Here is a 576716-nt window from a genome sequence, read left to right as displayed (position 1 = left end):
CTATTCTCCTATTTTAAATTCTTCAATTTTGCCCTCCTGATTTCAGAATAGACTCCAAACTCCTAAGCATGGCATTCCTGGTCCTTCATTAGCCAGTCCTTGCCTAACTCTGCTGCCTCATCTCTCAACATTACCCCCTTTCCAAATGTGTTTCCTTAATATTATGCTTTGTAATTCCCCAGACACTCCCTGCTCTTTTGATTCTAAGCTTTTGACTTTCATTACTGTTATTTGTCTAGAGCTGATCTTCCATCTGACTACTGAGAGAGTGTCCCCTTGGACCAATATAACATGTCCCAGGATTAGTGATGGGCCCAGAGATGGGCATAAAACCCAAGTCAGTCCTGTGAAAAGTAAATCTAGGATTCCTGATGGAATTGTTAGGAAAAGAGTATACTTTTTCTGCTGTAGTTGCTAAACTTGTAGGATGTAAGTTGCAGTCAAAACTCCAGTTGGCTTTATTTATATTATGTGAGCCATTTTTTTTTTCTTTAGCAGTTTGAGTTTGGTTTCTTTCAGTTAAAACCAAAAAGATTCAAATATAGTAGACCTCATGAAAAGTTGATATTTAAGCTAGACAGGGAAGAAAAAGTATGAGTTTTCATGGTAGAATAAGTGAAAAGTAGTTTGTACATGGATCACCACATACATAATGTGTTTCCTTTTCAGAGTGAAAAAACTTAGAAAATTTCATAAGACTTTCAAATCTCTGCTTAGAAAGGAGGACTGTTATATGTTTTATTTAATTTAATTAATTTTTTTTTTTTAGAGACAAGGTCTCATTCTGTTGCCCAGACTGAGAGTGCAGTGACATGGACCTAGCTTGCTGCAACCTCAAACTCCTGGGCTCAAGCAATACTCCTGCCTCAGCCTCCTGAGTAGCTAAGACTACTAGTGTTCACCATCATGTCAACTAATTTTTTAATTTTTTGTAGAGAGAGGGTCTTAATACATTGCCCAGGCTGGTCTTGAACTCCTAGGCTCAAATAATCCTCCTGTCTCAGCCTCCAGAGTGCTAGGATTACAGAGATGAGCCACTGCGCCCGGCCTATATGCTTGATTTTCAAAATTTCTATGGATGTCTATCCCTGCAGAAAAAATAAAAATTTGACTAATCATTCTAATAATTTCATAAGGATCTATATCAATGGGAACATGTCTATTTCTTTTGCCCTCTTTGATGCCCTTGACTGGCTTCCAGATATAGTGCTAGAAAAACTTTCATACCGGAAGAAAAAAAGTAAAATGGAAAATGCCTGGCACTAAGAACCTCACAAAACAGAATTTTTACACCCCCTCAAAAATACTCAAGGGAACAATAAGGAACAATAACAATAACCCAAATCCTTATCATAAAGTTAATAAGGAACAAATAGAAATATTAGAAGTGAAGAAAACTAATGCCTAATAGAACTTCTAAATTTAAAAGAGGATTTTTCATTTGTTATATTTTTAAGAGGGTCAGATTCTTCTTCTGAAAGGTGTTGGCACATGAGATACTGCTGCATTTGCAGTGGCAAATATTTGTTAGAAAATTGCACATTTTGGCAAGTAAGTGTGTACTTGTGTGGATCTATGACACATAAATATGGAATGTTAAAGCCAAAGACATGTCAAGGAGGAGGAATAATTAGCATAGTAGTTAGTGTTTCAGATTTGCCACTTTTCTCACAATTACTTAGGGTTTGAGCATTCAACAGCACATGCCTATCAACTCAAATACACTCAAGGGCTTCCGATTACTTTGAGATGAAGTCTGAACTCAGTATGAAAGATTTTCTCTAATTTGGCTCCCAAACTGCCGTTGGAGAGTCTCCCACCCCCACCTCCTTACACAGTGCCTCAGGCCAGCTGAACTAATTTTCTGGAAATTCCTTCCTCTACTTCTTTGCTACTGAAACTCTCCCTACCTAGTAAGCCATTTTCTTTTTGCTCTTCTATTCCACTAAAAATTCTACCCAAGTATTAAAAATGTTTTATAGTTAAATAAGTGGTTACATGTCCTTAATCGAATACTTAGAAAGTAGAAAAAAGTAAAAAGAAGAAAGCAAAAGTTACCACAATCCCATCATCCAGAATTAATTGTTCTAAGTCTTTTCATTACCTCTTGCTTTTGTTTTTATCGGATCCTTCAGTAATTTTTCTCATGTTTATACAATTTGGTGTCCTGGGTTTTTTTCCTACTCAGATTATGTTATCAGCAATTTTCAGCATCATTAAAGGTAATTTGAGAACTTGATTTTATTGCTTGTATCAATTGAATGGGTACCCCTGTTGTAGAATATATAGGCTATTCCCGATTTGAGAGTATCATAATTAAAGGATCCATGGACATTATGGGATAAAATTGAAGAGTATGAGCTCTATAGTCAGTCTGATAGATGGAGTTTGAGTTCTGTCATTTATCAGTTACATAATCTTGAGTTTACTCATTCACTCATTTATTCAGAAGATATTTATGGAAAGCCAGTTATGAGCCGGCACTGATTGGGAGCTGGTGAAAGAGGCTTAAGAAGTCAGTTCCTCCCCAAGGCTGGTAGAGGAAAACGACAATAAACAAATAAATGCGTAATATTGAGTAGTGACGAGTGCTATGAAGCAGGGGGAGGGGACAGAAAGCAAGGCAGGCGCCCCAGTGTGACAAGCTTTAGATCAGCAGAAACGCTGTCTGATTCACTGGATCTCCCAGTGCCTAGAATAGGTGTCCAGTGAGTCTTTGTTGAATAGCTGTTTGATTTATATTATCAACTGGGATTAGTGTTTTAAATGTGAGTAAAGCACTAACCAAAGTCATTACCCTCTGTCGGTAGATGGCATATGAATTTTTCTAGAGTAATTATGCTTAAATTTAATAGAACTTTGCAGCAGAGTTTACTCATCTCAAGTGATTGTTTCACTTTCTTTTTATTCTGCTTTACGAGAAAATTAGTTGCCTCCCAGGAAAATTTGTGCCATGAAAAATTGAGTTATAAAAATGACAGTTTCAATGAGAAAGGGAACTTAGCAGCTATTGTATTTCTGATTTATAATGGTAAAATTAATTTTGTGCATATATTTCAGTGACACCATCTTATAAAAATCTCTCTGCTTTACAATTGCTGGCTAAAATTAATGAATTGGTTATTAAAAATGGAGAAAATCCAACCTAAATGCTGCACTACTTGCCTTTCTACCCACTTATACAGGAGCCTTGTAGAAACTTCCATCATTCTTGGACTTGATTTCACTATTAGTTTGCAGCACATTTCATAACAGTCTGAATTGAAAAATATATATATAGTGCAACGGGAATTAAAAGATGCTAACACAGCAGGTTGTGTGTTGTTAGGATTTGTAATTCCTGCTTGTTTCCTGCTCCTTGTCAGCTGCTACTGACTCTAAATTGTGGTCTGGTTACCAGCGTAATGCATATTGAGTTCTTTAGTTCATCTATCATGGCTTATTTTGCTTACTATGACTCACATATAAACCTACACTGTAGGGAAACACTTGTTTTACAACTCATGATAAAGGCATGGGATCTTATTTTATTTATCACCCAAGCAGGACCTTAGTTAGAGATCACAAGTTTCTTTCTGATTATGGATATTAGCACCTGTTTGACAGTCCATAGCAGAGTTAGTATTTCTACAGGGTACTTACCTGTATCTCAGCTGCAGAGAGTTATGGCTTAGATTCTTTTTACTCTCCCACTGCTAAGCGAGTGCCCAGGCTGGGAAGTGGTCAGTCATGCATCGTCAAGCTGAGAAATGAGTGCTGAGCTCTGACAGTGAGTTCTCTCTAGCAGCAGAGGAAGTCCCAAACATCGGGGGGTCACTAAATGGGCTGACGCCAGAGCAATTTATCCGAACATGGCCCCGAGGAATAATGACTCTGTGAAACAGTATGCACACCACTCTGCAGGTCTAAGACAGAGGCAATAATAAAAGCAAGTTCCCAATATTATCTATTGTCTTGCTCCCCGAACTTGTGGTTTGTTCTGTCCTTGGACTTGATTTAATTCTCCAAGGAATAGCCAAAATGTTCTTTTAAAAATATAAATCAGATCATGTCACTCATCTGCTTAACCTCCTTCCCCTCAATGGCTTTTCATTTCGCTTAGAATAAAACCCTAAGTTCTTCAAGTTTCTGCATGCCCTGGCCCCTGCGCTCTGTCCAACATCATCTGTGACCTCTGATGACTATCTTCCAGACACTCGGGACGTTTCTTCCGGAATTCCTGTTACTTAGAAAAGTCCTAGAACATAGTTGGTACTCAATGTATATTTGCTGAATGATCGAATAAACGAATGAATGGCTCAGAGCAGCTGTTATCAAACCTGGCTGCACATTTGAATCACCTAGACAGGTTTTAAAATAACGATGTCTTAAACCCACTCCTAGAGTTTCTAATCTAATTTCTGCTATAGAGTGGGGGCATTGGCGTTTTTAAAAAGTTTCTCAGGTGATTCTAATGCGCAGGCAGAGTTGAGAAACATTGACCTGGAGGAAAGGACAATTGTTAGTAAACTATCAGAGTGGCTTGCTCAGACTCCCTAGCTCTCGCCATTAGTATGCATGCTATCATTATCATAGAATCCTAAGTATCCTCAAAAAGTAAATCTTTCACTATTTATTATTACAAAATCCTGTTAAATTTCAAATTACTGGTAGATGCTGGCTGTTATGACACAATAAAGCCTGATTTCACTTTGTTCACACTGTGCTAGAATCACTAAGCTATGTTCCCAGAAATTTCTGACATAGAAAAGGCAGGACCATTTGAATTTGTTTCATACACTACAGCTTTGCTGATTAAAAATACCTGGGCCTTAGCCAAAGGTGTCGTCATGTTGGCTACATGACTATTGCAAACAAACCCTAGCACCCAGGCCGATCTGAAGTTCAAAGCTTATTTAGACTGGGAACACTTATTAAAGAAAATGTCATTTGTGCTCTGAATAATAGCTTGTAACTCTTCCAACATTATTTTTCACCTAATCGGATTTGTCCTTTACAGGGGAAACTCCAAGGAGGAAATCTGGAAATTTTGGCCTGGCATATACAGAGACCAGATGGTCTACAGGTACTGAGCTGGTTTTTGGAGTGGGGTACACTGAATGGAAAAGACAAGCCTCTTTAAGACAACAGTAAATTTCCCAAATGGGCCTGTGTGAAATGTTTAAAGGTTGAAGATAAAGGTCTTGGGTTATGTTGTCCTTAATATGAAAGGGGGATAAATGGAGCCAGGTGGGCTGTGATTTCAGACGTGAGCAGGACTGTCTTTGAATCTGTGAACATTAAAAAAGAAACTGGATGGAATTTGGAAGCAATAAATTACTGCAGAGTGTACGCTGGAAGCACGTACACGTGCTGATCTATTTACAAGGATCCTTTTGAAGGGGAGATGCTGAGGTCTCAATTAGAGAGGATCAACCCTCAAAGGATTCTTTTAGCTATTTGAGTAGAGAAATGATTTGTTCTCTAAACAGGAGGACATTAAAATAAAATGAATTTTCTTTCCTTGTTGGCTTCTCACACTCAAGTACTAGTTCTACTGCAAGGCCACAACCCATTAACCTCAACTCCAAAACCCAAGAAGCTCTTGAAGGTGATTATTTTTTATAATTCATTTGAGAGAAAAAAACTTGTCCTGACCTGATGGGGGCTAGTAATAATCTTTATGTATCCCACTGAGTGTGAATACTCATGTTTCACTAAAATCATAATCATGTGTCTGATTGGGTACCTCCCCAGACTTTGCTGGAGATACTACTTGGTACTTCATATATTAGCCTCATTACCTGTCCTAAATCTGAACAATTTGAATCCCAAAATACACTGGGCATAGATTAGGAATATAACCACCCAAATTTTTTCATTTGCATAAATTAAAACACTCCTTAGGGTTGTTGGATTGGTGATGCCACATCAAGTTCTTTTAATTATGTCATGCCAAAATGTGGCAGTAACTACTGTTGTTTTCAGGGGAACATGTCTCTGAACTAGAAGTGAGAGTGGGAAGGTTCTTTTACACATTAAATGATTCTTAATTCACAAACAGAAGACAAAATCTAGTACTTTAATCTATGCTGACGGTTCTTTTTAGCACACTAAGGCTGGTAAATGTGAGGTTTAACACGAAGCTTATACCTTTAAAAACTTTCATTATTCAAGCCAGGTGCAGCGGTGCATGCCTGCAATCCCAGTACTCAGGAGGCCAAGGGAGGAGGATCCCTTAAGCCCAGGAGTTTGAGTCCAACCTGGGCAACATAGTGAAACCTCATCTATTAAAAAAAAAAAGATAAAAATAATTATTATTACTATTTTGGCAGACCTCAAGCTAAACCGTGAGTGATGATTATGATAAGTTTTATGTAAACATTACAAAGATAAAAGAATTGGACAAAGATGGTCAATTGAACTATTTGAGCTGGGCTTGGTAATTATGGACTGATATGTAACAGATTCATCTGGACTAGGTTTATAAGTTCCTTTCCTATGAAGTGGTCAAAGTTGGAAAAAATAACTTGATTACTTTGATTTTTGCCTATTTGGAGTCAGGCAAATTTATATGCCTGAAAGCAGTTAATGAGATTTATTTTCACCTTGATTCAGAGACCTTAATACAAAGAAAACATAAATGCACACATGCACAATTACATGAATAGAATTTTTTAATGTACTGAGTTCAGTTGTAATGTCTGAGACAGGAACAAATGCAGTGGCATTTTTTATTATGGTTCATTGGATATTTGATGGTTGGCGACTAAACAGTGTGGATCGTAGCTCCCAAAGAATCTAAGAAAGAAAATACAATTTATAATTAGAAGATTACTGTGCTCAGCATCTCCTCAGGGTGTGTTCATAGTAACGATGTGCATTATAAAGGCTGTATTTTTTTGTCATGTGACATGTTGATAATCTTGCAAAGAATTGCCTTGAATTATCATTTTTTGAAAGAATATAGGTGCCATAAAAACTTTTGAACTGGAAAGACTTTTGGAGATCATCTACCAATTTCTTCATTTTACAGGTGAGGAAGTGAAGCATGTTTTTCATTTTGTTAGTTGTGTATTGAGATGATAATATACCAGGAAATAAAGTGGATTTACTTGTGATGCTACATCCTTCGAGTGTACTTGAAGTCTACTACAGAAAGCTTTCTATTTGCAGGTATCATAGAGGAGGATGGCTTGCCTGTTAATTAAATATTCTTATTATGGGAAAGTTCCCCATAATCCCATAGTATGGCAGCCACTAGAATATGTTAATTTTTCAAAGTATGCAATTTATAATTTTATCTCTTTAGAGAATGCAGAAGGCCCTGCAGGACCACCTTTGATGTATTTCTCCAAGTGTTTTGATTTACATCATCTCTTTTAAGCTTGCCCAAATCTTTAGAAGAGCATAAGACAGATATTATTGTTATCTATATTCTCCAGATGAATAAACTGTGGTCCAGTAAACCTGATTGACTTAAGTAGTTAGTTGAAAGCTAGGATTTAAACTTAATTTTTGTATTTCTATATCATATGATCTTTTTTCCTTTTCCATTCTTTTGGGTGACAAGTACTGAATTTCAGATGAGCTGGGTAATAGAATATTCTAGTTTTAGATCAGTTGGATGCTGACTTTTCTCAATTTTGCATGCGTATAAGGATTCAGTAGGCTGATGAATGGCTCCCTAACTTGTCCCTGTCTTTGCTGAGAACAGTGATCAACTGATTGACAACCAGAAGCCAAAAGCCTAAAATCTGTCTGAATTTTCTCAACTTCAGTCTGTTAGAGTTGAGTCTGTTTAACTTATTTTTTCCTGCAAAAATTATTTTTACTTTTTAATCCTGGCATTTATTTTAACCCCTTTTATATACATAATAAAATTTTTGTATATAAAATAATGTTAAAATTTTATAAATTTTTTATATAAATACATACATGTAATTATATATATAAAATTTGGAATAGTTTTAGATTTATGGAAAAGTTTCAGGTAGCAGAGAGAGTTCTCATACACCCTTCACATGACTTCCCTGATATTATTAACATTTTATATAACCATGATATATTTATCAAAACTAAAAACTAACATTGGTGCAAGACTATTAACTAAACTATAGACTGTAGTTGTATTTCACCAGTTTTTCCACTAATGTTCTTTTTCTGTTCAGGATCCAATCCAGGAAACACCATTGCATTCAGTGCTCATGTCTTCTTAGTCTCTACTTATCTGCGACAGTTCCTCAGTCTTTCCTTGCTTTTTATGACTTTGAAATTTTGAAGAGTATTCTGTAAAGTGTCCCTTCATTTGTGTTTGTCTGATATTTTCTCATGATCAGACTAGGGTAATATATTTTTGGGAAGAAGACCACAGAGGTGAAGTGCCTTTTTCATATCAGGAGGTACATAATAGCAACATGGCTTATTCATGATGCCAACCTTGATCATTTTGTTAAATGGTGGTTTCCAGGTCTCCGCACTGTTAAATTCCTATTTTTTCCCCCTTTCGATACTCCATAGGAAGCAAGTCATTCAGTTCACCCCACACTTAAGGGGAGAAAAATTAAACTCTACCTTCTGGAATATCAAAGAAGTTGTGGACATGTGTTAAAACCACCACAGTAATTAATATATATTTGGGGGGAGATATATTGAGGCTATTCAAACATCTTGTTTCCCCTAGTCTAACATCCTGTTTCTCCTAAAAATTTCACCCACTTATTTTAGCATTCATCTACGGATCTTGCCTGAAGCAATTATTATCGTGGTGTTCTCATGGTGATTTTTTATTTCCCTCATTTCTTCTACATTTATTATTTGGAATTCTTCAGTAGGAAAGTTTTGTCCTCCTTTAATTATTTAATCAATCATTTATATCAGTATAGGCCTATGGATATTGTTTTATTCTTCAGCTCATTAGCCAATTCTATCATTATTCATTTTGTTACTCAAATTGTTCCTGCTTTGACCATTGGGAGCTAGCAGAATGCAGTGTTTATGTGCAGTTATTTTTGTCTTTAGTGTTTCAGTTTCCTGACAATATTTTGAAGTTTAGTTTTTCTTCTTGTTTCATCCTTCCTGGGTCTACTGAAACAAAAAATGTGTCTTCTTTTCTTGGATCTTTGTTCTAGGTCTCCTTGACCTTAATGTGCTTAATCATGGGGTCCATTTCCTATGCCGATGCTCAGTTCTGATGCCAGAGTCCTGTTCATTTCAGACCAAGAGGCATCATCCCTGCTGTGCCTGAAACAGAGAGTTGAACCTGTGGTTCTGCCTTGCTGCAGCTCCACTGTCCAAGGTTGAGGTATTTTACAGAAGACAGTTTCCCAGATATGGAAGCCTAGCCTCAGTATCTTTATATTTAAATAACTTTGATGGAAATAGTCCCAAGATATATCATGGATTTCCCCAAACAAATTGAACATAAGAAACCTTTTTTCAATGTCTCAAGGTAGCATCAGGAACATGTTCTTTAAAATTGCATTTTTTTGAAGTAATGGCCTCAGACACTTTTGATATGCATGGGGATGTTTGCATCTGTAACCTGAGCATCGCCTGGATCCCACAAGTTAGTGGATCTTAAATAAGGTCATTCTAACCATTTGTTCCCAAGTCCGCTGAATCAATAGTCTCCACTTGTCAAGTGACAGGACTTCAGCTCTTTCCCTTAAGGAAGGGTTGCCCTACGTATCATTCACACCCCTCCCAGCTTCTGTTATCTCTCTGCTCACCGTCTATCATGCCTGTTGTCCGCTGTGGGTCTACTCATTGCTTGTGCTTCCTCCACAGATCTGTTGATTGATTCATCCATCAAAATCATCAATATTTATCGAATACTTACTGTTAGACATTCTTCTATGGCCTTAGGCTGTAGCAGTAAACAAAATAGACAAAAGTCCCAGCTCTACTGGAGCACTGGAAGGAGGCAGATGATAATATAACTGTAATAAGTAATAGGAAACATAATAGATAAATATATTGTTTATTAGAAAGTAAGTGCTATGGAAAAAATACGACAGGGATTAATAGGAATCAGGGATCTGGGAGAGGGTGTTTGAACCCTCATTGTATCTGAAATACGATGCTTATAGTGACTCTCATTGACAAGATGACACCTGAGAGAAGACTTATAGGAAGCGAGGGAGTTATCCATGTTTGTATCTGGGGGAAGTCATCTCAGGAGGAGGGAATCTACATCTACAGTGCTGCAAGGACAGTGTGTTGCTTATTTAAGGAATAGCAAGGAAGTTAGGAAGAAGGCTGGAGCAAGAACTATTAGGAGATGAGATCAGAGAGGTAATGGAGATCAGTTACTCTATGGTCTTGTATTTTCCTTAGCAACCTCCATGTGTGAAACTCATCCATCCATGACCCCAAACTCCGTGTGATACTCTTTTTATTAAAACTGCTTTGAGTTCCTTGCAGGTACATGAGACTCTGGATCTCATTGTCATAACTTTACCTCTTTGGCTGGCATCCATCTCTTGTTTAGATTTAGGAGGTATTCCTATAGCAGAATTGCTAGGACTCATGAATTTATAACATTTCAGGGATGAAATGGGGGGATTTAAGTCCAGCACTCATGTTCTAGCCTAGAACAACTTCTTCTTATCAACACATAATGTCCTGTTTCTGAACCTATTTCTAAAATGGTGGTAATTTTCCATTTAAGGGCTCCATACAGCCTGAAATCTGTGGCCACATCTCTCTGCTCTAACATCTCCATTAATGTACAGAAACATTGTTCTGCCCATGACATATTTTTATACAATGAAAATCTTGGGATTCTGCTAAGTACCAAATACCAGTGGTAGCATCACCTAAATTGATACAAGGCATATCTGAACTCAGCTTCACTCCACACATCAATACATTGAACAGTAACTGTCTTTTGTAAGTTGTTTGACTAGTGGTGGTTTTTTTTTTAAAAAATTTGTTATGGGTTGGCAACCCATATTATTACTGTTGTTAGATTTCTATATAAATAAAAGTAATTAGTCTCAGGAAAAGCTTAAGGGGTTCTCCTTGAGAAAAGTTCATAAAATTAAGAGTCCTTGTTTTAGATTGTTCAGAGACTGTGTTTTGTTTTCCCTTTCCATGCCTTCTGGTTCTAATTCTGTTCTGAATAGGCAGGGTTTTCAGCAAGTGAAATGTTACTGAGTAAAGATTTCATGTGGCACATTTCAGAACATTGGCATCAGGAATTGGGTGAGACCACAGGATTAGAACTCCAAAAGTTTTGTGGCTTTTGTCTAGATCTTCTAGTGACTAGGATTCTGGGGTAAATCCTTGAACCTCTGTCTTTCCTTTTCTCTGTATATTTAGGCCTGGCGTGACAACTTTCTTCAGAACCTTTAGGTATAATCATTTCTATTTTCTCATTTTAACTTCAAAGGAATGGATGGTTAAGATTCTTCCAAATTTACTGAAGGGAACACTTTACAGAGACTAAGTGGCAAATCTGGGATCTCAGCAAGATCTAGTAATTCTCAATTTTCTGTCCTTTGCATTACTTTTACCAGGGACAAAAATATGTGTTACTACATACATTATTAAAGTATTAAAAAATAACTAATTTTTGAAAAATTAGAAAGGAAGCTACCTCTATATCCAAGATGGTGGAAAGATATTTCCTCATTATTCACAAAGTATCCTTTGAAGACACTGGCGGTTTTTGGCTTTTTTTTTTTGGCGTGTAGCCCCCTCATCCTGCACGGCATGAAGAGAAACAGGTTTAATATGATTATGAGGGAAAAGTAACTGCACAAACATAGAATCCTACTTTAGCCTAACAGACAGAGCCATATTTATAAATTTTACAATGTTTGTTTTTGTCTTTGTGTAATTCTTGACTTTTACATTCCAGATTTTATGCAAAGAAACAAAAAGAACGAAGGGAAAAACAGAGGGAAAGAGAGAGAGAGAGAGAGAGAGAGAGAATGCTGTGAGGAAAAATGCTCAATAAAAATTTTTTTAGTTCAGTTATGTAGGCCCACGAGGTTTCTATCATTTCGACATGCTTTGAATAAGTATCTAAATAGAAACAGAGATGGAAATCGTTTGATGTTCATCCATCACTAAATTTAACCTGTTTTTTGCATTATGCATGTTGCCATGTTGCTTTACCAGTACTTTGCGTCCCTGGAGACAGTTTTTCGTTTTTAGGATCTCTTCTCCTGCGGTTAGGAAAACAAACTTCATTCTGTTATACGAAGAGGTCTATGGAATTTAAAGTCTGTGAACGTGACAGACCAGGGCATGGGTCCTTTTGAGAAAGCATCTTACTCTTTTCATCTTCATTACATAAATATCTCATTTTATTCCTTAACTTCACATAAAAATATTTTAAAAATCATTTTCTCAAAATATGACAAATTAGATTGCATTCAGAATGGTGGCAAAAGAGGATAAACACAGGAATGCATATTTATGAAAAAAACAGAATAATTATAAACTGGCTTCTATTGTATTGGTTAAGACTATTAAGGAGTAAATCCTCTACATAAGGTCTTCAGTTTTCATTCAGGAGGCATTTGAACATGGATCTGAAGATAGGATCCCGTGAAATGTGTTTCCCGTAACCTCCTCAAATCTGACCTCAGGCAGAAGGTGTTCCATTCTGTCCTCTGGAATTATGTGCCCTCTGTGGTTTGCCTAGAACCTTAATCTCCAGGCAGTGTTGCAAGACCTTTTCCATCTGACCCGTTCTCCCTGTGCAGGTGTAATGATGGGGGAGGGCAAGAATGTTTTTTAAATGAATCAGTGGTGTTTTATGTGGTTAATTTTTATTGTCTTTGATTGTTTTTTCTAGTGTATTTTCATTAACATTAATTCTAACCTGAAGCTAGTGCAAGTCCAGGAGACACTTTTATAAACCCACACTCCTTCTCTTCCAGTTCTACATCTTTACTAACTAGTTCACTGTGGGTCATTTGCAGAACTGCAAATGATAAAGACTGTAAGGACAGCTGGCTTTATTTTTAGCGGAATAGGAGCTTTAATCAATGAAACATCCATAAAAGAAAAAAATAACCCACATGAAGTTTTTTTTTGTTTATCAGCTTGTTCAATGAGGAAATAGGAGCAAAATCAGGTTGAAATTGATGTGCTCTCCTTCTTTTTTTTAACATAGGAAGGTGCAAGGATAATGACCCTTAGCCAGGGAAATTAGAAAATGTTTTTTCTCTATTCTTTCAGATTTCCCACAATGGTTGGGTTCATAGGATACACGAGAATCAATGGCTCTTGATTGTGAAGAAATGTAGGGAGCTTGAAAGAAACAGCAGGTGATCTGGAGCCTGGATCAGGAAGAACAGGTACCAGCAGATCCTCATCTGTGAGGCCCAGGAACTTCCTGATCTCTGTCTTTACTTTTCCAACCCAATTTGATTTCAGCATTGTAAGTTGATGTGAGGCTTCCATTATGCATACAATTGTTCTGACTGGTGAACACCTGATCTTGTTTGTTTTCCTGAAACTCCTCTCCAGAAGTTTATTTGTCAAAGAGACTCTGCTCTGTGTTTCTAATCTTGTTTCCTGCCTTTGCATGCCCCATCATCACGTCCAGAGTTTGCAAACTAGGAACTTCACCTAGACTTTAATCCCTAAATACATACCTTACTTGATAATTTAGTTTGGATCTTCTTTAGGACTGCTGCTCAATGATTAATCTGGCTAGAGTGGCTCAGAAAGAAAAGCTATAATCCATTTGCCATGGATGAACACACTCTAATGGAAGCCACTCCCTTCATCTCTGCCACGTGCAAATTGGGTGGTAAGGCTTGTGGGAGGCATGGTGTGACTCACACATTCCCAGGAGCCTCTCAAGCCTTCTGTTGATATATGCCCCTCCTTGCCTATAGGAATAACTGGACTCTCTGAAATGGTTTAATTAAAATGGAGGAACTCTAGTCTTTGTTCCCTTAGTTTTAAACATTCACTTTTCTAGAAGTGGTGGGCAATAATCCTGATTATCTCTTTATATCCTTCCCTTGCTGTTGGGTTTACAGCTCTCCTCCTTAACCACCAGCATTAATAGAAGCCTTCACTGTGATTCACCAGTAAACCATATATTTATTGTGCACTAATAAATATTTTATTTGTAATACAAAGCAGTATGACGGGTACAATGGGGAGGGGGAGTGTTTACTGAGCAGTATAAAAGTGTCTTGGTCCTTCCTACTCTCAAAACACTTCCATCTAATTGGGAAGACAGCTTAGTCAGAATTTGCTAAGAACTGAACAAGTTGTACCAATTAAAAATGAGACTGGAGTTTGGGGAAGGGAGGGCAGCTCATTTGGCTGGCATGGTCCAGAAGTTCTTCATAAAGGACTTTGGAACTTAAACCAGGCATTGAAGAATGTGGAGAGTTCCAGCAGGAGAAAAGAGAATCGTAAACTCGTATTTGTTAGAAGTGGTTTCTATGTTCAAAGACCATTTCCCTATGTTTCTATTTTATATCCGTGCATCCATTGCATTATTGTAGGTTGACTTTGATCATAGGTCCCAGGAGGTAAAAAGTAAATTTTCTTTCATGCTTTTTGACAAGCACCAAGCTCAGCTCAAAGAATGGAATTGATGATAATGAAATTGTAACTTACAGCTTTCTCGTATAATAATTGAAGTAAGTGTGTTGGGATTTGTACTATTTTAACTTTCATTTTTTTTATTTTTTAAAAAAAGCCAAACATTTTTCTTACAGATATTTTTGAAAGTGCAAAAAATTTACAAAGAGGAAAATAAAAATGCGTGTAATTCCACTGTTCAGGGGTAAACACTAAAAGCATTTTGGTAGATACCTGGAAGGGTAGTCATGTACAATTAGACAAGTTGTGTATTTTATAGCACCAGGGATTGCCTTATACATAGAATAAAAATGTGAACAGTACTACTGGAATAAGCAAGGCAATGGCCCTGGCACTCATTGTATCAGGCATACTCTTTCATAACCTAATTTTTTTCATTTACTAATATTTCAAAACAGTCATATATACATAATAAATATCTGAAATATATTTTTAGATAGTTAATATATTTGTAGATGTTCCTCTTTAGTCATGATCCTCCAAGAGTAACCACTACATTGAGTTCTAGCATCATAGATTATTTTGCCAAATTTTGTACTTTGCATAAGTGGAATCGTATAGTGTTCATTGTTTGTGAGGTTCATCCGTATGACAGCATGTAGTTTAAGACTGTTCATTCCTTAACTGAGAGATTCCATTGTACCAATAGTTTTTTATCCATTCTTCCATTGAAAACCATTTGGGTAGCTTCCAGTTTTTGACTACTACAAACATTACTTTTAAGAACATCTTAGTACCTATCTTTGGGTGAACACAGATACACATTTTTTGTTGGGCATATATGCCTAGGTAGGAAGTTGTTGGGTTATAGGAAAGGCATCTAATCAGCTTTAGAAAACTGCCAAGCTGCTTTATAAAATGTCTTTACCTTTACTCTTTACTTTCTCACCAGCAATATGAAGGTCCTGGTTGCTACACAAAATTTCAATACTTGTATTGTCTGTCCTTTCCATTTTAGCTGTACCGGTGAGTGTACACTGGTATTGCATTATAGTTTTAATTTACATTTTTTTCTGATAACTAATGTAAGCACCTTTTCATGTGTTCATGGTTTTTAGGTGCCTGGAAATCCTCTTTTGTGAAATATCTGTTCAAATCTTTACCCACTTTTCTAACGAGTTGTCTTTTTCCTACTGATTTGTAGGAAGGTATCTAAGCATATTGTTAAAAGACCCACTTCAAAACTTTAGAGTTGCACACAAATATTTAATCTGTTGAGCAGAAGGGAGAAGAGATAGTCTCTGGAATTCACATAGCATAAAGAAAATCTGTTGTGTGAAGAAAACGCAAACGATTTACTTTAGACTTTAGAGGATATTTTCATTCTGATATGGCATTTTAAAAATAACGCTTTCTATAAAATTCCTAATGTCTCATAGTGCATGAAACAAAGCACAAAAATATAGATGTTTATCCTGAAATTTTATTTATGAGTATTAAAAGAAATCAAATTGTGCAAATGCTCCAGTCTGGCAATCTGGAAATAAAATAACAAAGAAATAAATTTAAATTCTCTAAAGAAGAAATGAAGAAAAAAATTATTCTAAAACGTTCAAGTTTCAAAATATATCTCTATTTAGATGGTGATGATATATACAGGGATATATAGCAGATGTGCTGGCCCGTTTCCAACCCCTGCTTGGAGGTTTTGAATTAAGGAAAGACTGTTACATTATGTGCGAAATGCCACTACAGTTCAGAGTCTGCCAGTAAATTGGTAATACCCACTTTCATAGTCTTTTTAGACTGATTAGTGGGAAAAGCATTCCCAGGTGCAAATATCCACAAGCTTAAATTATTTTTAAGAAAAAAAAGGGCAGGAAACATCATGTGACCCATCTCTGGACTCTTCTAGACATGCTGTAGACTGATTTTGTAGTTCTAAAATTAGGTGGGTTTAAGAATCATAATATTTCTCTTTATCAAAGAAAATAAGAATTATTTTCCATTTTTTAACTGACACTACATTAAACTTTTCAGGTAAAAAGAGTTGACGTTAAGTGTTAAATGGAGTGAAATCTCAGGAATCCACTTGGGAATTCTTCCAAAATATTTTTCCAAATTGTATGATTTATATAAATTTTGGATTGGACAAACTTCTGTTAAAGGTTCTGTCCCACTCTCCTAGCCTTGAAAGGAACATCATCCTCAAATGTGAAGCACCAGTGGATGGTATCATGCAGTCTATGAAACATTTAGAAAAGTATATTCTGTGGCGGTAAGACCACAGAGAGCTTCAGGAGTGTGTGCTCAATGTTTGTGCATCTGGCTTTACTCTTGGTCTCTTTTTCTTTCTTTGTAGCAGAGCAGTTTTTACTGGTTTGTGGGAAGGTCAAAGAAAGAAAGATATTTTAACCTGATAATAAAAAGCAAATAAGGGGACATTAAAACAAGGAATGAAGGAACAAAGGTTTTCCTTTCAATAAGAATTTCCTGATGAAATCATATAGATTTCATCCACATAATCAATACCTTATTAAGTTCGTTTCTCCAAAATCTTACTTAAGTTCATACAGGAAATTTTATAAACTCACACTAAAGCACAAAACTTGGGCCACCATCAATACCATAGGATAAAAAATTAGGGGTCACTGTTAAGGAAATTTTGGTTGACTTGACTAGAAGAACAGCTGCTCTTTATAGATTTCATCAACTCATGTGACTTCATCAACAAACATTGCTTTTCTTTCTTCTACAGACTTTTGACCTATGATGATCATCAATTTAACATCAAGGCAGATGACCCAGCATCATTGTTCTGGGATTTATTATAGAAAGAAAATAAATCAAGAAATGGGGAGCGAGGTCCAAATTAACAAAGAACATCATATAGGAGAGATCAGTCGGGCCTTCATGTGATTTTACTAAGGCTAAAACGACTTAAAAGTGATATGAGTAAATCAGCTGTCATGTATTTTAGTCTCTTCTGTCAGAAATTGAATTATCCTCATTTTTAAATTTTATAAACAAAGAGGTAAAATATTATAGTATTATATATTATTTTCCTTTGACTGCTCAATAAACATGAATATTTTTCCTAAGATATCTTCTCATAGCATTTTATAAAGAGATATGCCAAGGTACGAGATTGGTATGCATGAGTGGTTTGAAGAAACAATATCATTGCTTTTAATCATGCCTCATGGTTTTCTTGGGTGTGAATTTCAATCTCTGAACATAATGGCTGTATCCACAAGATGGGTCAAAAGGACTGTTACTGCATGTACTTGATAAAGACTTCTTCAAATTAGAAAAAAAAAATAAAAGTAAAGAGAAGAAATGCAAAATTATGAGGAGATAGTATACTTGAAACATATCATTTTAATCATGTCTCTTGTCTCCAATGTTCACAGCATGGAGATCTATTCAGACAATTTTTAATTAGATTTTAGGTACTTCATAAACATAGGCTTTAAGGTAACCGAAGAATTAGAGAAGCTAGATTTGACCATGAATCTGAGAAAATGCTAAATTCAGCTGTTCTCTTTGTGCTGAGGAAGTTTCAGACAATATTGTCTCTGAAGCACAGAGGTACTACACCGAAGTTACCACGTTTGAAAATGAATGCCTGCCTCACATCACTCTCCTGCTCAAAAATATTTAGTTGATTTTGAGCTGAGTGTGGTGGCCCGCACTGATGGTCCCAGCTACCTGGGAGGCTGAGGTGGGAGAATCACTTGAGTCTAGAAGTTTGAGGCTACAGAGGCTACAGTGAGCTATGATCATGCCACTCAATGCATTCCAGCCTGGGAAACACAGAGAGACCCACGTCTCTTAAAAAAAAGGAAAATATTTAGTTGATTTCACTTCATCTTGGGGATTAAGTTCAAACTATATTTCTGTTCTTATTTCCTGTTATTTTTATTATTCTCCCTTGAAGCATGGTCCTTAGATCACATGCACCAGAATAAAACTGGGTACTTATTAAAAATGAAACTCAGCCTCTCCAAATAATTTTTATATACATTAATTGCTGATATCTTCTTTTCTAGATGAGCTCTGTGTGCCAGCAAGGGTGGTTTAATAGCCCCAACATGCTTCCTTAGCTTTTATCTTTGGACTCTGGCTCATAATGTGTACTCCTGGAAAGTCTTTTCTTTTTATTCTATCCATCAGTCAAGACTCAACTCAGTTTTTACCTCCTCCATAAAACCATCATGGCATGGTGTCTTTCAAGCTTTATATTTTTCTATCCATAAAAGGGTATAATAAAATAAAAATGAAAGGATTATTGTGAGATAACGCTATCACTATAGCTAAAACCTGAGTCTCAGAGCTCAGAGATGGTACTTGCCAGTGTGATGTGGGATTGGGATCCAGGCTTGTGTGATTTCAAAGAAATCCATGCTCTCGCATGCTGCCTTCCCTGGAGACAAATGTGCTGAATGAATGAGCTGATAAATGGTAACCCTGCTATCCATTTTACTCCAGCCAGAGAAGCTGCAGACATACGGACTTAAAGACAATCAATGAAATTCTCATTTTTGCAAGATACAATCAAATGGAGACTTTTTAAATAAAATTTTCCCACAAGGCTCGTGTATTAAAAAATACTACAGAAAATATCAGTCTTCCAGAATTTTCAGGGATATGGCCTCTTGACTACACTCTTAAGCTCTAGGATAACTTTGGAGACCCCTGACTGTGTTTAGATCTTTGAGAGTTTATGTAGATCCTGGATTTATATAGACCTAGGCCAGCATCTGGTCCAGGGGAGGGAGGGATAGGTAGAATTCAGACTCTCCTCAAATGCTTCCAGATCTGTCTAGAATACTTAAAACAGAAGGAAGTAGGGGGAAAGGTTCTAAATAAAACTTGCCTTAGAGGGGCTTTACAATAAATTGGGGTCCCTTACCAGAAAGCAACTAACAACAATTAACAAGCACACTTACATCTGTTCAAGAGGGGTTGGGGACACGAAGACATCATTGACAATGGGCTTGTTTAGGCTCTGGGAGATTCCCTTATCCCACATTTCTGAGCCATTATATTTACTCCCACAGTGGCTTTCTTGTTAACGAATGTTTGGTTCTGCACTGTTATCTCTGCATCATCCCCTAGCTTACTCCCTTCTCGGACAAAAAGACATTTCTGAAGAGCCTTTGAATCTCTTTCAGCTGGTTCTTTCATTGTACTTCCTTAGGAGTCTCACTTTCTGTTGCTTTAATTTGAAATTGCAAATATGAAACAAATACAATTTGGATAAGGAAATTTACAAGTAAAATTCTTAGAGTAAAAGGGGAACTAATTAAATTAATTAAAGGGAATTAATTCACAGGGAACAGGGACAAGAGGAATCAAGTGTTTGCTTATTAATAAATTCAGTTTAAATAATGGGAAAAGGTGATTTGAAGTAGTTATACCTGGAAATCACCTGAGCTCAACCTCTTGTAGTGTGAAACTGCTCTACATGGTGATTGAATGTTGGAAAATATTCTTGCCAGGGGAAACTTTGCGCTCACCCTTGCAAGAGTCAATAGGGCTTTTATGATAAAAAGGTCGAAGGACACTAGGCTACTGCATGTTCAGAGGCATTACCAGTTTTCAAATTGTTAGGGTTAGTCCAAAGGGAGAAAGAGGATAGACAGTCAAGTGAATGAGGCAAGATCAAATTAAACGTAGATGGGGAATCATGTCAGCAGATGAACAAATTGTCCATGGTCTGTCCACTGGACACAAACATCTTCTTGGGCTCCTGGAACCAGGAAATGTGAATTCACTTGTTGAGACACAGTTTGTCTGGACCTGGGATTTCTCTGTTATGAAATAGAAAGAGAGACACTCAGGGTTGGAGGAAACTTTGAACTTATTTGAACCATTCCATCCCGCCCTCCTTTTACATCTTAAAATATCTCATCTAGTGTATTGTATTTTTTTAATTTTTAGAATATCTACTTGGTTTTTTCCCCAAAATCATCTCCTCTCTTTCTCCGTCTCCATCTCCATCTCATTCTACTTCTTCTCCTTCTCCTTCTCCTTCACCAGTCCCCTCTGTGTTTCTATTTCTTTGTAAAATCATTCTTTACTGTCCTTTCATAGTACTCTATAACCTCTAGTTCCTTGGCCTTGAGTTCTTCCATTTCTTTTACACATTGACGATCTCTTGCTGTGATGTGTTCTGTGATTTTGTCTGGAAGCTCTAGAATGTGGAGGTGATGCTATGGGACAGTATTTAGACTGATAAAATCCCTACAATGCTCTATATTTGCAGACTGCATTTTTGTGCTTGTGCCTTGATTTTAGTGTTTCTAATATTGCATGGGTAGTGAATATTTGACATCATATCCTTGCAAGGTACAGGCTTGGCATTCCAATTTGTTTTTCATTTTTTGGTTTTGGTAGGCTTTCTGTTTCCATTCATGACTCTTGATGAAGGTCTCTCTTCATCCAGCAACCATGGGATAGCATGTAGAAATTTCCCAGTCTCCCTGCTGTGTATGAGGCTTGCAAACTGGATTCTGTTTTCTGGATAGGTTTAGAACCCTGGATCCCAAGGTCAGTATCCTGCTCCAGGACTTCCTTAGACCATAGAGCTGCAGTTCCTACTCCCAGCTTAAGCTCTGGGTTCCTTCTTTGTTCCTATACCTGGAGATTTATTTTTATTGATATGAGCTTTGCCATACACGTAAGTAAATTTTTAGAAAATTTTAAATGGAGTTGGGAAAGAGAGTGGACTTCTGCATCTGCTTAGTCAAGCATCTTGGCTGGAGGTCTCTGGATCTCATTCTACTGAGCAGTCATCAGCTAAAAGAATAAAGAAGACTCATAAAATTTAGAATCTGATAGATTTCGGTTTAATCTTTGTTATGATCTGAATGCTTGTGTCCTACTCCCAAAATTCATATATTGAAGCTCTCACTCCCAATGTTGGCTGCTTTTGGAGATGAAGCCTCTAAGAAAGTAATCAAGGTTATAAGAGAAGACCCCAGAGAGCTTGTCTCTTCACCCCACCCCTACCCCTGCCAGCTTCCAGTGCATTCACTAAGGAAAGGCCAACTGAGCACACAGCAAGAAGGCAGCCACCTCCAAGCCAGGAAGAAAGCCCTCACCAGAAACCAAATTGGCTGTAACTTCGATTTTGGACTTCTAGCCTCCAAACTGTGAAAACAAACAAACAAACAAACAATTTCTGTTGTTTAAGCCACACAGTCTATGGTATTTTGTTATGGCAGCCCAAACATACCAATACAATCTTGTTTTTCTTATCGTCTGTGGTATCTAAAGGCAATTACTCAAGCTTCCTGAGTCAGTTTTGTCGGTCATGAAATCAGTCTAACAACATCCAATTCCAAGGGCAGTTGTAAGGCTTAAGCAGAAATAAAAAGCACATAATAATTGCTAGTATGTAACAGAGGTGTAACGAATTTTAGCTTACCCTTCCCGTCCCTGCCGTTGAACATCTTCATAAATGGGAGTCCATTATACTCTCAGGCAGCCAATTTTATTTTTAGGCATCTTTGATTTTCTTTGTAAATATCATCTTTTTCTTATGTCATTTGTTTTCTTATATCTCTTGGCAATATAGAGGGGATGTTTGGAAACCAAAAAAGTAACCCCTCTCTTTCATATACACTATTTCTGAACCAATTGAAAAATGAAGTTCAGGTGTCAGGTAGGCATCAAAGCATCAGCTACGTTGGTGAAGGTGAATTGGCAAACGCAGTTGAGGTAGCACCTACATGGATTTCCAGCACTCAGTTGGACACACCTAACTACTGATCACAAGCACAATCAGAGCCCTTTTTTTCCACAGTGGGCAGAGGATGCCCCAGAACAGACAGGAGGAAGCCCCTCCACAGGGACATCCAGGAGAAATATAGAGGGCTGAGTGCAGCATGTTCAGTTATTGTTCACAGATTTGCTAGTCAGAGAAATCTTTTCTCTTGGTGAAGAGGCAAGGAGAGGTAGTCATGGTACCCCAATACCATTCTTGCTTAGGAGTAGAGGTTCCCATGTGGAAACATTAAGAGAAAGAAAAAAGGTTTCTTCTAACCATAACTTCTGCCAAAAGTAAAAGGTGACATAAATGTGAAGGAAAATGCAAAGGCCCAACATGTGCTGACATGTAATTAATTATTTAGCTTTGAAAGCAGACGAGTGAGACTGAATCTTTTGAGGGCAGAAAACTTATTAGGCACAACCTTGTGGCCTACTCAGGGATAGTTACATACACACATTAGGTATTAAAAAAACAAGGTGATGAAAGAATTGATTTATATTTATGCCATTATGAATTATTATATATTTCAAATACTATTTGTTATTTCCCATAACAAAACCTCATATTTCCAGAGCTCTTTAAAATAATGCTTCATGTTGCTATGTTGTTTCACTTTATCATACTCATGAATTAGATAATCGATCACAGAATGGCTTCTAGATTCGAATGCTTGGCTTCAATCATTGGCCTACTGTCTACTAGCTGTGAAACACTGGAAAAATTACTTGTCTTTTCTGTGCTTCATTTTCCCATCTGTACAGTGGGGATAAAGCAATAGCTAATTTCTAGGGCTGTTGTAAGGATTAAATGAGATAATTCATATAAATCCTTTACCAATGGAGCCTGGCATATGGTGACTATACAATAAAATGTGAGCTGCTGGCCGCTACTGTTCTTTCGTATCTATTATCTTCTTTGATTTTCATCCAACCCTACAAATGAGGAAGAACAGGTTAGTCTCATTTTATATGAAAGAAACAGATAAAAAGTCAAGAGCATTCCCCAAGTTCACAGGCGCTGCCTGTGCATGTCAAAACCCCTATCTTCTGCGAGAGCATTCCCAAGATCTTCTGGCATTTAAGTGTGGAACAACATAGCCTCTTTGGATCTCATAGTCCTCATCAGGAAAATGATATCTCTAAGATTTCTTGCAGCTGTTTTGTTATTGTGTTCACCATTTAGTTTGTGAACCCCTGAAGAGCCATGTGCTATTTCTGATAGTTGGGAAGCCACTAATACACAACATGTGAGATACCCTTAGACCAAAGCCCATGGTGGCCAGACAAGTTCAGTCCATGGACCAAGGGCCCAACACTCATCCATTCTTTGCAAAATAGTTTTGGAGTGTATGTACATGGTATTGTTATCATCACCATTTATTATTTATTGAGTACCATCTCCTTAAATGGAGCTGTGCAGAACACACACCAGACAGGATTTTTCTCCAAGGAAATGGAAATGGAATTCAGATGGTCATGATTCATGAGATAACAAGAAAGCTACTCAGGTTGCACAAACATGGTTTCAATGAGATCAGTCTTGGAAGGGTTCATAGGGGAGGAAGGGGGGGAAGTTGCTTGGCACTAAAGGAGCAAGATATTTCCAGGTATAAGGTGCATGATGAAGGCCAGCAACAAAAGGAGTAAAAAGTTAAGAGATTGAGGAGGAGAGAATGCCAGGATCACATTAGTCATCAGTGAAGAGCATGGCAGGGAGAAGCAGAATGAGAACGAATGACCTAGTTCAGAGTTGTGTGTGCGTGGTTGTATTCTGGTGCCATGTGCTGTTTGTCCTGGGACAGGCTGAAAGAACATGCCCTGCCTTGTTAAGGGAAGTGGCTCCATACGGCCGCCTAGTCCAGGCTAGGAGTGGAAAGTTATATCACATCTGTACTGGTTTTTAATCTCTATTAGGTTTTGTTTGTTCAAGTTAATGAAAATGATGTGCTATTGTTATGTAGTGATGCCAGAAAAAGTTTCACCAGAGACTTCAAAAATGTTTTTGGTACTGTGCCCATTTCATGTGGTTTCACTTTCCTCTGTCTTCTCTCCTCCCTGCCCTTTTACTCTCCCCTCCCCCGAAGCCCTTCTCTGATACTGATGGATTAATATCATGTGACTGGAAGGATATTTGGAGAGAGTTCAGCTAAGCAGGCAAGCCAGCCCCCAAAAGATAAAGTGATGGAAAAATCTAAGGGTAAATGGAGTTAGCGTCATTTATGGAAAACCTATTTGTGGAACCATCCAATAGAAGCACATAATTTATAGCTCCTCAAATTCATAGCTGGAACTGGTGAATTAGGATAAATACACCCCATCTGGGAATAATTAATAGTAATTTATAAGCTCCTTAAGGAAAAAAAAAAACTATGTCATCACCTCCTCAGTCAGTTCCCTGGGTGCCATAGAATCTGTTTTGTCCTTAGAGTCTTTCAAAATTTATTAAGTACTAGGATAGGCACTATGCTATAGCACTGGGAGACACCAAAGAAAAATAAGGCATCCTTACCCTCATGGGACTTAAAACTTTGGAGAAGAGGATAAAACAAGATAGCAGGTGATATCTGCACTCAGTGAGGTAAAAATAGATATGGAGGCTTATTGGGTGGGGGGTGTACATCATTCAGGATTCCCAATACCAAGTGGCAGAAACTCGATCAAACTGACTTAAAACATAAATGGGGATTTATTTACTCTGGCAACTGCAGAGTAAAAGGTATTACTAGATTTTGGCTGAGCAGGTGCTCAAGTGACCTACCAGGAATCCGTCTTTCTCCATCATTTTGCCTCTGCCTTACTCTGGGTTGAGCTAATCTTAAGACAGGTTCTTTCCATGTTGCAGCAAAGATAACCATTGGTAGCTCCCTCCATATTTATGCTATACCACCTGAATAACAGTAGCAGCAAAGAAATACCTCTTCCCAAGAATTTCCAGCAAAACTCATGGGGCCTCCTCTTGTTAGAGCAACTTTGGTGAAATATCTTTCCTTGAAATAACCTAACTGTTGCCCGGCAGATGGAGTAGACTGATTAGTGAGGCCAGGCCATGGAGCTGAATAGGTGGAGGCAGGTCCATCCAAATCAAGAGACTCAGAGCGAGGAAGAGGCGTTTTTTCAAATGAAAATCAGGTTATTAGAACAAGAGGCCATGAATGCTGGGCAGATAAAAGCAACAGTGCTTTAGAGATATTCCAAACGTTTGATGGAAATCTATGAGGGAATGATTGAAAGAGCCCCCTCCCCACCCCACACCCAAGGATGGCTGGATTTGAAAGGTAGAGATGAAGACTGGGAGGACATTCACTCTACGGTGCTTCCACTTGCGTGCGACAGAGCTCAGTCACACAGGCGTACCTAACTGCAATGGGGAGCTGGGCAGTGTGGCTCCCAGCCACACATTCATCATACCACACTAGAAGGAGAGAATAAGTTTGGATGAACTGCTGTCAGTTCCCAAACAAGGGGGAATTTGCTCAGGGAGGTCTTGAAGGAATTCACAGAAGAGTTAATAATTGAGTTGATGTCTGAAAGAAGAGTACGAATTAAGCAGGAGGACAAGGGTGGTGATGTGTATGTCTGCGCCACATTTGGGATGGAGAGGCAGTGATCCAGGGAGACGCACATACATGTCCAAATACTGGCAGGCGTGGAAGAATTTTTACCAACACCGTAATACTGTCACTTCAGGGGTAAGGACAAGAAGAGAAGAGGAAGATAACTATTTTTTAATGTAACAATATCATTTAACTTAACACAATAAACTTGGCTTTTTTGTAATATTTTAGTCCCAAAAAATACAGTAAGAAATTTGCAGAAAATGATACCTAATATAATAGATTTTTAGATGTGAAAGAGAACTTGGGTATCATTCCTAGAAGGTAAGAGAGGTAAAGTAACTTTCTTAAATCTCATCTAAAATAAATAAATACTGGGATTAAAATCCAAGCTAATTGGCTAATTAAAAAAGCATGAGTTTTTTTTTTTTTAATTATGTATTCTATTTAATTCTAGTTTGTTTTTTTTTTTCTTTTGAGATAGGATTTCTCTCTGTCACCCAGGCTGGAGTGCAGTGGTGGGATCATAATTCACTGTAGCCTTGAAATCCTGGGCTCATGCCATCCTCCTGCCTCAGCCTCCCAAGTAAATGGGACTACAGGTGCATGTCTGGCTAATTTTTTTTTTTTAATTTTTATAGAGATGGGGTCTTGCCATGTTGCCCAGGCTGGTCTCAAACTCCTGGCTTCAATCCATCCTCCCACCTTGGCCTCCCAAAGGACTGGGATTACAGACGTGAGCCAACACAACTGGCAAGCATGAGGTTTTCTAATTGCCACCAAGTATCATTTATATTTTCCCCAGCTTTTCTTCATGTGAATAATTGCTATTCACTGGCAAGCATCGAACACTTGACACTGTGCTGGGCCTTAGAGATAGAGCAGTGAACATGGCATTTGTGAACTCTGTGCTCACAGAGCTTCAGTTTAGTTTTAATTTATTCATTAATGTCTTCCAACTAATGAAGGCAATGTAAACAGCATATAAACTATGATTTCAGGTTCATGATTACTAGAAAAGTTAAATTTGGAATCATATATTTATGGTTTCCCAGCTATCCAGTACCTGTGCAGTAACTGCACTGTTGGTTCATTTACTTTGTTACAGTGTGATATTATTTCTATTTCAGATACTGTCATTTGGCAACAACTACCTCACCTTAAATTATCCTCACCTTAAATATAGGTGAGGATCCATCTTTCAGTCACTTTAAGTGTATGATCTATTGGATATGAGAACAGTATTAGTCCTAAATTAGAAAAAAAAAAAAAAAGGAAAAGACAAAAAGTTTGAGATTCTCAAATTAAGTCCTTGTGGCTATGTCTTCCCCAAGAGACAAGTGTGTGTAGCAGTCTTTTGCGGGATGTTTTAACTATTTATTATTTATGGAACAAATATTGCAGGATATACATAGAAACCTTATTATGACCCATGATTTTGTAAGCTACTGTCAGATTTCTCCAGAGCTTTATTTGAAATTCCAAGGAAACAAAAGCCTTATTCAGGTAAAAGATGAGGGCAGTGAAGTGGAATGACAGGGGAATTTATTTAAACACTCTTACCTGAAATAAGCTTATACTTGAGTTGGATGTATAAGGTTGGTTTTTTCTGGACCCATTCCTAATCTGATGCTGGGGAAAAGATAAATTTGAGAACAGATTTTTAAAGAGCCAATTTAACTTTAAAATGCCTTAGTTCTCCAGTTGAACACTTCTCCCTCAGTGTGAGTGAAGGCAAGGTACTAAAGTACGTATTGCTTGATAGATCTTTGAACTTCCTAGCTATAATTTACTATGATAAAGCAGAAACACACAGATCTATACTTCATTGGTCAGAATGCTTTTGTATGGTTGTTTGTTCAATTTCATAACTTTTATGGTAAAAAGACATACTGTGATAATCTGTCTCTCTGATTATTTTTTGGCATAGATGGGGACTTTCATGTTTTTCAAAAACAATTGTATCAGTCATTTAAAAAATCTGGGCCCTATGCAATCCTCGATCTAAAAGCAATTCTGCACATCTAGCGTCTCTACTCCCAGTTAGTTACATCTTTACAGGATTTAAAAATATATATTTGAGAGTAATCTTCAGGTGTGGTTGGCAGTAAGCACATGACTTCGTATGTTGGAAAAACAAGAGAGGGCGGAGCGGCAATGAGGTGGTAATGAAGAAACAGGTCTACCTGGGACCTATTCATTCATTCATTCATTCATCACACAAACAAACAGACACTGTACTAGGTGCTGGTAATTAAAAGTAAATAAGATAGTAATTCTTGTTCAAATAGAGCTGACACTTAGGGTAGACACATACTAATCTGACAAATAGCTTATTTGACAACTGTGGTCTATACTATGATGAAAAGGTATTAGGTGTTAGGAGATCATATAACAGAGAGTTCTAATCTGGTCTGGGGAATTTAGGAAGATTTTCAGGAGAAAGTGACATTTAATCAAAAATCCTGAAAGATCAATGAAAGCAAATGAAAGAAGAGGCATGGAGAAGAGGCCCAGACAGAGGGAACAGCATGTGCAAAGGACTAGAACCAGGGATTGGTGCATTTGAGGGGCAAAAAGGTAGCAGATGACTCTGAGATTTATGACTCCAGGTCCCCACCTCCACGTGAAACCCATTCTCACCCATATCTAGCTGTCAATCTGATATCCTCTTCTGGACATCTAACAGATGGCTCGAATTAACCAAGTACAAAATAGAGCTCTTCATTTTTCTCCTAAAATCTGCTCCTCCCTCAGCGTTTGCCATCACAGCATCATGATGTGCTTGGTTTACACCTTGAAGCCTTGGCTATTCTTTTATTCTCACATCCAGCAAATCCTATTGAATGTGCATTTAAAATATCCCTAAATATAGCTGGTTTTCAACAGCTCCACCACTGCTGCCTTAGTCTAAGTCACCATTGTGCATCACTTGTGCCAATGCAAGACCTTTCTCATTTCTCTTTCTGCTTTCACACTTGCACCTCGTCAGCCTATTCTGCAAACAGGAGCTATTATCAGAATGCAGCTTTTCTGCATCAGTCAGATGCTGGGACTCACCTACTCACTACCCTGCAAGACTTCCAATGATGCTTGAATTCTAACACCACTCACCTTGTCCTACCTTCTCTAGACCACAGCTACCTTCCTGTTACCAGCTTGTGCCATCTGATCCTTCCCTCATCTGCCCCCAACATACATCTTGTTCCCGACAAGGTGCAGTTCATGCCCCAAAATCTTCCTTCAATGCTCTTCCCCTTGCTCCTTCACTTCTCCCTCTCTGTTCAAATGTCTCCTTCTTAGAGAGGTCTGCCTTGAGCACCCTAACTAACACGGCACCCTGCTGCCACTGTCACCCTTGCCTGTTCTATTCTTCTTCATAGCACTTAGTTCTACCTGACATTGTATTATATACATTCCATATTCGTTTGCTTTTTTGAGGTCATGGTCCTTATGCCTTTTGCATATTATTCTAGTGCCTGGAAAAGTCTGTGGCCCATTATAGGTATTTAATAAATACTTGTGGAATGAATGTATAAATGCTATTATGGCTGATATATGGTAAATGAGGAGAGACGTGGTACAAAATAAAGTAAAAAAGGTAGCGGTTTTTAAAATAAGTAGGGTCTTGTAGGCCAGCTTAAGGAGTTTAGACTTTTTCCTAGGGAAGTGAGAAACCATTGAAGATTTTAAGAAAGAGTCATGATACGATCTGATTTATGTTTTTAAAAATTTTCAATGAGGCCGGGCATGGTGGCTCACACCTGTCATCCTAGCACTCTGAGAGGCGGAGGCGGGAGGATTTCTTGAGCTCAGGAGTTCAAGAACAGCCTGAGCAAGAGCAAGACCCTGTCTCTACTAAAAATAGAACAAATTAGCAGGGGGTGGTGGTGTGTACTTGTAGTCCCAGCTACTCAGGAGGGTGAGGCAGGAGGATCGCTTGAGCCCAGGAGTTTGAGGTTGCTGTGAGCTAGATAGACACCATAGCACTCTAGCCCAGGCAACAAAGCAAGACTCTGTCTCAAAAAAAAAAAAAAAGAATTCAATGAAATTGTGAGTTTGAATATTTTCTTATCCTCAGGAATAGGTTCAATGGGCTTGCTACTTATGAATGCATTTTAATTGTTTTGTGTAAATGTATTTAACAAAAATCACTGTGTGAGATTAAAAATAACTTTCTCTGGAGATGAATAACTTGATATTATATCACTTTTACTCTAAAGGGGCAATAACTGCTATATAATTTTTAGGACAAAACATTATTTTTTAAAAATTAAAATTTCGTTATTGCCAAAATATATTTTCTTATAACTTTATATATTATATAAAGCCTTGATAGACTTAGTTTACTTATATCCTTATAAAGATAGTAATTCAAATAGAATTTTTACAAAGGATTTTAAAAAAAATCTTTTTGGGTTTTTTTGAATGGAGTCTGGGCCACAGCTTAGCACAGCGTTTTTCAAATTTTATTCTATGGACTACTAATATTTCCCAGGATACTCAGAGGTGTTTTATGTAAATGGAATTTTGGTGTGAGACAAACCTCAGAAAGGATGGATTAAATGAAATTACATGTCTTTAACTCAGGACTTCTCAGAGCCTATACTTTGCTAATGAGCGTTCTGAATCCCCAGAGGGAAACGTGGACTGCAGCACTTCCCATTCTTCTCTTTTTCACAGAGCACCTGTTCTGCAGAACGAGGTTTGGGAACTGCTGATGGACTAAAGCACAAACGGTGGTGGGGTAACTCTTAGGATGTTAGCCCACCCAGCTTCAAGGGAGTGGACCTTTGCAATCTTACAGGACCCAGGTCTCAGAGGGAACCCTGCGTCTGGTTTAAGGATCTGCTGTCACCATCTTGAAATTGTTCATAGTTGTTTTTTCTATCTTTAAACTTGTGTTTTGTAGGTGAAATCCAAAGGGACCCTAGAGCATGCCCATGAGCAGAGGAGTTACACTGAGCCCCAGTGAGGGCACGGGTGTGGTCGTCCCAGTGCGTGCCAGGAACACTTGATCAGGCTCCCTGGCGTGCACGCCCATTGGGGTAGTCCAGGGCACTGTTGGAGCCAAAGGGGGTAGCTGAGGCTGAGGCATTACCTGGGTCCACATTGGAGGCGTCTACAAATGCATCAGGAGCAGACACAGGGCTGGGGGGTGGGGGGCAGCATTCTGGTCCCAGAAGGGAGGAGGACTCTGCCTGAGGACAGCCGAGAACCCGGTGGGAGGCTGACTTGCCAATCATTTCTAATAGCCAGTCTTGTTCTGTGGCGTGTTGGAGGCCTGAGCACAGGGCAGGAACTGCTGGTGCCCAGCAATACACTCAGCGCACACACGATAGCCCAATACAGCATACCAGGGAGTTATTAGAATTTTTCAAAGATTTTACAATCTCTGGTTTTGAAAACTGCTGCAACATCAAAAAGCAAATACTGTATCCATAGACCTAGAAATAGAAAGTGAATTTAAAGATTGTCACAGTCGTTGGAAAACAAAACTATTTTCATATAAATTTTCAGATAAACCAATTAAGAGGAAGACAATTTTTAAAATCCCTTATAATTAAAGATACAGTGATAGAACACATGAAGAGACATTTTGAACTATATATTAATCATAAAGACACTTTTGATTTCTTGCACAAACTCCACAAGTTACAAGAAATGTCAAAGGAAACAGTAAAATGCCATTGTGTATATATATATATAGACACATTTACAACTAAATTCAGACTTACACAAAACTGATTTGTTTGAAGAATTAAATCTTTCTGGAAGACTGTTCCACAGAATCATTAGCTATAGATGTACTAAAATTCATATTTTGAAATTTAATCTGAAATTTATCTCAATGTTTTTGCAGTCTATAAAAATATTCTTAACAGCTCTAGTAGCAGCTACATCGGCAAAAACATTTGTCAAAATTAAAAATTATCAAATTATTTGTGATATTGTATTTGCCAAGAGTGACAGACATCACTTTCCATTATATCAACTGGAACTGAAATTGCCAGAAATATAATTTTAAAGACCTAATAGATGAATTTTCTGCAAACTAAGCCAGAAAAATTTTATAATTAATCAATATATCATATTAACAAAATATTAATTTTTATTATGTTATATAAGTATTAACATATTTTTAAAGGTAAAACTTTATATTTTTGTGCTTTTAACTATACTTTTTCCTGCTCTTTGAACAAGGGGTCTCACATTTTCATTTTGGAGTGGGCTGCCAAAACTAAGTGATGCAAACGACCCTTAACTGAGGAGTATTTGGGATGTTTCACAGGAAGTGTGAGGCTGGTAAACAAATGCAAGATGGTTTTAAGTTTGGATTCCATAACAAAAGATACACTTTCCACCAAATAAACTTTAAAATCCTTTCCACTTTCATAGCAAGCTCAGAACTCACTTTATGTATATTACCTAGGATGCAATATAGGCCTTTTGCAGAGAACACGGCAGATAGGAGGAAGAGTTTGCATAGATAGTATTGTCCACAAAATTATTGCAGCAGTTGATTTCCTTTAATAATTATAAAAGTCAGTCAATTCCTAACAGTGAAGGGGCTCCGATTCTTTGAAAGAATTTCTGTAAATGGAAGAAGTAACTTTAGAACCAGGGCACTTCCAAAATGTTAAAAGGTTAACTTTTCCCTGAAGCCCGAGAACAAACGAAATGGTTGGATTTTGTGTGTGTGTGCGTGTGTGTATGTTTTTGTATGTGTGTGTGCGCTTGCGTGGAGGGCGGAGAGTGGTGTGCTGTGTTCTGTGAAAGGTGTGTGTGTGTGTGTTGGGGGAGAGGTGTTGCATGCGTGGTCATGGCCATGGCAGTGGTGGTTGTGCTGATATGAGCAACGTTGTTGGAGGGGACGACTTGCCTGTAGTGATAAGAGGACACCACAGCATGGAGGGCCTGATAGGCCATTGCATGGGTTTTGGGTTTTATTCTACGGAATTAATAGATGGTCCTATAAATTCTGGAAGTACAATTTTTTCAATACTCTTTCTGCTGATAATGTGACATAGATTAAATAGTTTCTCACAGTGTATTTCAACCACAGTTTAGTAAAGAGAAATGTTGATTGATGATGTGATTTTTGTGAATTGGGAGGCTTGAGGAAAATTATAGATTCCTCACTTTGTGAAGGATTTTCACAGGTCATTTCCCATTAGAAAAATTTGGCCATTTCTTTGTTCTAAGAAAGTTCCGTGGGTGCTTTATGGCTTATTTCACTGCCTTTGATGAACTGATAAAGTGCTTTGAGCAGGCGACCAGAGCAGGGACACAATGTGACGATAGGCCTGAGTAGTTAAGAGGAATGATTTTAGTATCATGATTATATATTGATGAATGTTTTTTCCAGACCCAATACAATATAATAGATAATACAACCTTGGTAACTACTGAAAAACTTTGTTTTTAATGTGACCAAAATATTGAATTTAAAAATCCAGGTTAAAGAAATAGGACCTGCAACCCAAGATATTTAAACAAATTTAAAGGCATGTCCTGAGAACTTAAAAGAATCCTCAAATTCTTAAAACTGACTAGAGTATTTAATTTTTCTCCTATAATGCAATACAGTAGAATTTAAAACTAAGAAGTGACATCTTCGGAGCTTAATTAAATATTCCATTCTAAAGTGAATTGCATTCAATTTTTGGCCAAGAGCCATCATTTTGTTATTTTTCTTTACTTTTTCCTCATTACTATTATATAATCAGTGCTAGCAATTGGCTTTCTTCTCAGAGCCATGTTCCACCCAGAAACAAGACTGTTACTGTTATCCTTACTCTCAAGGATAAACAATAGTGAGCAGAACAGGAGAGCAAACTTAAATGCTTATAAAACTCAGGCAGTTGACATAGATGGAAAAAGGGAATTATATTTAAAAATTGTGGATTTAGATGACTATTCTTTCATGATAAGAAACATAAATGATTCAAGTGTAATAAGAAATGGCAACTAATCCTCATTGGGGAAGTAGTGGGGAGCAGTAAGGAATGCAGTAAATCGAAAAGAACATATCCAGCTCATTCTTGTCACGTGGGAATTGGAATTTTTAAAGAGAAGATATAAATGTTTTTTATTTCTTTTTTAAAACTATATATATAAAACTTCATTTCTATATATTACTATTTCTTTTTAAAACTATATAACTATTTCTATATATAAATTTATTTCTTTTGTAAACTCTCTATATAAATAGATTTGTATAAATATATATATATGTATAGCTTCTCTCAGTGTTTAAACTTTGGCTAGATTTTTAAATACCATATATACCAAACAAAATATGTCAGCAGGCTGATCAACCCCAGAGGCAGCCAATTTGTAAACTTAAGTACAGAATAATCGAGCCCCATTGAGATGCTTTGCTAGGCTGTTTGCTAGAGCAGTATTCTCCAAAGAAGGGGCATCTGGGAGGGAGGGGGAATTAGGGAGAGGCTGAGCTCAAACTGGTTTATGAATAGGGGAGAGCGAGCCAAGAAGTGTAGAGCCCCGGCTGTGCTAGACTCACCAGCTAGGGCACACCTACCGTACAGCCTTTCCACTCGTGGGATCCACGTTAGTTTCTCAGTAAGATTAAAAATCACTGCAGACCTTCAGGGTAGCTTAAGACCAGCTGAAACCGCATCTATAAAATGCCACATGTATATTATATCTTAATTTTACAGACCAACTACCTTACAAAAAGCAAGGACAAAATCAAAGGCTGTTGCTTAGTTTGAGGATAGGGAGATTTAACTATATCAGTATGAAACTAGAACATTTTCTTAATGGAACAATATTTGTTCGAATTTTTACAGAAATTATTGGGACTATACAATAGAGAACAAATGAATTATTCTAGTGACCTTTAAAAATGTGGTGAAAAACTCAGGCTTAGTGAGTTTCGATTAGAGCAGTTTTCCTAATATTAATTGCCCTAGAGAAATATTTAGCCAGTGCCTACTCTCTTTTGCCCTTACTTTATGGAGCTAAGGGGAGTCTCAGAGTGAGCAGAAGCACCCCATGGCTTTTCCGTATTTCATTCCCTTTTCTTCCCATGGAAGGAGTAAATTTCACTGTGATCTCTCTAATGAATAGTTTTGAGTCTGGTAGCTTTAGACAAGCACCCATTCATTCTGATAATTTCATGATGTCTTGTTTCATTTCAGTTTACTAATACATACAAGAGTCTTTGAATGGTTATAATGTATTGAGCCTCTTTATGTTATTACTCTGTGTGTGTGTGTGTGTGTGCATATATATGTGTGTGTATATATATATATATATATATATATATATTTCATGTTGAATCTGCATAAAAACACCAGATTGTTGTTACAATCCCCATTTTCTCCTAGAGGAAAATGAGACTCAGAGTGGAAAATTTATGAAAGCCACAATTAGCGGCTAGTTACTGGCTGAGCCATGACTTGAATCCAGGCTTTCCTGACACCAAAATCTGGGTTCTTTCCCAGATTTCTGGGCTTTTCCCCAGATTTCATTCCTTCTTGTTCTTTCACACAGCATTGTTTCTTGGTTTACTCAAAAGTAAACTTGGTTTACTAGGCTTTTGCTGAGTTCATTAATCTGCACAGTTTGCAAGGAGAGATATTCACAGTGTGCCTTTTTGTTTGTTTGTTTTAAAACTTGGACTCATAGTACACTGGCTTCTTTCTGTTTTTCTTTTTATACTTAGAAAGAATCTGAGGCCCAGGAAAATTATGCAAATAGGCCAGTATCACTGGAAAAAAGTATACTGTGATGCTTCCCAAGGAGAGTGAGTACCTGAAGGAGATCCTGTCCTTTTAGATGTATGAGTTCTGGAAAAGTCCCATAGCTTTAATTGCCACCTTTACGCTCATTGCACCTGATTTTATCTCTAGCTCTTGACATCTCCATTGAGCTGTAGAGTCTTAGAGCCAACTGCCTATTTGACATATTCACTTGGATACCTAATAAAACATTTCAAAACTTACAAATCCAAAGCAGATTTTTTTCCTTCCCAAAGTTGCTCCTCAATTATTCTTCCTTATCCTAGGAAATGATACCAACTTTTCCCTCACCTCCCACCTCTAAGACATTAGAAGACCTATAACTTTACCTCCACAATATATCCTGAATCTGTCCACTTCTCTCCATCTCTACCGTATCAGCATAGTCTCAGCCATTGTTAGCTCCTGCCTGGACTCTCACCTTAGCTTGCTAAGTGGCCTCCCTGCTTTTGTTCTTGTTCCTCTATTACCCATTCTCCATAAAGCAGTCAGAGTGATTTTCTTAAAATATAAATCAGATTGTGTGGTATTCTTATTTAAACCTCACAGTGCCTACCTCTCTGCTATTTCTTTCTACTCTCCCTTTACACTCCAGCATAAGTTTCTTTTTTAAAAATTTTTATTTTTTTAATTTCAGAATATTAAGGGGTACAAATGCTTTGGTTACATATATTGCCTTTGCACCACCCAAATCAGAGCCACAGGCATGCCCAACTCCCAGACATCTATGCTCCAGTCGCAGTGGTCATATTTTAGTTTCTTCAAAGTGCCAAGTATGTTCTTGCATTTGCATTCACTTAGCTGTTATCTAGCTAAACAATTATATCAAAGGTTTGCATGTCCCTCTGTTCTTAAATTGATTCATTTAGGCATGACAATAAAGTTATGGCAAAAACTTGTTTAAAAAAACATGTCGTTCATTTCATTCCATGAAAAATATTTATTAGCAGACATAGTGATGTATCATTTAGACCTTCTTGTTAAGAAAAGATTCAGTACCTAACTGCAAAGAGTCTGGTTAGCTGGCTGTTTTCAGATGTCAGCTGTATCAGGGTCGGCTACAGCTGAGGTCATGCAATTCTTGGAGTGTCCCAGACAGTGAGCGAGCAAGGTGATAGTAGCTGAGGTCATGCGCTTTTGGAGCCTACTCGCTGCCAATGACTGAATAAAGCAGTGGGATAATGGACTGGCCGTTTATATGCAATGTGGGACTCCTCTAACGGGAAATCTTTGTTCAGGAGCTCCTGTTAAGCTGCAGAAACTTTATCAGGTTGATACTGTCGTCTGATGGCTCTCCTGCTCAATCCTCCCTCCTCCCTGCTCCCTTCACAGGTGTTACTTTCCAATAAGCCTGTTTTACTCCTCATTTACCTCAGAATCTGCTTCCCAGAGAACTTGTCCTGCGACCTACCACATGCTAGCTACATTCAGGACACAGGATTCAGCGGGGAACAAAGGAACAAAGAAGCAATGCATCACACTTACATTCTAGTCAGGAGAGACAGAATATAAGTAAATAAGTAACAAAGAATTTTCACAGAGGAAGAAAGTCTATAAAGGAAATGAAAGGCAATGTGAGATAGGGGGTGACTAGGGGGATTAATTTAGATTAACAGATTGGTGGTTGGGGTAACATCCTCTGAGTAATGCCATGTGAGCTGAAATCTGAATAACAAGAAAGCACCAGCCCTACAAAGATTGGGGACAAGAACACTGAAGGAGGAGTGAACAGCTAATACAACTGCTGGGAGACGGAATTGAGTTTGACATGTTTGAAAAACAAAAAACCAAAGCAGCTTGAGTGCTTCCCTATGCCAGGCCCTAGACTAAGGCCACTGTATTCATGATTTCGTTTAATATTCAGAGCAACCATGTGAAGTTGGTCTTGTATAAGTCAGGGTTCCAGCAGGGAACAGATCATACACTTGATAAAAACCTATTAACAAAGGTATGGGGGAAAGTTAAGGTGACCAAGAAGAAACGTGGAAGCATCCGGGGACTGGCAGCAGAGGGAGCCCGTCCACTGCCCACCCCGCCCTCCAGGTCTGTTGATGAAACCGGGGGCAAGCCCGGGGCGTGGGAGAGAAGTCACCAGATTGAAGTGTGGCCTTGGAGAGAGGACCACAGCTACCGTCTCACCCCATGCCCACAGTGATAGAGGGAAACAACCACCCCCAAAGTCTCACACCCCATGTCCATCAGTGGCCTGTCACTGCCCCACTGACTAACTCTACCCCGACCCCAGGAACCCAGCTGAAACCTGCATTAGAGGTCAGCCTCCCAGGGCACAGAATCAGGTGGAGAAGGTTGGAAAATGGAGCTGGAGGGGCAAAGAAAAGAATTTTGTACAGTACTACTGTCATCTCTATTTTAAAGGAAAGAGGACTAAGGCTTTTACTAATTCTAAGATGCATATTTTTTTTCTACATTTTAACATCTCTGAAGTAGAGATGCACTTTACAATCAGTATGGTGTCATAGTTTAATTGGCAGCATTTTTCTGTTCTTTCATAGTGTCACATAAAATAACAGCATGTGTTACAATTAATGGAGTCTCTTATTTCATGAAATACGATAACTAGCCCAAGGTCAGGCAGCTAGGAAATGATAGAACTATGTAAACTTGGAGAAGTACTGAGAACACGATTGGAAAGCAGGAGAAGCCTTCTGGCTTTCTAATCTTCCTTCCTCCTTTCATTTTCCTTCCTTTCTTCCTCTTCCCCTGCATCTTCTACCCCTCTTCTTTTATAAAAGAGGAACTTGTTTCTTGCTCATGCAATGATGATTAACCCTGGCATCTTAATGCCATAGCCGAGCTCTCCGTCTTCAGTGTGGCCATGGTCTATACAGGCACTGGTGCTGTGAGGGTCAAAGGCTGAGGTGGCTTCTTCTCATGATCTGTAATTCAAGTAGATTAGAAAGTACTTTCTGTGATTGTCACTTGGAATTTTACTGTGTTTAAAATTGGAAAACTCCCTTTGAGAAATATGTAACTTTATTCCCAATTTTCTTTCATCAAATGTAAAGCTCTGGCCCCCTCTGGCCTAGATGTGTGAGTTCTTCGCTTATCTACAGAACAAAATTTGAAGAGTAGGCATGAGGGACCTAGCGTGTTCAACCCTTAGCACAGTCTCTATATTAACACTTTATCAAAAAGATGCTATCTATGTCAACTGAAGTTACTTTAGCAAACATAGCTTAAAAATTACTTGAAACTGCTAATGACTCTTAATTGCACATAGAATAAAAATGCAAGTTCTTGGCCTTTCATCCAAATCAGCCCCAACTGGCCCTTCCTGTCTCTCTAGTTTTACTGCACTGCCCTGTATCCTCTGGGCCATCTGTTCCTCCCAAATATGCAGTGACTGAAACACAGTCGCACCACTGTACTGCTTCTCCTCTCTTTTGCATCACTTTACACTGTCCCATCTCTACTATTGCTCAACCCAGTGGAAAACGTTGCAGTGCAGTTTTTTACTTGTCTTTAGTTTCTTGTGACTAGGAGGTAGGTGGTCCTAGAAAGGAAAAGCAGGATGTTCATTTTATAATTGCACAAATAGTCGATTGTCATGTGATTCTTTCTTTTGAAGAGTCAGAATATTGAATTACAACCCAAGAAGTTCTCTTTAATCTCGTTGTTTGTGATTCCATAATTTCCTTCTCCCTTGGGCTTCTCTCAGCCGTAATGACATCATTCACAGTGCCCTTGAGTATTCATTCATGGCCCCTGCTCATCTCCTCCATGTGTCCACCAGAACTCTTTACCAAACACTTGCCCAGTAATTCCTCCTATCTTATGACAATAACATGTGCCTGTTAGATGGGGTTCCAAGGGTCAGAATTTTAACTATATTCTGCATCTACTTAGCATTCAAGAGTCACACTTGCCAGGATTTCAAGGGTGACATCTCTTGATGTTGCAGTCCAGATATTGGCCAGGGCTATGATCATCTGAGGGTTTGACTAGGGCTGGATGATCCACTTCCAAGTTGGTTCACTTGCATGGCTGGCATGCCGATGCTGGCTGTTGGCAGGAGGTTTGTGGTCCTCACTATATAGATCTTTCCCTAAGGGTATCTGAGTGTCCTCAATGCATGGCAACTGGCTTCCACCAGAGGTCAGAGCAAATGATGCGAGAAACCGAGGTGGAAGTCATAGTGTCTTTTATAACCTAGCCTCAAAAGTCATGTACCATCATTTCCACAGTATTTTACTGGTTGCTCAAGTCAGCTCTATTTATTGTGGGAGGGGACTACACGAGGATGTACACTGGGGGTCATCTTGAAAGCTGGCTACCACCATCATTCATTTAATTCATCCACACAGTGACCAAATTTTCCCAAGTGCCTACTATGTCGAAGGATCTGGGCTAACATTCAATGTCTGAACAGAACAAGTCATCTCCCTTCCCCTCCCTTGCCAAGCTCCATCTTAGGAGGCACAGATGAGAAGGAAAAAGGGTGAGATAGCAAAAACCCAAGATCTGTTGCCTGCTCACCCAGCTTATCTAGGGCTCCCCTAACCCCTAATTTCCCTAATCCCTCTCTTTTCTTCCCTCTAAAGTTAAGTCATGCACAATAATGAAAGCTGAGATTGACGGAGCCCAGCAAAGCACATAGGACTCTGGAATTGAATCAGTTCTACTATGAATTGTGCTGTGTGACCTTATATAGGTTTCCTGACCTCTCTGGGCCTTAGTTCCCTCCATGTGAGATAAGGAGGTTAGATTGACAACCTCCAACTTCTCTTACAAATAAAAATTAAAATTAAGGTAATTGAAATGCTTTTAAATGAAGACTAGGCAAATGTAATATATTTTATTCCATCCTTTCAGAGAAACTCACCCTTTATAATGGCATATTTTATGAAAGGCACCGAATTTGAGACAGTGAAGAAGAAAATAATAAATTATACTGAGATATGGAAAAATGTATATGAAAAATGAAACAATACTTACAAATGATGTAACTATTTAACCTCTTAGTTTGCTAATAAGAGGGAAAATATTCCAAGAGGTTTAGCTTACATCTTGAGAAGTAGGGTTGGTTCTGACCCAGAATCTGATGCATCTGAATCAAATGTTTACTCCAAATGGAATAAAGTGTGAGGGTCTGGGCTGAGACAACCAGCTGTTGGGACAGTACTTGCCTACCATATACCTTGGTGTGTCACTTGGCCCAGGATCACCCTTGGGAGTTGGATGCCTTCAGCCGTAGTTCAAGTATAGACAAAATCAAATACTTAGAGTGGCTTAAAACCACGCAGGCTTCTGTACATTCTCTGGATGACCCAGAATTACGGCATTATTCAGTGCCTATCATTCCCAATACTGGGGGCTAAGGATGAAAGTATGAATATAGTACCATGATTTTGTTCTAGGTAGTCCCAGTTTTGCCTTTAGACCTAGGCGGGAGAAAAGGGGCAAAAGAGAATCCCTTACCTTAGAGGGTCCTGCTCTGGCCCTCCTCTGGCTGTGTTTCTACCCTCAGAGCAGTCAAGGAAATGTGATACACAGAGATAGTGGTCTCTGGCCCTCTGCAGACAGGGCAGACTCCAGAATTCACTTCCCGGGTGGTTCTGTGGCAGAATCCAGGCCTGTGTGGACCTCCTGCCTGGTCTGTCCTGCTGAGGATGGTCTATGCTCCCCATATGTGCTCCCCTGACCTGAGATTTGGTTAAAGGGTAGCTTTTGGGGGGCTATCAACAGAGCTTGCACATATCTATTGGGGTGCCACATGCATGCAGGTATAGCCAGCCAGCCCCTTCCCCTGGGTGTAAGAGAGAGGCAAGGTGATACACTCCAGGCTGGGGGCCAGGTTCTAGCACAGAACTTTGAGAGATCTGAAAATTCTAAATTCAAACCCTACTTTCCAGATCATTGTGAAGGTTTATTTGTCAAAGTAGCAAAATAGAACATATTTTATCTAATAGATCATTAGCTTAGTTTTTACTGTGACACATTTGGCATAAAATATCTGGACCTACATTTGTATTCTTGCTCTGAGCTCCACAAATGTTGTGGGTGGGCTTGAGTGACCAAATTTCCATGCTAGCACCAGAGAAAGATGGATGGTTCTTTTGGCCCAAAGCATTTACCTTGATCTCTTCACCTGCACTAAGGCCCCTTAGCTTCCCTTGGACAAACTCAGATCAACACAAAATATGTGAGTATGTCTCCCTTACACTGAAGTACTGACCTTATTCATGTTTTATGCTTTGTAGAGTCAAATGCTTTGCTAATGGTGCTCAATAAATAACAGTGGTCACATGTATGACAGTTGATGCCTGTGGGGTCAATTTCCCTGTGGTAATTTACACACATTATCTCTCAAAATAGTAATTCTATCTAGTGTTCCAGAGAGTCACTTGGCTGGAGAAATGTTCACATCCTAGTCTTAATCCTCAAATGCCTGCCTATCAATTCAGTCTTATACTTGTCAATTCTGTGGCAGCTGCTTAAGCAAATATTACGGTGGAGAGCCATTCAGAGGATTAGTTTTACACAGCTGTTTGCAGCCAAGGTAGGTTTTAATGGAGATGAAAGTCATCTGGCTTATCTCATGAGTATAAACCTGTTACCATTGTTTTCACTGACTGTGAGTCTCTGGTGTAGGTTCCTTAGTTACAGCCTCGTTAAATACTATTACCCTATAAATCAGTGCTATACAATATGTCTAAGTACTTTAGGGAGTTTTTGGGTGGGCTAAAACTGACTGGAGGTTAAGATCCAAAAGGGTTTGTTATTTTTCCCTTTGACAGTAAATTCTAAAGTCCGTTCCCTTTAAGTGCAGAACTAAATGAATAAAAACAGCAGATGGTATTCAATCCTCTGTGGCTCATCTAAGCAACTGAAATTTTTCCCAAAGCTCTAGAAAGGTCCCGATGTATATAGGGTGGCAAACTCACCTGCCTGTGATGGGGGCCCAGCTGAAGGAATTTAAGTTACTGGGAGAAGATCTGAGCCGGTATTTCACCTCTAGTCATTTATAGTTATTTTTTTAAGCACCGTGTGGCAAACAATACTGGATGGACAAGTTTGCAGCCTCTGCCTTGGGGTGACCTACATTTGTGGTTTCAAGCACATTGAGAAAGCTCCTTTAGCCTTAAATAGCTCACTTATATGATTAAAACAGTACTTGAAATTCCACTGTTATAGAGGCATTTTTTTTTAGATTAATCAATCTCTTTCTTCGTATACTTCAGAAAGGAATAAAAGTATATGTCAGCCCAAGCATAGCATATTTTTATCAAGAATTTATTTTTCCATGAGTTTTGGGGTCCTAGTGTATACAGTTGTTACAAAGAGGGGCAAAAGGAGATTAGGAAACAGAAATAATGTTCTCCTAAAATCACCTCCCATATTTATGTATTCAGCTATGACATGTCAGTCTTTCTTTAAGGGAATATCTCATTTGTTTCTCAAGCAACATTGTGATTTAGGCATAAATATTCTTGTCCATAGGAAGAAATATCCTCGGAGCGATTAAGTGGCTTACCAAAGATCATACAAACTAAATTGTCTCTGTCCTTCTATGACACTAGCATTACCTTGTCTAAATTACATTGTGTGTCAGTAAACTTTTTATTTTCTCTGCTGTGGATAATCATAACTTTAATTAACTGAGCACCTGATATGTACGATAAGCACGTGGGCTCTGGAGGCAAGTGGTCTGGATTCAAGTCCCAGTTCTAGCAATTATTGGTTGTATAATTTTGGACAAATTATTCCTTCCTCCTGGACTTTGCCTATAAATGGGGATAATAATCTTACTTACCTCATAAGGTTATTGTGAGGATGAATTGAGCACTTAGAACAATTCATGGCACACAATAACTGCTCAATAATTCTTAGCTATTATACTTATTACTGTATTAAATCCTTTCAGAAACACTCTTAAGCTAATATTGTCCTTATTTATGGATAAGTAAACTGGATTCAGGAAGGTTATATGACTTGCTCAAGATAACCCAGACAGTAAATTCAAAGCAAGAAGGCTACTTTATTTTATATCAAGATTTGTGGTAACTCTGCCGCAAGGTTGAGATGGTACCTACAAACCTGATAGAACGAAGGTTTAATAACCAGGACTGGCCTGAATGTAGGTAGAGAGCTGGAATAAGTCTCCATGCATCCAAAATGATTTTAAGGTTTTGAAACTCACTGCTGGTCCCAAAAGAGATTCTGTGCACAATGGTCATGGCTCTAAGCATCCACCTTGTAAGTCTGTCTCCAAAAGACAGCACAGTTTGGCACAAAGCCTCTAATTAGAGCAGTGATTGAGTAAAGTGTGGAAGGTGTATTATATGGGTGAGGCTGGGCAAACAGTGGCATTATGATATGGTTGGCCAAGTAAGTAGGACTCAGGAAAGAGCCCCGTACTTCACTAAAGTAAGTGAACGTCTTAGGCTCAGTGCTGAGTCAATGCAAACAGCAACCCAGATTTACAGCTGTAAGAGGTACTTTTACAACGTACTTCCACACAGATCTTCACAATTAATCTTCACAGCCTCATGCAGTAAAGATTATTGCCTTTTTCACAGCCCATTTTCCAGATGATGAAGCTGATATTCAGGAAGATTAAATTAATAATGCAAGGCCACAACTAGCAAGTTGCTGAGACCGTGCTTGAACTTGAAGTCTTTTGATGGCAAAGCCCTTGCCTCTTTTCATTACACCAGGTTGCCTCTAAAAGACCGATTGCTGAGTACTCTGTACTGGGAAACAGAAATGTAGGGCTGGATATTTACATGGGTAGGAGATTCCACACGATCCCTTGACTTTGCTAGTTTATAAACCTGTTATGGAAGTGGCCTCTGCTACACTCCAGTATTAGTTTGGTTTGTAAGTAAATACTAAACCTCAAAGCAAGCTTCTAATAGTTCATACTAATTTAATATAATATTAAGTTGCTCATAGATGTTAATACATCTTGAGAGCCTGAAATATGACCAAAGTTTCCCAGGGTTTTTATTGCATCCTCATAAAATTTTACAAGCCCTGCAATTTGTGGCTTCTGACAAAGTCTCTCTGCATAGGATAATGAATTAATTAGAGGCATCGAAAAGTCTATTGCTCACAAATCTTCGTAATTCTGTGTTGTCATTCAAAGGAATTGCAATCCCCAAAAAGTCCAAAATTCAAATGAGCCAAGTACAAGCCATATATTCAACTGTAGCACTTGTCAAAGCAATGGCAAGTCCAGAGTGAGGATAAAGGATTTCAGTCTGTATGGAAACAATCAGATTCCTTTCTTCCCTTGAGAGTGGATGCATAATTAAAAATAGGACATAATTACTGTTCTTTTGTATTTGAAAGAAAATTCAGCAGGCAAATGGCAGCTGGAAGAATTAAACTGCAGGTGAAGGCAACTTGCAACTTGGGAGGTAACTGCCATATGATTTATACTGCATTATGAATTAGGCACCAGATGAGTACCATATTGATACATATAATATGTAGCAGCTCATTTGTATAATAAGCAGCAGGAGGATATTTTAATCTCTCAAATTATCATTAAGTTAGTGAAAGGCAAGGATGATTTTAGTGAAAACATTAACTGAATTGTGAGCCCTAAACTGAAATGAAGCTTAATAATTTGCTGATCCTCCCCATGGAAAATAATTTTTATTTAAGTATATGTATAATTTTTTTATAACTTACAGTCTGTCCACTTCCAAAAAGGATTTGATGCAATCTAACTCCACTCCAAAGAGAAAACTAGGATACAGGCAAACTAAAGTTTGGATGGTGTGAGTGTGTGTGAACAAACTACCTAATAAACCCATCCAGAACAATTCTAAATCTTGTATTTTCTTAAATGAAAGAACAAGATAGCTGAATAACAATATCAAAATATTTTCTGATTCTAACTATAAAATGAATGTTTTTTCAATGTGTTCATTTTTCAGTGATCAAATCATCACTTTTACTCGTAGGAAGGACTTTAATGTTTTATTTTAAGCTTTTATTTTCATTGTATTCTGTAACATTAACTGTTAGTGCTCACAAAAAAAAAAAAAACACACACACACACACAAAAAAACAAAGAACATGATTTTTCCTTTCTCTGACACAGTGCCAGACCACATTTCCCAAAGTTCTTGTATTTAGGTAGGGCTGGCTGACTAGTGCTATTCTATTGTGAAAGTGATGAGCAGGAGTGATGTTTGTCACCTCTGAGCTAAGACACTTAAGAGAAAGCACGCGTCCCTAAACACTGTCTTCTTCTTCATCCACCAGCTGAATGCTGAAAAGGCAATTCCTGGAGGCTTTAGAGCAGTGGTTCCCAAAATGTGGTCTCTAGACCCGTAACATTAGCATCACTTGGAACTTACTCAAAAATGAAGATTCTTGAGACCCACTCCAGACCCACTAAATCAGAAACTCTGGAGGTGGGGCCCAGAAATTTATGTATTAACAAGCCCTCTAGGTGGTCCTGATACACACTAGAGTTTGAGAACCACTGTCTTCTAACCCAAAGGCAAGGCCATGGGTTAGAAGGATCCCGGGTCCCTGGATAACTGCATGGAGCAGAGGCTCCTCTCTTGCTCCACTTCCTACCTCACTGCACTGTGACGTAAGACAAATTTTGTATTGCATTAAGCTCCTGAGAACTTCAGGTTGCCTCCTACAGCTGTTAGCCTATCCTGACTAGTACTGCTCCCTGGTTCTTTTTCTTGATGACTGTGACAACATTCTGCTTTTTTCCTAGCTACCACAAGTCTGTTGGGAATGATAAAGAGGCAATAAGCCAACAAGTTGAGTAATGTTTGTTCTCAGCCCTTGATATTTTATCCATCCTTGAATTTTCATACACTGTTCCCTCCACCTAGATTGTTACCTATTCTTTACCTAGCAAAATATTGCTCATCTTTCCAGCATCTCCACATCTAGAAAATCTTAAGATCTCTTTATATGATAAATGAAGTACCTTTCTACAGAGTCTTACAGAATTTCTTGCCCTTCAGAAACTTGAGGCTTCCTAATACAAGACAAGCATCTCAGGCACCCAAAATTTGCCATAAAATTACATGACGCTCTTTACGTAGTTGACATTTTAAAATTTTACCCCACATTATTCAGGTAAATTTTTCTTTTTTGGGGGGGGCAAATATTTTCTTCCCACTCCAAATATGTATCTCTATGGAATATGTGACTTAGTTTTGTCCAATCAGAGACCTTCTCTAGAATTTTTCTAAGTGGGCTTTTTGGAAAATTTTTAATTGTTACCAATGTTACAAAGTTGGGACTCTGGACTGTGATATGACAAAAGTCTGTTATAAGGAAGAATGAGTCCAATAATCAGAGACAACCAACTGTAAGCTCTGAAAATATCCCAGCCCCTGGACCGTCATTTCTGAGATGGGGTCCACCTCTCTGTGGCTTAGATATTCAAATAGAAAATTCTCTTGTTTTTCTTCAGATGGTTTGAGTCGAGTTTCTATCACTGGCTTTCAAAAGCTGCTAGCTACTATAAATATGAAAATAAATAAGTTCATTTCTAAAAAGAAGAATTATAATGGGTCTTGAGCTAAAGAAGGGGAAAGAGACCTAGAAGAGTAGGATGAAAGGAAAAAAAGTAGATCCTTTAAGTATGACAAGGAGAGATAGTATAGAAAAATGTCAGATGAATGAAGAAAGCCATCTCTGGTACGATAGGCAGCACTGCTCAGATCTAGTCCTTCACTTAATAGCTCATGATTTTTTGCTTTTTTCTTATACATCTATGATACTGAGTTTTTTTATTGCGTTAAAAAATCAGCTTGTTCTAAGCAATAATGTCTGCAAAAATCATAGGTTGTTTGCTAAGTTCATATACATAGCTATTAAAAATTTTAAAAGCTCATTTGTGGATGTTTTAATGTCATCATATGTGTTACAAATGGTATGAATTCCAGGCTCTGGGAAACACTGAGCGAGAGTATCAAGTCTGCTGCAGGCTGGAGGGGAAAAACAGAGGGAATGGGGAGGGGGAAATCAACTTCCTCGTTCCTTACCTTGAACGTAGCTAGCTTGGGTGCTGCTCAGTTGCTTTCAGTTGTCAAACTAACCGGGGTTATGATGAATGTGACAGACAGGAGCCCCCATGATATACATGCAGATTTCATATGGCTGCTGAAGGGCCGTATCCATTATTAAAACATTGAAACACTTTTGTGCTTAACAGATATTTCAAAGAAAGATAGTTGAAACAGCTATATCACATAGACATAAGAAATTTGACAGTCTTGCTCATCTCACCAAAAGCTTCATCTAACTAATGCTGGGAAGCAATGATGTACCTGACCTTGGCCCAACAAATTAGGATCCTTCTCTATGTCTGGAGTCAGGAGGAAAGCTAAAGGCTCCCGTGTGCCCGGAAACCTAGAGCAGGGCCTGGTACAGTTAACATTCAATATATCCTTATGAATTAATGAAAGGATTAAAGATGAATATTTAGGTAAGATATGGGAGGTACATGCCACATTTCTGGTAGTGCTCAGAATATAGTTGATATTCCACAAATATTATCAATATTAAAATTATGAATTTAAAGCTAATAATCAAATACAATAATTTTTGACTTCAACTTATGGGGGAATTTTAATCATTTTCACTCTTCCTCTTTCCCCTTTCAACAATCTTTAGTAGTTTCATATGAACGCTTGACTTTTCCATTTTGTGTGTTTTCTGATTTGGTTCTGAAACTTAACTGTGTTAACTTTTTAGCATCATCTTTTTCTCTTTGGTAAATTCATACCCCATTTTTCTCATTTGCTTATCCCTAAAGTTCATTTTATTTATGATAATTTCTCCTTCTCATTCAAGAATTTTTTTGGGTTGTGGAGCCTGGGAGTTCTGGACAATGCCCAGGAGTGAGCTCTGACAGCAGAGAACTCAAGTGTATTGAACAAAGAGCATCTCTCTAATACCTTCACATGAATGATGCTCGGCTGACAAAGTATTCCTGGATAAAACCTTCCCTGTCAGTGCCATGACGTGGTCATTCCATTATCTTCTGGCATTGGATGTTGCAGCAGAGAAGTCTGAGAATTCTCTGATTTAGGCTTTTCTAAATGTAATCTTATTTTTATACTTAGAAGCTTGGAAATTCTTTCATTTTTCTTAAAATTTAAAGATTTTATCAGATTTTAGTTATTTTACTGTTATTGATTTGATTAGCACATAGTAAATCTTTGAAGTATCCAATTTCAGTTTTGGGCTTTGTTTTAATTCTGTAAAAATTTTTAAAATTATACCCTTGGTCATGTGTCCCAACATGTTTGTCTTATATTCTCCTTCAGAAATGAATATTAAGTTTTAGTTAGATTTCATGTTCTACTTTCCGCATCTGTCATCTTCCCTTACATTATTGTCTTGTTATGCATCCTGCATTACGTTCCTGGAATCTCTCTGTGGTTTTGTTAGGGAGATAGCGAGGGATTCTGGGTCTCCTAGGGATGAAAGCAGGTGCTTTGCCTTGGGTCAATTGCCCCACCTAGGAAGAAAGACAAGGATGGGCCCCAGGCTCCCATCTTGGTCCTGCCTCACCTTAATCCTGTCCTGAGCCACTGCCTGGGTTAGGAGGGAACACCCTACAAATCTGCCAATCAGAACTTAGCACGCCAAGTGCAAAAGAATGCAGAGGACTCTCTAGACCACAGGCCAAGCAGCAAAGGTACAATAGAGCCCACAAAGTGTCCTAAAACCACCCACATGTGTAGTAAGACTAGGCTCATACAACTCCCAACTGTCCAGTCATGATGACTTCTGAGCCACAGGGAGGTCCCAATCCAGACACTATAAAACAAGACTGAAACCATATCCAAGCCTTCCTTTTTTGCCCTCTTTTGGTAGGGCAGTAGGTTTGGTTGTCATCTGTGGTGTATGTATCTCACTCTATAAACCTATATCTTACTCTTGCTCTATAATCCTGTCTTTCTCTCTTCAATAAACCTCATTTTCATGCTTGCCTTACTTCAGTATATCTGGTCATTCTTCAGCCATGAGCACATCTAGAACCGACATTTTAGACCCAAAACCCGACAGTTGCACTAACATGATTCTCCACTGGAATTCTAATGCTTTTTTTTTTTTTTTCCTGGCTAGAGTGCTGTGGCATCAACCTAGCTCACAGCAACCTCAAACTCCTGGGCTCAAGCAATCCTTCTGCCTCAGCCTCCTGAGTAGCTGGGACTACAGGCATGCGCCACCATGCCCAGCTAATTTTTTCTATATATTTTTAGTTGTCCAGCTAATTTCTTTCTATTTTTTAGTAGAGATGGAGCCTCGCTCTTGCTCAGGCTGGTCTCGAACTCCTGAGCTCAAATGATCCGTCTGCCTCGGCCTCCCAGAGTGCTAGGATTACAGATGTGAGCCACTGCGCCTGGCCTGGAATTCTTATGCTTTTTCCTGCCACTAGTATCAACCTAAATAGTTCTAGAATCCAACCTAGTCTATGCTTGCCATTCCTCTCTTAAACTTGATGAAGATGGTTAACAGTTCTTACTCAAGCATTTCCTTTTAGGGTTCCCTTTTGGCATTCTTTTTCTTTTGTTCTAGGGCATTTTCTCAGTGTGGTTGCATCGCTCATAATTTCATGTGTCCAGAATGCTAGTCTTGGCTGAGAGTCCAGGAACAACACAGAGGTGAGTTAAGACTGACATGATGGATCTGTAGGCTAAAGAGTGGCGAGAAAAGCACAATCTGAAAATCAGCATGGAGTGATGGAACCAGAGTCCAGACCCAACGGCAAAATGCAAGTGAAGGCAGCAGTGTGAAGACAGAGAGGCAGAGACCTGGTGCAAAGCAATGACACAGAAAGCAAAGTAAGTGGCTTTGGAATGGAGGGAAGAAAGGTGAGTCTTGACTCTCTGAGATACTATAGGAAGCTACTAAATGTACTAAGCAATTTAGACAAAAGGGGAAGCTGAGTCAAACAAGAAATCCTGTCTCATGCCTGCTGTTGGAGCTTATGCTGGAGGGCCTGGCATGGGGCCATGTGGCTTCTGGCAGAAGTCCTTCCTGAGACAGTGTTTGTAGCTCAGGTTGGCTGGCAGTGTGGCCTGAATCTCATTGATCACAGATAGGAAGGAATGTGCTCATTTCCATTTATTTTGGCAATTGCTGAGGTTGTTTTTCTCTTCTGGATGATTCCACAGGTATTTTAATTAAAAAAGGGAAAGGATTCTCAGGAGTTTCAATTCACTCTACCATTTTCTCTCAATTCCCAAATTTTACTCAATGGTGCATATCTTTGTAAATCACAGAAGAAATATGAAGAGAAAACAGAAGTTCCAATTGCTGTGTATAATATTCTACAAATATACTTCCCCCACACCCACTCCCAGAACTCCCAGACTAGAATTAATTTTAGACATCTAGCATTCACAGATCTAGACTGTTTGCATAAGATGGCTAACAGAAGTGTTCTTTGCCCAGGCTTATGTGATATGGAAACATGCCCAAGAGGAAGTAAAATGAAATTATTAGATCACTTTGGACTTTCCAAAGCCTTGAGATAATAATCTCTGTGATAGATAACTGAAAAGTTTTGGTATTAAATATCTAGCTTTGGTGCCATTTGAAGATTAGCCATTTAAATGAAACATATATTTTCAGGGAAGAAGTATTAAGATAAGAGTCAAGGAAGCTTTCAGCAGAATGTGCTTTACTGGGCCAGAAAAATTGCCATCTAGCTCCACCTTCATTCACTAAAGGAGACAACCTCAGGGAGTTGTAAGAAACACAAACAGAATGTTGAACCACAGCACCTCTTGGACTTTAGAAACAAGCCTTCCAAAGTAAGTGTATGTTTTCATTCCAGAGTGCCCCAGTTAAGTTCTATTTTACTCTAAGTTTTAAAAATACGTCAACAGAGTCAGTACATGGCATGCAATAGATAGCCACTGAATACACACAAAAATAAGTCACAGGCCAATGAGAAATTAGATTAGGAATTTTATAGTTAGTATACATGAACTGATCTTTCCAAGAGTGGAGGAATGCTTCCTTCATTTCATTCATAAATCTTGGCTTCAGAACTTGCTCCCACTGAAGGACTATTTTCCCTAGCACTCTATTGATCTAGCCATCCATCTATCTAGCCATCCAATATCTGTCGAGTACTTAGTATGTGCCAGTCCTTCTCTGTGTGGCCAGGGATATAGTAAAGAGTAAGGATAAGGCAGACTCTTTTCTTGACCTTGTCTTGTGAAATGTAGCTGCCTTTGCCTCCCTAGACCCAGCTCCTTTCCCTCAACTCAGGGAGTTTGCTGAGTCCTGCCTGGGTTCTCCTTCCCTGTACCGGTCACCGTAACCCTCTCAAGGCAGCAGACTAGTAATCACAGGGCTCAGGGCTCACCTGTTTGTTTCCCCTCTCTCAAGCATCACTGTCCTTATTATCTGACATCCAATATCTCAAAAAACATTGCTTTATATATTTTGTCTGCTTTATTTTGGTTGTTTTAGCCAGGAAGGTAAATCCAGACCCTGTTACTTCATCTTGGGTGGAAGCACATGTCTACCGTTGAGTTTCTTTCGAGAGTTTTTTTATGTATTCTCTACAGGAGTCCTTTGTCACGTGGGTAATTTGCAAATATTTTCTCACAGACTATAGTTGGTCTTTTCATTCTGTATTTTGTAAAGAAAAAGTTTTATTTAATTTGGTGTTCAACTTAGTGTCACGTCCAAGAACCTTTTTCCTAACCCCAGGTCGGAAAGGTTTTCTCCTATGCATTTGTTACTTTTTAAACTATTGCTTATTTCATTCCGTTTCAGTTGTATGCGTGGGGAAAATTTATTTCTTGTTACTGAATTGCGTAGTCTCTGTCTCAAACTGTGCATTCATTCTGGGCTTTATTCCTTAGGGATTTTTGACACACCTGTAATTATCTAAGTCTCCACTGGATGTCAATACTGCTCAAGGAAAAGCAGTTCAGACATCATATTGGGTGCACAAAACAATCCATGCTTTTGAGAAATGTTAAGGTGGAACTGTTAGAATGGAGGTTAGACAAAGTGAAATACCCAAGCAGGAATATATCTCCTTTATCTCCTGTAATAAATGTCAGGCAGAGTGGTGGCATACAGTGTTGGAATTCATAGCCATGTTAAACCTCAAAGTTGAAAGACTGAAATCTATTTTCCACTCTGGCTCTTTAGTTGCTGCCATACGCAAAAATGAGACCATATTTGTGATTGAATTATTTAGCTAATTCTCACAAGGTATTTTATTAAACTACAATTACAAAGTTCAGTCATTATTTCATTTCTTCTGTTCACTTTCCAAACACTTACAAATTTCAGCAGTGATCAGGTGGAAAAGAATGACTTCGATGAGAAAAATATCTGGGCCATTTTGGCCCATGTCCAAGGATATTGCTAAACTCAACTATATAAAACAGGGCCCAAAGAGTAAAGTGACCTTTGATCAAATTTCTGAGCAGGTTTTGTTTCTAGGAAAGGCTATAAAAAATTGAAATTTGAGGCTTAAAATCTTTAAGAATCAGATTCTGGATATATTTTATGGTTTTATCATTCTGAATTAGGTAACTATACATTCTATCATTGCTATTTTTTTATAAAATCATGTCTTTCTATTAATATAAGATGACTAATTTTTAAAATTGGAAAGAGTATAAAATGTGTGATATTTTGACTATATATTCTGCAGGTGGGACACAGGAATATGGGACTAACATACACAGGTTTATGTGGGGCTGACTCACCCAGGTTCTTTCCAGAGTAAGGAAATATCTCAGGCCGTATTTTATGAAATATCTTTAACATGTTATCTGAATATAGTCAACAAGGTTGTCAGTTAACAGAACATAAAAGTAGGTTTATGTTTTTCATTATCTGACTAGCATTGTGCTAGTATGACTAGCAATATTAAAATATTGAATAAACAATCATATTTAAAGTAGATGAAATTTTTGAGTGGACAATTTAAAAATGTTCTAACATTTGGAAAAAGATACCCAAAATACAGTTTAAGATATGGGGGTAATCTGATCAATCAGAATTATCTCTTAAAAATAAGATGTTGTTTTAATATATGTTTTGTGTTCAGGTATTGGTGATAGAACAAATCTAAGGATTTAACTCTTTCTAAGGATGGTGAGTTTTCCATTATGACCTGTTTCCTATGTAGCTTAAAATCCTGTGTAGCGAAATATCCAACAAGCCTAATCTTTGAATTGTAAAGGGGACTGCTCTACAAATGCGTGTCACTAACTTTCTGTGATTCTTGTATTTGGCTGTATATGGTTTACTGCATTTAGTTTTAATATTTCAGAGTTTAACTACATTCAGCTTTAATATTTCATATAGTGACAAGATTTTGTCCTAGCATGCATAATTTTGGGCCTATTTTTCCACAATGTACATGTCAGACTGTTGTAATCATATATATGCTATGGCAACTGGCAACTGCCTGAAAGCTTTGCACTATTATTTATTCCCTAGGTCAATAAGGGTTGTACGTAATGCAAAAATTAACACTTTTATCTATCAAATTTTTTTCATGTCAAATCTAGATTGTACGCTTGTAACTCATGGGTTGGACTTTTCTATAGGCTGCAGGCATAAGATACAAAAACTTATGAAGATGTAAATCATACTTCATCATAGCTGAAAGCTTTGTTCCAGACATAGTATTGGCACAAACTTAAAATATTGGATTGAATTTCCGAAAGTTCAGAGCCATGATTTTCATATCCTTTATTTTAATGCCAAATATATCACTAGTATTATATTTTTCTGTTTTGACATAATATTGTGTTATGATCCCATCTTTTAAATTTCCTACTAAGCTATTCTCTGACTTGTCTCTATCAAACTAGAGGAATTTCAAATCTGGAAGACTGCTTAAAATACTTAAAGGTAAAATACAACCATTCTACAAAAACGGAATATTGGATGCATTGCATTAGAATAAAAACAAAACAATTAAAACAGATTCTTAGACAGGAATCATTGGTTCCAGTGTTTCAGCTTAAATGTGTACCTCATAAGATAGTAATTTTTCTATTTTTCAAATTAATTAAACCAAGTTGTAACTTTTGTGGCGTAATAAATCTTTTCTATATTTTTCATTTGTTCAGACTATGAATAACCTTTGGATTATTTGGATTAATGCTTTGGCGTTTTATAGGAAAAAATTGTTCCTAGAGAGGAAGTGAACAGTGGGGAGACAACATATCTCTCAATAAAATAATTAAATGAACAAAGAAAATAAAATAGATAATTGAAAAACAGACATTTCTCAAGTATTACCAGCTGCTCAAGATTAACTTCGCATAAATTTGTTCAGTGGTGACGTTTTGTTAGATGACTCAAAAATACTAATTTAGAAATAGATTTCACCATCAAAATCCTTTGAGTAGAAGGTTTAAGACAAATTTTTCTTTTCTCTTTTTTTTTTTTAGTTTCAATGGCCTTGATAAACTATGAAATCTAGAATTTGGGATTCCAAGGCCTCAAGGCTCCAATGGTCACTTAATAGAATAGCTGACTCATTAAACTGTTCCATTGTGATGTGAGCCCACAGTAGGTATTCAATAAATCAGTCATGTTTACCAAATGAATAAATTCATGGATGCACTGCATTAATATGTAGCACATCTAGGGGCTCTCCCAGGGTAGCAAAGTAGCAAATTTGATAGTAAATCATGAAAATGAAGCAGCAATAAAAGTGCCAAACATGCAGTTTGCAGCATCTTTATCTTCATAGTAGCATTTTATGCCAAAGGAAAGAATACAGGCTCATAATCTTTCATGCTGATTTTCCAAAATCCAAAAAGCCCAAAATACTGAAAGCCTTGTCTCTAACTCATGTGAAGGTAAAAACAGACTTAACCTGACAGAGGCTATTTATATTGTTTATTTATCCTACTTAGTGTAAATATTCACATATTTTGCTACAGAAACACTAGCATGTTTGATAATGGAGTCTTCCTTCAGACCCTGGTGGGGGGATTATAGAATATGTAATATATGCACTTTAATACCTTTTAAAAATACATGCAATTCCAAGTTCAAAAGCACTTTTGGCCCCACAGCTTGGGATATGGCTTATGACTCTGCATATAGTTTGTGAATTATTGGGATGTTTTCTGCTTACTTGCCTGTTTATCAAGCATTCTCTCCTTTCTGAGGCTCAACTCATAACAACTTCCTTGCACAGGAGCAAGAGGGAGAGAGAGGGTGTTCTTCTTGGGGGTGAATGCTACCCTCTCTGCTCCTTGCCCACAATGATTGTGCTGTGATCATCATCAGCCATCAACTTTCGCCATGACTTGGGCCTCTAGGAGTTGGTGCTCAGTTAGTATGGGAAAGCCCTAGAGCTATGCCCAGCCTAGGGTACCACTCAACATGTCACATCATGAGTATGATCACACATGCTGAATGATCATTGTGTGGATTGAGCACAGTTTCCTTCATGGAGGTGTACGAAGATAGAACTTATCATTTGGGCTTTATTAGTTTCAAGTATTAATCATCTGGAGATCCACGGAGGAGAATACAGCTATTCATTCATCCTTGACCAAGAATAGTCCTCTTATATCACTGAAGAAAGGTTATCTGGATAAATTAAATTTTTCTACGAAAACCAGGTCTGATATGTCTACACTCTGAAGGAAAAATCTCAAACTTGAATGCCTTCACATCTGGTTTTAGGTAATTGACCTAATTGGCCCAGTTTGAGACTTAATCAGGACAGGGGAGGAATAAAACTAAAATTAGTTAATTCTGTTTCTCATTAACAGTTCTGGCTATAGAATGTGTGGGGAGGATTAGGGGGTCTTTAATGCCTTAAATCCCTTAAGTGTAATCACTTTGCCTTATTAATAGAGTGGAATTGAGACTTGGCAACCCAGAGAACAAGTATTCAAAACCTGCTGTGATAACCAGGACATAGGAAGAATGGAGTTTGTTGATTTGCATTTCTTGTTTCTTCTTGACTCTGGATTTTGGAAAGTCTAGAGAAAACGTTAGTCCTATCTGGTTCCTCTGATGACATCTCTCCTTCCAACACCTCCTCAGAGTCATCTACCACTTAGAGAATGTTAACATTGGAGTGGTGTCTTAAAAGACGAATGAACGTTGGAGTGGGTGGAGAGTTGGGAAGGTGTATGGTTAGAGGAATAAGCAAGAAAAAAAGACATTAAGGTTGGGTACCAACTGGCTGAGGGCAGTCTTGATTTTATCCTATTGTCTTAGTCTGTTTAGGCTGCCTGAACAAAATACCGTAGACTGGGTGGCTTGAACACAGAAATTTATTTTCTCACAGATCTGGAGACTGGAAGTTCAAGTTCAAGGTGCCAGCAGAGTTGCTGTCTGGTGAGGGTTCTCTTTATGGATGGCAAACAGCCACTTACTCTCTGCGTCCTCAGATGGTGGAGAAAGAGCTCTGGTATTTCTTTACTTAGAAGGTCAATAGCCCTATCAGATTAGAGCCTCATCCATAGGAGCTCATTTAACCTTTATCACCTCCTCACAGCTTCTATCTCCAAGTGACACTTATATGTAAATGGATATCAGAATTTCTTTACTTTCTGTCTTATAAAAGGACTGTACCCTACTTTCTCTGACTCTTATTTTTTATTTCCTGACTTTAATTTTCTCTCTTATTAGAGTTCTTTCCAAAACCTTCGCCTGTTTGGCTGATACCCAATACCCCAACAAGTCCTTTCATTTCTCCTGCAAGTTTAGGTTCTGTCCTTGAACTGCCAATTCCAATTCAGAATTTATTGGATTCGATTATACCCTGTCTAATTTTATTTTTAAAATGCTGCTATACCTTACCCATTACATTCTTTTTTGTTGGTCCTAGCATTTGCCTGTATCACTTTTGACCTTGCTAAACCATTTGGCCTTTGTACATTCTACTATACGGCTGCTCCCACAAGAGCAAGTCTACCGCCAAGTTAGTTTCCTGCAATACACTTCCTGTCCATTCTCAGCTTTCCCCCAACTGGCCTTTGTTTCTGGAATGTTGGCTGGTCTTTTCTCCCGAGTTTTTCTTTGTGTTGGAACTTTCTAACTCGGGCAGCTGGATAAATGAAGAACCAATTTAGACAACCGACCCTCCCCCTCTTTTGCCCTGTATAGTTTGTTGCCTCAGCATTCTTTTTTCAATGCTTCTGCATTATAATAAATATTTATTCTTTCAAAAGCAATGCAATTTATATAACCATCAAGTTCACATTTCCATACCGATATAAAAGTTTCTTCTAAATATGAAAAGCCTAAACTCAATGTTTGGCCTTATAAGGTTCTCTCCCTGACTGGTCCTGATTGGCCAGTCGATTTCAAAGTCGAACTTCATTTATCGCAGGGTAACAACCTTCCCACTGCCCCATGAGCATTTCTAGCCTATTAAGAACACAAGGGAGGGACTCATCTCCCTCCATACTACACATGGTCAGCCCTTTTCTCCCTCGCTGTATGCTCAGGGTCTTTCCCTAAAGCATTATTGTTTCCGAGTATCATTTTAAGGCTTTAGAGAAGTAAGAGTTTTCTCCACAGAAAGTATACGGAGGCTTCCTTTAGAGATTTGCTTGGTTATACTCCCATAAGACAGCCTAAAGATAATATGAAAAAATGTAATTTGTAAAGTGATGACTTTACATATGAAAATATGTAAACATAGTTAACTTCTTATACCGAATACAAATAGTTTTGGTTTTGGAAATTACACCAAAATTTATGGTTAATTTGTGGATAAGCATGTGTGTGTACATATACATACATACATATCTTATAGATTATATCCTGTAAACAGTACAATGTGTACTAAGGTGGAAAATAATTTGGATTTTAACACACATTAAACTATTTGAACATACATTTAGTGTATCAATCTTAAGAGGAGAAAGTAAAAACTTATTTTGGAAAGGTAAGACTCTGAAGGTAGAGAAAAACAATATTTTACAGCAGGATAGATTGAATTACATGCTAAGAGCACTCTGAAAAAAACAATTCAGTTGTTTCAAATGTATAAAATATTAAAATATAATTTTCAAATTCAAAAATTACCATTAACATTAGCTTCTCAATTTTTATGTGGCCTGTTAATTTTATTGAGCAGTGCCAAATGGCTCCTAAAACCAACTGTTCTTTACCCTTTGTGCTTCCCAAAATCTGTAAGGTTATCCCATCCCAATATTCTTAGATACATCTATATGCAAAGTATAAAGTCAACAGCTTTGAATATGATATTGAAAATCAGATTGAAAGTGATATTTCATTACTGGAAAAATCTACAGATATTGTATGGTATAAAATATTCATTTTATAAGTATGATTAGGAAAAACTCTTCAGTTTTTTTATCTTGTAAACTTAATGGAAAAAATCATAATCTCATAATGGAAATCTTGACTGGGTACTACTGCCTAAGGTGAGTGTGCTTCTGGTAAGTCGGCAGTTTGCAAGATGGCTGCTTCATGTGCGCTCCTCATAAAGACCCCGGGACCCATTCAGACATTAGCGCTGGGGTTGACAAGTGGTATTTTGCTCTTAGACTCTATTAGATACAGTTTTATACTACCATTATTAGGCTTTAGAAGCTTAATATGATACATAGTCTCTGAAATATAAAAATAGCCTTTATATTACAAAATGATTCACCACAGAGTTCCTTTTGGATGGCCGGCTTCCTCTGTGGCTCCATCTCCAGCTGGGCCAGGATCTGGTCTGCCTTTGAAAGGACTATATTTGTGATTGCTCCTTTTTCTTTCATCTCTCAGAGGTTATTGTCACAATCAGATCAGAGAAGCCCCAACTTCCCTCTGATGTTCCCTCCATACATAGGGCAGCTTTGTTCAAAGAACTGGGAGTCCTCCTAGACTTGCCTTTGCACTCCAGGCTGACCACACAGGCACCTAGAATATGGGACTAAGGTGAATCTGTCCCTATTCACGGAAAAAGTACAGGAACCTCAGTCACTTGCCCAACTCCAATCCTGAGTTCCCTGAATCTTGCATACAACCATTGAATAAGTTCCCTTAATTTTACTTCTGTATCTCATAATCCATCCTTTTTTCCCCATTCCCACTGCCACCAATTTACATCAGGCCACTATTATCTCTTACCTATATCACTGCCGGAGCATCCTACTGTTGCCTTGGCCTTCAGTCTCAACTCCCAGAAATCTATTGTCTATATTTCAGCATTACTAAAAAGCAAATACTTCAGATGCTTCCTTTTGGCACCAGGATAAAGTCCAAATTCCTCAACATGATATAATTTTTTATGTTTTCACTTCTTTGTATTTCTGTGTATTCTTCCTTGATCCTAAGTCTTTGCCTGGGCCTGGGAAGCTGCTCACCTCTGCAATCCCTTTGCCTCCTCCATTGCCGTCCTCCTCCTTTCCTGACTGTCTTGGCTGCTGAACTGAAATCATCCTTTAGACCTAAGTCTTGATATTATATGTTCTAGAAATCTTTTCTGACTCCTGAAACTGAGCTAAGTACCCTGCTTGTGTGCCCCCGTAAGACATAGCACTCTGTGTGCACTGGCTATTTATTTATTACCTTTCCAGCTAGACTATAAGATCCCTGGAGACAAGCACGATCTGTTGCTCATTACTACAGCCTCAGCACCTGTGATTTTGTCCAGCAGATAACAGGTACTCACTTTATATTTATTAAATGAGTATTGCTTTGTGCCCACTTAATCTTTGCTCCTGATTTCAACTTCTATATTTCATGGACTCCTGGACATTTGGCCTTCCCCCCTCCATGCTACCTTGTGATCTCCCCCATTGCTAAACAACCTTAACTTTGCTTTTGACAATGAGAGAACTACCCTTTAACTGTAATCTGAATGCATCCCACCACATTTTCCTCACTGGGTGACTGTGAGTGGCACTTCTTCTTGCCTCTGCTCCTCTCAGCCCATTCACTCTGAGCATGGTGTCTCTCATTAGTGGCTTACTCTAAAACTTGTCTGGTCCTTGTCTTTGTTCAGCAAGTCTTAGCAAGACACCAGGGAAAAGCACCTTAATTGTTGCTTCCTTAGCAGCCTTTATCTTTTCCTCTATGTTCTGCCACAAAGGATAGAGACAAAATTGTTTCCTCAAATCCTTTTCAAACCTCCAAGATTTTCCTCCCAAGAAACAAGAATGACTAAAGTACTCACCTGGTTCTATTTTCTCCTTTTCTCTGTTTCCCATTCTGTCAGGATGTTTTGCCCTTCTCAAGAGTGATTGTTGGCCAGGTGCAGTGGCTCATGTCTGTAATCCTAGCATTCTGGGAGGCCGAGGAGGTAGGATCACTTGAAGATAGGAGTTCGAGACCAGCCTGAGCAAGAGTAAGACCCTGTCTCTACTAAAAATAGAGAGAAATTAGCCAGACAACTAAAAATATATATAGAAAAAATTATCCAGGCATAGTGGCTTGTGTCTGTAGTCCCAGGTACTTGGAATGCTGAGGCAGGAGGATTGCTTCAGCCCAGGAGTTTGAGGTTGCTGTGAGCTAGGCTGACGCCATGGCACTCTAGCCCAGGCACCAGAGCGAGACTGTCTCAAAAAAAAAAAAAAAAAAAGAGTGATTGTTAACTTTGACTTTGGCTTCCTGTTGAGACAGGTACTCCCAACAATTTAAATCATTTTATAAACTGCTACACACCCCTGCTTCAGGACTTTGATTTTTCTTTTTGAAAACTAAATGGCTCAAATAGCCACACATTCTGTAATAGCATCACCTCTGCAGACCCCTTAGGAGAGTTCCCCCATTTTTTTTTAATTTGTGGGAAGTCTTGGTTCATTTGTGACCCAAACTGATGTTTTCCTGGTAATCAGGAACAGAGCATGATTTTTTACTTCTAAATATCCAATGAACTAGTTCATGAGTCTGTCAGGAAGAAAACTTCCTAGATGATCCTCAAATGAAAAGGGTAATTTTAATTTTTAGAAAAAAATGAAATAGATTTATTTCTACCTATAGCACTATTGCTACCTATAAGAATTTGTAAGCAACAATGTGTAATTGAGCCAGAGTAAGCTCAGTTAACTTTTTGATAGCAATAGTTCCACTAGCCTGCAAAGTAGTAAGTGTAACACCAATGGAGATGGCTTTGCTTGACCAAAGCAGCCTTGTGGTTGAGAGAAAAGAATTGGTCAGAGATCTATAGCAGTGCTGTCCAATAGAAACAATGCAAGCTATGCATATAACATTAAAGTTTCTAGTAATCATATTAAAAACTAAAACTAAATAGGTGAAAACTTAATAGTATATTTTCTTTACTAAAACATACCCAAAATATGATTATTTCAGCATGTAATCAATTAAATATTTTAATGAGGAGGTTCATTGGTACTAAATCTTTGAAATCCAGTGTGTATTTTACACTTACTGCCCATTTCAATTCTGACTAGCCACATTTCAAGTACTAAGTAGTCACATACAGCTAACAGCTACCACCTTGGATAACACAGATCTAAAGCCTGAAGAAAGTGGCAGTCTCAGGTAGTATCAGAGTGATAAGATAAAAACTGAGAATTATATGTCCTCACTATGTCCCTTACTATGACACTTATAAAGTCCTCCAGTACTTAGATGCCAACTCTTGGAAAAATTAAGACAGGTGTCCTTAATATGAGTGAGATTAATTTGCCTTCACTTCACAGAATAAGGGCCTAAAGTAGAAAATAAGTTCAGTTATGAAAAAATTAGAAATTTATATTTCTTGTACTCTCAAGTTTATGGACTCAGTTTCTTACCTGTTGCATTTACCTTACAGAGTGGTTTAGATTATTAAATGGGCAAATTTAAACAAAAACTATGGTACGATTTATGACCCATAGAAAGAGCTTGATAGCTTACCCTTTCCTAAATTGGTTCAAATCCAGAGATGCCAAGGCCATAGGTTTTATCTCTTTTAGGACCAATAAACTTTCACTGATAGATATCTTAAGATTTCAAGATGCAGTCACAGTGGGAGAAAATATGATGATAAAGAATGAAAGGAGTAAGTTATTTGCACTAAAGGATGACTAAATTCAATCATGACATTCTGAGAGCCAAAAATATCCACACTGTCTATGAAGACCAACTTGAAATTGGAAACATATGGATACTAAGGAGTGCATTAAGTAAGGTATATACATTGGTCTATTCATTCATAAATAGACTAAACAAAAATGCTGGAAAAAATATATTTAGAGCAAAGTGTTTAAATTTTTTAAAAGCGAGAAAAGCATCCAAATCACAGGAAACATCCAGGATTATGTGTTTTTTTTACTGTATTTTGAGGCACATGTTGATTTTGTTGTTGTTTAGCTCAAGCTTGAATGGAATCCTGCCATTTATTTCATCAGCAATGCTCAAGTTTAACCAGCAGGAAAAGGACGTTAGAAGCAGAAGCTAAGAAGAAAATGCATGTAGGTGACATTAACCATACATGTAAGAAGCTGAATAGAAGACTGTAATGACTCATGATTATGGCAGAAATACACTATGGAGATATCTTAAAGAAGAAGATGAGGATTTTGGAAAGAGACTCAGAATCTTTTTGTGTAATATTGTATGACAATGAAATCCAGGTAACTATTGCCTGAAGACAGCATTTCAGTTAGGATATAGGTATAATTGTTACAACAAAGACTCAAAATAGCAGTAGTATAAACAATATTAAAGTCTATTTCTTGCTCATGGAATTTTTTAAGAGTAAGCATCCCAGGGCTCCTCAGTGACAGAAATATGGATATTTTTTCTTGTGGCCAGTATAAGAGCCTGGATAAGAGGAGCCCCTGCCCTTGCCTGTCTTTGAGGGTCCTGCTCTGACTCCCTCCAGACGTGCACACTCTCCACAGAGAAAGAAGTCTTCAGGACCGGGAAACTGTGTCCCCTCCTCCACAGTCGGGATCATGTGTTGGGTATTCAAGATTCAGAATACCCAGTTCAAATGGCTCCAAGCCTGCTTCCGGCGCCTTAAGCATACCTCTCCCCCAGAGCAGTGTGTGCTGCTGGTGTGTACTCTCCTAGGCTTAAGGCAAGGGATGGCTAAGTGGCAGCTGTTTGTGGGGAACTTAGGCATGTGAGCTGGGATGGATATACACACCATGAGGTCCCTTGCAGTGCAGCATGTAGCCACAGTTGGATGGAAATAGTCATGCGCCAGGAGCCAGCACTAGGTGGTTATCTATTCCTGACCTCATCATATTCTGGCACATTACTCAAAGGCATCCGAGGATTTTATACTTAAATGTGGTATATGAGGTAACTTTTGATGGCATATTTGTCAAGATAAGGGGTTGGAACATATTTTATTTAATAGTTTTTTTGGTGGATATATAACTTTTAAATACTTTTTCCTGTGGTATTTGGGCCTCCATTTGAACTCTAATTCAAGACCCTGCAAATATTTGGTGAGCTTGCTTGTGGTTCTATAGTTCCCAACATATGATTGATTGATACTTAATGGATCAGAACAGCTCCTTCAGTTCCACCCATCACATCTGCATGTCAGCCAGCAAAAAGGAAAAAAGGAAAGGGAAGGATATAGCTTTTCCCATGAAAGTACAACCTAGAAAAAAAAATCCAACTTTGATTCTGTACACATCCCATTGGCCAAAACTTTTGGATGTGTAGATTTTTGCAAGGCACCCTGTATTGTCAGCTAAAAGCTCTGTTACTGAGGAAGAAAAAAGAATGGGTATTGTATAAGATAGCAAGCAGTGTAACACATTCTGCCTCTTTCCAAATGAGACAGTTCCAAAGTTCCATTCAGTTACAGAATCAACCTCAAAGTTCAGAATCTTAGATAGTATGCTGTCCTCTCTATTAGATATAGGTAGCTTGTTATGATCCGGAAATATAACAATTTAAAAAAAAGTCTTTTTATCTCCTCCCCTGCCCCACCCCACACACATATACCCAAACCTAATAAAAATAGTAGAGGAAGAACAGGACAGCCACAGTAAAAATGCTCAGTCAAAATAAGGAAGAATGGGAAACCCAAGAACAGTCACTGGTTTTTAGCAATCATCGTATCTTGCTGAGGAGGACATTGCAAAACCTCCCTGTCTGGCAGCTTGGTTAGTCCTTGGTTATATCACTTGGAAATTGCTGATTCTGCTCTCTGAGGAATTTTTTCTCTGTTGCACCCTGTGGTCCCTGGCTTTGCCCTCTGGGACATTCTTCCTTGTCCATTACCCTCCACGGTAACTTTAAGTAAATGTTGGAGAGTATGTTGATCTTGGGAGATGTACAGCTTTGGGGGATCAGGGGTTGCTTTGTAGGTCAAACTGACACCAGCTTTTTCATGCTAGATGTGTGCTTTCTTTGGCAATATATTTTCCTCACAATCTCAGTAGGCTTATAATCTACTGGCTTCCAGCTGGTTTCATAAGTAAGTTGCCAAAAATATTCTCTAGTTAGACTTCTGACATCTGAAAACCTTTTCTTTTTTAACCAGCCTTATGCCCCTGCCCGTTTCCATTTCCTTGGTGGCTTACCTGAGGCCATCCAAAGGGGATGGGGAGAAGGCGACATTAATCTGGTCACCACTTCTGGACTGGATTCACTAACTAGCAAAGAGTACTTCTGGGAAGATGCGTTAGAGAAGCCTGGAGACAGTTTTAGGTCCCGCTAAGGCTTCATTTTTAGAGCTATTTCTTAGCTCTGTTTCAGTTTTATAAGAAGTAATTCACTACTGTACATTTCTAAATTATCAGACCCTTTGTCCATTAGTTTGCAGGCAACATGCAGGGAAAACCCCCCCCCCAAATGTTGTATTCCCTTCAATCTTTGTTCACAAATATTTTAGTTCTAGCTTGAACTCTTCTTTCAAGGAGTTTTCCAAAAGCCTTAAAAAGACAGCCAATACACACCAGCATTCTGGTGTTTTCTTTTTTCAATAAGTTCCCAGAGTCACAGGCCATGTTCACATGTGTTCTGCCTTCTAAGGCATTAGAGGTAACAATTTTCATAAACACATTTAAAAAAAAAATGACAGAGCCACCAAATTTTCCAGCTTCTAATATCTGTGTCCCTTCTACCAACTGTCCAAACTTTAAGCCAATGCCACATATGTTAGATTCTGTTGTGGCAACCCCAATTCCAGTATCAAATTCAAAATTAATTAGGCTATAGATCCAGTTGTTGTTATTAGAGTTCCAAAATATCAGTAGCTTATATTAATACAAGATGGTTTATTTCTGTCTCACATAGCAGCCCAGTTGAAAGCAGTCCAGAGCAGGAAGGGCAGCTCTGTGGACAATTTATACTTTGTGGTTCAAGATGATTTCTTCACCTCTAGTCATCATACCCACATTATAGCCACTCTGGAGAGAGGGAAGAATGAAGGGGAAGGCACATTCCTTCCTCTTAAAAGCATGATTTACTTTTATAAATAAACAGTCACTGGTTTTTAGCAACCATCATGTCACTTATGCTCCTGTTGCATTAGCCAGAACTTAATCACATGACCACACCTCACTGCAAGGAAGGCTGCAAAATGAAGGCTTTAGACGGGCAGCCATGATCCCATTTGTAGGTATGGATGTGGAGCAGTGAGAAGGACAGCATTGCCATTCATCTTCTTTACAAACATTGGGTGACTTTCATACTCTCTTCAGAACCATTCCCTCCTTTTCCTCCGTGGGAACTGAATAGCCAAGCCTGAACTTAAATGGTGCTCATGGATTCCAACATGGCAGAGCATTTTTGAAGAACTTCTGTTTAGTTTGGCAAAGATAATTGGCCTACTGGAGAGATCAGCATGTAGTTCTTGGTCTTGAGGATTTTATAACATTTCCTTAGACCACAAAAGCTAATATGACAACTACAAACAGAATATTGAAAATGACAGAAGCCAAAAGGGTATCTCCCAAGTTAGCATGTATTTTTCAATCTTCCTTTCTAGATTTACTTTCTAGAAATATCCATCTTCTTCTTTGTGCTTTCTGTGATGGTCTTTCACAGATAGAGAGAACAGAGCATCTAAATTCGGATTCAAATCTCCTTGACTGCTGTCAAAGTTACAGTGGTAATTTTTGCCTAAGCATGTACTGCTAGACCTGACAAGGGCATGCTTTAGGAATCCCAGCCATTCAGCAGACTTTATCAGTTTCCTTACGTTTTGAATTAAATAGTAGTGTCCAAACACTGGAGCTTATTAATTTCACTGTGAATAAAACTAGGCCTGCCTGCCGACTCGATTTTACTTTTTTTTTTTTTTTTTTTTGAGACAGAGTCTGGCTCTGTTGCCCGGGCTAGAGTGAGTGCTGTGGCGTCAGCTTAGCTCACAGCAACCTCAAACTGCTGGGCTTAAGCAATCCTGCTGCCTCAGCCTCCCAAGTAGCTGGGACTACAGGCATGCGCCACCATGCCCGGCTAATTTTTTCTATATATATTTTTAGTTGTCCATATAATTTCTTTCTATTTTTAGTAGAGACAGGGGTCTCGCTCTTGCTCAGGCTGGTCTCGAACTCCTGACCTCGAGCGGTCCACCCGCCTCGGCCTCCCAGAGTGCTAGGATTACAGGCGTGAGCCACCACGCCCGGCCTCCGACTCGATTTTAAATACAAAGTAGTGGTAAGTACACAATATTTGGGTCAGACAGACTATGGTTCAAACTGGGCTCTGACATGTATGTCTTAGCCATTCAATTATACATAGGGGAGGAAGCGTTCTTTTTCTTATGTCTTGAAATTTCATATTCATGATCTCATCTTCAACTATAAGTTTTTAGTATATATCTCTAAGTCTGATCTTTCTCCTAAGACTTTTCCTGTTATATTTCTAAACACCTGGAGAGTTAGGGATAATAATTGAACTTACCAGGGTTGCTGGGTAGTTAAATGAGATGACACGTAAAATTGAATAACAGTTAAAAAGTAACTATTTTTATTGTGCTCATGTGTGATGAACAAATCAATCAATCTCTCACCTGTAATATACCTCATGAGATATGGTCCAAGGTTTTATATATGTGTATGTATAATGTTATAATAAAAATTGTCCACATTAACACAGAGGTACACCAGAATATTTTTCTTTATAAAGGGCCTATGATTGAGAAATACTGCTCTGTCTAACCTAGAGTTTTGCCCATCTCTTGTATAATACTTTAAATATAAATAGGTAGGTAGTTAATAAATGTCTGGTATTTGTTTAAATGAATTTATTAATGTGCAGATTTTTAAATAAGTCCACCTTAAGACTTGCTACTATTAATAAGTTAACATCTTCGTACATTAATATTAATAGCATTAATAGCCAAGTGTCAATCACCATTAAATATATGACACACATTATCTCATTTAACTTTCACAATTATACTCAATGGTAGCTCCTATCTCTATTTTATGGATAAATACACTGATGCTCAGGAAGGTTAGTTGACTTACACAGAAGCACATGGCAAATAACTGAGAGAGGCAGTAAAGCTCAGGTAGTTGATTCTAAAGTTAATTATTTTAACCAAAATATTGCACAAAAAAATTTAAAAGGTATGTGTGACAATAGCAAAGTGGCTGTGTAATAACAGTACATACATCAATAACATGATTTTAGAACATTATCCTCCAAGCTAGCCTGAGAACTAGTATCTATGGTCTTGCTCTCTCAGACAAAGCATGCATGTAGAAAAACAGAATCCACCTGCAGTGGGAAACGTCAATCAAAACTGTCCAGTGTATCTTACTGATGTTTTTTGGCTTCTCCTTGTATGTTCAATTTCATTTGGTTCTAAGAGTGAGAGAACAAAAGAAGAAAAGGAGATTCAAATAAAGAGAGTTCTAATACCCTTCATTCCTTTATTCCTAGTGCCAAGCTTCAAAAGAAAATGCTCTTCAGTTGTCTTTCCTTTGCTAACTTATGCAGAGAAGTGATACACCATCAGGATGATCAAATGCACTGGAGCGATCCTGTGAACAGTGGAAAGGCAGCTACAGCGTCTCAGCAGAGAATGAAAGAGAACATTTTCTGGATAATAGATTTGTTAATTACTTTGTGGTGAGAGTTTCACAGGTGTATGTATACGTTAAAATTCAACAAATTGAGTAGCTTAAATATGTGTAGTTTATTGTACATCAATTATACCACAATTGCTTTTAAAAAATAAATATAATGGAAGGGTGACCAATGTGCAGCATAGACTCAAGTCTTCCTGTGATAAAGAACTGAGACTTCAGCTTGTCACAGTGGAAACAGACTTATCATGAGGCAGGCCAGGTTGGCCATGACTTAATTATTTAGCATCTATTTTTTGAGCACCTGTTACATGCCTTGTACTGCACTAGCCACCTTGTATATATCATCTTATAAGAATGTCGGAATAACTCTGTCATGCAGTAATTTTGGGTGGCTTAGATCACTCCCTTCATAAAATAAGTGTTTTGAGACACTACACACAAAAACATTATCGACCTTTTGCCTCAAATAGAAATCAACAGTGTTCTGAGAGACACCACACACAGCAGGGACCTCTGATTTACAGAGTACTGCCAAATATAACTAGTTGGCTCTGTGATTCAAATCTCCCTTCATAGGATATATATGAGAGTCTCACTGGTTCTAAAAGTACAAAATTTAGGAGAAAGGAAGAAATTTTTCTTTCCCTTGATATTTAAGTCCATGAACAACAAAATCTCTCTAGCCAGTAGAAGGTACTTTATGAAATATATAGGTTAGCCTAATATTGTGCTACCCCATTGAGCACAATGGGTGGAAAGGTCTTGAGATTGTGATGTGGAAAGATGTCAAGATATGAGATAATGTTGACCCTGGAGCAGTGAATTCCCAAATGAGTAAATAAATATTTGAATGGGGAGCAACATCAGAGTCAGAGCAGCACTTTCAAAGTACCCCTGTAGTGCTAGAATGGAATGGTTGGAAGGACAAGGTAGTGTATAATTATGTCTTATTCAGGCCTGGAAACTTAGACTAAAATCAGACCAGTGAGATGAACCAAGACTCTGAAAATTATGGTTACATGACTATTGGGCATCTTTGAATCTTATGCTGGGATTGCCAATTTCAGACCTATATGCAACTATATATAAAGTAGTGTGGTTTATGGAACTTCTCTGATAGATTATGCAGATGAGCAGCAGATACACAATGGGAAGATTCAGGAAACTGGCTATTGATCATGCATACCAGTCTAATCCCACCATGGAATAGGGCACAGCATAAATGAAGACATGTCAGGGGCTTTAGGAAGTCTGATTCTTAATACATTGCTTCATGCTTCAAATTTAATATTTATTAACTCCATTTTGTAGCTCTGATCACTATTTAAAAAGTTTATGAAAAGGTTAATATGTATAGATTCATAACATTTTGAGAGTTGAGGAAAAGTTAGTAATTAAAAGAAGAATTATTTGGTTTCCCAAATTTATGAAGATGAAATTTTGCAGTAATTTTTAGAAATGATAATTATAATTTATTATAGTAATTTAATTGTTATTTACTTATAAATTATTGATTATAATTATTATATTTATAGTTTTATAATTTTATAATGACATAATTATAATATTTTAGAAATGAAAATAAAATATTTCAGATAGGGTACTCACATTGCTTTTTGGTCTTTGCTGCCAATGAAATTCAACATTTTTATGCAATAGGAAAATTATTAATATAGAAATATATGCAATTTTAGATTATTTCACTGGATACTTAGGAATGCATTCACTATAAGTAAAGAAGGGAACTTAGAAAAAAAGCAGAGGACTTCCAAACATTTTAATTGCTGTATCATTAGACAAAATCATGCTATTGCAAATTACTTGAATCCAGAAAGTAATAATTGAAATCTAATGCAAAACTATCATTGATGATAGCATTACTATAGAATAAAGATTATAAAACTAGCAGTTCTTCATGAAGTCCCAGATTCAAGCTCCAGCATTGCTAAATAAATAAATAAAGCAGCTTTTTGGAGTCAGTAATGGAAATCCACCTTCAAATACTGTAGAACACCTTTTGTCTTTAGAGACTTGGTCTAGCAATCCAGTCTGGGATTCTCAAAGCATGTTGCAAAACACTGGTTATACATTTGGGCAGATCTAAATCTCTCTTGAGATCAGATTCCTTTTGTTTCAGATTCTTTCATTTTCTGTAGTATAAATTTATATCAAATCAACAAATATAATAAGTGAATATATGAAAAGGAAATAAGTATTGTTCAAATTGGGCCAAGGTTTCAAAATTTAATGAAATTAATAAAAAGTGGCAAATCAAAAGAAGCAGATAGTGGTTAGAGGTTGGTTCTATGTGACAAAGTCTGCAAAACTATAGGGGAGCTACTTTTTTCTTTTCTTCTTACTGTTTTGGAAGCAAGTGGTCTTTTTACTTGTGTGATGTTATTCATCCTAAATTTAGAAAATCTTGCTCCTTTTGCTTGGCTCCCATATCAAAGTTTTTATTATTTTCACATATTTAAGATCTCAAAGACCAGTAATAGTAAAGAGATGTCAGAATCCCCTACACATACCCTATAAGGCTGCAGCCTCCAACTCCCGGGCAATGGCCTGGTACCAGTCCATGGCCTGTTAGGAAACTGACCTCACTCGCATTACCACCTGAGTTCTGCACCACAGCCCCACCACCCATGACACCCCACGACCTAACCACCCCCATCCACCACCACCCCATCCATGGAAAAATTGTCTTCCATGAAACCAGTCCCTGGTACCAAAAAGGTTGGGGACCACTGCTGTAAGTCAACCACATCAATGTAGTTACTAGACTAGGCAATATATTGTGTCATCTCTTTTCCTCAGTACCTCTTACTTCCTCCACTGAGGACACCCCTTCTTCCCTTGTTAACCTGGACATGGACTCATTAGAAAATATGACAAAGTTAGGGACCCTTTTCTCATAAATAAAAATACATATACAGAGTTTTGCATATAGTGCCCTACCTTAGACACAGCCCTCTACAAAGTAGTACTAACATGGCCAGACATTGATAGTGTGCCCATGTTTGTCATTGTATTTCAAATATTTGTTTATATATTTGACCATCTCCAGTGTGCTGAACTCCTAGAAGACAAGGGCTATACCTTCTTCAGGTTTCATTTCTAGGACACTCAGTAAATATTTGTTGAATGAATTGATTCCTTGAGGTTCAGCAACTTGAGGCCCAATTTGTCTTCAATTATAAATATTTAAGAACAAATTCGAAGACTTGACACACAGATTCATCACAACAAATGTTGAATGAATGCTATAACATTTTAATTTCCTGAATGTATGGTACTTTGTAATATAAAATATGTTTTTCATGTGTTAATTTTATAAATAAGCCAAGCTTTACACACACACACACACACACACGCGCGCACATTGTCTCTCTCTCTCTCTTTCTCTCTCTCTAACTACAGCTGGATGATATAAGAAAGCCACTAAAACATCCAGTAGTACATATATAACAAGACATTTGTGTATATTTAATATGTTGGTCCTCTGGAATTGTCATCGAGGCCCCTACCTAAGGACAAAGATCTATTAACACCCCCTCCCCATCTATGCCATTCTGAAGAGTGTCGCCACGCAATTAAGCCAGATATTTCTAGGCTTGCTATAAGATGGTTGAATTGGCCCTGCTACCTCCTACATATCATGCCAACACCAATCCTCACCTCAAGATGATAAGGGAAGAACAGAAATGGAAGAGAGAGCATTACTAGTTTTCTCTTTCCGCATAACAAATGGCTTAATGGCCAAATTTAATGGCTTAAAACAACATAAACTTATTATCTCACAGTTTCCCTGAACACGGTTCAGCTGCGTCCTCTGCTTAGTGTCTTACAATGCTGAAATCACGGTGTTGGTGACACTGTGTTCTCATCTGGAGGCTCAGCTAGGAAAAGGTACGCTTCTAAACTTTGTCAGGAAGTTTACCAAATTCAGTTCCTTGGTACTAGTAGCCTTGAGGTCCCTGTGGTCTTGCTAGATGTCGGCATGAAATTAATTTTGGCTTCTAAAGGTAGTTCTCAGGTCCTTGCTATGTGGTCTCTGCCACAGGCCCGCTCACACTTCTAATCTCTCTGCCTTCAGGAAGGGAGTGCCAGTTCTTTTTAGTTGCTAATCTGATTAGATCAGGGTCATTGGCTATCTCCCTTTTGACTCAAAGTCCAATAACTAATAACCTATTCAAGGAGTAATCTACCATCAGATTCACAGATTCTACCCCCTCAAGGAGACAGGAATCTTGGGGGCCATCTGAGAATTCTGCCTACCACAAAGGGATATGATGGGAGATGTCTGGGAAGCTCTGTGAGTACAGCAATAGGCTGCCTGAGATGGGAAGACAAGAATTTCATTCTTTATTGCAGTCCGACCCTGGTGGCTCCGTTAGACAAGAGCACAGCATGGTAGGGGAGTTCTGGGAAAGGTTCCCTGCCCATTCCCTAAAGTTTCTTGCTGTATACAAAACTTGCTATTGGTGCCACCACATTTTCTGCAAAGGCAGAAGACTTGAGGGAATATCTGGCAACAGAGAGGCAATAACAGATGGTGGTTTGGTGTGCACTGGGAGAAAACTCCATCCCAGTTCTCCAAGACTCTCATGGAGGGCGGGGAGATGCCCCACTCTGAGGGAGGTTGGGACAGGGCCTACTTGAGAGAGACTAAAAGGAGACATGGCTGCCCCTCTTTGTGGGGGCTGTGGCTGAGGAGGCTGACAAAAAGCTAAAACTTCCTGAGAAAGCCATGCACAGCATCAGTGTGGACACTATTATATCATAAGAGCAGACAGAATCAACTCGAGGCTGATTGGAACCTTGGTTGCCTCCCCACCAGCAGCAGGTGACTGATTACCCTCAAAAGATCTCTGCCTCCCCTATGTCTCCTCCCACTCTCCCAAATCAGAAGGAAGCAAGCTTTGAAATAGGGTCGGGAAAGAAGTAAGCAGGATCAGATCATTTCTACTCCCCTCTCCAAATCTTTCGAGCCACAGGCCTGGATGACTTAGGAGAGGGAAGAGCTGCTGATGATATGATGTTATATCTGGAAAACCCCCAGGATTCAACCATGAGACTCCTGGAATTGATTAACGAATATAGCAAAGTCTCAGGCTACAAAATTAATATACACAAATCAGAGGCATTTATATATGCCAATAACAGTCAATTGGAAAACCAAATTAAAGACTCAATACCCTTCAAAATAGCAACAAAGAAAATAAAATATCTAGGTATATACCTAACTAAAGAGGTAAAGGACCTCTATAAGGAAAACTATGAAACACTGAGAAAAGAAATAGCAGAACTTGCAAATAGATGGAAAAATATACCATGCTCGTGGATCGGAAGAATCAACATTGTTAAAATGTCTATACTACCCAAAGTGATCTACAGATTCAATGCAATCCCTATTAAATTATCAACATCATTCTTTACAGACGTAGAGAAAATAATTATACACTTTGTATGGAATCAGAGAAGACCCCGTATAGCAAAAGCAATTTTAAGTAACAAAAACAAAATGGGAGGTATTAATTTGTCAGACCTCAAACTATACTACAAGGCCGTGGTTCTTAAAACAGCCTGGTACTGGCACAAGTACAGGGACACAGACCGGTGGAACACAACAGAAAATCCAAATATAGAACCATCCTCATATAGTCACCTAATTTTTGACAAAGCAGGAAAGAATATACTCTGGGGACAAGAATCCCTATTCAATAAATGGTGCTGGGAGAATTGGTTAGCCACTTGTAGAAGACTGAAACAGGACCCACAGCTTTTACCTCTCACAAAAATCAAATCACGGTGGATAACAGACTTAAACCTTAGGTGTGATACAATCAGAATTCTAGAAGAAAATGTAGGAAAGACTCTTACAGACATTGGCCTAGGCAAAGAATTTATGAAGAAGACCCCCAAGGCAATCACAGCAGCAACAAAAATAAATGAATGGGACATGATTAAATTAAAAAGCTTCTGCACAGCCAAAGAAACAGTCACGAGAATAAACAGACCACCTGCAGAATGGGAAAAAATTTTTGCATACTACACATCAGATAAAGGACTGATAACAAGAATCTATTTAGAACTCAGGAAAATCAGCAAGAAAAAATCAAACAATCCTACCAAAAAGTGGGCAAATGACATGAATAGAAATTTCTCAAAAGAAGATATAAGAATGGCTAACAAACATATGAAAAAATGCTCAACATCCCTAATCATCAGAGAAATGCAAATCAAAACCACAATGAGATATCATTTAACCCCAGTGAGAATGGCCTTTATCAAAAAATCCCAAAACAACACATGTTGGCGTGGGTGTGGAGAGACAGGAACACTCATACACTGCTGGTGGGACTGCAAACTAGTGCAACCCCTGTGGAAAGCATTATGGAGGTAACTTAAACAGATTCAAGTAGACCTGCCATGCAATCCAGCAATCCCATTATTGGGCATATACCCAAAGGAAAAAAGGTCATTCTGTAACAAAGACACATATACCCGAATGTTTATAGCAGCACAATTCACAATCGCAAAGATGTGGAAACAACCCAAATGCCCATCAATACATGATTGGATTAGTAAGCTGTGGTATATGTGGTATAATATTCCATGTATACCATGGAATATTACTCAGCTATAAGAAATAATGAAGATACGACATCTCTATGGTTCTCCTGGAGAGAGTTGGAACCCATTATATTAAGTGAAGTATCCCAAGAATGAAAAAACAAGCATCACATGTACTCACCAGAAAATTGGTTTCCCTGATCATCACCTAAATACACATCCGGGAACGACACCAATTGGATATCAGACTGAGGTGGGGGGGCGGGGGAGGGGATGGGGGTATGCCTACACAATGAGTGCATTGCGCACCGTTGGGGGAATGGTAACACTTGAAGGTGCTGACTCGGGAAGGGGGGGTGGGGAAGGGAGGGATATATACCTACATGATGGGTGCAATGCGCACTATCTGGGGAACAGACACGCCTGGAGCTCTGACTTGGGGGGAAAGGTGGTACATGGGCAACGTATGTATCCTGCAATTCTGTATCCCCCATAACAATAAGATGAAATAAAAAAAAAAAAAAAAGAAGGAGAATAAGTGAGATTTAAGCCAACATGACGTGACAGTCTTAAACAGGCCTGAGCTTTTAGTGAAAGGTATGGCACATTTCCAAGATGTCCTTAAGGAATAGGGAAGTGACATTTGATAGAGCATGGCTGAAAACAGTGACTAGATAAAATTAAAAATATTTCATGTTTATAACCTATATTGAGCTACTCAGTAAGCCAAATATATATAGATTTAAATTTTCCCTGGCTTCCATTTTTTTTTAATGTTAAAAACAAAACTCTTTTCCCCCATGACATCCAAATTTCCAGAAAACAAATGATATCACTAAGTCACATATTTGAGTGAATTAGATCCGGATACATTTCCTGAGAGCGAGTTTGATAAGGAAGGCTAGGATGCAATTAGTGCACAGGATATGTTAGTGGCAGGTACAATGAACACTATCTGGTGATGGGCACACTTACAGCCCTGACTCAAGCATTACAAAAGCGATCCATGTAACAAAAACATTTGTACCCCTGTAATATTTTGAAATAAAAATTCAAATATAATAGTGGGATGGTGAAGAAGAAATGCCACTAAAATTGCTAACTAGGAAACAAGATGAAAAGCATTTCTGGTGGAAAATAATACATAGTTTGAAATGTTTGCCTGCTATAAGCAAGACATTAAAACAAGGTTCTGATATTTGTTTCCGATTGCAGCTATCTCACGTTCTGCTCGGCATTTTAAAACAACGTGAAGATACATCATGAGAAAACACAAAGGCATTTCACAAGAATTCAAAGAAGCCAAGAAACAATGACAACATAACTGATTTTGTACATTCCCTCTAAAATAAGTTGACTCATTATGAGGTGAAAAAAGTAGTTCCTATGATACTCAATCAACTGAATATAACTGCATTGAATGTAAATAATCTATAAACTTAATGATAAACAATAAAGCCACTAGTTGTTATTCTTGGATTACTGGTTCAAATGATATCGATTCCATTTTGAATTCCCATGGTATATATAAAACAGTATACATGTATGTGTATATGTACATGTATATGTGTGCATACTTGTAAATCATCATAGCATATTAATCATAGTATAAAACTTTAAAAAGATTATGTTTAACTCTAGGCAAACAATAATAAAACCAAATTAGCATCACAAGAAACCAATCTCTTAAAATTTAACAAGAAATATGAAGTTTAATAGTAAATATCACATCCATATGTTAGAGAAAACCACATGTCCCACAGAAGGAATAGTAGGTTACAAAGAACGAACTTAATTTGGCTGGTTTGGCACATGGCTAGTCAGCACAACAGACAGAACATTTGAATACTAAAATGACTTTTAATTCATAGCACAATTAAAATCAAATTGTTTTAAAGTTCTTAGTTTTAAGACAATTTTATGTAGAGTTTCAGTCTTTTACAACAAATAATTTAAATATTTGAAATTATTACTTTAGATCTAATAACCACTTTGCCAAGAAGTCCAGTGTGCTATATATTTCATGTATGTATGTAACACAGTTATGAGGGCACTGATACAAGAGCAGTGGACAGCAAGCTACTAATGAATGGTGAGCCCTTGAGTACTCCCTATCAACACGGTTGAGTCTAAATGGCATGCATTATGCATGATTTCTAAATTTAATTAGTGGTATAAGCTTTATTCTCTTTTAAGTGCAATGTATTTTTTTTTTAGAAAAGAGAGTTAGCTATCTTAGACTGTTGTCTAGGATATGGATTTTTTCCCTCTATTTTGGATGGTTGAGGAATTGTTAAAAGTTTATGTTAGATATATATAAACATATCTATATATACATACACACATATGTACATACATACATACATATGTAAATGCTTGCCTATGCAAAGACTATTTTTGGAAGGCAAGCAAATGGTAGAAGTGGGATTAGAATAGTGTGACTAGGGACAGGGGTGGGAGGGTATCTTAGTTTGGTTTTCTCCAAAATCAGACCCTGAGTTAAGAGCGTGGGTACAGGTATACCATGAGAGGTGAGGACAAGAAGCGCAAGTATAGGAGTGGGAAAAATGAGACAGAAAGGGAAAAAAGCCAAAGAGTGTGTTAATGAGCATGTCACCACTGTGGGCAAAAAGGCCTCAGTCCCCCTAGGGACCCTTTCAGAAACTATGTGAAACATCCTTCAAGATTTTCTCGCCAGGCCGGGCGCGGTGGCTCACGCCTGTAATCCTAGCACTCTGGGAGGCCGAGGCGGGTGGATTGCTCGAGGTCAGGAGTTCAAGACCAGCCTGAGCAAGAGCGAGACCCCGTCTCTACTAAAAATAGAAAGAAATTATATGGACAACTAAAAATCTATATAGAAAAAATTAGCCGGGCATAGTGGTGCATGCCTGTAGTCCCAGCTACTCGGGAGGCTGAGGCAGGAGGATCGCTTAAGCCGAGGAGTCTGAGGTTGCTGTGAGCTAAGCTGACGCCACGGCACTCACTCTAGCCTGGGCAACAAAGTGAGACTCTGTCTCAACAAAAAAAAAAAAAAAAAAAAAAAAAAAAAGATTTTCTCGCCAGAGGAGAGCAAAGGAAGGTTGGGGAGATAATCCACCCATGTCCATCCCTTCCCCACCCCTGCACTGGTTGAAGAGTTGCTCCAGGACCTTAACTCCTCCACACCCGGAGGAAAGGAACTGGGACGCTGGAAGTGGCAAGCTGTCATCACAGTCCCCGAGTTTCTCTGCTGTGGGGCAAGGATGGGAGAACGATTCATATTTCTTTCAGTCACCCTGGCTCTGAGTTTTTCTTCCACTGTCCTGCACTCCTTCACTCCATGTTGGGTCCCGAGTCCCATCCCGGGTCATTTATTCCCCACGCACCTTCCTGTACAAGGAAATGTATTTAGCAGACTGTATGACAGGCTCAGGAGAACAGAGCCGGGAGAACCTTAAACAACTTAAAATTGATTGTTAGCATCTCTGTTCTTAAAAGGCAGTTGGCGATTTCCCTCTCCCCGGCAGGGATTCTCACTGGACTCTCTTGACCATGCTTTCCCACCACACAGTTTGGCCTTCTCGGTCTTTTCTCTAAAGTCTTTTTCTTTACCGATTCACCCACCGTTCCTGGGATCAGAACTTCTTAGACTTCTTTAGTCTGACTCCACGGTTTGCTGCCTCCTTCCAGCTGTTAGCACGTCCTCACTTCCACACCCTAAGTGAGTTACCGTGTTATTTTCTTAACAAAAGCAGTTCTCATCCTGAGTAACATTAGTTCTTACTGCTAAGATAAAAATTTTTTAAATTATTTTTACCCTGCTATTTATGTAAGGTTGTACACAATAAATTATCTTAATAATACAGTGGGTTCTGATAGCATTATTTATTTGTATTAATTCAGTCTGGGTTCCCTCGTGTCCCCATTTTGTTCTTGTCTCCCTACATAGCCTGTGTTGGAATGTCTACCTCTTGCTTCACAGTCCCGATCACTGGTGTTTCTTAGACTTCCTTTGTTTACCTAAGGAATCCCTATGTAATGCTCTGTGCGATATATTCACTGCCAACATCATAAAAGGTTAGTTTTTCTTCCCCCTCCCATGCTTTTGTCAAGGATTGAAGTTCTTATAGCAGAAAGAGATTTTTCTGGCTTGTAGTTCAAACTGAAAACAGCCCTCCCTCTCCTACCCAGAAATTTAATCTTCCTTCCCCTTTTGGGTAACACTATGGCACTTGCTGTGTAATGCCATTAAAAAAATCTCTCCAGGCCACAGAAGCTCTGAACATACCATTTAATCATTTCACAGCTGACGTCATTTGCATTCCAGTGGCACCTGTTGACTTTCTTTCATAATTATCAGAGGACACATGAGAAATACTCAAGTGGAGTTTGAGAAAGACTTGTATTTCAAGCTGCAAATCCTCTACCCCAAGCTGAGATGAGCAGTTAATTTAGGAAGCCTTTAGGGAAATAGATATGTTATTTATTTGCTCTGGAGGTTTTAATATTGACATTATCCTTCCTTTACCATGAAAGAGTTTGAATAATAGTTTAGCCAAGTCTAGAAATTAGAGGGAAAAAAAAGTAAAGGCAAGAGTCTCTCCAATCCCCACCTCCATCCCCAATTCCCAGGCCAAGACACACTGTTTGCCCAATTATCCTCTTATAAGGTAGATGAAATCTGATGAAAATACAGCTTTAAGCAAGTGCGAGGCCCAGCTTTTCTTCTTCATAATCTAGTTCATAATTGATCATAATGATTTCCCCAAAGATTCTTGCAACTTAACATTCAATTTAAACAAGCAACTTCTAATAAGCTGTTAAGCCAAGTCATGTGATTTTCAGACAGCACAGATTCATCTGCTGAGGATTTTTAGGTTCCTATGCAGAGAAGTTTGTCCATTCTCAGGCATCTTCCAAATTATAATTCTGCGGTCACTGTTTTCCAGAGATTTGGCATTCTGCAGACGGCCTGGGAGGTCTACTTCCTTGCTCTACCTTTGTTTTAATCCCTCAGTTTCTCTCACCATTACATGCACATAATACTCCCAGGAGGTCTAACATCATTGCAGTGACTCATAACTAGCCATTCTTATTTTAAAGCACTTACCAATTAGAAGGACTTTATCCAAATTACAGCTTACTTTAGAAAAGAAATAAGCTAGCATATGGAAAATATTGGACACAATGGTAAAATACGTACCATACCACCTGCTTTGTCTAAAAATGTCTCAAATGAAGAAATGAGAATTTAAAGTGACTTTTTCCCTAAATCTAAACACACAAAAAGACTTGACTATCTACTTGTCTATCTGTCTATCTACTGGGGAGAAACCACCTCTTAATGCTTGAAAAACCAAACAAGAAAAACCTGCTCAGAGTATGTCACAGACGTACTGGCTCAGGGAACAAGGGAAAACTAGAAAACAGGAGAAGCAAATCCACTTCCCCTTTCCTCTTCCTCCCGCCCCACCATGCCCACCCAGGGTGATTGGTCACAGCTGAAATATATAGGCTACTTACGCCAAGTCTGTGGGCTCAAATAACAAGATGATGTTAATAATACTTCACATTTGTATAGCATCTTATAGTTTCCAAAATGCTTTCCCGTAGATTGTTTCATTTAGGGAGAAGTATTGCACAGATGTTTTGTGTATTTGCAACCATGAAAATTGCTAATTCCGATTAAATTGGTCTAATATTTCAGGTTCTGTTTGACTCACTTATTTTATCTTTACCTCTGGTTCACAAAGAGATTTCATTACACTGATGTAAAGTGTGCATTATTTTCCCATTATTGAAACTCTTCCTCAGATGCGGTCATTGAAAGTTTGTGTTGAAAAGACCTTTGGAGAAATTGTATTCTAACCCCTTTATTTTGTAGATGAACCACTAAGGTTTAGAGAGACTTTGTGTATTGCACAGTGCCAGTCTTGCGTTTTTGCTCTGCAATCTGGAGGGTTTGCTATTATCCCCTAAAGGGTGCCCTCCTGGCTCCTTTTGTGGATGTGGGAGGGAAAAAAATCTCAGGGATAACATTGTCACTACAAATTAAACTCTAACCAGCATCGTCCTTTTTGAAACATTTATTTTTTTCTTCTACCTATGTTTTACAAAAGATTTTTTTTCTGAAGAAGATTCGTTCATTATTTAAAGTGGGCATACCTTTTTTTTCCTCTTGTACGATATAACCATCTTTTTCATTCTTTTTTGCTAAATTAAAGATCTTTAGATTCCTAATCAAATGCTGTATTAACTCTTTTCTTATTAGATTCTTATAAGAACCTTGTTAAAAATAAAAAATCAAGGCAAGTATTGTTAGTCTGATTTTAGAGTTAAGAAAGAGAAGATGCATGAACCGTACAAGGTCACAAAGCTGGAATTCATAAGATTGGAAGCTACTTTGTCTGATTTTTAGTACAGTTTTTGTGTTTTCTTTTTTTTTTTTTTTTTTTTTTTCCCAACATATTACTGCTGGTCCTAGAATAGAGTTGAGGATCATCAAATTTTACCCAAGGCATATTTTTGCCTTTTTCTGAAACAGCTTGAGAAAGTACGAGGTAATCAACATATGCAGTTAAATTGGATTCAAATCAAAGTTTGTCATATGCACATTTATTTGTAAAAATGCCTGACTGCAACATGAGTTTCTTTTTAACATATTATTCCCTATTTCTAACATTTCCAAAATGAGGTTGGGTGCAAGATTTTTATGTAATATGAATGTATTAAATTATAAATAGAAGATTTTACATTTAAATTAGATATGGTATCATAGGGTCAGAAAAGACCTTAACTGTAAAGTGAGCAACTAGTATTTATTACGTGCCTCCTATATGCCATATATTATTTTCTCAGTATAAATAAGCACAGCAAGCCGAAGAGTTCCCTAATATTTCTTCCTTTTTATAGGTAAGGAAAACGACGCTCAGAAAAATAAAGTAATATACACAGAGTCACAGCTAGACATTATTCCAAAGTTCATGATCTCTGCAATATTTTTCATCTTTCTCAGAAAGCACAACTGAACTACAAAGAAACACATCTCAGTACATAGAGATAGCTAATTATTTCAATCATTTCTTAGAAAAAAAAAATACTTGCTTTTGGCCAGATAGGCTGATAAAGATGTCTCTTTATTTACATTCCTACTCATTTTATGTCAACAAAACACGAAGTATTCTAGAATACATGGCTAATATTACATAGTGGCCTCTCTCAGAATAATAGGATGAATCTGTCTCATTTTGTTTACTGAGTTATAAAAAACATCCTTTCCCTAATGGTTAACTTGTCCTTATTCATTTATAGTTATAAAATAGCAATTGAATATTTCTATCATAATAATCAATTGTAATAGAAGCTTGACAAAATTATTACAAACTATTATTCATATATTTGAAGTTTCACCCAGTCTATGAGCTTTAACTTTTAAATGTGCAAGTCTTTTGAAGAAATCTATATTGCATTTTGCACTTAATCTCTTGTCACTTAAATCATGACATAGAAATTCACTGTTCAAAAAAATCACTGAAAATTATTACAAATAGCTGAAGACCTAGATTCTGAAACACAATTGTATTTATTATAAAATCTTGAAGTTTAATAATTGTTATTGTCAGTATGTGCTTTCATAAAGACATATATATGAACTATTTTCTTTTAAAAATGTTCCTAAACATTTTTAAACATGTATATAATATAGCATTTGTACAGAAAAATACATTTAAATTTACAGTATAATGGATAATTATGAAGTGAACATTTATATAATGATCAAATGAGCTTGGAAATAAACACTGACGGCATTCCCGAAGCCCCACCCCTATGTGTCCATTGCCTATTCTTTTGAGAATTTCTTCTTCATTTAATATTATATTGGTTAATTCCATTCCCATTATTGTGTATTGCTCTAGTTTGTTTATTTTTATTGCTTTATGATATTCATTTGTTTGAAATTTTATCAAAAGATTATTTATCCATTCTACTGTTGATGGATATTTGGGTTAATTTAAGTTTGTTGCTATTACAAGTCAATGATGATATAAATATTCTTGTACATTCTTCTGGCACTCATATAATCACATGTCTCTAGGGTATTTAGCCAGGAGTAGAAATTCTGAGCTGTGGGATATGTGCATGTTTAAATTTAATAGATGACGTTGCCAGCTTTTTCAAAATAGTTGTACCAATTTATACACCCACCAAGAGTGAATAAGAATTTCTGTTACTCCATATTTTTGGAAATACTTGGTATTTTCGGAGTGTTTAATTTTTTACAATCTGGGGGATATGTGCAGTAGCTGGTATTTCATTTTAGCATCAACTTACCGGTTTCCAGAAAGTTGATAAGTTAGACATTTTGTGCGTTGGTTGATCAGTTGGATTTTCTACTTTACGTTCTGGTTGCCCAGGATTTTTCCTTCATTTTCAAATTTTATTTTATTTTTCTTATTTATTTGCAGAAATTCTCTATTCAGGACATAAATCCCTTATCAGGTGTGTATGCTGAAAATGTTATTTCCCATTTTGTGGCCTTTTTCATTCTTGTTTTGATGTCTTTTGAAAAATATTAGTTCTTAATTTTAATGTGTCTGAACTCTTTTAATGAGACCAGCATAACCTAAATACCAAAACTTGACAAGAACGTTACAAGAAACAAAATTGTGAACAAATTTCTCTCAAGAACAGATGCAAAAAATCTAAACAAAATACTAGCAAATAAAATTATGTGATATATTTTTTAAAATCTATACATATGCATATTTGTGTGTGTGATTACACATATATACATATATCAGGCTATTTTCCAGAGAAACAATGGTGGTTTCACATTTTTAAAATATCAATTAATGTTCACCACATTAACAGAGGAAAGGAGAAAAATCATATAATCATCTTAATGCAGAAAAAAAATAATTCAACACTCATTGAGGATAAAACTCTTAGCAAACACAAAATAGAAGGGAACTTTATTAATTTCATAATGGAAATCTACAAAGTAACATAACAAATGTCATAATTAGTAGTAAAGTATTGAACAATTTTCTCTTGAAATCAGAAATAAAATGCATGCCATGATTTCTAATCAACAATATAATGGAGGTCCTTGCCAATACAATAAAGACTATAAAAATAAGTAAAATATATAAGGAAAAGAAAGAAAGAAATACAATTGTTATTATTCATGAATAAAATGTTGGTATACAAATGAAATTTTAAAATATCTAAAGACAAACTATCAAAATTAATATATAAGTACAAGGTCAATATACAAAATCAATTATGTTTCCACATATCAGCAACAAACAAATGAAAAATAAAATTAAAAAAAATGAAATCATTGCAACGGTATTACAAAACACCAAATATCAAGAAAAAAATCTACATTGTCTGGATTCTAAAATGAAAACTATAAAACACTATTGAGATAAACTAAAGAAGACTTAAGATGATGGATGGTGTGTAGTGGTATAAATAGTGTCTCCCCAAAATTCACGTCCACCAGGAAGCCAAGAATGTGTCCTTATTTGGAAATAGGATCTTTAAAGATGTACTTAGTTAAAGAACTCAATATGAAATCATTCTGGATTTAGGGTAGACCCTAAATCCAACAACTTGTGTCTTTATAGGAGGAAGATTTGAACACTCAGCTGCCACAAGCCAAAGATTGCCAGGAACCACAAGAAACTAGCAGAAGCAAGGAAGGTTTTCCCCAGAGCTACTGGAGGGAGCATCTCCTTACTGACATCTTGATTTTGAACTTTTGGTTTCCAGAACTGTGAAAGAAAAAATTTCACCAAGTTTGTGGTAATTCATTATGACAGCCTTAGGAAACGAATACAAGTGGTATAACACACTCATAGATTGGAAGGTTTAAAACTGTCAGAATGCCAATTCCTCCCAAATGACCTATAGAGTCACCACAGTCTTCATCAAAATCTTTGCAAGTTGTATTCATGGACAAGGGCAAGGTGGACAGACTGATTGAAAAATTTGTATCTAAAGGGCCAAGACTGGCCAACATAAACTTATAGAAGAATAAAAACAAGATCTAAGGACTTACTCTATCAGATGTCCAAACTGATTACGGAGCACCGTGGCACTGTTACACGGATAGACAAAATAGACTAAATGGCACGAAATAGAGAGGCCAGAGTAGATCTACACATAGTCACCTGATGATGACAAAGGGGACACTGCAGTGTAAAGGGGAAAACAGTGGCCTTTTCACTGGGTTAATAGAATTTGCCTATGGGGATAAAAGCTTTCTTGATCTCTGTCTCACATCTATAACTGCAGGCCTTACCTGAGTTAATAAGGAAAGAAAAGTAATAAAATACTTATAAATTGGACAGGAAAATATAAAACTTTTTCCATATTACATAATTATCTATATTAAAAAAATAAGGAATCTATAAAAAAGCTAATAAAATAAGGGAGTTCAGCAAGATCACAGGATACAAGTTCAATACATAAAAATCAATTAAGTTCTACAGACTAGAAAATTGAATTTTTAAAACTAATACCACTTACAATAGCATAAAATTAAAATAATTTGGAATAAATTTAACAAAGATGTGCAATACTTACACACTGAAAACTACAAAATATTGCTGAGAGAAATTGAAGAACTAAATAAGTGTATAAGTACCATATTCATGCCCTAGAAGACTCAATATTTTTAGACGTCAATTCTCCCCTATGTATTCAACACAATCTCATTGACAATCTCGGCAGACTTACTTGTCAAATTAAAAGATAATTCTAAAGCGTATATGGGAATGTAAAGCATGTAAAATAATGAAAAACATCCAAAAGACAAAGCTGGAGAACTTATACCTGATATCAAGACTTACTCAAGTGTTATTGGAATAACATAGTATGGGATTTAAGTATAGGCATATAGATAGATGGAACAGAATAGAGAGGCCAGTAATAGACTCACAAATACATGATCAATTGATTTCCTACAAAGATGCCTGGATAATTCAATGTGGGCAATGATAGCTTTTTAAAAATGAATCTTCATTGGAATCTCAAAATAGTTATGCTAAGTGAAAGGAACCAGACACATAAGACAACATACTAATTGATTTGATTTATATAAAATTCTAGAGAAGAAGAAACTATAGTTATAAAAAGCAGGTTGCTAGGATCTGGGAGTATATTTACAGCAAAGGCTAACAAGAAAATTGGGGAGGGGCGGCTAGAGAAATCTGTATCTTAATTGTGATAGTTGTTAATTATGTCCAGTTGTCAAAACACATAGATTTGTATATTTAAAATTGATGAATTTCCATTTTACCTCAATAAAGCAGATTAAAAATATTTAAATCTGCTTTATTGAGGTAAAGCAGTGGTGGCTCACGCCTGTAATCCTAGCACTCTGGGAGGCCGAGGCGGGAGGCTGAGGATCGCTTGAGGTCAGAAGTTCGAGACCAGCCTGAGCAAGAGCGAGATCCCGTTTCTACTAAAAAAATAGAAAGAAATTAGCTGGACAACTTAAAAATATATAGAAAAAAATTAGCTGGGCATGGTGGCACATGCCTGTAGTCCCAGCTACTCGGGAGGCTGAGACAGAAGGATGGCTTAAGCCCAGGAGTTTGAGGTTGCTGTGAGCTGGGCTGACACCACTGCACTCTAGCTCAGGCAATAGAGTGAGATCTTGTCTCAAAAAAAATAAATAAATAAAAAATAAATTAAAAAAATATATTTTTAAAAAACTCATGAAAACATGAGTTCCCTGTAAGGGAATGGAAAATGGCATATTTAAATTCCATATTCAGGCTACTTAGGGAGTCCCTGGTAAGACAGTCTCAGAATTGACAAGTTTCTGGATCTCTAACTCAGTGCTATTTTTACTCTATCACATTTATCTTACCTGTTTAAAATGACCTTAAAATTAATTTTGGTTATTTCAGACAAATAGTACACACATAAAACTAAATGGAGGAGAAGATAATTTGATGCATTTATTACTTCATTATAGATGGCCAAGATGAACAGTATGGTTGTTTTTAAATAGACCAAATTCCATGCTACTGGTAATAGAGGTGAGGAAATCTTTAAATTTTATACTGTATTTGAATTCAGGGACAAAGAGGGGGTGCTGGGTGCTGGTGCTATTGCTGGATCTGACAGTGTGGAAGTGAGCCTCAGTCTATGTTGCATATCAGTACAAATCCCATGGAAAGATTTTTTAATGAGTCAGCCCGTGTTGTAACACCTCAATCTCTTTTTATTTTTACTAGAGTTCATAACCATTCTCAGTGGTACTATTTGCAGTGTAAAAAACTCTAACACACCTAGCATTGGATAATTAGGATTTCAGAGTACCAGGAATTGTGTGTCTATAGTTTGAGTAGATTATCACCAGGTAACACTTTTGCACATAAGATAGTGCAAGATGTGCCATAAATTTCCAGCCAGTGTCATAAATTGAGACTCAAGTTTTCATAAATAAGTTTGTTATTGGAAAAATATAATTATATAACTTGTGTAACTTGCTCCTTTGGTGCCAGAAATAATATATTATTTGAACATGTAAGTTTATGCTCAAAAGCAAGCGTTTAATTTAAATTTTATGTCATTTAAGTGAGCCCCCGCTATACGCAAGATGTTGTAGGCAATACCAAGATGAATAAAGCTTATTGTTTTGGCCCTAAGGGAGATAAAACTATACATAAATGCTAAACTGGAAAATATTATCATTACAGTTGCACAAGTAAAGTGCTCTAAAATATTCAGAAGATAATATTAATTCTTGATGGTAGGATCAAGAAAGGTTTTACTGGGGAAATGTAAAATCTCCGGATTGTCTTTATCTTGGAGTTAAATTGTTAATCTCTTCATTAGAAGTCCTCTGTTTCTCCTCTTGAATGAGATGGTGAATTTCAGCAGCTAGCTCAGTGCCTGACACAATGTAGGTACTTAAAAAATGTCCATCTCTTCTTCTCTGACCAGTACAACCAAAGTTGGTTCTGGCTGTTCTAGGGAGACTGCTGAAAACTTCCATAATGAAATCAAAATCTATCTATTCTTGAAGCTAATTTAAGACCATTCTTTTTTACCTGGAACATCCCTTCCTCCTCATGTTCCTCTCATTCTCTATACACACCTGTGTATAACAAGAATCCCCATGCTCCATTATTGAAAGCCTATATGTACCAGGGCCAGTTCTAAATGTTTTACATACATTACCTAAGGATTTATTAAGTGTGATAAAATTAAATTCTCCATACTCATTCATCAAGAATGTGCTTCTATTAGAGAGAACAGCATGGCACAGAATAGAGGTAAAAAAGTTAGGCCCTGGAATCAGACTGCCTGGGTTCTAATCTCAGCTTGAACGCATGCTAATTGTGTGTCTATGAGCAAGTTGACTTACTTTTGTTGTGCCTCAGTTTTCTCATTTGTGAGATGGATATAACAGCATTGCTGTGGACTGTGGTAGATTGTATTTTCCTGAGATGGCTAGAAAAGCATCTCCCATCCCTCATGTTCTTCTTACAGTGTGATTTTTATCACCCCTCTCCAAGAGTTGGAATCATATTCTTTCCCCTTGACCCTGGGAAGAACTCTGACTGTCTCATCAATAAAGTATAACAGAAGTGTGGCTATGTGGCTTCCAAGGCTATGTCATAAAATGCTGTATAGCTTCTGCCTGGCTTTATTTTGGGTTGCTCACTCTTGGAACCCAGCCACCATAAGCAAGCCTAAATGTGTAGGTCAGCCGACAGCTCTAGATAAAATCCCAGTCAACAGTCACTATCAAGTGCCAGACATGTAAGCAAGGAAGCCTTTGAGATGACTTCAGTCTAGGCACACTCTACTCCTACTGCACAAGAGGTCCTGAGTAAGAACTGCCTAGCCGAGCCAAGTCAATCTCCAAACCTTGATAGACAATAATAAAATAATTGTTGTTACTCTAAGCTGCTAAATTTTGGAATAATTTATTATGAAATAATAGATAATTGGTACAGATCAGCTGGGATTTTTGGCTAGAGGTGGCCTCTTTATGTAGCCTGGGCTTCCTCACAGCATGGTGGCTGGATTTCAAGAATGTCAGGTGAAACTTGTATCATCTTTTATGATCTAGTCTTGGAAGTTGCACTGTGTCACTTCCACAGTACTCACAGATTCAGTCAGATTTAAGAGAAGAGAATAAAGATCGCACCTCTCAATGGTATGGAGATGGATGTAAACATCACATGTAAGAAGAATATATGGGAGGAGAAATTTTGTCGTAGCCATCTTGAGAAATACAGCCTCCATATGAAACATGTTAATACATAAATTGATCTAGGATAGTTTTTAGAATAATGCCTGGCACTACTTAATAAATGTCAGTTATTACTATTATTGTTCTAAAAGTATAATCTAGGACTAATGATATAAAAGGAGAAGCAATTTAAGTATAGGTAAATAAACCAGTGATTAAAGGGAGAATAAATGTGGGCTGCCCCATACATCCCAGGATATAGTCTCCGTATGTTTGGCCCTATCCCATGTCCTGATCCACTTTCCTCCTCCATCAGAGTGCCATTGTTATGAAGTTCATTGTTACAAAGTTCAGACATTTCCAACTTTTCCCCTGCATTTACATTTGTAAAATGATACAGTTTTGTTTTTCAAAATATTTTCCCCAAAATATTATATTATAATGTACTCATTTGCAATTTACATTTTTTGTTTTGATTTTTTGTCCTTTTTGTTTTACCTAACCATGACTTAAGAGATTTGTCAAGCTAATATAAAAAATATACTTCATTCCATAGTTTCCATCCCTGCAGTAATGGCCATTCAACCTGATTCCAGTTCTTATTCTATAAACAAATCTAGGGTTTGCACATTTCAAATTTTAACAGAACCTGCCAAGTTGCCCACCAAAATGGCTGTGCCAATTTGCACTCTCATTTGCTATCAAAGAGCACATATTGGTATACACCTTTGTTGACAGTTGATATTATTAACATGTGGCCTCTTTGTGAGGTTAAAAAATGGTAAATCATTTTATTTTAATTTCCATTTTTCTCACTGTTAGTAAAGTAGGACATATTTTATATTTATTAGTCAGTTTTAACCTTGTTTATATATCTTGCCCATTTTTCTGCTGGGTTGTTTGCCTTTGGTTTATTGATTTTGCAGGGTATATACATATAAAATACATAATCTCACATTTTACTGGATAATAATTAATTATCTGTATATATGTTGCAAATATTAGCTCCCAAGGTAATGGTTATTTTTTTACTTTACTTTTAGATTCAATTTGGACAAATGTATCGATATTTTTCTTTATGGCATTTGCTTTTTATGTTTTGCTAATTAAAGTCTTCCTCACCTCCAAAACCACAAATATACTCCATCATATTCAATTACTAATACTTATCTTTATTCAGGTTTTCAAATCAGATAAAATGTATTTGAGTTAATGACTGACGCAAGACGCTACTTCTATACCCTTTCATTTTCCCAAAATTGATTCGGTTCATCTTCTCCCATGGCTTTGAAATGCTGGCCTTTGTCATGCACTAAATTACCATGCATACCTGAATAAATGTTTTTGTTTTTTTTTCCTACATTTCCAGAGTGGAAAGTTCAGAACTCCACTCAGGTATATAGATTAATCCATTTTATCTTGTACTATGCTGCTTTGTCAATATTTTAATTACATCTCTACACTTTGTTTTGATGTCTAGTTGAGTGTATCACTCAGTCGCTTTCTTTCAAGATGTTTCAAGCATTTGCTCCCCATGTGAATTTTAAAATCATGTTATAAAGTTCCATGAAATATTTTGTGAGGATTTTGATTGATATTTCATTTAATAGACCAATTTGAGTTATTAAATTACAATGTTGAGCATTCTTATCCATAAGTATAGTTTATTTTCCACTTACTATGGTTTTTTTTGGTCCTTCAATAAAGTTTTATAGATTATGTCATAACTTGTTACATATTATTTTACAACTTTAAAAAGTTTTATTGTTCCTGTAAATGAGGTCTTTTGAAAATACTTACCTAATCTGTTTGTGTGTGTGTAAGCTATTAATTTTTGCATGCTAATTTCTATCAGGCCACCTTGCTAAGCTCCTATATTAGTTCACATAGTTCTAGATAAATATGTTCATCTGTTCCTTTTCAATCTACATACTTATATTTTATTTTTATTCCAATCTATATACAACTTATTTATTGCCTCAGATATTTCCACCTATCAAGGGTTAAACAGGTTTTATTTTTTCTTATTCAAATTTTCTGCAATGAACATTTATTACTCTTACAGTCAGAAGAAAAATCAGTATTATTTTTAAAGAAATATTGTTTAGTGGCTTTTCATTTTTTAACTATCTTTGATTTTTTAAAAGAAGTATGAAGAAGATAATTAAATATTTAACTTAAAAAATTAGTTCACTGTTTTCTATTGCTTTATCTAAATAATCATTGTGATATTTTATTTTTTATCAATTAATGATTTTAGAAAAATATTAAACCTTAATATTTGTTCTAAAGTCTATTTAAAGCTACCTTGCAAAGTTTTATGTTCACCACATTTACTTTTGTTTTTGAACACTATTGGCTTTTAACTCCATCTGGATTCTGAAGATGGTCGGAATGCTGCTCCTTCCTGAGATTTAACTAGTCAAGCTAACTTTTCTGGAAACTTATCAGCAGCATTGAAGAACCATTATATTTGCTTGAAGTTTCGTCTTATTTATTTGCCTTTGCATTACTCTACCTAATTGCTCCCTTGTGTGTTTCATTTCAACCATTAAGTTCAGTGATTTACTTTAGCAAATTGTTTATGGAGAGTTATCAATTTCTTCCCCCAAATTTCCATATTTACTCTGGTTTATTTTCTTGTCATTGTGCATGAGTGTGGGTGGGTGTGTGACTGTATATGATATACATAAATGTATGTATACACATAGATTTAACTTGTATACACACATACACTATTGTATATCAGTAATATATCAAATGAGCTTTCATGACTTCTCAGAGAACATCTGGAATCATTTCCTATAAAAATGTCTCCAAATATGTTATGATATGTATTTTTAAGTGGAGAACCAATATTTCACCTTTAATTAAGAAGAATATTCTTGAAATATTACAATAACCCAATAATGCCTGTGGATATTTCAGTAGGTATAAGCTATTGCTGATAAGTCATGCCTCCTTGATTAACGGTAATGTTATTTTGTAACATAAGGTCATTTGATGGTTGTTTCTATGAGAATAGCATATTTTACTTGTAGTGAGTATTGTATCTGTTACACAATTAGGGGCATTGATAAGGGGAAAGGAAATAAATGTGACTAGACCATTAACTCATAAGAATTCTCTGTCCTTTTGTTTTTGTGTCTTGCCTGTACCAACCTTAGTCTGTAAATCTGTGCAATGGAGGGATATTTGCTTTCCCTAAAGTGGTTGGGTCTGCAAAGTCCTGTCCCAATAAAATAATTATTTTCTACTGTTAATTATGACTGTGATTTTGAGAGCTGCCTTCTGATAGAATTGCTACTTTGGTTTATAGAGCCTAGGCCAGAAGAAATGATATCTTTCCAGATACTACCCTTGAAAATCAAAATATGCAAAATAGCCAGAAGTGAAGAATTGTAACATTCCCAACACAAAGAAAAGATAAAAGGTTTGAGGTGATGGATATCCCAATTACCTTGACTTGACCATTACATGTTGTATGCATGTATCAAAATATCAAATGTAGGCCAAAAATATATGCAACAATGGCATATCAATAGAAACAAAAAAACCCTATTGAATATCAACTAACAAAAAGAAAATCAAAAATCTATGAAATCCCTAATAAACTAAGACTATTAATAAATGTAGGTAGAAATTAAGAGCCATTGCAGTTTGTTTTTCTTGAATAAGAACTATTTAGTTTTGATATAATATATAATTAACCTCTTTTTACAAAAAAACAAATTTAGCTAACTAATTCATCATACAGCAATTATACATAACCCAAGTGAATTGTTACCATTGGGGAAAAATGTACTTCAAATATTTGAGGACCATTTTCATAATACTTTCATATTCCCAATGATCATTAATAGGAGCACATTTCCATGGCTTTTTTTTTTTTTAAAAAAAAGGTTAATTCTCTAAAGTGGGAAATTTTCTTATTGATTAAAAACATTCTCTAGACTTGAATTGTTTTTTTTTTTCAGTCTCTCTCAGCATAGAGAAATTAATAAAGTTGCCTTAATGAAGTGAGTTGGATATTTTGATTATTGATGCAACCCATCAAGAAAATAAACGATTTAGGTTGTTCCAGGTTGAATAGAAGGTTACAATTTTCAGCAGAGTTTATGTGCTACTTTTACATATAGAATTGTAGGCATTGATTTTTATTTGCATGATTAATATACACATTAAGAACTAAAAGTAATGTTTGTATGACTTCCTGTTCAAATATTAAAAGAGTAGTAACCTTTTCTGAATTCCTCTACTCTAGATTCGAATTGGCCATAATGCACACACAGACCCCCCCTACAATAGTGAACAATACTTAGGACCTAATGACTCTTTAAAGTTAAAGGGGATTGAAAAATCTCTCTTTTGTTTAACTCTCCTCTGGTTTCCTCCCTTCTCTTTTTCCTCATGCTTATGCTCTGTTGTCTCTTCTCAGACCCTCTTCAGCATCTGTATTTAGCCTATACCTTGCCCTGTAGTACTTCTGGCACTGCTGAGGAAGGGGTGAAGTTAGAAAGTTGTTTCTGACATCACGCCTGTTCCTGAAGTTGATCAAAACATGGTGATAGTAAGATAAGACCTGAATTGTTATATGGATCACTTATGAGACAAGTTTATTAGGGTTTTTTTCCCCATTATGTGTTGTACATTTATTTATTTATATTTCAAAATGTTAAGGGGGTACAGTGTTTTTGTTAAAAGGATAGCTTGTATAATGCTTAAGTCAAGGCTTTTAGTGTGCCCATCAACAGTGTTTCTTCTTGGTTTCCAATGTCCTTTACATCTCTTTGTGCCCATGTGTACCCATCGTTTAGCTCTTAGTTATTATCAAGAACGTGATGTTTTTCCGTTTCTGAGATACTCTTCCATATCCTAAAATCAAGGACATTCTCTTATGTTAAATTCTATACTTTCCTTTTCCTATTTAGATCGTTAATCTAAGTGAATTTTTTTTGGTTCAATATTAAGTAGAAACCCAACTACATTTCCCTCAATACAAATAACCAGTTGCCCCAGAACTATTTATTGACCATCTTCACTGAATCTGAAGTACCATTTCTGTTGTGTATCCCGCCCATCTAGAAATAATAGATTCTCCATTCTGTTACAGTGGTTTATCTGTCTACCTAGGCACCATATCACATTGCCTTAATTATTATAACTTGATAATAAATTTTGATATCTGAAAAGTAGTCATACCTTCCCTTTCAAGGCTATCTTAGTTATCATGCAGTGCTTTCACATAAACTTTAAAGTTATCATTTCTACAAAAGAATATATAATGAGATTTTGATTGAAATTCCATAAAATGTGTAGATTAAATTGAAGATAATGGAAATCTTTATTTTACTGAGTCTCTCAACCTATTAATGTGCAATATCGCTCTATTTGTCTTCTTTAATTTCTTTCAATAAGGTTTTAAAATTTTCTTCAGAAATATTTTGTGTATGTATATTAAATTTTTATTTATAGCCATTTTATATTTCTGTAACCAAGTGACATGTTTTTAAAATTTCAATACGTAATTCTTTAATTGTTGCTGATACATATTGAAATATGATTAATTTTCTACATTTGTTTTTATTCCAGAAACTAGGTAAACTATCTTATTAATTCTAATTATTTATCTTTTAGATCTTCCATATAAACAATCTTATTGAAAATTAGTGATAGTTTTCTTTCTTCTTTTTTAAACCTCATCCATTTTGTTTTGTGTTATTTTACTATGATTGCTACTATTTTATTTATTTAGTTGTGCTTTATGATGTTGAGTAGACCCTCCATTATAATATTGAATAAAAACAGTATTAATTGGGAAATCTTTTCCACGATATTAAAAATAATGCTTTCAATATTTCACTTTGAGTATGTTTGTTGTAGGTTTTTTGGTAATTAAACTCTATAAGGTTAAGGAAGTGCCCTTCTTCTATTCTTAGTTACAAAGGCCTTTATTATGAATGAATATTGAATTTCACTAGGGCTTTGTTTACATTTATATGAATGACCATATGATTTTCTTCTTAATCAGTTAATATCGTGAATTAACTAATTAATTTTCTCACTTTAAGCCAAATTAATGTTCCTGGAATACACCCAACTTGGACATAATATGTTCTTTTTTTATGTATTTGTCAAATGATTTTGCTCATAGTTTAAGACTTTTGCTGCAATGTTTGTAAGGAGATTGGCCTGTAATTTTTCTTTTTTGTTCTGTCCTTGTCAGGTTTTGGTATCAGTACTAGGCTGGCTTCATTAAATTAGTTGGGAGCGATTTCCTCCTTAAGGTATTCTGAAAAAGTTTGTGTAAAATTTAATTAAATTGTAGATAGTACTCCTCCTGTGTATTTGTGGTAAGATGTTTTCAGAATATTTAGGGACCAGAGAATAGACTGTGGTAGGCAAAATTCCAGAATTCCCGCCCCCAAATATTTCCCACCCTAATCTTGGGACGGTGAACTGGAGAAATATCACACCCATAAGAGCAAAAGGGATTTTGCAGATGTAACTAAGGTTACTAACCAGTTGACTTTGAGTTAATCAGAAGCAAGATAATCAAGGAAGCCCCAGTGTAGTCACAGGAGTCCTTTAAAAGCAGAGTTTTCTCAGGCTGGCACAGTAGAGGAAGCAAGAGAAAGTTGAAATGTGAGAAGGGCTGGACACATCATTGCTGCTTGAAGATGGAGGGGGCACGTGGGAAGGGATGTGAGTGCCCTCTAGGAGCAGAGAGTGGTCCCCAGTTCACAGCAGGCAAGAACTTGAGAACCTTGGGGGGAACTGGGTTCTGCCAACAACCTGAATGAGCTTCGAAACAAATTTTTCCCCAGGGCCTCCAGATGGGAGCCCAGCTCAGTCCACATCTTGATCACAGCCTTATAGGATCCTACGAAAAACCAGACAAGCCTGCCCAGACTTCTGAACACAGAACTGTGATGTAGTAAACACAGGTTATTTTAAACAGCTAAGTTTGTGGTAATTCTTTATACAGCAATAGAAAACTAATACACTTACCTATTTTTTCTAATATCTGGTTAAATCAGATCTTGGTTAGATATTATGACTGTTATAAACTTTTGGACATTTTAGAGATGTATTTTATGGCCCAGTGCGTTGTCACCTTTTGTAAATGTATATAGTGTGTTCTTGACAAAAGTATATACTCTGAAGCTATTGTATGCAGTCTCACACACACACGGATACACATACTCATTGGAAAAGATTTATTTGTGTTGTTCACATTTTTTCTACTGTATTTTTAAAATTTGATTATTTTATTCTTTGCCTACTTTACCAACTTCTTTAAAATGTGATTAAAATCTCCCAACATGTTGATAATTTTTACATTATTAAAACAATCATTATTAACTTTGAGTATGTACATGGGCTTCAGAGAGTCTGTGAACCCACTGAAATTATATGTATTATATTTGTACATGTGTACATATCCTTTTTGTAGAAGTATGTGTACATACCTTTTACCTCTTTAGACTAAGCTAGAGAAAAGACATAGACCCAGAACTAAAGAGAAGAAGTTATTCTAGTATTAAAATAAATGAATGAAAAAATCAACAAAGGAATGTGTCAGTAGTATCTTATTCAGTTTGGCAATCTGAATGAACTAACCCTAAAGTATACCTAATACTAAACACAACTAAGAATGAAGAGAAAAAAGGCTGGCATTATAAAATGGACAAGAAAAGTATTGAAAAGTTGAAATTGTTTAACCTAGAAGTTAGAAGTGACCTGGTCAATCATTCTCAAACTTTAGCACACATAAGTGTACTCCCCTTAATATTCTGATTTAATAAGTCTGGGGTGAAGACAAAGCATATAAATGTTCAATAAGCACCTCGATGTTTAGGAGGTAGCTGGTTCATGAACAACAGTTTGAAAAGCATTTCCCTTTCAATGTGTGTAAAGAAGATGCCAGCATCTTAAGCTCTACCAAGGCAGAGGAATGTGTTTACTTCTCCCTTTTATCTGTTCAGTTTGAATATTGTCTTCTCTGTTTTCTCTAAAAAATAGGAAAACTATTGAACCACGTGGCACTTCAATACTTCCTCAGCTTCTGCAAGAGTATTTGTCCCGCAGAAATGGCTGTTCATGTGCTTGTAGTACAAGCTCTTGCAAGGGAGGATACACTTACAAGTGAAGGGCTGAAAGTAAAGGGACTTATCTGTGGTGGAGACAAAATATAGTTTTGGTTGAACAGAAAGAGATGTTGGCACACAAATGGTTCTAAAACTTCACTTACAAGGTAATTTAATCATCAATAGTGCCCCTTTCTAATGATTTCCTAGTCTGTATAAATGAAAGCATGCACAGTACTTTGCCGACTTTGCTAATTCTAACATCAACCACAAACTACACATCTTCCTAAATCAAAGTATCAGGGGACAAAATTCTAAATTTTCAAATATGATGTTAACCACATGTCAAAATTAGTTTGTTTTATAAATAATCTCACTTTGTGTTTATCAGAGAGTTAAAGGATAGCAACTGGGTTAGTTATTGGTATATTGATAAATATCTATATTTATAGATAACTAAAGATTCATAGTGCTCTGAATATCTGCAAGCATCTCAGAGAATGTCATTATTGTTAATTAGGATGCCACCCTGTGGCATTTGGTTTTGAAGTTTTAAGTCTTGGGCTTAATTTTCTGCTCTACTTGTTTTCTGGTAAATGTTCCTGAATTGGTTACTAATACTTTTTGAACTTTAGTGTCATCCATGGCCTGGTATGTATAATGATACCTGCCATGCAATGTAATTGCAAAGATTAGCAATTCACATATTGCCTAACACACAGTAGCATTTAAAATAGTTATTTTTGTTTAGTATCTATAACGCCATGCCAGAAATAATAATGACAATTTGCATTTATGGTGCATTATAATTTTATAAAAAAGTTTTACATGTAATGATAATTTAATTATCATCCAACCTTGTGAGGCAGGTAATTTTTTTCATTTGCCATATATAGAAATTGATATTCAGATAAATTAATGATTTTGCCAAGATCAAGGTCAAGCAGCCAGGAGGCATTGAGCCTGATAGCAACTCCAAATATTTTGACTCCATGTCCAAAGCTCTTTTTGTTAGACCAGGCTAATTTTATTTGAAGTAAATACTTGTTAAATCATTACTTTTAACCAAATAGAGCTAATGTTCAGAACCTTTCATAAGCATAAGTTGTACAACATAAAGGCAATGTTGTGGATGAAATATGATTCCTGTCTAATAATCTGTCTCATAAATAAGTATATATTGTTTCTGTTCATTATATTTGCCAATGTAACACATCATGGTTTATTATAGAAAGTACAATTTTACAATTACATAATATGACTGTTATACTCACCATTTTTCATGTATACATGTATGTTCATCTTTGTATAACGATAAGGTAAGATTTGCCCTTTCTACCTCAGCAACACTTAAGTTAATCTATGTCTTATTTGTCTAGATCCCTTATTTATCACCATTTTTACATTGGTTTTATCTGCACTATTTCTCAGTGACAGCTCAAAGCAAAAGTGCTTCTTACAAATTAGCATGCACTTATACAGACTAAAAGTCTTTGTATTATATATTCTTGCAATCTCCAGGATTAATTTGGGCAGAAAGTTGTTAGTAGTGATCAAATACCACATGAGTGTTACTGAACGAATATGCTCATGTTAAGACTGTGACCAATTAAATAGACTGACATAGCAAACTGAAAGTAAAAAATTCAGTCAATCAAAGGATTTGGGTTCACTCCCCACTGAACTGACTGGTTGGTGTGGTGTCATATAAACACAGTCTTAGTTTATTCCTTTGTGCTGATGGGGTTGACATCAGTAAAACTTAATTTAAAAACTTAAGAAAGACTAGAAGTTTCTTTGACAGGTATTGGAAGTTTTTCAACTCTCCATCTCTTTCTGGGCTTTTGCATCAGTGACTCTTTGTGGTTTTGACTCACTGACAGTTGGAAGAAATTTGAGAAGAAATTCTGCAGGCTGTCATTTCTTCTCCATTAGAGCTAATCTTTGTCGGACTGTTGGCAATATCATTTGGCTTAAGACTATGGTGAGACTAAATATGAATATCATTTATTCCCAGACTGCCTAACACTATTGCTTTGATATGGTTTTTGGGAAAAGTATGCAGGTTCTATTGAAGTTAGAGTTGTTCCTGTTGAATAGAAATGTTTTCTGATTCTTTTTTAAATGATAAGAAAACATTAGAGGCTTCATGGGGAATTGAATTTTAATCAAAGAATCTGACTCAAAATATTTTGCTATTGTAAAAAAAAGGAGATTTTTCTTTGCCATTTAAAAATATTTTTTCTTGCGTGTTCTGTAGTCTACTTTATTGCCAAGAACTTTTCAAAATTTGATCTTTAAAAATGTAGAGCAATAAATACATCCCACATACTGGCCCAAGCAATATCTTGGATGCAGTAGCTTTTCTTTCTTGTTAAGATAGAAAAGTTAAATAACTTATAAAATGTGGCAGTTACTTGGCTATTATTACTAGGATATCCCAGGTTGGCTAATGGGTTCATGAGCACAATGTACCATGATAATTTTCTGGAAAGTGCCTTTGTGAGACAGCAATGGTCGGTGAGTACTTAAAGGTCAACCGAGTGTACATTTGATTCTTAGTCCTGGCTAACCTCACTCGGGCTGGTTAACACCAATCCAACTCTTATTATGTGTGACTGCCGCAGAAATGCACAATGTAAAATAAAATGACTGTATTACCTCTGAACTGAGGCATTCTTTGTTTTGTATAGAGTTCTAGACTTCTTAAACTGAAAGCGTTGTGCAAATTTAATTTACTCATGTAGTGTTGAATAAACAAACATGGAGGCTGTGACTTGCTCAAGGTCACACAGTAGAGGCAGAGCCAGGACTGAAATCCAAATGTGCGTAAGTACTCTTTTTTCCAAGCAACAGTGCCAGTATCAAGGGCTTTTCATCATCAGAGAGTGAGGCAGAAAAGTGAGTTCTCTTTCCAAAAGTGAACCCTTTCCCTTTTCTCACTATGGTCCGAGATATCAGGAATAGGGCATGATTGGTTATCAGTCCTAAATCATCCATACGCGTTTGTTTTAAAAATAATGACTTTCATTGTGTAAGGGTGGGCAGGCCCATGTGATCACACCATAATTCACTGGGAACTTGGAATAGATATGATGTTTACTGGAAAAGAAATTCATCCTCTGCTCAGGTCCTAAATAAATCCATTTATCTGTAGCACTGAATTTCATATCTGTCCATATCTTCTCTTTATGCTAGCTGAAACTAAAGCTAAACAAGATTTGAAAGCTTTAAAGTAACGTCAGCTAAGCTGATAAGACTAATGACTGACATAAGTAGCTGAATGGCATGGTTAAATGGTCATGATATAAACCATGCATTTTAAATTGCCTGGCGCCATACTTTTTTGGAGTGGCCCAGATCCAAAAATGAAATCCTTAAAAGAATATAAGACTGAAAAGAATGGAAAAGAAAGTGTTTAAGTGTTTAAATAAAAGAGAAATTTTATCCTTTACCATGGAAAGCAAAAGGAGAAGGGCAAGAGCAGGTCACTTCAAGAAAAGAATCAGGTATTTGACAGGGAATCTACATTCTGTACTTTGATGGAGTTTGAAGAGTGGGTGTCAGGAGACCCTGCCTGGTAGTAGGGCTTGAGGGCTTGAGTAGTAAGTCTTTCATCGTCCTGTCTCGGGAGGTTACCCCACCCTATGTGTCAATTCCCATAGGCGGTGCTAAGGCCAGAATGAAGTTAGCTTCATTCCAAGTGTAGCAAGAAGAGCCAAAAGAAAACATTTGATACTGAAAAACAATTTTAAGAACCAAGAGAGGGAGAGAAAGAGAGAGACAGAGACAGAGACAGACAAAGGGAGATGGAGAAAGAGAACAGTAGGGAGAGAGAGAGAGATACCAATATCAATCTATGGAATATGTCAACATCAAAAATTAAAGCTCCAAACTGGAGGATCTTGACTCTTGAAATTCTATCTGTAACCTCTGTTTGAAACTAATTGATAAAACTAGAATGTGTTCTTTAAAAAATCAGAGGGATGCATATCTAGAAAACTCTCTGTCCAGGAATGCTTCACGGTTAAGTATTCTGGACAGAAGCAAGCTACAAAGTACTTACCTGAGAGTTTAATAATATAATCCCTTTATCAAAACAAAGTCAGGAGCTATCACCCAAACTCTCAGCTTTTTGATATTATGACAGGTTAGAAGAAAGTTCTTTTTAAAAGCTGCTGCATTAAATTTGCTAAACTGTTCAGGCATGTAGTCAATAACAAAGCAAGTAGAAAGAAAAGACATTCCTTACAAGAGTCTATTAGTTCTTCCTTGATTTAAGGAAATGAGTTTGACTAACTAACTCCAGCTTGCCATGTTCTTTATTGAAAAGGCTACCACGTAACAGAAAACTGACTTGGCAAACAGGTCAGGCCAGTGTTCTGGGTTCAATCATTTCGTGGGTCAGTTAGCTCTGTTGTACTCTAAATTCTGGCTAAGCATTTCCCCTATGGATATTTTGGCTGGAGACAGAAAGTAGAATAATATGTAAAAAATCAAATCCATCCGTACTACTGGAAAAGCAAATAGATGCCCCCAAATGTATACCCTATGTTGTTTGATGGTTGGCAGTATTGCCTTCCTGTGGAAAGTTTAGCAAAAATAAAATAACCTGTCAAAAAATCAGAAATTAAAATCCAAATATATCTAGATTATTGTTTTCTTAAATAGAACATACATCCAGATTATATGTATCACAGCTTGTAGAACTCACAGGAAGATATATTAGATTCGGTTCAACACATTTTTTTTATGTTGCCACATGAGCAACAGGAGATAATATTTATAGCTCCTCTATTGCTGGTGGAGCCATATAAGTTGGCTTCAATCAAGCAGTGCCTCCCCCCATTCTTTTTTTTTTTTTTTTTTTTTAACTCTAAGATATCTTAAATGCATGCAAATATAGTTTTGGTTTAAATTCAAAATAGGTTCTTGGATGAAAAATTTTATACATTTTTGTGTAGTTGTATAAAGTAACATTTAGCTAAAGATAGAATGTAAAACTTCTTACAAGTGTAACAAACAGATATCCAGGCATAGCTTTACCTCTAGAGCTGCAGTTAACTACTACTGCTACATTTGCTTCCCAAGGGGTTAGTAAGCATATTAGGTTACCCATCTATGAAGCATTTGCCCGAAATGGTCAAAGTATATGGAAACTCTTAGGTCTGTGCTGAAATATGTATGAAATTACAGCACTTTGAAAATGTTGTGATTGATCCACGGCTCAATGGGCCGTGAGGGAGAGTCACATTCAGAATGATTAATGTAGGACAGGGCAAAACTCAGGAAGTGCCAGAAAGGAGAGAAACTACTTGATCCTCCAGGGCAGCCATCTTCTCTGGTTCTCCTATAAAATTGAATAAAGCAGATCAAATCCCCTCAGTTTCCCAAAGTTCAGATCTCACGAGTGGCATAGCATCCTATCCGGCTGTGCCGCTGTGCACATCTTTGTATGATTTCTGACTTAAGCTGACAAAAATATCCATAGGAAATGCTGGATCCCTTTTCTGGGGGCGGACAGGAAGGGGAGGGAGAGAAAATTCAAACTGGAAAGACTAAACCTTGAACATTTTTCAGACGGACGTTGGCATAAGGTTTATCGAGAGGGGAAAGGCAGCCTTTATCACCAGCAGAATGTACTGTTCGCAGGTCAATCGCTGATCTAGTGACCGAATAATTGAATGCCCAATCAGGTTTTGTTGCTATGACAACCAAATCAACTGGCCCATAAAGAGTTGATCCTGGTCAGCAATCCAATCTGTTATTCAAATATGACAGTTTTGACTGTCCCAAAAACTAGTGCTAGCAGGAGACTGTTGAATTAGGGGCTCAGGCCTCAGAATGTTCAGCAAGGGAATGTCGAGGCCCTCGGTTTCTTTCCTGAGTGTGAGATGACACAAAAGCAAAACAATTGATAGATTGGTTTTCTATTTCTGATCTGCAATTGCAGCATTTGGCATTTCGGGGGCAATTCAAAAAAGTAGAATGAATACTTTTTGTTAGCTCTCAAACAAGTGAAAGAAGGGCAATGATAAAGGAACTGTATTTGCTTCACTCACACTTGAAAAGATTACATTTATTTACAAATATCAGTGGTACAAGAGAAAACATAAAAAGTGAGCATGTAAGGGAAAATGCTTAAACCTCCTAGTATTCAGAGAAACACAAATTAAAATGATAATCGGGATCATGTGAGATTGGACCCGAGGATCAAGAAACTGCCAAAGTGGCCAGAGGAATGGCATTTAAATCTATAGAGCCATTTTGAAAAACAATTTGGCAATAAATTTTAATAACTAGAAAACATTACTCTATTTCTGAAAAATAAAATTTTATCCTATGGAAATAGTTGACATGACAAAAAAGATTGTACATATTTGCAAAAAGTTTATGGCCACGGGTTAGCCCATGTTTGTAAAAATGTGGAAGCATCTGAAATGTTCAAACTTAGGGAAATGAACAAGTAAGATCATAGTGCTTAATAGAAGATAATAAGCAGCCATGAGAAATCATAAATATGGAGACTATGGAGCCATGTAAAAAAAGCATACAAAATCTCTGTATACTCTGTGATTACAATATGTGGTATATGTTTATATATGGACAAGAAATGGAGTGGAACAGAAAAAATAAAAACAGTTGTGCTTGAATGGAGAAAATTTGGGATAATACAGATTGAGTCATAAATGTATATATGAACAAGGGTATCTCTTAAAAGTGTTAGGTATGGTATTGTGATGTATTTAAAATACTAAATGAACCAAAAGTGGTTCATTAGAAAAAAATTAGAAACTTTAGAGCATTTTGAATTTGAGATGTGGGGAATAGTGAGAAACATAGACCTAAAAATGTTTTTAGAGCTACACTTTTGCTTTCTCAATACCATTCTTCTAATCAAATTCCATTACTTTTTTTAATTACAAAAACACCATATATTAATTATATACACAAAAAATACACAGAAAATATACACACAAAAACCCCAAAAAGAACAATCATTAACTTACCACCTTTCACGTTGTTTCTCACTTTATTCCAATATTTCCTTATTTTTTTTCTTTTACAAAATAAGATCCTTAAAATAGCAAAAAGAAAAAAACAAAAAAACCAAGATCCTACCATGAACACTATTTGGTAACTTTATACAAAGTAATCTGCATTTTTTAAGCAAACATCTATTGTTAAGATTCTTTCCTTTTCCTATGATCTACTGTCAGCTAGTAGAAGCTACCAATTTTTGATTTGGACAATGTGCCAGTTACTGCAGTATTAGTTGCTGAGCAAATACCAAGTAGCTGATAAGAGAGATATCTTTGTCCCACTTTTATAGAAATAAGAGAGCTGAAACTCAGGGAAGTAATTTGTTCAAAATTACATAGCTAGTAAGTGACAGGGCTGAGAACCCAAAGTGATTCTCTCTGACTGCAGAAAATGTGCTCTTTGACACGAAAGTGTCCGTTAGAAGCAGTGCTGTACTTACAGCAGAGCCACCGGGGGGCTAGGAAAAGAATCAAGCCTCCTCTGCCCTTCTTTCAAGCCCCCAATCTTATACTTTGTAAATATCTCCCTAGTTGCTGGGATTGGCCAAGCAGTGCCCCCAGGAACACCTAGTCCCCATGTCCCTCAGCCTTCTTTTTACTCCAGCTTTGGTGCACCCTCCTACCCTCTGTGGGAGGAATTTCAACCAGATGCCTGAGGTGCTCCTGTAGTCACAATTTGAGGTTATCTCTTGTATGGGCCCCAGTTGCTGTAGAGTGACCAACTCCAGTATCCTCCTGCTGGCCAGAGTGGTATTTCTTTCAGAGGATTGAGGGAGATGTTAATGATAACACTGGAATGTTAGCTCATGTTCCTCCAGGAAGCCACTGTGATCCTAAGATTTACTATTTCATATTATAGTAATTTTGGAGAATCCAATTATCATCTAACATATGAAATGAAGTCATAAAAACAAAAGTCACACTCCCCTTGGCCTCCATTGTATTATCCTCCTTTCACATCCTAACAGCCCCCGGCATGCCTTGACCCAGGCTTCTCCAAATAAGACTTCTCCAATTATCTTCACCCTGCTATTCAAAAGGAAACAACCAATCACTTCCTCCTATCTCAACCAGCCTAAGTTAGGATCTGAATCCTGTCTCATACCAGCCATACTGTTCTCATTCCCATTCCCATTCTCCATTTCCTTGTCTGTGAGATTACTACATCAGCATCTAATTCATAGAATTTGTAAAAATAATACATTGCCTTGCACACACGTAGGTGCTCAGAAAATGGTAGACATGCATATACACTTAATTACCTTTCCACCTGAACAGAAGCTAAAGTTTAGCCATTCTCAATCCTGCCCTCCCTGTATGTTAGAATTTCTAAGGCTCCTTTATTCTCTGCCCTACTTACCATGCACATTGCTAGACTTGAGTGGCTGCCACCATCTGCTTTCCATGTCCCAACTCCAATACTGCTAATTAAAGTATTATGCTGGCAGTTACTAATTCGTGCTTTATAATCTGTGCTCTGTGATCTCATTGCAATGTTTTATTTCTCTCCTACTAGACTGAAATCCCCATAGTAACTTCCCAAATTTCCCATAATCTTAAAGATCCCAATGGCATGCCCACCTTCCTTACTCTGAACAGGCAATCTGGCCTCCTATTACAAAGAATATCACTCCTGTATCAACAACAACAACCACAAAAAAGGGACATCGCAATATAATGATGATTATAGTAGTCTCTCTAAAGCATTCCTTTTGGAACTACCACTTGCTTCCTGAAAACCATTCAGTGTTTATCCTCACGTGCATAGCAAGATCATGATCACAATGCGTTAGTCTTATTTTCCCTTTATAAACCCCACATTTCAACTAATCTGAACAAGAACCCAAAATGCCTTCCTATTCCACCTTTGCACCTACATTATGACCATTTTTTTAAAATTGTCATTCCCATGTCTTTTCTATGTATCAAAATTCTGCCTATTCTTCAGCATCATAATTAAAATTCCATATGCTCCAAAAAGCTTTCTGTGATTATTCCAGCTCACTTTCCCATTTTAAAACATATGGCTCTTTGTTCTACTTTTAGGGTGCATTCCTCTTTTTATTAGGTCATTTGTCTACATTTTGTCCCTCCTCAGAGAGTATACGCTCCTTAAGAGAATGCAACCAGGAGTTGCACACGTTTATAGATTTTTAGGAAGTCATTGTTGAAGTAGTTCATAGCCCATGAAGAGGGCAGGTTTAAAGGACCCCATCTGCTCTTTTCCCTCTGTCTGTCTTTGAAGTCTCTTTGAAGTAAAAGAAACCTCTACCCAGAGAGAGGCTCCCCAGGGAGACAGGTCAAATGAGGATCAGGCCCTGTGTACTCCGGAGGGAATCTTTGGAACTGAGGAGACAAAGCGGAGAGGGAAGAGCGTACACTTTGAATGTGGTCCGCAGGGCTTTGCTGTCTCCTATTACTAAACGATGTCAATGACCCTGTAACTTTCTTTGGAGCTGAGGAGTCATTTCAATCCCAACCTTCAGGTTTAGCAGATTTTAACTTTGGCAAGAAAAGCTCCCTTTGCCTGGAACTTGATATGTGGTGATCTCAGCTTGAGTGTCTTTACAAAATGAGAAGTATAAATACACTAGCCAATATGTACTCATGACATGCCTTTTTCTGTACAGAGCTTGAGTTAAGCACAGAAAGAACAAAGGGACAGAAGAGAGGACAAAATTAGCATTGGGTCAAAATGTGTGGGGTGTGAGCCTATCACCCTCAATACCACCAGCACTTAGGGAACAAGAATTTTTGCCTTTTCATTAGATCTCATCTTACGCACAGAAAGCTTTTGAAAGTAATGTCATCTTCTACTACAATGCTGGGTTAATCTTTTTATAAAAATAAGTCCTATGAGTTTTTAAAAAAATGATATAAAATGTTGGGTTCCTCATTGCATTAATCCTAAATGTTTTTAGAAACTTCCTTCTATATAAAATGGAGGGAGACCTGAATATATCTCTTAAAAGTATCCTATTTGCAACCAGAAAGGTGCCCCTTTTCTCCTCTTTCTATGAAACAGTGACATCTACTGCTCGGTGGAGCTAATCCTGGGGGCTGTTTTAGAACAGCCAGTTTCTCCTGCTGTTTAGCCTCCAGAGCCGGAGGCAGGACTAGAGTCCCAGTCTCTCATCCACTTCCCCGTTTTGCTGAGGCCCCACCACAACACTGCCGTGTTTAAATCTCTCCACACATTGGATTCTCTTCTTTCTGAATTAATTTCTTCTACAAAAATTCTATGAGAAAATCCTCCCTCATATGGATCCCAAACTTGTTCCTTTTTAACTTATGACCTTCTCTTAGCTTTACCCGTGGAGTCGCAGACAAGTAAAATTCCTTTTCCACATGGCAGCCCTAGAGACAAAAAAGGTGTTCTATCCCTTTACAGGGTTTTCTTTTTCCATCTGAACAGCCTCACTTCCTTCAGCCTACCTGGATTTTATTTCAAGCCCCTCACCACACCCTTCTATTCTATACATGTGTTCCTATTGATTCATATATATCAAGGGTAAAAAAAAAATGTGCATGGCATGTAAGTCCAACAATTATGCAAATCATTTACTTCCTCTTTAGTTAAATTGTAAGAACACTATAGCGGGTAAGCCAGTGGAGTTTGAACAGAGCAAATCGGGGTCCCATCCTGGATCCTCCCCGTGAACAGTGGGTCCTATGCAAATCACCCAACCATTCTACACCTTCACTTTCTCAGCTATAAAGGAAACATGGCAGTAATAACTACCTAGTAAGTTTTCTCCAAGGCTTAAATGAAATTCAACAAGGCATTGTGTGAAGAGCACATAGCACCATTCCTCACAGCCAGCTACTCAGGGAATACTCAAGAAATGGAAGCCTTCTTGTTATTAATCAGTTGCTACTGGACTAAATAAGTCAGAAAAGTTGAGGAGAAATGGTGAGAAGAGATAGAAATAGAGGAATGCACATGTTTTAAATTAACTATAAAATGTAAGGTTTCTTAAAATCTGGGCCAATTTTATGCATATCTCTTTGTGCTGAGTTCCTATCCAGTGTCTGCCAATGAAAGATCAGTAAGCATTTTCTGGATGAATGCACTTCATATAGATCAAAATATACTATACACCAATGGAGGAGAACATCATAAAGTTAGTATTACAGTGACATTTCCTGCATGAAACATGATATAATATAAAAAGCCTAAGTATAGCAGATGGTGAGTCATGCTTAGGTTGCATGGTACATTTAATAACCTGAAAGAAGATATTATTTCAGCAATTTTTATTCATTTGGAAACTATTGACTACCAATTATATGCATATCCTAAATTATCTTCTGCATAAACATAATCAACAAACATTTATTTTTAGAGATCACCTATGTTTAAGCATAGGTGTTAAGAATACAAAGTATAAATTATAATTTCTATTGTAGAGGAGTTTACAATATAGTTGAGCAAATAATTAAGGCACAAAAAAAATGATCACTAAAAATTCAAAGGATGAAAGAATGATATAGCCAGTAATAGCCAAACTGTTCTAGCAAATGTCTCACATCATACCTAATAATCAATGGAATCATTTTCTGTTGTACATGATTCAGGCCAGCCAATTTTGGAGCTATCTTATTCCCACACTCAGTGACTTGAAATGCCTAAAAAAGGAACAAAAACCAGTAAAATCTGAGGGTATTTCAGTGAACATTGAGACAATTTATAGTGTAGCTGCTGAACACATAGCACTCAGAAAATTAAAGTTCTTCAGTGGTTTTAAGGAAAACATGTGGGTTACTGGAGTATGCTGGGGTCTTAGTTAAAGGAATTGCATTTTCTTATTGACTATGCTTTCAGTATAATCTCTTTTTGGTTTCACCATTTGCATAAAGAAGAGACGAATAACTGTGTTGTTTAAATAACAATTATTGTGAGAATAATATGAAATAACAGAAAAGAAAGACCTTTGAAAATCTTGTTATGCAAGTGAAAGTTAATATTATCACTATTTTTAAGAGAAGTAAATTTCAGCCTGTCTAAAGAGGTTGTGTGTGAGCAGGTTGAGTCTGGTATCTCTTCAATGAGTTATTCTCACAAAAAAATAAAAACTCTTAGTACATTTTTTTAAATGAACCTAAATAAAGACCTATTTGATGGATCTATCCACCAAAAATAATGTTCAGTGTGGCAAACTGGTCAACCTTACTATTTGATATGGATTCTCGTACAATCAATTTGGTTGCAATAATCAATATTGATCATGAAAGTTCCTAAAGTGAATAATTTGGACAGGGACTTGGAAAATTAATTACACAGTATTACATATGGTAAGTTTTAAAAGATTATCACACTTAGACACACAGAAAAGCTTGTTACAGACCACAACAAATTTTCAGCATTCCATGTCCAACATCCCCTTATCTTTAGTAAACATGAACCTTTTTGATAGTGGAAAGACTCTCTATTTCTAGCACCACTAGCCTATGGAAACAAATAATCAATATGAAATTTCCATTGGCTTATTACTCTCACCAGAGTAAGGACAGATGACTCGAGTTCTGGCCATTCATGCTCTTCCACTCTGACATATTTATGTTTTTTATCTACAGTCTCACTGAGGGAGGCCCTTGGTCACTGCCACGACTACACTGAACACAGCATGGATGTGCCTCCTTGGCATCCTCAAGGTACTAATGATGCACTGTGGCTGGTAGTGGGGAAGAAAATGGCTCAACCTTCACTGAAGAGCCCAGAGCAATGCTGCTTGTGCCAGAGTCTTACATGAAAGAGGTTAGCTTCTGCTTCCAACCATACATTGATGTACTACTATATCCTGGGACACTGTAGGATAGACACCATCCTCTCCACCATTGCTATGGTGTCTCATCTTTACCCAGTGAAGAACACTAAATGCCATTTTTCTTCAACCTAAAACAAAAGCTTCTATGCATACCAGCTTGTGCAACTAGATGTCCAGCAATGTACTATTTTAGCAAAAAAAAAAGAAAAGAGACCTCAAATCCCTGTTTGAGATCATGAAGAATATCCTGTAAAAGGCAATGCTTACAAAATGGGTAGAATCTTGACAAGTTTACTGAAAATATATATCTGTAAAGTGCATTTTATTTTCTGATTGTTTTTTAATATAATACCAAATCTGAATTGCCTTATTAAGAAAATAGGCAGTGTTAATTTTCTTTTATTGCAAGAAGAACATGGTTGTCAAGGCCAAATCCATGTTTATTGGTTTCTGTACTACGTTAGCAGCTTTTGTATGGATGGCAGTGTGGTCCCCACCCAGAAGTTAGTTTTCCTTTGGAGCATAGAGTTTTGGTAGCGCTTTGGGACTCCTGTGTACTGATGACCACTGTTACCATTGCCACTTCTTCACCCTTACCTAAAGGAATTTCCTCAGAGTTTTTGGAGAGTTCACACTCTCCAAATGGAGAATTAGCAGTCTCCATTCTTTTTGTTTTTGTTGTTTAGATATGTTCAAAAATATCCCCCAAATTGGATATTAATATGGCTATTTTCTCCAAACAGGTGCTATTATTAAACAACAGAATGTATTTCCATTTTAAAATCCATAAATCCAAAGCATGTTTTATAGGATTTATTAACTACTAATATTACCAATTTGTTAATTGAGAGTCTACATAATGAATTTTCTTTCCCATATTCTGCTTTTATTTTTTTTCACTGAGCCCATTCTTCTGCAGAATTGCTTCTATATATTTTTTTTTTTTTTTTTTTTTTAAGACAGAGTCTCACTCTGTTGCCCAGGCTAGAGTGAGTGCCGTGGCGTCAGCCTAGCTCACAGCAACCTCAAATTCCTGGGCTCAAGCGATCCTCCTGTCTCAGCCTGCCGAGTAGCTGGGACTACAGGCATGCACCACCATGCCCGGCTAATTTTTTCTATATATATTTTTAGCTGTCCATATAATTTCTTTCTATTTTTAGTAGAGATGGGGTCTCGCTCTTGCTCAGGCTGCTCTCGAACTCCTGAGCTCAAACGATCCGCCCACCTCGGCCTCCCAGAGTGCTAGGATTACAGGCGTGAGCCACCGCGCCTGGCTGCTTCTATATTTTTTAACTGACACATAATAGTTGTACATATTTATAGGGAACAGTGTGATATTTCAATATATGTATACAATGTGTAATGAGCAAATCAAGGTAATTAGAATATCTATCACAGAAAGACTTTCTTATTTCTTTGTGTTGGGAGCATTCAAAATTCACTCTTCTAGCTATTTGAAAATATATAAGAAATTGTTAATCGTAGTCACTTTATATTGCTATAGAACAATAAAACTAAACCCTTCTATCAAGCCGTACTTTTGTATCCATTAACCAGCCTTTGGCTATCCTCCACTCCCCTACTCTTCCCCACTTCTAGTAACCACATTCTACTCCTTACTTCTATAAGGTCAACTTTTTTAAGCTTCCACATGTGAGAACATGCAGTATTTATCTTTCTATGCCTGGCTTATTTCACTTAACATAATGTTCTCCAGGCTTATCCATGTTGCCATGAATGACAGAATTTTATTCTTTTTTATGGCTAGACAGTATTCCTTTGTGTATATATACCACATTTTCTTCATCCATTCACCTGTTGATGCATACTTGGGCTGATTTCATTATCTTTGCTATTGTGAATAGTGCTTCAGTAAGCATGGGAATGCAGATGTCTCTTCAACATACTGATTTAATTTTCCTGGAATATATACTCTGTAGTAGAATTGCTAGATCATATGATAGTTCCATTTTTTAGTTTTTTGAGGAACCTCCCTACTGCTCTCCCTAATGGCTGTAGTAATTTGCATTCCCACCAACAGTGTATAAGAGTTCCCTTTCTCCACATCCTCACCAAATTTGTTATTTTTTGTGTTTTTGCTAATAGCCATTCTAACTGGGATGAGACGATACTTCCTTGTAGTTTTGACTTGCATTTTCCTGATGATTAGTGATGTTGAACATTTTTCATATACCTATTAGACATTTGTATATCTTCTTTTGAGAAATATCTATTTAATTCATTTGCTCATTTCTTAATGAATTTTTGTTTTTTGCTATTGAGTTTGAGTTCCTTATATATTTTGGATATTAATTCTTTGTCAGGTGAATAGTTTGCTAATATTGTCTGTAATTCTGCATGTTGTTGATTGTTTCCTTTGTTGTGCAGGAGCTTTATAGTTTTATGTAATCCCATGTGTCTATTTTTGCTTTTGTTGCCTATGCTTTTGAGGTCCTCTCCATGATATTTTTGTCCAAACAAATGACCTGAAGCATCTTCCCTATGTTTCTGTCTAGTAGTTTTATAGTTTCAGATCTTATATTTAAGTCTTTCATCCATTTTGAATTATTTTTATATATGGTAAGAGATAGGAGTCTAGTTCGTTTTTCTGCATATGGATATCCAGTTTCCTCAGAACCATTTATTGAAGACTGTCCCTTCCTCAATGAATGTTCTTGGTGCCTTTGTCAAAAATCAGTTGGCTGCAAATACATGCATTTATTTCTGGATTTTCTATTCTGTTCCATTGGTCTAGGTGTCTGTTTTTGTGCCAGTACCATACTGTTTTGGTTATTATACCTTGTACTATATTTAAAGTCTGGCAGTTTGATGCCTCCAGCTTTATTCTTTTTGCTCTGAATTTCTTTGGCTGTTTGGAATCTTTCATAGTTCCATACAAATTTTTGGATTGTTTTTTCTATTTCTGTGAAAAATGTCATTGGTATTTTGATAAGAATTGCAATGAATCTGTAGATCACTTTTGTTAATATAGTCATTTTCACAGTATTAATTCTTTCAATTCATGAACACAGGATGTCTTTCCATTTTTTTGTGTCTTCTTCAATTTCTTTCCTCAGTGTTTTATAGCTTTCCTTGTAGACATGATTCGCCTCTTTGGTTCCATTTATTTTTAGGTATTTTGTTTTATTATTGTAGATATTGTAGATGGGATTACTTTCTTGATTTATTTTTCTGCTAGTTTGTTGTTGATGTATAGAAATGCTACTAATTTTTTATGTTGGATTTTTTTTATCCTGAAAATTTACTGAATTTGTTTAGCAATTCTAAGAGTTTTTGGTGGAGCTTTTAGGGTTTTCTATGTATGAGGTTGTGCCATCTACAAATAGGGACAATCTGACTTTCTCCTTTCCAATTTGGATGTTCTTTATTTTTTTTTTTATCTTGCCTAATTGCTCTGGCTAGGACTTCCAGTACTATGTTGAATAAAAGTGCTGAAAACGGTATTCATATCTTGTTCTAGATCTTAGAAAAAAGTTTTTAGCTTTTCATTGATGTTAGATATGGGTTTGTCATGATGGACTTTATTGTGTTGAGAAACATTCCTTCTATATCTAGTTTGTTGAGAGCTTTTATCATGAACTCAGGATGTTGAATTTTATCAAATTATATTTGTGTATGTCTATTGAGATGATCATATGGTTTTTGTCCTTTATTCTGTTGATGTGATGTGCCATGTTTATTGACTCACATATGTTGAATTATCCATAGATCGTTAGGATAAATCCCATTTGATCAGGGTGAATAATGTGCTGCTGGATTCAATCTGCTAGTCTTTTGTTGAGTATATTTGCATTTAGGCAAAAGTTAGGGATATTGACCTATAATTTTCCTCAAGGATATTGGCCTATAGTTATCTTTTTTTGTTGTGTCCTTGTCTGGTTTTGGTATGAGGGTAATGTAGGCCTTATAGAAAGAGTTTGGAAGAATTCTCTCCTCTTCAATTATCTGGAAGAATTTGAGAAAAATTGTTATTAGTTCTTCTTTAAATACTTGGTAGAATTTAGCAGTGAAGTCATTGGGTCCTGGGCTTTTCTTTAATGGGATATATTTTTTATTACAGATTCAATCTCATTACTTGTAATTGGTCTGTTCAGATTTTTTATTCCTTCTTGGTAGGTTGTATGTGTCCAGGAAGAACTATCCATGTCCACTAGGTTTTATAATTTGTTGGTGTATAGTTGTTCACAACAGCCTAAAATAATCCTTTCTATTTCTGTGGTATCAGTTCTAATGTCTTTCTTTCCTTTCTAATTTTATTTATTTGAGTCTTTTCTCTCTTTTTTGGTTAATCTAACTAGTGATATGTTGATTTTGTTTTCTTTTGAAAGAAATGACTTTTGTTTTGTTGGGGTTTTTGTAGATTTTTTAATCTCGATTTTGTTTATTTCTACTCTGATCTTTATTTTTGCTTCCCTTCTACTAATTTTAATTTGGTTTGTTCTTGGTTTTCTGATTCCTTGAAGTACATCATTAGGTTGTTTATTTCAAATCTTTCTACTTTTTTGCTATAGGTGTTTAATGCTATAAACTTCCCCCTTAATACTAATTTTGCTATATCCCATAGGTTTTGATAGGCTGTATTTCCATTTTCATTTATTCTAAGAAATTTTTAAGTTTCCTTATTAATTTCATCATTGACTCATTGGTCATTCAGGAGCATAATGTTTAATTTCCATGTATTTGGGCAATTTCAGTGACTGTTCTTCTTCTTAGTTTCTAGTTTTATTTCATTGTGGTTAGAAAATATACTTGATATTATTTTAATTCTTTTAAATTTGTTGAGAATTGTTTTGTGGCATAACATATGGTCTATCCTTGAGAATTTTCCATATGCTGATGAAAAGTATGTGCATTCTGCAACTATTGGATAAAAGTTCTGTAAATGATTGTTAGGTTCATGTGGTCTAAAATGCAGTTTAAACCCAATAAATTTTTGTTGATTTGATGTCTAGATGATCTGTTCAATGTTGAGAGGAGAGTATTGAAGTCCTGAACTAATATTGTCTTAATGTTTATCTGTCCCTTTAGATCTAATAATATTTCTTTTATATATTTGAGTACTCTGGCGTTGGGCAGACATATGTTCACAATTGTTATATCCTCTTGCTGAATTGACCCATTTTTCATTATCATTACCCATTATCATAATGATCTTCTTTTTATCCTTTTATACTTTTTCACTTGAAGTCTGTTTTATCTGATATAAGTATACCTATTCCTCCTTACTATTGGGTTCCCTTTTGTAGAATATTTTTTTTTCATCCCTTCACTTTCAGTCTATTTGGGCCTTTGCAGGTGAAGTGTTTCCTGTAGACAGCATACAGTTGTGTGTGTGTGTGTGTGTGTGTGTGTGTGAGATATATATATATATACACACACACATTTATATATAATCCATTCATCTAGTCAATATCTTTTAAGTGGATAATTTAACCCATTTACATGCAAAGTTATTATTGACAAGTGACAACTTACTCCTGCTATTTTATTAATTATTTTGTGGTTGTTTTGTAAATCCTTTACTTCTTTCTTCCTCTCTTACTGTTTATCATTGCAATTTTGTGGTTTTCTATAGAAGTAAGGTTTGATTCTTTTCTCTTTCTCCTTTGTGCACCTGTTCTAACAGTGAATTATATATTTTGGGTGTTTTCATGATAATGATTATCATTTTTTCACTTCCAGAGATAGAAATCCCTTGAGCATTTTTGTATGGCCAGTCTAGTGGTGATGAATGCCTTCTGTCTTTGCTTGTCTGGGATATACAATGGATTTTCTTAAAACAAGGTATATCTTTATTTCAAAAGATAATTGGTAAAGGTGAAATAAATCTCCTTCCTTATGTTCAAATCTCTTGTCTGTTAGGCAACATCTTATTCAAGAGAAGGATGGCATATTTGTAAATTTATAACCATATGCTGCACACTTTTCTACATAAATATTCAAAAGAAGTAAGCCATCATAATAGCCTGAAGAGTCTTTCCTGTGTGCACCCTTAGCACTAAGTTTTTATTTCTTCACAAGCATATAACATACTTTGTTTTAATTATCACCCAATTTTCCAGCACTAAAGCTTAAGCTCCTTGAATTCAATGACTGCTTAATTTGTTCTTGTGTCCACACTGCCAATTATTATGGCAGTTAATGGCATATAGAAGGTACCCAATAAAAGGTTTAAATTGAAGATATGCATGAATGAATGAAGTCTGATTTTATAGTTAGGCAAAAGTTGTGACAAGGTGGAATTTTATTTTGCAGTATGACTTGTAATGTCACTTTCAACAACCTAGATATATATTGTCATAACATGGAAGATACTGGTGCACAGGTGGAGCTGTTTTTTAAAAATGACATGATATTTTTGCCACATGTTGGAATAGAAATTTTCAAAGTTAATAAAAAAAATCCATATTTTCAGAGTTCCTCAGCTGATGATGTCCATGAAAAGCTGTAGACCATGTACTTTCAATTATATCTATATAGTAGAGAATGTAATCCTAAGTAATTACTCACTTAGATAAGTAAGGTTTTTCAATTCAAACACACAGAATTAGAAAAAAATCTTATTTTCCAGTAAAGAGTAAATGACCTGACCACCTTTTCTTTCTCTTCGACTGTTTTTTGAAAATCTTTCACATGATGAACTTTATACACATCAGTCACAATTTAAATTGTGTGACCTAGAAATGTCTATTATGGTTTATTTCAGGCTCTCTTTGCTTAAATGACAATTATCCAAGTGGGGAACAAAAAGTTAAGTGTAACACAGATTAACAGTCAAAACCCTAAAGTTTCATTTTGATCAAATGTCTGGATAATTTACTGGGCAAGTAGCAGTAGCATTAAAATTTTAGATACATTAAATCTTGAATTTGGGAACAACAGCAACAATTAGACTTTTTTATCTTTAAAAACTGGATTGTTGGGAGTAAGGTAAACTTTGCATAATCACCTGGGCATTAGGTGAAAGGATCTCATTACATATCTGTGAGCTATTTTGATCAAGATGACCATGAACATTTTTCAGATTTGCTAGGATTCTTTCAATTCTTTGTGGAATTTCAAGTCATGGAGTATTTAATATCAAATATTGGTAAAGAATTATCTAATGCTAAGGAGACTTAAAAAGGGTTTTATAAATGCATTTAAGTAGATTTAAGAACTAAAACAAAAATAAATGTATTAGCAAAAGGAAAGAAAGAATAAATGATGAGAATTTTGGAAGGAAGAATATATAGGGCTCAAAAATGGAATGTGTGAGAACACTAGAGATTAATAAACACCGTGTCCTTGTAGCTGTCACCACAAAATAGCTAAGGGAATATTTGGGGAAAATTGAAAATATACATATCAACAATTCCAGATAACATGGTTTTGAAGATTAACTATTGGCCAAGGAAATAAAGCTGGTGCAATAAACAACAAGCTAAATGAATGTCTAACAGCTGCAGATGCTTTGTAAGTCAAACAGAAGCCAAAGGAAATGGAGAAAATGGGTTCACAAAAAGAATCAATGTCTCAAAATGGGAAGTGGATACCATAGGAATGACCATTAAACATAAAATTGAGATCCTCCTCTGAATAAAATGGAAAAGAAGAAATAAAGGCCAAAGGGTCTTCCTTATATTCAGCTATATAACTTATAAATAAGAAATCTTGACATTATAGTTAATGCTATCTGCATACTAAAGCACGAAACAATAACATTGACAGCATTGTTGATCTATTGGTGTATATAAAGATTGGGTATTAGAAGATGGCCACTTTGAAGGCCCATGAAGAAAATTGAAAAGGAAATTATTTTTTAGGGGAGAAAAAAATATTTGTAAGTTTTTAACCTCTGGAGAATTCAAGAGGGATAAGCAAGGTACATGTTGAAAGAATATCATTCCAAACGACTATAAATGCTTTTCTTTGAAAAATGGCTTAAATGTAGTACAAAGGGTGATAATGAAACTTTCTTTACTCTTGTGTAGTCTATTCTACTAGGAATTGCCCGGGCTTCAGAATTAGGCAGCTGTAGTTGCTCACGGCTCATTATTGTACAAATTATACGAATAACTTGTATGAACTTCAATTTCCTCATCTGTAAAATGGGGATAAAAGTATTTATAGTGTTCTGTCAGAGACTAATATACATAGAGCAACTAGCTCACGTCTAGTTAGCAATGAGCATTGATGAGAGATAAACTTTATAGAGTTTGACATCATAGTTTTAAAACAAACACTTTGAATCCTTACTATACTGAAATAAGACTATTCTAATAATAATAGGTATCATGAAAGTTATGGAATTTGGCCAAGATGTTATGAAGTGATCTTTTAACCAAAGGAAAGGTTGGAGTCTATGTAGAATAGTTAAGGGCATCTACTAGAATAAATCTATTTCGTCATAACATTCCAATGAATTTAAATTCTTCATCCAACTGGTTACAAATATATGTTTATTTTTTATACACTCTAAATAACAGCAACTTCTCAAGCTACTTAATATCCTGAAGAATAAGACTTTTAAAATATGGATCCAATCTCATAGGAGAATCAAACAAGTTCCTAAGAGAAAACAGGCAATCCTTACAAAGAGTGCCCTCTTAATACTTTCAATACTATTTCAAGAGTTACTATTAAAAGAGAAATGTTTCATTTTTTTGTCTAGAGCATTATATTAATGACAGGTAGACATTTTTCTATAATCACTCTGATACAATATGAATAATCAACTGGTACAGAAATTAGTTTCACTGAAAGAAAAAGAATCCAAATTGTGAGGAGAATGGTACAATTGTAACCTTCATTTTCTAATGAATATAAGAACAAAAATGGAATATCAAAAAGTTACCATTGTATCTTGCTGCTGCAGAGAGAATTCTTTGAAAGCTCTGTATTTGTTCAACAGCATTGTCATAGCATGACACAGAGAGTTCTATGGAACACAGAAGCAAGTGAAAGGCAATAACTTGTCCCACGATTTAAGATTCCCACTGTTATGATCTGATGCTCCTTCCTTTCTTATAAGCAGAAGAAGGTATTTGAAGCAGTGATCTCACCAAAGATTACAATCTCAATAATATCCAGCCCACACAATCCTATTTATATGTAAGCTTGGAGGAGTAAATAACCTATTGAAACCACACATCAGTGATCTTCTGCAAGAAAATCTAATAAAAAAGAAAGTGTTAGCTGTCCTTTAAGTATTAAGCCAGTATCTTCAGCCATCTGCTCACAAAGATCATCGGCTGGTGGGTTATGACTTTTCGGCAAAGACTTATTCTGAATCAGAGTGTCAGGTAGTAACATTTCTTCTGGCTTAATGGTTCAACTTGGCCTCCTCTTGTTGGACTTACATCAAAGAAAATATTAATAATACTGTACTGTAGACTTGAAATTTGCTAAGAGAATTGATCCTAAGTGTTTTCACCACACATCCCCCCCAAAAATCATAACTATGTGAGGTCATGGCTATGTTAATTAGCTTAATTGTGGTAATCATTTCAGAATGAATACACATATCAAAACATCACATTGTACACTTAAATGTATAGAATTTTTCTTTGTCAAATATTTTTCCACTGTAAAGCTGGAAAAATAAATAAACAAATTGCTCTACCAGGCTGACAAAAAAAAAGAATGAAAAGAAAATGTTAATTCAGGTTATCATCTTGCTCAGTTTCACAACCACTGGAGGCAGACTTTATTTAGAACATATAGTATGCCTCACCTTAAAGTAATTTCATGGACTCAAACCAAATTCTTAATCTTTGCCAGGAAAATGTGAAGAGATCAGGTATAGAACAATTTTGCCTCCCTGAGGATGATAAAACAAGGATCAACACATAATTAACAGGAGTCCTCACAGTTTATTTGGAAAAGGTAAGATCCCCAAGGATAGATAATTGTGTTAAGCATCTAGGCACAGATGATTAGGGAAAATTTTGGCATCTTACATAAACTCATGAGTCTTAAGAAATCTAGATTCACCAACGTAGAACAAAATCAGGCACCTGGTATCCATTACTAAGTGAAGAGTTCTAGTATGGGCAGTGAAGAGAACAGATGTACATGAGTGAAGAAGATATCAATTCTATGTGACATACTATTTTTCCCCACATAAACAGAGTTTTATACATGGAATAGCATTCATTCATTCATTTATTCATACGACAAATATTCATTGACTTTTTACCATATGCCTAGCTCTGTGCTGTATTATGGAGATGCAAAGATATTCAATTTTGCCTCATGCCTATGCCTAAGACCTTATAAGTAGGGGCAATAAAGACCCTGCTGTGCTTGATTATAGTGTAATGTCCCAAGTACAGAAAAAAGTGTGACAAAGGCTCACATAAAAAGACCTTTGGTATAAGTCATTTTGTGGGCCTCGATTCACCCATAACAGGAGTGATGATTGCATCAGATAACCTCTATCTTCTTTCTAAAACCTCAAAATTTTATGATTTTGTTACACATCTACAAATGGCCTTTGAAACTTCCTAAAAGGCCATTTTAAACTATAAAAATGATTTTATCTGTCATTTTAATAATAACAAATACCTCTCTCTTCTTCAATGTCAGAATGATAACATTTTGCAAAGTATTTCTCTATATCTTCTTATAAAGTCTGATAAATGTATTATCATTTTTAATTTTAGTTTACTGTTTTATATTGAATTATTTAATTTATTTTAATGTTTAATTTTTGTTATAAAGTTGATGTTTGTATTATTTTAAAAGGTGATCTCTCGGTTTTAAAATTAAAGACAAGGAAGATGTAGAAATCATTGCTCTGAGCATTTTTTCATATGTTTGTTAGCCATTCTTATATCTTCTTTTGAGAAATTTCTATTCATGTCATTTGCCCACTTTTTGATAGGGTTGTTTGATTTTTTCTTGCTGATTTTCCTGAGTTCTAAATAGATTCTTGTTATCAGTCCTTTATCTGATGTGTAGTATGCAAAAATTTTTTCCCATTCTGTAGGTGGTCTGTTTATTCTCTGGACTGTTTCTTTGGCTGTGCAGAAGCTTTTTAATTTAATCATGTCCCATTCATTAATTTTTGTTGCTGCTGTGATTGCCTTGGGGGTCTTCTTCATAAATTCTTTACCTAGGCCAATGTCTGTAAGAGTCTTTCCTACATTTTCTTCTAGAATTCTGATTGTATCACGCCTAAGGTTTAAGTCTGTTATCCACCGTGATTTGATTTTTGTGAGAGGTGAAAGCTGTGGGTCCTGTTTCAGTCTTCTACAAGTGGCTAACCAATTCTCCCAGAACCATTTATTGAATAGGGATTCTTGTCCCCAGAGTATATTCTTTCTTGCTTTGTCAAAAATTAGGTGACTATATGAGGATGGTTCTATATTTGGATTTTCTGTTGTGTTCCACTGGTCTGTGTCCCTGTACTTGTGCCAGTACCAGGCTGTTTTAAGAACCACGGCCTTGTAGTATAGTTTGAGGTCTGGCAACATCCCTAATCATCAGAGAAATGCAAATCAAAACCACAATGAGATATCACTTAACCCCAGTGAGAATGGCCTTTATCAAGAAAACCCAAAACAACACATGTTGGCGTGGATGTGGAGAGACAGGAACACTCATACACTGCTGGTGGGACTGCAAACTAGTGCAACCCCTGTGGAAAGCATTATGGAGGTATCTTAAACAGATTCAACTAGACCTGCCATTCGATCCAGCAATCCCATTATTGGGCATATACCCAAAGGAAAAAAGGTCATTCTGTAACAAAGACATATGTACCCGAATGTTTATAGCAGCACAATTCACAATAGCAAAGATGTGGAAACAACCCAAATGCCCATCAATACATGATTGGATTAGTAAGCTGTGGTATATGTATACCATGGAATATTACTCAGCTATAAGAAATAATGAAGATACGACATCTCTATGGTTCTCCTGGAGAGAGTTGGAACCCATTATATTAAGTGAAGTATCCCAAGAATGGAAAAACAAGCATCACATGTACTCACCAGAAAATTAGTTTCCCTGAACATCACCTAAATACACATCTGGGAACGACACCAATCGGATATCAGACTGAGGTGGGGGTGGGGGAGGGGATGGGTGTATGCCTACACAATGAGTGCATTGCGCACCGTTTGGGGAATGGTAACGCTTGAAGGTGCTCACTCGGGAAGGGGAGTTGGGGAAGGGAGGGATATATACCTACATGATGGGTGCAACGCGCACTATCTGGGGATCAGACACGCCTGGAGCTCTGACTTGGGGGGAAAGGCGGTACATGGGCAACGTATGTAACCTGCAATTCTGTATCCCCCATAACAATAAGATGAAATAAACAATAAATAAATAAATAAATAAATAAGAAAAAAAAAAAGAAATCATTGCTCTGCCACAATTAGCCTGGCTTTCAAGGAGGACTACGTTAGAGTGCTCTTTCTTTTCATTCCAATTCAGATTACGTCTACCCTGGGCACTGCAATAAGCTTTGTTGTACCAGAATGAAGAAGAAGATGATTTTTTTTTAAGATAATGATTCTGATTTATCTACATGGATATTAAAGCATCCTAAAAGCTTATCTTCACTGAAGAGATTCTTGAGTCTAAGGTGAATCACTGTATATAGGCAAATATATAAATAGATAAATGATATAATGCAACCACATACCCTGTTGAGAACCTACTGTGTGTCAGATAACTGTCCTACTATGGATACTCAGACTAACCACCCACATGAACAAACTGCCAAGAGTGCTGAAATATCCCCTCACGGGTTTTTCAGCTGCTTCCAGAACTTCCCCGGATCGATACCAGTTGGCTTGCTTTGTCTCACTGCTCTTTGCACTCACTCCTCTGTCTAGCTCTCAGATTTCCATTTGGCACTTGATCTTGGATTCTAATGCTTGGCTCAAGATCCCTAGCTGCTTGTAGACAGAATTTCCTGGCTCCAAATTTCATGGTCATTTCCCCTCAGAGATTATTCTGGTATTTGCTCTGTGACCTAAGTATTACAAGCCCCAGATAAAAGACACTACTGACATCTGCTGTTGTCCCAGAATACACAGAACACCAGAACTGGCCCTATGAAAGAAGCTAGACACCAGGCATATTTGAGTCGCCTTTATTCCAATACATACAAGGCTTCATGACTGGGTCCCTGTCATTTTCCTACCAGCCATCCTCCTACTCAGCACAATGCGATCTACAATGGACTACTTGTCATCCCCCTAAATATCCCATGTGTTTCTTGTACTTCTGATCCTTTGTATATTGGAATGTTTTCTATCCCTCCTTCTAATTCTAGGCATTCTTTCAAATTAGCAAAATCAGGTCAGGTGTCATTTTCTCTTGGAAACATTCTGACATCCCAAATCAAGTGTGAAGACTCATCTGTGACTGCACATTAGTTAATTCACTCTTCAGTAATTGTTTTACTTTCTCATCTGACTCTAAGAATTCTATAGAGTCTAGTACATGTTTTATTAGGTGTGAATTTGGTGTGTGCATACATTTGTAACAATGGCTACTTGACCATTAAATATCACCATATATGGGTCAGTGTCAGGTTCAGAAATAGTTTTATCTTTTCCATTTATAATTACATCATATTCTTCTGCTACTGTTGGTTTTTTCAGGTTTTCATTAGGAATAAAAATTTATTTGGTTTTTTCTCCTGTGGTGCTTGAGATTTTCCCTTATTACTGAATATAAATAACTTGCCTTGGCATTTGTCTCTTCTAGTGGAATACCGGGATTCTTTCAGTAAACATATTTTTATGTGTTGGAAGTATTATACAAATAGTATTGTACAAATTACTGCATCTTAATTTTAACTTACCATTTATTATTAAAATACCTTCTTTCTACCTCTTCATATCTTCTACTGGAGTCCTTCAAATTTATCATAATTCTTCATTATTGAAGATTTATAACATACTTCTGAAATTAGCCATCTTTGTATTAACTTGAGGTTTCTAAGTTTGCTCTGGTGGCATAAAATCCTGGAAGAATGTTGCATGCTGATGTATTGAACTCTCTCTCTCCCCTTTAAAGGAGAAGCAATTTTACTAACAGAAAATATGATTATATTATGTGAATGCAATATAAAAATCACAACACTGAATGCACATGTCCTTGGAAAAGAAGCAAATTGATGAAGTTATTCATTACTTATTTCTATTCATTCTTAAAAAAATGGAATAGACATACTCCACAATTAAAAAAAAAATCCTATGTGAAGACCTAGTTCTTCTGGTAAGTCAGAATTTCCCTCAGGATAACAAGCACCACATGTACTCACCATCAAATTGGTATTAACTGATCAACACTTAAGTACACATATAGTGATAACAGTCACTGGGTGTCGGGCAGATGGGAAGGGGAGGAGGGTTTCGGTATATTCACACCTAATGGGTGCAGTGTGCACTGTCTTGAGGATGGACACGCTTGAAGCTCTGACCCGGGTGGAGCAAAGGCAATATGTGAAACCTAAACATTTGTACCCCTGTAATACACTGAAATTTAAAAAAAGAATAAAAAAAAAAGTTTATATATTTCAGAGTCTGTAATTATGTCTTGTAAAATGGTTTTCAAACTATTTTGTTTTCTAGAGCACATCTATTTCTCCACTAAATTGAATATCAGCAACATTTTTACTTAATTTATAGATAAAGTTAATGAATATCATTTAGTCCAATTTGTGTTTTTCTCTCATGATTTTTCTTCACTCTAATTCCTTCTACATCACCTCCTAGGAGATGATAAAATTAATTTACAAGTGGTAAATGAATGTTAATGCAAACCCCTAATAATGATCATAAGAAGTCTTAGTCACCAGTTCTGCATGTACCAAGCACTATGTTAACAGCTTTATTACAATATATAATTTGGTTCTCCCAATAGCACTAGAGAATATTGTCTCCACTTTACAGAAGAGGAAATTGAGGTTACAGAGTATAAATAATTTACCCAATGCCACTTAAAGTTTCTGCTTTTCCTTTATTATTCTCTTGCCTAGATTTTCAGTTATCTTCTAAAAACAGAATTAAAGTAGACAGAGGATGATATTCTTATTAAGACTCTTTGTGATGTTTGTGTGATGGAAAAGATTAACCCAGAACTTGTTAGTCTATGTTCCATAAAGCTTTTATTTTAGTTTTTGTGGTGAGTGGGTCATTGTTTTCATTTGTTTGGTTTTTGCAACTTATAAATTGAACTTGAATACCTTTTACAATGGTCTGTTGCAACAACGGTTCTGTTGTATTAGCAAGGTTTTCCCAGCTAATTCTCAGTTGAGCTGCCTTCTTTCAAGTTCTATATCCATCACTGGAGGGGTGCTAACTTAGGTGGTTTTGTTCTAACACATGAGACTTAAGTGAAAAGCAGGTGCAGTTAGGAATATATTAATTGGGACTCAATTCAAGGGATATTATATTTTTCCCCCTACAGAGAGAAATAGAGTTCTCTGAATTTATAGCCACCAGGGAGTTTTATTGACACATGCAATTTTGAACATCATTTAGATAAGTCATTGAGTTTTGTCCAGATCCATCATAGGATTTGAGTTGCTTTCCAGCACATCTGGGTCCAGAAATCAATGAATGGCTTGTGCTTATTAACATAGGCCATTCTTCATCTGTGACAAACAGAGTACAGGAAATAGATTCATGTTAATTTTTAATAAGATTCACAAATAACATCCCTTTGGGGCACAAAAAAGGATAAAGCTGTGCAGGGAGTTTATTCTAAGATACATTAAAAGCCCACATCAAATATACATCAAAACACAAATCAAAGTACTCATAGGAATAGTCCAAATGGCCGTGTACAAGAGCATCAATTTGTTTAAAATGTGAATCAGGGAGGGTGCACCCACCACACAGAGCTCACCATCTGTGGCTTTCCATTAACACCCAGCTGGTGTGGCCCCTTTGGTAAGTGTACCTCCACAGGCCTGCTCTCTGCTCTCCCAGCATGACAGGGAAGGTCACAGTTGTGAACAAATTCTCCCACCCTTCCTGCATTCTGTGGTGCATTACAACTTAGAGCATCCTTAGTAGCTTAAGAACAGATTCACACCCTTTTCAAAAAGGTATTTATGAAAAATAGGTACTGTGTGATGGCGAGTTATAACACAGAGGAACATTGCCACAATACCAGTATTAAAGAACAAAGTAACACTTTCCTGATGGTGTTGGACATTGTTGACCTTACATGCCTTTTAATACAACTAAACCTTGAAACTCCTCTTATCCTCTTATCTTTATGACAGTTAGAGTCTCCTTATCTGCTCCCCCCTCTTTAAGAGGGATAGATATTGAGGTCTTTAATTTCTCAGACTTCAATATCCAGCCTGTTGCTCTTTTTCTCTTCACACATTGCTAATGGTTATTTGATATTCATTCTGATATCTCTATCTTCCACCTATATACTTTTGCCTCCAGTTCTAACCTCTACACGATGATTCAGACATATTAATCTAAATCTAGGCTGGACACATGCACTTGACAGTACCTCAGAATTAGTGTTACAAAAACAGGACCTGTTATCTCCACACCTTCCACATTGATTTTCCTAGTTGGTATTCTAAACTTCTCCAGGAAAACAAAAGTCATTCTTGACTTATTTCTCTCCTACATATATCTCTCATTCAATTCTTCAGCAAGTCATGCCAATTTAACTTCTAAATGTTTCTAGAATGTACTCCCTTCCTATTCCTCTCCATACTTATGGCCTTTACTATTTGCCTATACTATTTCAGTAGCATCCTAACTGTTTTCTCTTACTCCAATATTGCTCCAACCTCTTAACCGATTCTCTACACAACAACCAAAGTGGTGTCTCTACAGTGTATATCTGATAATCATATCACTCTAGTTCTTAAAACACATAGAGACTTCTGATTAATTGTGAGATAAAGTTTAAGTTCCTTAGGGTGTCATATGTATACCTGATGTCCTGACACAGTTTGCTGGGTAACCACACTCTCAACCTCATATTTTATACTGTAATAAATATACATCTTATTCCTTTAGGATTTTGTACCTTCATTCACTTTGCTTGAAGAGGGGCATCCATCTTTCTTCTCTTGGTTAACTTATACCTCAAGGTGTAATTTTCTTTGGGGAGTCATACATTAACTCAAAATTGGACTAAGTGCTCCTCTGTGCTCATAAATACCCAATGTGTATCCATGTCATTCTTGTGACTTATATATATTATTATATGCCATCTTATCCATTAATATAAGCTTTCTCTGGAAACTGCCTCCCTATTTTACTCTTTAATCTCCAGTTTTCTGCCCCTTAGTGTCTGGAATAGTACCTGACATGTGGAAAGTGCTCAGTAAATATTCTCTGATCTTAACTGAGAGGTGTTTTGAACATCACTATGGATACATGGGGTATGACTTAAAATTTGAAGTTCCTAATAATTATATCTTATTATTCAATTTAAGGCAGAGCATTTAGACAAGAGAAAGAAATAAAGGGCATCAAAATTGGAAAGGAGGAAATCAAGTTGTCCCTGTTTGCATATGGCAAACAGGGACCTTACATATAGAAACCTTAGAAACATATAGAAACCTTACATATAGAAAACCTATAAACTCTACCAAAAGTCTTTTAGAACTGATAACAAAATTCAGTAAAGCTGCACCATGACTTAATATAAAAAAACCAATAGCATTTCTATACAAGAACAATGAACTAGCTGAAAAAGAAATCAAGAATGCAATCCCATTTACAAAAGCTATAAAAAATAAAATAAAATATCTAGGAATAAATTAAAACTAGGAGGCAAAAGACTTCTGCAAGGAAAACTATGAAAACACTGATGAAATAAATTGAAGAAGATACTGACAGATGGAAAGACATCTGGTGCTCATGGATTAGAAGAACTAATATTGTTAAAATGGCATACTACCTAAGCAATCTACAGACTTAATGCAATCCCTATCAAAATACCAATGACATTCTTCACAGAAATAGAAAAAAAATTCTAAAATTTGTATGGAGCCACAAAAGACCCCAAATAGCCAAAGCAATCCTGAGCCAAAAGGACAAAGCTGGATGTATCACACTGTCAGACCTCAAAATATGCTAAAAAGCTATAGTAACTAAAATAGCATTGTACTGGCAGAAATAAAACAAGCACATGGACCAATGGAACAGAATAGAGAACCCAGAAACTATCCTATATATCTATAGCTAACTGATTTTCGACAAAGGTGCCAAGAACATTTATTGGGGAAAAGACAGTCTCTCCAATAAATTGTGTTGGGAATATTGGATATTCATATGCAGAAAAATGAAACTAGTCCCCTATCTCTCACCCTATACAAAAATCAACTCAAAATGGATCATAGACCTAAACGTAAAACTCTAAACAATAAAAGTACTAGAAGAAAACACAGGGGAAATGCTTCAGGACATTGGTCTGGGAAAAGGTTTTATAAGACCTCAAAAGCACAGGTAACAAAAACAAACAGATGAAATTATCTTAAGCTAAAAAACGTATGCACAGCAAAGGAAGCAATTAATAAAGCAAAAAGAAAAACTATAAAATGGAAGAAAATATTTGCAAATGATTCATCTGAAAGGAGATTAATACTCAGACTATATAAGGAACTGAAACAACCCAAAACCAAGAAAAACAATCAGATTAAAAAATGGGGAAATGTTCTGAGCAGACATTTCTCAAAAGAAGATATACAAATAGCCAAAAAAATATGAAAAAATGTTCAACATCACTTAATCATCAAGGAAATACAAATCAAAACCACAAGGTATCATCCTGCCCCAGTTGTTAATAAAAAAGAGGAACAAAGACTCCTTATCCACACCTTTCTTTTAGCCAGCATTCTTAAAATAGGCAGGAGCCTGATTGGAAAGCACACATTTAGATTATTCTTAATTTGCTGGGATTGAAGTGTGACTCAGAATTGCTGATGTCACCTGCCTGACTCCTGGCTTTGACACTGTAAAATTTCTTTTTTTAATGGAGTGTTAGCTTCACCAGGGCTAGATTAGAACTGTCATGTTGGACATACTGTAACTTTCACTTTTCTATACATATTTTCAAATGTTTTAGAGGGTAAGTAAGCATTACCCAAAGCAGCTCATATTAATTGGAAGAGCTCTAAAAAATCAGAGGTCAACAATAGAGTGCTAAAATCAGTTGGCTATATGAATGTGGCTTTATTTCTGGATTCTACCGATCTATGTGTCTATTTTTGTATCTGTAGATTGCTTTGGACAGTGTGGTCATTTTAATGACATTAATTCTTCCTATCCATGAGTATGGGATATTTTCCATCTGTTTATGTCATCTACAATTTCTTTCATTGGTGTTTTGTTTATTTATGCATTCTGTATTCTGTTCTACCAATCTACGTGTCAACTTTTGTACGAGTACCATGCTGTTTTGGTTACTATTGCCTCATAGTATAATTTGAAGTCAGGTAATGTGATACCTTCAACTTTGCTGTTTTTGCTTAGGATTAGTTTGGCTATTGGGGCTCTTTTTTGGTTCCCTATGAGTTTTAGGATTGTTTTTTCTAATTCTGTTAAAATGATGTTCATTTTCTGATAGAGATTGCATTGAATCTGTAGATTGCTTTGGACAGTATGGTCATCCTAATGATATTAATTCTTCCTATCCATGAGTATGGAATGTTTTTCCATGTATTTGTATCATCTACAATTTCGTCAGTGTTTTGTGGTTTTCCTTGTAGAGATCTATTACCTCCTTGGTTAAATATATATATTTCTAGGCTATTTTTTTTGTAGTTATTTTAAATGACATTGCCTTCTTGATTTGGTTCTTAGCTAGATTGTTGTTGGTGTATACAAATGCTACTGATTTTTGTATGTTGATTTTGTATCCTGAAACTATTGAATTTATTTTTCAAATCCAAGAATTCTTTGGTGGTCTTTAGGACTTTCTAGATATAAGACCATGTCAGCAGTGAACATGGATAATTTGACTTCCTCTTTTCCAATTTGTAGCCTTTTGTTTTTTTTCTCTTGACTGATTGCTCTGGCTAGGACTTTAAGTACTACATTGAATAGAAGTAATAAAAGTGGGCATCCTTGTCTTGTTCCAGGCCTTAGAGGTAACACTTTCAACTTTTCCCCATTCTGTATGATATTGGCTGTGAGTTTGCCATATATGGTCTTTATTATTTTGAGGCATGTTCTTTCTATGCCTAGGTTTGGCCATTTGTATGTCTTCTTTTGAAAAATGTCTATTCATGTCCTTTGCCCACTTTTCAATACGATTATTTGGTTTTGTTGTTGTTGTTGCTCAGTTGTTTGAATTCCTTGTCAATTCTGGATATTAGTCCCCATCAGATGCATAGTTTTCAAAGAGTTTCTCCCATTCTGCAGGTTTTCTGCTCATTCTGTTGACTCTTTTTGTTGTGGAGAAGCCTTTTAGTTTAATTAAGTCCCATTTGTCTATATTTGTTTTTGTTGCCTGTACTTTTAAGGTCTTAGTCATGAATTCTGTGCCTAGACTAGTGTCCAGAAGGGTTTACCCTAGTTTTTCTTCTAGTACTGTTATAGTTTCAGGTCTTACATTTAAATATTTAATCCATCTTCAGTTGATTGTTTTTATATGGTGAGAGATGGGGGTCTAATTTCATTCTTCTGCATATGGCAATCCAATTTTCCCAGCATCATTTATTGAAAAGGAGTCAATACACAAAAAAATACTCATCATCACTAATCATCAGAGAAATGCAAATTAAAACCACAATGGGATATTATCTTATACCAGTCAGATGGCTATTAAAAAGACAAAAAAGATATTGGAGAGGATGAAGAGAAAGGGAATGCTTATATAATGCTGGTAGGAATATAAATTAATATAACCTCTATGGAAAACAGTATGAAGATTTCACAAAGAGCTAAAAATAGAACTATTATACAATCTAGCAATCCCACTATTAGGTATCTACCCAAACGAAAAGAAATCATTATATCAAAAAGATACCTGAACTCATATATTAATCACAACACTATTCACCATAGCAAAGATATTGAATCAACCTAAATGTCTATCAATGGATGATTGGATAAGGAAAATGTGGTGTATATATATATATATATAATGTTATACTATTTGGCCATAAAAAAGAATGAAATCAAGTCTTTTACAGCAACATGGGTGGAATTGGAGGTTATTATCTTAAGTCAAACAACTCAGACACAGAAAGAAAAATACTCCATGTTCTCACTTATAAGTGGGAGCTAAATAAGTGTACACATAGACCTAGAGTGTGGAATGATAGACAACGGAGACTCAGAAGGGTGGGTGGTAGGAGGGGAATGGATGATGAGAAATATTTAATGGGTGTAATATACATTATTCTGATAATGGGTACACTAAAAGCCCTGACTTCACCACTATGCAATATATCCATGTAACAAAATTACACATATACCCCATAAATTTACACAAATAAAAATTTTAAAAGAATGGTATAGTGCAATGCTTGCAACAATTAAAATATGGCTATGAACAATCTTAAGTATTATTAGGTACAGAAATAGTTTCCATATCTATAGTATGATCCCAGGGATGTAAAAATAATGTTAAAATTAATGATAATTATATGTACATGCATGCGAAGACACATACATCCTTAGGGTAAGAATAGAGGGAAACTATTCTTGGTTTTGTAGACGAGAACATTAACTATGCTTATCTTCAGTTGATAGAATTCATGGGCACATTTTATTTTGTTTTTTCTCTATTGTCTATTGTGCTATAGACACAATATTACAAAATTACTTTTGTAATTTACAATGTTCAACTTTAGATTGAAGACAATTAATTTAGATTAAGAAAAACTTCAGAAATACCATGCCTATTTACGCCCACTTCCTAGAAATAGGTAAAGTTGGACATGTATATATTATGTCCATGGCTGATTTAAAAATAGATTTAATTTTATTTCCAAATCTAGAACTGAATTTGGTCTTGAAAAGAATACATTTTCCAAGCTCTGTGCTCATCACTTTTAGCACAGACCTAATATAAAGTATGATATATATTTAAGATCTTAAGTCAAATTTGAGGCTTACTTTCTTTTCTAAAGAAAAGTACTTCTAAGATTAGAGGTTCCAAGTGACTACTTCACAAAAGAGTTGGTTTATATTTTCCCTCTATTTATATTAACAACCAAGTAGTATTTTTGGTGGCCACTAATCACATGGAATTGAATTAAAAAGAGATTTTATTTTAAAAATGAAGCTATTTCCTACTCTATTTCAAAATAATAAAAAATCAAAAGTATTTGCTTTAGCTAGTCTAAGAAGTAGAGAACTTGTGAAACCACTATTCTCCAGCATTTGGATAACATCTAACCCAAATATTCTGATGCCAGTTGCCAAGCAGGAGGCTGAGAACACAAAAATGCTTACTAGGGTATTTTTCTGGGTTTTTATTCCTGCTTAGATTTCTCATCCGTAATACATTGAATTGACTTTTGGCTAGTAGTTTAGTATAAAGGCATATCATAAAGTTTTTCTCTAAGTTTCTTAAGATAAATAAAGTATCAAAATATGCACCCACACTTCTAAATTAATAATATATTTATTTTACCTTAAAGACATGAAATAAAGAGTGGAATTCTGAGTTGGTATTATCAGTTGGCCTTGGGTAGCAATTTTTGATTCTTGTTAATAGTTTCGTTATTCTTGCAGTTGCATTTGCAATCAGTGAAACTTGAATTAATGAAGAAGATCTCTGGTGAAGAGATATTCATTTAATCTAATTTGGCATTTTGTCAACTGGATTTCTATTTACATATTTTATACATTTACAGGTATGCTGGAAATTGTTTCTGATACAATGTGATTTTTTTTCAGATTTGTTAAGATAACTATGGAATCATGAGGTTCTTTACCATAACTGTTCCCTCTGCCCAGAAAATTCTTTAACAAAATATCTTCTTTGATAACTTCTTTATCAACTTCAAGTCTCTCCTCAATGCTCACCCCATTCTCCTAATTCTCTTTACTTTTATCTATTTTTTTCCTTTTCTCATAGTAGTTATCAACTTCTAACACCCTATATAATTTACTCATTTCTTATATTTACTATTAAATGTATATCTATTTCACTTAGAATGTCAGTTCCATGAGGGCAGGAATCTTTGTCTATTTTTTCAATAATATATTACAAATATTTAAAACACTTCCTGGTTCATCTCATATATATATATATATATATACACACACACACAATTATTTGAAATTAGATGACATGTCAATATTAGTAGATTATTCCACTGTTTTTAGAATGTATGTGATGTACATATTTTACCGTAACTTGAGTTCAAATCATATTTTCTAGTATATTCACTGAAAATAGATACCAGTGTTGCCAAGGCACATGTGGTTTCTGATGAATGAGTCAAAATTATGTCCACAGACAACTGCTTAGTTGTTTGGGTATATTAGTGGTCATATCATAGTCATTGGACATTTTTAGTAATATTTCCTCTAACTCTCCTTTCCATGTTGTAGAGGTATGAGTGTCCCACAAAGAACTATTTTGTTCTGAAAATGCTTCTCAACCAAAAACCATAGACTAATAAATCACCCCTTTCTCTATGATAGACATACAGCTGCAAGAATGAGAGAAGGAAGAGTAAGAAAGAGAGAAGCACTGAACTGTCAATTTTTGTTTCAAAGGGTGAACAGTCAGTGAGAGAAGCATGAGGGCCTGTACTTAGGAGATGTTCTTTTAAATCATCTTGTAGTCATGTAAGAAAATAATATAAAAGAAATGGGAAGGGATTACATGATCTAATCAACCTATAGCTGTATTCCCAGGATATTCTCAGTGTCCCAGGGTACCGGATGACCAAGTTGTTCCAAAGTACCCTCATGCAAGGAAATCCAAAAGAATGGCCAAGCATTATAGAAAAGGTATTTGTATGGCCCCAAGTAGCTAGTCTAAGCCATAATAGAGGGCTCTCACATCTGTGTGCTTCTCAGGATGATGGATGGTATAAGTGCAGCCTGATTACTGTCTTGGGATAAACAGAGAGCTAATGCAGCAGAGTCAGCGGTTTGTAAATAAATCTATTATTGACATCTTGGATGAATCTGACCTTTGCAGTACCAGAGTAGATGGCAGTACAATACATCGGGACCAAGGGCCAGCTCCAAGGAAAATGTGTACTTCATTTTGAATAAAATTTTAATGATGAACCAATAGCAGAATCTATAGGTACTTACAGCTTTTCTGCCTTTGATATTTCATATTTTACTAGAACTGCATAATTCATATGTGTATAGAAAAGTATATTTTCCTTGTTTGGAGTACCTAATTTTGCTTCCCCAGGATGCACACAGCTACTCGTGTGGGTGTATGTATACACACACACACAGACACACACAAATCCTCTACATAGGTAAATCTTAACAAAACTACAGCTGTGTTAACTTATAAAATATAATTGTTATTATATCTTGAAGTCTATGTCTTGGGATAAAAACACTATATTTTCCATTTAAGTCTTGAAGTAAATTTTATCATTAACAGGAAAGCAGTATAAACAGTTAATAATAGCATAGCACTAGGGGTCACCAGCCCTGAGCTCTAATCCCAGCTTCACCACGTACAAGGTGAATGACCATGGGCAAATTGCTAGTCTCAATGAGCTTCAGTTTCCTCCTATATCACTAAAGGAAAATAATACTTCAGAGAACTCTTGTGAAAGTTCCATGTGATAATATACATTTTGTAAGTTTTAGTGCTTTTCCTCTCCTATTCTTGGTGCTCCTTGCTATCTCATTATTTTCTTCACTGTATGCTTATCAAGGAAAGTAGATTGTTTTTCCTTGTTATGGCTGGAAAAAACACTAAAACAAATTAATGGAGAATTCATACACCTGAATATGATATCTTTGCCTGTGAAATTCCAATTCATTCCTTTTCATTCTGAGCCATTCTATTCTGAATATAGCTTAATTCACATTGATTCTTTACTTTGTAAAAACAAATTCTTCTTCTTCTTTTTTTCTCTTATAAAAGATATCTCTCAGACAAAAGGATATAGACTTTGGGATTGATAAAATGTCTCTGTAAAGGATGAGGCAGAGCAAACATATTACAAATCTCAATAAGGTGTCAATCGCTGTTACCTCTTGTTCCCATACACGTTCAGAAGTTCCTTGCATTCATTTTGCTATTTCATGTCTCCTCCACTGGCTCACAAGATTCTATGGCTTTCTCTTCATGTAGAATGGATGGAACCAACTTATGCAGCCACACTTAGCTCATTTCCTGTTCTCCACTGAAGTTTCTTGCCTGCTACTCACCCCCACCTCTGCCTCACCCGCCATAGAAAAAAATCATTTCATCCTTTCTGTTCCATCCTACTTTAACCACCTTCTAATGTGGTTCCTCTCAGCATGACGTCACTTGCTGACTGTCTTGGTTCACTAGAAGCTAGGGCTCAGAGTCCACCACCACAAGCAGTGTCTCATTCTCTTGGAGATAATTTTATATGGGTGTTTCTCACCACAGAGCTTTATTGTAGGTCCAAGGTCAGGATCTTCTGCCCTCGCCCTGATCTAATTATCTAATTCTAGTGTACCTCCTACAACTGACTCTGTGTGTGTGTATGTGTGTGTAGTATATGAAAGGTAATACATCATAGTGGCTTGGTATCAAATTATCTGCATGTGCACCCTAATTCTATCAACTTACTTCTCAGAAGATTATTTACTACTTGATTTTGGGCAAGTTACTTCCCTGTGCCTCAATTATCTCAACTCTAAAATGAGATCATGATAGTGCCTTCTTGCAGGAATATTGTAAAGTTTAAATGGGACATTCACATGCTTAAAATAGAGCCTGGCACACAAGAAGCACACAACCAATGTTAGCCATGATTATACTTAAATAATAATTACCTAAATAAGTAGGAAATCCCAACAGCCAATAGACCTGATTTCTCAATTTAAAGTGTTTAAGGATTTCATCCACTTATAGAGAGGTAAATGTGGAAGCTCATGATGGTTAAATTTGTTTTGTGAACAGGCTTTAAAAGGCTTCTCTCCTGTATGAATTTTCCCTGAACATCACCTCATCAGAAACAGAGATTGTGCATCTTCTGCCAAGGAAAAGTCCATATAACATTAATTTTATATTTATCTTTCAAAGTGTAAATGATTCCTGTGGGATCCAGCTCTGTAGGCCAGTACTAATTGGCATGGTTCTCTCATACTAATTTCCATGCTTCTCTGAATTGGAACTAACTTTTTAAAATCTGCTGCAGTATTTTAACCAAGATTCTTCTCTAAAACACCAAATCACCTTCAGTAGTATTAAATCACAGTCAAGGAAAAACAGCACCTATGGACTCACATAGAATACTTCTGAAAGAGTTAAGGGGTTGACTTTTTCACTAATTGGCTAATTCACTTATTGCTGTTCAATTTCACACGTCATAGGATCAAATCAATTGCAAGCATGATATTAGATCAACTCACCTAGGAATGTGAATTTTTCTTGCTCCTTTATCTTTTTCAAGTAAATTAATAATGAATGTCTAGTCATCAAAATTACAGCTCAGTTCAGGTTATTTTTACTACACTGAACTATGTAGTACACCCAGTCAAATTGGAAATTGGAAAATTTTGCTGCTAAAGGGATTTTCATGCACAGTTTAATAATTCAGCTACCTGTAGCCCTGGGCAAAATGCATAGCTAGCAGGTTGTTTGTGGGCAAAGTCATAGACAATTACATTAATGTAAATTGTGAATGCTCCCCCGCAATAAGTGTTGGAATTATCTGTGAAAAGGCAGGGGGTTTAGGGTATTACTGCAACATTGTTTCTTTACCACGAGTGCTTTTTTATCTTGGAGATGTATGTAAGTTTGGTAATCAGTTATTTTAGGCATGGGGAAAAAAAAAAAAAAAAAACAAGGGCAGCACACCCACTGTAACTGGGCTACAACTATTTTCACCTAACCCCTATCCCTGCAGCATCTCTAGAACCAGATGTTAGATGAGAAGGGTTACTTTTCTAAGTGTTAATCATTGCTAAATAAATTATCTCAAAGGTCTATTTAGTAAGAATTTCAAGGAGTCAAGTCTTCTCAGTATTGAACTTTATCAAGTAATTACTTTCCATTTATTTAATTTTGGGGCATCTATTTTGTGTGAGGGGTTACTCTAGGCAATTGGGACACATCAAATGAATAAAGTTGTCAGGGGTTTCTGCCATTGTGGAGCTCAGATCCGATTGTGGGGGAGGGGAGGGAAACAGATAATAAACAACAAATGTAATAAGTTATGTTTTTGGTATGCTAGCAAGTGATCTAGGGAAAGGTAAATTTCAAGTCAGGGAAGAGGCTGCAGTTTAGAGTGGTTTGGGGTAAAATGGTAGTGGCACAAAATGGAGCCCACCACACCCATGTGGGGAAGTGGAGGTGTGGCAAGAGGGGGTGCATATGTCTCTATTTCAGCAGAGAAGACCTGGCAAAGTATTAAAAATGCATCTTTTTCTCCCCTTCTCCCACCTGTTGGAGTGCAATTCCTGGCCTTGTCTCTCAGAACTGGAGATGAAATAAATTATTTAAAAAGAAATGATACTGCCTGAGCTCTCAGATCCTATGAGATCCTGCCTAATTTAAGCTCTGGTGGGCAGCCTATTTCCCATTAGTTGTCCCAATTCGCAAGGATAGAGAAGGAAGGCATTGAATGAAATATACAGCTCAATTCATTGAGCACTTATTGCCCCTCTTATTTGTCTAGTACAATTTTATTCAGTTTAATTGAATGCAAAATGCAGAAGTTCTTGTGGAGCCCTCAACTGTGTTGTAAGACAAACCACAGATAAATGAACAATCAGAAAGAAAAATATGAGGTGATACTAAACAAATGTGTGGAACAGAAAGATCACAATAATCTAGAATTAGTCCGGGGCTTTCTGGAAAAATGAGATCAAGCTTAAACCTTTGGAAGCCCTAGTGTGGTGGCAATTAGGGAAGAGGTAACAGCAACCATGAAGACAGAGGCAGAAAAGTCAGCAGTCCTGGGATAGTTAAAGGAGAGAAGTCTAGATGAGGGACTTCTTGACTAGTAGGAATTAGCCACGAGACTAATAAGGATTTCCATGTTCCAAAGACTTAGAGGGAAGACTAAAAACTATCTATATTAGGCAGACTGTGGTAGCCTCTATAGAAAGACGAGCTAGAGGAGCCTAGTTGCTGGAAGTGATTCTATTATCTTTCACCTTAAAGAGTAAAATGGAGACTAAAGATGATCATATATATAAAAAACAACAAAAAAGTGCCTTCTGTTGCTTCAATTACATGGGTATAGTTTACCAGTCTAAAAGTATGGCTTCATTTCTCTCTGTCACTATAATCATACACTTTGCACTTGAGTCAGGAGAAAGTTTAAGTAATAGGGATTGAGCTGTAGAGGGGAAAAGAGGCAAAGAGGGGAAGCTGTTAGGAAGGAAGAAGGCATCCCCAGGACACATGGCTACTGCTTACACCAAGCAAGCTGCCTTGGGAACGCTCCCCCAAGCAGACCAGAATATCCAGCAGTGGAACACACCTATATTCCTGTTGGCGAGTCCTGGGAAGCTGGTCTATCTGCAAACGTCAATTCCCAGCAGTAAGCTTGCTTGGTGCACGTGCAAACCAAGATTTGGGGAAGAAGTAGGGTGGGTGGCGTGGGTGATTGACACTCTCTTCAGCTCCCTCCTCTGGTTCCTCTGGTCATGCACCCGTCTAGTCCCACTCTACTCCACCTCACCCCCAGATTTTTGATGGACTCTCTGTCCTTAATAACCGCCTCAAGCGGCCCCCTTCGCAGCCGCTACCAAGACCCGGAGAAGTGGAATTCCACTTTGAAACTCCGTGCCGCGTGAGGGCCGGCTCTGGGCATGCTCAGTAGCCGCGGCGCGTCTGGGCTGCTGCTCGCACTGCGCTGGCTGCAGCGCTGCTGGGCTCCGGGGCTGGCGCGGAGTCCACCCTGCCGTCCCCGCCGCGGCTGCTGGGCGTCCAGAAGGCCAAGCATTCGCCGCCTCTGAGCGCCTCGGCCCCCGCCTGGCGACTGTTCCCCGCACCCGCAACCTCCTACTCTTCTTCCTCTCCGCCTCTCTTAGGGAGGTGAAGCTGGTGCTTGTTTCTGTTAGGCACCACACAGACCGCTCTGCAAACCCCAGCCGAGGACCTGCGAACGAATCCCGGAGACCAGAAAACCCTCGGCGGTGGCTCTTTCTGATAGCACTTTGCCCGAAGTGGGGTCGTGGCAGTTTCTCCTCCACCTCTCAATGCAAACACTATGCGGAGAGCAATCAGCTTCCCTGCGCTGTGCCTGCTTCTTAATCTTCACGCTGCAGGTAAGGGGTTGCCAGGCGTAGAGCTGGAGCTGTGGATGAAATAGGAAACTGCACATGCTTGAGGACTCTAGGAAAAGCTTGCCTCGCAAAGCAAGCCAGAGAAAGGTAAAGCAGAACAGTACCTGACAGGGAAGGGGTGAGGAAGTCGTGCACCTGTTGGAAGACTGAGGCTGAAAACTTAAGCTAAAATTAGCTCTTGATTTTTCTTTACCTTGTTCAAATAATGGTGAACATTTTTAATACGAATGCAGGTTTGCTTCCCCCCTCCGCTCCCCTCCATATAGACTCCCTGCTCCTGTTTCTAGGCTATGCACTTAACTGCCAATTTCAGGAGAGGGACAAGACATCCTACTGGATGTAACCTTTTCTACTGCAGCAGCTACGTTCGTAAGGTCTCTTGGTTTAACGAGCGCTCACAGGGAGGCATTTGCTGTAACCTAACGGGCCATATTTCCCCCTAAAAGATCGAAATACATGGTTTACATTAATGATGCTGCTCCAGGCTCCTTTGGCCCCTGCTCTTGTCACTCGAATTTTCTAAACCAATAAGAGGAAGGAAAGGTTTCAAATAGAATCTTCTTTCTCTTTCAGCACCATGGCCAGCGTCCTCAGGCACTGAACAAAACCCAATCACAGTTTCAAAGCTGACAACCCTGGAGTAGGCACCGATCCTAGGACATATTTGATGAGGTCTAACCAATAGTAACAGTGAGACTGCTCCCAAATATAAATAGATTTGATACTAGAACCAATATAAAGTCTTGTATGGAAATAAACCTTAGGAAATACCTGGGGAATTTTATATGTGATATCACTGCTTTTTGGATACACAGCACCTCTATGCAACATAGAGACTTGCTGGACTGAATCCCTTATCATTTTTACACACACATGAACCAAAATAAAATATGGCAGAGAGATTTTAGAAACCCTACTGCGACAGCAGTTGTCCATGCAATAGTCCTGTAACAATCAAAAACTAGGCATTTTCCTTGAGTTTTCTTCTCATACAATCACACATATTCATTCATTCCTTCAACTAACATTTACTGAGTGTATACTATGTTCTAGGGGTAATGAGTAAAAGTAATTGTTGTGAAATTAAAAGTCCTTGTGTTATCTTTGTATTAAAAGAGTGGGTGATTTTTTATATGTGCAATAATGGGGGTGAAATATGGTACTTTCTTATTCTAGCTGATGCTATTTAAATGCATTGTGAATATTTTGAGTAAATAATGTATAGGAGCATTAAATCTATAATTAAGTACATATGTTAATTGTTATAATTATGATGTTATATTGTGGGTTTTCAATAGTTCTTTGGTATCTTTTGAAAATTAGAAAATAGCTATGACTTGGTCATTAAATTATTTGCAAACAGCTGTAGTGAATCCTTTCATTACTACATACAATTCTCCAATGTTGAAATATGGGATGGAAACATACACATTGGCTTGAGTTTTATTTTCACTATTGTTTAATGATAGCACTAATACAAACCATTATCTCCCTTCAAATCTCAATTCTCATCAAGTTTAGTAATGATTTAGCTGGTCTATCAAGAATATCAATGTAGTTCATTTTTCAAAATTAATATATAAAATATTTAAAGATCGCATTTAATACATCTTGAGTAATTATAACTTAAAAGTTGTAAATAAACTTAAAATTAAGTATGTAGAAAACATTTCTAAATTTATTGTAGGTAAACATTTGGGCTGAGGAAAATAGAGGATTTTTGTTCATCCAAGGAGAAGCCTAGAAGTCTATAGCCCTAGATTATACCTGGAGCTCTGCCAAAGGGTGTATTATCAAGGCAAAGCCAATTCATCTGTACTTTGACTTCTTAATTTTCAAAAAATAAATAAAGACAAAAATAAGATTGTTCAACCAATTTTAATTAAATAAGGCAATGCATTGAAAGGCTTTTTATATTTCCATTGCAAGATGCTATATTGAAACTAATTGTATCCACATTTAATATAGTGCTTTAGATAGGTGTTTTATCACAGCAGATTGCAAGTTTAATATTGTGGTTGTCTTGCCAGTTTCATTTTAAATGGATTTTAATTTTAAACAGTAATTTGTGGGTCACAAGCTGTTATTAGATTAAAATTCATCACAGTTATCTAACAACATTGTTAGGGCTTTCCAGCAGAACTGAAAAAAAAACCACACAGTTTTCTTGATGTAGACTCTTATAGATTTGGGCAATAAGAAAATGAGTGTGTGGGAGGACAAAAATCAAGAAGTCACTGATTTCTCTACTTGTTGAATGTCTTAGTGTGTTTCTTTTACAGAAGACTTTTCTCTCAGGACAGAGGCAGATTTCAGAAAGAGGAGAAATGAATTATATACATTCAGACCTCTTTGATCGAAAAGCTAATTGCTTCCTTTCAGTTATGCCCAGTATACCAGCAACTGCTTTATGCTGACGAACTGATGGCATGCTAGAATGCTTTAGAGATGGGAGAGTGGCTGACAGAAAGTGAGTGCTCTTGTTAGCTATATTAGGAACTGTTGCTTTCAGCATAATCATTTCCCTAATAATAAGGTAGCAAAGTGTTTTCAACTTCAGTGCCATCTCTAATAATTTGGTTATGATTGCCTAAGACACTGTGGGAGAAAAGAATGACTTTGACCCTAAGTTCTGATCCAAGAGGGAGAAGTACTGTGGTCTGTTTATAATGGCTATGGGAGACAAAAAAGGAGGAGTGGGGTACAATGCTGTGGAATTGACATCTCTGGGTAAGGTAACCCTAAGGAATTTCTGAGCATGGATCGTGTTAGAGAAGCTAGACTCCATTCTATCCATGGCAGATGATTTTCATAAATCTCCTTCGTAAGAAAGTTATACTTTTTGTTCATTCAACTGCTTATTTTATAGGTGATAAAACTAAGATCCAGAATAGTAAAAGTGCTAGTTAACAGTGTAGTCAGAATGAATACCCAGGCTTCCAGACCTGTGACTGAGTACTATATAAAATTGTACGCTCATTGTAATAGGTGAGGCTACCATTGAGTTAGTGGTTCCAAATCCTTTTAACCTAACTACCCTTATTCTATACTCCTTCTGTGCATTGATTCAATAAGCTCCAGTTGAAACGACTACTTCAGTAATAGTCAAGAAGGCAATTAAAAGCTACCCCAATAATATGAATGGTAATAAGATAATTATGTGGAAGATCAACAAATAGCTTATTGTTGTCAGTATTTCTTCTTTTTCTTTGCACAAAGAAGCATATTGCATGTAAGGAGATGCTATTATTTGTAGAGTAGTATTTTAGTTGCAAAGGAATAAATTTCTTGGGAATTTTTAAAAATTCCCATGTGAAAGCATTCTTTCTCCTAGTGAATGATTTTCTAAGAAAACATAGAAACCAATTTCAGTATGTTATTCTCTGTTCAAGCTTTGGAAAAGGTTTTTTCAGATTTCCACATTGTTCTCAGTATAGCATTTCTGAGTGGCACAAAGACTGCCTTCAGTATATCTCCTGAAACTATTAATATCTCTTTACTCTCAGAGAAGTGCATAGTCAATTTCTCTAGTCTTCAGGGAGGAAGGGTTTCTATGGTGGGGCCAAGAATATCTGAGAGGTCATTTGCAGAAGCACCATCCTCAAAGGAAAGGTTAAACTGATAGGAACATGATATGTTATATTTTAAGATTTTTAAATGTCCCTTAGAACTCCAGAATCCATTTAGCCTATTCAAAATTGCTCTACAGAATTCTTACAATGGCCCAGGATCTGCTAGATTCTCTCCTCCCATTACCTCTATGATATTATCTTTCACTACTTTCCTTTTTTTTTTTTATCTCTCCAGCCATATTGGTCTCCTTTTTGTTCCTAGAAAATGCCAAGCACTCATCCACCTCATAATGTTTTGCTATTTTCTTTCTCCAGTATCTCCATAGCTTAATCCATCAATAATATTAAGTCTTTACTTAAATGTTACCTTCTTAGGGGGGCCATCAATAACTATCCTATTCCATATTTCATCCTCAGCCTCCACTAAAAAAAAAAAGAACTCTGGTACCCCTTCTCTGCCTAACTTTTTCCCACAGGTCTTTACCACCTAACATACAATATATTTTACTTATTTGTTTTATTTATTGCAGTTTTCCCTCTATGCATTAAAATATAAGCTCCCTGAGGGCACAGATTTTTATCTATTTTGTTTATTGCTGTATCTATTGGATCCTGCCCTACCTAGGACCTGGGGTCAGTGCCTGACATGAGATCTTTAAAAATTAAACAAATATGTTGAATTAATAACACAATACAGTGATTTTTTGGTCTCTCCTTTTTGCATTTCATTTCTTCTTGGCACCCATGCAAAACACACCTAGTCAACCTAGCCACTTCCAGAATGGACTTCAATAATGGCCATGCTGGAGTTGAGCTATGGATATACATAGTCATACAGAGTGGTATAATGGACATTGGATATTCAGAAGGAGGAAAGATAAGAAGGGGGCAAGGTCTGAAAAATTACATATTGGGTACAATGTCTACTATTCGGGTGATGGCTACACTAAAAACCCAGACTTTACCACTAAACAATTCACTCATGTAGCAAAAAAACAAAAAACAAAGAACAAAAAAAAACATTTGCACCCCCTAAATCTATTGAAATAAAATTTTTAAGAGAACAGAATGGACTTCAAAAGAGCTCATTTTTCCAAAACTCACATTGCTCCCTAGAAGGCTTGCATGCCCAGAAGACACAGTATCTCTAACAGACTTTGCTACCGTTGTGAACTAAAGGGATACAAGGGATGGGTTTGCATGAGACCAGAACTACTGATCAACTCAGTAACAAAAGTTTTTCAAACTGATTGCCAGATGCTGTATAGCCGAAATGCCTTGCTGATTGATTGCCTACATTTTTACTTATTCAGATGCCTTGTGCATGTAGCAATGGGTATAATGATATTAAGGATTTATACAACTAATTTACAAACAGAGGGTTTAATGCACTAGGAAAAATCTTTCTACTTCTTTGGTACTTAAGAGACATAGGAATATGTGTATTTGAGATTATATATTTCTAGCACCTTGGAGACTAAATATTCTTTTTTCAAAAATTTATTTCAATACATTTAGGGGGTGCAAATGGTTTTTTGTTACATGGATGCATTGTTAAGTGGAAAAGTCAGGACTTTTAGTGTACCTGTCACCTGAATAATGTATGTTATACCTAATAGGTAATTTTTCATCCCTCAACCCCTCACCCCTTTTTGGAGTCTTCAATGTCCATTATAACACTCTGTATGGCTGAGCATACCCTGATCTTAGCTCCCACTTATAAGTGAGAATATGAGACATTTGGTTTTCCATTCATGAGATACTTCACTTAGGATAATGACCTCCAGTTCCATCCAAGTTGTTGTGAAAGACATAATTTCATTTTTTTATGATTTAGTATTCCATGGTGTGCATATAAATATATATATATATATACACACACTATATTTTCTTTATTCACTCATCAGTTGATGGGCACTTAGGTTGACCCATATGTTTGCAATTGTGAATTGTGCTGTGATAAATATATGAGTGCAAGTTTTTTTTTATATAATGACTTCTTTTCCTTTGGGTAGATATTCAGTAATGGGATTGCTGGACCTACTTTTAGTTCTTTCATGAATTTCTATACTGTTTTACATAGAGGTTATACTAATCTATATTCCCACCAACAGTGTATAAGTATTCCCTTTTTACCATATCCATGCCAACATCTATTGTTTTTTGACTTTTTAATAATGACCATTCTGACAGGGTAAGGTGGTATCTTATTGTAGTTTTAATTTGCATTTCCCTGATGATTAGTGATGGTAAGCATTTTTTTATGTTTTTTGGCCATTTGTATGTCTTCCTTTGAAAAATGCTCATGTCTTTTGCCCACTTTTTAATGGGGTTATTGTTTTTTCCTGCTGATTTGAGTTCCTTGTAGATTCTGGATATTAGTCCTTTGCCAAATGTATAGTTTGTGAATATTTTCTTCCATTCTGTAGGTTGTCTATTTACTCTGCTGATTACTTCTTTTGCTGTGCAGAAGCTTCTTAGTTTAAGTCCCATTTATTCATTTTTGTTTTTGTTGTATTTAATGTTTGTTTTTATGATCTTAGTCATAAATTCTTTGTCTAGGCCAATGTCCAGAAGAGTTTATCCTATGTTTTCTTCTAGAAATTTTATGGTGTCAGGTCTTACATTTAAGTCTTTAATCCATCTTGAGTTGATTTTTGTATATGGTGAGAAATAGGGATCCAGTTTCATTCTTCTGCATGTGGCTATCTAATTTTCCCAGTACAATTTATTGAATAAGGCATTCCTTCTCCACTGTGTGTTTTTGTCTGCTGTGTTGAAGATCTGTTAGTTATAAGTATATGGTTTTATTTCTGGGTTCTCTATTCTGTTCCATTGATTTATGCATCTACGTGTATGCCAGTACCATGCTGTTTTGATTACTATAGCCTTGTAGTATAATTTGAAGTTGGGTAATGTGATGCCTCCAGGTTTATTCTTTTTGCTTAGGATTGCTTTGGCTATTCAAGCTCTTTTTTGATTCTGTATAAAATTTAGGATTATTTTTTCTAATTGTATGAAAAATGATATTGGTACTTTGATGGGAATTGTATTGAATCTATAAATCACTTTGGGCAGTACAGACATTTTTATAATATTGATTCTTTCAATCCATGAACATGGGATGCTTTTGCATTTGTTTGTGTCATCAACAATTTCTTTCATGAGTGTTTTGTAGTTTTCCTTGTAGAGATCTTTCACCTCCTTTAGTAAGTATATTCCTAGGTATTTCATTATTTTAGCATCTATTGTAAGTGGTACGGAGTATTTGATTTGATTCTCAACTTGGTTGTTTTTAGTGTATAGAAATGCTACTGATTTGTGTACATTAATTTTATAACCTGAGACTTTACTAAATTCATTTATCAATTCTAGGAATATTTTGGAAGAGGGAGACTAAATATTCTGTTGGAAATCACACCCTGCCTAGCACCTTATAAAAATTCTGGGATGGATTATCCACATTCAACTTTGCCTATTTTGTTTCTCACTTACGTCTCTACCAACTCCAACCCTCATCCTATCACCCTATTGTTGAACATAATTAAGGAGGTTATCATAAGATGTTGTCTCCCACCAATGAATATCTATAGTGTTTATCTAATTTGATCTCTCCTGAATTTTGAAAAGCTTCATCACTTGATTCCCATGGACAGACATTACTTCCTAGCTTCCTTCTTACGTCTCCATTCATTTCTCAGTTTATACTTTTAAGTCTTCCTCTGAGTATCACTTAATGGTTGGTGCTTTCTAGAGCTTATTTGTCCATGGTCTTTTTTGTTCCATCCTCTCTATACCATCTCCCTGGATAATTATACTCAGATATACATGTCAGAGATTTTAAAATCCATATTTCTATCTCAGATATCCCTCTTGAACTCCAATTCTACATTTAAAATTACTTAGAAGTGCTTAGATATTCCACAAAAATCTTATATCCAACTGTTCATACTTAGCACTTCCCATCACAATTGCTTTTATAAATATTTTCTATAATTGTGAATAATGTCAGGACCCCCACAATCACCCAAGCCTGAACATAATAACTCATCCTGGACCCTTACTTTGCTTTTTTTATCCAAAAGTTCACCCAGTTCTTCTTATCAAGTTTTCTCCACTCTAAATGTCCATGTCACTGACTTGGGACAAGTCCTTATTTCTCATATAGTATTTTGTAATAACCTATTAAATCCATTCTTCATAATAACATCAGGAGTAAAACTCTAAAAAACATACCTTATCATATTATTTTCTCACAAAAGTTTTTAATACAGCTATCTCCTTTTTCTCAGAATAAAATCCAAACTCATTAGCGTGGCAAAGTCTTTCATGATCAGACCTTCCCTAAGTCCATCTTTATTACCTGTTATCTTGTCCTCCTTTGCACATTATAAACTAAGATCAAATTTCTGTTGGTTTGCCATGCCTTACCTCATTTTCACATATTGTTCTGTTTTTCTTAAATACCTATAACTCTGCTTCTTTTTCTATATAACTACTTCTCCAGCTTCAAATCTTGATCAGGTGTATCCCACTTGGAGAATCCTTTTTTGTTTTTGTTTTGTTTTTATTTTTGTTTTGCTTTTTTGTTTTTTGATGTCCCATTTCATTTAATTAGCTTTCCTATTTTCATGTTGGGCCCTGTATATTTCTCTATCAATGCACTTAACCTATATATTAAAGCTTGTTGATTAAAAAAAAGGAAAAATCTTTTTGAGAACACTAACAGAATTGTAGCTTTTATTTCTGTATACCTACTCCCTAGAACTGTGCTTGTTACCCAGGATTCCATCAATAAATGTTCAGCAAATGAGTAAATATATTCAGGAAGCATTTGGCAAAATAAATTATGACAAATTAAATTACATTAACAAAGAGGTCACATTTCATCTTCATAACCATAAAGAGGAGAATTGACTTTACTACTGTTCCCTCAATCCAATTTACATTTATTGGTTACAAAGAAATGGAGATGGGAGAGAAAAGCCTTTATTTAAACACAGTCTATAAATTTGTGTTCCATGGGCATGATGCTATTAGTGATGTAGTTGTGTGTTGAACTCTTCCTAGTTAAATAGACATTCCCATATGGTGTTCCAGTGCTACTTAAGAATAGGAAAGAGATGAATTTCTTTATTTCAAAGAGATCAGAAAGTTATATAAGCAACATAGCATGACAGTTGTGCACTAAGGAATATACCCAGAACTTCTAACTCTGATTACTGATTGGTAGTATCTTGTATTAGCAAGCATGAGCCACTTAGACATTCAAAATCAGGTGGGAGTGTGAGGCAGTGGCTTCAATAAATCAAGACCAAAAATAATCCAACCTTTCCTTCTTCCCTCAAATAAAACTCAAACCATCACAGAAAAAGTCTGAGTATTTGGATGGTTGTATATATTTTATATGCAGAAAGTCTTTGTAGAACCATAAAGTTTTTGGATCCTACACATTTTTTTTCTTATTGGGGACATACTTGCACCTGAAGAATGAATACTGTTTTATGAATTATAAAAAGTCACTTTTTATGAGATGAAGGGATCATAATTCAAAAGCCTATTCATTGCCATTAGTACTAGTGGTAACATGGATGTTATGTTTTATGGTAAGTTTATTGTTAAATCTTTTAAAAGCTATTCTGTGAAGTCAGATTTGAAAAGTAGAAAAGCCATTTTTTCCCATTAGAAGGGGATTTTGAAAGATTCTACTTGGCCTGTGCATGCATTTTTCATCTTCAAAGCACTTATAAGTGCTGACACATTTAGAGTAGCATTGATGTTTCCCCACATAAAGGATTTTAATAGCTTTGAAAAAGAATGATTTAATGGTAAATTATTATTTTAAGATCAAATTTCCTAATGCTTATGCACCATATAATGTAACTATAAGTGCCTATTATTGTAATGATACTTGCCACAGAAATACAATTAGTAAATTTATATTGTGAACATTAGCACAGTCCATTTAAATCATTTTTACTTATAATGATTATCTCGACTTTCCCCATAATCAAATCTCATTTAATTTCAATATTTTAAGATGTTGATGTCCATTAAAATTGCAGCCATATGGACCAACAACAAAGCAAAACTAATTGTTTGCATCATACAGCAGTCTAGATCAATATGTCTGCTTGTGCTGAAACAAACACCAAGTTCAGTAGGGACATGAATTATTTTTTCCTAGTTCAGATCTAAAGCAATGTCCATTTTCTAACTTAAATGAGAAGACTGGCCTAAGGCAGTCCTAAACTACTGATACTTTGGAAAGGAGCACTAAATGAGCACAGAGCATCTCACAGTGATTCACTGTCCTGCACAGCCATATGTATAGGGCACAACTCTACAGCTACTTTACTACACTAGTGATTCAGTTCCTGATGGAGACTAGAGGGGAAATGAAGCAATATGCATAAGTGCACAGAATCAGCTCCCATCATGGAGTGACTACTACTTACCTGTGAAAGATGCTCAAACGTGATATCTGGTGAGTTAGATTGAAGGATCATCCATCCATTAATATAAAGGTATAGCTTTTAATTATAAGCAATTGATTTTCTTTGCCCTTATTGATTCAAAATAGTTTTTAAAAAAAATTGTCCCTGAAGAAAATGAAATAGCTAAAGCAGAAGTAAAGAGAAAATCTAAATAAGGGAGAAAGTGCCATATTTTTAGACAACTTTTAGCAGAATACCCTAATAGTTAAGAGTTAAGTGAAATATCTGCAAAACTGCACTGTCTTACAGTGCCACAGAAGTGTTAGGTATTATTAGATTAGGGAAGGTAGAGTTCAGATGATAAATGATATTTGGAGCAATTTTTTTATTCTTTTCGTGTTTGAGCTAATTCTGGAGAAGCATACATGCCTAGGATAGTTCTGGATTCCAACTGTTTTTTTTTTTTTTTTTTTTTTTTTTTTCAGTTAAGCCTTAGCTGCATAGTTTTCATCTACTATAGGCATGAGCCTGACCATATGTGCAGGTTGATAGTGAAATGTGAAGTTCTAACACTTTATATCCCCTAACTTTCTCTCTTTCTCAATGCTTTACCAAAAAGTTTCATGTAATCATGAGTTTTTGCATCACGTCTTTAGCAAACCCGATTTAAATGAATGTGAAATGCAAATTTTTCTTGGATTTACCTGATGGTTAGTAAAAATGTGTAACATTTACATAAACACCATAAGTCTGAAATATCTGGTTCCTACTGCACTGCCTTGCTTAGCAGGTAGTCCAGACTTATCCTAGGAGCCACCTCCCTAATTGGTCCCTCTAGAGACCCACAAGGGATGAGAAGTTCAGGCATAGACCAGGGCTGCTACTCATAGCTCTAAGGCCTCCCTCTGTACTCTGCCACTCTGGCCATCCTTTTCTCTGCTGACCAATTGACACTCTCCTACTTATCATTTGTAGTCCATGGAGCACCTAGACCACTGGGCTCCAGGTCCACGTAGAAGGCTGCCTGTGGTTCTATAGACTGGTGAAGACAGGGCTTTTTCAACGTAAAGGAATAGAGGGAAAGGCATGGATATGGAAAGAACATAAAAGAGATGATCAAATACAGCCTCAACCTGTTCATGAAACTACTCACCACTCCCCTAAAACCCAGGCTACTCAGCCATAACTCGTCTGCCAAGACTCTTCTTGCTGATTTTTTTCTTCAAGTGACTGATTATCTCTAGCTCCAATCTGGCTCCCCTGGAGGCCTGCAGCCCACTAGAAAATTGAGAATTCAATTGTGGAAACTTTTCTATGGTATAATACTTCCCTTTATGCAAATCCAAGGACACAGTCAGGCAGCTGTTTTGGTGCCTTTGAATATTTCATGACAGTCAAGAAGCGCTCTTGGGTGATTTTCATGGGTGTTTACAAGTCTGGTCCAGTTGGGCACAGCTCCTGGCATTTCTGGGCACCTCTGTATTGCCAGAGCATCAGAATTTCCCATCAGGTGTCCATGGGTTACTTCTGAGTGTTTTGCTTCCTCATACTGGGAATGCCTGATATTTACAGTGCTTGAATTATAAATTTTATCATGTTGCTTGTAACTCCTAAATCTGAGCATCAACTGAAGCTATGAAAATATAATAAAAGGGTCTCCTCTCAAGATATGCATTGGATTTCATAGGGAAAAAATGAAATTTATTTATAAGAAAGGGAGAGAATAACAAATGAATATTTCCTAAATCTCTATGATGTACTAAACTCTATCCCAGATACTTTTATAAGATAATCATCTCACCCTTTAGGCTAGAAAGTATGTTTTGAAACAGCATGCTGCACTTCAGAAACAACAGAAATATGCCCTAACTCATGTAGCACAATAAGAAAAACTTTAGGCTCTAGAATCCAACTACCTGATTTTGAATCCCATCTTCTGTCATTTATTGTTTATATTCCGTGCACCTTCCTTTTCTCATCTATAAAATCGAGTTACCACTGTAATAACTACTTAATAGGGTGGTTTGAGACTTTAGAATAAAAAGCTAATGCATAAGGCCCTACAGCATGGAGACTGGAATATTGAATATATTCAAAAACTAGAAATTCTAAGAATTATCTTATTATCATATGAAAACTTTCATTGGTCCTATATTTCAGCTCCCATATATGAAAAGAAAAAATGTACACATTAACTATTAGCCTATTTTCTTAAAAATCCCTCTAAAACTTTCTTTAGTGAAGAGTGCATGCCATGAAAATCAAATTGGCGCATCCTTATTTTTATATGAATATACTAGTAGAACCTTCATCTTATAAATTTAAAAATGCTCATAATTAGCAAGTTTGTGTTGAAGGAACTAAATACTACTTTCTTTCTTTCTTTTTTTTTTTTTTAATTATTTATAAACCGTATGCGTGTTGTACAGGCCCGAGAGCCTCTTCCATCCTTGTCAGGGGGAGTGCTAACCTTCTCTCCTTTCATACAACACATAAATGCTACTTTCAAAACTTAAATGTGTAAGGAAAAAAAAAGCTGTAACCATCAGAGCCACTGTGCTCGTGGACAACCCTTCTGGTGAAGTATCGGTCAGTCTCAGAGCAAGAGTAGGACATGTATCACCACTCCTGCCGCCGGGTCTACAGACTCTGAATTCACAGCAGCCAACTGGAGCCACTATGCTTCACTTCTAATGCTAATTTACACTCTTAAAGAAATATATAGTATACAGGGACAGTCTGGAATCCTACAGTGGGTTTATATGGAGTGGGTCCTGATTAAAAGAGGCTTTGCTTAGACTAATATTTTACTTTGTCTCCTTGATTGGAGACTTGGAGGAATTTTCATACTCTGATAGAGACATCCAGTTCAGATTGAGTGAGAGGTGTGCCTTTGTTTTGTAAAGTGGAATAAGAAGCTTAGTTCAGGAAAGGAGTGCCAGCATGATGACTTGACTATAAGTCCATTCTCAACCAGGTCAATTTTGCAGAAAAACACACATAAAAGCTGAGGATGTGAAAAGTGATTCTCTCTCTCCGTGCCTGTGTGTGCATGGTCTGCATACTCCAATCTGAAGATCCTATCCATGTATCTTTGGTGTGTGTGTGGTGGGGGGGAGGGTGTACACTTCATGGAATCAGAGTTCCCACATATGCAACCTGGGAATCGGGCATCCTGTCTCCCCTTGGGCTAAGTTCTGCTGAGTCCACAATGAATTCCCAGTGGGTGCAAGGTCACTGCCTGCCAGTCTAGACCTGTCCCATACCTCTAGTTCCACATACCTCAACCTGTAGCCTCAGTCCTCACAGCTGGCAGGACCCTCCCAGCCCCCACCCTCAGCCCTTCATGTCTTGAAGTTTGCCCTTGGGGGCTGTGTTCTCAGGCTGAGCCTTAATCTCCAGCTTCCTCTTTCCTGTCCATCCCCAACTAAAGTGTGCAGCAGGACACTTCCTATGCCAGGAGAGTTCTCTTCTTAACTAGCTGTGTTTTAGAAAGGATTGACACACTGATCTACTTCAGATAAGAATAGTTGTTAATTATAAGGTCCTTCCCTAGTGAATTTTCATTTTTCAAAGAATTATTAGAAAGCAATATCTTAGTCCAGTGGCATTAACTTCAAAATGTGGATGAAGGGACTAACACAGGATGGAATAAAAGTGTTGGCCTGAGGGTCTACCAAGTGCCCCTCAAATCCCTAACCACAGGCAAGAGAGAATAAGACAGGGATCTCTTCATATGGCTGGCTGTGAACCTCCTTCCTCACCCTCTTCTTTCCCTAATATTTGAGCATTTATATCTCTGTAGTGCCATTACTATGAAAAGATATTAATTTTTTATATGTTCTTATGTTCATTTTGCTATGTGTTAATATAATTCCTAATCGACTATGAGAATTATCCTTAACACAGATACTTTCTCTTTCTTGTCTTGAAATTGGAGCCCTGCTTTCAAGAGAACTTTACTGTAAAAACAATGGAGAATTTCTAATTCCTATAAGTATTTTCAAATAATTATATTTTAGCTGTTTGCATAAAATGAATGATGTATAAAAATTAGTTTCCAAATGTGCTACTTCATTACTCAGTAAGCACACATGGAAACCAATTCCTATGATTTCTGCAGAGGTTAGTATTTCTCAGCTTTCTAGTCATATGAGCAGTTTTCTGCCTTCTGCAGTTCCCCAGAGGGTGCATCTCGATGAAGGTCTTCTCTTAATGGCTATATAGAATTTAACATGGAGCAGCATTCACTCCTGTCAATCTCTCCTCCAAGCATCCCTTGACTCAATTTTCCAGCAACAGGGGGGGGATCTGACTGCTTCTATCTGAGCTGACATAAATCCTACTTCTTCCATCAGACTCTGAGGCCAGTGGTCTTAATCCTCATTCCTTCTTCATGACTTATGTCTAGTCACATTGTCCCAAGGTACTGTTCTAATTGTATTATGTTCCACTCTGTAATAGATATTTATCAAATGAAAAATAACTCTATTAAAGCCGGGCAAAAAATCAGGAAACATGAAACCATTTCATTGCAATTTTACCACCAGCACATAGCACACGATGGATTTTTCCTGAAATGGATGTCAATTCGGCGACTCCCAAATAGAGTTTTACACTGCGCAGCTCAACTTTCAGGGGATAAACAGGAAGACACAAAGGACACGCAGAGTATTTATGTTAGGCTGTGAGTGGGAGTAGGAACCACTTTTTCGAATGGAATGTTTGAGGAAATATGAATGTCTATATCAAGGAACATGTAAGAAAAGTTTACAAGGTGGTTAAATTCATCCCTTATTCCTATGGGATTCAGGTCCTCTCCTAAATAGAGGAGAATAGAGCTAGCTCTATAAAAATGGACTAATTACTTTGCTGTCAGTTTCTTTACTTTTATTATGGATATATTGGACACGTCACTGGTCAAATGTGTGGAGTGTTTAAATAATATTAGAGAATGTCATAGCACCTCCTCATGGGATTATGTTTTCACATCTCAGTGCATGGAACGGATCTTAGGAAAATCAGCCCTGGAAGGAAGAGTTCTTTCAGTGATAAGCATGTCCAAGTCTTTTGGGGGACCCATGTGGGTTTACAATTTTGTTAAGTTTAATCATTGTCATCTTATACAAACCCTGATATTATTATTTTTTTACTTTTTATGACAAAATAGCTGGTTTAAGCATAAACATTTTTCTCAATTTGGTTATTTGGTGTCACGATACAAAACAAAATCAATGAGTGCATATATGAATCCATGCATACATATACATGTGCTGTTAGAACATAACTGAGACATAAAAATTGAATTCTGTAAAATTGGCTTTGTATATAGACATAGCCATAATGGACTCTTTCAAAGTATTGTTATAATTTTCTATTAAGATTGGAAAGAGTGAGCATGTGTTATACCTGGGAAGGTTATCCTAACCAAGCTGGGTTGTCATTTTGGGAAGGCTATAATGTTTATCAGAAAAGTTCAGTGTTATTACTGGTGGTACTTTTTTTGTATAATTTTGTGGGGTACAAGTGTAATTTTGTTATAGGGGTACATTGCACAGTGGTGAAGTCAGGGCTTTTAGGGTGTCCATCATCTGACTAATATACATTGTACCCATTAAGTAATTTCTCATCATCTACTCCCCTCCCACCCCCCACTGTTGTGAGACTCCATTGTCATTCCACACTCTACCTCCGTGTGTACTCATTATTCAGCTCCCAATTACAAGTGAGAACATGTGGTATTTGTCTTTCTGTATCTTGCTTGTTCCACTTAAGATAATGGCCTCCAGTTCCATCCACAGATGTAACTGTTGGTGCTTTTAACTGGAGATTAGTATCGTGGTGACTTCTTAGGTTACTATTACCAATATAATTACAGGACAACTGGAAAATAGTTTTAATATTAGTCTCCTTACATCCAAGGATATATCACTTCTGGAAATCCTTGCCCCTGTAAGTTCCCAAGGGGTCGTTTATTATATTGACGGAAAAACTTACCTCTTTAGAAAAAAATTCAAACCGTGTGAAATCTAACTGAACTGTGGCTTCTTTTTTACTAAAGTACATGTCTAATCTAGTTGTAGATACACAAGAACTACCTTCATTTCCTGGTGAGAAAACTGAGGCTCACTGGGGTAAGGAAACTTGCTCAAGTTAATATAGATGGGGCTGGATTCAGTGGCACATGCCTGAATAGCTATCATCCCAGCTATTTGGGTGGTTGGGGTGGGAGGGTTGCTTGAGGCCAGGAGTTTGAGACCAGACTGGACAACATTGTGAGATCCCATCTCTACAAAAATAATATTTAATAGCAATAATAATAAAAAATTAGCCTGGGGTGGTGGCACAGGCCTATAGTCCTAGTTACTCAGAGTCTGAGGTGGGAGGATTGCTTGAGCTCAGGAGTTTAAGGTACAATGAGCTATGATTGTGCCACTGTACTCTAGCCTGGGTGACAGAGAGAGACACCATCTCTTAAAAAAAATAGATGAGAGGCAGGGAAATTGTGGAGAGGAGTCACTGAAACTAAAATCGAGGTCCCTTATTTCTTAATTTTTTGCTCTGAAAAAAAAGCATGTTTCTTTCCTTTCTCAACATTAATAGACATTTTCCCTATGAAAATGTCACTGATACACCTGTGTATTTTTCATTTTCCTGGGAGACACTAACAAATCAAATGGTAGCCTCATCATTTCTCATGCAGAAACTCTCAAGAGAAGTCCCTGGTGTTAGCCATTTATCTCTTCTTTCTAGAGAAGAAAGTGTTAACAATGCTTAAAAAAACAATGATTTTCCTTTCACAAAATGATCAAATAACAAAGTTGCCTTTTCTTGATTGCTCACTTTTTCAGGTCTCTTAAGAGACCACTATTTCATCCTTTCCTTTCACAAGTTATTGACATTAATTTAAATGCTGGCAATGCAAGGATTTATTCTGAGAGGGTATATACAAGGCCACTCCACCTCTTGCATCTAGGAATAACCAGCATTGAATTTGAAATAATGAATCATAATGTACTCTAACTCAACATTGTAATTTCATATATTTCTCTTTCCTTTGTTAAAGATCTCCTCAGAGATTATGAAGGTCATGTTCAGAATGAAATTTCAGTTGTGTAATTTTATGACCATCAAAACTCACTGGTTATTTTCATGTAAATGGTTTTCAATGATAAAAGTACTTTTATTTTAAATGCAGATGAGTGTCTTTGACAAGCTACTTACTAAACATTCTGTGAGAGACACTCTATCCTTCACAGGTAGAGAAAATTGTCACTGAGATCTCAATGAAGATGAGAAATCCTACTACATAACTCATACTAACTTTCTCTCTCTTTCTTTACAAGAACTGTTTTAATCCTCCATTCTCCTGAAACCTCTAATCTTTCCCCCTTGTTCTCTCTCTCTCTCTTAGGAGATAACTTCATTCATCTCCTTCTACTCAGGGAAAACAGAAATCATTATCAGATCAATTCCTCAACTTCCAACAGAAATTAACATCCCTAATTATCCCCTTTTCCCCCATATTATAATGAAAGAAATGTTCAAATTCAAAGAACAATACACCAGAAAAAGTCAATAGGTTACACTATGTTTTGTAATCTACTTTTTTCACTAAAAAGTATATCAAGAGTATCTATAGTCATCACTAATTGTAAATCTTTTTCATTAAAAAAGTCATTGATGAACTTAGAGAAAGTAGTTTCAGTGTTTTGGGCAGCAGGGAGAAAGCTAGATTTAAGGGGATTGAAGAGCGACTGGGAGATAAAGTAGAAATACATTCCTCCCAACCAAGGCTCATCCCTTTGCCTACACTCTGGATCCTATCTCCTCCTGTCTTCTGGGGGAGCTCAGTCTACTGATTGTTCCAGCTGCTTTCTCCTGTATCTTCAACCACTCCTCAACTGGTTCCTTCCTTTTAAGGATTAAATGCGCTAAAATCTCTACTATCTTAAAACAAAAACAAGGACAAAGGCACACAATGGGTGGAGAAGCAGTATGGTGTCTGCCTTCTAGGCTTGGGTCTGTGATGACAGGAAGTGACTCCAAGGAGGCCGGCAGCCTGGTGCTTTGTTTTCAAGAAGCTCCCAGTTCACTGGTGGCAGCAGCTCTGGGCTCATGAGGGTAGAACATCTCTCCAGCAGCTCGGGAGCCTGCTGACCACCAGAGGTATGAGGGAAGGAGACACAAAACCCCCACCTGCCCTTTCCACAACTTGACTCCAAGTTTCTCAGGGGTTGATCTCTGCTGATATCTTGCTCCCTTTTCTGCTTTCCAACTTCTTCGCATGGAATCTCTAGTAGTTTCTGGCACTATTACCTCAGAATTATACCTGTGTTATGTTTTTTTTTTTCCCATTTAAAACTTTTCCCTTTTTCTGACGTGATCTGGCGACCAATGTCTCTAGTCAGTCATCTTCCTCACCCATTTTTTTTCTATAGTTTTGTTTTTTAGTACTTTCGCTGGATTTGTTATGGGGGTAATTTTGGCTTCATTGATTGATTTTGATGAGTGTTTCCTCCTCCTTTATTTTCTGGGAGAGATTGTATAGGTTTGATTTTATCTTTTCTTTAAATGTTTGGTAGAATTTGCCAGTGGAGTCATTTGGCCCTGAAGATTTCTTATTCAGAAAAAAGTTTCACAGGAATTTTTCTTTTATAATTTTAGCACAATTTAGATTATTTATTTCATCTTGAGTGAGTTTCATTAATTTGTAGTTTTTGAGAAATTGGTCATTTCATCTGAGTTGTTGAATTTACGTGCAGAGGATTTTTATCCTTTCTGTGTCTACTGGGTCTGTAATCTTAACCCTCCTTTCATTTCCAATATTGAAAATTTGTGTCTTCTCTTTTTCTTTATCAATCTTGCTGGAGTTTTATCAATATTACTGACCTTTTCAAAGAACCAGTTTTTGTTTTATTGATTTTCTCTGTTGTTTTCCATTTTCAATGTAATTATTTCTACTTTTAACTTTTTTATTTCTTTCCTTCTACATGTTTTACATTTATTTTGATCTTTTTTCTCAAAGTAAAGGCCTAGGTTATTGACTTGAGATGTTTCTTCTTTCCTAATATAAGCATTTGATACTATAAATTTTCTTCTAAGCACTGTTTCAATTACATCCCACGAATTATGATATATTTTTATTTTAGTTTTGTCCAAAATATATTCTAATTTGTCTTGTGACTTTCTCTTTGGCCTACAGATATCTAGATGTGTGATGTTTAATGTCCAGATGTTTGTGAATATTCTTGTTTTCTTTCTGTTACTCCTTTAATTCCTTTATGGTCAGAGAGTTTACTTTATATAATTTCATTTTATTAAAGTTGTTAAGTTTTGTTTTATGACCAGGATATGTTCTATCTTGGTGAATATCCCATTTGCACATATATCTCCTGGTGTTCTCGGTTGTAGTGTCTATAAATATCTATTAAATCCAGTTGGTTGATGATGTTGTTCATTTATAACCTTGCTCTTGCTGATTTTTGTCTACTAGTTCTATCTAATATTAAGAGAGGGCTGCTAAAATCTCCCGCTGTAATCGTGGATTTGCCTATTTCTCCTTTTATTTTGGTCAGTTGTGATTCATGGATTTTAAGACCATTTTTTGGTGCATACATGTTTAGGATTATTACGTATTCTTGTACCTTGCATCATGTGCCTGCCCATCATTATGCAGCACCCCTCTTTATCTTTGGTAATTTCTTTGCTCTGAAGTCTATGTTGTCTGATATTCATATAGTCACTCCAGCTTTCTTTAGATTGATGTTTGCATGATATATATTTTTCATCCTTTCACTTTAAGTCTATCCGCATCATTATATTTGAGGTGAATTTCTTACATTTCTACAACTGCCTCTGTGTCCAGGGTGAGGTGTTAAGAGGACAGAGAGAGGAAAAATCTGTGATGGTTGGCTGCTTTAGAATTACAGCTCCACCAATAGAGAACTTGGCATCTCAGTCTTCACATTTCCAAAATGTTTACTTGAGTATATTTATAAAGTTGAAATGAAGGAGGTGAGAGAGAAATAACATTTGAAGACAGAGAATGCAAAATTACTCCAAACACTAGCTAAGTGGTACTCAAACTTCAGAGAATATGATTATGACAAGAATTCTATCATAAACCCCAATTCCTAGGCTACATTTACAGATATTCTGCTATGGTAGTTCCAAGCTAGGGTCTGGGAAACCACATCATCATGTCCCAAGTGCTTCTGATGCAGGGAGTCTAAAAACTTTCTCCTAAGTAATGGTTGCAGTTGGGCACCTGATATTATGCTGCCGACCTGGAACTCATTACTCAAGGACAAGGCAAGCCTAAGTCCTTTCACATAGACAACTGGATAAGGCTGGGAAATTTTAAATGTATTTCAATTGCACTTCAACTTAGATTTTTTTCTCTTTCCTTATAGGCCAAGTTTAGCACAAGAGATATTTGTTAGCTGGACTCATCTATTATAGTTAAATAAAGTGGTTCTGAAAAGGCTTGTTGTGATTGATACCACCTAAAAAGAAAGATTGAAGATAATTATGTAATTTATTCAGTTTTTCATTTATTTCTCCCTCTCTTAGATATCTACTTTCTCTGATCTTCTAAGCTGCTTTTTTGAATGTAATATTATAGAGTATCCAGGGTAGAGGAATTGCTGGTTTTTATAGTCTTTGCCCTCCACAAAGCCTTGTATGACCTGCATATATGTCTCGCATCTTCAGCAATTCTATCTCACCAATATACCCTCGACCTTCACTTAGGGATATAAAGAAAGCTATTTTCTTAGCACAATTGCTTTCTTCTATGATATAATAGATAGTTTTAGAGTCACCTTGTGATACTAGTAGCTTTATCTTTTTTAGATCATTTGAATTACAACTACATTTCACGTGGATTCTGAAATAGTAACAGAAGAGAATCGTCATGTCTTCAATTCTGAACATGCTAAATAGACTATAATGTTTTTTGAAGCAATCAATCTCCCATAATGATGGCCAAAAGTGATGACTAGACAGTGATGGCCTTGAAATAACTGTCAATTTTGTTTCTCTGAATGAAATAACAGTTCCTCAGATTTGGGAATGAAACCATCATTAGGAATACATACATAATATTATGGAATTCAGAACAGGGTACTTCAATGTTATCATTCTTGTCACTATTTTATTAGTGGAGAAGGGTGATAAAATGTCCTAGATGTATATTGTAATACCTTTCTGACCACAAGATGTTGATTTAGTATTTTACTAAAAGTAATTCACTAAGTGATATTCTAGTGTCCTAGAAGAATTTCTACACTTCTGAAAGGTGAGCAATTTCCTCTCTCACCTCTGAGAAACTGAGTCTGATATTGTTGTGGATAGCTAAAATGAGTGATTGCCTTGGAGTTAAGAAATAGAATGGACATACTACTTTTTATCCTAGTTTATTTTTCTAATACTGCTAATTTTAAGTGGTCCCTTGTTTGGGGAAAGCCATATCGTTTGCATGAATGAACTTGAGTTTTTCACCTCAGAAGCAGGCTCTCCTACCAAATCAAGGAATTTATAATGCCCAGTAGCATGAGAACTATAACTACCATGATAGCACAGTTGAAATTTGCAAAATAAGATGTGCAGGTCTGTGCAAGATTTGGGAAGTAAAAAATAAAATAATATGAGATTGGGGAAGAATCTTATAAAAAGAGGTAAGTAATTTTCTAAGAACAATATTTGTACAGGTTATTGTAGCCATAGGCAGGCTCAGGGAAAATCTGGAGTACCTAGTATTGCTAGGCACTATTTAGGTGGCATTACTATGTTGTGATCTGTTCACTCCGCTTATCATGCTATATAGATGTTCTTATGTTTGCTTTCCTAATTGGTGTTTGACCTAGTGATATTCTTGTTGATTCATGTGTTATCCATTTCCTCCTGTGGCCAGTAACAAATAGGAAAAACGGTTATTCAATTCAATGGATCTTTACCTAACAAAAGAAATAAAAATTAATGTACTTTTTAGTATATAGGTTTAATTGCTGTAACTAAGATATTTAAAATAACAGCAGCTAAAACAAGATAGAAAATTGTTTCTCTCTCATATAAAGTTTGAGTGGGAACTCTGGGATTGGTATGGTAGTTTCCCCTTCATCAGAGGCCAGGATACTTTTGTCGTATTACTCTGCCATCTTTAACACATTTCCACCTCATGCTCCCACCAGACCATATGCATTTCAGCAAGCACAAAGGAGGAAAGGTAGAAAGAAAGGCCACATCACATCTCTGCTCACATTATATTTACTCACATTCCAATGGCTATGACTTGATCAAATGACAATTCTTAGTTGCAGGGAAGGTTGGGAAATGTGGCCTTTAACTGGATGGCCATGTTACTAAAGAGGGAATGCATATAGTTTGGACAACTGGAGGTTGCTATAATGAGTATACTCAGATTTCTTCCCTCAGTGAGCTTAAAATATTCTACAAACATTAAAAAAACTATACATAGTTAACTATAATGCAAGCAAGGGTAAAATAAGTATGAAATAAGAATTGCATGAAATGCTATAGATTGAGGGAAAGCTTAAATATGATACACACGTCTATCATTTTAGAAACAGATAGGACATCCAGGAATAAATAGAAGCCCAACATGGTATTGAAACTGTGGGTTTAGATAAAGGAGGAAACTTCTTAGTGTAAGAGGTATTAGAGTGTCTGATAAATAGGATTTTTTCGAACTACACCTGCTCCTAATAGGGTCTTTGATTTTCTTTCTGCTTCTTTCATCTTTCAGGGTGTTTTTCAGGAAATAATGATCACTTTCTGGCAATTAATCAGAAGAAGAGTGGGAAGCCAATATTCGTTTATCACCATTCACAAGACATTGAGAAGAGCCTGGATATAGCTCCACAAAAGATATACAAACATAGCTACCATTCCTCTTCTGAAGCTCAAGTAAGCAAACGCCACCAAATTGTTAATTCAGCATTTCCTAGACCTGCGTATGACCCATCTCTCAATCTGCTGGCCATGGCTGGTCAAGATCTTGAAGTGGAAAATCTTCCAATCCCAGCAGCAAACGTAATTGTGGTGGTAAGTATTGCCATTTCCCTGGCACTGCAGCTGGTGCTGGTGCTTTCCTCTGTCACTGATGCTTGATTAAAAAAGACTAATTGTAAATGGTCATTATTGAATCTCAGTGATTATTTACTACAGCATTTCTTACGCTCTGATATTTCTCTTTTATTACTTGACTATTGCCTGTTTTCTTACTGCTATGAAATCAGAAAACATGTTGGTATCCTCTGTTTACAGTACGTGATAGATGCTTAATAAATAGTTGAATAAAAAATTGCTTTAGGAAGCCCTTGTAGTTATAGCTGATCATATCCTGTCCTGAGCCTGCTGCCTTCTGTGATAATCAATTCTAAGCAGATAGGCCTTAGTCTTAGCCTGTCTAAATAAATAATCGTATTAAAGATCCTCTGGTCACTTGACTCAAATTATAATAAATGAAGAAGCAAACTGAAAGGAAAAGAGTGCTGTGGGGGGAAGGTAGTTTTCTGTTGCTGGAGCAAATAAAATGGGTTGAGAGTAACTGATGAATACTATTCCTGATATCACTGAACAAACATCATCCTTTATTAATCAAAGCAATGTAATGGTCCTATTGCTTACATTCTTACCTTATGTAACCCAGGTCAGAGGTTCCCAATTTGTGGAGGTATCATAGTTTAAATACAGGTTGAGGTTAACACCTTATTTGAACTATAGTCCCTCTCAAGTTGAACCTCATAATAGGAGGATCTTCATTAAAGCTATAAGTCAGAGACTAAATGGTTGTTATTGCATTTATGCCCCCAAATATAATCAAATGAGTTGATTTTTGAGGCCAAGGTAATTCAATGAAATCATGTTTGCATTTTGGTAACCTCTCTATGCACCAAATGTGATTAAATTTAACAAGCTTCTTTTTTTCTGTATTTTTAAATCTACTACTTATAGTATACTTTATATTGAGAATCAATGATCCATTCATTGATGCTTTTAAATAGCATACATTGTGTATTTATTATGATCCAGTTTCACTTGGGGTATTTGGAAATAGAGACAAATGAAACAGAGTCTTTCATTTTGCTTGGGAAATGCCTGGGAAGAAATGTAAATAATTTAATAAAAATTGTAAATTGAGAACACAAGATGAACTCTTGTTAGGAGAAAGTATGTGGGTTGTTTGGCATCCTGAAATACTTGAACAAGTTTTCTGCATTTACATGAGTAGCAGATGCTCTGAAGGTGAAAGACATGCACTCTGTCTATTCAGTGAAGACAAATGATGTTAATGATGTCTCTGTATCTGGATATGCCCATGTGAATGCTAGAGCTCATGGGAGATATTTCCTCTAGTGACCATCATATACTCATGGTGGTAAACTCAAAGTCACTGTGAATTACAGTTCAGGTTTGTTCTATCTTATAATGTCATATACTGCCTAGTTAATTTAATTTTATGGATGATAAAAGGCATCATTGAGGAATTCTGGCAGGTCATTTCACTTTTAGCTTATTTGTGGTTGGAGATTCATGAAGAAGCTGTGGTTTTTCTTTTGGGTGATGATCACATAGAGGCAATGGGCAATTTTGCTACATTAGCCTTCCCTAACCTCTTTTGATCTAGCCTCTAACCATGTTGTGGATTTGGTAGCTGACAACAATTGCTAATGCTAATACTTCCTGTAATTCACTTGCATTACTTATGCACATGATGATTTAATAAAAAAATCAGGGAGTTGAAGTTATTTCTCAAATAAATCAATAATGTTCAGCTTTCTCAAAAAGCAAAGGGGAAACATGCAATTAAATATGAGCTGGTGTGAAGGTCCCTTCTGTGCAGAAAAGTGATTTTCTGGATAAATGGGGCATAAAGGATGCAAAGGATATATTCTGAGACAGCATAATCACTATGATGGAATAATTGATGTGTTTGCGCATATAGGGTGTACATGTATAAGAACATATATATGTACATATATATATATATCAATGCAGATTTTATTGCTTGAGGAATATTGCAGAGAATTCTTTTGTGGCTTAATTTATACCAAAATGAGCAGTGTTAATCAGTATCAGTTTCTTGAACTGGGGAAATTATTGGAATTTTTTTTTTCCAGCCAGGGTAAAAAGCTATCCTCAACTTCCAAAATTTATATGTAACTTCTAAGACTTCTTAGCTCAGAAGGAGAGATCACTTTCTCTCCTCCAATATTTCTCTCTCTCTTATTTCTGCTATCATTGACAATGACTTGTAGAATAAGCAATGTAACAGGGACATGAAAGATACACGTGTCCCTCCTCCCTTCCTGATTCCCAATTTGTGCATTTGTCCACAAATGAATTTTTTCCTTTTTCTTCTTTCTTTTGTAATCAGGAAAATCTATAGTTTATTTGTTACAAGGAGAGGACAGCACAATTGGAACGTTTATCCGAAAGAATGTTAATTATGTTCCAGAAACTCAATTAGGAAGCTGTTATTAGGATTTCTGTGCAAGTACAATGTGGAGGGGATATGGATGGCTTCAAGGTCAGTGCTGTGGTAAGAGGGAAAAAATATGGTTGTAGCTAAATGTGTGCGGGAAATTCCATAGCTCTTATCCCAGGATTCCTAGGACATTGATCAGGCCACAAGCCACAGCAGCAGGAAGGAGGGAAGCTAGAAACGCAAGTGAAAGTAGCGGGAAGGAAGCGGCTGCAGGCCTTTGCAGTTCAGCAGAGGTTGCTGTGTGAAGAATGCTCTGGCCTAGGCAAAGCCTGAGAAAACTGAGGACTATGAAGGCTTTGGAATACAAGGGGCGATTTTGAGGATCAGTAGAAAGGGCATGAAGGTGGGAAGATGATGGCCTACTCCACAGGGTGGACTTGAGGGGAGGAAAATAAAGGAAAAAAAAAAAAGAAGATGCAGAAGGAGAACCCGGAAGAGGAAGAGAAGGGAGAAGGAATGTCAGGGAAGGGAGGGGTGGGGAGGAGAGGACACAGAGGCAGTTCTCAGGGCAGCGGGAAGACTTCTGTGGGCACGCGAGAAGATGGTGGTGAGTTACCAGGAGCCTCAGACGGCCTCTGTGAGAGTCCTAGAATCCTGAAGTTTCCACTTGTGCTCGCCACTCTCCCAGACCAGCACACAGACATTCCATTATTGTCTTTGTGACATGAAACATTCACCGCAAATATTTTTATATGGTATTTGACTTAGAAAACTGCTAAGGCCAAAACCTCTGCATAACTCTGGGTTTCAGTTACATCCTAAACTCTGGTTGTTGCTTCACCTCAACTTTGTTCTGCTGTTAACTAGTTTTTGAGGTTGATATCACAGGTAAAGAGAGAATCCCTCCATGTGATTTGAAGGGCTTTGAAAATCCAGCCTTCTCATTGCCTTGCCACAGTAAAGAAATTTTGCAGCATTTACTGTGCTGTGTGATGTGGCTAAATAATTGTTGGATATTTTTTCAATAGATTAATTGGTTTAATTACAGTTTTATGTTTGTGTAGTGAATGTCCCAAAGGGTGGGTTTAATCTATGTACCTACCAATGGAATTCAGCCATGTCAAGGTAGATGTATTGGTGAGGAATATTTTATTTGCAAGTGATAAGAAATCCAACCCAAACTAGAGAAAATTTAGTTGTTTAACTACCAACACTTCTGTAGTACAGCTAGCTTTAGGTATGGTTTGATCAATGGCTCAAATATAGGACCAGGTTGGATCTTCCAATTCTGCTTCCTCTGGAGTGACTTTATTCCCTGACTGATTCTCTTCTTTTATCCTGGAGTTTTGAAACTCCAGAAATTTCATTCTTGCAAGTTTATACTCACTTGGAAAGGGTATCTCTTTCACAACAGCCAATAATATCCTGGGCTTCCCTATGACTAGAACAATGTAAGTGTTCACTTCATCCCTGAATAACTTGTGGCCAGCTGATGAGATTAGGCTAATTACCTCAAATCTAAGCCACTTGCCTCATTCCTAGAGCTTCCCTAAAAACCTAGGAGCCGTATACAGGAGAAAAGGTACCTGATTGAAAATCGGGACACTATTAACAAGCAAAGGTAAAATAGATGCTAGATAGCTACTCAGTGTGTGCTATTAATAAAGCAGAGTGTGTGAACTTCAGTTTTTAACGAAGACACCATAGCCCCTTCAAGCAACCATAAGGATATAAGGACATACAACTTAGCATCAGAAAATGATTCCTGTACAAGGATTCTAGAGGATTCCTGGGTTTTGAGGAGTTTGGAAAGCACTTCACACAGTCTGGCCTGTCTCTGTATCTCTGTGCTCATCCCTGACTCCTCATAACCTGCTCTGGGCCTTCTCTCTGCCTCTGGACAACAAACCTATTGGTGGATCAGGAACTTTGCCCTTGATATTCTCCTGCCTAGAATAATGTCCTTCCTGAAAAATCTCATGTCTAGCACACAATAGAAGTTCAATAACCATTTTTAAATTAATAAATGTATGTCAAATAACAAAATGCAGTTGTTTTTTGACACTGAGATTATGAACATTTTTATTGCAATTTTTTCCCTCAACTTACAATGATTTTTCTACTTCTCTCTTCACTTTATTGCTTAAATTTTCAACAGACAGCTTGGACAATTTTCAGAAACAAATTTCAAAAGTAGAAATGTGAAAACAAAAAGAATATAAACATTGGAACATATTGCATCTCTGAAAGAAGGAGGGCACTGTCTTACACCTTAGCCAGAGTGACACTCTATTTACAACTATCGCTTCCAAAGACATTTATGTCCAACTTCTTACTTCATTTTTCTTCATAGCACTTATGCCCTTCTAGCTACCACCTTTTATGTATTTTCCACAAGGTTGAGATTTTTCTATTTTGTCCCTGCTGTATCTCCAGTGCCTAGAATAGTACCCAGCCCATAGTAAGGACTCAATAACTATTTATTGAATGAAAGAATGAATTGATGCCAAAAGAAACATAATTCAACACCTGGTAATTAAATAAGGCGTGTATCTTATTATCAAGAAAATATGACTAAGTGCACAATTTTACCACATAATTACCTAGTATCATATGGTCTTGTTTTATTTAACACATTCCCCCCCCATATAGAATAGAAATTCCATGAGAAAATAAACTTTTTTTGTAAGCAAGTCAGTGAATATTTGATGATTGCTAAATTCATTCCCAAGATTCAAAATCAATTGACTTCACTTAAAAGATCCACAGTGGCTATTCCACAGATAATAATAAAAATGAACTATAGTGTCAAATTAGATTTTATTTTTAAGAAAATCTAGAAAAAGAAATCCTTTAATCTACTCCAGAAGTTTGCTTAAACTTTTGATCTTCTCTTAACCTACTGTAAATGCTTCCTATTAAATTATAAGATCTTATATAATTGCTTTCTTATATAATCACCAAAATCTTGCATTTTGGAAAGCTTCATGCTTAGATTTCCCCAGATATTACTGTCTCTTTGGAAAATGGTCTTGAAGTAGAAATTCCATTCTTGAGCTTGGCGTCCTGACAGTTGTAACTGTCACCATCTGTTGCTTTTCTCCATTTCTAGCTATTAAAGCAGCAAAGAGGACGCTGGAATGCGTTCTGGAAATGCTAGAGGCTAAGCTTCAGCAACGTCCCTGTGACGTGGCAACACTGGGCCACTCGGCACATCTGCTTGTTTGGGATTATACAGACTCAATATCAGGATGACTGAAGTCTTAAGAGAGCTGGTTTAATTGATTGTCATGCTAAAGATAAGCCTTGCTCTCTAGGTACAATGAATCTCCTCATGGACAGAGAATAATTTGGCAGAATTGTTATTCTGATTTCAAAAGTTATGTATTTTCATACAGTTACACACACACACATTCCTTTATATGTGTAGATGTACACATAGTTTTTACAAAAGTATGAAATCTGCAAACATAAAGTATTATAATTTTTTACTTGGTTTATATGTATGGACATCTTTGCAAGTCATTAAATATCTTTATATGGCATCATTTTCAACAGCTGCTAAAATGTTTCAAAATAATTTGTCTAGATCTGATCTGTGGATTCCAGATGTTTTTTGTCATATACCCCATAAGTTTAAAAAAATTATTACATCTCTAATGTGTATGTGCTGGTTTATTTATATAAGTATACACTCGTGTAGTAGTATTTCATGTTCATTATAAAACTTACCAAAAAAATTCTAAAGAACCAAATAAAAATAAATATAAATAGAATTTCTAAGATTTTTTTCTTTACTTCAAAGAATTATCTTGTACACTCCTTAGGGTTCTTATATCATACTCTCTTAGGTCAGTACTTATCTTTAAGGCTGAACTATTAAATAGATTTTACAGTTTTATGTGCATTATATTCTCAACATAGTCATTGATTTAAGGCAGCTTATCCTGAGAAAGAGAAATAAATGTTGAATGTATCCCATATGGTATTCCTTTCATAGCAACTGCCCAACTAATGTTATTGAGAGAATTTGGTGAGCATATCTCAGAGAACACTACTTTCTTTATGAACTCTAAATATAATTGTAAAATGGGACCATTTTTTTTTCACTTGAGCAAATTATATATATTCCATAGATTTTAAATATTAAGCAAGGGAAATATTCAAAACAGCCAAAGAAGTAAACAGAGGATGTTCTGTTTAGAAAATATAAAATGTTTTATTTCATTACCAGAACTTTTCTTTAAGGAAGATGGACAAGTGCTCTTCCTCTTTATGTTGGAGCCTGAAAAATATTTTTTAATCCAAAGTTTCCACAATAATGTCCAAAAACAGGATTTGCAGATAAACAAAGAGAGTATCTTTTGTTTGGAGCAAATATGTACTTAGAATTGTCAGTTCTTTCTCTAAAATTGCTTCTTGGTTTTCCAGTTGTTAAGAACTGCTCTCTTGTGCCTCTGTGAGTAACTTTATTCCTTTTTCTTCCCTTTCTTATTTATCTATTTATCTCTAATTAGAAGTCATCTTTACTATTTTGTTACTATGCAATATTTCACTTAAAACTCTAACTACTAATGGATAATTATATTGGACTTTCTGGGCATCTGGCCCTGCCCATGCATGATGGGGTTGGCACCACTTAGCAAATGCTTTAGTTCTCTCAGCATGGTCCCTGTGACTCAGGTGGTAGAAACAATTTGTTCTTTCCATTTGTTTTAGGAAATATAGATGCTAAAAGTCCGTAGAAGGCTCTCTTCCTGGGCAGTTACAAAGCTTACCCACAGTGCCAGACAGCAATTGTAATGTGAGGCCGGAGCTCAGACAGCTCAAGGCCAAAGCTCTAGGTCTGGGGAATATTACAGACCTAGGTGTGGCAGGTAATACTGTGACAGTGGATGAGAAAATGTGGACATAGCAAAAGAAGAGCATGGAATACAGGTTACCACTGTGGAGGAAGAGGAGAGAGGACCTGGACAGAGAAGGAACAGATGGAAATGTAGGAATTTCACTGCATAAATTCTTTTGGTAATTTTGACCACTCAAAAGATCCCACGCACATAGTAGGTTTTGAATGGGCACCTAATCCTTTCTCCTTGAAACATTCATTCATTCAAAAAAATTATTGAGTAAAATGGACAATAGGGATACAATACGGAACAAGATATAAAGATCGTTACAGTTACGTAGTTTATATTCTAATGGGAGAAAGACAAACAATAAAACAAGTAAACAAATGGACACGATAATTTTAGATAGTGCTAAATACAATGAAAAAAACAAAACAAAGTTATGTGGCAAGGAGAAAATAGTAGGGACTACATAATATTGTACATTGAGAAATTTTATTGGATATTCTGAGACATTTAGGGAGTGAATCAAGGTATAACTCCTAAATAGAAGCTATGTGACTGGAGTCAGCAGAACTGTGTTAGAATCCCAAATCAGGCATTTACTAATGGTGTTCCCTTTATTGATTTACTTAAAATCTTGTATTTGAGTTTTTTCTTTTGTAAAAAAGGTGATACTAATAATACTTATCCTATGAGATTGTTGTGGGAATTGGATGAGATAAAACAGTCAAAGCACTCAGTATCATGCCTGACACATAGTAAGATCCTTATAAAAATTAACTGCTATTATTAGCATTATATGGAACAATGAAAAACATATCTTCCTGATCTCAGTAGCAAGAATACTTGGATTTCTCCTAAGCTATTGGTTGGCTTATAATTGTCTCTTTAAAATGCTGAGAAGCATGTTTTCTTCTTTCTCTCCACTGCTAAAAAACTGAGAGCCAAATTTTTGGTTTATCTCTAACAAATATAGAGAACTTTACTGAGTGGCTTATTTATTTTGTGAACTAACCTCATTCTTGGATGAATGTTTTCTTTTTTTTTTTTTCACTTGTTTTATTTCTAATTCAATTTCCTTATTTTCTTACTTTTATTCAATTATATTTTGTATTATATGTGTTTTTGTTAGCTGCCATAAATCCTTTCTGTAACATGTTCTGTCTAAACAAATAGTCACTGCAACAAAATAGCAATCAGTATGGACAAGTTGAGTCTGAATTTTACACAGTAGGAAATCCTTTTACAGGGAGAAAATTTTACACACTGAGTATGAAAAAATAAGAAAATATATTTTGTAAGAAAGAATTACAATCTGCATAATGATGTGTTTGACCCATTGCTCAGCAAGCCTTAACCTCAGTCCAATGCCCGTGTCAGGGACCAATTCTCATCAGCAATGTGAGCAGCTTGAGGCAGTAGGAACAGGACAGTTTTGGAAGTACACATCCTAGGTTCACATGCCTGTTTTATCACTGACCACCTTTGAGATTGTGGGAAAAGCAGTGAACATTTTTGAGTCTTCGTTTCTTCATTTTAATGGTAATCATACTACCTGACCTGGCTATCTCATTTGATTCTTTCTGGCATGCATGAATGTGTTCTGTAAAGCATAATGCATTGTGATTACATAAACTATCAAAATTGTGGCGGTGATGGTAGTGGTAGTGATGATGACAATCATAATCAGCAGGATTGTCAATTCTGTCACTGATAGACTCTGATCTTGGGGTAAATCTCAGTACTGTAATGGGTTTCTTGCCTTGGACAAATTTAGGAGATACCCTTCGCACTGCAGTTTAAGTAAATGGCATCCCTGAAGTTGTGCCTCACACAGCCTGCACAGCCACATGTGCTGGCCTGACCCAAACTCTGCTTGTATTCCATTTCTAGTTACCTCGCCTCCCTATCTGCTTTGTTGAGCCAATTGGCACTTCAGTTCCTCTGAGACTGGTGACCTGCCTTCTTACTTGTCCTGACTTTGAACTGGGATCTTGGCAGCTAGTTCACACCTCTACCTGCTGGTACCTTTCATGTCTCCATGGTCCACCTTGTGAAACACCCACCTGCTACTCTTATCTGCTGAGAACATAAATATCTTTTCCATCATCTAGAATGTGCTACCTAACACCTACCATATATGTTCACCTCTTGTCATGTACTTCTTTTCACCTAAGATTTTTTTGAAGTAAATAATGTAGTGATTGCCATAAGATCTTAACACTAGCTGTATTGTCAGTAGCTTCTGTTACAAAGAAGACTTAAAAAAAAAAAAAAAGATATTATTAATCCAAATCAGAATGACTCTCAATTTATTAGGGAAGATCAGGTAGTGAAGATTCCATACACATAAACACATATTCCAGCTAATTGAAGCTTATCTTTGTAATTATGTAAGAATGTATTATCTTTTAAATTTATATTATATATTTATCTTTTAAACACATGCATAATTTTTTGTTGTTGTTTTGAAAATTGGGTCATACTCTACAAATTGTTTTTCTTAATAATAGGTCATAGATATACCTTGGTGTCTTGAGATTTAAATTTGACTTATTTCTTCTAAATGGCTGTGTAACCTTCAAGTTTGTATATACCACACTTTCTGAAACTATGCTTCCGAATCAATGTACATCAGGTCATTTACAGTGTCCTTTCTTTGTGTACATGTTCAGTGTTTGCCACACAAAAGTGCTGTGATAATCATCTTTTATACAAATCCTTGGAGAAGGAGGACCATTTATACGTATGTGTGTGTATTAACATATACGTGTGTGTGTGTGTGTATAATATATACATATGTGTCTATATATTTATGTGTATTATATGTATGAATAAGATAGATTTTTTTAAAGAAAGATTTAGTCCAAGTATTTTAATTAATATATTACCAAATTATTATTTTCTGAAAATAAATATATAATGGTGCCTCATTTACTCAAAATTCTCTCCAGGAGTAGTTGGTTATTGTTCTTTTTAATTTTTTCTGATCAGGAAGTGAAAATTGTACCTCATTATTGCATACACCTGCATTTCCCTGACTATGAAAAAGACCACATCTTTCATGTATACTGGTTACTTGGATTTTTGCTCATACAGATTACTTAATCTTATCTCATATATTGAGTTATCTTTTCCTTAACAATCTGTAACAGCTCTTTGCTTATTGGGACGTAATCCTTTTGCCTGCCATATTCCTACACTAGCATTTCCCTTTTTGCCATATAAAATTTTAATTGTTTGTGTCCAAATGTTTTTGTCTCTTTTAAAAAAACTACCTTTTGTGATTATTTCTACTTTTTTTCTACTTAATATATCCCAGTCATTCTTACAAGGCAGATTTCACTTTCTCATTCATCTTTCCCTAGTTTCTTTATATGTGGATAAACTTACGCATGTATAATTCTATAGAAATAAAAAATTATTGATTTTTTTATGGTAATCATTTTTGTTTAATAATTTATTTGGCTTTCCTCCCCTCTTCTCCTCCCCTTCACCTACTTCATCTTCTATTGAATCTCCATATCTCCTGGTCATTCATGTATTCTTGTATTTATTTCCGTGATGCTCAAATAATCATACACACAGTCACACACAAATATGTACATCTGTACATAAATATATCCACATAAGGGTTTAATTATTTTGCATTCCACAAAAATGGAATAATATTAGAGATACTTCTCTGCCTTTTTTTCTTTCAGTCTTGATGATATCCATGGAAAACTTTCCTAATCATTGGTCATGATTCTGATTCTTCTTAATGGTGCATACTACTTCATGTGTTATACCATGTGTATTTAGCCATTCCTTTATAAATGATGATGCACATTGCTTCCACCTTTATTTTTGGCCCTATGAATAATGTTATAAAAACATCTTTGTACATTTGCTGTTATGTGCTGGTGCTTTTATTTCTATGGAACAGAGTCCCCAAAGTAAGATTGCTGGGCTTTCATTTTGTTGGCAGTCTTAGAGTCTCCTGCTTTCTCATCACTGGGTTTTTCCCCCTTTTCAAAGAAGCTCTCCAGTGACATCTGCTTTTTACTCATTTTTGCTAGGGTTAGCTTGTGGACTTACCAAAACTGTGACTGAGACAAGTGTGCAGTGCAGGCAAGAGCCACGGACGGAAGTGGTAAATAAAATAATGGGTGCTCCATACACAGACTAAAATAAGTGTCGGATTCTGACTTAAAGCTTCCCACCAGATGCAGCTGTACAATTGAAGTAAGATGCTCACTTGTCACTATAAAGCCTGCCACATGATGCAGCTTAATTGTCACTTGCCACTCACTGATAGGGTTTTGATATGAGTCTGCAAGCAATTGATTTATCATGACCTCTGTGCAGTCAAACTTCTCTGCTAATGATAATCTGTATTTGCAGCTGCTCCCCAGTACTAGCATCACCGCCTCAGCTCTGCCTCAGATCATCAGGCATTAGATTCTCATAAGAAGCGCATAACCTAGACCCATCGCGTGTGCCTTAGGGTTTGCCCTCCTATGAAAATCTAATGCTGCTGCTGATCTGGCAGGAGGTGGAGCTCAGAAGCAGCTGTAAACACAGATGAAGCTTTGCTCACTCACCCACTGCCCACTGCTCATCACCTGCTGTGCAGCCTGGTTCCTAACAGGCCACAGACTGGTACCAGGGGTTGAGGACCACAGTCTTAGAGAACATTTGTTCAGATAATTTCATCAGAGACAGTAACTTTATATATGTTAGAAAACCTTGTGTTAATCCCTAGATGTCCAGACAAAGCAGGGAATGAGCCTTACCATTCAGTATCATCCTAAGATTTGTAGGTTGGTTGGATCTTCCTTTTGGATATTTCTTTTTTTCAGCCTGACTCTCAGCCTTTGATCCAGCAGCACCTGGGCTAGGTATTCCTAATCATCATTTTAGCGTCCCTTCCATTTCACTGGAGGTAAAGTGTTCCACCTGTCACTGGAAAAGTGACCCCTTTCCCTCTTCCCAGAGCTGTCTTGTAAGTATGTCAGTTCCTTAAAGTTAAGGATCTTCTTTAGTACAAACAAAGAATTTCTTCATCTGTATGTCCACAGTCTCAGAGAGTGGCTGGCACATAGAAGAATATTAATAGATGTTTGTTGAATGAACGAATAAGCTGTGATAATGACAATGGTATTTATAACAAGAGCTGACATTTATGAGAACTTAGTTATGACTGAAGGCTGCATCTTTGAGGTAGCAATAGCAGTCTTGATAGAGACAAGCTCATCATGAGTGCCTGCCCTTCCACAAAATCAACCCTATTGATCATGTTACCCCCTTGGCTTCTGGCCACAGCTGATGGAAACACAGAAAGATTCCCAAGCCAAGGAATCCCTGTCTTTGGCTGAGCAGGAGCCTATAATGTGGTCTGTTGCAAAGAGCTCTCCCAAAAAACAAGCGTAGCCCTTTAGGCTTTTTGAGAACCCAAACCAAGAGATGCAATATGTCTAACGTTGGCAGTGGACGCTTGAGCAAATGGGTCATGCTAGAGATTAGGGACTGGCTGCCAGTCTGGCCATGTGAAAAAGGAGTATACAGAACTAATGCAGTCACTGAGAGATAAAGGAGAATTTCAGTTTCTGATTTTCCAGCTTCCCATTACAATTTACATGAGGCTTGGCTATCTTTAGATGTCTATGAAATTACCTTTTTGTATCCTTACAACAACTTTTCTCTTTTTCCTTTAACTCAGAGAGGCTATCTGTTTTTCATAATTAAAATACTTGCCTGGAACATTGCCTTAACCCAGGATCCTAGCATGACAGTGGAATTTAATGAAGCGAGATTGTGGAGTATCAGTGAAGATCAAAGGAAACCCAGAGTTTGGCTCTGGGCACTCCAAACTCCCAGTGAGTTGTTCTGAACAGAATGGGGACTCACTATGTTTAAGCACTGGACATTTTCCAAGATGTGAATATGCCTGAATTTTTAAATTCTGAACATAAAAACAGTAGTGAAAATACCTGAGAAATATGTCACCCTGTTAGGAAGCAAGATAAAATGATAGATATTGATTCATTAGAATCATTGGACTGAAAAGAGTTTCAATTAAACAAAAAGAAACTATTAAAATTTAATTGGGCATTTTAGGAATCAGCTTGCTAAATTTGAATAGATGGCATACTTAGTTTTAGAATATGCTTCCTGGAATAGTTACCTTCAAAGTGGTTACAATCTTTATAAAATAGCCTCTGCATTAATTATTGATGAATTAAAAAGCATGCTAGGGGATTAAAGCAGAATAATAGATGTAACATTACATAAAAGTGGGACAGTCATGCATCATTTATGACTCTCTTGCTCATCAGGACTTGGCTTTTTGAATCTTAATTGAAAACCGGTGTGGCTAGATTGCTGAAAAAAGTAAATTGGTTATTCTGATAGCAGACAGCTTTCATTAGAGAGTTAATTAATTTTAGGAGTCTGATATCCTGATATATTAAACATGCACAGTCATGTTTAGTCATGAGATTTTTATTTAATTATGGTCTTCTGGTCAGTGCACATTGTTTATATTTTGATTTCATTTTGATCAATGCTAGTTAGACACAATGTAAGTATTGTGGACTATAATTGTATATAAAAGCAAAAAGTAGGGTTAAATCCTAGTAGGGAATAGGGTAATTGCTGATAAAAAGACATATTCTACAGGAACCTTGGACTAGTCCAACCCTCCCTCCATCCTATTCCTTTCGTCCTTTTATGCTTATTTATCCATCATTTGCTATGGTTAAACTGGACATATTTTAGATCCAAAATGAGAGGCTATTATAAAACCCAAGCTAATCGATCTTTTCTTCTCTTTCTTTCTTTTTTGATAAATTAAGCAACAGATGGAATGGCTGGAGAACTTTTTTTGTTCTGGAATTATTTATTTATTTATTTTAATTTTTACCCTTTGAATTTTCTGACAGCCTTAGTTCCCTCTTTAATAAAAATAATTGTCAACTAATTATTGACCGCTTAACTACATTAGTTATAATACAACTCTGTAAAAAAAAAAAAAAAGGCATCATTATCTTCATTTTACATATGAGGAAACTGAGGCTCAAGTACATTTCCAGTAGATAACTTATCCAGGGCTGCAGAACTAGTCAGTCCTGACATTGGGATCCAAACTCTGGAGACACAGCTTTAAATAGGCCGTGGAGAATTTGCCCAAACTCTTATAGCTTTTTATTCACTGCTTCACTTTTCCCTGGGAACTGTGGACGATTACCTTACTTTCTCTACTACTGAGCATAGACTTTGTCAAGCTGGCTGTCATTTGGTGTGGGAAAGAAAGGTCTGGTCATGAGCAATCCTGATATATTTACCTTGTGCCTCCACCCTCTGACCAGATGTCATTCTGTTTAAAATTCCTCCTTAAAAGAGCATGACAGTCTAAGGTTCACTCCATTCTGAACTCAAGTTTACAGTCCGGTTTTGAAACCCAAATTTTATTCTTTAAGAACTAGATTAGGAGGGCAGTAACCAATTAAGGCCACCTGTTGGTGTCCACTATGCTGTGCTTAGATGAATCCTCATATAAAGAAAGAGATTGATGGCCCTTTATAACTTGATCATAACTCCCATAGGCAGATAACTGTAATTTGTTATGGGCAAAATGGATACATCTGCTTACCCAACGCAAGGACTAAACAAAGGTCTTCCTGTGATCCGACTGTGTTCAGTGCAACCTAGAACACAGCCCTGACTGTGATCAATCCCAATCATTCCACAGAGCTTTGGAAAATTTGCACGGATGCCATTGGAATTAAATCTCCATAAGGATGTTTAGAACAGAAAAGCTCAGCCTTCTTATGGTTTTATAAATTTCACAATCAGTCTGATGACCTTTATCAAAGCTTATCCTATTTTCCATATGCCAGACAGTTCCTTAAGCTCAACTTTATAACCACCATATCAAAAACATTTGGGAATTTGAAAATTAAATACTTATCGATTCCAAAAATGGGAAGGACCACATGTGAAACTAATTTTACAGAAACCCATGGCAAGGAAATGGTTTAACCATAACATTAACAGATGCCCTCAGAGACTGTGCTGTGAGATACTCTGTCTTTCTCCTTCGCTGGCATTTTCTCCCCATGTGGGTATCCTACCTCTCATTCCCTGCTAGGCCAACAGAGCTTCCTCTGTGGAGCTTCTTGATCACCATTAGTATACACTAGTTCTGTCCTACTCTGATTCTGGAGCGCAGGAGTCCACTTATTCAACAAATATTTATTGAGCATTTTCATGTGTCAAGCACTGGTTTCAATTCTAGGGATCCAAAACAAAAAGTCCCTGCTCTCTTTTATTCTAGTGGAGGAAGATGGACCATACACAAATACATGTGTACCATTTCAGCCATTAAGTTCTAGAAAACAATTAAAAATGACAAAAATATTAAATTAAACACGGCAAGGGAATACTTATATATAAACTAAACAAAGGTCTCCATTTCCCCAGTCAGGAAAGAGGCTTCAGTTGTCTATGCTGTCTAGCCCACACATGGCATATAGTAGGAACTCAATAAACATCCATTACATTAAATATTCAGTAAGTGCTTTTTAATCATATGTTTTCTGTCTCATGTACCTTAACTTCACTGACCAGTCTACATTGTGCATTCCTTATGAAAAAAGACTGATTCTTATATTTATTTTTAAATTCCTAGAAAACACTACATAGAACTAGTCTTAGAGTGTTGCTGCTTGATAAATCTAAATCTGTGGGGTTTTCATATGTAAGTATGAACATATATAAATAAGGTAGCTACATACATACAATAAGTGCAGGTTGTGGAGCACCTAATAAAAAAGTATTTCACACTAATGTAGACCTTCCCACAACATGTAAATAAGTATCTATACATTAAAGTGAACTTTCTATTTACCTGTATAATTTCTAAATTGTCTATCAACCTTTTGATTTACCCTTAATTGAAAGGCACTCAACTCTTTAGGTTTTAGTTGAACTGACTCGGTCTGTATCAAATAATTAAGTTCTACAGAATTTCATTTAAGAAAGCATTTCTTAAAGGTGTCTGTTTATGTGTACTTGTCGTTATGTTAAAAACTAAAAAAAAATCAGCATAGGAAATACATGCTTATGTATCCGTTTCCTAAGTTTGACTCTATTAAAAGCGGAGTTTGTGCATAAAATGGTATGCCGCCTTGTGGAATCAAAAAGAGATGCATTCACAGCACTGAGAACTTGCACTGTGTCCTTTTGCCAGAAACTGTTGCAGTGTGGGTTTTATGAAAGGGAAGATCTACGAAAACTTTATGAAAGGGAACAGTTTGAACTTAAACCATGAAGTGAAAAAACATCAATAACTCGGAATCGACACATAATGGGCAAAGGTTTTTAGTATGAGGAAGAAAAAATAAAAGAGGATGATTATTTAAATAGCAGAAAAGACAAAAAAAAAAAAAAAAAAGAACTTATGAGTTGAAATCAACCAAAATGTTTCTGGAGCACTTGACTTGCTTTGTGGTAATCTCCGTAACAAGTGGTTGGGGAAGGACAGAAACATAAGAGTTCTTTTGCCATTAAGACGATAAATCATTTAAGAGAAAAGACTTGCACACAAGTCCATGATCACGCAATGCCAGGTCTTGATGCAACAACTTTTCAGCCTCATTCTCAGTTGATAAACGTGTCTCCTATTTCTCAGAAAAGAGTAGAAGCCACCTCAGGGAAACTCACTCTACTTCCTGTCTTGGTCCGCATATCCATAAACATTTCTGCATCTGTATAACTTTCTCCTTCCCCCAAGTCCCAGAGAAATGACTATTCTACCCATTATAAGTCCTGTGCCATCAATTACTACCCTCACCCCAGAATCTTCAACCTCTTTCTTCACTAATATTTTTCTATTAGTACATGAACATATGCTCACATCATAAAACAATAATGACATTAACAACAAAAAACTTCTTTTAACCTTATGCCAGTTGTCAACCATGGATGCATATTAGAATCACCTAGGGATTGCTGAAAAAAATATTGATACCTGGGGCCCAGTTCAGATCAAGGAGATCAAAATCTTTGAGGGGTGCAGCCCAAATAGTGGTACTTTTTAAAGCTGCATTACTGATTCTAACCATAGCTGGAGTTGGCAAACATTGGCCTACAGGATCCTATATCTCATTCTCCTCTTTTCTTAACTGCTAGTCTTCTATAACTCTTTCTGTTTATTAAATTTTAAAGAATTTATGAACAGCTAATGGAAAGAGGCATATTTAGATGATAGAATTGACAGAAGATGGTAAAAGATTGGATGTCCTCGTACAAACCACTGGTACTTATGCAACTAGTGTTTAAGCCATTAGTATCATTTATTTAAAATAAAAAATATTAGAAGAAAATCAGGTTGGTAGGGGAAAAAAATCAAGGGTGAAGTTTAGATGTGTTGAGTTCAAAATGCCTAAAAAACATGTATCTAAAAAATAGGCAGTTACCAATACTTAACTGGATATGTAGGCAGTTGACAGCTAAAACTGACCATGAACTTGGAATGACACCAATTTAAATATTCTCTCCAGCAACACTGAGTAGCCACTATAAAGATATGGAGAAGGTGGACAAAGGTCATGGGGCAAGATGCTAAAGATATTGAAGAGAGTGATTAAAATAATAGAATACAGAATGTAGGTGGAGGAGTGGGAAGGAATTACTTAAAATGCAGAGAAGTAGAAAATAAAAGAAAATATCAAATAGAGAATAAAGTGCCAAGACTCTAATGGGAGACTAGATGGTTTTCTATCCACAAGAGGCATTATCTTGAGATTAGAATAAATGCAGATAGGACTTTTGAGAGAAATATTCCACTGAAGCTACAATGAGGTATATCTCCCTTTAGATGTTACACAGGTAACTCAAATTTAATCATTTTAAAATCAAATCCCACACATTTCCCCCAATCTTCCCTTCTGTTGTTCTCTGCGTTGGGAAATATATCCACCCAGTTGCCCAAAACATATAAAGTAACACTAGATATTCTCTCTCTCTCTCTCTCTCCATCCCTCCCTCTTTACACTCACTGTCTAAGTCAAATCAAACACCAACCCCAAGTAATTCTAATTGGTATGCTCTTCACCACCCTAACTGCAACTACAATAACTAGGGACTAATAATGTCTTGCCTTGTTTAGACTTATGGCCTCCAAACTGGCATCTCTAACTCTAGATGTGATCTGTTATGTCTAAAGTGGTTATTTTCACAGGCAAATGTCTTCATATTACTCAAGTTCTTCAATGGTTAACCATCAAAAACTGCTTACCATGCCATACATAGCCCTTCCTCATCTTGTTCTTGAAAATATTAATATGTCCCATCTTACCGCCCTCTAAGCTCACTTTTGTTCTCTGTATTCCGTTTGACCTGAACTACTCATATGGGAGAATTCACCAGGCTCATTCTTACCTGCCCTTGTACATACACCACTGCATCCCAGCCTGAAGTTGCCTATTCATTAGTCACATCCCGGATAGATTAGATGCCTCTCTTCAATTCTCCCATGATTTCTTTCACACACCTTCACTGTAGCCCTTGCCGTTGTCCTGTAATTGCCGGCATGTCTGTCTCCCCATCACGGAAGACAATAATTAGATAAAGGGGTCATATCTTTTAATCAATTTATTTCCAGAGCCTGGTAGGGTGGCTGGCATGTAAATGTGTGATAATATTTGTATTTGAATGAGCACACAAATGAGAATGAGTACAAAGAATTGAGTCTTAAAGATTTTTTTTTTAAAGTTAGTATGTTCTCTCCTAAGTAGTTCTAAACAGTGCCTGAAGAGATATAGGAAAAAAAAATATTGGGGTGTAAAAAGTGCTGCAGGCTGTGGGTGAAAATTTTCCTCTATTTTACTAAAGTGCACAGATTTTATTCTATTACAAGCAACTTCAGAAGATTGTCTCCAACTACCTCTAATAGCTTCAATTGTACAAAAAAAAAAAAAAAAAAAAAAATCCCACTATAAGTAGGACATGGGGAAGTCACAAAACACTGCTGTTATTTGGAGGTTTTCATGCAGTGCTTTGTTGTTTAAATGGGATTTGGCCTAAAAGCCTTTACAAAATAATACCTTATATTGGTACAGTACTTTAAAGTTTCCAAACAGTTTTCACACCCTGTTTTTATTCGGTATTCAAAGTATCTCAGTGAGGTAGTCAGGACAAAAGAGATCATCTTTCTATACACAGCAGAGGTTCTGAGAGGCTATGAGGTCTGCTTGAGGCTGCCAGTTGCTGCGTGGTGGCACTGGAGCTGGGATATAGGACTTCTGGCTGCTAAGCTCATATTCCTTCTCTGCACCCTGGCTGCCTCTTTGGTGTCTCTGTCTACAGGGCAAGTAGAGCTATGGGCTGTTAGTCTCTCCCCAGCTCAGTCTGCATTCCTGCAGTGCTGCCCCTGGTCCCAAGGTCACCTGTCAGCGTCAAGACCATGGATGTTGTAGGATTTCCTTCATTTCCCAAGTGCTTTCCCTTGACAGCTTTCCCAGCCACACTAGCTGAGGCCAGAGCTGCCAGTCCTAGTCATTGGCACCAGCAAACCCTGTCACCAACCCCATATGATGATTACCGCTCTCGGGTTTGTGTTGCATCTGAGCTTCAGTCCTGCATGGCTCCATCTTCTTGGATGTAAAACAACCATCGCGACAATTAAGAAAGAAAAAAATAAGGATAAACTGAAACTCCTTAATTCTGCAAAGAAAGCTAGAATATTTATTGTACCATTCATGGAAGAATTCTCTTAGCCCACATTTCTCTACACCAGACTAAATTCAGCAGCAGATGTGTTTTGTTTGGATTTCACAGTGCTTTAAAAAGCACTTAGAATTTGAAAGACTTTAGGCAAAGTATGCGTGCTTCAATTTGCCATGGGCACCCCATCGTGTCATTTGTTTTACATTTCTGACCCCAGAAGACATTTGAGTTTATGAGCATTGCCTATATTAATATACGTCATTGGGTAAAAAAAAAAAATAATAATAATAATGGCTAATATATCTATCGAGCACCTTCTTTGTACCAAGCACTGTTTTCAAAGTTTTACAAATATTAGTTCACTTAACCCTCACAACAAACTCTTAACAGGTAGGTAACTCTTCCTGCTGGGTATTATCTCATCACCCCCAAATGAGGAATAAAGGGACTGAGAGTTAAGGAACTCGCCCAACCACACAGTTTGTAAGTGGCAGAGCTGGAATTTAGACCCAGGCAGTCTGGATACAGAGCCAAGCTCTACACCTTGGTACCTGGATACAAGATCAGCTTTTGCGTGATCCATAAAGGGAAACAGAAAATTGACCATTGGCATCGGAGGAGGTCAAAATATAGTTCTTTTAAATGAAAAGAGAGCTCGGGAACCTTTGGATAAATGAGGGAAGAATGCCATGTTTGCATATGAGACATTGCACTTTTTTGGACACTGAAGGCTCTGAGGGCCTAACGAAGTACCTATTGCTTCAGTAAAAAAGATGAAAAGTACACATGGCATAGAGTGGCCTTGTGAAATCTACTGAATGTAGTGTGTCTCAATGTGATACTTTGATTTTGCAAAAATGTAGATTAATAAAATATATTAGCTGGAGCAGCTAGCTTTGCTCTGTGTTTTCCTTCTTAGCAAGTTTGCTCTTCTTTGCCAGCCCTTAATATTGCTCAGTGTCACACAAGAGCTGAATGTGATTCCCAAGAAACCCTTGGCAGTCAAGCCAGGGAACTGTTTGCTGTCATGGGAAGAAAAGGGAAGAGAAAGTGATCCTTTCCTCAATATGTGGCTTTGAAATAATTGTTATCTCACTTGTATGCAATTTTAGAATGGGAAAGAAGAGATATGATTCAGATGTTTCTAAATGTTAAGGTTTGATGGAACACTATTCTAAGTCTGATAATAATAATAATGATAACAATGATGACATCTTAGCTACTGAACTCTCGGAGGTTTGTGGTATGAATTAGCCATACATATATACGTAAAATGTTCCACTTTTTGGCACACAGAAAGTGAAGAGTAGAAACACTCCACCACTGGCATTCGTGGAATTTTATACTCCTTATCTTTCCCACTTGTTGATCTATGGTAAATTTTTTTCACAAACAAATGTGACGGAAGTTTTTCATCTTTGTTAGGGCGTTGCCGGCGGACGTGGGTCCCACAAGCCTGGGGTCCTAGGGCTGCCAGTGCCAAGTTAGAAGTGGTGAAGCCAGAGACAGGATGGAGAGCCATCATGTCCTGGGGTGAGCACAATAGGACCCCAGAACCCAGTACAAGGAGCAGAAGCATATTTGGGGCCGGGACAATATCACATGTCAGGTCAGAGACCAAGGCTGAGCAAAGATGAATGGGAAGGCCAGAAACCACAGACAAATCCAAGAAGAGAGGGGATGTGGTCAGGCAAGGGTCCAAGGCAGTACTGCTTAATAGTTAAAAGTTTGTGCTTCAGAGTCAAATCTGAAGTCCCATTTTCCTTCTTATTAGTTGTGTGCGTGACCTTATATGTATTTTTAAGCAGAATGCGCAGTAGCTAAGTACAGGATTATGCAATCAGGTTGTGTACATTTGAATCCTGTTTTCCCACTACCAACCATTTAATGACATGAGTAGATTATTTAATTATTGGATGCCTTAGCCCTAAAGCTGGCAATTATAGCAGAACCTTCTTTATAGGGTAGTATGTGAGGATTGAGTGAATTAATATATGAAAAGCCCTTAGCATAGTAATTGCAGATAATAAGCACAAATAATCGTTATTCTCATTATTAATAATCTCTTTTGTGTTCCTGTTCCTTCTCTATAAAGCGAAAGTCATAACACTAACCTCAGAGGACTGTAGTAAGAAATAAATGAGATAAAGGGTGGAGGCATCTGGCCCCTGAATGGTAGTCACGATTATTATAAGACACAGAAGGTGGAAATTGACTATGGTAATCTCCCATGAGAACAGAACATCTTTTGAAAACCCCAAGATCCTGCCCATAAATCATAAGGCAAATATACCAAGCCCAGCACTTGACAGCAGCTTCTCATCTCTCTCATCATGTTGAACACAATATCAGAAAATAAAAGAGATGACGTGGAAGAAAATGTAAAGCCTAAATTCAATCTGTGCTTTGTGTGAATAAGAACAGAGAGGCCCAGAAAAAGAAGGTAATTTGCGCAATGTCACATGGCTAGTTTGCTACAAAGCTGATCCTTGACAGTTACTTGGACTCTTAGTCTATTATCTACTGCTCTATACCACGCTAATGTTGCCTCTTCTAAATTCTCACAGTCTATCTGGTGCCTCCTCTGGGACTGATTTAAGCTCCACGAAAGGGCTTAGCTTAACTTCAGTACAGAATCAGCCTCTCCTGAGAAGGGACTCAATTGCTGTTTGCTGAGTGTTGCGTATTCTGATGGTAACCAGAGTATAAAAAGAAATAATATAATATTAATCAGGGAAATGTTATGTTACCAGTGCAGAAACTGGGTCATAGTCGCAGTTAATTATGCCACTTTTTGACACACTTCTAACACCAATTCTCTTTTATGAATTTTTGCTCTTTAAATTTTTTCTTTTGTAATTCTTTCTTATTTATTTTTGATCTCCTTAACATATCATGTATAGCACATTGAGTTCACATTGGGGCTTAAGTTAATATTTTTGGAATAGATAATTTAAATAATTGATTTGTCACTGGTTCATTTTTCCAACCCCTTACATCTTCCTGTGCTCATATTTGCCAAGTTGCTTTGGATTTTTGCTTGAAAAATGTTTAAAGCATCCAGTGAGATCAGGTAAACTTAATCTTCCACACACCCTTCAGTTCCCTTCCGCTCACCCTCCCATGCACTCATACACCATCACCTCCTTCCTTCTAGAGCAATTCTGTCTTTCACTGAAGGATTTAGTACCAGTTAGTTTTGAAGTCTAAACATGAGTAATATTCCCAGAACAACGGTACTGAAAGCAGGTGATCAAGTACAAAATATTTGAAAAAATAATAAAGGGAAAGTGAAAAGTAGAATTGAAAAAAATGAAAATGTTAATGTACTCAAACATTTAATTCTCCCAACTAGATTTTTCTTTCTTCTCTATTCTGCACATACTAATAAAATGGTATTTCATCAATTCCAAGGCATACTTTTTTTTTTAACATTTCAACATCTGTAACATAAGGATGCATTTAAAAATTAATGACATCTTACATTCATAACAGGAATATTTTTCTATCACAGCAATACAGAAAATAAATCATTTTGTAATGGAGTGTGTCTTCAATATGATGAAATATAGCAATAGGAATATTAGCAAGTATTGTGTGCCAGTCATTTTCATAAGGACTTTATGCATATTAACTTCTGCAATCTTCACAAAACACCTACATGATGGGTTCTCTTATTCCCCCTCTTTTCAGATTAGAGAAACAAGGGGAGATTAGTGGTTAAATAGGTTGCTTAAAGTCCCAAATCTAGTAAGTAATGGGACTGGTATAGGAACCCAGACTCCTTCCCAGGGTTGTGCTCTTAACCTCTACCTCTGCAGTCTCCAACTCCCTGGCTGCAGATCAGTACCAATTTGTGGAAAAATTGTCTTTCATGAAACTTAGGAAAATTGGGGGGCGGGGGCAAGCACGGCAGGAGGTGAGCAGCAAGCCAGCTAGTGTATTTACAGCCACTCCCCAACGCCAGCTTCACTGCCTGAGCTCCTCCTCCCCTGACTCCTGACCCCCCCCACACACCCTCCCTGGAAAAATTGTCTTTCGTGAAACTGGTCCCTGGTGCCAAAAAGGTTGGGGACCACTGCACCTAATACATTTCTCTGGTTTTGCCATGTTAAGACTTTGGATGCTCTTCTTGTTCCTATGGCCTGGTTTGTCTTTTAGCATATTTCCCCATCTTCTGTGAAATACTGGAATATCTATTGTTATTGTCACTATTATTTGTGTTTGTGTGTCTGGATATTTTACCAGAGGGTCATTATCACAGTCAATATTTAAAAGAACCTTCTCTGGAACCAGAAACTAACTGGTTTCAAATACTGACTTTGCCACTTACTAGCCCTGTCACCTTGGGCAAACTAACTTCCTTTAATAAATAGATACTTATTTTTTTTAAGTCCACCTTATAAGGTTATAATGAGAATTAAACCAAATCACTTATGTATAAGGTGTTTAGAACAATACCTGAATATAATGAATGCTCAAAAAATGTTGGCTATCATTTGTGAAATCACAGTATATGGGAATGAAATGAAAGGGAAGGGAATGAAGCAAAAAAATGTTAGGAGAAAACATTCAGAAAAGTTAGCAACTCATTAACTTATTTATGCATTCAATGAAATATGCATTGAGGTTGTATTTTGTGCAAAGCAATGTAGGAACAGCGTCTTCGTCTTGTAGCTGGGTCTAGAGAAGGAAGGGACCTTGCAAAATGTCTTTGTGTTCTACATTGGGCCTGGCACTCAATGAATGCAGGAGAGGGAAGGGTATGTCAGTTCTTATTCCCCAAAAGAATGGAGAGGCACAGACAGAGCTCTAGGGTCTTGAAGAAGGGCAAAATTGCTCCTAGCTAAGATAGATTTGAAGAGATTCACTCCCCAACTATTTAAATGCCTACAACCTACTATATTCAGGATACAGAGAATAAAATAGTAGTCCTGCTTTCATGAATGGTACTTTCAATACTAATTTTTTATTTAGATGTAGAAATAAATGATGGGGAAACATCATGAATGAGTTAAGTGGTCATTCGAGTGGGTAGAGTTGGATTCAGGTTATTATTCCAGGGAAGCTGGCTCTGAAGTGCTGCCCTGTTGCTTTTTCTGAAATGGATTCAAAATTACTTTTTTTCACACAGAGAAATTTGTCAATACGTTTAAATTTGAATTTGAATTAATTTCAGATTTATGAGAAATATTTCAAATGAATAGTTTGGTAAAGACTCAAATAAAACAATTGCATTTATAGTTTGGGCAGTTGGGTGTTTTCTGTTTGTTTGCTTGTTTGTATACCATTCCCTCTGCTGAATTATTTGGCTAAAAAGAAACGATCTAACTTGTTAGACAACAAAGGCACATGCTTATGGTTTATAAGAAGAAGCAAATTCATCCTCAGAGATCCTAATTTGAATTAATTAAAGAAAAATGACCAAAAAGGCATTCATTAAGTCTATATTAAAGGGCCAGATGAAACAATAATCTTAAATCACTTGATCTTGAATAATTTTTGTCCATTGTCAACTACATGCTATTGTAGATTGATAGATCGGTTTTTTTTCATGGAAAAATCAATGGAAATGTCCTTTCACAATAGCAACAAAGAAAATAAAATACCTAGGAATATATTTAACTAAGGAGGGGAAAGAACTCTACAGGGAGAACTACGAAACACTGAGGAAAGAAATCACAGAGGATGTAAACAAATGGAAAAACTTATCGTGCTCATGGATGTCAAAACATATTTAAAATTAGAATTTGAAAACAAAAACCCCCTTCCCTTTTGCTTATTTCATCCACCAGATGTCCCTCTTCTCAAACTTGGTGATGTGTTACTATGAGTAAGTGCCATGCTATGGTAAAGAAAGAAACTGGTAGTTGTGTTGAAAAAAAAAAAAATCCACTGTCAATCTCAACTCTTATTTTTGGCAACTGCAAAATGACAAAATCTTAGCAGCTAAGTCTAAACATTCTTTACAAACTCGGATTCCCTCCAACCCTTACTTGCTGAGTGGCTATCCAGCCTATTCTTAAAAACGCCCTTCAGTGGGAAAGCTACTCCCATCTGAAGCAGCAGGTCTATTGCTGGTCAGCTCTGCCTGTTGAAAATTTCTTATGTGAGTCAGAAATATCTCTCTTAGACCTATCCCCCACTGTTTGAATTTCTGCCTTTGGAAAGTATGTAAGTCATACCTAATACATTTGTTCCAAATAATAGTCATCCAAATAATTCAACAGTTAATAAATTCCACCTACGTCTTCTCTTCTCCAGGCTAAATATGTTATGTCCCCAAAGTTTTCTGATTAGCCAATTGTTTGGAATAAAGGGCATATTTTCATATAAACACAACATTATAAATGGTGATTAGGGACGTGGGCTAGATCAAAAAAGCTTATTGAACTTATATCAAGACGAAGTAGTCAGAAATTATCTGTATTAAATAAGTATTTATGAAATACCTAATTAATAATTCCCAATGGAGGTTATTTAATGTGTTAATTGCATTTGATTGAGTGGCACTACATAGAAATTTACTAGAAGTTATTTTTCCAGATTCAAATCATACTTCTAAGTATCTATCACATACTCTGCCCCAGTGTTTTGGTGTAGCTGTAAGTAATCTGAATTGTAAATGATTATTGTACATTGTTCAGAATCTTTTGAGCAACCAAATGGCATTGAAAGTACATTTCCATTCCTAAATTATCAGATAATTCTCTAATCTGATTGTTACAATTTAATATTCATTAATCTGCATGAACACAGATGAGCGTATAAATATCCAGCAGGAATAATACTAAGAGAATGAAATTTGGTCAGAGAACTGGGTAATTATTGCAAATGGAGATTACTCAGCGCTAGTACAGCTGTCTACACACCAAGTCATTATATTCTATTTTTAGGGTTGTTTGATGGTTGGGTTAGGCCTATACTGAGTCAACATCTGAACTCTAAGTTGATTTTAACAGACATTCCTCCCATTATATGTAATATGAGTGTATGGGCAGTTTTTGTAACTCATTGTAATGACCCTCATGACACATAGTTTTAGGTAATAATAGATTATGATCATGTCCATATGAAATGATTTTCTCTTCAGAATCTCAGGGATAAGATGAAGGGGATACTCCAAAATCAACTGAGTGCAAATTATTTTCACAGAAAATCATTATGTTTATGCAAATCAAGTAACACAAATTATATGTTATAACTATTCCTAAACTGTTCTTTACAAAAAAAAATAGAATATATACTTCTTAAAATGAAAATTCAGCCAACTTTCCGAGTCCTACTGAGTCTTTTTGGAACCTCCAGGTGTCCCTCTGGTCCTTAGGGCCACAAGAGTTGGAAATTCAAAAATTCTTTGTTCCTAAGCATTAGGGTTGTAGAAGAATCAAACTCAAAGCCCATTACTGACAAATTCCATTAATTGGCATTTCCTCTTTTGGTGAGGAAGGAACAAGAAAGGATCTTTAAACTTTGTTAAAATGGAGAGTTGAAAGGAAGAGTATGGTTCACCCAGTCATTACAGACTTTAACCACACCAAATTGATGGAGGTGGTGATTGTGCAGCTATAGCCCCGAGACCTCATATTTTAGGATGTAAATTTGTCAGCCATCTGAAATACCAGCACCAATCAGACTGACCATATTATAATCTATATTAACTTTTATAGAGAATATTTTGGACCAAATGTTTTGATTATGTTTGTGATTTGAACATAACTTTAATGCATTGATAATAAATAATAATGCACTGACAATTAACGAGCAGCTACTCCAAGCCAGGCACAGTGTTTTAAGCGCATTATGTGTGTTGCATTTAATCCTCACAACACTCCTGTGATACAGGCACCATTGTTTTACCAATTTCATAGCTGCATAAACTGTTGCAGAGCAAGGTCTCTTGCCCAAACTTTTGCACTTAACATCCAAGTTCTCAGGTCAGGTGTTTATTTTTCACATCCCTCAAAGCAGAAAAGTTTGTCTTACATCACTGCGTTTTACAATATGCCAGGCACAGTGCGAGACACCTAAACGCATCAGTAAAGATCTTCATTTCATGGTCCGGGTGCAGTGGCTCACACCTGTAATCCTAGCACTCTGGGAGGCCGAGGTGGGAGGATTGCTTGAGCTCAGGAGTTCCAGACCAGCCTGAGCAAGAGAGAGACTCATCTCTCCTAAAAATAGAAACATTAGCCGGGTGTGGTGGTGCGCACCTGTAATCCGAGCTACTCGGGAGGCTGAGGCAGGAGAATTGCTTGAGCCCAGGAGTCTGAGGTTGCTGTGAGCTAGGCTGATGCCATGGCACTCTAGTCCAGGTGACAGAGTGAAACTCTGTCTCAAAAAAAAAAGAAAAAGGAAAAAAATCTTCATGCCAGGAGTTTACAAAGTGGGGGGAGGGGGAGGGAAGGGGCGAACACATAATTGAGTTCGGTGCAGGGAAATGTGCTGGGACAAGTAAAAGGAGACATGGGGAGACTGGGGAGAAATAGATGCCTGTCTGAGTCCATTCAGGCAGCTATAACAAAATACACTAAACTGGGTACCTTCTAAACAATGAAAAATGTATATCTTACATTTCTAAAGCCTAGGAAATCTATGATCAAGGCTCTAGTAGATTCAGTGTCTTGTGAGGACTCATGCTCTGGTTCCTAAGTGGAGCTTTCTCACTGTATCCTTGCAGGGTAGAAGGAGGCAGACAAGCTCCCTCTGACCTCTTTTGTAAGGAGACTAATCCCATAATCGCCTCCTAAAGTCCGCATCTTCTAACACTATCACCTTGGGGGTTAGAATTTCAACATATGAATTTTGAGAGGACACAAACGTTCAGACAATAGCAATGCTCTCATATGCTTTCTTCTTCACAGCTAAAATAACAATTTCTTAAGATGAACAAGTGAGTCTTAAGTGCCTACGTATGCCGGGTGCCTGTGCTCGGAGCTCCATACTTCCTCTGCGCCATGTCTGGTTACGATACCAGTTCACCTCCAAGGTGTTCAGAAACCACAATTTTACTGGTCTTTCTAAAAAGCTTCCTATTCATTTTTCTTGTATGTAATCTCACAATCTAGTCTTTGAATGGACCTAAAGCCTTTTTCTGGTTTCTAACAAGTGAAAAGAAATGTTTCCTCTCTCATTTCTTTCCATTTCAGTTAACCGTGGCAATATTCTTCAAACTAACTTATTTGTTTGCTACTGTGCTATTTAGATTCTTTAAATAGTTGGGGATTGTTATCCTATACCCTTTACTTGTTGCTTAATTGGGATAATTTGCCGAATTTCATTGTCCATTTATTTTCCATTGTTAGTCTGTATTTTATTTCATTTTGTTGTTTTTTAGTATTGAAATTGCTTTTCTTTTCCCATCTCACTGAAATACTGATGTTAACACTCTAAAACAACTTGTCACAAACCAAACTCAGGGCACTTGGGTGCAGGGAAGGCAGGCTCATGACCTTATTCCAGAAAAATCCTAGACAAACTAGATCACCAAACATAAGTGATAGTAACTCCACAGAGCAAGATGCAGAATTAAGGGAATTTTTCTCCTTTCTTTCTGGACTCTCCACTTTTCTCTTAATTTCCCAGGCTACAGTCATAATTCATATGGTCATGTATGTAACTACTGGGCACAAAGTACATCACCAGAACTCCAGCCTTTCTTGAGTATTTGAGCCAATGAAGACCCAGAATTCATGATGTGGTTGACATAGTTCTTTCTATTTATTTATTTATTTATTTGAGACAGGGTCTCACTCTTTCCCTGGAATGCAATGGCATGATAATAGCTCACTACAACCTCGAACGTCTGGACTCAAGCCATCCTCCCACCTCAGCCTCCAGAATAGCTGGGACTACAGGCATGCACCACCATGCCTGGCTTATTTTTTTACTTTATATCTTGTAGAGATAGGGTCTTGCTATGTTGCCCAGGCTGATCTTGAACTCTTGGCTTCAAGCATCCCTCCTGCCTTGACCTCCCAAAGTGTTGGTATTATAGGTATAAGCCACTGTGCCCAGCAAGGTAGTTCTTAAAGAAAATAATATACTTTTTAGGTTAATGAAAAAATGTGAGGGAGGTGGTAGGAAGGAAGAAGAAAGAGAGAGATGATTAATTCAGGAAGAATACAGGAGTCATCCTAAAGGGATTTAAAAAAAGGTACTCTAAATGTCACTGCTCTAAACTGGTAGAGAAATCCTTTCTAAATGTGTCCTACTGTGACTCGGACTTTTCAGTCTTTTCTCTTAGATGATATAAATTAGTAAGGCTCTGTCCAATGCAATCCCTAGTATTGTTCGATATTATTACTTTCCTTTTTTTTTTTTTTTTTTTTGGTTTGTTTTTTGAACCAAGGTAAGTGCCTCCAAATATTTACTCTTGTTTATATAATATTAATACTTATGAACTTTGTGTTTTAGGGTGAATTTCCTGTACACCTATAAGCTTCTTTCTGCCTCCACTATTATATTCCGTCGACTCTCACCCACCACTGATGATGCCTTCCTAGAAGGAAGTGAACATCTGGAACCCACCAAGATCTGCTTTCATAGTCTTCAGAGTTAGCTTTAACAAGAGCCCAAACCAACTGCATTCACTTCAGCAGTCCCCTTGCTGCCCTTCCAAAGATTGTCCTCACTTCTACCTCTTTGCCTTTGCTTGTCCCATGTGCCTTTACACACCTGATCCTTACGTCCAAATCTTCCTTCTTCTGTGTCCACTTCAAATCAGAAACTTTGTCTGATTCCAGCAGCCCACACAAATTCTCCCTTACACATCCTTTTTATTGTACTTAGAAAATATACCCTAGATTTTTGTCCTCGATGTATTGATTATTTGTTCTTTTTTAATATTGTTCTTTTGATTTTATCCTTGACCAAATCTAATTCCTTGATAATATGAAGAATGACTTATACTTCTCTGGTATTTCCCTACCTTACCTAGTACAATACTAGGCATACATTATATATATAAGTTATATTGGCTTTTTACTTTCTGTAAGTATTTGCTTACTTTTACTCCTTCCACAGTACCCAATTGAAATCTATTGGAATTTTTAAATGAAGCTTAAAATTAAACTAAAACAATCATATAAATCAAGTCCAAATATAGTATAAACTTTCTTATGTGATGCAATCAAAATTGATAATTGCTTAACTACATCAGTTCAATGCAATCACAGTAGGGAATAATAAAACTGATACACTTTTTAGTGCTATTTTATTTTATTTAGTTTCAAACATTTAACCTTGACCCACCTTTTGCACATGCATGCCCTAATTTGAGTGTCATGTTATCTTTCTTGTATAAACCAGGCTCAAAAGTTTCTATTTTAGGTTTCTTTAAAATGGAGTGAGAATATAAATATGCAAAATGAGTACTGGATCCTTCAAGAATTCTATAATTTTTCTTAGTCTATTATAGTTGTCTTACCTAAACCTAATTCAAGAAGATTTTTTTTTTAGCAACTTATGTGCCTCAAATCTTTCAAAGTTTTCAACTTGGTTTTCATAGAAATAACAACAATCTGGTTTGGGTACTCGTGTTAGTCATCCTACATAAGAATTCTTAAATTACATCAATTACAATGATAAAAATAGCATAAACAGGTTTGGAAACATCAACTGACTTTTAGTAAGCAGACAAGTTGGTGCAGAAAAACAGACTTACTAGATATTAATTCACATGTCATCAGGCCTCGGCAGGCTCCGAGCTTCACTGCATATATCTTACAGAGCAACTGGGGAGTTTGTTGAGGGGCACTTTACTATGGAGATAGATTAGACAGCATCTATGATTGTGTCATATTCATATTGTCATTCTAGACATTTATGTTCATCTCCAGAGAGTCCTAGAATGCAATAAATGCTCAGTAAATATTAGCCATTCACATTTCCTGAGAAAGCTAAATGTTTTTAAGTGTTTTATTATTATTAAGTTCAGAAAGACTTCTGTAGCCTGTTTAACTTGTAATCTACACCTCTGGGATAAGAGAAATAGTAGCCAAAGAGTGTAAAGGTTACTAACTTTGGTGAGACTGCAGAAGTAAAGGTCGAGTTTCTTCCTTCTGTTCATGAATTTAACCGACCAGCCCATGTTTGTCTAGTGACTACTCTTTGCCAGCCTCTGTTCTCAGTGTAACAAAGTCAATTATAGAAAGACAGAAAACTGTCACTTGTCGCTTTTTTATACAAGTATTTCTTTGTTTTTCATCTCGTAGGTGATTTCTTTCAACTCCTGGAGTAAACACTTTTCCAAACTTGACCAGAACAAGTGTCTTAAGGTATTTAAATAGGGTATATATGAACAAAATGTTCTAGGATTATTTCTAGCTCTTCAAATTAAATATGCTGAAGGAACAACAAGGCCAGAGAACTCAAGGATTTCAAGCTAAATAGTTTTAAATATCATGCTGGGGTAGACCACAGAAATGGTCCCCCAAAAGATATCTATGCCACATATCTAGAATTTATGACTGTTATAGTTTTTGAAAAAAGGGTCTTTGCAGATGTGATTAAGAATCTTAACATGAGGGGGTAATCCCGGACAGTCCTGGCGAGCCCTCAATCCAATGGCAAGTGCACTTTTAAGAGAAAGGTAGAGATAGATTTAAAACAGAAGAGAAGGGAAAAGAAGTCAGGGTTACCACAGAGACAAAGATTATAGTGATACAGCCATGAGTCAAGTAATGCCACCAGAAGCTGGAAGGGGTAAAGAACGGATCCTCCCTAGAATTTTTTAGGGGAGTGCAGGCCTGCCAACACCTTGATTTCAGACTCTGGACTCAAAAACTATGTGAGAATAAATTTCTTTGTTTTAAGCCAACAATTTTTTGGTAACCACAGGAAACTAATATACATGTCATTAGTAAATTTACTAAGCATCTGCCAGCTAATCCCTATACTGGAAACAACCCAAGATTAAGTCTAGAGCGGGTACGTAGGTTCTCATTAGACAAAAAGCTCCAAAAGAATAGTATTTGAGCAATTCAATAATTTTATAGGTCTGATTGTGCCCATTATAATCTGTTGTGCTGCTTATAGAAAATTATAGGAAAAAGGTAAAATATATTCATATTAAAAACAAACTTCACAAATATGTAAAAAGTGATAGCAGTTGGTTATAGATACATTTTTATTTCCATAGGAAATGCTTTATTGGGCTTTTTAAGCAGAAATATGTGTATAAATTCCTACAGGGAAAACATTGCTATTTGTAAAAAACTTCTCGTAAAATTAAATTTGAAGACATAGGACCTGACTGCGAATACTATCTGAAGGAAATGGAAATGTTAATAGAGCACTGTGGGGATATCAATAGAAAGGTTTATCCACAAAGTATTAGTAGATTGTCTTATAAGTCCCATGTGCCCACACATATGCTGTCGTTAATAAAATGTTAATTGGGTTTTGAATTTACAGTGAAAACTAATGCCAGGAGCAATTAAATGAACAAATAAAGGCTATTTCATACTCTATCTGAAATCTCTATTATTAATAAATTTAGGGAAAAGTTGTCTTTACTTTTATTCAGCTTAAATAAAACATTTGTAATATATCAAATATTTTAAAATATTATTCTCTTGTGTAAAATCAGTACACTTTCATTCCTTAAGTTATTTTCAATAGGTTTTCAATTTTTACAAAAAAACGTCCTCTTAGTTTACAACATTGAACATCATCTTATGCAATTATGCCAGTTCTCAGCTATTTCCTATGGACTCTGGTGCTCAGAGTCAGGGAGTCAAGTTGAAGGAACACTAAGTTCCAGAAATAGTAATCATTTCTGGAAGATCACTCATCAGAGTTGGGAGAACAAGGTGAGGAGTGCAGGACATACAGTCTGTAATGCAAATGGAGACAGAGAAAAAATGTGGAAGACTGCGATATCTCTACAGGAAATTGAATTACCCACACTACATTGATAAATTTAAAATCAAACCTTCTCTTCATTTAGCACATTGAGTAACTATATTTTACTCTCCTGCTGATTCACAGGTAGTTCAGGATAAAGCTGGCTGCAGCTATTTAGGTATTGTATGTTTTTGGTACAGTAGCGTCTGATTTGAACCACAGGATGAGCTAGAATGGAATTATTTCCCCTTCTGGAGCAGGAAAAAGGCTAAGTGCATCAATTTCTCCGGGACCAATCAAAGAAGGCTTAGTTACTGACAGTGTAAAAGAACTTGGTTACAAGGCTGTATTATCTCTGAGATAAATCCAGTTTAAGAAAACAAAGCTATAAAAACTCAGGACAGAGGGAAAGAGAGCCTGATCACATTGATCATGTTGGTCATGAATGGCACAGTGACTTCATTGTATGTCTAGTGAACCTGGCTTCTGTTCTAATGATTTTGGTGGAAGAGATTATTCTGGAATTCCTTTCACCTTAACCTCGTGCTATTCAGTAAGAGGTATTAATGTGCTTAGATGGAAACACAAGGCAACTCCTGCCCCTCCCCACAGGCCCCAGATCTTTTGAGAGAGTGAGGAATTACAGTGAGAGCTTTCTGTGGCTTTCAAAGATGATTCATTTCTAACTCTCCTATGTGCTTTCATCCCAGTTGTTCAGTCACCAAACCTCTACCCTGTGTGAGAAGAGTGGAGTTAAAGAAGCAGTCTAGTTAGAATCAGACACCCAAAAATTAATCTACTTAGTTCAAAGGTGGCTGTGGTAACCAAAATAATGCCCCCCTCTACCCGCCAAAGATGTCCACATCCTAATTCCCAGAATGTGAATGTTACTTTACATGGCAAAGGGTTGCAGATGGAATTAAGATCGCTAATCAGCTGACCCTGACATGGGAAAATTATCCTGGATTTCTGGGCCTAATGTAATCAGAAGGGACCTTAAAAGTGGGAAAGGGAGGCAGAAGAGGAAGTCAGAATGATGCAATGCGAGAAGGACTTAGCATGCCAGTGCTGTTGCCAGGGTAGTGTGGCTACCTGCCCCAGGTCCATCCAGGCCCTCGGTGGACTGCTGTGACCAAGGGACTTGAAACACAAAGGCTTATAGCCAATTAATTTTAGGCCAGATAGAAATGGAAGTGGAAAAGCACTTATCAACCTTTTTGATGACATAAGAGCAAAACCCAAAAGCCAAAAGCCAGGTTATGAAATTAACTTATCTATAAGCGATGAGCTATTGTAATCTTGGGTTTAGTTACAGACTAACAGCAAATTTTTATATAAAACAGAAGCATTGTTAACCACTTAAGTTAGGAATTCAGAGACTTTTGTTGTACAGCAATATTTTTTGCAGTCACTTTAGTAATTTGTCCTAAGGTGGCCAATGAATTTCTTCTTATACTTGTATTTGCATAAACCCCATAACTGGGAGCAACTATACCCAGGAAGCTCTGTCATCAAGTATCTTGATACCCTCTCTGTAATCTTCCAAGTCTATGGGAAGCAGGAAATTCTTTATGGTTGGAATGGATGCCTGGACCACGTGGCTGGGAAAGGCAAAGTCCCTCATTTTGCCAGTTGTTTAGGCATCTATGTGTCCGTCCTTGATCTGGAGGGTCTGAATTAATTTCATCCTTTGAAACTGGCTCTTACAATCTCACATGCCCCCTCTTCCACAATAGTCCCTGGGCCTAGAGGGAGGATGTTTGTAGTTTTAGCAGCAAGGTGTTGGCAATGGAAAAAAGGTTAGAGCCAGATTGAAAGTTTTTAACTTCTGAAAATATCAAGTAAAGTTCACTATTTACTTAAAACTTGTTTTGACTCTGGAAAACAAAGCAAAAAGAATCAGCAATGTTTTAAATAAAGAGTCATAAAAATATTTTAGTCCTTTCCATGACTTTTTCTTAAAGAAGCAAATCTTGGACCATAGCTGATTATAAACTGTTGTTTGAGAAGAGTCAAAGTAAAATGATAATTGTCTGCAGATGATAGAGGTCTTACAATAGCCACGGTTAAAGATACAAAGAAGATTTGGATATTTCTCTCGCATATGGCAGTTTAGCATAATAATTATAATTATTATTGATAACATATACCAAGATATATTAGAATTTTAGGAATCTCATACAATTTTGGAACAGGTAATAATAATATATTTATACAAATATAACCCAATGAAAGTTAAACACCATTTCATATTTGACAATGCTTTCTGTATGGTTTTAATGTAGCAAGTAAGCCCAATATGTCTCTTTTGGACTTTTAGTGGCTCTATTATTAAAAAGCTAGTTTGAGATTAAAAGGACTGAATTTAGAATTTTTTTTCAAAGTTTGTCAAATATTAAAAAATTCTATTTGTTCAAAATAGAATCACACAAGTCACTGTAAAATAATGTTCATTTATTTAACCAAAGAGTGATAGTCATCAAAAGACTTTAAAGGAAATACAGGAAGTTACATGCGTGTAAACTTTAACCCTTTTAAAGTTTAGTTTTTCTAGTTAGTCAAAAACTTAGTAACACAAGGGTTATCTTGATAAAGCATAAAATCTTTGTTTCTTTTAGGCCAGTTATCCAAAAGGTAAAGAAAAACCTTCTGTAGTGTGATTAGTTTTTTGTTTGTTTGTTTCTTATAAGCCCATTTAGATAACTTGGGAGTTAAACCTGATGAAAAAGGTACTTGAATTAATCAGACACAGCAACAGTGTGTCCAGGGTCATTAGTGTACAGTATATTATAGAAGAACGTAAATAAGAAAAACTAGTGCCTTGAATAGGAGAACAAAGCAACAGCATGAGAAGTTTTCTAACCATAGTAAATAATTTAGACATATCAATAAAAGCCAAGAGTATAGTATTAAGTTATATTAGAGGAAAATATTGTTTTTCTAAACCTTGAAGATAAAACATTCTAGCATCAGACCATAACAATAGAAGGAAAAAAAATTACAGAAACTGATGAAACATTGAAAATGAGAGTTACCATCCCAGCCATTTTAAGGGGAGAAAAAGCTGAAATCAGTAAGATATAGAAGAAGTTGAACTTTTAAGATATAAGTCTGAAAAATTTTTAAATTACAAAAAGGAAACAGATTATAGAATTTAAATTAACACATTATATAATTGCATTAATAGCAAATTAATATTTTAAGAAAACTTTGTGTTTTAATTAAAAATTTTCCTTTTTAGTAATAGCCAACTTGATCACATACAAAATTGTTTCATAAATTCCTTTCTATGAATCTTATCCCAACTTGCACAGACCATTTACAACTGCTTACGTTTTTTGTTTTATCCTGAATTTTCCTTTTCTTAAATAATCAGCTATTTTATTTTAGGACAAAAATTTATCATACAATATTATTTTCTTTTCTGTTTAAACTTTTTTACCAAAAATATTTTTTTTCTTCTCCCTTTTGGTAAAATGGGTTATGGGAGGGGAAGTTCATAGAGACTTTGAGGATTCTGTAGTCAGTTTTGCACATCAAAATGCCATATTTGGGGGTAAAATATTTCTAATTTTTTTCATGGTTACATATCAGTATCTTATACATTAGAATCATTTTAAAATTGTTAGACACATGCTTGCCTATGATATAATTTCTTGTTAATTGGAAATGACCCAGTCATTTAACAAATGTCTTTTATTTCATTTAACAAAACTTTTAAGATTCCAAATTATATGAAAATTTTACTTGTAAATATTTATCCCATTTACATTATTGATTTATTTATTTACCTTAGCAGTTCACTTAGATCTCAGTTATCATTTTAAGTTATTTTCTGTTAACCATTTTTTACATTCTGTGAGTGCGATATATAACACAAACCAGAAATAAAAATATACTATTTTTAAACTCAAAACATCCTACCAAGAAAACAAATGTAAGTATTCTAGTAAACTTGTTATTTCGAACAATGTAACATCTTTTCTAAGTTTTATGAATACAGTAGAAGTTTTAGAACACATTTTGTTTAAAGGTATTAACTAATTAGATTCTTCCAAAACACCAACATTCTGAAGCAAAATCTATTGACATTGTAGGGATCAAAGACCCCTGGTCCCCCAGAGTTTAGCCAAACTGTAGGGAGCAAAAGCCCTTGTCCCCATAAGAGTTCACTGAAAAATCACTGACATGACGCAAATTGATTAATAGGAGGAAAAATTACAAAATTATTTTAATATGTATGCATGGGAGCCTTCAGAATTAAAATTAAAAGATACAGGGAAAAGTGTCCATTTTTATGCTTAGGTTCAACAAAGTATAGACAGTCATGTAGAAATATGATTGGACAAAAAAATTATGACCTAATGCTAACAGGCTGGGTAGGGGAACCCAGCATGGCCTTTCCATCTAGATTCTGGCTGGCCTTTCTGAGCTTGCATTTCTTCCTCTGGGTGTAGGCAGCACCCTTTCTGGAATGGGAGTCTTACAGTCAAACGAGGTAGGTCAGATAATTACTGTATGGCTGGTTTTTACGTAGAATAATTTTAGGTTTTATGGATGGCTTTGTGGAAAAGCAGTTCTGGCTTTTATGACCTGCCTTGGGAAAGAGGGATTCTGGTTTCCATGATTAGCCTCAAAGAAGAATGGGACTGAGAGGTAGGTGACCAAGTGAAGATCAGAGAACTTTTCTTCCTGAGGCCTTCATTTTAGGGTAGTGTTTTCTGAGCCCCATCAACATGATATTGCCTGATTGTAGAATGAACAAACCTTCAACACCAATCCTTAGCACCTCAAACAATGACACAAAATTGTAACTTTTTTTACATGAGGATCAAGATTAAGCTATTTTTTAAAACAATATAGTCTCAAAACATTTTTCAACTTGAGTGTAAACTTGAATACATGTAATACTTCCAAAGAGTAAGATTGTTTTGAGATTTTCCTTGGAGTCTAAGAACAACCACCTTGTTCAGCTTAAAATGAATTACTATAAAAAAAATTAACAGTTTAGGATTTTTTTTCAAATTTTCCTATGCACAGGACTTTGCTATGGCAACACAATGTACACATAACTGGCTAGGATGCAAAGAGGAGAAGAAATCAAGAGTGGGGGAAAGTTGAAAGACTCCAATTTGGTTTAAGCTCTTGTTACTGTAGCTCCTAGGACAATTTTAAATCCCTAACAGTACTGTTAATATCATATGATAGAAAGAGTGAGTCAGAAACAGATTTTGCATGTACCTTCCCACAGACATTGAAATCAATGACAGAAACTGCATCTACAACTAGGATTAAGAGACCAAAACCAAAATATCTTCATAAAACTCTGACCATAAGTTTCTATTTTTTTGTTCCTATTTACTTGATGTTTTTACTCATTTCAATTTACTGACATTTATTTTTGTTTAGGCATGTCTACATTTTTACCTAGTAAGAAACTTAAACATGGGCATTTTTATTGATAACTCAGGTGATTTAGCTATTATCATTGGACCAACAATATTAAATTAGCCTTATTTATTAAAAAATCATAAAACTACAGATCATTTTGGGTTTGGCTGGATTTATAGTTTTATAACCTTTGTGTCAAACTTTGACACCTTAAAAACATAAAAATTACCAGTAAATCCAGGTATGGATTGTATGCTGACACTTTGAAGACATTTTTATTTTTACTGTACCAATAATAATTTTTAATAACCCAGCTTATTTACAAACAGTACTAAATTCATATGAACTTGAAAAGCATTTGGTTTTATTTAATTAACTTATGAGCACTCTCTCATTTATAAGCCTTTCTGGTACCATGTAGACACAACATATAACACATGTACATACCAAACAAAATAACACATAAATATATACCCACAAAAAAAAAAAAAAATTCCAATAGCTTTAACCTCAGAACTCTAGCCAAGAGATAGTAATACAAACTCACCAATTTATGAGGCAACTGAATCTAGATTAATTTTGACAAAATTGGAACTCGTTCACATGGCTAAACTTTAGTTGCCCTGATAGGTACCCTAATAAAGCCTGTGGATCAAAGTTTTGGGTAAAGCAGTTTCCATGGCAGTTTAATTTTTAAAAACCTCTTTTACCCTTTTTTTTCTTCGGTTTAAAATGAGTTTTCAGGCCGGGCACGGTGGCTCACGCCTGTAATCCTAGCACTCTGGGAGGCCGAGGTGGGCGGATCGTTTGAGCTCAGGAGTTCGAGACCAGCCTGAGCAAGGGCGAGACCCCATCTCTACTAAAAATAGAAAGAAATTATATGGACAGCTAAAAATATATATAGAAAAAAATTAGCCGGGCATGGTGGTGCATGCCTGTAGTCCCAACTACTCGGGAGGCTGAGACAGGAGGATCCCTTGAGCCCAGGAGTTTGAGGTTGCTGTGAGCTAGGCTGACGCCACGGCACTCACTCTAGCCTGGGCAACAAAGTGAGACTCTGTCTCAAAAATAAAATAAAATAAAATAAAATGAGTTTTCAATGTTTATGTTTTAGCTAAACCAGCTGCAAGAGCTCCAAGTAGCCTTGAATTAGTAATACTATAAACATTGAGTTTATCTCAACACCAGTAGAAAAAGTTAGCAGGTTCAGAGTAGGCAGAAAAGAAAATAGAGGAAAGAGAGCTTAACAGACTCAACATTTTAACTTTATAGTGACAGGTTGACCATTGAAGCTCTGAATTTTCCTTGATGTAATTTGCTCATCAGTTAAAACATGTGGACAAGAATTGGCCATAACCAACTAGAGTCCTAGAAAACCTAGCGTGCCTTCAAGCCTTTCCATTTACACAAACACTTGCAAGTACAGGTGCCATAAACCAACTGGGGTGCCCAAAGGAGGTCATTCTCCTTGTCTTTTCTCATTTTTAGAGGATTTGTTTCCCATTTTTCTCTAAAAGAAGGAACCAAACTGTAGTCTAGGATTAATATAGTGGATCAGAGTGTGCTGATTGTGGGAAGGACTCCATAGTGTTTCACCACGGAGTCATTCCCACCCTCTTGCTGTCTCAGTTTCTGTCTTTGGGGGTCTACCACTTCTGAGAGGGCTCAAAATGTCAAGTGATCAGCTCTTATATGTGTCTCTTGGATAAGCCTTCTTTTAATTAATGTTGTTGGGGGGTTCCCTACTGTAGGGCCACTTCACATTGCAGGGAGTCACCAAGACACTCCTACTTAGGCCCCTGGTCACCCAGGGGCATATTTTGAAGTTAAATACCCTTTCTCTTTGAAGCTGAGGAACTCAGTCTCTCATTTATCTACAAACAGGACAGTTCAGTTTCTTCTTTCACAAATGTGTAGAAAAGTCAATTGAGATTAATTTTGAGAGGAAGAGGCAATGGAGAAGACCCTTTAGAATGCACCTCCAAATCAAAATTAGGATCCCAAACAATAACTTTACAGGAAAAGAACTGACAGCTCAGAATAAACCAAGACCATCAACCAAGAGCATGAGGTCTGGAGCTCAGGAGGACTTACCAGTTCTACCCAAGGAGTCTGCGGATGCAAGAGGGCCATGCCAGTTCCTGGTGCTGAATTCAGGTTACTCCTTTGGGAGTCCTGAGTCTTCTCTGAGACTCACATTGATGCCACCTTGTCAACAAAAAACAACGCAAATTCTATGAAATAATTTAAAGAGGTTTATTTGGAGCTAAATATGTGCAACCATAGCCTAGAGAGTCTCACCCAAGAAGTATTGAGCAAGTGGTCGGGTTACAGTTTGTTTTTATACATTTTAGGGAGGTAAGAATTACATATAAAGTCATAAATCAACACATTGAAGGCATGCATTAGTTTGTCCCAAAACAGCAGGACATTTCAAGGTAGGGGAATACAGGTTATAGGTGATTTGCAATTGGTTAAAGAATTGAAGCTTTGTCTAAAGGCTGTAATGTATTAAGTTAAGATAAAGAAGTCTGTTAATAAGAGACAAGCCACTGGACATACACCAGACATATACGAAGACTCAAGTGATCTGTTAAGTAAACTGAAGACCTGGGCCAGGTCTGGTTGCATTCTTGATCTTCCTTCCTATAATATACTGATATAAAGGGAAGGGAAGGGAAGTCCATTGTTCTTTTTGATGGGGCTGGGTTTTTATGAAAAAAAGAGAGAAAGCCCCTTCCAAGGACTGTTGATCTCTAAGGACCTTGAATTCAAAATACTGGTTGTACCAAGAAGTCATATTTTGGAGTGAAATTTTCTGAGGTCCTTCAAAAGAATGACATCAGCAGGTCTTATGTTTTAGTGTTATTGATGTTTAGAATAGATAACACTTATGGTAAATAGTTAGTGGCTCTACTTAAACAAATTGGATTGCTTTAAGACCAAATCCATGTTAGGCAGTCAATATGCAACCTTATTCATGAAAACACATCAATCCTCAAGTAGCAATATAGGTGAATCTCTGAGGATACCACTCTCAATGGATTATTTATCCTTAATACTTTTAAGATGCTTTGTTGGCATTTTGAAATTTTTGTTTGTATTGTAAAGGAATGCTGAGAAAATGAGGTCTGATCTCCAGAATCAAAGTAAAGAAAAGACATTTCTAGGTCAATAGATTTCTCTGTAATGATCAGCAAAAGAAATAAATAAACTGAACTTGCAATGGGGAAATCATAATATTCCACTGTGATATTGTGAAATATACATTTGAAATATACATATATAATGCCTAAAATTCTTTGAATCTTCAAAGAGATAAATGCCTGTTTGTATGCTAATGAGTTGACTGATGGCTGACAGCCGCTAGGTTGCCCAGGATGAGGGCTGGTCACAGGAAAGACCAAGGCTTGATTAGAGGGTTGAGACTTTCAACACCCCCCATCCAACCTGCGGAGAGCCGGGAAGGGCTGAGGGTTAAATTATTTAAACAATCATGCCTAACATAATGAAGCTTCTATAAAAATACAAAAGGACTGGGCTTCCAGATAGCTGAACACGTGGAGGTTTCTGGAAGGTGGTGCACCCAGAAAGGTCACAGAAGCTTCATGCCCCTTCCCACGTGCCATGTCCTATGCATTTCTTTGTATCCTTTGTAATAATATCCTTTGTAACAAACCAGTAAATGTGTTTCCCCGAGTTCTGTGAACTATTCTAGAATTAATTGCATACTTGATGTGTGGGGTAAAGAAGAGGAGGCTGGGAATGATGGAGAAAAGCTAGATCTCATGGGGTGTTGTTGATCACATTAAGGTTTTGGACTTTATTCCAAGACAATTTTGTGGTGATTTGTGGTGCTATGTCCTATTGCTGTAAAAGTGCAGCAAAATTGTCTAAGCCTCCCAGAGAGGGTAAGGAAAACCTTAGCATATGAGTTGAGATTTGAAAGACAAATACGGTGTTTCCAAGTGGTCAGATGAAGCAAGGGCACACAAGTCAGAGAAAAGAACATGTCCTGAGATACTGCAATTAGAATTGTTCTAGATTCATGTGCAGAGATGAGCAAGAGATGAGACTGCTCGGGTAAATAGGGACCAACTCTTATGTGCCATTTAAGAGTTTCTGCATTGAGTCCTATAGATGAGAAACCAGTGAGGTCATGGTGAGCAAGTGACATGAATGGGTTCAAGTATTAGCTGAGTCCTTCTGCAGCAGTGGGGAAGAGAGGCCGAGGACAGGGAGACCAGTGCAATGGGCATTCCATAGGAAAGAGAAGATACTGGCCAGAACTGTGGGAACAATGGTAGAAAGAAGAAAAAGGGGACAGGTATGAGGGAGAGCTTTGTTAACAGAAATACAACTTTGAGAATGATCTCCTCTGCGACAATGTTAGCCAAGTAGATGTTTATTGGCCTACTGCTTTAATGAAATAAGTGTACCAGAGAGAATAAAATAAAAATATTTGGGCCCACTTTTTGATTCCCACCAATTAATCCACTTATATTTGTGATGAAATGTTAATTTTGTTAAAGTAGATATTCATTATGACACTTCTGGAAGGAAATGTGAAGGAAAATCAAAAGTTAAGGTCTTACTTTTCTAGCATGAAAGCTAGGAACTAGAAGGTGATGGTTGTATTCAGTACTTAGACTCTATCAATAGAAACTTGTGTGCTCTACCAATTGTCTCTACCCTGTGCGCAATACATTATAGTCAGTTTTCAATCAGTGTTTATTGAATAAACCAGTAGCTTGACTGTTAGGGTGACAACAGTCCATGGTGATATTGAGTACTCACCTGCCACTTTTCTCTACCTTGTAGGTGTTCAGGCAGTCTCTCTCTGCTTCACCACCATCAGTTATTAGATGGAAGGTGGGGTACACAGGAACTATATCTGAAACAACCAAAACCCTGTTAAAATCCTAATCAGGACTTGCTACAGATAATAACATCATTTTACTATAGATGACTGTAATCACTGAGCACTAATTACAAATTACTAAACAATAATTATATGTAAACAGTTTCCTGACTTCTCAAATAGCAATTTATAGTACTACACAAAGGGCATTTATGTATAGCATCTCTTTTAATCATGAAAATAATCTTGAAAGCTAGGCAGAAACCTAGGATATCTTCTCAATTCTTCTTAACTATTTTCCTCTTACTTTGCTCCTGGGTCTGATAAGTTGAAAAAAAAAAAAGTGCTTATACTTATTTATCTCACAAACTTTTAAGGGAGGTATTATCCCATTTTACAGATGAGCAAGCCCACTTTAGAGAGATTAAATGTCTTTCCTAAGAGCACACATTGGTATAAGAAGGGGTAAGTATCAAATCCAAGCCTTTGATTGCAAATCAATGCTCTTTTCAATAAGTCATCCCTGTAACTAATTATAGTCATATTGTTTGACTGTATTGTAACTTTGAGCATCAACTTCTTCCAATAAGAGATACTAAAAAAATATTTTCTAACCAGGAAAGAAAATGATCAGGATGTCTTATATGTAGAATGGAAAACACTGCCTCCTAGAATAAGAATGTGATTTTCCTCCTTTAAGAAGTTCTTTTTAAGAGAATTACCATGGAAATAAACATCATCCTATTATTTAACAATTACATATTATGTGACTGCTATATCCTAGGCATGATTCTAGTGAGGAAAAAAAAAATCAGTTAATAAAAGAAAGAAAAACCCTGCTCTGATTGACCTAAATTTTCAGCACTTGAACTCTAGGGGTTTGAATAATGCAAGCTGTTTCTTTACTAGGGGCCAACACCAAACTAGTCCGAGAAAATGCACCAATTTTGCATTTTGTACCAACGATGTGATTTGATTAACCTGGAAAGATTGAACAAAGAAGATCTCAAGTATGGAAGCAGCCCTATAAAAAATAAAATAATTAAAAGATTTTAAGAGATTATATAAGCAAAGTGTAAATAAATTTATCTCCTGAACTAAGTTTCAAAAATACTGTATGGTTACCATATTCTAAAGATCATGGAGGTTCTATGAAATACCACAGTAGTAACAGCAAGGGTGTCTCTGGTGTCCGTGTGCTAAGTAATATTTTGTGGTTAACTGTAGCCCAAGCCCCAGGAAGCTGTTCCCTGTAGCAAGAGGCGGGGTTTCTGTTCCCTACAATGTGCTGGTGTAGATTCAGAAGTCGATAACTGCTTGAATATCTAGAAAGCCCCCTCATAGAGTGAAAGCCAAACTCATTGTATGCCCTTTTAAAAGTGTGATAAAATGCCTAGCTGCAGTTGCTTTTTGAAAAAGAATTGCATGGGAGGGAAGGAGCAGCCCCAGGAAAACCTGAAGTTTTTTATGTATTCAACATACGCCATCTGGAGCCTTTTCAGGGGTTATTGTAGATGTTACACTTAGTTCCATCAGGGGTCCTTTATCAGGTTGCCACATGTGAGGTGAGCCTGCCACTTGTCAGCTTAGATCCAAACCATTGAGATGTGTGGGCAGGGGAAGCATTGATTTTACCCACCCACCGAGGCTCGTGGTGGGATTTAAGACTCTGAGGGTGCACAGTGATGGAAATGAGAGTAATATGTCATCATTAATCCCACAAGGCATCACCCTGTTCTCCACCTTAAACTGTTGCTCTCTACTTCCTGTTCCCAGGCTTTCTTGAGTCCCCATCCACTCCCAGGAGTCCAAGCACCACCTTTACCCTGACGTCTCCCCAAAAGTTGTCTCCAGCCCACTTGGATGTCCCACAAGCACAAAATTAATCAAAAACTGGATTTATCTCCTCCACTTGTGCCCTCAACCAGCAGCCCAGGCTGCCTTCCCCTGTCCATCTGTTTCCAGTCTCAGTGAATGACAGGAGTCACCCACCGCCCACTTTTCCATCCTAGAACTCTGAGTGGCAACCTCTACATTCCCTTCTCCTCACTGCCACATGGACTCCACCACCACATACTGCCTGTCCTCCTCTCCCTTAGCTCTTAAGTCTATGTCTCCTCTACATCCCTCCCCATATTAGACCCCCAACATGTCCCCTGGGGACTGTCGTAGTATCCTCTTGACTCCTGTCCCAACCCCATTTTTCTCCTCCTAGACCTATCCTCTTAACTACTCTAATATAGATGTGAATCTAACTATGCCACCAACAAGTAAAATGCAAGTGAACGTCCAGCCCCATTTCCTGCTATTCCCCACTGTGTACTCTCCACATCTCATGAAATGACTTTAATTTCTCCAAACATATCATGTTCTCTCAAGTCCCCTCTGCCTGGAATGCCCTTTCCCCCTAATATGTTTAAATTGAGAAAACATTTAAAAATCAGATTAGATGAAGCATTTTATTTTAACAAATCAGAATATTGCACATTTTTAAAAATCTGAATGTTGAACTTCTCTTGAAAACCCAGAGCTGGCAGCACAGAGCCTCCTTTCCCAAGCAGCAACAATTGGCCAGAGCTCTGGGGCAGCCGGGCCCTGGAGCTTCTGCTGGGCTCTCCATTTCACACCACTCTCAGGCCCTGCCTGTTTTTACTCATTTACATGATGTCCTTGTCTGGCCACTATTGGCATTTGAATTTGCAACCCCTGACCTACAGAAATGGAAGAGCTCACAAAATCATTTGTCAATGAATCACAGAGCTTCCAGCACATGGCACAGTTAAAATACTATGACATAAATGAATAGTGCTGCTTTAATGAACAAGAAATTCTGCCCTGCTCTTCTGACCTATTCCAGACGTTAAGAGTACCCAATTTGGTAGGATAAGGTTATATCTATTTAGGTCTTGAAGGAGAATACTAAACCTTGGGAAGAGAGATTTTGTTTCAGAATGTGAATATTTAAACTAAACATGTAGGTGAGTAAGAATAGGCAGCCCTAGGCTTTAGCATAAGTAGGGTGCTCCAAGAAGAATCCTTCCGTTTAAGTGATAAGCTCTATGTTGGCAGACTTTATGACCTTAGGAAAGACAAGACATTTAGGAGGAGCAATGAGGGTGAGTCAGAGACTATAAATATGACTTGAGATAGGAGAGGCTTTGTTAGGAAATGAGAAAGCATCATGTGGCTACACGCAGGTGAGCCAAAAGGCAGGCCTAAAATGACAGCTTGCCATCTGTCCTCATGAGCTTGCTCTCCAGAACACCAGCCAGAACAAAAATGGTAACACTTGTGCGGGCTGCTCTATTTTGTAGCATTTGTAACAACAGAACACTTCACACAGAATGGAGCCAGCGTGCATTCCACGGCTGATTAGTTGGGTTGGAACCCTGATTTCCTCTGATTATGTCTTTCCCACCTGCAGGCTCAGAGAATCACCTTTCAATTTTCTCAACAGCCTGGCTCCTTGTTTATAGAGAATGCCAAAGTGATATTGGAAGAGCTTAATTGAGCCTTTACTTAGGCTATTGGTTGATGAGGATGACTACCAGCATGTTAAGACTATTGGGTTCAAAATAGTGAGGTAGCACCATCTGATGAATTGCCCATGAACTATTTTAACTTCACTTCTATCACCAAATTCACGAATAAAAATAAATAATTAATATATTCAACATTTATTGCTTTTGGTATAACATACTGGGGTCAAAAGTATGGACTTTCTTGGTTCAGTTCCTACTCACTAACATTCTAAAGGAGCTCATGCAAGTTATTTAGCCTCTCTGTGCCTCAGTTTCCTCATCTGTAAAATTGGGATAATCACAGTACCTTCTTCTTGTGTTGGATTGTTACGAGGATTTAAAAAGCTAATACAAGTAAAGTCTTTAAAAAGTGGCTTGCACATATATTAGCTATTATCAACACTACGTGTGTCAGGCACTATGCTAGGTACTGAATATTCATTGGTGAACAAATTACAAAAGGTCCCTGACTTCATGGACCCTAGACTGGTGGCTGGCTATGAAAAGGGGAAAAAATTTCATAGCTACTTTGAGTCAGCTATTTCAGGCAGGTAATTTGAATGCACACAGAGAACTCAGAGCTCCTCTTGGCAGCTTCCCCTTTCTTCTCTGGCAAAGAGATCATATCCCTACACAAAGATATCCTCAGCAGAAGCACAAAGTGTTGACAGCCTGATCAGAGGAGACATCAATGACTGCCTTTTAGATGCAGAGGTGCTGGTTTGGCAATTGGCACCGTCCATAGTTTTCATAGCTTAAAAGATAATGGAAGCTGATTGAGCAATTGTGGGAGACTGTACTACTGTCCACAGATATCCATCGCCCTTCCCTGGGACAATACTGATGATAGACTTTGCCACGTGACTCAGTTTGGTCACAAAATGGTAGGGCAGTGACATTTGTTACTTCCAGGCAGAAGCTTCAAGAGCCAATATACAGCTAACCATACTCTTTTCATTGCCTCTGAGATTATGGAAACATGTCGAAGTAAAGCCTCCCTCAGACTGAATCAGTGAGCATAACTCCCTATGGACACAGAGTGTGTGAATGAAAAATAATTCTTTTTTAATTTTTTTTTTTTTTTTTTTTGGAGACAAAGTCTCACTCTATTGCCCAGGCTGGAGTGCAATAGGATTGCTTGAGCCCAGGAGTTTGAGATTGCAGTGAGCTATAAATAATCAGGCCACTGCACTCCAGCCTGTCTCTAAAACAAAACAAAACAAAACAAAGAACCACTGAAAACAGCTTCTCTTAGTTTTTCAAGGGACACATTTTCTTATGCCACATAATATTATTATGCCATAGTCTTACAGTCTTTGAAATTCAATGTCTTAGGGAGAAAAGCTTAGACCCAAACATCAATACACACAGAATTCTAATTTAAAGAGTACATCAATAAATCCCACATTGTATCACAAATAAACATAAATAAATCTCAAATATTTATCCCAAGTTGTATTCACAGATGCTTTATCACCACACACCATGGTTTGTAACAGCCTGAGGACTTCCCCCAACCCTAAAAATCTCAGGGCAAAGTAGAGACAGTGACAGTTAGAATGTGTTTTCCTGCCATTCTCTCTCAAGTAGACACCTTCTCAGTCTTCCTTCTAGGAAATCTTACTGGACAATATAATCTTATTTAGATTCATTCATTCATTTATCAAGTATTTATTTAGTGCCTATTATGTGCCAGTCACTGTTCTAGACTCTGAGATATGGAATAGACAAGTTACTGCCCATGGAGCTCACGTGTCTGAGGGGAGCTGAGGCTCTGTGTGTCCATAGCTCCTTACACGTTTTCATCTCAGTCTCTGTGCACTATATTCATAGGTTTAGACTACAAGATCCTTAAGGACCTGAAGGAAACATATCTCATTAGACTTCGTACCCTCAGCACCTTGCCTGTTGCCTGGAATACAGAAGGAATGCAGTACATTCTTATTTCAAATATCAGGAATTGGAAGAACTTGCTTTCATGCTCAATTCCTCCAAAAATGTAAGACATAAAGCATTTAGTTACACCACACATCAGCAACCATTTGTATTTGTTAACAGACTTAGAGAAGATCAGAGTTTGAATGAATGCAGAAAACTAACCATATTCTTCTAGCTAATCAAAATTGACATGAAGCACTTTGTACACTGTGTGTGTAAGAAAGTATTCATTCTACATACTGAGAAATAACACAAACATGACCATGAGAGATCCTGGAAGTGAATGTAGCCCTGTGAGCAACCTGCTCGCCTTCATACAGCCTGTGGTTTATAAGTCTTGTAGAAATGTGCAGAGAGAAAAATAAAGCCAAAATGCATACAATTCTGTCTTTCCATTTGAAGATATTTTCTTCTCCTGCTTATCCCATTCCCAAGAGAGAGCCATTTAGACCTAATCTTTGACTCTTGCAGGAGTTTGTATAACAAACTATATGTGGACTGAGAGAGATGTTTTCCCGATAAGGCAATATTAGTGCAAGTGTTGAGGGGGAGGGCTCAGATCCCATAGAGCCTTGAGGAGGAGGGCAAGGATGTCTAGATTTTCTTCTGGACCTAACACGATCTGCAGCAAAGGACTAATGAACTCAGTAAATGTTTTGCAGTCAATCATATCCCTGAGCATTCATTCAGCTCCTGTTGACTACACTTTCAAACCAAAATCAGAGCACATGGATTGACAAGTTTAGGTGTGTTTATAGGGAGACTAGAACAGAATATCTCAAATCAGAACTGTTTGGAGGGAAACCTAGGATGAATGGTTCACGCTGTCTCTAATTGTGCCTAGCCATATGTATCTTGTCATGGGGAATAAAAAGATTAAATTTGTAGCTTTATGTGATTTATAGAAAGTGTTTCCTGAGTGTTATTAAGCAGAAATTTCAAGGACCTTCCAGACGAAGGAGCTGGGAGCAGATGAGGAAGCAGGGCTCATTAGCACAGTCGTTCTCAGCGTTAGCTCCATCCCTGTCACTGGGGTGTGATGACATGGGTGTGAAAACCCAGGCCTTCCCACCCTCTTCTCACCTTTCCCATTATCACCGGTCCATTTGCACCTCTCTGCTTCTCTCCCACACCCTATTAGCAGGATTCCATTTCCGGATTAATTGGAGGAAAGGTGTTACCAAAATTTCAGCTTCCTTCTCAGTAACAATCTAGGATTTGGATAATGCTGACATTTCTCCCCCTCTCCTGCCCCATCTTTTCCTCCTTCCTCTTCTCTCTCCCTCTACCTTCCCTCTCTCCTCAACTCCTCCTTTCTAGTAGAGGTTTAGTGAGGACTTCAGAAAGTCCCACAATAAAAATGTTTAAAATCCACTGTGATAAAGAGACATAGTTTTTGAAAAAGAAGATCAATAATAAATATATTTAAATCAGGGGATAGGTGCTTTTAAAAGTTTAAACATATTTAATAAAGAGAGAGTTGTGATATGTTTCTATCCTGAAAATAGCAAAATTGCTACCATACCAGCTATAATGTGGCAATCATATTGCTTTACATTGTTATTTTATAGCCATTGTTTCTTCTCCCGTTTATTGAGGACATTTTGTGTGGCAGGCACAGTGCTAGATGCTTAGGGAGTTATAAGCAGGACAAGACACACTCCCTGCCCTCTAGAAATAAACAGTGCAAAAGAGATTGTAACCAGGTCTATTACAGAGATAGAACTGAGGAATGAATGGGAGAATAATTCCAACCCAGGCCTTGGGAAGGTCAAGTAGAGAAGGGATTTCAGAAAAGACCAGATGACATCATCCCTAGCTGCTTTAAGGCAGGCTCGGGTCTGTTTTATCCATTAACACTAAATTCATTTTTGGGGGGTGGTTGATTCCAGCTCTGTAGGATCATGAGGCGTGTGTTTGGAGTTGGGTGCAATCTGCGTGTGCAGCGAGATAGTACAGTGATTGTGAGTGGGCATTCTTGAGCCAGGCCGTCTGGATTGGATTCCTGCCTCTGCTACTTACTCTCTAGGTGAATTTTGGCAAGTAAATCAATTAGTTTTCTTAACTGTAATGTGAAACAATAATATTGCCTACCTAGTAGGGCTGGTTATTGTGAGGAGTATGTGAAGCACTTGGAATAGTCCATGAAAACTTAACAAGCACCAAATGATGTTAGTGACTGCTAATTCCAGTAACTCACTGCCAAAGCGGAATGTGAGAGTCATCTTTGTTCGGTCCTGATGGAATGGTGATTTTTCATCTTTCCTCTTACACAGATGCCCCCCAGCCCCAGGAGGCATAGCCAAATATTCACAGCCAAGGCCCTGCTCTCTAGCACTAAGAGGATTAGGAAAGCAACAAGCGCCAGCAGCTGACACCACCAGCCACACTGTGGCTTCTCCCAGGTCAGGCAACTGCTAAAATCAGGGACACCCAAGCAAATGCTGATCCTTTTGGGAACCAAGAATTGTATGTAATCCATGCTCAAACATAGATAGGATAATATTTTCACATGCGTGTTAATACTCTTTTGAGACAATCAAATACAATTTTATTTAATACCCTTCACAGTAGCTTTTAGCCACCATGGTTTCTTGATGGAGATACAAATTTTATTGTATAATTATCTCTTACATTTTTCAAACATTTAAAGGGGTTATCATGCTCAAAATACGTATTCCTTCAATTGAAAAAGCATTTGTTGAGTGGCTACTAGATACCAGGCCTCGGGGACACAAGAGTAAATACAATACAGCCCCTACCTCAAGAGGCTCATAATCAGGTAATTACAATACAAGGTGTTGAATTCTGTGTCAGGACTAAGCAGGGGATGCTTGGAGGATGCAGAAGACGGGTACCTAGCCCAGGGCTGCTTCCCAGAGGAAGTCTGTCTAAGGTTGGAAGCTCTGGTCCAGAACAGTGTACCAATACTACGGGTTCTGTGAGTGCCTGTCGAGGAAGGAGGAGTTTCTCGTCACAGGTTGAGAGGAGCCCCATCTGATACCCTTCCCTTGTCCTCCCCTCACTGCTGTGTTGCCACCACTACCTGCCCCTCCACAGAGCCCTGCCCCCCACCAATATGGCCCCCGAGACAGTTGAACTAAAACCCATGGGCTGAAGACCACGACCAGCTCCCAACACAGCAGGAGCAGCCCCTGTCCACCCAGTCCTGCCCTCACTGGCCCTCTCTCAACTGCCGCTGGTGTTCTCCTCCAACCTCTGAGACCTCAGTGTGGTCCCACCTCTCCAGGACAAGGGCATGGCCCCTGGCAGGCAGCTCCCGCCCCCTTAAGCTAAGGTTAGTCCTTGGCTCTGTCCCGGAGAACCCGGCCTTCACTCTCGCTGCCCCACACTATGTGAACTGCAGGAAGGGAGATGGAGCTCCAAGCTAAGCAGAGAGAGTTAGGAGGAAGATGGAAGGAGTGTAGGATGTAAAATATATATATATATATATATATATATATATAACATAAAATAAATATAGGGTACTGTGGGAATATAGAGGAAGGAGTTGATAATTCTGCCACGATTCAGAATTAGGTCCAGGGCAGTTTTTCTGCTAATCACTTTCTCTACTTTCTGTGAGACACAATGGTCAGCTAGGCTGGACGCTTCAGCGTAACTTGACAGCAATGTCTGGTTTCCAGATAGTGGATGTTTCTGTCACAACTCTGCCCTGCCTGTGGGTCAGTTTTAGAATGTTCTTCAGTAACCTACCATCATTACTTTGATCATCCTCTTCTGTTCCATTCTCTTTCCAGCTTAATTAAAAGATGGTCTTAAACCTCTGAGTAATCCTATAGTACCAGCCACCTTATTTCAAAAATAAATAATAAAAAAAAAAACCTCTGTGTGTGTGTGCATATGTGTGTGTGCTTTGTGTTGCCGGGGAGAAGGCAAAGGGAGGGAACCTTAGGGGAAAAGGAGGTAAGCCCCAAAATGTTTGGTTTTACTTGGTTTTTTTAAATTAGCTTTAGGAGAAGGAGTTCTATCGCAGGATAAAAAAATACACCACAGAATTGGTCTAAAGAAGGTTCAAGCCCTCTGATCTTAATTTTATTAGCATTATGCTCTAATCAATCAATAAATTAAGAGATGAGAGGACAGTTCAATCAATTACGGTCCTATGAAGTCAGTGTCCTTTTCCACAATGGCAATTTTCTAAAGGCAGAAAGAACATTTTAAAATGCTTTCTTTTGGAGGCACTTATTGGCAACTGTGCCTTGGTATTGATGGATGGAGTCATGTAATTTCCTTCCTCTGCACTCATTCAGATCCTGTCTGGAAGGTGGGCGGAGTTATTTTTGTAAATGTGAGCTGGGAGGGAAGAGGCTCTGCAGCTTGCCATCTAATTGCATGCAGAATCCTGGCACCTCTCGCTTTGCCCTTGGCTGCTTCCCCACCGTGTGTCTGATACCAGAGACACGAAATGATGAAGAAATGAATAATTGGCTCAGCCTCAACAGGGCATGACACATGTTTTTCATGAACATTAAAATTCTTTTTTTTTTTTTTTTTTAATTTGAGAGAAAAATTAAACCTGGGTTCTGGCATTAATTTCTACTTGTCTTCCTCCTGGCAGTACAAATTGTTTGTTTCTATGATGCAGAAAAACATAACTCTCTTTTTTGTATGTTTTGCAAACCTAATCCATTTTCTAGGGAAACCCTTCCTGTCATTACCACTCACTTGTATGGATTCCAATTGATAATTCAAGATTTTTCAAGTTTTATGCCACTTTCTGTGTTCCCTGTTCTTCAGGTTTGGTTAAAGTGTCACCTGTTTGATACAGTCTTTCCTTTGGATTTCCTGCAGTGCCCAGTACCGGGCCTTATGTACAGTGATGCGCATTAAATGCTTATTAAATAAGTGAGAGCTTCCTGGAATGAGATTGATTTCTCTATCAGTATTCAAAATTCTACATATTAACCACAGAAATCAGACATGTCAACAAATACTTCCCTCACATAATAAATATATAGATTTCCCCCTTATTAGTCTCCCCTTCATAGAATAAGCTCCAGCTGTACCGCCTTTCTTCCAGTTCTCAAGCGCACAAAACTTATTCCTGCATGAGGTCAAGGAAGTAAAAGGAGTGATTGCTTTCAACATATTCTGCATTTATATGAGCAATATTAACAAATGCATCTTTTTTTTTTTTTTGCCTTTTAAACTAGCTGTTTTATTTCTAGATCTCTGTCTTTTGGTTTTTTTTTTTTTTTATTTCAGCATATTACGGAGGTACAAATGTTTAGGTTACATATATTGCCTTTGCCCCACCTGAGTCAGAGCTTCAAGCATGTCCATCCCCCAGACGGTGTGCACCGCACCCATTAGGTGTGTATATACCCATCCCCTCCTCCCCACGACAAATGAATCTCTTGAAAACCGTATTAATACATGGCCTTTCTTGGAGGATATAGTCCTGCATGGATAACAGTCTCATATTTTTCTTAATCAATCTCTGTGAACTAGCATTCACTTTGGAGTGTTAAAGAAAAAATTATCCTGACAGTTGTTAAAACAATAAGGAAGACTTCATTCAGAACTAACGCAGTGTCAAGACTACCACGAAAGGGGAAAGAGGTTGTGCTCAGCTGTGAATACAGCAAAGACAGATGAGGCCCTATAGCCAATGAGAAGGAGGGGACCAGTGGATAGAAAATTACTAAGAGGAGACATCAATATGGAGGAGGATGATTCTTGCTGAAAGAACAGGATTCTTGTTGAAAGCAGGCTACGGACTCATACATCAGTGGTGAAGAATGAAGAACCTGATCAGATACTGAGGGTGATAAAACACCAAGGCTGGGATTCTCTCTAAGCTGACTTAACGGGATTCTTGCTAAAACTCATCTTGGTAGGCCAAAGACAGGGCCCACGGATGAGGCCTAGTTGAAAAGAGAGCTCAGAGGAGACTATCTGAAGTTTGGTGAAGAAGAGAGTCATTGTTAGGAATCACTCTCAGTCTTTTCCCAGCGTATTGAGCTTCATGAAACCTGGTCAATCAATTACAGAAGATGTCTACTGCAATCAATTGGATGAAACGATGAGGAGGCTTGTGATTAAGCAGGCAAGACTGGTCAATAGAGACAGGCCAATCCTCTTGCAAAACATCCCTCAACCACATGTTGCACAAACAACGCTGCTCTAACTACAGAGGCTGGACTTGGAAACTCTGTCATCCACACTATTAACCACACTTTCTACCAACTGACTACCACTTCTTCCAGGCTTTGGACCACTTCTTACAAGGAAAAACATTCGATTCTCAACAAGCTGTAGAAAAGGCCTTTGGCGATTTCATCGCCACTTGCCCTCCAGGCTTCTTTGCTGCTGGCATAAATAAGCTGGTTAAGATGGCAAAATTATGTCAATAGTTTAGGCACATACTTTGATTAATTGTACTGCTTCTTGTTTGAGACATAATAAACTACATTTTTGAATCAAAATTGGACATTTCATATTTAATGACCTAGTACATTGGTGTTATCAGCTGCCCCTCCCTCTTCCTCTCCTCTCTCTTTCTTGATAAAGAGATTGTAGATAGATAGATGCGTCCATAGAAAATAGAGATAAAGACACACATCTGTGTGTGTGTGCATGTGTGTGTTCTGTCTCACAAATTCACATTCTAGTGGAGAGAAGAAAGTTAATAAAGACATGAACTAAAAAACCCTGATAATTTCAGAGAGCTATAAATGGTTTGGATCAAAGTGAGTGACACATTAAGCTAAACATGTGTGTGTCTGTACCAAAAATACCTCTTATTGATAACTATATCTCTGAAATGTGCACTTCCTCTTTCTTAGGGGCTACAGCATTGTCTGAACAACAGCCTGGTGTTCTTTGAAATGGTCATTTGAACTGGCATTTCCTTTGGAATCACTCTCAGTCTCTTCTCAGACTACTGAGCACCACTGTGGACCAAATTAATAGTGTGATGCCTAATAGTTAAGTGTTGGTCAGATAATTATCATGGATTAAGTTGTAGATATTGATTTTAAATATATTTAAAATTTTTTGAGTCATTTGAAAACACATTTCAGACATTATGATTCTTTGCCTCTAAATAGTTCATTATATGTGGTTCCTAAGAACAAGAACGTTCTTTTTCATAATCACAGAACAATTTTTAAAATCAGGAAAATAACACTGATATAATACTATTATCTTATATTCAGACCTTATCCATTGCCAGTTATCTCTATACTGTCTCTTATATGAAAAAAAAGAGAGAGAGGAAGGAAGAAAGGAAGGAAGAAAAAGAAAAAATATCTACAGACTGGTAGTTTTTTATTGTTTTCCTGGGAAAACTAGAACAGAGAGTCTTCAAATATTTGATTTTTACTTCACTTTTTATATATTTTAAGCTCTTTAAATAAATTTTAAACTATTTTTAAAAACAAGTACATAAGCTAAATTTTGACACATTGTAGCTCACAAACACACATGTGCTGCCTGCTGGAAGCATTTTTTTGTAAACCTTCAAGTGTCTCTTGCTACCTCTATTGAACTAAAAAGCATCACAAAATTCAGTCATTTGTTCACTTCTCCATTTAGCAGTGCCAGTAGTATTGAGGATTTATCATAGCACTGTTCTGGATGAGACAACCAGTTAATAAATCGTGATCATTTATAGCTACTCATCTATGAATATTGCAGAATTTATAGAAATAAATCCAGAAGCCGAGGCTGATAAAATACTACAACTATCCATAATCATTTAAAATCAAATCATCTTCATCAATTTCTTGATTGATTTTGTTAAAATCAAGTATAAATTGGAAGTTGGAAAATAAATGGTTTTTATTTTTAAATATTTAAAAATAAATATCACTCTTATATTATTTGGGGATTTTACATAAGATTTTGTGTATTAACAAAAAAGGGGGGCCCTGTTTCTAAAGTTCACCTCCCTGTCATTAGGTGACACTTGTCAGAAGGAACAGGCTGCTGCGTTGTTTGGGGTACCTGTGACTGACTGTCTCTAGACCCTTAGGGGAAGCACTCACAGGCCCCAGGTGGTGGGTGAGGCCCTGAAATGTCCAGGTGAGTTCTTATTCTACACCAGAGCAGAGGCAGGTGGCGGAGTGAGGCTAGGTGAGGTTGGGTCAGACTAGCCTGCCCTCAGGCTCCACAAAAGCTGGTAAGGTACCTATCTCTGCAAGGGTCAAAGGTCCACTCCCAGACTGCCAGAGAGGGGCTGAAGTGGCCCCACCCAGCCAGAAAATTTGCTTGTGGAGGAGAGGCCATCTAAGATTCACAGTCTGGCTTTCAGGAGTGAGTTTCACTCTTCTACCCCGACTCCCCTTCTCCATGGTTTCCCTCCAGCATCTACCAGCAGGCAGGAGCTCAAACCAGTTGAGCTCTCCCACAAGTGTACTTCAGCTGGGACCCATGCTGCACTCTCTTTTCAGTTCTGCCCACGTGGGCTCCCTCACCTCCTGAGGTTGTTCACAAATCTCCCCCTCGTCCCCCCGAGCAACACAATCAAGTCCAGAGAGTATGGGATCTGTCCTATAGGCCTGTCCCTGGGTTCCCAAAGATCAGTCCCTGACTTTGCCGGGGAGAAGCATGCCAGTCCCGAGTTGCCTATGGGGTGCTCAAGCATGTTTAATGTCCGTCTACTTCAGGGTGTGCCCTGCTCTGACGGAGTAGCCAGGCAAACAGCGCTGGGGAGGGCCGATGAGCAGGAAGCTCACAGTCTGAGCACCCCTTAGTCCACTGCAGGTCTTTAAGGGGAAAGGTTTAAGCCCCACTCTCAGTGGAAGCCCCAGTGTGGTGGATGCACTAATAGAGGGAAAGCAGAAGCTCCTGAAAGTCCCAGCTCAATTATCTCTCTTGGCAGCCAGGGATGGGGAGGGGAAAGGGAGGAAAAGAGTCTGAATGGAGCAAAGCTAGCACCTGGTTGTCTCTGCCCCTCTCTCCAGAAGGCAGCCTACTCGGAATATCCAGGCTCGGGGATCACGCAGATCCCCTGGGACCCACCGGCCCCCTGAGGTTCCCACAGTCTAGGCCAGAGTTGGGAAATGGTTGTGTGGGAATGAGCAAGATGAAAACTGAGAGTCTGAAGCCCCCTGGGGAGGACAAATGTGCACGGTAGGTGGAGAAGCAATATGGTGCCTGCTGTCTCCGCACAGGTCTGCGGTGATGGGAAGTGACCCCACGGGCACCGGCAGTCTGATGCTTTGTGCTTAAGAAGCTGCCAGTTCACTGGCAGCAGCAGCTTTGGGGCTTGTGAGGGTAGAAGGGCTCTCCAGAAGCTCAGGAGCCCACTGACGGCCAGAGATGTGGGGGAGGGAGAAACCAACCGCTCCACCTACCCTTCTCACTGGACTCCAAGCCTCTGGGGGTTGATCTCCGCTGATATCTATCTCCTTGTTCTGCTCTACAACTTCTTGCCCTGGAATCTTTGATAGATTCTGGCACTCTCCCCTCAGAATTATACCCAGTCTGTATTTGCTTGTTTGTTTGTTTATTTTGTTCTTTTCTTTTCTTTTTTCTTTTCTTTTTCTTTGTTTCTTTTTTCTTTTTTTTTTGAGACAGAGTCTCACTCTATTGCCTGGGCTAGAGTGCCGTGGCGTCAGCCTAGCTCACAGCAACCTCAAACTCCAGGCCTCAAGCAATCCTACTGCCTCAGCCTCCTGAGTAGCTGGGACTACAGGCATGTGCCACCATGCCCAGCTAATTTTTTCTATATATTTTTAGTTGTCCAGTTAATTTCTTTCTATTTTTAGTAGAGACAGGGTCTCGCTCTTGCTCAGGCTGGTCTCAAATTCCTGAGCTCAAATGATCCTCCCGCCTCAGCACCCAGAGTGCTAGGATTACAGGCGTGAGCCACCACGCCCGGCCTATTTTGTTCTTTTCTTTTTCATCTAAAATTTTTCCTTCTTTCTGAGAAGATCTGGCAGCTGGTGTCTCTGGTCCACCATCTTGTCCCATCCTCTTTAAATGTGCATTTTTTAATCCTGAGAACCAGCCATTAATCCTCTTCCTCCTCCTTCTCTAGGATGCCTTCCCAAGGGAGATTATCTGGACAAATCATAGCTGCATCTTAAGAATATGAATTTTGAGGCATGGGCACAACCCCTTCATCTGCTACCACCACACCCGTAGGCAGAAGGCCTCAGGGTCCAGAAGGTAGATGAAACCAAAAGGAAGCACACACTGCCCAGGGCTGTTTACTCACCACTTCTCAGCTCTCAGGGTGTCCCAGTGTCCTTCCTATGGATCTCCCACTACCTGCAGGTCACAGGGCAACAGAGGCCACACAGAGTCACCTGGGCCCCCTGGAGCAGAGAGGAAAGGGAACCTCAGCTCAGTGTGTAGGACAAGAAACAAAAAGCATACTTATCTTTAAGGCTGGACTATTTTATGCTTTATTATCTATTCCAGGCTATTTTTTAAAATGGTAACTATTATAGTATATAGAGTTGTTTAAAGGTCATTTTTCTTGAGGAAAGTACTTTCATTTTTGTATTTGCATATATTCCTATGTAAGGATCATTTTTCTCGGGGTGTGTTCATTCATTTCATATTTTTTGTAAATATTTGTGCACCACTGCATAACTATTACATATTTTTACTTGTCATGAAGTTTTAGATAAGAAGCTTCAGGAAACATTTGTGCTAAAGATAAAGAATGATGAATTAAAGAGGTGACTAAACAGAAAACTATTTTTACCATAAGCAATACCACCCACCCAGTCCTCCTAGAGAATAATTTCACACATTAAGAAGATATAAATAACTCAGGAAAGAGCATTTCTTTTAAATAAGTTGTAATTGCATGTTCAATACAATATGTGATAAGGAAATGAGGAAAAAACAGCTAAAATCTATATATGTGTCTATCAAACAATTGTAAGATTGTTTTAGCCATAGCCCTGGAAGGTAACTAGATTATTAGATGTCTGAGGTCACAGTCAGCGTTCCTCATTTTTTTGTGTCCTGATATGCTTTTGCAGAAATGAAGGCTCAAATGTTTGTTGAATGAATATTAGTGGATTAATGAATGAATGAGACTTTACATCATTTTTCCACCTTCAATACAGATCATTTTAGTCAGAAGTAACAACCTGAAATGCTTAACACATACAAGCTCCTTGAAGTTCTATATTCTCTTTAATGTCTCTATTTTCATGATGTTAAATCAGTCCCTCACCCCAAGGAGTTTCATATATTTGTACTCCCCTCAAGCTTCTTATGTTAGTGGTAAACTCAGTTCTGACAGTCTGACTTCTGACATTTTAAACCATTTTTACATTAGGTGTTGTATTAAATATTACAGTTTTCTTCAGATTTCTTCTACATTTGGCTCATTAAACTTCTTGCATATGTGGTTATACGATTTTTATTGAATTTGGAAATTTTTCATCAATTATTTCTTCAAATATTTTTATGACCCTCCTCACTTCAGGGACCTCAATTTATTAGGTCACTTGAAGTTGTCCTACAGCTGAGGCTCTTTTCACTTTCTTTTTCAATCTTTTTTCTCTGTGTGTTTCATTTTATATAGTTTTTTATTGCTAGGTCTTCAAGCTCACTAATCCCATCTTCTATAATGTCTAAGCTATTAATCCCACCCACTGTATTTTTGATCCTAGACGTTGTAATTTTTACCTATAGAAATGACACTTGGGTCTTTTTTATATCTACCTTATCTCTCTTTAGAATACTCATACTTTCCCCTACCTTATTGAGCATATGGAGTGTAATTATATGAACTGTTTCAATGCCCTTGTCTACTAGTTCTATCATCTATATCATTTCTGGTTCTTTTTTTTTTTTAATTTTTTTCTGTATTATGAGTTGTATTTTCCTAATTCTTTGCAAACTTGTCAATTTCTATTGGATTCCAGACATTGGGAATTTTACCTTTTTTGGTGCTGGATATTTTTTATGCTTTTAAAAATTTTGAGCTTTGTTAAATTACTTTGTTAAGTTTCCAAGTAGTTAAATTACTTAAAACCAGTTTGATTCTTTTGAGACTTGCATTAAACTTTGTTAGGTGGAACCAGAGCAACATTTAATCTAAAGCAAGGATTGTCAAACTATAGCCTGAAGGTTAAATCCAGCCCACTGTTTGTTTTCATGTCTTAAGGGCACCACTCAAGCACTGTGAGCCACAGAGAAAAAGCCAGGGCATCTCCCTCCACTCCAAGAGCCTGCCACCTGCCAGCAGCCGTACTTCACTGTTGTTCATCCCCTGCAGTAGAAATTTCATTTTGAGAGACAGCAACTTAGCAAGTCAACTCCCCTCTAGCAAGCTGTCCTATAAAGACAACCAGACTCTCTGGGAGGAGAGAAGGGTGCACCAGGGCCTGGGTGTCACTGGGCAGACAGCAAAACTGACCAAGATGGCTGCTCGCCCCCTCCTATGCATTAGGCATGCCCTTCCCCCTCAGGCTGGTTGCTTTCATCCCAAGAACAGCTCCAGCAGATGACAATTAGGCACAATGCCCACCACAAGGGATGGCACACCAGTCTGGGTCAAATGGGTAGCAATGAGAGTTTTCTCTCTTGTTATGTAAGTACCTACAAAATATATTTGTATTTTTTCCTCTTGGCCCATAAAGCCTAAAACATCTTTCAGATGAGCCTTTATAGGAAAAATTTATGGACACCAATCTAGAGCTAATTTTGGCCAACTACTGAGGCAGTACAGTCTGAATATTCCATCTGGTCCCCTGTGCATTATAAGGTTTTGATACTCTGACTGGTGGAAACAGGGCCTAGTCCCAGTCCTGTGTAAGCTCTGAGTACTATTCCACCTGTTCCTTTCTGGTGGATTTTGCCCCTGCTTCAGGAAGTTTCCTTCTGTCCTTAGTCCTTACACTGATCAAGCATCAGCTGAAGACTTAAGGGAAACATTCCGGAGCAATCTGTCTCTCTGGGCAGCTCTCTCCTTTCCATACAGCACTCTGCTCTCTGGCACTCTGCCCTGAGAATTCTAGCCTCCTGGGCCTCCTTGAATTCTGAACTTAGGGAGACGTCTGGGCTCCATGCAGGTTCTCCCTCTGTCCAGGCAGGCAGCTGGGGTACTGGTGAAGCTCACCCCACTTGGTTCCTCCCTTCAAGGATCATGGCCCTGCGGTGTCTGATGTCCAATGTCTGAAAACCATTGTTTCATATATTTGGTCTGGTTTTTTATTTATTTAAGGCAGGAGAGTAAATCAGTTCCTGTTACTCTATGATGCCTGAAAGTGGAATTCCTAACTTTTCACATTTCGAGAAACACAATATCCATGGGATTTTAAAAAGTGATGAGTTAAGTACAAAGGAGATGAGAAATGTGTTTTGATTGGGAAAGTTTCTAACAGGTTTAAGTTCTATTTTGTCAAAAGATAAAATGTTCACCTTGAGGCAAATAGAGTTTTCAGAAGATTTCCCAGAGGACCTGTGATGGGTCAACACCAAAATTACCCTTTCTCTTCCAGAAGGATTTACCAAGAGGGTAGAGTCTTCACTTGATTCTAAGATTTTTTTTTTATACATTAAATATCAACATTTTAAAGGAAATTGGGTCAAAGGTGTAATATCTTATTAGCCAATGTCCATGAACACGATGATGAATTTACATGCTTGGGAAAAATAATGAAAAGCTTAGTTCCTGTTGCATATATGAAGAAGTTAAGCTATCACATATTATAGCAAAAGAGATCTTGGAGAAAACAATGGTTTCCAACCCTGATTTTGAGACAATCCAAAGTGCAGCAAATTATGTCAAAGAGTGTATTAAAATTTTTTCCCTCAGATTCTAAAACTTAAAATTAATTTGATACCCAAACACTGATTTTCAGAAAGAGGAATATTTAAATAATCAAGCAATTAAACTGGGGGTTGATTTTATAGCTCCAGAAATCAGGGAGCACAATTTTCCTATTGCTAACTCTATTCAGTGAAATTTTTAATCTGTCTATGATTTATGAAAATGAAAATGTACCTGCAATAATAATGTAAGAATTGTTTAGCTATAGGTTTATCCATAAGGAGGGCACTTTTCTGAAGAGTGTGCTTTTCTTGTCTCTAAGATAATATCCTTTTGACAGATAAACACATTGAACTGCTTCTCAAGCTACCGAGTTCAGTGTGACAGATTGCCAAGGGAAAAGAAAGCTTGTTTTCTTCTTGTCATTAATAGTTAATTGTTATTGCAGCTTCTCAGATGGGAAATGTGGGTTAGGGAAATCATATCCATCCTTTCCAAAAGTGCTACAATATTATTAGAGATGATCACATGGCAGAAAATAAACCTATAAAATAATCCTTGAGGGATTCAATGGAGTGGGCATATGGATTTATCTTTCTCCCCTCTCTAAAGCACTTTCACAAGTAGTCCACCTGGGATAGTAAATCAGTGTTAATGTTTCATGAAAGCGCTCATGTTCTGGAACAATTTACATTTGCTGCATTTCTGAAGCTTGCCCTTTTGGGTATCACGTGGGTGCCAGTGATAACACTTCATGCATTACTGAGGTGCTTCCTCTACCCACTCTACTGCCAGTGTCTCCTGTGCAGTTACATTTGTATTTAGCACAACATCTTACAGAACTGTGGTCCAACTCTTCTAGTCTAACACCTCTGTGATGTTGTGGCTTCTCTAATTGGAGACAAGAATAGAAGAAGAGTGACCAATAAAGGTCAACTGGTGAAGAAAAAAGCAGAATTTTAAATTGCCCTCAAAACATAGCAAAAAGACAAAGAGATCACTTTGATAATCTCGTAACAATTGAGCAATGTATCTTGTAAGGAGTTCTTGAATGAAGTAAAGTAAAACAAAATGCTAAAATAAGATAATGTCATAAACAAATGAAAATCTTCTTATAAATATCAGTCAATGCTAAATGAAATCATTAGAATTTTGCTCTATTTGCTGCTCTAGAATCTGGTAAAGGCTTTACAAGAGGATATAATGGATGATGCTCTAGTAGTGGAATTGGGCCTTATTTGCACTCCTCACAGTTATTGACCTTGGGCAAGTCGCTGACCTCTCTATCTTGTCTGTAGCTGCTTCCTTGGCACAGTGGACATCGTAATGGAACCGACTGCATGGGGGTGTTGGGAGAACTCAGTGAACTAGTACGTGCAAAGGATTTCATAAATGCTGGTATTGGTATTAATAATCATAAATACCCAGCACAACCTACATTTGTTTCAGGTATCTGGAAATATCCAATGAAAGTGGCCTGGAGAACGGAATTGCCTGGGTTGGTAGTCTAAGATATTTGCTATGTTTTGCATGGAGGCCAGCCTCTACATAATGGTGGTGTTCAATTAGAAGCACTTATTTTAACAGCTACAGCTTTTGCTTTTGAACATTTTGCAGACATTTTTTTCCTCAAAAAAAACACAGAAGTATATTCTAAAATGCATACTGTAACCTATTTAATCATCCAGGCAATGAATATCATGTCTGTCTTAGTTTTGCTTCTAAAGCTGCCTGAAGAATTTCACATTTGGGAGCATGTTTACTGAACTGCTGACATAAAATCCACCTAAAATGGAGATGAGAATGTCATATTTTGTAGGCACCTGTCAGTTCATAATAATGTCCCATGAAATTATTATTTCAGAACAGTGACTCTCCTTGCCAATTTTGCGTTGGTTGGGAAGCTGTAGTTGTGTCCATCAAATGCAAGCATCTAACATTTATGCAGAAAATACTCTTTTCACTGTATTATAGTGAATCTACATCCCACTGTCCTCACTGTCACTGAGAAATCACAATAATACCTGAGGGCTCACTGACTTTTTGTTAGACGATTCACTGCACATTAACTAATATGCACTCTCCTTTGGTAGAATAATCAGTTAAATCAAATCCTAGTTAATGCTGACAAGATGTGCAGTCATGGAATTGCCATAGCGCATTTCAATTAGGTTTGCTTTTCTTACAGATAAGGTCTTAAAGCTAATTGGATCAGAGAGCTATTGTCTTTCTGAGAAAGATAGACACATAATTAGCTATTTTGTTATGGAAAAAGAAATACACATGGCACTAAGATTTCCATTGTCATTGAAAATACTAGGTACATTTCTCACCAGGGCATTCTCATTCTAGTTGAGAAACTACTTAACTTCCAAATACATTTATCAGGGAAACGTTTTCTCAGCAAGCATTTCCAAGCAACTTAAATTTTTAGTATGATTTTCATATTCATTATACATAAGAGCAGTATTGTTGCATTAATTCAATATTCAAGAAAATGGTCTTTTAAAGCTGATACTCAAGTAATTATTAAAAAGTTAAATGGTCATTCTCAGAAATTAATGTATACTGACCTTTTACCAGTAATTTTTGCACGTACCTAGAAAATGAGAGAAAAGACCTCTGTGAAAATAATGATGTTACATCTACATTCTTGAAGACTACATGTTTTTAATATGTGTTTTTTCCTCAGTGTTAGGAAACATACTAGGCCATTCCACACTGGATATTTGATAACTGACTTCTTTTTGCATAGCAAATTCTAGGGACTGTATGTGTTTTGAGTCATCTCATTCAACCTCAGCAATTATTTTTATTGGGACAGAACTACCAAAAATAACTTCAGGGTGGATCTTTAGGGTTTAACAAACTTAGCAGATGCTTACCTGGGTGTATTTATAGGGGAATAGTCCAAATGAGGAATGATAAACAGTGAAACATGCTGACATCACTGGAAAAGTCCAGCTGTATTTATATGACTGCTGATGGTCATTTATCCTTTCCTTGTGTGATCTCTTACAAAAACAAATTACTAATATGCTTTTCATTTCAAAGTCCATCTAAATAAGGTGGAAATTGGCTCAGTACTATTCTGAGTTCAGCTTTGTCCACGATTCAATAATATGTTAACAAGGGAGATGTTAAAATCTTTAAAAAAAACTTCACAGAATATCTTCTTATAAAGTAAAACTTTAAGAAGTGTTTATTTAGCTGTAATGTTTAGATTCTCCCTTTCACTCTTACTTGAACTGATCATATTGGTAAGTGAAACCATATTCAATCAACACAGCATTTATTGAGGATCTATACTAAAGGTTGGGCAATAAAAAGTAAATACAAAGGTGAAGATATTTGAAACTTTCCATCAGGGAATTTAAAATATATGGAGCCAAAATGTATAATCTAATGGTAAAAATGGACAAGTAGGTTGTATCTGGTGGTGGGAAGGCAGGGAGATGTTGGTCCTATCAATTAGATAGGAGGAATAAGTTCATGAGATGTATTATACAACATGATGAGTATAGTTAATAACAAGAAAAATAACAAGAAAAAAATGAGCAGATACCTTACATTCATTAGGAATGCATTCAGAAGCAAAAAACAGAAAACTCAACTAAGAAGATTATAAATAAATAATTTTAATTTCTCACATATAATAAGTCTGTAGATGAGCAATCCTTATTAGATGCAGTAGTTCAACAAGGTGTCATCCCTTCACTTCCCCATCTTTAGCATTTGCTTTCTGGTCTTGTGCTTTCCACCTTGTGGTTATGAAACAGATACCATATCCCTGGGTATCATATCAGCGTTCCAGGAAGGAAGGAGGAAGAGACAAGGAGCTCCCCTCTACTACCTGTCTTTTTATAAGGAAGCATAAGCTTCCCTATTAAGTGCCCTGCAGACAGGTCAGAACTGTGCCATGTGATCATAACTACCTGCAAGGAAAGCTGCAGAAATGAGTATTTAGTTTTCCAACCTCTCTAGTGAGAAGTTGCAAGGGAAAAGAAGAAAAAAATCATCTGTAGGCGAGAAAAAGAGCAATTTCTGATTTGGGGTAAGGATACCATGGAAGTAGCACTTAGGTAAGATTTGATAAAGGAGCTAGGAGCTACATTTCAGAACAGAATAAGCAACAGAAAGGCATGGGAGTATAAAATGGCAGCATGTTTGAGGAACGAGCAAATGGTAGTATGGGATGTCTGGATGTAAGAGAATGTAAGAGATATAAGAGAAATGTGCTGGTAAGGAAGTTATGCACTGAAAATTTACAAAAGGATTTTGGAATTCATTTATAGAGGACCTTTATTGCTTTGTCAAATAGTTTATGTGGTTTCCCACAATTTACAAAATCAAAATCAAACTCCATAGCCTGGCAATCAAGGTTCTTGACAATTTAGACCTAACCTGCATTACTTGTTCAGTTTTTCCTACCACTATATCCCATATATATGCCAATATCTTTGGTCAATCTGGATTTCTTACCACCAACACTACCTCCAAAACACTCTCCCCTCTGTATTCACACAATGTCTCCTGCTATGGATTCTACTAAAATGTTCTCCCCATGCTTTTCTAAACTGAAGTTTTACTCATCATTTGAGGCCCATTGCAAATGCCACCTTTGTAGGGAATCATCTCTGGTCACTTAACTGCCTTTGATCACTCTCTTTTGAACTACCATAAAATTTTAACTACTACGGTCCTTTGTTGGAAAGTATGAGCTGGGAAAGATCCAAAATCCTAGTCTGGATTCCAATACAGGCAAGAATGATGACTCAGACCCAGTTCAAGGGTGCTTTCATTTAAATAACTCTCAAACAGGCAGCCAATATACACTGGATTAGGATGCAAGTGAGTGGGTGTAGCGCCACATGTCTCCCTATTCCCTCCTGAAGACACATGTGTAGTTGGTTGGTCACCTCAGACCTGTAGGGGTAAAAATTCTACTGGATATGAGGAGGCCAGAGCTACAGGTTCAATGCCTTTTACACCACTTGGCCAGGGGAAAGACTACATCAGAACTTCAGAGTCTATATATTACCATATAAAAAACTTTTTGCTTTGGCATAGTTATATTCCACATTCTATTTCTGGCCAGGGCCCACACACACTGTCTTACTACATATTTTAAATGGTAGAATAGTTTATTTATATATTTTAGAAAGTGTTGCCTTGTGGCTAGGAGTATAGGCTGTGGAGTCAAACTACCACAGTTTAAATCCCAACTCTCCTACTTACAAGCTACATGATGTTGGGCAGTGCACCTCAGTTTCCCTATCTGTGTGATGGGAACAATAATGTTATCCATCACATGTGATTGTTGTGAGGATTAAATGACATAATCCCTGTAAATTCTTTAAGCCAGTGTCTCAGATTAGTTGATGCTGTTTATCAAATTTAGGTAATGTACTTGAGGCAGAAGACTGTATCTTATTCATATTTGTATCTTAGCCTATCATAGTTAACGCTTACTATTTGAAGAACGAATACACGAATGACCAAACTAATTGGTTTCAGTATTTCGTGGCTGTAGGAAGCAAAGCAACGGTTGACACAGGGTGGCAGTATAAACAAATGGGCTTATCTCAAACACAGGAAATCATTACCCCATTAAAAGACAGCCAGTTCCACACTAATCAGCTGCTGGTGGAAATTCATAGTTTATGGCCTCCCTGAAGGGCAACTTGGCAAAATTATCAAAAGTCCATCAAAAGTCATAGATTTTGACCTAGTAATTTTAATTCTATAAATTCTAGGAGTAATACCAAAAGTGCAAAAACAATAGTATGGGATAAAATGGAAACAGCACAAATGTCCATCAATAAGGATTAATTAAGTAAATTTTAAAATATTTTTACAATATGCTTTTGGCTTAAAAGTGACATCATATATTAAGTGAAAACAAAAGAATAACATCACAGAGAATATAAGCCTATTTCTGTAAAAAAAAAAAATTAAAGATAAAAAGAATATATAATATCTTGTCTGTGTGTGACAAAATAATCCTGGGGAGAGATGTATAAAATATTAATTGCTATCTTTTAGTGAATATATAGATATGGATATAGTCTTTATTTTTTTCTTTATACTATTTTTTCAAATTTTCACAATGAACAATCTGGAAAAAAAAGAGCTTTCTTTTTGTAGCAATGATCATCTTGAAACTTTAGTTCTCACAAACCCTCGTGCAGTGACCCATGGTTTGCAGCATGTTCACACGTTCATCAGGGCTGTCAGCACTCTGTCTCAGCATGTGAAGGCAGTGTGTGGTGTGGTGGAAGCCAGGAACCAGGAAGCAGACTGATTCTAATTTCATTTCTGTCGTTAACTTCTTGTGTGGCCTTGGGCAAACTTTCTTAAATTGTATTGAGCCATATGGATATCGGATATTGGGTAAGTTTACTTCTGATATAATTAGCTAGCATCAGGGATCTTCAAATGCTAAAAGAAATAGCAGCTAACCAACCTAACTATAAAGAGCATACAAGAATTAAAGACCCAAATTTGGAGTTAAAGCACACACAACACACATGCACAGAGCCAGGACCGGGTGAAACAAGAGAGGCACTCACTCTCAGGGTCATACAAACTGACTGTCTGATTCTGATCCCATTTCTAAAACCAAAAAATGCCAAAGGCTTGCACTCCCCTGAGAGTGAGTGCCTCCTTAAATTTCGTGCTTTCTATACCTCTCACCCTAGTCCCTGCCATGCACGTGAGCACACATGCACACGCAAGCGTGTGCATCTGCATACACATCCATGCACACATGCGTGCATACCTTAGCAGCAGTCAACAAGATGGATGGCCAATAGTTCTCTAGAATGATTGTCAATTCTGTTTCCTCATCAAATATGTAGAAATCACCTAATCGTATTGAGAAAAAAAAGAAACTGATCTGCCTTCTGATAGCTGATAAGGAATAGGTAGAGAATCTTTCCTTGGGCAGTTTATTTTCCTTATTTTACTTCTGCATGATTCCATTCTATTTCTCAATGGACATTATTGACTTCTGGGTGTGAGCCCAGAATTCCCATAGTAGAATCCCACGGGAACTATATAGAAAGCAGTCATGATGAGCACCTGTCCAGTGAAATCTTCCACGCATCTTCTTATCACAAATTCCAAGCCTTCACATGTTTATGAAGTATTCAGTGGCCTCTATCTACTTGAATTTACATACTACTGCTTCTTGGTCTTTCTGTTTAGATTTAGTATCCAGCTCTGGACATCTGAACTTGATATTGACAACCTCAAAGAATGCCTCTTTCAGTTATTGCCCCACAAGTCTTGTCTCTGTGATCTGCATATGCTAGTCCGTACAGCCAGAGTAGACCCCTGGACACGAGTGGCCAGGAGGAGGTGTTGAAGTGATGAAATTAGCAGGGATGCTCCAGGGATTATGGGCACAATACAGCAATTTATCATGACCACTCTCTTTGGCACATGAGATGACAACAACTGCTTCAGTGACAAAATCTTAACATGACCCCAAATCAAAAATTTACTTTCATAAGATATGGTAAAAATTCATTCTAAATTTTGGTTTTGAAGACAAAATTAACAGTTTAGTCTTATCAAAGTAGGCTCTTATTATATGTAGGCATGTAATATAAACCAAATCTATTATACATAATAATAATTCACCCAAACACTTATTCATTCTCATGATTTAAAGTAGGCAATTTGGACATATAGACCAAAAGTTACATTCGCATTCATTAACATTTCAGGCCTAACTTTTATAATGTTAAATAAGCAATTTCCAAGGCACCATATTGAAAGAATTCTTATTCAATACTGAAAGTAATTACTTATTTATATTCTCATAGAATCATATATTGAAAAGCTGTATCTCAAAATGTAGACACTAATTACAAATGTTGCAAGCAAAGAGGAAAGGATTTCTAGCACAGAAACCTGAAAACCTGGGTTCTAAGCCCAGGTCTTCTAATAGTTGCACGATCCCATATGAGAAACTAATTTCTCTGAGTTTGGTAAAATGCATTTCTAAATTGATAGAGATAAGACAACATAATCTCTAAAATCCCATCACTTTAACATGACCTATTTTTAATTATTATCTAACAAGTGTTTGCAAAAAGTACAATAGTACATTTGGAACTAAAGAACAAATTCACTGCCCTGTCATTGCCATTAATATTCAAAACTATTTTAACTCTTGTATCTTATGCCTAATTCTGTTAATTATATTTGAAAATCTGAAAAAATATTATTTCTTTAACACAACTCTTCAGAATATAATTTGCTCATCATTGCCTAAGAGTAAATGAGACAGTATTTTATGAGTCATAAAAAGACATCTGTGAAAATATTACTCTTTGTAAAGTTGTATTAATTTAACAAATTATGTTTGCAAAACAGCTGTTTTAAGCCAGTGCTGCTTGTATTTTGTAAATAATTCAATAATTCTTTTAGTATTATTTGTTTCATTTCAGTTAGAACTCCATGTAATCTAACATTTTTTCTTTGCTGTCAGACTAGGGAGCTAAAGTAGAAGGTGATAATTATTTAGGTTGTACAAACATTCTGTTCAGCAATGTGGGCTAAAGACAAACTGACTCTTACAGGTTTCCAATAAATATTCTCTCAAATTGGTAGCCATAATCTACTCTGCTACACCCCCACACCATCTGTTTTCACCCTCATATCCATAAGATGAAAGCCAAAACTTCCTACAAGTACAAGGAAGACGTGAAAGAAAGAAGAGTTCAATCATAATATCTTTGGAAAATCTATTTATTATGGATTGTCAGTATTATTAGATGGATGCATTAGTTTGGGTTCTTCAGAGAAACAGAACCAATAGGATATACAGAGACAGACTGATAGGTAGATGGATAGATAGATAAAGAGATTTGTTATGAGGAATTGGCTCATGTGGTTATGGCAATTGAGAAGTTCCCAGATCTGTAGTCAGCAAGCTGGGACCCAGGAGACCCAGTGTTATAGTTCCAGTCCAAGCCCAGAGGCCTGAAAATCACGAGGGCCCATGCTATAAGCTTCAGTTGGTGTCTGAAGGCCTGAGAACCAAGACAGACAATGGTGTAAGTTCCAGTCTGAGTCTAAGTCCAAAGACAAGAGAAAACCCATATCCCAGCTGGAAAATAGGCAGACAAAGTGAATTGTTTCTTAAGGAGGGTCAGCCTTTTTATTCTATTAAAGCCTTCAACAGATTGGAAGAGGCCCATCCACATTGGGAAGGGCAATCTGCTTTACTTAGTCTTCCAATTCAAATGTCAGTCTCATCCAGAAACACCCTCACGGACATGCCCAGAATAATGTTTAACAAAATATATGGGTACCCTGTGGCCCAGTTCAGTTGATGCAAAATTAATCATAATAATGGGCTTTAAAAATACAGAATACAGGCTGAGTATAGTGGCTCATGTGTATAATCCTAGCACTCTGGAGGCTGAGGTGGGAGTATCACTTGAGGCCAGGAGTTGGAGACCAGCCTGAGCAAGAGCAAGACCCTGGTCTTACAAAAATAGAAGAATAAGCCAGACATGGTGGCACACACCTGTAGTCCCAGCTATTCAGGAGGCTGAGGCAGGAGAATTGCTTGAACCCAGGAGTTTGAGGTTGCAGTGAGCTATGATGATTCCATCGCACTCTAGCCCTGGCAACAGGGTGAGACTCTTTCTCAAAAAAAAAAAAAAAAAAGAATGTCAAATACAACTCCATCTAGATGTATTTGACATTCTTTTTTTTTTTTTTTTTTTTTAAAGTAACTGCCTACCTCATATAATTAGTAGAAGATCCAGGATCATAACCTAAATCTTCATATTTTATTCTATATATTTTTATTCCACTCTTATTCTGCTAGTCACAGTAGTTCATTTTAAAAATTTCTATTAATATTAAAATGAATTTAACAATGATCTCCATGTTAATGAATCCCATTTGTGTGTGTGTGTGTACATATGTAGCAGGGGAGAATGTACATGACTTAACAGACATGTGGCCTTGGGAAAGTCATTAATATTCTTGAGCCTCAGTTTCCTCATTAGTAAATGAGGATAATAGTTATACCTATTTTGCGAGTTTGTTGTAAAGATTAATTAGGTAAATGTGTTAAGCGTAAGCACTTACATTGACTGGGACATACCAAGTATTGTGCCAAATAGCTTCTGAGAATTAGATGATACACAAGTGTCTCTTGGGTGTGGCAATGTGGAAGCCATTAGATTGGTTTCTTTCGATTGCTGGGACAATGTTAGATGACAGTGGTTGAAGAGCAAAATAGAGATAAGGATGAGGCAGAAACTGTGGATGATTTGCTTGAAAATATTTCATGTGATGGGGAACAAAGAAAAGAGACAATAGTAGAGAGAGATGTGAACCTTATGAAGATTTAATTTTCAAGATGGCTTATATATATTTATTTTTTATTTTTTCTAAAGGTGGGGCCTCACTTTGTCCCCCAGGCTGGAGTGCAGTGGCATCATCATAGCTCACTGCAACCTCAAACTCCTGGGCTCAAGTGATCCTCCCACCTCAACCTCCCAAAATGCTGAGATTAGGAGTGAACCACCGTGCCTGGTCAAGGTGGCTTTGGTATATTTATATGCTTGTGGGAACAATCCAGTAGTGATGGAATAACTGATGAGGCAGAAAATAAAAGAGGAAGAAAATCTTAAGAACACAATAAGGGATGGGAGCACAAGAGGAAGGCTTTGCCTTTGATAAGAGCAGGAAAGACAGCTTTCACAGGACTGTGAGGGACTCCAGGCCCAGTGTATACAGTGCTCGGCATATAGGAGAAACTCAACGAATATTTGTTGAGTGAATTAAGTAAACATCTATTCCAAGCCAGGGAAACAAAACAAGCCATAAATCCAAAGAGAGAACATTAAAGAGTGAAGAATAGGCAAGAATGAAGGTGGGATATAACTTATATATACTCCTTGATTAGTTATTCTTTATTTTATAATGTGTTCTTTAGTATGCTGATCATACAACTTAATTCTTTTTTTTTTTTTTTTTTTTGAGACAGAGACTCGCTTTGTTGCCCAGGCTAGAGTGAGTGCCGTGGCGTCAGCTTAGCTCACAGCAACCTCAAACTCCTGGGCTTAAGCAATCCTACTGCCTCAGCCTCCCGAGTAGCTGGGACTACAGGCATGCACCACCATGCCCGGCTAATTTTTTGTATATATATATTTTAGTTGGCCAGATAATTTCTTTCTATTTTTAGTAGAGATGAGGGTCTCACTCTTGCTCAGGCTGGTCTCAAACTCCTGACCTCGAGCGATCCACCCGCCTCGGCCTCCCAGAGTGCTAGGATTACAAGCGTGAGCCACTGCGCCCGGCCAATTTTTTTTTAATCACACTGGATTTTTTGTGTGTGTGACAACACAGACTATGCGCCATTTAGTTAATTTAGTTTTTGGTTTACTTTATGTCTATTGTAATCATCCCCTCATGATGTAAATTGTCAATGGAAGAGATGTGTTTTCTACCATGGTAATTCATTTTCAGACTTACAGCAGGGGTCTAATAAATTTGTTGAGAAACATGTCATTTTCCTTAGTTTCCATGATTATCTTTGGCACTGAAAAAAATTACTGATTGTGTTAAACCAAAACACATCTTTACAAATCACATACATATTTTGTCCTAAAGGTACTAACTGGCTCTTGGTAAGATCTAATTCAGTCAGAGTCAATATTTGTTTACAAGGCTAGGAAAACTGTAATGTTAAAAAAAATTGCATACTCCTGTGAGGGTCACATAAACTCACTTTTAGTGTGCCTATGTCATGGTAGTCAAGTGAAATGGAAGACAGATTATCTGTTACTAAAAATCTGCCAAATAGGTCAAGCACAGTGGTTCATGCCTATAATCCCAGCACTTTGGGAGGCTGAGGTGGGTGGAACACTTGAGGTCAGGAATTTGAAACCAGCCTGGGCAAAGTGACAAGACCTCGTTTCTACAAAATGTTTCTAAAAAATTAGCCAGGCATGGTGCCACACCTGTAGTCCCAGCTATTTGAGATGCTGAGGCAGGAGGACTGTGTAAGCCCGAAGTTCAAGGTTGCAGTGAGCTATGATTTTGCCATGGCACTCCAGCCTGAATAACAGAGCAAGACCCTGTTTCAAAAAAAAAAAAAAAAAAAAAAAATCTGCTAAATACATTTTGAACATACAGGGCTCAATAAAATTTTTTTGAAAATGTGTTGTTTAGTAATTGCCTTCCTCAAAATACATGACAGTCAGCAGTACTCAAAAATCAAGCACTATAAAGTATGCACATCAAATAATATCCATGTGATAACCAGACATGTAAGATTTTTGCTTACTTATGTTAAGGATGATTCTACCAATGGTAGTAAACCATGGAACTTCGTCACTGCCTTTGGAGTAAAGGGAAGAATAAATTTTTAGGTACTTGTGTATTCCTCTAGTTTAACTGCAATACAAACAGAAATGATACTTATACATACCCTAATGGAGTGTATTAATAATAAATGATGCAGCTATATTTTATCACATGGTAATACAAAGTTGAAAAATAATATGCTTAGAAGAATCCTAATGAATTAATAACAAACATGTGAATTTATTCTCACACATTCAATGGATGAGGATTTATTTTATCTTATTCTAGAGTTGCTGTGAATTTTTCATTTGTAGCTTATTAGAAAACCATCAAAAAGTGATCTCATCTCTTATTATTCTGTTCTGAAGCTATTTCAGCATCCTAACTATTTACTTGAACTTTCTTGAGACTTCAAGGAATACTTTACAATAGTCATCATATTTAGAAAGAATTTCAGCTTAGGGAATAAGAGATTTAATTCAATTTAAATTGAGGGTGTAACAAAAGAGACCCTGAGAAAGGGTCATTTAAATTGAGACTTGAATGATAAGAAATAGTGAGCCTGTTGAAAAACATGACAAAGAGAATAGCATATTAGAGTATATGGAATCCCAAAAGTCAAAAGAAATGTGCATTGCCTTAGCCATACCAGCACGGTAATAAGACTTGGATTATAACAGAGACTATTGGCAATCCCTGCCATCTGCCTCCCCATATCCCTACAGATCAACTATCACCAGATCTCTAGCCCTCCTTTATTCTCCCATCCTGATATTTGATAGGAATTCCTAGAAGGCATCAACTTTCTCTCGTAAGAGTGGTTCTTTTAGCTTTGCATGGCATATACCGGAGGAAAGTTTCCTGCCCTTACTCTCTGGGTAACATGCTATGGAGTTGCCCGTGCCTAGGAAATTTCCATAGCTGTTGGCAGTGATAACATCTGCCTGTGGCTGTGTCCAGGTTTCCAGGAATGATGCCGATGTCATTGAAATCAGTACCCAAAACACTGTTCTCTGATTGTTGCTGAGGTTCAAGGCCCTGTGTCTCATCATTGAGGACCCCTGTGTGCTGATTAGCTATCTGAGCCCCCAAGCCGAAGCTCTGCACTATATAGTACCAAAGGAAGGGGATTTCTCTCCTGCTTCTCTTCCTCCATTTGTATGTGTTCCTTGGTTATAGATGTACCCAAAATGATGTCAGTTTTTTTGGTTTTGTTTATTTGTTTTTATTTTAGTTTTCATTTCTTTAGAGTCCTGGCACAAGCTTTGCCCTAAATACCTCTTCCATTTCACTCTAGTCCATTGTCCTTAGATCCCTCTTTCGAGACCCAGCCCCTACCCCTCTCAGGACAGTTTCCTTCCCAGGAAGTACCTTAGTCACTCATGTAAATAGACACATGGTTATTTCTAGCTCATAAGTCTTCTGGTTATTCCAGATTTTCCTAAATTCCCAGGTGAACACTCCATTATTTCAAGCAACGGTCATTTTCACATTAGGTCGATATTTTTGGCAAGTAAGTTTCTCAACAAACATCTTTTACAGAAGACTTTTTAAAAATGTGATTACGTGTAGATTTTTAAAATTTCATGTATGATTCCAGAATCCCCATCTGGTGCCTATGAGGTATTCTAGAGACAACATATCTGCCTGAACTAACCACCTTCTTCTCCCCATTTCTTCAAAGATTGTCAAATAGTTCATTAGTAAGGAAACGTGATTAGCTTGTGATACATGAGGGGACTTCAAAAAGCTCATGGAAAATGGATTAAAAGATAAAAATAAAAAATATAAACTTTATTTCTCAATATAGTAAGCTCATCAGGTTCAAGACACTTTTGTAAGTGATGCTTCTGTAAGTTATTTAGTCCATCCCTAAAGAAGTCAGTGTCCTGGGAATTTAACCATGTCAATGCAGTCTTTTTTACATTATTAACTGAAGAAAAATGGGTGCCCTTTAAAGATTTTTTTAATATTAGGAAACAGAAAGAAGTCATAAGGAGACAAATAAGTACCATAAGGAGGAGGCCTAATGATTTCCCATCAAAACTCTTATAAAATTACCCATTTGATGAGAGAAATGAGCAGGATCATTGTTGTAATAGAAAAGAACTTTCTGGTGCAACTTTCCCAGGCATTTTTCTACTAAAACTTGGACTAAGTTTCTCAAAACACTCTCTTAACATGCAGATGTTTTTGTTCTTTGGCCCTCCAGGAAGTCAACAAGCAAAATGCCTTGAGCATCCTAAAAAACTGTTGCCATATGACCTTTGCTCTTAACTAGTCCACTTTTGCTTTGACTGGACCACGTCCACTTTTTGGTAGCCATTGCTTTGATTGTGTTTTGTCTTCAGGATCATACTGGCAGAGCCACGTTTCATCTGCTGGTTACAGTTCTTCCAAGAATGCTTCAGGATCTTGATTCCATTGTTTAAAATTTCCATTGATAGCTCTGCTCTTGTTTGCAGCTGGTCTGAGTGCAATTATTTTGGCCCCCTCCTAGTGGAAAGTTTGCTCAACTTTAATTTTTTAGGTCAGAATTGTGTATATTGAACGAGTTGAGATGTCTATGGTGCTGGCTATTGTTTCTGCTGTTAATCATTGTCCCTCTTCAATGAGGGACAAACAAGATGAATCTTTTTCCTTGTAAATTGATGTGAATGGTTTGCTGCTGCAGGCTTCATCTTCAACATTATCTCGTCCCTTCTGAAAATGAATTATCCATTTGTAAACTGCTGATTGGGGGGGTGCATTGTCCCCATAAACTTTTCATAAGTTATCAATGATATTACCATCCTTCCACCCAAGCTTCACCATAAATTTGATGTTTGCTCTTGCTTCATTTTTAGCAGAATTCACGTTGCCCTGAGAGGCTCTTTTTTCAAACTGATGTCTTACCCTTCTTAGAGCCTCAAACTAGATCCCATTCAGGCAAGTTAGTATGCGTTATTATGGTGTAAAAAAATTGAAATCCATGCTTACTTTTTTCATAATATGCATATTCTATAAACATTTTGAAAACCCCTCCTCCAATAGAAGTCAATAGATGTATAAAATCCAGTATTGTTCTTAATACTTGTGCCCAATATGAGAATTTTAAAAGTATTTAAAACTTAAAGGTCTTGAATTATCTTAAAAATAATTACATCTCATTGTCTATATTTTTAAATAGACCGCACGGTACAAGTTTGAAATTTACATCACTTATGTGATGCCCCTATTGGCAATAAATATGATCAAGGTAAGAGATATGACAGAAAAGCTCACCAAGAGACAAAGCATCCTTTTCCATACTAAGCAGAATGGGTCTAGACTTTGCTTTTTTCCTGCAGAATGACCACATGACATGGTAGAAAAATTGAATTTGAATTGGGGTAAGAAAGTCTAGTTCTGCCACTTATTGGTTGTCATTTAACTATTTTGAATTTCAGTTTTCTTATCTGTAAAATGGGGGAAAATTTCTGCTCAGCTAAATAATAACAAAAATATTGAATGGTAACATTTATTGAGTGCGTATTAGGTTCCAGGCAACACCCTACACAACTTAGAAAGTTTTTCTCAATTTAATCCCGTTCACAACCCTCTGAGGTAGGTAGATTACTATTTTCTCTTTCAGATGAAGAAACTGACCTCGTAAGAGGTTAAGTAACTAGCTTAAGTTCATTCAGCTATGAAGTGGAAGACTATGATTCAGACCCAGACGGTCTGACTCTGAATCATTGCTCTTAACTGATGTGCTATTCCGAATGAAATGGGAGATGATGTTCAAATCTAGGGGAGTGGTATTAACTCTGAAATCACTGTGGTTATTTGCCTCTGAGATATATGGTTGAAGCTAGTCATTTCTCAAAAACAGCAACTGCATTCTCTGTAACTGTCAACTGCAATCATTTTCCAGATAGACATGGTAATTTTGTATTTTAAAAATCTTTGAAATTGTCTCAACAAAATAACATTTTATTCACATTCCATTACCCACAGCTATTTTAATGATTTTGTACCTTATGAAACCATTGTATATTACAAACTTTAATATATTTATGTAGTTACATTTAAAGTATACAAGTAACTTTGTATTATGCTTATTTCACCTAATATTAAATTATAGATCTGCTTTTTTCATTCATTCGAAAGATATTTATTGAGCTTCTGCCATAAGCTAAGCATTGTCTAGACTTTGTGGATCATCAGTAAACAAACCAGCCAAAATCTTTGCTCTTTTAAAGCATTGCTTCTAGTAGGAACAGAGTGTAACACATTAATGATGAAAAGTGCTAAGAAAAAAAATAATAAAGCAGGGTGAGGAGGCAGACAGTGACAGGTGGTATTCTACAATAGTCTGATGAGGGAAGGCATCTCTGAAAAGGTAGTGTTTCAGCAGAGACCTAAATGAAGTAAGGGAGTGAGCCCTGCAGGTATCTCAGGGAGAGAGTTTCTAACAAGGAAACGGCTGGAGGGAGCTTGGTGTGTTTGAAGAGGAGCAAGGAGAGCAGAATGAATGGAATGAAATAAGGGGGAGAGTGGTAGAAGATAAGGAGGTGCTATTAGAGAGATCAAGTAAGGCCATATCAGATTCTAATTTTATTCTGAATAAGTTAGAAGCCTTCAGAGGGTTTTTAGGAAAGTACTGACATGATCCAGTTTGTGGTTTAAAAAAAATAATCACTTCAGCTTAGTGCAGAAAATAAACTATAGGCAGGAGGGTGGAAGCAAGGAGACCAACCAGGACTCTGTCACCATGGCCCATAATAATGGGGAGTACGGCAGTAGTGGTGGAGGTGGTGAGAAGTCTTGTTCTGAATGTTGTTCATAGGTAGAGCTGACTAGATTTACCAACAGTGGGACATGAAAGCAGGGAGGCAAGAATGATGGCTGGATTTTTAACCTGAGCACATGGAAGAGTTAAGCTGCCTATTTTGGAGGGGACGAGAATTGAAGGAGCAACAGATTTGGGGTAGAAGTGGGCAGGGTAGGCATCAGGAGTTCCGTGGATGAGACCAAGTTAGTTATCTCAGGGAGTATGTCAAGTGTGCAACGGGATATACAAGTCTTAAGTTCTGAGGGAGAGGGCCCGGCTCACTTGAGACTGTAGTTGAGAGGACGAGACTATGCATTGAGCACTGAGCTGTCCAAGGTACAGAGGCCGGGAAGATGAGGAGGAATGAGCAAAGGAATGGCCAACGAGAAGCACAGTAAAAAGCATGACATCCCGGGAGCCTCATGAGGAGAGGGTCAGGGAGGAGGAAGGAATCATCTGTGCTAAAGGCGGCTGATATGCTGACAAGATGAAGGCTGAGGATTGACCTCTGGATGTAGCAATCCAGTTCGGTTTAACACCACAGGGAGAAGGGGAGGAAAGAGGAATTGGAAACAATGAATACAGACAACTCTTTTGAGACCTTTTGCTTAAAAGGAGAGTAACAAAAAAGAATGGTTCATGAATAAGGTCTCTTGGTTTGCTCAGCTTTTGTTTTAATATGAGAAATACTGTAGCACATTTTAAGGAAGATTAGAAAGATTGAATAGAAAAGATAAGCTAATGATGCAGGAAAGGGAGGATTAGGACAGCAATTGCCTCCCATCGATATACCATAATTTACTTATCCATTTTACTATTGGTTTAATTTAAGTTCAAGTTGCTTCTGATTTTTTACCATAATGTGGCAAAGAAAATCTTTGTGCTTATTTATTTTTTATGCATTGAAATAATTTCCTTAAGATAAATTTGCAGGTAAGGAATTACTGCATCAAAGATCATAAACATTTTTAAGACTCGTGACAGTGCTCTATTGCTTTAAAAAATCAATTTACCATGCCACCAGTAATGTATAAATGATTAAGTTTTTATTGCAACCTTGCTAGAGTTATGCCATATAACTTTAGGCGATAGTTCATAGAATCCCTAAAGTGTTTCAACTACCCTTTTTCTGAACAGACTGTTAGTTCCTTAAAGACAGAGATAATGTATTAATTATGTTCATTGCCTCCTATTTTTTAGACCAAATATTTCTCTAATAATAATAATTACAACATTTATCTGAAATCCCTCTGTGTTAAATCATAATGGTGCGCATATGGTGTAGTGAGAAAAAAAATAATCAGTTTTGGAATCAGACCAACCTGTATTTGAATCCCAGATTCATTATTTGGGCTTCACTTAAGTCACTTTAATTTCCCAATCAATAAACAGATTAACAACAATCCCTGCTTTCAAGTCATGGTGAGTGTTAAAATGAGATATCTGTAAAGACCCTAGCACCAAGTAAGAAAATTTGGATGAAAACGGTGGAACTTTTAGAAGAATTTTATATATTTATTATGAAAATAGCTTGTGAATGTTTAATTTTTTAAAACCAGAAAGAAAAAAATCCCTCATGCAACACACCTTGTCCTCAGCTCATGAAGTTCTCATCTTACAGTTTTGCTAATTACCGTGAAAAAAAAAATCTCCATGAATTTCAATTCTAGTAAACTGTCGAAATAGCAAGCACCTGGGGTATCTCTAGGGAACCAGCAGGCTGCTACAGTAGACCTGGGATCAGCGCTCTCTCTAGAAATAGTACCAGGTGACCTCCAGGTGACTAAAGGAGGCTTCATCTGCACATACAAGCTTAGAAAGCTTTATCATTAGTCCAGCCTGCGATGGGGAGGAAATAACACACAGAAGAGTACAAATGGAAGTCGAATTCATCACGACATCCAGTCAATTTCCAAACAGGTAAGAGAATCTTTCATGGTGGGTAGAGGGTCCTCTTGTATAATGTTGTGAGGTTAGGAGGCTAGATATTGAGATTTATGTCTGTATCTACTTATATGCATGTATATAAATGAGTCAGCAGAGAACCTTTGTGAAATTTAGGGAAAATTTCTTTAGCCTCAAAGTCTGAAATTCAAAGAAAACACTATGCAATTATTCAACGTATCTTAACAGTAAAGACCTTGCCACTATCTTAAGGAGTTTCTTGTAAAATTCATAAGGATCCTAAAGAGGGTAGAATTACAAATCCATCCACTTGAACAGAATTCAAAAGTTTTATAAAAGATATTGAATGGAACAGCTATTTTCTCTGTCTTGTTCAGTACAGTTCTCACACTTACATTGGAGAAAAGATGATTGCTTGCATTTATAACTAGAAAAGAAAATTGAGAGAAGGTTGGTTACAGTGAGTGAATTCACTAAACCTAGATATTTTTATAATAGCAGCATCTTGGGGACCCTGCGTTTGCAGACAGACTTCACTAAAAGACTAGTCAGTATCTTCCATTATAATCGGATGTGGGGGACCAGTGAATGCAAGTTAGTAATATGAGACATCCCTGGCCTAATTCCCAGCTGGGGAACTCAGATTTGTTTTTCTTCAGTAAACCAAGAACCTTATTATTAAACTGTTACTGTTTTCATAAAAATTATGGCTTTCATCAGAAACTTATGTATGAATTTATTAGTTCATCTATATATAAAGTGCTACTCACAGATGGAAAAACCTCACAAAATGTTTAATTTACTTAAGTTTATTTCAAAAACTTTGTAGTTTCCCCTGTGTTCTAGGCATTACATGAAGTTGACATAAAGAGATTAAAAATAAGAATTTAGCTTGGATGTTTAAAAATAATATAGTGGTTCCAGTAATGGTACATAGTTATAGATAATTTTTATTTTATCTGTGGTCTTTGATGATGAATAACAATGTCAAAGAATAACACATCTGGTGTTTACATCCATCTTAATAATAAAATTGGATTAACTTCCTGTCTGATTCAATGCTGCAGAAAACAGTCATCAAGATGGCCCAAATAAATCATTTGATTCAAGAAGTCAAGCTCTATTTCCCACAAAATATAGGGCTGCCAGATTTTTTTTTTTTTTTTTTTTTTGTACATCTCTGATGTGAGACATGAGCAGATAATAATGTCAAATTATGGTTTGGCAAGAATTTCAAAGCAGGACTTAGGGTTAGCAGCAAGATTTTAGACTAAGAAAAGTTTTTAGTGATTTTCTCTTAATAGCTAGTGTATATATACTTTTTATGCAGGATTAACCTGCTTAAATCTTGCATTTAATAGAAATTAAAGCTCTAAAGAAGATGTGGCTTCTTAATCTCATACACCAAAATATCTTCCCCTACAGCTTCCACAGTCCCAAATTTATTTTTTTAAATTGCTATTGTGAATTACTCAGTTGATAACTGATGCTGGATTGTGTTCTATGAAATTAGCCATTTCTATCTTTAGCTGTAGCAGGAGGAATAAACTATATATAGTCTCCTTTGTTTTTCTGATCAAGACATGCACTTCTATCTAACCATTTAAATAATTAGACCAGAGATACAGCAATCCTAATAAATATCATGACTCCAATCATGCTAAAAGGAAAAAAAAAAGAATCTTACTCTGGGAATTGGGAGGTAATAACAGTATGAAATTGGCACAGTCACGCTGTGCATTAAAGTTATGCTGCAGACAGCGTCACTCAGAATCTTTCTTTTCTAGAAATGAGATGGTTCTCGAGGTGCTAATCACAAAAATAACACGTTGTGGAAAATTATATGCATTTTATTATTCTCCATATCCTTCTACAGATGAAAGGATCACAAGAATACTGACTAAACCTTATTCCATACGCCATCTTTATTCATTTTTAGTTATGCAGAAAATTGTTAATTTCCACTGTGATAGAAAAAGCAAAATTACCAAGAATAAAAGTTGAAAGGACATTAAATCATAGAGTTATATTTGCATCTCAAAAGCACATGTCAATAAACCTCATTTCATCTTACCATGTTTCTTGGTGAATTCTGTTGTTCACCAGAAGGGTAAAAACCAGAATCCTATTACAGTCATTGAAGTGAAACATAAACTACTTCACGGAAGGAATCAAAATGAAAGTAAATTTACAACATCCTTCCATGGAGCGTTAGACTCCAAACCACCCTTGTGACTGGACTGGTATATTTCAGAGCTTATATGATCTCCCTGCCCCTTCATGGCTCAAGCTTTTGCATGTGATCAGTTGGAAGTCCCAGAAGAATATATTCCTGTTTATTGAATATAAGCACATACTTATAAAAGGTAGCCATCTCCCTATTTTACCACATCTGGAATAAAGTACCAAGGCCATGTAAGGATTGTTTATTTCTTCATTTTTTAAAAACTGGTATTTGTATTTTTGATGGCTCGGGACAATATCAGTTTATGACTAGAAAGCAAAGTAGTTGGGGGCGGGGTTTGAAAGATTATTATTTTGCCCTTGGACCTCTATTTCCAAGCATCCCTAAATGCCACTTTCAAGTTATTTTGGTCTCAATTTTGATTGAATACTACAGTGAGAAGCCTCCTCTGTCCTTTCAAAAAATCTCCATGAATGGGAGCAGTCACAGCTCTGCTGATTAGAGCTTTGTCACTTTGATGAGACTGGATGTGGAGACCTGAATTTGTCTGACCTCATTTTTTCAGGCAACATTTGCCTTAGTGTCCAGGGTTTCTGCCTGGCCTCAACCCCAGTCATTTTCAACTCAAGCTTTGGCTGCTGGGTTCTGTCTCCAGCATGAGAAATACTGAAGGGAGGGGAGGGGGAGTAAACGCCTTGGAGGGGCTGAAAAAGAATACAAGGAACAAGAAAAACAGAGAAAAAATAACATTCAGTAAAAGATAGAAAACATAATCAGGGGAGGTGAATGTGGAAATTTCTGTTGACTTGAACATATAATAATAAGACTCAAAAACTCTTCTAAAAGCAAGGAGCTTGCTATTATATTTGTTTACTGTACCCAGGATAATACCTGTTTGTGGTTAAATCGTGATTTTTCTCCTGTCTCTAAAGAACTTTGTATTAAACCTCTGTTTTCTTTTTTTCATTCATAGATGTGTCTATAACATTTATAAAAATATTTATATAAGTATAAATGGATGCAAAATCATAAAGTATAGAAATAGTAGTATCATAAAAGTATACAGAGTATTATTTTATATTTTATGGAAGTTTTATCTCCTCTACTGAATTTGTACTAGGAAAAGTCAAGACCCTCACCATTTCATGATTTTTAAAAATAGCTTTTTATAAGGATGGGGGCTTATTGTAAATTATACAAAATTTCAAGTTTTCAGGACAATGTGCAAAAGTTCTTCATTTAATTGCTAAATTTGATAAGTCTTTGCAGGTGAAAGAAAAGGTCTTTTCACAAGAATGTTATTAGGGGATGTGAAAGGGGACACTAATTAAGAGGTAATATTAAAATAGAGGACAGAGATTAATGAAATGGGAAAAAACTAGGTTATAAAAAGCTTTTCAAATGAGTAGGATAAGGAATTCTAATCTAAAGCACTAAATGTGGCTCTGTTTCAATATTAATATTTAATTTGTACTGGTAGAAAGGAGGATGAATGTGGATTGAATTTAACATCTATATTCTTCTGTACAATTTAGAATTTGGGCTGCATGTTCACAGTAGCCATGGTTTGAAGGGGCAGGATGGAGAGTGAACAGAAGCAGAGATTCTGAAATCAAAGTACCCTTCTTAAAATGTGCTGTTTTGACCCCTCAACCTCTAAAATATATTTGCCCCCAAAACATACCACTTTAGCAAAACCAAATTATTTTGATCATTATTTTTTCCTGAGGCCTAGATTTCCTGATTGACTTTTGGCTGAAGCTCCTGGTCAAGCATAACAATCAGTAAATAGCAACACCACAGGTCCAATCAGGCCACTTCTCAGTGTCTTGATCTTATTACTGTTCCTGTGAATAAGTTCAAGACCTTCATGTCATCAACAAAGTTGCTACTCCATTTCCCCTTGCGCTGAATATCCAGGAAGCAGGTCATTAAATTAATTGTTTTCAACATGAATGTGTAGTAAACACATATCTTTAGGCAAAGCTTACTAAGAACTTTTGATCTGCCAGGTCCAGCTGTTTGTTATCTAGTGGCTCATGTAGTTCTCATATAAAGACTACTAAAGGGATGCAGTTGTCACTCCCATTTGACAGATGAAGAAACTGAAGCTCAGAGTGTTAATAATTTGACCAAGGCCACTCACCCCAGGCTTGAATCCAAGCCTGCCTTACTAACCCATGCTTTTACCTATTATTTCATTATGTGGCAAAGTTTCTTATTTGGCATTTGATCACGTACCTGTAACTTTCGAACATACAAACATAGTTATTTAAAGTTATGCTCAGTCTCCCTAGCAATTTGGAAAACAGAATAGGCAAATAGGCACACTTTTAAAAGTGTGAGCACAAAATTCAAGTAGCTACTGGATATCATCCTTATCCACAAGGTCTTACCCTTTCTAAACAAGAAATTTATATATCTTTTCTCACTCACTACTAATATACATTTAGCTCCTTCATGAATTGTTTCAATTAATTGGCTGATCAAGTGATCTAGTAGCCCATGACAATAACAAAGTAAGTTCACGAGAAACTCATTAAGTTTGTATTGCGATTGTTTTCAAAATGTCTCAAAATATTACTGTTACCAAAACTCTAGTATTGTTATTTCATGTGTTAAAAGGGGTAGCTCCTCACCAATGCAGGGATCTTAGGAAGAAAGATGAAGTCATCTGTGACACTGTTGCTATGGTATAAAGGTCAAAGTTCTTATGATCTGGGCAAAAAGGTACCATCCTACCTTTATCCTTTTGTTCTAAGCAAAAAGTGGTCTTGATCTTCTGCCTATTTCTTCATTATACCTCATTCCTTCACCATTTAAAAATGTCAATATATACTAATAGCATGCTGATTTTAGTTTATTAATACCAAATTGTACCAACTCTTAAAAACTCATTCAATGACCCTTTGGCATAAAAAAAAAAAAAGTCTGCAGTTGTATTTAACATACCCGTATTGCTACACAATGAACATGTACTTTCATGTGAGTTCCAACGAAAATTCACTGGGCCTTCCAATGGACCATGAACGACATTTTCAGAATCACTACTTGAAGGCCTCCAATTACTTCCTCACTAACACATCCAACAGCCTTTTCTTGCTTCACATTTTTCTTTACCTCCAGCGGCATCTGGTTGCGTTGATAAATCTCTTTTGGAAACTCTCTACTCCTGACTTCCATAACACCATTTACCTTGATTTTCCTCTGACTCGTCTACCTCTGTAGACACCTGTGCTGAAATCAAGGCCAACTAACAAGAAAAGTTGTAGAGTTCTTTTTTGTGTGTGACTTCATGGTGCCATGTGTTGGTGTTTGAGTGGACCAAGAAATAACACCTCTCTCCCCCTTGCCTGAGAAAGACAGAAGTAATAGGCCTGTGGAAATCAAAATTTCAGTTCTTTTGCTGATAGAGCTGCTATAAATGTGACTTTGGAGCATGACAATAACAATATTCTTCTGTGACTGATTCTCCTTCTTGGGCAGAGTTCCTCACAATCCCAGGCAGCAATGGGCAACGCAACCTTCCCCTGCCTGCAGATACAGAGCCTTTCTGACTTATTTTACCACTTACAAAGAGCAAACCAGATTATATTGTCTTTACAGGAAGGCAGACCCCAAAAGAAAAGCACAGAGCTACATATACCCCAAATGCGCCAATTATTCAAGTTACTTCCCCTCCCCTGGAAAGATTGAGAAGGGAAAGAATCCAAGAATAATGCTGAATTATAGCTGCCACCACACAGAATAAAACATCAGGACTGGGGAATAAGCATTTCCTCCTAAAATCATAGAGGAGAGCCATGGAAATGTGATAGCCATAGCATCACATTAAAATTAATAAATATTTGCATGATATACATGGGTTTATGTAATATGGTCACATAATGTATATGTATATTATATTATATGATACAACCTATATATCAGAAAAAAGCTAACACTAAAAATACTACAATCTTATCTCAGGGTGATGGGATACATTATTATAAATAATATTTATTTCTTTTTTCTAATTCATTATATTTTCTAAATCTTCTGTCATAAGCATTATCTAATTTTTGTAGTTAGAAAGATAAGTTTTAAAACTCTCAAATTAACAAGAAATGGGTACTAATACTGGGTAAGTTTGAGTTTAATTTACACCCACTATAGCATACAACTCAGAAAACTTATATAGATTTTGCCTATTAGAAGTAGGCTTCCAAAAGTTGATGAGATCATCTTCTGTTTTTTTTCCCCTCTTAAATGGCATAATAGTCAAAGTGTCAGGCATGTTAATTACAAATCAAATACAAATTGTGCTAAATCAATATTTTGTATTTTTTAAACGATCAGGTATTACAGCTGAACTACTTAACTGAACATAACCTCCTCGAGAGTAGAGCCCTGGGTTTGTAACCCTTTCTAAGCCTACCATGTAACTCAGAGTCTTTCACTGAGTAACTGCACAGTCTTGGTTATGATGATTCACATGTTCCTTCATTTCACAAAGATTTATTAAATATCCACTATGTACCAGGCCCTGTTCCAGGTCCTGGGGAGATAGCAGAGAACCAGACTGACAAGGTCCCATGCCAATGGTGCCCAAATTTTAGTAAAGAGAGATTATACAGTTAATAAATAAGCCCATCAGGAACTGTCAGATAGTGATCAATGCTATAAGGAAAATAAAATCCGGTGATGTAATAGGGAGTGGCCAGGCTGGGAAGGGCTCTCAGACGCCTATAAACAAAGCTGTGAAAGGCCAGAGGGAGCCATCAGACCACTGTGTCCAACAGCTCTCCAACCAGTGGGCAGGTAAATATCAAGGCTATAGGTAAACATGAGCAAACTTTGTTTGAGGAACTAAAAAAAGGACAGTAGATTGAAGGAGGGATATAAGATGAGGTTCACACCCAACAGCAGCCAGATAAAGTAGGGCCTTACAGGCCCACAGAATGGAATTTAAATCTAAACAGAATAGAAAGTCATTGGAGGATTTTAAAAGAGAAAAAGAGAAGCTGAACTCCTTGGGAAAAAAAGAAAAAGATTTAAAAATGGATGCGAAAGACCAAGAAACTATAAACAAAAGTTTTGTGTCACTTCCTGTCTGAAACAACTAAGAGAGTCCGTATCTTGTCTAGGGCAATTGCAAAGAGTAAGCTGGCAGAATTCAGAAGATAAATGAAGACAATAATAAAAACAAATTGGAGAAATCAAAACCATATTAAAAATAAGAGAAGTAGAATAGATTCTGCTGAAAACATATAAGGATGTAGACCCGAGAAAATGTAATATTTTTTTAGCCGAATAAAGACATACAAGTGGTTAGAGAAACTGAGTACATAAAATAATGTGGTGAGAGAGAAAGACAAAGAATATTTAATTGCATAAATAGTGTCTTTGAAGATGAGGCCAAAATATTTAGAAGAAAAATCATTCAAATGCATAGTTGGGGGGAATATTTCTGAAATAGAGTCTGGAATCTGCAGGCTTCAAGGGTATACCGCGTAAGAGGAACTATCAACCCAGGGAAATATCCTGGTTAAGTTTTATAACTTTGAAGGGAAAGACTCCTGTGAGATTTCAGGCAGAAAAAGCAAATTATCTACAAGACAGGCTAGCCTCAGGCCAGGATATTTTTCACAGCAACTTTTAATGCCAGAAGGCATTGGAAAATAGCGGCAGAGTTCAAAGACAAAAAATAAAAATAAAGCTTGAATCAAGGATTCCATAACCAGCCAAGTTGTTATTTATTGTTTAAGGTACTATAAATACATTCACAAACACAACGCCTAAGGAAATATAGCACTCATGGGCCTTACTTGAGAGAGGCTATTTAATAATGAAATACAGCTAAATAAGATATACAGCAAAATAAAGAATTCAGGAATTCTAAAAATAAAATACTGAAAATCAGCAGTGAGTACATTCAAACATATAACTAACACTATAGAACTGTAGAGACTATAGTTACAGAATGCATTCATTGGTGTAAATAATGCTAACACAGTCCCATATCTTAGTGACTTAATACAATAAAAGTTTATTTTTAACTCATGTCACTGTTTAATGAGTATCGCTGGATGGGGGTGTCTGCTTCATACAGTGATTTGGGGGCTCAGGAGTCTTCCTTTGTGTAGCTCAACCATTTTCAATGCAGTTTTAGAGTCTCTCTGAACCCATAGAGCAAGGGAAGAGAGAAAGAGAGAATGGAAAAAGCACCTTCATTCTTAACTGTCTGAGACTGAAAATGTGATTTTACCTTCACATATATTAATTGTTGAGAATTATGAGTATTCTCTATTACACAGAATATGTTAATATCATCAACTATAACACTATAAAAATAATAAAAATTGAAAACTAGAAGGTGATCATGAGAGTTGGTGAGGTGTTTGTTTTTTCATTTCTTATAGCAAAAGTTAATAAATACTTCCTAAATTTTACAAATCAAGAAATAAAAGCTTAAATATATGATCACATATTATTTAATAAATGACACTGAAAAAAATGTATAACTACAATGACAAAAAACAAAACAGACCATATAGTAAAAGATAGGAAACGAAGGAAGCATAAAAACAAACAAAACACAGAAAGTAATAAAACACATCTAGATCTCTTAAAATAACAAAGTGAAAGGGATAAGCTAACTTGTTAAAAATAAGAAATTATTAGATGAGAATTAAAACATTATATTTGATACTGGCATATATTGTAAATACAGACATATATACCAGATATGTTAATAAATGAAAAAAGCAAGTTGTGGAATAATATGTGTAGTTTAACTCTATTTGTAGTAAATAGTAATATATATGATGTATAATATATACATTTTATTTGTATATAATATATGCATTGAAAATATCTGGAAGAATACATAAGAAATGGTTAGCAGTGTTATTTCTGGGGATTGGGATGGAGAGTTAGGAAGGACAAGATATTTTTACCTTTTACAATATCTTTCTGTACCTTAAATTTTTTGTAATAAGCATGACATTTTTATTATAAAAATTTAAACAAAAAACGCTAAAGTCCAACACAGTACTACTATTGGAGCACTGAAAGATATAAGCAAAGGAAGGGGGAGGAGAAGTTAGGGAAGGCTGGCAGAAGGGTCTTTGGGCTGAGTCTCTCAGGAGAAATAAGAGCCCCTAGCAGCGATGCGCATGTGCACTGACACAGTGTAAAAAGGACATGGCATGTTTGACAAGCGTTATGTGTGACTGGAGCATAATATGCACGGTGGAGAGGGATGAGAGGTAAGAATGGAAGGACAGGGCAATTTCTGTGAACCGAGGAGTTAAGATTATTAATTAGCAAATGAGAAAGCGCATACAGCAAAGGCAAGAGTAACAGCAGCGCCATCAGGTCCAACAGCTGGGCCCGGGAGAAATGAGAAGGAATCAATAAAAGAACTCTGGAAATATGAAGAATCAGAGCAAAATGTCTCCCCCAAAAGGGAACACCAGCTCTTTAGCAATGGATACCAACCAAAATCAGAATATTGAAATGACAGATAAAGTATTCCAAATATGGATTGTAAGTTCAATGAAATACAAGAGACAATGGAAAACCAACACAAAGAAACCACACACGCACAAAAAAAAAAAAAAAAAATTCAGGAAACGAACCAAAAATTCACTAAAGAAATCAAATGATTAGGAAATGAGATTTCCTCTAAGTATTTTGAGCAGGATAATGACTTGATTGGGTTAGCTTTTGGCACAGATAATGATGGTGTCCAGATAGGGAATGATTTCGAGACCATGAAAATTTGGCAACCCATTAGGATTCTATTCAAATAGTCGAGATAGCCATGATGGTGGGCTGAACTATGATAAGACAGTGGAAATATAGATGAAGAGAAGATGGGTTCAGCATGCAGAGATATAGATGTGAAGTGGAGTGAACAATAAGGAAAGAGGAGTCAAGGTGACTCTCAAATATGACACTTTATCCCATTGTATGAAATAGAGGAAGAGAAGCAAATTTGGTTGTGGATGGGGAGAGGGAGAAAGGTAAGCTCAGTGTGGGTAATGCTGAGTTGAAGTGTAAGTGGAACATTCAGGTAGAGGAAAGCACGTGTAAGATTCTGAGAAGGGTGGGAACGTGAAACCTGGAAATAAAAATCACAGCCTGTAAGTAACAGCAGTAGACAGATGCAGAGTTATGAGAAGGGCTGGGGTGAAAGTATAACATGGCTCTGACAGGTCAGGGTTTTCTATTCAATTCAAAGACGTAAACAGAGAACCTTTGGCTTTTATTCCTAAAGATGATTTGCCAATCCAACCCACGGCCTAACAGGTTTTGCCTGAAATAAAATTCTCAGTATGTCTAGAATCCTTTTCTATCCCCCTTCAAATTGTACTGATATGTAATGTCTGGCACATATCAGGCCTCAGATCTCTGTTTATGCTGTATTTTAGCATCACTATTTTGTGGGGAATAGTCAGCAATCCCTGTATGCACTGTGGAATCAATCCAGCTTTTCACAGTCAAGCAGAGAACTGAGGAAAATTATTCAAATGTTTTGATGCAATGAACCAGATGACTTCAATTTCAACTAATTACTTCAACTCACTTCTTCACTAGAGTTGAGTAGCCTAAATTTCTGTTTCAAATGCACAGCTTTTACATTCTTGCAAAGTTGCCTTTTTGAGTGATTTTTTAAAATCTTGAGTTCCCATTTCACTTTCCCATTTACCATTTCAATCTGAGACTTTCATACTGTTTCCAAAGTTACAAGCCTCAAGTTAATCACGGCCCTGGGAATTGAATTCTCAAGCGCACACACAACCCCCTTGACTCTCAGTTCCAAATGCTGCCCCTGGAGATCAGAGGCAGCGCCTGCCGGCTTACCCTGCCTGACAAACACTGCTGGTGAGCCAAGAGCCAGCAGTTCCTCAGCAGTGTTTGAGGGAACTGAGGAATCCATCATTGGTTTTGCAAAAGAGGAGTAGACAGAGTCTCTTACCGTGTTCCATCTCTGATGGCAGCCTCTACAGCCGGCAGAGCTGAAAGCAGGCTACCAGATGAGAAGAATTTTCTAGTTCTCAGAGCCACCAGGTGAGCTGAGTTTTTCTAATCTCCTAGGTCTTCCAGGTGGATGCATAAGTAGTCCTTAAAAGTATAATGCTATTTTCCTCATCACTGCATTTCCAAATCCTACTCATGCTTCAAGGTTGAGTTCAAGTCTTACTTTCTACATTAAACTATGTTTTTATACATTGGATACCTTTTTAGGCTATAGAAAAGTACAGAGAATAATATAGCAAACACATATATCATTAGATAATTTTTATTTAATAAAAAAATATTACTCTGTGGAAGAAGAAAGTCACATTCTATTGAAAGAAGTCACTTTCCTCAGGTCCAGTAGAATTGTTTTCTGTGACATGCTGGGAAGTGAATCTGGAGCAGAAAGGTCTTGTTCAACTTGTGCCTGGATTCATCTACCTCTTCTGTCAGCTCACCCAGACTTCACCATTGCCCTCACCCATGATAAGCCCCACATGCCAACCACCTCTGGAATAGGATCCACATTTGATGGACCTCCCCAGCCTCCCAAACAGCTCTCCAACTGGGGATGAATAACCCGGTGACCTAGTTGAACTTCTAATTTGTATTGACTCAGAGCCTGAAAGAAACAGAGGAGAATGTGCAAAATTATTGGGGGTTTTGGTCAATTCTCTGGCTCTTTCCTCAGAATTCTGACTTTCTCCTTGCTATGGGTTGAATTGTGTCCCCCAAAAATTCATATGTTGAAGTTCTAACCTCCCAGTACCTAAAAAATGAGACTTTGTTTGGAAATAGAGTTGTTGGAGGTATAACTAGTTGAGATGAGGTCATAGTGAAGGAAGGCGGGCTTCCAATCCAATAGGACTGGTGCCCTTATAAAAAGGGAAAATTTAGACACAGACTCTCACAGACGGAGGTGATATGAAGACACAGAGAGAAGGCAGCCATGTGATGACAGATGCAAAGACTGGAGCCATTGCTGCAATCTGCAAACTAAGGAATACCAAGAATTCCTGCAAACTCCAAAAGCTAGAAGACGCAAGGAAATACACTCCCCGATAGATTTAAGAGGGAGCATGGCCTTGCCAATGCTTTGATTCAGACTCTAGAAATGTGAGACAATAAATTTCTGCTGTTTTAAGTGAAAAAAAGGTAAAATAAAAATTAAAAGTATCACTGATGATATCAACACAGCTTTTCTACCTACCCCCAACATAATTTTTTGCCCCTCCCCAGAAGCAAGTTGTTGCCTACAGTTGGGCTGTTAGGTAGAGTTCTTCAATGATTCTGCCCTTTTCTGGATCTTAATTTTTTGCAAGGAGTCCACTTCCAGCCCCTAGAGCTCTTACCTCCATGCAATCCTTAAAAGGCCCTAAGGCAGAAATGCAACCTGAGGCTTTAATTGGACCCACTGCCTTGACTAGGAACCATTACACATCTTTTGACCTAGCCTCCCTCTGATTCCTGTAGCATTGAGCACTTGATTTAGTTTCCAGTCTCTTATTTTGTACCAACTTAAAGGACAAAATAGAGCAGGTATTATTTCCTAGCAAGACTATAAATTCCCAAAGCAGTATCATTCTCCTTTTAAAGCAAGCTGAGAGAAGTCCCTCTAAGAGTTCCTACACTATAATAGATTCCACTTGTAAGCCAATCTCTTTATCAGAGAAGTGTGTACTTAGAAGTGTGCCTCACATGTGGAGAAAGGGGAACCCGCGTACCTCTTGGTGGGAATGTAAATTAGTCCAACCACTATGGAGAACAGTATGGAGGTTTGTCAAAAAACTACAAATAGAACTACCATATGAACCAGCAATCCCATTACTGGGTATGTACCCAGAGGAGGGGAATTCAGATATCTGCACTACCATGTTTATTGCAGCACTATTCACAATAGCCAAGATTTGGAATCAACCTAAGTGTCCATCAACAGATGAGTAGATAAAGAAATTGTGGTACATGTACACAATGGAATATTATATAGCCACAAAAAGAATGAAATCCTGCCTTTTGCAACATGGATGGAATGGGAGAACATTATGTTAAGTGAAAGAAGCCAAGCACAGAAGGACAAATCTCACATGTTCTCACTCATATGTAGGAGTTAAATATTAAAAACCACTGATCTCATGGAGACAGAGAGTATAGGTTACCAGAGGCTGGGAAGGGTAGCAGAGAGCAGGGGATAAAGTGGGGAATGGTTAATGGGTGCAAAAATATAGTTAGATAGAATAAACAATATTTGATAGCACAACAAAGTGTAATCAACAATAAGAGTATACTTTAAAATAACCAAAAGAGTGGAATTGGAATGTTCCTAACACAAAGAAATAATAAATGCCTGAGGTGATGGATAGCCCAATTATCCTGATTTGATTAATTCACATTGTATGTCTGTATCAAAACATCACATATACACTATAACGATATACAGCTACTATGTACCCATAATAATTAAAAATTTTAAAAAACAAGAAAAAAAAAAGCATGCCTTGCTTCGTAGAATAGGTGATACTGCAGCCATCCAATAGTTTTTGATAGCCTAGAATAGTCAAATTAGTGAATTAAACATTGTAAGAATAAAAGAAATGCATAAGATTTGGTTTACCTTGCAAGTATCTATCTCAAATGATTGTATCTTTTAAAATACGTGATAATTTACTTCATGGCTTAAGTGTAGTAATAGTACTCATGGTTTAAATTAAGGCTGTATTACTTATATTGCAATTTGATTTGTACATAAGCAATTTTTTAATATTTAGATTTTTTTCCAAAGCAAACCTGAAAGGTAAGAGTATTTGCCCAAACAGCTGAATAAGGAACATTGACTTTAGACCAACTCATCAGTACCACTGGCTTCTTCACCAGAGATTGAAAATGCAGCATCGCACCTCATTCTTTTGCCTTGCACTGGCAGCAGATTACTATATAAAGAAACTGCCAAGACAGGCCTTATGGAATTCACACAGCATCTTTCTCTCTGTGACTGTGTGTGAACACAAATTAAAGACGGATAACTGAATATACTTGGCCACAGATTCCATTCTGTCATCTGGACCTAAACTAAAGCAAAATAAATCAAGGCACGTCTCAATGAAATTCTTTATGAATTGACCATTCATTTGTGTTTTTTATTACAACTAGACAAATTGCATTATCATATAATACACCATCTTTTTAACTAATACTATTTAAAATTTCACATAAAGCCAGGCACAGTGGCCAATGGCCATAATCCCAGCACTTTGAGAGGCCAAGGTGGGAGGATTGCTTGAGGTCAGGAGTTTGAGACCAACCTGAGCAACATAGAAAAACTGTATCTACAAAAAGTAAAAAAAAAAAAAAAAAATGGCTAATGGTGACATGAGCCTGTAGTCCCTACAACTCAGGAGGTCGAAGCAGGAGGATCGCTGAGCCCAGGAGTTTGAGATTAGAGTGAGCTATAATCACATCACTGCTCTCCAGCCTGGGTGACAGAGCGAGACCCTGTCTTTAAAAATTAAAAAAATAGGCCGGGCGTGGTGGCTCACGCCTGTAATCCTAGCACTCTGGGAGGCCGAGGTGGGCGGATCGTTTGAGCTCAGGAGTTCGAGACCAGCCTGAGCAAGAGCGAGACCCCATCTCTACTAAAAATAGAAAGAAATTATATGGACAACTAAAAATATATATAGAAAAAATTAGCGGGGCATGGTGGTGCATGCCTGTAGTCCCAGCTACTCGGGAGGCTGAGACAGGAGGATCGCTTGAGCTCAGGAGTTTGAGGTTGCTGTGAGCTAGGCTGACGCCACGGCACTCACTCTAGCCTGGGCAACAGAGTGAGACTCTGTCTCAAAAAAAAAAATAAATAAATAAAATAAAATAAAATTTCACATAAAATGTCTCTATAATTTTATTTCTATCAAAAATAAAACAAAGCACCATGAGTGCGAACTTACCAGAGTCACAGAAATTGTTGTGGTCAATCATTAGTCAAGAACTGAATGTCCTAAACTGAACACTTACTATAACTTGGATTTCTTTTTGTCTTTATTTTCCAGACACTACAAATGGATGTAAACAAGCTGAACATAACCTTGCTTCGGATATTCCGCCAAGGAGTGGCTGCAGCCTTAGGACTCTTACCCCAGCAAGTGCACATCAATCGCCTCATTGTAAGATGCCTACATTTCATAATCCCCAAATCCAAGCTGTGTTCTTTATTACTGAAGGGTTCATGCTATAGTTCTATGGCTGGGGAGCCAAATCTGGCATACCACCTTTTTTGGTAAACTTTTTTGTAAAGTTTTATGAAACAAGCCACATCCATTCATTTACACATTGCCAATGGCTGCTTTTATGCTACAATGGCAGAGTTGAGTAGTTGCAAGGGATTGTTTGGCCCCTGAAGCCTAAACTCGTTACTACCTGGCCCTTTATAGGAAAAGCTTGTCAACTCTGTCATAGTTCAAGGCTAACTACTCTGATAGGTATGAAGGGGCCCGAAATAGTAATACTTGCCTTACCAACCTGATACTACTCCCAAAATATTCTTCATTAGAGTGAAACCTTCGGTGTCAGGGAAGGCACTGTTTCCAGACAGTATCTATTAAAACCCCTTCAAGTATATCCACAGAATTATGGACATTTCATGTACAAGGCAGAGGATTTTGAATAAAGAAGAACTGCCCCTTGAGAACTGCAGCCCAGATGGAATGCAGGAACTGATAGTCTAGAAAAGCCAAGAGAAAACTAGGATGGGCATCTGAGTGGGGATGACATAAATGCAAAGGATCTGTTGTACAGGACCCACTCTAAACCTGTCAGTCACCTATATCCATTCTTTCCTGGCTTTTCGGCTTTCCACAGTGTTTGGGAACCCGGAAGTCATCCAAATACATATTCCCATCTGCACTATGGGGTTGTGTGTGAAAAAATTTTTTAAAAAATCAGATGATTTTCTCTTTGTAAAAATCTGATCATCTAAGTTACATGTGAAAAGGGACTTTGGAATCACTGTACAGTTTTAACATTGTTCTCCATTTCCACTGCAATGGGAGGACATGCAAGCCCTGTGCATTCTCTCTGCCTTAAATTGCTGTGCTCTTGCAGGACCTCAGCCTCCTACTGCACCAACCTCTGCACTCCCAGCTATGGAGAGAATCAGTTTTTGTTTTGGTTTGAGGTTTCTGTTTCTTTTCATTTTTCTGTGTTTGGAGGGTGAGTTGTTTCATTCCCCATAAAACCTTTTATTCTGTGAGACAACAATGTTCTAGAACTAAATAAGTTTTTTTTTTTTTTAATTTTAACTCAGTACCCCAGAAGAGGAAATATAGCCCTCCCTAATACCCTGAGAGAGTAAAGCAGGTTACTTGTACCCACAGCACACCCTGCTCAAGTTGAGAAGATTTAGGTGTTATTAATGTCTTGGATCTAGATGTAAATTTTTAATATAAACTTATTTATACATGTATCTTAGATATCCTTTTATGCACATAGATTTAATGAGCCTAATAGCTGTTTGCAGGAATGAATGAAGGATCTGCCACACCCAGGGAGGGATATGCATATCCATGGAGAATGTTAGTAGCGTTGTTAAATAATAATAAGTGTTAGTAGCACAGTTACAATAATAGGTAGAGTTACAATACCTGAGGCAGGAGAGCACAGTGGTTAAGTGCTAAGAGCGTGTGTTTTGGAGAAGGACAGACCGGTACTCCACTTCTGGCGTGGCCATGTTTCAGCTGTGTGACTGTGGGCAAACCACTTGCATTTCAATTGTGAAATAGAGATAACCCTAATACCTATCTCCTGGGGGGTGTTTTGAGCATGAAATGAGATAACAGATTAAGGCACAGAGCAGCATGTCAGGCACAAAACAACTGCTCTGTTCCTACTATTGTTATTAGATCATAAACTATTTAAATTATTATAAACGTGTTTCACATCAGTATTTAGTCATTGAGGATTGTTCCCTGCAAACACGGAAACATTTTTTCAGTAGTACACTGATACTCCATTTTATACCTGGCTGAAAGTCTGATAAATTGTGTTAAAAGAAAATTTTCCAGCAGGAGAGAACTCCACATGTCAGAAAGAAAAAACTAACAATTTCCTTCTACAAGTGCATTGTATAAGTTGTGAAAGAGAATATTATCAATGGCAATGTCATTTTTATCTGGTGTTTTATGTGTGTATGTATGTAGCATATCAGCCTATCATTTATGGTAAGAAATCCCCTGTCTCCATTTCAGCTAATGAGGTGACACTAACAGGAAAGGTGTCAGGATATCACTACACAATTTATGCATCTCTACCAAAGGATAGATTTTGAAAGTGTGGCATAATTGAGGTGCAGAACAGAATCAGGGAAGGGATTTCAAAGCTCACCTAGCACCAGCTTCCTTAGCTTGTCCAACCTTCACATTAATACCAGTTATTAAAAAAATAGAGAAGATGGAGGTATCTAATATGTAACCTTACTATTACAGCAAGTTTTATTGAATTCATTTAATTTTAAAATGCTTCTTTAAACATAACTACTCAGGGAGCATCTAAACAATATATTTCAAAAAATTATAATATCAAATGGAAAATAAACCAGCATCCAGTGAAATATAAAATTATAAATCTTGGAGTGCCAACTCATTGAAAGAAGGCCACTTAAAAATTTTAGATGTTGCACTGCAAATGTTAAGTCTGCTGGAGAATAACTAATGAACGTGATCTCCAAGGTGCCTTTTACAATTCTAGGATTCTGATTTTCTTTAATGTTTCTAAAGGAAGTTGTTCAAAATGTCTATAACGCATACAAATAATCTGCTTTTACTAGGGAAAGAAGAACAGTGTTGAACTATTTGTGTCTCCCATAAACCGAAAAACAGGAATTTCTGATGCTCTGCCATCTGAAGAAGTGCTGCGTTCACTTAATATCAATGTTTTGCATCAAAGTTTATCCCAGTTTGGAATTACAGAAGTCTCCCCTGAGGTATGTTGTTGCATGAAATATTTCATTTAAAAATTTGCACAGTTAGCATGATATGGTAATTTGACCCCAAGAGGCTTTGAGATGAAACCTATTTATTATATGTTATTTGATAAGGAAAATCTCCCTACGGGTCAGAATCCCCTGATCTTCACATTGTATATATATGTTTATTTCTTACAGAATTTCATTTTCATATTAAAGTTTTGCTTTTTGATGCTTTCTTCTCCAAATCTTTATGGCCTTATAACTTATTTTGACTTATCCAGTAAATTTTCAAGAAGAAAGACCATTTTGGTATATTTGTCAATTGATTGCTTACAACTGAAGTGTCAAAAAAAAAAAATAGCTGAGCGTGGTGGTGTGGCCTATAGCCCCAGCTACCCGGGAGGCTGAGGCAGGAGGATCACCTCAGCCCAGGAGTTTGAGGCTGCAGTGAGCTACGATGATGCCACTGCACTCTAGCTGGGGCAACAGAGCAAGACTCCATCTCAAAAAAAAAAAAAAAAAACAAAAGCAAACAAACAAAAACAAACTTCAAATCTTTTCTCAACAAGTGCACCCCTCCTCATTGCCTTCTTTGATAAAATATTCACCAGCTATTCACCTTTTCCCACAACTTTGTAATTAATTTGAAATGTGATTTTTCTTTAGCTGAAGAAACAAGTCTTAACAACTATGGATATTTTCTTCATAGTATTTTCCAAATTTGGCACATTTTAAAAATTTCCTCTACCACCTCCACCATCTCGCTCCTGAGTGAATTTAGTTCCCTTTCCACTTCTCCTACTCCATCCCACTCTAACAAGCTTGCTGGAAGGATTATCATCCTAAATATATGTAACTCAATTCAGAGTCATGGAATTAGACCTCGAGGGAACATATTCGAACATTTTATGGATACAGAAAGTAAGGCCCATGGAAATTAAGTGACTCCCACAAGGTGATTAAACAAGAGAGGTATAAAGCAACACTTGAAATCTAGATATCTTGATTCCTAGTCTATTCTCCTTTCAAGTAAATTACTCTGCCTCTCATTGCAGCAAATATCACAGGTGTGGCATAAAAAGCTTTGCTATAATAGATTGAGTTTGAATCCCAAAGCCAACATGTAGGATGTGTGTGACCTTGGGCAGTCCATTTAATCTCGGTGAGATTGTCTTCAGAGAGTCAACATTTCTGAGCCTCGCTTTCTTCATATCCAAAATGGGTATAGTCCTCATCTTATAGACTTGAAATATGAATTAATTTTTTTAATATGTGTGGAATTCCTCACATAGAATAGGTCCCAAACAAATGTAATTTAAATGCAGGATGGATTGGCAGACTGAGAATGTATTTTATCATTGGACTGTGACTGTTGCTACAGCCCCTAATTGGTCTTTTGCTCCCCTCCCAGTTCCCCTCGGCCTGACACACCCAATGTATTTCCTCTCTTGCCACCAGGGTAATCGTTTTCAACATAAATCTGGCCATGCCCTCCTAATTTCATGATTCTTTGGTTTCCAAGGTACTATAGAATGAAATCTAGATCTCTTTATGGTATATGGTCCTTTGTATGCTGGATTTTATAACTGTTGGACAATACTTTCCTAGTTTATGTTTCAGCAATTCTAAACTTAATAGATACCATGATACCTCCATACTCTCTCCTCCCTCCATGTTTTTGTATATGCTGATCCTCCTACACATCTTTCATTTTTCAAGATCACCGTACTGTATAGCAAAGCCTTCCCTTGTGCCCCCTCAGCTGTGGGTGCTAATTGCTTTGTGTTCCCCTTGAGCTCAGAACAAAAACCCTTTAACCCATGTTGGTCTTCAAGTTCATCTCTACACTGTGGGTTCCTTGAAAGCATGTGACATGTCATTTTATCTGTGTCTTCTTTGCCTTCATTTAGTGCTTGGCATACAATGGGCACACAGTAAAAAAAATGAGACGACAAATAGCCAAGCACTATACTAGATAGTACCCAAAGCCAGAAAAATAAATAAATAAACCAATAAACAAGAAAACAAACAGATAATATAATTCTTGCTTTCAATGAATCTATGCTCTAACAGAGCAAATAAGATACAAACAAATAACAAGACTGTAGGATTATGATAAAGTTACTATACTGTACCACGAGAGCCTTGAAGAGACCCACCCCCACCGCCCGCCCCACCTTTTGCTTCAGAGAGGTCAGCAGGGGCTTAACCATCCAGACCCCACCCCAGCCCTGCCCGTCTGAATCTAAAGCAGCTCCCCCTTTATGCCAAACCAAAGCCCTATTAGCCCACAATAGACCACAAGGTCTGTACTCTACTGGAACAATGGTAGTCAGAATGTGACAGTTTCTCATAAAATTGTTGGAATCTAGAAATGTAGAATCTAGAAATATACATTACAAGAATAGAATATAAGGAGCATTTCATCAAGGACAAATGGATTGTCTGAACTTTTTGTTCAGGCACTCCTAGAAAGGGGCCAAACATCACCCTTTGACCTTTGATTTTTGACTGGAAGCTCTAATGCAGAAACAGGGAAACGCTGTCCGTAGTGAGCAGCACACCAGCGAGGCGCTATGCGGTACAGATACAGCCTAAAGGAACACTGCAGAATCATGTCTTGATAAAGCTGGTTAAGGGCATTCTGTGAGTTTCCCCACGTCTTTATTCATCTTTTTTGTGGTTAACGTTTTATAACAACTTATGCCTCAACCCATTCTTTCACATTTTAATCTTAAAATTATAACATGCTATGGTAACATGTTCATTAACAGAAAAAAAGGATTGTTGGTATTTTGGCTTTTCATCCCCTACATGGGTTACAGAACATTGTGAATGATGTCTCAAAGCATCTCTTCCTAAATGTATGTTAATTACTTTCACAGAAGGATATGTCTTTTGTTGTTGCTGTTTCTTTAGATGCTTGATTTTTTTTAATTGAAAATGACTCTTGAGAAACAAAGAAAAATAGCAAATGGAAAATTACTTCTGTTTAACCACCTATTTTTGTTTCTAATCTAAGTTGCTTGAGAGAAAAGCCATTATTTCTTTTATATATTTTTATATGGTACCTAGATCATTGTAGGTACTCAAGTGTTATTTTATTATAAGATGCTTATAAAGATAAAACTAGACCTCCTCTTGTCTAATATGTAAAATCCCAGGGAAATAAAATTAAGTTCATTATTTTAATTTACATTTATAAATGTTTTTACAAAATGAATTAAATATCTATAGAAACAATAAATTCTGTGTTGATACTGGAAAAAAATGATTTAGGAAATTTTTTGTTGTTCACTTGCAAATCATTTTCATAGGTCTTATATTTCAAAGAAGGAAGTTACCGTCTATAAATAATAGACCCGTATGCTGACTGATACATTCATGGAATATTTACAAAGAGAAAAACCCTAACATATAAATATATACCATAATGCATGACTTTGGTGGTTGTCCCTTCAAACTAGGAACACTAGCCAGCAGTCTATTCTAAAGACTTATAGCCCTAGCCATATAGTTCTGAGGAGATATACAATCTACGTTAACATGCATTAGATCATTCAGACCAATTGTTCACCTTGTGTATGATACAGTGTAAGTTTGGCATTTGTCCAACAAAGCCATGTTGTTATAGGATACATTTCATTTGTTCGCCTAAGTCAATCAAATTAACCATATAATTTATAACATTTCCACTTCATTCTTATTCTGCGAGGGCTTCATCTCTCCTAAAGAGATATATCTCCAAAAGCCTCTCTATCTCCTAGCATTCAGGATCTCCCCCAGAATTTGGGTTCAAAATTGGTTAAAGAAAGAGAGAAACAGAGAAAGAGAGGAAAGAGAGAAAGAGAGAGAGAGAGAAAGAAGGAAGGAAGAAAGGAAGGAAGGAAGAAGAATGCACTTATAATGCAACAATTCTTTAACAGGATATAGAGAAGCTATCGTTATCTATACAGGAAACTGCCCAAATTTTAAATAATAAAACAAAATGAAACCCATCAGTTTCTTTCACTGCAACTAAGTTAAAGGGCAAAGTGATGTAGCTATGAAATAAGACACAAAGACAATACAGTGGCATTAGCTTGACCTGATCACAAAGCCTCTGAATTATTGAACACTCAGCCTCCTGACAAAATATAAAAAGCATCGGGTTAACCCTATGCAAAGGTTAGATTGAAGATTCTTATGAGTTATAGTCTTTTGATTTGTGGGATCTTAACTACAAACTTTTCTATTTACTACCCTGCCCTTATCAGGTTCTTTAGATCTCTGTACAAATATAGTAGTGCGCAGCAGGAGCGGCATGACTCAGAAAGAAATCTATTTACCAAGAAAGTGCAGTGACTAAGTTCTAGGAGTTCAAAACATGTGTCTTTCTAACTAGGAGTGGGGGATGGGAGGGTGGGAGGTTAATTCTTTCATCATCTCTGCTTCAGTTAAAAAAGAAAACAGAACAGGTTTGTCTTGAGCAGAAAGGAACATGTTGATATTACAGGAGTTGCAGAACTACAGCAAGAAAAAAAAAAGAAGTGAACCAAATCAGGTTAGGAACACAAAATCTCTTTCCACCCACCTAACCACCCCTTTTTATCCAAATTTTACATGAGCTTAAGCTCAGATCCTTATACTTAAATTTGACAAATTTATGCTGCCTACTTGAAGGCTTAACTAGTTTGCTTTTATAGCAAACAATGGATGCTATTTAGTTGCCTGCAAAAAAAAAAATTTCATTTCCATATTTATACCTGATTTCTACAAGAATTTTCTTTTCTATTAGTTTCCAGCTATGTTTATAGAGATATCGAAACAAAAAATGATCTCACTGAGGTCAAAGAGATAAAAGATCATTTTTCTCTTGAACTCCAAATTTCCTTTCCGTCAGAATACTTGGTTTGTAATCATTTCATCAATCGAGTACTTTCAGATTCTCCATCAATTTACTATTTACATATTTTAAAAGTATATTCTAAATCATTTCTTGTATCTATGTATCTGTCTATGTCTTAGAAAGTAAGCCAGATATTATGGTGAGCACATCAGTGTTTTACAAGTAAAGGAAATAGACACTTGACCACTGTAAGAAATTAGTAAGAGTCTTCCTCCAAATAATTTTTGCAATCACAATTGAACTCAAAGATCTTTTTCTGTTCTGCTTTGCTCATCTCCCCACCAAAACATTCTTGAGTTCTAAGATGAAAGTTTTCATAAAACATTTTTCAAGGAAAATGTTTATTTTTGTCTGATTTATAAATGTTGGATGTGTTTTATTTTTCTCAGGCTTAAAAAATAAGTTAGTAGTGATTGCAAAATTCAGACACCTACAAGACATGTTTTACTCACGGCTTTCTTAATCATTGGAGACAACATCCAAGGACAGATACATACCCTCAGTAAAGAGAATAAAAAGGCAGCCTTCAAAAAAGTGGATTTTGAATGAGTGGAGAGCATTTGATTTGACTTAGCTTTTTTATGTTTTTCCTAATCCAGGACCATTTGGTTTCAAGTTAAAGTTTCATTAACTATAAATCTATACTGTCACTATATTATAAAACAATTTTATTTTAAGACTTGAATTTAATCAATGTGCTTTTTTAAAAAAATAGATTAAATAAAATTAAGAGACTCATCACATTTTATTCCTGCTTCTTCTCTACTCTTCCACCCTCAGAGTAGTGAACAAAAGTGATAAAAATAAAAACAAATCTGTTCATTTTACCTTTTATTACCAAATAATTCTGAACTTTTGGCTGTTCTCTGTTACTTAAAAAAATATACACCACTCTAACGATTTATGTGGTTGAGATGGTACTTTAGTAAGATTTTGACAAAGTAGATTCCATTTTAAAAGAAAAAAAGATGTGACAATTGGGGGGAAGAAAAGAAAGAAATGATTCTGGCATTGTTGCTGTTTACTAATGCATCATGAGCTTTTGTTTGCACCTGTTTCACTTTTGTTTAAAAGTAAAGAGCAGTACTACAACACGTAATCCGGGGTGTTGATGTTGTGGGAGGGGACTTAAAACAGTAAGGCAAGCTTCAGGAACAATTTCCTCGGCACGAAACAGAACAGAACTCTCTTACCTATGAACCAGGTAGTTTCCAAGAGAGACGGTGAGGGACGTTTAGGAAGCCTGGGACCTGAGGGTGCCAGGCACGTTTGTTCCTGTCCAGGCGACTAAATAATCTCTTGATGCACGAGGATGGCAGTCTGTTGTCTTAGAGCAGTTTGAGAAGCAGCTCTGGCAGCGGGGGGTGTAGGTGTGTTCCACTACACTGAATGGAATAAAGCTAAAAATATGTTTAGTGTCTGATAAGAACGCCAGTTTCCTCAAGCTCTCATTTAACGTCGGACTTTCTGTTTTGCTTTTAAAGAAAAATGTTTTACAAGGGCAACATGAAGCGGACAAAATCTGGAGCAAAGAAGGATTTTACGCTGTTGTCATTTTTCTCAGCATCTTTGTTATTATAGTAACGTGTTTGATGGTAAGTTTGCTTCTTTGTATATATTATCCTTTGCTGAGGCCACTGCTTGATATGATTGGATGCATTGCCAAATGAGTGCTAAAAATGACTGGGAGCAGAAGCAAGACTATGATCCTGTGAGGTTGGGAATGTTTCCTATCTGACAGCAGAGTGATTGCTAAAGGAAAGCCTTTGGAGGGAGGGATGCTGACCTGCACAATAAGGCTGTAAGTGCAATGAAGTTTTTAGTAACTTGATCAACCCTGAGGATGAAGCTTTAGAAAGTGATTTACTGAGGTCACTGAAGCCCTCAAAGTCATTATAGTCTCATGGGCACACCATGGGCTTACTTTATTTCTCCTTTTATATCATCTTTATGGAACTCAGGAAAAATTTAAAAAAGGAAGTATGTCTTTGGGACAAGATTACTCCCTAAGGAATGGTGATTTCCTTATTTTTAAAAGGCCTTGAAATCATTCTATGAAAAGGAGGTGATTATAACCTCAAAGGCTAAATTAGTTAGATACTGGCTAATTTTTTAGGTGGATGAATAATATAAAAGTATAAATGTATGCCCTGCAATAGCTCTAGCAGTAACATCATGTAGCCCTTAAAAGCATATTTCTAGTTGAAAAAAGAATTAGAACCCAAAATAAACCTGTCCCACTAAATTAGGCAGTGCTCTTTGGTATTGAATGAGTTAACGGTTTATCTTTCAAGTAGAATGATAAGATTTTTCTATTCTTTTGAAAATTTTATGATGTCTTATAATTGAAATTCACAAATAGATTTTATTTTCTCTTTTTTCCTGGATGCTATGTTCTTTTTAATTTTGCACATTTAAAAAATGCTTCTTCCTTAGTTTTTAAAAGCCCCCTAAAAAGACATCATGCTACTTATTCTATCCACAATCAATAGTGTTACAAAGTGTTTTATTGGATTTTTGTTCATTTGTGCTCCCCCTGCTGGGAAAAGGTTTCTGTTAGAAAGATTAGGGCTTAGTCTGGAAAAACCGAGGCTGCATAAGTCTCAATTTGAAGGATGTAAAACATGTAAGACCTTAAACAGGATAAAAACGGACGTTTCCTAGAGTCCAAAATATAGGAAGTAGCAAAAACATCCTAAAGCTTCCATCATAAGGAACTCAGAGGAATCTCCCATGGGTCAGGCATTAAGAAAGAAAATTTCTAAAAATTGTGACTCAGTAAACAAAGAATAATTTAAGCATTGAGTAAGAAAATAGATTTTTATATTTTAGGTGGTGGAGATTAAGGAAAAAGAATTTTAATGAGAAAAGGTTGGAGGTTTTATGGAAATTGTGGTAGAAACTTCTGGGCGTTTCTTACTGTTTTAAAGAGTGTGCTTTCTTGTTATGGTTAATTACACTTTAAAATATGTGGCTCTTCTTTCCTTAATACAGGAAATCTCAAGTGCTGTTCTCTCTCCTGTCATTCACAATTAGGGTGTTTTTCTGCTTCACAGATGAAAAAGGACGGAAGGAGGGGGAGAATAGAAAGGGGTAGGGATTGATAAAAACGTAGATTGCTCAGGGGATAATGTATATGATAAGAGCAAAGGCAAAGATAAAAGGGGAAAGTGAGAAGCAGATTCATGTGCATCCTTTGAGTACTAAAGGGCAGAGAAGGAAAGAGCAGAACCTGCTATGAACCTATGAACGTATAAAGTATGTTTCAGATTCTGCATTTCTCACCCAGGGAGTGGCCGTGTATCCAACATGACTACATGAATCCCTACATTGATCCTCCTGTGGTCTCATGTGTCAAAAGGACCTATAGTAGCCCCACCCTCAACCACCTGGGGGCCATGGGGCCACTCTTCCTTTCCCAATATTTGCAAAACACTAACATAAAAATCAGAAACCTAGGTAATTCCACTCCAGAGTTATTAGAACAAATCTAGAAAGGAACATTCCAAAAACACAGGTAATTGCTCTCTGTTGGGTTAGTCTGTAGATTCATTCAATCAACCAGTTCCTGCAGAATACTCACCGCGGGACTGATTGTTGTTGGCACTGTGGGCAAAGGAGAAAACAAGACAGACAAGGCCCTTGTTCTCTCGAAGTCTTTACTCTCAGCAGAGGCACAGACAATAATGAAGTTAATCTTTTAAAAAATCAAATAGTGAACATACTGTGTGATTCCAACTATATGACGTTCTGGAAAAGGCAAAACTATAGAGACAGGGAAATGATCAGTGGTTGCCAGAGGTTGGGGAGGGAGGGGATGATTAGGTGGCAGACGACAGATTTTAGGGCAGCAAAACTGTTCTGTATTCTATAATAGTGAGTACATGACCTTATGGATTCGTCAAAACCCATAGGATGTATAACAGGAAGAGCGAGCCCTAATCTACACTATGGATTTTAGTTAATAGTAATACATCAACATTGGTTCCTCAATTGTAATAAATGTATCACACTAATGCAAGATGTTAATAATAGGGGTAGGGGAGGGGGTACATGGGAACTCAGTACTTTCTGCTTAGTTTTTCTGTAGAACTAAAACTGCTCTAAAAAATAATAATTTATTATTTTTTAAAAGATGAAATAGCGATAAGTGCCATGAAGAAGATAATAGTGACTGAGACATTTGAGACCTGTGAATGAAAACACGTGGCAAAAGGACCTCCCAGGCAGAGGGCACAGTGGGTGCAATGGCCATAAGCTTAGCCTGTTCAGGTTCAAGGGGAAGGAAGGGTGGAAACTGAGAGATTTAAACAGAATCTAGATGTGATCTGATGTAGGTGTTAAAAGATCACACTCTCTGCTAGTGGAGCATGGTTGGGGACAGAGAATAGAGTGAATTGTGGGAGAAGGAGGACCCTTCTGGAGGCTTCTGCAAAAGCCTGATGAGGAAGATGCAGGTGGCCCAGAGCAATGGGTGGTGGTGGGGATGGAGGGGAGTAAAGGATTGGGATCTATTTGAAGGTAGAACTGGCAGGACATGCTGTGTCCTGATTCTCAGGGAGAGGGGGAAAGAAATTAAGGATGACTCCTAGGTTATTTGGCTTGACTACTTGGGTAGCAGTGCTCTCATTTCCTGGGAGAGGAATGTGTTGGGGTGAGGACTCGTGTATTCAGATAGTTCTTGAATAAATGAAAGAAAGAAATAGAATGATAGATTTTAAATACTATCTTAAATTTTAATATGAAAGAGTCACTTAGAAAAGTAACAGAGGGAACCAGAAGCACATAGATAGAAAATTGATACTTATAGGAAAATAAATACTACCTGATAAGATTGAGATGAAGCTAAGTTTATCTGATGCAACTTACCACAGAGGAGTCAACAGTTCACATTTAGGGACACGTCAAATGTGGTTCTTTAAAATAAGCTCGTCTTTATCAGTGTTCAAATGTTTTGATAATTATCTTGATGTAAAATAAGTTTTTTACTTGGATTTCCCAGTAATAATTATATCATCACTTTTATGATTGTCAAACACATATATTCCAATTCTGTGTCCCATAGTTTTGCTGATTCCATGGCAAAAGAGATAACTCAGAATTTCTCTTCTGGCATTAATTATATTTATGCAAGATCAAGTGCAGCTTTTTGCATCCAGCCTTCCTACATATCATAGAAATGAAAAGTATGTGGTTTTATTATGAAATTATATAGGTAAATTGCTGTAATGGAAGGTTGTGTGTGCTACATAACAATAACGTAAGACTTGGCAACATTTTTGAAATGTGGCATATTGTTTACTTTCCTTAAAATACAGAAAAAAAATATGTGTTGCCAGGCATAAAATTAGACAGGCATGACATTTCAAATATGTGACTTATTTAGCACCTCACAAATGTGAATTTAGAGTAGGTGGAGCGACAAATACAATTTTCCAAGAAAAAATGTGTGGGCAACTTCCAATCCATTCAGTCTGTTTTAGATGGAGGAAAACTTATTACTAAGAAGAATTAGTTCTTAAACTTGAACAAATAATAGAAAGAACACCATTTATCATCTAAATTAGACCTTCAAATGTACTTAAAGGTCTATTTACAAGGGCAAAGATATTTATGAAATGTAAATAGAGTGACTACAGGCCAGATTGCTTCTGGAAAGCAGTTTGAGAAATCACATAAAAACAGCTGTTTGGGTCAGTAAAAGCACTGGCATGTTAGACCCATAGAAGAGTCATCCATACATATTGCAAAGTTTCTCTGGTCATGGTTTGGTAGCTGAGGCAGGAAATCCTATATCTAAGCACCTGCTATAGCTTGAGAATCAAACAATAAATACATGTTAAAGGTAGACATAAATAACCACAATTTTTAACTTGTTATACGTAATCCCTAGGAATTTAAGGGAAATAGGACCAATCATTCCAGATTCTCAGCTAGAATGATTGGTTACAGATCAATTTCTTTCTTTTCTTTTTTTTTTTTTTTTAAGAGATGGGATCTCACTCTGTTGCCTAGGCTGGAGTTCAGTGACACAATCATAGCTTAGCTTACTGCAGCCTCAATCTCCTGGGTTCAAGGGATCCTCCTGCCTCAGCCTTCCAAGTAGCTGGGACCTCAGGCGTGCACCGCTACACCTAGCTAATATTTTTATTTTTTGTAGAGACTGGAGTCTCACTATGTTGCCCAGGCTAGTCTCGAACTCCTGGCCACAAGTGATTGTCCTGCCTCAACCTCCAAAAGTGCTAGGATTACAGGTGTGAGCCACCACACCCAGCCATACAATGTCTTGTTTATGGAATACAGTAGGGATTGATTCATGTTTATTAAATTAAAAGAAAATGAATGAACTCTTTCAGAACTAGCTGCAAAAATTATAAAGAACAAATGCTACAGACTGTTGGTTGGTGGCATCATTTTAAAATTTGAACATATTTTAACCCAAACAGAATGTTATGTGTTACTTATGAGATTTTTTAAATAAAAATTATAAGCTGCATAAGAGCTTCAAAGGATTTTTTTTTTAGCTGTCTCCCATTTCTGTCTTCCTCTGAATCTCTTGTTCCCACCATTACTTTTTCTCTTACTATATAGTTTGACTTTTACAGCTCCTCTCATTCAATTATCCTTTCTCTTTTTCATTTTCAAATGATTGAATGACTTAATGGCATTCCAAGATTTAAACAAGCTCTTAAAGATGAAGGAAAAATGTTGACTTGTCATTTTTGTGGTAAGCTTTTAGGTTGAGTTTTAAAACAAAGTGAATTCACATAGAGAAATATGCATATGCTATATTCCAAACCTCAATCTGTGCAGAGAAAACTCTCTGACACACTTTTTCAGAGACTTTGGGAAAGAGGTTTCGAAGAAGGGTATGGGAACTTGAAGAAACAGTAAAGTTAAATGATCACATGCCTGGAAGTTAGAAAACCTGGATTCTAGATTTTATTTCCAACATTCCATAAATCATTCAACTGCTCTGGGCTTACACATGCTGGTTTCTCAAAAGCAGTATTAATGACATTTTGGACTATTTATCTTGCAGGGGTGGGGAGTCTTTCCTGTGTTTTGTAGGGTAGCATCCCTTGCCTCTGCCCACTAGATGCCAATAGTACCCCTTCCCTTCTTCCTCACTCCCCTCCAAATATGACAACAAAAAATGTCTCTAGCCATTGCCAAATGTTCCCTGAAGGTCAAAATCCCTGCCAGTTGAGAACTATACTGCCTTTCGGTTTAATTCCATGACAACTGCCCTACTGCCAACTAGCAACCTCTTCAATACTTTCCACATTTCTGCGGACAGCCCAATCTCTTGAGTATTTTTAAACAGTGTCTTATACACATTATACATCCTCCAGGGTCTGATTTCCCTAATTAAAAATGTAGAAATCAGTTTGTACACATACTACACAGAGACAAGTTTAAAAGTTGACCTCTCACCAGAGATGAAGTAAACAAATAACTGATTGTAAAATACGTTACAAAGGTTCCTCATCAAAAGCATAAGCTCTATGAATGGTAAGGGAGGACTCACTAGACCTTGTTTCATGCTAATATAATCACAAAAGGATCTGTCAAAAACAATTGAGAAGGTCAACATTTCCTCAGCTTTCTCATTTTCATTGTTGAAATATGTTTCTCCAAAATCCAAATGTAAACAGACAAGCAAATGTTCTGATATGCATATTATATTTAGATGTGAAGAGCTTAGAATATATAGTACACGCATTATCTTCTACTAAATGTATTTTTGTAAGGGGACAGATATATTTGTTTCTTTCTATATTCAGGAAAATAACTTGCTTGCAGTTAAAAAAACTCACCTTAAATTCTGTTGCCTCATCCTTTAGTAGTTATGTGTTTAGCTTAACACAATAAGCTTAAGATATATAGGTTATCCTCTGACTGGTATTGTTCTAGTATGGGTTTTTCTTTTACAGAGTGGTGGTGACAAAGTACACTGTAAGGGTGACGAAAACTGAAAAGAAGCAGTAAGTTAAAAACCTTAGGCACTACGTACATGATAAAGGTGTTCATCTTTAGTATTTTCTATACCTTTTTTCCCACAAATAAGACTTTTTATTTTTCACTATTAAAAGTCTGAATTTTAAGCAGATTCTTGGACTGATGGTTCATTATCCATCACATCAGCTCGTTCAATTTTAGCACATCTCGTCCCCAGTTGCTTTTCCAGAACTACTATCTTCACCATGAAGCCCCGTCAGTTTTCCCAGTTCACACTAGGGCTTCTTCAGCATCTTTATTTTTCTAATGAAGACATTGCGGAGAGGATACATAGGTTGGCAACCCTTTTCTATGTCTTTTTGAAGCGGTCTGGAATCAATTTATTGACTACTTCTTTCAAGTCATTCATCTGCACTATATCTGATTGTTGCATTTTCTAAACTATATTCTAAGCTCTCCACTTCTAAAGACTGCTGATTTTTTTAGTAAAACCAACACAGAGCAGATGAAGCAAGTAACCATCAGGCGTCTTGACATCAACACGAGCTTCTATCATGGTCTGGCACTTTTTGACCATGGAACACACTTTGTCAGATCCATGCCACGGAAATCGGTTGGGTAGTTTTTATGCTGAACATCCTCAATTAATCAACTTAAATTTCTAAATACAAATTCATCATTCTCCAGATCAGCAAGGCTCACTTTAAACACATCACCCTTGAGGCGATTAGATGCAGTTTTGGTTTCTTGAGTCCTGGTGACTAGTGTTTTCCCGGTATTTCTTAATTGAATATAGCAGGTGCTTTCACATCATAGCAATTTTTCTTAGAAAATGGATCAACCACTTTCTTCTTGACTACCTTTTTGCCACCTTTTGTAAGGTGTTTGTTCTTGCCAACTGCTATGGTGCTGCTCCAAGAGCTAAAAGAGCAGTATTTTCTTTCCTGTAGTTTAAAGACACCACAATATGCTGTTTGAAAGTGATTATAATAAAGGTAAAAAGATTTGTCACTTTGTATTAGATGTCTTTTTTTCTTATTCAGCAACATTTGTCATGGGAATATTATAAATCCATTATTTTTCAAAATTTAAGATTTAGTTTTACCCTACCAGAGTCCATGAATACCACCAGTATAAAAGTATCCAGATTATGAAGAAGTGAACTGACATAAAAGACAATAAGGATTCTCTTTCATTTCCTGAAGTTCAGTGTATAATATGCATGTCCATAGGTGCATAGTCCTTTTCCTTAAGGAAATCTTTCAGTCCACCAGCATCATACTCTTAGAGTTAGTGGGTTTGCAACCCAGTTGTGCAGGGAGCAGGGAGGGTGGAAAATGCACAGGATTGCAAGTCAGAATTGTGTTAAGGCTGAGCTCTGCCACAGGTAATTGTGGACTTCCAACAAGCCCATTGCTTGGCCAGACCTGTTTCCTTAATTTGTAACAAGGTTAGAAAAACCTCTAATGACCATTCTAACTGATTCCCTTGGTATCTCTAACTAAAAAGTAGCTTGGCATATATCCACTCCTATTTTTTTAATCTCTCTGCCCTCCCCCAACCTTCTTTTTTGTTACTGCAATTTGGAATGTTAGACCCAAGACATAATTAAACTTAGTTTTCATTCTGTGTTTAGATGAATTACAAAAGCTTCCTTTTATATCACAATTTCTAGTTCTTTAGCTCTTAATTTTAAGTCATCTTTTCATGACTGTGTGTATACTGTTAGGTAAATTTTTTTCAGGAAGAGACATAGGTGGTATATTTTCTGAGGTCTTGTACATTTGAGAAATTTTGTTGGCTTCATACACATAAACTTCAATATGTCTGGGCACAAAATTCATGCATCCTTTGAAATATATATTTTTTTCTCAAAGCTTATGAAAAATTGTTCCATTTTATTCTCACATTTATTCCACTTACTTCAATTGACATACATTGCTTGGGTTTTTGGGGGTTTTTTTTAACCTAAGAATGTTTCTCATTTCATATCCCTAAGTTCCATAAAAACAGGGGGCAGGCTATTCTGTTCATAGTGAAATACTCTGTACCTTTTACAACACACAACACAAAGTAGGCACTGAAAAATAGTTTTGGATGATTTGCTTCTCTTTCATTTATTCTATTAAATAGTTTTTCGTTTACAGTAACTCTTCTCTGGCACATATCCTATCTTTTCTCTTGTTTTCATATTCATCTTTTTATTCTTTTGTTCCACATTCCAGGTAGTCTCAAATTTGCCTTATATACCACTGATTATGTTTTCTTCATTGCCAGTTCTGTTCTTTATTGCTTGCAAAAAAAGATTTACATCCTGCTTCTGAGTTTTCAGTTCTGTAGGTTCTTTTTCTTAAATCTGTCTGATAGCTTTTCATCTAGATTGTTGTGTTTTCATTTTATTCTGATCCTTTTTTATAATCTTGTTGCTAAACAGACTTTTTTTCACAATATTATTTTGAGAATACTGGGCTATTGGAAACTATTTGTTTCCAAAACTGGCCTGAAACAAATTCTCTAAGGTATTTATTTCCTCCACAATTTCAGACAAATTCTTCCCTAATTTTCTTTTTTTCTTATGATCCTTTAATAAGAAAAAACATATATTTAGATTTTGTATCTTTACAAGAGATTTAAAATATAGAGATTACTAGGATTTAAAGGAACTTTAAAAGAGAAGGAAAGACAGAATTCACCTCATAACTAGAGTAAATGTGATTACAAAGTGCCCTGTCCCCCTAAGGTGACATTCATTAAGCTCATGGATTCCAAAAATTAAACAGGAGAGTTCATTTGGCTTAAGACTTTTTAAGATACAGATATCATCCGTGGCTATATATCTTCAGATAATTACAGGTAATGGATTAAGTCACCTCTTCATGTGAATTAATTTGCCAAGTCACTTCCTGAGAGCAGACTTGGAGAAACACAAGATATCTAGTTTCTGCAGGAATTGGAGTACAGAGGTTAGCATCAAAAGAAGGATAAAAAGTACTATAACAAGGGAAGCCTAAGGACCTGAGAGATAAATTTTGTTCACCTCACAATTTTTCCTGTGAAGTATGCCAGCAAAGTCAGTCCAGTTCTTTTAAAAGTTTAAAAGTGATGATCGCGTCATTTCTAAATCAAATTAGGCATTCCAGAAAAAGCTCTGAGAATGAAAGAAAGTGATACTTTTCCTTTTGTTCTACATGCATTAAAAATTAAAAGGAGAAAAGGGTAAGACAGAAAATGATGGTTGTCCAAATTATTCTTTGATATATGGCCTAAAGTTAATTTGGCAAGTATTTACCAGATACTTAAGTTAATATATGAGTAATGCAGATATTTACCAACATAAGAAATTATGATTTATGGCATAACTATTCCTTTACTGATATTTTGCAAAACTTTTTCTTTCATGCCATATTGGATGCAGATTGCCATTTCTATAAATGCCCTTGTTTCATAGCTATTCCTTCCATAAACCATTCCAGTCATTTTAAGTAAGAATTCCCATGGGATCAAACTGACATCTGGAATTTTTATAAGATTAGCTAAATTTGCTTTTGAATATATCTTTGAGAACAGATTCATGTATACAAATATTCGATATGTATGTGCAGCATTACTAGAAATACCAAGTATGTCATCTTGAGCAAAATCTCCATACCACAAAACCTAGAAATCATTCTAGAAAGTTTTGCTTACTTTATCATTAAAACCTGATTTTGATTTGTCTACTAGATTGAGGTGGAAGAGATCATACTCTATTGTTTAGTGTGAGCAAACGTGACAGGAGCCTTTTATATCTCCTCCTATAGATTCTTTATAGATTAAAAGAAAGGCTTCAGCTTTCCTTGAGACAAGATAAAGAGAAAAACCAGGAGATCCACCTATCCCCGGTCACATTACAGCCAGGACAGTCTGAGGCAAAGACGGTCCACAGCATGGTCCAGCCTGAGCAGGCCCCGAAGGTGCTGAATGTTGTCGTGGACCCCCAGGGCCGATGCACTCCTGAGATCAAAGCTACCACCTCGACCTCCGTCTGCCCTTCTCCTTTCAAAATGAAGCCCATAGGACTTCAGGAGAGGTAAGAACTTATTGTCTATTCCTCTGCATGTGGCTTTTTAAAAAGAGTATTCATCAGCTTAAAAAGAAAGAAGTAGAAGTAATTGACATGATTAGGTTAAATCGTTTGCCACCAGATGGACAGCAGGATGAAATAATATTTTGTTGTCTCCCAAAAGAAGCCAGCTGTGTTAGATAGAAACTTTATGTACATCTGATTCTGTTAAGCTTGCGTAGACCCAAGCAAAGTCCATCTTTAACTACAAGACAGTTGCTATCACCATTTATCGAGTGATTATTGAGGTTTACTAACCTCACATGATGCTATCTTGTTTAATTGTCATAACCTCTGGTAGGAGAGGGACTGGGATTGGACTCAGAGTGTTTGCTGCAAAAGCCTACATTGTTTGCAGTCAAGTAGAAGGAGTCTATGCCACAAATCAATTTTTTAAAAAGTTTTACCTCTGCTTTCTTTAACCACAATGGACATTCAATATCAAGATCCTTGACAAAATTTTTGTTGCCTTACCTGCCTTTGTGATGTTATTATACATGTGATATACTTTATACTGACTGAGACATTTCAATTTAAAGCAAATACGATGGAAGGAAACTAGAATATGCAAAATACATAAATGAGGGGCTAATTCTTTGCTTCCCAAAAAATATTAAATAAAGCTTTCCCTGGTGTTTTTCAAAATAAGAAGTCTCATTTTTACACTTAAAATATGATTTGTATTATACCCAACATTGAACACCAGGGTAGTGCGGGAGGTAAGAAGTTCTCAAGGTACAATCCCAGTTTCATTCTCCTCTTGTTTTTATGTCTCCGCTTTCTATCACTGTCCTTTTTGTTACCTTAGGCTTTTAGATCACATATATAAATTTTGAATGTGTTTTCCATGATGCATCACAATGCCCTATGCAAATTGTCATGGTTTACACACACACACACACACACACACACACACGCACACCCCCTTCAGAAAATGTACTTTGGGCTTTAAGAACTATAGAAGACAAAATTGGTCATTCAAAATTCTTTGAAAGTATCATCAAAGAACACTGAATTACATGAAAAGAAAGGGATTTGTTAATCCCTAAACACTTTGACTCCACAGCAGGAGGAAAACAGAATGATGAAGTCATTCTTTCTACCTCCTCCCCAAACACCATTGGTTTCCTGATGGATCAACATAGGTCTCCATGTGACATTCTCTTACTTGGACACCACTAAATTGCTCTTTGGGATTCAGCATGGAAAGGAAGACAAGATAGAACTTTCTCCCTGAGGCTAACTGGGAGTCAGGAGAACTGATCCCAGACCCAGCTCTGCCACTCCTGGGTTGGGTGGTCTCAGCTGAGTCATGTAATTGAAGTGGATGTTTGAGAAGGGAAAAGACAGGGATGGCGTCCTACACATCCCTGTGGTCCACGTGAGGGATTCTAGCAGGGCAAGCACAGATCAGTGTTACATAGATTCCCTGTCCCTTGACCTACAAAGGTCCCCACATTGCTGCCCTTCTCCTTCACACTTCCTTCCACCTCAGAGCCGGAGAAAGATATTCTCTCCACACGGGCTCCAGGCCATTCCCCCCAACCTAGTAACTGACTCCACCAATTTTCCTCCTCTGTTTTCAGCTGTACCCTCTTTATTACTGCAATCCTCTCAGCATAGACATAGGTTCTCTTCTGTGTCAAAGAAACTCCCTTAACCCAATTCCTCTTCTGGTTCTTGCCTTTTCTTCCCTTCTCAAATAAGTGTATTAAAAGAACAGAAGATACTTGTTGCTTCCTTGATCTTCTTCAACCTTTCATCCTCTCTATGTCTTTCACATGCTTGATTATCAAGTTGATTACTGATGGTCTAACCACCAAATCCAAAGTGCGTGTTTCCTTTCTTTTCCGATCTAGCACTGATGACTACCTTCTTCTTAAACTTCTCTTCCTCCTTTGGCCTCAAGAACATCATTTTTGGGGCTCTTCAGTGGTTACCTTTAGTCTCCCACACAGACTTTCTTCTTCTTTTAACCTCAGAGTTGCATCCTGTGTCCTCTTCTCTCCTCCCTGAGTAACCTTAACCACAGCCACTTCTTCTCTTACTACCTTTTAATAATTATGATTCCTAAAAAAATTACCCCCAGCTCAAATCTACCTTTCTGTGAGATCCAGACCCATATTCCAGCACTGAACCGGACATCTCTACCCTGATCTTACTTAAACACTGCAAATTTACAACATTCAGAAATGGAACTCAAGATTTTCCTCATTACATTATTTCTCTTCTTTTTTTATTCTGAATCCCAGCAATGTGGCAATATCCTCAGCTCCTCCTCTTTCTTCTTTCTCCCTCCCCATATAGACAAACATTATGAAGACCTGACATGTTTCTCCAAGTATTTGCTTCCATCCAACTCCAATACCACTGAGAACTCAAGACCTCCCCACTTCTCCTAACCAGCCTCCTACTGGTTCCCCTGTTTCAAATCCTCTCTAGACAACTCAAGCAGTGGTTTTCTAAGTGGTGTTTGAGTGTTGCTCTCTTTATGAAATCCCTCAGTGCTTCCGCATTGCCTTCAGTAAAACACTGATTATTCCTACATATGGAATAGGAGACCCTTTCTGATCTGGCCTTTGCCAAACTCTGTTCACTCATGTTTACTGCTAAAAACTCCCTTATACTCATCCTGTTACTTGGACATTTTTCTAGACACTATGCCATGCTCTTTTAAGTCTAAGAATTAGTACTTGTCTAGAACCTGTCCTTCTTTTTCCTAATCCTATGAGCCCTTGACAAATACCACCAATATAGTGAGCATGAATCTGGATGTAGAAATCTGGAGATGAGAAACGTAATTTCATTTTTCTGAAACTTAACCTAAGCTTTTTTTCTAGGCGCCATTCCACCTAAATGGTAGAAACTTAATTTCAGCCCCTTCGTGATTCACCCACCCATTATCTCTGGTTTCCTGGGGTTGCATCTATGTTTTAAGGGGATTTTCTCCACATGAAAAGTAGGGGCTCCATCTGCCCTGATGTCATACCTGCAAACTTTCATCTGTTCACATTTCCATTATGTTTTCAGTCCTCACAATTATAGTGAGGACAGTTGCCACCACATTGTCCCTTGTTGCTATTTATGTAACCCCTTCATTTCCAGCAATTGCTTCCTCATTTTCTTTCTCTCCTGCCCTATCTGGGCTATGTCCAAGCCACTTCTAGATGCCCAAGAATCATCTCACTGCTCTACCCCAAATGGAGGCACAGGAAATTCTAGGCATGTCTAAGATGCCATCCTCCTGAAACACCTCCAGGCCACTTCTTCTCATGGCTCTACCAAGGGTTCAGGTCCTCCCACTGACAGTTCTCCATTTCCTGGGGCTTAGCCATGAAGGATATGGGTCTCATTGACACTTGCACCCATAAAGCAGCCCCTCTAACACTTACCCCTCCCCTAAGCCCACTACCTTTTTCTCAGGCTTTGAGAACAGAAGACCCTGCTCTTATTTATTTCACATTCCGTCTTACCTGACATCCACACCTTGAGACAGATCCTTCCACTAAGGGCCTGGCCTTTAGAACTCAAAGTCCATGACAGGACTCAAATTTCTCTGCTTTCTGTTTTCAGATTTCTTCCTAAGGCAGTAAAGAAACCAAGCAGTTTGGCAGCCTTGATGCAAAGAAGGTCAAAGGTGAGGGGTCGGAGTGCAAATATAAGGAGGGAAGTCCAAGCATCACTTCCTCTCGGAAGCCGTTTCAGGCTCCCTCTGCCTCCTTCCCCCTCCTCCTCCAGCCCAACACTGATTTAGCTACTTCTCTCCTGCTCCCCTCGGCTTTAGTCCCCTAACCCTGTGTGCATACCATATTTATAGCACTTCTTGCATGTCTTTTAAATTCTGGTTTTTTAATCTGTCTTAGCCAATAGACTCTAAGATTCTTGAGGGCACATATACGATTTAATTGTCCGTGTATCTCTTACATACAGAACATAATTCCTAGAGAGCAGGAACTCCTGGAAATAAATGCTTGAATGAATGAATGGCTAATTCTCAGGCCAATTCCCAGTAGTTACAGGGAAACACTCTGCTCATTCCACCCTTCCTTCCTCTCCTATTCTGACTGCCATTTTTCTGCCATAATTCCCTGTCAAGATGGCATAGTGAAAAGTTTTAAGAGTGATAAAATATGAAGAATGTATAGTGTTCCATGCAGTCAGAAAACTTCTCTGGCAGTTTTAAGCCTCAAAGCTTAATTTATGCTTATGTGTGCTAATGGTGCCTTTAAAATGGCCTCATATTTTATAGCCCCTCGTCTCTTGATCCTGGAGTGAAGTAATAATCTTCTGTTTATTGCATAAGAGTCTGACTTCATTAAAATCACCATGAGACCATAAAGGCTCCATTTATGAGTCACTTGTCCCAAAAATCTTTTGAATCATACCATGTAAATCTCTCATCCCTCATAGAGGTAGAATCTATTATTTTGACATTAGTAATAATAAAATAGAATTTAAAATTAAAATACAAATAAAAGAAAATATAGAGACTAAATGTATATGTTTAACTGAGTACAAAGGATAGACTCTGGAAATTATGAAGATTAAAGAACCTTATATAGGAAAGGACACAGCAGTTCTCTCTTCTTTTCTTCCTATTTTCAAATAGTCACTCAATTATATTGATTCTTATTCCTCCAACTTTCTCATTATTGATTCTCTTTTTCTGTAGTTATCACCCTGGAGCCAGCTCTCAATACTACATGGTCAAATAATTGTACCTTAGGATTATAAAATGTATTAGGACCAATATATGTTATATATTTCATATATATTATTTTATTTCATCTTATCTGGATACATCTAATTTTCTTTCCTCCAATACTCTTTGGGTTTATTATGCTATAACAATACTTGCATTATCTTACTTTGCAAAATTCCTCATTAGCTCCCGTTTCCCTACAGGATAAGGCACATCGACCATCTTGTTGAGCCTTAAAAGTCCTGCACTATCTGGCCCTGATCATTTGCTCCATATCTGTTTGCCATTTCACCTCAACATAAACTTCTATTCCATCCAGTCTGTTCTCGTTCCCAGCCTCCTCAGTGTGCTGTGCTCCTGCCCATTTTGCATCTCTGTCTACCCTGTCCCTCCTCTTCCCTCTCTACCTATCTCTAGTCTCCAGAGTTTAACACAAAACAGATCCCTGCCATTGGCCATGCAACCTGTTCATGCCCACAGTGGTTTATAACACCTATGAATTCTCATCTACACCACTCCTCTAGCCATGATTTTAATTGAAGAGTCATCCATAAAGGGACTGAAACTGGTTTTTAAGTGATTTGTCCTATCCCTTAACCACACTGCAAGAATCTTAAGAACAGGTACTATGGCTCAAGATAACTCTTTTGTCTCCCATGGTTCTGGTAATCCTGGCACATACATAGTAAACACTCAAAAAGTATCATGGAGTTAATTAGTTTTCCTTTGCATCTGGAGATCTCATATATTTTTAAAGAACCTTCCATAAGAACAAATAGCCTAATGATAAACTGTAGGGCTGAGTCTCTGTGTTAATATTACTTCTGACATTTATTAAATAAGTCACTCAGCAGAGTAATTAACTCCTCTGTGGTATAGTTTTCCCAATAATATCTAAACAAAATAATATCTGTTCCACCTTATTTCAAAGGACCCTGCATAATTAACAATTAGTATAAAATGGCATGGTGTCTTTGAGAAGGTAAAGGAAACCTAGTATTCTTTTTGTTTCTCTTCTTTGATTCCATTTCACAAGTCTCTGGTAAGTCAGTTGTATTTTTGAACTCAGGAGAGTTGAAACTTTTTTCCTACTGAATTGATACAGTTAAACCTGCCAGATAACATCATGTTTTTAAACTGTCAATTGGCTTATAGTTTTCTCATCCTATTCATAAATATACATTTTATATATATAATTTATAAATATATACTTACAAATTGAACATTAAATGTTAAGTAATAAATAACCGTATCAAATTTGTCTATGCTAGTGTAATAAATGAATTCATTTCCCATGGTGAATCCAGGGATTAGAGAGATAAATTCAAGTGCCTATTCCATGACTACTATGTGTTTAACTTAAAACCTGTTTGTTCACCTGAAATGAGGAAAATAACAAGTGCCTTGCACAGCTCTTATGACAGTTAAGTAGGTAACAAAGGTCATGTGGCTGGGACAGCATGAGGCCATAGTTAGCTCATGTTCCCTCTCCTTTGTCCCATCCCACTCCTCCCCAAATCCTCCACTGGTCACTCTCAAGGAAACTGTATACAGGCTGAGTTCCAAATGCCGAGTAAATGAAGAATCACATTCAAACTCTAGAAGGTACATTGTCTTCAATGGGAAAACAGAGAACTTATAAATCTGAAAGTTTCTGCAGATTTCCCCTTGAGGCTACGGTATAACCAAGGGCCAATTTTATGGAAAAGAACTCAACAGGCAAATTGAATATGTTCACATTATTTCTTCATTTTTCTCACTCAGTTTTCTATCAGAAGTAAAACTGAGCAAGGACATTAGAGAACTGTCCAGAAAGAAAGGGTGGAGTCATTGTCACATAGCACTCTGTTTTCTTAGAGGTTGCAACCTGGCTGGGCCTGGGAGGTTTCTAACAGAGCTAGAAATTTGTCTGCAATGGTGGAGGCCATGAAAAGACAGGCCTTGTCAAGAAGACGTTGAGCATTCTACAGCCAAACTCAAAGCCTTTGCTTGCTACAGTTTCCTCCTGGCAAGGTAGAATGTCCTGACTTCTGTCCCTAGCTCATTTGGATTCTCACAAATTTTAACTTGGAAAATCCTTAATCATTCCTCCACTGGTCTCCTTTTGGGAGCTATGAGTAAAGAATGGATATAACTTCATATCAGAGTGCAAAGTATACAAAAATACTCTGGAAATTAAAATCTGTATTCATTAAATAGACCCATCAATAAAAATGGACCCAACTCCTTCATTTTCTGTCAAATGAAAACTGAGGCCCAGAATCTTCTCTCTTAGGTCTCAGGTGAGGTTCTGTAAAAGCATAGCCTGACACAAGGATTCCTGTCCACTTGAGTTATAGAGAAGCTGTTCCCAGGAGAAGCTTGTTAGAAAAGTAGGGGAGGCAGAACAGAGAAAAGGGCCAGCAAAGGGGTGGTTTCAGCTGCCACCTACCCTCCACCTGACACACAGGGAGGGAGCTCTGAGCATGAGAGGCCCCTCGTGGACAGTTTTCTCACCTGAGGCAAAGGGCTGGGCCTCTGTTCTCTCATGTTAGTCAACCATGGACTTCAGGCTACCCAGGCATGGTGGAGGCAGCGGGACTTGGCAACAACCACCAGCTGAGGGTGATGCTCCGGAGAAGTGGCAGGTGGGCGCCATTAACAGGCAGCACTGCCAGCAGTGGAGAAGGAGAGGATGGGGTGCCAGCTGGGAAAGGTGATCCAGGTGGGGTACCAATGGCATTACTGTGCTTGCTAAAGGTTGCAATACCAGTTGCAGCAGAGCTAAGTTTACACTCCAGGTTTCCTTGATCTTTCCAGGCCATTGTACACATACCACATGGCCTCCTCCAAATAAACACCATCCGTTCTGTTAGCACCTGGGACCAGCACCATTGCACACAGTCTAGCAATCATGACTCAGCAGCTCAGCCTGACACTATGTGGGATCATAAACATAACACATAACAAACAAACAAACATGTAGATGTCGATCCTAATTTAACTCCAAATAACATCAATAAAAATAAGAACTGGATAGAACCTATGAACCCTCCACATGCACTATCTCATTTCATCCTCACAAAGCACCTATTATCCCTTCCTCACAGTGAGGACACTAATGCTCAGAGGGTTTAAGTTACTGCCCAGATAACTTAATAATAAGTTACCGGGAGTGTGAGGGTGACAGACAGAACCCAAGCATAGTGGCTCCAGAGGCTGTACTTGTAACAAATGCTACATTGCCAGCCTTTGGGGGCAAAGGGGAGGACATTCCTATAGCCCATGGAAAATGCACTTTAACATAAATTACATATTGATATATTTAGCAAGTAGGTATATTATTGAGTGTCACACTGTTACTCCTCTTAGCAAATTTCATGCTTGGTTTTCAGGATATTTTTCAGATTTTACGTCACACAAAATGCCATTTTATGAGGTAGATTTTAAACGCTCAAGGCAGATAACCATTTTGTCACCACTGTAGAAGCACACTGTCTCTCTCGGTGTTTTCCTTTATCCGGTTCCTCCCGTTCTAGAGGCCCAGTGGTAACTGGCTAAAGAACCAAAGTGATGGTGAACACAAAGGTAGTAAAGTTGAGGTGATGGAGACAGGAGACAAAAAACTAGAAAACCCACGTTAGAAACTATTCTCAAAGGACGTAGTGGACGGGGTCTCTATATTGCTCAAGCTTTCTGGATAACAACTCGCCCATTTCCAGATGTGTGTGGCAGACAGTGGAGGTGGCAGGAAAGCAGACAAGCACATACATGTCCCTGCCCCTCCACCAAGCTGCTTTCCCCGCTGTCAGAACAGGACATAGAGTAACGGCTAATCTAACCGTTAGTGGCCGACATGCCACGGCATCCGTGTGCCAACCACCGCGCTGATGTGTTATCGCACACAATCTTCACAGCATCCCTTGAGGCAGGAACTATTTCTATGCCCTTCTTGCAGGTAAGCGAACAGAGATCTATAGAAACTGAATAACACCCTCAATGTCACAAAGAAATAAAGGTTTAGTTGGAGATTCAAATCTAGACAGTCTGGTTACAAATCCACACATAACCACTATGTTCTACCTCCTTCTAGATGATACAAATGATAAATCTTTAACCTTCTATTACTATTATTTTATATAATCATATTCTTATAAACTGCTCTTATGGGGCTATCCACCGATGGGGGAGGCACTGGAAACACACACAAGCCATTCACTAACAGTGACCATCAGGCTGTTTTTCCCTTCATTGCAGGAGAGACACAATTGCATTTTTACGTAGGTAGGTTGGAGTTCCGAGGGGTTAGGAAAAAATCTTGAAAGGGTTTTTTATTCTTAAAAAAATAAATTAATCAACCCCCACAGGGATGAAGAAAATGGAAGCAAAAGTTTTGAAATCTGCCTAAAAATGAATGGCGAATCATGAGACAAAAATGTAATAGTGTTAAACGAAAGAAGTGACAGCAGATACAACCGAAAGAGAGAACAGAAGCCAACATACATTTTTAGAGAACTAAAAATAAAGGAGTTTTGCCTAACAAGATAAAAATTGGCCATTACTTATTGGCAAGTGCTGTCCAAGCAGACCCTGAAATGTTTGAGCCCTTGTGGCTGAACAAGACCCAAAACCTGGAAGTGGCTCCACTAGCAACCACTGCCATGGGTCCTTTCCTCTCTCCACGGTCCCTTTCCCACTTGTGGCCCCTGGCGGAGCAACAGGACTATGTGCCATTGAGTCATCTAACTGCTGTATCTACCTCCTGACCACGCTTCCCACAGGCCGCCTCACCCTGAGGTTCAAGCAGAAAGGGCTTCTCAGCACCTCCACGCCCCCATCCTTCAACACCCATTAACCTGCAAGCTGACCCAGGGCAGTGCTGATTCCAGCTTTAGGAGTAGCTTCCATTAGCACCCACTCCATGGGGGGCAAAACCAATTACCTTGGGGATGCTTATGGCTGCTCTGTAGAGTGTGACCTATTTTTAGAGAGAATTATGCTTAATTTTCCCTAGCTTCATAATGTTAGCGTTATTATAAAGTTCTTGTTGTCCTGACCCTAAAGAAGAGGTGGTTGTGGTATACTTTTTTGAGAGTCATGTTCCCTGATTCCTGTACATGTGATCAAATTAGAGTTTCACTTTGGAGAGTACTAAATGCAGTGCTTTTTAAAATGAAATTTCCGGTCTTTGCTAGGGGACCACGATCCAGATCTTGATGTACACGTTGACAGAATTAGGTGAAATGGCCTGTTTTGTAGAAGCATTTTAATCAGGGCAGGCACAGAAAATTCCCAGCGTAAGCTTTGCTTCCTATTTTGAGAGAGGCTAGCTCTGCATCCTAGATACTGTGTCAGGAGGTTTTCCCTTGCTGGCAGAGGCTTGTGCCTTAGGAGGTATTTGAAATATGTCACAAAGCTACAGTTCAGGGTCCTAGAAAATGTTTGCATTTTACGGACGGCCCGAACATTGTTTTCCTATGAAGTGAGGCGTCACTCTGCTCTCAGATTTGCCCAGATATTAGTACATGACCTCTATAGCAGAACAGTGAAAAATCACACATCATTCTTGGCAGATGACTTGAGCAAAATTAAGTTATTTTTCAAGTGATGGAGATTTTATTCTGTAATTTAAAAAATATATATTTGTATTTAATTACATAAATATAAAATTATATTTTTCTGTAAATATTATAAAAATGACTTTTAAGTGTCACCGCATTTAGCCACGCAGCCTGATTAATCTGAGTGTAATTTAACCACGGAGAGAGGCTGTGTTCTCAAGATCCGTTCTAAAGCTGGCCTAGAGGGCGCGCATCGGATTGTAATATGTGGAAATAGTGCCCTCTAGTGGAGAACGGCATGTGATGCAGTTGTTATCAATAGCTAGTCTCACCTCGGGAAAAGAAAGCCAAATGTTATTTTTATATTAAATGATGATGATGATGACTTTAATGTTCTCTATAGCAGGTGAGGCATAATCTCTTTTGGCAGATACCTTAGCAAAAAGTCCTCAGTGTAGTGGTGAAAGAGCTGTCACTTGAGAAATGACAAATTGTACACTTTTGAATAACAATGTTCGGCATCCAATCATTTTCATTTCTCATTTAATCCACAAATAATTTTAAGGAGAATGTGTCCAATGAAATTATTATTGCCTAATAATGTCTTAAAATGTATAGATCCATTTATTTGGGAGCCAGTGTTTTCTAAATCGGGGTTTGAAATATGAGCCTCAACGATTCTTCCCTTTTCCAAGCCCTCCCCATCCCACCTGTCTTCTCATTTCCCTCCTTCCCCTCTTGATTCTGATTTCCCCGCAGGGTGCGGTCTAGAGCACAAATGCCTGACACACACTGTATGTTCCATAAATACCTGTTAAACCTCAATATGAGGACAAGAAAAAGTTCTTAAACAATAGGTTAATATTATTGAAAGAAATACTTGCTTAAAAAATAAAAACAGATGATTCCCCCACCATCTCCCTCCTGCCCCACAGATGGAGTCTCTGGTGTTGCAGGCTGCCTGGCCTCATTAGCCACTGAGACTGAAGTGTCACAGAGCCATGGTCCCCATGTGTCCTCAACGATGTCACGCTGTATCCTCTGACTCTACGGGGAGTTTATAAAACCCTCATTTCCCCTGCTCTGAATATGATCTCCTGAAAAAACTTAGTTTTACTCTTGTTATGTTTTATTTGCTGCTTAATTTTGGCCCCTAAGTTAGTATATAGTTACTAAAGCCCTATTCAGAGGAATATTCATTTTCCTGGTAGAATCTTCAGTCTACCTAAGGATTCTAAGAAACAAGTTGGAATTTTAAACTCACTTGGATCAATAACGAGAGTAGAAATGATCAAGTGCTAAGGACACATGAGAGTGACTACATTAAAAGTACAGAAAAGACCTAGTTTGCCTGAAGGGATATACCTCAAACGTGGATCCTTCAGCATTTCAGTCTCCAGTGGACTCGCTGCTCAAATACCTGTCAGGTTTTCCAGTCAGCTCTTTTTCTCATTGTCCAAGGCAGCTTTTCCAAATCAGTACTGGTCTTCTTAAATTCCCTTTTCCCATCCCATACATAGGAAAAAAGGCAGACCTCTAGGAGTAAACTATGTCTAAACTACCTCTTCTCCCCTTCCCTGACCCCACGAATAATCACATGTGTGACATGCATACACACGTGCTCAGGTAGAACTCCTGAGAGCTCATTCATTTTTGTTTCCCTAGTTCCACACAGACAGTAGGGGCTCTTTAAATATCGACTGGATGATACAGAGTTAGCCTTATATATTTCAGCTCTGAAATGTCCAGTTATTTCTAGAAAGCCCAGGGGCAGAGAAAAATTCTTGCCATCTCATTCATGGGTGCTTAAATTCTTCAACCACTTTATGTGATCAACGAGTATTTAAGGTCTATGACCTCTCTGCTCCTGTTTAATGTTTAAGAATTAAAGGGACTCTCTCCTGAACCTGCTATTACAGCACAAATATGCATCAAGACATTTAGACAAGAAAAATCATAAAGTTGAATGAGTCCACATTTGTAAAGGACTGATCTAGAGATCTAGACAGCGGTCTCAGATGAGGAGATTGCAAGTTTCTCCAGGCAAGGCAGTGCTTCCTCGTCTTAGAACATTCTGTAGAGCTTGGTATGGGCGACTCTCCTTGCCTTTACTTCCTCATCTCTGTGTTGTAAAACTCCAACCTTCTTTTGCTTTTCTTCAAGTAATCATGAAATGTTTGCGGAGGAAACTTTCTTCCATCCAACTTCTTGATCCAAGTAATCTTTATAAGCCCGACCGTGGTAATAACGGCTCGATTTGCCATCACCTTTTTGTAGAAGAGAGTTTCGCTTTCAATCAACATTGAAAATGCATTATCTCAACTTTGAAAGTCTATCATTGCCCATCCTAGCCTCATAATCCATGGCATGTTAAATGTTTTGGGGAACAGAAATTAACAGAAAAAGCAAATTAATAATAATGGCTCCTATTCTAGCCAAAAATTGTATAAGAAAAGAGAAGGAAGGCAATGCCTCAATGCTGGGGCAATTCAGAGTAGAGTGAGTTTACTTTCAGCTGGGTGGGTTAGAAACAAAGAATGTAAGCAAAGAAGTATTACGCACATACTAGGTATGGGGGGAAGATCTTACGTATTTTATTTGGGCAGATTAGATCCAAGAGCTTCGTAGACAGATACTTTGTAAATACGTGCATGGATATATTATTGAAGTAATTACTTCCCTTGTTCAATGTAAAATCCCCGAGAGCAGTCAAGACCATACTCCATAAATACTATTCAAGAAGGGATGACCCAAAGTTTCTAATTTCTAATTTAAATATGTTTTTCCATGTCTGACCTGTAGGTGGCGTACTGAAACAACACTATGACATAAAAGTAAAACTCGAGGCCTCTGCGTCACAGAAATCCCTAAGCTCGGCCTTACATCATCTAGAGTGATACCAACAAAGTCTAGTGTGGGGAGCGTGTCTCAGGAAGTCTTTAACACAGTGTCAGCAATAGTCTCCCTGGAATTATTTTTTAATTATTTTATGTCACCACTAGTTTTATTCCCCCACGGTGTGGGGCGGGGCAGTGTGTGCAAAAAATCAAATGACATTAGACTGTCAAGATCCTCAAAATATTAATAACAAGTAAAATAATTAAAAGATGGCTTAAACATGATTATTTGACCCCACAGGCTTTTTTTCTAAATCATTATTATTCCTCATAGAAAACTAAACAGTGTAATTCAGTAAACTAAATGGTAACCCCTTTGGGAGTCAAGACCATGTCTTTTTTTTAATTGCCACGTCCATGAATTTTATTGTCTATCAAGGTACCTGGTGCGTGTTAGACTCTAATAAATGCTTAGTTCCCTCCCTCATTCCCACTTGCTGTTGGTAACAGTGGCCATAGTGATGATCTGGAAGTAGGTGGTAATATTTTAGAACTGGGGGCTTCTTGAAAAGCCAAAATACAGCATTTTAGAATGAGAGAAACCTTAAAGTAGTGGTTCCCAAACCTAGTTTAGTGCCCTAGGGAAACTTTGTAAAATTTCTAGATAATCTAGATCAAAAATTTCTAGATAGAATTTTTTTTCTCTCTAAATAGAATTTCCAAATAGAAAATATTCTAGAGTACAACTCAGAAATCCAGCCTCAATAGCTCTGGGCCAGGGTTGGGGAGACACAAATAGACAGATAGATAGATAGAGGTATAGATATAGACACATACAGATTGTCTAAATGTATAATCTATATAGACATCTCTATATACATACATAGATACATACATGTTTAATATATTTAAATAGATACATTAAATGCATTTATTTAAATTCCTTTTTAAAGTATGCATGTTTAAATGCATATATTTAAATTCCATATATATTTAAATTACTAAATATTTCTATATCTATATTTAAATTATTCCTATTTGGGAACTATGATCTTAGTGGTTTTGATCCAAGGAGGATGTTTCCATAACTATACAGCTAATGGCAGAGCTCTTGATGTGAAAGCAGTTGTCATACTCCTTATTGGAAGCAGAGTTCTGGAACTGAATGACTCGTGGATTGCAAAACTGGAAACTTTTCAAATGATTGTCTAAAGCCAGTTTCATTTTTGGTTCCATAGCACTCCAACAGCTCTTACCTACTCAATTACACTGGGTTCCTATATCTGGATTTATTACTAAAATTATTAGTATCACAAGATGTCAATGCTAGAAGGCAGCCTCAGTGCTTTTCAGACAAGGAACAGAGACAAAGAAGTCAACTATAATAACTTGTTTACAAAGAACTGAAAGAATCCTGTGAGAACCATCTGTCACCCAGGTTGAACATCCCTAATCCAAAAATCTGAAATCCCAAATGCTCCAAAATCTGAAACTTTTTGAGCACTGACATGACACTCAAAGAAAATGCTCATTGGAGTATTTCAGATTTTAGGTTCTCGAATTAGGGATGCTCAACAGATAAGTGTGTGTGTATATATATATATAATGCAAATTTTCCAAAATCTAAAATTTGAAACACTTCTGGTCCCAAGTATTTTGGAGAAGGGATACGCAACCTGTAGTGGGTTATTCAACGATAGAATCATAGCTGGATTTGTGGCTAACTGTGGATTATTCCACATTTGATCTAAATCAGTGCTTTTCAACTATGCTTGATGGGGCCTTCAGTGGGAAGTGGGCTAGTGGGGCCTGGGCCCTTCTCCAAGGCCTCAACAAGCCCAGCTCTGCAAATATTTCTTCTGTTTATTAGCCTTACGTATAAGATGTTCTTTTCTTTCTTAACCAAGAGCCCCCAACTTTGAAAAAAGTTTGAAGACTGCTGATGTAATTATTTCCTCAGATAGTCTCCTCAGGCTGAATGTGTTCAGGTGGAATCAGACTGGAGGTTGAAGACAGGTCACGTGATATTCTGGTCCACGTGTCTTTCTCACGCTTTGACTGTTTTGTGCCTGATTCGGAATCATTTTTTATGAGACTCTTATACTTTGATTCCTCTGTATTGGTGCAGCGATGTAGCTAGACAGTACCCTTTCCACCTATCATTCCCCTCAGTATACCTGAGACACGTTTAGCGTTTCCTAGGGTTGTTCATAACTAACATAAATTTTAAAATAATTTCCAGAAAAGTTGCACACTCTCATATGCATTTTTCACTGGCCACTTTGAAAACCTGATCACAATACAAAAGTGTCTGATAGCTTCTTTTATAAATTCTTTTATATTAATAAATTATTCTTTGATAATTCTAAATTAACTATCATATGTTGTGTACATTTGTGCTTAGAAGTTAATTCTGATTTTCTTCATCCTTATAACCCATTCTAAAGGTTGTATTTTACCTTATCTTTATAAATAAAGTCTTCAATCACATTTTCTGGAAAGTACTATAGTTTTTTGATGTTCCCAGAGAAAGTATTAATAATAGTTTTTCAGCTAAAACTTTTGTCCAGGTTCAATCAATGAGTCTGTGTTTTAATCATCTGAGAGAGGGAAAATCAGGACTAGGAACCAAAACTCAGTTCCATACAGTTAGACTCTTTCCATGGAGCCCTTTAAGGTTTGTGAGATGATTTCAAGACTTTTGCCACTATACTGCAGTCTGGCAATATATGTTATATATGATTAGATATAAAACAATTAATATGTGACTTATCTCTAATACTAGGTAGGAATTTTAACATATATAGTCTTTCTTCCAAATACCAAAAGCTATTCCACCTCCCCCACAAGTATATAAAAATCTAAATGCTTTATTTGTATAACTCATAATACTCAAAATAACCCTACCATTATTGCCACTGTTTTACATAAGAAAATACCATGGCTCCAAAAGGTTGTATCTCTGGTTCAAAGTCACCCAGTTGGCCATGGGAGCCATAGAAAAAATATAGATTACAGGTGGCTGAGCTCCAGTTCCCAAATTGACAACCACCATACACACATTGTCCTGGAAATTAGCCTTAAATTTCTACCCACATTTTACCTGATTTTTGCCCTAAAATGACTTGCTTACAGTAGGCACACAATAGAAAGTTGTTGCATTGAATTAGATTTTTTCATGATATTTTCTTGAATTAAATTGACTATACACAAAAACATTAAATAGACTATTTAAAAAAAAAAAAAAAAGCATCATTCTTTACTAAGTTTTAGCTTGGGTCTCCTAGACAACCTCCTACAAAGTTATGTTGAAAAACATCACCTGTCATCATGATCCACCTATGACGTGAGTCTACATAACAAACAATGCTGCTTGACTATGATTTTCCTATTTAGGGTTTCTCAGGCACTAGAAAGGTCCTCCCTTAGCAAAGAGACACAAACTCATGAAGTTTGCCTTCAACCAGGGTTATACTAGAGCCCTGAAGGGTAAACTCATTCATCCTAGAATTTGACAAATAGTCTAGAAATAAAGTCACCATTTGACTCATCTGTCCCATAGAGTCAGATATTTAACTCTTTGACATTTAAGATTCTGGAACAGCTGGTAAAGGAAAACATGAATAGATTAAGGGTTTTTTTAACATTATTCTTTTAAAACAATCACCTAATCATAAATGTTCCCCCCCCCCCCCCGTTTTCTCTGTTCCATGAAAACCATTATCACCACAAGAATGATTACCCATGTATATAAACTCACCTAAGTTGGCTCTTGGTACTTTTTCCCCCAGTATCTATCCCCCAAATTAATAACTGGGAAGTCTGAATTTTTCCCATGTTCTAAATTCTTTGGTGACGGAAACATATGAACTTAATACACTGAAAAACCAAAAACAAAACTTTGATTTCCTGACTAAAATTTAGCTGCTTTTCCTAGATTTGGTGGATAATTTTACTCCATTGTGTTTTATTTATTCTTAGTAGAACTTGCAGGGATTGTTTTCAGGATAATGTCAGGATAATTGTTCAAAATTGAGCTACGGGCCAACCCAAGGGCATTCTCCTGGCACTGGTTTGGCTAAAACATACAAAAGATTTCTCGTCTTATCAAAAATATTCCTTCTTAAACATAAACATAAATGAGGCAAAGTTTGACATTAAATAAAAATAACAAAATCAATCAGTAACTAAATGTCTCATGTGCTCTTAGTCCATGGTTAGATGGCAAATAAATCATGTCTCCCAGCTCTGTCTCTTCATGCTTATTTTGTAATAGGATGATATATAATATAAGATGCCCTCCACAGAGTGGGGAGGGGTGCATGCTACACTTTCCCTTTCTCAGGAAAGTATTAATAGTACTGGCCATGAGGTAGTACAAAATATTGGTAAATATGAGATGTCAATGTTTCTCCACCCCTTACTATTTGTTTAAATTTTTAATAAACTGACAAGTAATACATTTTTATTACAGAAATTTTGAAAGCATACATAAGCAAAAACAAAACTAAAGAGATTATTTCCTAACCGGGCCCACCATCAAGATAACCACCATTAGCATGTTGTATATACCCCTCTAGACTTACATACACGGACATACACATGCACACACCACCCCTCTAGTAATTGCTGAGAACAGCGACGGCAGCGGTAGCGACAGGAGCAGAAACAAGCACCATCAGTACTTCTAATGGTAGCAAGAGCCGTGTTGACCAACAGGAGGTCAGCAACAGCAACAACAGGAGGACGCAAAACCACAGAGAAAGCTGCAGCAAGGGTGGCGGCAGCACTGAAGGTGTCTCAGCAGCAGAAACAGCAGCAATAGCAACGTAGCGATAGTAACAGTAAGAATACCAGTTAAAGGTGCATAAGTACATTTATTGTATATTCAATCGCAAGTACTGTTCTAAATGTTTTATACATACTATCTCAATTAACCCTCACAGGATTCTAATGAAGTAAGTGTTCAAGTTGTATCCCCATTTTACAGATGAGAAAACTGACATACGTACAGAGTAAGTTGCCTAAGGTCACAGAGTCTTCAGGGGTAGAACCGGAATTTGAACCGCAGGCAGTCTGGCTCCATAATGCACTCTTACCGCCACACTGGTGGTAATAGAAGAAGTAGAATGAATTCTAAAATACAGTATGAGGAGTATTTTGAAATTACTTACATTATGAACGAATCTACTTTGGGAGTGATTCTGAAATTGGAAAAATAGAAGAAGATACGAAGTAACCTTCAAAAAGTTTGTCTAACGTTTGAGGTCTCTCATTGAATTCTTAAAAATAAAGGACAAATTAACCATACTACTTCATTTGTCATTTGTCTGTTGATAGACGTGCCTTCACGTATTTAGTTGCTCGGTAAGTATTTGCAAATGATGATTAAAGCAATAAAAAATAAAATTTCAGAATCCACACTCTAAGTACAACTGTGTTGGGCCGAACACATACCACTTCAGTGAGAATGCTATTTAATGCTAATGGCAGTGGCAGCCAAGGAGATAAGAAAAGTCTTACAAACAAACAAACAAACAAACAGGTAAATGTTAGTGCTTTGGTTCTATTTAGTTTTCTTTTGCCTCCTAGAATCCCAAATGTTGAAAGTTTAGTTTACAACAAATATTTGTAATATTTGATCTGTGTGTATACTTGAGACGTCCTTATTAAAAAGATCCCTTCTGCCTCTAGACACCTATAACTCAAGACAGAGTAAAAACCAAGACCAAAAAATCACTCCAATGCATAAATAAAATTTTATCTTTTGAAAGGTGAGAAAATATTTCATTTGGGGCAAAATGTATGACCCTCCAACATAAATCTGAATTCTTGCCTCCTGTTTTCAGACCACCAGGAATGACACAATTAGAAAAAATAAGTCTACTTTAAACACAAAATAACTTAAAAAAAATATCCTCAAAAGTTATCTTATGACTTCTCTGCTTAGGGTTTCAAGCTGAAGTTTTGGTGACATGACTTGATTTAATTTCCAAGTCTCTTATCTGTAGTTTATTCTTGTTACTGTAGTTGCTACTGGTTTTTAACTTGTACACAGGAAACCAGTGCCAATCAATTTTGTTCCCAAGGTGACAGGAAACCCTGGTTGGTCAGATGTTGATTGTGCTTACTGTTCATGCTCCACCCATCATATTTTCTTCCCTTTTGGCTGAACTTAAGACAAATTAATCAGTGGTTGACATCTGGCAGACAGTTTTGGTGTCTTCTCAGTGATTTGTTGACCTGCACAGTTACAGAATAAAACTTCAGTGCATAAAACTTGTAGACACTAAATATAAATGCTGCCAAGAATCCCTTCTAAGGATTTGCACGGAAGGCTCATCTTTTGGCTTTTATTGAAAATGTGAATTTTCTTGAGTAACGAAACATCTGTTGAATAAATATTTCACCTTCTTTATGATGGTGAGTGGCTTACCTCACTCCATTGTAAATTCCAGATCTGAACTGTGAAACAAGGGGCAAGGAAGGGCTCAGAGAATGTTAAGCTTTTTAACAGGTCTCTGCTGTTTGTGATTAATCTTTAGCCACCTGCATATTTTCTTCATAATGAGTCCTAGTCCACATAAACATATCCCTTATCTCTGAACACTCAGAGAGAAAATGTTGGTACCCAGAGCATGACAAGTAAGATAACTCGTACATAAAAGCTAAGTGCAAAATCAAGCCAGATGACCTCCTCAGCCCTCAAAGCCAAGCTTTTTTGGAGTCTCCTCTTTGAAACCCACGGTTTATGACTCTAAGAAAAGAAAAATTACTGTTCACTAGCCTTGTGAACTGTTTTCTGAAATCATTCGTTTTAAAGATAATGGTACCAAAATGTATGTCTAGTTTTATCAGGTCTAGTGACAGTAGAGATCATGAGAAATGTACACGAAATGTCATCTCTGTATAGGAAGACGAAGGAAGGTAACGATGCAGGAAGGTGAGATTAAGATAAACCTAAAAAGGGCAGGTATGTTGGACCGGATAGGCCTTTCCTGTTCCTAAAATGTCTTGTGCTCTTACACAGGAAAAGCATTCTTATTCACCCGAGGCATTAGCAAGTCCTAGGCACAAGACCCAAAAGTACCCTGGGTTCTGGTAGTAAGAAGGCAGGAAAGGAGTGGGTGGGTGAGGAAGTGTCCACGGGGGGTCCATAACCAGGACAAACTTCCCAAAGGGTAAAAAGGTGTTTAGCCATTTATTCACCTATGCTTCCTTTATAATGAGAACAAACTCTGCTAGTTTGCTCTTGTTTCTTACTACAATACTTTCCAAGCCAAAATTTGGATACATTTAAAATTGGGGTTGACTTAGGCTACAGCCTTTGGAGAGTTTGCTGCCATGGCTGGCCCTGCCCATTCCAATAACCATTCAGCTACTATCCTCCTGAAGATTCCTTTCCTAGATAGATTAGCAGGGGGAATTTTGATCCACTTTTACTTGTTCAGTAAAGTATCTTCCATAGAGAGGCTAGGACTGTGAAATAAACATTAAGAGGGCTAGAAAAAGTTTGCAGTGTTTTAAATCCTAACCATTTTGCAAAGCCACATTCCCAGTTTTACCAATAGCCAAGTAGAAGAAAAGCCCAAGACACTAAGTATTTTTAAGCAGTCAGGGAGAGTTGGCATTTGCCAAGGACCTATAAGAAAACTTGTTATGTAACCCAAATAGAATCCTGCCGAAGACCCAAAATATATTTGAAAGGTATTTCATAATCTCCCCCTCCCCACCTCATATTGGTCCCCCTTTTGATTTACATGACAATCTAGTTGGACAGTAACAATCCACTGTGAGTGGGCTCTTTTCCACCTGCTGCTCCATCAGCCATGAAAAGGAGTGTGCCCAAGGGAGGTGGCTGTTAATTGCTATTCACAATACCGGTGCCCCTCATGAAATGCTAGGCCAAGATAGATAAGTTCTGTTTTCCTGGACAGCAATTTTACTCTGTGCAGTGTTCACTGACTCTGATTCTAATCAAAACTGGTCCCTTGGCCTCCTTAGCATCATTTCTAACCTATGAAGCTGAGAACTTCAGGACATTCGACAGTACTATGCATAAGTAAGAGCTTTTGTAGGACATCCAAGCAATAGAGGGAACGATGGGTAAATGTCTGCAATGCATTTCTTTTAGGGACATGGAAAATGTGTTTTTCTGGATAATCTAGTTTATATAATTATATAACACATGTATTTTAATATAACTAAACCTCTCCTAGCATATTTATACTAGAAAGCATAATTGTTATGGGGCACCTCTGTAGAGGCAAACCCATTCAGGGAAGAACCAAATCTGAACTTTAACCTGAACCCAGGTTTTAAAAAAAAGTTTTTGGAGTCAAAGATAAGAAAGTGAGGGAAGTAAGATAATTAATGGGGCATATTCAAATGCAATATAATATCCAAAGGCCTATTGTTAGTACCAATAAGAAAAATGTACCACAATAACAGAACAGAATAACTATCCCTCTGTATGAAGAGGAAGAACTAGAAAAGACTTGATTATGTTTATGCCCATACCTAACATTTGTGGAGCAGCTGCTATGTGCCAGGTATTGTACAAGATGCATTACAAATATGCAATATCCTTACTTCATCATCTCCATCTCAGGTAGATAGATTTTCTCATCCCAATTTCAATCATGAGGAAAGTGAGGTGCAGTCATTTGAGTAAACGTCGGTGGTCACAGAGCCCATCCCTGCAGAGATGGGATTTGAGCCCAGGTCGGTGTGCCATCAAAGCTCATGTTCTTTCCTGTTTCCTTCCTCCTCCGATGCCCAAGGCACCCTGCCCACCTCCTCTATATTCATAATTGGACTGTATTCAATTTTTTTTTCCAGTGGAAAAACAGAAGCATTCTAAAATACAATGATGTGTTGAGCCTAACTCTCACAGGTCGAGTCCACTTGGAGAAGAGCGGATGGTTCCGCCTCCCAACCTCCAGATGGCGCCTGTGCGCCGCTCACGGACAGAAGACGAGTCGGGGTCGCCAGCAGGGTGGGCTTTTGCTTTTGTTGGAAGGACATTGAAGCTGATTGTTTCTCTGTCCTCAAAAATCCTACTTGAGACCTTTGTTGCCACTTTAAGATTTAAAGCCAAATCAAATAAACAAGGAAAGGGCCGTGTACCAATCCTGACGTTGACAGGGAGTAGCCAAAGCCTCCCTTCCCAGGGGTCCCCTCTTGGCTTCTGGGGGGGTTGGGGCTGTGCTGGTTCAGAGGGCAAGTGCACTCAACGGGGTTACCAGCTCCAGCGTCACGCCCTTTAGAAGATTCCCGCTTGACATCCGTCTGGATTCTTGCTTGGCTTCCATCTCTTCTTTGTGAGCAAGGATACAGATTTGTGTTTGATGGAAACAACAGATTTTGGGTGGTTAAGCCTTTGCAATTTTTATTCTAAAATATAGAAAGGGCATTTTGCCCTCTTGCTCCCCCTCCTAACAAAACAATAATGCAATTTAATCAGGAAGTTATATAAGTTCCATTAGGATTTGTACTGAAAAGGGATTTCTATGATAAAGCACAATTTTACCGCAGAAATGGTCTTCAGGAAAGGATGGGGATGGGCAACCTTGTACAGTTTGCATTCATGAACCCTGGGTTCCCGTAACGCTACCGGCTTATCGAGGGCAGCCCGGGAGCGAATTGGCAGTACATTAGAAAGCATGATTAGAAGAGGGAAGGCTGAAATGGCCTTCATGTCAGCTGTTTTCCTCTACAGGATACTGGGTGATTCCTGTCCTAACCAGATACTGATTACTTAAAGCTTAGCCCAAGAGTTCTTGTCAAAAATGATTTCCGTAGTGTATTTTGACTTGCTGAGGTCTGAAGAACTTTGGGAATCTGTTAGGTGTGGACCTGAACTCCAGGAACTGGTCAGGAGTATTTGGTTAATGAATACCATCCGTCTGAACAGATTGTCTTAAGCACCTCCTATTTACCGTGTTCATGCGTCTCTGAATGTTCTCATCTGACACGGAGAATTATTGGTGGTAAATGTGTGCACTGATAATTCAAATGAAAGCAAAAAATGTTCAAAGGACTTGTCTTCAAATTATTTTACAAAATATTTCAAATACATGAAAACCAGTATAAATGTTTCAATCTAAAAATTTATGTATTCCTCTTATATTTCCGCATTATGATTGTATTCTTAGGTTTTGTACTTCACCTCATCTATGACATAGACAAATGCAAAATATTTAAATTGTTGGAGACTACTTTTAGAGTGAATATATTTTATTCATATAAAATACAAAGGATTAATATAACATTCTGACTTTTTAAATTTTCTACCAAATCTTCAACCCAGAATGGTAAGACACAAAAAGAGCGTGTGTTTGCATATAAAGCAGTGGACCATGGAGTATTTTTTTTTTAATCTCTCTTAGAAGTATAATTTCTAATGTTAAGGCTTTACAATACTTTGTTGTTTTAAATGTCCAACAGACAGGAAGCAATTCTAAATTCTATAAATAATATTTAAATCAGAGTAACACATTTTATAAAATTCATTTTATCCTTAATCAGACAGTTAATATTTGTGAGATCTTTCAAGTACTGTGGTTGTACAGGATTTTTTTAAAGCAGATTTTATTTTTCATTTCTTAGCATGGATTCCTATGCATACCAGAAATCAGTAAGCATTATTACAAGTAAAATTACTGACCAGCTATCAGGTTTTATATTATAATTGTTTAATATATAATAAAAGCAAATACTATTTTTTTCTTTTGAAATCAGTGCAAAAACATCATGGTAAACATAGGAAGTAATTCATTTCTAGTCAGTCTTGAAAATCTCTGCATACTTCATTATTATTTCCCTTCCCACACCTACAAATCCCTGCCATGCATAGAAGAAACGCATGGATGCATAAAAGGAATTAAAATTAGGTCAATTATTTTCCACCTTGTTAGGGTTGCCAGGCATTCTTTATATATGGAACATGTTCTGTATTTAATGATTTTGTCCTGTGTCCTGTATTGATTGTATCAGAATGCCCTACAAGTCGTCTACTAAGCTTTTTTTCATTAAATTATAAAAATCTGGGAGTTAGAGCTATTTTTTAAAATCATACTGGGCATCTTGTGTTTTTATTTGCCAAATCTGGTGGCCCGACTCCTTGTCATCCCTTGTCAGAATCTTTCAGTAGTTAGACTCATTTGCATGTTTCTTTAGTCCATTCTTATCAGAAATGATCATTTTCAGAATTAAGTGTCACTAGTATGATTTAGGACTGCTTAACATGCTAAGATGGTAAAGCTAATTGGTATTAGAAGTCATTCTAATCTAACACTCTCCTTTAATTTGAAAGGTGGTAAATTTTTTAAAAAGATATTTTCTCTCTTCATTATTGCATCATTCAAAGAAACATGTCCTGGAGATGTAATAAAAATTTCAATATCTCAGAAATTTAGAGTTGTCCAGATAAATATTAGAATTTTTGTGTTAAAAGATCTCTGGTGAAAAGAAATAATGAATTAACTTATAAAACAATACCTAAAGAAGAATAGTTTGTTAGAGAAACAAGGAATATCCTTGTGGTTATTGTTTAAAAGCCTGTTTTTGCATATTCTTCACTGCCTGAGAGAAATGCTGTTGAATATATTAAGTTTAGGACATTTTAATTTTGTCTTGTGATATAGGAGTCATTCTGACTCTTGCAATGGTAACTTAATGATTACCAGTTGCATATCTAAAGGGCAGATTGAGTTGTCTTCTGTGATAGACACAATGTTATTTTAAACAATCTTTTATGAATAGTGATTATAGCTGACATGGTAGAAACTCTGTTACAGCGTCCTAAGTGCTAACTATCTTATATATCCAAAGTGGTTGAAAGAAGTTACCACTTGTAACTAGACAACTCAGAAATAAAAAGACGACCCAAATTAAAATGGGCCAAGGATTTGAAAAGGCATTCTCTATTGAAAATATATAAATGACCAGCCAATAAAAAGATGCTCAACATTATTAGTCATTAGAGAAATGCAATTGAAGCCACAATGAAATACCCCTTCACATTCACTAAAATGACTGCAATCAAAAATATGGACAATGACAAATATTAGCAAGGCTGTGGAAAAGTTGGAACTCTCATACATTGCTGGTGGGAATGTAAAATGGTACAGCCACTTTGGACAAACATTTGGTAGCTTCTCAAAAAGTTAAACCTGGAATTACCATACGACCCAGCAATTCCATTCCTAGGTATATACCCCCCAAAAATGAAAACATATATCCACACAAAACTTATACACAAATGTGCATAGCAGAATAACTCATAATAGCCAAAAGTGGAAACAACCCAAATGTCCATCAATTGATGAATGGATAAACAAATGTGGTATATCCATACAATGGAATATATTGTACTATAAAAAGGAATGGAGGAGCCTGGCACAGTGGCTCACACCTGTAATCCCAGCACTTTGGGAGGCCGAAGCAGGAGGATAGCTTGAGCCCAGGAGTTCAAGACTAGGCTGGCAACATAGAAAGACCCCATCTCTAAAAAATCTTTTAAAAATTAGCTGGGCATGGTGGCGCATACCTGTAGTCCTAGCTACTCAGGATGCTGAAGGGGGAAGATCACTTGAGCCTAGGTATTCAAGGCTACAGTGAGCTATGATCATGCCACTGCAGTCCAGGCTGGGCAACAGAGTGAAATTCTGTCCCTTAAAAAAAAAAAAAAAAAGATTTAAAAAAAAAAGAATGGATAGATGCTACAAAATGGATGAACCTTGAAAACATTGTGCTAAGTAAAAGGAGTCAGACACAAAAAGCCATATGTTGTGTGATTCCATTTATATGAAATGTGCAAAATAGGTAACTACAGACGTAGAAAATAGATTAGTGGTTTCTAGGGACTGGGGAGGTGGAGGGATGGAAAGTAATTCCCGGTGGATAGGCAGTTTCTCTTTGGGGTGAGGAAAACACTTTAAAATTGATTGTGGTGATGCTTACACAACTATCTGACCATACTACAAATCATTGAATTGTGCGCTTTAGAAAGGTGACTTGTATACAAATTATATCTCAATAAAAGGAGGGAGTCTATATAACTTTATATCAAAAATGTTACCTGTTTCTCAAAAATTGGTTGAGCATTGCTTCTGGGCATTTTTCATTTCTTTCTATTTGGTTGAAGCATGCTAATTTAGAATATTTTTATTTCTGGAGAAGCAGAGAGATATATTTCCTGCAGCAGGCATAAAACTGTCCTTTACATGACAAATTTCAGTTCACTCTTTAAAATATGTATGATGTTTTGCATTCCAGAAATATTTATTTTTTACCAGTCCATCTGCTCCTTGGACACAATATAGATTAATAAAACACAGTATCAAAAGGAAAAATTCTTTGTCTGGTATACATGATATCTGCGCTTGGATGAATAGGTATTTGATCTTCAAGGTTATCTTGCAATTATTCCATCTGACAATGGTTGAGAAAAGACCCAGAAATAAAAAATGAATTATTATAAATGGCATTAAATCAACAAATCCCAGTTACTTGGGAGGAAAGGCTTATTTTAACTATTGGCAACTACCTTCAATAATTTATATTTAAGCATCTATCTTTGGACTAGGCGTAACTGATAACATGATTGTGTATTTACACTGGCATGAAGGTGATCATAATGATCAAATCAAATGCTCCCTCTTCATTTATCACTAACACAACTCTTCCAGGTAATTGGCACCTTCCTTCCTTCCACCTGAGAAGCGATGATACTTTAAATACAATCTGTGGCCACAGAATAAGCCAGCAACGTCATTGACTCTTCACTGGCCCAAAGGAAACAACTCCCTACTCTGAAATTCCAAGGTGAAAGGCCAGTGACTTGTAGAGAGCAACAGTCATCCTGGTTTATTCACAAAGCATCGAACTGACCAAAGCCCGTGATTGCATTGCCAGGTGGCACACTTTTAAATGGACACTGAACAAACATGGGAATGCATATTTACGTAAACTACTGTTCCTGGCTAAGGATGTGGAGAAACTCTGTAGACAATAGATTTTCATTATTTTGACGGAGAGTTCATTTTCTGTGAAGGTAGATATTAATTTCTGTGAAGGTAGACCTGATTCATGACTTAAGATATCTGCTTTTTATATCAAATGATTAAAACGGACTTCTAGAAGCTTTCAGATACATGTTACATATAATTACTTTTTAAAATATCTAATTCTTTTTATAAATGCAAAAATTTTCTTTGTAAAAATTTAACTTTATAAATTTTTCTCTCCAATGACTAAAAATAAGTTTAAGGATTTGAAATAAAGAAATGTGCTTTGAAAATAAATAAATAACCTCTACAACTCCCTAAGCAAGTCTTTATTCCATGACAGGTTACATAATATTTCAATTATCTATTTAGGGTTCTCCCCTCAATCTATAAAGTCTTCAAGATCAGAGGTCATGTCTTATTAACCTTGCCACACCCCCAGTACCCTGTTCTAGAATATAGTAGGTACTGACATGTGTCTGTAGTTAAACCAAGTTCAGCTCATCTTTGTGGTTAACAGTAAAGTCTCACTGATCACACTACCTGTATTCACATACCTTCCTGAATGACCTCTGATAAATCACTTAACATCTTTAGTTTCCCCATATATGAAGTGGAATAAGCATAACATCTCTCTCAAAAATCATTGTGACAATTAAATGAGATAATACAGGCAAATCACTTACAAACTTAGCTTAATTAATATTAACTGCCATCCTTATCATCATCAACATTATTAGCACTTCTGTAACAAATGAGAGCTTTTACCTTCAGCATACCCACTGTGGGAATTTAGGCACTTCTTAACCTGGGACCAGGTGGTTGTTGCTCTAGGCACTCAATGAAGAAACAAAGCCGGGACTCCTGCTTGATTCTAGTTAAAGGGAAGAGGAATTCAATGAAAAGCGATACTTTCTCTTTTCTTCTCTTTTCCTGCAATCTTCCCATCCCTTCCCCAGAGGAGGTGGAAATGAAGAGATGTGCACTCTGACTGTAAACATATAACAAGCAGGGGGCCTGAATAAGCTCATGAAAAAGACAGGATACCCTTCTTCAATTTGTGGGATGGGGGTGTGTGTGTGCGCGTAAGAAATAGAGACAAAAACATACATCAAAGGCAAGCAGGGCATCACAATTCAAAGATGTATTACGAAAATTTGTTATACAGTTACATTTACTAGGAAATTTGATGCCTATCACTAAACTGGAAGAGCAGTACAGATATATGGAATCTTGTGCTGTGTGATAAAATGGCCCTTCGTTCATGAATCCCATAGTGAGAATTTATTGCTATCAACATATATTGTTCATGTTTTATATGATATCAGTCTCTAAAATTTCAGTTGTGTTATGCAAATACGTATATATATTGACTACAAAGCATTCCATAGGTGTACCACCAGCTAAAAATAACCAGAGCTGCCACTGTCCCTGGGTCTATGTGTATATTCCAGTGAAGCTTTGTAGCTCCTGTCATTCTGGGAAATGTTTCAATGCTTCTGCCCATTCTTTTCTTACAATCAGCAAAACTTTTATTAAATTTTTAATAAATAGAAATTTTATTAAAATGATGCTATGATAAAATTATAATAAAGATTGGTTATGAGGTCTTGATGATTGTTTTTGACCCCCTCTAATTCCAGAACACTCTCATTACCCCCAAAAGAAATCCATACCCGTTAGCATTCACTCGCTTAATTCCCTATTCCTCAACCCCTAGCAATTTCCATCTACTTTTATCTTTATAGATTTGCCTATTCTGGGCATTTCATATAAATGGCATCATAGAATATATGACCTTTGTTTCTGACTTCTTTAACTAAGCTTAATGTTTTCGAAGTTCATCCATGTTGTAATATCTATCAGTACTCTATTCCTTTTCATAGCACATTATATTCGATTGTATGGACATGCCACATTTTGTTTATTCATCAGTTGATGGACATTTGAGTTGTTCCCACTTTTAACTATTGTGAGTTTTTCTGCTATGAACATTTAGGTACAAGTTTTTGTGTTTATGTTTTCATTTCTCTTGGGTATAACCTAAGAGTCAAATTTCTGGGTTATATGATAAATCTAGGTTGAACTTTTTGAGAAACTATCAAATGTTTTTCCAGAGTGGCTGTACAACCACAACATATGAAAGTTCCAGTTTCTCTCTATCCTCACCAACACTTATCGCCCATCTTTTATATTATAGCTATTCTAGTAAGCCATCGTTATGGCTAATGATATCGAATATCTCTTCTCTTATTCATTCCTGGATTCTAAATTTTATTACATTGACCCGTATGTCTATCCTGATGCTAATACTACGTTGTTTTGGTTAGTGTAACTTTGTAGTAAGTTTTGAACTCAGGAAGTGTGAGTCTTCCAACTTTGGTCTCTTTCAAGATTATTTTGACTATTCTGTGTTTCTTGCATTTCCATATGAATTTTAGGATCAGCTTATCAATTTCTGAAAAAAAGCCATCTGGGATTTTGACAGAGATTCAGTTGAATCTGTAGATCAGTTTTAGAGAGTATTGCTATCTTAACAATACTAAGTCTTTCAACACATAAACATATGTCCTTCTATTTATTTAGGTCTTTAATTTCTTTGAACAGTTTTTTGTAGTTCTCAGCATATAAGTCTTGCACAGCTTGCAAAATTTATTCCTAAGTATTTAATTCTTTTTGATGATATTGTAAATAGAACTGTTTTCTTAACTCTTAATTCCATTTTCATATTATTCATTGCTACTGTTTACAACTGATTTCTAATCTTGACATTGTATCATGCAACCTTATAGAATTTGATTATTACTTCTAACATATTTTTTGTGGATTCTTTGGAATTTTCTATATATGAAATCATGTCATCTGCAAATAGAGATGGAATAGGACTTCTTCTTTTCCAATCTGTATTTCTTTTGTTTCATTTTCTTATCTAATGAACCTGGCTAGAACCTCTGGTTCAATATGGAATATACATGGTAAGTACAGACGTCTTTGTCTTGTGCCTGAGCTTAAGTAGAAAGCTTGGAGTCTTTCACCAATAAGTATGGTGTTAGTTGGGGGGTTTTGTTTATGTCTTTTTTCAGATTGAGGAAGTTCCCCCCCTCCCAGTTTGTTGAGTACTTTTATTATAAAAGAATGTTGCATATTTTTTGATTCACATTTTAGCTAAACTGTATGGATCATTATAATCATGTATCATTTCTGGTAATGTCATTAAATTAATATATTTAATTTAGTTGTAATAGTATTAAAAGAGTTTTTGGTAGTTGATAGTGTAAAGAGATAGGGAGTTATCAATTGCATTCTGCTACTTAGAAAATATAGTGTATGTGTGTGTGTGTGTGTATTAGTATATAAATCTGAATCAGCTGAAATTCAAACACAGATTTCTCACTTGAGAAAGAATAGTTTATTCATTTATGAATGTTTCTTCAGCATCATCTTTTTCGTAAGTAAGTATATAAACTAGGAAAAACGAAACTTGGGAACTAAAATTACAGCTACCATCATTTTGTCCTTTCATTAAAAGGGAAACAACCTCCTCACTAAGAGTGACATCAAAATAATACCAAATGCCAAAAAAAGATAAAAATTAATCATACTTGGTTACAAAACAAAACTACTTTTTTCTCTTTTTTAGGAACAAAATTATCACAGGTCTTTAGGATGTTAATGCTCAGACTTCATTGATATTTAAATAAGACTCAGATTAAATCTCAACTGTAACATTTACTGTACCTAATAAGCTTGACTTTTCCACTCTAAATTTTCAAACTCCTGTCTAACATGATCCCCCAATACCCTTATTTTCAGAAGGATTGGAAAAGCCATAGAGCACAGTAATGACACCTAGCATTACCCTCACCAATTTATTTGCTGCCATTCATCCATGCAGACAACAAAAACATTGCTTTTCATGTGCTCAGGACTGGGCCTGTCTGAGGCACCGACATGGGTAAGAAGGTTATAGAAGATGAGGAAATAGATTAGAAAGCATCTCATGTCCCAGAGCAGCTATTTGTGGGTCTTATCATCATATTTTCAGTGCTCAGACATCATTCTATAAGGAACTAGGAGATTTTAGAGTTAGGAAGTCTTCCTAAGGAGCTACTTCAAAGATCTGACCACAGATGAAGCAGGTCTGAGCTATATCCATGTCAGTGAGCCCTGGAGTCAGTCTTCATGCTTCTTCCACACCCCTTGTGTCCAGCAACGTCTCCAAATTCTGAGATTTTGAGTTAGTTTTAAAAACTTCTTGACGGAAAAATAATTATGGAAATGCATGAACATTAAGGTATAAGCATGTTCACTGCAGTTTTGTTCATAATGGTGAGAAATTGAAAACAAAGTTAGTGTCCAAAAATAAGGTATTGGTTAAATAAACTGTGGTACTTCCCAACAATGGAATACTAGGGTGTTTGAAGACAATGTTTAAATAAACTTGAGGACATGAAAAGACATTCATGATATAGTTAGTGTTTAAAAAAGGGAAATCATAAAAGAATATATTGAGTAAAAATCTGGATTTTTTTTTGTCATACTTACAAAGACTTGAAGGACATACACAAAAAAATGTTATTAGCAGTTTATTCTAAGTATTGGTGTCACAGGATATTTTTCTTTTTTATCTATATTTTTTGTTTTTCTCCATTGAACATGCATTATTTTTGAATCAGAAAAAAGATATGAATTCTAAGAATATTAGGTATGAATTTTAAGGGCCTGAATTATAACAAATGGTCCCAACTTAGATGACTACTGACTTTGCATATGTAACACTGCTCCTAGTCTTAATCGTTACCCAATTATCTGAATATTACCATCCTCACATATTTGTCAGTGTATACCTGTATAGCTCCCACATATCCATGCATGCAGAGTGAAGTAAGAATTACCATATGATTATTATTAATTATTATAATCATTTATAAATGTCTATTATATGCCAGATATAGGCTGTAAATATTCACATATTTTTGCTTCTTTCTTTACCTTTTATAATATGAATCAACCTTGTGAGTTTAGTTATTATTCTCACTTGAAGATTAAGGAGTCTAAGGCCCCAGGAACTTCAGTAAAGTGCAAAGCAATGATTTAAACTTAGATTTCAAGGTCAATGCTTAAAGAACAATGTAACAAGTTCAACTTATGTTATTTTCAGATTGTTTTTATTTTTATTTTTTAAAATAATAAAGCAAGGGTGTAGTAAATTTTGCCTTGTCGCATACACATATAAAAGATCAGGTATTATTGAGTGAATTCAAAAATTTTTATACAATTATTAAAGCTCAACCAGGTTCATTGCCCACTGATCAAGAGGTGGCCGATACACTCAGACAGCAAGGGTTACAGCAAAGAAAGAGTTTAATGTCGCAGGCACCATGTGAGGAGATGGGAGACATTTCTCAAATCCGTCTCCCCAAGAATTGGGGAGGAAAGAGTTTTTAAAGATAGTTTGGTGGCAAAGGTCTAGGGAATTGGGTCTGCTGATTGGCTGGGGATGAACTCATAAGGTTGGGAAGCAGAAATTGTCTACTTGTGCTGAGTCAGTTCCCAAGTCACAAGACCCATTGAGTTGGTTCCTTGGTATGGGCCACTGGTCTGGTTGGGTCAGTTGGTCCACTAGAATGCAGGATCTGGAAGATATTTCAAAGACCAGCCTTAGGTTTCACAAGGGTGATGTTATCTATGGGAGCAAGGAAGAAAGAATCTTCACGACCATCAGCCATGTGACTCCTAAAAAGTAAGCAATTACAGGAAAGCAAGCTAGGGAACAATGGCTGGTTATATATATGGTACTATGGTTATACCTTTGCAGAGTTCAGGCCCCTACCACTGTTCCCACCTTATGGCCTTTTATTAATTTCATAAATGGTGGTTTCATAATCACTCAAGAAGGAGAGCAACATTCTACCTATTGAAGTAGGTGCTTACAGGTAGGAAAATCAATCATTTGCCACAACAAAAATGTTCTCTATGTTATAAAATTTTATTTTTACTTTAGAGGGAAATTTATTTATCATCTTTGTGGGCCCATGTCTGGTATCTTTTATACTTATTATCATTTCTTCCCTACAAGATTTCCTTCCTTTAGGAAATTTTACTATGGATGATCATGGTATCATTCATTTATTTCAGCTTCTAGAAATTAGTAACACTGCATTTATGTCACAATTTAACTTTTCTAGTACTCTGTATTTTTTATTTTACCTTCTTCTCTGTCAAGTGACCCAGAAAGTGAGTTGGTACTATATATAATTTGTTGGCAGGTAAAGAGATGCTACACTTGATCTTAGCCAAAAGGCCGAGAAGCAATGGCAGGTAAAGAGATGGAAACCACGTACTATTAATTAAATACCATTAACCTTGGCACTTAAAAGAATGTAGGGTTACAAATATCTGTGGGGGCCAGTCAATCCCCACAAAGTAAAGAAATTCCATCTCTCCATTTCATTCCTTTTGTCGCCTGCATTTTTCAAATGATCAAAAAATTTTTTAATTTTTTCTTTTTAATTAGTGTTCTCCTAGAAAGTTAAATATGTGGAAAAATTGAGCAAAATTAAATTAAAAAATTAAGTTGAGGTGGAAGGATTTAAGCTCATCATTTATAATCAAGTCAAGATTGTCAGCTCTGTGATCATTGTATCAATAAAGACAAGGAGGAAAGGTCAGACCAAAGGGCTCAGGCCCACATTTTCAGATGTGAAGAGGACATCGACATTAAAGTTCCTACTTTTCACCATGTAGGATTAGATGTGGGTACTAATGAAGACAGCTCTGATAAATTACGTGTATCTTTTATAAAACAAAACAAAAAAAACTCTCAAAGGTCAAATCTGTTTGCTTTCATTCTGTACTAAATTCTTCTTATAATCTTTAAGATGCATATTTTTCCGTTCTCATTTCAAGTACTTCAAGATAAGCAGCTGCCACCATTTCCCATTGAAACTGAATTTTATAATCCAATAGTTTCAGAAGTACATCTTCCTGGACTACAGGCAGAATGATAGTTTGTTTCATTTCATTCTCTTACTTCCATTTCCATTCCTTAGTGGTACTAAATGAGGTGCCATGCTTGAAGTCTCACAGTTCTCCAGGGCTGAAGTACTAGGAAAAAAGCAGCATGTCTGAGAATTAGAGCCCATAGACACAACGCTGGCTATTGCAGCCTCTTCTGTCTATGTCTGTCTGCTAAAATCCAGCATAATAGCCCTCAACTACCAGGAAAATAAATGCCTGGTTTCTGAGTTATTCTAACACTCAGTTGTAGTGTTCTTGTATTTTCAGCTGTTTTTCCTTCCCACTTCTTGGCCATTAGGAGCAGTGATGCAGAATTGAACAATTTCAACAGAGAGTTGTTTATATTCTCTTGCTGAAATGAATGTGTGGCCCTGGCCCATAATATTTATACATATTTTCCTTTTTACTTAATTGTAATTAACATGCTGTTTATTGCATTCCTTTTACCTTTCCTTAAGAATTTGCTTTTTCCTTCAATTGTTTGCATTGGTATCTTTTGAATTTCCTCCCTCTTATTTATTTGTTGGCATAAATAATAATTGGTGTTACAGCAGGAGCTTGATAAAGCTTTTTATTATGTTCCCTTTTGTCCAATAGCAATCATGAGGCATAAAAAAAGGCTGAACAGTTTGTGCACAGTTGCACGACAAAATAAAGGCAAAGGTTTCAACAGAGTTTGTGTTCTTACTTTTCCACATTCTGTTTTTATTAAAGGCCTCAATCTCCTATAATTCCCATTGACTTTTCTTTCTCTTAATCCTTTAGATTTTTTTCCTGTGTCTTAATTTGAATTTTCTTTTAATGTCTTACATTTATCTTGTTTTTAGAATGTCTTTCTGATTCTGTCCTCACTTCTTAACGTTTTGACTTATAAATGCTGTGGAATCAATTCACATTCTCTTCGTTCAGTAAAATAGTATTTTCTCCTCCAGATCATTGGTCAGTGACAGCTAGTTAAAAATCTGCCATTCCCATATTTATAGAACATATCCCCTCTCTAGATTGTTCAGTAAATTGTGTTAGAAATGTTGATAACCTATTTGAGGCAGGGGAAACCTAGATGATCCTCCCTTTACCAGACCCCAAAATAAATTACAAGTAGATTAAAAGTTTACCTTTAAAATATCTAAACTTCCAGGAAAAGAATTCCTATGTGTTAAAGCAATGCAAGAAACTACAAAGGAAAATATTAATAGGTTTGACTGAATCTAAATGTAACTTTTAAAAAATCTTTAGTGTTTTAAGGCAACCACAAACTGTATATTTGCAACAGACATGTCTGAGAAATAAGTAATATCATTTATGTATCATAGTAATCAATAATAAACATATTAATGCTACAATATGAAAATTGGGGAAGAGCATGAACAGTCACTCTCAGAGGACCTATAAACCATAGTCTTATGAGAATGTGTTTATCTTCATCTCTAACCAAAGAAATAAAAATTAAAACAATAAGTCACTGCCATTCCTGCTTATAAAATAGCAAACTTTTAAAGTCAATTTAAATGCTAGTGGAAAATATGTATGAAGGATTTTAATTCCTTTTTTAAAACTTCTAAATTATACAAATTTTCTACAGTGAACCTGTATTACTTTTGTAATGAAAAAAATGAATGCTGTAAAATCTATATGGGTGTTTATTTAATCTCTTCTCTCTACGCACAAGACATGACTAAGAAGTGTCCAAATATTTATATGTACATATAAAAATATATTTGTTTTATTTTATTTTATTTTTTGTGACAGAGTCTCTCTCAGTTGCCTGAGCTAGGGTGCAGTGGTGTCATCATAGCTCACAGAAACCTCAAACTCCTGGGCTCAGACAATCCTCCTGCCTCAGCCTCCCTAGTAGCTAGGACTACAGGTGTACACCACCACGCCCAGCTAATTTTTTCTATTTTTAGTAGAGATAGGTCTCACTCTTGCTCAGACTGGTCTTGAACTCCTGACCTCAAGCAATCCTCCCACCTCAGCCTCCCAGAGTGCTAGGATTACAGGCGTGAGCCACCGGGCCCAGGTCAAATATTTTAATATTTTTAAATTGATTCTACTGATTAGATTTCCTATTTCCATTATATTTCAATTAATATGAATATTATTTTTCCTTGAAAATAGTAATTAACAAAAGCAGAGGTTTCTCCAAGTTAATGGCATCCTACCACAATATTTCACGGCCACAATAGGAGAGTACTTACCACGATAAGGGCTATTTTGTGGAAAATGCTCTCTGGAAGGTCAACAGCTTGTGCAAGTTTACTCCACAACTGAACTTTGAGGCATTGTCTAAGGTGTTAAGGTGAAGTGGTCTGGAACTGTTTAGGATTCAGGGGAAGTGGATTTGCCATAATAAAGGGAAGCTTTAAGATAAATAGATTAGCAAGAAGGATGTAACTTTCTTTAGTGACAAATGTGTAGATTCTAGCCATTGATTTCAAAACTTTAAAGTTAATTTCAGTATAAACAATTTTTGACGTTTTTGTGAAGATCTTGTAAAGTAGAATCCTCAGAGAAGCAGAAGGTGAGAGTCAAGCAGAACTTTGTTTATTATTACTCAAGTTTATTAATAGCCAAACATCCATTTTCACAAGCAGTTTACTTACATTATCTGGTTAACCCTTGTAATAACCCTCCAAGATATGTACTTTTAATTATTCATTTTATAAAACAGGAGAAAATTGAGATGCAATAAGGCTAAATAGCCTCACCAAAGGTCCTCTATAAGGACATGGAAAGGCAAAATTTGAGCCCAGACAAATACGACTGCAAAGATCAGATTTATACCCTGAACACTGTACTGCCTCCACTCTACACTTCAGTAATCTTGACCTTCCCCCCAGCAACTGACTCCCAACTCCATGTAGGGAATATATAGTCTAACATAACCTGCCCACCATACCCTTGATTTTGGGTGGCAAAGCAGAAAGAACTTCGGTTTAATATTCTAACTTGGATGGAATCTTTGATTCACTATTGTGTTTTTAAGTTAGTTATTTCTTCACCTGTTAAATGGGGAAAAACTATTAATAATACTTTATTACTTAATAATAATATCTCAGAATGCTGCTATGAATATTGAGATACCACATGTGAAAGTGCTTAGAATGGTGCTTGGCAAATAATAGATATTTAATAAATATCAGTTTCCTTTCTTCCTTCCCTTGCAAGACAAAAGTCGTCCTTCCTTATGAAGTCAGTTTACATGAAAATGCTTTCATGGCTCTCAGCTTAACACAGAATCCTTGGAAGATTAACTCAGTAAACCAACTGGATCTTAGATATGGGATCCCAAAGGCTTTGAATATCCCAGGCTTTGGCAGGGCACACTGGGGGAAGCTAAAATAGAAGTCAATATACTTCTGTATCCTTTCTTTTCTGGATTTGGGCAGACTTTTTATTGTGTTGCAGTTTATACAACTGTTGCTTCTTTTTCGTCTCTGTTATATAACCCTGCCCTCCCAATTCCAAAACACATTTTTACACATATTTTAGGACTCTAGCTCAAACTGCTTCTATGCCATTTCTCAAAGTTGTCTTAACATTTTTTGCTCCCCACTTTTTCTCCTCCCAGGCTCTCTAACTCTCTACCAGATATTTATTTATTGAACTTGTACCCTCAAGACCAAGTCCAGTGACTTCTACTTCATGCATCTGCTCTGACCACTCTGGTTGGAAGAGACCTCACCAGCTACTATGCCACTCTAATGTAGTATCGCTCCACTCAAAAGATTGCAGACACTTTGTCTCTTGAGGCTGAAAATCACCTGAATGGAATTATGATTTAAAATGGCATCTGATTAGCAATCCCTAAAGCAACCTCTCCCAACTCCTTACTAAGATATTTACAAAACCAGCAAAAGCCCAATTTTCACAAATATACTAAAAATTAAGGCCAGTAGAAAGACCATTATCAAAATGAGAAAAGATTTTCTATCAATTTAAAGGCCACAAGAACTGGACTGAGAAACTTTAAAAACTACTTTCTCACTAAAAATAGATTAAAATTCTTGATCTGAAATCAGAACCATTCTTTGCTCCTCCTCAACTGTTTGCCTCCTACTCAGAAACAAAGGAACCCTTTCAATCACCAGCAAAAACAACCAAAAAAAATGTGGAAGGCAAACATTTCTCTATCAGGTAGGTTATATTTTATGGAGTATCCATAAAAACGAATGCTACCCTTTAATCCCTAATCTAGTGATCCAAGAGAGTTAAGAACAATAATAGGATGAGAAAAGGTTTTCCAGGAGCAAAAAAATAAAAATACATGTCAATATTAATTTCTTAAAAGTCAGATGTGAGACCAAATATAAAATTAAGGGGAAATAAGGCAATATTGATGAAATTTACAGTGAAGATATAATTATGAATCCCTTCAAATAACACAATGGCTGAAATGTATAAAGCAAAAACTGTTAGAAGTTAAAGAAAAATAACAAAGACAATTATTGTAGAAGACTCACATATGTATCTCTTTTCTCCTACAAATCCAATAGGAAAAAAGTAGGAAATAATAGATTAGAATACAATAGTATCTTTAATAATATATAATAGTATAATAAATAAGGTGATATGTATATATATGTGTGCCTATAGACACATACATACATAATCAAACTAGTTGCCAGCAAAAAACATCTGTTAACTATGATAAATATTTAGAAATATTTATCATAGTTTTTATCTCAAAGAAAGAATCAAGAAATTCCAACTATTAGAAGTTAAGCCATTCTCTAATTTCCATAAATTTTAACTAGAAATTAATAAGGAAATTAAATGTCCAAACATATAAATAACCACCAAATTCAAGTGGAAATTAAAACCTCAATTACAAACAATTTAGGAATCAACAAAAATGATGATATCGCATAGCAAACTATAGAATGGTACCAAAGCTGCAACCAGAGGCAGATGCAGGAGTAAAAAATTGATAGGTTTTTGTTGTTGTTGTTGTTGTTGCATATTCTGATAATTTTCCATTCTTTAAAATTAAGCTCAAGCCACTGGAATATTTCTTAATGTAGTATTGCACAATAAGTATTAAAACACTATTCAGAAGAACTAATCTGCTGGATCTAATCTACTCTCACTGTCTTTACTCTTTTATTTTGACCTATTGTCCCCTGCTCTCCACTTCCTTGAGACACCAACCACTTGGCACCGTACTTGATCTCTTGACACACACCAACGACCCCTTTAAATCTAACAATTCTTATGAGACACAATCTCTGACTTTGATCCTCCGTCTCTCACATTTATAAATGTCTCTCATATTTTATAGTTACTCCTTGGTTCTACACAGCTAATATTACTTGTAAAAGGCACTCACACCTTCTATACAGGACACGAGGAGTCTTATGAGTTTTAAGGACCCCACCTCGCCTCCCAACAAGAGTAGGAAAATTACAAAGGGAAGATAAATTATAGCTCATTTTAAGAGTCTGTGATTTCTATGGCCTCTTATGAGTTTACCGCAACACACACACACCCCCCCATACACATACACATGCATATATACATATATACATAAATAGAGGATATAGAAGCTATCTTTTAGGGATTCATTCAGAAGTTATAAAAGATATATACATTTTGAAACTTTTAAATTTAATGTCAAAGGCAATAACTGGAACTAAAATAATGAGATTATTTTTTTCTCTGAGTTCCCTGTGCCCAGAAAAATCATGAGTATAGTATATTGAATGCAAAAATATTAGGTGGCTATATGATTTATATGCTGGACTCTCAGACACACATATAAATAAAAGCTAGTTTGTGTTACACCTGATTTTTCAATGCAAATGTGTTTACTTTTTCTAAACTTTTCACTTAATATTATTAGCCACCCTGTGATTTCTGTAACAAGTATATCTATTAATAAATTATAGTGTATTTGCTCAATTCAGAGTTCTTTCCAACAACAAAGTTGTCACTTTCCTATAAAGGAACTATGAATAGCTGTTATGGTCAATTATGGTACTAAAAGAGAAAATATATTTGGTTGTTATTTCTGTAAGTGTTCTCACTGAATTGTGTACATGTACAAGAAAGACAGATTTCTGCAATCAAGTAAATTCATGTTACCCGTCACCTGAATAGTGTACCAAAAAAAGTTCATATGATGTTTAAACATAATAACATTCTTCTCCAATGTAGACGAGGGTCCAACGTCTCTCTCACATTGGACATGAGTAGCTTGGGAAACGTGGAACCGTTTGTTGCTATTCCAACCCCACGGGAGAAGGTGGCAATGGAGTACCTGCAGTCTGCCAGCCGCATTCTCACAAGGTCACAGCTGAGGGACGTCGTGGCAAGTTCACATTTACTCCAAAGTGAATTCATGGTGAGCCTGCTATTTCTTTTTCACTCTTCAGTAGGTATTTTGATATATTATAAACAATGGAAGTAACACTGCCCTATGCTTAAGCAGCTTACAAGAAACAAACGGTTACAGTTCAAAAGGTAAAGTGAAATGGTTTTAGATCTACTTTCTGTCTCATCAACTATTGTTAAGTGTTCACACTAGAAGGTGATAGCTAAATTGCGTCAGAGTATGGAGGAGTTGGCCAGGCAAAGTGGCATGCAGGACCTGGGCAGGGAAAGCGCATTTCAGGACAAAGGAAAAGTCTTGTTTTCTCTGGTTGGGGAATTAAATCATTCAGTTTAACTGGAGCAGTGGAAGCAAGGTGAGAAGTGGCAAAGGTTGCGCCTCCAAAGTAGGAAAGAAACCCAAGTCTTAATATATATTTAGGGATTTGAACTTTATCTCGTGTTTTAGAAAGATCGTTCTATCTGTAGTAGAATAGGTATTAAAAGGGAGCAGTTTGAAGTCTCTAAAGATAATCCTGTGGAACTGTGATGGTGACCTAAACTAAGTTAGTAGCAGAGAAAATGGAGAAAATCTGTAAGACTATAAGGATCTACAAGGAGTGGGCTTAATTGGATGAGGCAGCCAAAAGTAATGGAAAAGTCAGCCATGATACCAGTTTTTTGGCTTAAGCAACACGGTACATATGGTGCCCTTTGGTGAAATAAGGAACATACGAAGAAGACCAAGTGTGGGCTAAAAGTGATGGTGAGTTCAGTTTTAGACCTATCGATGTTGCTGGCAATAGCTTAATGTGTGATAACACACATCTACCCAGAGAACACAGAGTCAGAATAGACCTTCTTAAGTCTAATTGTCGCCCAAGAGGAATATTCATTTTATAGATCACCTTGCATCTCAAATCAGTTGTACCTCTTAAAGCCTCATATTGGTTGAACATAATAAATTGATTAGTCTAGGGTCAGTTCAGATATTTGCAACCACCCTAATGGTAAAAGATTCAGTAATGTGTTAGATCTACTATTAGCCCCATTAACTACTATTAAGTGTCCAAAGTAAAATATAAACATGGAGTTTTTAAAATCAGACTTTGCAGTGTGTCATCTTTTTATATGTGAAGAAAACGAGATGGCTGTAATCCCAGCACTTTGGGAGGGCTGAGGTGAGAGGATAGCTTGAGGCCAGGAGTTTGAGACCAGCCTGGGCAACACAGTGAGACCCTGTCTCCACCAAAAAAAAAAAAAAAAAAATTATTAGCTGGATGTGATGGTGCATACTTAAAGTCCCAGCTACTGAGACAAGTCCCTGCTGAGGCAGGAGGATCACTTGAGCCCAGGAGTTTGAGGCTGCAGTGAGCTACAATTGTGCCACTGCACTCCAGCCTGAGCAACACAGTGAGACCCCATTGCAAAACAAAAAGAAGAAGAAGAAAAGAAAAGAAATAAGCCCTAAACAGCCTACTTCCCTGGAAGGAAATATGAAGACAACAAGGAGTAGCCAGGAGAGAAATAATGCTGGAAGATGATAGATTGTCAGTGTGTATGAGAAAACAGACAGAAAGAAGGAAAAGGAAGAGGAGGAATGAAGATATTACCTACTTTGTGTGTTTGCCAAAAGAAACCGACTTCTTTGTAGTTACCAAACATGAACATGTGTTTTCTATTGAATAGTCAACAATTTTGCTTATTTTGGTAACTCGGAACTGAGAAGTTAAAACATTTAGTTGAAACAAGAAATAGGGATGAATATCATAAATATCCAACATAATGCAAGTTTAGGAAAGGATGTTTAAAAAGTAAGCTGCTCCTCTCTGTAAGCCAAATCTCAAATTTTTAATGCAGTCTGGCTTTTCTCAAATTTTCAGATTGACTGAAAATTAGGATAATGTGAATTAATTTATAGAGGATTTCTTCCGTTTCAATGAATATTATGCTGTTGTATTATATTTTCCATTGGAGAAAGTTTAAGTAATAAAAATATTATTTTATGTGATCTAAGGATTTAATATTTAGTCATTAAATAACATAAAACGTTAAAAAATATTATTTTATTTCACATTAATCTTAATTCTTTGCAGAATCTTAAGTTAGAGAATGTACTATTTAGAGAATGTAATCAAATCTTTAAATATTTGTTTGGACCCTTTTGAAAACATTGGCTGTTGCGCTTTCTCTGTCCTAGTTGACTGCCAGTGCTCGCCTTTTTAGGTCTAATGCATTTACATAGAGCCACTTCTGTTCCTGGTGTTCCCTCTCCAATCTCTTGAGGCACATAACACATATTTTCACAGAGTAAGAATATTTATATTCTTGTTGAGTGAGAGAAAAAGTGTCTGGATATCCTTCATTAAAAAATATTGCATTTACAACTACAAATGGAACAGTCCCATTATAAATCATTCCTTATCAATAATCCAAATTAAAAAAAAATCATATCATCATCACTTAAATCAACATTTACCATTATATTTACCATTTGGGGAAGGAGGTTTTAATAATCCTAAATGAGTCACTATTAATGTTAAAAGATAATCTGTCATAGAAAAAATTTTGGTACTGAACTTACATAGAGATTTGAATATATTTGAATATATTGTGGTTTTTTAAATCCATAGTTTAGTACCTGTTTAATAACTCCAGCAATTATGTCACAACAGGATTCCTAAAATCTAAGCAAAATGTTTCATGCCTCTATAACGACACATATAAAACAATGCTTTCTAACACACACAGCTGTTTCTTAGAAGTCAGCTTGTCAGGGTGCAGCTGATATGCTTATGAAAGGAAGGGCGTTGGTCAACCAGAGGTGCTAGTTGTTTTATAAATGACTTTGAAGTGCAGTGGGGTTCTGGGTCAGATGATTCCCTGTGAATATTTTCTTCGTGGCAGCATTAGATATACTAACTTGATATCATTTATTTTTGCAGGAAATACCAATGAATTTTGTGGATCCCAAAGAAATTGACATTCCACGTCATGGAACTAAAAATCGCTATAAGACCATCTTGCCAAGTAAGTTTCTTGATTTAATCATTTGCATTACAAAGCACAAAACAAGCCTTCCCTATTCACCCCTACCTCAGCCCTTTCAATCCTTACAATTCCCACATACACACCATATTTGGAATTAGAAACACCTATCAAGACTAATAATCATTAAAGTGGTCTGAAGTTAATAACTTTATTTTTATTGCTCTTATTATAATGCCTAGCTCACAATCCCGGTAGAACACATGATTCTAAAACTTTATTGTGCTATACATTATGGCCAATTGATTTTTGTCCAGGGTGTCAAACAATTCAATGGGAAAAGAAGAGTCTTTTCAACAAATGGTCCTAATACAACTGGATTCCCACATGCAGAAAAATGAAGTTGGAGACCCTACCTCAGTCCATATTAAAAAATTAACTCAAAACAGATCAGAGGCCTGCATGTAAGAGCTAGAACTATCAAACTCTTAGGAAAAAAAGCAGATCTTCATGATCTTTAATTAGTCATAATTTCTTAGATATGACACCAAAAGCACAAGCAACAAAAAATAAATAAATTGGCCAGGTGCAGTGGCTTGTGTCTATAATCTTAGCACTTTGGGAGGCCAAGGCCGGAGGATAGCTTGAGCTCGGGAGTTCAAAACCAGGCTGAACAAGAGTGAGACCTCTGTCTCTACAAAAAATAGAAAAATTGCCCACCTTTGTTGGCACTCACCTTTAGTCCGAGCTGAGGCACAAGGATCACTTGAGTCCAGAAGTTCGAGGCTGCAGTCAGCTATGAGGTTGCCACTGCACTCTAGCCCAGGTGACAGAACGAGACTTTTTCTCTAAATAAATAAATAAATTGAACTTCATTAAAATTGAAAAATTGTGTGCTTCAGAGGATATCTTCAATAAAGTAAAAAGAGAGTTCACAGAATGGGAGAAAATATCTGCAAATTATATATCTAATAAAGGACTTGTATCTTCTAGAATAAAGAACTCTTAACTCAATAATAAAAACACAAAGAACCCAATTTAAAAAATGAACAAAGGACTTCAATAGACATTTCTTCATAGAAAATATATAAATGGTCAATAAGCATATGAAAAGATGATCAACGTCATTAGGGACAGGGAAATGAAAACCACAACAAGGGTGGTGGCTCATGCCTATAATCCCAGTACTTTGGGAGGACAAAGTGGGAGGATCATCTGAGGCCAAGAGTTCCAAGACCAGCCTGGGCAACATAGCAAGACCCTGTCTCTACAAAAAAATAATTTAAAAAAATTAGCCCTATGTGATGGCATGTGCCAGTAGTCCAGCTACTTGGGAAGTTGAAGCAGGAGGATCACTTGAGCCCAGGAGTTTGAGGCTACAGTGAGCCATGATTGTGCCACTGCACTCCAGCCTGACTGACAGAGACTCTGCCTCTTAAAAAAAAAGCACAGACACAAACACACAAGATACAACTTTATATCCACTAGGATGATTATAATAAAAAAGATAGACAATTTTTTAAATGTAGAGAAATTGGAAACTTCATACATTTCTTGTAGAGATGTAAAATGGTGCAGCTACTTGGGAAAACAGTTTGTCAGTTTCTTAAAAGGTAAAACCTAGAGTCACTATATTACCTGAACATTCCACTTCTAGGCATAATATATAAGAGAAATGAAATGTGTGTCCATACAAAAATTGTACACAAAATATTTATAACAACATTATTGATAGTAGCCAAAAAGTGGAAACAGCTCAAATGTCCATCAACTGATGAATGGGTAGCTAAAATGTAGCATACCCACACAAGGGAATCAATGAAAAAGAACAAGGTGCTAATGCATACTACAACATGAATGAACCTGGAAAGTGTTACACTAAGTGAAGGAAGTCAGTCACAAAGCACTTCGTATTTTATAATCCATTTATGTGAAATGTCTCAATAGGCAAATTTACAGAGACAGAGATGACCTTAGTGGTTGCCTAGTGTTAGAGGGAGATGATGAATGACAGCTAAAGGGTCTGGTGTTTATTTGTGGGCTAATGCAAATGTTATAAAATTGATTATGGTGATAATCGCACAACTCCATGAATTAAAAAAAAAGACTGTAATGGCACACTACATGGGTGAATGGTATGGTATGTGAATTATATCTAAATAAAGATATAACCAAAATCCTCACTGTGCATACCAATCACCTAGAGTCTTTGTTAGAAATCCTGTGCCCAACCCCAGGGATTTTGTTTAAGCAGATCTGCTGCTAAGCTCAGAAAACTACTTCTAGCAAGCACCCAGGTAAGTCTAATGCAGATGAAACCAGAACCACACTTCGAGAAACACTACTACATGTTAACTAAATTTTGCTCCATGAAATTTATCAATGTCAAATGAGCTGGATGCTAGGGACCAGTAAGGAATAAGAAATAGTCTGTAAAATCAAGGAGGTCATGGACTAGAAAGGAGAGACATGTAAACAAATAATTATGATCAGTGTCCTAAGACCCAGAATAGAGTTTTGGCCCAGGTGGTATAGGAGTTCATAGAGGACTGAGTAAGTAATTCCTCCTATAACAGGCAAAAAAACTTTGGAGAAGTTAAATTTTCTATCTCTAAACAAACAGAGTTGGAGTTTTGGCAGAACCCATAAACATTTCAAAGTTCTGGAAAGATGGAGCCACAAAGAATTTTTTTAAAGTATTAACATTGAAACAGTAGTCTTCATAATTTAGTCCGTTAATTCACTCAGAAGAATTCTCCATATTTATAGTAATAGCGGTACATTAAAATCAAGTAAAGAATTACTGTTGATGGTGTCTTTGGGCTTCCCCTTCTGGTGGAATTGGAAATGCATTGTTAAAGTCCTTCCATTATAACACATTTTTAACTGGTCTATATAGTTAAACCTATTTACCTAAAGTATGGTCAATGTTGAAAGATATTCTATGACCACACCTGGCTGAAGAGGGTGAAAGTGCTCTGTGTTAGTACTGGTGTTCCTCTCTCTCATACTATCTCTTTCTCTCTCTAATAAAATTTTCATCTAAAATATTCCAAACATAAATAACCAGGGCATACATCACAATTACTATATATACCCAAACCATCATCTAGTTTCAGAAGGATTTGGAAATTATCAGGATTATTTAAAAGTCCAGCCTTCTCCATTTCCTGCCCAGATGATATCAGACAACCAATGCATAGTCCTGTGTCAGCTTTTCCATTCCCAGAACTGGGTGGACCGCTTGAACCAGGGCACCTGTGCTGACAACTGATGTTGCACATGATGGATTTTCTGCTGAAAGTGTCTGCAGCCTGAATACCCCACCCACCCCCCTGTTGCTCACAAAATATAATTTAGGAAATATGGCTTGGACAGCACACACTATTGGTTGAAAAGTATCCAAAGAGACTGGAAGACTAGGCAAGGCTGTTCTTTTTGGCTTATTTTAGACTGTAATATGAAATAAACTTGAAACATTACATAAAATAATGATTAGCAAATGATCAAAATTTTAAATATTATGATTGTTTTTCTTGTTTTAACATACACTAAATTCCTCTTAGGTTTAAAAGTTTGCTAGCTTGTACATAATATGAACATTATAAAATTTTGAGGATGCTTTGCAGCAGATATATGAGTAGCCAAGAATCAATTAAGTTGTAAATTAAATTATAGCCATCTCTGAGGGCAGTAAATCAGCCAGGCTCAGAGCACTCTGGTAGATTTAAATGCTAATGTCAAGTTTATATCAAATTATTTTGCAATATAAACAAATATTAGTGATAAAAACACATCTACATCCTAAATCACAAAACAATGGGGAAAAAAGCAATCATATATCAATATGAAATTACTAGCACATAATGATGCATAATACTGTAATAATAAATTTTATGTATTTTTCTTCCATGCAGTCAACTTATTTATACAAATATAAGACAATGTAGACAAAATTAAGGAACTCTACTTATTCAGGCCATTATTTCATATTTAAATATGTAATGTCTAATATTGTTTCCTGCTTAAATTATGTTTCCTCTTTTATTATATTAAGTGCCTAGCACAGAGTAAGTTCACACAAATAAGTAAATCACTCATTAAAGCAACAAGTTGTGTAGCTAAAGCGAGATACTAAAATAAGATTTGATCTCCTACCCCAGCAAAAACATTTACGATTTTTGGCAGGCTACCTAATCTTCCTGTGCCATCCTTTCTTCATCCCTAAAAATACTGATAATAATACTATCCTACAAGGCTATTGAAAGGATTAAATGATAGTATGTATAAAATGCCTACCAAAGTCCCAGCTAATCATAAGCCCTTAGCTAATGTTAGTTTCTCCTTTCTCTTCCTACCTAACTGAAGATGAATCTGCCATTAACCCCAGAACCAATTCCAGAAAATAGGGCAACATCCATATAGAGACACATTCACAGTTTCAAGAGCAAAGTACTCAAGAGCCCTATTTTCTCTTGTAATTTTCACATGGTTCTTAAAAAGTAAATATTTATGTAATTGCCATCTTGCATTGCCAAGGTCAACTCTCCCACAGTGATGGGAAAATGGTTTATATCTCCAATACTAAAACCTGGGCTCAAACAATTTTTTTTTTACCTCAGCCTCATGAGTAGCTGGGACTACAGGTGCATGCCACCATGTCCAGCTAATGTTTTTATTTTTTGTAGAGGGGGGTCTCGCTATGTTGCCCAGGCCGATCTTGAACTCTTGGTCTCAAGTGATCCTCCTGCTTCAGCCTCCCAAAATGCTGGGATTCCAGGCATGAGCCACCATGCCCAGCCAGGAAAAGATAATTAAGGATCTATCATTCCTTGCTAAGTAAGGAACTTGGATTTCATCCTTTAGGCCTACATTGTCCAGTACAGCAACTGCTAGCCACATATAGCTATGTAAATTTACATTTAAATGAATTTAAAATAAATTAAAATTTTAGTTCCTCAGTTTGTGCTAGCCACATTTTAAGTGCTCCATAGGCACACATGGCTAGTAGATACATTTTTGGACAGAGTAGACAGAGAACATTTTCATCACTGCAGAAAGTTCTGTTGAGCAATGTGGCTCTAAGCTGTCTGAATTGTCAATAAATATAATAAATACAATAACTGTGATAGAATAAGTTCAATGGACAGATAAGTTTATATATAATATTGTCTTGGAAATTCACAAAGTATTTAATACATTAGCATAATAAAGACACTGAGAAGTCCTACAGTGTACTTTGTTTAATCCAATGTTTCCTATATTTATTTGGTTACTGAACCCTACAAATTTGTAATATAATTTATAAGTTATATAATTCTATATCTTGTAGAAGTTACAATTTACAGATAATAATATTTTGGGAAATATTGCTGTGGGCAATTGGAAACTGTGGATGGCATTTAGGCAAGTGAATGATGTGATCAGATTTTGTTTTTAAAAGAGCACCTTCTAGCACTCCAGGAGGCCAAAGCAGGAGGATTGCTTGAGGTCAGGAGTTCAAGACCAGCCTGAGCAAGAGTGAGACTCCATCTCTACAAAAAATAGAAAAATTAGCCAGGCGTGGTGGTACACACTTGTAGTCCCAGCTACTCAGGAGGCTGAGGCAGAAGGATTGCTTGAGCCCAGGAGTTTGAGGTTGCTGTGAGCTAGGCTGACGCCATGGCACTCTAGCCTGGGCAACAGAGTGAGACTCTGTCAAAAAAAAAAACAAAACACACTCCACATAATCAACATATAACAGATGCTCTATGTACTGGTTATTGGTGTTCTAAGGAACTTTAAAAAGAGTAAATCTATTTAACATATTCTTTTTTTTTCTTCATTAGATCCCCTCAGCAGAGTGTGTTTAAGACCAAAAAATGTAACTGATTCATTGAGCACCTACATTAATGCTAATTATATTAGGGTAAGTAAATAACTACAAATTTCTTTCTGGTGACTTACTATTTGGAATTATTTTTTTATTCTTTTCCTGGAGTAGATTAAGTTTGATTTAACTTGGTTACTAGCAAGATTTTATATTTTATTTTTGTCTTAGTCACAATCAACATTGGTAGTGAGTTCTTTATGAGTCTTCCTTCATTGTGAGTCCATGGCTATAATCCCCTATATGGACATTCTACTGGGGACTGGGCATTACAACGCTTAATACTCTATGCTATGCTTAACTTGCTAGAAAAACAGCATGAGAATTGTGGTGATATAATCAATGAAGCTGCCATAGTCTGTGTTGCACAGCTATTTTATTCTGAAGCTCTTTCACCTAAACTTTTAGTGCAAGGTATAAACTTAAAAGCCAATATTTTTGTCTCTTTACTCCAAATAGGGCTACAGTGGCAAGGAGAAAGCATTCATTGCCACACAGGGCCCTATGATCAACACCGTGAATGATTTCTGGCAGATGGTTTGGCAGGAAGACAGCCCGGTGATTGTTATGATCACAAAACTCAAAGAAAAAAATGAGGTATGATCTTCAGCGAACTTCTGAATGTTATACATGTTCTGTTGCTATAGAAGGGATATTGTATAAGTGAAATTGCCATGGACTTATGACAGATTTGTTTAAGATGGAAACTTTGAGACATTTAAATGTTAGATCACTTTATACATTCATAAATTGGTAATTGTTATTATTTTATGAATGACAACTTTCTTTCAGACAAGTCAATATACTTGGCATACACACATCTAATTTGTACCTACATATCTCAGTAAGAAAATAAGAGACCATGAATTGTCACCCTAATTTATACACAGGGAAATAAAAACTATTCATTCATATCCCAAGTAATTTTTGAGCACTTGTTATGTGACAGGTATTATTCTAGTTTTTGGTGATATAATAGTAAACAAAACATACCAAGATCCATGCCCTTGGTAGATTTTAATTTTCTAGTGAGGGACAACAAAGAAAAATCAACAAACATAATAAATTTATAAATAATATAGAATATGAGAAGAGATTAAATGCTATTTTTAAAAAGTAAAGCAGGATAAGGGGTTTAGGCAGTCTGGGTGAGTGGAGAAGAGATGTGTGGGCTGCAGTATTAAGTAGGGAGGGCAAGATGAGCCTCATTAAGAAAGTGAAATTTGAAGAAATATTTGAAAGAAGTTACAAAAACCAATCAACTTTCTCAATATCATCATAATAAGGAATCCAAGAGAAACAAAATTAGATTTCATTTCCATACTAGTATTCTTTTCTAAGGATTTAGTTTGTAGAATATCCATTCTGTATTTTGCATTATAAAAGTCAAATTGTGCAATTCCTCAAGGGTGATGTCCTAGGTACTGCTTACATTTTAGGATATCATATTGGGATAATTACAGTTTGATTTTAGTCAGCATTTTTGTTTGTTTGTTTTCTTGTCAAAAGCATTACACCAGGGTTTCACCATGAGAGTAAGAATTTAAGAAAGCTGAGCTTTTCTTTATACCTTTTTGGTGAGTTATAACCCCTGAGAATAGTATAATCTTGCTGCTAATTGAGAGAATCCAAGCTCACAAAATAGCAACTTAAAGTTTTTAAAAGTTTACTTTTTTCCCATTTTTGCTACAATAGATGAAGCATTTTTTCTGAAATTTATTCTGGAAAAATAGTATACTTTTAACCAGTAGGAAAAGTTGTATACTTAATTAAAACTATATGGCTTACCAAATAAACACATTTTATGAATCAGATACGAAAGCCTGCAATAGCATAATAAAAATAACCCCTAATATTCTCAGCTATTTCACACACAGTAGCAATCTGTCAACATATTAAACCACTGACAGTTCCTACACAGTTGTTTAATGTATGTAACATTTTTATTTTTATGATAGAAAAGATTCTTCAAGTTTAAAAGGTGTATTCTCTGTATGTTTATGTCTATACATTCATACATAAAACTTACGTAATCTGGCAGACTAGATAACTTGAAAAGCCTCCCAACTACAAAACAAGTTACACTGGGTAAAATATGAAAAAGCACACATAGTAGAGCTTGAGGAAAAAAGTAAAGGAAATTCAAAAAAATGAATAAAGGGCATAAAACCAGAGAATTAAGAGTTATTTAAGTTTAAATGGCAATACAAGAACTAGAGATAAAGCCTGGGGTTGCAGGAGCTAGGAGTTGGAACTGAGACTTTACATGAAGTGAGTACCTGCCAAGGCTATAACCTTCACAAAAATAAATCTGCCTACCAAATAGGATTATAATAAGAAATTAATCTGTTTTAAGTCCTGCCTTTGTATGGGATAAGAAAAAAACTCTCTTGAGTATTTAAAGCAAGAAACCTCAGAATTCAAAAACCAGAAAATATCAAATGGAGTAATTGATGTAAAAAAGTAATTCTAGATTAGTAATACCATTTGGTACTTTATAAAACAAAGGCAAAACTTTTTAGATGCATACACTCTCAGCATATACCTCACAGAATTTCCATAGAAAAAGCCTAGCCAGGGTGGAACAAGATAGCTGACCAGAGGAGCTCAATGCTTGTACTCCCACAGAAAAGGACCTAAACAATGAACAAACAACTACATTTAGACTGGAGTGTTTGAGGGAGATCATTGGAATACAATAGGGGAGACATTAAAAAAATGTGGAGTCAGGAGACCTTTACTGAGGGTTGCATAGAGAAAAGAATGAAACACCTTGCCTCTGCCCTGGTGTCTTCCTGCACTGTCTTCCCACAGAATTACTGAAGTTAATTGACTACAGCTGAAGAAACTGCACAGAGACTACACTGCACCCACCTGGAACCAAAGCCAACACACCCTACCCAACCAATACCTTAAGACAGATCTTCAGATGAAAGATTTTATCTTCAAAAGCCATTTTATAAAATTGCAAGAAGTACCACTCCATCAGATGCCAGACATCAACACAGAGACACAAAAACATGAAAAGGCAAGGAAACATGACACCACCAAAGCACAATAATTCTCCAGCAAATGACCCCAAAGAAATGAAAACTTATGAATTGCCCAAAAATGAATTCAAAATAATGATCTTAAGAAAACTCAGCAAGAGGCAAGATGCAAGATAATACAGGTAGACAATTCAACAACAACAACAATAGACCCACGACCTGAATAAGAAATTCAACAAATAAATAGTTATTACACAAAAGAATCAAACAGAAATCTTAGAACTGAAAATTTAAATAAATGAAATAAAAAATACAATGGAGAGTTTCAATGGCAGACTAGAACAAACAGAAGAATGAATTTTTGCACTTGAAGACAGGTCTTTCCAAAATAACATAGTCATAGGAAAAGAGAGAAAAAAGAATGAAAAGGGAAAAAAAGCCTGCAGGATTTATGGGACACCATTAAGCTATCAAATATTTACATTATGGGATTTTCAGAGGGAAAAGAGACAGATAAAGGGACAGAAAGCTTACTTAAGGAATAATAGGTGAAAACTTGCTAAGTCTTAGAAGAGATATGGATATCCAGATCCATAAAGCTCAAAGAATTCCACATAGATTCAACCAAAAGAGGTCTTCCTCAAAGCATATTATAATCAAAGTGTCAAAAGTCAAAGACAAAGATATATTTCTAAAAGCAGCAAGAGAAAACCATTAAGTCACATATAAAGTCATAATAAAAGGATTATGTTCTTCAATGAAAATATAAAGAGTGACTGAATGGATAAGAAAAAAAAGACCCAACTATATGCTGCCCACAAGGAACTTGCTTCACCTGTAAAGACATAGCTTGAAAGTGAAGGGATAGAAAATAATATTATGTGCAAATGGAACCAAAATAGAGCAGAAGTAGCTATGCTTATATAAAGTAGACCTTAAAAAATAAAGTCAAAAACCATAAAAAGAGACAAAGAAGGTCATTATATAATGATGAAGAAGTCAATTCAGCAAGAGAACATAACAATTGTAAATATATGTGCCCCTAACACTAGAGCACCCAAGTATACAAAGCAATTATTATTAGATATAAAGGGAGAAATAACTGCAATACAATGATAATAAGGGACTTCGCACTCAACTCTCAGCAATGGATAGATCAGATCATCTAGACAGAAAATAAACAAAGAAACATTGGATTTAAACTACATACTAGACCAAATGGACCTAACAGATATTTACAGAACATTCCACTGAACAGCTGCATAATACACCCTTTTCTTAATATTATGTGGAACATTCTCCAGGATAGATTATATGTTAGGCCACAAATCAAGCCTTAACAAATTCAAAAAGATCAAAATCATTTCAGGTATGTTTTCTGACCATAATGTTATAAAACTAGAAATCAAAAACAGGAGGAAATTTGGAAATGTTTAAATACATGGAAATTAAACAACATGCTCCTGACCAACCAATGGAACAATGAAGAAATTAAAAGTGAAATTAAAAAATTATTTGAATCAAATGAAAATAAAAATACAACATACTGAAGCCTTTGGGATACAGCAAAAGCAATTCTAAAAGGGAAGTTTATATCAATAAATGCCTACATTGAAAAAGAAGAAAGATCCCAAACAAACAACCTAACTGTACACCTCAATGAGCTACAACAAATAAGAACTAAACCCAAAATTAGGGAAGGAAGGAAATAATAATTATCTGAGCAGAAATGAATGAAACAGAGACTAAAAAAATACAAAACATAAATGTAATGAAGAGTTGGTTTTTGAAAAGATAAACAAAAATGATAAACCTTTAGCTAGACTAAGAAAAAAAGAGAGAAGGCTCAAATAAAATCAGAGATGGAAAAGCAAAAGACATTACAACAGATACCACAGAAATACAAAGGCTCCTAAGAAACTACTATGAACAATTTTACACCAACAAATAGGGTAACCTAGAAGAAATGTATAAATTCCTAGACACATACAATCTTCCAAGACTGAACAATGCAGAAATGGAAAATCTGGCCAGACCAATAATGAGTGAGGAAGTTGATTCAGTGATAGAAAGCCCAGGACCTGATGGCTTCACTGATGAATTCTACCAAACATTTAAAGAAGAAATAATATCAATCCTCAAACTATTCAAGAAAATTGAAGAGAAGGAAATACTTCCAAACTCATTCTATAAGGCCAGCATTACTCTGATACCAAAACCAGACAATGACATCACAGAAAAAGAAAACTACAGGCTAATGTTCCTGACAAATATAAAAATCCTAAAAAAAATTACCAAACCAAATTCAAAAGCACATTTAAAAGATCATCCACTATGATTAAGTAGGATTCATCCCAGGAATGCAAGGATGGTTCAACATACACAAATCAATAAATGTGATGCATCACATTAACAGAATGAAAAACAAACACCATATGATCATTTCAATAAATGTAGAAAAATATTTGACAAAATTCAACATTCCTCCATGATAAGAACTTCCAACAAATTAGGTATAGAAGGCACATACCTTAATACAGTAAAACCCATATAAGACAAACTTACAGATAATACCATACTAAATAGGGGAAAGTTGTCCCCTAAGATCTAGAACAAGACAAGAATATCCCCTTGCATCACTTCCATTTGACGTAGTACTAGAAGCCCTAGCCAGAGCAATTAGGCAAGAGAAAGAAATAAAAAGCACCCAAACTGGACAAGAGGAAGTCAAACTGTCCCTCCTTGCAGGTTATATGAATATCTATATGGGAAAACCCTAATGACTGCACCAAAACACTGTTAGAACTAATAAGCAAATTCAGTAAAGCTTCAAGATACAAAATCAACATTCAATAATCAGTAGCATTTCTATATGCTATCAGTAAACTATCTGAAAAAGAAATTTTTTAAAACCCCATTTCAATAACTAGAAAACATACACACACACGCACACACATAAGATGCTCATAAATAAATTTAACCAAAGAGGTGAAAGATCTCTACACTGAAAACTGTAAAACATTGATGAAAGAAATTGAAGAGCACACAAATAAATGGAAGGCTATCTTGTGTTCACAGATTAGAAGAAATAATATTGTTGAAATGCCTATACTACCCAAAGCAATCTACAGATTCAATGCAATCCTTATCAAAACACCAATGACATTCTTCACAGAATTAAAAAAATATTCTAGAATTTGTATGCAACCACAAAATACCCCATATAGCCAAATCAATCTAGAGCCAAAAAGAAAAAAGAAAACAAAGTTAGAGTCGTCATACTACCTAACTTCAATATATACTACAAAGTTATAGTAACTGAAAGAGTATGCTATTATCATAAAAACAGGCATATAGACCAATGGAACATAACAGAAAGCCAAAAAATAAAACCACGTATTTACAGCCAACTGATTTTTGACAAAGGTGCCAAGAGCACACGTTGGGGGCAGGACAGTCTTTTTAAAATGCTGTGGGAAAAATTGGATATCTACATGTAGAAGAATGAGACTGTATACCTATCTTTTAGCATGTATAAAAATTAACTCTAAATGGATTAAAGACTTAATTGTGAGACCCAAAACTATGAAACTAGTAGAAGGAAACAGGGACATGCTTCATGTATACCATGTAAATCAGATACAATTAATTTTCGGTCATAGAAATCAAGAGTAGAGAGGTTACTAGAGATAAAGAATGCCAATATCAACACTAAAAGGCACAATACACAAATATGATACAATTCTAAACTTGTAAATTCATAACATAGCCTCAAAATATCTGAAGCATTAATTAGCAGAATTAAAGAAGGAATTGATAAATCACCATCAAACTGAGAAAAAACCCAACAAAAAGAAGATATTAAGCCAGGTGCAGTGGCTCACGCCTGTAATCTTAGCCCTTTGGGAGGATGAGGTGGGAGGATCACTTGAAGCCAGGAGTTCAAGACTAGCCTGAGCAACATAGTGAGACCCCCCCAACTCTATTAAAAAAACAGAAAAAAAATTACCCAAACGTGGTGGCACATGGCTGTAGCCCCAGCTACTCAGAAGGTGGAGAAAGGAGTATTGCTTGAGCCCAGGAGTTTAAGGTTGCAGTGAGCTATGATGACACCACTGCACTCTAGCCTGGGCATCAGAGCAAAACCCTGCCTCAAAAAAAAAAAAAAAAAAAAGAATATATTAGTATTTATTATGTTAAGCAGATTAAAAAAATTAATAAGAATATAGAAAAACTTTAAATATGACCTTTCTATAAATCAATAAGCTTGATTTAATTGGCATATCTAGAACCTTCCAGCCAACATTCTCATACAAACTTTTCCAAAGCATGAGATACTATGAAAAGTGACAATACTAAGACCATATAACAAGTCTTGGCAAATTTCAAAGAAAAATTATAGATATGTGCTTTGATCACACTGAAACTAATTTAAAAATACAAAAAGAAGGATAAAATGAAAATTACACTTTAAAATTTTAAAAAAACACAATTCATAGATCAAAATGAATTTATAATAAAAATGTAAATTACATACTGTTTCATAGTAGTCTTAGAAGTAAAAGAAAAATGTAAATTACCTACAAGTCAGTGATGGTTAAAATACTACATATCAAATCTTGCAAAATGCTACTAAAAGTGTTCATAGAGGGACATTTATAGTCATGAATATTGACATTATAAAAAATTAATGATCTAAACAACTTACTTCAGTTAGTAAAAGAACCACAGAATAAACACAAAGCAAGAAGAAAGGAAGGATTACTAAAAAATAAAATAGTAGTTAATGAAATATAAAACAAAGATAAAAGGATTGATTAAAAACAAGTCAGTGTTTTTAAAAGTCTAATAAAATAAGCAAAACTAGTAGAATTAATGGAAGCTCAAATAAAAATATTAGAATGACTATAAAGCAGACACTTTTTTTTAATCAAAGGACACTATGAATAACCTCATACAGGATTTATAACATTTCATAGGTCTGAGCAGAATGCATTACTCCTGCCTAGTTTGGTTTGAAATATTATTTTCTGAATAGACTGTTAGAAATGGTTTTTCAAAGTGCATACATGCCTTTACAAATTCTGCTTCTTCTATTACAAATGAAATCATATGAAATCAACATAGAAAAAGCACCATGATTTATATAATTATTTATAAATAGAAGCATGTAAATGTTTTGAAGCAATTACATTGTATTTTCCACAGAAAACTTAATTTGTCAGTGTTACAGATTAAAGATTAACACTTGGCAAAGCTTATGTGAAACAATCTCTCACAAGGATTACACAATAGGTTGTAGTAACTGTGTAAGATAAATTACAGTTTTGTTCACTTCAGCATTTCCTCTTTGAATCTTGTGATATATGCTGATGTTTGTTTATACTTAAAGAAAAAAAATCAGAAATGTGCCTTTAGGGCTTTAACTTGTTCTTGAACCGGGGTTTTATCAGGACAGAAGCTAAGATTGTTGGTTAGTCAGAAAGCATTCCTTAGAGTACTTGCAGTACGTGACATATTTTAAAGAAATCCAATAGGGATGATAGGAGCAATTGTGACTCTTCCAAGCCCCAGCAAACCGTTGCTCTTCTCCTCCATCTCCAAGACCAAGGTTGTCATTCTACCAGAACTGCAGTGTAAGTCCAATGCGTATTTCAAAGTGATACAGAGTTGGTTCACTGATGATGCTCAGAGCTCTTCAGTCTGTGTCTGCAAAGGAACAGAGCCCATTTTCTTCCTTCTTTTTCAAGTAGAACAGTCATCCTCAGAGCTAACCTGTTGCTGCCACTCTCAGATTTCACAGTCTCCATCGGAGAGCCAAGAGGATCTGCTGAAAGCTAGAATTTTCTTTTAATAATCCCCCTACTAATGGGTAGTTGAGGTTTTAATTTTTCTCTTTGCCTGCATAATCCAGAAATTGGAGAAGTGATTTATTTGTTTGTTATCAGTTTTAGCCCATTGTTGTTTTAAATGTCTGAGATATACCTCCAGGAATATCAAAGTCAGACATTTATGTTATATGTCTTCTATGTGTGACATGTTTTCTGTTTTTTTCCTATAGCCAGTCATAATCCCAATTTTGCAATAAAGATTTTGACATTTTTGTGGTTCATGACTCTTTAAAATAAAAATTCCTTTCTGTCTAGGCTCTCCAAAGATGTAAATATAATACTAGAGAGAAAACTTTGATGTTGTACAGATCAAAATGATACTGAGATGTCTGGATCAAAAGAAATACACTGTAGACTTCACACTACCCGGAAAATGCTGTTTACCAAAAATGTGCCAACTTTCAATTGTGTTAAGCGTCATTGTTTGGAATAGACAAAAATCATTTCCTCCAAAAAATGTGGAGGTGGAGTTATCTTCAGAAATTCCCAGGCTTTATATTTTCATAAACCTTCCTACTTTCTAATAAATAAATAAATAAATGCTATCTCTTATTTAATAATCCCAATATTCTCAGTTACTCAATTTTTATAAAATGAGAATAAACAAAAAATGAAAAGATAGAGGTGAAAAAGTCAGTTATCTCATGTTGAAATAAAAGGGAAGAGATTTTATTACTGGTAAATTTGAATTCCTTCATTTAGATAAATCTCAAGAAGAAGGGACTTCCTCTTGAAAGAAAGAAACATTGAAAAGACAGTGCTAAATTCTTTTAACCTGAATTATTCTATTGCTAGAGAAGACAGAGTAGCCCAAACCTACAAAGCTGGAACTAAAAGATTAACCCAAAAATGGCAAGTAGTGTCTGCACACTGTCAGGGAGTCACAGTCCTCAGACTGCCACTGGAAGCTATTCATTGCACCTCTTTCACCTTCTAGAAAAGAAGGAAAGTAGCTATAAGTGTTGATCATATTGCAAATATTCTGGAAGATATTTCTAGCCACTACCATTTATTGAATATATGTGCTAAGCATGGTCCATACATAAGTTCCATTAATTTTCATTCTAACTCTGTAAAGTAGATTTTACTATCTCTATATGAGAGATGAGAAAACTGAAGCTCAAAAAAGTTAAGTCATTTACTTAAAGCATTGAAGTTAGTGAGTAATGGAATCCAAATTGTAATCCAGGTTTGTTTGATTGCAAAGTCCATGCACTTAATCATTGCTCCAGCATAATAAAGGGCCAAATAAGGAAGAAAGACATTACTTGCAATGACCCACTGTTGCAAGGCAAGGGACCCACTGTTGGTCTCAGAGAGCAGTAAGATCCTGAATGTATCCCTTATGAAGTGTGGGAATTACTGGATGATCGACCTAACATAATACTTCCCTCCAGTATTTAACAGAGCCATATTCTTTCTCTATGTTTACATGCATCTTTCATTCAAGTTAAACTATGTGACTTAAGTACCATAAGCCCCTTTGTGCCCATTGACTTATTCAGCACTTTTCAAACAGGTTAACCTCCAAATGCCATATAAAGGAATCATATTTTAATTTTTCCCTTCTTTTATTCCATTCCCTTCTCTGATTGAATTATAGAAAATATTTATTTTGATTACATTTATTTAGCCAAAGAGCTCATATGATGGCTGTGGGTGTGAAGAGTAAGGAGGTACACAACGGGAAACACAGTCCAGGCGAAGCCGCAGCATACAAAGGCATCCCAGAAACCACACCGCATGCCCGAGTGGAGCAGTTTGGTGTGACGCGAGCATGTGGGGCCTGCTAGGGAGTGAAGGGAAATGAGACTGAAAAGTTAGGTTGTGACAAAAGTTATAGGACTATGCTAAAAAAAAAAAAAAAAAAGAACTCTGGGTTTCATTATTTAGGCCTCAGGGAGCTACTAAAGATGTTTTTAAAGTAGAGTGACACAATGCAATTTGTATACCAGGAATATAATTGGTGGCAGGATATAGGGTTTGGATTTGGAAAAAGCAAGGGGAAGTGGGGAAATAGATTAGGAAGTTTTAGCAACAGTCCAGGTAAGAAATAATGAGGTTCTGAACTAAGGGAGTGGCAAAGTGTATTGAGAAAAGAGAACAGATTTAAAGGGCTTCTAGAGGTAGATGCCACCGTGCTTAGCTTCTGATTGAATGAGAGCGAGGGAGGAGAGAGTTTGCCTTCAGGATTTCTGGTGTGGGAGGCTGAGTATATGGTGATGTCATGAACCTGCATGGGCAGCAAGGGAAGATTTCTGAGAAAAGAAAACGAGTTCCATGTTTAATGTGTTAAGTTAGAGGAATCCTGGAGGCTTTGGGATGGTAAAGTCTATTCAGCAGTTAGAAATACGGGTGTAGAGCCTGGAGAAATGTACAGGTGAGAGATCAGATAGGTGGTAGTTGAAGACATGGGAAGGTACAGAATTTATATAAAGAGAATAAAATAGAATTCTGTATTCTGTCATATATTCTGCTTTTAACATCATATTGTGAGCATTCATTTCATTAATAATTCATCAAAACATTATTTTACATAACTACTAGAATGTCATTGTGTGGATATGCTAAAATATATGTAATCATTTCCTTATGGAGATGAGGTCAAAGATGTAATATTGTTTAGAAATAATCTACTGAGGCAGCTACTACAGTGTACACATCAGATTTGATGTCAGAAGAACTTGACTGAAGTGCTGGTTTTATCTTAATTTCACCATCTGTAAAATGGGAAAAATACAACTTCTTACTTTGCAAAGATGTTAGAAGGGATTAAGTAATATTTTACATACAGGTAACTCATTTTTACATCATAAAGTACCATGCTGGTATTAGTTACTGTTGTTATGAGCCTAACATAAATATTTAAAAATTTGTAGACAGCAGCCTGAAAGAACATAAAAGAAGATAAGTAATGACCTCATTCAATCAAATTATAGCTACTAGAGATGTCTTTGCTTAATTAAATACCATCCAAGAAAGTCTTTTTTGCAATATAAATATTGACTAAGTATATCCCATGTTTGCCTTAAGTTTCATTATAAAATTGGATGTGCACTCAGATGAGAAAACTTGGCTAATCAATAAATCCATAAATTATACTTTAATATAAAGTAGACCTTATTAAACTGTAACTTTGAAGAGAAAATTAATTTTTCTGATAAAATACTAATGATAAAATGTTAATTATGCCATGTTATATTCTAAATGCATAAAATGAAAGTATGTCCTTTCTATCATGTATATTGATAATTAGATAAAAAAAATTAGAATTCAGGTTAGGTAATCTAGAAGGTTTATCAAATATACACAGGAAGTCTAGAAACCTGACTGTTCAATCTTCCAAATAGCTACTGTTTATTGAGCATTCACAGTGTACTTGGAAATTAATCCTTATACTAAAAATGTTTGTAAAGCCCAGCACAAATGAGCATGCTGAGACACGAGACCAAGCACGTTGCCTCCTCCTCCTCCCCCTGACACTATGCTGCCCCCTCAAATCTTCTACTTATGATGGGAAGGAACGGGCTACGGAGCAAGAAGCGATTGTGGCCAGAGAGTGGTGTGTGTGCTTGTTTACATTCAAGGCAAAAATTTTTTAAGCATTCTCGTTAGAAAAGGAAGAGGAGATAGACAAGACATTTTGATCCGGTTTAAAGAAAAAAACATGTTGATTCATTTCACTGCTCACTCAAAGTAGTGGACAGTTTGAAGAGTGGATTAGGACTACGATGAGGAAGTCACACTCAATTTGGAGGTCAGTGTTGGGTAGACAAGAGTATTCTTTGTATTCATGAATGAAAAGAACCAAGCAAACCAAGTCCCATAACTAGAGTGTCCAAACGAGGTCAGGGAGGGGAATGTTGGAGGCCAACCTGGTGTCAGACAGTGTAGACCTCCTGACAGGCATTCAGATTTGCTAGGGGACCAGGATTAGATATTATGGATGCTGTCACTGGGCAACTGGATTCAGGAGAATTAACTGGAGTCACCAGAGAAATGGGGATCCAATGTAGGACTTTGCTTACAAAACAAGGATCCATTCAACAGGGAGCAAAGAGACCAAAGCCACCACAAAGCATCAGCAAGGACACCCAGCCTCTGACGTAGGGCCCTTCACGTGGGTTGGGGGAACCTGGCCTACCATTGCACAGCAGTGCCGGGCAGCCGAATTCCCCTTCGTGTGTGACCACGGTTTTGATGGTTATGCTGTCCAGGTGGCCAGAAATTCAGAGGCTGACAACACTCAAGCAAAATTACTTACCTGTTCTTTTAAACATGCTGACATTCCAAATATAACTATGCCCCTTAATTTTTAATCTGCTAGTTATATTCAAATTGCTTTAGCCTGCTTTATTTCCAACTACAGTTAAGAGACCTCTTATTTGACACAGTGAATAAAAAAAGTTAGTGTATGAAATCATTAAAAAAAATCTGTTTTACTTTATCTTAAAACATTTACATTTGTTCATATTAAAATTTGTTCATTTTTTATTATGGGGCTAAGTTTTGTGTGTGTGTGTTGGTCTGAAGCTAGAGTTCTAGATTATATAGCTTGTTTAAATCGCACCCTTTATATATCATCATAATTTCTCATTTCAGTTTCTTTAAAGTGAGGGAAAACATGGTAAGGCTTATAGAACAATATGAATGTAGATTCCTGTTTAGAGCCTTAAACTTTGTACACACTTTTATAGTTGTCTCACCTGTACCTGATTTGACTGCAGTTTTCTATACTGGTTCACTTTTTATTCCAATGAAAAACTTACTCAATTTATGCAATTATCTCATAAAATAGTTCTTCCTTTTCTTTTTACCCTCATGCAGGGTTCTATGCGCAGGAACATTTTACAGAGGGAAGGGAGGTCTTTGGTTAACGCTGTGGTTAAGTAGGGTTAGTTAAGAGTCAGTATGTGGAAATCAAAGATGGAAAGTTGAATTCATAAAGTGGTATTTTCTTGGAGGATCCTAGCCCCCAAAGGAATCTTCCCAAAGACTCCTACCAAAATTCCTGAGCCTCAGTTTCCGTAGCTGTAAAATGATTCTAAAAAATAATAATAACTACTACCCACTCTACCTACCTCAAAGGACTGTGGAAGAGATCAAATGATATAATGTTGGTGAAGGTACTTTTAATATTAAATCACTGTGCGTATGTTAGTAATACTCAGTTGGAACCCTAGGAATAAGAGTAACCTCAATAATAATGGTTTTAGACAATCTGACCCATTCTGTCCCTCTCTTATATATTAATGTAACACAAATGAAGCTGAGCATCTTCGTTTTATTTAGAGCCACTTTTTATGTGACGATACAAGTCTTTAGCTCGTAGAACAATATCTCTGATTTTAAATATATAGAATCTAAAAGGAAAATAGCTTAAAAATAGATTTTTTTTCCAGGCAACTAAACTACTCACTAGACATCCTTCTTCTTTAAACACAAATAGTTCCTACTTGGTGGGGGCCAGAAGGAGAGTCAAAAAAAAAAATTATAAAAATATGAGCTGTCATTACTCTGTGTCACATTCTGCTTTTGCTAGAAACCATTGATTACAAAGAATTGGTTAATGCCCAGAATCTTTTCAGGCAGTTTTCAGTAATTACTTATTTGCACAAGAGACACAGTCCTCTGAAAACCTCTTTTTCCTCCAAATTATGGATTCTTGGAATTAATAGATAATTTTACAGAAAGGATCAGCCCAGTTAGCAAAAGAATAGTGATGATTTGGGGTTATATTCTGCTAGAAAGCATGCTATTTTGAATTACCTACAATTAGGGTGATTTCACAATATTATCTGTAAGACAGCATTTTTCTTTCTTGCATTTTCTGCCTCTTTCATATCATTGTTAGCAGCACAATAAAGAAACCCTAAAAAGCTGTTCAGGCAAATAATTTGAACAGGAACTTGGGCTTTTAGAAACAACTACATTTGCAGCTCTCCCCCACCTCACATTCAAAAGCACCCACACTTATCTGGTCTCTTTTTCTACTTTCTTCTAAAAGGGGGAGAAATGTATTCAGCATGTAAAAATAAGCTATTGTATCTCAGAAAGGAGATGGGATGCTAATTAAGGGTTGTTTGAATGAACAAGTCACACTGCATTGTCTACTGGAAGCCGACTGCCAATTGCTTTTTTGGTAAAGAGTCAAGAAAAACATTCAAGAGGGCCCCAGCAAGCTTGGGAGAGAAGCGAGCAGCGCTTCCATTTTCAAGTAGGTGCAGAACCCTGTCCAAGTATTTAGTAGTCAGGGTGCAGGCAGCGAGCTCCTGCCTTGCAGCTTTTCCTACTGATTTCGAGAGCCACCTACCTAAACAGGGGCAGGCTGCTCAGGTCTGATGGCGGACAATGGGGCACGTATGTCAGACTGTCGGACCACTGAATGCCTCTTTCTTTGTTCAATACCTTTTGTAAGATTCTTTGTCACTCTTCTTGGATTCATCCGGAGGCATGTGTTTTAAGATACACTATAGTTTGGGTCTCGCAGAGAAATAATTGATCCTCCATTGAAAGAAACCAGGCAAATTTGGTTAGTATGCTTATCTTCAACAAACTGGGAAAATTTTAGACATCTGGCAACTGGCAAATGCAGAAGGAAATAAGTAGTTCTGTTTTTAAAAGGTTTCTTTTTAATGCTAACATTAATTCAGCCAGAGTAAGCCTGTTGGTCTGATTGCCTAACAGAGTTGGATGGTGTGTAAATAAAGCTGAAACAATTTACTTCTTTTGGAAAACAATCAAAACGTGGAGGGTGTAAATGTATTTTTATTGTAATGGATGAAAGAAACTGATTCCACTAGGTGAAGTGACTTCTTTCACTGCTCTGGCATGTGAAGTAGTTGGTAGTTAGTGCGATAGAGCAGAGGTGTGTCTCTAATACTCCACATACCTTTTCCTTTAGTTCTGTAATTCTCTGATTCTTTTGCTACTCTTTCAAATCTATAAGTATTTAAATTTTTTTCAAATGCCTTTGACATAAATGTGAAGAGATGTGTGTCCTGGGTATTCGAAGGTCCTGATTGACAGCAACAAGTGAAAGGATTTCTGAATAAATTCGTGGGTGGGGGAAGAAAATGATAAATGCTATTTAAACTTTTCTAAAATTTACATTGCTTCCGGGAACACTTGAAATAAAACATCAACTTTCATTCTTTATCATTAAAATATGTGATAAAAAAATTAATAGTTCTTGTACAGTTGTTTAAAAGGCAAAATAAAATGAGCTTATATATATGCTTGGATCTCATTTTGTAGTTTTCTTTTAATAACAGTGCCTGGATATAATAGTAGTAATAAAATAATATTTAATGCATGAAAATCTAATCACTTTGGAGCAAATATGTATCACCCAGTAGTTTTAAAATAACAGCAACAATAACATGTTTTAAGTGCTTACTGTATGCCTGGCTTTATCCTAAGTACTTTCCATGTATTAAATCACAAGGAAATTGAGGCCAGAGAGGTTAAGTATCTCGCTCATGGATTCACAGCTAATAAGTGGTAAACCAAAATTTGCACCCAAGCTCTCTGAACCCAAAGCTTTTCCCTTATCCAATACTATATTGCCTTGCTTGTAATATAATTATTTTCACTCTTATTAAGCTCTTCAAAGCTTATTATAAAATATTTTTACATAATTTTATTGTACATTTATTTCAATGGATCTCATAAGTGAAAAAACATTGATTCTGGAAAATAAAATACTATAGTTATATTAATAGTCATTAGATTTGCCTTATATACAAGGGAAACTGTCTATGGAGTCTAACACATTACAGATATTCTTATTGGACACATTGGTTTGATGAGCAGGAAAATATGACTTTCTTCAATCATCCTGAGAGAACATTCCTTTTATTTCTAGTCAACACATGGTAAAACCTAATATTTGGATATTAACTTCTTTTTTTTAATTTCAGAATATTACAGGATACAAATGTTTAGGTTACACATATTGCCTTTGCCCAGCTGAGTCAGAGCTACAAGTGTGGATATTAATTTCTTAATTCTTAATTTAGTTCTTTATTTTCCTGTAGAGTTTTGGGAAATTTTGCCTAATTATTATTATTATTATTATTATTGGTATGAAGTTAGGACTGACAATGTTTGACAGACACATGTAAAAATTGAGATTTTTTTAAAAATGACTTGATTAAAGTATAATTTACATACCATAAAATTCACCTGTTTAAAACATACAGGCTGGGCACAGTGGCTCATGCCTGTAACCCTAGCACTCTGAGAGGCTGAGGTGGGAGGATCACTTGAGGTCAGACGTTTGAGACCCGCCTAAACAAGAGCAATACCTCATGCTACTAAAAATAGAAAAATTAGCTGAGTGCAGTGGTGTGCCTGTAGTCCCAGCTACTAGGGAGGCTGAGGTAGGAGGATCGCTTAAGCCCAGGAGTTTGAGGTTGCTGTGAGCTATGATGACGCCACTGCACTGTAGCCTGGGTGACAGAGCAAGACTATGTCTCAAAACAAAAACAAAAACATACAATTCAATGGTTTTAATACATTTATAGAATTATAAAAATTGATATTTGATTTTTTAAAAAAATGATATAAAAACTCTTGAGACATGTAAATGAAAAGTACTCCAAAGCTAAGGAAAGCCATTAATATATGCTGTATTCTTCTTTCCCCTTCCCCAGAAATGTGTGCTGTACTGGCCAGAAAAGAGAGGGATATATGGGAAGGTTGAAGTTCTGGTTATCAGTGTAAATGAATGCGACAACTACACCATTCGAAACCTCGTCTTAAAGGTAAGATTATGCAGCTAGAGCCATTTACAGAGCAGATGGTGTTGGAGGGTTACATTTCTGCTTTGCAATTATTTATCCTAATAAGTACTATGAATTCAATTTAAGTAAATTAAAGAATGTTAAGATCTAAGAGAAACTATAGCCATTCCCTCATGTATTTCTTTGGTGTCAGCTATTATTAGTGTATGGAATAATTAAATTAATGTAAGTAGATACTAAGGAAATTCATTATGTAGGATCTTGTGATCTTATTTGCATTAACAAAATATCTCTGATTTATTAATAACTTTTGAAAGCCTTTAACTCAAGGCTGTGCTGGAGAGTTTACCATGATTTTTTTTTTTTTATTTTATGTCATTTTGGTCTAGGCAGCTTTAAGTGAGGCCTAGAAGCTGTGAAAGAGAAAATCTGCACTCGTGGGTGGCTGTGGGAGGCAAGATGAGCTGAGGTGTTGATGAGATCTTCAGAAACGTGGAGTTACAGTAATTTATAGGGACTTTCCCCAGACCAGATTATGTCATAGAAAAATTATCTTATTTAACTCATGGGCAGCAGATGCTGAGGAATGTTGCCATGGTATTATTTTTGCTTTTGGAGAATGATCTCCTGAAGATTGCAATCTGATCTGCAGCCTCACTTCTGGGACAGAATCATCACAAAGAGGGAGAGAATGGAGGCAGGGTTTTTATTTGGAAGTTTGGGATACGAAGGCACTTACTGAAACTTGTTTGTCAACACATGCCCTTGAGTGCCCGGTCCATGTCGGGGCCCCCACCTGGGCAGTGATGTGCACAGACCCTCACTCAGAGTGTCTCCAATCCAGGGATCCCATGTCTCTCCTTTACTGCTGGGATTCATCACTGCTGTTAAATACTGGAATTTGGGATGAGTGTAGAAGTATTAGCATGACTGACATGAAATTCCAGTGTTCTTTTTTGATTAATATGTTTATAAAAACCTGTCAGGAATGTTCACAGAGCAGGAACATTCTTGGCTACATTTTTGACTACCATTCTTTCTTGTCTACATTTTTGACTACATTTTCCTTATTGTAACAAATTGGAAACATATATTTAGCATATGTTACATACATTGTCTGTATTATAAATGTAGGGTAGATCTCACTTAACAGGGGCAAGACTGTCAAACTTTGAGACCAGGATGTTGACAGCAAAGTTTTCTCAAGGTGAAAGGGTTCTTCAGAGCTGGAGAGCTGGGCACCGTGGTCCACACCCATATTCCCAGCTACTTGGGAGGCTGAGGTGGGAGGATGGCTTGAGGCCAGGAGTTCAAGACCACCCTGGTCAACGTAGCAAGACTCCATCTCTTAAAAAAAAAGGAAAAAAATATCCAGGCATGGTTGCGTAAGCCTGTAATCCCATCTACTCAGGAGGCTGAGGCAGGAGGATCACTGGAGCCCACTAGTTTAAGGCTGCTGTAAGCTATGATGGTACCCCTGTACTCAAGCCTGGGTGACAGAGCAAAACCCTATCTCAAAAAAAAAAAAAAAAAAGGAAGAAAGAAAAAAAGGACAAACGAAAGAGTGTTATTTAAAAAATCTAGATTTTTTTTCCACCCAGAAGTAAGTTGCCAGCAAGATGGATGGGAGTGATAGAAGGCATTCAGTATTGTGGTTTGGATGACTTTTAGTTCCACAAGGGAATGAGGCATTTGGTGGCTGTTGCTATTTTCAGCAAGGAAGTCACACCCAACATGTGAAGCATTACTGGTACACCTCATGGCCCGATCACAAGACTCCAGACAGTGCCCAGCCCCTCCTACAGCTCATGCTGGATGTAGAAGAAGACAGACTTGCTTCTGAGGGCCGAGGGCCTGTGGTTGTCCACTGCAGGTAAGACAAGAACTGCTCTTTCTGCCTGAGCAACTGTCCATTCTTTGTAAAGTCATAGAGCAGGTAGAAGTAGGGTTTTGCCTCCTGAGAATCACTTTGTTAATAAATTAAATATTTATTGAAATTGGCTAACTTTGTAATATTTGAGTCTTAATCAAGATGACATTCCTGCAGTCCCAACTACTCAGGAAGCTGAGGCAAGAAGATTGCTTGAGCCTGAGAGTTTGAGGCTGCAGTGAGCTATGATCACACCACTGCACTCCAGCCTGGGAGACAGAGCGAGACCCCGTCTCTTAAAAAACAAAAACAAAAACAAAAAATAGATGATGCATACAGAATGAAGTAACACTTTTAGGGCATTTTTGGCAAATGACAATTACACAGTAGACAAAACACCAGCTCTAAATAAGTGGCTCAATGAACAGGAGACCTTATTCCAGTCATCTACCTTGAAACTTACATTGATTCATTTAACCTTATCAGTCTCATATACATTAGGAATTACAGATGTGTTTTCTTTTTTTTTGAAATTATTGATGGCTCTTTTGTTGTTTCAGGATGGCCCCTGAACTCTATTGGGATTGTATCTTGATAGCATTTATTATTATTTCAATTTTGTAAAAACCAGTCAACTATTTTAAGAATTATCTCATGAAAAACAAATGGAAACCAATTTAGGAACTGAGAAATGGGCAGGTAGTAGCTCGCCAAAGGAAAACAGTGTTGTCACCAGGACATGGGTGCTGGAGGCCAGGCCAACAACAGTGACAGGTGTCTGTGGGGGCTCCTTCCCCTAAGGTCTAGCTCAAACCTCTCTCCCATAACCAATATCTCCTTCCCCTTGTTTTCCTTCTGGTGTGAATAAACTAAAGCAAACATCTTTAAAGTCATTTATATGACTAACCATTTATTCTTCATACTTTCTCAAAATAATTTTTCTTGCTTTGTTTAACCTTGTAAGTCACTTAAGATAGCTCTTTATAACAGCTTTAATAAATAAATGATATAATTTTAGAGTATAACTTTAACCTCCTTCTTTTTTTGAAACTTTGTGGTTTAATCAAGAGTCAAAGGCTGGACGTAGTGGCTCATGCCTGTAATCCTAGTGTTCTAGGAAGCCGAGGCAGGAGGATCGCTTGAGGTCAGGAGTTCGAGACCAGCCTGAGCAAGAGCAAGACCTCGTCTCTACTAAAAAGAGAAAAAATTAGCCAGGCATGGTAATGCACACCTGTAGTCCCAGCTACTTGGGAGGCTGAGGCAGGAGGATTGCTTGAGCCCAGGAGGTTGAGGTTGCTGTGAGCTAGGCTCATGCCATAGCACTCTAGCCCAGGCAACAGGGCAAGACTCTGTCTCAAAATAATAATAATAATCATCAAGGGTCAAATTTGCTATATGTCTATTTATCCAAAGATGGATAGCATTAGTCTTATCCTAAACTTATCTTGTATCCAAAGAAAAACATTCTAATTGGCTGTGCTTTAGGTCTGGAAGTGGTGTCCCCCACCCAAAATCATTAAACACTTGGGATATCTAAAATGAACTATCCACTTCCCCTATAAAACCAGCTCCCCTTCTGATTACTATTTCTAAGAATGAGACCATCTTTTTTCCAGTCACTCAGCATCTAATGTTGACAGTTATCTTTGGCCCTCCTTTCAACTCTAGCCTCAGTATCTAATCAGTCACCAGATTGGCTTTCCCTTCAAAGCTTCTCCCATAATCACCACTTCCTGTCCAACCACCATGGTTCAGGCCCTTATGACCTCATCCATGTACTTTAGAAGTCGTTGGCTAATTGCACACACAGACCTGCTCCCTCATGCCCTCACTGCTACTATTGCCTACCCTGTGCACTTCCCTTAGATGATGGTCCTGAAACCGCCCTTGACCACATGGAGTACCTGCATCAAACTTGTCAATGGCTTCGCATTGCCTAAAGCAAAAGTCCTTAACCTTGAATCTATTGATAAACTATAGAAGTCAATGAACGCCATGAAATTATTTGAACAAATTTGAGTATATAAGCTTACGTGAATTTTTCTGGTAAATGAAATTTTATAATTTTCATCAAATTCTTAACAACAACAACAACAACAACAACAATAACAAAAGAGAGGCCGGGCGCGGTGGCTCACGCCTGTAATCCTAGCACTCTGGGAGGCCGAGGCGGGTGGATTGCTCAAGGTCAGGAGTTCGAGACCAGCCTGAGCGAGACCCCGTCTCTACTAAAAATAGAAAGACATTATATGGACAACTAAAAATCTATATAGAAAAAATTAGCTGGGCATAGTGGCGCATGCCTGTAGTCCCAGCTACTCGGGAGGCTGAGGCAGTAGGATCGCTTAAGCCGAGGAGTCTGAGGTTGCTGTGAGCTAAGCTGACGCCACGGCACTCACTCTAGCCTGGGCAACAAAGTGAGACTCTGTCTCAACAAAAAAAAAAAAAAAAAAAAAAACAAAAGAGCATAGAGAACGAAGTGCAAATCTCTTAGTCTTCCTTATAAGATCCCAGGGTAGCTTCCCATCCTTATTTCCCACTGTTGCACTAAAATAACTTTCTCTTCTCTTCAAGGCAAGCTAGTATACTCATCATCTCAAATCATATATTCCCTTTCTCATCAGTTCTTTCCTCATACCATTGCCATACCTGGAATATCCTCTCTCATTTATGATGCCAAAATGCCTGCCATTCATAGGGTACAGTTCAAATCCTATTTCTTCAATGAAACATGCTCTCTATAAACACTTCAACTAAAAGGGACTCATTCCTCCTCTGAATTCCTCTGCACTGACATCCAACAGGAAACAAGTGCCAAATGTAAGAAATAAATGATATTTTTGTGCCAAGAGGGGATTAATTAATTCTAACCATGGGGATTGGGGAAAGCCTCTAAAAATTGCAATAATGTTGAATTGGGTCTTAAAAAATGATCAGTGTTTGTGGTTTTAAAAGGTGAGAGGCAGGGCATTGCTGACTGAGAAGACATGATTAATATAGAAAGGAAAATTGGAAAATAAAAGAAATTTTCTGCAACGATTCATGTAAATGAGAATAATAGCACATAAGATACAGGGAAGACAGCAAAAAGACAGAAAGCTTGAAAGTTAGTCATGTGCAGATTTTGCAAGGTCACAGATACCATGGGAGGAAGGGTAGACATTATGCTAGAACTGATGGGAGCCATCTACAGTTTCTGAGTAGGGAGTAATATAATTAAATCCTTATTTCATAAAGGTGAACCTAGCAGCTGTGTGTATCATGAATTAGTCCAGGAAAAAACTTGAAACTTGGAAACCATAATAAGATCACCACTAATCATGAAATAAGGAGATGTTAAAAACGTGAGTACAGTCTACAGAAAGGAAAGCATGGGTCCCAAAGGCTCAGTGGAGATAGAAAATAGAAGAAGTGATAACAGATTGGATGTGGGAGGTGAGAGAGGGGGAGATGTCGAAGATGGCTTCAAGATTTCCAGGCTGGAAAACTTGTGGCTGGCTGGTCATACCATTGAGGGAAAAGATAATTAATTCTGTTTTAGATACATCAAATTTAGATACAATGAACTGAAGCAAGTACAAAAGAGTAACATCAAGAGTTCCAGCTAGGAGATGGAATGACAGTCTAGAGTTTAGGAAATTTAGGGAGTTTAGATAGAGATTTGAGAGAAATTTACATAGAGACTGTTAGTGGTTGAAATTGCTTGGAGAGAGTTTTTTAGGTTGATGTTATGGGCATACTGTCCAAGGCAGAGAGATGAATGTGTAAACCCTCCAGGACGGTATTTCTGTTTAGTTGTCACCTCCATATAAATGACTTGGAAATATGTGCCTCTAGCCACATCCTCTCTCCTAAACTAAGACTGCTCAACCTCAATATTTCCAAAACCAATCTCCTCCCTCCTGCCTTGCCTCCCTCCTTCCTTCCCTCTTTCCCTCCCTCCCTCAAATCCACCTTATTCCAAAATTCCCCTTTGCCTCAGAGGTGCCCTCCATTTTCTGCCCTCCAAGCCTAGTCACATCTTTGCCTTCTTGCCTTTCTCCCTCTTCATCCAGTCCTCCAGATTCACATTTGTGATGTGTCTAAATCTCTCCCTCCTTTCTACTGCCCATGCCTTACCTAAGGTCAGACCCTGATTATTTTTTCTAGAACAATTACAATGCCTTTTTACTATTCTCCCCACCCATCACCTCCCTCCACCCCCTCATCCTACTACTTATAACCAAATGAAAGAATGTATTTTAAGCACTTAGCACAGGGCCAGGTTTGTAATACTCAACACATGAGAGCTGTTATTATATTAACTGTTGTTTCTGATTTAAAAGTACCCTTTTAAAAGAATATATTTTATCCTTGTCATTTTTCCCCACTTTTTTATTCCTGTTATTTTTTTCTTTTCAGTGCAGGGATAGGCAGAACAGGGTGTTTTATTGCTACATCCATTGGCTGTCGACAGTTGAAAGAAGAAGGAGTTGTGGATGCGCTAAGCATTGTCTGCCAGCTTCGTGTAGACAGGTGAGTGTCACAGAGGCTTCCCCTCAAACTGCCTGATCTAGTCAGGTAAACATCACAGGCCCTGACATCCTAAAGCTCTACAGAGATTTCTGTAAAATGCTTAAGTATAATATAATTATATTTTAAAAGCCATTAAAGAAAGTGTTATATGCAACTATCAAAGGTCCAAAAACCAAAGCTTATGTTTAACTCTTCCTCAACCCTAATACAGGTTGTTCACAGTGGTAGCTGTTCCTTCTTTGTCTTGTACCTCTATTCCTTATACACACTCTGCATTTTCACTTGATTTAATTGAATCACTCATTTGAAATCTTGAGCCTTTCAAATGAGGCGCATGTTGTATTAGCAAGAGAGTTTTTTTAATGTGTGTGTAGTCTATTTTTGTAATTGTGGTAAAATACATATAACAAAATTTATCATCCCAATCATTTTTAAAGGTACAGTTAAGTAATGTTAGGTACACTCACGGTGTTGTACAACCAATCTCTAGAACTCTTTTTAGCTTGCAAAACTCTGTACCCATTAAACAATAACTCATTCCTCCCTCACCCCAGTGCCTGGCAACCACCCTTCTACTCGCTGTCTCTACGAATTTAATCACTCTAGGTGCCTCATATAAGTGGAATGATACAGTATTTGTCTTTCTGTGACTGGCTGATTTTACTTACAAGGTTCATCCATGTTGTAGCTTGTGTCAGAATTTCTTCCTTTTTAAGGCTGAATAATATTCCATTTAATGTATAGACCATATTTTGTTTGTTCATTCATCTGTTGATGAACACTTGGGTTGCTTCCATGTTTTAGCTATTATGAATAATGCTGCTATGAACATGGGTGTACAAATATCTGTTTGAGACCCTGCTTTGAATTCTTTGGGGGGAGAAGTAGGATTGCTGGATCATATAGAATTCTACTTTTAATTTTTTGAGGAACTACTGTAGTGTTTTCCATGGCAGCTGTACCATTTTACATTCCCACTAACAGTGCACCAGGGTTCCAGTTTTTCCACATTTTCATCACCATTTTTTATTTTCTGCTTTTTTTGATAGTAACCATCCTTATGAGTGTGAGGTAGAAGAGTCGTTTTTATATAGAGACAGTTTGATCACTTTTGTGATGATTAGAAACTTCTCTTCTTCCATGATCCACAACTCAACCTACCTGGGTCAATGGACAGTGGAGTTGGTGACAGAGAAAGCAAATGGCTACTCCTCGAGAGTGAGCACAGCAAGAGAGATGAGCGGTGGCCCGTCCGCTCAGTATTCAATGTGCTCTGGTGTTTCAGAGTTGTTCTGAAAGGCTGAAATCTTGTGTTCTCTTTTTTCATTCAAACAGGACATATTTAATCATCTCCTATGCCCCAGTCATTGTTCTAGCTGCTGCAAGAATAGCATTAAACAAGATGAGTGAGGCTTCTGCTCTCCTACAGTTTACATGCTAATAGAAAGAGACAGATGATAAACAAGCAGAGAAACAAACAAGATAATTTCAGACAGAAATAAATGCTGTGAAGTAATAAAATAAAGAGGGCCACAAGAGCTGATTCGCTTGGGCTTTAGCCCTATAATCTAGAGTTTCCTAAAAAGTAAAACTATATCATTACTTTTCAAGCTTTGTTCAACAAATAAGTATTGAGTATCTACTACGTGCTAGGTCCTGGAATTTCAATAAAAGAGACAAAAGGATTATTCTGAAAATTCAGTCAGATAACATATAGAAAGCACTTGGGATAGGAGTTGGCACATGGTATGCTTTTAATAAATGTTCATTACGCTATCATCATCTTCATTATTATTAAAATTATCCTTAAAGTTTCTCCTATCTCTTAAAAATGAACATTCAAATCCCCTATACAGATTAGGTTTTCCATCCCTGTCCCTATTGTTCTTGTGTTCTTTTCAATAATAGTCTTTCTAAGTGTATCTTCCCTCTATTCTCGTGTTTGTTTCTTTGCTTGTTTATTATTTGTCTCTTTCAGTTAGTGTGCAAACTCTACAGGCTGTTGATCATGGTGGTTAAGATTCTGTGCTCTGGAAACCAATTGCCTGAGTTTGCATCCTGTTCCCACTATGTTTTGGTTGTGTGGACTTGGGCAAGTTATTGGACTTCTCTATGCCTTGGTTTTCTCATCTGGAAAATGGGAGATCTGGAAAAATGTAATATTTCCTATTCTTGTTGTAAGCATTAAAAAGACATGACTTATGTAAAGTGCCTGGCACGTAATAAGCATTCAATCAAGTTTAGCCACAGTTATCAATATATATAGCAAGTAACTTAAACATGCATCTGTAAACAGAAATAGTAATATATAGCTCACAGGGTTGCAGTCACATTTAAATGAGATTAAATCTGTAATGTATTTAGTAGAACATCAGCCTACATTTCTTATCCTCTCTTCACCCTCCCTACTTCACCCTTTCCACACCCTACATGTAACTGCTTCCAAAACAATTTTCTTTTTGTACATAAAAAAATCAGTTCCAATTATCCCTCCTCCTTCTCTCATAATTGCTGCCTTAGTTTCCTGAAATCCCCTTGCCTTCCAACCAGGACAGTCCCCTTCAGCTGAAATAGGATCCAGTTGCTTCACTTCAGATTTGGGGATCCATTACCCAGAAGAGGGGCCCTAACTCAGAGGGTGAGGGACAGCACCCAGTCAGCCCAGAGCTGCTCCTGCGTCGACTTTGGTCTCTCCTGCATATATGCCAGATATGTGCATGGATCTAACTGACTCCAAACCACATTGCTCTCTAAAAACACCTGCCCTAATCTTATTTGGAATAACATGCTGAAAAAACAGGCTTGGTTTTCTCATTTTTTTTGGCTCTTGTTACTGTTAATTCTTGCCTATTCACTCTCCCATTTCCCACCTCCCGCACCCGCTTGCATAGCCTGACCTCCACCTTGATTTCCACTTCCCAGTCACATTCCGCTGTTGAGTCTACCAAATTGTCCTCTAGTTTTGAATGGAATCACAGATACATTAAAAAAAAAAAAAAAAAAAAAAAAGAACCATATCACAATGCCTTCTCTCTCTGCTCCTTCCTTCCTTAGGCAATGGTCAGAAATTTTAGCCTTGGCCTTCCGTCGTCAAGGTCTTCTCTCAAGGCTTTTCTTTTCACTCCTGATAGGATCGTCAAAATATATCCAACTTCTCTGCTGATCTGAAGCCTATAGGCTTCCTACCCCCTGGATTTGAATTACTGCCAATATGTGTCTCAAAATCATTCTGACTGATTCTGATAGAATCATCAAGAGGCTTTCTATTAATACTTAAATTCTTTCTGAGCAGCTGCTTCTGTTGTTCATAAAACAGATCTTCTCCTTAAAACTTTGCTTTGCAGGCTCAACAGAGAGTTTCCTTTTCTTGTCTCTTTCTTCTGCTGTGCACTCCCCTACTTATTATGAAAGCAAAACAGAAACCCTTCCTCCTTTCTCTAACCTCTTCTTACTTCTTTTTCTCCTCCATCCTTCTTGCCTCTCTCTCTAGTTCTTCAGCTTGTTCCTATTTTAAAAATTCCAATTTGTACCTGACTGCTGCCATTGGCTATGTTCTTGCTCATGCCAATGAAGGGAAAACTGATCTCAGCAAACCCAAACGTCTACCTCTCTGCTCTTGTGGTGTATCTTTCTTCATCAGTTCATCACACCTTGCCCCAAATTCTGATCTCCCTGGCCATCCTTGCCTTCAGCTCTTGGTATGTCTTCAGACATTCCAGAATGCACTATTCAACACACAGAAACTTATTTAATAACGGGCTCTCCATCATGGTCTTCAATGCACCTGACTCATTTAACTCCCAAAATAAACCCAAGAGTAGGAAAAGAGATATTCCTTGGCCTCGTTTTTGTTTTTAATGTTTTAAAGGAATTCAAGATATCAGGTAACTTGCCCAAGGTCGTGTAGCTTAGAAAGTGGCAAAATAGACCTACTGGAATGTAGGACATTTATTTGATCTCTAATTATTCATCCGGTTTTTATCTACCTTATAGATAGAAGTAAATAGGCTCTTGGAATATGTGTATTGTAAAACTTCTTTTTTTATATTATTTATTTATTTATTTATTGTGTGTAAAACTTCTTGATAAAAATACATCTCTTTGATTATGTTCTACCAATTTTAAGCTCTAGCAAGGGACCCCTCGGGCAGGATCAGCTACATCATTTGCGAGGCCCAGTGTAAAATGAAAATGTGGGGCCCCTTGTTTAAGCATTACTAGATATTTGAAGACAGTGACAGCAAAGCATTAACCCAAGTGCAAGACCCTTTTCAGCACAAGGGGAGGGGGACTGCATAACTGCACAGGTCAAAAACCCTTGAAGCTGGGCCTGCCTTGGGGTGCTTTTAGGATGGATATTTGTAGACAGACCTACATCCTGTGCCCTGTGTTCTGTGGGCCAGGCATCTGAGATCTCTGCTCACAGTGGTGCTCCTGAAACATGCGTGCATTCACTCACTCAGCAAACATTACTAAACATCTGCTACTGGACATGTATCAGACACCTGGGTGTAGAAAGATGGATTCCCTAACTGGCTTTTCCAGACTGTGTTCCTCAGGACATAATTTAATTACAATTATTTATCGAGAGCCTCCTAAGTGCCAGACCCTCTTTGATGGTGTTCAGGCAAAAAATACATTCTCAACTAAGTCTGAGAAAAAGCTACATACTATATTTCTTAGAATCCCTCCCCACTTGGAGATTCACAATATGCATTAACACTTTAAAGGATCTGAACAGTCTCCCAGTGTAGAAACCCACTTAGCTTTGTTTAAGCCTCTTCCATATTTATTTGATCACTGAAGACTTTCCTCAAGCCATCTCAGTGGGAGGGAAAGAAGTTGTAATAATAATAATATAAACTATTCTTTCCAGACGTTTGATGAAGAGAAGACTAGCGAAGGGATAGTAATTTGAGCCTGAGCAGGGACCATTAAAAAGAGGAAAGGGAAGGGTGGAGCTGGCTGGTTGAAAGCACCCAGCTAAGTATAACAAGAGATACACAAGACTCAGCCAATGTATCAGAAGGGTGATATTTTGTATTCCACAGAGTACAAGCTCCTATCCTTCTCTACTCTTTTTAACAAAAGCCTCCACCCACTACTGATCCAGGGCTGCACACTGTGCATCTTCTTTTTATTTTATTTTGTGTGTGTGTTTTCTGAAACATGGTCTCGCTCTGTGGCCTGGGCTAGAGTGCAGTGGCATCATCAGAGCTCACTGGAACCTCAAACTCCTGAGCTCAAGCAATCCTCCCACCTCAGCCTCCCAGAGTGCTAGGATTACAGGCGTGAGCCACTGTGCCCAACACCTGCATCTTCTTTTTATAGTCTATCCCTCACCACTTGTATCTGCCTCCTCTGAGAAGTCCAGGCAGACATGGCTAACAGCAAAGAAAAAGACCAGGCAGTGATTTGGACACTTGAAATGGGGCTTGTTTCATGACTGATAAGTCAAGAGTTTGAACACTGGGCAGTATCAAAAATCCTGATCCCCCCAAAAAAGAAAAATTACAAGGCATAGGGCTGGACGTGGTGGCTCACACCTGTAATCATAGCACTCTAGGAGGCTGAGGCAGGAGGATCACTTGAGCGAAGGAGTTCGAGACCAGCCTGAGGAACAAGAGTGAGACCAGGTCTCTACCAAAAATAGAAAAATTTGCTGGGCACAGTGCCAAGTGCCTGTAATACCAGCTACTCAGGAGGCTGAGGCAGGAGGATTGCTTGAGCTCAGGCGTTTGAGGTTGCAGTGAGCTATGATAACGCCACTGCACTCTAGCCAGGGAGACAGAGTGAGACTGTCTCAAAAAAAAAAAAAAAGAAAAAAAGAAAAGAAAAGAAAACAAGGCATGATCCCTGTTATTCCACATAACAAAAACAGGCAATTTGTACTCAAATCACAAATCTGCATTTTAGTAATAAATTCAAATGGTCTGGTTCAGAGACGAGTGTGTTATGCTGAATGGATGTTTCCAGTATAACAACAATGACAAATCCATTTGGTGGATTCCTCATTCTCTGGCAAGACGTTATTTTTATTGGCTTTAGGACAACTGCTATTAATAGCTGTTCAGTTCTCATTGCAAATTCATGAGTCTGTGGTTTTCCTTTTAATAATACTTTTGAGCATATTTTGAACTAAAATAGGATTTCTTTTTTTCCAAGTAGGAGTTCAAATTCAATGCAAGGCACCCACAGATATTTTATTTTGAAGGGCATTAATGGATCAGCCCCTCATTCTTGTCCACATTCATTTTTAATGAAAAGGTGAAGTAGGCAGTGTGGCAGCTGGGACTGAGCACTGTGTGGCAGGACTGGTAAGGGAGTGAGGTGCCAGACGTCTCTGGACCAGAAGTCAGCGAGCCTGGAGCTGACCTTGCCTCCGCCCATCACTTTCTGTCTCCACCCTAGGCCTCTCTGCCCACCTACGGTAAAAAGGGATATGGGGCATATCAGCGGTCCTCAGCCTCTTTTGGTATGAAGACCTCTTTTTTAAGAGTAAAAGATGTCGTGGATCTCCACTTGATAGTTGTATTTTGAATCCCATAATCCTCGTAAGTTAATTTTTATTCTATGACTCACAACAGCACCTACATACATTTGAAAATTAGTGATACATCAAGTTGAATTTTGAGGGAAAACGACAAAAAAAGGAGGAAAATTAGTGACACACATATGTGTTTATTTGGTCTACTGATAATGTTGAGGACTAAAGTAGATTTCAGAACCCCGCCAATAAGATGCCTTTTCCATCCTGGGATTCAGTGATGGCAAGCTAATCAACTGGCTTTCTAAGATCCCTTCAGCTCTTGCTTTCTGTGAGTCTTTAAAGTTTTGTTTCTGTGGAGAACAATGGGATGGCAGTAATAGTCATAACATTTTCCAAACACCTACTAGGAAAGGGAGGTTTAAAAAAAAAAAAAATCTGGCCTCAAGATTATTACTCAAAGCTTTCATTCTTAAGGGAAAATCCAAGACCAAAAAGAGGTAAATATCCAAAGTCACAGAACAAATTTTGACTTTTATTTTTTAATACTCTGAACTTCCAATTTTGCTCAAATTAGATTGACTAAATTCTGGATTTATTTGGTTCCCAAATGGCTATTGTTTTCTGGGTGGGAGACCTAAGTGGGTTGAGCATAAGATTAAGAGAGAGGAAGTTCACATTCTAATCTTGCCTGTGATAATGACCCTGAACTAGTTGCTGTATACACCAGGAAAAAATGTTTATCTGTGATAATTTTAGTTTAGAGTACTTATTATTAATATTTGAATATGAAAAATACAATGAACTTTCTGTTGGCTAGCACTGTTGTAGGAAAAAAAATCTATAGTAATAAATTGGCCCAAGAAACTCGGAAAATGCCTCACATGCATATAGGTGTTATAGGAGAATGACTAAAGAGCAATATGTGGGCAGGGTGCGGTGGCTCACGCCTGGAATCCTAGCACTTCGGGAGGCTCAAGCGGGAGGATCACTTGAGGTCAGGAGTTCGAGACCAGCCTAAGCAAGAGTGAGACCCTGTCTCTACTAAAAAGAGAAAAACTAGCCAGGTATGGTGGTGCACAGCTGTAGGCCCAGCTACTGGGGAGACTGAGGCAGGAGGATTGCTTGAGCCCAGGAGTTTGAGGTTGCTGTGAGCTAGGCTGATGCCACAGCACTCTAGCCCAGGCAACAGAGTGAGACTCTGGCTCAAAAACAAACAAACAAACAAAAATATAGCAATGTGTGATATCAGAAGACATCTAAATAGGGAGGAAAGGAAAGTGTTTCATTACATGTTGACCTCGCACAACTTTTTCCCATCATTTTTCTTTTAATCCCATTGGCATCTATGGATACTAGAAGAATTTGAAAACAGAATTTGGTAAGTGGAACATACAAAAGAATATCTGGTTCCAAGGCCTTCTTCTTTTCTCCCCCCCTCCACCCCCAGTAGCAGGAAGCAATCTGTCTAATCCTCCTTTTTGAGAGTCAGCGGTGGAATCTGTAGCTGTCTTTGTACATCCTTACCTTGGAGGCCTCACTATGGCTTCCCAGACAGGATAGAAAAGTGTGCATCACATCATTGTTTAAATGTTTCGATTAGTCACTTTAGTTTGATGATTTTCTTTTATTTTTTTTTTAACTATAGCCATCTAAGAAGAGGAACTTACATGCCATCTATTTCCTAGGATAATATGTGTCCCCAGAATATTCTTTGTTAAATATTCTTGGTTAAAATAACTTCAAAGCTACCATTTCCACTTGTTGGTATGATATTTATCAACTATATCCTTATATCTATTCATATCTTTCTGCATTCCCAACTAATCACAAAGAACAATGGGATGTGTGAATTTCAAAGATCTCACTTGAAGATCAGGAATTCAACATTTTGGCTTACTTATTTTAAGGGCACTTAGAGATAAAGCTCTAGAAATTGGTATGGGTTTACTTGACATTATAGTTCCCGAGATCATAACAAGAGGTCCTCTTTGTGAAACACATGCTGCCAACGGAATCTTCCAAGTGGTTGCCAGGACAACCTTTTCCTTCTTCCCAGCTTGGAACTAATTGTTAACCTGGATGTTCAGAAGAAAATGGCTAATTTTCAGGAAAAAAAAAAAAGAGAGACTCAAGATATGCTAGAGTTGTCATTGAATTATAATTTGATCTGTGCTGACTTTTATGCCTTACAAATACTTTAGGACACACCTATTTTGGTGTAGGTGTCTATGTTCAAACTAACCGGTCAGAATCAGTCAGATTCTGTTTATGTTTAAGTTCTCCCTCCTTGATGTGACATCTGTATAATAACATAGGAAAACCTCTGTCGGAGGGGCCAGACACACCTCACAGCTGAGCCCAAGTCAGAGCAGCAGACGTTAGCCTCACTTGACTCATGCCCGAGCTATCAGAGATTTACCCATGAGGCACATTAACGTCCACACCTTTTGTTCTAAATTTACTGTACCAAACTTTACCAAAAGAATTCCAGATTTGAAAATAATAAAAAGCAAAGGAGCGTAAGTTCCATTGTTAGCCCAGAAGTGAGTCACCACCGCAGAATTTCTTCTGTCTACTGATTAGACCGGATACGGGCTGGGCGGTGCGGCAGGAAAAGCTGTTGCTCTCTGTATGTGTGAGTTAATAGTCACAAAAGGTCACAACTTTAACATGTTAAAAACCAAATCTCTCTCCTGGGCATCTGGAGGGGTTTTTTTCAATACACCCTCCTGGTAGCAAAAGGAAAATACTACATTTTTCTTTTTCCTTTCTAACCCAAGTTTACCCACAGGTGACACAGCTACGTGCCTCACTGCATGCAGACTGAGACACTGATTTTTATGTTTGGCGAGGCTAATGCGATATGAGATAGCTGACATTTCTAGAAGGGTAGTAGGTCTGGATCCTCTCTGGCCTGGCCAAACACAGCGTTCATATTCTCTGGCCACAGAGAAATCAGAGCCACACGGCCAGTACCACTTTTGCAATAAAGGAATGACTTTCTTCCATAGCATGGGGTGGGGCATAATTGGGGTGCACAAATAATTTGTCATCCAAACCAAGACACTTGAGAGTGAAAGGTGGCCCTGTTAATAATCACACCAGAGCAATAGGAGTGAACCATGACTGTCCCAAGCAAACCAGAATGCATGATCACTTTAGGTTCAACATGAACTAAGAATAGGAAGAAGAATAAGCAGTACTTACTTAGTACTCACTAAAGGACAGCCACTCTGCTAAGCATTTTGTGGATTATCTCATTTAAACCTTGCAGAACTTGAAACTTTATTGGGTAAATATGTTTGCCAGGTCAGTGGTCTTCAAACTTCTTTGTGAACAATGGGAAACTTTTGGCAGACAAAATCTTCCACAAAACACCAACATGGAAAACCAATAAAAAGCAGAACTGCCCTGGTCACAGCTGGGATTAGGATCTAGTCCTAAAGGCTCTGCCTCCTCTCTGCCCTGCCGAGGGCCCTCAGGCACCAGTGTAGAGCCCTGGGCTCCTGGGAATTCTGCGAACAGCCTTCAGCCAGACACTGATAGGCTCTGACTCGCTTAATCCTCCCAACCTGATAAGATTTGTCATTAATGTCATTTTATAAGTGAGGAAAGCCACATTGGGAAGGATTAAATGACTTACCTAAAATCATACAGCTAGGAAGTTCAAAAGCAAGGATTCAAACCGGAATCTAACAAATGTCAAGCCCATGACTTTCCACGACATCATCTGCCTCTGCTGTTGCTGCCTTTAGGCTGGTCAATATTTAGAAACACATTTGGATCTTTCCATCTAGGCTTGCCTGACCTGGGCAATCTCATGTCCTCTGCCAGGTTTGCTCTTAGCACTCCATGGCCTTCGGAAGCCTCACCCCAGAGCCTCCTCACAGTCCTGTTTGACCAGAGACTACCAAAGAGTAGCAATAACAGTAATAATAGTTAGCATGTACGGTATTCATATGTGCTTGGCTATATGCTAAACATTTTACAGGGATTGTCCCATTGATTTCTCATAACCATGCTACGAGGTAGGTACTATTGTTTTTGTTGCCTCATCATTTTGCAGATGAGAAAACTGAGCACGGCAAAGTTGATGTGGTAAGGTAAAACATTTAGTAAGTGGGGGAGACAGGATTTGTCTTGACAGCAGTGTATGGTGTCTTTTTCCTTCTAACACACTTTGGTCGCTACTGGTAATGAACCTGACACCTCGACATTCCAAAGTTTTCAAACCCATGACCACTCTCACAGCTAACCAGAGTTCCTTTGACGTTTTTATTTGACCTTACTCTTTTTTTAGAAACTAACTCCTGCTCGGTGGTAGGGATTGTCACTTAATGTGTTATACCTCCTGGGAAAACAAATGTGTACCGTAAAAGAAAAATCTGAGACACAATAATCTGGGGAACACCAGAACAGAAGTTTAGTGTTCCAATGACAAAATGCCAGAGGCAAGTATTTAGCGGGAAAATGCAGAAGCAAAATAAATAAATTATTTGATTGGTTTGCAATTACAAAATTGCCTTTGTTTAGGTACCTTGTTGAAAAGTCCCTATTCCCATAATCATTTGTGAATTGGCTGCTTATGATTGGCTGGGTTTTAAGTTTTAGTTCTGTCTAACATAAGCACTTATCGGATATGAACCCAAGTTAAGTTCCGCTCATGTTTGCAATTAAGGCTATTTTTAAGGCCTTTGATTTTGTTTGCTCAGGAATTTTTCAGACCTGATCTCCATTTTAATTTTACTTTAAGAGAACTTTAAAGAGGATTCTCCAAGCAGGAATGACACGTTAATGCAAGGGGTTGAGCAATGGTGGTAATTTCAGGCATTCTGCCTAACTAGTGATGGTGCAGCTATTTTGGGCCCCATAGGCCTCCACTGAAACATCATCTTGAACACCATGGAAATCTTCTAAAATCTTAACTTTGGCTGAATTTAGACTTAAATCTGTTGGAGGTCAAGAATTGTTTTAGTGCCAGCTCTTTGAATGGAGGTTAGATGATGCCTTTTAAAGTAAGAAAAAGAGCATCCCTGTTTCTTATCTTCCAGAACCAGCTTGCATTAGGAGCTTTACATCAGTAATATAGAGCCATATTTCAGCAGATCCGTGGAGCTGTATCTGACCTAAGAGGTGCCTGGGGACCAAGTCAGAACTCCCCTGGAGGGTGAATTACTACAGAGCTCTCTTGAGGGTTCCACAATGAATCCAGCTTATGAAATAAAAGAATACATTTAGTCCATAAATATAGTTTGTACACAGGCACTATACCAGCTTCTTAGGTATCTTTTACTATAGCTAGCTTATAAAAAGACTGTATATGCTCCATAACAGTAAAATCTAAAGGGTAATCCTAGATTTTAAGTTCTTACAATGATCAACAGAGTATTCTATATGCCAATGTATGCAATAGAACATTTATTAAGTATTTTCAAAGATGATTGTGATGAATTCCTGGATTTGAACCAGCCTCCAATGAAGCATCCTGGGATACCCTTTTCTCTCTTCTAGCTGAGTTTATCTGTTTTCCTATGACATGAAAATAGCATAGCCTGGGTAACTTACTTGACAGATATTTACCTAGGATTAGTAAGTGCTTTTCACTGTTGCAAATATGAGAAGACTATGACATTCTGCTTGCCCTTAATACAGGACCTACAACCTAGAGAGAAACAATTTTAGAATGGGATTAGATACTATATAATATGATATCAAATTGTTTATAATAAAGATCCTATCCTGACTCTTTTTCTATTTTTTATAAATGACTTAGATTTAAAAAATGTTAAATATCTCGAAGACACAATGCTGGGAGTGAGAAATGGAAGACTAATATCTTGAATGATAGATAGTGATTCAGTAAACACGAACATTGTGCTGAAACTAACAAGTTGAAATTAACAGAAATAAATAGAAATCCCTGCATTTAGTTTCAAAAATTCAATAGTGTAAGTACAGGGTGGTAGAAAGCTATAATTTTCACTTTCAAAAAAACTCTGCTGAGGCCAGGGATGGCGGCTCACACCTGTAATCTTAGCACTTTGGGAGGCCAAGGTGGGAGGATCCCTGGAGTCCAGGAGTTTGAGACCAGCCTGGGCAACATAGCAAGACCATGTCTCTACAAAAAATTAAAAATTAGCTGAAAGTGGTGATGCAGGTCTATAGTCCTAGCTACTCAGGAGGCTGAGGCCGGAAGATCACTTGAGCCCAGGAGTTTGAGCTTGCAATGAACTATGATCATACCACTGGACCACTGGACTCCAGCTTGGGCAACAGAGCAAGACCCTGTCGAAAGAAAGAAAAGAAAGAAAGAAAAAGGAAGAAAGAAAGAAAGAGAGGGAGGGGGGAGGAAGGGAGGGAAAGAGAGAGAAAGAAAAAGAAAGGAAAGAAAGAGAGAGAGAAAGAAAGAAAAAGAGAAAAAGAGAGAGAGAGGGAAGGAGGGAGGGAGGGAGGAAGGAAGCGAAAGAAAGACCCTGCTGACTTTTTAATTAACCTAAAACTTCACTCAATATCCTAAACTTCTTGCTGAGCACCAGGCACCATGTAGGTACTGTGGGACCTTATCATGTGATGCAAACTTACTGGTCTACAATGTGTAGCTCAAGGGAGAAAATATGCCCACTGACCAGATCTCACAGGCAGTAGACACAACACTTTAAGTAGGTCACATTTGCCTACTTAAAATAAAATAGCCTAGAGAAGAGGGGGACTAGATTGGTAAGTGAAAGGGAAACCAGGCTATAGAGAAATATTGAGCGACCACAGGATGTTTAGTCTAGAGAAGAAAAGATTATGGGACTTTGATGGTTGTTTTCCAGAATTTAGAGAGCCATTGTGTGACTACAGGGGAGCCTTAAGACTTTTTTGGGCTATTTATGTTTGACCAATAAGGTAAAAGTTAGAGAGGGGCAGATTCATTTTGATGTCTTCAAAAGTGTTCCTGCAAACCTTGGGAAAAGCTCCCTCTAAAGGTACCCCATCCTGTGAGCATTCCAGCAGAAGCCAGCTGGCCAACTGTCACATAGACTGCTTCCTTCTAGAAAAGCTATATTTTGTCAGCAATTGGAATGGATGATCTCTGAGAATCCCTCCGATGCCAAGTTTTTCATTTTTATTTTCCAATTAAGTGGAAAGTAACAGAACTTTTCATATACCTTCCTGAAGACTTAAGACCTGCGAGAATTTTGCTAGCCTACAACTAATGGGTCTGTTTCCCCGTCTTCCCCCCTCATCACTGGTTGAAGAACCTTGTTAGTTAACAGAATGTCATAGTAGATAGACTTCAACCATTAAAATACTCTGCCCACCTACTTAGGATAAAATGGTCATTAAGACCTAAACTGTGTCTCCATTCATTCACCACTCGAATGTGTAAATACCAGTGCTGACCAGAACATACCGGAAGGGAAAATTCTTGCCTCAAAGTGAGGTAAATGGTGAGAGGAAGTTGACAGGCCAGAGTCTAAGAGACGGAGCACACACCAAGTTCCACATGCCGTCTGCAGTCAAGGGGGGAGTGATGGGTCCCTGTGCTGTGAAAATGCCAGAGGAAGGGAGGCACCTCTCAGCTCCCTGGAGCTGCGCTAATATTTACTGTGGCTGTGTCTCCCAAGCTTCACTGGCCAAGCCGGCATCTTCCGGACACCTGCTATGGTTTAGGTGTGCCCAGACGTCATCATACAGCTAAGAAGGGGAAGAGTTACCACATCCTCAGCTGGCCATTCCTGTTGTCCACTTCTGAACAAGAAACACTTTGGCCAGAAGGTTCCTTCAAGACAACAAAATATACAGTTCTAGGGGAAAAGACTGATGAGCTATTTCTGCTAATAAGTTGCTGTCACCAAAAACTGAATTTACCTCTTTATTTCTTGCCAAATATAATACATGATTTTGGCATCATGTTGACCTGCCTGAAGAATTACTGTTAGTTTTGAAAGAGGAAGTCTTACTGCTTTGCTATTTATATAGGTTGACAGGTAAACGTAGATGCAAGCCCAATTTAGTTATTACCATTAACCCAAAGTCATGTTACAGTGAGATGTAATATATCTTGCTTTTAAGTTGAAGTGATTAAAATAATCTGAAAATTATTTTGAATGGTACTAACAGCCACCAGGAAACACTGGCTAAAACATAGAACTAAACTAAAACATAGAGTTAGTTGTATGATTGCAGAGTTACAGAGACTCTATAGGACTTTAAATAATTAGAGTGATGCTGTTATTCAGTGAGCAGGAAAAATAAGTAACATTTATATTAATGTCTGGGAACTTTGTCAAACCAAAGAGCCACAATTATAAAGGAGCAAAATGTAATATAGATATAGTATATATAAAAATATATGGCCGTGCATGGTGACTCACACCTGTAATCTCAGCACTATGTGAGGTCAAGGTGGGAGGACTGCTTGAGGTCAGAAGTTTATGACCAGCCTGGGCAACATAGTAAGACCCTGTCTCTACAAAAAATAAGAAAAATTAGCAGAGCATGGTGGTGTATGCCTGTAGTCCCAGCTATTTGGGGGGCTAAGGTGGGAGGATCACTTGAGCCCAGGAGTTCGAGGCTACAGTGAACTATGATAGTGCCACTGCATTCCAGCCTGGCCAACAGAGCAAAACCCTGTCTCTCTATATGATGAAAAGCATTATTATTTCTCATGAAGGCTACTGCCTTCTACTAATCCAATGACAAAGGGGATGTTGGGCAGCTAGTGATAAAAATAGTGATAACCAAGGGGAAAAAAACGAGAGCCAATTACCTTTTAAAATTCATTTAAGGACCTACCCACTATTGTGTTTAAATACCCAGTATACCCAAAGGCTAATGTTGTTTCCATGTAACCTACTCAAATAAACCATTCCAGGGTTGACTTTCTTTTTCTTGTAGAAAGAGCAATATTTCACAGATGAGTTTTGTTTGGTGAGCCTATTTCAATCCATTTTAATCCAAATGTATAAAACATTTTAACATAAGATAAATGATAGGGATACTGAGAAGTAACACTAACAGTCCAGCTACATTGAATTCATTTCACTTTCACAACAACCTTGCGAAGTTGTTACTGTTACTATTCTGCTGTGACAGAGGAGGAAACCAAGGTGCAAAAAGTTTTAAGGAACATGTCCCAGATCACACAGCTATGAACTGGTAAAGGAGGGACTTGAACTCAGCCTGCCTGGTTCCAAAGTCCTAGTATTTAACCATTAGGCTGTACCACCTCCCCAACAGTGGTGCATGGGTAAAATTAATCAAATGCCTAGGTGTATCAGGCATTATGTTAATTCTTTTATATACATTAACATATTAACTTTGCCAGTTGGGACATTTGGACCCAGGTAAGAGGGATAACAAAAGAATCATTGGTCCACTGTTCCATATGTCTTTGGCATAACACCCTAGCTTGGATGTAGTCTTTGTGCTGCTTGAGATTGCAAGATGTTAGCAAAAAGAAGTTATTTTGTTATTTCTTCTTTGCAGAGGTGGAATGGTCCAAACCAGTGAGCAGTATGAATTTGTGCATCATGCTCTGTGCCTGTATGAGAGCAGACTTTCGGCAGAAACTGTCCAGTGAGTCACTAAAGACTGACCAGACCATCAATCTCTTGGGGTGATTATCCAAATTACCCACTTGAGGCTTCTAGAAGGAGCTTCCTGCAATGGAAGGAAAGAGAAGCTCTGAAGCCAACCTGTGGCATGGATTGTGGAAGACTTGGCAACAAGTTTAAGGTTGCCAGCCCCTTGTGTATATGAATGCATTTGTAAGCATCCCTCAAACTATTTTGAAGGTCCTATGCTGATGGAGGTATGATAGATTTCTACATAGCCTAAGGTGGATTTCGTTTAGTCTGTACTGACTATCTGCCACACAGAATGTATGTATGTAATATTCAGTGATAAATGTCATCAGATGATGACTGGAAGAGCTGCTGAAGACATTCTTATTGTGTGTTTAGATGCTTTAATGTTTGCAAAATATGTCTTGTGAATGGACTGTCAGCTGTTTAACTGTTCCTGTTTTAAGTGCTATTACCTTTCTCAGTTACCAGAATCTTGCTGCTAAGTGATTGATAATGGATTTTTAACAAATAAGTCTTTGTTTTTAAAAAAAAAATTAAAAGCAGTAACTATTTTATATGGAAATGTGTCTTGATAATATTACCTATTAAATGTGTATTTATAGTACCTCCTATCAATTACAGAGCACAATGATTGTCATTGGGTATATATGTATTTACTCTCCATTATTAGGCATAAAGGTGACTTCTGCTCCAGAACTCTATCCACTGTATTTCTACATTGTGAGTTGTTTTACTTTAAAAAGGCAAAACAAATTTGTAGCAACTATGAAGTATCAAGAATTTTAAATACTTGTCTCTCTTTTACTAAGAAGGGATTTTTGAATATGCTGTCTACCTGGAATCTCTCTCCCAATAAAAGGCAGATGCCTTTGGGAATGATGTAACCTGTCCCATTTCCAGAGGTTCTTTATAAAGATGCTGCCATGTCTGTCCTTACATTTCTGAAAAGTTTTAATCCTCAAGTGACAAATAAAGTTAAAATAACTACTCTCAGAAAACACGAGATGTTCTGCTCAAATATGAATTTTTAATGCAGCGATGTTGACTTTGTTTCATACTGCCAATAAACTACTCTTAATACTAAATATTGAGTAAAGGAGATTCTTTTTTCTCCTACTTGGAGAGAAGCCATTATCTGTTTGGGGAAGCCTGAAGTTGATAACGTGATGGGTTTAATTTTAGTCTCTGCTTCTCCACAGTGGAGATGACGATCTCTAAATGTAATATTGTCATCACTTGAGAGATAATAATCTAGAAGTGCCATCATTATGTGGTTTTCCTCGATAGACTCCCAGCATATCATTATACAAACAGTACATGTTTACGCCTTTATATCACTTGTCCTAGACCCTCATGAATTACACGCTTTATGTTGATTCAGCAGAATCACATCACCTGAAGAGATGTAATGTTTTAGGAACATTCAATTATCTAAGATTACAATTCTTTTCTTCCCTCTTGAGGTTAAGAAGTAGTCATGTGCCAAAGGGAAGGTAGGTAAAGACTTAAGGGGATTTACTCTGCTCCTGGAGGCTGGAATTTTTTCTGCATAAAAAAAAAGAGAGGTAATCATAATCCCTTCTTTCTAAGGAAACAGACAAAAGGACACTGGTGTAAAACTTCCCCAAACAATTCAATAGGAGGAAGTGCTCGTCACTGACTTTTCCCCCCACCATGAAGGCACATTTCCTTCCTAGTCTCTGCTTCTCTTATCTGGAAGAATTTTTTTTTTTTCCCAAGCGAAGCATGAGCAGTTGTTAAGTGGAAAATGGAGGCTGAATTTTACATGGTGATTCTTACCTGCTTGATCTTCGGGAGCTCAGGTGAGTGGGTCTGCCTCAGTCTCACGAGGCGTTTCTCTCATATCTGGCCGAGGAGTCTTGGGCCTTTGAAAAGTGTCTGAAATAAGGTAGAAATGAAGCCAGGTGTCCATGGCAGTTTAGCCAAAGGCGATGACGAGGGGGAATAAAAGGAGCCAGCTGTGCCCACGCTGTTGGGATTTCTCTCCAAAAGAAAATAGTTTCTCTCCTGAGGTCCTCCAAATGCTTCGGGCAGCTCCTGAAATGGCATATTTAGAGCAGAGAGTAAAGAAATCTGGGGAGGAATTTTTTATTATTATGTAACAGTGTGTAGCATTCCCCATACCTTTCCCAAACAGGTTATAGTTTTTATTTTCTGTTGTGTTAAAGACAGAAAGTATAAGAAGTATGATTTAAGGGGGTAAGGGAATGTGGTATGTTTTATTTGGAAGGGCTGAATATTTTCGTGGGCGAGCTGTGCAATTTAAGTAAAAGCTCATTGAAAATGGTTTCTGAGCCTAAATATCTTATTTTTTATGTTGATGTTTAACAACTGGATGTTTAATTATCTTAAATTGAGAAATGCTGAGCTTTTAATCTATTAGTATTTGAGGAAAAAACTGTAGATATTGTCACAAAACAGAAATGCTTCTCTCCAGGACTAGAAGAAATTTAGTTTGTGATAATCAATATTTTCATTGGTTATTGTTAGCTAGGAGGTTGTGCTTGGAGGGATGGGAAAATTTGTTTCAGTTTTTCATAAAAACTGAAATATAGGCAATTTTAAAAAATTTTTGTTCAAACTATGCAATTTGTATACAAATACTGCAGTGTGAATTGAAGGAATGGAAAAGGGGTGCTTTTGTAGAGTGGGGGAGGAAGGTGATATGGAAAGAGGCAAATGGTTAGAGAACTGAGCTTTTCATACCTTCAATATATTTAACTAATTTGGCTAAAATACCACACCATAATCTTTGAATAGTTTTGTTTCTTTTCCAAGCTTCCTTTCATTTTCCAATGAGGGGTGTGTTTTCTTCCCTAAGCCATGTGAAAGTAAAAAAACAAAACAAAACAAAAAAAAGGGTGGGGGAAGCTGTGTGACATTTTGACATTTTACATTGTCAGCCTTGGGATTTTAAATCACACGTGTTAAATCTAAGAATATTCACTTGAAATGATAGCAACAGCAAAATCTAAGTAAAACACTAATTTTACTTAGGCCATTTGTGGGTGGGTTGTTTTGTTTTCTAATGGGCCTTATAATGTGCTACCCAGTACTTTATATACTTTTCATCTTCCAGAGGGGTTTCAGATTGTCCATGTCCAGAAGCAACAGTGTCTTCTCACAAATGGGAAAGTGGGCGTGGGCTCATGCAATAGGACCATCCAGAACCAGCAGTGGATGTGGACTGAGGATGGAAAGCTCTTTCACGTGAAATCTGCACTGTGCCTGTCCATCTCCAATTCCTCTGGCGCCCCTTCCCGCTCAGCCATCTTGGACTGCTGCTCCCACGCGCCCCAATGGACCTGCTATGATCAGGAAGGGTTCCTTGAGGTGGAAAATACTTCTCTCTTTCTCAAGAAACAAGGCTCCAGGGTAGTGGTCAAGAAGGGCAGGAAATACCTTCATAGCTGGATGAAAATATATGTCAACAAGGAGGGAAAACTGGCCAATGAAAGTCTGTGCTTAAGAAAAGGTGAGCTATTCCTTTTAGAATCCATTCTGAAAGTCCTGCTGCTAAATGTCTTGTTTTTTTATATTCAAGGGAAGTCCACATGCCCCAAACTTCTTCCTATGAAGATTCATAGTTGATGGAAATGGATTGTGTGGTGCCCAATGGCAGAAAACTTCATTACTTTCATTAAAATAAGCCCAACATTCTCTTTCTGTCTATTGCTTGCTCATCCTTTCCTTCTTTTCTTGCTTCTTTTATTAATTCAACAAATATTTCTTGAGCTTCTCTTTTTTGCCAGACACCATGATTAAGTACTGTTAGATGTAGGCATATACATAGTAAGCATAAACATAGCATATATGGAGTGACTAAAGTCGATGATCAGGAAATTATTAGATTTTGTTGACATAGATACTTCTGTTCTCTGATTATGAGAAACTCTTACGACATCAACATGGTGCTTGACAAGACAGAGAAGATAATAAGTTGTGTTTTTACACATCTCCTGTATTGATGTTCAGGGATGGATATCTTTTGGAGGTAACATTGAAAGGGTAATAATCAATGTGCGGCCACAGAATTTTCTAATTTGTTGGCTGTTTAATGATATAACCCAGATGACGGACACATGTAAAAACTTGTATACACATGCACAAGACTCTTGGTGTAGTACACAGTTCAGTCCTGAGCTAGGAATTTTGCTTGTGGAATATACATGTATCTGAATCTTCTCTTTAAGTCAATCATTTTGTTGTATGTTTACTACTCTATTAGGGGTTAGCTTTAGGAATTCATGAAAGATAATACTAACAGAGTCACAATATATTAGGTGCCAATGGACCTTTCAAATCATGGGAGAAATTACATAGAAATGAAGCTTCCCATGAAGGAGACTGAAATCTGTGAAGCTTAAGTAAATTTTCCCAAATAAATCAGTAACAGAGCTATGATTAGAACCCAAATTTCTTAACTCCTTGTCTGGTGTACATTCCATTATACCAGTGGTCCCCAAATGTCTGGCCACAGACTTTTGCCCAACTGATTGATGGTGTAAGGATCATCTGGGGGAGAAAAGGGAGGACTTTTAAAAATATGATTCCTAGAATTCTTTGCCACCATTTTTTCCTCTACAACCACCTCCAAGATTCTGTTTCAGGAAATCTGGATTTATGCATAATACATGATGTTTTTTCAAAAGCTTCCCAGAGGCTGGGCACTGTGGCTCACACCCGCAATCCTAGCACTCGGGGAGGCCAAGGAGGGAGGATTGCTTGAGGTCAGGAGTTCAATACCACCCTGAGCAAGAGTGAGACCCTGTCTCTACTAAAACCAGAAAAAAACAGCTGGGTGTCATCATGCACACCTGTAGTCCCAGCCACTGGGGAGGCTGAGGCAGGAGGATTGCTTGAGCCCTGGAGTTTGAGGTTGCTGTGAGCTAGGCTGATACCACGGCAGTCTAGCCCAGGCAACAGAGCAAGATTTTGTTTCAAAAAAATAAATAAATAAAAATATTCCCAGATAATTTTGATCCATAACCCTATTTGGGGATCAGCATCCACTGTACCCTTAAATCTTTTTCTTAAGTGTTGATTTTGAGGGTTCTATGAGTTTTTCCACCATGCTAATCTTTGGACAGTTTTCTGTCACTCATTTATTCCATAAATTAAACAAGCATTTAATTAGATGTCAATTGAATGCAGTGGGCTCTTCTACAATAGAAGATGGGAGTTATAGTACCTGCTCTTATATCATTTCTGGCTATGAAAGTAAGATAATAATATAAAAATCAATTAGAAAATTCAAATTTATCAGAAAATACACAGCATATGGTACCAATTTGTACAATTCTTTTCCTGTGGTTCATCTATCAAGACCTTTCCTAAACAACACAGAAATATTATAAATATTACAGTTGTATTATCATATACAGAATGTGAGATTTGTTTTCAATCCCTAATCAAACCTTATTTAAAGTAAGATTCTTTAATTGGAACTTTAAAGTAGACATGGATTCAGTGGAGAGTTTTTCAAGACAGAAGATAATGCATGGAAAAAAACTCTCTCCTTTGACCCTCATAATGAAATATGTCCAGTGATGGACTCCACTTCAAAAGTAAAGTGCATAGACTAGGTCATTTGCAATTAATCCCTGAACATACCATAACTATTATACCTTCTTTTGATTTAACACAATTATAGGCTAACAGACACATTTTTCTTCATCATAAACTTACCATTGATTGAAGATTAAGATTGACAGTTGTGGACACATAGCAAGAAATCTCACTGATTGCTAGAGAAACCACTGGTTTGATTAGTGAAAAACTAACCAAAATGCAGCACAAGTATGCATGTTGTTCATCCATAGGATGTGAATTTTCTTTGTACATTCTGCATTTACAAAAAGCATACCTGTGACTGTAAAAATCTGAACCATATGTTTCATATTTATTTCATAAAGAAACATTAATGATTTCATTCAAGTATCCATGTAATATTTAGCCAGCACTTATTATGTGCCAGAGCTTGTGCTTGTAACTGAAGTACCCCACACCAGTGTTTCTCAACCCAGGCTGTGTATTAGACCCACATAGTAGCTCTCAAATAATATTAGAGGACAAAGCCTGGGCTTTATCCTCCAGGCCAATTAAATTAGGCATTGTATTTTTAAAAGGCTTCCTAGGTAATTCTAATGTGCAGCCAAGTTTGGAAATCACTAAATATATCTTACTCCTTAGGGTAATGGGGAAGCCAGGTAAGTAAATAGGTAATTACAATAGAGCATAAATAGAAAAAAACACTCCTCTCTCTATTATATATCCTTGCTAGTATGTCACTCACAGTAAGCTACCATTCTTTAAGCAATTTTTCAAGGATAATTTTTAAGTTGCATATTTTGTAAACAGTATTTTGTGTGATCACTAGGTTTTATCAAAATTTAGCTATGTCCATTCTCACTACACTACCTTGTTTCTTCCTGATTAAATTAACAAATGTTTCAACTTCCAGGAAAATGTTGAATAGCAGAATGATAGAGAAAAATAAAGGAAAAAAGGAGAAACAAAGCTTTAAGGTCTACTTTGAGGAGTGCCACCATTAAAATCATGACTATTGCCTTTGTCTTCTATCCAATCCAAGTATAATTTTCAGACCTACCGAACTATCAAAAATTACAATTGCATCTATTCCAGCAGGGAATAATCTTAGCCTCAAGCAAACAAGAAAGGTTACAGTGGCCCAAATATTGAAATTTTATGGATCTACCTGATGGGGAAAATAACTCATTCCTTGGCCTTCATATCTATATGGGAAAAAGGGAAATTTACTCAAAGGAAATGACTGGTTTGCTAGTAGATCTAACCAAATAGTCTTTGACAGGGGAAAACTGAGGCAAGTGAAACTTGAAAATGGTTTCAACAACACCAGCAACAAATCTATTGACAGACTGTGTCTGTGTATTTCTAAGACTTCCAGGTGAAGGGTGCAAAATTACATCCATGGTTTGGGTACCTTTTCTAAGTGATGCCAAGTCTCCTTGCATTTATAAAAAGCTGGATGATTGTCTAAAATTGTTACTTTCACTCCGATGTTCCATATTGTAAGGAGAGTAACATTGAATATAAGATGTCAGCCAACCATTCCACATTTATTCAGCACCTAGTTCAGATTTGTTCATTCAAATCTCATATTTATCTTTCTTTTCTTTTTTTTTTCTTATCATTTTCAACCCCTTGGTCAATTTGCACAAATCTCATATTTATCTGAGGGCAGGCAAATTTTTGCAGGAAAATTTTCAAGTGTCCCTGATGTGGCTGAGCTGGTGAAATCATTAAAAGAGATTTTGCTGATGAAATAAACCATATTGTTGGCAGGCTTGATATAATTGCTGGTTAAAGTAATTGTTTAATTGCAGTAATTTGGGAGATGGGATAAAATGCATAAGCATTGTGAAGGATAAGCAATCATATACTATCTTGAGAGAAAAGGTTTTAATAGAATTTATTTGTTTTAGTGGCTGGCAGAAGTACTTGTGAATACAAAGAGCTTATGTGGAAAAAGAAAACAAAACAGAAAGTGTTTTTTGTGTATATAGACCCTATTTTGACCAAATTGGCTATCACAGCCATCTTAGGGTTTGTTTTCTCCTTGTATCATCATATCAACATGGGCCTCATAATGGACTATTTTTTTAAATATACGATTTTAAAATAATATTATCAATGATTATCGATATATGATTTATATGATCATTGAAAATAGCTGGTGTAGCATTTAGAGTCCCCTGACAATTTTCAGCCTGTGACATATCAATGAACCTCCTCCCCTTTTTCTGACTTTGTTTAGCCTCTGGTTCAACATCTCTCTCCCACCACCTGATAGCCCTGAACTTTTATAAACCATTCTTTCTCCTCCATCAGGCATGCTTTCCTTCTACTCCACTATCTCATCCTTTTCCCCAAAAGAAAATATGGAGTATTAGGATAAAACAGGTACATCTTCATAATGCAACCTATAGTACAGTTGTTGAGTAATAATTGGCTATTGAAAAGTATTTCTTTGACTTGGTTTTTCAATTATTATTTTATTCTAAATTTTTTGCTATGATATGCTCTGGTGCTTTATTATGCTATGTCTTGGTATCAACTTCCATTAATTAATTTTGCTTTATTTCCAATCTTGAGTCTTTTAAAAGTAATTTAGATACGTATTTTTTAAGTGTACTCTTTATTTCACTGATTACATTTTCTGAAATGTGAACTATTCTTTTAACCATTTCTAATAATTATTTAGACTATTCCCGTTTATATTTTATATTCCACTTTACCTTTATTCTAGTCCAATCTTGTTGTGTGTATGTGTGTGTGTGTGTGTGTGTGTGCATGCGCGCATGTGTATGTGTACAGTCATCCCTTGGTATCTGTGGGAGATTGGTTCCTGGACCCCCTACAAATACCAAAATCCAGGGATGTTCAAGTCCCTTGTATAAAATGGTATAGTATTTGCATATAACTTATGTACATCCTCGTGTACACTTTAAACCATCTCTAGATTACTTATGATACCTGATACAATATAAATATAAATAGTGATACTGTATTGTTTAGTGAATAATGACAAGGAAAAAAAGTCTTTAACATGTTCAGTACAGATGCAACCATTCATTCTTTTTTTATTTTTGATCCACGATTGGTTGAATCCACTGATGCAGAACCCATAGATACAAAGGGCCAACTAGATAGATAGATAGATGGATAGATGGATGGATGGATAGATCATAAATAGATAGATAGATCTATGTATATCATCATTTTCTAAAGTATCTTCTGTTTTATTTGTCTCTTTTCCAGATGATTTACTCACTCTTAAAAGGCACATTATATTTGGCATCTTCTTACAGAATAGAAAGTACAAATATTGTTTAAATCTCCTATCCTCAAACTGAGTTTTATTAAAGTTATTTTGCTTTCTACATACTTAAAAGTTATTTATATCGTTCAAAGAAAGAAAACTAACAAATTGTTTATTATCTTTATATTATCATTATAAAAATATTCTATTTCTATTACTTCTGAGCCAATTATAGATTGATTAATAAGCTAAAATACGTATTACTCTTTTAAAAATGCATTCAAAAGATGGTCTTGATGCAGTCATAGCAAATGATGCAGTCATTGCAAATCATTTTGTAGGTGGCATTATCCTATAAAAAGAGCTATATGTAACTCAAGTGCTAAAACTTTTTAGTCTGTACCCAGCACGGTCCATCTTACCTTGAATTGTGTTCTAGGAGGAATTGTGTTACAATGTGGAAACAATGTAGTAGCAATGGTACAATAAAGCTTTTAAAAATAGCTTTAACATATTGTTCCATTGTGTAGAAACTTTTCCTTGCATTTGTCAAAACATCTTGCTCTTTCATGAACTGGGAAATGTATATACAGTTTTAAAGAACATCAGAAGAATTAATAGACACCAAAATATCCAAAGATATACTATTTTTTGTATAATTTCACAGCACCTATTTCAACAAAGAGTTCAGGAGATAGAAAAATAAAGTTATTTTGATCACCTTATATATTTTTATAATAGATTTTCTTTCATCCTATTTTATAATCCTTCAAACCTACATAAGAAATGATTAGAATTCCTTTTTGGCTCATCTTGTACACATGACTAAAACCATAAACTTGCATATATATTAGAATAACCTGAGAAACTTGTTAAAAAAGCAGGTTCTGGGTCCCACACCAAATCTACTGAATCACAATTTCTAGGAGGAGGGCCATGGCTTCAATATTCTAACAAACCCCAAAGGTGATTCTGATTCCTACTAAAGTTTGCAAACCACTGCTTTAAATTTCATGAAATCTGGAAGTTGAAAGTTAAGGCTAAAACTTCTTTCTTGCTTCTTAAATAGCACAAGTTAAAACACAGACACAAAATGAAGGGGTACTGGACCTGAATATTCTGTAGTGTCTTTCTTTGGAAAAAAGGTGGTGGCCTAAAACAGAAAATGAACTTGTTTGGTTTGGGGATTTTAAAAATATATTTAGAAGGTTAATTAAAGACAATCACAGAAGACTGAACCTTTTTCCATAAGATAGTCTAAAGCTACATGCAATGGTGATAAGTTATGTTATTTGCAGAAGAAATTTCAAGAGTGTTTTGACCACTTAGCTAAGTTTGGGAGAGTCCAATTTCATCCACCGAATTAATTATGTAAGTTGACTAATAAAAAAAATTTCTTAGGATAAAAACTTACCAACTGCTCCTTAGTGAAGAAGAGTAAGCATAGGTTGACATGCTAAGACATGTAATTACATGCTAGGTATTTGGAAGCTTGTTTTTGTCCTAACCCCATGGTTAAATTTTTTTTTTTTTTTGAGGATCTAAGAGCTAAAATTGTAGTAGTTGACTCAGACGATCAGCGTTGGCCAAAGCTCAAAATGACCAAAAGGCTGATCTCCATATACAGAAATTTTTATAGCCCTACAATAGACAAATGTCTGCTTATGGGAACATTTAAGCAAGTAACTCAATTAAGACTACAGAATTAAGACTGCTTATTGGAGTTTGTTGTAAAGGAATCTCACTAACAATATGATTGAGTTTGTCATGTAGAAAACACAAGGATAAAAAAATATCCTGGTCTATGTCCAGAATGACTAACCCTGGCACAAAGGTAGTAATAGTGGCACAAGATTTGGAAAAATAAAAACAAACAGAAACTAAGGGGAATGTTTAAAAATCTGTCAAAGCCTAAATCTAGCAGATGTACAAGAAGGGTTGCCAGATAATATGTACAACACCCAGGTACATTTGAATTTCAGATAAATAAATTTTAGTATAAGTATATTCCTAATATACAATATAATCTTTGTATTTTTGTATATTTGGGATATACCAAATTACTAAAAATTTATTGGTTGTTTATTTAAAATTCTAATTTAACTGAACATCACATATTTTTATTTACTAAATCTGTCAACTCTGTGTATAAGGTACTTTGCACAACCTGCTACATCTCAAGGAAAGGATGCTTAATAGCCAAGATTATTTTATTCACTTTTAGGAGAACTGCTGATATTTATATCTTGTTAAATGGTAAAAATACCTTTTCTACTTTGATCTCCTTTTTGTTCCTCATCCCCCTCTTTACATACATTAAAATATGAAATATATTAATCAGTTGAAATTGGAAAGGAATGAGGCTCAAAAGAGGGGTCAGTAAGGCAGACCAGAACAGGGAAAATGTGATGATTAGTAACTTCTTTAGGAGACCTCCACCTGACACACAGTAGTTGCTTAATAAATAGTTGTTTGAATGAATGAACCAGTAAAGGAGTGGTGAAAAAAAATGCTTCCCAATGCTTCATGTTATACAACTGTGTCCCCTAGAGTTTTGCTATACAAATTGTGGTCCAAAGACCAGCAACATCAGCATTACCTGAGAGCTTGTTAAAAGTGCTGAATCTGACAATCTCTACTGCATCAGAATTTGCATATTAGCAAGATCCCCAGGAGATAGAGAGCACATTTTTAAATTATGGCTAGGTGAACCTAATTCATAAATCAGTATTTTTTAACATATGGGCAACTTAGCCTTGCAAAGCAAAGCTATAAATTAACCTCACAGCTCACAGATTTTAAATCTATGCACTATTCTTCCAGAAGATAGGTGGATTCGAAAACTCAACCATCTCATGATTTGAGACTCACACGATTAGGATTAGAAACAGTTTGCACTGTGGTTAATGAAGTGTCATTACTTTCCAAGGAATCCTCAATCTTCATGATGAGGTTAGACAAGTCATGAACAGTGATTTTCTCCACCTGGTATTTTGTCTAAGCCCCCTTTGAGAAGTTCATAAACTATGAGAGTACCCCACAGAAGAAAAGCATAGGTGCATATGTACACGGAATTTTGCACAAAATTTATGGAGATTCAAGGACTCCTAAAGCCAATTCAACAACCCCATAAATGTTCATAGAATGAGTTGAATTCTGTCTTCTATCAGAGCTGGGTTTTTTTCTGATAGCACAGTTTCTGTAACTCTCCCTCTACCATGCAAAATTGATAGATAGGTAAAGGATGGGTGAATAGGACAGGCAAATGAACGTTGTCATATGCGCGACGTACATTTGTTTTTTCATATAACTGAAGCTTATCCATGTGTCCATTATTGTTTTCTTTTTCTAAGTAAAATTGTTTTTATATTAAGAATCCATAAAACACGACAATAATCTTTGCAACTGCTTTTTTTTTTTTTTTTTTTCTTACCTCAGCTGTGCTGGGAACAGACGTTTCAGACAGGTGCCCCAGAAACACAGCTCCTCCTCGGACCCTGACTACTTTTAATGCAGTTCCGTACAGCCCGGAACACCTTATTAGGAACACCACGGAGGCCTTCATCAAGAACACTACAGAAAACTACAGCCAAAACAGCAGCGAGAGGCAGCACCCCAGTCTGCACACAACTGGAATCACAGACACATCCTGGGTTCCGCTGACTACTCAGCCCTTCTCCAGCACCACTGAAGAGGTAAAAAGAGAGTGAATGTGGAGTGTGGTTTATGAATGGTCTCAGAAAGCCTATCACCTGAAAAGACTTGCTTGCCGAAAATACCATCGCTGCAGTGGGGGATCAAGCACTCTGTGTCCTAGCTGCTAATTGTACATGAAATCATTTTACACAGTAAGAAAAATCTTTGAAATTCAATTAAAATTTCTATATCTTTATAAGGTGAAGATAATTAGACTGCTATGACATAACTGTATTCCCGTAGGCTGGCCATATTTTCTGAACCAAAGATAGGGTTCATGGTCTTACACATGGCCTAAAACCAAAAGATAGAAATTGAAATCGGTACCTTGCAGGTGACACTGCATATATATATATCATAATATCATAATCGCTTATGCTCTAAGAGACGGGAAAGAGTTGCAAAGCAATGGCAGATTCAGAAATCACTGTAATTGATTTGGGAACACAGTCAAAAATAAGCAAAAATCACATATCACTTCCACATCAATGTCCTCAAACCTACTTGTGACCTTTAGTCCACAAGGTGACAGATAAGTCAAATGATGAGAAGCAGTGATGTCACAGTCAAAGGAGTCTGTTCAAAAATGTTTCTGTTCGGGTGTAGATTTCTTTGGTTTTACCCTCCATTCACAGTTTTAGGCCACCATTTAGGCAATAACAGTATAACTCTAGCAAATCAAAAAAGCTAAGGTTCCACTTGGCAGTGTTTAGTTATTTTCTAATAAACAAGCCAAATCATTTAAGAAAGTAAAAGCCAAAAACTATTCATATGACTTAACATCCATTAAGTGCTCTGTTATCTTTCTGCATTGTGCAGAATTTAATATTGCACATGGTTCCCAGCTTGTGAGCACATGCTTCATTATTGATCACAAAACAAATATAGCCAGTACATTCAATAACTCATGGAACTTTATTTTTATCTCCACTTTTTCTTAACTATAAATCTTCCCTGTGACCTAGTTCTTCCCTTGCGTCTGAATAGAAGTTAGGAAGGCCCATTACTTTTCCAGACACTATATCACTTTAAAACTCAATACTCACTCAATCCATTTACAAAAATATCCACTCCAGGAAATAACCCAAACTCTAAATTTGACTTAAATGTTAGCTTTTTCTCTCGCATCACCCCACCCAGTTTGAGCTTAAAGTAGGGAAAGGGAAACATGTTCAAATTCTCTCACTCCCTACCTAACTTTTTACCCACATCTCCCAGCTTGATAATTATGGTTTCAGATCTGTCTGGGCTTGGAAAGTGGGAAAGGAAGGCAGGAAATGGAAGCAACAGAGCTGTGACTTAAGGATACCATCATGAACTGGCCCTGTGCTCTCCCTGAATCTCCAACTCCCAGAGTCTTTCAACCACTGATGTGAGTGAGAGATTCACCATTTACTCTTGAAAATGAATGCTTCTTGGTGGAGCACCTCCTCATTTTGGCTGAACGTGCCTCACCTAAAACTTTCATTCTAACATCAGTTTACAAGAGTATTTGTTTACATCTGAGCTCAAATATATACAGTACACAGAAAAAAAATGTGTATCCAATAAAAAACATATTGGCTAAAAACTATGATAAAAACACATTTGTCTGAACACTAAAGGGTTGTCTATTAGCAAAAGAATATTCCCCCATTTTTGCCCAGGTTTGACCATTGTGAAGCACAGAGAAAGGTCCAAGAGGTGGCCGGGCTCTGCTGGAATGAATCCAGCTCCAGAGCTCTGTTGTGGGCACACCACCCACCCGCTGGGGCCAACCCAGCACTGATACAGAGCTCCCGTGACCCAGTCCCAGAGCTGAGTGTGCAGCCTTGGCCTGCCTTTATCTACAGTAAAATCCACTACAGTGTTTATGTGAGCTCCCAGGTAGGGCACCACAATGCTATGCAGCCAGCTATCTCGTGCTCCAGGATTTATTTCTTAAAGCTTTGGCCGGGCGCGGTGGCTCACGCCTGTAATCCTAGCACTCTGGGAGGCCGAGGTGGGCGGATCGTTTGAGCTCAGGAGTTCGAGACCAGCCTGAGCAAGAGCGAGACCCCATCTCTACTAAAAATAGAAAGAAATTATATGGACAGCTAAAAATATATATATATAGAAAAAATTAGCCGGGCATGGTGGTGCATGCCTGTAGTCCCAGCTACTTGGGAGGCTGAGACAGGAGGATCGCTTGAGCCCAGGAGTTTGAGGTTGCTGTGAGCTAGGCTGACGCCACGGCACTCACTCTAGCCCGGGCAACAGAGTGAGACTCTGTCTCAAAAAAAAAAAAAAAAAAAGCTTAGGCAAAATCTTGACTATATGCTGGGAGGCTAATGTGTAAAAGCTATGCTCTTTCCAAAGACAGTTTCTACAACTGCAGCTCTCCGTGACTCTAAAGCCTTAGTTTAGGCATCTCTGCTAGATGATTATTTGATTTAGCAGGAGCTTTAACTTTATAGCAGTCAATTACAAACAGCTGAAGTTAGATACTTTGAAAGGTGAAAATGAGTCACTGGTGATATAAAAATGCCTGTTCTTTGAAAGTAATTCCAAAAGGTACTCTATCTCAACAGTGGATGTCTAGAAGGGTATTAAGAGAGGAGTAAAATCATTCGACTTCATTGCTTCAAATCGTGTAAAAAGAAAATCTGTGTGCCCATTTTTTTCTTTATCAGACAGCACCTGGTTTGTGAGAATTTTGCGTTGACTTGGTCTAATTGGGCTGTGGGTTGGGATGGCCTTTTATCGAGTGATGACAGGACAAATCTGAATACGAGCTTTTGGAGGGTAGGCTCTGTATTTATCTGGTTTTGTATCTCTAGGACCTGAACAAAGTGCTTACTACTTAGCAAGTTTTTGTGGAAAAGAAAGGAAAAAAAGGAGAGATGGAATGGAATGGAGCAAAATGGAATAGAGGTGAAGGCAATGGAGTGGAATGGAATGGAATGGAATGGAATGGAATGGAGTGGAATGAATAGGCGTGGAGTGGAGGGGGGCAAAGTGAGTAGAATAAGTGGGGAGAAGCAAAGCAGAGTGGAGTGAAATTGGAATGGGAGAGTGCAAAGGAGTGCTGAGAGGTGAGCAGACTGCAGTGGTGTGGAAGTGGATGGAATTGTTGGCCACTTGGGTGGCAAATGACCTATTTATTGCCAATGTCCAAGTGGGATGGCTATATTGAGTAGCCATGCTTTTTATTGTCTAAATGTTTTGAAGTTTGAGTGTATCCAGTGTTTAATATATTTATACTATCTAACATAGCTAGTATTTCATTGAAGAACTAATTATCCAGTTCCTTTTTTCTTCTATTTCCCCTATTTCATCTTTCAACTTCACCCTGTAAACACACACACACACACACACACACACACACAGTATAAGAAAAAGAGAAAAGGAGACAATGATGGTGGCTAACTTAGTAATTTTGGAACATGTTCACCCATTCAACAAACATTTCTTGAGAACCAAACTAGTGTCAGAACACAGAGTACTAGAAAACTCAGGCTTTGAGTTCAAAGTCCTGACTCTGCCTCTTCCTAGCAAGGTGACCAGGACAAGTTACTTAAACTTTCCAAGCCTCAGTTTCCTCATCTGTAAAATGGAACCTCCATCTTTGAGAGCTGTTGCAAGGATTGAGAGAGATAATCTGGTCCTTAGTAAGCATTTGGGAAATAATAGTTGTTATTGCTAGTCTTTCCTCGGACACAAAGATGAATGGCAAAATTGTTGCCCTGAAGGGACTCAACATCTGCCAAGGTGTTGAGGGAAATAGAGATATACACAGGCTTTTAGAGAAGACAAAAAGGAGAATCCTGACTGGTGTGGAGGTTTCAGGGAATGCCTTCTGGAGGAGGGAATATCTGAACTGACCTTACAGGAGTGTGGAGTTAACCTAGTAAGAGGTAGGGGAAAAGGGAAGGGTAGAAAGTGAAGGAGCTGGGATAGGGCAGGATGGAAAGTTCAAAAGTGATTCCAATTTTTACCTAAAATTAGCATTTTAAAGAAACTTAGGGATTTTATTACTTTGGTCCAATCATGCATTCTATACTCATTTATTGAGCACCTACTATTTGGCAGACATCATGGGGGGTGTGAAAATTTAATATAAAGATGGTACTATAGAATCACATAGACAGCACAATGTGATCAAAATCATTGAGTGTAGGGTCAGCAGTCTGCTGAGAATGTAGAAAAGACTTAGATGGTACAAGAGCCCTATAATATTTCTCCCATGTACAGGAACTGAAAGTATATGGAGAAAGATCTCAAATACATGTTTTTGAACGCATTCTTCATCTAGGAGCAGTCCTTAATTCCAACTCACTATTTTAATTCATGACTCTATTAAATTATCTGTCATTCCTTTTGTTCCCATAAATATATAGCATCAGGTAAAATCTAGAACAATTAATCCAAGATAGAAATCTAGAGAAGAAAGAATAACAACTGAAATGCTCAGATTTTATGCTTGGAGATATTACATTATTACCACTAATTAACATATATGGAGCCATCACAGAGTTCTAGACCCACAATCAAAGGATGATTCGGAGTTGGAACATGGGCTGGGAGTAGGGGTGGAAATATCACAAAACACTTCAAAAGAGAAAGTGTCACATATTTGTGTCTTTCCTTCCATCAAGAATCCCTTTGAGTGATGAGGAAGAAAAGATAAATAGATGTTATACGGTATCTGCAAAGAAGAGACTGTGAGGGATAGAAATGATAGCTAAGGTTTGTGTGTCAGGAACTATGCTAAGCACTTTCATACACTCTGGGAATTGGGTACTTGCATCCATTTCCCATCACTGTGTAATAAACCTCCCCAAAACTTAGTGATTTAAAACAATGGCAGTTTATAATTTCTCATGATTTTGTTGGATGCGTGGATGGTTCCTCTGCTAGTTTCTTCTTAGCTTACTCTTGCAGCTGTATTCAGCTTGAAGGATCAGCTGAGCTAGTCAGTGCTGGCTGTAGGCTCGGGCACCTAGGTTCTCCTCCACGTGGCCTCTCATCCTCCAGGAGGCCACAGCAGCTTCCTTTTCATGGGGTTTATGGCAGTTTCACCAGTGGGCAAAGGAGGATGCTACAGGCTTCTTGAGGTCTAGGCTCTGGAATCACACAGCGTCACTTCTGCCCCATTCTATTGGTCAACACAAATCTTAAGCCAGGCCAGATCAGGGGGTGAGGAAAACAGACTCCACTTTCTTATGGGAAAAGCTGAAAAACCACATTGTAAAGGGGGATACATTTGGGGTGGGGGGAATTTGTGGCCATTAAACAATCTACCATAGTATCATCATCATCATCATCATCATCATCATCATTATCACTGTCCCTATTTGGCAGATGCCTCCCTGAAACTTGAAGAGGTTAAAGACTTACCCAAGCTCAAATGATTAGGGAGTGGCAGAGCAAGAAGAGTACACACACACACACACACACACACACACACTCCTGAACATCTAGCCACCTATTCTGTGACATAGAGTACCTGTTGATAAAGGTAAATGCCAAGGAAGTAATGATCTGAAATCCAGTAATCACTCTTCGTTAATGCTATTGCAAAATTGTCCTAATTTGACTCTTTTGGAAGCAGAATGTTCCCTACTCTTCTCTTTTTTCCTCCCTTTTCTCACATCCTTCCCTGCCACTGTGAAGGCTCTGACTTTGGAAGACTGTATGTGAGGCCAATACTTGGCCACAACTCTGTGGTATGCTCGCTTGCTTGCTCTCTCTTTTCTACCCCCCCAACCCTGAATAATAAATGAATTAACATTTCATATGCCTAGAGCAGTGCCTGGAAAATAGTGAAATAGTTTAATTTTTTTCTTTTTTATAGCTGGATCTGGGAACTCTTATGAAATAGTTTAATTAATGTTAGCTGCTATTGTTATTATTGTAACCTTTATAAATAGTATTATGTGGCTATGTGTGTCTTCACAAGGACAAAGTCAGTGGAACAGGAAGCTTGTCTATAGTGTGAGCCAGGAAATATCTGGATCAGTTGTTCTTCAAGTACAGACCCAAAACCCAGAACTTATTAGAAATGCAGCCACTTGGGCCCTACCTTAGACCTACTAAATCAGAAACTCTGGGTGTAGGGCCCCCAACAATCTGTGTTTTAACAAGCCCTCTAGTCACACTGATACTTTTTTTTTTTTTTTTTTGAGATAGGGTCTCACTCTGTTGCCCAGGCTGCAGTGCAGTGGCATCATCATAGCTCACTCCAACTTCAAACTCATGGGCTCAAGCGATCCTTCTGCCTCAGCCTCCCAAGTAGCTGGGGCTACAGGTGTACACACCACCACTCCTGGCTAATTTTTGTATTTTTTGTAGAGATGGAGTCTCTCTGTTGCCCAGGCTGGTCTCTAACTCCTGGGCTCAAGCAGTCCACCTGCCTCAGTCTCCCAAAGTGCTAAGATTACAGGCATGAGCCACCATGTCCAGACTCTGAACAATGGAGTGCAGGAGGAAGAGTTAAATGAGGAGTAGTGGACTCCAAAGGGAGGGCGGGAAGAGGGGCCTTGGACTTCGCTTTGGCTTCAAATCCTGACCAGCTTCTGTCTACTGTTTGAGTAGTATACTCCCAGGAGAGGTCTGGTCCGGACCCCCTCTTGGCCGTGTGACCTTAGTGCATGTGGTTTGTTGCAGAGGGAAAGAGCTAGGGCTCCAATGTCAGAGAAACCTGGCTTAAATCCTAGCGGTGAAATCTACTACTCAACTCGAGTCATACTCATTTCTCTTTAAAACAAAGATAATTGTGGGTACTCTATCTGCCTCCTAAAACAGGATTAACATCTGATTAAGCAAAGTGCTTAGAACACTGGCTATTCATAAGTATTCAATAGCTTTAGCAAATAATAATAGCTTCTCCTTGTTTTTATTTCACCGTTCCTATTCTGCCTACTTCACAAGGTTATCAAAACCAGATGAGCCAACCTATTATGTGAAAATGCTTCGAAAGGGATAAAATGCTGAGCATGCAATAGAAATGTTATGGGCTGTCCTGATACCACTAAATATCTATAAATCTTCTTTGGAGGTGCACCTCCTTCTTCCCCTCCCCACCCCACCCTTGCCCTGGCCTGGGAGAGAGGTTGCATTTCCTCAGCTCATGAATAGCCATTGTGGAACTGGTCTGGGCTTTCACAGTTCTGTGTTTCCTCCCATTTGGCCTTCAAAGAGATCACAGCCCAGTGTGAGTCTCCAAATAAATGAGGAGGAGTGCAGAAAACACCCCTCTTCCCTCACCCCCTGCAAGTCTGGGGTAACCTCCTTTATTGGGTCAAAGTATGCAGGGGAGACACCCCACTGTCACCATTGTTCTGTGGCCAGGACTGAAAATGGGACAATATTTCCCTTTACTAAGGCAAAGACCTAGAGGGAGAAGAGCAAAGATGTAGGAAAAAAGTCAAACCATCCCCTAATCACTCCTCATGACTCTTAGATTGCCTGATGTGAATGGGATAAAGTAGAAACAGGTTCTGAGATTGCTGATGCTACAAAAAAGCCAATCAAGGAGTAACATTGTGGGAGAGACGTGTTGCTGAAGACCCTAATTTGTAAGGAGCATCATCCAAGCCTCATTCTGACATGGGCTACGGTTTTCTTGATTTGCCAGCTGAACTGGATTACCGAGGGCCAATAGCATAAACGTGGTTTACAATTCACTAGACCTTGCCAGCCTTAAAATCTCAAGGATTCTTATTGTCTTTTAGTTATGAGTGATTTGCATTGCTTTCCATTTTTGCGCACAAAGACTGTGTTGATAGTTTGTCTATATGTACAATTGACCCTTGAACAACACAGGTTTGAACTGGGTAAGTCCACTTATTTGCGGCTTCTTTTCAACCAAATGCAGGTGGGAAATATGGTATTTGTGGAATTCAAAGCCCAAATATATGGAGGGCTGAGTTTTCCTATAAGCAGGATCCGAAGGGCCCACTACAGGGGGACTTGAGTGTGTATGGATTTGGTTATGGGGGTGGGGCTGGAACCAATTCCCTGACTTATACTGATGGACAATTATGTAATTATATGCACATAAAATGTAACCACGAAACAAAGCATGTGCATTGAAATGGGCTCTTTAATATGCCAGTATTTCTCTGGCACATTGTTTTCCCTTCGGAAATAAGGTCTACCCCAGGCAAGGGTTGACGTAGTAGGAGAGAGAAAGGCAAAGAAAAAGCAAAATGAGATCAAAGGAGAAGAAGCCAGGATGTGCCCATTGAGAGAGGCTGTGGCTCTCAGCCCTGACCATGGATACATCAGAATCCAGCAAATGGGGAAGCTGAGGCAGGAGGATCACTTGAGGCCAGGAGATGGAGACGAGCCTGAGCAATGTAGGGAGACCCTGTCTCTTAAAAAATATAATTTGCTGGATGTGGTGATGCTGGTCTGCAGTCCCAGCTACTTGGGAGGCTAAGGTTCATCTGACCCCAGGAATTAGAGGCTATAGTAAGCTATGATTGTGCCACTGCACTCCAGCCTAGGCAGCGAAGCAAGAAGTCTCTCTTTAAAAAAAAAAAAAAAAAAAAAAAAGCCTGGGAGGCTTTTCTAAGATTCTGAAATTCCACCTCAGACCTACTGAATCAGAATTTGCTGAGTTCTCCTTTCTCAGTACCTACAGTGTGAAAAATCTCCCAATGTGCGATTAGGTTTCCAATCCATTGGAGAATAATTGAATAACCAGCCTGGTGAGAAAAACACTGAAGGCAAGAAAAGAAAGAAAGTGCTGCTGGGGGCGTATAATTTGAATCTAATCACAAGGAAATATTAGACAAGTTCAGATGGAGGGAGATGCCGTGGAAATAAACAACCTGTATCACTGAGAAAAGCCAATGTCATGAAGGTAATTTTAAAAGACTGAGGAATTGTTCCAGATAAGAAGCGTAAGAGACTTGACAACTAAATGCTGGGCTAGATCCTGAACAAGAAAGAAAACAAAAAAATACTGAAAAGGACATTATTGTGATCATTGACAAACCTGAAGTATGGACTGTGGATTTAAGTATTGCTGCAATTTTGAATTTTCTGAATTCGATAACTTTACTGAGATTGCACACTTAATTCAAAATATATGCAACCTATTCTGAAATGGTTCAGGTAAAAATATTACATGTGGAGAGAGAAAGAGAGAGAGAGTGATAAAGCAACTGTGACAGAATGTTAAAGAAACAAACTGGTGAGGTTGGGTAAGGATGTATAGAAGCACTTTGTACAATTCTTAGAACTTATCTGCAAATTTGAAATTATTTCAAAATAAAAAGATTTTAAAAATAAAAAGAATAAAGGAGAAGTTTACTTAAAAGCTTTCAGAGGGTAGGATCCAAGGGATGCTACTGAGTTAGGGACAGGCCAGTGGCTAAGACATAACTAAGGTCTGTCTTCCTTGAGGACCAGGGGACAGCGGGTGGGGGTTGGGAGGTGGAAGGAGAGCAAACACCAGGAGAGAAATGATAATCAGAGGGTCAGAACTTGGGATGAGCTAGTTGATAAGTGTGATGATAAGATAAAGAAACTCTGGATGAAACTGATACATACCCTAAATCTCTCTCATTTACCCCAGCTACCTATTGGTTGCACTCTCATTCCACTCACAGAATAACAGCTTTGAAACCCAGTTTTGTGAAGTATGGTGAAAAGTAACTGAATGGAGAATGCCAGGAGCTGTCCTGGGAGTAAAATTCCCTTTCCATTCTTCCCACACTTTGGAGGAGCTGGCGACAGAACACCACCACTGCTAAGTCCAGATAGAGTCCCCCCACTGGGGAACTGTCTACTGGGAGCTGGTGGCACCTACTTTTCTATCAGGACTCTTGTTATTCTGGATTCCTAATAGATCCAGGCCAATGAGTTCACCTCATCTGTGTAGCTTTAACAAGTGCCTGCTGCTCCTCTGGGGGTCTGCGAACATCGGCATCTCTCCTCTTTATGCAAGTCTGTACTGCCAGCCCAGGACAGCAGAGCTGTAGAGGGGGTACTGCAAGTGTGTGCTTTGCTATGAGTTTTGACCTCGGTGGCCTGAACAATGACATCAGGAATGACCTCCTGATTGTTGAGAAGAACTCCATCTTCTCTGGAGTTAGCGTTTGTTCATTTGGAACATGGGCTTCTTGGACACTAGCTTTTTCCTAAGGCTTAAGTGCCAGCTATTATTAGATTCCGTGATGCTAAGGGTTCCAGGTGCACATCGGAGCAGTTGAAGAATACTATGTGTTTTGTTTAATACTTATAAATGCTTAACCATGTGTTGTTTCATGCTGGGGGTGCAAATGTTTGCCCTGTCAGTGTATAAGTAGACAGTGAGTCTCCATGACCTGGGATGCAAAGGAGATAATAAAGAGTCATGACCCCTTCCTTCAAAGGCTCTGTAATCTAGCTGATGGTTTTAGCAGTACATTTTTGAAAAACATGATAAGATCCTATGATCTTCTGCTTTGATCACTGTCAACCCCAACATTCAGGGGTCTCTGAGATGCCATGTGTCTGCCTCACCCAGCAGAGAAGAGCGGGGTGAGGGAGCTGTGTGGAATTAGACCTGCCCAAGGAGGCAGGCAGAATGTGGGCCCAGAATGCCTCAATCTTTTGATTTTTTAAAGAAAAGTCAAAATCCAGATATTTTTTGCATGTAAAATTTCCTTTCTCAACATTACCTACTCATTCCAATTTTTAAAACAATGCACATATCTCACTGTAAAAGCAAAAAGCTCACCTGTGCTATTTGTGACCTCCAAGGAATTCATGGGAAGTAGTGGTCTAGCAATGAGATATTCAGAATAAAAAGAGGACGCAGTTTTAACCATCCACTCATCATTTTCTAAGGGAGATAAAATGGGTGACTTCTTGTTTTTCTTTTCTTTAAAGCCAATGTTATCTTAAGGCATGCTTTATTTATCTACTATCCTACGGTTTGGTGAATAAATGTTCATGAAAATCATGACCTAGTTCCTGAAACCATAATATGGTGCAGCCACGCCCATGAGGACCATCCACCCTAAGCAGGAATGTTCCACTCGGTTCCTGTGCAAGCAGCTCATCTCCCAGGGCGAGGTCGGGGGGCTGGTGTGAGTGAAGACCTAGCAGGAGGACTTGAGGCTGACAAGTGATTCATTTATAGTTACATCTGGTTGTAAGTTATGTGGCTGTTTGTGGTTACAAAGTTATAACAAAAGCTATGCAACGCCTATTTCCTCCAAATTAAAAAAAAAAAGTGAGGGAGGGGAAGAGGGTGAGAAATTGGTGTAGAGAAAGAAATACTAGGAAATCTCAGAGATGCGTCGGAGAGGGACGGGTGGACCCTGCTGTTAGAGGCATATCCGGCACTCCCACCCCTCCCTTCCAGTATTTAAAAAAAAAAAATCTTGGGTTTGCCCAACAGACGGAGCAGCCGTTAAATGTCTTTGGTACCGATATACTGAAGAGTTTCTCTTGGATAAGAGATTGAAGCAATGATAATTTAGTATCATTAAATGTTCTCAGAAAGACATTTGCATCCATAGACTTTGTCATTCTCTAGTATGACTAAGTGCTCAGCATCTGTGATTTATTTTAACATTAGTCATAGAATATCATTACTATTGATAATCATAGAACTTAACATTTATTGAACCCTTTGGCCAGGAACGGTTCTGTGCATATAAATGCACCTTCTTATTTAATCCTTGCAACTACCTTCCTAACGCTTTTATTATTTCCATTTTCCCAGAGACCTGTGATATAGAAAGTTTATCTAGAAAGATACCTTGAAATATAAGTATTCCAAACTGTATCTCTAAATATAAAATAGGATGGTCGTTTTTTTAAATTTTGTTTTATTTCAGTATATTACAGGGGTACAAATGTTTGGGTTATGTATATTTCCCTTGCCCCACCGGAGTCCAAGCGTGTCCATCCCCCAGACAGTGTGCACCACACACATTAGGTGTGAGGATGGTCATTTAAAAAAAAAAAAAAATCTACTTATTGTTAGGTCTGGAGCCAAGAGGGGGACACACGAAGCCTCAGGTGTAGCAAAATGCTGTTTATTTTGGGCATCTGGGTGCAAGTGGGTGGAGGCCAAGAAGAGTGGCCACGCCAGGAAGGGGAGGGCGGTGGGTTTTATAGGAGGTTTGGATGGAAGCTTGAGGAGGGTGAATTTTTTTCTGAACATCAACCTGTTCTCCGTCTGTGGTCAGAGTTAGATTTACAACCTCCGACTCTCCAGACTCCTTGGCTATTGTTTCACAGCCCTTATGATCACTATCTAACTTTTCCATTAACCGCATTCCATCCTATGCATACTTTCCGCGTTCCCACCCTGAGCAAACCTAATACTTGTCAAAATAATGTTTCCTTACATTTTAATATATCTCTTTTTAAAATGTGTGACACCTGCTGCAGGTTAAAATTTTATTCACTTTTGCTATGATTTACTATTGAGCCAGTTTAAATTAAAACTTAGAAAAGGATTCACCATCTTGTAATTGTTTATAATTGACAAAATCCCCTGATTGCTATGCTTTTGTTTTTAAAAAAAACAATATCTGGAGAAAAGCCAATAGTGAGATTTACATAACAAAAGTACTTCCTAGGAGGAAAAGTACCAAACTGTCCTTATGTCTGACATTCATTAAGTTTGCTGCATATTGATCCTCTTTCTTGTAACATCCACACTTTTTATTTTTCTGAGGCTGAGTTGCCCAGGCTGCAGTGCAGTGGTGTGATCATAGCTCCCACTGCAGCCTCAAACTCCTGGGCTCAAGTGATGCTCCTGCCTCAGCCTCCTGAGTAGCTGGGACTATAGGCACATGCCATCATGCCCTGCTAATTTTTTTTTTGTGTGTGTGTGGTCTAGATAAATATGTTTTAATGATTTTTTGTGGTTGAAGCCACCATTTTTTTTCTTTTTTAAAATTTCAGAATATTATGGGGGTACAAACATTTTGGTTATGTATTTTGCCTTTGCATTGCCCAAGCCAGGGCTACAAGACTGCCCATTCCCCAGACAGTGTGCTCTGCACCCATTAGTTATGAATTTACCCATCCCCTTCATCCCCCTTCCACCTGCCTGGCACCGGATGACTGTTACTTCCATGTGTGCACCTGATCAGTTAGTACCAATTTGATGGTGAGTACATGTGGTGCTTGTTTTCAAAAAATTTTTTGTAGAGATGGGGTCTTACTATGTTGCCCAGGCTGTTCTCAAACTCCTGGCCTCAAGCCATACTCCAGCTTTGGCCTCCCAAAGTGCTAGGATTGCAAGTGCGAGCCACCACACCCAGCCCACATTTTATTTTTAATGAGAAGTTATAAATATAAAAATATGTATATTATATGTTATAAAGGTCACAATTTACTTAAAAGATACATTCTAAACTTGTTTCAAGACCTCCCAAATCATCTATGTAGTTTCTTATAACCAGAAAGCTCAGTAAAATTTAAGAGAAAAAGAACAAGAAGATATCATTAACTCTCTTGAATATAAAACTATATCTAGTACAGGGTTTAGAGTACAATCTGAGATTGTACCTTTTGTTTGGAATTTAAGTAGCTCTTCCTCACCAACTAGAACAGGAGGGCCTGTTAAAACACAGATTATGGGGCAGTACCCCCAGCAATTCTGATTACTTAGGTCTGCAGACAAGCTATAGAATTTGCATTTCTAGCAAGTTCTCAGGTGATACTAATGCTACCCTTTGAGAACCACTTTCCTAAAGGATACTGCCTCCCTCCTCCTCCTCCTATTTCTCCTTTCTCCTTCCCTCCCATTCTTATCTTTTCCCACCTTTTTTTCTTTCCCTTCAAAAGCAATCTTCTCTTCCTCTTTTTTATTCCTTTACCCTTCCCTCTTTTTCTCTCTTTTTCTCTCCTCTTCTCCTCCCACCTCCTTTCCAGGATAGTATTTAAGGCATCCAGAGGACTGCGTTCAAAAGGACTTATTTGAAGTATTTATTCACATAACAATATTTACTGAGCAGCTACAAAGATTCATTTATTCATTCATTGAACAAGTCTTAATTGAGACTCTATTTTATGCCCAGCCCTGTGCAAGAAGGGCAAGACAGACAAAGACTCTGTCCTAACAGAATTCCCCATATGACCAGAGAAGGTAGACAGTGCACAAATACATAAATAATGATTATTACCAAATATCATTAATACTCCAAATTAAACAAACAGGTTACTGAGATGAAGAAAAATAAAGAGATACTTTTTTCTTGTGAAATTTGAAAGGGCCTGCCTGGCTCCACAGAGGTGTGTTTAGGCTGAAACTCAAAGGATGAGAGGAAGATAGTCAACCAGAGAGCCTAGACGGGAATGGTCCTAAAAGAGGAAATGGCAGACACAGAAGCCCTGGGGCAGGAGAAATCAGCTCCTTGGGTGTGTCTCCAAAACCCAAACCACAGCCCTGCACACAGTAGGTGCTTAGTCAAGATTTGCTGAATGAATGAATAAATGAATTATCAGACCCAGGCCACTGGAGAGTAGAAGGCAAGCAGGAGAACAGCAAGGAGTGGGCAGAGGCTGGGTAATGAAGGGCCTGGGTGAGGACCATGACCTGTCAGGTCATGCATGAGGAGTTAGGATTAGCTTTGCCAATTCACTCTCCCCTCCCCTCATCCACCCAACACCCCTTCTCCCCATCTACGCCCAGTTCAAACCCTGATCTAAAATAGCAGTTCTAAAGCAGTGGCTCCAGGATGCCAATGACCAGGTGTATTATTCAACATCTATGTTCCTAATGTGACAAGATCCGTGTGTTTTTAGCCAGGAATTGATAATTAATGACATGTTAATTATAACATAATTGTTAATTAATTGCTATGACAATTTTTTTAAGAAACAGCTGTTTGTTCACTTATGTCTAATCAAAAGCAGCCTCACCCTTCCTATGTAGTATGGGAAAAGTTTCCTAGTGGCAAGAAGAGGTTGTCCCCTGAAATGGTACAGAGTAGTTGATCCCAAATTCCTGGAATGCAGTAACTTCTAAAGCAAATGCAGTGCCATTACGCAGGATAAATAGACTCTGAAGAAGTTGAGGAATTCCAAACAAAGATGAGAACAAAGAACAAAATGAATCAATTTATTTATATTTTGTACAGTAGTTTCAAGCAAATTCCTCATATAAAAGATGATGTCTGGAAGCTTCGTCCAGTCCTTATTTCCTTAACTCTGTTACAATTCTCTCTGATTTCTCATATTAATATATTTGCTTTTAAAAGGAAAAATGTAATCAGTAAAAGCTTGAGTTTAAACTTTCCCTTTTGTTTCATATTAGGCTAATTTTTATGGGTTACTTAGGACCTACTAATTATTTGAAAGCTCTGTTTTCAGCCTTAAGATTTTCCAAGGGAGAACTAGTAGTTATATACCTCTGGAAAAGAGATATCTATAACTATTGTCCTTTTCTTCAGTATTGCTATGATTCTTCATATAGATTGAAGATAATAAAATAGATAAAGGATACATGATTCTAAGTGTATATGTCCCTCTTTGGTACATCAAAAAGAAAATAATTGCATTGAAAAAAATCATTTCTTTTTTTCCTAATTACTGTTCCCAAGAACTTTATTAGCATGATCACTGTTAAAAACATAGAATTTGGAGGCATCTAACCTGTGTTGCTGTGGGAATATTTTATTGCCTTGTTTGATTGGTCCTCTTCAAACTTTGACTTTTTGGTACATTTGCCTGCATGATAAGGAAAGATTGTTAGACAGTATATTGGAAATAAAATATAGCTCTAAAATTAACTGATAGGGTACAGTATATTGGTGCCATGTAGAGTTTTAAAAAAATGTTTGGGAAAGGTTGGAGTATATAGGATTTATTGAAGATTTCCACAAATAACAGAAGGCTATTTAGTATATGTAGGTGGGAAGATTCCAAATCTGAGAGCTGAACTGTGAGAACATTTTAAACCTCAAAAGAAAGGTCAAAGTGAAGGGTGAGCAACAAAAGTCAGTAAGTGGATGTATTTAAAAGACAGCAAAAATGTGATTTGGGTACAGCACATTACTTGGCAAACTGATCGTGTACAGCACATTAAAATTTGCAAAGATGCTTTAATATATATGATCTTATTTATTCATAATAGCTCTGTGATGTATGTAAAGTAGGTATTATTACAGTTTTACAGTGGATAGAAATAGTGTCATAGAAACTTGTTTTCTTAATATAGCAAAACAAGAAAAAGGTAATATTGAAAAGGAATAAAGCTGAAAAAACACCCCTGTAAAGGCTGAAGGCAGCCGGAGCCTGCAGTAAGGCTTGCAGTATCTAATGCAGGGGAGGAGGGGGCTGTCTTTGACGAGGCTGAAAGATACACCAGGCTGTGCAGAGCCATTGAACTTGGGGGCAACAAACAGAGTAAAAGCTCCTTAGTAAGACAAGTGAGTGACCTGGGCAGAGAAGTAGGAAAGATTCTGTTTTCCCAGAAATACACAGATGTTTTAGGTGTAACCTTTTCTGAGTGTTTGCTAACTTGAAAAGGGAGAGTTGAAATCTCTGATCTGGCTGCGGAGATTTGAAATCTCTGGTCTAGCTGCAGGTTAGAAGTACATAAACTCTTTGAAGGAGGAGGAACTTTTTTTTTTCCATTAACAGATTTTTTAAAAACATGTTTTCTAAAAGAAATAAAACAATTTTTGCTTTTTTTCTACTTTTCTTCAAAGTAGATACACTAGATAAAATATCCCAAAATATAGTTTTATGCATAACCTGTCTATTTGAAAAAGAAGGGAATATGTTCTTCTTCCACTGATTTGAAAATTAGAATATGGAATTGCATGTCTTTTGGTAGTTGTTAGAGACAGCACCCCCCAAAAAAGGAATCAAAAATTTTAAAAGTTGTTGTAATATTTTGCTATTGTCACCTGCACACAATGAAATATTCTTGCTGTGTGCTTATTGGGAGCTTTTCTAAAACCCATCTTCAGATACATAATCATTCGGGTACTAAGGCAGTTGCTCAAGGGTATACAGTGAGTGCTGAAAACTGAGAAATGCCGTTTCTTTGTAAACTTGTGAGAAGCTGAGCCATGAATAGTATTTTTCACAAACAAGAGTTTACAGGGCTTTCTTCTATTGGTTGGATAATTATGGATGAAATGGCTTTACCTACTGGATGAAACAGTGATGAAACTGCTTTGCTATGGGTTGAACAATGGACGGTGATTATACTTGTTGGTCAGCGCTATTTGCATAAGATTTAGGGAGGACACAGACCCATACAAGAGAAAAGAGAAAGTGAGTGGGAGAAAAGAATGAAGGTCAAGTTGACAATTGTCCGGCTCCTTTTGGGGTCTTTTTCTCTTGCTGGTGTCAAGAGGACATGCATTGGAACAAATGAATGCTTTGAGGTGAGAAGGGCAAAAGCACTCTAATAAAAGGCTCCAGGAAAGAGTGTAGGCGACCTAGGGAAATGTGCTGCGGTCAAGTTTAATCCTGGGAAAAGAGGCCCAGGAGAAAGCAGATGAGGAAGATAGGAAGGAAGATAGGGAGGGGGAGACGCTGGGTGTGGAGGGAGGAAGGGGGCAGGGGTGGGGGCCTGGAAAGTGAGAGGGAGCAAGCACTAATTGTGGCTAAAACGACTGGAATGAGGACCACAGAGTGGGGAAAAGTGAAAGTCCAGGAGGAGGAGGAGGAGGAGGCAGAGCCCCGCGGACCCGGACGGGACCCCGGCGGGGAGGTGGCGGCGCGGGGGCAGCGGGGACAGCTTGGCCCGCCTCGGGCCCTCTTGGCAGCCTCAGGCGCTGGCTCCTCGGGGCTCCCTCCCTCGCCGGCGCATTGTTCCTTTGCCGGGAGACGAGGAAATTGCCTTTTGATTGCGGAAGTCCGCGGACGGGGCTCGGGGCGAGGCAGCGCGGGTCAGAATGGCAGCGTGGGAAGGGCGGCGCGCTGCCTGTCCCCGCCGCCTCTCGTGTCCGCAGCCCGCCCGGGGCGGCAGCAGCAGCAGCAGCAGCAGCAGCAGTGGCCGCGGTGGCCCCTGCGTGTGGCCAGCCCCGAAGGAAGCGCGCGGCGCCCACGGGGCGCGCTGAGCGCGCTCAACAGGTGACCCCTGCGCCGCCCCGCGTCCAGCCCCCTCTCTTTAGTCAGGGTCTTAACCACTGAGCGCAATGCTGAGCCATGGAGCCCACTTGGCCTTGGGGATCGCACTGAGCCTGCTGCAGGTGAGTGACCTGAGAAGGGGTCGGGGTCCAAGGCGCCCGCTCCTCGCTGAGAACGAAATTCCCACTCCACTTGCTGGTCTCCCGGGTTGTACCTTGAAGAGGGAGGTGGCAAGATTTCTTCCTGCCCCTTGGGAAGGATGATCCTCTTTTGAGCTCCCACCCAGACTGACAGCTCATCCTACTGTCAAAGGCAAAAAGCCACCTTCTCTCTCCTGCTGCTCCCGACAGAAAGCTGCCAGGGAGAAAGTGGCTGTCGGGCTCCCCTGCGGGCCTTTTCTCCGGCTAAAGGGCAAAGGGACTGGCTGAGGCTGGGGGCCAGGGGTGAGGACAGGCGGCTTGGGGAGCTTGCTGTGGACCTGTACCTGGGCAGTCCAGACTGCAGCCTTCAACTGTTATCTCTGATTCTTTTGCAGACAGGACTGGCTGAGCCAGTGAAATGTAACTTCACCGTGACGGAGTCCAGGGTCTCCAGCCGGTCCGTCTCCATCCAGTGGAAAATCTGGGGGTCACCTTGTAACTTTAGCCTCATCAATAGTAGTGACACCCCGGAGGCTGCATGGTGCCACCCCATTCGGATAGACAACACCACCTATGGATGTAACCCTAAAGATTTACAAGCGGGAACTATCTATAACTTCAGGATCGTTTCTCTGGATGGAGAAGAGAGAACTGTGGTCTTGCAAACAGGTAAAGGGTGGCAGGTGCAGTTGGATGGCCAAGCCACTCCTGGCTGGGCCCTGCCTTTTCAAGCTGGTGTTTCATTTGAGTTCCAGGAATACAAAAAAATAAAGCTGTGAAGATAAATACTGACAGATTTCTGGTGTCCTCAGATCTGGTGAAAAGCAGCTTGGTTGACTTTCAGAGACACCCTTAGTTCTGAAAACAGCCGACTAGCCGCTGGAGGAGGGTTGGGAGATGCAGAAAAGAGAAACTTTGGGCTGTAGAGGAAATCTGTTAAAGTGATGTGTTTGAGCTTCCGTTGCATTAGATTGTCAAGCCCTGGAATAATTTTAAGTAAATGTTTTTAGAATAAATAATGAAAGTACAATGATTAGGAATATGCCTTTTCTCAACTCAGTTTTATTTTTAGAACCAAGACATAAAATCTCCAGGAATAGAATAGAGCTATATTCATAGGGGAAAATTAGAAAAGCCCCTTGAAGTGAGATACAAAAATTATTTTGTACTTCTTGAGTAACTGAAACAGCATAATATCAGAGAACATCCTTTGATTACTCTCTACCTCAAGTCAATTATTTTCCTTACACTTTTGGTGAATCCTTTCATATGTGAATAGTAAGAGTTTCTGAGTTTTGTTACCTGTCAAATGAGTGTTAGACCAGGTCATTCAGGTCCAAGTTCTTACCAAGTGCCAACCACGTAGGTAGGGGCTGTCATTTAATCCTCAGAGGCACTCTCAGATGTGTTCTCAATTCTCTAATGACTTTGATGCTTTATGACTTCATTATTCCTTAACATTATCTCTTTTTGTTGCAACAGTGATGCCTTTCTTTCATCCAGAAATTGAAATTTAAGTAAAAAATTCTAAAAGTCAAATTTAGAAATGTGTTGTCCTTACTATTCTTTCACATATCAACCTGAACAGAGAGTGTTTCTTTTGCTATAGTTCTCTACAGAGCCTTGAGAACTCTCAGTTTGAAGGACAGTTATAGCAGGATTGAGAGATTTCATTGGGCTCATGTAACAAGCCAACCAAATATTAATTCTCTTATTTTTTCAAAGAAAAAAAAAATCAGAATGCCCAATTACGTCACTTGACTTACTTCAGATGAAACTTTTAGGTAATATCTGAGATTTGCAGAAACTCAAATTGGAAAGAGAAACCACTTGTTAAGAATCTGTTTTTTTTTTTTTTTTAAATATGGATTCAAAGAGAGACTGAAATTAACCACAAAATTAAAACATTTTACAGAAGTTTAAGCAGCTGGGTTGTTAGTCATAACGTTGTTGGCTTCTTGGTATTTGAGGACAGTTCTGTGAACACTCATACTGATAATACTTGGAAATTTATAACATGGAACTTCCAGATGTGTTAATTACATTCAAAAAGGCATCTGGTCAACTGGTATGTGTGTTCAGTGGGGCAGAGCCATTTGTAAAAATAGGTTGAGCTTTCAGAAGCTTGTTGGAGAAAAGATCAAGATACTTAAGAAGCTGGAATAAAGTCATTTAATCCAGAGGATTTACTTTTTGGAAAAATGATAATGGAAAAGGACTCACTGTAGATGTTACTAGTTAGGAGAGGCTTTGAGTTAAATTATGCAGGTAGGTGTTTCAGTCCAGAGGCATTTATGAAAGGTAAGAAATATTTACATTATATTGACCATGTTAAGTAATACAAAACCTCATCAACATCCACAATGTGCTAGTATTCAGGGTTCTCATCATTTTTCTTAAGGAGGTACTTTGTACAGATACTTTTCACCACAGATTTTATGAGCTTCATGATAAATGTGAAGAATGAATATTGCAGGAGGTGTTTGCATAATGTTAAATTTTCCACACTTATTTGTATGGTGGCTATTTAAATAAAAATTGTTTTTAATTAAGATACTTTAAAAATTGTTTCAGGGAGGAATTTTTTACTTGGTTGTTATTTATTTGTCTGTAGTGCTTTCTATATGTTAAGGACATATGTGAATTGCTCATGTAGTTAAGAGAAAGTACTAGTATTCCTTTATATTGATTGCTAAGCTACAGAGATAACTCCATAAATCAAAATTTACTGTTATATTAAAGCAATGCCTACTAATATAATATTGTCTAAGACAAAACTTCAAACAAAAAAAGTCTCTGAGAATGTGTGTGCTTTCCTTATTCCATCTTGCTTGTCTTATCAGTCTAGAACAAAATAGATAGAAGGAGAGCAGGATGGGAGATTTGGCTGGAGATGCAGTAGTAGCCTAGATGATCTCTGTGTCATTCAAATGTGATTTGTCTCACCATTTTTCCTGACAAATTTTCTAAAATAGCTAGTTATTTTGGTGTTACATACATGGCCTTAAGGGTAAAACAATTTAATTAAGTGGGCAATATTTTAGCAATAGTTTCTACTCCAGGTTTAAAATCAGAATTGAAAAGCCTGTGGATTCTAATTCAGTTCAGCAAACTTTTAGCAAGCACCATACTACAGGGAACTATGCCAGGTAGTGACTGGTATCCTTATAAAGATGACAAACAAAAAGTGGTGCCTACCCTTGTGGTCTTGTGCAGCAGTGAGAGAAGGTTACGATGAAGATGGTGACAGAGCTTTGTCACAGCTTTCCTGGATGAGGACTTTACCCGGCCCCTTGTACAACATGCTTTCATAACCATAGAGGAGAAGGTATTTGGCAATTCTCAGGTTTATTTGGTCATTAAGTAGGGAATGCAACAAGAATATCCTTTGAAAGCCACATTATTTAGTTGTGAATTCACCAGAAATCAGACAGTGAACATACAGATGTTGAATAACTTGGCATATTTGAAAGACTGTGTCCTCATAGTCTAGAGCAGGGGTCACAAACCAGTAGCCTCTGGGGATGTCTAAGTGTCTAAATAATAGCCATCTTTTATTTGACTCACATAGTATTTGTGAAAAAATTCCAGATTATTTCACCAGCATAAAAAATGGAAAATTCACATAAAAACACAAATGTATGAATTCTCTTAAAATATTGGAATATTTGGCAAAACTGTCTACCTAGAACTCTCTGGAGTTGAGTTGTAGCTTCTCCTTTTAGATACCAATTCACTGGAATACCACTTTATTTATTTCTTTATCTGAATGCATTCTAAAGACATTTGAATTTGTGACTTCTACTTTAGAGTTTTCATTTAGAACTTTTGGGGGGCATTATTTGTCCAACAATAAGAAGTAGGGTTTTAGTACCTAAAATGGCATCTAGCACATGGTAGGTATTCCATAAATATTGATTAAATGGATGGATAGATGGATGGACAGATGAATGAGTGGATCTATGGATGGATGAATGTATGAATAGATAGATAAATAGATACAGATAGGTAGATGTGAATGAATGAAATTAATATTTTAGTGAGAGAATATACATATTCTAAAAATTTTGTCTGTTCTCATTCAATTATGGGTAAACTACAGAGCCCAGGGATGAGATGTATTGTCGAGGTAGAGAGCTTTACCTGTAGAAAGAATATTTTAGTGGCACTTACCCTCTTGACCTCTTGCTAGTCAATTTCAGCTACCTCTTCATCAGCCTAGAGGAAAAAAGGCACAAAAAAACCCTCAAATGATTTAAGTTCTTTTAATGTGACTAATTCTTTTGTCTTTAATAAAAAAATATTTTAGGGACTTTAATTATCAAATCACCATATCAGCTATTATTTTTACTTCAAAATGTTGTTTATTGTATTAGTTTTCTAGAGCTGCCATAACAAAATACCACAGACTGTGTGGATTAAACAACAGAAATTTATTTTCTCACAATCCTGGGGGCTAGAATTCCAAGGTCAAGGTGTCTACAGGTTTGGTTTCTTCTGAGGCCTCTCTCCTTGGCTTGCAGATGGCCACCTTCTTGCTGTGTCCTCACGTGGTCATCCTTCTCTTTGTGTTATCTGTGTACTAATCTCCTCTTCTTAAAAGGACACCAGTCATATTGTCTTAGGGCCCACTCTAAAGACCCTTTTTTAGCTTAATCATCTCTTTAAAGGGCCTATCTCCAAATACGATCACATTCTGAGATACTGGGGTTTAGGGCTTCAACATACAAATTTGGTGGGAACATAATTCAGCCCATAACACCTATATAACTTTAAATATAAGCCATTTTTTTGGACAGGAAGTAGGATTTATTGGTGGGCAAGAATGAGTAGGGGATAGCATAGTGGAAGCCCTCATGAGTGTAGAGCTTACTGCTCATCCAGAGGGCCATGATTGGAATACATTTGAGCCCACATCCATCTGGGATAAGCCACCTCTCAGCCACCATGTCTTCAAATTCATCCTCATTAAACTTGGTAAAGCCCCACTGCTTTGAGATGTGGATCTTCTGGCAGCCAGGGAACTTGAACTTGGCCCTATATAGGGTCTCAATTACATACTCCTTGTTCTGCAGCTTGGTGCAGATGGATGTGATGACTTGGCCAATGTGAACCCTGGCCACCATGCCCTGGGGCTTTCCCAAGGCACCTTGAATACCTGTCTGGAGCCTAGACTGGGGACAGCACAAGATCTGACAGATGAACATACATCAGAAAGGGCTGTCTACAAGGTCACTCAGAGCAACCCACACAAGCAACAGGCTGTGTACACTACCAAGGAGGCTGCTGTTTACTGTCACTGCACATTGGGGCCTCATGAGGAAAGGAGCATGGTCAGCTTAATTGGCAGCAGGATCTTATATTTTTAATTAATTTTTTTTTTTGAGACAGGGTCTCACTCTGTTGCCCTAGCTGGCGTGCACTGGTGCAATCATAGCTCACTGCAGCCTTGAACTCCTGGCTTCAAGTGACTCTCCCATCCTAGCCTCCCATGTAGCTAGAACTATAAGCATGCACCACCATGCCTGACTAATTTTGCTTATTTTTTGTAGAGATGGGGTCTCACTATGTTGTCCAGGCTGGTATCAAACTCCTGGCCTCAAATGATCCTCCTGCCTCAGCTTCTCAAAGTGTTGGAATTACAGGCTTGAGCCACCATGCCAACCCTTATTTCTTAATAATATCTGTATGTTACTTGCATCAAAATCTCTTACAGAGCTTGTTATAAAAACATGTTCTTGGTTTCCGCCCCACATGGAGTGAATTTAGAATTTATTAAATAGAAGTAATGGAACTGGGGGAATCCTCATTTTAAATATCAGACTGAATCAGTTGCACACTGAAGTTCAAGAGCTGTTGACATAATTTTTCCATTATTCATTGGCTTTAAGATTTTGGTACCATTCCTCTTTAGGCTTGGTTCAATCTATAATGCCTAGGAATATTTATTATCTTTCTCTGGAAGAGAAAAATACTCTAATATTTGTTTAGTGCTTTTATAGCATATAAAACATTTTCACCTACTGTATTTAGTAGGTAAGAGTATGAAATATATATTATACTACCCATATATTGTTTAATTTTATGCTCATGGCAACTCTGGGAGAAGGTATTGTGAAGGAACAGGTTGCATAGTGACCAAGAGTTGAGTTCTGAAGGCACGTTTCCTGTATCACATACTAGCCACATTATTTGGGGCAAGTTACTTAACCCCTCCAGCACTGTTTCCTAATCTATAAAGTGAGGATGATAATAATAATAATGCCCACCTCATAGGGTTGTCATGAGGTCTTAATTAGTTCATCCATAAAATTCTGGAACAATTTTTATCACATACTAAGTATGTAGTAAGTTTACTATTATTATTACTTTCAGGTTGGAGATGAGATTGATCTTCCTAAGAACTAACTGGTAATTTTCACAAATCCATGCAGCTAATATATGATAGAGCCAGAACTTGAACCCTGGTTTACTGGCTCCAGCTCCAATATTCTTTCCACTACTCTGCAGAAAGGATATTACTCTTAAATTGGGATTAGCTCTTTCAAATTACCAGATGATATTTTGTTAATACTTTTCAAGTCAACTTTTAAAAAGGACAAAGTATATTACAAAATATTTTAAATCTATATATACTTAGACTAACCAAGGGTGGGATAATGATTAAATGTGGTTTGATGTGAAGAAATGGGGACCACTATTGATTTTCAATTGTGTTGAACTTCTGGTGATGACTTTCATATTTAGCAATCAGCCATTTGCAGTCATTTTATTTCAGGAATTTTAAGGTCAAGCTGAGCTGCCTACATGGAATGAAGCAGCCCAGTTCTCTAAGACTGATCTTCCTGCATGTGCTTGGGAATACTCTTCTATTAGTCTGATTTCTGTTGGTGGGCATGGCATTCTACACATTAGCTAGTAAGAAATAACATCTAATATGTCCAGACAGAATAAGAGGAGAACAAAGAAAAACTGCTTGACCTTCCATTCCCAGACACCAGTTTGCCAGAATCCCCCTGGGAAATAAAGGATAATACTTATAATTTTCTGACCTTGTAGGAGAAATCAAGCCCATTCCAGCTGTATGAATGTATATAAATTAAGATGCATATATGCCCCAAACATAATATGCAACTAAAATGAATGTGATAGGCATACATATAGACTTTCAGGGATTTTTGGTCTTCATTTTGTTTTTTCTTCCTTTTATATGGAAAAAACTTGAATACATAAAAAAGTAAAAAGGATGGTATAGTGTACTCATCACCTACCTTCAATAATTGCTAATTTATAGATAATCTTGTTTTGTCTATATCCCCATTTATTTCCCCACTGCACATCATTTTGATACAGTCCAAGTTGCTATCATCTCATTTCATTTATAAATATTTCAGTCTGCATTTCTGAAAGATAAGGATTTTCTTAACATAACCATAATATACTTATCACACCTAACATTAACAATAATTCCTTAATATCTAGATGTCCAGGTTTGGAAGCATATATCAAGTGACAGCTCATGAGTTTCTACATAAGAGGGCTTTTGGGCAGCAATCTGATTAGAAGAGGGACCAGGGGACTTCTCTTTATATTGCATTTATGTAGCACTTTAGATAATGTTGGCAAAAGCCTCAGTTGTTGATATCAAAGAATCGGGGTGGACCTGCTGAAGGGTATCAGGGCAATGAGGGTGCAGCAGTCCGCATAAGTTGTCTGGATTCTCTAATATTCGCTAGAAGTGAGCTTCTCAGTGCTTTAGTTTAAACTGCTCTCTCACTCTGCAATGCCTTTTCATCTCTCTGATTTTTAAGTCCCACTTGATTTTCCAAACTTGTTCAAGGTCACCTCCTTCATGAAGTTCACCTCTGAGATCTCAGCCCTTGGACATCATTCTCAATTTTGCATATTTAGCGTTGATATTGGCCTATATTACTATTAAAAGCAAGAGAAGCTGTCATACCCATACCAACTACCATTTACTGAGCGCACACCATGTGCTAGGGGCTGCACTTAACATCTTATCTACATTGTCTCTTAACACTTACAACTCTGTGAAGTAGGTATTGGTAGTCCCATTTTACAGATGAGGAAACTGAGGCTTAAGGGGGTTAAGCAACATGCCTAAGGCTACCCCTGTGGTGACAGTGTTGGGAATTAAACCCAGGTTTAATTCTGACATGAAAAGACAGCCTCCCTATAATTCATCTTTCTGTTTACCCTTTTCACATATGTCCTAACTCCCAGAGTAGATTGTAGATTCTCAGAGTGCTGGCCTCTACCTATTTATATACCTAGTGCTTAACATGACAAGCTGCAAAATAACACAGCAGCCTGCACTGCTGTTAACGATGATGCAAATGATTGTCAAAACTGCTTTAGTTTCCCTTTTGAGATTGTTAAAATTTTAAAAGTTTCTTAGTGGTTGAATTTTATATCTAGTGTATATAGATGTTAAATCTAATGCACAGCAACCCGATGTATTAGCATAGTGTAGCGCATCATATTTAACATAAGCCAGAAAACTAACTATAGTCAAAGGGCAACAATAACAAAGTGAAAGAAGTTACCTCTCTATAAATGTATTTAATTAACTGGAGGTTGTGAGCAATTTCTTTTCCATTTTGTTTTTCTTCTCATTTTCAAAAACCTTCACCAAAGGATGGTTTGGGTTTTTGCCGCCCGACCCCCACCCTGATTTCTATGAGAAAATCTCTAATTGTGTTATATGAATAGTGTATTTTTATTCCACTATAATGAAAATGTTACATAAATGTGGCTTCCAATCAAGTCCCCTAACCACTCTACTTTTAACTAGAATGGTATCCCAATGTCAGTAAAGAAACAGAAATTGGCTCTGTAATTTCTAAAAAGGTCTCATGGACTGGAGTTAGACAGTGGTGAAACACAAGGTTGGGAAAAGGTGGTACTATCCAGTTTGAGAAAACCTTGAGTGCCTAGGAAGAAACTTAGGCTTTATTCTGAAATGGAAACTCATGGAAAGTTCTTGATGCTTCAGGGAGGATGAGGACGGCAGATGGGAGAGATGTACAAAGAGGTTATTTGGCAATAGTGGAGGGAGACAGAAAATAAAAAAGATACTTAGAAAACTCTTGAAGTAAGCCAGCATAAAATGATAGGACTCCAGGTAAAGGCAATACAATCAGGGGAGAAGGAATAAGCAAGAAAAACATTATTTTGAAAAAGGAAACTTTCATGGCCACAGAATTAGATTTAGCTGTCATTACAGTTGTTTTTCATTTTGTCTATGCTACAATATCCAAACACCAATTGAAAAATTCTACAAAGCTGCCTATCATTTTCCATGGACACCTATTTTGCTTTTTTGTTATTCAACTGAATATACAATTTAGACATCATTCCCTACACTTGGACAGCTGAGGTGTGATAGAAAGAACACACAATTTGAAGTCAAATATTAGAAGCTCAGCTGTACTACCTGTTACCTATACAACATGAGCAAGTCATTTAATGTCTCTGAGTCCCTATTCCAACTGAGAAAGCACGTTGTAAACTATCAGATCTCACACAGAAATAATGTGGTGCTATTGTCTTCAGGAAAAGCTTTTGGCACCAACCCATAGATTGGCTGCACTTTTGTTAAAAGGTTGAATTTATTTCTAAAATAAATACAATCATTCCAAATTTTAAACAGTCTAGAAATTCCCTATATCGATAAATACTAATGTTTTAATGACCATGCTCTGGCAAAAAAAAAAAAAATTAAGCAAATATTACTTGCATTATAAGTATAATTTTCTCCTTCTTTCTAAGTCACTTTTTTTTTTAAGAGATGGGGTCTTGATATGTTGTCCAGGCTGTAGTGCAATAGCTATTCACAGGCAGGATCATAGCACACTACAGCCTTGAACTCCTGGGCTCAAGTGATCCTCCTGGTTCAGCCTCCCAAGTAGCTGGGACTACAGGCATCTGCCACTACACCCAGTGTCCTACGTCACATTTTTTATGAAAAGGAAAACATAATTCATTTTGGTTCAGGAATTTTGCCAAATTTGTCTTTTCCTTTGAGAACAGAAAAATAGGGTTGACATCAAGCCTACTTATTATGGAATTCTGGGGCTTTCTGATGCTGGTAGATTCATTCAAGTATATGAGATGAATATTGCAGAACTTTGTATTTGGCATTCCGTATTTCAGGTCTATCTGGAACCAAGAGGTATAAAGATGTCTTAAATTTATAGTTAATGATAAATTGTGATATTGATCAAGATCAAAGCATTGATTTATGGTTTTTGACAGTTTTCATATTTTGTAATACTTCACTGGTTACTATGTATATGAGAGTGGTGGAAAAAACAGAAAAGCTATAAATGCACAAATATGTGCATTGATACTGCTAACCATCAGCATAAATTACATAAGTAGGATTTTCTAATAACATATGATCTGTCATATGATCAGAAGATTACAGGTATATGACTAAATTTTCAAATAGCATTAAAAATTTCATTCTCTCTCTCATATATATATACACACAAACATACATATATATGAAATTAGCAATGTGATAGAAGTATCTAATGTGTGTCTAATAAAATATTGAAACCTTTTTACTACAGCAGAGTTTTCATTGGGCTTAGATTAAAAAGAAGTCTGAAAACTATTTAATTTCTGCAGCTTGCATAGCAATAGTGGACAACTGCCAGCAAAAGGCTTTATCACAGTATAAATGGGGTTTTAAGTGTTTGTTTCCAGTGCAGGTTCTCGCAGCCCAGGCACTTCCCAGTCTCATTGTTCCTTTGTTCTAGCGGATGTACAAAGGATTGACTGTTTTGTTTTCTGGCTCAGAGAGATTAGATAAAGTCTACATTTCTGAACTTCACCCTCTAAGCACGCAACCTTAAAATTCGTTTTGTATAGCTCATATTTTGCAGATTATATATGTTTAGATTATAGCGATCATAACATCATTTTCTTTCATTTTTATCTGGCTTGGTAGTAAATGCAGATGACAGTATTGATCCCTTTTGAACTTACTGGAAGCAGCTGTCCCTCTCATCCTTGTCCTTAAAATGCCACTTCAGCAAAAGCACGTCATCTCAGTTGGGTGTGACAGTGTTGTTCTTGAGCTTCGCTGGCTATTAGAATCCCATGGGCTACTCTATATCTTGTTACTTCTGAAAACCGCCTTGGAATGTAGGTGTTATTATTAATTATACTCCCCAGACAGATGAGAAAACGGAAGCTTAGATAGGTTAAGCAACTTGCCCAAAGTCTCATGTCTGTTAAGTGATGGAGTTGCGATTTGAATTTCATTCTGACCCCAAAGCCCATAATCTCTACTATTACATCTCACTGGTTCTGTGGCAATATCTTCTCCTAATTATAGGAATAATAATAATGATAATAGCTAACATTGAGCACTTAGTACATCCCAGATACTGTTCTAAGTGCTTTTTACATAATATTCAATTTATTCTTCATAACAATTCTACTAAAAAGATAATATTATTTTCAGCACTGCATACATGAGGAAACCAAGGCACTGCTCAAAGTTCACCACTAAAATGTAGGAAAGCCTGGTTTAAGTCCAGGCCATCAGACTCTAGATCCTATGCTCTTGAAGTGAACTAAAGGGCTATGCTATGGTATGAACCATGCAACTTTGTATTCCAATCTCACCTGTGCTTCAGGCTCTTTGTGAGTTATATTAGTTAGTTACTGCTGCCTCTGCTTACTTGTCAGCTAATATTTATATTATTATTAATTATTGATATTATAAAATGGTATGTGGCATATTTAATTTTTGCAGTATGATGTACTCATATAAATCATAGCATAAAACATAAAACACAGAGACATTAGATTTCATAGGCTGTATGAAGCCTATAGTGTCTTATGGGTTGTCTGTCTATATATGTCTTTTAAATATAGAGTAAGGTTATCTTATTTCTTTTTGCATATATTAATATGTTAATCACAAGTGAACATCTTTTTAAAGTACGTATTGTTCTAATAAGGTTTAGAATTCTTGATGTTATCTTGTGAGTAAAATATAGTCTATCAGGAAGTGGATAAGAATTGAAGTCTCTGTAGCCATGCCACTAAAACATCTAACCTGACCCTTGAAAATTGGTCTCCAATATCTTGATTCCACTTTCTAGACCAAGAACCATGCAGGATTCCTGAAAATTTCTCATATGAAGATGTCTCTCTACAGCGCTACTCCCAGCATTCAGGATAGCAACAGCCTTATTTCTCAGGTTCCACTTCCCACTGTAAAAAGAATGGCTGCTCATTAAATACCATTGACCTAGTTCCTAACCCAAAGATATGCTCTTTATCCTATTTCAAGTTCAATGGTGGAAATTCAACACAGGCAAAGCAAGACTCCTCAAACTGACCCATAGCTTTGGGAGTTGAAATCAAGTTAACAGCTGGGTGCAAGACTTCTCCATTGCCACCTACTCTGGGGGCACTGGCAGCTCCAAAGTGCCCCAAAACTGAGATTTTAACAATTTAGGGAGATAGGGAATCTCAGCTATTGGGAGAATCCATTTTGGTGCGCAAACCTACTTTAGGATTTTAATCAAATCTGTATCTTTTGTGGGTGTTTAATATCTAAAAACCACCCAAAGTGATGTATACTTGACACCAACAATCCACAACCTCGGAAGAAGTTCAGTACAAATTTCAAATTCTTTTTATTTAAATATTTACATTTTCTATTGAGATTCTCAGTTTTTATCCAGGCATAGCCTGGATGTTTGTCAATGTTTGAAAAGTGTGCTAAACTCGCAAGTTGAAGAAAATATGACTTTGCTTGCACTTTCAAGGTCAAAGCAACCTTAACAAAAAAAAATTTATTAGAAAAAGGAATTCATACGGCTAGTAGCTAAGTGAGATTTTTCTTTTGCAAGTGAAATGTTAGGTTTGGAAGTGAAGCAAAATGCCAATTTGTTTCACGGGTAGCAGATTCTTCAAGTTTTTAAGAAAAATGAATCTGGATTGTAGCAAAATAAGCTTATTTACAAGTTATTTACAAAAGTCTTGAAGCCATGTCCTTTTTCTTGGTATTTGCCTTGCAGATCCTTTACCTCCTGCTAGGTTTGAAATCAATGAAGCGAAGACTACTTCAACCAGCTTGCATGTTTGGTGGACTCCTTCTCCTGGAAAAGTCACCTGGTACGAGGTGCAATTATTTGATGATAATAACCAAAAGATACAGGAGGTCCAAATTCAAGAAAGCACTTCATGGAACGAATACACTTTTTTAAATCTCACTGCTGGTAATAAATACAATATTGCCATCACAGCTGTTTCTGGAAGTAAACGTTCCTCTTCAGTTTATACCAATGGATCAACAGGTAAGACCTGTTTATAAATACTTGAGTTTTTAATAGTCTGTGATACTTTTGAAGTTATATTTTATTCCAGAATAGGAGTGAGAATGTCCCCCAGACCAATTAATTAATTTCTTCTGATACAGTAGAAAAACTGGACCAAAAATAAGATGTGTGATCGTGTTCCTAACTTGCTCAGTGATTTTGAACAAGTCATGCACAGCGGGACTTCTCTGAACTGATGTTTTCTCCAATTTGAAATAGATGCTCCTTAATGGCCCTTCAAACTCAAATCCTAGGCAACAGGATTTTCGGCCTCATTTTCTAAGTTTGTGCCATAAAACTTATTTTAAAAACATTTTCTTTCTTTATATATTCTTCTCATAACATCAAGCCATGATGTTTCCTAAATGTCCCTATGTATGAAACAGGTCTTTGCTTCCTTGATGTGGTGAAAAATAAGTCATCTATTGCGCCCACATACCGTGACAGCCACGGCACATTACTACCTCCTTCAATAAGTACATGTCTTTCATAACATTCGCTCTCCCTCATTTTCTCTCTTTTTAATCTCTCCATTTTTCATCTTCTGTAGTTCTTTCCTATCTCCCTTCCATTTGTTGCTGTGCCATGTTATACTTCATCGGCAAAACTACCTTAATACCTATTAACCGGGGGAGATAGACAAGTCAACAGTGATGTAGCTTTAGCCTGTGGACTTTGAACAGAGCATTAATCAAGTTTCCAGTGAAATTTTCAGAGTCCTGTTATCCATTATTGCTATTACACAAGTTAACATATAAAGAGATGCATAAATAAATGTGTGAGTTCTAATTAAATGTGCCTGTGTCTTCTGTAAGGAAATTAGGAATGATATTTTGGACATGCATTTTATCCCACCAGTGCCATCTCCAGTGAAAGATATTGGTATTTCCACAAAAGCCAATTCCCTCCTGATTTCCTGGTCCCATGGCTCTGGGAATGTGGAGCAGTACCAGCTGATGCTCGTGGATAAAGGGACCCTGGTGCACAGCAGTGCTGTGGACAAACACGCTACTTCCTACGCTTTTCATGGGCTGACACCTGGCCACCTCTACAATGTCACTATTGCTACCGAGGCTGCAGGGCTACAAAACTACAGGTGGAAACTAGTCAGGACAGGTAAGTTTCCCCTCCCTAGTGGAACAAGAATAAAGCTCAAATCAAGGGAATGTTTAATAAATCAGGCTTATTAAGTTATTTGAATACTGGTAATGTAGGATACCTTAAAATTCGTATAAGTTGTAGAAAAGCCTTGATACATTTCTACTTTTCTACTGAGAAAAAGAGATTCCCTTTTATTCTAAAGTTTAGGCTAGCCCTTGGCAACATTTTGAAATAGGCAAAATTAATTGCTGACGTGGTCCCAGCTTCGCTTTTTAGTAGTCCCATCTCCTGGCATTTTGCTTCTCTGAAGCACTGCCTTAGTGACATCACTCACAATGATCCAGGACTAGTTTCTCAGTGATATGCATAGACCTACCCCCATGTGACAGTCATTCCAAAACCCTCTGTCTAACAAAACATGTCCTGGGCCCAAATACCACAGGTCCTATTCTCACAGTCTAACATAGACTGATAAAATAATCTGTGGTAAGTGTTAATGAATAATTCTTACAGGGATTCCTTCACTTAACCAAAATTCATTGAATGTAAGCGATATGCTAGGCATTGCTGATTTACAACATCCAAAAGAGACAAAGTCTTTGTCCTCATGGAGCTTGCATTCTAGTAGATTCTAATGCTCCTAGCAGGTCTAATGGGTTAACAAGTCCCCTCTCTTGGTGAGTTATCTAATTTTAAGAGGAAATCTAAAATATTTAGTGCCTTAGAAATTACTCTAGTGGGGAGGGTTTCTGGAACTATAAGAGGCTGAGGAGAAAGATATTTGAGGACTCCTGTACATTTACACACCTTGTATAACACATCTCAAAGATATGTAGACATTCCTGACAAAAATGTATTCTTTATCTTAAGAGTTATTTATGTATATCAGGAAGCATATTACACTTCTTCTAACTGCCTTATACAAGATCAATGAGCTATGCCCATTCTTTTAAATGAAACCTCACTAATTTACATTATGTCATTAGTGAGGCCCAAAATTGCAGCATGGGCAAGAGGTCAAAAAAATATTCACCAAAGGATATCTCCTCTATAATCATTTTCCTTTGATGAAATAGTAACACAACTCTTTATCAGGACTTAATATGAAAAATAAAGTATTTTTAGCATACAAAATTTTGTAATCACCGATCTATTGAACAATCTATTTATTATGTACTCGATATTATTAAATGTATAAAAACGAGAAAAAATTAGACAGATGACAGACCTCTTTGTGCATTGCACTTAGAGAATTTCAGAACTGGAAAGGACCAAGCCTCTTCTGCAAATAAGGAGCACTAGGCTCAGCGATCTGGAGCGAGCTGTCCAGTGTTCCAGCTAACTAATGGCCACGTCTGAACCAGAATCCCGGGCTCCTGATGGCCAGGATTAGGATCTTACCACTAACCATACAGGCTTCCTTTGGTTTTATAGTATTATTTTTGCCTCTCCAAGTGGTTGTTTTCTTCTGAGTAAGGAATGTGCCTTGCAAAAATTAAAATACAGTCAAAAATTTGGCCATAGGACTGGTAAGATATCCTGCATAAAAGTCTCTTTTCCATTCTTTCCTAATTAGCCCCCATGGAAGTCTCAAACCTGAAGGTGACCAATGATGGCAGTTTGACCTCCCTAAAAGTCAAATGGCAAAGACCTCCTGGAAATGTGGATTCCTACAACATTACCCTGTCTCACCAAGGGACCATCAAGGAATCCAGAATATTAGCACCTCAGGTTACTGAAACTCACTTTAAAGATTTAGCCCCTGGACGACTTTATCAAGTTACCATCAGCTGTGTCTCTGGTGAACTGTCTGCTCAGAAGATGGCAGTAGGCAGAACATGTGAGTCTTGGGTACACAATATTCCTTGGTTGCCCAAATAACTCTCTGAGCCATCTTAGAATAGGACAAAATAAGTTGGAAGGAAAACTCCTTTTCTAAGCTAGGAAGTAGGGCCTACAGGACTGAGGATGTTAGGGGTCCACAGCCCAATATGCAGAGTAAAGCAGAGGGTTAATTACATTCATCTGAATTATTTAAGTAAGTGTGTTTGGATTCCTAAATGATCTGCATATTATTTCTGTCCTATGCTTTTTCATGTCACATCACTTAAGTAGCGTGAATACATTAGCTTTGATACCAATAAGTAAAACATTTCTGATCCATTCTTATAGTGAGGCCCAGTAAGCACTTAACCATGTTTTCCATACATTATTTTATTAATTTATGTCACCAGATATTGATGTAGTGTCTTACATGTGTATATTATTGTACTATGAGCTTTCAGCATTCTTAAAATGGATGAGGCATGCTATTTGCCTTTAAGACAGGGTTTATTTACCAAGCTACACTCTATGAAACCAAATCTGGTCTGTGGTCTGTTTTTGGTTAGCCCCCAAGCTAAGAATTGTTTTGACATTTTTAAACGGTTACAAAAACAAACGGACAAACAAACAAGTAAATAAGAAAAATATGAGACAGAGACCATATGTGGCCTGCAAAGCCTGAAATATTTACTATCTGGCCCTTCCAGAGAGAGTTTGCTGACCTTGCTTTAGAGAGGTTGCATCTTAATCACACAGATGTAGAATATACACACAACAAAAGTAAAAATAGTACATTTTAATATTGACTACATTGATATTTCCATGTATCAAGCACTGACTAAACATTTTACACCCATTATTTCATTGAGTTCTCACAAGAAAACCATAAGAGATGTCCTTTTATTATCACCATTGTACAGATAATTCAAAGAGGTCAGATAACTCATCCATAGTCATCCAGCCCGTAAGTGGTGGAGCTAGAATTTAAGCGAGGCTGTTTGATTCCATAGCCCTTCTCTGTGCTACTAAAAATCTTGAGAAAGAGCTATATGGTCAGAAAGGAAAGAGAACAAAATTCTCTTTCAGAAGAGCAGTAAAAGCTTAGAGGAAATGGCCTTTAAGTTGGGGGACCTAAAAAAATGTGAAGTTGTTGGCAAATGAACAGGGAAAAGAAGGAAGGGCATTTGAAGTGGAAGGAATAGTATAAGCAAAGGCACAGAGACAGAAGAGCCTAGGAGACTTACAGGTCTGCAGAGCATACACCTGGAGGCCACACAGCTTTCCCAGGGATAGGGAAGGAGGGAGGGCTGCAGGAAATAGAGTTAAGATTGGAAGGATGTGGGGTCTGAACTTGAAGAGCTACAAATGGACCTGATATATTACTCTGTAGTTTCTGGGGAGAACTTGCTGTTTGTAAGAAAAAAAAAATAATAAGATCAGAGATATATTGCAAGAAGATTTTCAGGTGGAAAAGAAAAACAGGAATGCTTCATGACCACAACATCCAGTATGTCTTCCAAAAGATGCCACCATCATTAGGAGCAATGCCAGTACTGTGTCAAGGACTGGAGTGCAATCAATGAAAAACAGCATTCATGTCGCTAGATTATTAACAGTGTTACAGAAGATCACATTATTAAATATTACTAAGATATTTTACTAAAATGACTTTAGCATACATTTCTTGAGTGTCAAATGTCTCCAAAATGAACAGAGAACACTCATTTGCAATCCACAGACATCAGAAGGGAACATAAATGTTTTGAATTGCAGATATCGTGTCTCCTATCTACTATTGCTCATGAAAAGTGTAAATTAATGTCCTTACTTTTGGTTTGCAGTATCTTTTTGACATCATTTCACCTTTTAGTTCCAGACAAAGTTGGGAATCTGGAAGCCACCAACGGTTGGATGCGGTCTCTCGTGGTGAACTGGTCGCCCCCTGCTGGAGACTGGGAGCAGTATCGTATCCTGCTCTTCAATGATTCCGTGGTGCTGCTCAACACCACGGTGGCAAAGGAGGAAACACGCTATGTCCTGGGGGACCTGGGGCTCATACCAGGAAGACAGTATGAGGTAGAAGTCATTGTTGAGAGTGGAAATCTGAAGAGTTCTGAGCGTTGCCAAGGCAGGACAGGTAAGCAAATATGAAGGTGTTAATGACTAATGGAACCTTAATCTGTTTCCTCTCCCAAGTAACCCAGGCAGCTGCCAATGTCATATCCTGGTGTTCCCTGAATTTGAGATATTACAGACTTGCAGACTAACATAGGGTAGGTAATATTTAATTTGTCAAATTAGAACGTTAAAAATCTACTTCCACTAGCAACTCCATTATTTCATAAAAGGACATTTTAAATACCCAAAGAACAGAAGGATACAATCTGAGAATAAAGGCTAATCCTTCCCACAAAAGAATCTTTTGCTGTTGATCAGTATTAGGGAACCATTGCCTTGACCTAATGTTGACTGTGGGGATTTCAGATACCAAGGAAGGGCGATTAAAGTGGAAAGAGAAATATTTGGATTTTAGGGAAGAGGAGAATGAAGATCCTGAAACATGTGTCTTGGTATTCTTGCTATCGCCATTATACTATAATTTCTTAGGCAAGTCACAACTTCTCTAAGCTTGTTTTCTCAACTTTCAAATAAGAGAGTTGCCCTTCCAAGTATAACATTTCTGTGATAATCCCTATGGTGTGAAATACTCCATTCTTGGAGTGAAATTCAAATACCGTCGTCTCTCTTAGTCTTGCCTGACAGTAGAGAAATGACTACATTGATTCAATGTTCTTCTTTTAAGAATGTCAAAGAAAAGGATGGAGACACCTCCTTAGCTTGCCAACTGTGTCTTCCAATGACATTTTCATCTCCTGAATATTAATATCCATTGGATGATGATCAAAGACCTATATCAGCTTAAACCAAGCCAGTTTCAGTATTTCACAGGACAAGCATCTATGTCCTCTGCAACCTCAAATAACTTGAAAATGTATGATCAAGGGGACAGCAGGGGCTCTCAGCATGTTGGCATAATTCTCAGGAGAATTTTCTTAAATTGTACCTCCAGTTTACCTTATTCGGGTAACTTGAAGTAGTCCTTGTCATAAATAATCAAATTATTTCTATATACTGAAGGAGGAAGTTGCAGAGTTAGGGACTCAGTTAGAATGGCATTGTAGACAATGTCTTTGATGCAAAAATCACCATAAAATTTTACACACTTCTTTCATAATTGGTTTCCCTGTTATTTTATAGGATCAACACTTTGCTCTTAACAATATCTCCTAGAAATTGTAATAATAAAGCCTTTTAAAGAAATGGGAGCAATTTTGATTCTTTAGATAAGAGGGGTCCTTAATCAGATGCTTTTTTCCTTACCAACCCCCTCTCCCTCTCATGAATACGTCAGTGTCTCTGTCTCAGAAACAAAGGAGAGATGCACTTGGTCTTTCCAAGCTATGGGGATAAAAAATACTCCTAATTCCACCTAAATACTCACACATAGACTTTTCTTTGTGGTTTTGTGGATGACAAGATGAGATTAAATATTTTTTGTGTGACAATTCATATGAAGAGATAAACTCTAATAAGTATTATGTGGTCAAAGATACATGACACCTTCCAGTAAGGTATTTTCCAATAGTATTCTTTTGGGTCCTTATTTCTGGTTATGGTACATGAACAAAATTTTTTTGTGACAAGCTTTTTTGTTTTAACCTTCATAAGCACTGATAAATGTTGAATTGGAACACTCTTGAGGATGGAAGAGGAGAGCCCTCGAAAGAATACTCGGTGAGTGTGTCTGAGTCCATCAGTGACCCACGTCTCCATTGCTTTCCTCAGTTCCCCTGGCTGTCCCCCAGCTCCGTGTCAAGCATGCCAATGAAACCTCACTGAGCATCATGTGGCAGACCCCGGTAACAGAATGGGAGAAATACACCATTTCACTAGCTGACAGAGACCTCTTACCCATCCACAAGCCGCTCTCCAAAGATGCCAAAGAATTCACTTTTACCGAGCTGGTGCCTGGACGAAAATACAAGGCTACAGTCACCACTATTAGTGGAGACTTAAAAAATTCCTCTTCTGTAAAAGGCAGAACAGGTAATAATGTGTATGCATTTTAGATTTTAAAGTGTTCTGTCTGCTGAATTATTTAACATGCAATTTACAAATATTCATTAAATGCCTATTATGTCCTGGGCATGGTTTTATGGGTTCTTTCTATTGTGTTTGTTTTCTATTTTACTAATTTCAGCTATCTTTATTAGTTCCTTCTTTTTACTTTGCTTGGGTTTATTTGGCTAAACTTGAAACAGAGTAAAGAACAACCCTTCCAAGGAGTTTTGCTGCCAAGGAGAGCAGAGAAATAGGACAGCATCTAGAAGAGGAAGTACGGTTGAAAGGAGGATTGCTTTTTAAGGATAAAAGAAATAAGAGCATATTTTATGCTGATGGGAATGATCTAGAATACTGGGGAATGGTGATGATGTAAAGAGAGGGAAGAATTACCACAGTTATTCTTTGAGTCGGTGAGAGGTATTTGGATCTAGAGCACACGTGAAGGAACTGGCTTTAGGAAGGAGCACAGGTTATCGCACTTGAATGTCAGTTAGGAAGGAGGATATGGGTGAGATGCCAGGAGGTAGGTGGATGTATTGGTGGGCAGTCGTCTTCTAATTGCTCTCATTTTCTCAGTGAAATAGGAAGCAAAGATTCCTTTCTTCAATTTATATACTATTGTTGTCTTGTATTTTATTTCTCTCTCCTTTTTTAGCCCCACAAAAAAATGGAATTATTGTTTTATACAGTCAACATCTATTTAGATGTACCTACCAATTTACCATCTTTTCCCCCATTACTTTCCTTCATCCTGGAGAACACTCTTCAAATTTCTTTCCTGGAAGTTTCTAGGAACAAACCCTCTCCAATTTTGCTTTTTCTGGGCATGTTTTTATTTATATTTAGAGACAGAGACTCACTATGTTGCCCAGGCTGGCCTCAAATTCCTGGGTTCAAGTGATCCTCCTGCCTCAGCCTCCCGAGTAGCTAGGACTACAGGCACATGCCCCCATGCCTAGCTGGAAATGTCTTTATAAAGCTTTTAGTCTTGCAAGATGTTTTCCTTGGGTTTCAATTCTACATTGGAAGTTATTTTCTCTCAGCACATTGAAGATATTATTCTAGTTTTCCTGGCATTTATTGTTGCTGTTGAAATTTCAGCTGTCAGCCTAATTTTTATTTCTCTCTGAGTAATTTGTCTGCTTACTATAACTACTGTTAAGATCCATTCTTTGTCTGTGGTGTTCAGTTGTTTCACAATAATGATCTAGATGTAGGTGTCTTTTTGTTTATCCTGCTTGAGATTCATTGGGATTTCCCTACTTTCAGATTAGTACCTTTCAATAATCCTGCAAATTCTCAGCTTTTAACTCTCCAATATTGACTCTTTTTTTTTTTTTTCCTTTCTATTTTTAGTAGAGATGGGTTCTCACTCTTGCTCAGGCTGGTCTCAAACTCCTGACCTCAAACGATCCTCCCTCCTCGGCCACCCAGAGTGCTGGGATTACAGCCATAAACCACTGTGCCTAGCTCCAATATCACCTCTTGCCTCTTCTCCATTTCCCCTGTCTCCTTCTGGTATTCTAGAACACATACATACACATGTGTATATATTTCACACTTTTCATGTATTTGCTGTCTGGACTGCAGTCTTGATAATTTCCTCATCTTTTTGTTTTAGTTCATTAATTCTTTCTTTGGCTCTGTCTAATATATTTCTAAATCTACCCATTGAGTTTTAACTTTTAATTGTTACATATTTCCCTTTTAAACATTCTTTGGCTCTCTTTCAAATCTATGTTATGCTCTGCTACTATTTAGTTATATTTCCATTCTCCTCTTTTATAGCTATATGCAAATTAACAATGTTTATTTTCCATTATAAATCTGATAATTACAATATATGAAATCTTCAGGAGTTAGATCCTTTTGTCTATTGATTTTCCTGACTTTTGCTTATAATGCCTTATTTCCTTAAATGTTTGTGATTTCTTTTACTGTAAGCTCATATTCCCTAGAATTTTATTCTGTGGGAATTCTTTGAGGCCTTGTTTGAAGGTGCATTTCAGAAAGAATTTTTCATTTGATTCTTTCAGGTACACAGGACTACTATCAAACTAGACCTACTTTAATTTAAATTATCTAAATTATCAACCTAAGGTTTTTATGATCACTCAGGTTTTATGAATTCTGATTGCAAACACATAGAAGCTATCTTAAGATTATGAATGCTCAGAGGAAATTTTTTTCTCCACTCACTACTAAAGAGGCTAGGGTGATATGGGGAGTAGAGAGGGAATATTTATTTAATTTACACTTAGAATGTACCCTTTTAGGATCCAGTGTCATGCAGGGTCACCTGTGAGCTTCTTCAGTCTATAAAAGTCGTACACTTTACCTCCTCTCTCTGAGATCCTGCAATACTATAAAATCGAAGCTTAAATTTATGTTTGAAAGATGCTGTCAAGACAACAGTTTGCTTCAGTGATCCAGTTACCTCTTTAGCACCTCTTTTTTGGCCTCTGAGAATTCCTTACATTCTTGACAACTTACTGATTCATTTACATTTTTACATTTTATTCAACATGTGTAGTTGTGTTTATTGGAGGGATTTTCTTGGTATCTAGCTCATCATACTGCCAGAGTGGAAGTCCAAGGCATTGTTTTAGACCTATGATCGTTTTCATCATCCCTACCACCCATATTGCTGGATCATACGGTAAGTGTATGTTTAACTTTGTAAGAAACTGTCAAGCTGTTTTCCAAAGTGGTTGTAAAATTTTACATTCCCACCAATATAAGAGATTTCCATTTTCTCTACATCCTCAGCAGTATGGTGTTGTCAGTTTGTTTGTTTTATAATTTAGCTACTCTAATTGCTGTGGTCTCTCATGTGGCTTTAATTTGCCTTTTCCTAATGTCTAATGGTCTTGAGAATCCTTTCAAATGCTTATTTCCATACATTTATCTTCTTTGGAGTGGTTTGTGTTCAAATATCCTGCCCATTTTTAAAATAGGGTTGTTTGTTTTCTTATCATTAAGTTTGAGAGTTCTTTCTTCTACAGACAAGTCCTTTGTCCAAAATGTGTGAGGAAAATGTTTTCTCTTAGTCTGTGGCTTGTCTTTTCACTATATTGTTAGTGTATTTTGCTGGTCATGGCTTTGTAATTCTGATGTCCAATTTATCAATTTTTTTCTTTCATAGATTATGCTATTGGTGTCATATCTAAAAAATCTTTGCCTAACACAAAGTCACAAAGATTTTCTCCTAGAAGTTTTATAGCTTTAGGTTTTAAATGTTGGTCTGTAATCCATTTTGAGTTAATTTTTATATATGGTATAAAATATGAGTCAAGGTTTATTTCTTTGCACATAGATATCTAATAATTTCAGCCCTATTTCTTGAAAAGACTATCCTTTCTCAACTAAATTGCCTTTACATCTCTAAAAAATCAACTGGCTATACATTTGTTGGTCTATTTCTGGGTTCTCAATTCTTTTCCATCAATCTGTGTGTCTGTATCCTTTGCCAGGATTACAGTGACCTGATTATTGTAGCTTTTTAGTAAAATCAGATAATGTTAGTCCTCCAACTTTGTTCTTTTTCAAAATTGTTTTAGCCATTGTAGATGCTTTGCTTCCCATATAAAGTTTAGAATTACAATCCTAAATTTCTAAATTTAGAATTTAGAATCCTAAATCTTCTGATCCATGTATAGTAGCATTTTTTAATGAATATGTTGTATCTTAACCCAGAAGTCAGGGAACTTTAAGAAGAGGAGTGCCAAGTTTCCAATCTCTTTGATTATCATAATTCAGGAAAGAGGCACAAAGAAGAATATATGTTGACCAAGTACCAACTTCAAGATTTGTGTATAAGATTTGTAAAAGGATAGGTTGGAAGTCACAATCATTGCTAATCAAGAAAAGGGCACAGGCTTAAGAGTCAGACAGATCTTTGGACCCCAGGTTGACTATTTGTTAGCACTATGATACAGGCTAAATTACTTACATTTTTTGATCTTTGGTTTCTTCATTAAAAAAGGGAAAAATGAAATCAGCTTTATTGTTTTGAATAAGTATCAAATAATATAACTTCTATAAAGCATTCCGCCCATAACTGCCACTTAGTAGGCATTCAATAGTTATCCTTATCATTACTATTATTTTATATATGACAATATAATTTATATTATTATAGCATTTTCATGTATAATAATAATGGTCCTTTTTAGAATGTGCCCATAAAGAACTAACCAGTTTGCCAGACCATAAGCTAATTATCAGATTGAAGGAACTTCCCAATACCACTCCATAACAACCATAAACAACATAAATGTTCTCATGGGGTAAAGACAGAGAAAATCATATTATCTTCAAAAACAACAGCCTTATTATTTAAAATTTAAATTCAAAACTACTGATTAACGATGCATCATCTCATCCTTGGATCCTAAATAATTTTGATTTGATTTCCCATATAAGCAGCTTTTTCAAAGTAGTAGAGCCTCTGTAGGGGAGTAGTTCTCCATATGCCACAGGAAATAGAACTGAGAGTCTATAGAGACAACAAAAAAATTATTTTGGGCACTTTCAAGTCTGTCTCCATTTTTTGACTCATTTTTCTTACACTTCCTTAGGGTGACTAAGTGTCATTTGTTTTGTCTTCTGTCTACTGTGTTTTAGTGCCTGCCCAAGTTACTGGCTTGCATGTGGCCAACCAAGGGATGACCAGCAGTCTGTTTACTAACTGGACCCAGGCACTGGGAGATGTAGAATTTTACCAAGTCTTACTGATCCACGAAAACGTGGTCATCAAAAATGAAAGTGTTCCCAGTGAGACCAGCAGGTACAGCTTCCACTCCCTCAAATCGGGCAGCCTCTACTCGGTGGTGGTGACAACAGTGAGTGGAGGGATCTCTTCTCGACAAGTGGTGGTGGAGGGACGAACAGGTAAGAAGTGGAGATGTGTGTATCTATGACTTACAGAAACCTGAGTACCTAGGTCCCCCAAACAGAGCATTCTAGAATTTTTTTTTTTAAATAGCCTAAAAACAAACTCACCTCTGGCCTTCCTAAAAGCTAAGTTTCAATACCCTCCAGAAAGTACATGGAATGGATATTGGGTGATGAATGAGGGCAGGAGAGAATAAATTCTGAATTTTCTAAAATCTCTAATAAACATGTCAGAACTCCTAGGAAAACCTTGGCAAAGACATGATAGTCACTTGATGCCTAAGCTTATCCTCTCATTCAGTTGATTACCTTTGAAATGTTTATGTCCCAGTTAAGGTAAACAAGTAATGAGATTTGAAAAACAAAACAAAACTCTCAAAGTATCTTTCACTCTCTTTCATATTCTTGCCTTTCAAGACATAGAAAGAAAATGATTCCCAATTTATGTGGTTAAAAGTTGAGGTAATATAATTCTCAAATCACATATGCCTTCATAAGCAACCTTAAACAAGTGCTTGATATTATCTGCCAGCTAAACAATGTTCCTTGACCTTAAGAGCTCCCTGTCAAATAGGGCAGAAAGCTAAGTAAGCAAATGTCATTATGGTAATGTGTGTCAGAGAGCCATAGCACCAAAGAAGGAACTGTAATTTTCTTCATAATGCAATGAAAGAGCACAAAATTAAAATATATATTACATATAAAATTTATGTTCCAATTTCTTAGAAAGAAAAAAAATTACATAAACCCAATAGAAGCTTTGATATTTATTAGTGAACTCAGAGTCAGGTCGGTAACCTTGCCTACATAATTTTATAAAATTATTCTAAGTTGGATTTCAGGCTTCTCCTACATCTCCAACGCTCAGATTCTGAATATCAGCTGCAGGCATCATAAATGTATCTCTTTCCAATATCATGAGTCTCACCTACTTAATAAGCCCAAGGAACATTAATTTCATTAACTCTCCCAGAAGAGCAACTAAGTCACTGAAAAGATGTTTCATAGTCCTGGTAGAAATTCACTGATGTATGCCCATTTCCCTCATTCTATGGCAGCTCACACTGTCATCTGCGACTTTCTTCCTGATACCTTCTTTCTTCTCTTTCAATGGGTTCTTGGCACCATCCACCAATGTCGCATTGCTGAGGATGGGGGTGATGAAAATCTTAGCTTGGAAATCAGGAAGGCCAGATTCTGGTCCTAGTTCTTACATTCATTTATTTCTCTAAGCCTCCAATTTTTAATGCATGTGTGGTAATTCACTCCTACCCTGCGTGTCAGAGTAGAGAAGGAGAAATAACAAGAAAGTTGAGGAGAGGAGTTCAGGAGGACTTTGCATTCATTTTCCAGTGAGTTGTAGTTATATCAGTCAAGTTAAACTGACTTATTTCCTGCTTACACAACTTTACAATATGGGTATTCCTGATTGGATGACTGGATTGGTTGGTTTTTCTGCAAGCAGCAATTCAGGGAACCTGTCTCCTATCATCTATGGCTCTTCCTTCCTCTAGGTCCTCAGAGCTCTCTCCATTTCTCTAGAGAATGGAGGGGTGTGGTGCAGATGACCAAACCTGGAAGTAGAATCATCACTTCCACCAACATTCCTCTGGCCAGAACTCAGTTACGTGGCTACACCTAACTGCAGGGAAGCCTGAGAAATACAGTCTAGCTTTGTGTCAGGAGGAAAGGAAATGGTTGGTGAACAACTAGTCATATTTTGGTAATGTGTATCAGAGAGCCATAGCACCAAAGAAGGAAATGTAATTGTCAACATAATGCAATGAAAGAACACAAAATTAAAATATATATTATATATAAAATTCTCATTTTAAAATATATCAAGGGCTGTCCAACGTATTGTGGTAAACCAACATAGTAAAGTGTATGATATCACTTGAAATGAGTGGCCACTTGAAATAAATGGAACTTGTAATTATTTTTATACCTTTATTTTAATTATAACAGAGGTATCAGTATTCGACCTGTATTATATAATAGAAGTATTCAAAAAAGGGGCAAGAAATTCTTTGAAGGATTATCATAAAGTTATGAGGAGCACACAAAATATGAATACATATAAGCATGAGTTATTGTACTCAAACATATTAAGAGTGCATATTATCATGAGAAAGGAGAGGAATGGGATACTACTGTAGCAGTACAACAACTAGGGATTTTGAAAGGTACCCAGATTGGTAAATTTGGTACACAGTAAATTGTAAATATTTCAGTGGCTGAGGACTTTATAATCATTACTATCTTCTCAAATTGCTGAAATATTGGGCAATACTGAAATAATTTTGAAAGACTTTCTTTTATTTTACTTATGTTTCCACAGAGTAGAAACATATATAACTAAACCCTCCCAGCCTAGATAAGGTGGCAGAATATTTAAAATTGAAGCTATCAGATATGCTTAACAAATCTAATTCTAATCTGAAAAAATGCTCATTCTAAAAGAAAAACAAACCAATTTTGTACCTATTTTTCTTAAATGTGTGAATCATACTTTTGGGAAAACTCAGGATCATTGTATCTTTTCTAGTAAAATGTAGGAAGTTGTAAGTATTTCCGGCAGTTTTAAAAAACAAGCAGAAAAAGTTGCTTTTGAGATCAACCAAAGGACATATAGATGGATGGAGGGAGGGAGGGAGGGAGGGAGGAAGGAAGGGAAGGGAATATACTCATACATAAATCTTATTGCTAAAAGTTCAACTTTATATCTAAAAAATGTCCATATATGTGGATCAGCATTTGTTCAGCTGAGTGCTGTTCATAATTTTTGGTGATGAGTAAGTGCTTTTAAGTGTGAGGGAGACTCTGGAGCTTAACTCACAAAGTCAGAGCATATTAGATTAGAAGGATTCTCATTAGTCATCTAGCCAAATTCTATCCATTACATGTGATGTACTAATATTGACAATTGTATGAAAATATTTAGCTAAGTTAATCAACTAAGGATGAAAACAGTACTTTAGTTCATATCTACTTGGCATTTTCTTCCTTTATTCACTAATGGCAGTACTATTTACTAGGCACTTATTTCTGAAATGTGGTACAACTTAGACTCAATACTACAATACTAATTTGCTAACTATACTTCTAGCCAGGGAACTTCTTAAAGGCATCCATGCCCTTTCCATTTTTGCATACCTGGCAAAGAGTAGCTTCTCAGTAAATATTTGTGGCACTAAACCCCAACTGACACAAGGAAATGGTTATCCTTGACATCAGAAAGGCCGTTATCACCATAACAGCTCTCTCTGCCCACAGTTGGTCCAGTTTCCAGACTGCTTGCTTCCAGGATAGGGTTTTAAGAGTTATTTCTTGCCACTAGAGGGCAGGAAATGCTTTGCAAAGGGAAAACACAGTCAGTCCCTCCAGTTGTGTTAGCTATCAGCCTCCCCAGGAATAAACTGCATGAAGATTGAAGCTATCCGAAAGTCTAAGCTAAAGTCTAAGATCTTTAGAAAAGCTTTCACATTCTTCACCTTCCCGTCAACCATCTTTGCTTTATTGGTGAGTTTGGTTCGAGTTGATTCATTTGGATTGTTATGTTTGTTCCCTTTCCTGCCAGGACCCTCCTGACACATTCTCGTAAAACTGCGTCCACTGAAGGTACTTTACAAACAGCAACCCCATAAAAACGCAGTAGCGGCATCCCTGTATTTATGAGGCATCCATCCTCAAGGCCCCCTGACGTTTTTATTTTGGTTAGCCTTCTGGTGTAAAAGCATTCAGCTTCCAGAAGCTAAAGTGAAATCCTCACACTTCTTTGACCTCTTACGTAATCAGATTAGATCTCCTGAGTCCACAGTTTTTGTTGGCCACACTAGATGACTCAAACTTTTGACTGCATCTCTTTTTAAAATTTCTCCCCTTTGAAAATCACAGTCCCTTCCAGCGTGAGCGGAGTGACGGTGAACAATTCGGGTCGCAGCGACTTCCTCAGCGTCTCCTGGCTGCCGGCGCCGGGCGACGTGGACAGCTACGTGGCGACGCTCTCTCATGACAGCAGGGTGGTCCAGTCCCTCACCATTGCCAAGTCTGTCAGCGAATGTTCCTTCAGCTCCCTCACCCCAGGCCGCCTCTACAACGTGACCATAAGTACAAGGAGCGGCAAGTATGAAAACCATTCCTTCAGCCAAGAGCGGACAGGTAAAGACGCGTGAGGGTGCAGGGCCCCGTAAGAACCAATGAGCACGCGACTCGCGACAGCCCAGGGCTGTAAACATTCTGCAGGGACAGGGCGGGAGGCAGCTGAGATCACAGAACTCTTATGGAGTCTTCATATTTTGACCCGAGAAACTCTTTATGTGAGCAGATGTTACCTTTGGAGTAAGAATAACGTAGCTTTTGTGGCCCAAATTCATATTATGTGCAAATAGTGTAAAAACGTATTTCTGTTTAGGGAGCACTTTTTGCTTACTAGTGCCTGGCTTTCCATATGTGAGCTAACTAACCCTTGTAAACTCTTGAGTGAGGTAGTCATTGTTATTATTCCAGATCAGGGAGGTTAGGTAACTTGTCCAACTGTTTACCTTGTGAAACAGCCAGTAAGTTTCAGATCTTGGATTTAAACCCAGCTCTAAGTGACTCCAGAGCCTATGAAGCTCTCTGTCCTGAAATCCTTCCTGAAATATCTGTTAGTCAAGATCACTATTCATCCTTTTTGACACAAGTTGAAAATGGGAGCCTTTATAGTTCTGGGACTAGGGAGCAAAAATCTTAGCAAAGGAAGTGAACCTGAGGTCTGCAATGTGCTGGAAAGAACTAAATTTAGACAGTTACCATATTCCCAGTGTATTTATGCTTTCGGGGGTTTACATCTGAGATTTCTGCTTAAGATTGGCATTAATAGGTTGTCAAATCTTTCCTACTGAGCTATGGATTGAGTTTTGCATTTAAAAATGTTAGTTTTTCCAGGAGGATCTGGGACAATTGACATCACCCTAATACCTAGCACAGGCCCTGGGGCCTATCAGGCTCTCAAATATTTGGTGAATGAATAATCGGAAATCACTTAGATAAAGGGTTTTTACCTAGTGGTCTATGGGCGGACTTCAGGAATGTAGTGACCCTGGAAATTGTCCATGAAGTTTTTGAGAATAGGAAAGGCATGTGCATTTCTTTGAAAAGAGAGAATCCAAGGCTTTTAGCACATTCTCATTGTTTCTGTGACTCCAAAATGGTTAAGAATCGCTTATGATGGCTTGCATTGTTACAGAATGCTAGCATTGAAAGGATCCTTAGAATGTTCTAACCTCATCTCCTCATTTGGAGACAAAGTCCCAGAGAGCGTGTGGCTTCTCCAAGGCTGCATGACTGACCAGCAGCAGAACTCAGCCTAGTTCCCTTGCTATGCCTATTATATCACGCTATATCTGAGAGTACTAATCAAGGACATAAAGAGATTATCCATACCGTCAGATAAGTTAAAGTCTAATTATACTGATAATCACACCAATGATTTAGCTCTGAAAAGCAGACTTCCAATTACTAAGCAGTCTTATGTCAGTGTCTCATAATGATGATCAACGTGGAGCCCCCAAATCACCAGAAATTAAAGGGTATGTCATCCAACTACTAACCTCTTGCTTCCCATCAATGCCACTTCTTGAACATTTCCTATCCATGTGACTTTAATATTGCCAGGCCTTTTGCTAAAATTATTTTTAAATGCAAGACAAGTGAGCCTTTATTTAATGCATCCTCTTGACTTTTACCAGCATCAACTTGGATTTGGTGCATGACTAACCGGAGCAAGTCATTGCCCCTGACGAATGAGTTTAACTGGAGATTCATGTCTGAGTTGTTGTCCAGTTGATTTTGGCTGATTATCTTAATGCCCTTTTCCTTTTCTGATGCTCTTGTTCTTCATTTTGGGTGAAATACCAATATTTCTAATTCTGTATCGCATCATCCCACCATGTAGCAAGGCAGGTCTCACAAATTACCCCCAGTCCACCTGGAGAGCCCCTTATTGACTTAGCATGGTATTAAGCCTAGTTTTTCTTCCTGTAATAGTTGCTTTGCCTTCAGGAAATTGCTTGGATGATTGACCTTTCTTAGCCCATGCATACACTGTCACTTCATAATTTCCTCTCCTTAACTCTGCAACAACTACATTTGAGCAACACTGTAATTGGTTTCAGGTCAATATCCTGAAGAAAGGATACCTGTCTTTTCTCCATTATCTGTGGTGAGCTATATTCCAAAAACTAATCAGTAAATATAATCCAACAAAAGATGCTGATACAACTTGTAGGTATGAGAAGCATTGTAAAAAAAAAAAAAAAAATGTAGTTTATATCATCCTAGCACTCAGGGAGGCCAAGGAGGGAGGATCTCTTGAGGTCAGGAGTTCGAGATCAGCCTGAGCCCTGAGCAAGAGCGAGACCCTGTCTGTACTAAAATTAGAAAAAATTAGCCTGGCGTGATGGCACACACCTGTAGTCCCAGCTACTTAGGAGGCTGAGGGAGGAGGATTACTTGAGCCCAGGAGTTTGACGTTTCTGTGAGCTAGGCTGACACCATGGCACTCTAGCCTGGGAGACAGAGTGAGACTCTGTCTTAAAAAAAAAAAAAAAAGTAGCTTAAATGCAAAAATACTGAAATTTCTGAGCTGTTTCATGATTTGGGGGGAAAGTAGAAGAAAAGAGTAGGACACAAGCTTGGCATGTGGTTAGAGCAGAAATCCTTTAACATATACCAAACACAGAGGGAAGCCATACAGCCTAGAGTACTTGATAGTATCAGAACAGAAATTTAGTACCCTAGATTGAGTTCCTGCCTCTTTTCAATGTTCCTCCTCATTAATATTTATAATGTTCAGTTATAGTCAAACAGTAATGAATCTAAGGCCTATTATTGAATTAAAATTCAGCATCAAGTAAAAACTAGAATCTCCTTACTATCATGTTCTAAATCTAGAATTGCCTTATTTTACAGTGTTCCTGGTAACATGCATTTATTTATTTATTGGTTGAGAAGGAAACCATGGATACACAGGATTGTTTGTTTCTTTGTATATTTATTGGGAAGAACCTCAGGTATACAAAATTAGATTAATTATAATTCTTGGTTCAGGAAACCATGCATCAATTGCTACTTTTATATTTTTAGTATCTGGTTAGTAATTTTTAATAATTTAACATGTACATGGGAAACCACTACCTAAAATAAAAACTAGGACCTTAACAATAATCTACATCAAATCATGTGGTTCCCACCTCACTAATCCATGCCAGAGTAACAAACATCTTGACTCCTATGTTTATATCTCCCAAGCTTTCCATCTTGCATAGTTTTATTGCATCTATATATAGACTTAAAATTATAGGTCTTTAAAATTTTAGTTCCTTTAACATTATTTTTTAAAAAAGGTATTTTTAATGCAATATATAATCTTTTGGGGATTGAAATTTTTCACTTATTATATTGATAAGTTTCATTCATATTTTGTGTTTTGATGTTAAGGGCAAAAAAAATCTATATTTTTATGTTTTGAGTTAAGAAGAAGAAATTAATTATAGTATTTCACTGTGTTCATTATCCAATCACCTATAGAGGGACATCCTCTCCAATACTTAGTTTTATGAGGTTTGTAAGTTTTTCCAGTCCAATGGATGTTAAATGGTATTTCACTGTAGTTTTGACTTGCATTTCCTTGATCACCAGTGACATGGGCAATCTCTTTATGCGTTATGCAATTAACCATGTGTTTCCTCTTCTTCCATTTTTCTTTTGGATTGTTTATACTCTTCTTGGTAACATCACATCTTGAGTCACCAAGGTATGCTAGAATTATTAATAGCATCACCATCATCCATATTAATCATCATTTACCATGTTTAATGTTCCATGTTATAATGACATTTTGTGGTGGCAAACAACAGGATTAGAATGGATTCATCGGGTTCTATTAAAAGATCTATTTCATCACCCCAAGTAGTGTAACAATCTTTCACCTCCAGAAATTTGTGATCTAGAGATCTAAGATTTGCCTTTTAAATGCATGCAATAAAAATCTACTCACTTTGCTTTATCATCCCAGGTTGTCATCTGTGATACACTGCTCATCAGAATCGCTACATCTTAGCTGTTGTCTGTTCTCTTTTTCAGTGCCTGACAAGGTCCAGGGAATCAGTGTTAGCAACTCAGCCAGGAGTGACTATCTAAAGGTATCCTGGGTGCATGCCACCGGAGACTTTGATTACTATGAAGTCACTATTAAAAACAAAAACAACTTCATTCAAAAGAAAAGCATTCCCAAGTCAGAAAATGAGTGTGTATTTGTTCAGCTAGTCCCTGGACGGTTGTACAGTGTCACCGTTAGCACAAAAAGTGGACAATACGAAGCCAGTGAACAAGGGAATGGGAGAACAAGTAAGTGGAATGATTGCAAAATCTGACAGTTGGTTGGACTTGAAGGTCACTGAGTAAATAATTTATCTGAACGTTGAATTTTCTCTACTTACTGATTAATACATCACATTCCCAGTACCTCTCACTTGGAGCTAACATTCAGCCAAGCCATGGGCCATAATTATAGCATATTTATTGGTAGATAAAAGCAAGCATAGTGGGGGAGCAAGAAGGCCAAATGTCCCATTTTTCTTTCCTGTCTTCCTGCATCGTGGCATTAAAACTCCAGACTTCTTGTTTTATTTTACGACTGAGATCATAACTCATTTTATAATTATATTCTACCAACATTTAGCATATAAGATTTCTGTCAGAAAAAAAAAATCACAATTTTAATCGTTGCTTCCAATTTTTCTTATTTAATTATGCATGAAGTAGTTCAAGTGGTTTATTTGGGGAAGGGAAATGTCTGCCAGTTCCTTGAATGTGATTCATAAATTATTGTGTAGGTAAACTCCAATCAGTTCCTTTCCTGAAGTGTCTTCTCATTTCTCTCCCCAGTTCCAGAGCCCGTTAAGGATCTAACATTGCAGAATAGGAGCACTGAGGACTTGCAGGTGACTTGGTCACCAGCTGATGGGGATGTCGACCAGTATGAAGTCCAGCTGCTGTTCAATGACATGAAAGTATTTCCTCCTTTTCACCTTGTAAATACTGCAACTGAGTTTCGATTCACTTCCCTAACACCAGGGCGCCAGTACAAAATTCTTGTCTTGACCATCAGTGGCGATGTACAGCAGTCAGCCTTCATTGAGGGCTTAACAGGTAATTTGAAATATTGTTCTTGAACCTGAGTAGATACAGTGGGGTATTCAACATTTGGGTAGCCCAGGCATTTTCGATTGAGGGTTTGGAGGGGTTAAAAGGGAGATGCCTAGATGGGAGAAAAGTTATCTTGATAGTAACAATGATGTTGTCCAAGATGGGTTAATAAAAATAAAGTATAATATGGGAAGGGGATGTGGTGTGGGGAAGAAGCTTTCAGAGAAATAGCATTAAATCGATGTGACTAGCTGGTGCTTGTGAGGCAACAGATTAAGTCTAAATAACTCTGTTGCTTGGTTATCACTTCTTTGGAACTCTATTAGAGTGTTGACATGTATTGACAGTTCACCATGAGCCAGACCTGCAGCCAAGCACTTTATATCTTGTTCAAGCCTCACAGTGCTACAGGCTGGTTACTATTATCATCATTGCTGTTTTTCTGACGAAGAAACTGAAACTTACAGAGGTTAAGTAATTTGCCTGTACTCCCACAGCTAGTAAATGAGAAAACCAGGACTTGGACCAACGCAGTCTAACTAGCCCCTGGTGACATCATTGGCATTCTTCCTTTCTGCTCACTGGCCTTGATCTCCCTCTAAACTTTCCCTCATCAACTTCAGTTCAGTCAGAAAAGTCAGAGAAAAATGGAAAATTTATATCTTTTTTCATGTGTGTTCTTTCAGTAGATACTGACATGTAAGAAGCGTGAAAACTTTGGTTGAAAATTTCCACAGTTCATTCTCTAAGTGATGGCTTCTAAATTTATTTTCTTTTTTAGTTCCTAGCGCTGTCAAAAATGTTCACATTTCTTCCAATGGAGCCACAGATACCCTGACAGTGACCTGGTCTCCTGGTGGAGGAGATGTTGATTCCTACACGGTGTCAGCATTCAGGCAGAATCAACAGGTGGAGTCTCAGACCATCCCCAAGCACATCTCCGAGCACACGTTCCACAGACTGGAGGCCGGGGAACAGTACCAGATTGCGATCGCCTCAGTCAGCGGGTCCCTGAGGAATCAGGTAGACGCACTGGGGCGGACAGGTGAGCATCCACCTGGAGAAGGGTTGTAGAATGCCTCAGCGTTCTCCACAGTGGGGCAGTGAATGGGTTCAGGCATCCACAAATCAAAAAATCTAAATTTAAAACCACCTAAGTCTGTACAAGTCAATGTTGTTTTAATAGTCTTTCTCATTTTTTCTTTTCATTTTTCTTTCCTTTCTTTAAATTTTTTTTTATCAAACTTTTGTTTTTTCTTCATTTTTATTTTATTTTTCTTTCTTAATAAAGCTTTTCATGGGTGTATGCCTACATGATGAGTGTGTTGTGCACCGTCTGGGGAATGGTCACGCTTGAAGGTGCTGACTCGGGGAGGGGGGGGATGCGAGGAGGGGATGGGTATATACCTACATGATGGGTGCAATGCGCACTGTCTGGGGAACGGACACACCTGGAGCTCTGACTTGGGGGGATAGGCGGTACATGGGCAACGTATGTAACCTGAACTTTTGTACCCCCATAATAAGCTGAAATTTAAAAAAAAAAAGATTTTCAAAACAAGTGAGAGGTAATTAGAAACAAAATCATTTGAATATACTTTTATGCTTGCTAAAAGATATAAAATTTTTCATTTTAACAAGTGGACTTCCGTAACTATGTATTTTTCAAAATTTCTCCCTTTTCTCAAAATTCTTTTTTTAAGAAAAAGTATGCACCCATGTCATCTACTTTACCAGGGATAGCTAAAGGACAAGTATCAAACGAATGAATAATGTGTTTGTTTATGTTAATATCACTATTCATATATTATTTTTAAAACAAAAATAAACTATAAGTGCCTTTGATATGCTAGGCATTTAAAATGATCTCCAGTCATACTACGAGGTAGAGATCATTAACTTCATCTTACAGATGAGGAAAGTAAGGCTCAGAAAGTTTATGAAACATTATCAAGGATACATAAAATAAGACCTAGAGCTATAATTCAAATCTAGGTCCAGCTGGCTCCAAATCTCATGCTGTTTACTGTGACACAGTACTTCCTAGATATCTCACATTCTCATGACCATTTATTTAGTTGTAGGGCCTGGGACTTCCATACCATGCCCTACTGTGCCTCTATTTCATATCTATATCTACTATTTATATCTATATCTACATATCTCCAACCTGTATTAAGAACTATGTCAGAAAGTGGGCATTCAATAGCAAGACAGAGCCCGTGACCTCAAGAACCTTATAATCTAGTGAAGGAAACAGAGAAGTAAAAAGGCAACATGGTAAATGCTAAAATAAGAGTAATTATGGAACGTTATGGGAGCAAACAAGAAAAGGCAAGGAAGGCTTCCAGGAGGAAGTAAAACTTGAATAAAGAGTAAGAAGTCATCCAGGTAAAGTGCAAACTGACTGGGTTCTAGCAGAAAAAGCAAAAGCCTGCACGTGAGAGACAGCATGGCACATTTGAGACCTAACATGCTGTTTAGTACACTAGAATAAAGAGTGTGAGCCATGTGGCCAGGTCAGTAGATAGACCAAATCGTGAAGGGCCTTGTATGGAGAGCCACTGAAGGGCCATCAGCGCGGGAGGGCTGTGAAAATATGCTGGATATGGTATGTAGGTGAGGAAGAAAGGGACTGGTCAAGGGACTGTGGCAACAGTGCATGCCAGAGATGGGACGGTCCTCAGGTAGTGACGGTAGAGGAGGAGAGAATGGATAGATCCAAGAGAGAGAAGATTTAGGACACAGAAATTATAAAACTTGTGTTTGCGTATATGTAGAAGGGTGAGGGTGACAGCTTAAGTTTTTGACTTGGACCAAGACAGAGGAGCAAAAGACAATGAGAACATAGGAGAAGGGAGACGAGGAGCCCTATTTGGATTCTTGAATATTGGATATCTGTATCCAGGGAGAGATATAATTTGCAAAAACAGGAGAGAGATCTGAGCTGAAAATTTAAATTTGGGAGTTGTCACCTTATGGGTGACAATTCAAACCATGAGGGTAGATGAAATCTCCTAAGAAGGTTATGTAAAATGAGAAAAGAAATGAACCTAGGACAGAAAATATTATTAATAAATAATACTATTTTGCGTTTCACATCAGGAGCTATAGTACAAATACTATTATATCCTACTGCTTAAGTCAAGGCTTGAAGTTTTGACTTGAGTTAATATTGGGAATAAAAGTCTAAACAAGAGACATCATTCAGCCATCTAAGTTACATTCATTGAAAATAAATTTGTTGGCCGGGCGCGGTGGCTCACGCCTGTAATCCTAGCACTCTGGGAGGCCGAGGTGGGCAGATCGTTTGAGCTCAGGAGTTCGAGACCAGCCTGAGCAAGAGCGAGACCCCATCTCTACTAAAAATAGAAAGAAATTATATAGACAGCTAAATATATATAGAAAAAATTAGCCGGGCATGGTGGCACATGCCTGTAGTCCCAGCTACTCGGGAGGCTGAGGCAGTAGGATCGCTTGAGCCCAGGAGTTTGAGGTTGCTGTGAGCTAGGCTAACGCCACGGCACTCACTCTAGCCTGAGCAACAGAGTGAGACTCTGTCTCAAAAAAAAAAAAAAAGAAAAGAAATTTGTTCAGCATTCTTCCACTTTCTAAATACAGAGATAGGCATCACTCTGCATGTTTATCAGTGTCACTTTCACTAACTCTTCTACCTGTCTGATTTTAAGATTCTCTCTAAAATCAGAGGAAAAAATGGAAAATCAAAGTATTTATACAGACAAGTCAGGCCAAGAAATATTTTCTCCTCTTTTCTCCCTAAGGGCACCCAGAAGGTGTCAATGCAGCAGAAATAAAGCAAAGGCATTGTCTCCGACATCCATTGATTTAGGAGAGTTTTTCTCAATTGGCTACTTCATCCTAAATGATAGAACTTGAATTGTCTTGCTTCTCTTGCTTCTTTGCAGTGCCAGCAACTGTCCAGGGAATAAGTGCAGACAATGCATACAGCAGCCATTCCTTAATAGTAAGCTGGCAAAAAGCTGTTGGTGTGGCAGAAAGATACGATGTCCTGCTTCTAAATGAAGATGGGATCCTTCTGAGCAACACATCAGAGCCAGCCACCACCAAGCAACACAAATTTGAAGATCTAACACCAGGCAAGAAATACAAGATACAGATCCTGACTGTCAGTGGAGGTCTCTTTAGCAAGGAAGCTCAAACCGAAGGCCGAACAGGTAATCAGCACCCCTTCCTGTTTAGAACCAGGTATCTCCAATGTCTACTGTGTGTAAGAATCACAGGGTGACAGGGATGAAGCCACATTGGGAGGGAACACCTATTTCTTGACACAGTAGTAGCATTCACTCTGATTTACCACTTCCACACCACTCAGCCTGTCCTCCCTCCCCCCGCCCCCCACTACAGGCTTGAGCCTGCCACACCGAGTTTGATTTTTTCATTAAAACTGGGGCTATTAGTTTCCTTTTGCTGCTATAATAAATTACTTCAAACATAGTGGCTTAAAAAAACACACATTTATTATCTTATAGTTCCTTCAGGTTAGAATCTAAAAATCTAGGACTAAAATCAAGATGTCAGATGTCAGCAGGGCTCTTGTTCATTCTAGAGACTTTAGGGGGAGAATATGTTCCTTGCCTTTTTCCTCTTCTAGAGGCCCCCACATTCCTTGTCTCATGTCCCCCTTCCAGCAATGACATTGCTCCAACCTCTGCATCTGCCCTCACATCTCTTTCTCTGCTCTCCTACCTCCTTCTTCCATCTTTTAAGGACTCTTGCAAGTACCTTGGTCACCACACGGACAATCTAGGATAACCTCTTTGTTTCAAAATCCTTAATCACAACTACAGAGTCCCTTTTGCCACATAAAGTAACACATTCACAGGTTGCAGAGATTAGGACATGGACATCTCTGGGGCCATTATTCAGACAACCACACTGGCCTAATTGATTAATTACTTATTTATTAAGTACCTAGGTCTGAAGGGGGAGGGGGTGGGGTTGATAGGGACATGACAATGAGTCAGGCATGCTTCTTGTCCTTGAAGAGCTGACTGACTAGTTGGGGAGACAGAGGCATAGACAAATAATGACAGTACATTGTGATAAAGATTATCTTGTCCAACATTCAGGAAAGCATGGAGGTCAGGTAGAATTGGGAAATCTTCATAAAAGTGACATTTCAGTACTGTCATGAAAAATAAAGCAATTCTCCATACGGAGAGAAGGTGCCAAAACACCCGTGCAGACAGACTATCCTGAGCAAAGGCTGGAGATGTGGGAAGGAACGATGAGAAGTTGTGAGCAGCTAGCTAACTTGTGTGGTGCACAGTGGAAAGCTGAGGCTGGAAAGCCAGACTGAGGCCAAATTAGAACGTGCCTGGCATGCCTTCCTCAGGAGTTTAGTTTTTTGTTATCTTATAAACAGTAAAGAGGCAATGAAAATTTTTCAGCTAGAGAGTAATTGTTTTGTAATGAAAATTTGTACCTTAAAAACAATAAGACCAGGCATGGTGGCTCATGCCTATAATCCCTGCACTTTGGGAGGCCGAGGTGGGAGGATGGTTTGAGGCCAGGAGTTCAAGACCAGCCTGCTCAACATAGTCAGACTCTGTCTCTACAAAAAATAAGAAAACTATCCAGGTGTGGTAGTACAAGCCTGTAGTCCTAGCTACTTGAGAGGCTAAAGTGGGAGGATCACTTGAGGCCTGGAGTTCAAGATCAGCCTGGGCAGTATAGTGAGACCCCATCTTTAAAATGAAACAAAATGAAATGGAATGAAATGAATGAATGCAGGGGCCCTGGTGAAGAACAGTGGATATAGTCAAGAAGTATTTCTGCATTAGAAAAGGTGGTACTTGGTGGCTGAGTGGATTATAAAAAGGGGAAAAGAATAAGAGTCCAGAGTTTCTACCTGGGGTGTCTGGTAAAAGGTGATTCCATTAACAGAGATAAGAGAAGCAGGAGGAAGGAGGGTCAAGGAGAAATCTAGACTCTGTTCTGTACTGAGTTTGTCTGAATGACTTGCAGAGAAAGGGAACATAGACAAGTGGGAATATGGGCCTGAGTTCAGAAGAGAACTGAGCTGGACATAAAAAGCTTTGGACCAAAATGCTAGTTAAATCCATAAAGTAAATGAAGAGATTGCTCGGCTAGTCCTATAGAATATGAAGGGACCCAGGGACGGAACCATGGGAAAGATCCACTTTTAAGGGCCTGGCATAAGGAGAGGAGAAAGCAAAAAGAGCCTGAGAAAGAGCATGCAGGGTGGAAGGAGGAGAACCCAGGCGAAATCAAGACGGATGTCCCATTCAGTTTCTGCCGGCATCTCAGGCCTTCCGGGGAGCCAGGCAGCGGCTGTGCCAACAGTTTGGGCGCAGGCTGTTCCTAGCAGCACTTGTCCCCCTTGCCAAGAGGTAGCCCTAAAGCCCACAAGGGGCACAAAATCCTCATATGAAACTTTTAAAAATTGTTTTGGCTTTTCCTATTGTTTCACTTTCCCATCTGACTTTCTCTGTTTGCTTCTCCCCTTCTTCCCCACCCCCTGCCTCTCCCTCCCTCACTCCCTTGCTCCTGACTTTGCAGTTCCAGCAGCTGTCACCAATCTGAAGATCACAGAGAACTCCACCAGGCACCTGTCCTTCAGCTGGACCCCCTCCGTGGGGGAGCTCAACTGGTACAACATCTTTCTGTACAACCCGGATCGGACCCTTCAGGAGAGAGCGCAAGTTGACCCTCAGATCCAGAGCTTCTCTTTCCAGAACTTGCTGCAAGGCAGAATGTACAAGATGGTGATTGTAACCCACAGTGGGGAGCTGTCGAATGAGTCTTTCATATTCGGTCGGACAGGTAAGACTGGGACCCAAGCAGTAATGAACAGCTAGGCAGTTGTCACCGTATTCACTGGCTTTTCCTTGATTTGTCCCTAGTTTCCTATTCTATCCAGGAGGTAGCTTCATGTGAAATTTGTGACTTTCAGGTTTTTTGACCCTAAATCACACCTTTGATTGTACACAAATAATTTGTGGCCCTTTTTTGCACTGGCTTCTGCTCTTTTGCCTCCACTTGTTTGCTTGATGGGGTTTGGCGAAAATGAATCTGGCCCCTCCACTTGCCAGCGGACTGTCCAAGAAGGTGGCATGTAACCCATCACGCTCAGTTCAAGCTATGCCCTTCAGCTTTCGGCAAGAAGTAGATGGAGCGGAGGGCAGGAGCAGAGAAAGGCAACCACAAATTGGACAAACAGGCAGTGACTGCTGTGAATTGGAAACATAGCACTAGAGGAAATGAAAACAAAGAGTTTCAGGATAATGAGTGAGAGAGAGAGAGAGACATCTCCCTGGGCTGCAAATAGGAAACAGAATCTACTTTTTTCTATAATTTGAGTTTTTATTTCCTATTCAACTTTTTTCCCTCATCTGACAACAGTTTCGGGGTGCTCTTCTGTGCCAGGCACGTGGCTCACTGCTGGAACGTGACAGTGAAAAAGACAGACAGGGCGCCTGACCTCAGAGAGCTCTACACTAGGGGAGCAGGGAGGAGACTGGGACATATTTTAAAGGGAGATGATTTCAAAACACCTTAAATTCTATGAAAGAAATGAATAATGTGTCGGGGCAGTGACTTGGCAGGACAAGAAACTGCTTTAGAGAGAGAAGGCATCGTAGCTGAGACCTGAGATGAGGGGAGCCACGTGAAGACCTACGCCAAGGACACCCAGCAGAAGTGCTCAGTATGTCTTTTAAAAGGAATGAAAAAGAGCAGCAATACACCTCGACCACAAGTAGAATTGCCTAGATGTTGCCATTTTCAGGGCACCCTGCCCTCTGCACACCTTCCCTCACCTGCCCAACAATATTTAAAGTCCTCCCAACAAGTGGCAACAGTCTTCATTCTCCAAAGAATAACAAAGCTTAAATCTCCATGGGACAGGTGGCCGTGTGGCTAATTTATACAACGGGAGGAGTGACTGTTAACATTTCTTTTCCTAAATGAGGTTGTGCCAATACAGATTGTATAAGAAAGAGCATAAGAGAACTGAGAACCTACAGGAGAATGGAGAGGAAGTAACGAGACCCAGAGAGTGTTGTTATGGGATGGTGGCTGCTAGTGAGATGGCCCAGACTGGGAGGAATGGGAACATTTTATGAACATTTTCTGGGCCTTTTACGAGCTAAGTTACAAACTATTTGGCTAGTCTTAATTAAGCATTTAGGAAGATTTCATTTGACATGTTTACCAGGGTGCATGTGGCAAGCATATAGAAGTCACCACCTGTTTTATTTTGTTTTAATTGGTGCCACATCTCTAGACCACATGCCCCTAAACTTAAGTGATCTGAAATGTAGGCAAGATATGACTCTACAAGTATGACTCACCCATAGGCCCAACATGGCTCACACTCTCACCTGCAGGCCAAAAGGCCTTTGTTTCTGTTTTGTTCTCAGTAAGAGTTTTCCTTCTGTTTAAGTCCCAGCCTCCGTCAGTAATCTCAAGGGCTCCAATCGGAACATGACAGACAGCCTTTGGTTCAGCTGGAGTCCAGCCTCTGGGGACTTCGACTTTTATGAGCTGATTCTCTACCATCCCAATGGCACGAAGAAGGAAAACTGGAAAGACAAGGACTTGACCGAGTGGCGTTTTCACGGCCTCGTTCCTGGCAGGAAGTACACGCTGTGTGTGGTAACTCACAGTGGAGACCTCAGCAATCGGGTCACAGGGGAGAGCAGAACAGGTAAGAAGCCCGGGAGCTAATGGCCAAGGGTGGGTGGGAAGTAGCTTCAAAAGGACACATTTTCATTATGATTTTAATGACAAGAAATAAAGTTATTAATGATGTGCCATGTGCTAGCCCTGAACTTGAGAAGGCACTATGGTATAGGGGATAAAGGATGCAGATTTTGGTCAAAAAGATCTAGGTCCTTAGCTTAGTTCTGCCATTCACCTGTATGAAGCTGGATAAGTCACTGAGCATCTCTAAGCCTCAGTTTTCTTATCTGCAAAATGGGGATAATTGTATACATCATCATTGTGTTGCTATGAGCAGTGCTTCCTAATTGATTTTATGTCACGGAAACACATAGATAATGTTAATATCTAAATGCCACCCTGAGATCAATCAACCAGGCTGTCTGCAATTGAACATAATTGTCCTTGGACCCCAGCCCTGTCACCCCAAAATCTGATGGAATCAATACCTTCGCACACTTGTAACCCATTCAGAGCACACTCATGTTCCACAATGCCCCAGTAAGGAAGCTCTGGTTATGAATATTTAAGAAAAGACACATAAAATAATTGAGGACAGTGCCTTACACATAATATTATAAAGGAAAGCTCCCACTACTATATTATTATCATATTATCTCTTCCTACAAAGTACATTAAAAGGTACTGCTGTCACTCAGCTGTCTTATTTGCACATGTTATGGATGTTACCGATATGATAACATGATTTTTCACTTTCTCCTACATACAGCCCCAAGTCCTCCCAGTCTTATGTCCTTTGCTGATGTCGCAAACACATCCTTGGCCATCACCTGGAAGGGGCCCCCGGACTGGACAGACTACAATGACTTTGAGCTGCAGTGGTTGCCTAGAGATGCACTCACTGTCTTCAACCCCTACAACAGCAGAAAATCAGAAGGACGCATCGTGTATGGTCTTCGTCCGGGGAGATCCTACCAATTCAGTGTCAGGACTGTCAGTGGCGACTCCTGGAAAACCTACAGCAAACCAATTTTTCAATCTGTGAGGACAAGTATGACACGTTTTGCTACTCTTTATTCTCATTTGGAGTGAGAGGAAATATATGTTCAACATCTTATTTCAATGGAGCTTGGTTTAAATCCACATTTTTACTTGGGATTGGTTGGATTTGAATTCAGGTAGAAATCTATACAGATTTGTTCATTCATTCAACACTAACAACAATAGACAATAAAGAAATAATCTCTGCCCTCACGGAGCTTATAATTAGGTGGGAGGTCCTACCATTAAACAGACAAGTATATTTTGGGTGTGATGTGGGAAGTATTAATAAATGGCACTATAGAAATCCCGGTAGGGGAATCAGACTCAGTACAAGGGAGCTTACTGGAAGAAGAAACAGCCAAATTGAACACAAGGAAAGAGCAGGATTCACCAGGCAGAGGTGGGGGAAGAAGTGAAGAATATTCCAGATAGAGAGAATAAAATATTCCAAGATCAGGGAGGAGAAAGAAAGATCAGCTAATAAGGAACAGAAAGACGTTTTACTTGGCCAGAGCATAAAAGGTAAGGATTAAGAGAATCAGATCGTAAAATGTCTATGTGCCACGGTAACAACTTTGAACTTCATTCTGAACCAATTGGAGCCACTCAATTTCAGCAGAGATATCATAATCATTACTTACACTTTAGAAAGTCACTCTGGGTACAGTGTAGAGAATAGATTGAAAGGGGCCAAACTAGAAGCAGAGGGATCAGTTAGGAAATGCTGCTGCATGTCCCTAAGATAAAATACTTTCACAATGAAGTGTATACCAGTTTCTTCCCAAAGGCATTTTGGGATAGATGCAGCAATCCTCAAAGAAGCAATGATTTTCAGTGTAGGAACCTCAATCCAAATATTTATTTTTCAATAATACTCAGTACATGTAGCTTCCAAGATCAGATGAGGTACTTACTGGTTGTTGATAAAATACATAGTAGAAAATTAGAAATTTAAGCAGGTAGTTATTTTATTTATTCAATAAACATTAATGCTATAACAGGTATAACTTGTGCTCCATATTGTATCCAAAGATCAGTTTGGGATCAGATTGTTATGTGTCAAGAGAAATATGTGAAAAATAATTAAGAGTTTTACATTTACATTTTATAGCAAGCTCAGGATGAGTGTTCAGTGGCTTATAGTGTGCTGTATTAAGACTATATTAATAAATCTGTTAAGTGGAATAACCTGCAGTGGTTACCAAACCCAAGGCAGGACTCTAAACACTCTGCCCATTGCATCTTGGTATTGGAGTCACCCAGGGAAACATAATGCAGTCAAGCACTGGGTGGAACAAAGCTTTACTTACATAGAGAAGAGACAGAGCAAGATCAGCTTCCGTCGTATGTGTCAGTCCCCCATGGCCAGCAGGTCTCTCCCAGCTGCCGATGCAGGGCTGTTGGCTGTGTGCATTTCTCTTAGGCCGCAGTAGAAGGACCCTGTCCCCTCTTCTCAGAGGACAGATATATAGCACTGGTGTTGGCCAGATGCCATGTTATGTACATGCTTAAGCAGAACAAAAGAGCATACATTAGATTTGCAACAGGGAAAGATATTCCCGCACAGGCAATAAGCCCGGCACAGGCCATGTGGGTGCTTGATCTCTCGATAAGAAAATGTTTGAGGTCCAAGGGGTCAAAAGAAGAAATATTTCACATATGAGACTGCCTTTCCCAATAGTGTCGCAGGTGATCAGTTTAAAGAGCTCATATAACTCCACAGAGGCTGGACTATTGTCTTCAGTCCTGGATACTAGAATTGAAGAAAAGCATTTACCAAATGGGGCACAACCAAGACAAGAACAGTACAAAGAGGGACTCAATCCTGTGTATTATGAGAAATGACTGATGATTTTTTTTTTTTTTTTTGGATTGTACTCATTAGGATTGGGTTTATCTGTGGGTAACAGAAAACCCAAAATAACAGAGGCTTAAACAGAATAGAAGTTTATAATTATTGTATAAAATCATTCCAGTACTTCATTTCTTACAAATAGGCTCCAACCATCATGAACAACTTGCAATTCTCAATTATCTGCCTTCCCGCTTCCCCCACCCCTTCTCTTGGTGCCTGGGTTCATAGTTTTCTCTACCCAGAATGCCCTTTTCCCAATACCTTGGCCAAGTGTCATCTCTGCCATAAAGCCTTTGCTGACTTCTGCCTATTACTAATAGCTGGCAGCTAAAAGTTCTGTGTCACCCCACACAGCACCTTCTTTCGCCTTTTTTCTGGTACATTCTCCTTTCTACCTTGTATTACGGCTATTTGGACTCATCTCCCTTCCTGGAGGTTAAGGCTAATGTCTTACCTACCTCTCCACTGTTCACAGTCCCTACAAGAGCACCTTGCACATCATAGGTACCTATTTCTATCAACACTTGAAATATTTCACTCCACTCTCTCTTCTTGTTCACATTGTCTCTGTGGAGAAGGTAGATGGAATTCTTATCTTTGTTCATCTATAGGGAAGATGTTTTTCCCCCTCTGGCTTCTTTTAGGAATTTATCTTTGATTTTCTGTAGTATGAAAATGATATGCCTAGGTGTAGTGGGTTTTTTGGCATATAGTCTACCTTTTGTTTTTTGAGCTTCCTGGAACTATGGTTTGGTGTCTGACATTAATTTGTGGGAAATTCTTAATATTGTTTCAAATATTTCTCCTATTCCTTTTCTTCTTTTTCTTCTTCTGGTATTCCCATTATATGTATGTTATAACCTTTTGTGACTTAGCTGACATTTGTATTCCTTGGTATGAAACAAGAATTAAGATGCTAAGTGTTTCCAAGTTGTGATTGTTTAGGACAAGAAATCCTATAACAAGGCATGTGTCAGCAGAAGGTTGGTTGTATTCCAAATCAGAGCACTACTCTGCCTCACCTTCTCTCTGACTTTGGCCACTTGGTTTCAGTGCCCTCTTTGATCATGTTGTCACTTCACGATTTTCTAACGGGACCGCATTTTAACTTTTAATGCTTCTCAAAGTGGGATCTGGCAGGCAGAAATTCCCTTGGTGATCGGTGAGAATTTTTTCCTCGAAAAACAATCCAAGTAAATTTTGAGAACTATTTATTTAGATCCCAGAGCTAGTTGGACCCAAAAGAACTGGGGAACAAAAGGTGTCTCCTAGAGTTCTGAAATGTGTCTCTTCCTCTCTCTCCTTTAGAGCCAGACAAGATACAAAACCTGCATTGCCGGCCTCAGAACTCAACGGCCATTGCCTGTTCTTGGATCCCTCCTGATTCTGACTTTGATGGGTATAGCATTGAATGCCGGAAAATGGACACCCAAGAAGTTGAATTTTCCAGAAAGCTGGAGAAAGAAAAATCTCTGCTGAACATCATGATGCTAGTGCCCCATAAGAGGTACCTGGTGTCTATCAAGGTACAGTCAGCCGGCATGACCAGCGAAGTGGTTGAAGACAGCACCATCACAATGATAGACCGTAAGTGTCCCCAGAGGTGCATCTGGAGCTTCCTTTCACTCAGGGTGAGAGGGCTTTGCACTTTTCTTTGTCATCCTGTCCCCACTATTCACTTGCATACAGTTCACATTTGCATAAGCCCATCTGGTTGTCACTTGGAAAGGAGGGCCTAAAAGACTCCAAGAAATTAAAACATTTCTCTGGCTAAAGTACCCTGCCAGCAAACAAGTTAAGTGATCTTAAAGTAACTGGATGAGTTAGTATTTAAATACATCACTTTGCCTGATATACAGTTAGAGCTATAATGGAGCTTTTAAGCAATTTGATGCTACAACTTCAGGAAATCCTGCTGAAGAGCTGCCTCTTTCATTATGTTTAATGTGCCACTAGCAAATCACTTCCTCTGCCTGCTTTCCTTCAGGAGAGGAGGAGAGTTTCTTGATTACAAGTGTTAAACACATACACACATGTGCGTGCGCACACATACGGTCTGATGTAGGAGTGGAGCTCTGCATTTCACTAACTGTTGTTTATCATGTGAAAGCAGAGTTGTGACCCCTCTTGGTTCCTTCCTCATCTCTTTTTCCAGGCCCCCCTCCTCCACCTCCACACATCCGTGTGAATGAAAAGGACGTGCTAATTAGCAAATTTTCCATCAACTTTACGGTCAACTGCAGCTGGTTCAGCGACACCAATGGAGCCGTGAAATACTTCACGGTGGTGGTGAGAGAGGCTGATGGTAAGTTGTCATGAGTTAACTCTACTGGTTCTCACAGTTCACATGGGGACTCTTTCTGTGACAAGTTTTTAATATTATTCGGCTCAATCCCTGCTGGATACACAGAGATGTAATAAAAAACTTCTCAAAGACTCAAAAAATCGGCAATAAAGTCTATTATCCTATGGGTTGAATTATTAAATGGGAAAATAATAATGACAGCAACGACAATGACAACAATAACCATCATCCATTGAGCCCTTACTATGTATGTGCCAGGCATTACTGGAAGTGCATTGCGCGTATTGACTGGTTCAATCGTCTTCACTATTTATTCCATCTTGTCTCCTACTCTTTTGTTCCTCCATTAAACAGCAATATGCTTTAACTTTCTCAGCCCATCCCTGTCTCAAATACCTCAACTGACCATACACTCACAAACCACCCACCAATTTACAAAAATAACCAAAAGCTTGAAAGAAGGAAAAGATGTTCACGAGAATCGTTCCTCCATTTTCTAATGAGTTTTGAATAGTATGTTTTATTCTCTAGTTTCCTGTCTACCTAATTCCTGCAGACTGGGCAAATACTGGATGGTAGTCATCACAATATTCCATTAACCATGGAGTATGATCTTCAGAGCTTATTATGTCAACATTTGTCAAACCACCAGTAAGAATGTTGTGTTTGGAGCACACACATCCATGTGTGTATTTGCCATTGAGGTCTTGTGTGTTATTTCTCCGGAAGAGATGCTCATGCCTGGAATGGCATTAATATATTTTATCTTCCTTATATTTTTCAAAATTGTTTAAGGTGCTGCACATGAGTTTCTTAAGCATCCCTGATAATTTTGACCCATTTGTGATTAAGGGGGAAACTTTAAACCTGACAAACGCTAAAGCAATTTCTAGGCTAAATGGTATTTTAATCTCACTGGGTATCTAACAGTCTGTGTGCTTTTTACATTTTATTTAATTGTACTAAAGCTAATAATTAAATTATTAAATAATTAATTAAATAGTTTCAAGGATCAGTGGTGCATCCCAGATTTCCTCACACCTCATAATTGAAGATAAATTGATGAACTGTGGAAAGACTTTAGATTTAATTAGGCTGCAATGAAGACAGTGTTTTACTCCATGAATATAAGGCAGTGACCAAAAAGAAGTCACACCCCAGAAAACAGTCTTGTGTTCTCCAGCTGTGTTGAGTTTCCGTTATTGATGTCCATGGAGATGGGCTGTGGTTCCTTGGTGGGCTAAGATAACAACCCATGTCATATAAATGTCATTTATAGCATATATGCTTATTCTAAAGGCAGCATTCCTTCTTAACTACTGCCAACAAAATAATATTTCCAAGACTTGCTTGTTGTGAGAAAATTTCATTAAACAAGAGTCCAGGATGCTATGAAGAACCCCCACAGTACCACTCCTTGAAGTTCATTGTAAATGGTATCTGATCTCTATAATATTTATCTTCCTACTTTTGCTTTTCTCCAGCCAACATCAAAACTAGCTTGCAGTGCCAAAACACACAGCAGGCTGGGTAGATAGGGGAAGAGTTCTGGGACGTGCTCTGAGTGAGGGGCCGAATTTGAGCCAGGATTCAACTGTACTCAAGATAATGGAGAGCCACACGCAGAGCAATTATCAGCCCAGGCATGGCACATGGAGCGTGCCTTGTGGGATGACCGCTCTGGCCTGTGACATGATTTCTCTTATCTTTTCCCTATTTTCCAGGTCATAGGGGTTTCCTTATTAGCTCAACTACAGTGGTTATTGGCAAGGTAGAGAGCTCATTGAGTGGGTTGACTCTCACAACAGGGAGTCGTCCAACTCTCTGGAGTTGCAGGACATGTTATCGTTTCATGAAATGTCTTACCCTCATTTTATGTCCTAGGAAAATATTGGTATAGATGTGCATTTTATATACACACATACATACTTTGTTTTTTATTTTAGAAAAAGTGAATTAAAATTAATTTCATTAGGAGAATTTCACATCATCCTTTGAGATCCCAGAATCTGTATTCTGGGGATGGCCAGACACAGTGGATAAAACCACTTAGAAATCACTGAAATCACTCAAGTCATGGGTTTTCTCTTCCAGGCAGTGATGAGCTGAAGCCAGAACAGCAGCATCCTCTCCCTTCCTACCTGGAATACAGTCACAATGCCTCCATTCGAGTGTATCAGACCAATTATTTTGCCAGCAAATGTGCTGAAAGTCCTGACAGCAACTCCAAGAGTTTTAATATTAAGCTTGGAGCAGAGATGGAGAGCCTCGGTGGAAAATGTGATCCTAATCAGCAAAAATTCTGTGACGGACCACTGAAGCCACACACTGCCTACAGGTTAGATGTATTACCGTCATTTTGCTAGGAGGGACGTGCTACATTACCCGGCGCTCTGCTGTCTGAGCGTCTGATGCATGTGAGCTCCTATAGATTAATAACCTATGTTACAAGAGTACTCTATATATTACCGGGTAATTTATAAAAGTTGGGTTCCTGCCTCCATTAGCAGGTAATGTGTAAAGAAGGCCTTCAGCTTTGTACAAAAGCTCCAATTCTTTATGTGAAGAATGCAAGGTTCTTAACAGATTGTTCTTTCTCCTGCAACTTCTTTAATATGAGTCAGATAATTTACAATGTTCACTATTATGAAAATGTCCAAATATTAATAGAAAGACTGAGTTTAGGGAGACCCAAACCATAGGAGGTTATATCTATCACTTTTAATGAGGACTGGAATTATTTATTTACCTTCTAAGGCATTGTAAAGATAGTCCAGACAGAACTCTTAAAGGAAAAGGGCCCCTGAATGAATGGGGCACCCTCTGTTCCCACTGAGATGGCAGATGTAAAGGAGCAGCCTTTTGGCTTTGGCCCCAGAAGCATTGGTGCCACCAACAGGCCCTCCCAGCTGCAGGAATTGGTAGTGCTCTTGCTCTGCACTGTGTTTTCAGAAAGCAGGTACAAGCAGTAGTACACAGCATCCCAATCAGCGTCCTCAGGAGACAGGGACCTAGGCTATTGTCTTGGACAATAGACATCTGATAGTATTACTTTTGCAGAGGATGCACCTTCTCTGTTGGGTGTTGGATGAGCTGGTATCTAGGCCATTGTGGCAGCCAATCAGGTTCTCCATGCACCAGTGTCCATTCTGGTTGGTCAGTGCTGAGATCTCATTGATTCTCACGTATTTGGAGTATCACCCCTGGGTCTCAGTAGACAAAACTCTTCCACCAGCTCCAAAAGGAGACTATGACATAACATCACACGGAGAGAGTTTTTAGCCCCTCCCTCGCATCAACAAAGGCAAGCAGGTGTTTTTCCTACAACAGAAGACTCGCTTTTGGCAGGAGCTCTGCAGAGCTACCTCTGCTCAGGACTCAGCAGAAGCTTGCTGTTGCCTCCCAGGCAAAGTCAGCATCTCTAGAGTAAACACACACAAACTTACTGGTGATATTTACTTCAAGAAGGAGTAAATATCAGCTCAACCAGCTACCATACCCACACCCCAACTGTCAACCCACAGCTGCACAGCTGGGCACCCCCTCAGCTCCATTTTCACAGCACCCCATCCCTGCATCCCTCCAATACTGCATTTGTAGGTGGCTTTTAACCCTTTATCGAATTACCTGTCCTCTTCACTAGATTGCAAGAGCTCACAGTTTAATAGGGGACACAGACATGTCATTGGTTATGAAACAATATGGCGTGTACCTGACACAAAAGAGGTGCTCATGAAATGTTTATGAACAAATAAGGGAATGAGCCGAGATGCTCTATGAAAGTTACACGCTCTTGTTACAGGTTAATCAACTCAGGGCATACAAATTTGTTTTCTAGAACACAGATTTCCCATATTTCTCCAATATACGTTTGGTTCAGTCCTGTTAAAAGCATGCCACGCAGACAATGCTGGATAAGAGGAGGCACAGCCTTTCAAAGCACATGGGAGAGCCGCATGCTAAGCAGCCTCTTGTGTGGCGACGGCTGAATCCCAGCTCAGTGCAGTCAGAATTCTGCCTGTCTCGGGGCGATAATCACCACAGTGACCCTCGATGCTGTCAGGCATCTTTTTTTCTGAAGGGAATAGGCACACAAGAAAGAACATGGAAAAAGAAAAAATAGGATTGAAGAGAAATGGGAAATGCTAGGCTTAACTGATACGAAAGTTTATTATGTCAATGAATGTACTGTGTTCCCTTTCATTGCTGGGTTGCTATTTTCCGTATGTATTATTAGCATTGCTGCATATGGAAGGAGAAAGGGCAGATCATTATGGGGAGAGGCAGCTTGGAAGTTCGGAAAGTGCTGATCTGGTTTTGTTTTTATTCTAAATAGAATAGCAATGTGACCACAGTCAGGTGGTCAGCTTCTCCTGACCTCATTTTCCTCAAATGAAGAAAATTAAACCACATGATCTCTAACTTTCTGCTATAGAATTCTGATTCTGGACACATTGAAAATGGAAATAATTCTATCAGATATCTGTTCATTAAAATAGTGTCTTATTCATATTATGGTTATGCCGATAATAATATGTTCAATATATGTTTTATCGCCTCCTCTGTGTAAGGTACTGGGCCAGGTGTTGTGGGTGATAGAAAGATAAATCAGAGGGAGCCCTTGCCTTCGAGGAGTTTATGACTCAGAAAGAGAAAGAAGACGTGTCTATAAACACACAGGCAGACATGCTGAAGGGCATAAGAGCTATAGGAAAATAAGTGCTTCGGAGCTTCAGAAGCTTCTTGAAGGGAGTATCATTTTACCTGAGTATTAAAACATACTCAGGCCAGGCGCGGTGGCTCACGCCTATAATCCTAGCACTCTGGGAGTCTGAGGTGGGCGGATCGTTTGAGCTCAGGAGTTTGAGACCGGCCTGAGCAAGAGCGAGACCCTGTCTCTACTATAAATAGAAAGAAATTAGCCAAAGCAACTAAAAATAGAAAAAATTAGCCGGGCATGGTGGCACATGCCTGTAATCCCAGCTACCCAGGAGGCTGAGGCAGAAGGATTGCTTAAGCCCAGGAGTTTGAGATTGCTATGAGCTAGGCTGATGCCACGGCACTCTAGCCCAGGCAAGAGAGTGAGACTCTGTCTCAAAAAAATAAGAAATAAAAAAAATAAAACATACGAAAGGACTTGGCAATGTGGAGATAGGGACAGGAGGAGTTTCAGTGTGGAGGGAAGAGGGAATAGTGGGAGTCAGAGTATGGAGAGAGATTGTTTAGAGAAGAGCAAACAGTCCAGTTTCAAACAAAGGGTGTGGGAAAAGGAGGAGTGGGGAATACGAGACCAGGATGACAGAATGGGACGGGATTGTGGGCGGGTGCTCAGTGTGGGCTGGAAAATGTAGTTGTGATATTTATTTTTTGGAGCGAGTTATAAGGACAGAGCTCCTCATGACCCATTAATTTTAAGCCAAGCCTATACTAGGTCATTATCTCCTTCCTGTGTTCCTGAAGGTTCTTATTCATCTGCATCCATTTTGTGCTTTTTGTTTACATCTGTGATTCCTAGAATTTCAGAGCAGAACATGTCAAGGTTGTTATTACTGATGTTTTTATTTTATAGCTGAGGAAACTGAGCCATAAAGAACTTTAGGGACCATTTAACTAATTAACGACAGAGTGAGGGCTAGAGCTCAGATCCTCTGGTCCCCAGCCCAGGCTCTTTTTGCTATCCCCCCAACAGAAGTCATTGCTTTTAACCAAAAATTAAGCCAAGAGCAATTATGGGAAAGAGATCTGCACTAGGAGTCAGAAAATATCGAGTTCAGTTTTCTTTTACCAGCTTTCTCTGTGATCTTGGGCAAGAAAACATGGAATCACTCCAGGATTTAGGTTCCAAACCTCTAAAGTAATATAAGCTCCCTTATTATACTGGAGAGATTGAAGATGAACAAATAGAACCATGTTGGAAAAAGTCCTTCCACACTTATAAATCACTACACAAATGTAAGAAACTCTTATCATCAGAGATACTCCTTTCAATATTCAAATATGTAATAAATTAGCAACACACTGACTTCTCATCTTGTCATTTAACATGCAGTGACTGCTTGTTACTCTTTGTGGATATTTCACAATATACTTCCATCAACAGTCTATTATTCCTGGAAGCACAACTTTTGACTTGGAAAGGATCTTTTAGAGATGGAAAAAGGATCTTTTAGAGATGGAAATTATAGATGTGGTTGATCAATGTCATCTTGGTGTTCATTTTATAAGATTACACTTGGACCTGGGCACGAGTTAGATCAGAACTATTTGCCCAGGCCCAGTGCTGCTTCAGCATTGTCACAGCACATGGCCAGATACCTTTGGGTTAAACAAATGTAGATTTTTTTAAAAAAGGAAAGAGGAATCTATCAGTAAACCTACAGCCAGAGACTCTTCAAGATAGAAGGAACTCAAGAAGTCTCCCAAGCCACCCTTTAACTCAGTGCAGGGATACCCTCCGACAGCTTCCCTGGGAGCTGGTTCTCCTCCAGCCTCTGCTTAAATCCCATCCCCCAAGCCTGCACCCCCACAAATGACTGGGAGCTCACGACCTATGAGGCAGCTCATACTCTAGTTGTTGGAAAACAATTTTATGTTCCTAAACTCCTCCTTCCTTCTGACTTCAGCCCTACTGTACCTAGTTCTACCTTCAATAAGAAAAATAAGCATGTCTGTTTACTCTCATCCATGGAGGCCTTCCTTAAATCTGAAGTCAGCTATCAGGTGCCTTTAAGTCTTCTCTCTCATTGTCCTAGTCATTCACCTCAAGTGATCTCTATTCCTCCCTAAAATATATCCCCAGAAATTGCGTGCAGCCCTGCAGACTGGGCCTGACTCATGCAGAGAGCATGAGACTATGATGCGTATCATGGGCTTTTCATTCAGGCAGAGCTTACGAATCTGTGTTTCAGTAGCTGCATCCTGCTTGCCTATTGAATTTAGGACCAGGCTGATCTTCAGGCACTATCCCATGTGGACACACAGTCACCTCAACAGCTCTCTTATCCAGGTGACTGGAGTCCCTCCAAGTGTCAGCTGCAGAGTTCTAAATCAATGTCTGTCTGTCATTCTAAATCCAGTACATCCCAAGCAAAGCTCAGCCTTTTTTGCGAGTCTCTCTCCCCATCTCTACCAACAATGCCATTGTACTCCTGAGTGACCTGAGTTCAGTCTTAGACCCATCCTTGATCCCTCCCTGCTCCTCCACAGTCTGGGCCCCACCTGGTCCTTCCTCTTAGGCTTCCTTCCATTTTCATTGCCTCTGCTCTGGGCGCAGGCCCCGTGGCCTTGTCCTGGAGTATTGCAGAGGTCTCTTAACTGAGCTCTCTGCTCCCAGCCACCCCATCTCCTTAAAGACAGTTTCCTCCAAATTCCAGCATTCCTCATTTGCAATTGTATAAATGCTTTTTTCTTTTACTATTTACCTTACTTCTTTATATTTTGCTTTTCCAAGTTTTCAAGTGTAATGACCCTATATCTCTGTAACTTCAGCCATTACATGTAAAAGGGGCCTTTAATAAGCATTTCTTGTTGATGACAATAAGTACAATATTAAAAAATTTTTAGATAAAAGGATATTTAGAAAATAATGCCAAAAAGGGGGGAAGGTATGCAAGTCAAAATAGCAACAATAATAAGATTGATATTTGAGCCACTTGACTGCTCTATTAGGCATCTCAGAATTACTGGTCTCACAACTGAACTGTGTCTGGATCTTCCCAAACCCCTCAATGTATTCCTCGTGTTAGTAAATGGCACCTCCATTCTTCCAGTTGTTCCCCAGCCAGAACACATGGAGCCATCCTAGATTCCACTCTTTTCTTTCATATTCTACATCAGCAAATCTTGCAGCTCTTCCTTTGAAATAGCCAGTATTTCTCATGACCTTCACCACTAGCCCACCTGATCATTGCAATACCCTTCCAGCCAGTGTCCTTTCTTCTACCTCTACCTCCTCTGTCTATTCCCTGTGCAGCAGCCAGAGTGATCTTGATGAATACCCTCCAGTGGCTTCTCATGTCACTCAGTCGTCACCGTGGCCTCCTGGGTCTGTTGTGGTCTGGCGCTGTTTACCTCTCTGATCTCATCCCCAACCACTCCCTTACTGTGCTTCGACCATGCTGGTCTCCTTGCTGGTCCTCAGACTCTGCAGGTGTGCTCCAGCCTTACAGCCTGGCACCTGCGTTCCCTCTACCTGGAATGCAGGCCCGGCTCCCTCCCTCACGTTCCTCAGGTGTCCTCTTTTCTTGGAGCCCTTCTCTGACCATGCTGAATAAAGCAGCCCTACATGCTCCATCCCCAGTGCTTTCCTCTCCCTTGCCCTGCTCTTTGCTTTCTCATAACACATCTCTCGTCTGACATATTATATTTGTGTGTTTATTGTCTGACTTCTTCTATGAGAATGTAGCCTCTGGGATGGTAAGGACTTTGTTTTATTTTTTACAGTCTCCCCAGCTCCTAGAACAGGGACTGGTACACAGCAGGGGCTCAATAAATATTTGATGAATATATCAATAAATGTATGCATGAAGCCAGGTCTGTATGATTCCATAGTTCATGTCCTACCCTGCTAGGCATGAAACGAGTGCCTACCCTATTTCTCCTTGAACATATTTTTCAGCCAATCCTATTGTGCTCAGCAACTAATTTGTATTTAAATAAATTGGTTTTCTTTTCAGAATCAGCATCCGGGCTTTTACACAGCTGTTTGATGAGGACCTGAAGGAATTCACAAAGCCACTCTATTCAGACACGTTTTTCTCTTTGCCTATCACCACTGAGTCAGGTAAGGCTAACCTTTTGACCCACCCACATCTTCTGTCCACTACCATGTCACCTACAAGGACCTCTGTCGGGGAGGCGATCTGGTGATTTGGCTGATGGTGGGGGGGATGTTTATTTTCACTTAGAACTTAATCTTTATATGATCATGGATTGATGCAGATTAGAGGGATTGAACAATTTCTGTAAAGCAAGGACAGAAAAGGGATTAATCTAGAAAAGAAGGTGGATTCAGTGGAATGTTGCCATAAAGGACTAAGAAAAAAAAAGAAAAGAAAATTTAAAAGAAGGAGAGAAGGTTTAAGTACAAGATGTTTTTCTATTAAAAATGAATTATTTTTTAAACAGTGAGTGGAAACCATTAAAATCAAAAGCTTTCACAGGCCAAAATTTAAGTTGGTACAAAAGGCATTCAGTTATAAGTGAGAATATATGTATATATAAACATAGAATTGCATAGGGAAAAAAAGATTAGCAAGTATTAAAACACCAAAGTATAAATGATGAATATCTCAAAGTAGTGGAATCATAGGTGATTTTTCTTGTTTTTGCTTATTAGGTGTTGTCTTTACAGGATTAAAAAATGTTAATTTAAAAGGCTGTACATAAAAATTTATGAAAAAAACTTCTCTAGTGTGTTAGAGGGCAAGTCTGAGTAGCTAATATTTACGGGTCATCCTCTCTATGGAGGTACAGTTTCAAGCATTTTACATAGAATAACTCACCCAGGCCTCACTACGACCTTTTGAGGAAGATGCTATTATCATCTGCATTGTAAAGGTGAGGACCTGCGGCACCGAGAGGTTAAGTAACTTGGCCAAGATGGTACAGTTTTCTGGCACTTTCTGCCTGAGCATACAGTTTCTCACTGCACTGTCTGAATATTCCCATCATGCTAAGAATAGCATCATTTTCATCACCTTCTTTCTCGACACCATTGTGTGCCCAGCCTTTCCCTGTAGCCAGTGCTCTACAGTGCTTGACCTCTAGGTCTGGGGAAGTTCTTCTTCATAGCTAAAACTGGCTCTCGTGCTGCAAGACAAAAGATGACTCAGCCTCACAAGCATTTCAATCTATTTATGCCAAATATGGGGATAATCTTCCACTTTTCAAACCAAAGAGGGATCAGAACACAGTTAAGAGGATTTAGATGTCTTTGCTTATAATTTAATGTTTAGTGGGGATTTTGTAAACACAATTCTTTCCTATGTGAATATTGATATACAACAAAAATTGTATGTAGTCCAGTAAAGGAATACAGCAAACATATATATTTTTTTCAATGTTAGCCACATTTAAAAAAAGATGAGTGTGTTGATTTGATGTCTTAAAAAGCAACATGAAATAAACAAATCCAAGGCCTTAAAATACAACTTCAAAAATGGGCTACTCCATAGACCTAAATATAAGAGGTAAAACAGTAACACTTTTAAAAGAAAATATAGGAGTAAATCTTTGTGACCTTGGGTGCAGAAATAGTTTTTTTGATATGGCACCAAAAGCATAAGCAATAAAAGGAAAAACAGATAAATTGGACTTAATCAAAATTTAAAATGCTTGTGCTTCAACGGACACAATCAAGAAAGTGAAAAGACAACCTACAGAATGGGAGAAGATATTTGCAAATTGTATATCTTATGAAGGCTGACTATTCAGAATATATAAAGAATTTCTACCTTACAATTCAATAATAAAAAGACAACACAATCTTAAAATAGCCAAAGGATCTGAATAGACATTTTTCCAAAGAAGATGTGTATAATTGGCCAATAAGCGTATGAAAAGATGTTCACCATCATTAGTCATTAGAGAAATACAAATCAAAACCACAGGGAGATACCACCTCACATCCGCTGGAATGGCTACCATTAAAAAGACAAGTGGATATGGGGAAATTGAAACCTTCATACATTGCTTGTGGAGATATAAATGGTATAGCTGCTTTGGAGAACAGTTTTGCAATTCCTGAAAATGTTAAACCTAGAGTTACGATATGACCCAGCAATTCCACTTGTCTAAGTATATACCTAAGAGAAATGAAAACATGTCTATACAAAAACTTGTACATGAACGCTCATAGCAGCATTATTCATGACAGGTAAAAAGTAGAAACAATCCAAATGTCCATCACTGGATGAATGGGTGAGCAAAATGTGCTATCTCCCTACAGTGGACTATTATTCAGCTATAAAAAGGAATGAAGTATTGACATATACTATAACACCAATGAACCTTGAAAACATGCTAAGTGAAAGGAGCCAGTCACAGAAGACCACGTATTTATGACATAATTTATATGAAATTTCCAGAACAGGCAAATCCATAGACACAGAAAGTAGATTAGTGGTTGCAGGGGTTGAGGAGAGGGAGGAATGGGGAGTGACTGCTCATAGGTATGAGGTCTGTTTTGGGGGCAATAAAAATGTTATAAAATTGATTGTGGTGAGAACTGCAAAACTCTGTGACTATATTAAAAACCATTGGATTCTACAACTTAAATGGGTGAATTGTATGGTATGTGAATTATATTTCAATAAAGCTGTTAAAAAAAATAAGGCTTCATTACCTGTTCATAAACTCCCAGTGGCAGTATCATACCAGATAATGAAAATGAGATTTTGTTAAAATAACTGGCAATTTAGTGGATTTGCCAAAGCCCCAGATGCTATGTAATATGTTTTATATACATGAAATCACATTTTTATATTGTTGGCAAACTCTGGCCTTTATCTCGGGTGCCCCAAGCTTTACAAATAAAGTCCAAAATTCATTTGTGAGTTATACACTATTAACTTCAAAAGTATACAGTCATGTCTGGCCTGACCACTACAGGGTGGCAGCCAGTATTTCATCTTCTCAGCTGCATACTCGTAGCCTTTGGAAAATAAATGCCTCACTGTGGGCATCACTTGAATTCTGTTTGTAATAACATCACTTGGGAGCTATGGCCTCAGTAGCTCCCTTACTGGTTCCCTCACACTAATTTTCTCACCTGGGTTTTTTGTTTCCATCTGGATTATTGTAGAGCCCTTCTTTGGAGTTATCGAAGGTGTGAGTGCTGGTCTGTTTTTAATTGGCATGCTGGTGGCTGGCGTTGCCTTATTCATCTGCAGGAAGAAAACGAGGTAAATACAAATATCCCTTTGGTGATTGAGCCCACGGTTGTAAAGATGAAAATGAAAATGCCTTTTAGCCTGAAAAGTAAGAAGGGAAAATAATTCAATTTCCCCAGGTTAAATCATCAGTGTTTTCCTATAAAAATAAAAGCCAAATTCTAAAACCATGAGTCACTCCTTTTCAGTTCCTTTATATACCATTGATGAATTTGGCCTGTACCAAATAACCGAGAGACCATCTGTAGCTTCACTTAAACATGAAACCAGATGCGATGGCACATGCCTGTAGTCCCAGCTACTCAGGAGGCAGAGGTGGGAGGATCGCTTGAGCCCAAGAGTTCAAGACCAGCCTAGGAAACACAGCAAGACCCTGTCTCAAAAAAGACAAAAAAAGAAAAAGAAAAGAGTCCTTTTGCACAGGAAAAAAACATTTTAGTGTGGTTCACATTCTAATGAAGACAGAGATGTTTGCAAATTGTGTGCCCAAGTGCTTTTCTGAAATATCCTGAAAAGTATGGGTGACATCACCATTCTGTGGCTCCTATCTGCCATCCTAATTTAAGAAGGGACCTAAAAAAACCAAATAGCATGTGGCCCCAATGCTTTGCCTTCTTCTCTTAGTAAATTTTTTTTATTTGGCACATTGTCTTCTCTCCTACAGTCGTGTCTGGTTCACTCTTGTGGGGTTTGTTTTTTTTTTTTAAGGAAAGTTTTATTGAGAATGTGGGAAGTGATTATAACCTGTAGCCAAAAACCAGAAGACAAATCTTCAGTTATTGCAGAGATCCGTTTCTGAGTGGGAAAGATCTTCTTTATGCTCTTTCCTTTCCCTCCCCCAAAGAGATGTTGGCTGAGTGCAAATCTACATGAATACTGAAAAATCCAATTTGCACAAACATGCACAGCCTTACCATAAATGGAAAAATTTGTTCAAGCCAAGTATCATAATCAGAATAAAAATCCTCTCGCTTACCTTTCAGCCATGGTCGAGAAAGGCCCTCCGCCCGCCTGAGCATACGTAGGGATCGGCCATTATCTGTCCACTTAAACCTGGGCCAGAAAGGGTAAGCACCACAATTTACCTTCATATAAGTTATCGAAAGATAGTATTGTATGAGATTTGCTAATGAGGTCTTTCCTCTTCTTTTGGTTTTCCTTCACAGTAACCGGAAAACTTCTTGGTAAGAGAGAAAACTCATTAATTACTATATTATCTGCCTTTGAAATATGACTCAGACTGGTTACAGCATTTTCCCTTTTCTGGAGTAATTTTTGTTTTGTTTTATTTTCAATGACAGCCCAATAAAAGTAAATCAGTTCGAAGGGCATTTCATGAAGCTACAGGCTGACTCCAACTACCTTCTGTCCAAGGAATACGAGGTACAACTCAGACAGAATGAAGCCCCAGCACCCCTAGTCCTTGGCAGAATTCCCCTTCTAACCTTTACTTTGGAGCTGTAGGCTGATGGGGCTCAGGAGTTAGGATGCTGCTTAGGATCTCAGCTGCGCCCTCTCTTATGCCTAAACCATTCCCTGCACAATATACCACCTACTCTCAGAGGCCAGGTTGAGCCCCAGAGTAGCACAGCAAACCACATGCTTCCTGGATCACATGGTAAGGAAGAGCTAACAAATCTCAAATGCAAACCTAATGCTGTCAGTGTTTCAGCCTGGCCATTTGCTTGGCTGGGAAATGACCCGTGGGTTGGTGAAAAGTACCCAGGCTTCGGATTTGATTCCCAGCTTTGCCACTGTGTGACCTGGGGCAAGTTAGTTACCCTGTCTGAGCCTCCTCTGTAAAATGGTGATAAGAACACCTCCCTTGTGGGGCTGTTGTGGGGATCAGGGTAATGCATGTTGAGTACGAGACATTCTATAAACAGTAGCCAGTGTACATATTTTCATATTGTTATCTATCTCCAGGACTGTATGATTTGCCTTGTTCTATTTCATATTCTCCATTTGCAAACTTCTTTTTGACTTAATAGGACTTAAAAGATGTGGGTCGAAACCAGGCATGTGACATTGCACTCTTGCCGGAGAATAGAGGGAAAAATCGATACAACAATATATTGCCCTGTAAGTTTTCTGTCAAAATTTGTAATACTGTCTTCCTCTAGCCATTTCTGCACTTTTCTAGGAACAAAATGGGGCTAAACAAATATGGTATAGCTGGATAGGGACAATCTCAGGTTCGGAGCCCCTTCAATAAGAAACGACTTGTATGTTTCTGCACTTCCCTCTGGAGGGAGAAGGACCAGTTTAAATTCTGATTATGAGAGGCCTCTTATGTATGCTGCTGACATTTTCCCCTGTGGTCCTACTGCTTCACCTTGGAGGCTAAAAACAGTAATGGGGCTAACAGCAAGGGCTCTGACATCAAGCTGACCTGGCTTTGCTTAACAAAGTCTTTAGTTAGAAATTTTTATTTAAATTATCCTTACCCCGTTAGGCAAAGCAACAGAAGGTAGTCTTTTTGGATTGTATTCTTTCCAGCAGGGAAAGGGAGCTGGCCACTCCATCAGGCAAATGTCATGGTGCTGCAAAGGAAAGCCCAGATGGGGCTTCATGTTGTCCCCTGTGTCTGACTGTCTATGAGCCACCTGTGCAACCTGGGGCACGCTAGTCATCCTGTGTGGGCCTCATCTGTAAAACGGAGATGAGAACACCTCCCCTGTGGGGCCTTTGTGGGGATCAGAGCTAATGCACATCGGTGCTACACAGTTTCTACACAAACTGTAGAAAATTTACCCCAAGACTCAGTGACAAATCTCTCAATAACTTCCTTCCAGATGATGCCTCACGAGTGAAGCTATCCAATGTAGACGATGACCCTTGCTCTGACTACATCAATGCCAGCTACATCCCTGTAAGTGAACCACTGGGCCATAGTGCCAGGATAAAGCTTTGATGGGTGTCTACACTGGACATGCCACCCCTCCTGTCCATTCCCACTGTTCTTAGGTCTGGAAACATTTGTAGATTTCAGAAGACCATGTCTGATTGCCATAAAACGTGGGGTAACCAATTCAATCACTTCTAAGCCCCATTATTCACAATGGCTGTACTCACATAAAATTATAATGGGCCCTGGATGCATTTTCATAGGTTGTTTACTCTCTGCAGCCCTTAGCCAAGGTCAGGGTTCCCTAAGGAAGATGAGCCCCACTGCTAAGGCTGCCAAGTTATTTGGATTTTTGAAAACCACAGACACAACTCAAATGTTGTGTCAAATCTTTGGGCTCTGAGTTTGCCTAGCATCTTGCCACCTTCCTACAGCCACTACAGTGGACAAAACTTTAAGGTCAAACAGATCTAGGGTTGAATCCCACTTCTGCCCCTTGTCGACTCTGTGACCTAGGGAAAATTATATTACCTTTTTGGGCCTCCCTTTCCAAAAACTTAGGATAATACTATGTATCTCAAACAATCATCCCTTCGCTCAATAAACACCATTATATGTTGAACATTAGGCTGTGTACAGAGATAAGATGCGATCCAACCCTACAGGAACTCTCAAAAGAGTTGGGGCATCAGGAAATTAGAAGGCAAGGCCAGGAGAAACCTGCTAGAGCAGTGCCCCTCCAACATTAACAGACATCGTACCATGTGGGGACCTTATTAAAATGCAGATTCTAATCCAGAGCAGGGCGGAGGTGGGGCCTGGGAATCTGCATTTCTGGATTGATCAAGCATCTGAGTGATCCCAGTGCTGCCAGTTTGAGGACCACACTGTGTAGTGAGAGGCTGGAGGTTGCCATGGAGCATCCAGGAGGAGAAGATCAACCAGCAGAGAGAGAGATAAAGGAAGGCTGATGCAGGCAGGCGGCATGAGGAGGATAAATAAGGATTAGTCAGACGGGAGGCAGTGTTTGGGTGGGCGGGGGTGACATAATGTAGAGACCCTGAGCAGAGGCAAGGAGAGGAAGAGCTGCTACCAAGGTTTACAAGCAGTTCTTATTGCTGGAGAGCAGAACAAGTGAGTGAAAATATTCTAGCTCATAGAATTGTGGTTCAGATCAAATAAGATCTGTGCAAGTCGTGACCCACTGCATGTTAGATCGTGGCTGCTCAATGAACAGTGGGTTCTTTTCCATTAAGCTTCCTTTGCATGACATCTCTTACCAAATTATTCTAATGTCGATTTTCCAAAATGACTAAAACTTTTCTACACTAAATAGGGAAAGAGCCTGTTTAAAGTCAGTCCCTCAGACAGTCTCTCTCTCACTCTCTCTCACACACACACACACACACACACACACACACGTAATCGAGGGTGAAGTGTTTTCTAGACCATTGCCTGAGTCCTCCATTAGCCGGTTAGAATAGACCCAGTCTAATAAAAGGGAATGTGGCTCCTAACAATAGTTCAATGTTCTGGCCTTTGTCCTTCCTGCTCCCGAGCCTTGACACTGTGTTAGTATCTTTTTCTCAAGTCAGAGTCCTGGCAGAGACTTTCATATCATCTAATCTGCAGAGCCAACTCTTTGTTTACAGTTCTGAAGAGGCCCATTGTTTCTGACTCTCCATATTGTAAATTCATTGCAGGGCAACAACTTCAGAAGAGAATACATCGCCACTCAGGGACCGCTTCCTGGAACCAAAGATGACTTCTGGAAAATGGCGTGGGAACAAAACGTCCATAATATTGTCATGGTGACCCAGTGTGTGGAGAAGGGCCGAGTGAGTAAACAGCCTTCCTGACTTCCAAGCTTTGCTTTCCACTGCATGGATAGAATGCTGCCCCACCATCTACAGTTAAACCACACAAAACCAAGTAAGGATCATGTGAGAACCGTGTTAGTGACTTAAGCTACTCAGTTCAAAAAGTTCTAATAGTAAATCCATCCAGGTGATGCCTGATTCTGATTCTGGGTCTCAAGTTTCAGTCAAAGCTATTTCTATTTGGGGACTGGGATTATCGGCAGTGCCCATTGCACAGAAAGATGACCTGGCCACTTGGCTGCTTCATCCTTCGGTGTATGGCCACGGAGAGACCCTGCCAGAGTCACTGCACCTGCCCCTGCTCTCAAGAAAGAAGCGAGTTTTAGGCTGCATCGGCAGATGCAAAGTAAAATAATTCTCTAGACAAATTAAGCAAATCTCTTGGAATGCAATTATAATCCTTACTTTATATGGTTACTTTGAGGATTAAAAGAGAGATTACACTTAAAGAGCTCAGTACCTGTGCTCAATAAATATATGCTCACAATCTTCTTTCTCCTGTCTTTGTACATGTAAAGGCGAGCTTAGCTAAACATTCTGATTTCTCAAAGATCTCTTGGCACATGGCCCAAGTTAGGACAGTGACATAAAAATATGAACAAAACAGAGCCAGAAAGACAGTGCCTTTCTATGTCCAGCTAGATCTTTCTTCAGAAAAAAAAAAATTATAAATTGTAAGCCATGGTTTATTTCCTAGTGGAACTAAGGAAATTAATTAAAAAAAAAAAAAAAAAAAAGCTCAAGCCACGTGTCACCGTGCCTAAAAAGTGAATGAATGCAGAGGTTGGGGCATGTGGGTGCGCCTTGTAGAGGGTCTCCCCTTCACTCCCCGCAGCCGCTCAGCTTCAGCACTGGCTACGAGGAGGTTAATGTTAATAAAAAGTAGATGCTCAAATTGCTTTAGCGGCTGACCTGGATTCCTAACTCGGGAAGGTATTTTGAGGAGGGAGAGTCCAGGTTCACAAAGGAGTCACATTTCTGGACTCACCTTTTTTCTGTTTGTCTTCTTCTAGGTAAAGTGTGACCATTACTGGCCAGCAGACCAGGATTCCCTCTACTACGGGGACCTCATCCTGCAGATGCTCTCAGAGTCCGTACTGCCCGAGTGGACCATCCGGGAGTTTAAGATATGCAGCGTACGTTGGTTTGCTTGACTTCATTCAACAGCCTAGCTTGGAAAGATGAAGGGGGTCTGTGAATTCTGTTTTAGCTGGTTCCTCTCCTGCAGCTTCAACCTGTAGGAATTCCTGCATGGCACAGTTGTCGAATCTGAAGGCTTGCCTTGGGCGGTTCCTCTTATTGTCCTGTTCTCTGCTCTTGCAGGAAGAACAGCTTGATGCACACAGACTCATCCGCCACTTTCACTACACGGTGTGGCCAGACCATGGAGTCCCAGAGACCACCCAGTCGCTGATCCAGTTTGTGAGAACTGTCAGGGACTACATCAACAGAAGCCCAGGTGCTGGGCCCACCGTGGTGCACTGCAGGTACGTGCTGGCCTCGGAGCCAATGAAATGGCAGCTGTACATGCGGCGGTGTGCCTGCGAGTCTGGAAAAAGGCATAAGCATGGGGAATCTGGCCAGCGGAGGATTTGTCTGAGCAAACCAGCCTGCCTCGCCCCCAGGGGACTTTATTACACTCCTCCCCTTCCCCTGCCAACTTCGCCCTTCACTGACTTCTCTTTTTCCACTTTCTTCCCTTCCCACCTCTCTCTCACTCTCAGCCTGCAGCCTTCTTTCTCCCTCTTGTTCCTTTTCTTACTATCTGAAATACAAAGTTCTGCTGTGACTCCCATGCCCTCCATCATGGGCCCCGGCTCATCCCCCATCCAAGTTCCCAACAATTCACCTCCCTTTCCAGCCAGGAAGGTGAGTGCACAAGCTCATTCTTGTCTCTGGCCATTCTTAATCCTCAGAATGGCTTTGTCTCTCTCCTCATCTATACAAGCCCTACCCATCCTTTGAGGTCCCTGTCCTAGACTTCCTTCCACATCTAGTAGCATGTCTTTGTCTGTTTGTGCCATACCACAGATTAGGTCATTTGTAAAACAATAGAAATTTACTTCTCATAGTTCTGGGATCTGGGAAGTCTAGATCAAGGCACCAGCAGGTTTGGTGTTTATCAAGGGCCTGGTCTCTGCTTCCAACATGGTGCCATATTGCTGCATTGTCCAGAGGGGACAAAGGCTGTGTCCTCACATGGGAGAAGGTATGGAAGGGCAAAAGGACCTAGCTAGTTCCCTCCAGCCCTTTGATAAGGCACTAATCCTATCCACCATGTGGGCTCTGCCTAATTACCTCCTAAAGGCCCACTTCTTAATGCTGTTCCATTGGGATTAAGTTTCAATATGAATTTTGGAGGAGACACAAACATCCAAACCACAGCATAGCATTTGCCACATAGAGCACCCAATTTTTCCTTTAAATTTCTCTTCTCTCCTGATTTCTCTTTGCTTCAGACAGTCTGTCCATAAAATCAACCTAATAAGCGATCCTCTTTCTGGGGAGCCTGGTATTTAGCTAATTAGTGTTTGCAGCAATGCTTTGATAGCCCTAACTGAATTGGCACTGATAAATAAGGAGCAAGGAATTGCTACAGTAAGGAAAATGTCAAGTGCACTCGTGTCTTCCCAATCAGCCCAGCACCCTGGGAGCCCTGCTTTCCTATGTCATTGGAACCCTGACATTTCCAATAGGAAGGTGAGGCAGGCACTCAAGAGCTTCCTGCTTTCTGAAAAATGGCAGGCATTGTTGCCCAGGACCACTGGAGAACTGGTTCTTCATCTTATAAATGTGTGCATCAAAAATCCCCAGAGAACAAAACCACTTTGGGGAACAATTTGACAAGCCCTAGTGAAGTTGAAGGTGTTCATACCCGATGACCAACCCAGCAGTTCTGCTTTCAGGTGTCAACCCCTGAGACATCTCCATACATTGCACAATTATGTTCATTGCAACCAATTTTTTAATAGAGAAAAGCTAAAAATAATCTCATCATTATTGTATCGTCATCTATTGTAGGGAATAGATGGTTTATGAACTCTACAGAATAGTTAAAAGACATCAGATCTCCATGTAACAACATGGATAAATCTCAAAACACAATATTGAGTAGAAAAGTTGGCAAAGGGATACATAAAACATGTCACCATTTCAGTAAATTTTTGAAACACATAAAGGAAATATATTGTTTATGGATTTACATGTATGTAGAAAAAGTATAAAAACATGCATGGAAATTATACACACCAAGTGCAGGGTTGGGGTGGGGAAAGGGAAAGAAAGGAAGGGGAAAGAGATAGAGGCTGGGGTTATATTTCCTTAAGAGAAAGTGCGCATTGAAAGAAAGAAATATTCCTGTCTTCTCCCAATACTTGAAAGGGAAAAGAAAGATTGTGGCAGTCTCTGGATGCGGTCTTAAAAGGCAAATTTAGTAAAAAGGCTCAATCTTCCTTTGCCATGTCTTCTAGTGCTGGTGTGGGTAGGACTGGAACCTTCATTGCTTTGGACCGAATCCTCCAGCAATTAGACTCCAAAGACTCTGTGGACATTTATGGAGCAGTGCACGACCTAAGACTTCACAGGGTTCACATGGTCCAGACTGAGGTAAGGGTTACAGGCCGAAGGACACAGACCACCCTCTACTTACCCCCAACCCCCCCAAAACAACAAAAAAATGTCCTGGACTTTAATCTGACAAGGAGAAATAACCATGACACATTAGGAAGAAAAAGAGAGAACTGAATACAGAGATTTTTTAGGACTTGCTATTTTACAACAAATCTCAGTGACCTTTAGCGTGACGTGTACCCTTGTCTCTACTGAGCTAGTTGCTCAGTTCAGGAAAGAATTAATTTCGGTGGGTAGGAAGAAAGATGAATTTTTTTTTTTTTTTGATTGAGACATTTCACATGGGGGAATGGTCAGTCCAGTCCATCTTAGAGATCACTTTAATATAAGCTGGTGAATGAGCACCAGCATCTCAGTTAGTAAGGAGGAAGAAGATTCTAGTCTCTTCTCTCCCCAAGCCCTCCATACCTGCACCCTCATTTCTGGAAACACCAAGAGAGTATATGTTGATTGTGAAGGCTCAATGCTTCTATTTGTACAGCACTTTGACATCTGCAAGGCATTTCTGAACATAGTATCTCATTGCATTTTCACAATATCCAGGTAAGAACTATTATATTCCATTTCCAGAGGCTAAAGGGCTTTGCACAAAGCCCACGGCCATGAAGTGGCTGAGCTGGCTCGGACACTGAGAGAATCCCAGCCCCTTGAGTACCAGGCCGACTGTCCCACAGCCTGAGGCTCAGATCTGTTTCCCTGCAGAGACCAAGCATCTCATCCACTCCCCTGCCTAAATGGCTTTCAAGGCCCAAGTTCTCTTACTCTTGTGTTTTCCAAGTTTTTCCCCAAGTAATTTGGCAAAATCCTCCGTATAAAAAAAAAAAAAAATTCCCATGTTTGAAAAAATGAAAAATTCCACATTCCCCTCTTACAATCACAGTACATATGACTGCACCCACAGCAGTGCTCCAGAAAAAGGGGGGATCCTGCATCAGAGGCTCCCTTAGAGCTTTGCTGAACCCGCTATTCCCAAAATCACCCTGACCCCTGAATTCTTTCCTTGTGCAGCAATACTAATATCCTACAGAATTCCCACTCTGTGGCACATTTGGCAAAACAATAGTGTCACTGCCTCCTGCAGGCAGCGCCCACACCTAGGATCCTCTCCCAACACCATTCATTGTCCTGGGCTGGGAGGACTTTCATTATAGCAATTATCCCACCATATTCTGAATGTTTTATGAAATTGTTTAAAAATACACAGAACTAGGGAAAACAGTATAATGAGTTTCCATGTACCCAGACCCCAGCTTCTACAATTATCAGTATTCTGTGTTTTTTTCTCAACTATATCCCACATTCACTGTTCCCCTACCCCATGACCCCATGGGAATATTTTAAAGCAAATCCTATTAACGCATTATTTCATTCTTAAATGTATACATATATATGTGTGTGTGTGTGTGTGTGTGTGTATGTATATATATAAATGTTTTTTAGAGATAAGAAATCTTTTTAAAATTATGACCACAGTACCATTATCACACCTAATAATTTCTACCATAATTCCCAAACATCATCTAATATCCAGCCAGCACTTAAATATCCCCAATTATCTCCCAAAATTACTTTCTATAAAAAAACTGTAGTTGGTTTTCATTAGAACCCAAAATTCACACATTTCATTGGCTGAAATATCTCTTAAATATCTTTTAACCTATAATCATCCTCCCTTCCATTTGTTTTCCATGCCATTTATTTGTTAAAGAAACCAGCTCATTTGTTCTGTAGATTTTCCCACATTCTGGAAATGGCTGATTGCATTCATGGTGGTAATGTATTCCTCTATTCCCTGTGGTTTTTGTCAGCTGGTTGTTAGATCCAGAGGCTTGATTAAACTCGGGTTGCTTCTGCCACCACAATCCTCGCGGGTGGTGCTGAGTACTTCCTGTCGCATCACTTCAGGAGGCAGGTCATCAGGGCTGTGTCTTCCTCTCAGCGCTGATGAAACTGACAGTGGGTTCAGGAGGCAGCAGCCTGAGCCAGCCATTATCCTCAACAGCCTTTCACCTAACGGTTGTTAGCAGCCATTGATGGCTGCTGTCTAGCTCTGCTACCTCATTAAGGGTTGCACAATTATAACACCGTGTAACATAATGGTCATCCTGCAGCTTTCTCCTCAAGACTCTAGTTCTTAGAGGGTGGGAACGTGTTTTCCTTCTCTACAGCCTCAATATTTTTTAATCTGTCAAATGAATGAACAAATATCCTACAATTATGTTGCTAAAAAGTCAGCGTTAATGTTTCATTATTACTGTATTGTCACTTCCACAAACTCCAACCATACTTAATTTGTAATTTGAGGAAGAGGAGGTTATGGCATTGTAAATAATATTGAGCCGTGTGTGTGTGTGTGTGTGTGTGTGCGTGTGTGTGTTTTCAGGCTCTCTAGTAATTGTCAAAGAGGCTTCTTGGGCCATGTATCACTTCCATACACCTGCCCAAAACTCTGGAGATGCATTTTTGGCAAAGAGCAGGAACTCTAGTATAAATATCACTGGCTGACTTTCAGACCAGAGGTAACACAATGTGCCACAGCTCTTCCTCCTTCTCCTTAGAAATAACTCCTTTTCCCTATTCTCTTCTCCTTCTGCCCCTACCTCTCTGAGGATTCTGGCTTTGTTCCTCAGCTTGCCTTCTCAATGTTTGAGTTCCCAACGATTCTATCCTCAAGGCACTGCTCTTCTTTCTCTCAACCTTCATTCTTTGTGATGCCTCCACGCCCATGGTTCCAAGAAACACTTACATGCTTATGTTTCCCAAACATAATCCTGCTTTCCCAGCATTCACCTAAGTACCTGCCTACCAGACAGTTCTACCTAAAAGCCTTGCAGTCATCTCAAACCTAAAAAGCACAAACTGAACTTGTTAGCTGTCTTTTAAAAAACATCAACAAAAACAACACTCCTCCTGGTCTTGCGCCTTCCAGTTTCAGTGAACAGTATTGCCATCCATGTGTTTGCCCAAGCTGCCTTCTTTCCCTGCAGTTCCCACATCCAAATACTCAAGAACTCCTGTCAATCCTACCCAGTGTCCTCTTTGTCCCAGTCCCTCACTCCACCACCACTACCCTTGTGGGGCCCTATATCAACTCTCGTTGGCCCTGTTTTCATAGCCTCCTAGTTGGTTTCTGCCTGCAGTTCTGGCCTAATGATTTTTCATCACCACTTGCATCATCAAAGTTCCCTGGCTGACCATGTCGCCTCCCTGCATAAAAATCTTGGAAAGCTCACCATTGCTTGTAAAGTGCAGTTCAAACTCTCATCCTTGTGCATAAGCCTCTTCATAACCTGGCCCAACTTAACTTCTCCAGTTTCATGTCATACTACTACCTATCACTACTGTTTTAGAGTCTGCCAAAATTAAGGAAGGTTTCCTTCCCTGGGCCAGAATCAACTTTTATTCTTTCTATCACAATGAAATAAACATTGCAGTAAGATACAATTTTTTTCTTTCCCTTTTTTCTGATTAAACAAAATCCCAAACAATAGCCAGATATCATCTTTCTTGCTTTAGCCTCTGCCAAAATTGGGCTGCATCTACAGGCTCTGAATCCCTGGCCCCAGAGTTGGCATGGCTCGTTTCATAATGGAAGTGGGTGCAAAGGGGTGTAATTCACAGCTGAACCCCTGTGGGTGACTTCCAGCAAAAGAGGAAGGACATTCTAACCCCTTGTATTATTTTTCTGGGTCCATGGTGATAGTTGACTCCAACTTTCTTCTATATTTGGTATACAAAGGGATGCAGGTCTTCATATTTTTTTATAAATATATAAAAAAGCAAGGATTTCTAAACAAAAAGGCACTAGTCAGGGGATTTGCAGGTGTATTTCTCCTTCTTTTAGTCCACTTTGGGGCACATTTGCAGCCTGACTCTGAGACACTTAGGGAGAAATAACTTGTTCTAAAGAAAAACAGCTGATAGTCACAGTCTGTCAATCTCTTCTGCTTCTCATGAGAAGTAAACACTGCAATGTCGTGGGACTAAGGATCTCAGGTTCCATTTGGGAGATTGTTCTGGAGGTTTCCTATAACCCATACAATCTACATTTCAGCTACCAGACTTCTCACAGTTTCTAGAATATGTGCAATTTCATGTTATTTTGCCCTACTTCTTTGCTCAAATTCTTACAAATGTCAGCTTATCTCTCTAGCTTGATACTTTTCTCCCCTAAAAGTGAATCTAATGACTTTTTCTTCCATAGGCAGCTTTATACATAATTCTGTCTTTTATCATCTTATAGTTATTTGCTTACATTTGCCCTTCTGCTAAACTATGCACTCAGGGATCATGAAAAGCTATAATACTATTATATAAATACTAATACTACAAATATTGATGCAATTGAATGGAACTGAATGTGTTAACACCAAGCCAAGGCCTCACCATTAGCAAAAAAAAAAATGATATTTTATGATCTGAGGTTCATATATTAGACATTCTACTTTTCATTAAGAATAAAGTGAGAAGCACATTAACAATCTGATAGTTTTAGCAGTAGTCATTTTCAGAAGGATATTCTATGGGGAAAAGAAAAATTTATATTTAAGACAAGGCAAGTTAATGGGTATTAACTAGTTTCAAACCCCATGGTGGATCATTGTTGAAGAATTTATTAATAGGCCATAGCATAGATGTACTAGGGTTCATTCACAGCTTACCTCTGAGGCCCCAAAGTAGTTTAATATCCCAGTAGAACTGAAAATGTGAATTATGGGTGGGAGAAAACAGTGGGTGCCACTCTATTATTTGGTGGATCACTTTTAAGATGGCAAAAAGAGATTGCTCTATTTTTTTTTTTTTTTTTTTGAGACAGAGTCTCACTCTGTTGCCTGGGCTAGAGTGAGTGCCGTGGCGTCAGTCTAGCTCACAGCAACCTCAAACTGCTGGGCTTAAGCAATCCTACTGCCTCAGCCTCCTGAGTAGCTGGGACTACAGGCATGCGCCACCATGCCCAGCTAATTTTTTGTATATATATATTTTAGTTGGCCAGATCATTTCTTTCTATTTTTTTTTAGTAGAGACGGGGTCTCGCTCTTGCTCAGGCTGGTCTCGAACTCCTGACCTCGAGCGATCCACCCGCCTCGGCCTCCCAGAGTGCTAGGATTACAGGCGTGAGCCACCGCGCCCGGCCGATTGCTCTATATTATCAACTGTTCTCAGGATAATACCTTTCTCAAATTTTCAAGGTTGAGACAGTATAAAACTCTTATAACAAATGAGCAAGGTCTGTGAGCAGAGAAGTAGAGAATAGTTATTAATATTATTGCAGGCCTCATTTATGATTGATTTGGTTGTTTAAAATGTCCCTATCTATTGATTATTCCAGACCTACCTTCTAAAGTCCCATGGGTAGATGACCAGGCAAGCTTCCAATCAGGGACAGTGCCTTATGCCAACCCATAAAAATAAGTACTTGTCCACTTTGAAAGATTGTTAGTGAGGGAAGAGCTTATAGTTCTACTTTGTATCTCAAACTCTTAAAATACTTATTCTAAGGCTGACCACACAGATCACCTTGAACTCGAGGTCCAGAAATATTTTTTAATATACAACTGACATCAACATAAAGTCTTACACCCTTTAATGGACAAAGGATTTCGCTGTAGAAGAGACCTTGGCCTCCTTGTCTGATAGATGGGGAAACTGAGATCTCGGGAAGCCTCGTGATTGAGCCTAGGCCAGCTGGAGGCTGCGTGAGAGCACAGTCTCCCTCACGTGGTGTCTGCTCCCCTCCCAGCCTCCTCACTCCCTCCCTGGGCGCTGAGCAGTTGCTGTATCATTAAGGAGAGGCAAGCACTGAGCCAAGCACTGAGTTTCCACAGACATCTATTCCCTTATGAGAGAGCTCAGGTGGGGATAAGGAAGGGGGCCCAATGCACAAGTTTGGCTGCCTGTGGCTGAGACACCATTGTCAGTGGAGGTCTTTGTGGTGTCTTTATGGTCACCAAAGCACTGAGTCTTCTATATGGGTTTATATTTCAAAAGTAGTTAATTCCCAAATAGCTGACAGGTGGGTCTGTCCTCACTGTGCAACCCCTGTAGTTCTCTGCAGTCAGCCAACCTCTTTGAGATTCTTCCATGTGCCAGACTTGGATGCTGGCACAACCGAGACGGATAAGACCCTGACGGCGCATTCAAAGAACTAACAGTCCAGTGGAGTTTACTGTACACACCTCCTTTTTCTCACTGTATTCCCAAAGTAAAGGGAACAAAACAGAGAAATGATATTCTCATTCAGTAATGCAATGAAATTGAGATTCGCCTAAGAAAACTGGTTTAGTAAAACTGACATGAACTCTGAGGTCCCACTCCCAAGAATCAAATTCTGGGGCCCCATTTCTTAGCTATGTGACCTTGGAGAAGTTACTTAACTTCTGAGTCTTAATTTATGCTGATAATTATATCTACTTCACAAGGCTGTTGAAATCATTGAATGAGATAATTTATGTAAAGCACATAATTAGCACAGTGTTGGGCATTTATTCATCTTTTTCATTGTGAAGGACCTACTATGTGCTAGACATAGTTCTAGGGACTCACAGAACATACTGTGTACATACACATGCTGGTTAAAAAATGAATAAATGGCACCTCTCTGCCAATTACCATTATTCTTTTTTCAGTGGGAATACAAAGCAGTCACTCTTTTAAGTACCAGAGACTATTAGTGAAGTGATGGTCAAGAAATTTCCCAACTACAGTTGGCCCCTCAACAATGCAGGGGTCAGTGTGGGGGGTGGCAACCCCCACACAGTCAGAAATCTGCATATAACTTTTTTTTTTTTTAATTTCATCTTACTGTTATGGGGGATACAGAATTGCAGGTTACATACATTGCCCATGTACCGCCTTTCCCCCCAAGTCAGAGCTCCAGGCATGTCTGTTCCCCAGGTAGTGCGCGTTGCACCCATCATGTAGGTATATATCTTTCCCTTCCCCACCCTCCCTTCCCGAGTCAGCACCTTCAAGCGTTACCATTCCCCAAACGGAGCGCAATGCACTCATTGTGTAGGCATACACCCATCCCCTCCCCCACCCCCCACCTCAGTCTGAAAAAGGTCATTCTGTAACAAAGACACATGTACCCGAATGAATGCATATAACTTTTGACTCCTGAAAAACTTAACTACTACTAGCCTACTGTTGGCGGGAAGCCTCACTGAAAACACAAACAGTTGATTAACACATATTTTGTATGTTATATGTCTTATATACTGTGTTCTTACAATAAAGTAGAGAAAAGAAAATATTAAGAAAATCATAAGGAAGAAGAAATATATTTACTACTCATTAATGCAAGTGGGTCATCGTAAAGGGAGTTGGTCTTGCTGTCTCGGGGTGACAGAGGCAGAAGAGGTCAAGGAGGTGGAAGTGGAGGCAGGAGACACAGGCACCACTGGTGTAACTTTTACTGAAAAAATATCTGCAAATAACTGGCCCATGCAGTTTAAACATTGCCGATGTTTTGTCAAAGATTCTAATCTTTCTTATGCTTGAGAACAAGCCCTCCCCTGACGTGTTTGCTGCTTTTCCACAGTGTCAGTACATATATTTACATCAGTGTGTAAGAGATGTCCTCAGAGCCAGGAAGCTACGGAGTGAGCAAGAAAACCCCCTGTTTCCAATCTACGAAAATGTGAATCCAGAATATCACAGAGGTAAGGGCTTCCTTCTAGTGAACTTTTAAGTTCATTTATCGAGATATGGTCAATCTGGAAACCATTAATAACTAAAGCTCTTCCGATGTGTACCACGCATTTCTTCTTCTACCCAAAAGGTCCCTACAAAGAGTGGCAACAGGAAGGAGAGGCAGAGTGGGGAGGGGACTCCCACAGTTGAGTGAAATTGCTACTTCACATGGGTATCTCTTCCTGCCTAACCTAGGATGCCCTCTATTAAGGACTCTGCTTATCATTTCTTTTCCAAGCAATTAGTCTCCACTGGGAGTTCAAATTGTAAAGTCCTTTTGGAGAAGAATTTGGCCATCAAGGTATCAGAGTCCTTAATGTGTTCTTATCTTGGAACCCAGTAGTTCTCCTACCACCCTAAGTACAGAAAAAGCATTATGCATGAAGCTTTTCATAGCTAAAAGTTTGAGTAAAAAACCCTAGCTGTTTGACAATAGAAGATTAAGTACACCATGGTGCACTCACCTATAGAATATGATGCAGTCATTAAGAATGATATTTTTGAGGATGTTATAATGAGTATTCTTATAATTAAGTAAAGCAGAATGTGAAACAAACAAAAGTAATGCATAGGGGAAAAAGACCGGGAGGAAATGTAATACAATCGTAAAATAAATTTCTCTGAACAATAAAAACATAATTTTTTCCTTCTATTTTATATATTTTCTAAATTTTCTAGAATAAGCATATAACTTTTTTCAAATGAAAAATTCAGTAGAAAAAAATTTATATACCTTATAAGGCACTCCTTTGATCAGGCAATAATTAAATGACAAGAGAAGGGTCCTCATGCCTCTTCCTACTCTGGGCCATCGTTAGGACCTAAGTTATCACGTCGGCTAATTGCAAATGTGAAAATTCGTTGTATTAGTTCTCTATTACTGCCTAACACATTACCCCCAAATTTAACTGCTTAAGTCAGTATTTATTATTTCCATTTCTAAATAATCTTCAATTGACCATGTCACCTAACATTTTACTTAGTTCTCTGTACTGTCTATACCCACCCGCCCAGCCAGTATGTTAAATAATCTGTAAAGCACAAGAACTACTATTTAGAGGAGTCTTTCGTAAATCAGATAATCCTTTTGTATTATAAATAATTACTCCCCTAATTTATCTGAGTAGTGAATTAAGGTTTTTGTATGTCAGATTCCTTAAGAAGCTCCAAGATAGAGGGAGTTCTGGGGCAACTTAGAGGTTCTTTTGTCTTATTCTGACTTTTTTGAGAGTCTTTTTTTAGAGTAATCTATGGTACTCCTCAAAGAAGCTAACTACAGTACAGAAAAGGGTAACCACCAGGCCCCTGAAGTCTAGGATTCAGGCCCTAAGTCTGGAATTAACTAGCATTAACAAGCTGTGTAAACCTGGGTGAGTTATGCTGCCTCTCTGGGTCTATGGCTTCCTCTGTAACAAGAGAGGGGGTAGACTAGAATCACTAGTCCCCTCCAAGTCTAATAATCTGGGTTTCTAAATGGGATGACCTGGCCACCATAGTAATGGTCTCATCTCAAACTATGAATATATTGAGCTTTAGTCATTTTTGCTGGTCTTTCCCATTTGTAATTTCCACAAACAAAGCAAACAACTATGAAACACCCTGCTACAGTCTCTAATTACAATGTTTTTTGTTTCAGATGCAGTCTATTCACGGCATTAAGAATGTGCCCAAAGATCTCCTGGATAAAAATTATTCACTGTGTGATTTTTTTTTTTTTTTTTAACTCGCTTCATGCCCTACAGATGTGCCGGCTCTTTCTGTTGATACTATGTATAATTTATTAATCTGGAGAATTTTAAAAATTTTATGTAATTTAAAGGTAACAGATATTATTGTACATAGTTGTATTTTGTAGTTTCTTCTGTAAATATGTATTTTTCATAATGTTTAATATTAAGCTTTATATAATACTATTTTTCCACACTTAAGTGTTCATGGCTTGTTCTACATAAACTAATTCAAATTCTATGGCAGGACTACTGGTAAAATGTGTATTTTACTTCTGGTAAAATGTTGCAGAAACAATCTCTTGGACCATGTTTTTTACCTGTTTGCGTTCACTGGACTGGAAGAAGGGTGGGGCCAGTGAAGCATGTAGTGTGGCTGGCCGGCTGCATTGCTGTCCCGTGAATCTCGAGATCCAAAGATGATCAGATGCTATTAGGACAAGATCTAACAGTTAACAAAAGGATAGAGGGAAGAGGAGAAAACCAAAGCAGAGCTAAATGGTTGTGCCTAAACTAGTCACTCTCTCCGCTTTCTCCTGCCAGGGATTCAAGCCCAAGTGGTCAGCTCGGGGATCTTGTAACTTGCAGTGCAAGCCCAGGCTGCAGGGTTGAGGGTTCTGATAGAGAATGATCCAAACAGAAGTGATAAATTCCCTGTGTTAAGAAAATACCAGCTCTCTCAGCTTTGTTACCGGGAAAAAAAAATTAAAAAAAAAAGAAGAAGATGCCAGCTGTACCGCTGACCGGAAACAGCACACAGAGCACCATCGTGGTGATTAGAGATCATTTCACTGCAGTTATAGTGTGGAGTGTGAACAGGCACACCCACACTCTCATGTATTTATACACACTAGTCTTTGTCTCATTGCCAGTGGTCGAATTCCTGGAAAAGTCACAGTTATGCCATTCATACTTGGTTTTCCCACTAAAAGAAGATCATGGTGGCAGATTGTGCTCCTGATCCAAAGACCTAATACCAACATTTTTATAGAAATGTCTACAAATGTCATATATCATTAATTTAAAAAACGAACAACAGCACAAACAAAAACATAGTGGTCCTTAGTATAAAATTTTCCAAAAGACTTTTTTAGTAAATCAATGAGGACAAAATGTCAAGTAGTCACCTAATGTTGCATTTAATATAAAAAAGGCACTACATACTCTACCAAGTTCATCTTCCATATGTGTGTCTTATTTTGACTTTCACAAATTTCAATGAGTCAGTAAGTGGGCATTTCCTTTGACAAGGTCTGGTTCCGAGAGCCTTCCTGGGGAAAATGTGAAAGGCATCTATGTGGAATCTTCATGGCTATCTGAGAAAATAAGCTGGAGATGGTTGCCTTTTTCTCACTGCAAGTTATTTCATAAAACACTTAGGAATTAGAGGTCAAATGTGTTGATCTCACAGCTTCATTTGCAGAAAGAATGTATTTCTTTTCAAGTATGTATTTTTGCTACCTACCATAAAGTCCCGTAAGTAAGATAATGGGTATATAATTGGCATAATAATTAAAAATCATTAACTATACCTAAAATAGTTATTTATAACTATATAACACAACACCCAGTCTGGAAGATTTTCCAGGGTTATTTGAAGTTTGTAAAAACAGGGGAAAACTTCATAAGAACGAATGTGAAGAGTCCTAAGAGGATTCAGTTTTGACAGTTTGATCACGCCCAGTATTCCTGTGAAATGACAGTGTTAGGCTCTGAATCTGTATCAGGGAACTAAGTGGATCTTCTAGGAATGAAAAGGAACAACATACATGTAAGTGTATAGATGCACCACCTGTGAGAAAATAGAAGACAGAGATTTATGAGGTGTGCTGTCTATTAGGAATCACTTTTCCTACATTAAAAAGAAAAAGCAAAAGAAAAACAAAGCAGAATTTTAAACTAATGTTGCTCGATGCACAGCACATTAATACCTGGGAAAGGTAAATTCATTTTTGACTTTTCATTGGTTTAGAAAACTTTTAGTAAGTGCCTGCAACCTGCTAGGCACTGTTCCAGAATCTACGCATTTCTACTCACATAAAGATAATTCATCATAATGATAAAGTTATGGTTGTTAATATTTTCAGTTGAGCTTAGAAGAGGGACTCATCAAGGGAATGAGATAATTGAGCCAGTCTAAGACTATGGTCACCTTCCACCAGCCACACACTGGCAAGTGCTGATGTTGCTTCAATAGCAAACCACTGGATCTAGAAGAGGGAGTAATTAATTGTACAAACCAGGAATTAAAACCATAGAAAACTACACATCTATAACAGTAAATAACACTGATATACCCTGGAAAGATCTACGGTAGAGTCGGAATTATGGAAATGGACATGACCAAGGAAAACTGTACACTCTTTTAATCTAATTCAAGAAATGTTTATTTTTACCCTACACCTACTTTTAAATCTGCTTAGCAACAAATATTTCACTATTCCCTATTGCTCCCAGGAAGACTAAAAACATAGTTGATCTATTTATTAATTTTAAAAGGAAAAGAGATTTCCTTGACATTCAGCTCAATTGGATGTATTTTCATTTAATTGCACCATGTGCTATGTCTTCGTAAACACTCCATTTCCTGTCTTGGTGGGCATCCTGTCTGTGCACCTGTGCCGTACACTTTAATCATCAAGCCTTCAAAGTGCTTTTGAGCTATCAAACCTTGGGAGAGTCCTGTCTTGCATAATAATAATTATTTAACCAAGTTCTTTATAATCAACTCCTTTAATCTCTTCTCATTAAATCAATTTTGTATTATCATTCTGTTGTTCTCTGGAAGGAGGCCAGTTTTCCAGCTCTTGAATCAAAGTTTTCAAAGACTCGCCTCCCTATCTGGGCTTGTACCTATTTGTCCGGAGTAATTCCCCATCCCACTCCTCTGAGTGCCTCTGTTTCCCTACTTTCCCCTCTCCTCCCTACTGCATATGTCTGCTTTCCCAGTCGAGTGTGATTTTATCTTCTGCTCATCTTATCTCTTTACATGCTTTGGTATAATTTTATAGTCTTTTCTGGTTCCACATTATCAGAGTGATGACCATGATTTCCCTGTTAAATACTAAAATGGCCAGAGCACACAGATATTTTAGAGGTAGTTTTATTTGGGAGAGTGTTTAATTAATTCTGTTATTACCTATTGGAAGAAAGCCCAAATGACATGTGAAAATAATATGAAATCATTTAGCAGGTGTCCAGCAATACAAAAATAGACCTCACATGTTACACTTCACACTCTGATTCTCTGCCTTGGTGTCTAAGGACCCTATTTCTTATATTAAGCACTCTCCTTACCTTTTGCAATAAAATTCTTGGCCATATACAAAATTCTCATTCACTTAGCTTTCTCAGAATTCTTTGAGGTTGGAATCCTGCAATCATAAAGCCACCAGATCCGCACGACAACAGTGGTAGTATCTGAGCCCCAACTCTGGAACGCTCTAGAGTTTTAGTTCACACATGTGGGCCAGAGCAAACCTGACCTGGTGAAAATCAGTAGGTAATAAGCTGCTTGTTTGTGGTATTAGTTCAAGGGCTTTCCAGAGTCCATTTCATTGAGGAAATGAAAGTAACCGATCGGCCAAGACAGAGTGGCAAGAAGGAATGACTTATCCGCCCCCAAGTGGCAGTGAGCAAGCCCTCAACCCTACCGCATTCCCTGCCCAAATGCCCTGTTAATTCTCTGAGTATTTTTAACCTGAGACTTAGAATCACGTCAGGTATTCAAAGAATGTTTCATATCAAAGAAAAATGTGTAAACCATGACTTCAGAAAGCAAGTGAAATGAGGCAAAGGGAAAATAGTTGAAAAAGGGAATCTAACCAGATGTCATCAGGAGGATAAAATGGCATCTCTTTGAGTGGCCAGACTGTTCTTTAAAAATCTTGTCTATGTTTCTATTAGGATATATTGCCTTTTCGGGGATTTACTTTGACTACACTGGCCAGATGAGTTAGCTGATTAAGCAATCGAATCGATTCATTTCATTTTGTGAATTGACCAGGTGTTTGGCTAAATTTACTGTGTTTGGCATTCCAGACCCACTGCCTTAGGTTCTTGTAGTGCATGATGACTTTGAAAATGTTTGGCCATTTTAGTTAAAATGCAGGGTAACATTTGATACAGCCATGATAACAGGAAAAATCTGTTCTGTTCTAAAAATATTTCTAGCAATGGAAATATTTCTGGCTGAAAGAATACTGTTGACTTGTAGGGAGGCTCCCTCAGAATAAATGTATGCAACACAAATAAGGCAGTTTATTTTTTTAAGATCGTCTGTATAGATACATTTATTAAATAAGGAAATTTTTGGCGAATGCTCCTAAAATAGAGGTTTATGTAATGGAAATAAAAGATTAACAGGTTTACCAAAGATTATTTTTATAACCTATATGCCAATGCACATGATCTTATATAAGACACAAAAATAAGTTATTCAAAACTGTGAATAATGTCAGACAAATGCAATGTGTCCCTTTTAGAACAGTCACAAGAAGGGTCAGTTATAGCTGTTTTAAGAAATACTATCCTCACCCTAAGAACAAGCTTTCAGTTATGCATGAGATGTGTGCATACATATGTAGGAGCACAGATATGAGCTGTGTGCATAGATAAGTATCCCGTTAAGAAAGAAATACAAGCAATTGTGCTTTAGGAGTTTGTAGCAGAGTTGGATAACATTCCATCGCAGGTTAGTGGGAGTGCATTAGCCTTCGTGGAATTTCCTAATTTCAACCACACTGGCAAGATGATGCATCATTGCTCTTATTTAAAAAGTACTTGATCTCTGGTCATCCATGCAGGACTATCAGGCTTATAAATTCTTCAAGTCTTTAATCTCTTCTCTGCTCCTACCTTGTAGAAATTAGTGCACAGCTCATAGACTTCTTACATACACGTTTTGAAATTGCTCCTAGCCTGATACTGTGGATGTTAGGTAGTCAGTGTCCAATAATATTATTGTCCATGGAGGTTCATCTGGCTTTTCCTTGACTTGTGTGAAGCATAAATAAATAATGTAAATAAATTCAGCAACTGAACTTACTATGTGCTATAATAGAGCGCTTTTATGTTTTTAATATCATTTACTATTTCTCTGCAAATCTGGTAAAAATGGCAATAGATGATTCTATTTTTTCATTCTAAAGCATCTACCCACAATATTGTGTTTCTACCAACTCTATTTGAACAAAGAACTTCATTAGCCTCTCCATTTAAATTATGTATATGCTCAGTATATTTTCATGTTTGTAACTGCGGTTAAAAACTCTATATGGCATCTTGCACACATTCTCACTAGCGTAGGAATAAAACTGCTATTTGTTGAAGGAGAGTGTCCTGTCTTCTGTTCACCTGCTCCTCATTTATCAATTTTTGTCATCCTCCTGCTTGGGACAAAGGTCAAAAGTGATTGCTTTTAAATGAAAAAAAAATCTTCCAGGCCATTATCATGAAGAACATGGTTGTTTTAACCTTTATTCCTATAAGTGCTGAATTGTCTACCTGGGGTATTGTGTATATAAAATGGACTCTCCAGTTGACTGTCTCCAACTAAATTCTGGTTTTCAGCTCTTTAGTTTATTAGTAACCGAAATATCATCCATTACGAACAGCGCTGCGTGCTCTCAGAGGCGCTATCCCTGCTGGAGCACCTCGAGCCCTTCCGAGACACTTCACACATTAGCAGACAGAGTGACATTTGGTAAAGAACTGCTGTTCTTATTTCCAGAATTATGATTTTGCCCTTTTGCCATTTCATATTTCAGTGGAAAGATGAGTGTCCTTCTTCACAACTCCAGTATTTCATTTTTCTATAACTTACAGAAACATTTATTTTTTAAAAATGTACAATAATAGATTTATATGTAAAACCATTAAATCAAAGCAATCCTTTTGAAAACAATTTCTAGATTCAGATAAGTAGGTTAACAAAATAATTTGACCTATGAGGGTGGGCTTTTTTTTTTTTTTTTTACCCCCAAAATAGATGTTTGCTTCATGGAATTTATTCTTAAAGAAAAAGAGAGTGTTACAATTTGAACTAATCACTTAGTAATTTTGGTGATAATTTTTGGTGATCTTCCATAGTCATGAAATATTAGAGCTGGAAAGGCCAGTAGGAAACCACGGCTCAAATCTGAAAGTGATACAGTCAATGGACAGAAGAAGAGAAGAAAAAAAAATACATAAATAAATAAAAAAGTGATTTAAAAAATTAAATAAATAAAAGTGACACAGCAAAACAGGGCAATGCTGGAATTAAACCTGGCCTTCCTATTGCTCACAGGGGAGGACCTGTCTACATGTAAATACAGACAAATAAGAAAGCTGCTCTGGAGCCAATGATCCAACAGCCATTTCCAACACTGAGACAGAACCCTCACTAGAACCTTCAACATTTTGCATGATTAAATCTTTTTTTTGGTATTTCATCTGTCGGGAGACATCCATTTCTTAAACAAATCTCATACTGTATTTTAGAGTCATACCTTAGCAAAAGTCATCACAATCTGAAATCTAAAATAATATTGAACATGAAAGGAAAAAACATGATTTTCTAACACAATACTCCTATAAAACTTTATTAAAGGTAATGAACTGAAACCACCTAGTTTCTACAGCTAGATTCTGAGAGAATTGGCAAGACTTTTGATGTTGCCTATAAAAGGAGCATTCATAATAGAAGGGTAAAAATTAACTGGTGAAATTCAAGCTTGAGTAATAGAGAAAAACATGCAGGGATGTGTAGGAGGAGACATAGAACACTTATCTCCTCACCGAAGGAGGTAACAAACCCCAAAGACTATGCTCACTAAAATATCTCCCAATCCAGTACCTCCCAAGGAAAATTTTACTATTATAATAGAAAATTGTTGATCTGAGTTAAGTTTGCTTTTTTCCCTAGGGTTTATTATGATGAAGACTCTGTCCTGTGATCAAACGTTAGTCAGGTTCCTCTGAGCCCTCTGCTTGACTAGGCCCAAACTTTGGCTTCCCTCTCTGTCCTTGCAGAATCCAGTTTAAAGTCAGTTTAGTGAAAATCCTCCAGTCTTGGTATCTGACCACCCTTGATGGCTTATCACCCTGGCCTATCGTCATCAGGAATCCCCTTTACCCTTGATGTTTCTTCTTAGTAAGTTTCCCTCCACCAATCCCAACTCTGCTATTTGGCTGTAAATCCCCAGCTGTCCTTGTTTAAGTTGAAGTTGAGTCCAATCTCTCTCTCCCCGACTGCAGAGCCCCATTGCAGTGGTCCTTTTACTTATCTCTATGGCCTCTCTTGAATAGTCTGCCTCACGTCTGTAACAGTTGTCATGAATAATTTGTTCTTTAATGACAGTAATGATGCAAGAGCCTTTGTGTAAATTACCTTAATATAAAATTACTTTCCTCTTTGCTCTTGGAGCTCTTGGCCCCAGGAAGAAACTTGGCATCTATTTAAGTCTTTAAGAAAGAGCTAGCAATGAAATATATTTCCCATCTCTATTATCCTGCTGCAAGCCATTGGTAGCCAAGGAGTTTTGTGTTTTAGGGCATGCCAAACAACCAGCACCACAACAACAAAAATAAAAAAACCTGACAATACAACCAGAGAAACAAAAAGCATTAAGTTCGGAAGCCAAGGAGCATTCCTAAGCGCAAGCTCTAATCAGATAATACCATCGGTAAGATGTATAAATTAAATTTTATTAAGACATATTTCATTCCTAAAAAATTTTCTAATGACTTGTGACCCAGTCCACACCCAAGTTGGTGTTACTTCCCTACTCAGGACAGATACCTGGGGAAGGAAGCACTGTCTACGTGCAAAGAATAAGGCATCAGCAATAAATAAAGGCAAACCAGCACCTCAGCTCCTGCACTTTGGGCCCTAGGATAGTGCATAGTCTGTTGTGGGCTGGGCTCTCAAAAGGACACTTGGCTGTACCTGCTTAGGACTCGGGGTGTGTGTGGGACCCAGCACAATCTCCCTCCCTTGTGCAGTGCCATCACTGGTCTCCAGGCAGCTCCCTATGTTAGTTTCAGGGTCCATGAGGGTCTAGAGGCTCTCCCATGGCTAGGATTGCAGGAGCTCACGAAGGGAATGTGGTCCACTGGGGGTCTCTCACTAATCCTTACTCCACATTATAAAGTTTCTCTCAGCTCCAAGCTTTTATTTTGGTTCTTCTTAGTGAAGGAGGAAAGTACAAGATGCTTCTAGTCAGACATCTTGAAGCCTTTCCTCCACAATCGCAGGTTTTTTGGAAATAAACTTTCTTGGTCAGATAAGGAAATTCCAGAGAGTCCCTCCTTGTGTTTCAGGGTTGGGGGGACAAGACAAGGTTAGAACTTGATTCTGAGGCAGTTTCTAAGGACTCTCAGCATGTCAAAACATCGGCCTTTGGGGCATCACTTTCTGAGTCCCAATATTATTCTACAGATGAAGATACTGAGGCATGCAGAAAGCAAATAATCTTGCCATTGGTCATGTTGACCTAAAGGATAAAACTGAGGCAAAATTAATACAAGTAGAGAGTTTATTTGGGCCAAGTTTGAGGGCTGAAACTCAGGAGCATAGATTCAAGTTGCCCTGAATATATGTTCTGATAAGCAGCAGTTACAAGTGGTAGGTTTTTACAGAAAAGAGAAGAGCCAGTTCCTAAGTTGCTTACCAAAAATTTACATTAAAATAACATAAGCAATTGATTGGCTATACATTGTTCTTTGTATCACAAATTCCAAGAACATGAAGCTAATGCTGGAGGCAGCTAGTCAGGAAACTACAAGGAAGAAAAGAAAGAACAAACTGCCTTTAAGCAATTGACCCCAGGCATGGGTTTTGGGGGACAAGAGGTGAGGCTGATAAATTTTACATACTCATTTAGCTCAGACTGCTCTGAACTATTCTCTTTTCTCAGTCACATAGCTACCAAATGTCATAGTGTTACTTTGAACATGGACAGTGTAATTCTAGAATCTATGTTTTTAACTACTTCCATGTTTTGTGGGATGGAGAAAAAGTAGATTAAGCTCTTCAGCTTAAATTAAATTCAATTTTGGGCTCCCTACTTTCAATTCACTTTCTCATATTCACATATGGGCTGCAAATCACTTCCTTCCACCCTATCCAACTGCTGTTGAAAGGCCCATGTGTCCATTGGCCCTGATTTTGATGTCCCTCCCAGTATCTTATACTAAATGTGATAGCCCAGTTACCTACTCTAAATTCAATCCTATCTGTTCCCTCTGGTGCTCAGGAATACGCTGCTAGACATCCTCAGAGGTATAACAAATTCTTAGGGCAAAGGGATAGTGATTGCCCTATGGAGAACCAGCATGTTGACTCAGAATGAAAGACATGAAGAAGAGCTAGAAGAGGAATCCACAAATACAGTAGAGGAAATGGGCCCTAAAATTCAGCTCTCAACTCAGCGATTCCAATAACTAGAGGCTATAAAAGCCAGGCTCAAATGACTGCTGAGCCATTTGAGAAAAGGAGAGGAAAGAGGAACAGGCCTCTACAACATTGTTCAGAGCAAGCAAGACAAAGAAAGCAAGTGTTACCCAATGGAGAAGCAGAATAAGAACAGGGAGTCCAGGGTCTCAATGGTGCCATTGCCACTATGTCCCTCAAGCCCCAACCATGAGCAAGGAAAGTGGGATAAAATGTTCACCCCTCACTTCCAATTAGGTGAGGATAGCATTGATACATCAGTCAGGGGTCCAGCAGGAAACACATGACACACCCAAATGGGGCAATGAGGAGAGCTCAAGAAAGGAGCCAGTGATCAACAAGTGGGCAGCTCTCCTGGACCAGTCCTCTGAGCAGCTTCCCAGGGCCTCAGCACTCAAGACCGTGCAAGCACTTTGCTGGGCAGTATGGCATGAGGAGAAACGCAGGGTTGTGGGTAGATCAGTCTAGACCTATTCAAAAGCTGTGTGATTTGGGGTAAGTCTCAAGGACCAATTATCTTTCCTACCCACATCTCCTCCACAGGAGGTCATCATCAGTACCTGCATTCAAAAACCCACTCTGACAACCTCTGCAACTTGAGCAGTTTATTTATTGCCCTGAACCTGTTTCCTCATTGTAAGGTAGGTACAAATACATCTGTCTTGCAGGGTTCATGGATAGTCTTAGATATAATCCATGGAAGACACCTACCACATTGACCAGCACAAACTTCTCAATACATGCTAGTTCCTTTCCAGCTCTAAGGAACATTGTATTATGACCCTAGGTTGAATGAGTATTGAAACATGAGGGCCTGGTGGGGAGGAGAATCCCATGAGATGGCTTAACTAAAGAGACTTTTCAAGACAATTTATAGAAATGTGGCAGGGCTAGAGGGACCCAATTAAATGCCTTGGAGAGGCAACCATGGATTAGCAAGAGTGGATCACTTACCACCCCTGAAATCAAGAGAGAAGAAAGGTCACCAGCATCCAGTGAGAGCAGGAGCCATGGGGGAGGGGCTGCCTTGTAGAGATCTGATACAGCCAAGAAGCCGGAAGAAAGAGCCTGGCCTCTCCTACCCTCTCACCCCCACAAGCTGATTCCCCCTGGCCAAACCCAATCCAATTGCAGCCAATTAGGTGGTATGGGTGACACAATCCACAGCGGCCAACACAAGGCTAGGCACAGAGGGCAGAGAATGGACTGGACGGGAGAGTGGGAGGCCAAAGAAGACTAACCAACTCTTCCAACCTGCGTTAGAGCCCCCTTCCTTATCTCCTACAGCACTTGCATCTCTGCTACCCTTTTGGGTGGTTAATGACAGTTACCGTATGTTTATTTTTATGTTTCACATAAAATAGTGTGAACGTTCTACAAATGTATACGCTGTTTGGAAGGAAGATTCATGCTCCTGACAGCTTTCATGTGGCCCTCTGATATCTACCATGATGCTGGACTCAAAGTGAAGTCTCAATAAATACATGTTGAATATTCCTGAATCCATACTGGGGAAGGAATAGAAAATTTACACCTCATGCCCAACCTCATTCTGAATACCCCAGTGACGATGTTGACTTTCCCTGAGCTTTGTGATCCTGGAAAACAGTGATGGCTAAAGAATCTTTCCACTTTCTATGTTCTAGAAATGGTTTACATTTCCGTCCTTCCCCACATGACTTAAGGATGTCCCCTGGTTTACCTATGACAAGGTCAAAGACAGACCCTCCAAATTCCCATTCTTTGCCTTATAAATGATTAGCTGAACTCTTCTCACTGACCAATCTGGTCAAAATGCCTCCTGCCTTGGGTTGACCAAACTTCAGTCAAGCTTCTCTCCTTGGCCCAGGTCCCTGAGTTTTGTCCCTCTCTCAGCCTGAGCCAGCATGCATCCCCTCCTTAATGGCCCCTCCTGAGAATAGGCTGGCCTCAGGGTAAAACTTCCCTTATCACCTATCTGGTCACACCATCACCAGCACACCCCACTTCTGCACACCCAGTGATTCCCAGCCTTGTTAATGCCTCTCTGAAAGGAAAGCCTTTTCTGCCTGATTGTGAGATGCTTGCAGATATATCGGACAGAACATTCTCCTTATTGCAAATAGTTCCTCTGCCCTGTTACAACCATCTTTTCACTTCCTTTTGCAATAATCCTTTCAAATAAAGTCTCTTTCAACCTAGGTCCAGATTTATTTTGTATTTGACATGAGTTTGGGTTTTCTTGAAAGTGCCTGTGCTATCTCACCCACTTGGGATCCTAGATATACCTAGGCACCTTCAAACAATTATTGATCCCCCTGTGTTATAATTAACAGGAGCTTTGAAGTACTCAATTTTATAACTTTTGACTTTCAGGAGCAGGAGTGCATCATGATCTGAAGTGAAAATTCAGGGTAAGGTTTCCCAAGAATGCTAAAGAACCCTACAGAACATCTCCTCAGGGGCCGCACATTATATCCAAGAGGAACTGAGTTCTCATAAATCTCTGAAAAGTGATACAGCTTTCTGGAGTTGATTATATAAGAAATCTATCCTCTCCAGGTGAAGAGGGCATTTTAAAACTTATCTTTTCCAAGAAATTTTGGAATGCTTGAATCTGATCTGCAACATCCTCCTCCGCAACATCCTCCTCCTCACTAAATGGTTAATGAATACTGGGAAACTCAGCACCCCATTCCACATTCAGACATCTCAGACAGAAACACTTCCTATCGCTGAGGTAGTTACGCTCTGCCTACACCTTCCATCCATTCGTCCCAGTCCTATCCTTTGGATTCTGTTATGGGTTGAGTTGTGTCTTCCAAAAGTTCCTATGTTGAAGTCCTGGCCCCCAGCAGCTCATAATGTGACCTTATTTGGGAAGAGGATTATTGTAGATGCAATTAGTTAAGATAAGGTCATACTGGAGTAGACCGGGCTGCTAAGCCAGTGTGTCTGGTGTCCTTATCAAAAGGGGAAAAGTGGGCACAGACATGCATGACCCGATCTGTGAACATGAGGTACAGATCAGCTGATGCATCTACAAGACAAGGAAAGCAGAGATTGCCAAAAGCCCATTTGAAGCTAGGGGAGAGGCATGGAACAGATTCTTCCCTCACAGCCCTCACAAAGAACCAACCCTGATGACACCATGATTTCAGATTCTAGCCTCCAGGACTGTGAGACAATAAGTTCCTGCTGTCTGAGCCATGTATTCTGTGGGACTTTGTTAAGGCAGCCCTAGCAAACTAAAACAGATTGTTATTAAAAATAATAATGATAGATGCTCATGTTTATTAATGTCTTACTCTGTGCCAAGAGTAATATACTTTTCTTCAGTAAATGCTATGAGTGGGTCCTATTTTTATTCTCAATATATTATTAACCTCAAATGGTAGACAGAATAATGAGCTACCAAAGATGTCCACATCCTAATCCTTGGAACATGTGACTATATTAGGTTACAGGGCCAAGGGAAATCAATATTGAAATTAAAATTAAGGCTGCAAGTCAGCCGTCCCTGAGATGGAGAGATTACCCTAGGTTATCTGGGAGTGCCCAAAGTAATCACAAAAGTCCATATAAATTGAAGAGGCAGGCAGAAGGGAGAGAACCAGAGAGAGAGCAGTGTGAGAAGGACTTGGCTTGCTGGCTTTGAAGACAGAGAATTGGGGAGATGGGACTGGGTGTGGTGGCTCCTGCCTAGAATTTGAGTGTTTTGGGAGGCCATGGAAGGAGGGTTTCTTGAGGCCAGGAGTTCAAGACCAGCTTGGGCAACAAAGCAAGACTCTGTCTCTAAAAAACAAAAAAGGGAGACAAAGAAAGAGAAATGGGGAGATGAACCAAGGAAGGTAGATGGCTTCTAGAAGATAGAAAAGGCAGAGAGAAGAATTCTTTCCTAGATACTCCAGAAAGAACAAAGTCCTGCTGACACCTTGATTTTAGCCCAGCGAGACACATTTCGGAGTTTGACCTTCAGAATTGTAAAACAATAAATTTATGTTGTTTTAAGCCACTAAATTTATGATAATTTGTTATGGTAGCAATAGGAAATGACTGTGCCCTATTTTGCAGATAAGGAATGTGAGGTTTAGAGAGTTTGTATAACTTGTCCAAGGTCATGAAACTAGTAAGTGATGAAAACCAAAATTGAAAACTCAGGTCTCTATAATACAGAGCCCCTATTTCTAACTACCCTGATAACTTTGTAAAACAAGTTCTAATTCCTCTTCCACATAACAACCTTTTACATTTTTGTAAGTAGATATCATGCCCTCCTTTATTCTTCTCTAGGAGAGGCATAGTTTCTTCAAACAGTCCTCATATGAAACTTTCCAGTCCCCTAACCAGCCCAGAAAATAGGACACCCAAGCTGAACATAGTGCCCACATGGCTCCAAAGTCATCATCTCTGTGCATTTTAATCCATCTTTGGCCAAAATGAAAATTATAACTCATAAAATTGAAGCAATACTTTTTGAGTTAAAAAAAAATGAGGTGGTAGTTTTTTTATATTGACAAATTGGCTATGAACTTAATGTTCCTACAACATGACTCATTTGAGTTGGAACATTAATTTGTTCGAGCAGCCGGGTCCACATCACTTTGAAAAAAGTGTCATTGCTCTGTCCCTGCAGAGATCATTTCAAAAAAATCCGAATGCTTGGCTCTTGCACTGATAGTTCGGGCTTCCTTCTTGCCTCCCCTAACTCTCAGATCCTGAAGTGTATAATGCTCCTTTGGAAGAGTGTGTAGTCGTAAAGTACACATGGTCACCCTTGCCCCACCTAAAGAGATGAATTGTTGCTTGAGACTGAGATCCAATAGGACCACATGCTTTGTATTAAAGGCAGGGTCTTTGTATGAAAAAGTGGGTGGGAGATTTGGTCTTCGGGTTTGAAATAGCTCACGTGGCCAATAAGAACTGCGAGTGCATCATGATAGCTTAACAGAGATAGAGGAAGACACTCAGGTCTCCCAGTGGTGTTTTGGTATTGGCTCACGAGAGCTCAATGTTCAATTTTCCCAACCAGTTGTCAAACACAGCCATTATTAATTATTGAATCATATGAACTTACAACTTAATAAATTATATTAAAAACAAATGCAATGAATATTTAAAACTCCTTGCTTCCTAATAACTTTGCCATATTTTACTGTTATCTCTGCTCTTGAAGTTATTTTTGTTGATTGTATCTGTATACTTGAAATACCATATAATGGTGTGCTACTGCACATTACTTCCCAACTCCAAGTTCAGTGATGCCACATTGATAGCTTGCAATCAGCTACAGTGGGAGTATTTATACCACTGAAATCAGCAAATGCTATAAATGAGGGCATCCCTCTTACCCCTGGCTGGTTGTCAAACATGCAGTAAGCCTTCCCACTCCCACCTCCAAATGCACACAAACACTGCACCCTGCTCATCCCAGTCAAGGAGTGAAATCATCAGGATCATCATTTCATCCAATAATTATAAAGGGCAAAGTAAGCATTTCTGTAGGGTTTTTTCCTTCTTCTTTTAAACATTTGGTGGAGGGGGGCAGCCCTTGGAAGATTTCATTCACACATTTATAGTTCATCTGTTTTCTCTTTAAATTTCAGAGTTGATTTGAATTTTATAACCCAGAGTTGGCATTTAGGATACGCTGTCTCAGAAAGCAGAATTTTAGGAACTAATGGGGGTACTGTAGTGATTTTTGTTATCTCTTGGTATCTGACATATGGGACAACATGGGAAACCTCCTGGGGCATCCTCCTTCCTAAATTACCTTTTATATTCATGGTACTGGAGCCCATAATTAAAGGTATACTGAGGTTTCTCCTAGACTCCCAATTTCATTAATCTTATAACTTAATGAAGATTCTCCTTCTTACCCCATCCAAAATGCTTCTGAGAAGCTGTAGGTTTGTTCCTCTATTTGGGGAAAGTGGTAGAAAAGAAAATCTGTTCAATTATCAGAATCAAAGTACTTCTCACTTTTCAGTGTTAAAATAAAATGTCACTGAACAGAGGTTCTCCACTCGGCGTTAAACCTCCCCAAGAAAAAGTCTCCTAAGGTGGCTAAAGAGAGGCAAATGTAAAGAGTTGAATTCTGCCCTCAGCTTGCTGGTGGGAATGGAGGGAACAGGATCAGAAGGTTAGGAGGGAGGGAGGGAGAGCAGACGGTCTCTGCCAATCTCATAGATGAGAAACCAGTGATGACCTACGAATCGGAACTCTAAATTCAGAGATAATTAATCTTGAGTTTGCAGGCTACTTGGAGGTCCAGGTAAGGAAAGGCTAGGGAATTAGGGGATTTTAATGTAGCTAACATTAATTGAACACCTATATTGTGCCAGAAACTATATTAAGCATTAAGGATTTTGCATATATTATCTTTCCATACAATATCTCATCAACTACCTTAACTAAATGGTCCAGAAAAGTAAATCCTCTTCTCAAAGTGTCTTACGCATGTCCAAGAAAGAGATTTAGATGATCTGGTAATAGTAAATAACTTTTAAAGAAACCAAATGCTGCTTCACGGCTTCAACCATATGGATTTTGTTGGAGATTCCAGAAAAAAGCTTTTGATCAAACAAAGCTGAGTTTATTAAATTTACTGCAGCAAAGGAGCCTACCTTGACAAAATCTTGGTAGTGACTCAGAAAGAGCAAGTTAGATATTTATAGGATTTGGGGATCTGGGCTCAAGTGGTTTAAGACAGGTGTTTTAAAGCAAAGAACTTACTGGGACCAAGCCAAGTTCATAAGATAATAGTTTAGAATTGGTGAAACTATGAGGTGGGGTCATGAGGTAAATCTTGATTCATTGTTATCCTAATAAATGAGCTTTTTCCTGCTCTGATTTTGGAGTTAATCTCTGGTATTTTGTAATAGCTTCTTTGAACCTGTCCAATAATTTGGCCTTCTGGGGTAGTATGAAAACAGAATCCTTAGTAGGAGTTGCCCATCTGCCACAATGACCAGGTAAGGCATTTCCTTCAACCTGCATGTTAGCCTTTTTGTTTGGCATTCTACCTCCTTAACAAACACTAGAACACTTAACCTTTCGACCATTTTTCTTTGCTGTTTTCTCCTGCACAGGTCAAGATCCTTAGTTATTTCCAAAATCTTCCCCAACTCTTGCCGTTGGTATTAATTCTCTTATCTAGAGTTAGCTGACAAGCCCTGGTGAATACAATACATTTTGCCTTCTAGGTTGACTTTAGCTCCAGTAAAAGATCATTATTCTAGGGGAGACTTGAGATCTGTGATGACACATGCAGCCTGATAATTTCCTGTTTTGTCCTAAGGTATAACCAGTCAACAAACAGGGCTAATTCTGCATTTTCTAGAAGAGTTTCTAATATATTTGTTCAGGGCATGGGCTGTTCTTGGACAGAAGTTAGGCAGTCATAATTTAGTCCTTCTTCTGGTTAAAAAACAAGGAAAGTAGCAGGATTTAACATATAACTATACTACCAGGGAGGGAAACGTTTAAGGGAGAAAGTAGTAGAATTTCATGAGAGGTAAACCTACCTGCTAAGAAACATACTGTATTTTCAGCTTTGCACAGTGGCAGTATCATAGCCAAAGAGGTTTACCTGAGGCACGATTATTACTAATTGAAAACTTTTCCCAATACCCTGTGGTGACAACTTGTAATATAGTCAGCATTGGCAATTTTTGACAGTCTTTACAGAGACTAAGTAAAGAAGAAAGAAAGAAAGAAAAAGAAAGAAAGAAAGAAAGAAAGAAAGAAAGAAAGAAAGAAAGAAAGAAAGAAAGAAAGGGTATATTCTCAGCAAGCAACAAAGATTGTTGGGAGTCAATAGAGTCTAAGGGAGACCCTACAAGCAGGTTAGCAGTAGCCTTCGCTAATGCAGCTGCAGTTGCTGTGAACCTGACACGGAAAGTGAGCTTTTGCCACTAGGTCAAAAGAAAAGCTGCAGCAAATCTCTGATAAATACCATAAAGCTGAGTCAGAACACTAAAGTCCTGTCTAGATTGCTTATGCATGAATAGGTAAAAAGGTTTAAAATGCTTAAGTTGACTAAGGGTATGACAATGTTAAAAAGATTATTTTAAATCACAAAATGTTGGCTCATATTTAAGTTCCCAAGGAAGAGTTTTGGTTACTGAAAACTTGTTTAAATCACGTAGAGGCATGGTGTTTAGAATGGTTGGAATCCTTTTAGTGGACTCTGAATGGCTGACCTGATAAAGTTTTGTTTTTGATTTTGTTTTTAGAGATGGGGTCTTGCTGTGTTGCCCAGGCTGGTGTGTAGTGACTATTCACAGGCACCAATATAGCACACTACAGCCTTGAACTCCTGGGCTCAAGCGATCTTTCTGCCTCAGCCTTCTGGGTACCTGGGACTACAGGTGTGTGCCTTGACACCATGGCACCTGGGCAAGTTTTGAATGGCTTTTCCTCTGTCCTAAGTGAGGGATTTACTCTGGGATCTTGATCTAAGTGATATAATTTGTTTTGACTTTAAGTCCTTTCTAATTTAAAACTGTAAGAAGATAGATGACATTGATTAAGAGAGTTCAATTCATTTTTAGGCTATAACAAGAGGTCATCTACATATTGGATACAAGTAGAATTGCAGGAAAATTTAAGGTTCACAAGGTTCTAGTCAGGGACTTGTGGAAAAGAAATAAATCACTGAAGTGTAACTGTTAAGGCATGTTGTTGACTTTCCCAGGAAAAAGTCAGCAGGATTAACTATGTCAGTCTACCCTAAGGAACCACTAAAGAAGGCATAGCACAGATTAACAAGTCTAGAATATGTAACCCCACAAGGAAATAGTGTTAGGGTTTAGTATCCCAGAGAGTTAGGGCGTGACTGTTTTATCTATGACCCTGAGGTCCTAAACAAATCTGTATTCTTGCCCTTTGGGTTTTTTGACTATGACAGGAGTATTATAAGGACTGGTACAAGTTATGATGAATCTTTTTATTAGGATTTCAACTATTGATTTTAGTTTTTGACCTACTGTTTTTAGTTATTGTGCAAGCTTGAATAGGTTTTGAATGTGTCAACAGGAACTTTGAGGGATTCAGCCCTAAAAATTCTACTGAATCAGAATTCTACTGAATTCTTCTGATCAGAATATAGCACCCCAGAATATACCACTTTGTCATAAGAATTATTTTAAGCTAAAGGCAACTGAGAACCAGCAGACACAGAAAATCTCTCTACCCTCCGCCTATTGCTTAAAAGCAGGGCATAATTTTTTTTTTTTTTTTTTTGAGTAGGTATCTTCCCTCCCCTCTTTCATACCAGAAAAGTTCACATTTTACCACCCCTAAAAGCGTAAACCCCCTTTCCTTTGTCTTGTCACTTTTCCATAATGCTCTTTGTTAAAATCGTATATAAGCCTCCAGGTCTAAGTGCTTTTTTGGGTCTTTACTTATTTCCTGTGGAAGGCTCTGCGGAATATGTACTGTTTCTCCTGTTAACCTGCCTTCTGTACGTTTAATTTTCAGGGCCCCAGCTACTGAACCAAGGAGGGTAGAGGAAGGCTTTTCCTCCCCTACACTATATGCATCAGTAGAATTTTGAGTCCATAAGGAGTCCAGTATGGGACTTCATGGAGACTTTCAATTTGAGTTTAATTTAGACAAAAGGATACCACTAAGTAAGTTTTCAAATTAGCCTTGGTCTGAGTCTGAATAGGGGAGTCTTTGGGGATCTCAAGGAAGGGTCTTCAGAGGAGCATTTTATCTGGCAGATTCATTTACAGATAGATCCCTCCCAATTCCGCTACTAGGGGTGTCACAAAGCATAAGGAATGTTCCTTGGTTAAAGGCCAAGGGTAAAAGTTATGGGCTGGGACAAGGGGAATACCTCCAGATTATTAGAGCTGCACCTGAGTAGATTGTTGATCCTCTAGGATATGTGATATCATAGTGCCAGGGTTAAAGGTTGGCATTGTAACACTATCAAGAAAACATTTGTAAGGCTGTTCTTTAATATTTAAAGAAACTTTTTCTTGTGCACTTAAGGGTAAAATGGCTAATAAGGTACTTGAGTCCCCCTTCAAGCACCTTTATTATTCATTCACTTTATTTTTATTCCTTCAGTTTGTTAACTAGCACAATTGTATTTCCAATATCTTGTCTGCTTATAATATTTACAGTCTTTTATCAAGAGTCATCCTTCCCTGGATGCTTCTAGTAGTTTTTATATGCAAAGGCATTAGTTTATGTTAAGTCTGAGGGCTCCAGGCCTCTTTCAAAAATTTCAGTGAGGTGTTAAAGATCTGGCCACAGGGCTATTTCCAATTTCAGTGTTTGCAGATTAAATCCCCCTTTCTGGCTTAAGGCTGTTCACAAAAAGTGAGGAAAGAGCAAGGGTCACGTATGCCTCAGTATCTACTCTTGAAAGCTACTCAAGGTTATTGAAAAGTCTATCCTTGAAGTCTTCAATCATTTCTTTTGGAAGATTTTTCATGCCAATCAAAAAATGTTGACAATTGGACTTTTTTCACTTTTTGTTCTATGATGCCTATCAAACATACTGTGACAAATCCCTCTAGCAAGGGAGGGAGGGAGAGCCAAATCCCACTATCTTATCAAAGTTCCCCACTATAATTCTGTCGGACTTTTGTGTCTTGTGTTTATTTCACTGTAACCCTAATCCATGGGTTTATCTTTCTAAGTGGCATAATTTCACCAAAAATAATTTAGAATTATAGCTAAGTTACTTCCAGATTCCTGACTTCCTGATTCAGAAACTATGTGAGATAATAAATGTTTATTGTTTTAAATTGTTAAGTTTGGGGGTAATTTGAAAATGAACACAGTAACTTTTCTGCTGTTCATCTGTTTAAAGGGTAGCATATGATATTTAAATACAAAACACACGTTAGTTTACCTTCATTGTAACTTTTTATTTTAAGGCTAAGATTGAAATATATTTTATTATTCACTCATTTATGTTTTTCCAGGTTTAACTATGCCCCAGGTACTATGCTAAGTGCCTCATTCTGTAACAGAGGGAATGGCCTGTGGAAAAAAAAAAATGGCAAAAGATATTTTCTGTCTTTTTAAAACTTTTCTCACTCTTTTTGGGAATTGAGACCTGCATCCCTGCTTCAGGCAGGTGGTCAGCAGGGGCAGGGGAATGTCTTTTGTTCTGTGTGTTATAGGAGATAGCTCAGCTGAACTATGGGCTCCATCCCAGGCCCCACACCTGGCCAGCAGAGGTCTAGGTGAGCCTTCCAGGTGGGAGAAGGTCACGGCTTTATCTTCAGCAGAGATGAGATGATTAGAGTCATTGACTGTACTTAAATGACAATAGCCTAGAACTGAGGGCCCTCCCTTTAAAAGCTCTGTATTTCTGCTTGTGCACAGGAATTTGGATTTTGAGACAGATAGTCTACCATTTTCCTCCTTTGTTGTCAAAGTAATAAACTTCTCTTTTCTTCTTCACCACTTGCCTCATTTTTCTGATGCGGCCTCATGGGCAAGTACTGAGCTTTTGGTAACAATTCCACCCTGCTTTAATGAAGAGCCTAAAACGATGTTTGATAAAGAACTTAGAAGCATATGGAAAGCACTTAATAAGAGTTAGTTGGGGGGTCATAATCATCATTATTATTATGGATTAAAGGATCAACAAAAATGTGTTTCTTGTTTCACAAGGTGGAGAGAGAAGGAAGAATCAATGGATTAACAGCCATAAAACACGTGATAAATTCTTACAATACATGCTAAATTTTTAAAATAATTGAGGTATGTACAAATTCTTATGGGATTACAGAGGAAGTGGTGATTAATTCTTGAGGGCGGGATGGAGGGAGGAGGGTGGACCTTGAAAGTGAGATAAAATTTTCTAAGACAGAAAAGGAAATAGGAAATGACATGTACAAAGGGTGTAATGGATCTGGGGAGTATCCACTCATCCATCCATTCCATAAATACGGCACTGTGCCAGCGGTGAGAAAATAAAACCAACTATCAACCCCCAATTACACCCTCATGGGTCTTACAATCTGGAGGGAGAGGTAGATAATAGAAAAATAAATACAAGCAGCAATAGGTACTGGAAAGGAAGAAAGCAGAATGAAGAGGAAGAGGATGACAGGAGAAACCTACTTATATAGGATAATCATAGATATGTGAAATGCTTCCAGGAAGAGTCTATATTTAAACTTAGACTTGATGGATCAGAAGAACCAGGTATTCAAATATGGTGAGAAGAGAGGCTCAAGCCATGGTACAGGACTCCAGGCGCTGAGCAAAGTACAGTGCAACTGAACTTCAAGGCATGTGACGCAAATGTTGACATATCAGAAAAAGGTTGTTATATGGTTTGGTATATTTTAGTAATTTGTCCTTTTTCAGAAGGAAAAATCATCTGAGCCAGGTAAATTGTTCCCTATCCACGTTGTCTGATGATATTTTGTCCCATTATTTATTCTGTCATTGTGTTCCCCATCCATCAGTAAGCTTCAGACAGAGACTTAAGAATATATCAGAGCTATTGTAATATACATCCAGATCTTGGAAAAGGGAAGGCAAGAGATACTAGATCTGGGAATCAATGCTGAGCTCACAGGGAAAACCAGGGACTAGGTGAGACCATTCAGAGAAAATCTATAGAGAAGAAACACATCTAATATTTATTGGTTAATATTCTACTTAGGATAGTACTGTGTACCCCACAATGAGTCAGTAAATGTTTCTTTGGCTACATTCTCTAGCCCACAGTGGTAGACAGCTAAGTGTCTACAGAAAGATCCTCAAGAACACACCAACATCAGCCCAGTCAGAGACTCCTTCTGCACTTTCCCATGGTCTGTTCTAGGTCCCCTCCCATCCTACTGCCATGGCTGATCAGGTTTGATTGCAGGCATTGGAATAACAGTCAATGTGTATGTGTTGTTCTTGGGGGCAGAGTCAGCTGGGTGGGTCAAGGTATGACATCCTAATTAAGCACTGCCCACCCCTCAGGCTCAGAAACCACTGCCATACGTCTAGCAGGAATCTTCCTCATGTTACTTTTCTAATGGAGCGCATACTACCTCCAACAGTGGCTGCTTCCACCCAGCCATCCTAAGTTTAAAGCAGAGATGCAAGTTTAATAACTGCTATCTGGTAAATGGGACAAATGTCCAAAGGCAGTCCCTCCACTGTTCTGTGAATTGTAGACACTTGTAGAATTTGCCAAAGAGAAAACTCCTAGGTTCATGATGTAGGGCAATGTGTGTAGTGCCTTTGGCAGTGACTCTGAAAGACTGAACACCTTAACTTGCTTTATTTAAAGAACTGATATTTAACCAGGCACATTCCCTGACATCAACACATTTTTCTTTTCTTGATTTTATCTCATTAACTCTCATATCCTGAATGATAGAACTCTTGGAGGTAGTCACACTTCTGACCTTTAACACACCTGGCTTTCACACAAATAAACACATTTCTCCCAAACTTCAAATACTATCAATTCCTCCATAGACTCAGGGTGGTCTTGTTTGAATTTCTCATCATTTCTAGATGTCACTTGAAAGTCCAAGCCCTAATTGGATAATTGGATCTTTTCCACCTGCCAGATACGTGGAGCTTGTGTGACAATATTCATCAACCTCATTAGTAGTGCTTTTGGAAGCAGAAAGGGAAAAACCTTTGTAAAGATTACTCCGTGTCAGAGACCTGCTAATGAGACACAGAATATATTTTATATACTGCAAGCTTTTGGGATATACGAATATTGCCTCTTTTCAGAGGATGCATTCATCATGCAAAAAGTAGCCCATTTTCAGTGTTGTACAGAGAGACCAGGGGAAAAGGATCATGTTCTTTGGATTTTGTCTCTGAGAAAAAAGTACCCCAGTAATTGCTTTGGATCAAAGGGAAGACACATCTTTTACTAATGCTGGAAATTGCTAAGCATGATGATGTGAAAACTTTCAAAACAGCAGTATATTAATGCTCAATAAAATGGAGAATTTAGAAAAATCTGGATTTTCTTAAATAGACCATGACTTCAGAGATGATTTCTTCCACATTGGAGTTTTGGAAATAAAAACAATCAGTTAATGATAGAACTTCACAAAAGAAAAATCCCTGTACTGGTATAGTCTTAGGCTGGTAGGGACTAAAGAAGAAGTATCTGAGAAATAAAAACACAAATTTTTAGGAAAAATTAGTTTTGAGACAATTTTTTCTTTTTACTGAACTAATGCTACACCACCTCATCACCATCACCAGAATAACAACCACCACCATCATTATCATCATCTTTGTTAGTATTTATGGACCAGGCACCATGCTAAGCACATCTCCTGCATTGTCTCATTCAGTCCTCTCCAATGACATGATATCAATCAATATCAGCCTCATTTTATAGTTGAGATAACTGAGCTAGAAATTAGGTAGCTTGCCCAAGATCACATGGTACCAAGAAGGAGAGCCAGGATTCCAACTCAGGCTATTTGGCTCCAAAGCCCATATTCCATGCCTCTTTTCCCTAGATAATTCCCCATAAGAAGCCAAATTCATTCAAATAAGCTATTATATCCCTGCTCCCTTTTCTGACACCCTATGTATCCTTCTGAATATTTTCTTATTTCCTGTAATTTTTAAATCTCCCATACTCTAGGAAACAATATTTTTCTTACAACTGGAATATATTCAGAAAGATGGAAATTCTTATTTTTAAAAAAGACTACAGATTCTATTCGATATATCCTTTGAGTATTCCAAACTGTACTGGCTGTCTCTAAGCCCTGCTCCTATACCCCATACTAAGGTAGCGCTCTCTCCCCTTACCTTCGTGAGGTATCTCCTTTTTGGGCAGAACACCAAAGTTTCTCTTACTGTTTTTCTTTTCTCTTACTGGTTTTTAAGAAAATTCTAATTTTTAATAGTTCAATTCTAATCAGAAAATTGTTAAACTAATTTAGTTAAACTTTAGTTTTAGGAAAATAAAATAATATAAAGAAGCATCTAAATTTCAGGAAACAGTGCTCGCTCGCTTCGGCAGTGCATATATTAAAATTGGAACGATATAGAGAAGATTAGCATGGCCCCTGCGCAAGGATGACACAAATAAAACAATAAAAAAATTAATTAATTTCATGAAACAATCATTCTTTTCAGACCCAACTCTCTTCTCACACTCAACACAGTTTATTTATGTCAATATGTACAATGTATATAAGAGGAATGTAGTAAGGAACTGATCATATTCCTTCCTATTCATTCTCCCTTTCCTCGTTTCAATAATAGGCCCTGTGTCCCAGGTTTCAGAGGGCATGGCTGCCCAGCAAGAGGCTCCTTTGCAGCTCCTTTCTTTCTACAATAATATACATAAAATTATATGTGCCACTCCTGCTTCTCTTTCTCAAAATGTATATGCTTGCTCTTTACTTTCTTTTCCTCTTCCCAGGGGCTGATCACGATGAAGGGGACACTCAAGGGACTGGCATAGAAACAATGTAGGAGGAATGTTAAGTTCCTGCACAATTTCATGGACTCTCTCCTGATGGCTACTTGAAAGAAAATAAATTATCTTATTGAAACTACAGTATTTGGGGGCTCTCTGTGCTACAGTGGCTTAGCCTATACCCTAATAGTTTTAATTTGAGTATCAGAATATTATTGACTGAGTTCTGTCCCACCAAAACTCATAGGTTGAAGCCCTAACCCCTAACATAACTATATTTGAAGATAGGGTATTTAAGGAGGTAATTAAGGTTAAACGAAGTCATAAGGAAGGGCCCCTAATCCCACAGGACTGGTGTCCTTATAAAAAGAGGAGATTAAAACACACATGGAGACACCAGGGGCACAAGTGCACAGAGGACATGCAGCACAAAGGCGGCCATCTGCAAGCTAAGGAGAGAGACCTTAGGAGAAACCAAATCTGCCAATATCTTTGTCTTGAACTTCTAGCCTCTGGAACTGTGAAAAAATAAATTTTGGTTGTTTAAGCCACACAGGCTTTGCTATTTTGTTACGCAGTTCTAGCTGACTAACACACAGAAATGGAAAAATGCTGTCATAACAAAAACCTAAAATATGTGGCTTTGGTATTATTGCCAGGCAGCAGGCAGTGAGGAAATAGATATTGCAGGATGGAAAACTAGAGACCCGTTATGTGTTGACTAACCGTTAGGTAACCAGCAGCAACAACGTGGAAGGCAGACTAGCTACGGGGAAAGTGGTTAGAAAAAAAGAGTGGTGACATGTATTGGCTGTTTCTTGCTGTTCTAATAAGGTATTATGAAAAATAGTTGGAAAAAAAAGGTTTGCAAGTAGGTAACATAACAGCTTTTTACAGAAGCTGTGCCTATACCCTGAAGTCCAACTGTTTCTGTATTCCAAACAGCAGATGTGATTATTATTTAGAGACTTCCCCAATAGTCTTCACTAATTATTACTGGCCAGACAAGGGCAGTCAGCTCAGCAGAAAAGGTCAGATGAAGGGTGCTGCATTCCTACTTAAACTGTTGTTGCAGAAGGCCTCAAGGTGGCTGCCATGAAATTGAGGGACAGAGATATGGGCCAAGCACAATGACTCGTAAGAAAGATGCTGCTGGCTTAAGAACTATAACCAGAGTAGCTCTTTGGTTGTGGTTACTTTCACATGAACTGACTGAAATCAAATGGACCAGAAACCTACTATGTTTTTGATAAAATTATGTCACCAATGCTATGATCACCCTTAAGATGCCAGATGAACATGCCCCCACATACACACCAAAAATTCATAGGTTACTATTAATTCAGTTCTTATGATGAGACTCATAATGCCATCCCAATACCAAGAGGGGATGAAAAGGTTTATCACTCACATACTGAGACTTTCCAGGGAGATAAAGCAGGCTCCCAAGTGGGTCCAGAAATGGCTTAACTGGTTTGGCATTTATTGTTCCTGGAGTGTGAGGCTGGAGTGAGGGTTCCTGCAAGCAGGCCAGAGCTTGTGTGATTTGATCTTCTTGCTGGGACCAGAGAAAGATTCACCGAGGCTCTCATCAGCTTGCCCAGAATGTGGAGTGTAAGGGGAAAGAGAATGGTGAGGCTTGAAAGCTGTCAGCAACCAAACATCAAAAATGATGTTGAAGTCTTTATCACAACCAAATGAACTATAACCCTGGCCTATAAAAGGCTGTTTGTTCAATCCCTAAGGCAATCTAGGTCAATAAATCTGTACCAGCAAACAGGGGGCTACAAAATCCATGATACCCTCAAGTTGCAGATGTGGCCATAGAAGCTGATGAGCAAGAGGTCAAAGTAGGGGCCACAGAAGACAATGGACAAGGGAGTTTCTCCCAGGGAGCAGATTCGTGGCTTCACCAGGGAACTTCCTTCCTGCCAGGGCAAGGGATCTTTCCCATGCCTGCTCAGCAGATTTTCATTGTGACATGGGCATCAACTGCTATCCATTAGTCGTCTTTAACTCTAGTATTCATTCTCCTCTTTTTAGTTTTAATAATAGAAACTTTCTTCTAGAGACTTAGTAGGACACATGTCTATCTAGCTGGAGACACTGAGTATAGCTATTTAGTAAGTACTCATGAATGGACTGTGGGCAGAAGAAGTGATGGGTGAAACGTCCTTAAAAGGAAATTGCTCCCAACTTCCTCTCTTTTCACAGGTTGGGAAGTGGATGTGCTTCCTTGAGCCAGCTTTGACCATGGAATGAACAGTACCCTTGGTAACGAGAGAACCAACAGTCGATGAATCTGGATCCCTTGATTACCTACCCTGGCAATCCAACTACTTCTGGATTGCTATTTGAGGAAGAAGTGAACTTTCTATCTTACGTGAGCCATCACATTTTGAGGTCTCTTTGTTAGCAGAACTATTTCTGACTTATACAGAAAGAGAAAAAAATTATTAAGAAGCTTCTTTGCCTTTTATGAACTTAAAATGTTCTCTCCTTTTTCCTTTGAGTTTTACCTTTAACAAGTATAAATAAGGAGCCTCAAATTTAACTGGTGGTAAGCAAGTAAGACCTTAAAATTATATGTGACCTCATGAATTCAGTGTGCTTCTCCCATTTTCCAAAAATCAACCTACAGAATACAGTTTGTATACTTTTCGGGCCTAAATGAAAGCACTTTGTTAATATAAATGTATGAGTATCAAACTGATAAATGAAAACTCAAATTGATATATATTGACTTCCTTTTTTCAATACATATGTAATATTCATGCACTATTTTTATCTACTCTCTGCAATCAATCATAATTAGATTAAGATAAAATGGATAAAGGAGACTTCTTCTCCCACAATGTGATGTAAAGATGATGATTTTCTCTGATTCTCAGTTTCCTGTTACTCTATGCTTCAGAATAGTTCACTGTGTTGCTAAGACAACAAGGATGCTGCAACAGGAAGCTGGGATTGAAGTCAAGGAACTGTAGCTGCCTCAAAGGATGTCATAAATAGTGTGGTCAAGGCCTTTTTCACAGTGAAACCTGTAACATTTGAATTAGAAAAAAAATGATTGGAGCTGGGAATGGTGGTGCACGCCTGTAATCCCAGCTAGTCAGGAGGCTGAGGAGGGAGGATCGCTTGAGCCCAGGAGTTTGAGGCTGTAGTGCACTGATTATGCCTGTGGATAGCCACTGCACTCCAGTCTGGGCAACATAGCAAGACCTCATCTCTAAAAACAAAACAAAAGATTCTACTCACCCAACACCCTTCCACAGACTATGACTCTCAATTACTTATGTTCTAAAATTAAGAAAATGTTGGTATGTAGACTACAAGTCAGGAAATCATCATTCCATTAATACACACCTTTTTTAGAACTCTGTAGAAATAACTGAGGAGAACTTGTCTTTAAATTCCAATTTGCCTTTATTCTAATAGAAGCATGTCTGAAGAATACCGGATGAAAGCAAAAAGAAATTACGTTGTCCGTTGTTCCTCCACTAAAGATGTACATCTCATCTAAACACAGGTCTGATTCTACATGGTCAATAGGGTAGCTTTGATATTCACTGAGACCTGTGACTGATACCTGGAGTTTGAGTTTACGAACAGATGTGAAGTATGGTCTCCTCAGTAAGCGTTTGAGAAAGGCACAGAACGCTCAGCAGCAGCAGCAGTGGTGTGAGCGGGTTGCATCTTCAGCTTTGTCCAAGCAAACCGAACAACTGCAGCAGTCTTCCTGTTGTAACACCCGTAGCATCAAGGACAAAGAAAATAAAAACAAAATGCTAAAACTAATTTTGAATTTTTTGCGGGGGAGATAGGGTCTCACTCTTTTGCCCCAGCTAGAGTGTAGTGGCGTCATCATAGCTCATAGCAACCTCAAACTCCTGGGCTCAAGCGATTCTCCTGCCTCAGCCTCCTGAGTAGCTGGGACTACAGGTACATGCCATCAAGCCTGGCTAATTTTTCTACTTTTTGTAGAGACAGGGTCTCACTCTGCTGCTCAGGCTGGTCTCAAACTCCTGTCCTCAAGCAATCCTCCCACCTCAGCTTCCCAAAGTGCTGGGATTACAGACACAAGCCACTGCGACTGGCCTTGAGATTGTTTTTTGCTGATCTAAAAGAAAAAAAAAAATGAAAACAGTTAACTAAGCTGAAGAGTGTCCTTCACATCATGTATATACTATTTCACAGAGATAAAAATCCATAAAAAGTAACATGAATAGATGAACAAGGGAACCCAGTGCTCTTAGAGCTTGAACAACTTCTTCAGACTCATCTCCCTAAGAGTAATTGGGCTGGGCACAGTGGCTCATGCCAGTAATCCCAGGACTTTGGGAAGCTGAGGTGGGAGCATCACTTGAGGACAGGAATTTGAGACCAGCCTGAGCAACACAACAAGACCCCTATCTCTACAAAAAAAAAAAAAAAAAAACCAGAAAAATCAGCTGGGCATTGTGGCTCACACCTGTAGTCCCAGCTACTCAGAGGGGTGAGGCAGGAGGTTCACTTGAGCCCAGGAGTTTGAGGTTGCAGTGAGCTACGATGTCACCACTGTACTCCAGCCAGGGTGACAGAGCAAGACCCTCTCTCTCTCAAAAAATAATAATAATAATAATCTGGTGAAAAATAATAAATAAGCAAAGGCAGGTATTGGAGGATATGCTTCCCTAATCTTTGAGGGTCCCTGACTTAAAAAACACAGAAATGACTGGAGGCTCAGTTACCAGTGCAGTATCCCTTTTTCAAACAGGCATCAAAAGGTACTCTTCAGTTGTGGAAACTGAGGGTTATACAGTAAAGTTAAAACTTCTGCAGGAATCTGTTGTCGTTAATCTAGAAGAATCAAGTGAAACCCAGAAGATGCCCCCTTTTTTCACCCTGGTGTTATAAGCATAAAAAAAGAAATAGAAAAGAACACAGACCACTCTATTTTAATATTTTTAAGCAGCATAAATCATAATGGTTTGTATACTACACTGTACAAATAATATACTGTTACTTTCCAGTGAAAATTAACTTCTCATAGGGTTTTCTGAAATGGTTACTCAGTACAGCTAAGAGCTTGACCCTTTAGCCATTGCTACGACACGTGGAATACAAGCTACGAGGTCCTAAGTCTTCCAGTTGTGCCTGTTTCTGCTGCCACTGAGGGATGACCCTCTCGGAGACCTGTCGTGGCCCCTTCCATCTCCTGCACCAGGAAACACGGGCTCCGCAGGTGGACGTGTGCTGATGAACGCAGCTTCTGTGCTCCACTTCTGTGCTTTCCACAGCCTTCTTCCCTTTAAGAGAACTTGCGCTTCTTCATGGCTTCTGCCTTGACTGCAAGGCTCTTGGCACAGATGGTCAGGACTACAATGAGAACGCCCACCACAAATGTCACCAGGGGCCAGAGGAAGCAATGCAGGAGGGCAATCTCATCATGAGTGCGATGCAGGAGCACGTCGTCTGGTCTGCAAGGCGGTGGAGAATAAGAAAGAAAGAGAGGTCAAATGCCTTGGCATGGCATTGAAAACTCTACAAACCTGGAGCCAAACTTGCTTCCCAGCCCAAAAGGAATAGTCACGATTGAAAGCAAAGATCTCGCTCTGACTAAATACTGTACTTTGTGCTTCAAACCCATTATGAAAAGTTTTGAGCTCTTGAATCAAGTAATTGAGTAACTGGAGCAAATTTGTACATAAATTATAATTTACAAGCTACAAAGTGTCAAAAATGTAGCAATTTCTTTTCTTTTTTTTTTTTTTGAGACAGAGTCTCTCTCTGTTGCCCAGGCTAGAGTGAGTGCCGTGGCATCAGCCTAGCTCACAGCAACCTCAAACTCCTGAGCTCAAGGGATCCTCCTGTCTCAGCCTCCCGAGTAGCTGGGACTACAGGCATGCGCCACCATGCCCGGCTAATTTTTTCTATATATATTTTTAGCTGTCCATATAATTTCTTTCTATTTTTAGTAGAGATGGGGTCTCGCTCTTGCTCAGGCTGGTCTCGAACTCCTGAGCTCAAACGATCCGCCCACCTCGGCCTCCCAGAGTGCTAGGATTACAGGCGTGAGCCACCGCGCCCGGCCAGCAATTTCTTATGCTATTATTTTCTTCCATTCTAAGTTGTTTAATGTATCCCATTTTCTCATGCATTCTCTAATGTCTGCTGTTCAAGGGGCTTGAATCACTTTAAAAATTACCAATGGGTGAGTATTCTCCACCAAACCCAAACCAGACCTCAGATGTAGGTGGGGCCCAAATGATCTTAATTCAGAAAAGTCTGTTAAAGTCACTGTTTGAATTTAGTCAGAAAGACAGATTGTGTTGCCCTCAGGTCAACTCAGCTTTACCATGTGAACTAGAGGTTTTTAGTAATAAGAAGACAATGGTTGAATTGAATGCGTTTTTCCATGCTTCTGGGTGGGATTGGCCACCATTTTAAACCACTGACCACTTTCTTGATAAATCTTGCAAAGTCTTAGCAATAGATTTCTATCTTATCAATGTGGGGCTCTATTTTTCAATTCCTGCATTGCTCTTATTCACAAGATGTGAAGATGAGGTATGCTCCACAAGCCATGGTCTCTCATCTTTGGCCATGAGGGAGAGATCTTGGGAATTCAGCTTTCATACAGGAGGTTTGCATTTTGTAAGATATTTCCATTTCATCCACAGGAAGGTTTGTTCTATTAGAGTAGCTGTGCTTCCTCCAGAAGAAGAAGAAAACAACGCAGAATAATGAGTCCAGTTGCTCTCAAGAACATCAAAGGCTTCAGAGCACAAGGGCAGTGCATTTAATAGAAAAATGCATTCCTAGGAGTGCTCATTAGTCATAGCTCTCATAATTCAGAACCTATTTTCCCAGAAGACTGACAAAGGATATTGTGTATTTCTTTTTACCTTTAGTGGAGATATGTGGCATTAACAGAAATAGTTTTACAGACTGGCTTTAAAATTATATAATCCTCACATTTTTTTCCCATTGGCACAAAATATAATTTCAAATTTTACACATAAAGTGAGTTGGTTTTTTTTTTTTTTAGAGATGAAGTCTTGCTTTGTTGCCCAGGCTGGACTCAAACTTTAGGGCTCATGCAATCTTCCCACCTCAGCCTACCCAGTAGCTGGGACTACAGGTGTACGGCACTGTGCTGGGCCATTTTTTATTGATATTTTATTTCATAATATTTCAACTAAAATTTATATTAAGTAAATGTAGAGTCATTGTAACAATTAGGTAAAAATCATCCCAGCGTGCAGAAATGACTCCTTTTTCTGAACTCCTATAGCAACACATTGTCTTCAAGACTGATGCTACCATTATTTAATGTGTATATATTAATGTATATACTCTTTTTTTCCTGTAAAGTCCATTATGGCAATGACTTTGTCATTGCCTGTTATTTTACAAATAGCTGTTGCTAAATAACTGCTTGCTGCTGAGGAAGAGTAGCCTGCCCTTGTTGCAGTCTTATTATCCACACAAATGTTCAAGAAACTTCATGCCCGGAGTCTAAAAACGTCAAGGTCGAGGTACAAAAATAGTCAAGATAACCACTGTCGTATTTTAGAGTCTTTGAAATCCCCATCCCAGCACTACCATGATTCTTCTTTTCCCAGCTACAGGTGCACAGCTGTCAGACACCGCTACCTAAGTGTGCAAAGGAAGATAAAAGCTGTCTCTCAGACAGTCTTCCCTTCTGCAAAGGACAGTTATACTTCTCCAGAATATACTGGTACAAAGATGAGTCCGAAATTCTTCATCAAAAGGGCTAGAGGTATACAACAATGTGGATGTACTTAATACCAAAGAACTGTACACTTAAAAATGGCCAAAATGTTAAAAAAAAAAAAAAAGAAAGAAAGAAAGAAAGAAAGAAAATTAAAGAAACAAGGGTTGGGAACTTAAATTTTTAACACTATTTTAATAAATGTGCATGTAATTTTCATAAGTAACGTTTTTTACAACTAATTTTCTAGTAAAATGCTTCCATGTGGATCCTACTTTGTATTCCTTCTCCAGTCACCATTACTGACGTGGAATCCTTTACCACAACATTGTGCAACCAAGCCTGAAAAATAGCCCAGATGACAGTGGTTGGAACCATTATACATATTTTCTGAAACACAGTTTCAAGAACATGTACTGAAAAAGAATGTGAATAAAAAAGGAGAAGAGGAGAGAAAATAATAAGTGGAAAATTCTGGACACAGATATTTGTTCTACTCAGAAACTTCTTGGCGTTCCATCCCCTGTCAGAGCACTTGGGGCAAAACTTTAATATTGCAAATGACAAAACAATATCGTTCACTATGAGTTAGCCATGTTGAACCTATAATCGCTTCAAAAGCCTTTGAGGTAGAAATATTAATATTATATATAAGTGCCTATATTTCTTTAAAAATAATTTATGTCTGTTTCCATCTCATACAGCTCTAAGATGCCCTGCAGTCTTCTCCTTCAATAGGAATAACTTATTTCTCTGCACAGTAATGCTAAAGTTCATCATCCTGCCGTACTGAGATTATTTCTAAATTGTTCCTTGTATCCTGATTAAAGCCTGGCTCATTCAAACTGGGTTTGTAGTGAAGGCACTCCCCTGCCTCAGTTTCCTCCAATTTTATCAGGCAGGCAGTTTTCAGATGGTTTAGCCAAAAATTATTTGCAAAGGGGTTTGGGCTTAGAATTCTATAATTATATGGTGAGGACTGAACATTTTTTTTTTTTTTTTGAGACAGAGTCTCACTTTATTGCCCGGGCTAGAGTGAGTGCCGTGGCATCAGTCTAGCTCACAGCAACCTCAAACTCCTGGGCTTAAGCGATCCTACCGCCTCAGCCTCCCGGATAGCTGGGACTACAGGCATGTGCCACCGTGCCCAGCTAATTTTTTTTTTCTATATATATTTTAGTTGGCCAGATCATTTCTTTCTATTTTTTTAGGAGAGACGGGGTCTCGCTCTTGCTCAGGCTAGTCTCGAACTCCTGACCTTGAGCAATCCACCTGCCTCAGCCTCCCAGAGTGCTAGGATTACAGGTGTGAGCCACTGCGCCTGGCCGAACATGAACTTTAAAAAAAAAAAAAAATTACTGTTTTCTATATTTGGCAAACTAGATAAATTACATGAGAAGATCTGAGTATGATACAATAAAATCAATGGTGACAAGAACATAGATGTGAACTAAAATAAAATCTTAAGCTCCACCCCCCCCCAGCTGACTGAATGGACCCCCTCTTGGCCAAGAGGACCTCAGAAATACCCTAAAGATGAGTTGCTGACCATGAGAAGGGTGTTCAGACACCCCTCATCATGCCCCACTTCCATTCCTGGAGACATCCTTGGTAGCTCATTAACAGGACTAAGACTATGTAAGACAAAGCTTAAATCGCCCCTGCAGGTCATCAGTTACTTAACAGATCACTTGAGTCTGGGCATATATCCAGTGGCTTGTCTCTGATCAACAGACTTCTTTACCTTAACTTAAAACATTCCAAGCCTTTATACGAAGCCTCATTTCTTTAACCAATTACAAATCAAAGAATCTTTAAACCCACCAATAACCTGTTAGCTCCCGCTTTGACATGTCCCACCCTTTTGGGCCAAACCAATGTATGCCTTCCATGTATGCCTTCCATGTATGGATTTGGGACTTTATGTGTAATTCCTGTCCCTGAAATGTATAAAATCAAACTGTAACCCAACCATAGTGAGTTCACTTGCTCAAGACTTCTTGGGCATGGCTCCGTGCTCAGAATAAACCTCTTTAAATTATTTTACGGAGTTTGGCTTCTTTTCCGTTGACATAGACAATTAGCAAAAAAGGATAATTACTCTGTATCTAAGGACTTCAAACAAGCAAGCAAGAGATATCTATTGAAGTATGTAGAAACACTAATGAAAAGTACTTTTTTTTTTTTTAATCCCTGGGTGGGGGGTATAAATATCATGAAAAAAAGAGTAAGTGCTGAGGATACTCGTAGAAAAACTTTCTTAAGCATTGCTGCTATCCTGAGTCAAGCTTTGAAAATATATTGTGATAATTATGGTCAGCATTTATTATGTGCTTTCTACCCACCAGGTACTGTGGTTGGACATTTCATTTCATTTGATTCTTAAAATAATCCTGTGCTTGAGAAATTTTTAATTTTCACTTTACAATAAAAGAAACTCAAGCAAAGATTACACAATTTAAAATAAGGACATGATTTGAAACCATGCCTGTATGATTTTTAAACCTGTACTCTTTACCCTTATGCCAGCTTTTCTCAAATTAAAATCATCTATGGTCCTTGCTGAGATGCAGTTTCATGGGTTTCAACCCTTGATTTACTATGTTAGAATCTGAGCTTGTGGGGTCTAGACATCTTCATTTTAGAGAAGCTCTGGGATAATTCTAATATATACTTAAGTTTAAGAAGCACTGTGTAAAGTTCTCATAGTTAAAAAATGTATTATGAAACATGACCCAATTAAAATTTCCTAATTGATACTTATGTCTAGGTCATTTTCATGGTCTCTGCATTTAGAAAAATGCAGAAAATGTGCACTCATAAAAATACTGGAGGATAAGACAGAAGGAAAGCTGGGGGTTGGAAGTGGGAGGAGGCAAACATTAGTGGTGGGGTGGGGAGTGGGTTAAGGGGTGGAAATACAGACTGTGATGCTATTTGCCCAGAGGGGGCCCTTTGTTCTAATTGGCAGAAAGGCACCCCATAGGCTAGCAGCAGCCCAGATAAAAGGACAAGGATTTGGTGGGTGTCATCCTAAATACAGAAAATATATTCCCTTTGACTTTGTCTCACCAAATGAGAGTTCTTCCATTCCACAGTGCTTGTTCTATCGGCTAATAGAGAGAGAAAAGGGTGACCACTTTTTTTTACTGAGAAGGAAATTTCTTAAACTTAACCAGTTCATGTAAAAATCTGAACTGCATTATAATTTACTAGTATTGCATGATGGTCACTGTACCAAGACACAAGATGGTCCACTTCAAAGTGCTTTCTCCATGAGGTCCGATAGGAAATAGAATTTCTAGATTTATAATCACAAGTACTTCTTGCTTATCTGAGCAGAAAATTTTCCTTTTCAGGTAGGCTCTAAATCTTGTTTATTATTTATAACATGACCTACTTTTAAAAAGAATCTGAAATAGATAACAATAAAAATGAAACAAAAATAAAACACTTGAGCACAATAAAATCCTTAATCTGACAGTAAAGAATGAGTGCAATGTAATTAGGATGGGAAAAAATTAAAATCCCAGGCCAAGAAAAGCTCCTGCTTTAAACCCAAGTGAAACTTATTTCTGAGCATCCTAGCACCCAAGGTAAAAAGAATGGTGATGAGTTACCCTGCTGTCATCATATGAAAAAAGGGTGACGATTCATCAGTATAAACTTTTTGCTAGGACTAAATTCAAAGAGAAATTATTTTGTGTGCATTTTTACATAAAGTAATCTGTACAACACACTTAAAAGGCCCTTAAGAGCAGTTTTACAAAGCTGGCTAAGGATGAAATCATTTGAGGGTTTTTATAATACAATACTGATTCCAAGGCCTCAAATCTGCTGAATCAGACTCAGGTTTTAAACAGCTTTCCAGGTGATGATGATAATTACTCACTTAATGCTTTTCAAATATCAAATGTATCGGCCTGGTTTTTGACAACAGCCGAAGAGCGAATTGTTCAAGACTGAAACCCCGAGGTGCCTGGGGTGCAGGCATTCTGTGTCGCTGGGTGAAAGGAGTCTCTGTCAGGCTAGGTTCCCAACATGGAACTGGCAAAATTACATTTTACAATAAAAAAAGCCAAAGAACCTGTCATGTGTTCTTTCCTAGACAACTTTGTCTGCTTGGAGCTACGTTTCAGACAGCCTCAGAAAGTTTTCCATGAAAGTCTCAAATGTATAAACAAACATTTAAATGAAATGCCATAGGCAAAAGAGGTGACTATGTCACAGATTTTCAGGCAGAAGTTACTGATCATTGATATCCAATCTGGAAAACCTTGATCTGAGTATTATTAAATATTTTGGGTTTTTGCAAGGCTCAATGATATATAGGCTTTGTAGAAGGAGACTGAACTAAAACACGTACCATGAAAAAACCTAACTTGATCTATTGATTCATGATTTTTAAAAGAGTTGAAAAGATTTTTTTCTACTAAAAGATGTTAAAAACTGGCTGACAAAAACATTGAATTTGGTTTTGGCATAAATGAACTGTCTTTACTGAGGGTGCTTAGCAATGTGTCTAGTCGCTGTCTGAAGGTATCACAAGACCTTGCCAAGAGGAGAGAAGAGCTTGCTTGTATTCCCCATGTGACCACAGAAAGGCAGCTGGACAGCTAATCTAGAAGCTATACCAAATTATGTTATAAATTGCAGTGGGAATACAAGGACCAGCACACAGAGAGCCTCTGAAGCCCTCTTTATGTTGAATCGGTCTATTGCGGGAACCCACTCAGAACCCCAGAGTTGGTAAACTGATCATTATAAGCCGAAGACATTTGAGATTCAACAAATGACTAAAAGCAGCAACTTCTGGGATATGAAGCTACCATAAATCCCCTCTCCAGGGGAGTTTTATGGCCCTGAAGAAGACAGACAGTCCACGAATATCTGTAAAAATACACATTACCACAAAGTTGTCCTCCTGAAAACCTTCTTTCCTAAAGAAACCCCACTTGTCCTTCCCATAAGAGCCTTTTCTTTCCCCTCCCTTCCCCCTACTAAGTTAGGTATATAAGCCCTGAGTCCAAACACTTGCTATGAATTTTTCTGTGAAGCCCCATGAACATAAAAATATTAACATCAATAAAATTTGTATGCCTTTTCTCCTGTTATTTTTTGTCAGTTTAATTCACAGGCCCCAGTCACTATGCCTGAAAGGGTATAAAAGGTTTTTATTTTCCTCCCCTACATTATCTTGAGCCCATTTTTGCCCCCTCAGGTCTAGCAATGATATTGTGATAAGGGTTTTTAAAAGTCTGGAAGGTATTACTATATCAAGATCATGGCTTTGCTCCTATCTATGGTTCCTATCTATGAATGAAAGGCTGATTATAGATCTATAAATGTTACAAACATTCTTACACTTTCCTTAACTGTTCTCTCCAAGTAGGTTAACTTAGAGTAGGAATGTTTAATTGTACCAGAGTTGCTCCTCGAGCTCACCAGTTCTTCATGGAGGAAATTAAATCAAGCCTCACACCTGTAGTTTCTGGAGAGAAAAATTTGCATTCAGCTTTGGCAGGATATCCAGGAAACTAGTAGATGCGTTATTATGGAGCAATAAAAGGTTGAATTAATTACAAAGGGAAAGCTTATACTTAAGTCCATCCCGATGGAAAGACCTAACTAGCCTTGTAAGTACAAAACAGTATTTCAGAACATGAACTTCACTTTGATAAACCCAGGTTCACTATGGGCTTTAAAACCTGCTGGCTACATGATTTTGAGAAATATACTTAATCATTCTGAGTCTTAATTTTCTTATCTGTAAAATGGGGACAATATCTACCATACTACTGAGACGTAAATGAGATAATGTATGTGGGCTGCTTGGCCAGATGGCTGCCTAATAGTGAGTACTCAATACAGGGTGGTAATGATAATGGTTATCTTTACGAATGTGAGGCTCACAACTCAGGCAATGATCTTAAAACGTTGGCAGTAACATATCTTTTCCAAATACCTTCTTCAACTGAACATTCTCAGGATGAAGTCAGGCAATTCCTTTGATCAAATTAAAATTCCTTTTAGTATAGATGTCTTCCTTCCCCCTCAGCCACCTTTGCCCCCGGTAGTCAGCATTCTATCCTATACAGGCAGGCTTCAAGGAACAAAGAAACAGAATGGGTTTAACAAGCAAATCACGCCTTTCAATTCTAATATATGCATCTCAGGTACAGATAAGTGAGGAAAAAAAATATTCACTAACACTAGACTCATGATTAGGAACACACAGATAGAAGTTATACCCTAAACTTATCCCACAAACTATCATTTAACATTAAATTATTGTGGTAGTTGGGCTTGGCAAACGTTTTCCTACTGATTAAGATGACTGTCGGCCGGGCGCGGTGGCTCACGCCTGTAATCCTAGCACTCTGGGAGGCCGAGGCGGGTGGATCACTCAAGGTCAGGAGTTCGAGACCAGCCTGAGCAAGAGCGAGACCCCATCTCTACTAAAAATAGAAAGAAATTATATGGACAACTAAAAATATATATAGAAAAAATTAGCCGGGCATGGTGGCGCATGCCTGTAGTCCCAGCTACTCGGGAGGCTGAGGCAGTAGGATCGCTTGAGCCCAGGAGTTTGAGGTTGCTGTGAGCTAGGCTGACGCCATGGCACTCACTCTAGCCCGGGCAACAAAGAGAGACTCTGTCTCAAAAAAAAAAAAAAAAAAAAAGATGACTGTCCCTTTAGATGCAGCCCAGACAAGTAATTGTCTCAATCAGGTCTTCTAAAGTAGAGGCCTGGAGAAACCATCGTAGCTCTGTGCTCCCAAAGTAACACAGTTTTTAAAGCTTTTATTCACACTGTGTGGTAATTATTTTTTTATACATCTGTCTGTTTTCCCAGCCTGATTCTTAAAACCCTGAAACCAGGGACCAATTAGGGATAATCCCTGGCTGAGATGTTTTCTGAGTTTTCAGAAAAAAAGAGGGGTAATTGTCAAGACCAGCAAGCCAGAATGATGCTTATGACGTTCTGGCTTAAATTAAAAAAAAATTAATTAATCCATTTTATTCTAAAGTCAGCTTCATAAAAAGGCTTTATTAATTATAAATTCTATGTTGTTCTTCCATTAAAAAAACAATGGAAAGAGAATTTTCAAACTAGTTAGATATTGTCTAAGATTATATCTAAGAAATGTCATCAAATTTACATTAAATCCTTTTTTTCTATCCACCTCCATGGGCTGCTCAGAAACCTGTATCGGGTACAGATTTTCACCACGCTGGAGAGTAGGACTTTCAGTTGGTTGATTTCATCCGAGGTGCAGGATTTTCTAAACTAAACGACAGCTTTGTTCCAGAAATTCCTGTGAGCTTTTCTCTAAGAATTACTGCTCTTCAGGGTAATTTGGTCTGTGATTTCTCTGAGTTACCAAGTAAGTTATTTATTTCATGGAGAACTATAAGTGTTTTCTGGCCAAAATGTTTAAACTTAAAGTTTAAGCAGAAATAAACTGGAGAAAAGGAGACATCTACATTCTTCTATTTGAGACATAGATTATTCTCATGATATTCCTCACCTTGTAGATCTACTTTGTTGTTCCAAATTTGAAGTGAAAGTTCGATACCATTTTAAATTAATATGAGAAAGATGAAGTATTCAATAAATCGTGATGGACAATACTGGTCGTTTGGAGGAAAAAAACATTGGCTGCCCATTTAATTTCTCTCTCTCTCTCTCTCTCTCACACACACACACACAAAAATGGATGAGAAACTTACCTGGATAAAACAAACCATGAGTGCCCTAGAAGAACACCTCCATTTTTAAAAACAACCATGGAGATTCCTCATTTGCAAAATGGGAAATAAAACGCTTATTAAAAAGATCAAAGGAGGATATTTATGTGGAAAGCACTTTTCTACAAAACCCTACACAGCACAGATGACCTCAAATCTAGTCCACATCCAAGTTTCCCAACTTCGGAGAAATGATTTGACAATGCACAGAACACAGAACCAGAATCTTTTAAAATCTGTGCCATTTTTCAAAGCTCAGAGTTGAAGCAGAGCTCACAGGTATTCATTGCAAAAGTCAACTGCACTTAGAACGATCTGCAAATTACTACCTGTATCTTTTCTATTGCTGCTGTAATGAATTTAGCAGCTTAAAACAACATAAATTTATTTTCTGACAGTTCTGGAGTCAGAAGTCTGAAATCTGTCTTACCCAGCTAAAACAAAAGTGTTAGCAGGGCCGTGTTCCTTCTAGAGGTTTTAGGAAAGAATCTGTCTCCTTCCCAGAGTCTAGAGGCGTCTGCATTCCTTGGCTCATGGCCCCATCCTGGCATCACTCCTACCTTGCTTCCATCATCACAATCCCTACTACTCTCTCTGATGTCGGCTCCCTCTTACCAGGGCCCTGTGATTACATTTGGGGAACATCCAGATAATCCGGTATAATTTCCTCATCTCAAAATCCTTTACTTAACCACATCTGCCAAGTCACTTTTGCATAAAGTAACATGAGGTGATAAAATAACATAAATCCATAAGAATTATGATACAGACATCTTTGGGGGCCTTTATTCAGATAACCACACTACTGTAAACTGCTTTCCTATATCATAATCAGTTTCTACTAACACAAGTTTTCTATTCCTTTCTCCAATTAGTCATTCCGAATTAAGTCATCAACAGAAGATCTAAAAAAAAAAATCTGGGGAATACACTCTTTTCTATTATCTCAATCTGAATTATAAAAAAGATTTACTTTTTTTCATTCTTTCTTCAATGTTTGCCTTTTGATGACACAGGCATTTACATACAAAACACACTTGCCCAAAGATCAGCACATGTTATGAAACTTTTTCCTTCGTCCACACCATTTTCTTACATCGTGCCTTTGCCTAGCTAGAGCTCCACTACTTCCACCACTACCCACTCTTCCTCACCACATCATGAATGAAACTTTGCAATTTTAACACAACCCTCCATTCTAATCCTCCCTAATGAAGGGCTGCCTTATTTTTTATAGGATTTCCTTTATGTCTTTGTAATACATCTTTGCCATTTCCTTTTGAACTTCATTCTTTATCAAATATGTCCATATTTGAATCAAATGATTCTTTATCATGCAGATCTTTCATGACCAGAATGTGACTAGTAATTCCAAATTCCATATTAATTTTAACCACAATCCTGTGCCACACCATATGTTTGACGGTCCTGAATTTTTTCTCCATTAATTATCCTTCAAATCTTTTTGTTTTCTTTAATTCTGAATTTTGACTGGGTGTGGGAGGCCTGTAATTCCAGCAGTTTGGGAGGATTTGCTGGAGGCCAGGAGTTCAAGACCAGCCTGAGCAACAGAGCAAAACCCCATCTCTACAAAAAAACAGAAAAAGTAGCCAAGTGTGACGGCATGCCTGTAGTCCCAGCTGTTTGGGAGGCTGAGGCAGGAGGATTGCTTGAGCCCAGGAGTTTGAGGTTGCAGCGAGCTATGATGATGCCACTGCACTCTAGCCTAGGCAACAAAGTGAAACTCTGTCTCCAAAAAATAATTAATTAATTAATTCTGAATTTTAAAATTGAGATAGAATTTCCACACAGGGAAATTCAGAGGTAACAAGTATACAGTTTGATCAGTTCTTCATGTTGTTTTAATACTGTTGATTTCTGAGCCTTTCACTTCTATTTTACAAAAACATAGTTTCACAATTTCTCTGTGCAACCCATTCTATTCTTTAATAACCCACATTCTTCCATACAACGATTTTCCTTGTATTTGAAGAGCAATACTGTATTACTAAATCAAATTTTTGCCAGAAATGGTGAAATCTAAGGATGAGCCATTATGTTTCCAAAGAAAGTCTCTCAGAACTCATTTTCCATTTCAGTAATGCCTGTTCCTGAAGAAACATCTTCAGAAAATGGAAGTGTTGATTTAGGATTTTAACGCTCAAAATATCCTTCTGTTTTTCAATTCATTATTTAGAGGAATTAATTCTTAAACATCAAAAGGCACTTGTGATCTAGCATGTCTGAGAACACAGGGCTACAAAAGGGACTCCCAAAACAAGCCCAGGTCTGGAAAGGACTGAGAAACAACAGTACTAATTAAAACAGCACATCCATGCGCCCCCACTGATTAAGACAAAATCACCAGGCCCCTTATTTACTTTGTGAAGCCAAATACCAAAGTGGAAAAAGAAGCTCTCATTCTAGAAAAGGCTGCAACCATTGAAAGGATCCAGCACTGAGCAAAGTTAGTATGTGCCTTTCTCTCAAAATCTTCAAAAAAGGGTAGAGACTCCCCTTTGAAATTAAATAAGATGATATCCAAGGGCCTAAAAACAGGTATCTTCTAGGTGCATCCAACCCCATGATTCTATGATCCTAGTGTTCAAATCAGCTTCCTTGTTTCAAGTGAAGAAATCATAGGTTACATCACGCATAGTGACTGCACACATATAAAAAGATACTTTTGGAAGATGACTCTAACAATCACATTTTGTATCATTTCCCTAAGCTGAATCATTTTCTCAGCCCTCGCTCTAGGCAAAGAGGACACAGAAAACAAGCAGGAGATATTATCACAGATCACACACTTGCAATGTGGGTGTGAGAAACCGTTTCCAGGGAGAAAATGACAAACATACTGATGCACCCAAAATATGCATATGAGCAGGGATTCCATTGGGTGTTTGTACGGCTGGCAAGAGCTTCAGAATTTGGTTCTCAAGGAAATGAGGTGGGTAAGGAATCCCCCCAAATGTCAATGTATCTTCTTACTATCTGAATGACACTGGGTATATCGTGTGCAGATGAAAAACGGCATTTAAAAGGAGGTCAAGAAACATTTTACCCATGATTTTTAATTTCAAATCAAGATGGCAAGTGCTTCTTAAATAGAAAAACTGAAGTGGGGGCAGAGCAACACAGGCTCACTGACTCACCCATGGCTCAAACGCAAATGCCTCCACAAAGAATGGTGGACTCAGCAGGTCCGCTTGATTCCGAAGAACCCGGATTTTTTTCCAGTGGTTCCTGTACCTAGAAGAGCATCATACCCTGCTGAGCTCCAAGTGAGAGCTCAGTAAATGTTAGTGGAATAAGAAAAGCCGTCAAAGAAGGGAGTGGAAATCCAGCTCCACAGAGTTTCAGTTAAATAAATTAAGGTTGGGGGTGGGGGGAAGCAAGATCTTAGACTTCATGGGGATTTTTTCAAAGGCCACATATATTTGTTTGAAATTGCAAATACCAAAGATGTGTTTGCATAAACAGTCATGTGTATTTGCTTGTGTTTTTACAGATTGTGCCAACTATTTTCAGATAATTTCCAAGAGCAAGTGATCATATTTACTATTCTTGTTGTCATGACTGCTCTTCTTCCTGCTTGGTTTTTTAATCCATCTCTAGCCCAGCCAATCCCACTGTGCCTATAAAAACTGTCACTAGTAGTTTCTGTTCTTTTAACTCACCTGTCCACCTCTTTATTTAGGTGCTCTGCCCTCCTTGAGGAGCTTCCAACCCTGCTACTCCCATACAAGCCACAATTTCAGACCTGGCTGGCTAGGACATGCTGCCAGCATCTGGTTATTGGTTCAGCCAACACCCAATGGGTCCAAGCAGGTGAAAAGATAATCTATTTTTTCAAAACCTCTGGAAAAGATTCTGCAACACATTCTGCAGTAATTCATTCTATAATTTACTCTCAGGAAATCACTGTTAATGTCTGATTAAGTTAAGTTCAATTCCCTGTAATTAGAAGCTCAATGAAGAAAAATCAGCCTGTTGGACACAATTTATTTTCTTTTATATACCTCTCGCTTCAGTATTGCACCATTATTTTGGCAGCTCTGGAGACAGGATCTGGAAAATGTATCCTAGGTGAGGGAAAGGTCAATTGTGTGCCTTTTTGAAGAAGGGGCTACCTCCTGTTATAATACTGCGTGATACAGAAAGTTCCCAATTGTTAGAAGTGTGTTTCATTAAAATGTATTATGCACCAGTTTTTTAATTAAATAATTAGCAGAATATATATACTCTGCTACTGCATGTAGGAAGATAGAAATAGGCTAGCATTTTATCAAGGCTAGCAATGAATCATTCATCCTAACCCCTAAATTATATAGTAAAGAGTACATGAATAATAACTTTACGTTCAGTTTTGTTGTAGTCTGCCAAGCAGTTATCTCTCTCAGTAAAAATGCATTAAATAGATATTGAAATACTTCTGCAAAGTAAAATTGGCTAAATTAATGTTGAGGCTCTTTTCCTGAATGATAAATTGCTTATAAATACATGTTTGGAGAAGAAAAGTACTATAGAGAAATATGCATAGCAGTAAGTGGTGACTTATGGTTCAATAGCAGAATTTTAAAACTTGAATGATTAAAAAAGACTTCATCAGTTAACCTTAAAGTTTCTCTTAGATGTGCCAGCAGCTTAACTTTATTCTGGTAGCATGGGATATTCAAAATTCAAGAAAATACATGTAAATAGCCATCAGATTGGTGGCATAAACATGGTAAAGAGTTTGAAAATAGCTAAGAATTATAGCCACGGGTATTCCTAGGGAAATTTGTTTTCTTTTCTTTTGCCTTGAGACTAGCATTAACGTCCCAGATAGGGGCCACGTCTTCATCTGGGGTCCTGCAGTGATAATGACATGAAACAAAGCTGCATAGGACCTAAGACAGTTGTAATAAGCTTCCTTGTTACAAGCTTCTGAGATTTTCAGGTTGTTACTACAGCATAATTTAGCCAAAGCTCACTAAAACGCACAGGTAAAGGCTGAGGATCCTACAATTTCACCAAGTAAACAACCATGATGGCCAAAATTAGTCCTCTCAATTAAAAGCACAAAAACAGTTTAGAAATGCATATTTGGTCATTTTGAAAGACTTTCTCAAAGGTACTCAGTTCCCTTCCATTCAGCCATTCAACAACCTTTGCAGACGGCACCAGGGCCCTCTGTGTGTTGGCTCTTACTTGTCAGCTGTAGGCTGGAGGGCAGGAACACTGTCTGCTCCTGTTGATATTCCCATTAACCCAGCACAATGCCTGGCAGACGCTCTAGGTGCTCTGTAAAGGCTTGTTGATTTATTGTTGAAATCCATTTCAAAGGGCAATGAACATTTCTACAAAGTGCAGAGGTCATACAAGATAAAGAGAACTTAAGTCTGCCTGGGAAAATAAAAAGGAAATGTCTTTTGGGCAGACATGAAAGAAGAACAGGAGTTTAGAGTTTGATGAACAAATGGGCGAAGAATTCTTGGTAGAAGATACAGAACATATAAAGGCACAGATGCTTTGGTCTGGCATTTCAGATTATTTTGCCACCAATAGTATACCTAAAACATGGTATATCAATCTCATTAATTAGATTTAATAGAGTTCCTTAAGTGATCCTATTCCAACAGGGACTGGAATCCTGGCTGATGGTACGGAGGCGAAAACAGAATGGCTGAGAGCAGGGACTCTGGAAGCTCAGAAAAGAGGTCTGAACCCTGGCTCTGTCACTTGCCAGCTATCTGATTTGGTCAAGTTGCTTAAACTCTCTGTGCTTCAGTTCCGTCATGTATAAAATGAGGATTATAATGATAATGCCTTGTAGGGGTGTTGTGCAGTTTCAGTTAGTTAAAACATAGAAAGCTCTTAAATAGTTTCTGGTATAGAGGCAGCATGATAAACAGGTATTGGCCATTATTGAATAAGGCCCGAGAAAAACCACCAGTGAAATAGGTCTCTATGTCTGTCCTTTTCAGCATTTTTATCAATAACTTGGTTAAGGAAATCCAAGCCATTCTGACTTACAATTAAGATAGCATTATCATGGAAGAAATAACAAATGTGATGGGTAGGAGAATCAAGCATGTATAAATCAGATGTAGGGGGAGTAAGTTTAATTAATTATAAGCTCTGTGTGAATCAACAGTGTGTTATAGCTGCCAACAAAGCCAATGCTGGCTTAACTGAGTTTTAGTCTCTAGAGTGAATGACGGTTGTAGAAATGTTCTGCTTTCTCCTACACAGCCAGCTCAGGACACAGTAAGAAAAAGCATCACAAACAATGAGAATGAGGCTATTCCTAACAGCAACAGCAATGTGGACTCGGTAACATCCACAATCTGAAAGTCAAGGACTCTGGTTCAGATCCTGCCCCTGGCCATGAGATCCTAAAGCCTCTGTTGCCCCTTTTGTAAAACTTGAACAATGGGGTCTACCTTCACATTGAGAAGATGCATTTTTTTTTAAATTGTGGCAAAGTACACATAATATAAAATTTGCCATTTTAGGTGTACAATTAAGTGGCATTAATTAGATTCACAATGTGTGCTACCTTCCGCATGATCTATTTCCAAAACATTTTTATTACACCAAACAAAAACTCTGTAGTCACTGGGCAGTAACTCCCCATTTCCCTCTTCCCCCTGGTGCCGGGTAATCAATCTCTCATCTACTTTTTGTCTTTGTGAATTTGCCTATTCTAGATATTCCCCAATATAAATTTTTTGACAACTAAAAATGTTTGAAAATGGAATGGGCTTCTTCAGGAGGAGGTGATATCACCAGAGCTGTTCATGTAGAAAGTGGAAAATACTTTTCAAAAAAACAGTGTGGTGGGATTCATTTTGGGTTGGAGTAAATGACGGAAAAGTGTCTCCCAGAGGTGACAGCCTATGCGACTAGGAACTCCACAACACACTCTGCAAGTCTTGTAGGTGATTCTGGCCCCATTTTATCTGAGATGAAACTGAGGCAAGAGCTCTTCAATAAGTAGCCCAAGGTCATCCACTGAGCCACACAGAGAGCTATGGATAGCACAGAAGTCTCCTGACGCACAGCCCTGCCCTGCATTCCGCCACCCGATGCTGCTGCTCTCTATGACCTACTTGTCCTACGGTTCTCGTATTTTTCCTCCCCAATTCCCTCCGGCCTTTGTGTGAAGGCTGCAGAAAATATCCTAAATGAGAAATGATTTAGTAACACCAAATTCTTAACTTTATCGCCACGATGATTAAAGCCGTTAGCAGATGAATCTGCAGCCATCAAAACAGTTTGATTAACCGTCAGAAAACAGACCTTCAAATTCACATTTTAAGTAATGCACGGCCGTTTGGACGTCAGACTGAGAAAGAACACCGGAATGACTTCCATACAGATTTCACAGCAGACTTGAGGAAGCCACAGCAATCACAGCTTTTTCTAAAAAGTACAGATTTGGGGACCGACGAGAGCCTTCAATTCTGATGTAATCTCTTTTAATATGGAACCAGACACAAATGTATATGGAAAAGACTCAATTTGGGTAAGATTCCAGATTCACTCTTCTGTTTTTTAAGACTCAGGATATATCACCAAACTCAGTGTCTAAAGAGAAAGCCAAGATATTCCTTTAGAAGTAACTACAGAACCAGTCTTTTCTCTAACAATAGAGTGTAAGAAATATTTTTCAGAGTAAACAGAAAACAAAAATACATAAATAAATAAATTTTACCAAATATCATAGTCTTTAGTAATTGATTCAGAGGTCAACAAAATTTTCCAATGGAATTTACTCAAAAATCTCAGGTCCCATCTTTAAATGCATATATGCTTTCTCCCCATTTGTATCCTAAGATGTCTGCTAGTAAAACGAAGTTTTTTTCTTTAGTATTTGTTCTATAAAAAACCAAAAGGAAAACTTAGAAGCCAATGGTACAATTAAATTCAACATATAAATACACTGAAAGAAATCTGTTTTAGAGATTCGTCTGTTTTTAGAGCTAAATCTGTTTCAGAATGCAAAAACACTGGAAAAATAAACTATAATTGACCAATTGTTTTTCACTATATTGGTTATAAATGTATTCAGATGCATATTTTTAAGCATGTAAGTGTCATTTGTCTCTCACATAATAAGAAATTCAGACGTAGGCTGGCCAGGACAGGGTGCCACGACGGTGCCAGGAATCTGACTCTTTCTTTTTGTTCTGCTCTTAATGTGTAGATGTCCATCCTTCTGCTTATCACCCCAGAGCCGCATGGTGGCTTCTGCTGTCCTGGCATCAGGCCACATCTACCCACTTTTCTGCCAGGACAAAGGTAGCAGAAGCAGGAGGCAGTAGTTCTGGCATCAGGAAGGCAGTGGCTTTCCCAGACCCCTAGTCGATGTTCCCTCCAATAACAGTCACCCAGGACCGAAAGGCAGAAATCATCCCATCCCATCCTCTTCTCAATCTGAGCACCCATCATGCACCATGTGCACCTCTAAATCTGTGGATCCCCTCCCTTCAAGCCTTGTGTCTATTGCCTCCACTAATTCTGGTGCAACAGTCTCCAAATTGTTCACTGTTCCTCCAGCTTGGCTTGTATCAATCTATCCCCCATACTGCCAACAGACTGGTCTTTCTAAAACCTAACTGTGACTGTCACTCCTCCACTGCATATAAAATAATGTCTAAACACCTTAGCATGGCATAAAGGCACAGTATCATCTCGTCCAACCTCTTCAGGCTCATCTACCATTTTCCTTTTGTTTTGGTTTTTTGAGATGGGGTCTCGACATATTGCCCACGCTGGCCTCGAACTTCTGGGCTCAAGTGCTCCTCCTACCTCAGTATCCCTAGTAGCTGGGGCTACAGGAGCACACGATCATGCCTGGCTTGAAATGATGGTATTTTTATGGGTGAAATCTAGGATAATGAAAAGGGTAACATCATGATAGAAGAGTGATAAGCTATTTTGTGGAAGGAAGATCTTTGTAGCCCCTAAAATATAACTGCTTGTTTCATGGAGAGGAACTAGGAATTCATATAAGTCAATTTTTCAAATAACTGAAGCTTAATTTCTTAAGTTGAATAAAAACTAATAAAAATACTAAAATATTATTGGTAAAAATCTTTCTAAAAATACATTACACATTTCCTTGCCTTTTAAGGAGAGGAAGTTGAACCAAATTTAACCTTTTTTGATGACTCAGTGTCATCATTATGAAACCCAATTATTGTTGAGGTAGCAGGGCTGCCTGTGCCTCCATTAAATGTCTCCAGACTGTTAACCATTTAGTTCTTTGCTAATTTTCTCTCTTCCATCATGAGGATTTTATCTAGCATCTTAACTTGCTGTAATTGTATAAGCCTTCAGAAGCAGAGAATCATAAAACCACAGAATTTGAGAGCTTAAAGGAATCTCAGAGATCATTTAATCTATCAGTCTATCAAATTTTATAGATAAGTAAGTGAGCAGTCCTTTTTTAGTCTGTTGCTTTTAATCTTTTATTTAATGGCCTTTAAACTGTGTTCTGCAGAGCACTCTATGTAATTTGAGCTCAGGCCATTATGTTCGGCTTTCTTTAAAATGCTAAGGGTAAATTGGATTTAAAAACAAATACTACAGGATAATAAACGCACTTTAAATGAACTCAAAAATTAGAATATATCTGTTAGTATAAGAAAGATAACATGTTTATTTTATTTAACAACAGAATCTCTTCTTTTTAGCTTTTTTGTGTGTTATATTGTTTTACTCATTCATAAAATCTCCATTATTTATTCATTCAACACTTAAGCCTCCAATCAGCGAATAACCAGGCTAACTTTGTTTCTGACTTAGTTGTTAAGAAATATACAGGACAAGGGAAGAAAAGCACATCATTTAGTAAGTGCTCACTATTGTGTAGATGTGATCTTAACAAACATAACAAAAACAAAAACCCTTAAGATGGGATAATGTTAACCTCATTTTATAGGTGAGAAAACCAAGACAGAGAAGTTTTGTAATTTACCCGAGGTCACATAATTAATTAGTGGTAGGGGAGAAAGGTAAACCCACATGCTTAATGTCACATGGTTGCTGTCCTTAAGGAATTCATAATCTATAAGAGGAGAAAAGTATGTATTCAACTAACTCTATGATAGTGTGATAAACGCAACCATGGCAGTGTGGGAACACAGAAGAGGAAATAAATAATTAGACTTGAAAAGATGAGACAAGGTTACACAGTAACACTTAAGGCGAATCTTAATAATAGTAATAAAAACAATAAAAGCAAACACTTTTACAGGAATTACTATGAGTTAGGCACACGCCATCCCTTGACATTATGTCCGCCTTCTACAAAGGGAACTGAGGCACAGATAAGTTACAATAACACACCCAAGTGCCTGTGGCAGGGCTCATTTTAGGACCTCTGTGCTATGCTCATTCCCAGAAGTCAAAAAGGCGGCAGTGTCCCCAGGTGAGGGCAGAGGGACAGGGGCAAAGGCATCAAGGTGCGCTGGAAAGAGTAACCTGAGGTGACCAGAGCAGCTAAAGCTAAAACATTTCAATCAGATCACGCCACCACGCCCCAACTTAAAAGCAATCATCAGCTGCTCACTACATTTGAAGAGAAATCTAAACCTGCCTGCGTCTCTGTCCAGTGTCCACGCTTCTCTCACTCACAGCTCTCCTGACACACTGACCGCTGAGTTCCTAAAACTCACCAAGCTCTTTCTTGCCATGTACCTTTGTATATGATGGGGCCTCATTCTGAAATATTCTTCCCCTCACTTTTTACCTGGCTAACTCTTGAACATACTCTGGTCTTGACCCAATTATGATTTACTCAGACAGGGATTTGAAATTCCCCACCATGGTATAATACCTCATAGGGCACCCCTAGCTTTTCCTTTATTGCATTACCCTACTTTGTAATTATACTAATCATGTGATTACAGACTATATGCTCCATGAAGGCAGGAACTGTGTCTGTTGTTTTTTGTTGCTTTGGGGGTTTTTTCCCTGCTGTTTTGGTTTTGTTTCACCATGGCTGGCACACAGTTCAATAGCAGAAGTTGAAGCTGGTATTGGAAAAGCATGGCCTTTATCTTATGGACTATAAGAAGGTAGGGAAATTTAATCAAGGATTGTGACAAGATCAAATAGAGGCTTAAATAAAACCTAGTGTGGTGTGGATGAAGGACAAGACAAAGACCAAGGCTGAGAGACCAAATGAAGGCCACTTCAGCAAGTCAGATGAGAGCCTGAACCAAGGCAGTGTCAGAGGGAGTGAATACAAGAGACTATACAGGTGGTGTGGCCAGATTTGTTCACTGCATGTGTGTGTGTGTGTGCACATGCTCTGTGCACTCTGTGACCTACTATCCACTCAGATGTATAAAACAAAGTATTAAAAAGTAAACCTGTATAGAAAAGCACTATGCTCTCCATAAGAGGAAAAGTTCAAAAAATAAAGACCGATCATTCCTTCTGGCCCTTGGGTCCAAAGAAAATTGAGGAATGAATAACCATTGTCCAAGGATGTGCCCTCTTCAAGAAGTCAGGGCAAAGATGAAGAGGGAGAATTATATGAAAAGATTGAGACTACAGAGAAATTTCTGGCAAAGGAATGGAGATTTCAAAGCACATTTGCTAAGGAGGCATAAGTTGGGTTTTGCTGAGAAAGGATAAGCCAAGGGAAGGCTAAGAAAAAAAAAATGCTATAGACAGCATAAGTGTGACCTTACCTACATAAAAAAAGTATACAAAGGAAATCTACACACATTGGAAGGCAAGTGTGAGTCCAGACTTGAGGGAGGCAAAGAGCTGAAAGGTTATATGAGAAGACCCCGAATGGATGCAGCCCGGGGCGTGAAGTCGCCCCAGCAGCACCTCTGCGGAGTCCTCCTGGGTGTAGCAGGGGATAAGCGCATGGGGACTGACCTCCCATGGCAGGCGTGGCTGCTGGCCACTGCAGGTTCTACTTCCAACCACAGCTTGCTTCGATAGGCTTAAACGTAGAAAGCTAAAACTCCAATAATCTTTGTCTTAGATTTTTAAAATAGAATACTTTTCTTGAAAATGGGAACTTCTTGGTAACGATTCTCCCTAATTTCCTGCATTTCAGTGAAATCTAAAGGTTACTTTAAATATAAAGTTCATCTTATCAAGAGCATCTGGGAGTCCATACAGTAAGTCTATTTTTATTTCATATTTAGCAGTAGTAAAAAGTGTACGAAGAGTAGATGGCACCAGGGAGCTGCCATTTTTCACACCTCCAAACAGCACTCCTGTTTCCTCTCACATATGTCAGGATAAAAGAGCCAAACTCCAAACTCCTGCTTTCCCAGAGTCACTTAAAAATCATGTCTTGGGAGCTGCTGGGCTGTGACAGACCACCCCCGCTTCTATCCACACCCCGGCAATCTGGGGATGAGACCGTGAGATGATGGAACAGGAATGTGTATCCATCCTGGAGAAGTATGATGGGTTTGAATTTACTGTACGAAAGTTAACACAATTGGTATAGGTGACACAGTAAGAAATGTGTATTTGGTCTCTGCTCCAGTTCCTGGCACAGTTCTAAAACCCTTGTAATTTCCTGAGTTGAGGTTAGAAGAGCATCTTTTGTTATTCACAGTAAGCACCTTTGGATTATACCGGAGTTTATGCTAATGAGGTGACTCTCGGTGACTCCTGGCTGCCAGAGGAACCAACCACATGATTGGGAGGTTGGAACTTTCAGTACCACCCCTGACACAATCAAAAATGGCCCACGATTTAATCAATCATGACTCTGTAATGGAACCTCTATACAAACCCTAACATCCTCAGAGCTTCTGGGTTGGTGTGTACATGGAGGTACTGGGAGGGTGGTGTGCCTGGAGGGGGCGCCTTGTTCATTGCATCTCTTCCATTTGGCTGTTCCTGAGTTGCACCCTTTATAATAATAACTGGTAACAGTAAGTGAAGTGCTTCTCTGAGCTCTGTGAGCCATTCTAGCAAATTATTGGACGCAAGGAGGGAATTGTGGGAACCCCCGACTTACAGCACGTTGGTCAGATGTACAGGTAGAAACCTGGGACGTATGACTGGCATCTAAAGAGGGGGAGTCTTATGGGACTGAGCCCTTTAACTTGTGGGATCTGATGCCAACTCCAGGTAGACGGTGTCAGAACTGAATGAACTGTAGGACACAGCTGGTGTCCAAAGAGAACTGAACTGCTTGGTGTGGAAAAACTCCTCACATTTGGTGTCTGAAGAGTTGTGAGGGTATAGAAAAAGTTTTCTTTTTAGTACATAATATAGGTTTAGCTCTTTTCAGATAGTCCTCACTATTCCAGAGGAACAGTCTTTCTTGATTGGGGATATTCAGAATTCATGCCCTAAAAGGAGGCAACCCGGTCTGGGGAGGAGGCAGCCTTTACAATACGCGGCATCAAGTGGGGAGTAGGGATGTTTATTAAGAAGCTCACCAGCGAGTCAGGACAGCAGGTGGTGGGTGCCCTGTCTGCATCCCACTGCAAGCTTGAGCTCACACACCTTCTGGAATAACTTCCTGGTCCAGGGCAGGAAGCTTCAGGGAAGCACCTGATTCAGACATTGGTGGGCTCATTATCAAACTGTCCTGATTGCTGGTGCCTATTCCTGCTACTGGGCTCCCACCTCATAGAAAAAAATCTTCCCTACTTCGTAACCTTTTTTTTTTTTTTTCCATCCTATCTCATTTTCTTCAGGGCATGGAACATATGTACCTTATTTACTATATATATTCAACTCATGCCTCTGTATCCATTCCTGCTTCATTCTCAGTTACTCACCTCCTCCCCAAACCTTTTTCCAATCATGGAAAACTTATTTTATTTTATTGTGGTAAGAATACTTAAGATGAGATACACCCTCTTCAGTTAAGTGTATATAATACACTGCTCTTGACTGTAAGTACAATGTTGTACAGATCTCTAGAGCTTATTCATCTCACCTAAAACTTTACACCATTGATAACTCCTCATTTTCTCCTCCCTCCAGTCCCTGGCAACCACCACCATTCCACATTCTGAGTCTATGAATTCGACTATTTTCGATACCTCATAGAAGTAGAATCATACAGTATTTTCCTTTCTGTGACTGGCTTATTTCATTTTGCAAAATGTCCTCCACATTTATTCATGTTGTCACATATTGCAGCACTTCCTTCTTTTTAAAGGATGGATAGTACTCCACTGCATATATAGATCACATTTTCTTTATCCATTCATCTGTCAATGGACATTTAGGTTATTTCCACATCTTGGCTATGAATAGTAGCCAAGTGAACATAGTAGTGCTAATATATCTTTGAGATCCTGATTTCCAGTCTTTTGGATAAATACCCAGAAGAAGGATTGCTGCACTTTATGGTAGATCTACTTTTAATTATTTTGAGGAACCTCCATACTGTCTTTCTGTAGCAGCTGCACCATTTTGCATTCCCAACAACAATGTGCCAGGGTTCCAATTTCCCCACATCCTTACCAACACTTGTTGTTTTTTTTCTTCTTTGTTTGTTTTTTTGATAATAGCCATCCTGATAGGTGTGAGGTGATATCTCATTGTGGTTTTGATTTGTATTTCTCTGATGATTAATAATGTCGAGCAATGTTTCATATACCTGTTGATCATTTATATGCCTATTTTAGAGAAATATCTATTCAAGTCCTTAGCTCATTTTTAAATCAGGTTTCTAGTTTCTTTTTTACTATTGAGTTGTAGGAGTTCCTTCTATTTTTTAGAGATTAACCCCTTATCAGATATATGGTTTGCAAAAATTTTTTCCCATTCTGTAGGTTGCCTTTTTCATACGAGTGTTTTCTTTGCTGTACAAAGCTTTTTCGTTTAATGTAGTCCACAGCAAATTTCTTGCACAAGTAGTCTGCACTATCAATGCCTTCACATTCTCACCTCAGCCTAGTATAAAATGATTTCTAACCCTCTACTATAAGATTGTACCTAAATTGTTCTCACAATGATCACTATAGACTATTAACTACCAAAACCAATGACTTCTCAGTATCCTTCTTGATCACCTCCTTCTCCTTAAAATACTCTTTCATTTCTTTTTCTTTTTTTATTTTGGATCGTTTATACCAAAAACAAAAATAAACTCTCTCCTTTCAAGACACTATATATATATATATATATATATACACACACACACACACACACACAGACACATATATATATATATATACATATATATGTTACTTTTCTCACACTCTCTGGCCACTCTTCCTTTGTCTCCTTCTGCCTATAACTTAAATGTAGATGATCCTAAGATTCTGTCGACATTTCCCTTTTCACTCTACGCGTTCCCAGTATGCATTCTTTCTCTTTGCTTGAACTACAGCTTGTGTGCGAATGATTCCCAGATCTGTGTAACACTGCTTCGGACCTCTTGCTTCTGAACTAAAATGTCTGTGTTTCTTGCTTTTTCAAAGCATCTTCTGGATATCTTATGAGCTCACCATACTCAGAGCTAGACTATCCTTTCCTCACACTGAGTCACATTTGACACCTTCTTTTTCCTCATCACTTACACTGTCATTAAGTTCTGTTGGTTCTAACTCTAAAATGTCTTTCTGATACAATCCCTGTTGGCTACTTCCACTACCACTACTCTCATTCAAGCCCTCAAAGTCCCTTGTCAGGACCAGCAGATGGCTAACAGAAGGGGCTTTGGGAATCAAATTAACTGGATTCCAGTTATTTCACTTAACAGTTGTGTGCACTGGGCAAGTTAATGAACTTCTTTCAGACTCAGTTTTCTCATCTGTTAAATGAGGCTAATACTTAGGGCGATGATAAGAAATTTTGTGATCTAAATAAAATGTCATTCACAATGGCTGGCACATGGTAGCCACTCAAAAATGTTATTTTTTTATTCAGTACTCTCCTTCCTGTCTGCCTTTAACTCATCTTTCCCATTCCATACACATTCAACAATCACACCATTTTCTTTCTAAATCATCAGATCTACTCATGTCAATCTTCATTAAAAAAAAAAAACTTTTCATGAATTTTTATGGCCTATATGCCAAAGACAATCTCCTTAGTATGGCATTAATGACTCTTTAGAAAACTAACTCCAAGCCACCTTCCAGCTTCCAAACTCCGCACTCCTTATTACATGACTTATATACCGAAGGTGCCTTACATCGCCATGCCTTGGTTTCTTGACTATAGCCACCCCATTTGCAAGGTCTTCCCTCTTTTATTTCCAGCTAAGGAAATCATACTTATATTTGCATATGAATGTTTTCACCAATAAATCCTATTTCCTTAGAAGTAAGGAATGCTCCTTATTAATTTGGCACATTGGATTCACTTATTTATTCACTCACCAAACATTTCTTAACTAAGAACCAGGCATCGTGCTAGGGGCTAGGCATACAAAGACAAAGATGACTGCCACACACCTTAACGAAGTGTATAGTCTGGTTAGGAAAACGGGCACACAAACAATTTCAGTAATGTGTGCTAGGTGAGAGAGTACAGCAGTGGCTCTGGATTCTGGTTATATATTAGAATCCCTAGGATTGATTTTTTTAAATGCTAATTAATGCCTGGGTTCAACCAATAGAGATTCAAACTGAACTGGTCTCTGGCACATTTTTTTTTTAAAGCTCCTCTGGCATAGTTTTGTGAAGCCACTGTAGCAAGCCTCTGGGATAGAGGTACATACAGAAGACTTTGGCACATGGGAGACACACCGTGTTGCTGGGACTTTTGGTTATTCCACGACATCCTGGCTCTTTTTCCTTCTTCCTTCCCGTATCTACTCAAGGTGCATACCCCTACTCCACGTGCCTTAGGAGACATTATCTTAGCCCTAACTAGGGGCTAGGTTCTGATTGTTCTTTCTTGTGATCAGTTTAGGTGTAGGCAAAGGAATTCATTCTGAACAAGGATATATGATGGGAGGTTGACTGTGGGAAGTTGAGAAAACGTTTCCTAATCCCAAGAAAATATATACCAGGAAAAATAGGCTCTTTCTGCCTTTGGGACACTGCTGGCCTGATTGTGACATCTAGAACTGAAACAACTACATATAACTGTGAAAAGAGCCACCTTGAGGCAGAACTGAGATCTGGAAAGGAGCTGGGTTCTTGCAGACACTATTACATCATTGCATCAAACAACCCTGATGTCAGTCCACCTGTGGACCTGATGTATGAGTCAGAACTCTGTCTACCTGTAGCAGATGGCATCCCACCTGCTATATAACTAAATCAAATTTGGAGATCAAGGAAAGCAGCCCAGAGAGGGTGATATCTGAGGAAGAGTCTTTAGCAAAGCAGTGAAGAAGCAGGAGAAGCAAATAAAAAGGCATGGATATAAAAGTATATGATATTCTGGGAATTATATGTAGTTCAGATTGGCCACTGCAAAGAGTATAAGCAGGGAGATGAGGCTGGGGAGGTTGGAGTCTAGGGAAAGATCTTGAGGAGTCTTGTATGCTGTGGTAGATGAAATATGGCCGCAAATCCTTTGTAGCTCCTTCTATCAAGAGGTGGAGTCTATTTCAGCACCCCATGATTCTGGCTGGCTTTGTGACTTGCTTTGACCAATAGAACATGTCAGAAATGATATTATTTGAATTCCAGAGCCCAGGCCTGCCTCCCCTGAAATGCTGCTCTGAGGTTGCCATGTTGTTAGCAAGCCAATCTAGCCTACTGAAGGTGACAGACCAAGTGGACAGCCAGCACTGACCGCTGGGCATGTGGGTGGGAAGGCCATCAGGGACCACCCAGCAATTTCAGCTACTATGTGACTGCAAAGGAGCCCAGCCAACCCACAGAATCATAAAAAATAACACACCATTGTTGTAGTAAGCCACTAGATTTAGGGTGGTTTGTTATGCAGCAATAGGTACCTGGCACATAGGCCATACTGAGAAGTTGAGACTTTATTCTAAAAACTATGAGGTAGACTCATGTGTCAGAAAGATCCCTTGGCAGCACCACGAATAGTGGCCTGGAGTGGCCCCGGGTGGAGGTGGAATGACATTTGACAACACTACTGCCTTATTGGAGCTGAGAAATCTGGATCTCAGCTAAGATAGCGGCAGTAGAAGCCACAGCAGAGTCATGACAGAGGTACAGTCGACATGATGGTGAATACAAGTAAAAGAATGTAAAGGAGAAAAATGAATTAAGAGTCACTCAAAGCTTTCTGGATTGGGTAAACGAGTGAATGACAGTACCATTCACTAAAAGAGAGATTATGGGAAGAAGAGAACGTTTGAGCTAACTGTGGTACATCCAAGTGAAAATGTACAGCAAGGAGTTTTGAATACTCAATAAATGTCTAATGAATAAATTAGTGATTAATCTCAGTGGGTACCAAAATGTTCTAGTCCAGGGAACCATCTTTAAGTGGTTTATATGGTATAACGAGTATTCTCTTAGTCAAGTTGTAATGGTGTGAACGCATTTTATTGATAGTTCATCAGAACAGAAATGAAAAGGAAAGATAAGATTTGATGCAGCTTTGTTATATGGGTATACTACAAAAAAAAGATTTGATGCAGTTCAAAAGGCTGACAAATCTGCACATTGTTCAGCTTATATGCATTAATCTGTAACTCTCAGGGAACACTATTAGTCTACAATGTTCTTACCTAATGGCACTATCATTTCTTAGTATATCTGGAAGGTAAACTCTATGACACAAGTTCTTTTTTTCCTGTTCTGCAGATGCTTTATGTTTCCCAGCCTATAGAGCAAGAAGTGGTTTCCCCAACTACATGCTAGAAAGAGGTGACATTAACTCCAGGCTATATATTTTGTCAAATGGACATAATCTATGATATAGGAATGTCACAAATTACAGAGGCTACAAATAATTTCAATATGTACATGTAAATATTGACTCACCTTTGATATTGATTAAAATAGCATGTAAATGGCTGGGAACCAATTTCATCTTTCCAGTACTGTTGCCAATTCATGACACTTTCCAAGTTCTTCTGATTTTCTCTCTTACAGGGAGGGATATAGGAGCACTAACAAAAAAGAACACAGAAAAAAAACTTATTATTCTACAGAATATTGAAATGTAGTACTTTTTAATAAAGAAATGCCATTATGCACAGAGTAAATCTAATTTAGACCTACCCAATTTTCAAATACAATCAAATTGAATTTGCTAAACTATATCTCAATTTCCAATTTGGCACAATGACAGAAAATATTCCAATCACAAAACACAGCAAAAAAAGTAATCTTCAGTCATTAGAGTATAAGGATATATTGTAAACAAACAGTTACAATCTAATAGCAAATTAAAAGCATAATGTACTCCCTCTTTTGGGGGGCATGCCAAAAAAATTTGGGGGAGGCAAAAAAAAGTTAATTTTTATCCCCAATTCCCATCCACGAACCTTGATATTTTCCTCTTCTACTTTTAACTAACAAATCAAACACATAGCTCTTCTCAGGATACTGCTCTCAACCACTGAAACTCAAGTTTTCTTTTCTTACATTCTTCTGGACGATGGAAGTGGTGGAAAATTTCCTTTCAAGAACATAATCAATGTATTTTTGTTAACTGATGCCTTTTCCTAGCCATGCCTCTGACAAAGTAGTTCTCTTAAAGGGACTCCATTACTCTAAGCAATACAGATTCAGCAGAATCGGAAAATTGCTCTTAACTCCAGATGTTAAAATCAACCCTTAGCATTCTAATCCATTTTCTCCAATTCAGTCTTTTATAATGATGACGAAGATGATTCCAGCTTATATTTATTGAGTGTTTACAATATGGCAGACACTGTAATAAATGCTTCACAGGACTTAACTTGTGTACTTTTTGCAACAACCCTATAATGATTTCCGTTTTACAGAAGAGGAAATTGCGTTTTCATCAGCTGTACAACTAGAACAAGATTATGGTGATTTTTATCACATTCTACTCTCAGATGTTTCACCAACATGTCTGATATTAAAGAGCAGGAAAACAAATATTTGTTTTATAGTATAATTTGAGTCACACTGTGTAATTTATAGCATATAATGTTTCAACGCCTTCCCATTATTTTCTGGTAAAATTCAAACCCTTTAGCATTATGTACAAAGCTCTTCGTGGTGTGATCCCTGCCTGCTCTCACCTTCACTGAAACCTGGGATGCAGCCATGTAAAGCACTTGCTCCCCTCATCTGCCATGTGTTGTCACACCTACCTGCTTGGCACAGGCTATTCTCTCTCCTTTTAGTGCCTTTTGTTCCTTAACCTCCTTCTTTCAAGATTCAAGTCTGGTGTTACCTATTTGCCGGGAGCCGTCTCTTTCTTCCTCCACAGTTCAGTGCCCCTCATCACACAGCATCACACTTGTCTGTTTTATGTTGGCCTCCCCAGTTGGTGAGTGAGTTGAGAAGAAGCACTACTATTCTTCTTTTTCTCTACCTTCACACCTACAACCATGTCTGCTAACAGTGAAGTTTCAAAAATGTTGGTTGAGTTACTTAGTAATAACACACTTAGATATATTTTTATTCAAGATGATGAAGTTATTTTCATAGTGTTTAAACATTTTTAAAATACACAAACACATTTTAAATTTTAGTGAATTTGGTTATTTTCTATTACATATAACAAATTCATGTTATACAAATATTATTTTAATGATGGAATCACTGAATATTTATCCTCTGCACATATCCACTTCTATTAATAACAGTAACATAAAGCTAAAAAGTTCCATGAAATGATGGATTTTGAGTTCTTCTGAGGCAACAGTTGGACGAAGCAATGGAGACCATCAGATAGGGCTCCAGTCCTATTATTCATTGGGGGTTTGGCCTTGGGTAAATTACTTCCCTTTTCTGGACTTCAATTTTTCTAATTCTGCAAAATCTCCAAAATAATTTCTAGCTCTACATTTCTATGATTCTATTCTTGGAGGTACACCAAGAAAGAACCCAGCAGACAGCAGGACCACAAACACTGTTGCAGTATTTTTCCCAGAAGAGATCCTGCCCACTGGAGAGATGGCTGGGAACCCTGACTAAGCCAGTATTCCAGCCAGCAAAGAGGAGGAGTGTGACAGGTCCTTCCTTAGGGGTCTGTACTTCGTATTAGAAAAATGTTCATATGGGGACCATGATTTTCCTATTGCTTTCTTCCCATAATGTGTTGGATATTTGCTTTCCTTCTATTGGAATATTTTTTTCTATACCACAGTCAATTGTTTATAAAGTGAGAGGTGGTGACAATTTATTGTGCTCTTTCTAGGAAGGAGAAATTTCCAGATTTGGAGGTTGGAGGTAGAAGCTGTGAAGTGTGAAAGCCTAAAAATTCATTAGAGCCCTTTTTGCAATGGGTATACTTGACACAAGAGGCAAACTAAACATTTTAGGAAGTAACAATGAACAACCAGATGTAATTAAAGCAGATTTTAAATTTTGCAATTTAACTCAGTTTGAATTCTTTATTATTCATTTTTTTTGGGGGGGGGGGAGGGATGGGTTTAAAAGAAATGTCTCTACCAAATGACAACTCTAAGATTTGACCAGGAGAATCACACCTACATGCTTCTGAAAAAGTCGGACAAAAACTTTCACTGAATGTGTAAAGATTCATATTAGGTATGTTGAGGTTCCATGTGGGATTTAAAAAAAAAAAATGTTTCTTGTCTTTTGGAAACTTTGAGGATGTATGGACGGATTTTGGAAGCAAAGTACTTATTTACACTGGGGAAAATAACCTGAGATCAAAATTTAAGTATTCTTTTCATGGACTGCATTCTTTCCAAAGAGTATCATAGATTATGCTTAGAATACTCTAGAAACTTTTTGAAAATCAACATTGCCTTGAAAGGAAATTTTTAAAAGGCTAAACTGTATGTTCTTAAAAGTCATTATGGCTCATTTTCTTAAATCTTGATTCTCCAGTTAATTTTTAAAAAAATTTCTGTGAAGCCTAACTCAAGATCCTTCCTAGATTCCTTCTCAGTTCTACTGAGTAGATCATTGTTGAGTGTTAGAATTTTAAAATAAGTTAGAAATGAAGATTCATAGCAGTGTTCTAGAAAAGAAACTAGGGAATTCAGTCATAGAAGCTCCTTTTCTTTGTAGGTTGTTCAAATCTGATTATTTTCCAGGCTTCCTAATAGTTCCACCATGAATCTCTCTCCTACAGGGGCCACAAATAATACACCACATCATCATCATCATCATCATGGCTAACATTTATTGAATATATGTCAAGCATCTCATTAATCCAAATGAGCAAATATTGTAATCGCCTCCATTTTTTCATGAGGAAACTGAGGGACAGTGGGGTTCAAGAAAACATTCCCAATGTCACAATGGCAAATGGAAAAACTGGGATTGAGACTGCACAGTGTTCTTAATCACTGATACACACTGCCTTCCACATCTCTATCTTTACAGCTTCCTAGTTTTTACTTTTTGGAGCTTTCTGATGTGCCCTTTTCTCTGCATCCCTCTCTTGGAGAGGTTTTTATTGGAATTGGTGTAGTCCTTCTGAGAAACGACAGGCTGAGGCAGTCTGTTACAGTCCTTTGTTTTCCCGGTACATGATCAGAGAAATGCATTGTAAGTCTTTGCTTGTTCCCTCCTGTTTCAATTTGGCTTCAGGGTTGGTTTCTGGTGCCATGGATGAAATTTCACTTAGGTGAATTTATAGACACAATGCCTTTGGTCATGGAGGACAATAAGCATTTCCTTGGAGAAATGTCTTCGTACAGTTCTGACCTATTTTGTTTTTCATTTGCAAAGGAAGCATTTCCCAACTTCTAATATCATTATCACCCAAATAACCTTCACTAGAGTCTGTGTTGTTTGCTGCTTGAACTTGAATAAAATCACTTTCTTTACAGTCAGAAGTAAAAGAGGAATGGGATAAAATGTATTTGATTAATGCCTACCTACCTTTTAGAAAAATATTTTTTGACTTGGCATTCCTGAACAAAGTTGATGGAATTGAGTGAGCTATTCTGAGTAAAACAAAGTCTTCCATTGAGTTTATTAAGAAAAGACACTATTATCACTTGACGTGGAATGTTTGATTACGTGCATATTAGTTTTCCATTATCTTATTTTAGGGTTTATCAAGATTTATAATAGCATTCTTTTTCAGCCTACCATAATGGATTTATATTTTAATAGAATCCTACTTGAGTAGGTTCTTTGTGATAAGTGTCTTGAGAGGATTGCATTTCAATCATTTGGGCAGAGTAGGCAGAATTAACTTCTTTCTTTACTCAGTCATTTAAAAATCATTGCATAAAACATGTGGTCTATTTAGCTAAATACTGGAGACTGGGTTCTATGTTAGGAATTCTCTAAGAAACAGAAACGAACAAACTTTTTTCTCCTGTTTCTTTCTTGACTTCATTTGGTTAGGGAGGGAAGTGTTGAAAGACATAATACTAGAATGGGTTTAGGTGATTTAATAATTTTCAAATAAATTTAGTAAGAAAATGAATTCTTAAAACATTATCTAATGGAACACAGGTTCAATTATGTTTTATATAACCATAATCCCTCATTTTCTGAATGCTTGTAAGAAATCTCTGTGTCAGCTATGATATGTAATTTTAACATTTTTGATAACATAAACAAAATCAGAAAAGCACTGTGGAATCAAAACCATTTATAAACTTCATAATGTTACAAATGCTGTGCGTGCTTGTACACACAGGCACACACACAGAGTCTTTCTACAGGTAGGTTACTTGAACAAACACATATGAAATTATGTGTCAGCTAAAAAATTAAATTCTAGGGCAGGTGGGTCCAGAATGTATATCCATATCTGAAAGCTAAATAAAAACAATCTTATGGAATAATGTGAGGGTCAAATACATGTCCTAGAACATGTGAAAAGCAAGGCTAATTTTGTCAAAGTCTGTTCCACAGACCATTTGGATTGCTTGTCCAAAAGATCCACCCTCCTGAATTAAGACTAGGAATCTGCATTTTCAGTAGCTCTCCCTCTGCCTTGGAATGACAGATTTTCAGAACTGATAATTTACACAACAAACCATTCTTGATTGCTGAGTGCTGGATAGGATACAAAGATTAGATATTACTCACTCCCTTCTCCCTCTTCCTCTCCACTTCCCCAGAAGCATGCAGTGTAGTAACAGTAGCATATGCACGAAACGCTTTCTGATTACAAAAGAGGACATGCATGTTTTGGCCTCCAGAGTATAAGAGAAGGCTTCACAAAAGAGATGACTTTTGATTTGTGTCTTTAAGGTTGAACAGGAATTTGCTTCTCAGAGAATGGGCCGGGAAGGTGACATTCCAAGAAGAAATGGAATGTGCAAAGACTCTGTGTATGGATGTTCCAGAATGACTGAGTCATCTAATGTGATTGGAGGATAAAGGGGCATGGGAGATGTTGCTGGAATATGCCCAAAATATCTGACCTACTACTCACTCAAATATTGTTTCTCGCTCCTTAAATATTTCTGTGAAAATTTGCTCACTACTTCCTAGAGAATACACCCACCCACCAATGCATTGCTCTTTTGGTTAGGATTTACTATCATATGTTGATACTACATCTACATTTTTATAATTTAATAATATTCATTTAACTTCTGTATTCAGGCAGACTGCTAAGGTTGGTGACATTATTAGAACTGAGAAAAGTTCAGAATGACATTCCAGCTTCAAGAGAAAATAGTTCAGTTAGCTTTAGAGTTAGAAAATAAAAACACGCTGCCTTTGATAAAAATAGAGGTTGAGGCCGGGCGCGGTGGCTCACGCCTGTAATCCTAGCACTCTGGGAGGCCAAGGCGGGCAGATCGCTCATGGTCAGGAGTTCGAGACCAGCCTGAGCAAGAGCGAGACCCCGTCTCTACTAAAAATAGAAAGAAATTATATGGACAACTAAAAATATATATATAGAAAAATTAGCCGGGCATAGTGGCACATGCCTGTAGTCCCAGCTACTCGGGAGGCTGAGGCAGGAGGATCGCTTGAGCCCAGGAGTTTGAGGTTGCTGTGAGCTAGGCTGACGCCACGGCACTCACTCTAGCCTGGGCAACAGAGTGAGACTCTGTCTCAAAAAAAAAAAAAAAAAAAAAAAATAGAGGTTGAATCTAAACAGAACTAATCAGACCAAAACAAGAAATTTTAATTTGGAAGAAGTTCAATAGTTATTATTTATAACAAGCATGACAGGACATGTAAAAATTTGTTCAATGACTTCTGATCATAATTTAAAATCCTTGAAGAGATGGTCAATACTCTTATGACCATGTAGAACACTGAAACGAAATAACACTTTCTTAAATGCTCATGCACACATTCAGATGCGCCTCATTGATAGCACACAAATTCAACATGTGTATGTGTGGATATATATTCAATTAAATATTACAACCATACTGTCTGCATGAAGGGGACCAATAAGCCCAATCTATGACAAGTCCGCTAGAACCAGGATGGATAGACGGTGGTGATAAAAAAAAAATTGGTGCTTCCTATTTGTGGCAGAATGTATTTTCTAAAGATAGCTGCAACAACACATATCACATTTCACACTCTCTTACAGTATAATGCTGGCTCCTCTGTTGAGAGCTAGGGGTCTATCTTCTCGTCCCTGGAACACGAAGGAGCCTGTGATTACAGCAGAAATGATTCAGTATGACTTCCAAGGCTAGGACAGAAAAGGTGATAAGCCCCTGCTTGCAACTCTCTCGGGAATGCTTGTCCTTGGGACCTTGACACTGTTCTGTGAGGAAGCTTAAACTAGCCTGTAGAGAGAAATCAAGAGAGGCCTGTGTGGGGAAGAACTGAGCTCTCCAGCCAACATCTAGGATCCACTGTGAGTAAAGGAACCTTCAGATGACTTCAGCCTCCAGCCTTTGGATCTTCCAGCCAGGACCTCCAATATCATGGACCAGAGAAAAACTATATCCTTATTTGTGCCCTGTCTGCATTTCTGACCACAGAATTTGTGAACATAATAAAAACGATCTGATCCATAGAGATCTTTGACAGGGGCTAACAGATAACAGGACCTCTAGGATTAAAAGAAGTGAATAGCCTTCCAAGGGCCTCCTTCATTTACACACCTGAAATAAGTTGAGGTTTGATGAAATGAAGTCTACGAGTAACTATGATGTAAGGCAGGGCTCCTCATCCAATCTCAGGCCCAAAGCTCCTTCAATGAAGGTTTGGCAGGGACCTCGTGGTAGCACCTCAAGTTGTACCTACTGAAAACCTCCTCCTAACTTTCCCAAGAGAACATGCAGACATTTACCAGAGTAAATGCAGTGGGACGATTACTAGCTCAAGGACAATAAAAAAGCTATAGACATGAACAGCACTTTACATAGTTAAAATAATTTAAACATTCAATATTAATTTAGCCAAAAATTACAATAGAACCATATTTATTTAAAGAATGAAGGGAGGGAAGTGGGGTGGAATGGAATGGTGTAAGAAAGCTAAGTCCTTATGTTGCATCCTAGGCAGTCAACAGTACCTCAACTGTCTACTTCAGAGAGCCTATTGTTTGAAAACACAGAGGCAAATATTACTAGAAAAAAAAACCTAAAGATAGTTCAAAGCAGTTTTCTCTGAGTGGCAAAAGGGGTTGGGTCAGAGAATTCCTGTTCCTGGCCCCCAAGTAAAGCTATAATACTATTTGATTTTTTAAACTATGTATATAGAAACAATATCAAACATTCATTGAAGAGTTACCATGTGCAAGGTGCTATCCTAGGTGCTTTCCACATATTAACTCCTTTCCACAATTAACTCCTTTAATATAACCCAAGGAAATAGGTACTATTATAATTGTCAATTTACAGGTAAGGAAAGCGAGGCACAGGATGGTTAAGTAGGATCTGAAGTCCACTGCTATTTTGAACAAAAATTAATAAAATACAGAATAGATACCCAAAGTAAAATGCAAACAGTGGGAAGGGTTACAAGATGAAATGTCTCTCTCTGACTGAGCCTCATCCCTGGCAATTATGCTTAGCAGTTATTGTGCGTTTTCCCAAACATTTTCTACACTCTCTCTCAATGTGGATATGAGCACACACGTCTGTGTCTTGCTCTTCTTCGTTCTTTCTTTAACCAATATATCACGGTGCTCTCATATCTGCATACAGAGATTTGCATTCTTTTTTGAATTCTACTGCATAGTTGTACCAAAATTTATTAATAAGTCATCTAATGAAAAACATTAAAGCAGTTTCCAGTCTTTCGCAGTTACAAACAAGAGCAATAAACTTGAACTAAGTACCCATGCACATGTGTGAGAACAGGAAGAATAAAAGGGCCTATGTATACTTTCAAAAAGTATAATTATGGTATTCCAAAGAGATTGCACAAACTGCCCTTTCACCAGCAGTTTATGAAACCATCTTTCTCCATCTACTTAAAAAAAACAAAACAAAAAACTGGCTATAATTACACTTTCTAATGGTGAAATATAGGGCTTGTTTTAATTTACATTTTTAAAGCCAGGGTTTCTTTTCTGCAAACTGACCATCCATGATCTTTGCCCATCTTGGTCATGTTTCTCACTGATGGGTCAGAGTTCTTATGTAGTTATAAAAAAAAAAAAAGAAAAATTAAATCTTTGTTACACAATGCCAAATGTCCCCCCTCATTTTGTCTATCTTAATTTATGGTACATTTGCTTCATAGCGATATGTAATTTTTATGAAATCAATTTGTGAAAATTTATACAATTCAACCCACTTCAAAGACAGACTCATTATCTATAAAGACATATATTGTAACCACCGAAATAAGACTACCACTATCATGTTGTCTCAGACTTACTGGTTCGAAAAAATTTTTTTGGAAATGTAGAGAAGCAAAAATAAAATTTAAAACCTCTGACACTTCTGTCACTGAGATTATTGTTATTTCACGTTGGATTTTAAGTAAATATCTTTAAGAAAAGCTGTCCTATCATTTTCATTTTTGCATATGTATGTTATCATAGGTTTTTGTTTCAGTGTAATCCCAAAATTATAAAAAGAATTTAGAAGTTTTCCTTATTTCTATGTTCTTTGGCATAGTTTAAAGTAAGATTAAAGTTATCTGTTTTCATAGAATTGACCTGGAAACACTGTTGTAGTTGTTTGAGAACTTTCTCCATTCCCTTTACAGTAACTCTATTTCTTAGAAATCTCTATAAAGATTGTTTTATTTTAGAATTTTATATTGTTCTAGAGAATCACCATCTCATCCTATGGTTTCAAATTTATTGGCATAGAATTTGTCAAATTAATTAACTTTCCTTGTATTTCTGATTATCTCCTCATTCTTGTTTCAGATTTTGTTTTTTTGAAGAACACTTCTTTGGTAAATAAACTTGCTGTAGATTCACACCTGAATTTATCTTTCTGAAAATGAGGACAATTTTGCACTCCTTGAAGATGCTCAGCATATTTCCAATGGGAATTCTGAAGCCCTACAAAATTTTAATGCCATAAATGTGTGCTGTTAATTTTCTATCCAGCTGTTCTGACAAATCAAATAAATGTCAGTTGAAAAACACTGAAGGGCAAGGTGTTTGACATTAACCAGAAGAAAATATTCAGTACATCACAAAGGCATGGCAGATAAAGTTAGATGAAAGAAAGCTTAACAGATCCAGGTGATAGATGCTACCACAAATCTGAACAGTTAACCACACCCCACCACAACACTGTGTGATGCCCTCCAAAGACTGCAACAGAAAGTAAGCTCCAACTCAGCAGGGGCTTTGTTAAGTGCATTCCCAGCACTTAGAATAGTGCCTGCCACTATTCTAATACTCTAATAAACACCGGGTGAACTAATGATTCTACAGTTTGTGATGGAGTCCCCTAAACTCTCTCTTCATCTGTGAAATCCTCCCTGCTTGACACCTCAGGAACTATACATGCAAATACCAAGATTGATTTAGTCTACAAGTATTTATAAATAATACTTGCTTGGAATATTATATATATATATCATCTATAATCCTCAGCAGGTGAGGAAACCAAGGATCAAGAGGTTAAGTGATTCGCCTACATGTGCACACTTAATAAGAGGCACCCAGATTCAGCCACGCCAGCCTTTTCCATTACACAAGGCAGCTTCCCAAATGCCTGCTATGTGCCCAGCTCTGTCCTGGACTCTGTTAAGTGGAACCTCAGATGTTCCCTGAAATGGGGCCTGGGGGAGAGGCCTTTCCGTTCCTTTATTATTGTGGTGACTAAAGTTGGTTAGGTGAGATGGGTGTACAGGCACAACACCATGGTTTTCTAAGGCAGTAGCTTCATCTCCAAAACATGGATCCTCTCAGTTGTATTAGTCTTTTCCTGTGTGTTTCCCAGAACATTTAACGTAACATTTCTGGGTTTTCTCTCATTACAAAATTGAGCCATCTTTATTGGGGAAAATTTAGAAGCTACAGGCAGTGAAAATAAAATTAGTGGTAGGTATTTTTCCATCTTGTCACTGATCTTTTATCTTTGTATATAGTTTCTTTTCATATAAAAATTTTAAATTCACATGGACACTGAAAGTCAAATCTCACATCCTCTTGCATTTTTCAACTGAAGGTGTATTAATGTTATTTACCAAAGAATAATGTGTATCTTCTATAGCTAAAAAGACAAAATTATTAATGAAACCACATTTAGTGAATGGAGCTACCAAAAAAAGGAAGAAAATTAACGGTGTGTAGGTATATAAATACATAAACACAAGCACATATTTCACTTTTTTAAAACATGGAATTACAGTTTCATAACTTTGTCAATAACACACCATAAACATCTTTTTATGGCAAAAATATATTTCTACAATAAATTTAACACATAACATTTCATCATATAAATGTGTATCTATTTAATAGTAAACATACATTTATAGTATACACTTACAGTAGACACACTACTATTATAATAAAAATGGTACCCTATTATTGAACATTTAAATTGTTTCAGATGTTTTGTAATTTTATATGATGCTGGAAGTAATATATTTACAGCTACATCTTTCAACAACTCCATAATCTTTTTCCTTAGGAAGTATTGCCAGAAGTAGTATTACCAGGTCAAGAAGTATCTATATTGTACTGGGATGAACAGTGTCCCAATCAAATTCATGTCCATCTAGACCCTCAAAATGTGATCTTATTTGAAAACAGGGTTTTTGCAGATTAATTAAGATGAGGTCATAGTAAATTAGAATGGGCCCTAGCCCAATGACTCCTGTCCTTATAAGAGAAAGAAGAACGTGATACAGAGACACACACAGAGGGAAGAAGGCCATGTGAAGACAGAGGCAGAAATCAGAGTGATGCAACTGAAAGCCAAGGAATACCAAGGACTATAGGCTACAGCCATTAGCTAGAAGAGGCACGGAAGGATGTTTTTCTAGACATTTCAGGGGGGACAGTAACCTGCTGACACCTTGATTTTAGATTTACAGCCTCCAGAACTGTGAACGAATAAATTTCTGTCATTTTAAGCCACAGTTTGTGGTACTTTGTTATGGCAAACTTAGGAAATTATTATTTTTTTTTTTTTTTTGAGACAGAGTCATGCTCTGTTGCCCAGGCTAGAGTGCCGTGGCATCAGCCTACCTCACAGCAATCTCAAACTCCTGGGCTCAAGCAATCCTCCTGCCTCAACCTCCTGAGTAGCTGAGACTACAGGTGCATGCCACCACACCCTGCTAGTTTTTCTGTTTTTAGTAGAGATGGGGTTTTGCTCCTGCTCAGGCTGGTCTCGAATTCCTGACCTCAAGCGATCCTCCCACCTCAGCCTCCCAGAATGCTAGAATTAGAGGCATGAGCCACTGCGTGCAGCTGGAAATTAATATCAATACATGTATTTTTCAGGATTCTGATGCACATTTCCAATTGCTCCTGGCAATATACTACCATGAGCAGTGCATAAGACTGCCCATATCCTCATATTCTTACCAATGTAATATTTGTCGACTTGATAGGCAAAAAAGGTATCTCAACATTGTATTAATATTTCTTTTATCCCTCAGCTTTATTGAGGTACACCTGACAAATAAACATTGTATATATTTAAGAAGTATAATGCGGTATTTTGATACGTGTATACATTGTGAAATGATTACTACAATCAAGCTAATTAACACATCCATCACTTCACATAGCTATGATTTCATTAATACAGTCATGCACTGCATAATGACATTTCAGTCAACAATGGACTGTATACAGAATCGTGGTCCCATAAGATTTAATACTATATTTTTACTGTACCTTTTCTATGTCTAGATATACAAATACCATTGTGTCACAACTGCCTACAGTATTCAGTACAGTAACATGCTGTATAGGTTTGTCGCCTGGGAGCAATAGGCTTTGCTATATAGCCTAGGTGTGTAGAATACATAGCCTACGTGTGTAGAAGAGTATGGCATCTAGGTTTCTGTAAGTACACTCTATGATGTTTGCACAGTGACAAAATTGCCTAACAATGCATTTCTCAGACTGTATCCCTATCACCAAATGATGAATGACTGTATTTCTTTGAACACTAGTGGGAATACACATATTTTTCATGTGTTTCATCATTTATAATTCTTCACTGAATTGCCTTCACATGTTCATGCCTAGTTTTTTATTGAGAGATGGTCTTTTATTGCTATGAGTTCTTCATATATTCACTTTTTTAAAAAAAAAATCCCTGAAAACTAATCACGGTACATATATTGACTTCTGATTCATTTCCCTACCAGGGTGCAAATATTTGCCCAAATATGTCATTTTTCTTTTAATTTTAATGTTTTGAGAAAATGTGTTATTTTTCCCTTATGTCATTAAGTAAATCAGTGAATTCCTCTGTAATTTCTGTCCTTAGTGTTATGTTTAGAAAAGCTTTGCCCACCCCAGAAAATTACCTATTCACCTATATTTAGTACTTTCATAACTTATTTTTGTACCTTTAAAATTTTATTCCATCAAAACTGTTAATTTTAATTAAATTGTATTTTATTTTCCAAATAATTTAAAATATATTCCTAATATGTCCCAAATAAGTTTTATTTAGAAAATTAATATTTTAAAAATATATTTTTCTCAACAATAGGTATGTTTTAATATCATTTACTGAACAGATATCTCTTTGTAAGTTATTTGAAATTCTGAAATTTGCAAAGCAAATTTCTCATGATTTTTGGGGGGATAACAGCTTTAGTGAAACATAATTCATATACCATTCAATTCACCCATTTAATGTGTATACAATTCAATGGTTTTTAGATTAACAGAGGTGTGCAACCACTGCCACAATTGATTTTAGAATGTTTTCATCACACCAAAAAGACACTCTGTACCCTTTGGCAATCATTCCCAATCCTCCCATGCCCTCCAGCTCTAGGCAACCACTAATCTGCCTTCAGTCTCCATAGATTTTCTTCCTTACTCTGGACACTTCATGTAACTGGAGCTATATAATATGTGGCCTTTTATGGCTGGCTTCTTATACTTAGCATGTTTTCAAGCTTCATCTATGTTGTAATTCCTTTTACACCCAAGTAATTTTCCACTATATAGATATAGCACATTGTATTTATCCATTCATCAGTCGATGGATGTTTGGTTTGCTTCTACTTTTTGGCTATAATAAATGCTGCTGCTATGAAGAGTCATGTCCTAGTTTTTGTATGGACATGTTTTCATTTCTCTTGGGTATATACCTAGGAATGAAGTTGCTGGATCATTTGGTAACTCTATGTTTAACTTTCTGAGGAACTGTCAAACTGTTTTCCAAAGTGGCTATATCTTTTTCATTGTTACATTCTTGTGTGAGGGTTCCAATGTATCCACACTCTCGACAACACTTGTTACTGTCTTTTCTAGTAGCCATTCTGGTGGATTTGAAGTGGTATCTCATTCTGGTTTTGATCTGCATTTCTCTAATGACTAATAATGTTGAACACATTTTCATATACTTACTGGGCATTTGTTCACCTTCTTTGGAAAAATATCTATTCATATCCTTTGCCCATTTTTTAATTGGGTTACTTGCCTTGTTGAGTTCTAAGAGTTCTTTACATTTTCTGGATACTCGGCCCTTATCAAATATATGATTTGAAAATATTTTCTCTCATTCTCTGGTTGTCTTTTCACCTTTTCTTTTCTTTTTCTTTTCTTTTTTTTTTTTTTTTTTTTTGTCTTTTCACTTTCTTGATCATGTCCTTTGAAGCACCAATGTTTTCAATTTTGATTAAGTACAATTTATCTATTTGTCCTCTGGTTGCTTGTGCTTTTAAGGTGTCATATTTAAGAAACTGTACCTAATCCAAGGTAATGAAGATTTACACCTATGTTTTCTTCTAAGAGCTTTATGGTTTTGGCACTCACATTTAGATCTCTGATCCACTCTGAGTTAGTTTTTAAATTTAGTGTAAGAATGGAGACCAGTTTCATTCTTTTGTGTGCGGATATTCAGTCGTTCTAGCACCACTGGTTGAAAAGACTATTCATTCCCTATTGAATGTCCTTGACACCCTTCTCAAAAATCAACTGCCCATAAATACATGGGTTTATTTCTGGACTCTCATTCTACTTCATAGATCAGTACGTTTATCCTATGCCAGTACCCCACAGTCTTGACTACCGTAGCTTTGTTGTACAGGCATACCCCATCTTATTGTGCTTTGCTTTACTACACTCCATAGATACTGAGTTTTTTACAAATTGAAGGTTTGTGGCAACTCTGCATTAAGCAAGTCTATTGCCATCATTTATCCAATAGCATATGCTCACTTTGTGTCTCTGTGTCACATTTTGATAATTCTCACAATATTTTGAACTTGTTCACTATTGTTGTATCTGTTATAATGATCTATGATCAGTGATCTTTGATGTTACTACTGTAATTGTTTTGGGGCACCATGAACCATGTCCATATCAAGGCGGTAAACTTAACTGATAAATATTGTGTGCATTCTGACTGTCCCACCAACCAGCTACTCCCCCATATTCCCCCCTCCCCCTGGGCTTCTCTATTCCCTAAGTCACAAAAATATTGAAATTAAGCCAATTAATAACCCTACAATGGCCTCTAAATATTCACATGAAAGGGAAGAGACACATGTTCTTTCACTCCCACGAATACATGAATGATAAGAAAGCCAAACAGCCTTATAGCAATAAGGTATGGAGAAAGTTTTAGTTGTCAGGATAGAAGATCAAATCAGCCGCAATATCCCCTTCTTATGCCAAAACCTCATCCAGAGCAACATCCTAATTCTTCAATTCTATGAAGGCTGAGAGAGGTGAGGAAGTTGCAGAAGAAAAGTTGGAAGCTAGCAATGGTTGGTTCATGAGGATTAAGAAGAGAAGCTATCTCTAAAACACAGAAGTGCAAGGTGAAGCAGCAAGTGCTGATGGAGAAGTTGCAGCAAGTTATCTAGAAGATCTAGCTAAAACAATTGACAAAAGTGGCTACACTAAACAAAAGATTTTCAGTGCAGATGAAACCACCTTCTACTAGAAGATACCATCTACAACTTTCAGAGATATATAGAGAGAAGTCAATGCCTGGCTTCAAAGCTTCAAAAGACAGGATGACTCTTGTTAGGGGCTAACGTAGCTGGTGCCTTTAAGTTGAAGCCAATGCTCATTTATCATTCTGAAAATCCCAGGGCCTTTAAAAATTATGCTAAATCTCCTCTGCCCATGCTCTAGAAATAGAACAACAAAGTCTGGATGAGAGTACATCTGTTTACAGCACGGTCTAATGAATATTTTAAGCCCATTGTTGAGACCTACTGTTCAGAAAAAAGATTCCTCTCAAAATATTACTGTTCAATGACAATGTATGTACCTCATCACCCAAGAACTCTGATGGAGATGTACAAGGAGATTAATGTTGTTTTCATGTCAGCTAACACAACATCCATTGTGCAGCCCATGGGCCAAGGAGGAACTGTGACGTTCAAGTCTTGTTATTTAATAAATACATTTCATAAGGCTATAGCTTGCATAGACAGCGATTCTTCTGATGGATCTGGGCAAAGCCAATTGAAAACCTTCTGGAAAGGATTCACCATTCTAGATGCCATTAAGAACATTTGTGATTCTAGATGCCATTAAGAATATCAAAATTCACAGGAGTTTGGAAGAAGTTGATTCCAACCCTCATGTAGTAAGATTTGCAGGGGTTCAGGACTTCAGTGGAGAAGTAACTGTCGATGTGGTAGAAGTAACAAGAGAAATAGAATTAGAAGTGGAGCTTGAAGATGTGATTGAATTGCTGCAATTTCATGATATAACTTTAACAGATGAGGAGTTGCGTCTTATGCATGAACAAAGAAAGTAGTTTCTTGAGATAAACTCCACTCTTGGTGAAGATACTGTGAACACTGTTGAAATAACAACAAAATATTTAAAATAGTATATAAACTTAGTTATAAAGCAGTGGCACAGTTTGAGAGGACTCCAATTTTAAAAAAAGTTCTGTGGGTAAAATGCTATCAAACAGCATTGTATGCTACAGAGACTCTTTTGTGAAAAAAAGAGTCAACTGATGTGGCAAATTCATTGCCATCTTATTTTAAGAAATTGCCACAGTCATCCCAGCCTTCAGCAACTACCACCTTGATCCACCAACATTGAGGCAAGACCCTCTACCACCAAAAAGAATATGACTAGCTGAAGATTCAGATGATCGTCAGCACTTTTTAGCAATAACATATTTTTAATTAAGGGATTTATATATTTTTAGACACATGCTATTGTACACTTAATAGGCCACAGTACAGTATAAATATAACTTTTATGTGTACTAGAAAACAAAAAAATTCATGTGACTTGATTATAGTATTTGATTTATTGAGTGGCCTAGAACCAAATCGACGATATCTCTGAAGTATGCCTGTAAATTTTAAAATCAGGAAATTTGAATCTTTCAATTTTGTTCTCTTTCCTCAAGATGTGTTTTGGCTATTCGGGATCCCTTGCATTTCCACATGAATTTGAGGATCAGCTTGTCAATTTATGCAAAAAGAAATCTACTTGGGTTTTTGAAAGAGAATGTAATGAATCTGTAGATCAGTTTGGGGAATATTGCCATCTTAATATTAAGTCTTCCAATCCATGAACAAAGGATGTCTTTCCATTTATCTAATTCTTCTTTAATTTCTTTCAATAGTATTTTGTAGTCTTCAGGGTCCAAGTCTTGAACTCTTTTGTTAAATTTGTGAAATTTATTCCATAGTATATTATTTTGATGCTATTATAAATGGAATTGTGTTCTTAATTTTATTTTGGATTATTTATTGCTAGTATATTAAAAATACAATTGATTTTTGTATAATTGGTCTTGTATCCTGCAATCTTGGTGAATTCATATATTAGCTCTCACAGCTTTTTACTTGGGGAGTGTGGATTCTTTAGGAATTCTATATACAAGATCATATGATCTGTAAATAGTTTTATTTCTTCCTTTCCAATCTGGTCACCTTTTATTTATTTTCTTGCTTAACTACCGTGGTTATAATCTCCATTACAGTGTTGAACAGGAATGGTAAGAGTGGACATCCTTGTCTTCTTTCTGATTTGGGGGGAAAGTTTTCAATGTTTCACCATTAAGTGTCATACTAGCTGTGCGTTTTTCATAGGTGCCTCTTGTCGGGTTGACTTCACCCAATATCTAATTACCTCAATTAGATTGTTTCTACTTTTTCACTAATACAAACAGTTCTGCAATGAAAATCCTTATACTTGGACATGTGTTAGAGTTTTCCTAGGGTAAATGCCTTGAAATAAAGTTGCTGTGTTGTCAGGTATATACAGCTTCAGTAACACTTGGTATGTCTGACTATTTTCCTAAATAGTTGATCCAATTTTCCAGCAATGAGTAAGAACATTTTCTCTAATCCTCACCAATACTTGATCTTATGAAATATATTAAATTTTGCTAATCTGATGGATGTGTAATGGTATTCCATAATCTTTGTCATTTGAATTTCTTTGAGATTACTGGAATTGAGCTTCTTGTCACATTTATTGGCCACTGTGTTTTTCATAAATTGCCTGTATATATCTTTGGCCTATTTTCCCATTGTCATACATATGTTATCTTCTTAATGGTTTGTAGACATTTTCACATACACAAGATAATCCTTTGTTGATTACTTGTTTTGCCGATATCATCTACTAGTCTGTGGCTTATATTTTCACTTTGTTTACAAAAACTTTAGTTATACAGGAATTATTTTAATGTGGTCAAATGTGTCAATCATAAAAAGAAAACTATAAAACTTTTAAAAGATGACACAGGAAAATAGCTTTATGGTATAGGCCTAAAAATATAATCTTAAATGGAGTTCAAAGAACAAATCACTTATAGTTTTCTTTTTATATTTAATCTGTTTAGAATTTGTTTGTATGGGTGTGAAGTACACATCAAATTTTATTTCTTATGTAGAGCTAATTGTTCAATCATCATTTATCCATAAGTTTATTCTTTTCCTGATGAATTTCCCATATCTTTTACATCTTTCAGTAAAGTTTAATATTTTTTTCCAAAACATTGCACATAGTTTGTTATATTATTTCTGGGTAGCTTATAGTTTTGGTTGTTGATATAAATGCTATTTTAAAAACCTTTTAAAAATTAAAGTATACACAGCACAAAATACAGAGGAATGTACAAATTATAAGTTTCTTCATTGAATTACCACAAAGTGAAGACAGTTGTGTAATCACCACTCAAGCCAAGAAAGAATGTTAACACCACTCGAAAGCTCACCTTCTTTTTTCCCAAATGTAAATATGCTGATTTTAACACCACAGATTAGTTTTGCCTGATTTTGAACTTTATAAAAATAGGATCATATAGAATGTAGTCTCTCTAGTCACAGATTTAGTTGCATTCCAAACATTTTGATTTGTAGAACTTTTATAATTTAGTTCAAAATATCTTTTTAAATTTCCATTGTGATTTCTTATTCTTGGGTTACTTAGAATTTTTATTACATATTACTCAATATACAAGCATGTAGAGATTGTCTACTACTCTCTTTTGTTGTTAATTTCTAGTTTAATTTCATTGGTCCAGAAAAATGGTCAGTTCTGGTAAATGTTAAGTTGGCACTTAAAATGACGTACCCTGCTACCACTGAACACACTGTTTTATTTATGTCAGTTGGGTCAGTTGGTACACACATTATAGATAGATAGATGCTATAGATAGATATTTCCTGATATCATTTTTGTCTGATTGTTTTATCAATCACACACAGAGGTATGTCAAAATCTCTCATTATCTTGATAGATTCATATATTTCTCCCTTGAGTTACTATAATTTCTTTATATTATATATTTTGAGATTATATTTTTAGGTACATTCCAATATAGAATTATGATAGTCTGTTGAACTGACCCTTTTTAATTATAAAATATCCTTTTTATTATCTCTAGTAACAGAGTTTTTTGCCTCTAAGTCTACCATATTTCGTATAATATAGGTACTCCAGCTTTTTTTTTTTATGTTTGTATTATATGTTTTCCTGTATTTTTACTTTCAACCTTTCTGTGCCCTTACATTTTATGTGGTACTCTTGAAAATAACATATAATTGGGTTTGATTTTTCAAGTCTGACAATCTCTGCCTTTTAATTGGAGGAGTTAGTCCATTTACATTTAATGTAATTACTTATATATTCAGGTTTAAATCTAATATCTTATTTTATATTCAGGTTTAAATCTAATCTCGTATTTTTTTATTATTCCATCTGCTTACATTCTTTTTTCTCTCTTTTGGACTATTTGCTTTATATTATTTCATTTTCCCTACCTTGGTAGTTAGTTATACACTCTTTACAAATTCTTGAACTCCAACACAGAATTACTAAATCGGAAACTTGGGTGGAGCTTCTGATTCAGTGGGTCTAGGATGGGACCTTAGAATGTGCAGGTTAATGGTGCCATTGACAGAAACAAAAGACTCCAGAATAGAAGCAGGTTGGGGGAAATAATAAATTTTGTTGTCATTTTTACCCTTGAAATAGAGAAAACAAAAAGGTAATTATAATCAGAATTGAGAACCTACCTCTCACTAACAGTACTATTATCTGGTTTTCAGTTTAGATCACTTTTAAAATAAAATTATTCTGATAAAGATAATTTCATAAATATAAAGAAAAAAATGGATTAAACTTTCACTTTCTAGGATTTAATTTTTCTCCAATGAAATATAATGCTGCTGCAATAGAGTTAGATTAGAACTAGTAAGGTGGACATTGGATAAGATTTCAAAGTCCATTTGGGCTCCTGAATCCATTTCATGAATGATATAGAAGAAGCAAGTCTAGATATTTTAGGGGATCTTACAAATATAATTGAGATCTTCATAAATGACATCCACAAATGGAGGTTAGAGATAGATCATGATAAATAATCTCAGACAGACAGATCTTAGCATCCTGGAGATTAGACTGTTTCAAAAGAGATGTAATATAGATGCACTATTAATATATTCTGACCAAGTCTTTAAATATCTAATCATATTAGTCACCTACTCATAAACCTTCCTTAGCTTCCGTATTAGTTTCCTATTGTTACTGTAACACATACTTGGTGGCTTAAAACAACACAAATTTATTATCTTACAATTCTGGAAGTCAGAAGTCTAGAATGGGTCTCACTGAGCTAAAATCAAGATGCCAGCTGGGTTGCATTCCTTTCTGGAGACCTAGGGGAAGATCCATTTTCTTGCCTTTCCCCACATTCTTGTAAAAGGACCTACTTTCCTTGGCTCATGGCCCTCTTCTATATTCAAAGCTGGGAGTGGATGGTTGAATTCTTCTCAAATTGCATTACTCTGACCTCCTCTTCTGCCTCTGTCTTCCACATTTAAGTACCCTTGTGATTACACTGGGTTTACCTGGATAATGCAAAATAATCTCCCTATTTTAACATCTACTGATGAGCAATCTTAACTCCATCTGCAACCTTAATTCCCCTTTGCTATGTAACATAAGATATTCATAGGTTTTGGACATTAGGATATAGACATCTTTGGGGAGAAGGGGCATAATTCTTCCTACCATAGCTTCCCAATGTCCACCAAACCGATCCTGGTTGTCAAGGGCCTCTACACTATTGGCTCTAACATACTCTCCCACCTTATCCCAAGACCTCACTCTATGTGTCTTGTGTTCCAGGTACACTAGTCTATCTGCTGATCACCCAAGACACCCCACACTCACACAGCTCACAGCTTTGTTTCGTGCATTTTCTTTTCCTTCATGTTCTGTTCATTCTTCCCCACCTTTCCTCACCACCAAGATGAAATTCAGTTTATTTTCAGACTCATGGCAAATGCTTCTTTCTCCATGAAGCTTTTTCCCTAACCTTTCCCCACTGGATGTTCATATCATAATGTTGTAGCTCCTTGTAGAACTTGTTTTGCTTTGTTTGATAGTTATTTGTATTCCCATCTCCTCTGCTAGGTAATAATTTCCTTGAGGGCAGAGATTCATGGATTCACCTTCATTTGCATGTCTGTTAGGCATACATAAAACCGAACCTTCTCAACCACATTCCTCCAAACCTACTCTTCCTCTAGTTTTCCTCATCTAGTAAAAGAACCTCCATTCACCTATTTGTGCTTGACACAAACTTTGGAGCCATCCATGACTCTTCTTTCCCTCACTCCTCATATCCAATCCCTCAGTGAATTTTGTCAATGACACCCACTGATCTAAGCCACCACCATCTTTTGCCTGTCCTACTGGACTCCCTGTGTCTGATCTTGCCTCTATACCTCTCACTCTGCACAAGTAAACGTGTGCATGTACATGCACACACACACACACGCGCGCACACACGCACACAAATTCTATTTTCAACTCAGCAGCCAGAGGGATCATTAACATTTTTTAAAAGTCTAAGTCTGATGCCCTACTCAATGTCAGATAGCTTACCATCATGCTTGGAATAAAATCCAAAGTCCTTCTTATGTTTTTTAGGATCCTAACCTCATCTTCCACTGTTCTCTGCTGCACTCACTGTGGTCCAACCTCACTGTCATCCTCACAGTTCCTCACACAGATCTGGCAGACACTTGTCTCAGGACCTTTGCACTTGCTATTTCCTCAGCCAGTGGAACATACTCCAGATAGCCACTTGAGTCATTCCTTATTTTGTTTTGGCCTCTGCTCATCTCCTCATGTTCTTTGGGTCTCAGTGCAAATGTCACGTCATCAGCACCACCTTCCCTGACCATCCTGTCCAAAAGAGCAGTTCTTTGCTTCTTCCATCACTGTCTATACTCCTACCCTGTCTGAATTTTCTTTACCCACCTATCATTACATGACATTACATTATAAATTTATTCCTCATCTGTTACTCCCCACACCAAAATGTAAATTCCATGAGTGCTAGAACTTTGTTTTTATCTCTATTCTAGTCTCAGAACCTGGAATCACACATTGCACAGAGTAGGCACTTAATAAATATTTGATAAATGAACAAACTCATCTTTGTATGTCCTCTTGTTTCTTGCCCAGTTATTTGATGATAGATGCTGAAAAAAGGATATGCTGAGTTGAACTGTATGTACATTATCAAACATTATTTAATATAATCAAAGGAAAAACAATCAAGAAAAAGTGCAGTCTTTTTCATGGAGAAATAAAGATTGTAAAGAAGTCATCACACTTCAGCTTAGCCTTTTATTATGTAGTTCTGATATGATGGACCTCCCTAGCATGCAAAAATATATCAAATTGAGTATTTAAGGAAGGAGTTCAGAAACTACCCCCAACAGGCCTCACTGTCTAAACAGGGTGTCAGAGCTGGGTGCACTAGTGGATCTGAAGGGTACCAATGTGATTGCAAGCCATGATACCCTGTAGTTAGGTACATCCAGCTTCAGGGGATATACTTAAAGCCTAAAGCCTTTTCTAAGTTTTTCTTTTTCTCAGTGCATTTCTCTTAAGAGTGCTGGTTTCTTAGAAACAGACTTTTATCCTTTGTTTCTAAGATTTTATTATCAAAGGAAGAAAAAAGCTCAATACAAAAATAAAACATATAGTCTCTAATCACCCACTCCTTCTTGTCCCACAAACAAGAAGGTGTTTTTTAAAATTCATTTTTTCTTTGCCATCTAATGTATACACTGATACAGAAGCAAATGTCTAGAATTAAGTCCATGTCCTTTAACCAATTTTAAAATATCACTTACACACTAGTTTTAAATGATACTCATTTTCCTTCAGAATTGCCTTGAGTCCCTCTTTTTATGTCAACTCCCTAAATGCAACATCTTTTAACCTGAAAATATAAGTATTTTTTTAATTAAAAAAAATTTTTTTAGAGATGGGGTCCCCTGTGTTGCCCAGGCTAGACTGGAACTCCTGTGCTCAAACAATCCTCCCACCTCAGCCTCCTGAGTAGCTGGGACTCGAGGCGTGTGACACCGTGCCACGCTCCAAAAACATAAATATTAATTACAGTGAATCTTTTTTGGTTCTCATGTTGCTTTTCTTGCACAGTAGATGAGCACATTTTCTAAGACAGTGGTTTTCGACTCTTTTCTACACATTAGAATCACCTGCAGAACTTTTAAAAAATATCAATGTCCAGGCCCCATCCAAGACCAAATCAGAATCTCTGAGGGTTGGACCCAGGGATAAGAATGGCCTTTAAGAGTTCCCCAGGTGATTCTAATGTGTAGCTACACATAGTTGAGAACCAAAACTTTTACCATATACAACTGTGAGTCACAAAGAGACAGTACAGTGATAGGAACAGTAGCAATAGGAAACTGACCCAAAATTTAGATTTTACTATGGTTAATCCACAGAGGAGATCATTTCCCTGTGGCTGACTTGTATACTGCATTATATGACTCGATGTAGTGACTGCTTTAGACAATAAGGATATGATTTAAAATATAAACAAATAAATTGAATAGTAATTAAAGATATTTTAAAGAAAGTATCAGCCAAAGATCAAATTTATTCACAATATCTTCCTAGTAGTCTATGGCTTAAGAAGTTACATATTTGTAATATTCTTTTCCCTTCCCTGCCTCTTACTGTAATTAATGCAGCAAACTCAAGGGAGAAAGAAAAGCCCTTATTGTATTTTTCTAAGAAGTGATTTCCTAAATGATTTCTTGTGGTGATAGGTGATAAAGAAGAGAAGGTTGAAGGGGGTTGGAATGTAAGACATCGCAGGGAATCCAGATATTCTACAAAGGAACGGGTGGGAAACCTAGGCCTTCAATAAAGAAGTAAGGTAAGCAGACAAAATCTCCAGGTGGCCAAGATGCAAAGGAATGGGCAATAGGTATTGTCTAATAGCAAGGGCAATGTGAAAACATTCTGCTTTTGTACTGACTCTGGCATACAAGAATTCCCAAACTGAGTATTTAATTGATCAGAAATAGGTGATGCTAAAGAACAAGCTTATATTCCATAAATGCTACAACACAATCATAATGTAGATAGAGATATATTGGTTTAGCTGAGGAAACCTTGTCTAAATTGACTAGGACGTTGTGACTTTCTGTAACATAAATTTATCTTTTTCTAGTTCTGTCATTTCCTGAATACTTTACTCTCTAAGACGTTATTTTGTTCACGTACATCTTCAAAACAACTGTTGCCAAGATCTGAACTGGCACTGGAGGAAAAAAAAAACCCAAAAACCCAGGTTATTTGCATCAGAGAGGAAGAATCTTAGTATTACATAAAGCATTGTGATTGCTTCCAAGTGATTTAAAAATCATTGTCCTAATGATTGCAATTTACTTTTTCTGCCAGATCCTTCAAAATTGCCTGGAAATTGTGAGGCAGTCTTTTGTAATAAATTCTAATTTATCAATGTCTTGATTAGATATTAGCCATTTACTGGTACACATATGTGCAATTTATTAGTGCCTAAACCACTATCTTAAAATAATTAGCAATGTTTCAGCAACTATAGCAACTCCTAAATGATGAACTACCATATAATTTCTAAATCATTACTATTGCTTGGCATCTTTGACATTATTAGTTTAATTCTGGAAAAAAGAATGTTTATGAACCCGAGAGTTCTTTTCAAATTCTGAGCATTAAGCAGATTAACTTACAACACTGGTCTTTGAGACACTATCTCTTCTTCAAGAGCTTGAACATTATACTCTAAATTCTACATTCTAAATTCTTATTCCTATATTTACTGTTTATGTATTATCTTCATTTTTTTAGGTAGATAAATCTTCACTTGTCAGCAGAAGCATTTTTCTGAGAGGAGTCATATTTTTAAAAAGCAATTCTTTTAATTTCCCAAATTATTTATTGTTTAGGATATAAGACGAGTTTTAAATTTGTTTTAAATATTTTTAAAATATAAACAGAAATGTTTTTTCTTTTGGATTAATATAAATATATCTTGTCACATTTAATAGAAAGTTTTCCTGTGTACACAGATTCATTCCCTTCTGGACTATTTTCCTGCTTGATCTTCAAACACAGCTCTCACAAACAGGAAAAATGTCAGTAACTTTAAAAAAGATACACACCTTTACTTTGATAGTTAAGCAACAAGGAGAGTAGAAAAGACCAAGGGAAGATAAGAAAACCCTTCTTGTAAAACCAGGTGCACTACAAAGCTCAATTAGTTCACAAACTGAGGACACTGCTTTTTATAAGTTCTTTTTCTCCACTGGGAACAATTTTCTGAGTCTCCCTCTCTCTGCTCTCCATATGGAAGTCCTAACCAGGTTTTACCTTTTTTCCCCCTTCTTGCTTGCCTGTGAGACCAAAAGTTGTCTGGGAAGGAATATTTGGTACATATCACTGAGGGGTTTCTATTAACAGTAAGTTTTATTGTTTCCCAGACTGCTCCTTACGGTCCCTAGACAGAGTCACCAGGTGCCCTCTAGACCCTTTGGGGAATCTATTTCATGAAAACTAGGAGCCCTCTGTACCCCCAAAAATGGACCCACACAGATTTTCCCATTTGATTGCAGGTTGTCTGTCAACCCTCAAAAGCTTACCTCTGGACCCCAAGTTAAAATTGTCTGTGTAAGCAAGAACTCTCCAACAATTTTCGATGGGTAAAAGATCCCCTTGACCTTTCACGGAAGGTCATTCCATCTGAGTCCTTGACCAGGCCAGTTGAAGCTCGGACCTCGACTGTGCACAGGAGTAGGTGGATCCCCGCTAACCACTGGCTTTCAACGGAGGAAAAGTTAACTTTCTTGGCTCCTTGCATTCCTCCAAACCCCGTCCGGTAGGCGCAGGACCTGGGCTGGGTCGAGGCCTCAAATCTGAGACAGGTGTTAAAGTGAGCCTCTGGGCACCACAGGTCGCCGCGCACAAACCCACCTGAAGGACCAGAGCCCTGGGGCTCCCTAAGGTACTCACGTTTGAGTGCAGCCGGCGATGCCTGGTCTCCCCCTAGCAACGCGAACAGACTCCGAACCCACCCCGCGCGGGGTCTGACACCCAGGCTGCCCCCAAACCTCAAGAGCTCCCGCAAAAGCGAGGTTCGCGGGGAGCCCCTGGGCGCGCGGGGCGTTCTTACCTTGGGGTTGGTCAGGAGCTGGTGCTCGTCGCTGTGCAGAAGCGCCCTGGAGTTGGACTCGGAGTTGTTCACGTAGACCTGGACGCAGGGGTACTGCGAGGTGCCCCTGCAGTCGGCGCCACAGGTGAAGGTGCACTCGAACACCTCCCCGATCTGCTGCACCGACAGCACCGTGCAGTTGGCCTCCGTGGCTTGCAGATCCTGCAGCGCGGGACTGAGCCAGCAGAAGCCGAAGATGAAGAACAACACGACGCCGGAGATGATGAGAAACAAGCCGAGCCGGATGCTCTTGTCCTCGGCTTCCGTGTACTCGTAAGCCACCCGGAGCTTCGCCATCGCCCCCCACTCTCGGCGGCTGGCACGCTCCCCCCGCCCCCTCCCGCCCCCGGCGCCGAGCCCGACTGCCTCGGGCGGGAGGAGACGCCGCCGCCACCGCCGCCGCCTCGCGACAGCAGGGGAGTGGGCGGCGAGGGGGAGCGCGCGAGAACAAAGGGGCCGAGGCCGGCGACGCCCCCGGCGGCGGCAGCGCCCCCCCACCCCCCAGCCGCCGCCCGGGCCTCGCGGTGCGGCAGCCGCTTCAGAGCCTCCTGCACCCTTGGGCGCTGGGAGCGCGCGGACCGCTCCAGCCTCCAGCGCTCCCTGCCAGCCTCCGCCCCCGCACTCTCCCCGCCTCCCCCACCCCGCCTCCTCTCGCCGCGTGTCTCCCAGTCTCCATCGCCCGCTGGCCGCTCCTCCGCGGACTCGCCGGGCAGCTGCCCCGAGGGTAGCAGCGGCGGGGCTGGGGCGAGCCCTGGGGCTCCCCCGTGCGGGAGGCGGCTCCGCCCCGCCCCGCCCCGCGCCCTCCTGCCCCGCCCCGCCCCGCCCGGGGGCGTCTCCTGTAGGCGAGGAGCGGGCGAGCTCCGGAGTCGGCGGCGGCTGCGCCCGGGATCCTCGCTAAGTCCCCTTGGAGGGGCGTCCGAGATGAAAGCTTAGGATTAATACAGTTTAACCCGAGTGAAAGTTAAAAAACAAAAAAAACCAAAGAGGGGCAGGGTGTAGTGCCGGTGGCGGTGGAGCGGCGGGAATCTTGAACTTCGAACGCGGATTGGTCAGCCAGCAGGGAAGCGTGAGCCCGCGGCCAAACAGCGAGCGCTCCCGGGGAAGCGCTCGGTGACGGTGTAGGACACCGGCGCGGCGGGGGCCGGGCGGACGCAGGTGGAAGCCTCGGGGCCACAAGCGTGCGCTGGGGCGCGCCCCGGGGAGGCCCCAGCCGCAGGTTCCCGCCGCGGGGCTGGAGGCGAGACCCAGCCGCACCCACGCCGCCGCCGCCCCGGCGAGTGCAGTAACGGTCCGGCTGCCAGGCCCGGCCCTCCCAGCCGTCTCGGCGCAGGCCCGCGCCCCCTGGCCCTAGTGGAACAGGCTGAGTCAGACAGTTTGCTGTGGAGGCAGGAGGCTGCGACTGGCAAAACCAAGGAAACACTGCCTGGCTCCTCCTCGGTGGATCTCGGGGCAACTTAGGTCTCCGGCAGCCGGGTCGACCCCAACTTCATTTGCCCCCATGGCTGGGGCTGACTGAGTAGGGACCAAAGGAAACAGGTGGAGAGGCTTGCAGCCTGGAAAGAAACACTGCTTTCCCATCAGGACTGTACCCTCGCTTCAAGGCTCCCGAGAACAGAATCATTCCTTTTGTGTTTCCCTCCTTAGGAGTCTTGCCACCCCTGGCCTGCCCCCAGGATGGTAGATGAGCTTTCCGGGAGCGTTGTGCAAAGCGACAGCAGCAAGCAGACCCAATTTGGGACAGGTACCGTTTCTAGAGCAGCGTCTGCTCTCTTAATTCTTCCCGTTGCTCTCTCCACCTTTACCCGCCCCGTGCATACTTTGAACTTTTATTCTTTTGGTGACCTTTTTTTTTTTAAGTTAAGATTACCTTTTTCCAAACCACACTTCTATCATAAAATCAAACTTGGGAACTATTTCAACCTACATTTTGAAGAATAAAATCAGAATGTTCGCTTCCTTGAGAAATACATAAACATCTTTTTCTTGGTTTGTAAGTCCCAAATGAATAAACTCTAAATCGATTTATATTCTTGATGAATATGGAAACACAGAATCATGGAATTCTTGACTTATCTTTCCTGGACTTGAAATGTTACCTAACCGGTATTGAGTACCTTTCAGCTGCAGTTCTGATAAGTTTCTTATTTTGAAGTACTGCAATACATTCCTTTATGTGCTTAGGTAACAAGCATTTCCAAGCAATGGGCAAATCAAGTTTAATTACAGGAAGACCCTAAGTGTTTTTCTGAATAAATTAAGAGACGCAGGATTTTGGAAAACTTCCAAATCAGGAAGCTGCTTTGTACTTTAGTAACTTTCAAGTTTTGAGAGAGATTTCCTTTTTTTTAAACCTAAGAATTATATTCTTTTCTTCTTTTTCTGTTGGCTTAAGGACAATTATTAGTGATTACATTACCTAAAAGGAAAAGTGAGTTCAGTAGTTGAAATAGCTTAACTTGAGATCACAAATCTTTACTCTAAATCTTTTTCCTGTTGCAGGTTATAATAATTTTCGTTTTTTAGAAAGCGAAAGCTGAGTCTAAAATCTGAGGCAGTGATGAGCAAATAACAAAATCCAATTATGCTAGCTTGGTATGCTGAGGGACTGAACCTTGAGGCAGAATTAATTCCTATTAATGCTCATAAAGCACAGGGATGGGGGGAGCTGTGAATAATTTAATGAAGATGATTCATTTTTCAATGATTCCAGAGCTCAAAGTATTCTGTGAATGAAACCTATGCCTCCAAACTGAAGTAAGGTGGTCCTCTAAGTCTACAGAGCAGTATCAGAAAATTCTGTCTTAAATTCTTAAAAGCTTTTAAATCCATTTTTTTTCTAGTTCTGCATCTAGTCAATTTTTCCCCTAACAGTTAAGGTATTTGAAGAAACTGTAGCCATCCAGTCTTCTGTTCTTTAGGCATTTACTTTTCTCCTGTTTCCTATTTTTAAATTAGCTTGCTTGTCTTCTCTGAACTCTTATCTTCATGTCTTTCTTATTGGAAGTCAAACATATCAAAAGACTTCACAAATCAGTTTCTATTTCATCCTTAATGAAACACTGGAAATGTTTGTTATTAGTTTCATTTACTTGAGATGGGGCTGCCTTATCACATTCACAATGAAGATTGGATATGTCAGCCCCTCAATTTCAGAAAATGGGTCACCATTTACTCTCTAAGTCAAAATGGTAGTAAGAACCCTGGGGACCTCAGAAATGCTAAGCTCTGAGGTCACCTAGCATCTTCTGTTCCCTGTGGACGGTAGAGGCAGCACAGAAAAAGGAGCTAGTCCTTTCTCTGAACAGTGTTCCACCAATTAAAATTAGGATTAACAACTCTAATATTGAGAACCAGACTGACTTATTCAGTGTATGTCATTGCTGAAGCAGTGTTTCGAGGAGAATCGTGGCTGAGTCTTGATGAAGTTCCATTTAAAAGAAAAATAAAACCTATCTAAACAAGAACATTAAAACCTTTATTATTTATAATTTGTTCTCATGATCCATATTCTTCACAAGGTCTTGTGACTGATGTTTAAACCTGCAATATACCATTTCATATGTATATGCCATTTTATTGAAAGATTCGAAAAAGAATTATAAAGAAGGCATTTGTATCCTAGGAATAGAAAGGCGTTTAGAGCATGTTGGGAAAATGTTTATACGCTATTTTAAACATTGGCACATTACTAAATTTTTCAGTAACAAACTGCTACTAAACACTTGAATAGCTAAAATACATAGGTGAGGAAATTAATATTGTATCTTACCTTTTTTCATTAAAATGCACATTTTGGATAGGTTTTAGATCTTTGTAACTAGGATAATTAGATAAGAATAAACATAATGAAAGTATGAGTGATCCAACAAAGAAAACCATATAGCAACATTGTATATTTTTTGATTTAGTAACTATAATTGTAGATTTTGTTAACATAGAAAATCGAGGCTGGGCATGGTGGCTAACACCTGTAATCCTAACACTTTGAAAGGCCGAGTGAGGTGGGAGGATCGCTTGAACCCAGGAGTTCCAGACCCGCCTGAGCAACAGTGAGAACCTGTCCCTACAGAAAACTAGAAAAATTAGCTGGGAATGGTGGCACAGGCCTGTAGTCCCAGCTACTCTGGAGGCTGAGGCAGGGGGATCACTTAAGCCCAGGAGTTTGAGGTTGCTGTGAGCTATGAGAGGGGCTGCACTCTAGCCCCACAAGTAAGACCCTGTCTCAAAAAAAAAAAAAAAAAAATAGAAAATTGAGTTTCCTTTTTGTCTGGTTTTAACTTTGAAGTGTTTACTGTTATACTAAATGATTTCCAGCTTGCTGATACCAAGAAATTAACTTTCTTGCCATACTCCATTATGAATGTCAATATTTGTTACTATCTTGAAAATTTTAAACTCAAATTTCCTATGTGACCACTGTATTTTCTAATTATCCTTGTTTTTTCCTGGCCATAACATTTACCTATTATATTGAGCATTTTATTATTACTGAGGACACTACTTACTATTTCTGTTTATAATCACAGTATATTAGAACAGAAGGGGTCTTAAATATCAGAAAGCTTCCAAAGACTGCATTTTGTTTGAACTAGTAATTATTTAAAATATATTTTAAAAGTTCTAATGTATGTTTGCATATAGCCCTTATATTTGCAATTGAGAAAAGCAAAAAACATAGGTAATCAATTTACATTAGTAAATTATTTGAAAAAAAATTTTTTTAGAGACAGGGTCTCAATTGTGCAGTAAGTGCAGGCTAGAATGCAATGGTGTGATCATAGCTCACTGTAACCTCAAACTCCTGGGCTTAAGCAATCTTCTTACCTTGGCTTCCCAAGTAGCTAGAACTATAGGTGCCTGCCACCACACCTGGCTAATTAAAAAAAAAAAATTTTTTAGAGGCAGTGTCTCACTGTGTTGCTCAGGCTGGTCTTGACTGAACTCCTGGCCTCAAGCAATCCTCCCACCTTGGCCTCTCAAAGTGCTGGGATTATAGGCATGAGCCACCACAACTGGCTGACATTAGTAAATGTTTAATACCATAGTGGTAGTGCTGGCTAGAGTTCCTAAATTCTCACTAGCTGCTAGTCTTTCATGATAATTGAAGTGAATTTCTATGGGAGATATTTATACACATATATAGTAAAATGGAAATCAGCTTTCAAATTAGAAAGCTAGAAGCCAAGAGGTTTTGGTTCCAGCTTTAATAGTAAATAAGTTGACATAATGTAAATACTGTCTTAGTCCATTTTCTTTTGTTAATACTATACCTGAGACTGAGTAATTTAGAAAGAAATTTATTTCTTACAGTTCTGGAGGCTGAAAGGTCCAAGAACATGTCAGTGGCATCTGGTCAGGGTTTCATGTTCTGTCATAACATGGCAGAAGGCATCACTTGACGAGAGCAAGAGTGTGCTTATTAACTCGTCACTCTTCTTCTTATAAAACCACTCGTCCCATCATGGGGGTTCTACCCCTGATGACCTTATTTAATCCTAATTACCTCCCAAAGGCCCCACTTCCAAATACCATCAACATACAAATTTGGGGATTTTCCAACACATGAAATTTGGGGACACATTTAAACCATAGCAATAATTAATGTTAGATTGTTTTCTCCTCTTCACCTGAAAGGGTTGGACTAGAAGATAGTTTTAACATTCTAGTATCTAATTCCAAGTTTTTGTTCTTAAAATTTTGGGTATTACTATGTAACAGCACCAAGTCAAATGAAAAGTTCTTTTAACATAATCCCAAAATATGGAAAGTGTCTCCTAGCATGATGGCTAATAGGGAGCGTTTGTCTTTGGAGAAATGGACCTGTATCTGCGGAACACCTAATATGAACTGGATTATCTAAAAATGCACTAATTTAATCTTCCAATGAGAAGAGGAGGGAACAAAATTCAGAGATTAAGTAATTTTTGCAAGGCTGCACACATATTAAGTGACAGGGCCAGGAAATTACAAGCTACTTTGTTTTTCTATTAATACTATACCATGCCACCTCCAAGAAATTTACTTAGTCAAAAAGGAAGTGTAGGTAATATAAAAAGCATTTACATAAGGATTTAAAATGTGTTTATATACTTATATTCAATTACAGTTAGGTTTGATCAAAATCCCCACGTGAAACCTGTTTATGAAGGGGATGATGGAGCTAATGATTGAATGTGGTCCCAGTTTTACTTTGAATCACATTGTGTTGAAAATAGCTCTTTTTCAGGTGCTTAGCAAATATAAGTGGTACTGTTTTATGTGGGGCAAGGAGTAAGTGTAGTATTTAGGTTTCTAGTGGCTTGGTAGAAATTCAAGCTAGATTCACAGAATTAAATATAGGGAATAACTAGATGTTAATAAAAGGAGTCATTAAATAATTCTAGGGTAAAAGGAAATCCTATCCTCTTCATGGAGAAAATCACCTAATACTTCTAATAATAGTTTTTCTTGCCTTTGCCTTAGACACTTCCAGTGATGGAAAAACCAATCCCTGATGCTATCCATTTGATTTTTGGATGTTTTAAAAAATTATGAAGTGGTACTTTCTTATTGCAGATTGAAATTTGCCTTGTCAAAACATCCATGTAATGGTGCTTATTCTGTCCTCCGGTGTTATGTAGGATAAAGATATTTCTAAAAAATAAAGCCTTAAAAATGACTCCACTTCAGATGAGGGAAGACAGCTATCATGTCTCTCCAAGGCCTTTTCTGATACTTGTCTTCCAGTTTCTTCAGTATTCTCTTCTGATATGGTTTAGGAAAACTAAGGCCTCACCCTTACCCCAAAATGCCAAGAAAAATAGATAATTCAAAATTGGAAAAGATAACCCTACTTTAACATTCTCTAAAACAAAAGTCTGCACCTTTCTTTTCCATGATACCCAACTTACCAACTCTTGTCTAGGATGATGGATTTTGTTATTCATTAACAATGACATTACAAATATAGAGAGAATTTGGATTCCAAATAGTGATATGCAAGTCAACTAATATTCAAATTTTAGATCTACATTAAATCATTTAGAGTGAACTGAAAAAAAATTATACAAAACTTTAAAATGGGAAATCTGGAAATAACTTTTTGAGCAGAGGAGTAACATGACTTGCATTTTTTAAAATTAAGGTATAACTTTCATACAATAAAGGGACATAATGTATTTTACATTCAGAGAATACTAACCATATGAAGACAATAAATTACTTAAAATATTCAAGATAAAATATCAAAAATCTCTCAAGAGGGGAAATAATTTTACTCAAAGACAGCCATTTTTCATGCACTGTTACATATGGTAATTAGAACTACATCTTAAAATAAATGTTCAGTATGTAACAGATTTAAAGGTAGCTTTGAAACATTCTGGCTGCCCCAAATCTTTATTTTTATACATAAGAAGATGAAACTATTTATGTCATTCCCTCATGTAATGTTTTCTCATTGAGATGTATAATTTTGAAGAATAAATGTTTAATTTAAAAGTTTTTCCATTATAAATGAGTATCAAGAGGCCTGATTCTAAAAGAATCAAACAGACTGAGTGATTTGTGGACATTACACTCTTGAAATTTGAGGCATTTCTTCCAAATGTTTGAAGAACTTGTGTGTTACCAGAATTATCTTCAGTCTGCACTAAATAGATTGGCCTGGATGAAAAAGGCATTTATTATAAGTTTAAAAAAATTAAATTATGTGGTCAAAATGTCACAGCAAAAAAAAAAAAAAAAGGAAAATTACCAAAATACTACATTTTAGGAAATGCTTATGCAAATTAGAGACCATCTCTGATTCACAGTAAAGAATTCTGTTTGTTTTCCTCAGCTAGCTGGTACCCTCAATTATTATTGTTTCAGGGAAGTAACTTTTGGTATGAAACCAGTTTTATTTCACCTTTTTTAAGATGTCAAAGTATTTACAGTATGATAGGTCCCTATCAAGCCTGGAAATGAAAACTAAAATGAATCTCATGAAGAATGAAAAATTGGTTTTGCTATGTAGAAGAGTTTATGAGCTAAAGTATTCTACCATGTGTAACTGGTGATATGCTATTTGACTATTTACACAATAATGTGGATTTTTAAAAGAGATAGGGAATTAACAATTACGACCTTGTGAATTTTATGACATTTTCAAGAAGGCATTTAAATGATTGAAAGAAAAACTATATGATAAACATATGGAAATGATTAGCTTTCTAAAGAGCCCTATCTTATGATGGAGATGTATCATTAAAATCTTGTCATGGTATTTACACAACTGGATAACTGGATTAAAAAAACCTTTCAATTAGTGCACATATAATTGATAATGCATGTAATTGCCATTAGCAGTTCTTACGCATACAAATTGAAGTGGAAATCTAAGATCTAGCAAAAATATTCCCAGAAAATAGCTGAAGTAAAAGTATCTTTGCTGTTTTATAGTGGAGAATGGATTCAGCTGTTCTCCTAATAAATACTATTTTAATAGCATGGTTTTTGCACTAGAACATTGGATGACACAAGAAAAAGTAAATGAATATGCCTGATACATACGAATCATCCCAAGATTAACCCAAAGATTAACTTAGTGGGATTTCATCAGAATTTAAAGTTTTATTCTAGTTAGTACTCGTACGGTAGGTAAATTATATAGTTTAAGTGTGATTGGTAGTTTCAGTCACTTCAGAAATGACTGTGGTATTTGCCAAAATACATGTTCCTGGCCTCTCCTTAGACATTTGAAAGTCAGAATGTTTGAAGATAGGGCTTAAAATGGACATTATTAACACACTCCCCAGGCAATTCTTATGGACATTAGTTTGAGAATTACCTAACTAGACAGTAACTTTGACTTTGGTCAGTCCCTGTAGCTATCTCAATCCTAATTGAGCCTTTTACACACTAAATTATAGAACGATTTTCTTTTTATATAATAGGAATATTGCTCAATCTAACTTGTGTGATCTCTACTGTAGCAGAAAACAGAAGATTGCACACTAATGCAATATATAATTTCAGGCTAAACATTTATCTCAAAACTTATCAAAAACAGTCTCTTCCCTCCTTTGAATATAGGACTAAAATACTTACATAAATAAATCTGTTAAATATACACATACATATGATTTATTTGTTATGCCTTATTAATATTTTATGTTCCTGTTCTTAATGTCAAAGGAAAACACAACAGGTAAGATGAATAAAGTTGCCTTTTATAATTTTTTGATTTAATTTTCTTTCCACAGATATTGCAGTGATTTTAAGTAAACCTATCCACAATTCACAGAACAGCACATCTTTAGGTATATACTTAAAGGTCAATGCTTTAAGTATATACTTTTTAACCCTGATGATATGAGTCCCCAACTTCCAAGAAAAGGATAACATCTTAAAGAGCTGAGAAGAGGCCTCAAAGTTACCAAATCCAACTTTTTATTCAAAAAGGCAGTCTTGTCAATAGCAATTCCGATGGTCATCCAGTTTCTGCTTGAATATTTTTATTGATAGAATCCTTGCTTCATGAAGCAGCTACTACTGTGGGACAGCAACTTATTATAGAACGAAAATCTGTCTCATTCAACTTGTCCCACTTGGTTTGAGACTTGCCCTTTTCCTCATTTAAATCTTTCCTGTATTTGAAGACAGTTGTCACATCTCCCTTTAGTTGTTTATTAGTTTTCTCTTCTCTGATATCTACATCTCACCAATTTTAAGAAGCACATTCTTTCCTCACATAACATCTTTAAAATTGGGATGACTTTTGCAATTGGTGGTTTATCATATACTTTTTCTTCCTTAATTGTACAAAATGGTGTACCTTATAATTGTTGACAGACTTGCTGAAATACAATAATTGTCCTACTTCCTTTAGCATTTTTTCAATGAACCACAGGAACATTAAGACATTTAGTTCAACTCCTTACCTTGTGCACAGTCGCTCTTAGGTTATGTTCTATGAGGTTGAATCTAATGCCTCACAAAGCAACTCATTTGAAAATCTTAATTACCTCAGTTACGTTTTATTATTGCACTGAAATCTTTTATTGGCCTTAGTTCTGCTCTTCAGTCACACAAATGAACTTAATTTGCCTTTCACCAATAGCTCCTAAATTTGATACTTGAAGACAGGTACCATGTTTCCAATGTTTTATTCCTACTTCCTTCTTGTTTTGTATGACACTTAATATTTATTGTAAAATGAGGACACTGAAATCTACCTCATGAAGCTATTCTTCAATTTTAATATATGTGCTGCTGAAGCAAGGACATACATCATGATGCGATTCTTCAGACAGGATCTAACAAATGTATGTAAGAACACACAGTATATTGCTTGGCAGCTATAAGGCATCCCACGTCTCCCTCCCCTCTGCCTTCCACAGACACGGCAGCTCTTAAAATAGGCCATTCAAATGGGACCTGACATTTCAGACGTGTGATGTGACTACTTCAAATATAGTGCGCTTCCTATCTTGTTCTGAGCACTATACTTCTCTCAGTGTAGCTGAACATTACATTAATATTTTTGGCAACAGAATCACAGCTCATGTTAACTACATACGAACCACTCTTAAGCCATGTTATGTCCACCATCCTTTATTTATTCTTTTACTTTTACCAACCAAAGTCCAAAACTAAATAATTATCTTGATTCAACATATTCCATTCGATTCAACTCAGCACACCAAACTACTGGGTTAGATGTAGATCCCAATTTTGACTTTCAATATGTTTACTTCCTTCATGTCCCAGATCTGTCATCGTCACTGGTAATGCCAGTGGCAAGGAGAGAGCCTTGTGACCTGCCATTAGGATCTAGCTTTTATAAAATAAAGACATCTCAATGTCTGGCTCTTCTCATTCGCCAGAGACTATCTTAATGGAACCAAGTTAGTAGGCATTTCTGGGTCATCTTTGTTAAACTACATAGATAAATCATGGTAAAAAAACATTTAATAGTGACATCCTCTTTGTTTCCATACACATTTGTTTAGGTTTTCAGCTACTATTTTTGCAGACTTGATGCTGTTAAGCAAATCTAAGTTAAATGAAGTGAATCCTCATTTATAGCCATGCTCATATGCCACGTATTTTATGAGCAATGGATATAGTAATGGTAGATCTACAGTTTGTGAATGAAACAGGATTCAGAGAAGGATCAACTAGAAAGGGTAGAGTTGAAAAATTTGAAATTTGTGAGTTAACTGAAATGCTTAAAAAACATTGTGGAAAATGAAATTACAGCAAAAGATAGTAAATTATCTCAAAGCCCATATTTTAATTTGTACATTTTATTTTCAAATTGAAATATCAACTTTTACCATTCAATCAACAAGTATTTATCAAGCACTTGCTATGTCCCAATTTCAGTGGCAAAAAGGAAAAGACCAGTTAAGTGGTAAGCTTTATATATACTATAAGAATTTAAGTTTTTAGGTCTTAAAATTTATTATATCTAAGGAAATTTTTTTGTGCAGTGAAAATTCTCTGAAAATAGTTTTATCATATAAATTATAGTATCACCCCAGGAAGCACAAATGTTTGCAATCAAATAGATTAAAAGGACTTCCCTTTGTAACTAAATAGCTTTTGTTTCCAGAAAGCCAATTATAGTTTAAGCTAAACATAATTGTTTAACATAGTATACACATCTATTTCACTAGCTATATAGGGGAAAATTAACAGAATTAAACCTTAGAAAGAAAATGTGGAATGAAATTACTTTAGGTCAACTTCTGTACATGTATAACCACAAGTTATAAAATCAAGGAATGTAACTGTGTTGTATTAAAGAGGTTATTGTAGTGTTTTAAAGATTTCAAAAAGAATTTTTAAATTTGTATTTTGAAGTCAAGAGCATGGTAACTTCTGATATTAACAAGGTTATAAAAGTTGGTTAACGTAAGAGTTTCTTCATTTTGATGATCCAGGATTAAAAAACTGAGAAAAGTGGAAAAGTATGTACTTAAAAACTCCGTATATGGCATTTAAAAAAAAAAAAATTAGAGCCAAGACAACAAACCACTTGATATGAGCTATTTTGTTTTTCTGAGTCATTCATACAGTACTAATCAAGATCATGCTTTAGCTGAGACTTTAATCTATATTGTTATGTTTGTATTCATAAGAATAAAGATCCCCTTCCACTGTCTTTTTTCTTCTCATCTGTTTCACTTTACAAAGTGAAAAGTTTCACTTTACAAAGTGAATTATTAGAGAACAAATGTAATCTGTTTTTTAAAAAATTGATTTCTAGGATTGGACTCTGGCTTATGTGAAATATGGTATAGTGTTCTGTGAAGGTTTTTTGCACAGCAGTTAAAACTATAGTTATATAAGTGCTATCTTTCCTACTGAGAAGATGCTTTGGTTTATTTTGAAAGATTAAAAATCCTGATTTTTTTATGTCAGTTTCTCTTATCTCAAAATATATAGAAAAAGGTAAATTTTAAGCCACTTTATATTTCTGATACAGAAACACAGCAATGTCATAAATATTTCATTTTCAAACATGATTTGGTAAATGTCAACAAACTTTCATCCTTGATAGAAAAATAGGTTAAAAATAAAAATTTTAAGAATCAAAACTCATTGCCTTTTTCCTACTCTCTCCCTCTAGTTTTGGTTTGGTAGCTTCAGCCTTCAGATATTTTTAAATACAGTATTTGTATTGACATGGGAAAAGAGTCCATAAATTTGTTAACATGAAATATCCAGGCCAGCAAACTAAAGGTACCGTCTACCCCACTCCACCTTTTGGCTTACCTTAATTTGCATATTATGTCTTAAAAATAAATCTCAAGGTCTATCAAGAAATTTCTCA

The 576716-nt window shown here is 37.7% G+C and overlaps 3 protein-coding genes, 3 non-coding genes and 3 pseudogenes across 9 annotated transcripts; 4 read left to right on the top strand and 5 right to left on the bottom strand.

The window, feature by feature from the left end:
* The first annotated feature begins 139110 nt into the window (after positions 1 to 139110).
* Positions 139111 to 370473, top strand: PTPRR (protein tyrosine phosphatase receptor type R). 3 transcript variants are annotated; one of them, XM_069490087.1, is made up of 15 exons: positions 139111 to 139130; positions 139165 to 139569; positions 162366 to 162664; positions 260161 to 260274; positions 262932 to 263087; positions 269445 to 269555; positions 279723 to 279991; positions 320292 to 320478; positions 323390 to 323474; positions 329261 to 329340; positions 329761 to 329898; positions 346840 to 346950; positions 348645 to 348802; positions 353201 to 353314; positions 369282 to 370473. In XM_069490087.1, the coding sequence occupies exons 2-15, from the start codon at positions 139512 to 139514 to the stop codon at positions 369373 to 369375; spliced, it is 1974 nt and encodes a 657-aa protein (XP_069346188.1). In that variant the 5' UTR covers positions 139111 to 139130; positions 139165 to 139511; the 3' UTR covers positions 369376 to 370473. The 3 variants fall into 3 exon arrangements, with proteins under 3 accessions (XP_069346188.1, XP_069346189.1, XP_069346190.1); XM_069490088.1 differs by lacking the exons at positions 139111 to 139130; positions 139165 to 139569; positions 162366 to 162664 and adding an exon at positions 244840 to 244944; XM_069490089.1 differs by lacking the exons at positions 139111 to 139130; positions 139165 to 139569; positions 162366 to 162664; positions 260161 to 260274; positions 262932 to 263087 and adding an exon at positions 268987 to 269164.
* Positions 151992 to 152088, bottom strand: LOC138397796 (U6atac minor spliceosomal RNA; annotated as a pseudogene).
* Positions 276065 to 276971, bottom strand: LOC138396719 (small ribosomal subunit protein eS1-like; annotated as a pseudogene).
* LOC138397829 (U2 spliceosomal RNA) lies at positions 313348 to 313431 on the bottom strand (annotated as a pseudogene).
* Positions 370474 to 371150: 677 nt separating the features above from the next.
* On the top strand, positions 371151 to 478134 carry PTPRB (protein tyrosine phosphatase receptor type B). Of its 2 annotated transcripts, XM_069489819.1 has the most exons (34): positions 371151 to 371205; positions 372483 to 372878; positions 381645 to 381901; positions 400447 to 400720; positions 413119 to 413397; positions 414277 to 414534; positions 416096 to 416359; positions 418214 to 418480; positions 420190 to 420450; positions 425095 to 425361; positions 429262 to 429525; positions 433492 to 433755; positions 434296 to 434559; positions 435338 to 435601; positions 438483 to 438752; positions 441121 to 441384; positions 443006 to 443269; positions 444014 to 444295; positions 447452 to 447730; positions 448299 to 448448; positions 450543 to 450786; positions 457124 to 457230; positions 460252 to 460351; positions 461323 to 461406; positions 461506 to 461523; positions 461641 to 461722; positions 462331 to 462421; positions 463135 to 463211; positions 464891 to 465025; positions 466081 to 466203; positions 466391 to 466554; positions 468538 to 468673; positions 476238 to 476358; positions 478026 to 478134. In XM_069489819.1, exons 1-34 carry the CDS (start codon positions 371151 to 371153, stop codon positions 478046 to 478048), a joined length of 6648 nt encoding a protein of 2215 aa, XP_069345920.1. In that variant the 3' UTR covers positions 478049 to 478134. The 2 variants fall into 2 exon arrangements, with proteins under 2 accessions (XP_069345920.1, XP_069345921.1); XM_069489820.1 differs by lacking the exons at positions 371151 to 371205; positions 372483 to 372878; positions 381645 to 381901 and adding an exon at positions 399980 to 400033.
* On the bottom strand, positions 405270 to 405404 carry LOC138397763 (small nucleolar RNA SNORA70). Its single transcript, XR_011235872.1, has one exon. It is a non-coding gene; the product is annotated as a small nucleolar RNA SNORA70 (small nucleolar RNA).
* A 16948-nt stretch (positions 478135 to 495082) lies between the features above and the next one.
* On the top strand, positions 495083 to 495223 carry LOC138397640 (U4 spliceosomal RNA). Its single transcript, XR_011235783.1, has one exon. It is a non-coding gene; the product is annotated as a U4 spliceosomal RNA (small nuclear RNA).
* A 7280-nt stretch (positions 495224 to 502503) lies between these two features.
* On the top strand, positions 502504 to 502609 carry LOC138397684 (U6 spliceosomal RNA). The gene has a single exon (XR_011235816.1). It is a non-coding gene; the product is annotated as a U6 spliceosomal RNA (small nuclear RNA).
* Positions 502610 to 508209: 5600 nt separating this feature from the next.
* Positions 508210 to 564211, bottom strand: KCNMB4 (potassium calcium-activated channel subfamily M regulatory beta subunit 4). The gene is made up of 3 exons (XM_069491315.1): positions 563876 to 564211; positions 537252 to 537379; positions 508210 to 508378 (listed from the first exon to the last, which is right to left on the bottom strand). Exons 1-3 carry the CDS (start codon positions 564209 to 564211, stop codon positions 508210 to 508212), a joined length of 633 nt encoding a protein of 210 aa, XP_069347416.1.
* Positions 564212 to 576716: the final 12505 nt, after the last annotated feature.

This window comes from Eulemur rufifrons, chromosome 16, assembly GCF_041146395.1.
Source record: "Eulemur rufifrons isolate Redbay chromosome 16, OSU_ERuf_1, whole genome shotgun sequence".
In the NCBI taxonomy this organism is placed as follows: Eukaryota; Metazoa; Chordata; class Mammalia; order Primates; family Lemuridae; genus Eulemur; species Eulemur rufifrons.
The sequence above is the reverse complement of the archived record's forward strand: the minus strand, read 5'-3'. Positions and strand labels throughout refer to the sequence as shown.

Excerpts from the sequence above, each read along its gene's own strand:
- PTPRR (XM_069490087.1), top strand. The coding sequence starts at position 139,512 with ATGCGGAGAGCAATCAGCTTCCCTGCGCTGTGCCTGCTTCTTAATCTT. Across the intron at positions 329,341-329,760 it reads TTAATGCTAATTATATTAGG|GGCTACAGTGGCAAGGAGAA; the intron begins GTAAGTAAATAA and ends TACTCCAAATAG. Across the intron at positions 346,951-348,644 it reads TTCGAAACCTCGTCTTAAAG|CAAGGAAGTCACACCCAACA; the intron begins GTAAGATTATGC and ends TGCTATTTTCAG.
- PTPRB (XM_069489819.1), top strand. The coding sequence starts at position 371,151 with ATGGAGGCTGAATTTTACATGGTGATTCTTACCTGCTTGATCTTCGGG. Across the intron at positions 416,360-418,213 it reads GATGGCAGTAGGCAGAACAT|TTCCAGACAAAGTTGGGAAT; the intron begins GTGAGTCTTGGG and ends TTCACCTTTTAG. Across the intron at positions 433,756-434,295 it reads ACAAGGGAATGGGAGAACAA|TTCCAGAGCCCGTTAAGGAT; the intron begins GTAAGTGGAATG and ends TTCTCTCCCCAG.
- KCNMB4 (XM_069491315.1), bottom strand. The coding sequence starts at position 564,211 with ATGGCGAAGCTCCGGGTGGCTTACGAGTACACGGAAGCCGAGGACAAG. Across the intron at positions 537,380-563,875 it reads AGCTCCTGACCAACCCCAAG|TGCTCCTATATCCCTCCCTG; the intron begins GTAAGAACGCCC and ends CTTTTTTGTTAG. Across the intron at positions 508,379-537,251 it reads TATTTTAATCAATATCAAAG|ACCAGACGACGTGCTCCTGC; the intron begins GTGAGTCAATAT and ends ACCGCCTTGCAG.